Consider the following 533,393-nt stretch of genomic DNA (forward strand, 5'->3'; position numbering starts at 1 on the left):
ATACTAGGAGTTCAGTGTCATGGGGTGTTAGAGACCTTCAGATCTTGCTTTCATTGGTGTTAAAAGCTACGTTATGAAGCAAAGCTTAAAACCCAAACCTACACACAGAATCATGGAGCCAGAGTCTTTTCTACTGAATGGTCTCAGTGATGTTACACTAGAACATCTAGTCTTTGGTGTATTGTTTTTAAAACAAATCCAAAGGAAATGCAATGCAAACACGTTATTAAAATATTCAAGGTTGTGGTATTGAAATAAGAAAGGCTAGTAAGTTCTCAGTGGAGACTCCCTCACAATCCTTAAGCAATAACATGTACCTTAATGTAAACAGATGTAACTAAGCTGAGTTCAACTCCCCTGAGCTGCACCTCTCTCTCCAGGGTGGAATTTGGGTCCTTGCGCCTAGCTGTTTCAGAATCTAATAATAATGTACATGTTTTGACATCATTTAAGCAAACTAGAAAAGAAAGGAAGAGGAAAGGCATTATCTCATCAAAATAGAGGAAGAAAAAATGATCTATATGCATTTGTATAATTGTGTATTAGAAAAAAATTGAGAGCACTCATTAGCATTTTAAAAAATAATCAAATAATATTTGAGAGATGTTTATGTGTTTGTGAGTCCATAAACTTCATATTCTGTGTTCACACCACATGTGGTTTTGACAGCCATAAATTAAGCTGTAGAACTAATGCAATTTAGTGCTTTATTCTGCATCTCCCTGCCCTATGCCCACAAACTCATCTCCTTGGGATTTGTTTCAAGTCCACTCAACCATCACTTTGAAAACAAAAATCTGCCTAACACAAAAATGATGCCCTTTTCCCTCCTAAGTGTGAAAATTGATCTATAGACTCACTTTGGCCTGAGGTCCAGGCTAGTAGGCAAGTGTAAATCCTGTACAGTGATGGGCCTAATATTGTATACTTGCAAAGTTAGAAACTGGGAGCTCTATACCATTGGAGAGGGAGATTCCTGGTTTCATAATGGGAGTCACAACATGATCCTCCTAGCGCTTAAACATTATGAGATAGTAAACTTTAAATTCATGGCTTCACTGCATATCTATTTTAGGTAATTTCCTGGAATGTTTTTATTAGATTCATTTTTTTCTCCCTCTGAGCCCAGTACAATTGGTTTAATGGTAACTTAAGTGGAGGGACACAGGAAATGGAAACTTGTTTGAGAAATCTCTAAAACATTTATCCAATATGGGATTTCTTTATAAAATGTGGCAAATTCCTCTATGACAGCATATACCTCCCTGGCAATGAGGACTGATATAAAGACTTCATCAGTATTCATTTGGAATAATTTATTTTTACTTTAGCCACTCTTGAGTAACTCAGCCGCCTAGAACTCAAGCTACTAAAATCTTTATCCCACACCATATCATCACTTGATTTAGCTATCAGAAATAACTAGGTTTAGATTTTAAGGACTGAATGCATATTAAATTCATACTTGAAGTAACCTGTTCAGAGAACTTGACACGTGCTCCAAGGGCTGGATTTGTGGGAAATATTCCTACCCCTGCTACATGTCAGTCCAGCCTATGATCCTACCACTGAAGCCAGGTACTGGACTGAGGGTTGGAACTAATGAGCGTTAGCTAATGACAACATGGCAATATTGCTGGTTTCAGCTGGAACCCTACTGATATATTTATAAATACATGTGTGTTTCTATTTAGGGCTTAGTGCAGTCAGACAGAAGAGTATGGAAAAATAAGGCTCTTGTAACCCATTTCTGAAGCCACATTAGAACAACAAACTGGACAATGGCAGGGGTGTGAGGAGTGCTATAGTTGTGTACCAAATGAAAATGGGCAAGGAATAGGCAAGAACTAGGCAGTGCCATGACACTGGCAAATGAGACATGAATGCTGTAACCTTTCAGGGGCTGTAAGTAAACTTCTACTTTAATACAACAGGAACCCTGGAGGTATTTTACTGACTACTCACTGCTCTTTCCTCTGGGATGTCCCTTAATAGTTACATGTTTGACCTAAAATGCAATAGTACATAGTTTTTCTTTTCTTTTCATCCAAATATTCTTGACTGGATTTCCCTGAATGTAATATTCCTAGTTCATTTCAGAAATGCAATAAATACATGCAGTTAAAGCATTTTCATTAAATATGAAAAGCCTGAGTGAAGCAGCTCAATTTATAAATGATTCAACAGGCCTTATGTTGAAAAGCATCTATTTGAAACACATTTATTATTAACTTTACAGTTTAGATGCTTTTCCCATAAGGCAGTCATTTATTAAATATTAATTTGTTGTGAGTCCACCCTACATGTTTGTTTTCACAATACCAAATACTACCAAATAACAACTGAATTTCAAAATGTTCCAATCAGTAGCTTTAGAGAAATCGCTGCTAAGGAGCCAGGCAGAAATGAAGCTTTCAGATTAGACAACATACATAGTGTAACTAAAGCAAAAAAAATTAAAGTATAATAACTAGCTCTAATTGAAAAGAGAAATATTGTTGGTTGTACATTATATATATTTATACGAAAATAAATTTATAATTAAGAATCTTTAATATGCTAGCGGGGTTTACAATATTCAAAAGGCCTTAGTTAGTGGGAAAACCAGCTTCTTCACGGAAGTAGTGTTGGCTGGTTTCCTGAGTTATATATCTGCAAGAGCTACTCTGTATTCCAAGGGGAATTGTCCTCTTCATAATTGCCCATTCTTTGCCAACTGAATAGGTCTGTGCATTTACCCTGCTTATTCACCCATATGCAGTTTATTTCAATGATGGTTTTTTTGTGGCGGCAGGGGGATTCCCTCATTTAATAATGTCAGCGAGACGTGGAAGATTTAAAGGCACTGTCTCTTTCGAAAATGTGCTGGAGGGAAGGACAAATGGGACATGCAACATGGATGTTAACATAGCCCAATCAAGGGAAGGAAGAAGATGGATAACCCCACAAGTGGAATTTTGAACCCAGAACTTCCCTCTTTCCCTAATTTTCAAAAACAGAGCAATTAGGCATGACTCTCATCAGTCTAAAATGAGATGATTTGGGTTCAGAAAATGTCTAAATTTTCCCTCCAAGGCATGATTATATTTGTTTATTTAAGTTGTCTTTCTCCATGATGTTCCACATCTTACCCCACAACCTCCCATACTTCTGCCTCCTCCCCCTTGTGCAAAACTGTGGTTTATGCCCCCAAAGTTACCTGAACCAGTTGTATTATCTCAGCCAGCATGGGGAAAGACATCTCAACTGAGCATAAAAGAGATTGTGTCTAGCAGGAGATGGGCTCACTTTTGTGAGCAATTCCACAACTCTGCACGTAGAGATTTTGGTTGATCTTCGGGGTCGGTGGTTGACTAAATTTTCCACTAGCTAGGCAGACCTTCCACAGAAGTAATCACTATCAAAAGCCTTTCACACCTCATTGGGCAATCGGTACATTTGCTATATTGGGATTATATTTGCAGTTAACCTTTTCTTTATCAATCGATGTTGAGAAATCATGTATGTTGTTTAACTTTCCAGAAGAATCAGCAAACTAGGTCTGGTTGTGAAGAGATTAAACATCAGTGCAATCGGATGTCTTTTTCTCTCTTGGGATTTACTAAACACAATCCAAAACTTCATTATGAATCTATGTAAGGAACAAGTCAATACGTGACATACGTCTAGACTACAGGCTTTTGTCGACAGAAGTTTTGTCGACAGATACTGCCGACAAAGCTTCTATCAACAAAGAGCGTCTAGACTACATTCAGTTCTGTCGACAAAGCAAGCTGCTTTGTCGACAAAACCCTGTAGTCTAGACACAACCCTAGATGCAATAACACCTTCTGTCGACAGAACTCTGTCGACAAAAGGCGTTATGCCTCGTAAAATGAGGTTTACCAGTGTCGACAAAACTGCTGAGTTCTGTTGATGTTATGTCGACAGAACTCAGCGGTAGTGTAGACGCAGGTATAGTTTTGTCGACAAAAGTCCACTTTTGTCGACAAAACTCTGTAGTCTAGACACACCCTATTAGATTGAAAACAAAAATTCCATGACAGGGAAGAAGGAGAGTCATCCCTTTTTTATTCAGGTGGAGTGCTCTTGTAGTCATTGATGAGTCTCCACAGAGCTGCTGAGAGCAGGGAATCAAACATGGGTCTCCCAGATGAGTGTCCTAATAACACATCTATTCTGTGCTCAGCATCTGTCTTTGTCTCTCTCTTTCTGCAGCGAAGGGGAGAACTTCAAACAAATGGTCTCAATTTCACACAGATGTGGAATAGGAAACTTTTCAAATCAGTTTTTATGTGAGATGAGAGAACAATTTTCCACCCAGTTCTAGGGCTCAGCAGCATTTTATCATGGATATCTTGCAAGTTTAAATTTAAATGTGGGGCTTTCTTCATCTGTAATAACTATGCGTGATCATTGTTATTTTATTAATATTAAAAAAAAATTAAGTACTGCCAGGGTTCCAAATAATTTTATTATTTCCTCGGGAGCACACATCTGAAGAGCATGAAATATTCATGAAATACTTTTTAATTTCTCTAAATATCTATATCTATATTTTAGAGATTTGTGTGTCTGTCTGTCCATCCATCTCAGAGTCCATTTGTTCAAGAATTCTTCCTAATTGGTAATGGCTAAGATCCCTAAATTTGATATGCAGCTTCCTTTTATCCTAATTTAAAGCAAGGTTTGGGTTTGATTGTGCCTGGAAAATGGGATGTGTCTGGAATATGATTGTTTTCCATAACATGGAAAAGGAGGGGGCAAAGAGGAAGGATGCTATACTGCAGAGTGTCCGCTTGGGGCATTTGCACCAGTATGGGAGTGGCCAGCTGGGGGCTGGGCTCATCTTGCCCACCTCCAGCTCAGGTAAGTGGTCCCCATGCCTCAAACCCCTTCCCCGCAGCCCTCAGTCTCAACACCGACCCCAAGATCATGTTCCTTCCTCCCTTCCCCCAACCACCCCCTGGTGTAGTCCCATCACCCTCCCCCCATTGGAGCCATAGGCTGCCTCCCAGCACTGCCAGACTGCCTGCCCCTCCCCCCCCCCTCCATATCCAGGCCAGAACTAAGTCTTCTACTTTAATAATGAATGTTAGGGCTAGGACACAAATCAATTCTCTAAATTTTTATTTTTTATCAATAGGCCCCATTCTGATCTCACAACACTATGAGGAACTGAAAATGCTTGAGGCTGCTACTCTGCATGGTAAGTCCAGACAAGTCTGGAGAAACTTCTTTGGATTTATAAATAAGATTGGAGTTTTTCCAGTTTACATTTTTATCCAGTACATATATCACAGATGTATAGTTCATGAGCATTCCCACTACATGATGCACTGCATTATGCATTTGTGGTGTTTCAGTCTTCCATATCAAATTGATTAAAGAAAAGTCACATGGATCTAAAATCAAATGCTATAAAGAGAAACATATGCCTGTCCAGAGACAGTTCTTTGAATAGACATTTTGACATTAGATGGTAGCATTTTTTCAGTGTTACACATGATTTAATTTTTCAGTGAAGGCATATTTTCCTTAATTTTCATACCACTCAAGGGAGAGTTAATGTCTAAAAACTAGTAAGGGCTTTAGCAGACCAAATGAAGTTCTGGATATGGTCTCATAGAAGTTATGACCTAACCTTATGAGGGAAGACCTCCTGGCCAGTGACAGAATAGGCTTTCTAAGTTCCTGGGTAGGTAGGTTTAATCCCCCTCCTGTTCAATCACGTGTCAATCACAATGGGCCAAAAGAAACCTGATATGGTTCAACAAGGACAAGTGCAGAGTCCAACAATTAGGACAGAAGAATCTCATGCTTTGCTACAGATTGGGAACTAACTGGCTAAGTGACCGTTCTGCAGAAAAAGACTTTGGGTATGTCGACACTAGCCCCCTAGTTCGATCTAGAGAGGCTAATGAGGGTGACTGAAATTGCAAATGAAGTGTGGGATTTAAATATCCCGCACTTCATTAGCATGTTCCCGGCTGGTCGCCATTTTAGAAATTGACTAGCCCAAAGTAACTTCCCACGTCTACATGCGGCAGTGAAACGGGATTCCAAATTAAAGCCCTAAATCAAATTAGCTGGTAAACCTCATTGCAGGAGGAATACCAGCTAATTCAATTGAGGGCTTTAATTCAGAATCCCGTTTCACTGCCGCATGTAGACGTGGGAAGTTACTTCGAGCTAGTCAATTTCTAAAATGGCGACCGGCTGGGAACATGCTATTGAAGTGCGGGATATTTAAATCCCACACTTCATTTGCAATTTCGGTCACCCTCATTAGCCTCCCTAGATCGAACTAGGAGGCTAGTGTAGACATACCCTTCAGGATTACAGTAGACAAGAAGCTGGATAGAGTCAGTATTTCCTTGTTGCCAAGAAGGCTAATGGCATATTGGGCTGCATTAGTAGAAGTATTGCCAGTAGATTGAGGGACTGGTAAGGCCATATCTGGAGTTGTCCATTTGTCCCTCTCTTCTTCCCGACTACAGAAAGGGTATGGACAAATTAGAGAGAGACCCAAGGAGGGCAACAAAAATGATTAGGAGACTGGAGCACATGACTTTGAGGAGAAGCTGAAGGAACTGGGTTTATTTAGTCTGCAGAAGATAAGAAATGAGGGGGGATTTTATAGCAGCCTTCAGCTGAAGGAGGGGAGCGGTGGCTCCAAAGATCATGGAGCCAGGCTATTCTCAGTGATGGCAGATGACAGAACAAGAAGCAATGGTCTCAAGTTGTAGTGGGGGAAGATATTTAGGTTAGATATTAGGAAAAACTATCCTAGGGGGGTGGTGAAGCACTGGAATGGATTGCTTGGGGAAGTGGGGGAATCTCCATCCCACAGAGGTTTCTGAAGGCCCGTCTTGGCAAAGCCCTGACTGAAATAATTTAGTTTGGGCTGGTCCTGCTTTGAGCAAGGGGTTGGACTCTATCAAGTTTAATCTTCTGTGATTCCCATATGTACAGTGAACTTTTAAAATGAAATATATACCTGTTACAGAGATTAGGTGGCAGAACTCTTCCTACAAATTCCATTTTCCATCACTGCCAGCTCCACTTCCCAAAAGATGATAGGCAGCCGGCTGGCTGAGGATATGGGGAATGAGCTGTGATGTGAGAAAGCAGTAGGAAGAGTGAACAGGTTTTGGGGAAGCATGTGGAGCTAGGATAGGTTTATCACATATGTGTGGATGGGATGATAATTATAGAGAGTTGTATGATGGGGGCCTGGAGTAGAGGCTACTTGCATTAGCCAATGGGCAAGAAGTAGGCAGTATGGATAATCAACCATTAATTCTAGTTCACTCTAGTTTACTCACATGTCACCCATGTTTACTCGCATGTCACCCATGTTATCATCCATTCCTTCACCCTAAGTCCTGCGGCGATGGGCTAGCTGTGAAACGGCAGGTGTGGATACACACTGGCGGCCACAGTGGCGAACCTGCATGCAGGCGGCTCAGGCTATAGGGTCATCTTCCACTGATCTGAAGCAGCAGTGGTTTTCAGCAGCCACCTGGGTGACTGAGCAGTCCTTTTTAGGATAGCGCTGCTTACCTCCGTAGTCTGAGGAAGGGGCTAGAAAAGGTGCCCTAAAAAATGCCTGCTTCACCAATCCTGACCAGCTTACCGTGGCTGGTGGGAATCCCGCTTATGCAGTCGAAATACAAAGAAAACCAGTAACACTCCACTCATTCTTAGAGCGTGGAACATACGTACCCTCATGGATCATACGGATGCCGACAGACCCGAAAGGAGAACTGCCCTGATTACCAAGGAGCTTGCTCGCTACAAGATCAATATAGCAGATTTGAGTGAGACCCGGCTGGCAGAGGAAGGACAGCTGACTGAAAGTGGAGCAGGTTACACCTTCTTCTGGAGTGGGCGAAGAATAGACGAACGTCGCGAGTCGGGAGTTGGATTTGCTGTGCAGACAAATCTGGTGAATAAGCTATCCAACCTACCAAGAGGAATCAATGACCGGCTGATGGTGCTGAAGTTACCTCTGTCTGGGAAAAAGCAAGTCACATTTATTAGTGCTTATGCACCAACAATGACTAACCCAGAAGACATCAAGGACAAATTCTACCAAAACCTGGAAGAGCTGATTGCTACAATACCAAAGTCAGACAAGCTGATCGTCTTAGGTGACTTCAATGCCAGAGTTGGTACTGATCATGATTCCTGGAAGGGAGTCATTGGTCGATATGGCATTTCTAGCTGTAATAGCAATGGACATCTGCTCTTGAGGACATGTGCAACAAATGATCTCCTGATAACTAATACCGTGTTCCGCCTGTCCAAACATAACAGAACAACTTGGATGCACCCTCGCTCAAAGCACTGGCATCTAATTGACTATATAATAGTCCGCAGGAAAGACCGACAGGATGTCCGTGTGACCAAGGCTATGTGTGGCACCAACTGCTGGACGGACCACAGACTGCTCATCTCAAAGATGAACCTTAGGATTCAGCCTCCCAGACGTCCACAAGGCATTATGGTCCGAAAGTGCCTAAACGTCTCCAGACTGAAAGACAGCGGCGTCCAACAATCACTTGCTGATGCCCTGGCATTTAAGCTGGAAGCCACTGGAACTGACGCTGATATAGAGCCCAGCTGGGCAGCTTTCAAACAGCTGGTGTACTCCACTGCCTCAGAGTTAATTGGCGTCACCACAAGAAAGCACCAGGACTGGTTCGACCAAAACTGTGGAAAAAAATCAAGGCATTGCTGGATGAAAAACATCGTCTCCATCGTGCCTACAGCAGTGACCCTAAGTCTGTAGCAAAAAAAGTTGCCTTCACCAAAATACGTCAGACTGTACAGATGAAGCTACATGAGATGCAGGACACATGGCTGAGCCAGAAAGCCGATGAGATCCAGGCCTTTACCGACAGACACGATATGAAGAACTTCTACAATGCTCTTCAGGCTGTGTATGGCCCAGTCACATCTGGTTCAGCCCCTCTCTTGAGCGCAGATGGTAGTACTTTGCTCACTGATAAGGAGAAGATCCTTAATCGCTGGGCAGAGCACTTTGCTGATGTCCTTAACAGGCCCTCTTCGAGGAGGCAATGAACTGCCTACCTCAGGTGGAGATCAACGAAAGCCTGGCTGATCCTCCAACAGTACTGGAAACTCAAAAGGCCACTGAATTGCTCTCCAACAGTAAAGTTCCTGGAGCTGATTCTATTCCAGCTGAAATTTATAAATCTGGTGGACCCAAGTTAATTAAGAGGCTTACTGAAATGTTCTGCGAGATGTGGAAACAGAAACGCGTTCCACAAGACTTCAAAGATGCGTCTATTATTCATCTATACAAGCGCAAGGGAAATCGCCACTCTTGTGACAACTACAGAGGACTCACTCTGCTCTGTGTTGCAGGAAAGGTACTCGCCAGAATACTTTTAAGCAGACTCACACAGCACCTAGACCAAGGTCTCTTGCCGGAAAGTCAGTAGCCCACAAACAAAAGAGACTGCGTTATGCTGCAGAGAAACGTCTTCTTCGCAAGTCCAGGGCTGGTATCTTCTCTTCCTCCGGTCGGCAGTCCAATCTTTCATGTCCCCACTGTAACCGTCACTTTCGGGCTCGGATTGGACTAATCAGCCATCTCCGAACCCACCCGCAACTAAACTGATGACACTGGTGGTCCTCATTGACCTCGATGGATGAACAGCAGCAGTTCAGATGGGAACTCCAAGAATGGATGATATGATAAAGATCCAGTATATGGTCTTCCATTCTGAAGTCAGAACACAGATGGACTTTGAAATCTAGAAAACTGCAATCCTTATTTATTTGTTACTGAATTCAGAGCTTTCTGCATTTTTACCTTAACTTATTCCAAGACTTCACTTTGTAAATTGACCCAGGTGACAAATACTTTATAGTGACATCATGCAAAATTTGGAAACCAATTGAAAAGTTATTAAAGAAAACAAAGTTAGTTAAATATGTCTGAATATTCAGAGAAAGAACAACTGCATACAAAGGACTATTAATTAGAAAAATATGCAAATCAGCCCACAAGTGAAAGTAAAATAGAAATAATCGACTTGAGTGCCAATTTCTATTGAACATATTGTACAGTTTGCATGGATAGATATGTGTTGGCTGAGCGGCCAGAATTTCAAAACCACAATAATGTTTTATCATTGAAGCAGCCTTTAAACCAATTACAATATATACTTCTTGCAGCTAGAAAGAAAAGAGCTAGCTTGTTTGTTTGAGTTTTTTTTAGAGAAGAAATGTTGTGAAATTCTTAAGACAGATTTTTTACTCTGATTCTTTCTCCTCCTAGGTGATGTAACAGCATACCCCACACAGATAAAATGTCTTCTAAAATGTCTGCATTTGACAGCATGGAAATGCGTGCCAATAATAGGAAACACACTCTTCACTTTTAGCTCACCTCAGGCAAGGAAAGAAGCATGTAGACAGGCTTTATACACTGTACTCTGAAATGCAACAACCTGGTTTCTTGCAAAACACCCACAAGAATGAGTTCCAGGGAAAAGGACCCATCATACACAAGGTCTGTCCTTTGATTACTAGTAGCACAAATAAGGACTGTTAAAAGCCTCCCTTTCCAACTTAATAGTTTAAAGAGTGCCTAAAATAGTGCTGTTTCAACCAGAATATGGATAACACCGCAGATTAATATAAACTCCACTAATTGCACTCAGAAAGCAAATAAAAAGTCAGAACAGTATACAAAGCATCCTGCATAGGTATAAGGTATGCAGAATGCCTTGTACATACACACTATATAATTGTTTAAAATGTCTATTTCCTGATAAGCACATATGCCACATTTCTGGGAAGCAACTATGCACTCTGTCCCTAACCTCTTTAAACTGCGGCTCACTAATTCACATTCCATCTGGTGTTTTGTCCAAGACTTGACTAATCAGAGGGAAGGATGGCCTTGTCTTGTGCATCAGGCACTAGACTAGAACACAGATTTCTGGAGTCTAAGTCTTAACTCTGCCACAGACTTCTTCTGACATTGAATTGTCATTTAATGTCTGCATGCCTTAGCTCACAATCTGTATCATTCATCATCTCTCAAGGATGTCATAAGGACAAATTCATTAACATTTGAGAGTCACTCACATAATAGCAATGAAGTCATATGTGCATTTATATGATTGCAGAGCTCACTGGAAGTGATTGACATTGTTGCTACCAATATTTACCACAGAATTTCACAATATTGTGACCAGCTTCAATTGACAATACAAGAAAACATGCAAAGTCAGTTAGCAGATTTCAACCATGCCCTTTAAGCAAATTTTCCTTAATGGTGATGAGTCTCAAATGATCATTAGCAGAGAGATTACATCCAAATTTTTAAATTCTCCAAAGCAGACATTTTGTTTGAGGGAAGGGGATTGTACCTGTAGGAAGAGAACATTTCATTCATCTCTCTACCGTAATCCCAAATGCCACCAACGCTCTGTAATCTAATAAAGAAATTTATTGAAAGAGAGCTGTAGAAAAATTAGATTGTTTTTAATTAACAATTATGACAGTCTAAAAAGTGCCCTTTTTCTATAATGCATTTTTCCTAATGTTGAAAAGACAACGTTTTCGTTATCAAAAGTTGATGTTAGTGTATTTACGATGTACTTTTTGCTACTGTGTTTTAATTCCTCACAGAATTTGTGAAAATATCATTGATTACTATAGATTGAAATAACATTAAATCTGATTTCCACAGCTAAGGTCAATGGGCCTTTTGCATTAGCTGAAGAGTCAAAACAAAACTTATGAATTTAAAGTAGCTAATGTAAATGCATAAAGTTATTATAATTCTTGTACTTCCAGGCACAAATGATAAACAGCAAAGATAAGGAAGAATATTTTCTTCCATGATACTATGCAGGATTACTAGGTCTGATTCTTCTGCATATTAGTAATGTAAATGCATTTTAGAGAGTTTGTGCGCCTGTCTGTGAATCCGTTTGTTCAAGAACTCCTAAACAGTAAGAGCTAGGACCACCAAATTTGGTATGCAGCTTCCTCTTATCATAATTTAAAGCAAAGTCAGGGTTTGGTTATGCCAAAACAATGGAAAGTGATTGTTGCACCTCAAAAGGAAGAGGAGGGGTGTGATAGCAGGGACAATTATACTTGTGAATGCCCAAAGGGGGCAGCAAGCCTGGGGGACAGTTATACTCACAAGTGACTATAAGGAGGCAACTAGTGATCTAGCCCAGTAGAGCAGCCGATGGCCAGCAGCACAGCCCCTGATGCCCAGGTCTAATCCCAAGGAGAAGCTGGTGGGCAGCCTGTGTGGGTTTCCCCCACAACTTAATCCTGGGGAGAAGCCATCCACTGAGCTGTGAGATCCCTGACACCCACCAGGCCTGTCCTGGGGAGAAACTGGTGGGTGGCCAGAAGGACGCTTCTGCCCTGGGCTGGTTCTAGGGAAAAGGAATCAGGTGACGAGCACAGCTCCTCCCCCACTCTGTCTCAGGGAGAAGCTGCCCACTTGGCCAAGACCCACCCCAATGCCCACTGGGCAAGCCCCAGGGAGAAGCCAGGTGGAGGCCTGCACCACCCCCCTCCACAAGCTGGCTTGGGAGAGAAACCAGAGGGTGGTCTGCATGGGCCCCCCACCATGGGCTGCTGGGTGGCCTTTGCAGCTCTCCCTTCTCTCCTCCCTCTCCAGCCCATTCCTAGGGAGAAGATGGCGGGTGGGTCACGTGACCGCCACCATCCCGGGCTAGTCACCTGGGCAACACTAGGTTAATTCTTCTACTGTCATATAAAAATCTCAGGTCCCTTTAATAGTTTCCATCATCATGCTGGTAAGCTTCTCATATTCTGATGTGCTCCCTAAAAAGCTTCACTCCATAAAGCAAATCAAAATGATTGACTTTCTGCTATCCTTCATGTTTCAGTGTTTCATAATACATTTAAAAACATTCATGTTTGTGTTGGAATAACACCCTCTGGCACTAACTGTCTGTTCCTCATGAGGAGACTTGCAGACCTCCCAAAATCCTGTCCATTTTAGTCTGGACACTTATGTTGTGCCTTTTGAGCAGCCAGGTGATCTTCTGTGGACACTAAGGGCTTCCATTAGGCAACCCATTTGTCTTCATCTGCCACCAAATTTCCATGCCTTGGCTTCCCCCAAAATGTTTCACTTAGTTTGGACTCTCATTTAATAATTCTCTCTACTAGACAATGGACAGGTATCCACTAAGGATGAGTTTCAATGCATAGTATTAGGAGCATATAAAAATACACCTTTTCTTAAACTATTCTTCAGTGGCAAGAAATTGGCTTGGAGGACCAGTCTGAGGTTACGTGAAGACTGCAGGATTCTTTTGGAAGAAGCTTTTCAGGAAGAGATCTTCGGAAAAAACTTCTTCCGAAATAGAATGTCCACACTGCCAAAGCGCATCGAAAAAGTGATCTGCTTTTTTGAAAGATAGTGTCCATTCAGTGCGGACGCTATCTCGCATTTCAACTGTCATTACTATGGACAGAGTGGCCACCAAGGCACCTATGCTCTTCCTCTTCTTTCAAAAGAACTCCCTCTTCCCTGTCCATTCACACCTTTTTCTGAAAGAGCTCTTTTGGAAAAAGGCTTCTTCCTCGTAGAAAGAGGTTTACCAATGTCGGAAAAACCCCTCTGTTCTTTCGATTTTCTTTCTAAAGAACGTGATTACGTTGTGTACGAAAGTGAAGTTTTTCGGAAAAAACTCTGTAGTATAGACACAGCCTGATAGTCTTCTTACTCGAGTTCAGCGGTAGCTTCCTACATGAGCAGTTGCTGGTAACCTAATAAAGCAACTCATGCAGGGGCTACTCAATCTGAGTAATTGAATTTGGCCCAGAATTGTATAATGGAATATTGCTCACCCATTGTGATGCAGTTACAAATGGTGAGATGAGTAAATCAGCCTTTCAACAAACGTTTTTCTTTTGTTCCATTTAATTGGAAAACAAAGCTGAATGACTTTGAGCTATCTCGAAAAGGGGCAATAGTGAAATATCTGTATCTCATTGTTTCCAGAGACAGGCAGGATTTTTAATTACAATAATACATATCAACTTTATGCAATCTAACCTAGATAAAACACAATTCAGCCAAATGTAAAAAGTAGAATTAAACCTCGCCACAGTAATAAGAATATCTAACCTATGATTCCAAGTATAATTGAATATATTTCTGTATCTTCTCCTGCTTTCAACTGTTCAATCTAAGAACCTTTTTTCAACTGAGACTCTTTCACATGAAATGTTTATTCACATAGAAATCACCACACAAGAATTGCTTGATAGTAATTTGCATAAATAAAAAGCATCTTTGTATTATAATTTACTCTACTATAAAATTAACTTTTTTCACTTTTTTTGCCACTTCCTCCCTCCCCCCTTCATTTGAAATCTGAAAGAATTCCAATATAGTACACTTGGGGCAGCTGTGTGGCTCAGCACATGCTGTTCTCCTTTCAAGTGCTTTAATTGCTCTCAAAAGAGCAATTAGCTGTCTGCCCTGCCTGATACATTGTTGTCAGAAAAATATATATTTAGTTTAATTGCAGTCATAATGTACAATTTGATGTTCAAATCCATAAAAATAAAATGATGCCAAAATCCTCATGTTTGAGTAAAGAAACGGCAGTTTGTAAAACTTGAACTAAGTACCATAAGGAATAGACTTCAAGGTGAAATGTGTGAATTGAGATAGATAATATTATCATGCTGGAGTTTTTAAACTGAATTAAATATAGTAGTAATCCACAAATGGTTCCAGGTTAAAATATGTTTATAGTTTCTTTTCAGTTAGAAGAAATGAATGTGTCATCTCATCATAATGATTAATCTTTCTGTACTACAACACACAATCATGAATGAAAATCAGAATTTTTCCTCTCAAATGTATCTCTATTCAAGGGATGTTGTTCATTTTTATCCCAGCTAGCTACATGTCACATAACTTGACAGGCCTTCATTTGTATTGTTAAAAGTTATTTACATCATGAATAAAGACATTACAAAAGTGTTCTTTATGCTAAACAATAAACCTCTCCTGCTTTTTAGTTTCCAATATGAATAATTGGTTTGTTCCTTCTTTTTAAGTCTCTGCCAAATGTTCTGGGCCAGATGCCCAGCCACATTCAGTGGTGCTATGCTGCTTTACACCAGCCAAGGCTAGGCCTCTTGTAGTATGAGTAAGATGGGATATAGAGATAAGAAAGAAAACATAGAAGAAATTCAATATAGGTTACTTGTCCCATGTTGCATAAAGTATATCAGAGCTATGCATATTCAAGAATGTATTTCCATAACAAATATGGGAACACAGTGTCACAGAAATGACTGCTAAGGAAGGAAAGGGATCTAGAGGTCACAGTGGATCACAAGATAAATATGAATCAACAGTGTAACAATGTTGCTAAAAAAGAAAACATCATTTGGGGATGTATTAGTGGGAGTATTAGACCTGCACAAGCTAGCCAGGTATTTCAGGTGTCTAACTATAAAGTGCATGCTTTTTAGAGGGTCTATTACTGATCAAGGCACTGCCACAACTAAATACTTCTTTGAAGGTTATCACATTGTGTGTGAAAATTTCTACATCTAATGAATCATTCAGTAATATGTAACATGAATTAGATATCAAATAACTCTAAATTACAAATAAGTGCTTAGCAAGGATTCACTAGTGCCACGGAATGAGCAGTCATATTAAGATGTACTAACTATTTTTGGTTTTGCAAAAACAAAAGGAAAAACTATGTAGGACTTTAAAGACTAACAAGATGGTTTAACAGGTGATGAGCTTTCATGGGCCAGACCCACTTACTCAAATCATATTCTGGAAGAGAATTGGCATGACAATATACACCAAAGGAATACAATGAAAAAAGTGAACACATTATTAAACTGACAAATCAGATTAAGTACAGAAGGTAGGGTGAGGGAGAGGGAGAGAGGGAATAGCTATTTATGAGTCAATGAACGGCTAATCAGGGGTGATAAGTGGGGAAGTTATCTTTGTAATGGTTAAGGTAATTAGCATCTTTGTTAAGGCCCATTCATAAAGTATCAAATTTAAGCATGAAAGAAAGTTCTGAAGTTTCCCTCTGTAATCTGGTGTTAAAGTCTATTTGAAGTAAGATTCATCTAATAAGGTCATTAAGATTATGTCCAAGTAAGTTGAAATGAAAAGCAACTGGTTTTTCCTTGTGAAGATATCTGATTTGTGGGCATTAATTCTTTGACAAAGTGTCTGAGAAGTCTGTCCACTATACATAGCAGAAGGACGCTGTTGACACGTGATGGCATAAATTATATTTCTGGATGAACAGGAATATGTGTGATCATATAACTGACATGGTTAGGTCCAGTGATGGTGTCACCAGTAAATATGTGGACAAAGTTGGCAACGGGGTTTGTTGCAAGGGAAGGTTCCAGGGTTGGTATTTGTGTGGTATGTCCTGTGGTTGTTGGTAAGAATCCTCCTGAGGTTAGGTGGTTGTCTATAAGGGTACGTCTGCATTAGCCCTCTAGTTTGAACTAGGGAGGCTAATGAGGGAGACCGAAATTGCTAATGAAGCACGAGATTTAAATATCCCACGCTTGATTAGCATATTCCCGGCCGGTTGCCATTTTGGAAACTGACTAGCCCAAAGTACGTCTACACATGGCAGAGAAGCGGAATTCCGAGATAAACCCCTTAGTTCGAATTAATTGTTAAACCTCATTCCATGAGCAGTAACTGTTAATTCGAACTAAGGGGTTTATCTTGGAATCCCGCTTCTCTGCCATGTGAAGATGCGGGCAGTTACTCTGGGCTAGTCAGTCTCCAAAATGGCGATGGGCCAGGAATATGCTAATCAAGCGTGGGATATTTAAATTCCGCGCTTCATTAGCAATTTCAGTTGCCCTCATTAGCCTCCCTAGTTCGATATAGGGGGCTAATGTAGACATACTCTAGGAGACTATGGGTCTGTCCCCCAGAGCCTCTCGGAGTGTAGTATCCTGTTCCAATATATTTTCTCATTTATATTTTCTCAATTTGTTTCCCAAACAGAAAGCTCAACTACTAGACTGTCCAAGTTTGAAACTGGACACCTGGCAACCCTAAAAAGAAAAAAAGGCTAGAAGATTAATTTTGTTCTGTAAAAATCTATATAATATCTAAATATAAACTAAATGTTTATTGCTGGAATGACTCAATCAATACAAATCAGCAGCAGTAGCTAACCAGAAAACATTGATAGCACATTTTCTTTAAAAAAAAATCTTATAGTTAATGGCTCTTTTTGTTGTCTATTTTCTTTACTGAACATAGCCATCTGTAGTATCCCATATACTTTGTCTCCTATAATGCTTGCTATTGTATTTTTATAAATTAAAAAGCAACTGATATCTAATGGAAAATTTTCTTTAAAAAATTGATCAAACTTATTTTGATGTGTTTCTTTATAGTTTCCCTCTAGTTTCTGTATTTCTCTCTGTTTTGGTCCAGGAGCAGTTGCACAAATGTAGGATGAAGATAGTGATCTACTTCTATGCTATCTTAAACCCAGAGATCTCAGAGGGTGTTTAAAATATTGATTCATCTTCATTTCACTCACATAAATAACTTGTCCAAAGGAAAACATAGTGTTTGGTAAAGCTAATAATAATAGAATTTAGGTTTTCTGACTCCAAGGACAAGTACCAGAAGAACAAGATAATCACTCCTTATCTTTAAGTAGTTAATAATTAATCCTCTCCTCCTGATTATCCCTTACCCTAAGGCCCAGTTTTCTGCAAGTGTAACTCCTCTGTAGTCATTGGAGATGTGCCCATTTACACTGCAGAAAATGATGCTACAATAACTTTTGCTGTTGCAATATTACAGATTTGGTAATATCAAATTCAAGTGTCTAAGGAAAGTGAGGATCTCCCCACCTCACCATAGAAGCTCCCAGGGTCTTTCAAACAGAACAATAGATATGCAGCTTCCTTCATACTACAAAAAAGAAGGTCCACAACTCTCCTTCGGATTTGGTGAGACATTTATGAGAATCTTCTATCTTTGTATCATACTATTTCATTGCTGTACCCTAATTGTGCATTCTTCTTCTTCAATCTCTCTCCTTAGCCATCTTTCTCAAACTGAGGGATTTTTTAGAGAAACAGGAAACTAAATGTAGCAAGAAACACTACATAAGAAACTAAGGGTATATCTAGACTACACACATCTTTCGAAAGAGATCGTATAGACTGCCACAACTTTTTCGAAAAAGCAATTTGCTTTTTCAAAAGAGAGCACCCAGGTAATCTGGGTGCTCTCTTTCAAAAAAGCCCTGTTTGCGGTCAAGAATGACTTTTTTGAAAGAGCTCTTTTGAAAAAAAAGGCATTCTTCCTCGTAAAATGAGGTGTAGCACTGTCAAAAATACCACTGTGTTCTTTTGATTTAATTTTGAAAGAACGCGATGGCAGTCTAGACGCAGGTGAAGTTTTTTTTTAAAAAAAAAGCCACTTTTTTAAAAAAAAACTTGTAGTCTAGACATAGCCTTAAATGTAGTGTGCAAGAAACCTGGAGAAACATCATAATAAACAGCGTCTGTACAGGGAGCTTGTGTCACCATCTTTCTGGAATGCTAAGACTTCCCCCAAGTCTAGCTAAAATTAGGAATAAATGTGAGCCACAAGATTTGGCTCTGGAAAAGGATTCAAGTACTTGCTTTTCAGATCTTGGGGTTTACTTTTGTTCAGAGCTGGGGGATTGGTTAAGTCCATCTAAAATCACGGTGCACTTCTGTTCAAATATCTGTGAGAACTAATAATTCTGTAATCACAAATTCACTATTTTTCTTTTGTGAAGTACTCTAGACATTTTGCTTGGTTGCACTTTGAAAGCTGAAGATAAAAAAAATCAGAGGTATTCTGAATATCAGATGTGCTTCTGTATGTGAACTCTTTTGCATTTCACAGAGTACATTTGCAGTCCCAATTACAATTTTCTTTAGAATAAGTGAAAATGGCTCTATTCACTCCAGTGAAACAAAGTTGTTTTCTTCAATTACATTCTCTCCTAAAGAAAAAGTTTGTCTCACTTACCCTGGGTATCCAAATTTCCATCAAGACATAATTTTACACAGTATATAATTATTTTTTTTCACTTGCAGATCAGCCTTTGACAGACATGCCTGAAGGCAAAATTAGATTCAGCTGCTAGGAGAATTTTAAGGACATGAAATCTACAAACAGTTTATACAAGAGCAAATTATGAATTCAATAGATCAGGGCATCTTAAAAGATTCTTTTCAAATAAAAGAAAAAGTATGAAAGCAAGTAAATTAAACACTAAACAGGAATTATGAGCATGTTTTATTTGTTAGAAAAAGCTGGACAGATATTAAATACAACTTATTTAGTGACTTCATTTTTCTCTTCGGAACACTTTCAGAATGAAAAGATATGTCCTAGTCCTTCAACAGCTGTAATTCAGCATTACAGGCAGTCCCCGGGTTACGTACAAGATAGGGACTGTAGGTTTGTTCTTAAGTTGAATTTGTATGTAAGTCGGAACTGGTACATATTGTAGGGGAAACTCTAGCCAAACATTTTTTTTAGTTTTGGATAGCATAGGGAAAGGTTAACTCCCCTCTAATGTTTGTTTTGCTGTCTGTTCCCCTGTTCAGAAGATTTCACATCTATTTCTGTCCCTGTGACAAACTCAGGACTAAAGGAGTAACTCATCAAATACCAAACAGCTCTGCACCATGCTTTGAGCTAATAGCTTTATTTCCACACACCACCCAGGGTTCTAGGAGGAGGGTCCTTTTTTTGCTAACACAATGAGGCCAGCACTTTGTTTGTTTTGGTGGAGTCTTTGTTTGCCCAGGGAGCCCAGCATGTATAGGGGGAGGAGGGGCGGAGAGGCTGCTTTTGTCTGCTGTTCAGCAGCCTGTTGCTCAGGGGAGGGGGCAGCCTGTTGCTGGCAGGGGGGGAGGGGGGAGGCGTGCAGGATGCGAGGCCGCGGGGGGGGGGGGGGCAGCGGGCGTGGGGAGGCACTTTTCCTCTGCCCGGCAGCTCTGCGGGATCCCTGTCCCTGTGGCCAGTTGCTGCAGGCAGAGGCCAGTTGGAGCCGGCCGAAGAGGAGGAGAAGGTGGATTCTAGGACCCAGGTGAGTGAGCCCCGGGGACGCTGCTGCGCTCCGGGAGCCCGGCATGTATAGAGGGGAGGAGGGGCAGAGAGGCTGCTTTTGTCTGTTCGGCAGCCTGTTGCTCAGGGGAGGGGGCAGCCTGTTGCTGGCGGGGGGGTGGGAGGGCAGCGGGCGTGGGGAGGCACTTTTCCTCTGCCCGGCAGCTCTCCGGGACCCCAGTCGGAGCCGGCCCGAGGAGGAGGAGGATCCTAGGACCCAGGTGAGCGAGCCCCGGGAATGCTGCTGCGCATGTGCGGGAGTTGCCTCACCCCGTTCGTATCTAGGGATCCGACGTAAGTCGGATCCACGTAAGTCGGGGACTGCCTGTACTTTGAAGTCAATGGAGCTGCATTGATTTGGAAGATGTGGCCCCTATACAAATAAGGAAAGGGCAAACAGCCTGGTAGGGTAAGAAACAAGGACTTTTTTCAGAGTTGCCAATGAATCTAGAGTGTAAACATTGTGTAGCTTTTTAATTCAAAACAATATAGAGGCTCCAGGCTAAATTATCTGTTAAAATTGTTACAACTCCATTGAAGTGAATGGGCCTGTCCCTATTAACACCAGCAGATAATTTGTAAGATTAAGACATCATCTGTAAACTTGTCAGGTCAGATACATTCTAAACTCCCTGTGATGAGGTTAATCTATATCTCTAGGGAGGATATTTAAATGCTCCATGGTTTAGTCTCTTCAGTTCTCTAGAAATACATTAGGTGAAATCAGTGCCTAGAAATATTTAATCGGTGCTAACATGTGACACTCCAGGTCAGCTAATAGAAAGATAATGCTTTTCACACAGGCAGATATCTTCAGTGAGACATCACTGGCTTTACTCAGTCCATAAAGGCTCTGTTCTGGGAGGTTCATGCTAGGTTCCAGAAATGCAATCTCTTTCTCTTGTTCAGTTTCCTTTGCCCAACTGCACTAGTTCAGAAAAAGAAATCCAAACTAAAGTACAATCCAAAGAGGAAGAAGGAACAGGGAAGCCACTCATTTGTCATCACTCAGAGCCAAATTCTGCCCCTGAATCCCAGCTCCACCTCACTGGAGGAGTCTGGAGAGTGACTGTGCCCCCACAAGCCCTCCATGAGCTCCCAGTGCAGCCTGCTACCAATACTGTGTTCAGTATGTGGAGCAGGCTGATGCATAGAGATAAGGACAATGGCTCTGCCTTTTTTTGTACCCCTATGGCAAAACAGAGGGTCATACCCTGTTTTTCACTTTGTTGGGGAAAGGTCTGTAGCCCTTGTATAGTGTGACCAAGTGGAGGCAGAGCAGGGGAGTGCATGGCTCTTTTGTGTCCTTTTACTCACCCAGTGCAACTGCACAAAGGCCAATAACATGACCCCTTAGCACAGGCCGGATCCAGCCCACCACTGTCCTGCAGCCCACCAGCGCCTTCAGGCAGGCTCCCTGCCTTCTGCATCCTGGACAGCCTCTCTGAACTAGAATTGGGTGGCCCTGCTCCATGCCCGTGGAAGGGGCAGAGCCTTGAGCAGATATTGGTGCTAGGCAGCCCTCAGTGCCACCTGGAGCACATTGCACAGCACTCCAACAGTGATTTTAAAGAACCCTGGGCTCTGGTTGCTGCTGCAATATTAGTAGCAGCAGCCAGGATCTCTGGGCCCTTCTATATCACCAGGTCCCTGGACTGGTGTCACTTGCTCCCCCCCCCCCATTGGTAGGCTTGATGCACATGGCCCCTGCATCTCTTCATGCTGTGCATCCCTGAGGGGAGGGGCTTTGCATGCTACCTCTGCCCCCAGCACAATCGTGCAGTTACCATTGGCTAGAAATGTGGCACACAAAGAGTGAGAAGCACATAGCCCCTGCAGCCAGCTGCTTTGAGCGGCATGCAGGGGCGCAGCAGGCAGGGAGCCTGCATGGGAGTCCCATTGGGCTGCAGTCTGGGAGGTGCCTAGGGTAAGTGCCTCTTGATCAGAACCTCACAAACCTCAGAACCTTGCCCCTGGTGACAACCCAAACCCTTGCACGTCCTCCTCTACCTCTGTCCCTGATCCAAATCCCCTCCCAGATTTCAATCCCCTGTCCAAGGTCATAACCTCCTCCTTTATCCAGATTCCCTCCCAGACTCCACAGCCCTTCTAGCACCCCAGTCTCCTACCCTAAGTTCCCTTTTGCACCCAATCTTCATCCCAGACCCTACACTTCCTCCATTAGTAACAGAAAAGTGTGGCTCTTGCCCACTTGCCAAATTCTTGCAGTGCTTCCTCCATCAAAAAGTGTTACTCACTCCTGTCTTAGAATCTGAACTGTGTACCTCTTCTCCATATGCTCAAGGAACACCCAATAGTACAGAGAGTTACATGCATGTCTGAAGGAAACAGAACCCCCCTCCCCCCCCCCCCCCCCGTGGACAGCACACCTACTGCAGCCAAAGCAGCTTTCGAAACCTCCTTCAAGGCTGACGTGAGTGAGCTCAGAGCCCTTTGTCCTATGAAATTGTGTAAAGCGGCATGGCTAGTGACCCCTTCTTTCATCTGCCCTTACACTGTCACGCTTGACCTTGAACTTGGATCCAAGGTAATGATAGGTAGGTAATGATTTTCTATAAATTATCCCAAAAGTAAAGGTTTCCCTTTGGAACACTCCAATGTTCAAAGCCTCAAAATATTTTTATATTTTTAAATCAGTTGCTGTACAAAGAAGTTTATCAGATTCTTAATGAAAACCAGATATAGTTAAAGCATCAAAGTTATTGACTTAAGATTGGGCCATCACTTATTAATCATTGTTCTATCTTGACTGTTGCAGTTTTGATGATTTGCAATACAAATAAAGTGCTGTAGCCCAACTGTCAGAACCATATGTCTACACTGCCTTATATTGTCTAATGCTTTTGAAGGTTTAGCTACAGTCATAAAACTGTGAGGAAAGCATATTGAACATCTGAAAGAGCAGAATCTAGTGTAGAGACATGACTATTCAAAATGCAGCTCAATCAGATTACCTCCTGTGAATTATGATAATACATTAGAGTTTGTCTGCCTATCTGTGTCTGTTTGTCCATTTGTTCAAGAACTCCTCCTAAACACTAGGGCCACCAAATTTGATATGCAGCTTCCTCTTACCCTAACTTAAACCATGGTCAAGGTTTGGTTGTGTCTGGAAAATGGGAAATGCCAGGAATGAGATTATTTCCCATGATATGGAAAGGGAGGGGGCCGAGAGCAGGAATGTGATAATGAGAGAGGCCACCGAGGACAGCTTCAGCACCAAGAGAATGGCCAGCAGAGCTGGGGCTCCCCCATCTTACCTGCCAGCACTCCAGTAAGGAGCTCCCCTACCCCAAAACTGGAGCCTGCCCCTGCCCAGTGGACAGCCTGCTGGCCATGAGGGGGCACTGGAGGAGGGGGCAGCCCCCAGAGCCCAGGTCTTCCCCAGAGAAGCCTGCAGGCCATGAGAGGGCTGCTGAAGGAGTGAGAAGCTGGAGGGGGAAGCACTAGATGGGGGGAGATGTCCCAAGATCCTGGCTCCTCCCCAGATAGGCTGCAAGGGGGTGCTGTGTGAGGGGCAACCCTCAGAGCCTCAATCCTCCAGACAGGCTCCAGGCTGGGGGGAGGGGCCTGCTGGAGGAGGGTGCAGTCCCCAGAGACTCGCCTCCCTCTCCAAAAGCCTGCAGGCTTTGGGGAGGTCACTGCAGGAGGGGGTAGTTCCCAGAGCCTCATGCCCCCCATCTACCCTAACAGCCATGGTGCGATGCTGGAGGGGGTGGCAGACTTCAGAACCTGGTCCCCACCCAACCCCAGACAGCCTTCTGGTCCTGGGGGAAGGTAACTGGGGTGGGGCCCACTGGTAGGGAGTGCTGCATCAGCCCCCTGCCTCGCCCCCTGGTTAGCAGCACCACCCTAACCACCACAGGCAGCTCCGGTAAACACCTCTCACCTCCCTGCCCCCTGTCCTGAGTCCTACACCTCTCACCTGCCTTGACTTCTATCCCCCCTCCCTTCCCTGAGTCCCCTACCTTGAGCGCTCCCACACCTCTCAATCCTCTGCCCTAAGCCACCTACTCTGAGCCCCTGAATGCTCACTCCTGCTAGTTTTACTATGTTTGTTTACTAGAAAATTTACCAGGTGTTGTTCCAGTCCTTAACTCAATTAGTTTTTGGGGTTTTTTTGGAACATAAAATGAAAATGTACATGGGTCATTTAGATCATTGCTGTAGGGTGGGGCTGGGGATGAGGGGGTTCAGTATGCCAGCTGTCCTGGGGATAGAGGACAACCCTAACTTTCTCTCACCACAGCCTCCATGGATGCTGCAGCTCCAGGGGGTATAGCTGGGGGAGGAGGTGCATGTCCCCCACTTGGGTCAGGTCCAGGTTCATTCCCCAGGCAGACTGAGGAATGCAATAAACTGAACTTTCCTCTCACTTCCTGATGAAGAAAAACAGCCAGCAATGTCTCTGTATGAATCGGGCCTGGGGGTAGAGCAGTCTTGGACACCCTCAGTCAGCCCCTTTTACCTGCCTGGTGATTGTCTCTTTTCTGTATGGTATGATGAGAAGCAATCCCATTACAGGCATGTTCAATTTCCCTGGCACAACCAAACCCTTGCCTTCATTTAAGATATGATAAAAGCAAGCTGTATATCAAATTTGGTCCTAGCTCTTACTGTTTTGAAGGAGTTCTTGAACAAAGACAGACAGATGGACACATAGGCAGACAAACTCTCAAATATAAAGTAAATTAGTTAAATCTAAATACGTGCCAGTAGTGCCAACAAACCTGTGTATTAAAAATGAGCACCATATTAATTTGGCAAAAATTCTTAGTCTTACAATGCATGCCTGGTAATTAATGCAAATTGGGCAATTTTAAAATTGAAACATCTGGGTATGTTACAATTCTCAAACAGTTTTCATTGAGAGTTCACACAAAGTCACACTGATGATTCTTAGCATTTCATCTATTTCAGCTTTAGTAAACATTACTTCTTAATATTTCAGCTGAGCTGTGTCCTTTTGCCTCAATTTTTTGAAAATGAATTGTGCTCTGCAATTAGCAAGTCCTCTAAATCCAACAATACCCCCAAATAAAGAGTGTGGTGGATTTCGTTATGTAACTTACTAACTAAACAGGTGCTGTATCAATGAACAAGAAACTTACTTTGTGCCCACTGTAACTTTTATGTGAATAGTCTCTGTCTTGCAAACTGAAAAAAAAGTGAGGAATGTTGTTCCTTTAAGAGCTCCCTTAGAGCAGATAGAGGGAAGAGGGAAAGTTTAAAGGGATGAACAGGAAGTGCAGTGTTTTTTCTCCTTTATCATAGGTAGTCTGTGCAGCAGGTGTCCGTTGTGGAAGGGATAGTGTGGAAGAGATAGTGTTCCCACATAAAATGGATTGGGAAAGGATTTGAAGGAAAGCATCCTTTAAGGGAGATAAGTAAGGAGGCTTGGGGCTCTGTGATGGGGTTCGCTCACCACTGCAGCACCTTCTGCTGACTGTCCCAGGGATTAGCTCAGCTCGTTCTCTTCTGGTGATGTCTTGCCACCATCACTTCTGCCCCAGAACCCACAACCATTGAGGGTCATGGCATCCTCATAACAGAGCCCTACTCTATGTTCCTCACTTCCAGGGGGCACTATTGCAGTCATTCTATCCGGCTCATCCTCAGTGGCAAGTGGCAGTGGGGAAGACCTGATCCCACCCACAACTCCAAGTCCTCAGGAACCCTGTAGATGGACCCCACTTGCTGCGTCCCCTCCAACTCAGTTCATCCCCCTGGACCACTTCCCTAGCACCTTCTTTGCCCTTGCCTCAGGGCTCCAGCCTGTCAGTCTTAACAGCTAGCCTGGCGCTCCTTCTAGCTTCCCCAGTCCCTGCTGGCAGGACAGCTTTGTCCAGAGTGCTGGCTCTCCTTCCTCCTCCAGGCGCCTGAACTTCTCTCTGAAAGCTCCAGGCAACTACTAAAGCTGCTTTGCTCTGCAGCATTTCTTTTATGGTCCAGCCTGGCCCTGATTGGCTGCTTCTCCCAGGCTGTCTCTAATTGGCTGTCTCCTGTGCAGCCTCCCTACAGCCCTATTAACATCAGTGGGCCTCCATCATAGCCTCCTATATTTTGTCAATAAAGACTGACCTCCCTCCATGACACAGGCCTGCCATGCCTGTTTTATTACAGTGTAGGCATACCCTTACTAACGAGTGTGGAGCTGTCAGATGACTAATGGTAGCAGGCTCTTGGTAGTATTGCTTTTGAGAATCCAGTGAATGGAGATGGAAGTGACAGTTTTATGGAGTAATAGCCTGAGATATCGATAGCACTTCAGGCAAAATAAAGTAGAAAGCAGTGCACACATCTACACCTTGTTTCCATTCTTGTAAGGTTTTGAGTAGATGCTGCACTTCCTGCCATTACCTTAACTGCCAGTAATTGTAGTTTTTGTTGGCTGAAAGATATATGAATGTGAAGGTGAAACACAGTCTTCAAACTAGGAATATATAACTACTGTATTCATGTTCTCTCATGAAGTGAAATGAGCCAGAAGATAATTTGATCTCTGCTGTATCAGTACAGAAAACCCATAAATAAACTGCTAATTGCTAAAATTGTATGTAAGACAACGAGGTGACATCACTGTGACAGAGGGTGTGCATACCCCATACGAGCCAAGAGAATGTTAAACCCCCATTATAGACAGCGAAAGTCCCACCCTCTCAGTAAGACTGGGCATGCTCCAGATGCTGCAACAGTATGAAAGAAGGAAGCCCAGATCAATTGAGACTGGATGTCAGAGGAGGAGGACCTGTGCTGGATGCTCCTGCTGAGGACTGACTAGAGCCTTTGCCTGCAACAATTGCAAGCCCCAAGGGCTGACTTGGACCCTTATAACCAATGGACCCTGGAGACTCCAAAAGCCTCATAGACTACCACACCAGAGACAATGGTAGGTAGGAAGTGACCCAAGGAGGGTGATGGAGTGGTATCTCCCAACGGGGTAAGCTTCGCATCTTTTGGTGGGATTCCCTTCTGAGCTAGAGCTCTGCTGCTGCTAGAACCCTTGGTTAAGACCCAGTGGAGTTGGTTGGGCCTGGACCACCAGGAGTTGGTTGGGCCCGGACCACCAGGACTCCTTGCTGGTGACCCCTCAGGTACTGACCACTAGGCCATGCTGCTGCACCCAAGGGCTCCTCTATTGACTCCTATTTCTAAGACCAGGGCTATTGCCATGCTGCCCAAGGCTGTTGCCTTTGGCTCTGGGGTGGTGAGTTCAGAGATGGATAAGCAGACTTCATGGCAGTGCCCACTCAGACACTATCCACCCCTTTTGGGATGGGGTGTGCCACGACCACATAGCAGTGATGTGCTTCCAATAGTTTAACAAGAGCTAGGCAATATAGTTCTCAAGTTATAAAGTACACTTTGCTTGAAAAATGTAAATTTTGTTCCTGAAAATTATATGGACTATCTTGGTGTTCAATTTTTAGCGTTTTGAAATGCTGGAAGGAGACCTTTCCTAGGAGCTTCAGCCAGTAGTATCTTCACTTGTTCAGCACGTATTGGGAGCAGTTGTAAAAGCTGAGGGGGCCAGGGATGTAATGCTGTCAGTATGCTAATGGCATCTATTACACGTGTTAGCATGTGTGCTCTCTCTCTTATTCTAACTTGACCGTGTTGTTACTTGTCTTAGTAAGTAAGTGGCTGAGATTGAGGAATGGATGACAGCAGTCTCAATGTACACAAGACAAACAGGTTAGACTGGTAGTTTGAGAGAAGCTGTATCAAAATTTTATCTGCCTTTTATATTGCAAGCGCTCTCCAGCAACTTGTTACTAGAGCTCTCAATCCCCAGGTATCTTTATATCCTCACCTGCTGTTAGCAGTAGCTAGAAAGGCTCTTTCCCATCTCTGTTGGCCTCAGGCCAGAGGAATATGAACAGTTAGTTTTTTCAGAGGCAAGCAGGCCTTGCTATTTTAACCCATACTTCTGTCATTTTAATGTTTCACACTGGGGAGCCTTATGTAGTACTAAATCATAAATCAGTCCAGAAACTGAAGCTACTAGAGAGTGCAGCAACTTATTTATTAAGAATGTTATCTTGCCAGGAGCAAAAAAATCTATACTGTGTGATACCAGTGTTGTGACAACAAAAAGAGGGAATATTTGTAAACAGGCCCTGCTGCCTCGCCTTTGTGGAAAATGCAACATCCATTGTCAGAAAGAACTCCCTGTTACCATGATAGAGTTCCATGCTTCCTCCTCTGGTTCTGAGTAGAGTAGGGCTATTCGGCAAGACTTATTACATTGTTCCCTTTTCTGGGTTTTACAAAACTCTTAACATTTTCACTTAATAATTTTTTAATGATAGCATAATCTAAATTCACAGGTTTTTAAAGATAACACTGTTCCAAGCTCCAGGAATGGCATCATCTGTAACAATGATAGCTACTGAAACTCTGTCACATTGGTTACCAGACAATTGTAACAGGAATAAAACAAACAATTCAAAACTAAAATTCAACAGCAGATAGCTAGGAAAAAGAATCTCTTTCCTTGAAGTTCAGCTGATGATTCCTAGAATTTCTTTAACCAGGTTCACCTCACTAAAATAAAATTTCACCTATTTTCTTATTACAATTTAAGCTAATACACTTGTTACTTAAGAACAATTTATTTACATAGGTCCTGGGATCACTCGCGCAACTTTCTTTAAGATAGGTACAACTGTTGCTCCAGTCCTTCTAGGACAATGCCTGATTTTAATGAGAGATTTCATATTTTTATTAGCCCTTCTGTCACTTCATTCTTAAATTTCCTTTAACGCTCTTGGATAACTATTCCCAGTCACTGGGACTTGTTACCCTGATCAGTTTCTTCCTGCATCTCCTCTTTTGTCAGCTCAGTCTTTCACGGTCCATCATCTTTACCTAGAAAGAAGAGGTGCAGGACAGATGTATTTCCAACAACCTGAGTGATGAACACTGATGCAAAGAATTTATTTACTTTCTTTGCAGTTTCCTTATTAATGGTTTTATTTATTTCCTGGCTTGCTATATTTCACTGATCCTCTCTGAGGCTTCCTGATACACTTAAAGAAGTTCTTGTTTGATTTTATTCCTTTGACTATATAATGTTCAAAACTCCTCTTAGCCTTGCTAGTTTCCCTTTTTTATTCTGAATATGATATTGAAATAACTGTAGTGACATAATACTGTAATGGCCCATAATGTGTAATGATTCCTCTAAGGACTGAGGTTTGAAATGAAATAATTTTCTTAGAGTAATCACATATCATTTTAATAGAAATCTCTAGTGGTCACCTTGATCTTGACCTGAAACAATTACACCAATCAAAATCTCACTAATGACCTTCCAATACCATTGTAGCAGAAGCTGTGACAGGCTTCAGTTGAAGTAATGTTGCCAATGCATATTCATTATCTCAATGTACCCCAATATCATAACAGGGTCTTTATAAAATTAAACTGATGTTCTCATGAGATTATTGCTATGATGTGAACACCCCTCTGAAGTGTGGGAAAAGACAGCATTGCATAAAAGTTATAAATATAACTATTATCCAAGGTTGCACATCAAAGGGATCCTGCTGTAATAGTTTGTTAAACTTTATACTACATGCATATTAAGCAAATATTAAACTCACCTTGACCTCCTTTCACATACAATTGGATTTGGAAAAACATAGAGATGGCTAACGTGGTTCCTATCTAAATTACTAACATGCTGCTTTAGACTTTTTGTCAATAACAATTAACAGACAGCTTTTCTTTGAGTGACAAACTATCCTTAACTATTCTTGTTTGAGAAAAATCTGGACCAAAAGCCCTTTTGCTGTCACATAAGGCATGGAGAAAACAATATAAAAATTTCCATTCATTATAAACAAATTGTGAAATTAGGTGCATTATTTAAGTAATACCTAAATATTGGCAACAGTCACATTTACTGAAATGTGGTGTTTTTGTATAGCAATAATAATGCTTCGAGTGCTTAAAACAAAGGCTGTCCATTAACATGCGCTAGCGCCTGCAATTAACGCAGTCCAGGATTAACGCGTTAAATTTTTTAATGTGTTAATTGCAGGCGTTAATGCTGTGCTTCCCCTTTGAAGTGCCACTATGATGCTTCAAAGGGGCAGTGAAACTGAGAGCCTAGGATCAGCTGGGCACTCCAGCTTGCTTGCCTATCTCAATGAGGGACAGCAAAGCATTTTGTCTCTGCGTGCTCTGGTTGCCCTCACTGGGGACACCGTAGCACTCTGCAACATGGAACCAAAGCTGCCCCTGGGCATTCTGGTGCTTCTTGTGGATGCATTGCTGCAAGCCTAACTGCATTTTCTGCAGGCTGCCATTTGGGAGGTCCGTCGGGGGGCTGTCAGTATCCAGGAGGCCCTGCGGGAGAGCTTCCACCTGAGGAGCACTAAGAGCCTCCCTGGTCTGCCCCACTGGGGGCTTGTGCCTCATTCCTCCCTCACATCCTTCCACTTACCCCTCCCTAACCTCCCTTCCTGATGTCAAATAAAATACATATATTTTCATTGAACACAAACTCCCCTTATTTAACAAAACTGTGGGGTGGGGGCATGAAACTCTGGTGAGACTGGGGAAAGGAGGCGGGAGAGGGGAGAAGACAGGTTGGGAGAGGGGAGGAGGAAACCTGGGAGGAGGGAACTGTAAGGGGGAAGCAAGGGGAAAAAGGGGGAGGAGAAGCTCTGGGTTGGGGGGGTCTCAATCTGATAGCTTTCTTTGATAGGATAACGAGTCTTGATAAGGGAGAAGCGGTGGATGTGGTATACCTAGACTTTAATAAGGCATTTGATATGGTTTTGCATGATATTCTTATTAATAAACTAGACAAATACAACTTAGATGGGGCTACTATAAAGTGGGTGCATAACTGGATGGATAACCATACTCAGAGAGTAGTTATTAATGGTTCTCAATCCTGCTGGAAAGGTATAACAAGTGGGGTTCTGCTGGGCTCTGTTTTGGGACTGACTCTGTTCAACATCTTCATCAACTATTTAGATATTGGCATAGAAAGTACGCTTATTAAGTTTGCAGATGATTCCAAGCTGGGAGGGGTTGCAATTGCTTTGGAGGATAGGGTCATAATTCAAAATGATCTGGACAAATTGGAGAAATAGTCTGAGGTAAATAGGATTAAGTTTAATAAAGACAAATGCAAAGTGCTCCGCTTAGGAAGGAACAATCCATTTCAAACATGCAGAATGAGAAGCGATTATCTAGGAAGGAGTACAGCAGAAAGGGATCTAGTGGACCGCAAGCTGAATATGAGTCAACAGTGTGATGCTGTTGCAAAAAATGCAAACATGATTCTGGGATGCATTAACAGGTGTATTGTGAGTAAGACATGAGAAGTCATTCTTCTGCTTTACTCTGTGCTGGTTAGGCCTCAGTTGAAGTATTGTGTCCAGTTCTGGACACCACATTTCAAGTAAGATGTGGAGAAATTGGAGAGGGTCCAGAGAAGAGCAACAAGAATGATTAAAGGTCTAGAGAAAATGACCTATGAAGGATGGCTGAAAGAATTGGGTTTGTTTAGTTTAGAAAAGAGAAGATTGAGGGGGACATGATAGCCATTTTCAGGTATCTAAAAGGGTGTCATGAGGAGGAGGGAGGAAGTTTGTTCATCTTGGCCTCTGAGGATAGAACAAGAAACAATGGGCTTAAACTGCAGCAAGGGAGTTTAGGTTGGACATTAAGAACAGTTCCTAACTGTCAGGGTGGTCACAGCACTTATTTTAAAATAGCTATTTCAAATTTGGCATTATTCGTTATAGAATGAGGCTTACCAAACGCTAAATAAGCGCTCCGCTATTTTGATTTAATTTTGAAATAGCGGTTTGGCTGTGTAGAACGCTAGTAAAATTATTTTGAAATAATGGCTGTTATTTCAAAATAACTTTGCTGTGTAGACATACTCCAAAAGAAGAGTACACCACTCATCATCCTGCTCTTGACCCTTCTCAATGAGTCTATCAAAGTCCTCCTGAAATATAATATTACTGTTTCCAAAGAGCAAAGCAGGAGTACCAGCTTATGCTGAAAATTCCAGCATTATTCAGCTGCAAAATTGTTTTGGTTCCTTGCTCATGAGTATCAAGCTGAACTTGGTTATAGACTTAATTCTTGTTGAGGGATAAAAATGATACCAAGATTGGTACACCTAAGGTGACACCCCAAAAAAATAAATACATCTGCTAATGCCATCAATGACATCTTATTTGTAGGGTGCGTCTAGACTGGCAAAATTTTGCACAAAATCTTGCCAGCTGTCTAAACTGGCTGCAAGAATTTGCGCAAGATCACTGATGATCTAATGTAAGATTGTTAGTGTTCTTGCGCAAGAACTCTGATGCTCCCGCTCGGGAAAAAGCCCTCTTTTGCAAGTGTTCTTGCGCAAGAGGGTCAGTGTAGACAGGGACAGGAATTTTTTGCGTAAGGAAGCCCCGATGGCTAAAATGGCCGCCTGAGCTTTCTTGCGCAAAACCGCGTCTATACTGGGCACAGATGCTTTTGCGCAAAAGCAAATCTTTTGCACAAAGGCACTTGCCAATATAGATGCTCTTTTGCGGAAATACTTTTAACGGAAAAACTTTTCCATTAAAAGTATTTCCGCAAAATCATGCCAGTCTAGATGCAGCCACAGTGTTTATCTTTTACTACATAGTGGCTGTTTTTGAATCTCTTGAACTGTGTACTGTGAATCCACTACACACTGTATTACAATCTAAGTTAATTTCAACATGCATCTCTTTTGGGGAGCACAATCTCTTTAACATTCCGAAGTAAAATCATGTGTCTGACAAGACACGTGCCAAATCTCAGTTTTCTAATGGTGCTTTTTGTCCTACTCTTACATATTTCCATTTTGTCTATTAAGATTGTTGAAGCAAAAACTTCTGTCTGGTTTGGCGGCTAATAAACAGTTTATTGATCAATAACACAAAGTGAGCCAAACGTGACCCCAGAAGAGCTGGCCCAGTAACGCTGGCTAATACAATCAATCCTAGTATTTTATACCCTTAACCAAACAAGTCTGACATCAGGGCAAGAAATCAAAGCGAACTTCAAAGAGGAATTATTATCAGCAAAGAAAGAAACAGGTTTTTAGGGAGTAAGGGCTTCAGCTTAAAATAATTCATTAACAAATTCCAACAGCACATCCTTCTGGCCTCTCCCCACCTCGATGAAGGCCAGTTCACTCCCTCTAGTGTACGTGCAGACACAAGAAACTGAAATGGCTTTTGTTATACAGAATGGATTCTAGCTAAATATGAAATGGTTTCCACAAGATCCTCACCCTGCAATTAGATCCCAAGTGCAGACTCTTTTGCCCTCCGTGTGGGGGCACAGGAGTTCACACTGGCAGATCTGATTGCAGAATCAGAGACTTGGACTGTGAACTGTTTGTGGACATGTGCATTATCAAGTAGTCTGTTGTGTAACAGCTTTGCAAACATTTAGTGCTGTGCAAATCACAAAGAGACTAAGCATTTAAAACTGAGTTTATTTTAATATGTATTCACTTGTCTTCCTTGCATTGCCATCAATAGTTTACTTCAATTCTATCACCATCTGAACTGTCATCTGAATGACATTCTTCTTGTCTCCTGACTTGGAGGTATATTTTGACTTGGCAGAATATTACAATTAAATGTTCTCTGTGAGTAAAGCCCAAAATAATGTTGGTCTCAATAATCAAAGTTTAGGTCTAACCTAAATCCAGAATATTTGCATTGAAATGCAGTCCCACCGACATTATTCCTGCTATTCTTTGACATGTTTGGTTTCTGAGAGGTGACATTTCCCGTTCTGTTTTTTTCTCTCTCCGCGGGGAAGAGTGTTTCCTCCTTGATCACATCTTTGAGAGACCTGATAACACTGTGGGTAGGATCACCTTGAGAAAATGTCAGACACTCCACACTTCCTCACATTTAAATGTTCCTCAACTCACATCTCTGGCATGGGGTTTAGCACTCATTCTCAGCTAGACAGCTAGATTGGCTTTAGCAAGCTGTGACAGCTGCTTTTCTGCTCGGTTCTCTTTACTTTATTACCTCAGTTTCCCACCCTTCCCTACTTTTTTGTCTTTGAGCACATCTACATGTGAGTGGGAAGGTGTGATTCCCAGATCCACTAGACATACCTGCAATAGCTGTGGCTGAGGCATTATGAACATCAGCTTGGGCAACTGCTCACTTATGTCCTCAAGGGGTTGGGCAGGATTGTATTTGAGGTGGCTAGCTCAAGTGGCTTACTATGCAGCCACTGACTGAGCTACTGTATTTAGTTGCTAAACTGAGCAAAGTTAACAGGGGTACATGTACAGGAGTGGAAATCACACTTTGCAGCTTACTTGTAGATATACCTTTTGTCCTTCTGTTGCCTTCTGTCTGTCATGAACACCATGAACTCCCTAGTTAGATGGTTTGTTTTGTTTTGTTTTATTTTGTTTCTATTTTGTGCCTAGAATGATGGGACCTGATTCTTGATTTGGGCCCTAAAAAGCACCACAATACAAATAATGTAACATTTTTCATTGTTTGTTTATTATCACTAATTATCAGAGAGTTTAACCTTCTGCATTGTGGCTGCTATGAGAGGATACTGATGAAGCCTCTTTCTGAGTAATTTATTTACATAGTTTAGTGAACCTCTGACATTTTTTATGCTGCTGCTTTTTCCATGCCTACCCATCGTCTTGGAAGGCATTCACATCTTTCTAGTAATTAGTAAAGTTATATCTCTAGACATTTTATGTCAATATAAATAGCTGATTTCAATACAATATTGTCATTTCATTCCTCATCATCTCTTCTGCATCTTCAATAGCCACCCTATGTCTTAGAGACTGAAAGGATCTAGTCTTAGCTATAAAAATTATGATAGCAGGGAAGAGTTCTCATCCAAACATCTTTTTTAAAGTTTCCAAAATATTATAAAGGATCCTGCCCATGAAAATTTTGTATTAACACAAGAACAGCTTTCAATAGTGTATCTTTGTGTCTGACTTTTATGAGGGCCATGTTGATCAAGAACTGTATTGCTTCGGGCTGCACCACCTTCCTATGACTTTTCTGTTCACAGCATTTGAAAACTGCCCTTCTTTGAATGTTAGCACTTTTGGTAGGAGGTTTTCTCCCTCTGAAAAGCTTTATAAATCCTCTTTGAATCTGATATACAAATAATTGTTTCTGTTCATATAAAAAGATTTTGGGGACATTTACAAGAACTTTTTTTTCCAGTGAAATGCTACATAAGAGTTTAATATCACACCAGCCTTTTTCACTCCTTAAATTCAAGAATCAGCTGGTTCCTGGATAATTTGTGTAACTGTGTATGAATTCATCAGTTATATTTTTAGGCTATAACAAATGCCATCTTATTCATAGCTACTCCTAATACCTACCAGTTTTGTTCAAAACTGAGATAAAATTAATCCAGGAAACTGTAATGCTTACAAATTATATTAACAACAGTGCCTCAGGACAACGGCTACCCTGCAGGTAGCAGTAATCAGCTGGGAACCAAAATTGGTCAGGTGGCAGATCCAACAATCTCTGGGTTTATAGGAATGATCTAAATAAGGTGATTTGACCACACTCCATATGATTTAAAATGCAGTTTTAAAACAAACAAAAGTAAATTGTACTTCACACGACACATAGTCAAACTGGGAAACTCATCATGGGATTTTATGAAGGCCAAAACTATAACAGAGTTCAAAAATTAGATAAGTTCGTGGAGGATAGGTCCATCAGTGGTGATAAGGGACACATCCTCATGCTCCTAGAGTCCATAAACCTCCAACTGCCAGAAGTTAGGAATGAGCCATCTCCTGTCATCCAATCAAAATTACCCTGTTTTGTTAATTTCCTCTGAAGCATCTGGCAGTGGAGGAAGGCAGGATACTAAGGTACACGGACCGCTGGTCTGATCCAGTATGGCCATTCTTATGTTCTGGTACTGTATTAAAAAGGAAAGATCAGTATATGATCTATCAGAACTCTTAAGTCAGACCTTAGGTACTAGACACATAAAAGCTACACTTTGTCCTTTCTTCCTCTCTCCTGCCCATAGCCATACCTTTCTTGTAAAGCAATATCTGCAAAAATCATTCCAAAATCGATGTACACGGCCTTGCCTTTGGCAGTTTGCTTTATACTCCAACCGTCCTCCATCTGCAAGGATTGGGAGATGAGGCACTCTCCCAGACTCCATGCAGAAACCAAGACTTACTCGTACACTAAGCCCCACTCATCTGAGATGCTAAAATTGCTCACTGTTCTGTACATATTGACAATCTTCCTCTTACAATCACCGTCTTCTTTCCAGAATTATTTGAGTGTTGTCCCTGTTCTTTCTCACATCTCTACTATGTTGTGAAATAGCTACTAATGTGAACACTTCAGTTATCAGTGTTCATACTTGTTTGTGATGAAGGGACAGTTCAGACCTCTCAAAGCCACTGTTTCAGGCTTTTGGAAGACATCATGGAAACTATTTTGCCCTTGTTTCACATTTTGAAGGTTATATTCCTTACTCAGGTCAAGAGGGTTTGAGTTCTTTTCCCATGAAAGCACACATCTTGGAGTACATAGCCACCTACAGAGAAATCATATCAGTTCCCCAACTACCATAATCTTGTCCAATTCAACTTCTAATATTCAGCCAAGCCAAACAACCTCTTTGTAAATTGCAACCCTTGTTAGTAAAGGTAATTATCTATTAAGCTTGGCTCCTGATGAGAGTTCAGGAGCTTAGTGCTGTCCATCCAAGCAGCCATACCGCCAAGAAGAAGAGTTGCCTGTAGTTTCTCTGTTGCTCTTTTAACAGCATGTAACTTGGGAGTATGGTTATTCCTCGCAGGTTTGCCACCTCAGCGCATATTTACACCAATGACATGTAAAGGAAAATATCCTGATGGTTTTCTTTCTACGTATTCTGAGCAAAGAGCACTGCTTCCATCCATCACTGTAGACCATCCTTTGACAGAGATATGGGGAATTTGTTTGCCTGAATCATATATCACCTGTCCTCAGTTGTGCTGTAACAATGTGGAGATGCTGAGAGTCATTGACTCAAACTGTAAACTCTGTATATAATGGAAACAACTTCAAGCCCATGTGTCTTGCAGCTTTCCTTGGGTATGTCTAGACTACAGGTTTTTGTCGACAGAGGCTTTGTCGATAGATACTGTCGACAAAGCCTCTGTCGACAAAGAGCATCTAGACTACATCCAGTTCTGTCGACAAAGCAAGCCGCTTTGTCAACATGAGAGTGTAGATGCAAAGGACAGAACTCTGTCAACAAAAGGCGTTATTCCTTGTAGAATGAGGTTTACAGCCATCGACAAAACTGCCGAGTTCTGTCGACATTATGTCGACAGAACTCGGCAGCAGTGTAGACGCAGGTATAGTTTTGTCAACAAAAGTCCACTTTTGTCGATAAAACCCTGTAATCTAGACACACCCCTAGTTCCAGCACCTATATCTGTACTCCCACTATTAAATACCTTCCCAAAATGTGTCAGCTTCTCATCACTACTCCCTAGCTCTCCAGGGATATGCAAGGTTGACTGATCACTTCTGTGAGTGACTTCCTCAATGCTACAGAAAGAGTTAGTAATTCATTAAGAGGGACTCCTCCCATTCCCCCCGACACAGTACTGAACCAATATCTGAGTTCTTTGAGCGCAGACAGTATGGTGCTGAAGGTGCCAACTTTTAGATGGTACATCAGATCAAATGCTTAACCTTAGTATCTAATTTAAGTCATTTCTTTAGTTTAAAATACGTGTACAGCTTAGAGAATTTTGTTCTTAGCCTGTATACGTTGTATACTAGGGAAGTAAATAAGAATCAAAACAGTTAACCAGTTAACCAATTCAAATTATATCATTTAACCAGTTAACCATTGGTTGGGGTATGGCAGCCAAGATGGGAGATCTTATTTAGGCTGCAGGCAGGGATCTTGGTCCACTGTGGTGCAGCTGGATCCAGAGCCACTGAGTTTGGGGCCAGGTCTGCCACAGTGGGGCCATGGCTCCAGCAGTGGGGCTGCTGGACCTGGGTATGGGGCTGCCACAGCTGGGACCAGTTCTGCCATGGCTGGGACCACTGGATCTGGGGCTGCTGTCGCTGGGCAGAGCCATTAGGCTGCCAGGACTGCTGGGTCCAGGTTCAGTATCCGGGCCCATGGCACCCAGCTATAGCAAGGCCAGGGCCAAGGCCTCTGGGGCCACAGCCAGGATCTGGAACAGCTGCAGCTGGGGCCATGGCATATCCGGAGCCAGGATCTGGAGCCGCTGAAGTGCAGCCATGACTGGGTCCCACCTGCCATCCTGACCTGCTTCCTGTTGGCTGTCTCCACTTAGCTGGCAGTCCGGTTAACCACTTTCCAAGTAAGCATTCTGGTAAGCCTAATGCTTACTAGGTAACCGATTAACCAATTAATCTTTTACATCCCTATTATATAAGTGTGGCTTATTTTCCTTCTTAATCAGTCTCCCTAACTGAAACATTTTTATATTGAAACTTATCTGAATTTTTCAATGTATCAGGCTTAATCTACTCCTTCCTCTTCTTCCTATCCTTGAAACCCAGATAGGCCTTGCTGCTCTTTGTGTAGGCTGATGCAATCTGTTTCCATGCCATGTTGATTTAATCTGTGATACTGGTAGATACATCATCCCTTAAATCTTGCAAAGATTGGAATCTGTTCCTCAGTTGAATGGTGAAGGCAGTCTTTGTGGTGACATCTCATAGTTTTTCAACATTGAATCGTCTTTCTATGGATGTCTAAATACCTGTTCTTTGCAGCTTAAGTTTCACATGTGCCATCACTAAATGGTGATCACTACCAATGTCTGTTCCTCTCCTCACTTTCACAGTGTGCAAGCAGCAACTCCATGTACCATTAATCATCAGATGGTCAATCTGGTTCTTGTCTCTGCCATTTGGTGAAAACCAAGTCAGCTTGTGAATGTCATGGTTTGGGAAGAGAGTCCCTCCAATGACCAGATTGTTGACGGAACAAAACCTTACAAGTCTCTCACCATTATCATTCATGGTGCCACACCCATGTCTGCCCATGGCCCTGTCATAGTGTGTGTTGTCATTTCCCACTTTGGCATTAGATTACCCATGATGATGGTAAGATCATGGTGTGGTATAGACACCACTTCTGCCTGAAGCTTCTCATAGAAGATATCTTTAATTTCTTCACCACTTTCATTGGTTGGAGCATGGTGATGCTCACTTGTCTTCCTTTCAGTCTGGATCAAGGTGATGCTCACTTGTCTTCCTTTCAGTCTGACTCTCATCAATCTAGCAGGCATTTTTCAATCCCCTTCTTAAGGATGATGGCCACTCCCCCATGATGCTGGTCATTGTCTCTTCCGGAGTAAAGCACTGTTTCCCCTGCAGAAGTCTTCAGTCTCCCCGATCCTGTCCATCTACTCTCACTATCACCAAGGACGTGTAGATTGTATTGTCTCATTTCGGCAACTGTTTGTACTACCTTGCCAATATCATACATGGTTCATACATTCCAGAATCCAATTCTGGTCTTTGTCTTGGTGTCCATCATTGTGGCAGTAGCTTCCTCATGGCTTTCACTACTGTCAGTCATACAGGCATTCTGAGAACCTACAGAATCCCTCTACAAGTGGTCCAGCTCATTAAGAGTTTTTACACCAACTTCACATGCAGCATGGGATACTGTGATCAGTCTTTCGAAGTCAAGACTGGTGTCAGATAGGGATGCGTCATGTCTGCACTACTCTTCAATGTGGTGATCGACTGGGTGATGCGGAGAACAACAGCAGATGCATCAAGGGGTATCAGATGGACACCTTTTTCCACATTGGAAGACTTTGAGTTTGCAGATGACCTTGTGTTGCTTTCCCATGCCCATCAACACATGCAGGAAAAGACTCAACACCTATGCACCTTTGAACGCCAGGTTGGACTAAGAGTTAGCCAGAAGAAAACAGAGATTATGACTCTCAATATAGATTCACCAGCACCAATCAAGATAGATGATGCAGACTTACCCAGCACAGACAGCTTTACGTACTTAGGCAGCATCATCCGCCATGATAGAGGCACCAAGAATGACATCCAGAGCAGATTACACAGTACAGTGTCCACATCAAGCTTAAGCTGTACCAGAGCTGCTTCATATCAACACTACTGCATGGCTCAGAATGCTGGTGGATGACAGAGTGCAACCGTACCAAGCTCTCATCCTTTCATACCAGCAGCCTTCGTAAGATACTTCGCATCTTTTGGCCAAAAACAATCTCCAGCCACGACCTGCTCCTGCAATGCCACCAGGAGGACATGACCACTAACATTATGAAAAGATGCTGGAGATGGATAGGGCATGTGATGAGAAGGGAGGCAAATGCCATTGTAAAGATTGCACTTCACTGGACACCTGAAGGACAACGTAAATGTGGGAGGCCCAAGACAACATGGCGGCGTACTGTTGAGGCAGACACAAAGAGAATGAATTACAACTGGGACACACTGGAGAAAATAGCCAATGACAGACAAAAATGGAGAACCTTTGTTGCTGCCCTACACGCCAGCGGGTGTAATAGGCATTAACTAATTTATTTGAATTTTTAAATAGGTATTTATAGATTTTTTTTTCATAATGCTCCCTCAGAGGGATCATTCATTATATGTGTGAGGGCATATGACAACATACCATATTTGCAAGGACAGTTCAATAAACTGGGGCTAAGAATCAGTAAAGAGCCTGAGAAATCACTGCTCAGAGCATTGCACTTTCTAATCTGCATAAATGACATGCACACAGGGACCAACTGTAAACTGTAAGATATATGTGCTGTGAAGCATACTATAATTGAAATAATAGTGAACATGTACCAAGCAACTCTTACTTCATAAAATTATGGGTTTATTTTAAGCAAGCTAACATTGGGAAATGAAATATGCTGGTAAATACAACATAACAATGAAAGTACAAAATAAAACAGAAACAAACTGAGAATTATCTACAGTGTGAATAAATGCAGTAAAAATAAGGGTGGCTGGGAAATAGAACATGTTTTAATAAGAAAAACTATTTAAAGTGTATTAAAATGTGGAGATGAAGGTTTAATTGTGATCGCTGTTAGTAACCTACAGATGGTAAATGTCCCAGCCCTTAAAAGATGAATATCCCCTAAATGTTAAGCACTTTCAAGCCCAAGTTAATGGGAAATGAGGGTATTCAGGCCCTTACAGGGATCCGTTTTATAAAATTCAGCCTGTCTTATTTACAGGGACATTGTTCCAAATATAAGACATGGAAAGATAAAAGGTGGCTCCTGAATTGAATAGGTCCAACTGAGGCAGACAGGCTAAAGTATAAATGTTCATAGCCTAACAAAAAAAGAGGCTTTAAATGAAGTATACAAAATCTTACATGACACAAATGTCGACTGAAGTTACTGTCACGGGTTCCTGGGTACAAAGTAATAGAAACATACTGAATGTAAAGAGCAGCAGAAGCCATTTTCACAGAAAAAATCTCAGCTTGAGAATGGGGTTGTTAAGTTTACTAGCCTGTAATTCTCTGGGCTGTCCTATTTCCCTTTTTATAGAGGGGCACTCTATTGACCTTTCTCAAGTCTTCTAAAATCTCTCCGATCTTCTAAGACTTTTTAAAAATAATAGCTAATGGTTCAGACATCTCCTCAGTCAGCTCCTAATTCCATGATGCATATCATCAGGCCCTGATGACTTGAAGATATCTAACTATCCAATTTTTAACTTGTTTCCCTATTTTAACTTGTGAACCTACCTCATTTTCACTGGAATTAACTATCTTAGGTGTCCAATCACTACCCACCTGAAAGCTAAAAAAGAAGGCACGTTTACTATTAGGCACATTTACTATTTTCCCTTTTTCTGTTATTGTTTTCTCCTCCTCATTGAGTAAAGGGCCTATACTGTCCTTTGCCTCCCTCGTCCTTCTAATATATTTGTAATTTTTTTGTTATCCTTTATGTCTCTAGTTAATTTGAGCTGGCCTTTCTAATTGTGCCCTTACATACTTTTGTTATTTATTTGTATTTATCCTTTGTAACTTGTCCCTGTTTCCACTTGTTGTCGTTCTCCTTTTTTATTTTTAGATCATGCAAGATCTCCTGGTTAAGCCAAAGCGGTCTTTGCCATACTCCCGATCTTTCCTATGCAGAAGAATAGTTTGCTCTTGTGCCCTTAATAATGTCCCTTTGAAAAACTGCCAACTGTCTTCAGTTGTTTTTCCTCTTAGACTTGCTTCCCATGGAATCTCACCTACCAATTCCCTGAGTTTCCTAAGTCTACTTTCTTGAAATCCACTGTCTTTATTTTGCTGTTCTCCCTATCAGTCCTTAGAATCAAGAACTCTACCATAAGAGCCACACTTTGTCCTTTATTCCTCTTTATTTTGCTGTTCTCCCTCCTATCACCATTTAGAATTATGAACTCTACCATTTCATGATCACTTGCTCCCAACCTGTCTTCCACTTTCATATTCTCAACCAGTTCAGAAAATGGGGGAGCATGGATTGAAATAGCCAGGATAAAGGAGAGCAGCCTCAGATCTAGAACAGCCTAGTAGATTTCTCCATCTTCTGAAATTGTCTCCAATACACATTGCAACAACTTGTAAGGTAATCTGTGCTCTGCTGTGTTGTTTTCCCAACAGATGTCTGGGTAGCTAAAGTCCCATGCTTTGGATGAGTCACCACCAAGTCCCATGCTTTGGATGATGTTGTTAGTTGTTCAAAAAAGCTTTGTCCATCTCTTCCTGGTTAAGTGGTCTATAGTAGACCCCCTACCATGACATCATCCTTTTTTCATCCCTTTTATCCTTGCCCAGAGACTCTCAACAAGTCTGTATCCTATTTCCATGTCAACTTCAGTCCAAATATATATATATATATTTAACATATAAGGTAACACCTCCTTGATTTTTTTCCCCGTTTGTCCATCCTCAGTGGGTTGTACCCTTTTATACCAATATGCCAAGTATTAGCCCACCATGTCTCTGTGATGCCAACTATGTCTTAATTATGTTCATTTACTAGTATTTCAAGTTCTTCCTGCTTATTCCTGATTATATGTATTCTCACATTAGTATACATATAACTAAGATACTGATTTGATTTTGCCCTCTATTTCTGCCTTGTTTCTCCTTTTTATCTCAGTTATTACAGCCCATGCTCTCCTCCAACTTTTGACTTATCTTCATGTTTTTTACTTACCTTTGGGCTTTGGGCTTTGGTCTCCTGCCTCCAGGAGCAACGAGTGAGGAAGGATATGGCGGGGCACAAGCCCCGGGGCAACCCCTTCACATGACTACTTCCTGCACCACCCCCAGCCCAGGGGAGGGATGAGTACTCATCCAAGTCCCCTCCCCCCAGCAATGCAGCCCAGGAGACTACTGGGGGCCTGGCATGCCAGTGGCGGGGTGGGGAAGCAGAACTCCATAACCCTAGCGTGCTCTGCTCTCCTCAACTCCCAGATGTGTTGCTCTGCTTCCTGTTGGTGAATGCAGGGGAGCAGTCATGCCCCTCCCCCAAATGATGTGGCTGGGAGCTGGGGGAGCAGAGCCACATTGCTCTGCTTCCAGCAGCCACTGCCAGTTGGTGCGTGGCGGAGGAGCCCTGCTTCAGGCACCAGGCCTCCACACTAGTCCCATGGGCTGCCCATAATATCTGGCTCCTTTCCCCTCCCTCTCACGGTGTTTGAGCGGATCACATGCTCCCACCCTCATCGCACACATCACCGTGCCTGCACCATTGAACCTAGTTTAACATGCTGTTACATAGATATTGGACTGTGCTGGCACCAAATGGCCCCCTAAACTGGCCCCCAAACCTATTTCACTCTTTATGCTTTCAGGCCTAACTTCCTTCCAGAGACTGATGATTATGGTTTTACTGAACCAAATGGAAATGTTACAAGGACATGCTTACAACATGCAGCATCAGCCTAATAAGCAAGCCATCCAGGTTCAAAAGCAGAGCTAAAATTAACTGAAAATGTTTGGTTTAGAGTTGTTTGTTGCATTATCTTGTCCTTTGAAATAAAAACGTGGTTAAGGAAGTGTTCCACAGGTTTGCTATAGCTTTAATAAATAGTAATGATATTGATAACAAGGCTTGCATAATAGTCATATATGGTATAGACCTAGTTAGGTGAGTTATGGTTAATAAAATACACCACTCTGAACAATTGCAATGCTCCTCTGATCTGGTTAGGTTTTTAATTTACAAAAAACAAATATGACTGACTTCTGTGTTCAATAACATTGTAGCTTATACCTAATATATTTGTTAGCCTTTAAAATGCCACCCACTCCTTGTTAATATAATAATTCATTTCTTTGTGTGAATGAGTTTTACACATAACTGCCTTTCAAAAGCATGGCCTCTGTGATGGGACATGACATCTCAAAGCAACAACTGCTTGGTTACCCTGATGAGCTGCCATAGTAATGAATGGTCTAGTTATGGCTACCACAATGCAAGCAGAACTGAATGATGATGGAGTACTCAAGTCTTGGTTCATCATGCCTTCAAAAAAATCTGCTCCATGCTTGGAATATCTTAGTCCATCTCCAATCTCTCTCCTGAAGGTAAGAGCCCAGTTAATGTTATGCTGATTTTTCATCCCAGGTACCAGGCACCAAAAGGAGTTGGATGATGAAAGAAATGCTCAAGTCCCACCATGTGAGTCCTTTGAAGAGCTAAAAATCTTCTGCTTTCCAAAGGTAGGTTCATAATAATATGAAGTAACCTTCAAGTCTCAAGAGCATTCTTGGAGCTGTATGGAACATAGAGATTATCAGTACGCTATCCCAGGAGCATACTGTCTAAGAATTTCACAAACTCATAATGGTCTTTATGGCTGAAAGCCAATCTGCAACTAATGTACAGAGTGCTTTGATTGAACTTTACCATCCTCAGAATTCCCATACAGTGTTACTGACACACAGTGCTTTACAAGCAATTATAGAGGCAGCATTGTTTAGAAAATGTATTGTTCATGCATTTTTTAAATGAGGATCTTGACCACATACCCTTATATGCACATTAGGGGTTAGCTTTTATATTAAAATGAAAAAAAAAAACCCACTGATTCCTAAAACAAAGGGAAATATTAGAAAATAGACCGTCAGCTTTCACACTGACCCTAAACCTGCAGTCCCAGAGGATGGAGCCCTGTAGTTCTTAGCTAGCTCTGTGCTAGAGAGGTGTTTCTAAGGCTTAACACTCTGGAGCTACTTAAACAAAATGTTCTGTCACTAAGAGTCACAATGGCCTTTTTTTCATAGATTGCTGCACATCGTCGTTCATTGTGAATTTTCACATTTTTGCAATCAGCCTGCATGACGACAGAAAAGCACCTCCGCCCGGGTGCTAGTGCCACCCTTCCTAAGATCTCAGCCCTGTGCCGGCTGCCCTCCAACATTATCTTCCCTCCACCAACCTCTATCATAGGCCTCTGGCATACTGTGTTTGGAAATCTCCAGAGCTAAACTTCCATTTGCCTTCTGTAATAACCTGTCATCGGGCTCTAGGCTGATGTATTCCAGTTCATTTTCGAGATGATCAGGGGAATTTTGGGGAATTACAAGATTTCCCAGATGACTCCATGAGAAGGAATGTAGGAAGCTGATCATCGGTCAAAGAACTGAACAGCACAGGGGGGGTTGCTAACTGAGGCTGGCTTTAGAGCTGGTATGTGCACAACAACCACAAGAGTGAAATGTGTGGCCCCAGTGGTTGTGGTTGTGGAATTGACATTTGTGGACAATGATAGTGTTAGTGCTGGTACAAAGTTGGATGCTGAATACTGTGCTGCTTCCAATGGAGTTGACATCCATGAAGGAGGAATGGGGCGGGGCTTATATAGTGAGCAGTTATCTTACATGTAGTCAGAAGGGAGAGAAGACTCTAGAACTATATTTGCTCGTGCAGCTGCTCCAGATTGCAGGTAAAGTCTCAAGATCAGCACAAGTCTGGGATCTTGCTGTGCAGCAATCTATCTGATTCAATGATGATGATTATGATTTATTATTATTATTATTATCTAAACAATTATCTAATCATTATTTTCTAAACAATGGCCTGCTATTCTGAAGTCTATGCCTAACTGTACCTGAATCAATATGCTTTCCACTTTGTCATCCATTCCAGACAAAAAAGAGTCTATTGCCATTTTCAGACTGGAAAATGCAGAGTCTATTTTAGACTTCACTGTGTCAAGATTTTGACCTACTCTCCTACATGGCTATTCAGAATGTTATTTTTCCTGAGTCTGTCTGAGCACCCCAGCACTTGGAGCCTGCTCCTTTGCTGCCAGTGATGATATCTGGGTGACTGTTTCCACAGTTTGACACAGTAAAAGGAGAACATGATGGTTCTAGCTTCTGAGCCTGAGCAACTTCTTAGGAATGAATGACACTCGTTATTATGAAGTGTTTTAATTGTGAGTTTGTATTTAAATGCACAAGATACACCTCAGATGTTATATGGAATTTTCAGACTGGAAGAAAAAGCGAGTTAATACAAAATAAAGGTGAGAAACAAAGTACAAAATATGTCATAGTATTAAAAGAAAAGTGGAATTATATTGTCGTCTGCCTTGGTTCCAACAGAAAAATATCAAGTGTGTCTCTGAATAGTGACTAAATAACAACACATCACGGTATTCCATTTTTCTTCTCATTCAGTGCTGCCAGACCAAATTTCCTCAGTGTACAAGTAAAAACTCATTTTCCTAAAAGCCAGTTTTTCAAACCCCAGGTTCAGCATGTAAGTCAAGAAGGATCCTTTCAGTTTTGTGGATCATTGCCAGTAACATTAAGATTCTGCACCTGGAATTTAGCCCTGATGCTACAGCATTGGAAGAAGGATCAACCTGCATAAAAAATTTGCAGAACATGTCTTAGTTACTAATCTATTGATATGTAAACCATCAAAAATTTATGTGCCGGCTCATTAATGTGTACAAGATCAAAAAACTATCCATAAAAACCTAATTTTACCACTTATGCTTCTATTCTGAATACATACATTGCTGAGCAGTTGGTTGACCTGATGCTGTTTTTTATATGGGCACTGTATTCTGAAATGAGATTAATTCTGCTCTTACTGGTTTCACAGCAGTATAATTCTATTGAATCAAGCAGAATTACTGCCCATTTTATTAGTTTATGTGAGAACATAATCAGGTATAAAATATATGATATAGCAAATTAAAGAAGGAAATTATACAGCAGAAATTAAAAATTGCAGGTAATATCTCAACATCTACACTATCTGGACAACTGTGAGCTACAAAATAATATACAATCTGATAGCATAACTATGGGGTATTCTAAACTAATGGTTTTAGTCATGCATTATACTAGATCAAGCAACTAGAAACTATTTTATATTCCCTTGCAGGTCTCTAGTTACATAAAATGTAATTTTAAAAATGTAGTTTAAATTAGGGCTGTCAAACTATTAAAAATGTAATTGAATAAGTCAAGAGATTTAAAATATTGTGATGGACTGTGGTTTTAATTCCACTATTAAACAATAAAAGAATGACAATTTAAATTTGTTATACATATTTTGGATGTTTTTCTACATCTTCAATAATACTGATTTCAATTACAATGCAGAATTCAAAGAGTAGCATGCGCCTTTTTATTACAATAAAGATAGTGAAATCTACAAGTCAAAGCATGAAGGGACATACAAATGTTCAGTATAACTTTCAGGTAACTACCTTGCTACTTGTAGGCTCTAAAGTTTTACATTTTATTTGAATGTAGTTATGTACAAATAATTTCTTCATTGGTAAGTTGCCCTTTCATGATAAAGAGATTGCACTATTCGTACTACTTGTATAAAGTGAATTGAAAAATACTATTTCTTTTGTTTATCTTATTTACAGTGCAAATATTTGCAATAAAAATAAGGTGAGCATTGTATACTTTGTATTCTGTTTTGTAATTAAAATAAATATATTTGAACATGTAGAAAAGCACCCAAAATATTTATAATAAAATGTAGATTGTATTCTATTACTAATAATATGATTCAAACTGATTGTGGCTTGTAATCAAGCTAATTTATTTTGAGTTAATCACTTTAGAGAACTGCAAATTAATAGTTTAAATATACTATTATTTTCAGCCCTAGTTTAAATATACTAATATTTTCAGATCTGAACATTGTGGTTTAAATGTCCAGAAATATTTACCTTTTAATGCCCGCAGTAGTCTTAATACAAGATGCAGTAACCTGCTGTCTTGATCAGCCTTACTTCCTATTTCTAATTATCATTATCTCTGGTATGGCATTTTGTATATTAGCAGAACTTATTTGTTGTCATTGAAGTCAGAGAGGTTTTTATGTTTGCAGCTCATTATATAACACATCTTATTTTCTCTTTCCCAATATAGACATACACAATCTCTTAATGTTTCTCAGTAGTTTAGATCAGTAGTTTAGATCAGTAGCTATTTCCTGGTAAAGTAAACTGCCACCAATACTATACTTTATCTACAGCCTACTGAAATGCATGGAAATCTTCCACTAACTTCAATAGCTTTTGGATAGAGACTTATGAGCACTCATTGGTATACCACATTCCTTCTGTATTAATTAGAAACCTTTATACAGTAGACTTCCAATAATCCGGAACCTTTGGGACCTAGGTGATGACGGATTATCAAATATCATAGAATCATAGAATCATAGAATAATAGGACTGGAAGGGACCTCGAGAGGTCATCGAGTCCAGCCCCCCGCCCTCAAGGCAGGATCAAGCTCCGTCTACACCATCCCTGACAGATGTCTATCTAACCTGTTCTTAAATATCTCCAGAGAGGGAGATTCCACCACCTCCCTTGGCAATTTATTCCAATATTTGACCACCCTGACAGTTAGGAATTTTTTCCTAATGTCCAATCTAAACCTCCCCTGCTGCACTTTAAGCCCATTACTCCTTGTCCTGTCCTCAGAAACCAAGAGGAACAAATTTTCGCCTTCCTCCTTGTGACACCCTTTTAGATATTTGAAAACCGCTATCATGTCCCCCCTTAATCTTCTTTTTTCCAAACTAAACAAGCCCAGTTCATGAAGCCTGGCTTCATAGGTCATGTTCTCTAAACCTTTAATCATTCTTGTCGCTCTTCTCTGCACCCTTTCCAATTTCTCCACATCTTTCTTGAAATGTGGCGCCCAGAACTGGACACAGTACTCCAGCTGAGGCCTAACTAGTGCAGAATAGAGCGGCAGAATGACTTCACGAGTTTTGCTTACAACACACCTGTTGATACTAGCAGAACATTGTGCTAGCAGAAAATATGCCGGACTATCAGGAGGTACTATAAGCTGGTTATATATATATATATATATATATATATATATATATATATATATATATACACACACACACACACACACAGTATATACTGTATATAAAGTATTTTAAACCCTTTTTATCGTAGCACAAGCACTGTCTATCATCACACAATGCCAGTGGCAGACTGACTCAGTCCTGTCCGGTTTTGCTCAGTTCAGCTGCTGCTGCCCTGTGACTCGTTTTTTGCTGAAGCTCACTCACTAGGCTCTTGCCATTTTGATGCCGGACTATCGGGAGTGCCGTACAATTGAATGCCGGACTATTGGAGTTTATATGTTTACATAGTAAATTATTTTACATCTGCTTTTTCCAATATTTTAGTTGTCTACTATTCTGATTCGGTAAATGTTCAGAGGGTTTAGCTTCTAATAAAGCTAACTTTTTCCAAGCCCATACTTATGTTAATTTGCATGGGGGTTTGGGATTCCCTCCAAGAAATTTTCCACTTGGCTTATCCAGAAAACACCTTGCCCAGTTCTGGGAGAGTTCTTTCATACAGTTCTCCAGAATCCAAAATACTCAGCTCAGCTGTGGATTTCATCATTCTGGTTCTTATATTGGCATACAGCAAAGCTACACTATTGAGTTAATGAGACACAAGAACAAGAAATGGATAGAGGGCATACCACACATCCAAAGTTACACAGTCAACTCCTTCTTTTATATATATTTATGCGTCACATTCATTTGCTGTGCATCAAATCACACATTTTTATTGGATTGGTAACTTTGTAGGAACCAGTCCCTATCTGGCATGTTCTGCCCACATGCTATTCAGTGGAAATGTGAGATTTACATTCCAAGTTTATCTTGTCCATAATCCTTAGCATCAGGATGTTGCTGCTTATCTTAGCAAAGACATTCAGTCTCCAGCATGCTGTTTGTCAAGCCTTCCATTCACCTTCCCAATTATGCCCACTGTGAGGGGTGAGGGGTGTGATCACCCCTCCCAGGTCAAGAGGGGGGTTTGGTGGACCCTTTCGCCTCTTTTTGGTTCATCTCGTGACTGGGCTCCTAGTCGGAAGCCCGGGCAATTGGGTGCGATCACCCCCCTCCCTGGAAGGAAGGGGGGGGTCAGCGGACCCAGTAGTCGTTACCCGTCCCTGCGGGGTGGGGCCTGAGCCCCTTAGTCTGACCTCAACTTCCTGGAAGTGCGTGACTTGGTTCTGCTACACGCCTACGCCGGCGTCGCTCGGAGCTGGACGCTCCTCTGGTGGAGGGAGGGGGACCCGGTCCCACCCTCTCTCCGGGTCCCAGCCCAGGGCCCTTAGCGTCGGGGCTTGCTCACACCCCGACGCGATAGACGGGGGTCACTCCACCCGTAACCTGTCTACCTACGGGCGCCAGAAGGCTTCCGCCCCGGGCTGCTTCCTCCCTTCACCCCACGCCCTTGAACGATCCGTCCATTCGCCCGGCTTACCGTGCCTCAGTTGGAGGAGTTGGGGGCTGGTCCATACCAAACCTGGGGGCCAGCCGTCTGCCACGTCTTCTCGCCCAGTCGGGCCGCTCCCTCCGTGGTCATCACGCACTATCCGGGTCACTGCTGGAGACCGGGCTAGCGGGCTTTGGATCCCCAAGCGCGGGGCTGCGCCACCGGCCGCGCTCAGGTGCGCCCCCGGTCTGTCCTGAGACGCGATCTACCTCCCGCTCCCCCGGAGGAGACCTCCTCTCCCTGTGCCGGCGGGCTGTTTTAAACTGTCCCGCCGGCCCTGACGTCAGCTGCCGGCCCCGCCTCCCTGATGACACTTCCGGCATGTTGGCGGCATCCCGTGCGGCGCTCGTGTGCTCTGCCTGCCACCGCGCGAGCCCCCCGGGCGGCCGGACCCCCGGGAGTGCGGGCCAGCATCGGCCCGTCACACCCACTAAGAAATGAGGCACGTTATTTATGTCAAGTCAGGCCTACATAAGGTAGTCTCTTTCATTATTGAGGACTTATTCCATTATTTTTTTGCATCCTGACTGGTACGCTAAGGGGTTTGTGGTTCAAGATTATTCAGAATTAATATTCTCTGCATTGGGAATAATCAGGGCATGAAAGAAGTTCAATGGTTCTGCAAGATCTCAGTATGGACATTGCAGTGGATGCATTATGTGTTCTTTCAGGATGTTCAGAAAAATCTAAATCCATGACGCTCAAGAGTCAACCTGTTTCCAGTAGTTTGAAATTCCCACATTTTTCTTCTCTTATAGTATGTCAGTGATTGTTATCAATTTTCTGCTGTCTCACTAGCAGGTTTGAAAGAGGCATCAGGAAGCCAGATGTCAAATAGATGAACAGCACATTAAGCAATCCATGAAAACAGATGAGTAGGGAATTATGCAAATGTAAGAGAGGAATACATGTATTTCAAGATGCCATCTGGTAGTTTCCTCACATAAAACATTTATTATGGTGATAGCTGATATAAAAATGCTTAAATAATCATTAAGGCAGGAATATTTTTTCAAGCAACAATGCATTTATTTGGCACTTATGGCTCATTGATTACCATCGGTAACCACACACAGAATTAAGAGTGCATAATGCTATTTGGTGAATTTGAAATGGTGGGCACTGCACAGAAAAAGCCTTGATCACTGTGGTTTGCTCCACACTGAGAGAAGTAAGCCTTCCTGGCCAATCAGAAGTGAAAATTTAATGTGGACCCTGCTACTGTCTACTATAAACATCACCTCAAAATCTAAAGGGCAGGCTTCCTTCTTCAGGAGAGAACTTCTGTCTGTTTCTCAAGATGTCTTCTACCATTTATTAGTCCAGTCTCTCTGTGTTGTGACATGATGTGCAAATCCACAGCATCTTATGGCTTGTCCGGCATCTCCTGAAGAAAGAGAGTTGAGGGAAAAGTTTGGATTATTGTTGTGTTGTACCTTTCCTGTTGTATTTTGTCTCTGAAGCCCAAAGAGAGCTGGGGAGGAAGAAGCCCATGGAAGAAGCTGGAGATATGAAGAAGGAGACCTTATATGCTGCTTCAGGGCCCTTGACTGGAAACTGGGATAGAGGGAGAGACTGAGTTCCCCTACAAACCATTAAGGAAAGACCCTTGGGATGAGCATCAGAAGTCCTAGTGACCCTAGAGTCAGGCTGATGGCCTAGTACAAGGTAACTGAACTATTATGAGGGTGAACTATCACTCCAAAAGGGTGAGACTTAAAGGGCATGTCTAGACTACATGGCTCTGTTGACGGAGCCATGCAGATTTGTTTTCTCGGCAAAGGGAAATGAAGCAGCGATTTAAATAATCGCCACTTCATTTAAATTAAAATGGCTGCCACGCTATGCTGATCAGCTGTTTGTTGGCACAGCGCTGTAGTCTGGACACTCCGTGGTCAACATCAAAGGCATTTGTCGATCTCCCCAGTAAACCTCATCTCATGAGCCATAACGGGGAGGTCAACAAATGCCTTTGATGTCAACCGCAGAGCATCCAGACTACAGCGCTGTGCCACCAAACAGCTGATCAGCACAGCGCGGCAGCCATTTCAATTTAAATGAAGCGGCAATTATTTAAATCACCACTTCATTTCCCTTTGCCTACAACCCTAATCTACATGGCTCCGTCAACGGAGTCGTGTAGTCTAGACATGCCCAAAGTGACATAGATGGATGGGCAGGCCCACCAATAGGAGGAGTAAAGGGCAATTGCCCCAAAACCCAGAGATTCAAAGGGGCCTGGGCTCCCAGTTGCTGCTGCTGCTACTATGGCAGCGGTAGCAGCTGAAGCTCTAGTCCCCTTTGAGTCACTGCGGGAGAAATGTTCTGCCACTCCTCATGACTCTGAGGGCTGGAGGGGCTTCCACCATTATCCAGGTGGCGCTGAGGGCTGGCTGCCCCAGCTCCTTTGGCCTGAGGTTCCACTCCTTTCGGGGGCATGGAGCCGCCTTCACCCTGCATACCTTGGCTGGTAACTCATTTTCCCTCTTGAGGTTGCTGCTTTTTGACAGCTAAGGACATTTAAAAAGAAAGAGATGAGAGTCTCAGAATTGACTCGTGATAGCTTTCAACCAAGAGCCACACAATAATCGGGTAATCTATAAGGAGATGGAAAAATTACGTGGGTTTACAAGAAATGCATACACAACTTGCTAACAATTTAAGATGTGATAAATTAAGATGAATGACTTTACAAGATACATGAATGAAGTTCAACCCAAAAATGTTCCTCAATGAATATAAACAAATGTTTGACAGAATGCAGGAGATGTCCTGTCACATTGAACAAGAAGATGGATTGTTTTCCTAGTAAATTGCAGAGAGTGGATTACCCAGTGGCATTCCCATAAATATTGAATTTGGGTGCTTAGGCATTAATTGCAGACATGACAGATAAATGACAGTAAATTTTTCTGATTCTGAGATATAAAGCTTAAAAAGAGAGCTAGAGCTAGAATTTGTTCTGACTAGCTGGAATGCTCCGAATTTTCAATCTTCAGTCTCATTGTGGCTCACTCTTGGTGTCAGCTAAACTACACAGTGCTGATTCTAACTCATTTCAGATAACAGAATTATCTAAGTAAGCATCTGCACCCCAAATTGACTATTGCGTTGAGATGGCATGTGACTGTGAAATAGATTCAGGAGAGAAAGAACTGGGAGTAGCCAGCTTGCTGTTACAAAATGTCAAGGTCAATTTGTACACAGATCAGACCCTTTTCCCCTTCTCCCTCATATAAGAATATGGAGTGGCAGTTTTGTAATGCCATGCTTTCTGTCATGAGGATCTCGGTCCATTGATACACTCTTTCTTACATATGTATAAACCCAAAGGAAACCAACCCCTTTTTTCTGGACAAAAAGTCAATGTACAGGGAGTGATGGCAACACCTTGATTGTGTGATTCAGAATATGAATGTTTAGCATTTCAGTTGATGAGTGTAAGCCTACAAATGAAGAAACAAATGACCTTTCTGCTCAAAATATCTTAATTTGGGCCATAACTGGGGAATTCTGATTTAAAAGGTCACACACTTTGAACATATTTACCAAAGATGCTTCTGTGTCTTTGGGTATCTAGTATAAAATAGCTGTCTTTGGGTACGTCTAGACTACAGGCTTTTGTCAACAGAGGCTTTGTCGACAGATACTGTTGACAAAGCTTCTGTCGACAAAGAGCGTCTAGACTAAATCCAGTTCTGTCGACAAAGCAAACCGCTTTGTCGACATGAGAGTGCAGCTGCAAAGGACGGTGTAGATGCAATAACGCCTTCTGTCAACAGAACTCTGTCGACAAAAGGCATTATTCCTTGCAGAATGAAGTTTACCGCCGTCGACAGAACTCGGTGGTAGTGTAGACGCAGGTATAATTTTGTTGACAAAAGTCCACTTTTGTCAACAAAACTCTGTAGTCTAGACACACTTTTGTTTCACATCTCTTAATTCTTCCATACAAGCTATTGAGCAAGAAAGGAGGGAGCATCTTCCTGAATGTCTTTCTTCATCTCTCTGTTGTACGTCATTGTCTTCAGAAGATGACTAGATGAGTGTGGATGAGGTACCTGAAATACACTAAACAGGACAAGCACAACAAGGCACATCCCTCACTGATGTATGGATTCAGAGACATGTTCTTCAAAAAGAAGGAACAAAGAATGAAAATTAAGGGATGAATGCTGATGAAGATTCATAACAATGTTTCTGTTTTAAAGAACAGAGTTGCTAACGACAAAAACCACATTTGCTGTTCCCTAGATAAGAAATGCTGAAAATACAGAACCTTTCAAAAAGGAAGAACTCAAATATGAATGCACATTTGGACTTTTGCATTTTAAGTAAGAATCCCCGCCTACCCCCCCTCTCTCTCTCTCACACACACACACACACACACGAACACACACACACACACACACACACACAAGAATGTATAGTTTTTTTAGAACTAGTTGCAGTTAAAGAAACAACTTAGTCTATCCAGTAGAGATTGTAGTAAGAAAAGGGGTATGTTAGGCTTTTGATTTGGGTAGCTGAGATTTGAGTGAACGGGTCAGTCTTTGCTATCTTTTCTTCCACTGACTAATAAATGTCCCTGTCACTACTACAATTTCTGCTTCTTCAACAGGAGAAAACCCATTCTTCCACAAAGGCTAACAAGTAGGACAGTGGAAAGCACCTTGTGTCCTGACAGACAACACAAAGTTTCTCTGGAACCCCAACGTTTGTTGGTGTTCTTTAATTGATCCAAATTAGGCGGCTCATCATCTACAAACTTCATAGCTTTTAAGAGTCATAGTTCCACTTAAGAACTGAGTAAGGAAGAACATGGTTGATTGAATTATGTGTGAAATGCTAGAAAATAATTTGTACTTAGTAATCAAAAAATTCCTCTTGCTGGTTTCAGTGTTGTGCTTCACTGGATATAGTAATAGTGTTTTTCAGGTCTTTTCAGCTTTAATATCCTCTTCTTATAGAGGGTCATAGAAGAGTAATTATGACACTTTTTCTTTAAGAATGTGATTTTATTAATTGTGATTCCAGTATGAACAAGAGAGTTTTAAAAACTATTGTTCTATTTTTGGCATGTGGGGGGAGGAGAACAGACTTGTTACTCCAGATAAATACATTTAATAAGGCTATGTCTAGACTACAGAGTTTTTTCAAAAATACTTCACCTGCATCTAGACTGCCATTGTGTTCTTTCGAAATTAAATAAAAAGAACGTGGCGTTTTTTTCGACAGTGGTAAACCTCATTTTATGAGGAAGAATGCCTTTTTTTTGAAAGAGCTCATTTGAAAAAAGGCATTCTTGAATGCAAAAAGGGCTTTTTCAAAAGAGAGCATCCAGATTGCATGGATGCTTTCTTTTGAAAAAGCAATCTTGTGGATGGCTAGACAATCTCTTTTGAAAGAGGCTTTTTCGAAAGAGGTTTTAATCTAGACGTACCCTTAGTTATTCTCCCAACTTTAAACAGCTCTAAGTGTTTGACTCACCTGCCAAGAAGAGTTGTTTCTCAGTCTGGGTTTTGAGTCAGTAATGTACTGAAACATTTGCCTAATTTTAAGCACATGAGTACTCCAGTGGAAGTCAATGGGAATTACAATGGGAACAATGCTTAAAGTTAGTTATGGGCTTAAATATTCTGTTTTATCAGGGCCTGAAAAGTTAGCTTCATTTCATCATGTTAATGACCTTCTCTTCTTTCTTTAAAAAATGTTCATGTGAATTTAGTGATTATGAACTAATTAAGGATGAAGACTTTCATTTCTCCACACAAGGGCAACTGTAGTATAATTTACTTCACATTCCCCACGGCTGTGCCTCACCTTTAGCCTGTAGTCACTACTTTTAGTACTAAAGGTATAATTAAATCTCCATGCCTATCCAATCCTCTTGTTTCTTTGGTAAGACTACCATTAAAAATATGCATTAATGACAAAAATGTGGTGCTTTGGTTGGTTGATCTGATATGACAAGGACACTTTTTCCTGGTGTGAGACCATTATACTCAAGCATATTAAACTTACTAGCAACTCAAACTGGATTTTAATCAGAAATAGTATGTAAAAGGTAATATATCTCAATTATATTTAAATGGCCCCACAACTGTTTCACAGATAACTACATTCCATTCAACAAAAGCTATATCTTTTGTTTACACATGATGTTAGGGTCAAATAAAGGATTGTTAAAAGAATATATGAGTGGACAAATTGGCTGGCAACCCATGCGTGTCCAAGTTCAGTTCCAAGCACAGTCTCCTATATTACAGGGTCAGCAATGGTTAGGAGCCTTGGAAACCCATATTGTCCTATCTTAATGTGATGTGCTTGCCTTGAGTCATAGCCATGTGAAGGTTTAAGAAGAAAGATTGAAAAGGAAGAATTCCAGAACACCACCAAAAGTACTTCATCAATAGCAGAAAAATGTTTTAATGAGAAAATACACTCATACACAGAGAACATAATTTTGAACTTTGTAGAAGTATTTTATTTGAGCTAGAGCGGATTCTGTCTTCCAATTGTTTCCATAGTGAGTAGACTACTCACAAAAGAAAGATTCATCTCAATATGAGAATGAGTAGCAGAATGTGGCCTGCGGTATAGGCAAAAAGTAATTAATTCAAATCTTTGCTAGTAAAGCTACAAGGGAAAGCAATGAAATTCAGAATAACTTGCAATTAATCTCTGACCGAGAGAAATGTACATTCTATTTGTTAGGGTTAAATGTAATCAAATCATATTTGTACCTCCAGCATTAGTTAAGTAAAACATGTTTCAATAAAATTGAATATCAAGTCCTATAATTACTGAGATAACAGCAATTTCTTTGCCTATTTCAGTGAAGAACCACAAGAACATACGAATGGCCACACTGGGTCAGACCAATGGTCCACCTAGCTCTGTATTCTCTCTCTGACAGCAGGCAATTCCAGATGCTTCTGGTAGTCGGAAGTTTGGGGATATCCTGCACATGAATGTGCATCCCTTACTGTCTTGGTTAATACTCATTGTTGGGCCTATCCTTTTTTAGCATATTTAATTCTTTTTTGAACCTACTTATTCTTTTGGACTTCAAAACATCCCCCATCAAGGGATTTAACAGGTTGACTACATACAGTGTGAAAAAATAAAATTCCTTATATTTGTTTTAATCCTATTGCCTGTTCATTTAAACAGGTGATGCCTAGTTCTTATGTTATGTAAAGGGGTAAATTACACTTCCCTGTTCACTTTCTCCACAGTATTCATGATTTCATAGATCTCTATCTTATCACCTTAGTCATCTAAGCTAAAACATTCAAGCCTTTTACATCTTTCCTCATGTGGAAGCTGTTCAATCTCCCTCAACATTTTCACTGCACCTTTGCCAAGTATAATATATATTTTCGGTGATGTGGCAGCCACAAATGCTCACTTTATTCAAAGTGTGGGCATGCCATGAATTTATATAGGCATTGTGATATTTTCTGTTTTGTGTCTATCTCTTTTCTATGATTCCTAACACTGTATTAGCTTTTATGATGCCATTGTACACTGAGCAGATGCTTTCAGAGAACTGTCCACAGTCACTCCAAGACTTCTTTCTTGAGTGGCATCAGCTAATTTAGATCCCATCATTTTGTACATACAGTTGGTATTACTTTTTCCAGTGTGCATTACCTTGCACTTATCGGCATTGAATTTCATATGCCATTGTTGCCCAGTCACATAGTTTAGTGAGATCTTCCTGTAACACTTCCTGTAACACTGTCAGCTTTGGACTTATCTTATGTAATTTGGAATTGTTTGCGAATTTTGCCACCTCACTGTTCATCCCCTTTTCTAGATTATTTATGAACATGTTGAACAGCCAGAACAGATAGATCTTTGGGGAATCCTACTATTTACCACTCTCCATCTTAAAAACTGATCATTTACGATCCTATGCTTTCTCTCATACTGTATTATTTGAACAGTTAATGATCCTTAAGAGATCTTCAGTTTTATCCCATGTGTGCCTTTGGTGAGGGATCTTGGCAAAGGTTTCCTGAAAGTCCAAGAATACTGTATTGACTGGATCACTCTCTTATGCACATATTTGTTGACTTCCTCAAAAAATTCGAATGGATTTTCTCTTTACAAAACTCTGTTGATTTTCCCGCATCTCATTGTGTTCATTTATAGATCTGGCAATTTTGTTCTTTACTATAGTTTTAACTCATTTGCCTGAAGTTAGACTTACTGGGATGTAATTGCAGAATAGCCTCTGGAACCTTTTAACAAATAATTGTTTGTGACTCTGGGGACCCCAGTATGGACATCCCATTGCTGCAACCATATTGGTAATTGGAAAACTAATAATTCACTGGTTTTAATGCCATTGTAAAATTCATGTGTGGATGTGATATGTGAAGTTAGGAATTTCCTCTGTATGATGTTATTGTTTAAAACCCAGACTGCTTTCTCAAGGTTAAACAAGTCTGTCTTAGACAAAGGACTGTGCGTTTACCTCAATTTACACGTTAGCAGTGCACAAAGCGAGGACTATCCTGTTACTGAGCTGGAGAATTAACATGGCTCCTGAACCCCAGAGAAACACAAGAGACTGAATCCTCAGGAGGCCTTCCTGCCTTGCAAGACCAATACTGTCCCTTTGGGGAGTATAAGAATCAGAGAGGGACCCCAGCTCTATCTTTCACCTTAGGAGATGGGGAAGTAAAATATTTTGATCTCTGTGATAGGTTCTGGCCAATAAAAATCTGGAAAGGAGACTGGAGGAGAGAGAGAAATTTGAACAAAGACTGTGCCTTGCTAGATTAAGTTTTATATTTTAGATAAATCTTTTCACATTTATTTGCTTGTAACCATTTCTACCTTTATCTCTTTTACTAAATATCATTTAATCCTTGCTCTTTTGTTAATTAACTGTTTCAACTTTTACTATAAATCTATTGAGTGCTGGATGTCAAGGGGGTGATGTGTCCACCCCTGTTATATTAATAAGCTGTGATGTATTGGGGCCTTAACAAAATAGTGAATTTAATATCTTCTGGGAATACACAGTGGTATGGCCGGCCAATGCATTGCAGAGAAACATGTCTGATACTTACCTATAAGGTGAGGTTTGGTCTGGAAGAGTGGGGAGTAGTTTGCTGGTGATGATGATAGACTGGTGTGGCACAGATCTGACACAGAGTCTAATCACCAGTGAAACTCATTCTTGCTGAGGGAGAGGTCACACAATGGCTGACAGCTCTGGTTATAGTATTACATTACCCCCAACAGCATGTTATAGTATTACATTGCTACAGGTCCACCAACAGGAGGAGGGCAAAGGGGACTCAGGGCTCCTGGCTGCCACTGCTGCTACTGAGGCAGAAAGGAGGAACCAGAGCCCCAGCCCTTTAAATCCCTGGCAGAGTGTGGCACCACACACTCCACACAGCTCTGAAGGCAGGGTGGGGCAGCAGTGCTGTGCTCCCAGTGGAGCTCAGGGCTGGCTGCCCCAGACTTCCACCTGAGAGCTGCTCCCCTTGCCCAGGGACCCACAGTGACTGTCAGCTCTGCTGCATTGCTACCTTCCAGTCATCTGGTACAAAGATTGCCTGGAGCAATAGATTAGCAGTTCTGCAATTTCATACTTGAGTTCCTTCAGAACTCTTGGGTGAACACCATACGGTCATGGTGACTTACTAGTGCTTTATTTATCCATTTGTTCCAAAATCTCCTCTATTGACACCCCATCTGTGACAGTTCCTTAGATCTATCACCTAAAAAAGAATGGATTGGGTCTGGGGATCTTCCCCACATCCTCTGTTGTGAAGACCAATGCATATAATTCATTTTGCTTCTCTGCAATGGCCTTGTCATCTCTGAGTACTTCTTTAGCAACTATGAAAGCTCTTTGTAGGAACAAGATACTAAATACATTAATATTGCCCCACTTGGGAAGGGTGAAGGATTGCAAATCTCTCATAGTGTGTATGTATGTGGTATGAGAGGCCACATATATGAGAGGCCACATGGTATGAAATAGTGTTATATGAATCATATTTCAATTAGGACACATCTAAACAGCACCCTAAACTCAAAATAAGATATGCAATTTGCACTACGCATCTACACAGAGCCAGATTTCAAAATAACACACTATTTCGAGCCATCCCTTATTCCTCATGCAACGAGGTTTACCAGGATAGCAAAATAGCAAGCCTGTTATTTTGAAAAATATTTCAAAATAAGGGGTGGTTTGTGTAGACATAGGGTAGCTATTTAGGGATACCTCTGATATCCCGATATAGCTGTGCAGTGTAGACGTACCCTTAGAGATTCTGCTAAGCTCATTCTGCAGATTGTCATTTTTCCTTTGGGTCTACTAAATTTGTAAAGCTGTAAACAATTACTTCTAGAGAAAATCCTCTATCTTTTGGAATGAGATAAAGGGTACGTCTAGACTACATGCCTCTGGCGACAGAGGCATGTAGATTAGACTACCCGGCATAGAAAAATGAAACGGCGATTTAAATAATCACTGCTTCATTTAAATTTACATGGCTGCCGCGCTGAGCCAATCAGCTGTTTGTCGGCTCAGCACAGTAGTCTGGACGCTCCGTGGTCGACATCAAAGGCATTTGTCGACCTCTCAGGTATGCCTCCTGGGATGAGGAATACTTGGGAGGTCGACAAATGCCTTTAATGTCGACAGTAGAGCGTCCAGACTACCGCGCTGAGGTGACAAACAGCTGATTGGCTCAGCGCGGCAGCAATGTAAATTTAAATGAAGCGGCAATTATTTAAATCACCGCTTCATTTTCCTATGCCGGGTAGTCTAATCTACATGCCTCTGTTGTCAGAGGCATGTAGTCTAGACGTACCCAAATTGTCCAGTATAACTATATGATAAGGTATTATACAATCTAGATGTATAGGGGAATGTATGTGGATAAAGCCAATGTATTGAGGCAAGAAAATACACCTGTAATCTTTAACAGTCAGGGTGAAATCCTGTCCCCATTGAGGAACATGGCAAAACTCCCATTAACATATTATTATCTTGAAGCAGCCGTCTGGGTTGTGCAACAGGAACCATGCATTAAATGCCATGTAGTGCTGACCATTTTCAAGAGCATCTGAATGAAACAAAGCTACCAGGATTTGAAGAGGAAAACTGAAATGATAACTAGAAACATATTTTGGTTAAATATCTTAAACTACAACATGTACTCTCCTTAGCTTTGAAATATCAAAAAAATTATAAATGTGGGTTTATCTAAAGATATACATATGAGAGGCAAAGCAAAATAAGTGAAATGTTTAAAATGGGAATATTTCCTACACTCATAGTGCATGGTCCTTGTTAATAATATCACAGTAATATTCAGCAGAAAATGTTACATGAAAGAATTTAACAGCCAAAGCAAAAACATGCCATAGCAGATTAGTTTCTCTTCAAAGAGATTTTGTAGCTCATTATAGAATTAATCTTGAATTGTTACAATTACCAAGGCAAGAATAGCCATGTCATTCCTCAGATATCTTTTAGTTCCTTAGATATTTATTAGTTTGTTCCTGTAAGACACAATATTTACAGTTAGTAATATTTCATAGCTGTGTAAAAAATTAAAGGTTGAATTAATAATACCCCAAGGATTAGGCATTAGAATCAAGCTATGTCTACACTATACTGTTCTTCTGGGAAAAGCTATGCAAATTGTGAAGCACAATTTACGTAGCTTTTTCTGCTTCTTTTTTCGGAAGAGGCTTTTCTGACATTTGGCCCATCTACATGGGGCCAAATGTTGGAAAACAACCCTTTTTCGGAACATCCTTTCCTAGTAAAATGAGGTTTACAGGGATGACGAAAAAATGCATCTACTCTTCCGAAAAAAAATTCGGAAGAGCAGACGTGTTCCCTAGATGCATTATAGTTTTTCTGGGATACCTATGGTAGATTAGACATTGTAACAATATGGCTTTTCTGTAGCCATGTTGGAAGGCCTGTGCTAGGCCTGAACCAAAGCCACCTTCTGCAGCCAGACTGAAGAGCAGCAGCCATTACTGTAAGGCCTGGAGTCACATACTCACAGTTCCATATTTTGTATTAAAAAGTGTCACACCAGGCTGTGAGGAGGGGATTTTGCCCTGATAGCTCCCCCACTGTCATCAGATAAAGAAACAGATCTCATGATGGGTAAAGAAAACTTAAGTAACACCATTCTGTCTGGCAAGAAATTGCTTATCAATAGAGAATGTTGTGGAATCCTCATTCTATGATCATTGTCATTACAATTTCCTATTGTTTGTCTGTGTGATCTCTGTCTGGTTTGTAATTGTTTCTGTCTGCTGTATAATTAATTTTGCTAGGTGCACATCAATTAAGGTGGTGTGGTATGATTGGTTAGGTAATTTTGTTATGATTGGTTAGTAAAATTATACTAAAATAATTGGTTAATGTATAGCTAAGCAAGACTCAGGTTTCGTTATATAAACTGGGATCCAAGAAGACCAGGAGAGGAAGAAGATCAGAATTCACAGAAGCAGAAAGAAGGAAGCAAAAGGCTGGAAGAAGACCAAAGGGAGACAAGGAACCCCAAGAAGAATACAAGACCCAGCCTAAGATAAGAGCTGCCAGGACTCTCCTGCACAACCATGATGTGCAGCAGCTAAGATCCAGAGAGATTGACCTTGCCTGGCCAACAGGGGAAGTCTGCCTGCCTTTATCAGGATTGGTGAGCATAAAACTGTGTACTTAACATGTGTATTCTGCTTGTTTGGGAATTGTCAATATATAGAGTCTAAGGCTCTTTCAGTGGCTAAAGATCCTGCAAAACCCGTAGGGTTGCACCTTGAGCCCTAGGAATTGGGTAAAGGTGTGTGTCCCTACAGTGTGGAAGGGATCGGATTGAGAAATTTGTGCAGGTAACAACATAGGATGAGAGTCAAATTGTCTGGTGCTCCAGTTCAGGCTCTTTCCCACATTTGTGTAACAAATTATTCAACATCTGCATTTTTGTTTCTCAGTCTGTAAAATGCAGTTTATGATACCAATCCCTGACTCCTTTTTAAATTACATTGAGATCCCAAGGTGTGTGCTGTAATATTATTATTCATTTACAGACAGAATATCTATAGATTCTGTGTTCTGAAAGATTGCTCTGTTTCATGCCATCAGTTAATGTAGTTGCTATAAATAATATACTTCAAAGGATGCCAAAAATTATTTTAGCTCAAGCTTCTTGGGGAATTCACTAATTTACATTGTGTAAAATATAGCTTCTTTCCATTTATAATATATTCTGAAACTCTATCAATTAACCTTATCTTGTTTTAAAAGCAGATATGATATACACAAAAACTGAAGACGTAGCTTTAATTGTTTTATGTACACATAATCAACGATGTGCATGTATACCTCTATTATGTCCAACAGTATTAAGCTCCAGTCTGAATGAAATAATTCAATTTTTTCAATATCTTCTTTCAGGAAGTCTTTCCACGCCCCTACTTCATTTTCATCAACCATCTTTGAACCACCACCCCTTATTTCTGATCTCTCCTGACCAGATCTCAACATGGTATACTAGGGGAGGGAGAATATTAGTTACATAATGGCACTGTCATATTTTTGGTATAATTTTTCATCCTTTCATTTAGCTGCCCGTTATGGGTCCCCAGGTATCTTTCCTAAGTAATTATAGTCAATTTAGTATATGCACAAGTAGTTTAAATGATTGTGGTTACCTTGCACTTCTTTACAGAACTACTTTTAAAATGTAAATGTTCTTGTAATTTATTAGGTTAACCATAGGATTTGAATCTCTTATGCTGTCTTGAAGGCCCTATAAATTGCACCCAGTGTACCACAGGGATCTCCTATGCCTCAAGGGAGATTTTCCCCAGAGCAAGGCTAGAGAGTATTTGCATTGCCTTCTTCCTCTAGGCATTCTGATAGAGGGGGCAGTTTTAAATTGCAACTAGGTCTCCCCAGAAACTCTGTAGGTGGAGGTTGCAGGAGGAACATGCCTAATCAGTGCATTTCCTTGCTGAACTGGCTGGTTAATTTCCCATCCAGCATTGCTTTCTTTTGTGCTGAGTAGCTGCAGACCCAGTGGCAAGGCAATGATTGAGGGCACATAACTCTCTCTCCGTTGCAGGAAGTCCTGTACCCTGGGTTATGCTGGCATTTTCCAGAGCTGAATTAAGCCCAAGGTTCAAGGCTCTGGTATCTTAATTATGTTTTTACAAGAGCTTTTCAGTTCACCTTTGTAGCATTTTGTACTTTGTGCAGTGTTTTCCATTTAGAAGAGGCCACATGCAGTTTTGCTGGTATACTCAAGATTTCAAAAGACAGTGATTACTATTTCTGCTTTGCTATATACAAATTCCTTGAGATTTTCTGCATTTTATAGAGCAACTGAGAGCCACCATGCTGACTGTTGCATGGCACAGTTCAGATACACTGCAATTAAACAATACACACAAAAGGATAGGATTCTAAAATATTTGTCCTCCTTGCGTTGTCCTTTTAAATCCACACTCAGACCCGTTTTCTTGTTTTTAAACCACTTCATTGCTTCTTTGATACATTATATAAATCACTGATATCCTATAAAGTAATGTAACCCATGGGGAACATAAAAAAATCCAATGAACTTTATTGGATCCATATGTTTATCGAAATCCAATATGCATAGAAACTTGAACTCCCATATGGGTTCAGGGAGAGTATCAGGTCTATAGTCAGGAAGGATAGGTTCCACCTAAACCAAAATGGAACCAGGCTGATGGCATTTAACATTAAAAGGGGTGTAGAGCAGTTTTTAAACTAAGGTCTGGGGGAAAGCTGATGGGTGCAGAGGAGCACATGGATAGGAGGGAGACATCTCTTCGGGGAGGGTCTAATAATAGAGATGCTCTATATTTTAGTCAGGGAGGGTATGTCTACACTACCCTCCTAGTTTGAACTAGGAGGGTAATGTAGGCATACCGCACTTGCAAATGAAGCCCGGGATTTGAATTTCCCGGGCTTCATTTGCATAAGCGGGGAGCCGCCATTTTTAAATCCCCGCTGGTTCGAACCCCATGTAGCGAGGTGTACCGGTAGTTTGGAATAGGAACCTAGTCCGAACTACCTAGTTCGAGCCCCGTGTAGCCGCGCTACACGGGGTTCGAACCAGCGGGGATTTAAAAATGGCGGCTCCCCGCTTATGCAAATGAAGCCCCGCTTATGCAAATTCAAATCCTGGGCTTCATTTGCAAGTGCGGTATGCCTACATTACCCCGCTAGTTCGAACTAGCGGGGTAGTGTAGACATACCCGGAGAGAGGATGGAAGTATGGGTCTGATCAGATGAGATACAATCAAATGAAAAAGAGTCTAACACATCAGAAAATGGCAGATAGACAAATAGAGACAAATTATTAAAGTGCATATACACAAATGCTAGAAGTCTAAATAGTAAAATGTTAGGAATCATTTAAAAGGGGATAGAGAATAAGACAGAAAATATCTTATTGCCTCCATATAAAACCATGGTACACCCACATCTTGAATACTGCGTACAGATGAGGTTGCTTCATCTCAAAAAAGATATATTGGCATTGGAAAAGGTTCAGAAAAGGGTAACAAAAATGATTAAGTGTTTGGAAAGGGTCCCATATGAAGAGAGATTAAAATGACTTGGACTTTTCACCTTAGAAAAGAGGACACTAAGTGGGGATATGATAGAGGTCTATAAAATCTGGTCAGCCGTCCCCTGTGTGACTCATGAGGGGGAAGGCCTAGCCTAGGCAAGTAGGCTTTAAAAGCCAGAGGAAGAGCGACCAGGGAGAGAAGCAGACAGGAGCTTCAGGGGAGTTTGAGAGGGAGTTTGACAGAGGGAGGCCTACAATGGTCAGGAAGACCCACAACACCTGTGCCAGCACTGCTTCTGTATCCTCTACAGGTGCCTATAGCCAGACAGAGCACCTGAGCATGGATGCCTCTACCCAGATCCTGGTGTGGTTTTGCAGGGACTGTGGATTGCAATTCTCACTTATTGATATCCAGGCTGGGGAGATCATCCAATGCAAAAGGTGTCTGCTGGTGGAATCTCTCAGGCAGCAGGTGGCAGAGCTACAGGATGAGGTGGCTAGGTTGAAGAGCACCCGCATCCATGAGAAATCCCTGGACCATGTTCATGAAGAAACAGCTGAGGTAGCTGGGGGACACACCACTGGTGGAGGACACACCACTGGTGGAGGAGGAGAGGGCTCAGGGTGGACAGTGGCAGCTGGTTACTTCTGGCAGCAGGCACTGCTTCACCCCCTCCCGCCATGGTACTAGGAAACCGTTATGCTCTTCTTTATACAGGAGATAAGCAATCACCCCCTACACCGGAGGAGGAGAAGCCCCATACCCCCAAGGCTGGGAGGTCTGCTGCCACCACTGCGAATAGGAAACGTAGGGTAGTGGTGGTTGGAGACTCTCTTCTGAGGGGGATGGAGGCACCCATCTGTCGCTCTGACATTTCATCTCAGGAGGTATGCTGTCTGCCGGGGGCCTGTATCCAAGATGTTACGGAGGTATTGTCGAGGATTATCCGGCCCTCATCCATGTGGACACTAATGATACTGTGAGGTGTGACATTGAGCAGATCAAGAGTGACTACAGGGCTCTGGGGGTACGGTACGGGTAAAGGAGTTTGGAGCGCAGGTGGTATTCTCTTTGATCCTTCCTGTCGAAGGTAGGGGCCCAGGCAGACAGGTGCATCCTGGAGGTGAATGCCTGGCTGCGAAGATGGTGTCGCCAGGAGGGCTTTGGCTTCCTCAACCATGGGATGCTATTCCAGAAAGGACTGCTAAGCAGGGATGGTGTCCACCTTACGAGGAGGGGAAAGACCCTATTTGGATACAGAATGGCTAACCTAGTGAGGAGGGCTTTAAACTAGGTTCGATGGGGACAGGTGAGCAAAGCCCACAGGTAAGTGGAGAACATGGAGACCTGGGAGATGGGTCAGAAATGGGAGGGAGCATGCACTACAACGTCAGAGAGAAAGGAGGGTCAGGGCAAAACTGGGAGGCAAGGTCAAATCAGGATCTTAGATGCCTATATACAAATGCGAGAAGTATGGGAAATAAGCAGAACGAACTAGAAGTGCTAATAAATAAGTACAATTATGACATTGTTGGCATCACAGAAACTTTGTGGGATAATACACATGATTGGAAAGTTTGTATGGAAGCGTACAGCTTGCTCAGGAAGGATAGACAGGGAAAAAAGGGAGGAGGTGTTGCCTTATACATTAAAAATGAACACACTTGGAGTGAGGTGGAGATGGACATAGGAGGCGGAAGTGTTGAGAGTCTCTGGGATAGGCTAAAAGGGATTAAAAACAAAGGTGATGTCATGCTAGGCGTCTACTACAGGCCACCTACCCAGGTAGAAGAAGTGGATGAGGCTTTTTTCAAACACCTAACAAAATCATCCAAAGCCCAAGATTTAGTGGTGATAGGGGACTTCAACTATCCAGATATATGTTGGGAAAATAACACTGCAGGGCACAGACTAACCAATAAGTTCTTGGACTGCACTGGAGACAACTTTTTATTTCAAAAGGTTGAAAAAGCTACTAGGGAGGAAGCTGTTCTAGATTTGATCCTAACAAATAGGGAGGAACTGTTTGAGAATTTGAAAGTGGAAGGCAGCTTGGGTGAAAGTGTTCATGAAATCATAGAGTTCACAATTCTAAGGAAGTATAGAAGGAAGAACAGCAAAATAGAGAAAATGGATTTCAGGAAGGAGGATTTTGGTAAACTCAGAGGGCTGATGGGTAAGGTCCCATGGGAAGACTGAGGGGAAAAACAACTGAAGAGAGTTGGCAGTTTTTCAAAGGGACATTGTTAAGGGCCCAAAAGCAAGCTATTCCGATGTTTCAGAAAGATAGAAAATATGGAAAGACCACCTTGGCTTAACCACGAGATCTTGCATGATCTTAAAATAAAAAAGGGGTCATATAAAAAATGGAAAGTAGGACAAATTACAAAAGATGAATATAGGCAAACAGCACTAGAATGCAGGGGCAAGATTAGAAAGGCAAAAGCACAGAATGAGCTCAAACTAGCTACAGAAATAAAGGGAAACAAGAAGACTTTTTATAAATACATTAGAAGCAAGAGGAAGACCAAGGACAGGGTAGGCCCACTGGTCAGTGAGGAGGGAGAAACAGTAACAGGAAACTTGGAAATGGCAGAGATGCTCAATGACTCCTTTGTTTTGGTTTTCACCGAGAAGTCTGTAGGAATGTCTAAAATAGTGAATGCTAGTGGGAAGAGGGTAGTTTTAGAAGGTAAAATAAAAAAAAAACAAGTCAAAAATCACCTAGAAAAGTTAGAAGCCTGCAAGTCACCAGGGCCTGATGAAATGCATCCTAGAATACTCAAGGAGCTGATAGAGGAGGTATCTGAGCTTCTAGCTATCATCTTTGCATAATCATGGGAGACAGGAGAGATTCCAGAAGACTGGAAAAGGGCAAATATAGTGCCCATTTATAAAAAGGGAAACAAGAACAACCCAGGAAACTACAGACCAGTTTGTTTAACTTCTGTGCCAGGGAAGATAATGGAGCAAGTAATTAAGGAAATCATCTGTAAACAGTTGGAATGTGGCAAGGTGATAGGGAATAGCCAGCATGGATTTGTAAAGAACAAATCATGTCAAACCAATCTGATAGCTTTCTTTAATAGGATACTGAGTCTTGTGGATAAGGGAGAAGTGGTGGATGTGGTATACCTAGCCTTTAGTAAGGCATTTGATACGATCTCATATGATATTCTTATCAATAAACTAGATAAATACAACTTAGATGGGGCTACTAAAAGATAGGTGCATAACTGGCTGGAAAACTGTACTCAGAGAGTAGTCATTAATGGTTCACAATCCTGCTGGAAAGGCATAACAAGTAGGGTTTCACAGGGGTCTGTTTTGGGACCGGCTCTGTTCAATATCTTCATCAACGATTTAGATATTGGTATAGAAAGTACACTTATTAAGTTTGCAGATACCAAGCTGGGAGGGGCTGCGACTAATCTGGAGGATAGGGTAATAATTCAAAATGACCTGGACAAATTGGAGAAATGGTCTGAGGTAAATAGGATGAAGTTTAATAAAGACAAATGCAAAGTGCTCCACTTAGGAAGGAACAGTCAGTTTCATACTTACAGAATGGGAAGCGACTGTCTGGGAAGGAGTATGGCAGAAAGGGATCTAGGGGCTATAATGGACCACAAGTTGAATATGAGTCAGCAGTGTGATGCTGTTGCAAAGAAAGCAAACACGATTCTGGGATGCATTAACAGGTGTGTTGTGAGCAAGACACGAGAACTCATTCTTCCGCTCTACTCTGTGCTGGTGAGGCCTTAGTTGGAGTATTGTGTCCAGTTCTGGGCACCACATTTCAAGAAAGATGTGGAAAAATGATTAAAGGTCTAGAGAACATGACCTATGAGGGAAGGCTGAAGGAATTGGGTTTGTTTAGTTTAGAAAAGAGAAGATTGAGGGGGGACATGATATCCGTTTTCAGGTATCTAAAAGGGTGTCATAAGGAGCAGGGAGAAAACTTGTTCATCTTGGCCTCTGAGGATAGAACAAGAAGTAATGGGCTTAAACTGCAGCAAGGGAGGTTTAGGTTGGACATTAGGAAAAAGTTCCTAACTGTCAGGGTGGTCAAACACTGGAATAAATTGCCCAGGGAGGTTGTGGAATCTCCATCTCTGGAGATATTTAAGAGTAGGTTAGATAAATGTCTATCAGGGATGGTCTAGACAGTATTTGGTCCTGAGGGCAGGGGACAGGACACAATGACCTCTCGAGGTCCCTTCCAGTTCTAGTATTCTATGATTCTATTCTAGGAACAACTTTGCACTGAGGCTTTCCACCAGCATAAACTAAAGGAGGTAAACAGGATTGGATAGACTGGGTCAGGTTATTGTTTTGCTGGTTGGATGTACAGCATTTTTCCACATCTTTCTTGAAATGCAGTGGACACAATACTCCAATTGAGGCCTAACCAGCACAGAGTAGAGTGGAAGAATGACTTCTCGTGTCTTGCTCACAACACACCTGTTAATACATCCCAGAATCATGTTTGCTTTCTTTGCAACAGCATCATACTGCTGACTCATATTTAACTTGTGGTCCACTATAACCCCTTCTTGAAGATACAGTACAGACTTCAAGGCTACGTCTAGACTGCAAGCCTCTTTCGAAAAAGAGCGTCTAGACTGCAAGCAGTTCTTTCAAAAAAGCAAGCCGCTTTTTCTAAAGAAAGCACCCAGGCAGTCTGGATGCTCTCTTTCGAAAAAGCCCTGTTTGCATTCAAGAACGCCTTTTTTCGAAAGAGCACTTTGGAAAAAAGGCGTTCTTCCTTGTGAAATGAGGTTTTCTGCCGTCAAAAGAAAAGCCGCGTTCTTTCGATTTAATTTCGAAAGAACGCGGCTGTAGTCTAGATGCAGGTGAAGTTTTTTCGAAAAAAGGCTACTTTTTTCGAAAAAACCTTGGGTCTGGACACAGCCCAAGTGTTGCGCTTCCAAGGAAGATGTTGCCATTAATGAGCCCAGAGAACTGGGCATAAGTCTGGGCTTATTCAGATGCCAGTTTTTTATATAGATCATCTGTACTTCAGTAAAACACACTGGGCTCTACCCCAGATGTCTAGCTGACTCAGAAATCAGTGCAACAGGATTTGCCCCATAAAGGAGAACTGTTTCTTCCCTTATTGGAATCTTAAATATCTTTTTATGCCTCCAAAAGGCACAACTACCCTTAACTCAGAAGCTGCACTAGAACTTGTGCAGAGACTCAAGACTTGCATATGGATGGCACAGATTTTCTTAGGGACCCACAGGGCTTGTAAGTGAGCCCTATGGCTTGTAAGTCCTGCCTTTCTCCCACAGCAGAAGGACTTAGGAGGAATCTTCAGAAGGAAAAGCTGAGTGAAATTTCCTCCTTGTTACTGCCTCCCACGAGATGTCCCCATGAATAATGTAAATCACTTCTCCGAAGAACATAGTCTACTTTGGCAAAAACCAGGTCATTTATGTCAAAGGCTAAATATTTTAAATATAAAAAAGAAATGAAACTGACTATAAAAGCAGTACAATTTCATTATAAAGAGAATTTAAATAAAAAGAGAGACTTGCCAATCCAGTTTTTCTCCCTGAATACTATCTATGTAATGAATGATAGTCAAGTTTCCAAGCATGATATTCAGTGTATATATCAGTTCTTAGGCTAGAATTTTTCCATGGCTGAAACTTCCCTGCTCTGATGAACCATCTGTCCAGAATGGGATTATTTATTTCTCTCCAATTACCTGATAATATGAGCAGTTAATAATACAAGGCCAGAGTCTGAGAGGTGCTAAGCACTTTCATCTCCTGACTGACAGCAAAAAGCATTGACCACAATAGAAACGAAGAGTGCTCAGTGCCTCAGTGGACCAAACCTTAAAATCAAAACAGTAAATTGTGATCATGATTAGAAATAATATCATCTTGTCATAGAAATGCTATCATAAGAGACAATGCCAAATAATTATTCTTTATTAGACTGCTTTGTCATTCTAAAGCAAACAAAGCCCTTTAATATTTGTGCAGTTCCATCCTACAATATACATCGCTTACAAGCAAGCTGCCCTCAATGCTTCCAAAGTGTTCATTTTGAGTAGAACCCACTTGACATATATCCTTATATTATCTATCCTGAAAACCAACTGGCACTCAGAAATAGGACTTGAAAGTGTATTGATATATTTGCACACTGTAAACCAAAATGTAGGACACATATATTAGTTTTGCTTTCCCTGGGCTCAGTTTGAACCATTTTGTTGAATAAGGAAGCAGTGCATATTTTAGCCAACAAGTCAGTAGCATTATCTATCACAGAAAGCATCTCCAATGTACTAAGACAATCTAATACTGCCATATTATTATTTTGCACAGTATATTTCCTGACTATTGAAATTTGGGTGAGCAGTTAAATGTTCATATCATAAATCCTTGTCTGAGTGTGAAGATTTTATTAAAGAAGATTAGCTGGAATATTTGAGTTATTCAGTTTTTAGCCCCTACCATCCAACATATTTAGCTATCTTCACACACATATAAATATCTTAATTGTGTAGCCTGAGCTGAATGGAAAATTGGTGATCAGAGAAATAACTTGGCATATCATTCCATAGAACACATACCACAAAAATTCAATTTCCAATGCATATTCCTGAAGTTAAGGAATGACACCAAGAATGGACTTTAAGTTATGATCATTAAAGTATAGGTTGAACCTCTAAAATCCAGAACTCTCTGTTCTGGCAACATCCTGTGGTCTAGCAGTACCAGGGATTTGTTGAACCAGGGAACCCCAACTGGCCAGGTGCAAAAGTGCAGCCCGGCTATGCAGAGGGGAAACACAGCCGTGGGCAGGGCTGATGAAAAGGAGCAGGCTGGAAGCAGCAGGCCCAGTGACCAGGAGTGCAGCTCCAGCAGTTGCTGGTGAGGTGGGTAATGAAGCCTCACCCAAAGCTGACACGATTGGAGAAACAGCTTCCATGGGAGCTAGCACAGCGGGGAGCTAAGCCTCCATCAGGCAAGTGGTGGGGAATGCAGCCCAAACCAATGCTGAAGCCAGCAGGGCCGGCAGCTGGGCGTGCAGCCTGAGCTAACGCTATGGAGGGTGAAGTCCTGGTTGGGGCTGGAGGCAGTGGGGCTGGCCCCTGTCTGGGACTGTGTGATGGGGGATGCAGCCCCGGCTGCCACCGGAACTAGAGGCAGCGGGGCAGGCAGCACAGAGAGCAGCCCCATCTGGGAGCAGAGCCTGACCTCCCCTTGTCCAGCAAACTCTGTGGTTCAGGACCACTCAGGTCCTGAGGATGCCGGAAAAGAGAGGTTTGACTTGTAATAGGAGAGGTGGGATAAGGTTAATCATAACTACCCCTTTATAACAAAATGCTGTTAAAAATGGAAAATCTGAGCATTTTTTCAATTATCCATTTTCTAAAGTACTGTCACTAGCTGTAGAATAAGCATGATGTTTGAATAAGTCCTGGCTCTTAACTGAGATTTTAATGACTAAAGATTGAATAAAATGTTTGTTACTTGTAAGGAAATAATTCCAAACATAGAGCCATTTGGACATATAATAGCATGATTAAGAAAGACTTGAAAGGTTTCCATTAAAAAAAAAAGGTGGAGAAAAGTTTTTTATCTTGTTACCAAGGACAGGACAAGAGGCAGTGGACTCAAATTATAGTAAAACTCAGGAAAAAACTTTATAAAGATAAGAAAAGTAGGCCAATGGAACAGACTGCCTCAGGATGTTGTGGAAGCTTCTTCACTGGAAGCTTTCAAAAAAGAGGCTGGGTCTCTTGCATGGCTGAGCTGCAAGAAATCCTGTATCTTGTCAGGGATTATATTAAATGACCTTTTCAGGTCCCTTCTAAACCTATGGTTCTATAGGTGTCTCTACTCATTTTAAAACTTGAGACTGAACCTACTAAATCACAGAGTCCTATTAAGTTTGACAAAACACTATAGGATGCAGGTGCCAATAAAATCATATTCTTCATATACTGAGCCATTCTATGCTCACTATTGCCTATTTAAATTCCTGGGATGTCATAGTATTTTGACTGAGAGGGGAAGCCATATTAATCTATAACTTTAAAAACAATGAATAATCCTGTGGCACTTTAGAGACCAAATATATCTATATAGGATCATAAGCTTTCCTGGGTAAAAATAGCATTTTAAATTATTTGGATAAATGCTTCCATGGATGCAGCAAATAGGCAACACTATCTGGAGGATCCTCTGTATGATTCAAAATGCCAGTGATTCAAATCCATTTAAAAGTATCTTAGCAGTTTTTGTATGACTAGGCCTTCGGCACTTTAGCTCATTACTGTTTACATATCCTCCCTTCTTTCCCCCAAAGAAGAAACACCTGCAGGAAACTCCTTTATTCTACCTCATTTCAAGATCTTTCTGCAATGAGGGGAAAAACTGCATGTGATAAGTTATTTAATCAGACAAAAAAGGCAAAATATTAAGGGATCTCCCATTATTGAAGAAGTACCTTTTTTAAATAAAGGCATTTTGGCTGCTGTATATTAAATGTGGGAGCAAATCTCCAAAGCAAGTGCTTTACACAATAGTTTAATGTTAATTTAAAGAGAGGTAGTATGATGGGGCCCACACTAGCCCGGCAATGGGGTAGCATATAGTGAGACACAATTGAAAGGCTGTGTCTGGAAGAGGATACAGTAATCCTTGGAGCAATATGGGTCCTGGAGGAGAAGAGGCAGCAGGACAGACACCACCAGGAATTGGTATACCAACCTGTGGAGCTAATCTGCAAGATAATCAGCAGGAGGTGCTAGCATGGTGAGTCACACCCCATCACAGGGAGGTAAGAATCAGAATTCTTCTTATCCTTCTTTAACTGAAATATTGGCCTATTTTATATTTTCCAAGAGTATGCCTTAGTGTTCAACCCAACAACATTTGCCATAACTGGCAAAAAGTGAGTGTGTGTGTATTATATATACATAGATAATCAAAAGGACAATGATTAGTTAAAAGGCCTAATTTAAAAAGAGTTGGCAAATTGCATTATGTAGGTATAAGCCTAACTTTTTTATAATGTTCTTTAAATAAGTGACTATTCATTGGGAATAATCACTTGCTTAGATTTAGACATGTATTTGGGTCACTTACTGAATTGGGGCCTAAATGAATACTTTATATTAGGAAATAAATGCACAATTATAATGTAATGCTGTTTGTGTTATAAAATATTGTTGCTGAAGAGGTCAGAAAATGGGCTCCCGTTGCTCTGTCTCCTTCCCCACTTCTTACCCCAGGCAAGGGCAGCCAATAGGCCAGTAACTAGCCATATATGTATAGATATATGCACATTTATTTTTTAGAGATAGTGGAAGACCACCACGTTATAGCTTAAGCCCAAAAGCCACCCTTAGATTTTGTCCAAGTCAAAGTATTCTTGAGAGCCCAAATAAAGGTTCTGTGGTGTATTTTGAACACTGGAAAAGTTACCAGGAATCCCACATTGTTGAACATCTCAAGTGTCTTCCTATTGAACATAATTCCTCAAATTTATTTTATTATGGTCCCCTGTTGGTTTCACATTAGCAGGAAAGGCTTTATCACATGCCTGATATTAGGTGCTGTGAAATGACAGTGCATTGAATCAGTTTTGACATTGTCTTGTGGAATATTCATGTATCTTCTGTTTGTCAAAGCCTAAACAAAAAGCAACAACTGCAGCAAATTCATAGCAGAGCATGAATTCATAGCAGAGCAAAGTGCTCCACTTAGGAAGGAACAATCAGTTCCATACATACAAGATGGGAAACAACTGTCTAGGAAGGAGCATGGCGGAAAGGGATCTAGGGGTCATAGTGGACCACAAGTTGAATATGAGTCAACAGTGTGATGCTGTTGCAAAAAAAGCAAATATGATTCTAGGTTGTATCAACAGGTGTGTTGTAAGCAAAACTCGTGAAGTCATTCTGCCGCTCTACTCTGCACTAGTTAGGCCTCAGCTGGAGTACTGTGTCCAGTTCTGGGCGCCACATTTCAAGAAAGATGTGGAAAAATTGGAAAGGGTACAGAGAAGAGTGACAAGAATGATTAAAGGTCTAGAGAACATGACCTATGAAGCCAGGCTTCATGAACTGGGCTTGTTTAGTTTGGAAAAAAGAAGATTAAGGGGGGGACATGATAGCGGTTTTCAAATATCTAAAAGGGTGTCACAAGGAGGAAGGAGAAAATTTGTTCCTCTTGGTTTCTGAGGACAGGACAAGGAGTAATGGGCTTAAAGTGCAGCAAGGGAGGTTTAGATTGGACATTAGGAAAAAAATCCTAACTGTCAGGGTGGTCAAATATTGGAATAAATTGCCAAGGGAGGTGGTGGAATCTCCCTCTCTGGAGATATTTAAGAACAGGTTAGATACACATCTGTCAGGGATGGTGTAGATGGACTTGGTCCTGCCTTGAGGGCGGGGGGCTGGACTCGATGACCTCTCGAGGTCCCTTCCAGTCCTATGATTCTATGATTCTATAAGAAGCTACTAAACAGCTAACGTGATATACTTTAGTCATATTGACTCACAGGTTGATCCTTGATTATAAAGATAGACCTTTTGTCTGTAATTGGGCAATCTGAGATGGACAAAAAAAATTGAAAAGACACATAAACCAATGGAAAATATATTTCTGCCGCTTTTCAATGAATGTAAGCCTTGTGAAGTAGAAGCCTATTAACTTTTTCTATAAAACCAAAAGCAATTTTTCACAGGGATGAAATGGTTTTCCTGAAAATGCCATACTTTCTCAAAGAAAATGCAAAACTTGCCTGAGACAAATGTATAAAAATGTTATTTGTTCTATAGCACAAATTTGTCAGTTTACTGATGTAGAGAAAAGGCTTTTTACTGATGACATGGCTTGTATTTGCCACAATCACTTTAAAAGAACTTTTTTACACAGCTCTAATTGCAATGTTCCAGCCCTTTTGAATACATTCACATAATTTCAGTGGTATTTTCAAGGTGCAGTGAATATAAGATAAGACTGTCCCTTGTGCTATATGTCTGCATAGTGAATTTAGGTCCCTTACACCCAGCAGGGTGGAGAGAAGTTTCCAGAAAGCCCATGGCTCCTTTCCCATGTGGATGGGTATGGAAGGGTAGGATAGAAACAGTGCAGTTGGACCATGGTAGCAGGAGATATAACTTACAAGTAGTTTAGAAAAGTAGTGAACTAATTCCCTGACTAATCTGCTCCTGAGGCAACAAAGCTACGCCCTACCCCTTACTCAAAACAAATTTTAAATATGCGATATAGACATTAGAAGTATGTATTATTAAACTTAGGCAAATAAATGGTAGGCCATTATTTTTTCTTTGCCCTTTAATGCATTATTTAAATGTAATTGGTATATTGTTTGTTGTATATGTAATGCACTCATCTGTGCATTTAATTTTATAAATCTTTACAATATATTTTAGAAATGTGCATCTGTCTGTCCGTCTGTGTGTCGGTTTGTTTGAGAACTCTTCCTAAACCGTATGGACTAAGACGACCAAATTTGGCATGCAGCTTCCTCTTCTCCTAAATTAAAGCAAGGTCGGGGTTTAGTTCTGCCAAGACAATGCGATATGTGTGGAATTTTATTGTTTATCATGAAATGGAAATGAAGGGGTCTGGTAGGAGGGAGTTATACTGGAGAATGACCACTGAGGGGCACTAAGGGGCCAGAGATGATGACAGGGACACTTTTAATCCCACTGGGCCAGCAGGGGGCAAAGGTGGAGAAAGGGACAGCTGTCTACTATATATTTCAGAAAGTTTGTCTGTTTGTCTGTGTGTCTGTCTGTACTCACTGGGGGACATGCACCACTCCTCAAGCTGTGCCCACTGCACCAGGCCCCAAGCTGCTACAGTGAGAGAGGACTGAGGTAGTCCTCTCCCTGGGAAAGCCGGCATACTGAACCTCTCATCTCCAGCCCCACCACAGAACAATGATTTAAATGAAGAAAAACCAAAACTTATTTGGCTTAAGGACCCAAGTAACACTGGGAAATCTTCTAGTCCATACTATTAGCATAATTAAATATATTTATTAGGGTTGCCAACTTTCCACTGGCAAAAACATGAACATCTTTGTCCAACCCCTGCTCTGCCCCTTCCCCATAGGCTCACCTAGGCTCTGTCCCTTGTCCCTCCCTCACTTTCACCAAGCTGGTTGGGGTATGGAGGGGTAAGGGCTACAGATGGGGTTCAGACTGTGGGAGGGAAGAGGGGTTATGAGGCAGAGGGCTCTGGGCTGGGGCCAAGGTGGTAAGAGTGCTGGAGGGGATGCTGGCTCTAGGAGGGAGTTTGTGCGCAGGAGTGGGCTCGGGGCTGGGACATGTGGTTGGGAACTATAGGGGATTGAGAGCTCTGGCTGGGGTGTGGGCTGTGGGATGAGGCCAAGGACGAAGAGTTTGAAGTGTTGCAGGAACTCCAGGCTGGGGCTGAGGGGTTCATGTTGCAGGGAGGGTTTAAGGTCTGAACAAAGGTTGGGGAGCAGGAGGCAGTGCAGGGTCCAGACGACACTCACTTGAAGTGACTCCTGGGAAATGGTTGGCAGATCCCTGCAGCTCCTGGGAGAAGCAGGGACGCTTTGTGAGCTGCCCACACCAGTAGTTGTGAATCCCAGCCAATGGGAGCTGTGGAACCAGTACTTGGGACAGTGCCTGGAGACTCCCTGGCCCCCGTATGTCTAGGAGTGATAGCGTCCTGTGGGCCACGTTCCAGGAAAGACGTTCCACAAGGCATTGTGGAAGAAAGCAAATATGACTGGATACAAAGTGGGAAGATGGGGTATAATATTTGCTGAAATAGAGGTGCCTGAGGTCATGTGGTAAGAGACAAGGCTGGATCAGTTGGGAAGGCATAGTTATCAAGGGCCTGAAAAGTCAGAACAAGAAGTAGAACTTGATAGAAAGAAGGAAGTGGAGCCAATGGAAGGGTTCAGAGAGAGGAGGTGATCTAATCAGAGTTACTGGTAACATTCAAACTAAAGTAGCCATCAAATTTTGATCTACCGAAGCTAAGAAGGCTGTAGGTGCAAAATTCAGAAAACATTACAAACAGGAATATTTAGTTTAGCTGTCAAATTATTTTCCTGAAAATAGCTGTGTCACCAGTCTGTGCCACCTGGGTCATGTCCTTCTCCATGGGCCTCAGGCAATTCTAAAAGCTAAGATTAAAGAACCAGAGAAAGGAAGTTCCAGCCCCTAATAAACACTCCACATTGATTCTTCCAAGGCTGAAAACACTTAATTTAATTTTCATTTTAGGACCTTATTTTATATCTCCCAAATATACTTGTTAACAAAACACTATTAGGCTAACAAAACACTATTAGGCTATGTCTAATAGATTATGCAAATGAAGTGCAGATTAGCATTTTGTCACACTTCGTTTGCATAATTTATTTGAGCCATTTTTGCACACGGGTTTTTTTTTTTTTTGGCAAAAACCAACAGTGTGGACATTTCCTTTTTGCACAAAAACCCCTTTTTGTGCAAGATCCTTATGCCTCCAGGAGGCAAATGCCTTGCACCAAAAACAACTCGAATAGATTATCCAAAGTGTGACAAAATGCTATTCAGCGCTTCAGTTACATACTCTCTGCTGGCAGTGTAGACAAAGCCTTAGAGTACACAATTGAGGTGTATGCTAATGATGTATATATTGTCCTGACAAAAAGAAATAATAATAATTTGTACTTATATACCACCATATGTCCAAAACAAACTTGTTACTTAAAAGAAATTGGTGGGTCAGGCAATATACACAAAAGTATATCAGAAAGAGTATGTATGAATCAAGCAAGCATTTGAAAAAAGCAGGGCCTATAATAGTCTATTCTCCCTTGCAAGTCTCTGATATATTTAAAAAGGAAAAGGGTCATAGGCCTGATTCCCAGCCCATATAAATTAGCACAGCTCAGTTGAAATCAAAGAAACTATGCTGATTTATCTCAGCTAAGGATCTGGCCCTGCATTTTTAGGCGCTCGGCTGTGCTAAGGTCTTACTGGAAAGAATATTTTATTTGAAAGTTCTTAGAGAAAGAATGCTGATTTGATCAAATTATATTTTCTGCAGGATGTATGGAACAGAATAATCAAAGCATGTTAAATACAGATCCAAACCTGGCAGATGATCATTCCTTTTTGTCTCTGATTTATATCTTATAAATTTTCCCTGAACTGGACTGTGAATGAAATCATGGCTCATTCTGCACTAAAATGTTCCTTTGACTTGTTTGTGTTCATTCTCAAGTTTAAAGGCACAACACTGAAAATGAAGATGAGTAATTTTTAGACCATGACTAGATGAATCATAAGGGTTGCATGTGTGAGACAGATAAAATTTGCTAAAATATTCATATTTATCAAACAGTATTTCATGGTGATAATTGGTAAAATGTTGGAAAGCTGAGTGCTACATCTAATTTATTACCATTTTTTCCCTTTTGTAGGCCTTTTAATTCCTATGCCTAAAATCAATAAAAATAAAATTAAAAAGCAAAATACCATCACCCATTCACTATATCAGAGAAATAGCCAGCAATGAGGGGGGGGTTTGTGTTAAGTATTAATGAGGAAGGTGCAACAATGAATAATTTAAAAACAAATTCCCCTTGAAAGAAAATAATTTTTTGTAACTACAGTTTTATGCCTCAACGCAGAAAAGCCTCCTCAAATGCTGAAGATAGAGAGCCCTTTATAACCTTATATGAATTATTGCTCTACAGATCACTTTACTAGCTCCTGCATGTGGTCCCAGCTGCCAGCCCTGTGACAAAGGCTCTGGGGCATGGACAGCATAAGATGGGGAGGTACGCAGTTCAGCACCCCACCCCAAAAATTGTTCCAGCACCACTGATACACAGGCCTTCTTTCCTGCTTGGGACTCCCCTTCTCCAGTTCAGTCTTTGTTCCTCAGGAGTTTCCAGGTATTCCGTTGTGTGGGATGTAAGAGCCTTTGGTGATGTCACACCTACTTTTATATTTTCCCTCATAGGTGAGAATCCCTTTGTTTCCAGCCAAGTTCCCAGCCCAGTTCCTGGGGGACAAAAAACAAAATGGAGTTCAGTATTATGTGTTCTAATAACATACTCCTGAGTCCTGGCAGCCATTATCCATGGCATCCCCAGGTGAGGACAAGCCTTTTCTATTGCCCATTGTTTTCAAATATGGGCCATTAATGCTATCTAGTTTCTTCACTGTTGTACCTGAAAAATTAGTTGTGGGCGTTACCCAAGAACAAGCACATCTGAAATACAGATTCATAGTCTATATCCATAACTCTAGATACAACATGATACATTTGTACAAATAGGATAATCATATACCACTATGGTGAAGAAGTAAAGTGTCACAGGGTGTTTTCCTGAATCAGGGCCTAACAGCCCCGAATGTTGACAATCTCCACATTTCACACAAATCAGGGGAAAGGATGGTCTAAGTATTACTTGACAACAAGGTAGCCATTCAGTTTTGGGAAATGCTCTGAGGGCTGAGAGAGGTTGTATTAATCCTATCTATTTGCCAAGTGATAGAGGATTTAAATCTTTCTGTTGAGTCAAGAATCTTCAATAAATATGACATACTTGCTCCACTGTTACCCATAGAGTCATATTTATTCTTTTTTGTGTATTTTGATAACTGTTAGCTTTTTCCTGAAAATGTTTGTGAATCCAATCCATTGGATGAATTGTATCATAACCTGTTGTTCATTAGACAATTTATGCTGAATGGTAAGTAACCCAGTATAAGCCATTTTCAATTGTTATACTCCTATTTAAAAGGTCTCAGTTGTCCAATCAAGAAGTAGAAAAACTATGATGTAATTTAGATGGCATCCCATGCACCAAAAATAATGAATAGTGAACAGTCATGTTCAAAGTAGGCTTTGCTAACAATCAGCAGGTTGAAATTGGTTTACATAAAATATTTAGCAAATACTTGTGAATAACAAATATATTAATAGAAACTAGAATGCATTCAATTTGTAAATAGATTTTTTTCCCTGTATAACTTATTCACAGTGAATAATTTAAATAGTTCTTGTTATTACAAACAGCATTTTTGAAAGCTAATTATAAAATGTTTTCATTTTAGGCCCACTGAAATCGATAGAAAACTTGCCACTGATTTAAGTGGGCTTTGGTTCAGATCTTTTTATTCTTCCTCTTTCTCCATTTACCCTATTAGAAACATAAAAATCGTTTATTTTTCTCCACTAATGCTATGGTTTTCTCTTAGGAAATTTTCTGGACCTCCTTTTCCAGGTATCTGAGAAATGTTATATCTTCTCCAAAATACAGGACTATGTAGCAATTTAAAGACTAACAAGATAGTTTATTAGGTGATGAGCTTTCGTGGGCCAGACCCACTTCCTCAGATCAAATAGTGGAAGAAAATAGTCACAACCATATATACCAAAGGATACAATTAAAAAAAATGAACACATATGAAAAGGACAAATCACATTTCAGAACAGAAGGGGGATGCGGGGGGGGGAGGAAGGTAAATGTCTGTGAGTTAATGATATTAGAGGTGGGGAAAGGTAGATGTCTGTGGGGAAAGGTAGATATTAGAGGTGGGGAAAGGTGGGGAAAGGCGATAATTGGGGAAGCTATCTTTGTAATGGGTAAGGTAGTTGGGGTCTTTGTTCAGCCCCCCCGCGGAGAGTGTCGAATTTTAGCATGAATGCAGTTCAGAGGATTCCCTTTCAAGTGCAGATTTGAAAGTCTTCTGGAATAGGATGCAGGTGATTAAGTCGTTGAGACAATGTCCTTTCTGGTTGAAATGGCAAGAAACTATTTTTCTTTGTGATCCTGTCTAATATCTGTTTTGTGGGCATTGATCCTTTGGCGAAGTGTCTGAGACGTTTGTCCAATGTACATAGCAGACAGACACTTTCGACACATGATAGCATAAATTATATTTCTGGATGCGTAGGAATACGTATTCTTGATCTTATAACATGAATCCTACTCCAGAAGACTTTCAAATCTGCACTTGAAAGGGAATCCTCTGAACTGTCATTCATGCTAAAATTCGACACTCTCCGCGGGGGGCTGAACAAAGACCCCAACTACCTTACCCATTACAAAGATAGCTTCCCCAATTATCACCTCTAATACCATTAGCTCACAGACATTTACCTTCCTTCCCCCCCCATCTCCCTTCTGTTCTGAAATGTGATTTGTCCTTTTCATATGTGTTCATTTTTTTAAAATGTATCCTTTGATATATATGGTTGTGACTATTTTCTTCCACTATTTGATCTGAGGAAGTGGGTCTGGCCCACGAAAGCTCATCATCTAATAAACCATCTTGTTAGTCTTTAAAGTGCTACATAGTCCTGTATTTTGTTTCAGCTACACCAGACTAACACGGCTACATTTCTATCATATCTTCTCCACAGTGACATACAGATGAACTGAAGTGCATGAAGTGTGAAAGGCACAAGACGAAGACTCAGAACCTATGTAATTTTTGCAACTGCGTCTCTCTTTCTTTCTCTGTTTAATAATTACTTCACAATGAGTTGATAGCTCAGAACCAGTGTATGACATACTAATAACAAGTTGGCAAGTAAAAGGTAATTCTCTGTCACGTCAATACAATACCTAATACAAAATCAGATTTTTCTAAAACTTTGAAAACTGGATGATGCAGTGAGTTACTAACTTCTCTCTTCTGAAGGTACAAATTCCAGTGAAAATAATCTTTGCACCTAAATAGCACCTTAATAAGACGATCTCCTCACATACACAAGAAAATACTGTGGCCTGCAAGTGACAACAGTTCTTTCTGTGCAAAGCATTGTGAGATAGTTCAGTTCTGCTCTCGGATGGAATGGTGCAGAAAGCACCATTATGAAAAAACATGCTCTTCAATTGCAGAGGTAGAAGAGAATCTGAGGTAGGTGCGGAAGCAGAGTGATAAGTGAGAGGAGACAAATGAATAGCCAGGAAAGTGTAAAAGGGAAAAAGCATCAAAATAGCAACAGGCAAAAAGAGGTGTGAAAATAACAAAATATGGGGAAGTGAAGGAGAGAAAGAACCAATAATGGAAAAGAGAATGCTGCTAAATCCTCTAAAAGGGAGAGAAAAAATCCTCTAAATGGGAGACGAAAAGGTAAGAGTTTTCTTCCCCCAAAGACATTTTTAAAAAGTAGAACTATAGGAAGAGAAAAAAATCAACACATAGCCCAAAGAAAACAGAACAGAAGGAAAGAAAGGAAAGAAGATGGAAGCAGGATACCAAGAAGGAGAGCTGGAATAGATCGAATAGAAAAAATTATAAAAGAAAAAGCAGTGGAAAAAAAATCAAATTGTAGTTTTACAATCTGGATTGTGATCTTCATATGTAAGGTATTCCCTATGTTTTCAGTCATGGCAGCCATGGTGATGGTGCAAAAGAAAAAAGTGCAATCTGAGTGAACAGACCAATGATTTCAATTCATGTTCACAAAACTAATTCACACTCTTTTTCAGGCTTGCCTCTCTGTTAACTGTTCAATGTGCTTAGTGATTTTAAGATATAATCGAATGTCAGCCATTCATTTTAGACCTGTGAATTATGTCATTGTGACCTGAACAGGAACAATGCTCTATGCATCAGTTTATGAAGACTTTAGCTAAATCCCTCATCGCTGCATTTCTGAGTATACTACTGCAGATAGCTATCATGTTGAAAAATGACATAATGTATGATACTCGCAGAATGTGATCTCTGTGTAAGTAGTTGTAAACCAATATTTTTTTAGTTGGTATTTATGATGCAGACTGTGCATCTTGTCATCTTCCCTTGCGGAAGCCTACAAAATTGCCAACAGCACAGGAATCGAAAGAACGCACAAGTGTCCCAAAGTGTTTAACCTTTGCTATCTGCCTTCTGGAAAAAGAAAAACAAAGATTAATTGGGATATTTCCTTCACAAGAAGTATGTATAACAGTTAGAAAGCACTTGAGCGTAGGAATGTTGCACTAGTTCTTTGCAGATAGTGGCTTCACAAGGAGTGACCAAGCATAGGAGAACTAAAAGCAATTTTTAGAAAGGGATGAGAGAATCAGACAAGGAGAGGCAAGATCATCCTAGATTGTATTATTTATTTATTTATTTATTTATTCTTTTGGGGGGTAGGGGTGTGTGTGTGTGTGTGTGTGTGTGTGCTTATTTGGGTATTTTAGCTCCAGATTTGAAACAAGGATTCTGTGGGATACCAAGATTTAGAGGCTAGCTCTGAGATTTGTGTTTCAACCAAAGGCCAAACTGGAAAGTCTCCATTTTGGGGACTGTTAAGATAAAGACTTGGATCTAAATTTCATGTCTGTTCCCTATCTCTCTAGGTATTTTGGATCTAACCATGCTTAAAATATGAACAATTCAAAATGCAGATGATCTAAAATTTTCTAAAATTAAGCTCTCTCTAACCAGTGTGTTCCTATGTCATAAATGTATTCATCCCTATATCTACTATTGGAGCAAACATCTTCCAAACATTGACTGGTCAATCTCTGACTGCAAAACATAAAATGTCACTAAGCCACAACTGAAGAAAACAAATATGTGAAATGATTAACCACAAATGCAGTTAAACTCTAGTTGGTCCTCATCAGTTCTCTTTTGTCTCTATGCACCTGCATTTCATATATATTGGTTTGCCGCTAACACTAGACACTTCCTAACTATTTAAGTGGACAAACTTTTTTCATGATAGGCTAGATTAGGGTAAACATATGAATGTAGCTCTGAAGATGTTCTGTTTTCCCTAAACCAGGGAAGGGCAATAATTTTGATGGGGGGGAGGGGCTGGGGTACCAGAGGCAGTTTCTGGCTGAGAGTCACTTAACTGAGCAGCTCCCAGCCAGCAGCCTAGCAGGCTCCTCAGCCAGGAGCCCTGCACCGGCAGTGGGGACAATGGATGGCTGTGAACACTGCAAGCCCAGAGGGGAAGGGGCACTTTGACCACTGTCTGTCCTGCAAACAGGCAGCTCCCATTGGTTGGAAACTTGTCAATGGGAGCTGTGAGATTGTGCGAGGGGTGGGGACAGCACTCAAAGCCGCTCTCCTTCCCCCAGATTCAGAGTATTCTGAGAGTTGCTCTGAGCAGCATGTGGGGGTGAGGCTGGCAGGGAGCTTGGCTGAGGCTCCCACAGGCCAGATCCAGAGGCTTGACAAGCAGGATCCAGTCCACAACTCTAATCCTTTTTTAAAACCTTTAAATAGCATTTTCATTTGACAAGGGAAAAATGTTGACATTAAAATGGAACTTAACTCATCCTGAGCATTACATAAATTCATCTGCCATTATTGAAATTCCTATAGAATGTATTTTTTCAAGCTCCTTTAATTGATTATTACTATGCTGTCTACATCTGTTTAATTCTGGTTGATTATGAAGTCCCAGATCATGTAAGGGAATGGCCAGAGTCTTTAAAAGAAAATATTTTTCCAATCTTTTATATTATTTTTATAGAACTTTAAATTACTTAAGAATCAGTTTAGTAGCAAAAGTAATGTTTTTCAATAGATGCCTAAGTGATAGCAGTTTTAACATTGAAAAGAACAATTTGCAAGAAAATATTCTTTTCCTTTGATAGGTAAACCTGTAATTAATGTTTCAATTACTACTATCAAACTATTTACTTACTATAACTCCTCATATATGGTTTTTGTTTGTTTGCATGGTAAGTTAAATAGCTGCAACTTTATACAGAATACATTCTTTTAAAAAATCAGATTTAGCAATGAACACTGCTGTCTTCATTATGTGTGCTTGCACTGAAAGGAAAATGAAATGGAAATGGTGAAAAGGAGTTAGTTAAAACAATCTTATAGGTTATCTAGTTGCTTGTTCATCAACTTACTCTGCATAATAAAAAGGATATTGGAAGCCTAGTGATGTATTTTGTTCCATATTCTGTAGCAGATTCATAGGCTCATAACTCCTGTTCTTACTGAAGTAAATAGTTAAGCTTCTGTTGATTTCAGTGGCAGCAAGAGTAGTTTCATTCTTTTTCTGACAAAGAAATGTATCAAAACACACTGGAAAGGTATTACTTATGTCATATACTTGAATATTTTTTTAAAAAGTTGTGTTAAATAAAATATTGTATTTTTCTTCCATAGTTTTCATCAACCATTTCTAGCCACAACAACCAATCAACTAGAATACAAAATACAATGGAAAATAATCCATATTTAAGAACAAAAATCAGAAAACCGTACCTTCCGTATATGAAATAGAATTACTGGTTACATTTTTTACATATCTTTTTTAAATGAAAATGTACAGAAGTATATGAATGCAAATAATAAAAAACAGATTCTGGATCTCTGCCTACAGGTAGATTAGCTTGGCACAGAATAATAACACAGGCATCATTTCCTAGCTTTTATCGTATTAAACCTTGTGGCATTTTGAGATTCACATAAATTTAAGTCAAACTTGGAAGCTGTCCTGACTTCAGAACAGCTTCTAGTTGCTATTTTGAAAGAAATTAATTGTTAGGAGATGGAGGGGAGAAACAAAAACAATTAAAAAGTTGAATTGAGGCACAAGTATGGCAACATCTATATGAATCTAAAATTAGCCACTTCAGAAAGTATACTTCTTAAAATCCCAGATACTTAAAACACAACTAAACAGTCTTATTCTTTTGCATAAATATATGTCTCTTAATTTTGTTTTTAGAAACAACAACCCAAAATTCAACTTCCCTGGTTATGTATCACATTTATTTTAGGATCCAATCACAAGAAATAGTGACAGATTGAAACCAAAACACAAATAAGGAAAGAATTTAGATTTGTCAAATGATTTTAAAAAATTTTAATTACAGTAAAACTCCAATTGTCCGGCATCCAGTGGTCCAGTACTCCTGATAGTCCAGCACCAACTGGAACCCGGAAGTGCTCCAGCCAGCTGGACAATTGGAGCTGCTGTGAGCCCCATGGGTGCTCACAGCTGGAAAAGGAAAGGGGAGAAGAGGGGAAGGGGATTGTATTTCTGTGATGGGTCTGCCAAGACCCGCACTGCATCCAGCTGGGGAGTAGGTGAAGAATGGTGTGGCAAGGGGCGAACCCTCTGCCGTTTTGCAGGAAGGCGGGGGAAGCCCTGTGCAGCTGCCAGCCTGCAAGCAGCAGTGGAGGAGAAGGGGCGAGACCTAAGTCCCCGAACTTGCCCTGTTCCGCTGCACTCAGCCCCACACCGCCGCCAAGAGTTACTGGGAGGGGAGTGGGCTCCCTACCCCCTAGACTGCAGTAGTTATCGCCAAGCAGGGGGAGTGAGGGGCGGTGCTGTGGGACCAACCTGACAGCATCCCAGCTGCTCTGCTCCGCCGCTTCCCCAAGTCCGCCGCTGCTGCTGCTGAAACTGACGAGTACCTCCTGATACTCTGTCATATCCAATAATCTGGCACCACCTAAGTCCCAAAGGTGCCGGATTATCAGAAGTCTACTGTAATTGCCATTTTAATCCCACTATTAAACAATAATAAAATACCATTTACTTAAATATCTTTGGGCTTTATATGGATATAATCAAATATATTATTTCAGTTATAACACACAATATAAAGTTTGTAGTCCTCACTCTACATTATTTTGATTACAAATATTATACTGTAAAATTATAAAAGAAATAGTATTTTTCAATTCACCGCAAACAAGTATGGTAGAGTAAGCTATTTATGGTAAAAGTGCAATTTACAAATGTAGATATTTTTCTATCATAATTGCACTCAAAAACAAAAAATGTAAAACCTCAGAATCTACAAGTCCACTCAGTCCTACTTTTTATTCAGACAGTCACTAACACAAACAAGTTTCTTTGCATTTATGGGAGATACTGCTACCCACTTCTTATTTCAATATCATCTGAAAGTGAGGAAAGTTATTTGCACTGGCACTTCTGTAGCTGCTGGTGCAAGGTATTTACATGCTACCTATATTAAACATTTGTATGCTCCTTCATGCTTCAGTCTCCATTCCACTTTTCAATTGCACTTTCATGATAAAGAAAGTAATGGTAATTAATATATTTGAAAATGTAGAAACATTTTTATAGTACATTTCAGATGGTATTCTATTATTGTTTCACAGTGCTTAGTTTAATTTTTCAACTAAAATTAATTATGATTTTAATTGAATTAATTTAGTTTGAGTTAATCACTTGAGTTAACTTGTTACCCGCACAAATTTCTCTATCCCAATGGTCCCCAACCTTTTTGTGTGGCAGGGACTGCACTGGCGGGTGACGTCATCCCGTTGCGTCGCCCGGCCGGCTGGCCCCATAATCAGTGTGCCTATGCTGGCGCCAGACCCCTCCCACCACAGCCATTTCGCTGCTCAGGACCGGCAGCGTTGCTCCCGTGGCTTCCCCGCCATGCTCCCCAGCAGGTTCTCCCACCGCTGGCACTTCCCCATACCCCGTCATGGCATGAATTCGGCCCCGCAGCTCATGCAGCCTGTCCTCCCTCAGCCATCCCGCGTCGCAACCCCAACTAGGCGGGCGCACATAAATGCCCCAGCAGGTGCCATGGTGCCCGCGGGCACCGTGTTGGGGACCACTGCCTATCCCATCCACACTGTAGGGACACCCCCCTTACTCAGTTCCTAGGGCTCAAGGTGCAACCCTGCTAATTTATACATCCACCCTTACCCAATTCCTAGGCCTCAAGGCATATCTTCTTGCGGGTTTTTCAGGATCTTTAGCCACTGAAAGAGTCTCACACAGTAATATTCTTATCCTCTATTTATTGACAATTCCCAAACAAGCAGAATACACATGCTAAGCACACAGTGTCATGCTCACCAATCCGGGTACAGGCAGACTTCCCCTGTTTGCCAGGCAATATCAGTCTCCCTGGTCTTAGGCTGTGTCTCAGAGATGAGTTCTTCTTTCTAGGTCTTCCCCCTCCTCGAGGTCTTCTTCCAGCATTTTCTTCCTTCTATTACTTCTGATCATCATCTTCTTCTCCTTCTTGAACCCCAGTTTACATAATGAAACCTGAGTCTTGCTTAGCTATACATTAACTAATTATTTTAGTATAATTTTACTAACCAATCATAACAAAATTACCTAACCAATCATACCCCACCACCTTAATTGATTTACATCTAGCAAAATTAATTATCCAGCAGACAGAAACAGTTACAAACCAGACGGAGATCACACAGTCAAACAATAGGAAAGTATAATGACAATGATCATAGAATGAGGATTCCACAACATTCTCTATTGATAAGCAGTTTCTTGCCAGACAGAATGGTGTTACTTAAGTTTTCTTTACTCATCTTGGGATCTGTTTCTTTATCTGGTGACAGTGGAGGAGCTATCAGGGCAAAGTCTGCACCTCACAGCCTGGTGTGACACTTTTCAATACAAAATAGATGGAACTGTGAGTATGTGACTCCAGGTCTTACAGTAATGGCTGCTACTCTTCAGTCTGTCTGCAGAAGGCAGCTTTGGTTCAGGCCTAGCACAGGCCTTCCAACATGGCCTCAGAAAAGCCATATTGTTACAAACAGTGATTAACTGATGTTCCCCAAAAAATCTATAATAGCATCAGAGTACTTGAACAACTATTTACTGAAGAACTGTGGTTAATTTTTTCATGTATTTCAATTATTTTTTCACCTCCACATACATTATATATGGTATAATAATCTATCCTCAGGCACAGTTTGATCCAAAGGGACTTTGTGGTCAGAGAAAGAAGGGAGACCAATATATATGTTAAAGATGGCAGAGGGAGCTCAGGAGAATCACAAAGATGTCTGAGTATTCATAGACAGCTTAAATCCGAATTATGCTAATACTGAATATATATCTATTAATGTGCTTTAGAATTGCTCATTGACTTGTAGAGCTCCAACAAGAGCTGTCATAAAAGACACCTGTTCTGAATAGACAGAGCAATAGGTACTCTGTTCAGTGAAGATTTTTGTTTTGTTTATGCAGAGATTGATATTCAATTGACTGAGTGTCTGTCATTTAAAAAAAAAAGTACTTTGGGGGGAAGGATCTGTATTTATAGATAACCACAACTACATGTCAGTGCCACCTCTGAAGAGAAATGTTGACTTTCTAGTTATATATTAAAAGTTTTGAGAGATAATAGTGCAGTACCAGAAAAAGCACTGATCCCAATCTGTTTATATAGAGCCAAATTATTTCTGGATAGGGGTCTGACCATTCTACAAGATTGACTACAGCCCTGCTACGTAACCAAGGCTTGCCACACTATTGAACTGAGAAGGCATTTGACCATTGCAAACCTCAGAGCAGTTTCAGTAGATCTTCAGATATCAGTTCCATTAGTACAGAAGCTCTGTGCCTCCATGTTCTATGTGACAACAACAAAGTCTCACCGATGGAGCCATTTTGTTCTAACACAAAACAACGAATATTCTTTAGAATAAAAAAAAGTCTATATTATCCTTGATGTTACTCTGAATCTTTGCATCACTGTAGGGCTCCTATTCAGATCTCAGCCTCTCCTACATGGCTTCCTGCTACAGCTCTTGAGAAATAGCACACAGAGCGCATCTGCACTCTCCACATTTTTCCAGTGTAAGTAAACAATGATTATTTTTATCAACAGATTAATTATCCAGATGAGTCACCAGCTGCATCGCTTATGCAGATGTGGTCAGCGTCTGGCCTTGAGGAAGGTTTTTGTCCAATCAATTCACTCACAAGACATGCACTCTATAAATAACAGTAACAACAGACTAGTCTTTTAGCAAGTCCACAGCATGAGCAGGAATTGTGTTTTGGAAAAGAGGCATTAGACTAGCTAAGCATTCTGAGATGCTGTATAGCAATTTATAGTACATTTATAGTTGGGACCGTTCAGACTAATAAGCTCTGTAATGATCATAGCGCCTACTCTGAATTAAAGAACAGAGATAGGGTACGTGAAGCATATCAGGAGAAAATTAACAGGAGTTGCATTACATGGTTTATTTAGCTAGTTCTTTCAAAATTAGCATAATATAATGCAGCAGAACAAACTGCATACAGAAAAGCAGCTGTTCAGATGTAAATTTTAGAAAGGCACTAACAATTACTCTGGTGCAATATTTATTTAAATGTAATATTAAACTGTATGGAACTGAGGATTTGCCTCCTCCTTAACAATGCTCTCTATCACGTGTGGATTTATATTAGCTAAACTTGTCATATGATGAAATTTTACAAAGTTAATTAAAAGCATCCACTGATATCCACATAGCCAAATCCAGATAGTACTTAAAATCAGGAGGCAACACAAATGTTTAAAAGTAGTACAAGTGGGGATGGGTAAACCCATCGCATAAATATGTTACTGAAGTACTTTTATAAGCTGGAAAGCAATGAAAAGAACTACCATTTTGATTAACATGGAACATAATAGTAGTCTATGGGATGCAGTACATAAAATATGGAACTGAACTTCAGAGGTGTTGAGCACAAGCAGCTCCCAAGAACTGCAACTGAAGTTGTGACTACTCAGCATTTTTGAAAATCAAGACACACATTTATTTAGGGTGGTAGTTAGGTGGACTTTGGTGGTAGTTAGGGAGGACTTTGTTTATTCTGCAAAAACCATCCATTTTATGACTGTGTTGTCCTCCCAACATACTTCCTACCCACTGAGTTGGCACTTCCCCCCACTAGTTGCTGCTTGTCTGACTTTTTTGGTGTGGGAGGGGGTCATTGTATTGTACGGTTGCTGACTGGGAATCCTAACACTGCCATAATACATAAGTACACAAATTCCTGAACAACCAGATCATGAGTGGCTAGTAGCCTAATTTTTAATACGAACTGATTCCTGTAATTGTGGAGCAATTTACAAGGTAAATTGAGACAAGAATGAAAGTGATGTGGAATTCTGGAACAAGATAATGTTGAGGATGCCAGGATTACAAAGTATACTTTTAAATATCATGATTTTATAACATTTTCATACTAATTGCTCCATCCCTTACTGTCCCTATCATTATGTTAACCAGATCTCAGGGGTGATGGAGTACAGACTGCTTCTGTAAGGATTAGTGAGAGCTATTGCCCTGTTTTGGCTATTTTATATTGCTAAACAAAATCTCTGAGGGCATTTCAATACAGCCAATGGCAGAGTAACTGGGCTTTACACAAGTATAATGGTTACATGTGGATGGAGTTGGGATGTAAACTCCATCCCCCACCAAATCAGAGGCAGGGTTTAGCTCCGACCCTCTGACCACCCCTATAATCCTACATAGGCATGGCCCTTCTAAATCAATTGTGATGTGTCCATTATAGACATTGTACCCACATAAACATGGAACCTCCCTGCACCTGGGGCAGAGTGAAAAGCCTCCGCATTGTGGCTGCACTGCACAGTCATTAACCTTGCCACAGCATAAGGCTGTAGTGGTCGTGGGGTGCATGCCCTCCATTTCCTTGTGAAAGTGAATGTCATCCTTAATGTGACATTAAAGTAAGACACAGAACTTTATGCAGGACATAGGGACAGGCCTCGAATTTCACTTTCAGCAATTCTCCCAGCCAGCAGACACCACAATCTCAGGGCTTTACAGGGTGAAGGGTCAATTCAAAATGTTCTATAGAGGGTAACTATTAGCTCCAGAGTGAAGTGAGGAAGTAAATTATTAAGGAGACTGTCAAACAGAGAAATGTTTATCTAGTCCTTTCCAGCAAATGGACTTGATTCTATCTATTTAATCGGAAAGGGCTGAATCGCATCTTCTTACAGCATCTGAAACAAGGTTTTGCTAAAGAAAAAGGGAACAGTGCCCCCTAACTGTGTCCTGGTTTTAATCTTTAAAGCTGCAAAGATTAATGTTTTGTGTTTCACCAGGCTTTTTATTCAGGTAGAACCAGTTAATTTACAGTCATTTTTAAAGGTGTGATCAGTGACTGGCTTTTTTAAAGTATTAACTAGGAGTGTCGGTGCTGGAACCAAGTGTGCTGACAGAGGTGCTGCACTTCCTGGCTTGAAGTGATTTTCATAATAAAGGGTTTGCAGTTTGGTTCGATGGCTCTCGGCATCCCCACCACACACATTGTTCCAGCTTCGCTGACTGGGGGGAATGCAACAGAAGTGTTCCACAGGCCACACCACAGCAACTCAGAAACTGCATTCCTCTGGCAAGCAGCATACAACGGTGATTTTTATGAACTGACTCTAAGGGTTTGTCTAAACGACATGGCTCTGTCGACGTAGCCATGTAAAATAGTTTACTCGGCATAGTCAAAGAAGCGGGGTTGTAAATAATCCCGCTTCATTAAAATAAAAATGGCTGCCATGCTGTGCCGATGATCCAGCACAGCGCGGCAGTCTAGACTCGGTGCAGTCGACAAGGGAAGCCTTTATTGACCGCTCCGGTAAACCTCGTTTCATGAGGCATACCGGAGCAGTCGACAAAAGCTTCCCTTGTTGACCATGCCGCATCTGGACTGCCGTGCTGTGCTGGATCAGCTGATCGTCAGCACAGCATGGTGGCCATTTTTATTTTAATGAAGTGGGGATTATTTACAACCCCGCTTCTTTGACTATGCCGAGTAAACTATTTTACATGGATCCGTCGATGAAGCCATGTAGTCTAGACATACCATAAGAGTGCAATGATTTTGGTCTAAGGTTGTGATTGTATCTGAAAAGTCAACAACTCTTGATATTTTCCCATGCAAATGGTATGCTCATAGATTTTAAGAACAGACTAGATCATTACGAATTTCTATTCTGACCTCCTATATAACACAGGCTATCCAATTTCACACAGTAATTCTTGCATCAAGACCAAGATTTCTGGTTGAGCTAGAAAGACATCTTGATTTAGTGACTTCAAATCATCTACCACATTCCAAGGTAAGTTTGTGTCAAAGGTCAGTTACCCTCACTATTAAAAATGTGCACTTTATTTCTACTCTAGACCTATCTCCCTTCAGCTGTACTAATATTTTTATTACAAGCTTAAGTCTTTTACAGTACCTGGGTTTATTAGATATCACATTTAGTCATGTCATAATAAAATGTCATTCACATATAATAATGCAATTTCATTTAATGTTCAATACCTTTAGATTATATTATCTATTGAAAATCTTTTCCCTTGATGCAGCAGTACAAGTCTATTACTATGTAGCAGGATACACATCTACCAAAAGGACTATGAATACTAATTGAAGTATATTTGCAACTGCTATTCCAGCAGAAACAAAGCTGTAAAACAAATCTGAATTTAATTCAAGTAAAACACCGGCTACATGCAACAACCAAATGTTTTTAAACAACACAAAAGGACTTCACACTCTACTCACAATACCATCTATATGTTTTAATCAACAATCCCACCCATTACAGACTTAATACAATTAAATTGGTTAAAAAAAAGCTAGATTAATAGTGTTTTCTCATAAATGCTTGTAAGTAACTTGCTAGTAACTGTATATTTTGTCATTTTTTGAAAGTGTTTTTCATCTATGGCACCACAGCTTTTATTTTTGATCCAACATGTGAATTAAATTCAGTTAGGGCGATTCTGTACATTTCAATAAAATTGCAAGGAAAAGAGGAACAAGGGACAACGTTTATTTTAATGTGTAGCACTTCTCTGAAAAGTGAATGTGTATACATGACACTCTCTTACTCATCAGATGTTTTCCCTGATGTTCATTCAAAGTCATGGTTTCTCACCTTAGCCATTGAATACGCTTTTATAGTTCTTTATTCCTGTTAAAAGCTCACACAGTCTATGGTGAAATGTGTAATGTGCGCAATGCATTAAATAGCTGAATAAATAGTCAGCAGGATTGTACATTATCTGAAATTTCCAAGTCACCTTTAAGGGCAGCCCTACCTAAACAACTTTGCTGATAATCCAATTTGAAGGTGACAAAGAGCATAGTTCTCATCCACTAATGCCCCTTCTCTACCTACGCTACATTGATGACATCTTCATCATCTGAACCCATGGGAAGGAGACTCTGGAAGAATTCCACCAAGATTGCAATAGCTTCCACCCCACCATCAACCTCAGCCTGGACCAGTCTACGCAAGAGATCCACTTCCTGGACACCACGATGCAAATAAGTAACGGTCACATAAACACCACCCTATACTGAAAACCTACCGACTGCTATGCCTACCTTCATGCCTCCAGCTTCCATCCTGGACACACCACACGATCCATTGTCTACAGCCAAGCACTAAGGTACAAACGCATCTGCTCCAACCCCTCAGACAGAGATCAACACCTACAAGATCTTCACCAAGCATTCTTGAAACTACGATACCCGCACAAGTAAGTGAGAAAACAGATTAACTGAGCCAGACATGTATCCAGAAGCCTCTTACTACAAGATAAGCCCGAGAAAGAAACCAACAGAACAGCACTGGCCATCACCTACAGTCTTCAGCTAAAACCTCTACAATGCATCATCAGTGATCTACAACCCATCCTGGACAATGATCCCTCACTTTCACAGGCCTGGGGAGGCAGGCCAGTCCTCGCCCAGACACAACCTGCCAACCTGAAGCAAATTCTCACCAGCAACTATACAGTGCACCACGGTAACTCTAACTCAGGAACCAATCCCTGCAACAAACCTCGGTGCCAACTCTGCCCTCATATCTATACCAGTGACACCATCACAGGACCTAACCAGATCATCCACACCATCACTGGTACATTCACCTGCACATCTACCAATGTAATACATGCAATTATGTGCCAGAAATGCCCCTCTGCTATATACATCAGCCAAACTGGACAGTTCCTATGTAAAAGAATAAATGGACACAAATCAGATATTAGGAATGGCAATATACAAAAACCCGTAGGAGAACACTTCAATCTCCCTGGACACACAGTAGCAGATTTAAAGGTAGCCATCCTGCAGCAAAAAAACTTCAAGACCACACTTCAAAGAGAAACTGCTGAGCTATAGTTCATCTGCAAATTTGACACCATCAGTTTAGGATTAAACAAACACTGTGAATGGCTAGCCAAGTTCAAAAGCAGTTTCTCTTCTCTTGTTGTTCACACCTCCGCATCAGCTGCTAGAAGTGAGCCTCACTCTCCCTGACTGAATTAACCTTGTTATCTCTAGCCTGCATATTTACACCTGCCTCTGGAAATTTCCACTACATGCATCTGACGAAATGGGTCTTTGCCCATGAAAGCTTATGCTCCAATACATCTGTTAGTCTATAAGGTGCCACAGGACTTCTTGTCGCTTTTGCAGATCCAGACTAACACAGCTGCCCCTCTGATAAAGAACATAGACTGCTCTTACTTTCAACCAAATCACACTTATGGCCAGACACCAGGAAAACCAGGTAACCCCAAACCCTCTGGCTGCATCTAGACTGGCAAGTTTTTCCGCAAAAGCATTGACATTCTACTGTCCAAAATCAGTGCTTCTTCCGCAAATGCTTTGACGATCCCATTCTGGCAAAAGCCCTTTTCCGGAAATGTTTTTGCGCAAGAGGGCCAGTATAGACAGCTAAAAACTGTTTTGCGCAAAAAAGCCCCGATGGCAAAAATGGCGATCGGGGCTTTCTTGTGCAAAACCATGTCTAGATTGGCACGGATGCTTTTCCGCAAAAAGTGCTTTTGCGGAAAAGCGTCCGTGCCAATCTAGACGCTCTTTTCCGCAAATGCTTTTAACGGAATAACTTTTCCATTAAAAGCATTTGCGGAAAATCATGCCAGTCTAGACGTAGCCTCCAGGTCTGATGGAATAGAGATATAGAGCTGAGTTCTGTCAATATAGTATTCTGAAGACACTGCACCCCAGGCTGTCTCACTGTCTTCCCTGTTTACCAAGAGGATGACAGAGCAGAAATCTGCTTCACCCTCTTTCCTTCTCCTCCCCTCTCCCCCCACCCCCAGCTGCCAGCAGAACTATTGCAACAGATGGTCAGTTGCTCAATAGCCCAATACTATCCTTTGAGTCCTCTCAGAGAGAAAATAATGGAGCCTTATCAACACAGCTCTGTCTGTCTCTCCCTGAGTCAGCAAAGACATGCTGAGAACAAGTTGTATGCACAGGCAAAATACAGAAGTAGTGGGTGATTACAGCTTTCAAATTCTCCAGAGAGGCCCAGCAGGATGAGTGTGCATATATTTCCTTTGCGTATGCATAGGAGATAACCCACCTGAGTAACAAATGCTGTCTCTATACTACGGTTGGATTTGAGACCTAGTTGAGAAGGATCCAGGGTACCCTAGTACTGAACAATCACTGGAGACTAAGGATGTTAAGAGGTTTAGGCTTATTGGGTAGCTGATTACTTGCGTACTGGCTAGGGTTGCCAAGTGTCCAGTTTTGGCCTGCAGTGCCTGTTTTTGTGTGAGTTTTTTTTTTTTTTTTTTGCTCAACCAAATTTTTTTTCCTGCCATGATTGGTATTTTTTATGAAAGTATCTGGCAACCCTACTACTGGCTTACATCCCTATTGGAGACTAGGCCCGCCACAGAAGGTAACTTTCCCAGGGTCTGGCAATACAAAAGGACTCAGAGCTCTGGACCGTTGCTGCCGCTGCCACTACTGTGACAAGGGTTGGAGCCCTGTGCCCTCTAAATCACTGCCGGGGGGCACAAGGTGCACTCTGGGCAACACTGAGGGCTGCCTGGGGGAGGCATGATACTCTCCCAGGAGTGCTAAAGGCTGCCTAGCCCCAGCCTTGCCCCTTCTGCCCACCACCACCACTACCAGCACGCTTAGGAGATTAGTGAGTCTGTTGGCCCCCTTTCCAGAGACAGTTTTGTTTGCTTGCTTGCTAGCTTCTGGATTCAATTCCATAGAAAAGAGAGATTAGTTGGTAGGCTGTGATTTGTGATTTTTCTAAATTCAAGCAGTTTTTTCTTTAGCACTGATCACTTTATTGTTGGGAATCAGGGATGGCAGCAAATCCAATCTCTGGGCATCTTAACCAGCATAGCTATCCTGTAGCAGGGTGTCTAATTGCCTGCACTGCCTAACTGGTGGAAAGAGTCAGCAAGCCAGTTCTCACATCCACCACCAGCAGCAGTTTGATGGCTGCTCAAAGCATTTGCCCATAACTATACTAGCTCCTATCTTTGACCCTGCCCTGCTTCATGTAATCTGGCTCTGATCCCCAGCCCTGATTCCTGAATTCTGACATCAGCTCTGACCCTTAACTTTGGCACCTGGCCTCTGACTCATGACGGTTGGCTCTGATTCCTGACTTCTGACACTGGGGCTATGTTTACACTACAGGATTTTTCTGGGATACTGGAGAAACTCCGCTGCATCTACCAATTCTGGTATGAATTTATCAGACTCCTTGACTTCTAGTTTCTCACCACGTATACTTGCAAACTGAGAAAACAGAGTGAATCAAATCTTGAGGCAATATCTTTCTGCATTCTCTGTTTCCACCAGAATGACTGGCTCCTCCTCCTGAATTATATGACAAATTCATATATAATCATGCAATCCATGCCTCCAGCATAGCCCATTCTTTGCAAACTATGGCTTTCATCCCCACAGCCACCCAGACTTACCTGTACATTTCCCAGTACTGACTGCCATGAGTTTAGCCTCCATATGCACCAAGAGCTCAAGGAACACTTGCAATTTACGAAGAAGTCTATAAATATCATATGGACCAAGACCATCAGGATACCCTCACCAGTAGGGAACAAAGGTTGGTGCTCTACATAGAACCTTAAATCAAGCCACTGAGCTGCCAAACTACAGGGTCCCTTCAAGATTACAGAATGGGTAAACCTAATGGCCTTCGGGTTACGGTTGCTCAAGATCCACACCATCTTTCACATCTCACTTGTAAAGCTCTATGCCAAGAACTTGTAGCCAAATCACTTCAATCCATCACCCATAACAGTTCATGGACTAAAAGAGAGTGTGGTTGACCAAATTCTTAACTCTCAGCATGTTAGGGAAAGGCTTTAGTCCCTAGTGGACTGGGAAGACTGCTGTCCAGATGAGATGTCCTGGGAATCAGTAGAGAGTATCCACACCCTGAACTTACTGTGAGAGTTCCATTGGAATTACTCCAAGAAATCAAGCCACAAGGCTCCTGTGAGGAGCCTTCAAAGGGGAACACCATCAGAAGTCAGGGCCCACACAGCCAATTTGTGGGAAACCTAATGAGTAGAGCGAGGCTGTTGTAGGCAACTTCACTGGCTCAACCAATGACTGGTGGGAAGGGGCAGCAGACTAGCTCTGATACTAAACTGCATCAGAAATTCAGTGTATGCTCAAAACTTTTGCTCACAGCTACAACTGCTTGTGCGCCTATTTGTTCCTGTCCCACGCCAGGCCACTGTCTTGTCTTACTCCAGGTAACCCAAGTCTATCCCGTGGTTCTGGTTCCAGACTTCTGACACCAGCTCCAACCTTTGCTCTGGCACATGGCCTTTGATTCCAGTTCTGACCCTGGATTCTATTCCTGGCTACCAACTCTTGTACTAACCGCTAGACAAGACTGCTGCACCAGTCATTCAGCATGGCCTCTCATAGCTCACTCTCAGACAATTATTTAATACTTCAGGATGGGTAACAGGTTCCCTCAATAAAATTGCCAATCTGTATTAATAGGAGCCTCATGTACTACCTACTTTCTCTTTTTATCCAGTAAGAACAGAGTTTAAAGGCACCAGTGAAATCTGTTTCACTTGAGATCAAGATGATGGTTGCAAAATGATGGAGTGATAGTAGTTTCAAAATCCAAAGCAGACTAAGAATTCTTTGGGTACTGATCTTGTGGTTTATACACTTTAATTTGGATTGCTTTTAAATACATTAATCTGATGACTTAAATGGGACAATTGTGGTAGTATAATTATTATGCAGTAGCACAATGGTGACTTTTACCTGGAAGTTGTATCCAAAATATGGTGATGTTTTGGTATGCAAGAAATCAAGAATCAGGCCCCTACTTATTAAATCAATGTTACTGCATCTTCACACCCATTAAAACAATATGTAAAAATGCTGCACATCTGGTAATTCTTCCAGTGTTTCATTAACCACAATGATCAAAATGGAAACATTAAAATATGAATTAGAAAATGAATTGCAATATTCAATAAGTATCATAGGTTCTTAACTGGTATTCTAAAAATCTGTGTATTTTCAGTGACAAGAGTATTTATATTCACATCTACAAATATTGACTATAAATTCTAATGCATAAGAATAGCTTTAATTCAGTTGCTTACAAGTATTGAAAGGTGCTTGTGCTGTGCTTTCCTAAAAAAAAAAGGAAACATTTCAGGGTGTTTTTTTTTCTTTTTATATCTTTAAGTTCAATTCCCCTAAATGCAATGTTCATCTTTTTCTCTCACACATTTTTATTCATGTCCCTGCATTGCATCTCACAAAAAGAAAAGGTTGAAAATAGGCAGCAGTTTTACTCCCGACTGAAATTGAAAATGCTTCCCAAATCTAGAAATGACAAGTTCTGAGGTACATTTCCCAAGAGCGTGTCTTCTTGGCAACAGGTAGCTGGCGTTAGTACACCTGAGTTACTCAGATTAGCCTAACTGGATGGAGAGCAGACTGAGAGGGACCACAGGGAGAAATAATGGAGCTTTACAGTGATTTGATTAGCAACACAGAGTAACTGATTTAGCAGCTGATAAGTTGTACCAGAGCTGCTGCATCCCCATGGCATCATGAGTTCCCACATCAGTAGCACTCAAGCTTCAACCTCATCCTCCCTCATGAGGCTGTGTCCAGACTCAGGGATTTTTTTGAAAAAAGTAGCCTTTTTTCGAAAAAACTTCACCTGCATCTAGACTGCAGCCGCGTTCTTTCGAAATTAAATCGAAAGAACGCGGCTTTTCTTTCGACGGCAGTAAACCTAATTTCACGAGGAAGAACGCCTTTTTTTTGAAAGTGCTCTTTCGAAAAAAGGTGTTCTTGAATGCAAACGGGGTTTTCGAAAGAGAGCATCCAGACTGCCTGCGTGCTCTCTTTCGAAAAAGCGGCTTGCTTTTTCGAAAGTTCCGCTTGCAGACTAGACACTCTTTTTCAAAAGAGGCTTTTTCGAAAGTATCTTTCGAAAAAGCCTCTTTCGAAAGAGGCTTGAAGTCTAGACATAGTCTTAGTGGGATAGCTAGACTATGAGTTTAGAGCACACATTAACAATGTAGAGATTTTTGTGTTTGGCTAGGACAAAACGGAGAACAAGTGATCAATGTCCTCTTTCTAGTGTGGGGGAAATCTCATTCCCCTGGGGTACAGAGCCCCCAGAAGGGTCCGAGGCTGGAGGTCAAATCAGTGAGGCAGGAGAGAAATCTAGAAAGGAAAACTTTATTATGCATGCATGCAGGCTGACAGCAGAGCCATCGCAGTCAGCCCTGAGTTACAGGTTTTTGGATCCTTTATACAGAATGCTTAGACAGTTCAGTTGTGGATTGTTTTTCTTTAACATATCAGAGTCTCAGCAGAAGTACTCTGAGACTTCTATTCACCCCAGGAGTGCTAGAAGTAAGTTTTACAAAACAAAGGCACATGAGAATGTGGAGTGAGTAGTCTTACAAGGCAAACTGTGACAAAGATAAGAGTATACATGATAATTTGTGACTGTAGCAGGGCAGCTGCCCTGTACTGGCCCCTTTAAGAGCCAAACCCCAGCCTGGAGCAGGCCCCGGGAGTTCAGCCCAGCTGGGCGGCGTTGGCCAATTAAGGCCCAGCTGGGAGCTATAAAAGGGAAGGGCTGCTTCAGCAAAGGGAGTGTGAGCCTGGCTGCCGAGGGAGCAGGACGCTCCCTGGAGCTAGGGCAGGGCTAGAGAGCCAGGCTGGGCCAGGGCGCTCGGACAGCCAACCGGCCAGCCTGCTAGGCCTGCGGCAAGGCCTGCTGGAGAGACACCAACCCCCGGAAGGGGGGCTCAGAGCGAGTGACTTGGGCACTGCCGGAGGGCAGTGTGGCGAAGAGAGCAACGCGACCGGAAGATTCCAGAGGGGAAACGCCACGTGAGCGGAGGTCTGTGCAGGCGGAATGGACTGATTCCGGGGACAGACGACGGACCCCCGCTACGGTGGTGAGTGACCCCCTCAAAGTGACAAACTAGGAGTATCCATGAATTTGAGATAGGCATTTGTAAGGGTCTTTGATTAGAGTTAATTTGATTTCACTCTGATACAGGGAGAGAGGTCTGGAAAACTTAACCCTTACAGCAGTTTTCTTTTAGAGAGTTTTGATTTCTGCACAGTCCCCCCCTTAGACACAATTGGAGTTATTTGATTTTCTCCACACTAGCAGCCCTTAATATATTGGAAGATTGTTAACAGATCCACATTGAGTCTTCTTTTCTCAAGACTAAACATGCCCTGTTTTTTAACCTTTCCTCATAAGTCAAGATTTCAAAACTTATATCATTTTTGTTACTCTTTCCTAGACTTTCTCTAATGTGTCCACATCTTTCTCAAAGGAAGGTGCCCAGAACTGGCCATAGTACTCCATCTGAGGCCTTAACAGTGCTGATTGGGACAATTACCTCCCGTGTCTTATTCACAACACTCCCTCTTGCACAAATGCATCATATTCTTGACTTTTTTTTTTGCTGTTTTCAAACACTGTCAAAAATTCATAAATGCAAAGTGTTGCATTTTACATTACAAAGAAAAGGATTAGAGTTACATCTGATGTTAACCACAAGGTAGCATCTACATTTGGCATTTTAAGCAAATCCTTGGTCTCCTGAAGACATTTTTAAGTATTTCACCTAGAGCTGCTTACCTTTATGGAAAGTCATCACTAAAATATTTCCATCAGTTAGTGTATTTTCTAAATAATCTTTTCTGAGGTTCTACAGCTTTTGACTTCTCTAATCGATTACCTCTTGAAACTAAAAACTGCTGCTTAAACTGTATCCTTGAAAAGCAACCCACTCATCTGAGGAGCTTCAGCATTTTCAGATTCCTATTTGTGTTAAAAATAACTTCAGTGAAAAGCCTCCTATTTCTGGATACAAGCACATGTGCTAGCGATGACTACATTTGAAGAAATGCTGACAATCACAGCTACTGTATCAGTACTGCTGTATTATATACCACCTTTTCCCATGATTACCATAAAAGAGACGGGTAATCCTCTCTAATTCAGAACTAAAACTAAGTTTCTCCAAACTCCGCACTTCTGCAAAAATGAAAAAAGAGACTATTTTTATGACAAATTTATAATGAGGTTGGCAATAAAATTCTGACAAGACAGCAAAGGACAATATATTTTTTATTAACTTGTTAACAATTTCTATACCCAGGATCTGGTATGATATTAAGGCTTTTGTATGATGCTCATAAGAGTTCTGCTTTTGGATGGAAACTTTTGGGTTTGTTTGGTTTCTTTTCTTGACCTGATTATATTTTCAAGAGATGGAAAAGATGCAAGGGAAACAGCTTCTCGTGGACAGGTAGCTAGTTGAAGTTACAGTTTCTAGGTATGTGATATGGATTTTTTTTATAGAGCCCATCTGTCAAGGATAGTGCTCACTCATTCCCCACTCACTTGCTCACTCTTTCACACACGTTGATCAAATGAAAAAAAGATGGAAGAAATGAAATTGTTCAGACACAAAATATTGAAATAGAAGGAGCCAGTCTACATAGTACAAATGGCACAATTAGCCAGCACTATGATGGATGATGTTAAAAAAAGTCAAATCCTCCTTCCTCACTCTGAAGTAAATACATAAAAACAATTAAGAGCTACAATTCTTAAAATAGCCACCATGCAGAGAAGCTAATAATCATCCCCCCACCTCGCCCTTTCAAGAGGAGTATAATTCTGGATGGTGCTGTTATTTAATTACATAGATGTATCGGTGTCTCCCTCCTTGGGATGGCTGCTTTGCCCAGGGAAATCAGGGTAAGCCAGGCAGAAGGCACAGCTGCATTCTGTAGAGAGTGCAGAGTGGGCAGTGTTGGACGACAGCAACTGAGGACTGAGAGGAGAAAATGGTAACCTCACCTTGGCTTCCCTCATGTCAGTAGTAATGAATGACAAGGGTGTAACATCTTAACCCATCATGAATGACAATGACACATCGGCGATGAACCTGACCTCACGCAGAAAGGAGCCAACACCACAGAGCTGCTGAGACTCCATACTCACAAAGGTAAGGACATAGAAGATAGAGAGGCCAATCCACTGTGAATTCTTCAGTGATGAGGTCCACCTGCAGACTACTGTGGTAAAGTGGGTGCTGCCCCTCTTTAGGTTTCCTTGCTCTCTCAGCTCTTGCTGTGGTTGGCACAGCAGAGTGTGGCTGACGGTTAGTGAAGAGTCTGCTCAGCAAGGCCTTTTTGGTCTCTTTGAAGCAGCGAAATTGACAAAATAAGTTATTTGGTTCCTGACCCTCTTTATCTGCCTCCCTTTCTCTCCTCAGCACCCTTCCACATCTGCTCCCCAAAAATTTAAGGATGTGCCCATTCACACTACAGGGTGACTAACCCATTGTCTTTTATTGAGCTCTATTAAATTACATGCTAAGTAAAACCAATCATTGATAGAACTACCAAGGGAGAGGGCAGTCAAGTTGACTGCACATGCCACTGCATGTCTTTAGAACTGGATCGTGTGCATCCTTATTCCACCATCACCTCCCATCAAAAGTGGAAGTGAGTCTCCTACCCTCATTTCTGTGTGAATATACATCAGGAGCAGACCCCCATTGGACGATCTGGGTGCAAGAATTTGTTAGGGTATGTCTAAAACTGCAGTAAAGCACCCACAGCTGACCTATGCCAGTTGACACAGCTTAGTGGGGCTCAGATTGCAGGGTTATGAGATTGCAAAGTTTGAGCTTGAACTGGCATCCAGACTCTGGAACCCTGCAAGGGAACAGGTCCCAGAGCCTGGGCTCCAGCCTGACTCCAAACATCTGCACTGCAATATTGTAGCATCCGACCTGGGCCAGCTATGGGAGTTTAATGCAGTATAGACGTAACCTAAGTCTAGTGTCTAAACAAGAAAACTCAGTTCCTTGGTGAGATTCAGCATGAAAGACAAGTGAAAATTAAATGGTCTATGTTTGCACTAATGGGCTATGTTTCATGGTTCATTTTTATTATTGATTTGGCTAATATTTTCAAAAACATGAGACCTAGAATACTGTCAAAGTCTACAATGCGATGTGAATGTATTCTATCAGCTTTTTATAATAGATGGCTCTCTTTTGATTTATTTACGAATCAACCTATTAAATAACTTTAGATGTATATGTACTATACAAAATAGTGAACAGTTTGTTCTAAACTGAAATCTTAATGAAATCCATAGGACCTTTCACATTTATTATAAGGCCACTTTCTGTCTCTCTGGCAATGCAAAGTATCCTTGAAATGGTTAAGACATAGGGCTAGCGTACACTACAGAATTAGGTTGATATAAGCTGGTGTGTAGTCACGGCTGATGACATTAGGTTGACACAGTGTCAGTGTAGACACTGCACTGCTTATGTTGACTGTTACTGGTTTTCTGGAGCTGTCCTGCAATGACATGTTGACAGTACAAGTGGTCCTGTCCTGGGGTAGGATGCACACCACTGACCTGAGCCAAGCGTGCACATGCATAAGCAATTAGATAACTGCAGTGACTCTGTGCCAATGTACGTTATCTTGACATAAGTTTGTGATGTAGCACAGCTTTATATATACATTTGACCTTAAGGACTCTTCACAGTGCTATAGCAGGGTAAAGTGATCTTAATATGAATGTCAAACAGGACCTCAAGATTTTTGTGAACTAGCCATCAACTGCTGAACAGCTAAAAATTAATATTTTAAATAAAATATACATTTTTCAAGTTTGATTCTACTTTGCTTTTTATGTTAATCAGTGTGTCTTTTATAAACACATCTTAAAATATAATTAATTTTTCTTGGAAGATTGTTTAGCTATTATTCATGACCATTTTACCTGTACTATCTATAAGAACAAAATTGGAAAACTTTTAGTTTTTTAAGATATCAGGCATTGAGCATGGCTAGATGGGTTTACAGGTTTTTGGCAACAGAGACATCATTCTATTTTATGATTGGTCCTGTGGTTACCACTTCCTGCTAACATGTAAGAAACTAAGTTCAATTTATTAGCCCTATCACAGTGCTCAAAGCACTGCAGAACTAGCAAGGGTGTAAGGGTGTGTTTCTCTTTGTGGTTCCATTTAAAACACCAGTGGTTCAATCTAGTAGCTTGAGGAAAGGGGGATGAATTTCTCTGATGAACAAGCGCGAAAAGGCCTCTTTTATGATGACCAGAACAAAATTACTGATCCATATTTACCCTTTTCTAAGGTTTCTTGGAGAGAAATATCTATTTGAACTTTTATCTTACTCAATCCTTTGAATAAAAGTGTCACATTTTTGCTTTTCTTTCAAGATATGTTTTCCCTACCATTTAGGCAACCATCTAATCTGAGGATTTTTACTTAAATCATGAAATCATCTCTTTGCCAAAGTTCCAAGTTTCTATCTATACTTAGGTATTATGGAGTCAGCCAAGATTTCTTTCTCTCTTCCGAGACTGACAGTTTTGCATTTGTGATATCTTTGTGTCAACGATGTTTATAAATAGTCTCATTTAATCTCTTTAATCTGAAAACAGTGGAGTGTGGTGCTGTTCTGAGCAGGTTATAAAAGCAAGAGAAAGCAATACATTGGAGACACATTGAGTTCTAAGGCTATATCATTGCCACATCAGATTAGTCTCTCTTAAGGGACTGAATTTATATTGCTTACCTTCTGATGACTAGTCAGGCTGCTCCCTTGAGTTTAGCCACTGCAGAAGAAGCTAACTAGAGGAATACACGGGGGGGGCTACATCTACACTGCTCATTGTTGCGCAAGAAGATATGCAATTGAGGCATGGCAATAAATATGCTGTGCCTCATTTGCATACCTAATGAGCTGCAATTTTTGCGGAAGGGGCTTTTGTGCAAGAAGGAGCTATCTACACTACTCCTTGCGCAAAAAACCTCTCTTATGCAGGAGCTGTCCTGCTGCTTATTTTCAGGAAGAACAGCTTCTGCTCACGAGGGGGATTTTGCGCAAGAAGACAGCTCCTTCTTGCGCAAAAGCCCCTTCTGCAAAAATGATGGCTCATTAGGTATGCAAATGAGGCATGATGATATTCATTGCTGTACTTCATTTGCATATCTTCCTGCGCAACAATGCGCAGTGTAGACGTAGCCCACGACTGTATCTACACTGCCCCTTCTTGCACAAAAGAATATGCAAACGAAGCGAAGCGTGGAATATAGCTGCACCTCATTTGCATAATTAATTAGACTCCATTTTTGTGCAAGAAATTAAAAAAATATGGAAGAATGTCTCTTGGGCAAGAGTGGGTTTTTGCGCAAAAACAGAGCTTCATTAATTATGCAAATGAGATATGGCAATATTCCACGCTTCACCTCATTTACATTTTTTTGTTTTTTGCACAAGAGGGGGCAGTGTAGACATAGCCTAATGGTTTTATTGAGTTACCACCTTAATTCTTTATTCATAAAGATTTTTTGGCCCTTATTAAGTGTTCATTAAACTAGAAGATTCTGTCCCGAGTATAAATCCACTGATTTCAAGAATAGGATGAATTTGACCCATTGTTTCTAGCCTCACTACCCATCCATTACTTACTCTCACAAGCATTATTGCTCTGCAGCAACAAATGCTGTATTTGGGATCAATGGCTTCTGGAAGAGGGTTGTTCCAAGAAATCAAGGAAATTGAAGGATCTTTAAAAATTGTGCCTGCCACTAGCTAGCTAATATCACAGAATTATAGAACATTAGAATTGGAAAAGGTCATCCAGTCCATTCATGGCAGGACTAAGCACCAGCTTGACCATCCCCAATAGATGTTTATCTAATCTGCTCTTAAAAATCTCCAATGATTTGATTCCACTACTGCCCTAGGCAATTTATTCCAGTGCTTAACCACCTTGACAATTAGGAAGCTTTTCCGAATGTCCAACCTAAACGTCCCTTGGTGCAATTTAAGCCCATTGCTTCTTGTCCTATCATCAGATGTTAAAGAGAATAATTTTTCTCCCTCTGTCTTGTAACATCCTTTTAGGTACTTGAAAGATGCTATCATGTCCCCTCTCTGGCTTTTCCAGACTAAACGTAAGATCATAAGAATATAAGAACAGCCATACTGGGTCAGACCACAGTATCCTAGCCCAGTATCTTGTCTGCTGCCAGTGGCCAATGCCAGATGCCCCAGAGGCAGTGAACACAACAGGTAATCATCACGTGATCCCTCTCTTGTCATCCATTTCCAGACAAACCGAGGCTAAGGAACCACTCCTACCCACCCTGGCTAATAGTCATTGATGGACCTAACCTCCATGAATTTATCTAGCTCATTTTGAACCCAGTTAGGCTGTGTCTAGACTGGCCAGTTTGTCCAGAAAATCAGCCGCTTTTCCGGAAAAACTTGCCAGCTGTCTACACAGGCCGCTTGATTTTCCGCAAAAGCACTGACTTCCTACTGTAAGAAATCAGTGCTTCTTGCGGAAATACTATTCTGCTCCCGTTCAGGCAAAAGTCCCTTTTACACAAAGCTTTTGTGCAAAAGGGCCAGTGTAGACAGCTCAGATTTGTTTTCCGCAAAAAAGCCCCGTTTGCGAAAATGGCGATCGGGGCTTTTTTGCGGAAAAGCATGTCTAGATTGGCACGGGTGCTTTTCCGCAAAAAGTGCTTTTGCAGAAAAGCGTCTGTGCCAATCTAGATGCTCTGTTCTGAAAATGCTTTTAATGGAAAACTTTTTCCATTAAAAGCATTTCCGGAAAATCATGCCAATCTAGACGTAGCCTTATAGACCTAATCTTCACAACATCCTCTGGCAAGGAGTTCCACAGGTTGACTGTGTACTGCATAAAGAAAAACTTCCTTTTGTTTGTTCTAAACCTGCTTAATTTCATTTGGTGACCCCTAGTTCTTATATTATGGAAACAAGTAAGCACTTTTCCCTATTCACTTTTTCCACACCAGTCATGATTTTATAGACCTCGATCAAACCCCCCAACAAACTCAGGGTTTTTTTCAATCTTCCCTTATAGGTCATGTTTTCTAGACCTTTAATCATTTTTGTTGCTCTTTTCTGGACCCTTTCCAATTTTTCCACATCTTTCTTGAAATAAGGTGCCCAGAACTGGACACAGTACTCTAGTTGAGGAGAATATTTCTATGGCTACTCCACAACTTTGCCTGAACTTTCTGTTTTCCTCACAGGCTCAGGAGCTCTCTATCTCCTGTTTGCTGGAAGCCAGAATGCTTTTGGAGCATGTAGCTAAGTGCACAATAATGGAGAGTTACCAGGTGTGCTCTCCAACTTGGACAATCAGGAAAAGCCATTTCAAAAATCATAGGGTTTTGAGGGAGTGAGGGGCTTTCCAGGCCCCATTACCCTGGGCAGGGGAGTTCATAATACTAAAGCAGTCAGGTGGGATAGCTGCTGAAGGATAGTTATGGTCAATATAGGTAATACAAGGCCTACATGCACACTGATACAACCTCAGTACATTAACCATGGTTTAACACAACTTGGGGAGGTGGTGTATTATGTCAAAGTAATGGAGAGCTTACATTGGTAGAAGACACGGAGAAGTGTAGACATGTACAACTAGGTCAACACAAGGCAGCTTACATCAACCTAACTTTTTAGTGAAGACTAGGCCTAAGTGTCCAGTTTAGTCAGTTAATTTCTTTCTGTGCTTTCAACTCTCAAAAACGGTGGAATCCAAGGCTCTGCTGCCAAAACAGGTTAAAAAAGCTGTTGCTTCTCCCTGCCCAGATCTCAACATGGGCTTTGCTTTTGGGTGCCACATAGAGTTCACTCCACTCCCACTCCCGCACCCCTCCCCAGGCTTCCAGTATTCTTTTAAATTGCTGATCCATTGGAAACATGCCTTGCCCTCTTTGGCAATCGGCGGGGAAGGGCTTTCCTTGACCAATATTGTTCTACTTCCCTCTCTGGTTCAATGTCCCATCACAGTCCCTTTTACAAGTTTCAAAGACACCTGCTTGACAGCTGTCAATTAAAAATTAGCCCATCAGCCAGTTTTGATGAAAGGTAAAACATTAGGGAAATGAAAAAAAAAATCTTAGTCCTTATTTTGAAATGTCTTTTTTTCCACACAAAAATTAGCCATTCATTTTCACTAAGTACTTTAAATTACTTGTTTGTTTGTTAACTGCATCATTTGTTGAATGGTAAGAAAAATCTGAAACCTATAAATTTGTGTTGAAGGAGTTAAAAAAGAAACCATGCAATTAGAAAAATGGGCAAACCATATTTTCTGCCAAAATAATGCTAATAATTCCCAAATTGTGACTTGCTTCATATCACAGTTCAATCTACAAGAATTTTATTGGTTATTATTATGACCCTCCAGAAACAGAAATTTAAGGTGCAATATATTCTCAACTCCATAGACTTCTGACACCAATGTTACTATAATAAATTATTGTTTGCAGTACTATAGGCAAGTTGGTTGCAGTACAGGATGAATGAAGAAATGCCTTTTTTGAGGAGAAGGGGGCAATTTCTGTTTCTGAAAGAGACCTAAAGACAAGTTCTGTACAAGCTCAAAAGCCTGTCTTTTATATCAACAGAAGTTGGGCCAATAGAAGATATTACCTCACCCACCTTGTCTCTATAATAGATGATGATAGTTCTAATAATTTTAAAATGATATGTTCAAAAGTGTTCTTTTAAATAATGTTTTATTATTATCATTACCAGTGGTAGTAATTTCCAAGAGGCTTCTGTCGGCACAGGCAGCTTTTGTTCAGGAAAGTGCTATTCCTGCACAATCAAGAGGAAAAAAAACCCTTCTATTGGTGTAGGCTGCATCTACACTACAGAGCTATGTCAGCATAGTTGTTTTGGCATAGTCGTCATAGTATAAACCTTTCCTCATGGGCAGTGGGTGACTCCATAGCTTGGGGAGCAACATCTCTTAGCTCCACTCCTTCTGACTGAGGTGCCTTCTCTTTTTGACCATCAAAGCTAAGCTCCCACCCCTCATGGCCACTGCTGGCCCCTGCAGACCCACACATGCCCAATGTAGCTGCTGGCCTTCACTCCTTTGTTCTAGGATAGCATCCCCAGCTGGGATATTATAGTCCCAGCCTTCCCCCAGCCAGCTCTGGAGTTCCAGAGAGCCAGTGGGTGGCATGGCTGCCACCTGCCCTGGAGTTCCAGCATGAGGGCAGCCTTCTCCAACCCCAGAGCACCAGAGAGAAACTGGGATGTGTGTGGCAGCCCCAGCCAACACATGCTAGGCCAGGCTTGCTGCCATCCCCTCACCAAGAAGCCTGCTACACTGGGCAGCCAGGCTATGTCTAGATTACATCCCTCTTTTGACAGAGGGATGTAAATTAGGCACTTCAAAATTGCAAATGAAGCTGGGATTTGAATTTCCCACACTTCATTTGCATAATCAAGTAATGGCGCTCTTTCAAAAAAGCGTTATTTTAAAAGTAAAAACAGGGTCTAGACGCTGTTCTTTCGAAAAGGGAAGGCTTTTTCAAAAGATCCTGTGCGGTTTACAGGATGTTTCGAAAAAGCCTTCCCTTTTCGAAAGAACCGCGTCTAGACTGTAGTTTTACTTTGAAAATAGCGCTTTTTCGAAAGAGCGCCATTACGTGATTATGCAAATGAAGCATGGGAAATTCAAATCCCGGCTTCATTTGCAATTTTGAAGTGCCTAATTTACATCCCTCTGTCAAAAGAGGGATGTAATCTAGACATAGCCTGGCTGCCCAGTGTAGCAGGCTTCTTGGTGAGGGGATGGATGTGGGGCCGGGGAGAACATCTCCTTCAGAGCCGATACGGATCAGTCGACAAGGGAAGCCTTTGTCGACTGCTCTGGTAAACCTCGTTTCATGAGGCCGATTCGCATCTAGACTGCCACGCTGTGCCGGATCAGCTGATTGTCGGCACAGCGCGGCGGCCATTTTTATTTTAATGAAGTGAGGATTATTTAAATCCCTGCTTCATTGACTATGTTGGGTAAACTACTTTACATGGCTCTGTAGATGGAGCCATGTAGTCTAGACACATCCCTGGATGTGCACCCCATCATGGAGTGCCTGCCGGATGGCAGCTGTCCAAGGCTTCTCGAATGCCCGGCCCTTGCCTGCCATCCACCTCCGGAGGAAGGCCTCCTCCTTCCTCTCCACTATGTTGTGCACACAAAATGCTGCCACAATCTCTGTGATGTTCTGCTCATCCATTTCGATGCAGGTGAGCAGACAATGGGATCGTGACTTCAGCCGTCTGAAGGCGCACTCCACCTGGTTGCGGGCCCAGTTCATGTGGTGGTTGAAGCATTCCTGCCCAGGGTCCATGCATCTGGTGTACGGCCACATCAACCAGAGCATGAGGGGGTAGGCTATGCCCCCCACAATGCAGAGTGGAATGCAGATGTCCCCAACCATCAATTCCCGCTAGGGGAAGAACATGCCCGCCTCCATCCTGAGATACAGGCTGAAGTTTCTCAAGGTGCGGGCGTCATGTGCCCTGCCGGACCACACCATATATATGTCTGTGAAGCAGTCATGCTGGTCCACAAGGGCCTGGAGCACTATGGAGAAGTACCCCTTGTGGGGACTAACTTCAAAACAGTTCTTGCGCAAGAAGCCTGCAATATAGACGTAGCCCTTGTGTCTTGCTTACAAGGACTCCCGGTAATACAGCCCAGATTTATATTCCTTTTTTTTTTTTTTTTCAACAGAGTTATACTTTTGACTCATATTTAGCTTGTGATCCACAATGATCCCCAGATCCCTTTCTGGAGTACTCATTCCTAGCCAATCCTTTCCCATTTTGTATGTGTGCAACTAATTGTTCCTTCTTCTGTGGAGTACTTTGCATTTGTCCCCATCAAATTTCATTCTGTTTACCTCAGACCGTTTCTCCAGTTTGTCCAGGTTATTTTGAATTATAACCCCATCCTCCAAAATGCTTGCAATAATACATACATCTTAAATATTTAATGTTTAATAAAGCATCAAAAACATAAAATATCAATTAAATTATTCGTGTCCTTATTCCCACTGCTCCCATCAATTTATAAATGGAGACAGGATATAGTTTCTAGAGTGATATTGTCCTTTTCATGTTTTCTTCCATGTGGATCTATCAAAGCTCAGCATTGCTCATGAGAACAGCAGAGATTATGCAAAGCTGTTTGGCTGTTTAGTTTCAGTACGTAACCTTCAGTTTGAAAGGCAAAAAAAGGAAGTTAACGATTAAATTGGAGACTACAGAAATTATGATAAATTATTGTTGTCTACACAGTTTTTAGTTTATCTTGTCTACAGAGAGTCACAAAGCTCATGCATTTTATGGGCTCTTCAATAAAAGGTATAGTATCTAATTGGGGAAAAAATGATTTCTTCTCTTAATAGGCATCAGCTGCTAATATTCACCCAATAATATATTTACCCTGTTACTTGCTGGGTCCCAAGGTATGCATGCTATAGAGAATGGAATAGCGCAGCAGACCATTAGTTTTAATCCCTTTATAATTATTTATTTAACCCTCAGTGCTTATCCTTTTGGTGACTGACGTTATTTCTTAACATAACCAAAGGAACAGACCACAAAATTGTTTTTTTTTTTTTTTTATGGAGGATGATCAGTTTTGTTCATTTAATAAGCACTCATGACACCATAAAGTTGTAAAGTACTTTAGAACTGTAATCAAACTAACAGAGCCAAAAGGCATTTTCACAAATTTTGTACAAGTAACTTACCAGAAGTAATGTGGAAAGAATGAAAGAACAGCATGCTCTTTGATAGGGCTTTTATTGTGTGTACTAATGAATTTCTAGCTATTATATCTGAAGTGTGTGTAGTAAGCAGGATAGTTAGCAAACTGAATTATCTATAAATAATGACCTACACTGCTGAGTGTCCAGCCTTTGAGGCCCTTGAAGAAAATGTAGCTTTGGGGGCAGTAAGTGAGAATGCAGCATGTCCTCTTGTTAACCTGAAGGGTGAGGTGCTTATTTAACAGTGACTGTAATGGATTTGCTGCTTGGCTTGTACTGAGCATGCTCAATAACACTACTAAACCCACTTTCCTAAATCTGTCCCCTCCAACTCTCACTTGCCCCTCCCACCCCCTACTACTGTGGCATGTACATGTACTCTCCTCCCCCCCCCCCATCTGAAATGGTGCCATTGTGCTCAGTGTGGTCATATACAACTGATTTAGAAACATGGACCTCATTTTCTAAAAAGAATTGTACACGTAGCAGCCAAAATCCCATTGATAGTTGATGAGATTTAAACTTCTAGGTGCCAAAATCACTTTTGAAAATGAGATTTAGGGCTTGTCCACACTGTATTACTCTGTGGGCTAAGAGGTGTGAACTGTAGAGTACACCAAAATGTTGCAATCTACTTTGACCCCCATGGACACTGCTGGCACAAACTAAAAGGTAACTAGTTTGAGTTAATGTAGTCATCTTTCGAACAGAACCATGTGAATTCAAAGCAGGTATCTTTTCATTTGCACCAGCACGTCTTTAGTATACTTTGCATTCACATACCCATAATCTGTGCCACAGCTGAAAGCAACTAGGCTGTACTCCACCTCAATGATTCACCAAGCACACCTCAAGGTTGCAGCTCTTCTGCCAACTTGAATGACAATGCCTGGGTCAAATCAAACTCACAGGTGAAATTTACTTCATCTACCTTTAAAAACAGTCCAATACTCCAGTTTTGCATAGAGCACTAGTGGTGAAAAGGGGAGAGAAAGTAGATTGAAAGTTGGCCTGGGTGGCCAATTAATGATACATTTTGTGCAGAGGAATTCTCTAAAGCATTGCTGGTCTCACACCGTGTCACACTGAAAATTCCCAGCAGAGGGGAAAACTTGGAATTGTGACAAAGAGAGGCAGTGCTGAAGCTTGCTATCTCTAGCTTCTAGAATAGCCTGTTGTAGCTGCTCTAAGATGAGGAGACTCTGAGGTTGCTTTAAGTTTCATTGTGGGGCAAATGGCTGAGTTGTAGACCCAGGATTAGATTTCAGGTTTTACAGCCACTTTTACTCTTTGCCTTTTTGGGCCCCTCTAAACAGGAAAGAAATGAGTCAGTGGTTTGGGTTTTTTTTAAGCATTGTCCAATTTAGTCTCTCTATTGATATTTGTTGCTACTGATCAGTGGCCTTAACATCCCTGAAAGGAACTATTTTCCATAACCCTATATTGATTGGCATTAATTATCACCCTCTTTTTATTCTTTATTAATGGAGTCTTGTATCAGCTGCTCTATTATCTTGCTTGGGATCGATGTCAAACTGACAGGCCTATAGTTACCTCCCTTTTACCTTTTTAATTAATATTTGCACCAACATTCTCTTTCTTCCAGTATTCTTCAACTTCCCAGTGTTCTAAATCTTATTGAAAATCAATATTAACAGTCATTAGAAGGTTCTTTTTGAACTCTTGGACAAAGTGAATCTGAACCTGCTGATCTAAACATACCAGACATTAGTAACTGCTGTTTAGCATCCTCCTGAGATGATAGTGGGATGGAAAGAGATTATCGAGCGCAGGAGCTATTGCAGCAAACTTACTGTGAAACTAGGGATAGAAGTGACTAGTCGACTAGTCCCTTGACGAGTCGCTTCTTCTCTACCCTCCCCCTGCCCCCGCTGCCTCCAATCAGAAGCAGCAAGGGGGGAGCAGGAGCCGGTGCTGGGGGAGCCGACTTAAAAGCCAGTTCTCCCCCTCCCCCCAGTGCTGTCTACCAGCTCTTAATACATTTAAAAAGTAGAGGCACAATGGGGGGAACCCAGCACAAGCCAGGAATCAGCTGTCCCAGCTCATGCCGGGTTCCTACCTCCCTACCCTCCCTCCCCCCCCCCACACACACACACTGCACTTCAGCCTTTTAAATGTATTAAGTTGGCTCTTAATACATTTAAAAGGCAAAGCTGCAGTGGGGTTAGCTTCCTCCACTTATCAACTTATCTACTAATGGATGGAAATGCTATCAACTAGTCGATTAAACTAAATTTAACATCCCTATGTAAAACAGAGGACAGCTGCGATTCTCAAAGTCTTTAAACCTCCTGGGACACAGGCACTTGCAAACCTCTGAAGATCTGGGCAAGGCAGATTGCTTTTAGGTGTCTCAGGAATAATGCCTTGTTTCTCTCTTTCCCCCCCCCCCCCCCCCCATCAAAAATAAAAGACAGAGGCTGGTTTTAAAAATTGGAGTTCTGGATTATCTGCAGTAAGTCAATTCTGATAAAAACAAAAACAAAACCATCTCAGTCCTTGGCAAGAACAGGCTTAAGTGTTAGTGGTTATCAATGATACCCATAACATTGCTCTTCTTTTCACTGTTATATTTCTATTACTTTCATTCATTTACCCTGAGGAAATGCAGACTATTGGTACGAAGTACCAAAACAGAAATCACAACCCCACAGGCTAAGTAGAACCATGGTGCTTTTAAACGGCTAGTTACTTTACAACGCTACAAAAATATTAGCACCACTAGATGGCACTGATTCAGCATCCAAACTCAAAATACAGACAACCTTAGCACAGCTTAATCTCCATCCATTCAGAGGACTAATAACAAATGATGCAGAAATATTAACCCTTTCAATCTTCTGAGAGTACATGTTATCTGTACTTAATTAAGATGGTTTTTCCTTCTCGCCTCTGCAAGTGTGTGGTGGTGTTGCACATTGCTAAATAGGTACATCACTTCAGTTCTGAGATGGAGACATACAGAAAACATTCCTTCCTTCATTATACTGAAGTTATGCCATCACTGCTGCTCAGACAAGAGAATATGAGGCAATCATGGTCCAGATCCAAAAGTAGTACTGTCTGTGGCAAACATAATCAGATTTTCCCTGGATCCAACAACTCCATAGGTGGAAGGTATGTAGCTCTCTGGCTGTCCATTGGTCCAGCTAGAGCACTCTCCACTTCCCCTTGTAGGTTCCCGAATCACCATGCAACTATTTAAAGGCTAGGGTAGATTCTTAACTTTTTAAGCAAAGAGCAAGAACTGACCATGTCTTCCCGCCTCCATTTTCAAAGAAAGGACTGGGAAATAGCACCAGTTCCTGTAGACTTGTGAGATTTTCCAAGAGATTTATGATCGGATGCTTCTCCGATAGTACTCATGGGGTCTTTAGTATTTTTTCTCTCTTCACAACTGCATACTGTGCATTACAAAAAAGTCTTCACGCCAAAGAATAATTGCTGTTCAATTCCAGATCACAAATTCACTCTAGGGGTGTGTCTAGACTACATGCCTCCTTCGATGGAGGCATGTAGATTAGCCAGATCGGAAGAGGGAAATGAAGCCGCAATTAAAATAATCGCGGCTTCATTTAAATTTAAATGGCTGCCCCGATCTGCCGATCAGCTGTTTGTCGGCAGATCGGGGGAGTCTGGACGCGATGCCCCGACAAAGAAGCCTTTCTTCATCGACACAGGTAAGCCTCGTGAAACCAGGCTTACCTGTGTCGATGAAGAAAGGCTTCTTTGTCGGGGCATCGCGTCCAGACTCCCCCGATCTGCCGACAAACAGCTGATCGGCAGATCGGGGCAGCCATTTAAATTTAAATGAAGCCGCGATTATTTTAATCGTGGCTTCATTTCCCTCTTCCGATCTGGCTAATCTACATGCCTCCGTCGAAGGAGGCATGTAGTCTAGACACACCCTAGAGCTGAAGCCAAATTTCTTATAGATTATACGCATGTGGGAAGAGAGATGGGGCAGATATAATACTGGAGCCAGATGATTCTATGTGTCAAAGGTTGTCTTGGTATATAAATGTGTTGGGAATGACAGAGGAAGAGGAGAAAATAGGATTTCATAAGGTGCCAGTATGACTCCATATCCTTCCATATGTGAACTCTTTTAATAATCAGTGACATGTTACTTGACAAGACATCTACAATCATTTTTTGATTTCCAGATGTGAGTTATTTACAGAATTACATCTGAGAGTTTAGCTGAGCCAGAGAACATGGAACATGTGGCATAGTGTGTTGGCATAAATTCTTCCTTTAATCAAAGGAAGGCTACATTTCCTTTGGAAAAAAATTACACTTTTCTGCCACAGAGAGGCAATCATTTGGCTCTTTTTTCATATTCTTCCATGGTCTGGGTCAGTGATTTAAAATATTTGATTATTCCATATCATATCATAAAAAGATCCAAGCAAGTCATCTGGTCATATGACTTTTTCTATTTCTCACTAGCTGCAGACCTTATTCCATACACGTGTTTTATAATCAGAAATATATAACTATGGAAGGAGTAATGAAAACAACTCAAGCAGCTCTGTTAATGAAAAAGAAAAGAAAAAAGCTATACTCAGCAAAATTCACAATCCCTGGGAGATCATATCAAAGAGTGGAAACTTCCTAATTAGCTGACCAATGGACTAACTTGTACCAGTACATGGTGTTAAAAACTGTAGATATTGGCTAAGAAAGATGTACATACTAAGATACATATCCTCTCAGTGTATATCTCTGAATAGTGTTATTGGAATTTGTGTGTGGAATGAGGAGAATTTCTGCAACCACTACTCTGGGCTGATTGAAATAGGTGGGTCTATTTGTGGAGTAACGACTATTCAAATTGAGTAATAGTGACAGAATGTGGATTCCAATCAGTACCATATCTCTTCTCACTCAAAACTCAATTCCCAGTAACACCAGCTTAGGGCCTTCAGATCCAGGGATTTGGTTTGGACCTGTCTAATATTTTCAGTTGTTTCCTTTTCATTTGAAGAGGCAGAGTTAAAGATACAAGTGGCTGTTTATCATTTAATTTTACTTTGAAATCTAGAACACAAAAATGGAGAGACTTCTTGAATGTTAAAGGATTACATTCTGAATTTTTCTCATATATCACGTTAAATAGATTCCCAAAAACATTCAGCAGCAGAGTCAGAAGTGGCACATTAGAGGATGTAATGAAACACCTTATACCCACTTATTCCCTCTTATGACTACTTACTCTGTGTATATCAGTATGTGAGGGAGTTTGAATGGGTAAAATTTGCATACTGAGAAGCAATAAGAAGATTTAAAAAGGTGCACATTAATGTAGAATGGGTGATGTCAATGGTGAAGTTAACAAGATAGCCATTTGGAAAGTTCTCTTATATTTGACCTGAACAATTGCAATACTCAGTTTTCTGACTATCCTGTAATTCTTTTAAAAACATGAAAATTTGAGATGTAATAGATATTTCTGGTATTTTACATTGGTCCATCTCTACTGCCAAATGCAGAGTTATTCTCTACAATATTTTCTAACACCTTTTCCTATTATTCTTTGTTAATTGTCTCAAGCAGTGTCATTTCTAGCATTTATTTTAGAGGACTATTTTAAGTTAAAATAGGTCTCATAGGAAATTCTGCTGATGTTAAGATTAATGGCTTTTAATTTCATTCCAGTACCTCCCTTTTATTGCTCATCTTTTAGCTAAACTTCAGATAGTGGGGACAGATTCTGATATCCTTATTTGGCTGACTAGTGCCTTAATCCATGAATAGTCTCACCGTTTCTATTGTCTTTGCTGCTCTTTGCCACCTTTTGTCTCTCCCTTCCCGCCAGTAGAACTACTGGCAGAATAGGGTACTACACAACATACTGGAATCAGAATCTGTCCAGACTTCTTTAATCTTTTACCCTAGATCAGTCTTTTCAATCAGTTAATTAAAGTTGTTGCTTATCTCTGAATTCTCTAAAATTTGTCTACATCTTTCACTGAGCTGTCCTAAAATGAATGCAATAAAAGATGCAGTTTCTCAAAGCCCATATTGAGGTGGAAATGATACCTCTATGCTCTATGACATGATTCCTTTTAATAGAGTATGTAGCTCACAATTACATTGGCTTTTGAATTTGTCTTCCTTGTTATTCTTCAGAATAATTCTTGTACAATTTGCCATCTATTAATAATTAATGAATTACAGTAACCCCTCTTTTCTGATCAATTGCTTTGCTTACGTTGATTCAGTAAGGATGTCTTGTAGATCAGATTGGTGAAAGTAAATCATTTTCTGAGTTTGTCTGCTACTGCCCAGAACTCCTACATAAAACTAGGAAATGTGTCTGGTTTTAAATCAGTGCATAGTTTCTGAAGGGACCAGGACAGATTAGCCATCAGTACATAGATTAGTGTAAACCTAGTTGTCAAGCCTTCTGTAATCTAGTGCTATCGTATTTATATCTATGGGGATTATCTCAGTCTATGAATTTATTTAGCAATACCCTCAGCCTCCTATCGCATTTCTACCTGCAAAAAGAGTTTAGCCTGATTAATACAAAATTTCAGCATCTTCTCTGAGTTGTCCTAACCTTTCATCTATAGACCAACATTTATAATTTCTCTTGTTATGTGTATCACAGCCATAAGCATTTTTAGATTCTGACTTTCAATTTTTAACTTTGTAAATTGAGCTGCTGAAGCTTCTGAATGATAGGGCATTTTTAAAGTTTAAAACTGAAAAAAAATCTCAAGACTCTTCTATTCTGCTTCTTTGGACGTCATGGGCCAACAGCTAAGGAGCATTGCTATGGCACTGAGCCATATAGTATCTGTAGCAGTATGTGATCATGATCTTGATTTTATTACCCAATATTTTAAAAAATAAAATGGAAGCATTTAAAAAATGAGAGGTCATCCACTGTATAGAGCATCAAGAACATATCTAATTTTAACTGAGCACCACATTCAGAGAGTTTGGGAAAAGCACATATTTGTATAAAGTGTTTGTCAGATGAAAATATTCCCTGCCCGTGTATTATTTTACATTACACAGTTGCTGTACCAGATGCTCAAATACATGGTGGCATTGTGTGAAGTCCCTTGCAGTTTCTAATCACACACACACACACACACACACACACACACACACACACACACACACACACGGCAGAAGTAGCTAGCTCTGCATTTTACGGCTGGAGGGATTGGAGCAAGAAGAAATTGAATAAGTTGTCCAGTATAATCCCACAAAGAAGATGCTGAACCAAAATTTAAACATTTTTTGTTCTTTAGCTGAAGTATTCATTAGTTACAACATGTACAATTTACCATAAAAAAAAAAAACTTTAAACATCTGGTCATGTCCTTTAAAAAAATCATGAATTTAATATGCTGTATCATGACCGTGCAGAACTGAATTAGGGAGAACTGAAAATCTGGAGTGATGGTTTTATCTATCATTTTTCATTATAAAAGCAATTCTTCTGCAGAAAGTTACACCCAGAACATAGTTAATTCTCCACTGTTACAGAATGTGACTACAGGCAGTGGCAGAATATACAGATTTCACCCTGAATCTCTAACATTCCTTTGCTAAAACATGTCTTGTATAAGGAATAGAGAGCACCAGAAGAAGAATGCCTGTGTATCTATCAACTCTAAGTGTCTGTTAGTAGCTTTTAGTCTACCCTATCTGACTGGCAAACACCTTCATCATTGTGGAAAAATTAAGCCTGCTCCCAATAGGTGTACAAAGCATCCATAAACTTAAGAACCTTAATAGTTCCTTTCATCCACAGCTGTGATGAAGCTACTAGCACAAAATAATTGAGGCTTAATGCACTAAAGTAGGAAGCAATATTACATGTAGACATTTGCGCTGTATTTCTAGTAAAATCAATTAAGCCTTTCTAATCAATATCCAGGACTGAAAAGAATCTTACAGGCACTTCAATGAGTAAAAGATTTTGCTTTTCTATTATACAATACCTATATCGTTAATTCCATTCTAACAATCTCTCTCTTCTCAAAGAATCAGCCTCTCCTACAAAGTTTATACTGGGGAAAATGCTGAAGGAAAGGAAAATAATGTCAGCTGGTGGTGTCATCCCTCCTGGAAAACATTCTGAGGTTAATTACCAAATTGCTTGCACTTACAAAGTTTGCTTGAAAGATGATCCATCCTGGGAAGACACCAGTGTCTTGTTTTTCTAAATACTATTCAATTGTGTTGAAAGCCTGACATCTGCCCCTTTCTTCCTGAGATTAAGCTCTGCCCTCTATGTTCCGCCAACAACAATTTTATTTTTTCCATTTATTTCAGTATCTGTAGTTTGGAAAACTATTACTGACTGATTTTTTTCCTCCGTGTACTTTGGCACCTAGGCTTTCATTGTTTTTATAAGTGATCAAATATGTAGTTACAAAATCAGGATACATAATTTGAACAGAGGATTCATTATTAATTTTAATTTCTTTCATTTTTTTGCCAACCCTCCACTTTTCATTTATAGGGAAGCAGACAAACAAACTTGGATTAAGGAAGATATCTCCAACTATGTTTTCTATATTCATCATCCCAAAAGTTTCACAGTTGCCAGTGATCAGTGTTTATCACCCAAAAGACCATATGTGAGTAGAAGTGAATTGTGATTTTTGTAATGGGGCCAAGTAATTTGTTCTAAGGAGTATCTTCAACAACCTTTCTAAGGTCAATATAAAATTCATATATTATTTAAAGCATGACAAAAACCACTTTTACCAGATTTCATAAATATAGCACTTTATTTTATAATGAAGCAATTTTCTGCAATCATTGGGAAATAGCCCATCATACCTACAGCTGAAGTCTTGTTTGTGTATATTTTGCAAGGACATCACAATAAAACTTGGACAGAAGATGTCACTTCTGTATTTAAATGTATGTGAACTGAAACATAGATAACAGTTGCAAGTATAAAGGTTGAATAATTCATAGTTCAGAAGCCTTGCATAGCAGGAGACTATTTCTCTTATAAAAATGTCTGATTTAGGATCCATTGACTAGGAAAACATTGGAGAATTTTTGAACTCTAAAAAGGATAAAGAGAAATTATAAATGAAAAAAAAAGTCATGGAAGGATATGCAAGATTCACATATCAGGTAGACTTATAAATGTAGGAGGCACATAACATAAATTCTAGATGAAGAGAATTGAGGGGAAATACTTATGAATATGGATGAAAATGAGATTACAAAGTAGAAAAATAAGAGAGCAGAGGTCTTGAGATTATATAATTGAGTACAACAGAAGAAAAAAATCTATGTATTCTCTCATCAAAAGATATATAGACACACATAGACACATTAAAGCACATTTTTTATATGGCCTGCTTACATCTCTATTTAGCAATAATTTAGCTTTGTGATCCATGAGTTGCAATCTCTTAGCATCAATCAATCCCCTCTCAAAAGGTAACCATGACAACAGAATGCCTACTGCAACAGTCTGCTCCACTCCCATCAGTTCAATGGCTTTTCACTGCCACAAGACAGGTTCTGTGACATCAAAAGGCTCTACTGGGCATTAAAGGACACTTACAGACACATTACGTGAGACAGTATTTGCCTATGTGACAATTTATTTTGGCTAGAGTCTGCACATGACAGGCTTCCAGATGAAGCAGCAGAATAACCCAAATCGTGATACAGCTTATGCTAGACTAATACAAGAAATGTCCTGGCTATTTAGGAAATATCCCTTGCAACCCATGACATAAATAACTATAAGTAACAAAGAATATTAGGCTATACCAGACTTTTAAAATACAGACACCTCTCCAGTTATCTGTGGCTAACAATTGGGGTTTGCTGATGCAGTATAGCAGTTCTCCACCTAGTGTCCGGGGCTCCATAGGGGACCCAAGAAGGTTCTGGGGGTCCACCAAGCCAGACCAGCATTATGGGGTTCAGGGTAGAAAGCTGAAAGCCCAACGCATGGGACTTAAGTCACCCTGATTCCTGCCACCTGAGGCTGAAGCCAACATTTGAGCAATGTAACTTCATGGGAGCCCCTGTGACATGAGATCCTAGGCAATTGCTGGCTCTAGCTTTTATATGCAGAAAAATAGTTGTTGAGGCAAAGGGGGCCAAGGAGTTGTTATAGCTTATGGAGGGGGGGGCTCCAAAAAAAAGGGTTGAGAACTCCTGCAATATAATATTCTTACCTGTCTATTGTATAGACAGCATTTCTCATTACTGCTAAAAACATAACATCGCCCAGTCATTGGGGAGCAGCAGAGAGACCATATTATGTATAAATGTAATAGAATGCTAGCTCATTCTAGTACTGCAATAGGCTCTGGCATTTTTAAATCCATATATTGTGAACTGAAAAGACATATGGTTGTTTTGCTCATATTCTACTAACTAATGGATACCTGCATAGATGCAAAAACGTCAGTTTCCCAAGAGAGAATCTGGTACTATTCTTTCTACTGGAATGCCTTATTTTTGTATTTTAGTTGAAATTTACCTGTGTGGATTCTATTAATATAGAATAAACTATTTTGAATTTTGGATCTATACCCACAGATGTCCAAAACCTTCAGTCACTAGAAGACCGAACAGTACAGAGCTCAGAGGGATCCATAAAGAACTTGCCAAAAGTGACCTAAAATTCTTTCTATTCCTAGAAATATCACAGATTTAAAATATGATTTCTCAGCCCCTTTCATGGCAAAAGCACCTACAGGCTCCTGTTGTGAAGCTGTGACTCCACCCTTCCCAAAGGTTTATAAGGGTGTGAATGTGTACGTGTACTGTATATATTCATACACCATGAAAATAAGTTGTAATTGCTTGCAATATATGTTTTGAGACATCAGTTTATTATGCAACAAGACACATTTCTTTTCTAACAGTTCAATCTGTAAGTCCCTTCAACTGTACAGTCCGTAATCTCCTTTGTTTTGACAGCACTGATTTGTCAATTCTTGTATAAAACTAATTACACATGAGATAGGTACATAGAAAAACAATCAATAACAGGTAAGTGTACATGAAAGTGCTTAATATAGATGTCTGTCTTCTGGCTGACATAAATTGATTTACAGTCTACATATTATAAAACAGATAACATATCCTGTACACGCCATTCCATTTTGTATCAATGTCCAACAATGTGTCATTGCTGAAGAATGTGCCCTTTTCAGAACTAATGAAACCAGAGATGCGTCAGAGATACTTGAAACAAATAAATAACCATGATAGTGTTTTTGTAGAGCAGTGTTTCCCAATATTATTTGGCCATGGAACCCTTTTAAACTCAAAAGAATTTTGCGGAACCCCTAACAACAGCAACTAGTTTGACAACTGAAGCTTCGACTTTGTCCAACGTGGCACTAGTATACAGGCAGTCCCCGGGTTACGTACAAGATAGGGACTGTAGGTTTGTTCTTAAGTTGAATCTGTATGTAAGTCGGAACTGGCGTCCAGATTCAGCCGCTGCTGAAACTGACCGCCAGTTCTGACTTACATACAGATTCAACTGTCCCCAAGTCAGCTGCTGCTGAAACTGATCAGCGGCTGATTCCAGGAAGCCTGGGGCAGAGCAACTCTGCCTCGGGCTTCCTGTAGTCAGCGCTGGTCAGTTTCAGCAGCGGCTGACTTGGGGACGCCTGGGGCAGAGCAGCTGGGGTGCTGCTGGGTTGCTCCAGTAGCACCGCTCCTCGGCGCTACTGGACCAACCCAGCAGCACCCCAGCTGCTCTGCCCCAGGCGTCCTGATTCAGCCACTGCTGAAACTGACTAGCAGTGGCTGAATCAGGACCTGGGGCAGAGCAGCTGGGGTGCTGCCGGGTTGGTCCAGTAGTGCCCAGAGCGGCGCTGCAGGACCAATCGGCAGCGCCCCAGCTGCTCTGCCCCAGGGTCCAAAACAAAAGCCTGGTCTGCTGGGGGAGGTGGGGGGCCCACTAGCTGTGCCCCCCTCCCCCCCCCAGCAGACCAGGGACACGGGGAGCGCAGCGGCAGCGGGGTGCTGCGCCTCTGAGGCTTTGCTCTGGCAAAGCCTCAGAGGCGCGGGACCCCGCCACTGCTGCGGCTTCAGTCCCGGTGCCTGTGGTCTGCTGGGGACGGTCCCCAGCAGACCACAGGCACCGGGACTGAAGCCGCAGCAGTGGCGGTTCCCCGCGCTTCTGAGGCTTTGCTTTGGCAAAGCCTCAGAAGCGTGGGAACCCGCCCGGTGCCCCTGGTCTGCTGGAGATGGTCTCCAGCAGACCAGGGGCACCGGAGCAGCTTACGAACGGGGCTTTCTCGCCCCAGAGCTCGCAGGTAGCAATCCGCCACCTCGACCTCCGGGGCGAGAAAGCCCCGTTCGTAAGTGCGGATCCGACATAAGTCGGATCCGCGTAAGTCGGGGACTGCCTGTATTCGTATTCAGTCACCCACGTGGTCCACGCTCCCTGAGAGTGAGTACGGGGATTTACGGTGGCATATAGAAGGCGATTCCACCACTGACTAACTGCGTGTGCAGTGCTGAGTAGTGACATTATTGTCCCCACTCTTTGGCTAAGCTGGCATTACACAGGGACACTTATTGTGGCAAACACAAATGAAAATTGTTTTCAATACAATTCATAAATGCTTAAATATTAATTATTATTTTTTAAATCATAAAATGTTATTGTAATGGAATTTTCTCGCGGAACCTTTATTTTCATTTTGCAGAAACCCGAGGTTCCGCAGAACACCATTTGGGAAACACCATTGTAGAGGGCAGTTATTGGCACAGGAGATAATTTGGCATTAATACCAGATCAAAATCATAGGTGAACTATCTGCCTTTCCTTCCTAGGCAAAATTTGCAGTGACTCTACTGGAAGTTTTGGTGGAGAAAAGAAAATGGGAAGTGGAATCTAGTTAATATTTTATTGCTGACAATAAATAATGCATTTTCTAATAGCAAATGTTGTAATCATATGTAACTGGGATTCAGAAGACAATATGTAAACTGATTTTTCCAGACCAGGGGAGGTCATTTCAGGCCCCATGCTGCTGATCCCCCACAGCAACTCCCCACACTGGGCTTCCTGGCTCTCCCTGCAGCCCAGCTAAGCTGCATGCACTTCTAGCCCCTCGAAGCTCAGATGAACAGCATGCCAGCTCCCGTCCCTCTCCTCCCCCGCATCTGAGCTGAGCAGTGCACTGTGTACAGATGTGGTCTCCTCACCTCAAAAAAGATATTTTGGCCTTGGAAAGGGTTCAGAAAAGGGCAACTAAAATGATTGGGGGTTTGGAATGGGTCCCATATGAGGAGAGGTTAAAGCGACTGGGACTTTTCACTTTAGAAAAAAGGAGACTGAGGGGGGATATGATAGAGGTATATAAAATCATGAGTGGTGTGGAGTGGGCCGATAAAGAAAAGTTATTTATTAGTTCCCTAAATAGAACTAGAGGTCACCAAATGAAATTAATGGGTAGCAGGTTTAAAACGAATAAAAGAAAGTTCTTCTTCACACAGCGTGTAGTCAACCTGTGGAACTCCTTGCCAGAGGAGGCTGTGAAGGCTAGGGCTATAATAGAGTTTAAAGAGAAGCTAGATAATTTCATGGAGGTTAGGTCCATAAAAGGCTATTAGCCAGGGGATAAAATGGTGTCCTTGGCCTCTGTTTTTCAGAGACTGGAGAGAGATGGCAGGAGACAAATCGCTTGATCATTGTCTTCGGTCCACCCTCTCTGGGGCATCTGGTGCTGGCCACTGTCGGTAGACAGGATACTGGGCTAGAAGGACCTTTGGTCTGACCCAGTACGGCTGTTCTTATGTTCTTATGTTCCCAGTCCCCCTTCAGTCCAACTGAGCCACACTCCAGCTCCCAGGCCCCCACCCTCCTGCAATGCACTGGGACTCTGATCCTGGAACATTTTGCCAGACCAGAGAATCCAATATTTTCAAGATGCAACCTGTAAAATCATGCTGGACCGCAGATATTGATGGACCAGGAAATGCCAGACTAGAGAGGTTCAGCCCATACATCCTTATTTACCTTCCCCAAGCCAGTCATTGTAAAGTCCTCTGTCATATCCCCTCTTAGTTATCTCTTTTCCAAGCTGAAAAATCCCATCTTTTTAGTGTCTGCTTATCCTGAAGCTGTTCAGCACCCTTTATCATTTTGTTGCCTTTCCCTGTACTTTTTCCATTTCTAATATATCTTTTAAAGATGGGGTGACCAGAACGGCACTCAGTATTCCAGCTGTGGCCATGCCATGAATTTATATAGTGCCATTATCCATCCATTTGTGACTATCAGGTTCCTAGCTGTTCAGTCTGTTCATTTTTCAAGACTTAGTGAGTGCTGCAATAGAGGTGGAATCTGTACTGATGAAGCCTGATGCCATGAGGTAAAAAAGAAAAAGAAGCCATAGGCTGTCTTTTGAACATCACAGCTGCTGTAGAGTGTCCAGGAGAGAAGACGGAGAACCAGGCCCTGGCCCCCAAAAACTCTTACAGCTAGTGAACTGCTTTGTAGAAGTAAAGTCTGAAATAAAATGGAGAGGAAAGTCCCTGAGGAAAATGGGAAAGGTGGCAAAGCTTTTGGAAACTACAACTTACCCCAAACTCAAAGCCACGGGAAAACTGTTGGTGGGAAAGAGACAAGCCACAAAGCTGACAAAGTTCAAATCCAGGGTAGAGAAAGCTGAATGTTGGAGAAACCCTATTTGAGGTCTAAAGGCAACCCAACATAGTGGCTCAAAACGAAGTTATCCCTTTTGTAATATTTTTATGGAGTACTAGCGATACCTGCTTTTTATATGTGTGCATGTCCACGAACACATGGATTAACATTACAGTTTCTTGGCATTTTTATGTGTGTGAAATATATAACATATAAAATGCAATATCATTAAGTGTTGTACTCGTAGATTCCAGAATACTGGGCCCAAAAGAGAATCTGAACTGTAAAACATAGAAACAACTAAGCTCTGTTTTACTGTGGAGATATTGTTTCAGTCTGATTGAGCCTTGCTTAGTTCAAGCTGTTATTGTGAGGAAGTGATAGTTTATATCTCCCATCTCGTATGTATTGGAAAATTGGCATCACTACCTCATAACTCATCACTTCTTGTGAGTTTGGGGACAATGTCTCTTGAATTGCTGGGCAAAGATTTATGCTAAGATGCAAAAGCAAAATGTGGTCTTCGGAATTGAATCAACTGTACAGAAAAAATCAGACAAACATTCTACCAAGTTGGAGATTTTTTTTTATAGACATTAAATTGTACAACTGAATTTTGCAACCTTGAATGCTTCACATCTAAACTGGTTCTGCCTTCTGATCAATTCAGTGTCTGTTTGTGAGAAGATGAGGTGTGATTAATAATGCATACCCTCATAATCGACAATGTTCTCAATTAGGAAATTTCAATAACCTCTCATTTCTGCCTTAAAATTGACGTGCACATTCCTCTCAATGGCAATATCATAATGTTGCATGTGATGATGACACTGATCGTTAGGAAGCACACTGCAAACTAAACAGTCCTTTATCAATGCACAATAGCTAGACAGTTAATGTGGTTAGTATTTGATCAATGGCTAAATAATAAATTTTTTTAACAATAAAAGTTTGTCATTTACAAAACCCGGAACGCTTGCTAATTTCCTAGCTATTTCTCAGCATGTATTTTTCATACCATTTAAACATTTTTTCAAATTCTCTAAGTGAGGTGAATTTTAAGACATAACAGTTCATCTTGCACCTTTTGTTTCTCAGTAACTTCTAGTCTTTCATGACATCATATCCTCTGTGTTTGTGTGCATTTCTGAGTGTACACCACACTCTTTGCTGTGTAGGATATGAGACCTTCTCAAGCATGTGTCATAAACCACTTTCTATATACTAATGCCGGCTGGCAAAGTTTCTCCATGAACCTGAATTGTATTTTCATGTAGATTGGAATATCCAATTTAGACTGTTAATTGCCTCCAGAAAATACTTATGTCTTTCTACTTCTGTGCCTTTTTGGGTGCTACGAAATAATGATAACATTTATTATTATTATTTACAATTGTAAGTTTTGGCTAGTGATTTTTATGACTGGAGATCTATATTTGTAATTTCTCTGTATAAAGGATACTTGTAAGCCTGGAATAATGTTACTACTCAGATACCAGTGCCACATAATGACACTAAGGTCTTCGAAATAAATTAGGTCCAACTATATATCTTGTTTTTATTTATCTTTTAGTAGCTTAAGAGCAAAAGCCTAATATTCTTCTTTCTTGGTCTTTACAGGGATTGAAGACAGAATACCAAAATCTGTCCCTTGTTTTCTTCACATGGGTTTCTTGATGGTGAGTCCATGACTATAAAAGAATGGATTTGTCATCTTCCTATGTCCACAACATGATTAAGAATGCACCTAGCTTTTCCATTTCTCCACCTCATGCTATACTTTTCAGTTATCCCGGAACTCAAGAGTGAACCTCTCTGACACATTCTATCCTCTGTGAACTCAGAACAGGACTCTTTCTCTTCACCAGAGATGATAGCAACAGAATATCATCATTTTTCAAAAGGGAATCTTTTTTCCCCTTTTCCTTCATTATGCAGCTATTACTTCCATGGGACTATTCACATGCTTAAAATTAAATTAGGTGCCTGTTTAAGTTACTTTGTAGAATCAGGATCTTGACTAGGTAACTTATAAATTATTGCTCTTTATAGGCATATGTATCATTTTGTCTGGTCAGTGATAATTTCAGGAACTTGTTAGGAACCGCATGTAAAAGTTTTCTTGTCATTATCTGGCAGTGGCAGAATCAACAATATAGTGACTGTGCTGGCTCTATCTAAGGGTAGGTCTACACTAAAAAGTTAACTCAAACTAACAGCCGTTAGTTCGAATTAACTTTAATAGGGGCTACACATACAAACCGCTAGTTCGAATTTAAATCGAACTAGCGAAGCACTTATTTCGAACTAGGTAAACCTCATTCTATGAGGACTAACGCCTAGTTCAAATTAAGTAGTTCGAATTAAGGGCTGTGTAGCCACTTAATTCGAATTAGGTGGAGACTAGCCCTTCCCAGGTTGCCCTGGTGGCCGCTCTGGGCCAAACCAGGGAAACTCTTCTGCCCCTCTCCCGGCCCTGGAGCCTTTAAAGGGGCACGGTCTGGCTACAGTGCTTGTGCCAGTTGCAAGCCTGCCAGCACCCAGCCAACGGACCCTGCACCTGGCACAGCATGGGCCAGCCACCCGCTGCCACCCAGCCCTCTGCCTCTTCCCAGGACCAGGCTGGCGGCTCCCAGTAGCCTGACTGGGGCCACAAAAGGCAGGCACCCTCCTGATCTAGTGCGGAGATAATGGACCTCATCCAGGTTTGGGGGGAGGCCTCCAACGTCCATGATCTCTGCACTAGGCACAGGAATGCGGCTGTCTAGGGCAGGATAGCTGCCAGCCTGGCCACCAAAGGAGCAGGTTTGCATGAAAATCAAGTTGGTCCAATGAGACCCCCGACCCTGAGCCCTGAGCTTAGAACATAAGAACAGCCATACTGGGTCAGACCAAAGGTCCATCTAGCCCAGTAGCCTGCCTGACGACAGTGGCTATCATCAGGTACCCCGGAGGGGATGGACCGAAGACAATGACCAAGCGATTTGTTTCGTGCCATCCATCTCCAGGCTTCCACAAACAGAGGCCAGGGACACCATTCTTGCGCCCTGGCTAATAGCACTCCATGGACCCAACCTCCATGACTTTATCTAACTTCTCTTTAAACTCTGTTCTAGTTCTAGCCTTCACAGCCTCCTGTGGCAAGGAGTTCCACAGGTTGACTATGTGCTGTGTGAAGAAGAACTTTCACTTATTAGTTTTAAACCTGCTGCCCATTCATTTCATTTGGTGTCCTCTAGTCCTTCTATTATGGGAACTAATGAAGAACTTTTCTTTATTCACCCTCTCCACACCACTCATGATTTTATATACCTCTATCATATCCCCCTCAGTCTCCTCTTTTCTAAGCTGAAAAGTCCCAGTCTCTTTAGCCTCTCTTCATATGGAACCTGTTCCAAACCTCTAATCATTTTAGTTGCCCTTTTCTGAACCCTTACCTCAAAAAAGATATTTTGGTTTTGGAGAGGAGATCACATCTATACACAGTACTGAAGATATGGTGTACCATAGTTTTATACTTCCCCTCCTCCTTCTTCCCCGGCTTCCCCCTTCCAGCTCCCTCCTCCCAGGTTTCCCCCTCCCCCTCTTACCCCTTCTCTTCCCCTCTCCCACCTCCTTTTCCCAGTTTCCCCAGAGGCTAATTTCTCACTCCCTTCCCCCCCAGTTTTGTTAAATAAAGAGAGTTTCTATTTTTGAAAACACGTGTCCTTTATTTTTTTACATCAGGAAGGGGGTCTAGGGAGGGGTAAGTGGAAGGAGGTGAGGGAGGAATGGGGCACGAGCCCCCGATGGGGAAGACTGGGGTGGTTCTGCGGGCTCCTTGAAGCTCTCCTCCAGGGCCTCCTGGATCCTGACAGTCCCCCGATTGACACCCCTGGATGGCAGCCTGTGGCAAGTGCAGCCAGGCTGATGGCCGAGTTCTGTGATATGCCGAGTGTGGGCATTCAGGGCACTCCAAGACAGGACTACTTTGCTGTCCCTCATCGAGTTAGACAAGCAAGCGGAGAACCCCGAGAATTGTCTGTCCAGGGTGGGGGTCAGGTCCCTTTAAGCACAGCCCTCGACTAGTCTGAGGCAGCAGCTCCACACTCTGGGTGTGTCTAAACTACATGCCTCCGTCGACGGAGGCATGTAGATTAGACAGATCGGCAGAGGGAAATGAAGCCGCTATTAAAATAATCGCGGCTTTGTTTAAATTTAAATGGCTGCCCCGCTCTGCCGATCAGCTGTTTGTCAGCAGATCGGGGCAGTCTGGCCGCGCTGACAAAGAAGCCTTTCTTGATCGGCACAGGTATGCCTCGTGAAACCACACACCCTCTAAGTCCTAACCTGATGCCCTGCCGGCACTGGTTCCGGCCAGCCTTAACTTCGGTTTAGGGTCCACTTAATGTGAACATGCTATTTCGAATTAGCAAAATGCTAATTTGAATTAGTTTTTAGGTCTAGATGCACTAATTCGAATGAGTTTATTTTGAATTAACTAATTCAAATTAAGTTAGTTCGAATTAGTGCTGTAGCGTAGACATACCCTAAGTCTCCTTTCTTCCTGAGAGCCGGCCATCAAATTTAGGAAAATCTCTCCCACTTGGGAATAGCAATGGGCCTTGTGTTCACATATGTCTGTGCCTTGGGGTATAATACTTTTGTTTTCAAAAGTCCATATGTGATTCATACTTTTCTCAAATATAGGAAGAGCCTTTATTCTGACTCAAAATGGTTAAGTCATCATACCCTTAATGGAACAAAAACAGCTAAGCAGAGGCCTGTTCTGTTTTGTCACAAAAGACAGGCACAGGCCATGCTAGTGGAGATTATCATAGTTGCATATTACTGAGCCAAGAATAATAAAAGTTTTCCATTTTACATCAGATCTTGCTTTAATATAACCAGTTCAAGTTTCTATTTTGATTATTCTTTAATTTAGCACTTTAGTAGAAGGCTAATATTTTAAGTACATATTGGACAAAATAAGCTGAACCAGCTTTGTAATTAAATGGTACATAACAAATAAAACTAGTAAATTCACTGTTACTTTTTATGGAGGTCTATTTACTTATTCATGTTTTCTTTTGTTAATGAAGTGTTGACTGAATTACTGCAATGGTAAATGTTGTATCATGAAAGACTGGCATTTCTAACAAACACCGAGAGGAAAGTGTGCCAAGTTAAAACACTTTGTTTAAAAATAAAAAATATTGGGTATACATAGTTGTGTGTATAATGTGTGTATATAGTTATATAGTGTATGTGTGTGTACATCCAAATATGATTGAGAAAATGATTTAAAATGCAAACAATCATTAATGGAATAAAAACAGTTCAGCAGGGGCCTGCTCTGTATTTCACAACATAACATAACACATTAATCAAATCTTGAGTCATCTTTACCAAAATTCACACCCGTTCCATCATAGAATTATAGAAATGTACAGCTGAAAGTGACCTTGAGAAGTCATCAAGTCCCGCCCACACTCTTGGCAGGACCAAGAAAAAGCAGACCATCCATGGTAGGTGTTGTCCAACCATTTCTTAAAATTCTCCAAAGACAGGATTTCCACAGACTCCCTTGGAAGTTAATAAGTTTTTCCCTATATCTAATTTAAATCTCCCTGTGATGGGCTGTGTACCCAACACAGATCCCGAAGGGATTAATGTTGACCTGAGAGGCCAATTGACATACTTGGCAACACCTGTAAGAGAGAAAAAGTCCTGCTGAACTCATAGTGACACCTAGATGATGATGGGTTGGGTAATAATTCTAAAACTATGAAGCTTTGTATCGGCAAGATGTAGCAGGGAGTCTACAATCACTCCCCAAAGGATATAAGAGCCAGGAAGTGATCCAAAGAGGAAGCAAGAAACTTGAGGGAGTAGACCTAGAGTAGAGAGTAGACCTAGGTTCCCCTACAAGAAACTGAGAAGGGGGGGATGATGAAAGCCCCAAAGGTAAAGGTATAAATTCAATGGATCCCAGAAACATATGGAAGAACTGCTGTAAGGTCACTGGACTCTCTGTAACCTCAGAAGGGGAGGACTAAAGCATAACCTCTCCAGAGTGCCAACCTGCTTGACGGCAGTTCACTGCTGCAATGGGGAAACCATGAGAAGGGGACCGAGTGTCAAAAACAGTTACTATCCCACACCTGGCCACGAGGAGGCACACCTGTGATGCTTCCTTGCTGTAGATTAAGCCCATATCCTCTTGTCCTATCTTTTTTCTCAAGACTAAACATACTAGGGATGTAAAATCCCGGTTAATCAGTTAACTAGTTAAATGTTAGGTTAATATTTAACCTAATATTTAACCAGTTAACTGACTAAACGGGATCCAGGCGGGGGACTGCTCCTGCCCAGAGGGAGCAGCCCCCAACTCATGGGGCTCCCACTCCCAGCCCCACATTGGGGTTGGCTACTTACTCCTGGTTCCCACCCTGCACATGGGGCTGGGTCTCAATCCCCACTAGAGTAGTCCCAGTCTGAAGCAGTCCAGACTCCCCACACACTGAGGCTGCTCCAGATGAGAGGCCCCTTGCGGGGCTGGAGCAGCTTCCTGCCCATGGCAGGTGGAGAGCTGCTTCAGCCCCCACTGGTTATGAGTTAACCAGAACCAGTAAGCATCGCCCATTCAGGTTACTAGTTAACATTTCACATCCATAAAACATACCCAGTTTTTTCAACTTTTCTCATAGATCAGGTGTTCTAAATCTTGTATTGTGTTTATTACTCTCCTTTGGACTCTCTCCAATTTATCTACATCTTTCCTAAAGAGTAATTCACAGAATCTGTAGCTGAGGCCTCATCAGTACCAAGTAGAATGGGACAATTACCTCTCATGTCTTACAGACCACACTCCTGTTAATACATCCCAGACTGATATTAGCTTTCTTTTGCAACTGCCTCACATTGTTGACTCATAGTGAATTCATAATCCACTGTAATTCCCAGATCCTTTTCAGCAGTATTGTCACCTAACTAGTTACTTGCCCTTTTGTAGTGCTGCATTTGATTTTTTTTCCATGTGAAGTACTTTACATTTGAATTTATTGAATTGTATCCTATTGATTTCAGCCCAATTCTTGAATTTTTCACTGTCGTCTTGACTTTTAATCTTGTCCATGTTCTTGCCACCTCTGCCAGCTTTATGTCATCCAGAACTATTATAAACATACATACTCTCCACACCATTATCCAAGTAATTAACAAAAATATTGAATAGTACTGGAGCTAGGTCTGGTCCTTGTGGGACTGTACTAAATGCACTCTCCCAGTCTGGCAATGAACCATTAATTACTACTCTTTAAGTACAGTCTTTCAACCAGTTGTGCACCCACTTTATAGCAATTTAATCAAAACCACATTTCCCTAATTTCATTATGACAGCATTCTCTGCTGAGACACTACTGAGAGTATCAAATTGGGGTGAACTGTTTCAAGACAAGGCTGTCACAGCCCAAGTCTGGTGTTCCTCCACCATAAGGCACTCCAAACCAGTCAAAAAGAAAGCTTCTGTTTCCCCACACTGGCTAACAAAAGTCCACCTCCATGGATATAAATTTAGATCCACACAAGGCTCTACTGATTTTATGTCTAAGTGATGCACTGAGTTTGAATTATGAACATTGCAGACTGATGGGCAAGGAAGATGATCTTAGCAAATGCATTTTTAATGGACTAGGCAGGAGGCCATTTTCTCTTGCCAAGAAATATGAATTATGGAAGAGTCCCCAGAACGAAGCCAGAAAACATAGATAATTCTTATATTCTTTGAAAAAGTATACTTTAGTGCATATTTCTTGAAAGCTATGTTGCAACTCACCTAGTTCTTGGAGAATGATATTGTGTTTAGTAAGTCTTCAGATCATCAGAAACGTATGTCTATGGCTAACTGTCACATCTTGTGTGATTTAAAAAATTGGTTATTTGGGTTCAGTAGTGTTCACAAACTCAGGCTTGCTGACTTTAATTTCCAACATGCAACCAGGAAGGAAATCTGCTGTTTCACCCTGAGAGTGAGTGAGACTCTCTCATGTTGTGTCTGGGCTTTGGAAATGGGAGTCAGGGGCTACGTCTACACTGGCCCCTTTTCCGGAAGGGGCATGTAAATTTCACGAGTCGTCGTAGGGAAATCCGCGGGGGATTTAAATATCCCCCGCGGCATTTAAATAAAAATGTCCGCCGCTTTTTTCCGGCTTTTAAAAAAGCCGGAAAAGAGCGTCTAGACTGGCCCCGATCCTCCGGAAAAAGCGCCCTTTTCCGGAGGCTCTTATTCCTACTTCAAAGGCACTACTTCAAAGTAGGAATAAGAGCCTCTGGAAAAGGGCGCTTTTTCCGGAGGATCGGGGCCAGTCTAGACGCTCTTTTCCGGCTTTTTTAAAAGCCGGAAAAAAGCGGCGGACATTTTTATTTAAATGCCGCGGGGGATATTTAAATCCCCCGCGGATTTCCCTACGACGACTCGTGAAATTTACATGCCCCTTCCGGAAAAGGGGCCAGTGTAGACGTAGCCAGGATGTTTTTGGCCTGTGCTGAAAAGAAATACAAACTCACATATAAGCCATTATCTCAAAGACACATTTTATGTATAACAGAGAAAATTTCAGTTACAGTTGTGATCTGAACTACTGGGCTGTTAAAACTACTTAATATGAAATAATTATGCACCTGCATGTGATTAGAATGATTCATTGCTAAGAAGATTGCATTTTGGTGTATAACATGAGTAAATGAGTTATCATGCAAAAGGAATTCTAGAAGAGGGTGTTATCATTTTGTAGCATTTGAATTAACATTGGCTTTCATCACATATAGAAGGAAATATATATTAAAAAATGAGAAGGTGCACGGATACATACACTAATATCAAAGTTCATTTCACAGTTGATTAAGGAGGGACTGAAACAGGCTCTTTGCAATATACAGCTGATATATATATTAATATGAAATAAAAATAATACTCATAAGAGAAGCTGTTTAAATTTCCACTAAAATATTCATCCATTTTTTAAGCTTTCACTTCAGGACTGAAACAACTAACAGTTAATGAAATTCAAGCCTTGTCATTTACTTCCCATGAATGAGGACTTGCACATCTGGCACTACAGAGGCAATCTTTGTGCAGAGGAACTTGGTATGGTTTCAGCAGAATTTATTATTACTAAGTGTTCATCGTTTGAGTATTGCCTAGTAACGTTTTCATAACAATTCTAACAGAGAAAAACAGTGCCAAAGGTTTGCTGGACAGTGTTATTGTTTCAGAGATTACTCAAAGCTGGTTTGCAAGTCTGTATTAATAGCAATTACCATTAACACATTTGAACTTTCTTTTGCCTGTCCTCCTCTCAACTACCAGTATGGAAAACCAGCTTCATCTTTTGGCCTATCCCAGCTCTGTGTAACCTGATGAGTCCCTTGCACCAGGAGACTCTCCAATCACTCACATAAAATGTCAGAGTAGTGCAAAGCTGGCAAAATGCGGGTGTGGAACAGGAACTAGCCTACTGACTATATCCTAGTGTCGCTCCTTCTTATTGGATTGTGTGGAGTTTCTGCCAGAGATATATCTATGCGTAAGTGTCTGCAGGATGAGGGCCTAAACCTGAAATGGCCTAAAGATCCTTTGGCCAGGTCCCTGGCAGGCTCTGAATAGGTAAAGAATATATTTCAGGATGAATAATTTGACAAGCTATATGATTTGCAGGGTGTGTAAGTACACCCATAATTTGTGAGTATTATTAATACTAATTTAAGTAGTAGTATCTTATCCTACTGTTAGCTATAGTATAAGAGCCAGAGGTGAAAGTATAGCTCCCTACTGGCTTTTGCCTCAGCTCAGCCAGCTCTTGCCAGAGATGAGCACCAGGGTGCACCCGCTTACTTTCACCTCTGATAAGGACATAAATAGACCGACAGAGTATTAGATTTTAAAGTCAAATAGGATCATTAGCTCACCCAGTCTTACCCCTTATATAACACTGGTCATTGAATTTTAACCAATTACCCCTGTATTGAGTCCAAAATAAATGGATACAGAATCTAGCTCCACACTCATCTTTCTCTAAACAATAAAGAGTATAAATATAGGAAAGTGGTGGACTGATCTAGATATTTTTATATTTAGTTTTGCAAACAGATTAGCATTAATAATTGTCTCCCAAATCTGACATTCGGAATGTCAGGGAGTGCTTTGCCATACATGGACAATAACTGCATTATAATTAATTCCTTTGGTGTCACACATCATTACTGGATGACATCCTCATCAGGTTTCTTCTGTCTGGCACCTATTCAGAGACCTAGAAAGATTTCACTAATACCATCTATATGCAAAGCCCAAAAAAAGGTGAGGTCAATTCAGATCCAATTTCTTAATTCTATTATCTTCCCTATGAGGCTAACCACGGGCCCACACAAGGTTGTGGCCATTTCTGATCCACACCAAAAGACATCAGCAGGAGTCAATGGTTCCTAGGCTTCTCTAATTTCTATAGGCATTGAGGGTTTTTTTTTTCCAGTTTATTTGATCTTCTAACTGCATTCTATGAAAAGGAGCCCAGTGCACTTGGAAGCCCAGACTGCCTTTTGATTTCCCAGATCCAATAGTGGTGGAAGTCAACTCACTCAATTTTCTCCTAGATGGAGTACTGTTTCAACAAGCAGATCTTGACATTTCCATTCATCCATGTGCCTATTTCTCTCACAAAGTAAGCCCTGGCAGAAAAGAATTATGATACACAGGACACCCTGCCCGTCCCTGAGTTCAGGTTCTGCACTGGGGTTTTCTACCATAATGGTTGTATCTATATCCCGAGGGGGCAAATGATGCTGCAGGTTCTTAAGTTATGTCATGGCATATACCTTGTAGGGTACTTTAGCCACTTAAAGACCTGGAACTTAATTGTAAGGAGTTTCTGGTGGCCAGATTTCTATATCTCATTCAGGAGCTATATGAGCGCCAGTAACCACTGTACTGGGACCACATATCCCTGTTCAAAACCACTAGGGGCTTCTCTATTCCACTTTAGCCATGGGCTACCATGTGTATCTACTTCACAGTGGACCTGCCATGTTACCAGTCTCATACAACAATCATAGTCATCATCCATCTCCCAAACAAGATAACACATTTCATTCCTGGCTGCACCCTGGAAATGGTTAGTGTCTTCCTGCAGAATAACTTTCATGACTGCTTGCCTGACCACGGTGCTGCTTGTTTCTTCGTTTGTGCAGGAACTTCTAAAGCTACTAGCAATTGAGGCCCATCTCTCATCTGCCTGTTAGCCACACACCAATGGGCACAGGAAGTGGGTCAACCTGGGTTTCAAGCAAAGCCTGTGATGGTTTTTTTATTTTTAGGATAACTGGTTGTCGCTGCTTCCATGTGCTGAGTTTGCTAACAATAATGCCCCTCAAGCCTCTACTTAGCAAAGCTTCCCCCTACCCCAGCTACAGTTTTCATCCTGGCTTTCTCCAGAACATCCCCATGAACTGCCTCGTCTTTGCTGCCACAGACTTAACTATCCATCTCCACCTGGTACACCTGAATTCCAGGTGAAATTACAAGCATCTATGGAGGCATACAAACATATGCTAATCAGTGCTGTCAGACTGTCCATGACCTTGCCATAGGCGATAATATCTGGCTGACCATACAAAATCTTGAATCAACTCACCTCTCAAGATTGAGGCACAGGCCTTAAGTCCAGCAGCAGCTCAAGGATGCCCCCCCCCCCCACACACACACACACCTCCAACCCTCTCTCCTTTGTGCTTATCTTGCTTCTGATACCCAAAACAAAAAACAGGACTAAAAAAGTGAACACATATAAAAAGGACAAATCAAATTTCAGAACAGAGGGGGTGAGGGAAGGAGGTAAATGTCTGTGATCTAATGATATTAGAGGTGATAATTGGGGAAGCTATCTTTGTATTGGGTAAGATAATTAGCATCTTTGTTAAGACCCTGGTGAAAAGTGTCAAATTGAAGCATGAATGACAGTTCAGAGGTTTCTCTTTCAAGTCTGGTGTTAAAATGCCTTTGAAGCTAATTATCTTATCCCCTGTGTTCTGAAATTTGATTTGTCCTTTTTATATGTGTTCACTTTTTTTATTGTATCCCTTTGGTATATATGATCATGCCTATTTTCTTCCACAATTTGATCTGAGGAAGTGGGTCTGGCCCACGAAAGCTCATCATCTAATAAACCATTTTGTTAGTCTTTAAAGTGCTACATAGTCCTGTATTTTGTTTCAGCTAGAGTAGACCAACACAGCTACATCTCTATTACTATTCTTGATATCTTTACCCAGACTGACTACAGCATAGATCCTGCTCTGCTACAGCAAAGAGTCGCCCCTGTTCCAGGCCTATCCCATCCATGCTTCCACTTTCAATCCAACTCTGCTTCTTCCTAACCTGACTGCAGATAATCTGCTTCTGACCTTCAACTCAGATTCCTGGGATTGACTCTGTCTTGACCCTTGGCTCTGGCATTCAGACTCTGATTCTGGTGCTGACCCTCACTTTAGCCTGTAAGCCTGATTCCTGCTTCAACTCCCTAAGTTAGTCCACTCAGTTCAGTTTCTTTAACAATATATTATGCTCCATGTTTCAATAAATGCAGATTTGCCCTTTTATAGGTATGGAAAAATCTAACTGCACAATTCAGAGGTATGTCTCAAGAAATCAAAAAAGTTCTGCCTATAGAAGAAAACCCTGTTGTCAGCCACATGTGCGAGATACTGAAAGCAGATGGATATTTAATAGCATTGTCCAGATGGCATTCCAGCTACTAATGTATCTTCACTATTTGGTTGTAATTTACAATGCTGTGTCTTATTCTTTAATATTTAATGCAAGGATCTTGGATTTTAAAAGATTAATAATTCAAAGGTATGAAGAGATACTTAGAACCCTGTAAACTGCCTGGAAACAATATTTTTCCCTCAGAGAAAAAAAATCTCTTGCAGGTTGTACGTTATCAGTTCTTAAAATAGAAAAAATGTTTAAGTTAGGGCTATGCAATATAATGTAGCTTACCATTTGCTTTGTGCTCTTGAGAGCCTGCTTCAAAGTTTATTGAAGTCCATGAACTTTATTTAGATCAGACATCAGATATTAAGCACTTGATCTTTTATTCTGGTTAATACATCAAGATGAACAATATAAAAGACTAAATACTTTCCTTAGGTTTCACTGATATTATTTATTTCAATTTATTGTGTATATCGGAATAGCCCTTCCTTGGTGCAACCACCTATGAAATGCATCCTTAGTCATTGAAATTCCTAAAATCTTTCTGTTTGTTTCAAATATTGCCAGCAAGATGACTATAAATGTGTTTGTATATATAAAGCTACATACAAATTCAGCCCAAAATAATGCCTGTGAATTCAGTAGGGTGGTATAAGCTTGAATGGCAGCAGAATTTGGAGGAGCAAGTTTTATATAATTAAAGACAGTGGTTTGGTTCAGATGTAGGTAACAGTCTAATTTCAGTGCTGTCTAAGGAATGTGTGCCTAACGAACACAAAATCTTAGGAACCTATCCATCAAAATCCTATTGTTTTAGCTCTTTCTTTAGCCCTTTCTGGAATGTCCATTATTTCCTGTGGGAACTCAAAAAACATCCTTGAAAGGTAATCTTGTCTAGTATAGATTCTATATCTTATCTAACACATGTCCTCCATGGATATGCTTCTGTTTGGGGGAAAAAAATGGTCTAGAAGACAAAATTAGTTCAACTTTTTCTTGTAAACTACTGTTTACAATATTTCCACTTTAAAATTCACAATTTTTTCATGACTACCACTTAAATTAGAGGTATATTTTAAAATGTTCTGGTGTCATTAATATGGGCTGTACAATCTATTTTGTCAGATAGCAGAAAACAGGCTAGCCAAATAGGTCAAACTGTACATCATAAATAATATGAGTTATGAATGTAGCCCTTTCCTTGATTATCAAATTGTTCAGGCCCTGAGCTTGATTTCCTCTGAAAGTATTTTGTTATGGATAAAAAAAATAACTGACAAATCTGTATGAATAAGTTAAGCACTCTGAGTTGCTCACCCCGTGTTCACTCCGACTAGTTACTTTTTCTTATTTGTGCTGAGCTAGGTTTATCTCTTGTGTCACATAGCACTAATTCTCAAACCTTTTCACAAATACTCTGGAGATGTCTGAATAACTGTAAATAGCAATACGGCCCCCACAAAACTAAGCATGGCATGTTTATTTACAAATCAGTTTATCTTACTATGCCCCAGCTCTTGACTGCTAAGTATGATCTATACTTTGTGGTGTAATACAGGGTATATAGGAATCAGGGCCATATTAACTGCTCTGAGGTCTCTGAACTATTAGATTTTGTGAGACCCCCCTTAGGTTCCAGGGTGAGGCCTAGAATGAGGGATTCAGAGCATGGGAGGAGGCTGTGAGTTGAGGCAGTGAGTTGCATGTGGGAGGGGTGAGGACTCTGACTAGGAATGCTAGCTCAGGGGTGAGGCTTGGGATGAGTCATTTGGGGTACAGAACAGGGCTCTAGGGTAGGGTCAATGGGTTTGGATTGTGGGAGGAGCTTAGGGCAGGAGATTGGGGTGGGGGTGCAAGGTCTGGGCAGGGCTTAGGGAGCTGGAGGGAACTCAGGGCTGGGGCCGGGGGGTTGTGATGCAGGGCACTTACCTGGGGCAGGTCCCTTTTGGTGATGCAGGCCACAGGGAGGGGAGGGGGCAGGTGGCTATGTGCACTGCCTTGCGCTCACTTGCAGACACTGCTCTCCTCCACGGTTCCCATTGGCTGCAATTTCCAGCCTATGGGAGCTAGTGGGGAGCAAAGTCTTCATGCAAGGCTTTAGGGACTGCAGACTGGGACCCAAGCTAAGGGGGCCCTGCAAAAAGATCTGCACTTTTGGTGGCCCAGAGATCTTTTTCCAATATCCCCCCCTTAGCCCGGTGCCCTGGGCTACAGCCCCGACTTAATCCAGCCCCGATAGAAATTTGTTATGAACCAGATCACTTTATTACAGTTCAGGGCAACAGCACCTATATTCCACCTCCATCATGAGTACCAACTCTAGGCTCCTGAACCATCAACACCCGCAGGCTCAGACCCATGTCTCTCTCCCTCCTGACTAGGGGTTCTGCCAGACTGCACAGTTCCATATTTACACTCTTATATTTCCAGCATGTCAGACTGCCTAAGTAGGCCTGCATGGGTGCTTTGCTTGCTCTTCAAAGGCTATGAACACCATAATTGCAAGCAATTATGAGTTACCACACAGGTGTTCATAAAAAAAGCATCTTTATCCTTAAAGTGAAAGCATTACCAAAAAAATATACAAACAATAAAAGTTCCTATATGAATGCTAAAAGCTTACCAAAGCTTACTCATCAGTCTCATCGGACCTCAGTAGACCAAAGTCCTTTTCCAAGAGGACAAGGGCACCCGTGGACAGAAAGTTTTGTCCATTTGCTGAACCAAAAAGAAGACTGAGTCAGATTAAACTTTGGGCAAATAACCCCAAGTCCTATCTTTGTTTGTTGGTCTCTGGAAAATCTAGTTTGAAGTAATATATGGACACCTCTCCTTGTGGGACTGCAACCTGATTAAGATAAATCAATCATCCCTTACTGGTTTTAGTTACTGTAAGAACTGCAGTAGCCTTTCCCCACAGAGTAGAATACAGCCTAACACAGACAATTCAAACGATGGACCCTAACGTTACTGCATAGTGTTGCAATATTTGTCGCCTCTTCCCTCACAACATGAGATCTTTCAAGGATAAAGCAGGAGATTGCTATATCTGTCACAACCCCCTCTCTATAAAGAACAACTTGCCTAGCTATTTCTGTGTGGAAGTGGGATTTGATCTTCCCCACTTCTTGGTTGTCCATGGAGATAAAGATTGTTTCAAAACTCCGTGGAATAAAAAAAAAAGTTAAAACCAGTAGAAGAGTCTTTATTCCCTATGGGCTATTCTATTCTATCCTTCTATTAAAAACAGTGTTTAAGGCAGTGGTGCCTTAAGGCAAATATTTTGGCCCAAGTGCCACATCTGGGTTGGAAAATTGAATGGCAGGCCATGAATGTAAGACTGGGACCAGGGGTTAGGATGTGGGAGGTGGTGAGGGGCATTGGCCCTAGGCTAGTGCTGCTCATCTCGGGCAGCAATTAGGTGCTAGTGCAGTGGAGCTAAGTGGAGCCTGCCTGCTCTGGCTCCACATGGCTCCTGGGCAGTGGGGGCAGGGAGGGGAGAGGTAGCTACGTATGCTGCCATCATCTGCAAGCACCACCTCCACAGCACCCATTGGCTGTGGTTCCCTGTTCCTGGCCAATGGGAGCAATAGAGGGCAATGCCTAGAAGCAGGAGCAGCATGTAGAGACCCCCAATCTCCCGCCCCACCCTCCAACTCCTCCAGAGGCTATAGATACATGCCAGCTGCTTCCAGGAGCGACATAGGGCCACGGGAAGCAAGACATCTTCCTTAGCCCCACTTCACCACTGACTTGGTAATCCTGAGAGCTAGATTAAAAGTGTAATTGAGAGGACAATCTGGCCCTATTCAGTATATGGAACAATTTCAATTCCAGTTAACATTAAAAACTCTTGAACATAGTAGCACTTGAATATGCCAAGGTGTATTTGAAAATGAGGATTAAGATATAGCTCCCAAGTTGAGAGCACCCAACTCATGTATTTGCTAATCCATAATACGCAATTTGTTGTGTCTTAATATTATATTCAGTTACAAAATTTCCAGACAGTTTATTAGCACAGCATTTATGTGTACAGAACATTAAACTATTGACATACTCTGTGTGAGAACTCTCCTATCTGCACTTTATCTGATGTTAGGACAAAAACATGACTGCAATAAGTAGTTTGTTGAAGTCACTAAAAGGACATGTATTTCAAACTGAGACACACATTGAAGTTGCAATTGACAGAGCTTTGGAAGGCTTAAAAAGTAAGTTCATCACTTGTCTTTTGTCTAAAAATCAATTATAACATTTTTCTCCCAGGATGATTTGTACTGTTTTTATTGCAGTTGTAAGAAGATGTATTAATTGATCCATTCATTTAATCAGGAGAGAAGCAATCTAATACAATCCCAGAGAGGAGAGAGAGTGGAGCAAATTAAAAATTAGATCCACTGAGTCTTCTGTATGTCAAAGCAATAACCTACAACTATAAAAAAGAGAAGATTTTCTAAAATAGGCACTTAAGCTCCTAACTTTATATGGTAGGGATTGATCCTATAAGGTGCTGAAAATTCTGGCCTACTATAGCAAAGCAATTAAACATACGCTTAACTTGGGTTGTGCCCATGAAAGCTCATGATACTATCTATATTTATGTTAGTCTCTAAGATGCTATAGGACCACCTGTTTTTTAAGTCTCATGAAAGTCAATGGGGCTATTTATGTGCTTAAAACTGAGTGTGTGGTAAGTAGGTTGCAGGACTAAGGCCAGAGTACCCAACACTGCAAGACCAGGTCTTAAAGTATCTAAATAAATGAAAATGATTTTGATGTTAATATATTGGTGAAATCCAAGTGATTAAACCTCTAGTTTTTTGGGTGGATGGTAAAACCCGTCCCTTCATGAAAAGTGAATAAGTAGAGAGAGTTAACCAAAATTTTTCATTCAAAATTTTTTTCCAATGAAAGGCTCTCTTTCTTCCTTCCTTCTTTCCTTTCTTCAACAAAAACCTAAGTGCTGATTTTCTTTGCATATTTTAGATGTTAATAGTTCTCTCAATTTTATCTAGCATATTGGTGTTTTACTTAAAGTCCCACTTCTAGGATACGTTTAATTATATGAGAATGCAAGCTTCCACTTTTTTTTTTATTAAAGAAGTGAGGTTTTTGTCTTCAGATAAATTCTTGCAAATGTGAATCATAATGGCTCAAAAACCAGAAGGGTTGGCAGAAACCCCAACATTTAAAAAAAATAATTATTTTTTAATCTAGCTCCTGAATTTGGGTGCCTGACTCATTTCTTTTCAATGTTTGGAGATCGTAATATTGTTACCCCCAGACTTTTTTAGGTAAAAGAATAAAGCAGGAAAGAAGAAATGTAAAGTCCCTATGAAAGAATACACACCATTTGTCTTCACTGATTCTGCACTGAGCTAGGAGGACAAACAAAGCTGCAGGGTGGTCAAATATTGGAATAAATTGCCAAGGGAGGTGGTGGAATCTCCCTCTCTGGAGATATTTAAGAACAGGTTAGATAGACATCTGTCAGGGATGGTGTAGACGGAGCTTGGTCCTGCCTTGAGGGCGGGGGGCTGGACTCGATGACCGCTCAAGGTCCCTTCCAGTCCTATTATTCTATGATTCTATGAAAGGAGTAGTGCTTAAAAATGTAAAGGTGCAACAGGTATGGGGGGAAAAGCATAAGTTTCTCAGTTAAAACATCACACTGTGCTGACAGATAAAAAAAAGCAAGCAAAAATACAAAGCAAGAGACCTAAGGATAGAAGTATTTTATACATATACATACCCTTTAACACTAAAAGCATATGAATATGAAAAATGGTTGTACTGAAAAAAAGACACAAGTTCAGCATAATCATAAGTAACATAATGAAGTATGTGACTATACTGATAGTGCCAGCAATTTTCTAAGTGGAGTATGTTATTATCATGTAGTTGCAGCTTTTCCTTTGAGGAACCTGGGGCACTGTCCTACCATATTTAGACATTTAAAATTCATATAAAATGTATTTACAGTCATTCCACTCCTGTGTGCTCGAAACAGCTCTTTATTTATCAGAGTAGCACTTCCAAATGAATGAGCCAAGTTGGTTCCAACCAGCATAGCATCCACCCCAGTAGCGTGCTCCGAAGTTGCAGAACCAGGATTTCAATGATCACCGTGGGAGCCACAATGAAGCATTGTCAAAAGGGTCTTCATTAGTGCCCGCATCAGAAAGCAAGGCTAGGACCTGTGCCCTACCTAGGCTTTTGATCTTGATCTACTAGTGATGATATCCACTAATTTCGGGATAGGTTGTGAACTTTTTCAACTTAGTGGAAAGTTGCTTTGCTTTGCCACTGTGAGTAAGGAATTCAGCCATCTGACCTTTGTGTCTTTAATTGACCATTTAATTCTTGGTATGTAGATGCAGTATTCATAATGCAGACTGCGGGACACAAGTAAGTGCCAGCATACCCAGTGCAAGCTGACAAAACACTGCACTGTGTTAAAAATATAATAATTTGGTTTCTGCATAGCAACTGCAGCGTAGCAGCTGTACATGTAATCAGCAGTTTCTGTTTGCTCCCATTGCTGCCAAATTTTAACAAGGACAAAGGAAGGAGATGGGCCAAGCAATAATAATAAGAGTGTGCTGGGTGCCATGAAAAAGAATAGGAACAAGAACTACAATCTTGGTGCATGATTTGAGTCAGTGAATTGAGGTAATGCTATAGGTCAACATCCCTCAAATAGCTGAAATCCACTTTCTCTAATCACCATGCTACCTATAAGGAAGAAAGTATCAAGTTATATTTATGAGAATGACTGCAAGAATCAGATGATATAGTTCTAGTAGGGGAATTAGCATGCTAATAATTGTGTTACATACTTGAGTGTGGCCTTTGTGAACTAGTTGTTTTTTAGAAGCCTGAACTGACTTAAACTGAGGAATTTTCAACAGACCTTTAAGCACTTTAAAATCTACAGTACAGTCTGCCCATGTCTATCCTAGGAGATATTTTGAATTTACTAAACTCAACTTCTGGGCACTCAATTTTATAAATTGGAAGTTCCATTTCCTCACTACAGAGAAGAATTGACTCAAGGCAGGCTCTGTTAATGTGGATGTGCTACTTGGACTCAGAGTACTAGAAAGCACTCTGGGGACCTGTAGGAAGCCTCCCAGAGGCCAATTAGTTTAAATTAGAAGCACAGGAGCATCCACACTAATGTTATTTCAGACTTACAAGTTCAGGAATAATGTTATTCCTCATGAAAAGCAGGATTACAGAGTTTGAATTCTATGGCCCTATATTTCAGAACAAACAGGCTTTTCCAATGTGCCATATTTGCTTGGAATGTCTGCTACATCACAGCATAATGCAAAAAGAAAATACTGTCAGTACTAGCAGAGTCAGCACAATGTTCTTAAGTGTATATAACATCTATCTGAAGCAATGACAATTAAAGATGGACAAAGTGTTTATTTGCTGAAAATGTTGGAAAAATGCTTTCATTTCATTTCAAACTTTTCACAATTATTTTATTTGATAAAAACTAATGCCTTTTTATTCAAAATTAAAATTTGTTTTCTCTAGAAAAAAAATTGTTTAGAAATTTGTTTCCTGCAACATTACTTTTTTCTCCAATAGGAAAAAAAAATGAGATGGTAAAATTTTCTTTCCACCACCATTTTGAATAACAAACATTTATATATACACACACACACACACACACACACACACACACACACACCACTCAATTTCATTTAAAATGAAACATTTTCTAGTCACTTAATTGAAACCCATGATATAAAATCATCAAATGTCAACCAGCTCTGGTAAAATTATCTATAGTTTACTAGTTGAATGACTTTGTGACTTGAAAAGTATTTAAAAATGTATTAACTAGTTATATTTTATTTCAAATTTAAAATCACTGTCTTAGAGGAATTAAGCTAGGCTAATAAGGAGACTAGATTATCATATTTACAGACATTAAGGCCAGAACAGCCTAGTCAATCATCTTCTTTGACCTCTTGTACCACTTTCAAAGACTACCATGGTTACCATTTGTCCTTAGTGTGAAGAACCCTTCTCTGTGCCAACTAGGGGACAGCTCTCTGACCACAGCAGCCATGGGCAATAGAAGCACTCCCTTCAAGGTCTCTGTCATGGGCCAGACTCACCACCATGGCACCTCCAGCTGGTAGCCCTGGGAATTAATTCATCAACTCTCTAGATGCCTCCCTCTAGCTAGTATCTCCCCGTGTTCTTACTTGCTTCTCTAGTCCAGACCGGTGTTATTCTTGGACCACAGTGTCCTCTTCAGGACACTGCCCTCCGGTTCACTCAGTGTCCCTAAGCCCCTCATGGACCTACTGCCTTTGCTTACCATGGCTGTCCCTCTGCAGCCCTAGGAACCTCAGGCCTTGTTTTCAAGCCCTGCAGTCTGCTGAGCTACCCCCAGACAGGTCCTTCCTACTCTCTATCCAAAGCAGCAATAAGTTGACCTTTCACTCGAGGAGCCCTTCCTTATATAGCTCCCAGCTGGGTCCTCATTAACAACAACTGCCTCACTCAAGGCTGGGTTTTTGCCCTTAAAGGGCCAGTGCAGGGCAAGTGCTCTGTGTCAGCCTCATAGGTCTTGCTGACACTCTATAGTTTAGTAATTGGCACATCCCAATGTCTGATGCCCCTGAGCATCTTCCTGGAGTGTCCAGCCACTAGTCCACTGGACACGTGTAGTATTCAGACTCATGCTTCCAAAGAAACAGTCCCACCTCACATCATTGTGACCCTTAACACTCACCGTGTAGATATATTTATAATAAAGCCAAGTATAAGTTTCTTTAACAAAGCATAAACATTCAATCAGTAGCAAGTGGAAGTATTGGAAACATGGCTACATATAAAATTATAACGTGTTCCAAAGCTTAAGCCTTAGACTTAATTTTCAAAATATGTTCATGTATTGTAGACTGTTGCTCACCCCAAATCCTTGCAGTGCTTCTTTCATGAGACATTCATAGTGTCAGTTTGCCTCTTCAGTGAAGGATCCAGTGCATCTGGATCGTTTGCAGTCATGATATTCCAGAACAATCCCTTGTCTTTATTCATAAACAGGACAACCCTGCTATTTGTTCCTTCCTGTATATTTCCTCTCTTGTAGATTTCACAGTCTTTTAACAGGCAGTTGGCTCAGTATGCAAATAAATTGCGAGGCACACAATGCATAATACACACATGGCCAGACAGGAAGATAGGTGTCTGTTCCTCCCACTTGAAAGGAATATATCTTAGATATCTTAGATATGTCCTGCCTTAATTGTAAGACCTCAAAAGCATAATTTTCCGTATAGATATAATTCCTTAAATATTGTCTGTATTCACATGTCACAATGATTACGGTGATAAGAGGACTGCTGACTCTCATGCCACACTTTGGTGAACTATTTTACAGATATCCCAACCAAGGGGATCCCTATAAAATCCTAAGCACCCAATGTGCCCTTTGCCAGATAGCACCAAGCAGTCCCTGGGTCACAAAAAGCCGTAGAATTTTGTCTGATTACCCCTGCATGAGCACGATAATTTATGTTTGACTAAAGCATATTTTCACAAAAGGCATCCAATTTTTCTCTGAATCCATCCAGAGATGGAGAATCCAACACTTCCCTTGCTAGTTTGTTCGTGGTGAATTGCCCTCACTATAAAAAAAGCGTGCCTTGTTTCAAGTTGAATTGCCTGTGAACCAAGATCAACAAAGTTCCTTAAGTGCTTAAATTCCAGCCTTAAAAAAACAGACATGTTCAGAATTAAAGCCTGTTGTGCAATTCAAAACTTGTACATTCCATAACAGGTCAGATAAACAGAACTTCCCATGCTGAGAGAAAAGATAGGTGCCAAAGCTCAGGTCAACAAAGGTACTTAGGTGCCCAAATACCAACCTTAAAAACTAGCATGTTCAGAGTCAGACTGTGTCGTGCAATTCAGAGAACTTGTACATTCCTCTACAGGTCAGATAAACAGAACCTCCAATGCTTCATCAGAATGCATAGTAGAACAGGTTCTTAAGACAGAAAATCTGAAACAACCCACAGTCACAATAAACACTGTGTGTGTATTTCTCCACGCCAGCTGATGATGTGCAAATAACTTCAAGGTCAGTTCACAATAAAAATTGCATGCATTTAGAAAAATAATCTAACATTAATGCTGACAAAGGTATGAAATCATGGTTGTGGTAACCCAGGGCCCTAAAAAAAGGATACACCCGGTCAGATATAAAAATGAAATAAATAACTGAGTTATTAGAGTGTGAAGGGGAAGAGACTCATAATTAATGGTCGATGCATGCTAAACCACACACTGGTTGAACCTTGGTTTTTAATTTACTTTCCTTGATAAAGTGGATTGTGCTTACAAAAGCACCATCTACATTTTGTTAGTCTCTAAGGTTCTACAGAAATATTTGTTGTTTTTAAGTTTTTTCACTTACAGACTCACATGGCTACCCCTCTGAGACTTGTAATGCCCTAAAGGATAAGGACATGTGCCAGCTGTGACTTAACATAGCTTCCCCACCCCCTGACCAAACCTCCTCTCTTCCCCAGCATGGGTGAGGAACTGAAGCTAGCTTTACACCAGCTGAGAATTCCTCTGCAGTGAGAGTATTTTCAATTTAGCAGCTGTGGCTAGTTTCCCCCTTTGTGTTGTGTAAGGGCAGAGGATTTTGCAGTGCTGCATTTGTACACATTTTTTATAAGAAGTTAAGAGTGTAACAATATTTAACCTATTGATTATGGATTTTTTAAACTGGTTTCTCAGTTTTCTTCCCTGGCACTTGATAGAAGAGTTAATAATTTCCTACCGAGTGGAATTTAGAAGGAAGTTGGCTTTGTATTGGTCTTGAAATATGGAGCTATGTTTTTCTTAATCTCTTTCTCCATAACTTCCCCTGTCCTTACCTCCCCTTTGCTCAGTTAGCTATTGTCTCATGTCTGTTTATTTATCTTCATGCTAGTTTAAACAAACCAGACCATCACAATGTTTGTCTAACATTTTAAAACTTCTTTGCACAGAAAACAAGCTTTCAGTGCACACACAAATAAAAACCCTTCTGAAGCAGTGTTCAAGAAATTGGAATCTATCTAGCTCCAAGAGCCCTGCCCTAAAATTAATAATTTCGGGTGGCAGTAATGTTCTTCCTTTTTCAGGCTACAAACCAATTGCTAGGATGAACTGATTCAGCCACACAATATGATTTAAGCCAGCTGAAATTGTAGCCCTAGTAGTTTAAAATATTTAGAATCAGGTAACACAAAGTCAAGAGGAAATTCTAAACTAGGGTCTATGTATTAGGTGAATATTTTGATTTTTCTCACTTCATGTTTTGCCCCTTGTCCACATTTTAAATTGTGATTGATATTAAAATTTAGCTTTTCCTAAAACATTTTCCCTTCTATTCAGAACTTTTTTTGGCATAAATAATTATTTGAACAAGCAACTTCTTATTGCTAGCATTACTATTGCTCACTGTGTCAAAACAGCCAATTTTGGATTTGGCAAATGAACAGTTAACTCCTTTCTCAAGCCTCCAGAGCGCTTCTCCTTGCAGGTGGAAAGAATTAGGGAATAAACCAGCACTCCTGACTGATGGCAATGAGGAGCTAAGACCTTTCATCAGGGATCCTTATAAATACAAGCTCCCTGAGAGCCAGCGAGGGTTAGCATGGAGCATATTAGGCATGGAGTCAGAGTTACAAGGGACACTTTTGTTTTCTGTTTGTTTAAACCCTAGGGAATATTTTTCCCCTTTTGTTTTTGTGATAGGACTGCTGTTGAAACCTCTTTAGGTCAGACTTCTAAGTCAATAACCATGGGGGGGTTCTGTCAAAAGATTTCTTGCAGCTCGATGGTTTATGCCAGTACATAATGGCTGTTACCTCATGCTCTAGTACTACTCCTGTGCTACTGATTCCATTTCAATGTTGCTATCTAGCACATTTAGCTATTTAAGTCTTCATGATCATTACAGGATTTCTCTTGATACTGATATATGGAACTAATTTGCTTAGTCTCCTTCTGAGAAACTAAAGGCTTGCGCTATGGACTTTGAATCAGGAACCAAAAGAGAAGCCTACTAATATTCCTGTCTTCCTCCTTATCCCTTTATTATTTACTTTGACACTGACCACATGCACCCCTTCCTCCCAGCAAAAGAATGGACAGAGTAAATGTGATAGGTTACAGTATTTCTCAAACTTTTTAATACTATGGATTGACTTGCTGCCTTTCTAAACTGTGTCAGGGAGGTCTCCGGGACTGATGTTTAGTTTGCAGACCAGTTGTTGAAAAACACTGTAAAAGGGATTAAGTGCTGTTAGAGCAAGTGGACAGCTACTAAGGGTGGAAAGAACTGAGTAACTGGGATTACAAGTTTATTTTTTTTAATTCTATTTAAAAAAATTCTGTCAGTTTCCTAAAAGCTCAGGGCACATTTTGTTGTTCAGTCCATGGCACTCAGAAGCTCAGAATTATGGTTTTATTTCTTAGTGACTCTCACTTTGGCACACAGTAGGTTTTTTACCCTAGTTCTAATAAACCACAAACTGCTACTGTTAGCAATATACTCTTATTTAACTTAAATTTCTTGTGCTGCATTTTTAAACATTAAAGAATATATTAATTACCTTGTGAATTATACAATTGCAGGAAAAGACTCCTATTATCTTTAGTGAACTGGCATCTGGACTTTGTAGGGAGGGAATATATTTACAGGTTAGAGCCAGTTGAATTTCTCTGTCCTTCACTGCGTCACCTTGAGCTTGGGCAAGTCTGTGCTTTTGTTTTCTATTTGAAAAATAGGGCTATTGATATTTAACTATGTCACTGTGGAAGTGTGAGGGTGTATAAATGTGCATAAAGTTGTTTCCAATGTTTAATTGAAAGTTATTGCATAAGAGAAAATATACAAATGATGCCAAATAAACAGAAAGGAGGTAATTCCTAACCTAGACATATTTTAATTCCCAATGGATTATTGAAGTGATTTGGAACCAAAGCTTATCATTCAAAATACTGTAGTGAATTTAGCAGTTCATTCACAACTTCTGAACCCAAGTAACACAATAATTAACTACTATCCTAAAACTATTTACCCACTATACATACATTACTGCTAGTTAAACACAATTTAAAACTTTCTTAGTAGATGCATAAGTGGTGTAAAATTAACCATAAAAAATCTCAACAGTATAGTAAAAAACTCAGAAATATAAAATGTAAAAACATTATGAATGAGTGTGAGCTACCTCCATAAATGTTGCAGGATCTAAAATGCCAATGCAACATCTGTACATTAAAACTGGAAGTATGCATGTCAACTCAAAAGTAATCTTTCTGTATATTAAGTGAAAAGCTTGCATTTGAAAAAAAAAAAAAAAGTCTTTCCCAGTCATGTTTTGCAAAAGAACTAGTGGCTGCAATGGAGGGCCTTAATGGTTTTAGTACTAAAAACTGAGGGAATAGATTTTGATACCCTTCCAAAGATTTAATCTGCTGGCTCCTTTATTATGTTTGTTTGGTGCCTGAATAGATATGCACAGACTTTTGTGTTTGGCTTATTAATGTCATGCTTTAAGGGCCATATGAAGTATTCCCACTGATTGTCATTTGGAACTCGAGCTGAAATGACCTTTAAAGGGTTTGCATGGGTAAAACAGAAGTAAAATTTGAGTGTTTTGATTCAGTAAATATGCAAACTTCACAATGGTCTGTAGTGCTTTGAGGTGGGAGTCATGGATAAAGTATGGAATCCCTTCGTTAGTATTAATGGGTTTAAAACAAAAAGGCATGAGCAAATATCTGACAGGTTTATAGAGTGTGACGAAGCTCAGCTGGTGTAGCTAGAATGATTTGCATAATACATACTGTGCTATTTTTTTATTCGATTTTTTTTTTCAAAAAAATCCCATTTATCTAAATTGAACAGTAGAGAATAACTAATGTGAACATTCCAAAATGCAACTTCCCAAGAATGCTTTATAGGGCAAATTGATTGTGTCCAGTTGGAAAAACGAAGACAACAACTATGAAGTGCTGACTCTATTTCCGTGTCATTGCAGCTATAAGGAGCAGTTCTGTCCTGTATCTTAAAGGATAATATTGAATGTTATAACTTGTTTGGATCAAATAGATTTTTTTTGTGGCTAGCCCTAAATTAGTCATCAGATGCATTACCTGCTTTCAGGCTCTTTCCTGGTTCCTTTTTTTCGAAGAGAAAAGTTTAGACCTTAAAGCTGCCCTGCTGTTTTCCTTTGGAAGAACGTGTGTGCCCTTGTTGTCAGCACTGCCAGTCACAATGCTTATATTGTTAATGTCTTTCTAATGGGCTCCATGCTCACTTTTAAGTCATGAATAATTTCTCTATTTAGTGATGAACTATATCACAGACTACAAAGCATCATTTGTGTAATTTAAAGCATAAAAAGTGAGTCTCTAAATTACTGTCTGCAGTCGTGGCTGGAGGGTTAATACCACATTTTGGTGCCACTTTAGTTATGGTTTTGTCAGCCTTCCCAGTCTAAGAGCTAAAATCTGTATCTCTGCAAACCAATTTCCCACATGAGAAAACCTACTGTTCAGTGTTTATATGTACTTATATGAATGCACAATGAGAAAACAACATACATGTATGAAGCAGCCAATGTGAGTTCCAAACAAATATAGTCTGTATGAGGCAAATACCCCTCATAGAGACCAATGGTAGGCCAAAGACAACCTCCCACCCATGGACTCTGGTTCCCTATTCAAGTAAAGTACATAGGTTTCAGTAAAAGGCTTTAATTTATTATTCACAATATACTCATTAGCACTGTCTCTCTCAGGGTACATCTAGACTACAAGCCTCTTTCGAAAGAGAGTGTCTAGACAGCAGCCTCTTTTTTCGAAAAAGCACAGTTTGCATTACATAGCGCCTTTTTTCGAAAGAGCACTTTCAAAAAAAGGCATTATTCCTTGTAAAATGAGGTTTTCCACAGTCAAAAAAAACTGCCGCGTTCTTTTGATTTACTTTCGAAAGAACGTGGCAGCAGTCTAGATGCAGGAGAAGTTTTTTTTCGAAAAAGGCCACTTTTTTTAAAAAAAACGTGTAGGCTAGACACACTCTCAGAGAATCCCTGAACTTCCAAAGTCTCCACACTTTCTAGTATACTTCTGCTTGTCTTTGCTCTGCCTGTTAATTACAATGTCACAAGATGGCATCATGCTATACTAAAAATAGCCCTCCATGGCTCCTCTTATGAACAGTATGTGGAGCTGCCTCCCATAATGATGAATTATGTGAGGAGCCATAACATGAGTAGTTAGTTCTCAGCTCACTAAACTGTTATTGGACTCTTAGGGCTCGTCTACATTGGCCCCTTTTCTGGAAGGGGCATGCTAATTTTTCAGATCGTAATAGGGAAATCCGCGGGGGATTTAAATATCCCCCGCGGCATTTAAATAAAAATGTCCGCCGCTTTTTTCCGGCTTTTAGAAAAGCCAGAAAAGAACGTCTACACTGGCCCCGATCCTCCGGAAAAAAGCCCTTTTCCGGAGGATCTCTTATTCCTGTTTCGAAGTAGGAATTCCTTCGAAGTAGGAATAAGAGATCCTCCGGAAAAGGGCTTTTTTCCGGAGGATCGGGGCCAGTGTAGACATTCTTTTCCGGCTTTTCTAAAAGCCGGAAAAAGCGGCGGACATTTTTATTTAAATGCCGCAGGGGATATTTAAATCCCCCGCGGATTTCCCTATTACGATCTGAAAAATTAGCATGCCCCTTCCGGAAAAGGGGCCAATGTAGACGTAGCCTTAGGCTGTTAGGCTCTTGCAAACAGCACCTGTCAGAATTTGGTCCCCGACCTATGTTTTCAGGCAGATTTTTATATACAGGCTTAAACAACTACCATTTGAGTCAGAAATGCTGCATGAGACGTCTTAACCTGGGTGGAATGTTAAAATATATAGCCTGATAAACACACACATACACAAACATGCAAAACACATCTGTTATTTTGACAAAAATATTGTTACCTTTATGTTTGGAGCAAATGTGATTTGCAGCTGTGAGACAATTTGTTCTTTTTCATAACTGCTGCTGCTGCTCCAAATTCAAGAGTGTAAGTCAAAATATTCAGATAGCAGCTAAATGGACATTACCATGACACATTTCCTTTTGGCAAAGGTAAATGACAGTGAAATACTTAGAAAGAAGCTTGTAGAAAAGTATTGAGAGTGAGCCTCCTCGAGTAGGTTTATATAGGGATCTATGTAGTGTATTGTTCAATTATAGACTTAAGGAGAAGAGAGATGTGAAAATATATATATATATATTAGTTAACTAGAGGCAGGAAATATGCTTTTTGATCCCCAGAGAATGTCACCAAACAATAATAACTGTATCTTTCACATTTACAAGTTCTACTATACTAATCAAACTTATGCACATAAAAGTTAACAAGTGGTCCACTAATAAAAAAAATGCTGTCTCTGAAATGTACAGCACGACAGACGGATTGACAAATCATTCTGAATAAAAAAACTAACTCAGATCTTCACAGACTATTGTCCCATGTTGTTTTTCAAACTCAAAAACAGCTTTGTTCACTTTTATTTCTCCCCTCCACTCCCATTTTCATGGTTTATGCACTTTCTGATTCTACCTCAGACACACTAAAATAGTTCAAAAAGGCTATTCTCATAGTACTACCAGCTCTGCCCAAAACATCAGGGTTACATCTAGACTGGCATGATTTTCCACAAATGCTTTTAACAGAAAATTTTTCCGTTAAAAGCATTTGCGGAAAAGAGCGTCTAGATTGGCACAGATGCTTTTCGCAAAAGTTTTTTGCGGAAAAACTTGCCAGTCTAGACACAGCCACAGGTGTCTAACATTCTGTGGAAAAGCTCCCTGCTGTGGAATTGGGTGTTTAAATATTACAACTAATTTCCAGTCTAAAGTCCTCTTCGGAATGGAGACGTTTATACAAATTAGAATAAGTATACCAGCTTGTTCTGTCTGAATTATTTGAAGTGCACCCATCACCTTTGTTATGAAATGCTCTCTGCTAATAGAATACTTGTTCTAACAGCTCATGCCATATTGGTACAATAACATAATATGTCACAATCCGTTGACCCTAATTTATGCTACAGGGGAGATGGCCAAGTTTACCAGCATGCAGACAGTTGCATGTGGACTGTTTAATAAGTACTAAAGTCAGGTTTGCTAGGAGGTATGTCACTCATAAGAATTCCTCAGACACTTGCATCACTCAGTTGAATGTAAATTTGCCCAGGCTTCTAAGAATACATAGTTCCCACTAGGCGCTTGCATTTCAAATCCCACCCTCACTGATTAGAGCTGCACTCACATACTCACCAAGATACCAACTAGATGGATTAGCTTTTGGCTTCAGTCATGTGACGTGTGGATTTCTCAAAGTAGGGGATGTTGATGCCTGTAATGATTCTGCAGTTGGTGACTGTGGCAGTACTCGTTCTTGTAATTATTTTCTTGGCTCTAATTCATGTTCTCACATGCCCGGATCTGTTTTTTGCAGAAATAAGATTTTATCTTTTCTTTTATTGCATCAGCAAATCTCTGGGATGCCTTGGTTACATCTCCCACTGCCTTAACCATGTTATGTTATCTGCAGTTAAGACATCTTTGCTCAATTATTGTCATTACAGATAAGTTCTGCTAGATCTTTTTTTAATTATTATTCTTGAAACTTGTCTTTCAAGGTAAAACTTCATCACCAGGAGATGTATCAAAGTTATGTGCAATTACTCATCAAAATATTTTGGGAAAAAAACACTAATAACTGATATTTGCTTAAATTTATAACATCTATGTTACGTTTGCCAAATAACAGCATGACATATCTCAATCTGTTTGCTAAGTGCATATCTTGTGGTTAATACTGAAGAAAATTTGTTTCTGAGAGTTTATTTGCGACTTCTTCTGAAGATTTTACCATGTCATGTGCTGGACACGAAACAAACTTTACTTTAAACTTCTGTCCAGTTTCTGAGGCTATAGTATTACATATTTTTCTTGAACTGTGCACTTACATATATTTTAAAGCATATGGTGTGCAATTGTTTGTCTATATTAGTTAGTAAGAAACAGTTCACTGTGCTCTGGAATAATAATAGAGATGTAGCCGTGTTAATCTGGTCTAGCTGAAACAAAAGGCAGGGCCATGCAGCACTTTAAAGACTAACAAGATGGTTTATTAGATGATGAGCTTTCGTGGGCGATACCAACTTCCTCAGATCAAATTGTGGAAGAAAATTGGCAGAAATCCTGGAACTTTCCCTTGCAACAAATCCCGTTGCCAGCTTTGTCCACATATTTACTCTGCTGACACCATCATTGGACCTAACCACGTCAGTTACAAGATCAAGAACACATATTCCTGTTCATCCAGAAATATAATTTATGCCATCATGTGTCAACAGTGGCCATCTGCTATGTATATTGGACAAACTTCTCAGACACTTCACCAAAGAATTAATGCACACAAATCAGACTTCAGACAGTTTCACAAAGAAAAAAAAAGTTTCTTGTCATTTCAACCAGACTGGGCATTGTCTCAATGACCTAACTACATGTATCCTACTTCAAAGAGACTTTAACACCAGATTACAAAGGGAAAGCTCAGAACTGTCATTCATTTTTAAATTTGACACTTTTCGAATGGGCCTTAACAAAGATGCTAACTACCTTACCCATTATAAAGATAGCTTCTCCAATTATCACCCCTAATATCATTATCGCATAGACACTAACCTCTCCCCCAACCCACCCCCCCGTTCTAAAATCTGATTTGTCAATTTTATACGTGTTCACTTTTTTTTGATTGTATCCCTTTGGTATATATGGTCATGACAATTTTCTTCCACAATTTGATCTGAGGAAGTGGGTCTGACCCATGAAAGCTCATCACCTAATAAACCTTCTTGTTAGTCTTTAAAGTGCTGCATAGTCCTGTCTTTTAGTTCACTGTGCTGACGTACCTACAGATTCATAGAAAGGATTGTTGTGATCATCCAATCTGGTTTCTTGTATAACATAGGCCCTAGAACTTCCCCCAAACAATTCCTAGAGCATATCTTTTAGAAGAACATCCAATCTTGATTTTTAAATTGCCACTGGTAGACAATCTAGCACGGCACTGGATAAATGATTCCAAAGGTTAATTACTCTCACTGTTCAAATATTCTACCTGTTTTCCAGTCTGAATTTGTCTAGCTTCAACTTCTAATCACTGGACTGTGTTGTAATTTTGGCTGCTAGACTGAAGAGCCTATTATCAAATAATGTTTCCTCCTTGCAATACTTCTAAACAGTGATCACCCTCCCTATCCCCCCCACACCCCTTCTCTTTCTTAAGCTAAGTAGAGTGAACTCTGTTGCGTTAGTGTAAGTTAAATATATGGCCAAATGTGTTAACACAATCCAGCCAATGTCCAGCATTAAAAAGTTTCAAACAAATTTCAGGGTTTGGTATACAGTCACCTAAGACTGCTTTATACCATGGCAAACACATCTTTGAAAAAATTGTGTCACCTTAGGGTGATAGTGACACAGAGTGTGTGTGTGCTACCTGCTACTGTTTAAGTTTCTGAAAGAAGCCATGTGCTGTCTCTTTAAGACAGTTGTCCTGCTCTGTTGTCTCTTCCCTTCCCCATTCTGCAGAGATGAGGTATGGGGCAGGAAAGTGTGCATGTGTGAGACAGGGAAGACAAGCACTGAAATCTTTAAAATAGAGCACTACCTCTTAAGACAGGCATTCCTCTGAGTCACTTATCATCCATGCTTCAGACTGCAGCAGCTCCACCTTGTGCCTCCTTCTCCCTTACCTGTGCTTTGCCAAGACTGGGTACAGGGGAAGGGAGACAACCTGACTTCAGTTCTGCCCTCTCCTCTCCACTCCCTACCCCAACCCCTGCTCTGCACAGCTAGCAGGAGAATCCTGGGAGCAGCTTGGCTGCAGGAGGGACCAAGGTGTAGGGAGGGCAGCTGAACACAGGCTGCCAGCTATAAGTATGCACCTCTGCTAATCAGCTGAGTGGGACAAAGAAATGCCCCCAGGCCTGATTTTGTCCACCCCTGCCCTATACTATGTCAAGTGTAAGAGGCCCCATAGCATAAAAATGTTTTATTGTTTTCACAGAAAGGACATTGAATATATAAGCACAAAAGCTTTATATTTGCATATATACAAAGACAAAGTTGTAAACATAGAATAATCTAACTATAAAACATGTCTTGCAATATTCAGCATTATAAAATAGGCAAACACAAAGTTTATCCAGACTACATATAAAATATATTTACAGATGCTTATTCGGATTTAATTTTGACTATGAAACAATGAATTGTTGGGGTTTTTTATTTTGCCATGCTATACAAATACAGTGAAGCTTCCCAAAACTGACAGAGGGACTGGACTGTAAAAAAAAAAAAAAAAATTAGTCTCCTAGCTATTATCAGCCAGAGAGGATCATGTCATGCCTAAGACAAGTCCCATACAAGTCTGAGGTTGCCAGGATTGATTCACAATACTGCCATCTCCGACCTCACATTTTTCCTGATTTTTATCAGCAGTTGGATTATTTCTCTAAATAAATTATGAAGGCATGGAGAGAAATTAACCAGTAGCTACTGGCCAACAAAACACCGCATTAAGAGACTGATAGCAGACTTACTCATGGAAATTCTAATTTTACGATTGCTATTACAATTATTTCTCAGCCCTGGCCTCCCTCCTGTCATTAATGAACAATTAGTGAATGGTAAGGGAATTTGTGTAGTCAATGTGTATATTTTGTCATATTTCAATGAAAATTTCTATCTTTCAAGAGAATCTTCTTTATCCTATGTCTCCTTTATTTATCAACTGACTTTGATAATGTTTGAAATTGACTAAAGGCTTAGGGGCAGCCGTGTTAGTCTGTAACTTTAAAAAACTTAAAAAATGAGTGGTGCTGTAGCACAACCTTCTGAAAGGCTGTGCCCATGAAAGCTCATGACAGTTGTTAATACTACAGGACTATTTGTTTTTTAAGTATTTGAAATTGAGTCATTTTTCTTTGTTGGAGGCCCCCCTGCTCACATATCACAGGACCCTAAAGTGTAGCTTAGTTAGTTTACACCTTAATCTGGCACTGGAAATGCCTACAGCCTACAGAATTAGGGAAAGGGAGGAAACTCTTATATTGGATTTTTCAACACATCCTACTGGGAAATTACTCATATGTGCTTTTTCACCATACAGTTGATTTTACTGATAATGGTTATCTATTTGGCTGATTATCCTGTTTGGCTTGCTTGTCTGAAAGGTAAACGTTAAGCTGATTTTGTGACCATGTCCATTTACAAACTCCCCGATTCTCCTCCTATGAGATCTGCAGAAATATAAGTCCTTTTTTCAATTGAACATCTGTCTTGATGAAGAGTTCTGAGTACAGCCTGCCACATCAGCTTGCTTCTTTGCTAAAGACGTACGTCACTGTGGTTACACAAATGATTTCATGTGTTTTCTTCTCAAACCTCATCCACCTTCACTGGGAAGGAAACCTTGATTGATTATGGAGCAGGATGGTTTGAAACTACCCTTTGTTAATTAGTCAGCAAATTCCTTTCAGTAACATGCTGTTGTGTTCCATGCTGTCTTGGATCAACCATGTCTTCTGAACTCTGGCATTTCTTCAGGATGAATCATTTAATCAGCCCCCTTCTTTGCAATTCTTTTTTAAAACAATCTGGTGTCTTAAATTGCCTCAAAAGCTCTCCACTGTGTTTTTTCCCTGTGCCTAATATCTTAATGCCAGTTTCAAAATTATTTGACACAGGTATAGCCATGATTCCATTGAAGCAGCACATTTTTTGCTATAAAAATAAGTTCTTGAACTGAGATGGGACAATGTGCTGGTACAATATAGTATGAACCAGAATGACATACCAATTTGTTTTGAGGCCCCAACTATTTAAAATGTCCACTACAACTGAAAAGGCTGCCTATTTTAAAGCTTTCAATGAAAGGATTGATCTGACCAATAAGCACCTACCTCCCTATCTCCCTACCAATCCCCCAGATACTGCATGCAATGTCTTAAAGGACCATTGTAGGAGTGGCCTGTATGCCAGGTGGGCGAAAGCTCTGCCTTCCCAAACCACCATCCTGGTCCCGCCCACATGTTGCCCTCAGATAGCCTACCATAGGCGTTCTGGCGGCACAGGGTTGCTGCCCCCAGCACCTGCCCTCCCCATAATCTGGGGCTAGGGAGACTTGGGCAATACACCACCAGACTTTCCCACGGTCCGGAGCCGGGAAGGCTCATGCCGTGCACTGTCCTCCCTCCCCGGGCTCTAGTGCCGGGGAGAGTCGAGTTGTGCACCCTCTCAGTGCACCAGGGTTGGGGAGGGTGAGTAGCACATGGCCCACCCTCCCTGATGGAGAGCATAGCCTGAGCAGACGGGGCAGTGCTGATGGCGGGGTTAAGGGCTTGCCTGCTCCAGCCCTACTTTCACCAGCCACCCAGGAACTATTTCAATAAGTTGGAACAGCCCTATTGTTTGGTCCCTAACCAATCCTTGGATCCTGTACTCATTTCCATATTCTTATACCCTCTGGAGAAGATGCCAGAAACTCTGTAGTAGGTTGTTCTGAAATAACCTGCTGATAGACAATAACTCTCATCACTCAGGCTATTGCTACACTGCTGGGGTTTTTTTTGTGGAAGAAGATATGCAAATCGTGCTCATAAATTGAGGTTTACAGGGTCTTGCAAAAGAGGGTTTTTTCCCGACATTTGGCCCTGTCTACACAGGGCCAAATAGAGGCAAAACCTCTTCAGCAAAAATAATTGGAAGAAGATATGCAAATCTTCTGCTGCAAAAAATGGCCGTGTACCCGTAGCCTCAGAGACTAATTTATGGCTTGACGTATGAGCCATTAATATAAAACACCCAGCAAAGTTAAATGTTGAGCCTTAGGTTTGCCAACACCTATTTGCAGAGCTCTTCTCTTCTGTGCCACCCTCATCTCCATATTCACACATGCTCAGTACTCACCTGACCTTGCCTCTTATTAGATACTGCATGCACAACAGCCATTGGATACTGAGAACCAGACTTTTATGTATGTTTTTAATAGTTTCCATTTTAATTAACATTGGTGGTAACCAAATGTTTTAATGACATCAAGAAAGGATTGTCAGAAAACAAACAATATAGAGGACTCGGGCCTTAAAATAATGCTAAAATGTGCTACACTCACATGTTTACTCAAAAATGCCTTTTCACTCTGAAAGTTTTCATAGATTTTGACATCAGTGGGAAAACTCCCACTGACATCAGTATTGTGAGATCATGTCCTTCATGAGCCCAACTGGGACACAGAAAATAAAAGTAGATTTATAATAAATTAGTATTGAAAATAGAGAAGATTATTTCAAATCTAGCAAGTCAAAATAATAAACCCCTAGGGAGAGCTTGATTGCTGAGAATCTAGTTGCAGTGACTAATGAAAAGAAAAGTTGCTCTATTTCAAACAAACTAAAGTCAAATTCTATAGAAAACTGGCTTGACCATGAAAGGTTGCTATGGTAGTACTGTGGCAGAAGGCATAGCAAATTCATGTGAGGTTTTCCTTAATATGGCCAAAATGACCAGAGCAATTCAATTCTAGGAAATAAAAGATCAGACTTTCCCCTCTCCATGGAAAATCTACAGGGAAGTGGGGGAAGAAGGCACTTGGAAAGGAAGGTAGAGAACTTGATTTTCCTCTAAATGTTTTTGTTGCCTTCCATGGAAGAAGCCAGGTGTTTACCTCACAAACCCAGATGTGCCACAAACATCTCGGGGGTCCCCCTAATGTCTGGGCTATGACACAAAGGCGTTATGACTTGAACCAGCTCTTGAGCTCCATTCTGCCACCTCAATTCCCTAGGACCATCACTCCAGTGGCATCACCCACAACTGTCCCCGACCCCACAACTTTAAAAACAGATACCCCAGTTGGAAGGGCTCTGTCAAAAGTCCCATGCTATCATAACTGTGCTTTGGATACTTTGTGAAAAAAGTAAAGTGACAATGTGTCTGGCCCCTTCCTGTCTCCTCCGGCCACAGCCTCCCTGATTTTGTGACGAACAATGACTGTGAACTGAGGAGACCCATGTCTAAGGTCCACCACCATGCATGAATCAAGATACCACAATCAAGTATAATTCATGTGTCAGGGATAGAAGCCTTTTGCAGCAAGAAAGTCAACATAAAAAAGGGGAATCAACTTTACCCAGAAAATTATTTTCTTGCCAGCTGAAACATAAAAATAGCGCAAATAATTTATTTAGCCAAAACAGATGAAAACATATTCTTGAGCAGAAACTTCAAGCCAGAATCTGATCTCACCAGCATAAATCTGGAATAACTCCATTAACTACCCTAGACTGACTCTTGTGTAATTGAAAGCAGGATTGGTTGTTTTATATGGTAAGCTTCAGACTGAAGCAGCTTTTATACACTAATTAGAAACTCTAGAAAAAAAGAGGATTCTTGATGGAAAACACTGAAAGAAATGTAACTTTGCACAGGCCAAAGGAATCAAGACAAAATAACACCACCCACCAGTAGGACAGCCAAATATGTGGTTAGTGCCAAACAATGAATCTTAGGGAAACAAAATATGATTAAGCCAGCTCTATAGAACCAGTTGGTAACCAGGACAATCATGATCAAAAAGTACCATTTTTCAAAGAGTGGCATTTTCTTAATGAAAAGCAAGCTAGTTGTTGGAGAAAATTCACTTAAAAAACTGACACCAACAAGCCTTAACAATTAGAAATGAAAAGTTTGACTAGTACAATTCTACTTCACAGGAGTCATTTGAAATATGGGAACTACATTCAAATGCAAGGAGTGCACAAATAGCTTCTCTGGCTGTGGAAAGAACAGGAACATAAGGATTTCCATATTGGCTCAGACCAGTGGTTCATCTAATATAATATTCTGTCTCTAACAGTGGCTAGTACATGATGCATCAGGAGACAGTGCAAGAAACTTTGCAGTAGGTTATTGGAGACTGCTTGGAGTCGATAATTTTCATTACTAAGAGGCTAATTTATGGCACGACACATGAGCCATTTAAAAACGTTCACAAATTTTAGATTATTTATTTTAGTAGGGAGCCAGAAGATTGAGGGTCAACCTTCTGCTTTGCCACAAATTGTTGTGTCTGATCCTGGGTAAATCACTAATCATTTTGGGCCTCAGTTTCCCAGTCTGTACTACAGGGATAAAAAAAGTGCCTATCTCACAAGGTTTTTGTTAGGCCATTTCATTTAGTTGATACAGAGATTCGAGGTTCTCAGATAGCACTACAGAAGTGCAAAGTATGTTTGTATTTCCTTTCATGAAGGAATTGCATCTTCCTCTCTTTTTGAAAAGCCCTTGTTATGTTTGGAGCATTGTATCAGTGTAAATAATAAATACAAATATTTCTGTAATAGCTGTTCCCTTAACTTCTGTGAGAGTCACCTGACAGTTAGGGTGGGAGCATAAGATTGTCTAAGCTTGTACCAGGTCACTTGAGGCCCAGCAAATACCTTTGCTTTGGTGGCCATTCAAAACAGTGAGCATGTGCTGTATTAGAAGACCTGCTACCGATAGACTTCCTTCAGACTCGTGCCTTCCATTTTCCTTGAATATGTAGAGGTTGTGCCTCATATTTTTGTAACTTGAAGTATGTCTAGACTACAGGTTTTTGTTGACAGATACTGTCGACAAAGCTTCTGTCAACAAAGAGCGTCTAGACTACATCCAGTTCTGTCAACAAAGCAAGCCGCTTTGTTGACATGACAGTGTAGACGCAAAGGACAGTGTAGATGCAATAACGCATTCTGTCGACAGAACTCTGTTGACAGAAAGCGTTATTCCTCGTAGAATGAGGTTTACAGCTGTCGACAAAACTGCTGAGTTTTGTCGACGTTATGTCGACAGAACTCAGCGGCAGTGTAGACGCAGGTATAATTTTGTTGACAAAAGTCCACTTTTGTCAATGAAACCCTGTAGTCTAGACACACCCTAATATAGGGTGAAACAAAAAACAGGACTATGTAGCACTTTAAAGACTAACAAGATGGTTTCTTAGGTGATGAGCTTTCGTGGGCCAGACCCACTTCCTCAGATCAAATATAGGGTGTCTTTCTAGTTTGCTTAAATTAGCAGCTATTATTGCCTTTCTCAAGTAACCTTCCTTACCTGATAGATGCTGATACTTGAAACACACAACACGGGAGGGAAAAGGGATGTGGCTCTAAAGGATTGTAATGCTTTGTGTTTGATTACTCTCCCCTCATAACATTCTAAAGGCTACACAGCTTATTTCCAGTCTCTTCACAATTTACAGGTTCTTTTATAACCCTGAGTAAAAGTTGTCAATATAGTGTCAGCTTCGCCTCCACAAGTATGGCAAAAATAGGTTGCATTGGATTACTGAGCAGAATCACAAAGATGGCCATTCTGGAGTTCTGCAAAGATCATTGCTTGATTTTTATTTATTTTATTTATTTTTGATACATGATGGCTAGTAGACCTAGACAAATACCTTTTGTATCAGGACATTTTATAACCTACTTCCAGGCATTTGATTGCTGCTGACAGAATATGAGTGTGTTTCATCTACATCCTGAAGAGGTTTCCTCAGGCCAATGCTTTTCAAAACTAATTATTTGAAACTTGCCAGCCAGATTTGATAATAGTGGGTGCTTCAAGATCAGTTATTGTAGCTGAATAGCATGATATTTTATATTGATTTATTTCTCAATTGCTGTATTTAATCAGTCACCATTTGTTTACTGTTCATAACTGCTCAGAGTAATATCCATTACTATGTTTAAGTTCTCTTCTGGGCCTAATGCTTTCTATTCTCACTCACCTGACCACTCTGTCATGAACATTAGTATAACAGGGCCTGAACTCATGCTGACATTTAAAATGGAAAATGTTAGGTGCTTAGAGACCTCCTTCCACTGTGAGAAGCTGCTTTGTGTGTACTATTGCCGGCTGCCTAATGCAATATATCATATCTGCAAAAATACTTAGAGGGCCTTTCTGCTGACTGAGCTAATGGGCCCAGAGGTGTGGAGAATCATACTTGACTAGTTTCAGTTTTCATTAGAAACTGGAAACTAAATCCAGGTTTGCTGAAAGATTTGCAAATGAGATTTCTGCCAAATTTGTGGAAGCAGGACTAAGGGAGAGGGGATTTGAGTGGCCATTTCAGGGTTTGTCAGTAGCAGAGCAAGAGTCTGGTTCACTCTGACTCCTGCTAACGCAAGAGCTAGTAGAGACGCTGCGTTCGCCTCACTCTCCAAGATAAGAGTGGAATGCTGACCTCAGTGAGAACCTTGGAGATAAGACAGTGTCCGATGGGAATTGAGTGGGCAGAGAAGTAATTGTTTAATGTTATATGTAACGGAAAGGTATATATATTGGCTTTTAATTGTTTTGTATTTGAAGATCCGCTTATGCTGTCTTCCCTCGCAATATTGCTTGAATAAACTGCCTCTGGCAACTTGTTGCTTAAACACAATGCAGACTGAAGGCTTGTTATCTTCCACAAAATCAAGCTGGTTTATGTTTTTATATGTAGAGCATGTGAATTCATTGTTTTGCGTGCTTTTGATGAACCAGGTGGGAAACTAATTGGTTCATGATTAGATAAAACTCAGTAAGATCGTGAATAATAGAGATCATATCTTCCCAGTGAATTGGCAAGTTTTATTTTATCACAAAACCTTTTGAGTATTTTACATAGTTCTATTGCTGAGGAAGTTTGAAGCGTGAGTGTTTACTATGCCTTCATTTCATGGTATAAACCATGCTGGAATGATTGTCTGCTACAATATGGAGCTTTCTCCCACAGTGTCATGTATCTTACATGGCAGATGGGTTAGCAGTTGCTCATAAACATTTCTGGCACATTAGGTATTTCAGTCTACAGCCCGCCAGGAACGAGACAGATGTTTTTGGGAATACCCCACATCTGTTTCATTGAAAGAGAGAGAACTGTATAATGTCTACTGACATTAAAAATGATCATACTTCTTTGTAATAAGTTCATTACTTGGGCCCCAGCTGCTACCCTTGCCAAATTCATACTCCAAGTGTGAATCTCCAGAACATTCTCTAAAAATGGAAGAAAGATTGTTGGAGCTGGAATGACAGGATGAAATTGTCCCATCCATGGCAAATACTTCAGAATTACAGTATTCTTCTAGAGCCCTAGTGTGCTTTTAACAGTTTGTTCAGTGACCACAGAAAACAGAGGGAAACTAGGAATGTCTTGTTAAACCGGCAGTTATTGCTATTTCTCTCATTTTGGCAAACAGCGGCATATTGCTAGTAATACACAGCTTGTATATTAGACAGTGTCCAAGTGAAGGCCTGCCAGCACAAATTCCAGGCTTAGGATGTCTCATTGTTTTATTGCAACTACAGCAAAGAACTTTGACCACACTTTCAAAAGCTAGGAAGAGTCATGTATCACACGAAAAAGTACTATAAAAGAGCCAAATATGTTATCAGTAGTAGTTGTTGTATGATATTCTAGCACTTTTATAAGCACAGACTGCAAGTTGTCTTTTAGATGGGCCCCCTGATCAACGATCAATGTATTTGTGTGGGCGTGTTGGAGAGAAAAGGATTTACAATTGTGTTTTCTTTTCTAGAACTCACATTCTCCTCTGATTTTCTTCTGTTTGTAAATCCCCCTCTAATTACTCCATTTCACAACCATTATAATCCTCCCTAAAGCGCTTTGCTCCTGTAATTGCAGGAGGCTCTGCCTCCTGTTTATCTCAAAGCGTATTGGATAGAAATAGAAGAAGATGGCAAACTAATTTTGTTGTGGTGCCTCCCACCCACAAATTTTGGAGAGAAAGAATGTCACAAGAAGCCTATATGCAAAGCTAGCAATGGGCTTGTAAGACGACACGTCACTATAAACATTCAAATATCCACATATAAATAGACTAAATATGCTCTATATTTCAAAATAGTCTGCCTAGATTACACCATATAAAATGTTCATGCACTCCTCATTGTGGACACTATTTGCATATTGACAGTTAATTTTATAGATGCAATTTATATGGCCAGTTTTATAAGTTCATCTCAAATACACACCTGGTATAACTTTGTTGATTTAATCAAAGTTGGCTCTATGATTCTGACACTTAGATAGTGAAAACAGTGTGATATAGTTCTTTATTTTACCTTTTTTACTGATTTCAGTTACTCATATTTTTCAGTCAGTGCAACTTCTGATGCTAATATGGCTTGAAAATGGAATCTTTGACAACTGTTCTTGGGTAACACACATTTTGTTAGTTTATTATATTAGGTTGGAGTCTAACATCAAGTCCAGGGAGAGGACTAAGCAGCAATCCTAGAAAGTCTGGCCTGATCTGACACTATTTTACACCAATAAAAATCCACTGACTTCAGTGGATTTGCTCTGGATTAGTAATGTAGTAAATGAGATCAGGATTTGGTTGGGTATCGGCACTTAACATATTTAGCTTAACACCACCCCAAAATAGAGCAAAAATGTTTTCCTCTTTTCTTTCTTTACTTAGTGATAAGGCTCTAACTGAAAATATAAATAAATAAATATATTAAATAAATAAAGCAGGAAAGCAATCTATATGCAAGGAAATCCATACACAATTAGCCTTTTTGTCTGATGGCTTGAAGAATAAAAATATTTTTATCCCTAATTCTTTCACAATATGTTCTGATTCCGTGAAATTGCTGTAGCAAGTTATGAATGATGGATGAAGGGAAAATTCCTGCACAGGGCAGAGAGCTAATACAAACAATGCTGCAGTCAGAAGATATTGAGCTCAACTCAGCTAATAAGAGAAATGATCTGTAGGTTCCAAACTACTGTCGAGGGAATGCCTTGCACTAATGATATCACCCTTTGCAAGGAAGGAATGCTGGCTCTTTTAAACTGGTGAAGGAAGCCACAACCGATAGCGATATAGCCTTGCAAACCTCAGGGCCATGGAACATGGCTGTGGAGGGGGAGGCTGTAATATGAGGAATATAGGGGTAGTTTAGGAAGAAACTTCAGATTGTTGTCCATTCACAGCCCACGTTGCAAACTACCCTAGCATCGTGGGCAGAAACTATCTTCTATCTTTTAGCCTGCAAAGCTGATGGAACTTGTAAGCCATCTCTGCAGTTATGCTGGAAGGGAGCAGGGTCTACAATAACCTCCCTTGTCTCAAAAGGTGGATTGACTTTGAAGGAAGTTACATCTGCTGAGATTCTGTCCTGGAAACCAGAATTAAACTGTTGGGCTTAGGACGTGGAATTTTAATAGGAAAAATCCCTTGACAGTCTTCCACTTAAAAAGAAAAACAGTGGAGTGACATGGCATCCCTTTTTCAACAATTGTCCACCTTGTGTCTGGCCCTTTCTCCTTGAGCATCTATCTGTTGCTGCCAATCGTTACCTGGGCATTATGCCTGTATTTGTCATAGCCCTGGTTCTAATTCTGTCATTAGTCGATCTAGGACAATGCCATGTAAGTACATTACTTTGAGATGGACAGCAACTGAATATCCCTCCAGTTATTGCATTGATGTCTTTTCTTTGGCAGCTTTACCATATGACCATTTTCCCACTCATCTGGTATTTTCTTTCTTTCTTCTTCCATTATCTTTTGTAAGATGTCTGTTTATGTATCTACTTTGTTCTTTAAGGACATTCACTGTTATATTGTCCAGACCTGGTAGCTTTTCACCGTTTAACAGGCTGACTGCCTTCTGTACTTTTACTCCAATGACATGTCCTAATCTGACATCCAATCCCCTCCTTTCTCCATATCAGGGGACATGCCACTCAGTAGTTGACTAAACTACTGCCGCCACATATTTTATTATTATTCTGTCTTCATTATTATGTTATCCTTGCTGTCTTGAACTACTTTGTTAGGGTTCCCCTCCCCCATTCCAGACAACTGTCTGGTGACATTGTATAGTGTCTTTGTTTTGTACTGCAGTGACCTGTGCATCTGCTGTCATTTTGTCTATAAAATCTTGTTTGTGTTTCCCAGCAATTTCTCTGTTCTCTTTGTTCATTACTGCATATTCCCCCTGCAGTTTCTGTTTCTGCATTCTTGTTCTTACTTAATTTAGTTTGCTTGATTTTGCAGCTTTCGTCTATTTCCCACCACATAGCCTCACACAGTGGAATTTTTTTCTAAATCCCAGCACTTCTTTACAGATTTTGATGAAAGTTTCCATTACAAGTTTCTGTTTGCTTTCTACTGTTCGATCATTTTCATGTTCAAGTTCTTGGTATATATTTGGTAGCACAAATCTAAGCTCTTGTTATGTTGTCCATTTTAGCTTGATGATGTTATGATGTGGGAATCTCTCTTGTTCGATTCCCTTTTTTTTTTTAGTTTATTCTCAGTTTACTTACCACTAGTGTGTAGTCCATTCCAAAATGTACCCCATTCCCAATATGTACATTTTCTAAATTTTTTTTCCATTTGAACCAAATTGTAAAGTTATCTGTTTGGTTGCCTATTCTGTGGTCTGGTGACCTCCAAATTATCTTGTGAAAATTACAATGGGGAATAGTTCCTCTTTTGGCCAGATAATTCATTCCACAAAAATCAGCAAACAAGTCACCATATTTGGTCATTTTACTGAGGACCTATTGCCCCATAATTACATCTTTGGCAATATTTTTCCCTACTTGAGCATCACATCTCCAATTACTCTTTTGGGGACCCTGCTATTATGCTCCGTAGCTGTTTGTAGGAGTTTTCTTTTTTCTCCTGACTGGTTTGATTTGTTAGGAATATAATATTGAATAGTGGACGCTTTCTGAAACTTTGATTTAAATAGTACTGAAGAGTTTCTGAAACTAGTGCTCATTCAATCAGACTTCTATCTCCTTTATAGTATCAGACCCTTACCATCTCTTACCTCATTCAGTAGCACAGAATAAAGTACAGTGTACCCAGTAGACAAAGTTATTTGTCCTTGTAGTCTGTTGGGGCTCACGGAGGGACTCTTTGCCTCCGTTTCAGTGGGCAACCACTCCGCCCTTGTTCACCGAGGGTCTGGGATCCTGTGTCTCAGGCCTATGATCAGGCCATATCACAGTCAGTCCACCAGTTCTGGAATGAAAAAGTTCAAGAGCCCAGGCCCTGGTTCAGGGTGGGGCAAAAACAAACACCCTTGGGCCACCTTTGGGTGGAAATCCAGGGTAACGAGGCGGCTCACCTGAGATGAAGGGGGAAGACTGCCACTAAGGGATTGGGTGGCGGGGGGACGCAGGCCCACCTACTCCACTGTGTCCCATCCTGACCACAACGTGCTGACCCCAGCCGTGGCCCAGCCAAACTATGGTAGGCTATCTCTGGGCTACTTCCATCCCCCTACCTGGGTCTCCAGCAAGTCTGCTGGTTAGCTGGGGCTTGAAAAGTCTGCTGATTCAGGGCAGTCCTCAGCCTCCCAGAATGGAGCACTGGGCAGATATCGGCCTCCTCTGCTGGCTGGGCCACTACTGAGCTCCTGGGCAGGCCTTTTACAGTCCTGGCCATGCCTCCTGACTTCCGGTGAGGTGGTGGGGTCAGGCTCTGCCCAAAAGGACTCACGGAGGAACTCTTCCCCCTCTGCGTCAGTGGGTGGCCACTCTGCCCCACTACAGTCCTGATATTTCACATCTCATTTCATTTGGGCTTAGTATCTACTCATTTCTTTTGTTACTTGGATCATTTTATCAGACTCACATAGTGTCCACATGCTCCACACATCACTTTGACTATGTATTTAGGAGAGAACAAGTTTATCAGGAGAGTAGCTTTATTCCAGATCTGACTACTTTTTGTAATTTTCTGTCTTCTAAATCTAATTGAATGAATGTGAACTGAGTTTCAAGTTTACATAGTAACATTCTAGAATATTTTTCCCTACCATATCTAACAGACTAATAAATCTATAAGAAACAGGATTCTTTCTGTCCCCGTTTTTTAAAAATAGGGACTATGACATTAGATTTTTCAGACATATGAAAACCATCCAGGATGATTAATAACACTAAAAATTTAGCTGGGGATCACCAATCAAGATTCTCTTGAACATCTTCAGTGAAAAATCTTTCCCTTTGGCTTTTTTTTCCATCATTCGGCTAAAATAAATGACTGGATGTCATTTTCTGTTTTTGAAGGCCAAAGCGGTAAATGAAAGAGTGGATTCCTCATTTCACCAACTATGGCAAATTAGATTAATGATCACCCTTCATCCTTAATATGAGGTTCCTAAACTGGAGTATATCTATCAAGACAGAGGCCACCAGCTTCCAAAATATGGAAGAACTTTTAGTTTTAGCTGCTGCTTCAAAATCACTGTCCAATGATCTAAAGATGTATTTGGTTTTCATTATATAATAAACCTTGATATCTTCTTCCAGAGCCTACTAAATTCAGAAGTATATTAGGAGAGAGCATTCATCTTATTTTATTAGCTATGAGCACTGGAGAAGATTTTTCCTTCACACGTTCCACATCAAAATGAGTGCTTATCTCTGAAAGTATTAGGGGGAATGATTAAAACCAAAATCTATTTATTTAGAGACAAGCGCTTGCAAGAACTTTACCAGCAACTAATATGATTCACAAATTTGAAAGGAATTTTTGATTGAATAATTTTCTGAAAACTCTAACATCAATAATCCACCAATCTTCTAGATAATTTCTTACAAATGACAGGGATCCATTTCAGTCTTTTACAAGCACATTGCTCCAAAAGAGTAATTAAGGCATCCTCTTCTATTAAAATAAAACTCTTTCTCTAAAAAGGGAATGTCAATCATAATTATAGAGAGACATTGGTGGTCACTAATGCTAAGTCTAGACTACAGGCTTCTTTTGGAAGAAGCTTTTTTCGGAAGACATCTTCCAAAAAATCTTCTGAAAGAGAGCGTCCACACTGCAAAAGCGCATCGAAAAAGCGATCTGCTTTTTCAAAAGAGAGCGTCCAGACTGAATGGATGCTTTCTCACATGTAAGTTGTGATTGCTGTGGACGGAATGGTCACCAGGGCACCTGTGCTTTTTCCTCTTTCCTCTTCTTTTGAAAGAACTCCTTCTTCCCCGTCCACACACGCTCTTTTGGAAAAAAGCTTCTTCCTCATAGAATGAGGATTACCAATGTCAGAAAACCCCCTCTGTTCTTTCGATTTTCTTTTGGAAGAACGCGATTGCAATGTGGACGTAATTGAAGTTTTTCCAAAAAAAACTCTGTCGTGTAGACATACCCCTTCTCTGACCCTTCTCTGAAGCTCTGCCCGCCCCTTCTGCAAGGCCAGAGGCAGCTGAAGTTCCAGAACTTGATAATCTCCTGGCTGAAGCAGTCAGTATCACTTGTCAGGGACTCCAGCATCCCGATCTAGTGGTTGATTACTACCGCCTTACCTTGTCATACATTTTCTTTTTAAACTTCCTTTTTATTTTTAGCAGTTTATATTTACAAAGCACTGTACTATGCAGTATTTGCTGCTTTTCATTGATTGATTGATTGTCTCTTCTGCCTGATTGGAACTGGAAGTATGCAAACAAGATGTGTAGCTGGCATAGTTGACTGGTGAGCTTGTAACTCTGGTGTTTGTAACTCTGAGGTTCTATTGTACGGACAATATAACCTCCTTTATCCCCTGTATTTCTTCCATTGCAGGTATCAGATTAAAATTATCTAACAAAGCTGTTTAATTTTTGTCCAGATGTATTAACCACTCCATCACTAGAGTTTAGCAAGGGAAGTTCTAAAATCTTCTTAATGTTTTCCTTGCTAAAATTAAATTAATTGGAGGACCTGATCAAGCTTGAAATCCTCCCAAAATAATTAGATGAGCCACTGAGAACTGAAAATCTAGCATTTCAATTTGCTTATCCAGGCACTCACAGAGTAACTCATAATAAAATGGGGGAAGATATGAGGGTGAAGGAAGGAGAAGTAAACATTTAACACTAAACACGTAGAAATTTCAGGAAGAAATGTAAAATATAGGCTAATTAACCACACAAGGAGCAGTTTGGTTTCAGGGGTAGTAGAGCCACAATTGATGGTTTTATTTCACTTTATTATAGGCTTTATAAACATACTGTAGTTAAGGATACTAGACAGTATGCTGCTGTAATAGCTCTAAAGATAGCTCTAAAGATTCTCTTAACCAAGGTAAACTTAGGAAAAGATTAAGACGGATGGCTACTGATCTAAAGCTTTTGCATATTTTGGAAATTCTACACCATGGCAATATGGCTGGGGTAGGAATTAAGTCCACAGAGAATGTGCTAATGTTTTCCCTATTTTGGGGGGCCTTCTAGTGCCTCTTCTTTTTATTTCTATATTAATGATATGGGTGATGTTTTAAAGGAAAATGATTTCTACAATTAAGGATAAATTTAGCTCAGTGGTACTTCCATCAAGACAATCTGGCTATGAATCATGTTTCTACATTTACTTTTTGGTTTACTACTTTGAAGATGGCCCATACTTTTGAGCCATATCTGAATGAGTTATCAAATTCTCATTTACATAAGCCATATGCTCACTTAAGATTCCAAACCATGGAAGCTGCTGTCCTTAAAGGTAAATATGGGCTACTTCCTTTGTTTTTGACCAGGTAAATCTGGAGTGCTGGAAGATGGATTGTAGAGCTGTCTAGTTTGTGCCAACAGGCTGGATTTTATCTCTTTTGTATTTAGGGGCACGGACAGCCCCCATAGGCACCTGGGCGAGATGGGAAGGGGTGGCTCTTTTGAATTTCTGGTCCCCAGGGCAATTGCCCCCTTTGCCCTCCCCCGTTTGTATTAAAAAAATCTTTTCTGACATCTCAAAAGATCATGTTTTCAATCTTTTCTCAATCCCTGGTACTAATCAAATTGGTGACAATTTTTGCCATATTAGCTCTGTGCCAGAGAATGGAATTTTTATAAGTTCTGATTGACATGCTTGTTTGGTTAAGATAGTGTATGTTTTTCTTTTGGTTTTTGCAAAATATATGTGTCATATACAATGTAATAAAATTGACTTAATGTAAGCTACATTTCTTCAGCTGAGCAGCAGCTTAGGTATTTGCAATGGCATTTACAGGAGTGGGTCATTAGCTCAATCCCAGCCCCTTCCCCTAACCGGTCAATGGACTGGTTTGAGTCTGTGGCCTATCCTTCAACCTGTCTGTCTCAGATGACCCTTCCAGGAATCATGTTCCCATGAGCAAAGCTCTCTGGGTCACAGGGGCATATGCAGTAAATGGAACAGATTGGGTTATGAGTACATGATACTGGTGCGCTGATAGGGGATGAGACAGTGAATGGATCATGCAGTGAGGCACTTTATGTGTCACAACATTTTCATTTTTATCTGATTTTGAAGAAATGGATTTGAGAAGGAGCCAGAACTGTCTGCTGCTTGCTGAACAATGGAGCGGGTTAATGTTTGTGCATGATACGTGATAGAGCCACTTTCCAGTTTTCACAAGTGTAACACACAATAATATTCTTAGCTAGCTTATGCAGAGCACATGGAAGAGCTGGTTATAACATTTTCATGGTGGTTTTGCTTTTTTTAAGATTGGCATGATGGGAATCTATGACTATAGGCAGTCCCCGGGTTACGTACAAGATAGGGACTGTAGGTTTGTTCTTAAGTTGAAACGGTATGTAAGTCGGAACTGGCGTCCAGATTCAGCCGCTGAATCTGGACACCAGTTCTGACTTACATACAGATTCAACTTAAGAACCCCAGGCGTCCCCAAGTCAGCTGCTGCTGAAACTGATCAGCAGCTGATTCCAGGAAGCCTGGGGCAGAGCAACTCTGCCTCGGGCTTCCTGTAGTCAGCCGCTGGTCAGTTTCAGCAGCGGCTAACTTGGGGACGCCTGGGGTAAAGCAGCTCGGGTGCTGCTGGGTTGGTCCAGTAGCGCGGCCGCTCCTCGGCGCTACTGGACCAACCCAGCAGCACCCCAGCTACACTGCCCCAGGTGTCCTGATTCAGCCACTGCTGAAACTGATCAGCAGCGGCTGAATCAGGACTCCTGGGGCTGAGCAGCTGGGGTGCTGCTGGGTTGGTCCAGTAGCGCCAAGGAGCGGTGCTGCGGGACCAACCGGCAGCGCCCCACCTGCTCTACCACAGGCCCCGGGCTTTGCTCCACATCTCCCTGGTCTGCTGGGGGGGGGGCACTAGCTGCGTGTCCCCCCCCCCTCCCCCCAGCAGACCAGGGAGATGAGGAGCAAAGCGGCGGAGGACCCTGGCCGGACAGCGGCGCTTCCAGATCAGCGCCGCGGTCCGGCCCGGGTCCTCCACGGCTTTGCTCAGCGTCTCCCTGGTCTGCAGACCAGGGAGATGCTGAGCAAAGCGGCGGAGGACCCGGGGCCGGACCCGCGGCGCTTCCAGATCAGCTGGAAGCGCCGCGGGTCTGGCCCGGGTCCTGCGCCGCTTTGCTCAGCGTCTCCCTGGTCTGCAGACCAGGGAGACGGGGAGCAAAGTGGCGCAGGACCTGGGGCCGGACCCGCGGCCGCTTCCAGATCAGCTGGAAGCGCCACGGGTCGGGCCGGGTCCTGCACGGCTTTGATCTAGGGAGACGCTGAGCAAAGCTGCGCAGGACCCGGCCCGACCCGCGGCGCTTCCAGCTGATCTGGAAGCGGCCGCGGGTCCGGCCCCGGGTCCTGCGCCGCTTTGCTCCCCATCTCCCTGGTCTGCTGGCTCCCGCAGCAGACCAGGGAGACGGGGAGCAGCTTTTCTCGCCCCGGAGGAGGCGGGCGGTGGGACCAGGCGTCCCGCCGCTCGAGTCCTCCGGGGCGAGAAAATCCCCGTTCATAACTGCGGATCCGACATAAGTCGGATCCGCGTAACTCGGGGACTACCTGTACTGTCTCTCCATGATTTCCAGTTCACATTTTTGTATAAGTTTTAACTCAACTGCAAACTATGGCTGACTCTACAAATCAAGGTCAGTTGTCTCTGGCATAATCACAACAGATCTTCTGTATTCATAACTTGGATAACACCAGGCAGGAAAGAATCCAGCTTAATATCCAGCTGTGTTACCTTGGCAAGGTATCAGGGAGGAAAAAAACTAGTAAAAAGTCAAAAATGTAATTAGATATGAATGGATGCACATTGGGCCAAATTTTGCCTGTGAAGCATTGGACTCCATTGAGTGTAGTGCATCTTCACCCTGCCTCACAATAGGTCCATGTGCCACTGCCCCATAAGAGAATACAGAAATGTTGTTAGCAGTACAAAAAATAATGGGGCTGTGCCATCATTTTTTACTTCTCCTTTCATCCCATTTTGGAGTGAGTTGAACTCCTGGGAACAGTAGAAAGAGATGAATCCCTGTATTTAACAGAGGGTGACCATGCACATGTGCTAGACATGGGCTCCTCTAAGGGAAGAGTCTGTACTCAGAGACCAGGGAGCAGGTTGGAAAGGAGGAAAGGTGACACTCTCCCCTTGCAGGATATGGCTGGGAGAGATAAAGTTAGAGTAAGAAGGTGGCAGTTTAATTCATCACCTTTCAGAGCTAAATTTCACTTTCCATAGTGTTCTCCATAGTGTTCATTACCTCTTGTAGTAGTAATGCACTGTGAGCAGTCTGCTGAGTTTTTGTGCAATATGTGTTGCTGATTTGTACCAGAGATAAGCAGACAGATGACTAAAAAAAAATGAAATAATCTAAATGAAAAAAAGTTCATGGGCATATGATAACAGTAAAAGTATTAAAAAGGTTCATTCATACCTGCCAAGCATGGCATTCTGAGGTTTTATCATTTAGCATCAGTGAGATATTTGACACAGGAATGCTTAATGATACTCATTGTTGGTTTCTGGTTTATGTTTAACCTTTATATGAACTAACCAAAAACGTCATCTGGGAATCATTTTTATTCTGAGATAAAATAGGGCAGCTGAAGAGGGGAAAGTGCACAGAATAGTATTTATACTGTAGAAATTGATTTGCAATGGATTTTGCAGTTGGATTTTCCTCTGATACAGAATCATGGTGAAATATCTTTTTATTTATGTTTACTAGCTTTACGAAAGGTATTGGAATAATAAGGGGTGAGATTTTTAACTTCAGTAAATGCATGGACACAGGATAAGTTGGAGTGAAAGGCAAAACAGAGCTCACCTTTGCAGTCCCCTGATATGATTGTGTGTTCGTCTCATCCTCACAGCATGAATTAGAAGGATTGTGTCAGACAGCATTCACATGTTGTCGTGTTTCCACATCCGTATGCTATACTGAATTCCACACATAGGAAATGGAAGATATATATATATATATATATATATATATATATATATATATATATATACTACATGCATACAGTAGCTAGTGACCCCTCCCCTTGTGTTACTCTGGCTTTTGAAGAGCTCCGGTATTCTTCATTGCATAGCAGTCTTCTCTTTTACTAGCAAAACTTTGTGGAGTTTTTGGTAAGTGATTCATCATGCAGGAAGGTTTCATATAAAATAAATAAAAGATTTTGAAAATTCAAAGTAACTTTGTGAAGACAAAAAATGCCTATGTTCATAAAATCTAAATTCCTTGCCATTCACCCAACCAACTTTGGCCTGCTCAAGGTATTATTATACACCTAATTACTAAAGTAAAGTATTGTGCTGGAAACTCCATTGGTCTACACAAAACTCTGAGACATTTTAATTTTATTATGGAATTTTTCATTTCTTAACAAAAAAAGAACTGGCTTTTACAGATTTTCTTTTCTCAGAGGGCCTTTGTCTTGTTCAGAAGCTCATAGCACATTTATTTTCACTGAAATGTTACAAGCTGGATTTGAGTCTTTCCACCTCTAATTTCTACGTTTTCTAAATTTCTAAATAACATTTAGTTTTTATGAGAGCTTTATGTGTGGTTTATACTCTCAAATATGTTACAACAGTGAGAAGTCCTCTAGTTTTGCAGCTACATCAGAGGAAGAACTCATGGTCAAACCATTGTGTACAAGCGCCACCTGATCATTCATTGCTAAAATCAGACTCATAATACAAGTGAGCAGGAGTTATAAGGACTGGTTTGGTCACTTGAGGTATGTCCTAAGTGAATCTATGAATTCCCAAAGAGAGCGATTAGTAACAGAACACTGTAGGGCAAATGGGCCTAAAATTAGACCTACCGGCTGTGTTTTGGTTTTGGTGTTTGTACACGAGCATACAACTCATTTGTTCCATTCTTCTGAGCAGGTGGGCTACAGAAAAATGTTTGTCTGAGTACAGCATAACACTTCTTGCTTACAGTATGGAGCAGAGAGTGAGAGTAGGAGACCATTCTGTTCATAGTATGTAAGTGAAGATTGCCAAGTAGGGACATTGAATTTTAACACTGCTGCTCTCATTTGTGTGAATTGATCAATTTTCCAGAATGCAGAGGACTATTCTCTTCTTTTTAAAATGTTGTTTTTAATGCACAGTCTGTATTTGTTTTTAATGTGAAGAAGTACGGCTTGGATGAATGGACTTGGATGAATGCCAGGCTCCACAGGGAGTGATCAATGGCTCAATGTATAGCTGGCAGCTGGTAGTTTCCCCAGGAGTCAATTCTGGGGCTGGTTTTGTTCAACTTCTTGTTTAATGATCTGGATGATTAAATGGATTGTGCTCTCAGCAAATTTGTGTATGACACTAATCTGGGGGGAGAGATAGAAATGCTGGATGGTAAGGATAGGGTCCAGAGTGATCTATACAAATTGGAGGATTGGGCCAAAAGAAATTTGATGAGGTTCAACATAGAGAAGTGCAGAGTCCTGAACTTAGGAGGAAAGAAACCTCTAGTTACAACAGGCTGGGGACTGACTGGCTAAGCAAAGAAGAAAAGGACCAGGGAATTAAAGTGGACTAGAAGCTGGATATGAGTCAACAGTGTGTTCTTGTAGCCAAGAAGGCTAAGTGTGTATTGAGCTGCATTAGTAGGAGCATTGCCAGGAAATCAAGGGAAGTGATTATTCCACTCTCTTCAGCATTGATGAAGCCACACCTGTAGTATTCCATTCAGTTTTGGCTCCCCACAACAGAAATGATGTTGACAAATTGGAAAGAGTTTAGCACAGGGTAATAAAATGATTAGGAGGCTGGAGCACATGCCTGATGAGGAGAGGCTGTAGGAATTAAGTTTATTTAGTCTGCAGAAGAAAAAATTAGGGGGGGTAGCAGCCTTCATCTACCAGAAAGGGGGGGAAGGTTCCAAAGAGGATGAAGCCAGACTATTCTCTGTGGTGGCAGATGACCAATAAGCAATGGTCTCAAGTCACAGTGGGGGAAGTCTAGGTTGGATATTAGGAAAACTATTTCATGGGGTGGGGGGGTTAAAACATTGGAATATGTTATCTAGGGAGATAGTGGAATCTCTATCCTTACAATTGTTAAGGCCAAGCTTAACAAAGTTGGAGTTGGTCCTGCTTCAAGCAGGGGGTTGAACTAGATGACCTCTTGAGGTTTCTTCCAACCATAATCATCTTTGATTCCATTGTGAGAACATAATCTCAATCATGCTTTCAGTACCAATCTATATACATGCAACAATTCATAATAAACATTAAGTCCCTTAAAACTATTTGCACTACCATGTTCCATTATAAATAGCATTAAAATAGTTGTAAGATATATTTTAAAGATCTAGTCTTTGAGGGAAGCTGACCCTTCTTTCAGATAAAACAAAAAAAGCAGTCATGTAGCACTTTAAAGACTAACAAGATGGTTTATTAGGTGATGAGCTTTCACTGGGGCAGACCCATTTCTTCAGATCATATGGCTACTTCCCCTTCTTTCAGATGTGTTTTAACTTTTCTTGTGTTTGTGTGTGGAGTTTTGTGTAGAAGGGGCTCACTTCCTGACAGCGAAGTGCAGGTCCCCTATTCTCTATTTGTTGTGCTGGGAAAAATTGAAGATGAATCCAATTCCTCTCATGGAGTCCTTTTTGGAGTCTCCAGTAGGGAGTATCTGGTAGTTTCTGCCTAGTGTAGAACAGTTTAAAACATCTGGAAGGTTTTGAGCCACACTTTTCACATTGATCTCAGCACACAAGCTACTTTTGTTCTCCTCCAAACACTGAAATTTTGTTGTTGCCAAACATTTATTTCAGCATCACATTTCTGAAATTCCTTGATTTCAGGCTGTATCACTGCCACAGGTAAAAGTGTCAGATATCTTCCCATCAGAAGTTCTGCTGGAGATAGTTCAGTCACAAGTGGGGTTTGTCAATACAGAAGGAGTGCTTTGTATGGATCTACTGATTTTTGAAGAAATCTTTTTAAAGCCTCCAGTGCTTGCTCCACCTCACCATTGATCTGTGGGCTTGATTGTTTCAGAGGTAAACCAAGGCCCTTTATCATAACTGAGGACGTCAGAAACTCCATTTCTAGCAGATATTGACTTTAGTTTTTGGATCAACTGTGCCAATGCAGTCTACAATAACACATGCGTGACCTTTCTAGGAGAACAGATCCATGAGACTTTAAGTACCAAATAGCTTGTTGTGCTCATTCCCTGCACTTGTTTATATCTTGGTATCCCTCATGCATTTTGGAAAGCATCTCCTCCTGAAGCACTGTAGAGATTAAGAACGCATTGTCCTCTCATTTTGGTCCTGAAAATATGGTATTGATTATACTGGAAGTTGATGTCTTTGCCACAACCTCTTTAGCAAATTTGAGTCACTTTCTGGCAAGTGTCATCCTTCAATTGTTCTCTTCTCATTTTCTGAAGTCATCTGGCAGATGGCGGAATTGTTATTAGCACAAGGTCAGTGTAGACTTTGACAACTTTTTCTAAAACATTTCTTCCTTTGGTGGTGGCTTAACTGGAAATCTAGATAAAGTGTTGTTATGAGTGTTTTCCCTTGTATGTGTTCAGTCCTGACAAGCAATCTCATCAGCCATAGTCAAAACCTTTGAAGAAGTAAGTAGTGGAAGGTCATCCAGTGGTTTTTAAACCAATAACAATGCTAAGGGCTTGTGGGCTGTTCCTGTGTTAAAACACAAGCAAACAGATATGTCCTGTACTATTCACAGGCTTAAGTGGCCGCTAGTGCTCTCTTTTCCATTGGAGTATACTGCTGTCCAGTTTCTGAGAGGCTCCTTGATATGAATACAGCAGTTTCTGGTTTCCTTCTGGCTGCCTTTGTGTGAGCACTGATCCTAACCCATAAGAAAATGTGTCTATTTCTGCCATTGTCAGATAGTTTGCAAAAAGAGAGGGGAGGGTGTCAGTCATATTATTTTATTAAATGTGTTTTGTTGTATGCTCCATCTGATTAAAAAAACTGTGACCATTATGAAGATCTCTTATGATTTTTATTAGATGAGAAATGTTTAGTAAGACTTTCTCTACAGTGATTTATAATGCCAGGAATCTTTTTACAGCAGAAACATCTTGGAACTTCTTTGAGTCAGAAAAAAAAGTCCTTGGCAAATTACCTGAAAGTAGCTTTCTTTTTACTACAGATATTCTCAAATGTAAGCCTTTTGTACGTCACTCTTCTGCTTAAACCCTGGGCCTCACCTTTTTAAAGAGTATGAGGGCTACTCTAAGTTACACAGGCTTCTAATGACCCCAAGAGACCCAGATACTGCTGGAGTGCATTTATATTCTGTCCAACAACTCATTCCTCCCCAGCCAAACTCCCTACAATCCCTACAGCATCTCTGGGTTACTTGGAAATATCCCAACAGAAGTATTTCTGATATGTCTGTGGTCAACTAAGTCTGGTTTAGAACAGATTTCTTCCCACTGCTAAACTTCCCTAACTCATAGTAGAAATGGGCTGAGTCTTTGGAAGATGTGCAGTATATTAAGAGAGGCACTAATAACATCTGTGAAATTATTTAAAATTGGTTGCATTGACACATTAAACATTTTACAATGTGACTGACCAGGACAACTAAGTAATAGACTGAGTAGAAGGTTTTACTTCTATAAAGTCCTTAGGCAACTTGTTCACCATATGGTCAAATAAATCATTCAGGAAATCTGTGACTATTTTTATTACAACCCCGTAATAATGATCTCTGAGTGGGAACCGCATAAGTCTGTAATTTTATAAACAATGAGTAATTCTGTAGTACGTTATCTATACTAGAGCTTTATTTCACAATAACCCCCCTTAGGTCAAATTAATAAGCAGAGTGTCCACACTACCAAGCCCGTTATTTCAAAATAAGGGGCCTGTTGTTTTAAAATCTGTACTCCTGGTTTCGTCGAGGAATAACGCTAATTTCAAAATAGTTATTTCAAAATAGCCGTAGTGTGGATGCTCTGGTGCCACTATTTTGAAATAACTACTCCCCAGAGTAATTCAAACTAATTACTCCCCAGTGATTCCTGGAACTCTAAGTCAATGGAGTCCACCTCAGACTAATTTTGATCCTTCCACCACTATTTTGATTTTATTTTTTATATATATATATAAATAAAAGCGTGTATATATATATATATATGTATATGCTTTCATGGGCAAAAAGGCAAAAACCACTTTATCAGATGATGAGCTGGGTGCTCTTGGGATGAGTAGGCTTCTTCGCTTCTTCTGAGGAAGTGGGTTTTGCTCACAAAAGCTCATGATACTATATTTTTTTGTTAGTCTCTCAAGTGACACAGGACTACTGTAATGAGTGATGCTGTACAGTGTTTACCATTATGAGAGTAACATTTAGGTTAGGACAGACCCATAAGACTCCCATACAGTTTGGTGCTGTTAAATTTCTAGATCTTAAAATAAAAATAAAGTATCTGTATTTTCTCATGTTGCGCTACATGCTGTGCTAATATAATCTGTTATTTATTCCATAGTGGCATTAAGTATAAGAAAGACCCTCTTGCTTTTCTGTGTGTAGCAAAAGTAATAGGGAACTAGTCTGTTTGAATTCTCAGTAAGGCAAAGTCTACTCTAGAGAAGATCGAAGTTGCCGCAGTTATTCTTCAGGGGCTCGAATTAGTGAAGACACGCTAATTGGAACCGAGACTATGCTCCCTTCACCACCAGCATTGCAGCTCCTAGGAGGAGTAAGGGAAGTCGAAAGGACAATGCATTCCCCTCGACTTCCTGCAGTGTGGACGGCACTAATTTGACTTAAGATACTTCGACGGAAGCTACACAATTAACGTAGCTGGAGTTTTGTATCCTAAACCAATTTCTCTCTTAGTGTAGACCAGGCCTAGGTGAGCTATGCTGATTCTTATGGATGGTTGGCCTCATTAGGATAATAGTCTTAGTGAAGCTGTGAACTGTTAACTCATTTTGAGAGCCTGCATGAGATGTGCATTGTGTGGAATCATAAAAGCTAATATTTCAAGGGATGTTAACTTCTGTCAGTAACAGAATAAGAAGTTAAAATATTTTCCAGAAAAGAAACCTCTCACTTTATTTTTGTGACTTTTTGGTGTTGCTATCTTGTCAGCTTTGAATCACTATTCACTCCAGACTTGGGGCAAACAGTGAACTAACACCAGGTGTCTGTACTATGCATATAAAGGTACAGAAAGAAAAGAAAAAAAACCCTGAGAAGTAAACAATTTAAGTTATCCTCTGAACATCTGTGAGCACTAACCACCGGTATGCCATAGAAGAATATTCAGAACAAGAAAGTGTGGCACACATGAATCACATAATTTTCTCTGTTTAGATAAATTATATTTCAAAGTAAAACATGGATGGAAGTGTATAACTGTGCAGGGTATTTCTTCAGTGCTAGATTAAACCTGAAGTAGTGTTGGTTTTAAATAAATATGCATGGAAATACAGATCAATGCTGATTTTCATTCAGTCCTGAACATGAAACTAAGCTGAATACATAATATGAACATTACTTGTATATTTTGTGGATCTAGGTCCAAATAGCAAATAACATAAAAATCCAAAATTTGCATAAAAGATTTACATATGTTTCCTAGTGACTTCTGTCCCTCCTCTCTAAAGTTCCATTTATTCTTCATCCTCAAGGCAGGCCCTGCTAGTCCTCAGAGGCTCTGTGGCTGACAAATCCAGCCATTCTTGGTATCTGTCTAGCTAGAAGCTGCCTAGGATCTGTCCCTGAACATTACTGTTTGGCACCAGTAGCCTCAGTACCCATTGTGGTATTGGTGTTGATATATGTCATTATGGGAATAAGCACAACCTCCTTACTGAAAATTTAAGGAGTGTTGACTGGGGATGGAAGCCCAAGAGGTCTCACTAAGCTGCTGAAGAATTTCAGGGACCTTTTGATTGCAAAGGATTCAAGGATGTTTTGGAACTAAAAAAAATATGAACAGGTATAAGTATCAGCCTCTTTCCAAAGGTCTCCGGTTTAATCAAGTGAAGGAAAGATGATTTTGTTGTAAAAACACCAGACTGTATCTTTGAGATTCTAGTCAAGTCTTAATCTCTAAAATGGGTCACTACCTAAGAGAACTTCTATTAAATTGTTTGTGAAGTGCCTGAGTATTGTGATTGCAGGGACAGCATATAAATAGGTGCAATTCTGGATTCTTCCTTTTAGCTATAAACTCATTCAATATTTCCTTGGATGCAAATCTTTATTTTTTAAGATACTGTTCTAATGCATAGGCAAGATGTACAATGAATTTGAATGGGTCCTTTCTAGAGATATACTGGGTATATTTTGGGCACTCAGGAGTTAAATTTAATTTTCTGCTGCATTTGCTAAAATTCCAAAACAATTATCTTGTACTGTGAAAATGTCATGCAGAAGAAAGACATCAGAGTAGAAGAATGGACAGATTTTTCTCCAGCACATATGAACTCAATTTTAGATAGAAAAGAATCTCATACTGTAAGCACATGAAGAGACCACTGAGGAGTAAGAACAAAAGAGTTCTTAAATTATAATCAGTCATTCTATCAGCCTGTGATTATAGCAAAATGTTTTTGTTGTAAAACATTTGTCTGACACATGCTTGTAAATCTGCCAAGAAAGGATTTCCTACTAGAACAAATCGGCCTCAAAAATGGGTGTCTGTTCTACTTTTTCCATACATCTGATTTGTTTAGTTAATACAACTGTTTAGAGTATTATTAAAGAATAGTAACATTAAAGATGGTCAAAAGGTTCAATAGAAAATAATTGTTTTTAGATTATCAACTTGTATCTTAATTTTCACAGTGGGAGACATTAAAAACTGAATATTCACTGCCCCAAAACCTACAGTGAGCACTTTATATTCCTGTATTTGGAACTAGAAATAATAACTGTACAGCAAGCACAAATGAGTAGTAAATAATGAATATTTAGTGTGGCACACGATGGCCCTAATTCTTAAATTCAGCTAAACTATGAATTCTCAGATCAGGAAATATGGTTATATCCTAGTAATGGGCTCTGAAGCTGGATTTACTGTTGCTTAGCACAACTGGAATGGTGCAGATCAGTTGGACTTACTGGCTAATCTGTTCCTTATTTTTCTCCATTACTATTCTACAATCCCAATATATCTCCAGATGAATGAAGTGCAAGGAGCAGCAGCTGATCTTCTGGTGCCATTCTTGCTCATCTCTCACTACCAAAATGCTATACTCTCTCTCTCTCTCTCTCTCTCTAAGTTATGTAATTGTGCTGTTGAGGGCCCTTCATGGACTGTTGAATAGATATAAATGGAAATGATTGTGCTGACTGATCATACCATTTCTTATGGAGGAATGAGAGACTTACTGTAAGCATAGAACACCCAAAAAGGAAGTGAAATGTCATCATAATTTGTAAGACGCCAGACAGAGGCAGCAACAGAGTCATTACAAAAGAGCTTTAGCTGAGTAGGAGTTAATTGCTGAGTAAACCCTACATCTTAACAGAGAAAGTAAGTTACAGAATGTGAACATACTACAGCTGTCTGAAGGCCTTGTGTTAATCTTTGGATATTAAAGAGAAGCTGAAAAGGAAGAGACTGAGAAAGAAATAAAACCCCCTCTAAAGCCAAATTAGGAGTTTAAAAATAGATTGATATGATTGATATGATATGATATGATATGATATGATATGATATGATATGATATGCTATATGCTATGATATATGAGCCCCTCCTTAGCTGAGTTAAATGGCATAGCTGCATTGACTTTAAATGAACTATGCTGATTTACACTCACTGACGAGCTAGCCCAATATACAACAAAGTAAAGGCAAAATAGTCCCTGAAGAACTTAAATAGAGAAGAATTGTTAAAACATCACTTGATTTCCATCTTTACAGAGGATATGGATACAGCACTGCTTGAGCAGTCTCCTGCATGTACAGAGTATTCAATATTGTTCAGAGAACAGAATTGTATGAGAGAAATTCACTTAAAACAAATAGCATGCCAAAGTTCAGAAAATATCCATCAGTGAGCACTGAATGGAAAAAGAGAGAAGGAATCAATGGAACTTTTGAAGGAGGTGGTATTTAAAAAAAAAAAAAAAAAAAAAAAAAAAAAAAGATTCACTACATTCAGGAGAGATTATTGCGTAGAACAGCAAGGATAAAGCCATTATTTTTTTTAAAGGAAGCAGAGATGCGGTACAGAAGAGACAATAGCCCAATGGTTTTAAAATTGGCTGTAAAGAAATTATTGATAGCTATTTTAAGGGGGCATAGTGAAGATAATATCTTTAGAAAATTAGTGTCTATTCAAGCAATAGAGGTCACCCTTAACTAACCCGGTGGCATTTTTTGAAGATAAAATTGCCACCATGATAAATAAGGGAGATTAAGTGGATGCAATGTAATTACCTTTTCAAAAACTATTCCACTATTCCACTCTTGAAATTAATGGAGAAGATACAGTGCAATGGGTAAGAGCTAAAGAAGGATTCTCTGCAGAAAACTCTCAAGAGAGGGACAACACTGGATAGCAACATACAGGAATTCTTCAACTGGGAAGAGGTAAATACCTCAAGTATCCATTTTAGGACCTCAAGGGAGATTTTGAGTCGTAAGTAGTGGGAGTACTCTAAACAAAGGGTTGGATTTCTCTAGGGCAGTGTGGTCATATAGTGCCACACAGCCAGCATACATTTGGGAAAATCACCCCATTACACGGTGACACTGGTGGTTTACTGTGAGCTGTAGGGTTTTATGCCAAATCCTCTCTCTGGTGCTACATAATAAGGAAAAAGAAGCCGTGGTTGGAATGTACCAGTAACTCATGGATCCTTAATAGTCATTACAGACAATCAGAAATGTTTAAATTTGTAGAAAAGGGCTGATTTTGACTAAATGTTCAATAGGAAGGTGCCTTGGATCAAGGATAAGATTGTTGCTCAGGTACAGAGAGAAAGACAGTCCACTCAAAAAATGTCAATATCCCAGTGATTGAGGCACTCAGCTAGGATGTCCAGGAGAGGTGTCACTGTTTTCTTATGGAAAAAAATTCAGAAGTTCTTGTTTTTATTCCAGTGAGCATTTCTGAAATCTTGAAAGTTTTAGCAGATTGGAAATACATTTCCCACTGAGCTGTAGTTACAACTTCTTGTGGCCATTAATAATGTACATTAGAAAACCTGTTGGGCTGCTCTACCTGGGCACAGGATCTGGAATCAAGGAAGGGTAAAACCAGGCCAGCTTTGGAATTCAAATAATAAGGGATATAATAGGGAAAATAATAGAACCACTTTATGTTAAAGCTAAAAAAGCAATGCAACTGGAAAAGGTATTTGAAGCAAAAACTGGGTTCAAGAGACATTTAGACTTGTTACTAGAGGAGAAGTAAATTGAGGAATACAATGAAGGAGGGAAGTAGGTTTAAGATAAAAACAAGACCAGGGTTGGACTGCCTTTTCCTGTTACAGTTCTTAAAATGTTCTTATGTTGCCTTGTCCAGTCTTTAATCATAGACTATAATAATATACTCACTTGAAAGGGCACAGTTAGTTCTGGTGTTTTTCTTTCCATGAGTATGATAACTACCGTTGCTGCTCTCTTTCCTAAAGAGCAAGTTAGCAATTTCTGAGCCTAAAGGAACAGCAAACAATTCATCAGAGAAAGCAGTCATAGAGACCTGAAGCCATGGGTTATGGAAGCGAGTTACAAAATATTGATCTATGGGCTCATTTATCCATCTTTCACTATTTTTGATCAGTGAAGTGTGATGCAAAGTATTATTTTAGATAGTTTGTGGCATCTGTGAATTAGATTTGAAATATCACATACAGCACTCTATTTACACCAAGTTCCAATATGTTTCATGCAGTTCTCTTCACCAAGAAGTCAGAAGTTTATCTTTCTTATCTCCTGTGTGTGTAGTAATATAAAAAAAAGTTTAGTGATCAAGTTCCTATTGACCAAAGGCTACTTTATGAGTGACTTATTAGAGATGGTATCTCTATTGTTTGGTATTGTAATTGCAAAAGCACAAAAATCTTGATAATCATTAAAAATTGCAGAAGAATTTGTTTCATGATAGTTTTTAACTTTATCAGTTTTCAGTACACAGCCTGCAACACAGTGCACTTCAAATATTCAATTAAGTAAAGTGTGCTGGTGTACACAATTGACATAGGAGTAAGATTACATGGTAAGGGACAAATTATATCTTAATGGAATCTGCCATATTCAGTGTATGTCTGTGCACACAAAACACTGTATTTCTGGCACAGCAAGGAACATTTACACTTGAAAGTTGGGTAGTTGTTTACCTAACTACTGCATGCACAGATACCAGTATTCATATGTAAATAAATAATGCACAAATTGATGGCACAAATGAATTTATCCATTACTGGAATATGATGAGCAGCACAGAATGCTCTATAACTCTAATGTGTTTTCTAGTACCTCACTCCAATAGAAGAGTGCCACCTACTGTGGGCTTGTCTTCACTAAAGGGCGGATTGAAACTGCAGTGATGGATCCACCAGGGGTCGATTTAGCAGGTCTTAAATCAACTGCAGATCACTCTACCATCAACTCCAATACTCCATCAAAACAAGATGAGGAAGGGTAGTCGATGGGAGAGTTTCTTCTGTCAATCTAGCACAGTGTGACCCCTGGGGAAGGAGATCTAAGATACATTGATTTGAGTTACACTACCAATGTAACTCAAATTGCAATTTCACCATAGTGCAGACCTGCCCTAAATAATCACTCCCTGCTGTTCTTTGGAGCCCTTTCATCCAAGCCTTGACTTTGTCAGCTTTCTCAAGACAAACAGGACTGGACCAAGTCAAAACATGAGACGAGTAGAAAGAGAACAGAGCATTAAATTAAGCTCCATTCATATTCTTTCAAGACACAAAGAATTACTATAGAGATGGATCAACCCCAGAAGTCTTGTATGCTTATCAGAACTTTATCCAAACTCCTATGTTTGCAAAACTACATAGTGAGAATGGGTTTTCTGGTGAACTTTCCAGTCCTTTCCAGTCCTTTCCAGAACTTTCCAGAGGTTAGAGCAAGGCAAAAGACAGAACTCAGAGGGATCTTGGGGAAATCACTTTGAGCCTGATTGTAAACAAAGAGCAATTCTACTATTGTCAAATAAGATATACTGACATAAAACTGGTATGGCATTACACTGAGTCATTTGGGTTTCAGATTGCCAATCTGTAAAATATTTATAACACCGTACTGGAGGGAATAGAAGCCAATTTATGAATGCTGGTTAATTAATTAAATCCTCTGATGAAGGGCTAGGGCTGGAGCACCTGCCTTATGGAGAGAGGCTGAGGGATTTGGGCTTATTCCGTCTACAGAAGAAAGAAGAGGGATTTGATAGCAGCCTTCAACTACCTGAAGTGGGGGTTCCAAAGTGTATGGAGGCTGTTGTCAGTAGTGAGGGTTGACAGAACACAGAGCAATAGTCTCATGTTGCAGTGGGAGAGGGCTAGGTTGGATATCTGGTAAATCTATTTCACAAGGAGGGTGGTGAAGCACTGGAATGGGTTACTTAGGTAGGTGGTGGGATCTCCATCCCTGGAGGTGTTTATGTTCCAGCTTGACAAAGCCCTGGTTGGAATTACTTAGCTGGGATTGGTCCTGCTTTTAGCAGGGGATTGGACTCAATGATCTCCTCAGGTCTCTTCCAACCCTATGATTCTATAATTCTAAGGATGCTAAATAATGAAAAGTAGGCCCTTGATGTTGCATTGGAACACTAACATAAGCATATCAACCATATCTTGACATCAGTGGGGCAGAGCATAAGTTGTTGCTAGCAAATGTGGGGTCATAGGCCTCAAACCTGGAACTCCATGGTGGTACCCAGGCTCTGCTCAGACCAAGGCCACCATCTTGCAGCTCTGTAAATCTTTTGAGAAGGGAGCTACTGAAGCTCTGCTCTTGAAGGCCAGGCCCACAAAGCTCCGGAGTGGGGTTGATATCCAGCTCCACCTAATGACTGGGATATACTATTTATCCAGTATGAGGTACAAAATGTTGTCCAAACAAATTAGGTGAATTGCTGATTTGTCACCACAATGGACCTTTTCTACTTGTCTGCCTCCTGAACTATGCCTCTCTGTCTGTTCCCTGCCTCAAAGCCTATTCCTGGTTCCTGTCCTCCTTATCTCAAACCCTGGTTTGATCCATTTTCCTGCTTCAGTCTGGTTTCTTGTTCCTACTCCCGACTCTAATTCTGGCTCTGACCCTTGGCTTGACTGCTAACTCTGCCCTAGCTCTGACCTTCGACTCCTCACCTGACTCTGACAATGGCTCCCAGCTTACCCATTAGGCATGACTGCCAACATCCCAATCTCTAGAGAAGATATGTGTTTACAGGATCAGCACTCATATTATTAAAGCTAACTCCGTAAGAGCAATTTCCTGTGTGCCATATAAAAATGTGTCTCTGCCTGGATAAAAGGATAAAACGCACATGAACAGAAATTTGTATATAATTGATGTTAATATCCCACATCCCTCTCAGTGTTTCACAACACTGTTCAGGGGAAATGACTGACTTTGAGTGCCAGATGTCAGTGTACATAGGGGGCCATATATCACAAATATCTCAAATGTTTTTCAGGCAGGTCCCTGATTTTTACTTGAAAAATGTACCCTCGTTCTTCTTGATTCCTCTTTTATTAAAGAATCTAAAAGGAACTTGATAGAGAATGAGAAAAGTCAGAGTATTTAAAGCAAATGATCCTTTTTTTTAAGGTTTTCTTCATTCAAACCCAACTGTCTTGTATAGCTTCCTGCATTCTTTCCTGTTTGGTTCAGGCTGTTTCTAGTTGGTGCCTCTTGCCTAATCTTTAGTTATTTTCCTTGATTTGTCTCTCTGAGGGTGTGGGAGTTATGTGAGTGTCAGTTAGTCTGGCACAACAAATGGAAGTAAAAAATAACCAGCTGAAATGCTGCAAAATATAATACCCAGCATTGAAAGGCACACAAGTGTTTGCTTATTTATATTTCTTGTTTTAAAATACAGTGAGCCACACATGGAGCTGTGAGAAAATAAGTTTGTTGCATATGAACAACTGCATTTGCATTACCAGATTAGGTCACTGTGCAGGGAAACAAAGAGTCAGGTGCCTGCTCATTTTTGTACACATACTAGCTAGGCAACTGAAAACGTAGCAGTTTTATATGTGCTTAAAGAAAAAGCCCATGATTTCTGTAATTTAGGTATATCTAAGTATCTACATCTTTTCTGAGATATGCAGCCTAACACTTAACACAATGATATAAGAGATGTCAATATAACAGACTTGAAGCATCTCACTCATCAGATTGCGTTTCTTTGAGTAGGATGAAGGACTCTCGATTAACTGTTATCTGATCATTTGTGATCTGCCTCATCATAAGTGAATGAAAAATACCAATTTGAGATGTTGAATTACACAGAACTGATACGTCCCTTATGTTTGCCAAGTCTTAATGCATTCTTTGGTGTCCCTTCTTCCTTTCCCAGCTTCTCTTAGGAAAAGTAAATTTTGGAGGGGTGGAGGAGGGGTGAGTGAAGACAAGACAGATTGAAATGTCAGAAGCTAAACCAATTGATGAAACAGCTGTGTTCAAAAATAACAGGAGGAGAAGGAAGAAAGTCTTCACGTAGTATTCAGAAGAGACACTCCACCCCCCACACGAGAAGGAAATAGACACATCATAAATGCAATGATTTTAAAAGGTTCTTTAAATGTTACATATATTATCTGCACCCTGTGGGAATTACATTAGGCTGACACCTGGTATACTCTACAATGATAGTGGCTCCATGTGTTATATTGGTACGTGATGTCCCAGTAAAATCAAAGAAAAAATCTCTGTATGGAATTGCATTCAGAGAATCATAGGACTGGAAGGGACCTGAAGAGGTCATCTAGTCCCATCCTCTGCACTCATAGAAGGACTAAGTATTATTTAGACTACTAGATGATCCATGTCATCCCTTTAGACAGCTATTAGCAAAGATACATTTCTGTTTGCCAGGTTATAAAAAATGTGAAAGTTGAGCCTGAAATAATCCTCATGGACAGAGCTCCTATTAAACGACCTGCACTTTCTGAATGTTAGGGCAATTGGCAGGTAGACCAATTTACAGAATCTAGGTACCAAAGTTCTAATGATGGCTACTGTTGATGATCATTGAAATATATGAGGTTGGCAAAAACTTTATGGCTCCAGATTAGAGAGGCAACTGTAAGTATAATGACAATGATTTGTTAGATCAGAATAGAAACAAAAGGTATGAGTTAGCACAGTAAAAGGACCCTTCTTTTTAAGTTACATCAAGCCCCATTTCATTCACCAATCCTCCAATGACAAATATTTCCCAGAATGTTCCACAGACAGTCACTCTGTCAACTAGGTTTGTACAGCGTTAAACAAGGGACATGCAGCCCATTGATGTCTCTGGTTTTTCTCATTCTCCTTTCCTAAATAGTTCCTGTTATAGGATAGCTGCTCCATGTGATTAAAAGTAAATCCATCTCCCTTGTGCCATAGCAGGCACCCTTGAGCCAATTGAAAGGGTGGAGCTGCACCTGGCTTATCAAGTTATCAGAGGGCATTTTAGTGAAAGCTGAGCTAGAAGGAGGAACTGCAGAGGAAAAGGAGTTCAGGATGGGTAAGAAGACCCAGTGGAAAGGTCTGTTTTTATTTTGGGTGAAGGCAAAGAAAGTCAGTCCAGGCCAGGCCTTGCATCTCCTCTAGCTGTCTAGAAACAAGAAAGGGACAGAGTCTCAGGGAGGAGGAGCTATGTTCAACTTAGGACTAAATGGAAGATTTTTTGTGTATCTGTGGGTTTTTGGTTAATTTTTTAATGGACCCCAAGAAGAGCTGTGATTGGATGAAAGAGATTGTGTGGAGTTTAAGGAGCCCTAAAGAAGGAACAAACCCATGCAGAGCATTAGAGAGGCACCCACTGGCCACAAATGGGTGCTCAGGAGGTGGCTGGTTCTGTTACTGGGCTTAATATTTTTGTCATTATTGACTGTCTCTGTGTCCATTATCTAAAAGTCTATGGTTCATCCAAGTTCTTTTGTAAGCAGTCTTATCAGATCGGGAGTCTGGCCATGCAGCCCCCAATTCCATAATACCATTCCTATTTCTTCTCTATGCCACTCAATTATAATAATAATTGTTACGGCTATTTCTATTTCTGTGATTAATTTTGGGCACCTAGAACTGTTAGGCACTTTACAGAAACAAGTAAATGCAATCACTATCCTGAAGAGATTGTAGTCTATATTAAGACAAGACACAAAAGTCAAAAGAAGACAAAAAAGGAACAAAGTAAGGAGATACAGGAAATTTCTAATAAGATCATGTGGTTGGTTACTCAGCAAGGAATATATCTTCGGCAACCAAAACTATCAATAAAGTTAAATAAATAATACTGTCATATCAATTGGCATATATTGGTACAGCCACTTACATCTCTTTCTCCTGATGTCCCTAGATAAAAATGAGTCATCTGGTGTTTTGGCATCTTCATTATGTGACATATTCCATTGTCAAATTACTATGAGGAAACTGAACAAGTTAATCCTTCGTGTGACCTTATTTTGCATCTGTAGAGTTACATGCCAAAGATGATTTTAATCCTCTGAGTCCAAAGATAAATAAAATGTGAACTAAAAGAAATTTAAATGGATAAAAATGGATAAATAGAAAAAAGATTGACACATAGTTACTAACAAAAATGTCTTTGTAATGGAAGTAAGGCCAATTTTTTAATAGTATTGTAAAGGTTAGAGAGTTACAGTTGCATAATTGGCAAATGCAGCTTTAGCATAGCATAATTTTATATGAGCAATAAATAAGGCAATTTTTAACACTAAATTTCCATTCCCTCAAACACTGATGCATCTATCAAGTCTGAAGCAAAAATTCCTGGCACTAACTGGCACAAAAGCAATGACTTTTGCTCGACCCTTTCCAGACGAATGGATAATGTTCCTATCAGACTCCCAAGCTTATGATTCAAGGATACCATCCACTCCTGAACATTGCTATCAGTCTCTGTTTATCATTGCATGTTTAACCCATGGGTGTGATGCAGCCATCTAGCTGGAGCTCTGACAAAGGTTATTTTCAGTATTTGTTAAGGTATTTCAGTTAACAATGTGCCTCTAAGCTAACCTGGAATCATAGGCCTACTTAGCTGCTTAGCAAAGATACCTCCCATGTATTCCGGCATGTTTCCAATGAAAAAGTCTGTGGGCAATAATTAGGCAGTACTTTCTCTGCTCTTCCCTGAACCGTCCATCAATACTAGCATGCATGGTCTGTAGGAACAGAGTGATCAATAACTATGTGAAAAGAAGATTTGCTATGTATTTTTACAGCTTATTGTAGGTCACACAATGTATTTCCCCTTTTATCTCTTACCCAAAAAAAATTGTCCACTGCCAACTACATATCATTCATCTGCTTCCTCAAAAATTCTTGTGGTTAGAGCACCGGACTATGAGTCAAGCAGCATGGAGTCTATCTCTGGCTGGGCCACAGATTTTCTCTATTTCCTTGGGGAATGTCATTTTTAACTAATTTGTTCCTAAATTTCTTCATCTTAAAAATGGGGTTAATGAAACGTCCCTATTTCACAAATGGGTTGAAAAGCTTCATTCAACAGTACTGTAAAATACTTGGAAATGGTTGGAAAAGTGATTCTTCAAAACTGCAAATTATTATTATTGTTTTGTTGTTATGTTACATATCATAGTTAAAATGAGGCACTTTGTGTATCTTACTATATATTTTAGAAATGTATGTCTGTCTGTCCATCCATCTATAAGTCCATTTGTTCAAGAACTCCTCCTAAATGGTAAGCACCCAATTCAGTATGCAGCTTCCTCTTATTATACCTTAAAGCAGGGGTTGGAAATAATTTTGATAGGGGGCCATTCCAAAATTTTGGAAAGTAGTCGAGGGCCATACTCTTCCATGATATTAATGCAGGAAGTGTAGGGTCTGGGATGGAGGTTGGGTGCAGAAGGGAGCTTGGGGTAAGGGAGGGAGTCTGGGTGAAGGAGGCTGTTGTGACCTGAGGCACTGGACTGGGATGGAGCAGGTTGGATTGTGACTAGGGCAGGGAATTGGAGTACAGGAGGGGGTGCAGGGGTTTGGGTGGTGAGCTAGGACAGGAGGGGATTGTGATCTGGGGCAGGAGATTGGGGTGCCGGATCTGGGAGGGGAAATGGGTATGGGAGGGCGGAGGATTTGGTTATGTGGAGTAGGGGGCAGGAGTGGGGGTCAGAGGGTTGCAGAAGGAAGGGACTGGGATGCCAGAGGTAGGCTCTTCTAGGAGACTTACCACCCAGCGGCGGTTCCTGAATCAGCCTCCCTGCCTGCCCCTCCCCCGCACAAGAGCCCCTTGTGCTTCATGGCTGCCTGTTATTGAAACAGATAGCACCCACTGGCCTTTTTCTGGCCAGAACCCAGCCAATAGGATTGTGCTGGGGGGCAGGAGAAGCTCCAAAATCTTCCCCTCTCCCCTCTGGACTCTCAGTTTTTAAAGAAAAAACGCCCCACTTCTGAGTGGCATGTGGATGGGGCAAAGCAAGCAGGGAGCCTGCCTGGGGCTCCCTGCAGCGTCCGCAGGCTGGATTTGGCCCGTGGGGCCATATTTTGTCCAGGCCTGCTTTAAAGCAAGGTCAAGGTTTGGTTGTACCAGGAAAATGGGAGGTGCCTGGAATGGGATTGCTTCTCAGAAAACCATATTGAAGAGACAAAATCACCTGGCAGGTGAAAGGGTCTGGCCTGGCACAAAACCCTCCCCCACCGAAGACTGGACAGCCCTGACCCTCATACCCCACAGGGATCCTTTAGGGAGGCTTGGCAGGGTTAAAGCTTCTCCCTGATTTATACAGGGACATTGTTGGCTCTTCCCCTACATCAGAGAGCGAGGGGAAAGTGCACAATGTGCTGCATTCCTCACTCTGGCTGGAGAGTGCAGGGGGCAGACGAGCTGTGCACTTTGCTCTCACTCCCTAACAGGAACAGGAAGGGGAAGAGTAAGCCCTGGTTTGACTCTCAGGATTGGGGGTTTTGGCCCCTGTGCCCTCCCCACCAACCCAGTCCCTTTTCCCAGAGCCCCTCATCACCTTCCAATCCTGATGCCTGCACCCTCCACACTTTAGTCCTCTGCCCTGAGCCCCTCCTTAAGGACCCAAGCAATGCCAGGTAAATGTGCTAGTGTGTATGTTTAACTGTTCAATATTTAATATGAGAGCATTCTCCTCTTGTTGTTTATTCATAGACCCATATGAATTTTGTTTACACCATTAACAAACTTTGCAGATAAAATTATAATTTTGCATTCACTTGGAGAATTTTAGTTCATGCTTCTCATGTTCCATTTTCAGACTTGATTTTAAGTGGAAATCTAGTTGCACTTGCCACAGAACAAAGTTTGATTCATTGTCTTAATACCCTGGAATGTTATATTAACATGGTACTAACTTGACATTATGAAAATAGGAAGATAAGTCGTTGGAAGAACCTTTGGTGTAGGGATTATGGGTTGATTACACATATGGGTTATAAGAAACTTCCATAATAAATCTCACTTCATTTGCAGTTCTATTTCAACTCCCTAACTCAGATAAGAGTCAACAAAAGATTTGCTGAAGTTCACAGAACTTTTGTAATGCCTGTGCCAACTTTCAAAGATTCATGGATTCTAAGGCCTAAAGTGACCATTATGATCCTCTAAGTCAGGGGTGAGCAATAAAACAGCAGCAGTTAATCCGGGTTAGTCCCTGGTGGGCTTCTGCCTCTATATTTACCTGCACCACCACACATATAGGCAATCACAGCCAATGGGAGTAGCAGGAAGCATCATGGACTGTGACACTGCTTCCCACAGCTCCTGTTGGCTGGGAACAGTAATCCATGACCCAGGGGAGCTCCACTTGAGAGGATCTGCAGAGATGCAGGTAAATACATCAGTGGGGGGCCTGCCAGGGCTAACCCTAGCTGACCGGATCCAGCTCACAGACCAGTATTTTCCCACCCCTGATCTAAGCTGACCATAGAACTTCCCCAAAAAGTTCATCAAGTCTGAGCCAAATAATGTTTTTTTTTAAACTAGGAAATATGGATTAAGGAGCTACACCTCTATTGTGAGAGTGCTAATAGATCTCTTATCAGCTTTCAACACCCTTGAGCCTATGCTGATGGCCACAAGCATGCTGAAATTTGCTGGAGGGAATGAGGAAAGATTTAGTTCAACCCTCTCATTCTAGTCAGTTAGGGTATGTCTAGACTACATGGCTCCGTCGACGGAGCCATGTAGATGAGTTTACTAGACATAGGAAAATGAAGCGGTGATTTAAATAATCGTCACTTCATTTATATCACAATGTCCACCGCACTGTTTGGTGGCACAGCTGGGCAGTCTGGACGTGCCGCGGTCAACAAGGGAAGCCTTTGTCGACTGCTCTGTTATGCCTCGTGAAATGAGGTTTACTGGAGCGGTTGACAAAGGCTTCCCTTGTCGACCGTGGCGCATCCAGACTGCCCTGCTGTGCCACCAAACAGCTGATCGGCACAGCGCGGTGGCCATTTTGATGTAAATGAAGCAGCGATTATTAAAATCGTTGCTTCATTTTCCTATGTCTAGTAAACTCATCTACATGGCTCTGTCGATGGAGCCATGTAGTCTAAACCCTTAGATCCCAGAGTCATGATCTGGGAAACTGCTTCTCATCACACTGTCCCTTATCATGCAGATACTAGAAGGTTCAATTTTCTCTTCACTCCTCTCTGATCTCTACAAGAGATGACACAGAGAGACTGTGAGATGCCATGGAGTAAGCAATAGATGGACGGCAGTCTATGGTCTGTCTCCCCCTCCACCAGTGAAGCCATCATCCTCACCACCCTAGACGCCACCTCCCATTCACTCAAGTTCTGCCTAGGAATGACAGAAGTGAATTTAGTGAGAAACATCTTCAGAAACTCACAACTCAGGGCATCAGACTGCACATCGTCAAACTTGTAGGAAGATTAATATCAGTATGGCTCCTTCAGCGCTCCTGGGTATTGAGATTCTAGCAGTGGTGTCAAATGTCATCTGTTTTTGCCTGGCCAGGAAATTTTGTGCCCTTTTCCCAAGGGTGAAAGACCTAGCCAGAGTGGTCAATTCTTTTGTCTCCTCCTGACTTATACAACTGCAACCCTCATGATACCTGGAGTTGAATGCAATCAACACATGAAGGATGATGGTTGGTATGGCATCTAACTCTGTGCCTCATAAGCTTCAAAGACTCATTCAAATCTGACACTGTTTTATTTCACAAATTGGACTGATTACACATTAACTTAAAAGTCCAAGTCTAGTCCTTCTTGCAGGAGGAATAACAGGTAGTTCAAATTAGGGCTTTAATTCGAACTACCGGCTCCCTGCTGTGTGTAGCCACGGGCAGTTAGTCCGGACTAGTGAAATTTCAAAATGGTGACTGGACGGGAAAATTAAAATAATGCCCGGGATATTTAAATCCAAGGCTTCATTTGCAACTTTGAATGCCTACATTAGCCTCCCTAGTTCGAACTAGGGGGCTAGTGTAGACATATCCATACTTACCACCTTCTTATTTTACTTGATAAAGGCCCCTGGTCCCATGGAGACTTTCATTACATTTCATTTGTGTAATTCTCAGCTTTCCCAAGCCTACCTTAAAAGAACAGTATTAAAACACACTGAACTAAAGTTCTGTTTTAAGTTACACCAGGGTACTTCTTAAGTAAATCCATTTCAATGAGTGGCATTTCTCTATGCTTCTCAGCTCCCAAATCCAAACCCACTGCATAAACTCTGTGTTCAGCCCCAAATAAATACAGAAGTCCTCCTTGACTGTCTTTGTGTTAAGTTGATCCTCCCTTATTCTATATTGTAGTCACATGTATGCCTGCCTGTCACTTTGTTTTACTCTTCCTTCTCCTGCTGTACAGAAATTCCTACCCTGATGCTGGGGTTTTGGTTGGATTTTTTGTTTTGTTTTGAGACTTCAGAATGAATATAAATGCATGTTTTAAAATAAGTATCTGCTATTTGCTATGTCTTGCCTTTCCAGCTTCAGAGTTCTATACTAGATTCCCATTTTCAGCATCAGAAATATTTCAGAGGAGAAGCCAACCTCTCCCACAACTGGTTTTTTTTTTCCAAGCTAAACAACCTACCATTCCTTTTGGTAGTTTTACTGCTTTAGAAAAAAACCTGACCACAACATTCAGTGATGATGTCAGCTGTCCCAGATGAAGCAGTTAGATCAACAAGGTCTGAAAGAGCATGAGCCTAATAGATGACTGGATGATATATAAGTCCTTTTTATTCTATGCCTGCAGAAAGTCCTACTCCAGGAGACAGATTAAAGAAGCTTCCTTTTCTGTATACAGTCAATATTTGAACAATGCCAGGTGGGTAGATTAATATGTCCTAAGGAGAAGCAACTTTTGAACTCCTACAAAATAAACATGAATAATTATTAAGCAAACAGTTTTGCAACTTTCTCTTTAAGCACTTCCTTTTATTCATGCAACTACAACTATTTGTTTTGTTTTAAGATAAAAGAGAACAAGCTATCCAATAAATAAAATATATTCATTTTGGAATACACTGAAGTATGAAGTATTATTAAGTTCCTTTCTGGAACTTTGATTGAAAACTGTTGCATTGTAATGTAACAAAGATTAATGTTTCATTTTAGATTCTAATTGTAACTCTTTGAAGCATCATCAGATGTTTATGATGTTTCACTTCTAAACACTTCTCATAAATAGCGTCACTGCTTTAGCAGTTGTAAAGCCCCAAGCTCTGTTCTTTCTTCGTATTGTTTTTAACTCAATTTGAAAATGCCAAAAATAAAAACATTAATAAAGCTTGTTTGCTTCTTGTTTGGTTGGTTGGTTTATGTGTCTGAAAATGTTGCAGCCTTTTACCAGCACAGACACACCCACTTTTTCCTACACACATAGATAGGCTCGTAACTGCTCACTCTCTCAGGAAAAAGGAATATATTTATCATGACACCCCAGTAGGAAGCAATTAGGTGCCAGAATTAGGTCTTACCTTACTGACAACCTCTCTCTTCCTGTTATACAATATACTCATTCAGGGTAAGCAGGCTGAAATCACCTTGACAATTTTCTTGACAGAAAGACTTAGGTTGAGTTCTGGTCAGAGCTATTTTAATGCTTCTTTGAGGCCTTGTCTACATGAAGCCCTGCTGTTGACCTAATCTGTCACTTCAGTTTTGCAAATAGCTTACCATGGCATCTTATGTGTGGTAAGGATGGTGGGGGCTGCTCTCCTATCAACGCTAGCTACTCTTCTCATCCTAAGCAGACGTGATAAATCAACTGCCAGCAGACTCATCACTGTGGCGTTGACCTCCAGAGTAGTGCAGATGAGCCTTAAAAATCAGCCAAGAGGTATCTCAATTGAGTGATAGAACATTTATTTTCCATAGTCCTCACCTCCTGTCATAGAGCTGAGGACATTAATGATTGGGAGTGCTATTATTCTGTAGTAAAGACTCATGGGGCTCTTTGAAATGGCCAAGGGTTTGGGTATGTTATATAAGGGTGACACTTTTGGCTTCCAAAAGATGAATTGGAGAGAACATCTACACTGCAAGGCTATTTTGGGATATCAGAGGTATTCCGAAATAGCTAACCCATGTCTTTTGAATGCGTCCACTATTGCGAAATATAGCAAACCTGCTATTTTGGCATCCTTGTAAACCTCGTTCCACGGGGAATAAAGGATATCTTGAAATAGTGTGTTGTTTTGAAATTTGGTGCTGTGTAGACACACCAAATTTTGAAATAGCCTATTTTAAAATAGAATCAAAATATGATATGCAGTTTGCACTATTTCAACTTAAGGGTGCAGTATAGATGCAGCCTTAATGATAAATTCAATGCAGGGAAAACAACTTTTTTCACATGGAACTGCTGGCTCAAGTAGAGGAGAGATGGGGGAAGCCAGTTCTAAGACTTGACTTTCTGTATCCCGCTTCATTTTTCCTTTGACTTAATCAGTTGAAACAGAATGATTGTTATCTGGTTTCCCAGTAAAACTAACTCCAGCCAAACTGTTCACGAACTGTTCCAAAAGTTTTGCAAAATAGAATAACCTGTTTGTCAAAGCTGAGCTGAGTTAAAAGTTAGTACAGGGCAAGTTTTCCATGGTTTGTTGTTTAAATGATATTTTTTCACATTTCTACTCATTTCTAGGCCATGAGCCTTCAGGATTCATAAATGTACTGAATTGAACTGTTATACATGCATAAATAACACATCCAAAAGTCTTTGCAGGATCAGGGCCTTAGGTAGAAATTTCCCACGGTACTCCATGGAAAACTCTCATTGACTTTACTTGTAAGAGGATTAAGCCTCTTGTGAAACTGGGTCTCTCTAAATCTGCACTAATTCCATTTGGTGAAAAGCTCAGTATAAATGTTCTGCTTGTAAAAAAATACTTCAGAATTGTTTTTATAAGCAACATACATCAGTTTTTCTATAAACACATTCTTATACATATAATTAATAGTAATAGCATTGTATGATCATGCCTTTCAGATCTATGAGGACATGATCTGTATCCTACAAAGCTTATAGTGTAATTTAGAGAATACAATTCTTTTGTCTATTCTCCAATTAAAAAGAATTTTTACCAAAAGAAATAAAAGTACCTGTTTAAAAAGTCTGTTGGAGATGGCATAATTTCATGGTAACAATTACTGAATGTCTTTCACTATCCTTCTGTATGCTTGTACTCTATGTATAGAAGCTATATCGAGACACTTCTGCACAAAAATTTACAGCTTAAGCAAAAAGTTGCATCTGGACTTAAGATAGGTAGACTGGTTCTGAAAATAGAAAAAATAGTCTTAACTTTACTTTCAAAATTTTCAAGCCAAGTTCTCAAGTGTTGAGCCCTTAACTCCATATTTAGGTACATAACAAACTGGCTTATTTTTCAAAGTAACTGGGTTTTGGAAGTTGTCCCGCCCCCCCATTGGAAGACTCCAATGGAAGTAATGTTTGTCCATTTTGACCCAAAATAAATTTTAAAACCCAAGGCCAGATCCTTACTTAACACAAATTGACTTACCTCCATCAGCATCAATGTGCAGCATGAGGATCTGGTATGCAGAATTTCAGGTGTGACTCCAGTCATACAGTGGTCACCATTAATAAAATCCTCACAATCTTATCTTTTTCCTAATTAAGATTACTATTGGGTATTTGCAAACTCTGTGGTGCAATTGATTATTTGCAACTGACAACTGATTGAAAAGGTTTTAAGTCAAGCTACTACTATATGAGTAGGATCAAGTTTAGAACTCAGTGGATTCATAGATTCCAAGGCCAAATGAGTCCATTTTGATTATCTAGTTCAATGTTCTGTACAGGACATAGAATATTCCCCCCATAGAATATTCCCCAAAATAATTCCTAGGACAGATCTCTTAGGAAAACATCCAATGTTGTTTTTAAAATTGCCAGTGATGGAGCATCCAGCACAGCCATTGGTAAATTTTCCAATGGTTAAATACACTCAGCATTAAAAAACTCATGCCTTACTGCAGGGCTGAATTTCTCTAGCTTCAATTTCCAGCCATTGGATTTATGTTGTATCTTTTTCTACTAGACTGAAGAACCCATTATTAAAAATTTGTTCTCCATATAGATACTTATATACTGTTATCAAGTCACCTCTCAACCTTTTCTGTGTTAACATAAATTGAGATTATAGATTGCATTTTTTGAGTCTATCATTATGTATTATATACTTCAGAGAGTTTGTGAGCAAAAAGTGAAACTGTCCATCTGTCTCTTTGTTCAAGAACTCCTCCTAAACAGTAAGGCTACATCTACACTGGCATGATTTTCCAGAAATGCTTTTAACGGAAAACTTTTCCATTAAAAGCATTTTCGGAAAAGCGCGTCTAGATTGGCAGGACACTTTTCCGGAAAAGCACTTTTTGCGGAAAAACATCCATGGCCAATCTAGACGCGCTTTTCCGTAAAAAAGCCCCGATTGTCATTTTCGCGATCGGAGCTTTTTTGCGCAAAACACTACTGTGCAGTCTACACTGGCCCTTTTCCGGAACAGTTTTCCGGAAAAAGACTTTTGCCCGAACAGGAGCAGCATAGTTTTTCCGGAAAAGCACCGATGATTTTACATTAGATTGACAGTGCTTTTCCGGAAATTCAAGTGACCAGTGTAGACAGCTGGCAAGTTTTTCCGGAAAAGCGGCTGATTTTCCGGAATAACTTGCCAGTGTAGACACAGCCTAAGAGCTAGGACCACCTCATTTGGCGTGCAGCTTCCTCTTCTCCTAACTTTTAAAGCAAGATATGTTATTTGTAAGATCCTATTTTCTTTATTAAATATTTTATTTAAAGCAGGTATACTAAAACAGAATACACTGGTAATAATAACACAAGTATATTGCATTCATAGGGTGATTTTCATCCAAACATAATCTAAATTACACAAGCTTCAGGAGGTAGCCGAGTTAGTCTGTACAGGATAAAGTTAAAAAACAAATGGTTGGGTAGCACTTTATAGACTAACAAAACATGTAAATGGTATCATGAGCTTTCGTGGGCCCAGCCCACTTCATCAGATGACAGTCACCATTGTTTTCTGAAGGAAGCAAAGTGCTATAGCTGATGGAAGGTGGAGTAAGAATAGCTTTTCTGGGGTTGTAGTTAATAAAATAAATGCTTCACTCTTGGATTCTCAGGTCTCGTCTTCTCAGAGATAGCCAATGCTGTCTCAACTACAGCTTCCCATTTGGCTCCTGGTACTTTCAGTATTTTCCAGCTGCAGTGTTAGCATCTTTAAGTGAATTTTAGAGGATGCCTTTCAGATGACACTGGGTTCAATTTTACTCCGCCTAGGATACATTTCACTTTGAACACCAACAAGGGAACACAAACATTGCAGGATAAATCATGGGGACCAAAAGGTAGTGGTTATCTGATCACCCTCCCATTCTCTGTTCACTTAATCAGCTTAAGTCAGCGATCTAAATGGAAGCAAAAAAAACCCAACAAATGGTCTGGTAGCACTTTATAGACTAATAAAACATGTAGATGGTATCATGAGCTTTCGTGGGGTCATTAGTGCTTCATGAAGCAGCCTAGTTGATACCCCTTCACAGCCAAGAGATCAAGGAGCACAAATGGTAGTTGTATCCCACCCATCCTGGGGACTTGTGACAAAGCACAAATCACTCACACCAGAGAATGAGGTGTTTTGACAACTCACTCACACCAGAGGGTGAGGTGCTTTGACTCAGTCTGACTCAGAACAGGGCAGTTAAAGGTTCCTGTGCTTACTTTCAGGCTCCTCCACAGGCTTTCTGGGTTGAGAGTCCACTAAAAGACACAGCACAAAATTCACAGCCCATTTTGAGGACGGGGGACAGGGGTACTCAGGCTTCATCCCTGTCCTGATCTGCTCTGAGTGCTGAAGAAGCCCCCAAAGTCATTTAATCATTCCTGTACTTGGATTTCTCAAAGTCAAAAGACACTCTTATGGGCTGCCTTATGCAGTGCCTGTACTGGGCAAATTCTCCCCCAGAAGGAACTAAGGCTTTTCAAGCCAGTCATGCATGCCATGCCAGCACTTTTAAACAAAGTAAAAGAGTAGGAGGAAGGGTAAGGATCTGAGCCGTGATATCTAGAAATCATAGAAAGTCATTCCATTGAATTCATTTGCTGTGGACTACTATAAGAGTAAGTTGTTTTACAGAAAAAATTAGGGTTGTGTGAAAGCTTTCACATTATATTCCAGCTTCACAAAAAAACCTGTGAAGTTGCTTCAGAATACAGCCATGGATCTGTTTTTGAGTGCTAACAGTGAAATTCTAAAGTTTTATTCTAAGAAAGATCAAATTTTTGAAAAAATGAAAAATGTAATATATATACATGTATTTAATATAAGAAACTGCCATTTCACAAAGACTTCATAATCAGTGGAATTATAGGCTCATAATAATAGCCATTTTCTGTAAAATTCTGTGGAAAAATCTTCACTGTTTTCCTCCTGCCTTTTAATTATCCAACCAGCAAGTATTAAAGATTGTCGAAAGTCTAGTCTGTATTTAGTGGAAAGTAAAGCCAGTTCTTTGCAGACAGCTTGTAGAATTTACCTGATCTACAGAAATCAGGCTTATTCTTCTTTGATTATTTAAACAGCAGTGCAGGCTAGTTAGTTTATGAATGTTTCATGTGGGCATTATAAATTACATTCCCTTTCTCCTTTCCAGAGCACATGTTTTCTGTTAAATCACTGTTCCATTCCCATGTTGCTTCACAGAAGAATGATTTCATTTTATTTTGGTCCTTACTGTCCTATGAGAAATCCTAACAAGTCTGCCCTTGAGAAGAAACATAAAAAGAAATAACACAAGAAGAACACGTCCAGAGCTGCAGCCCTGAGCTATGTAGGATTACATCGGGTTTCTGGTTTCCTAGAAACATGGATACTTCCCCCACAGAGTTGTGTTTGTGGGCGGCGTTTTTGAATATATGCTAATTCAGCTCCTGACAGGAGAAAGAGCCATCTCACTTACACAGCTCTCTTGACAGCAAACAGTAGTAAGAGGCTATTATAGAGTAAGGCCATGCATTTGCTTTTGTGACAGGGTCACTTGATCCAATAAGTCAGTAAATGCTGGCAGTTGTCTTTGTTGCCAGACAGTAGAGACGACATGTGCCTGTGATAATGGAGATAAAGGACTCGGGCAGCGTGGTTCTGACAGCCTACCACTCTTACACTCCATCTAGGATACCAATAATCGAACAGAGTTTTGTGCCAGAGATTTCCTCCAACCACTCTCCAATCAGCAGGTAAAGCATGAGGATTGTAATGGGTACTGTGTCAGTAAGTTTGGTCTGAGATGATTTTGCTTTGCAGTCATATTTTCTGCCCGTATGTTAGGCAGTGTGTTGATGTTTTCAGATCACTTTGCCATTTAATCATCACTTTATTATTATGTACTCTGATTACTTTCCTGTTGTGGGAAAAGGATTGGTGTTCTTGATTAGAAATAGAAAACACAAGAGTTTACTTTAAGTTTTGTACAAGAGAGAGAGAGAGATAAGGTTTGCTTGGTGCTAGGTGAGATAATTCATCAGATAATTCAGTCCACTTTTGGATTTGGTGTTGGTTTAAAACAATATACTTCCTATGCTCCCTGTCCCTTCCCCCTATTCACCCCCCAAAATGACAAGGATCAAGACTTGCTTTTTTTAGGAAGTTGTGGTTGCTGATTCTCATGCAGTCAGGCACACAAAGGCTAGTTCTTGAAAGATGTCATCTAAATGAGAGTATTTCTTTTAAAAGATTGTATTGCAATAAATCAGGTATTTCATACATATTAATTTGTTTAGGTACATTCTGCGCACTTGTCCACGTGTGTATATAGTTCTGACATAGCAATACTGTCTTGACAATTTCAATATAAATGCATTTAACCTGACAAATTTGACCTTTCTCCTACATAGAGGAGTGTATAGATTTACACTATTTTCTAAAAATTAAAATATGAATCTCTGTATGGTCAAACAAAAGTTTAGGGAATGCTAGCATTGAAAAGGCAAAGTTATTTTTATGGTCTAACTGAATAATATGAAGAAATAATGGATGTAGTTTAGATTCATCTCATTGACAGTCAGATCAACTTTTATTTTTATTGAGGTGCTCTTAAGGAGAGTGCTGCTAAGTGAACTTTACAGGATGCTACTTAGTTTCAAAGTTATCGTTTAGTTTAAATGTACATGAAAAGATGAACATTTCAAGCATCTTTCTGTTCTTTGTTTTCACTATTCCTGATTATCTGAGAAGGATAACTTCTTTGTTCCATTTAAATGCTGCCTCACAGAAGTAATAAATATACAATTTCATTTTCAGAAAAGAAACCTACCGTATTGTTTTGGTGTTGGATATAGTAAGAATGATTCCTGTTATTCAAGTCATAGAATGATGGTTTGGCATTCAGTTACTGGTGATTTGTTTTTAAAAAGAGCAAGTAAATTGGAATCTCAGTGTTTATCTGTGAGTTGAGCAATGAAAAAGTGGTTGTCTGTTATCATTTCACATACTTGTGTTGTTTCAAAACTTGTTGAAAGCTCAGCTGGTAATGTGCATGAATCTTAAAGTTCTTGAAAAGAAAGAAGATCTTGGTGTTTTTGAGTATTTTGGAAGCTGCTGTCATAAACTAAGATTTTGTATATGACTCTGGTGATGCAGTCTCCCATTTCTTGTTTTTCACTTCCTGCAGCTGTCTGGTAGCAATAGCCAGACTCTACCATATGGCCAGTCAAGGACTCCGTTCGTGTTTCCAAAGCATTTTCCAAGAAAGGTTTTATTAACTCAGCATGCAGCCCTGTGGAATGCAGAAGGCATGTAGGCAAATGCACCGAACATTTTAGCAAATGGTAGACTAGTCTCTAGCTTAATCCCTGCTTCAGTTTCTGAGAGTTCTGTATTTCATTTCAGCTTCCACATGGAGAGCTCTGTTACTATCCTATCGCATGAGGTTTCTCTGGTACAGGCTATTTCTGGGGTTGTTGAATCACAGTCTTACTTCTCTCACTCCAGTATGAGAATTCTCTGGTTCCTGATGATAGCAATCTGGAAAAGTATTTAGAGACTATATCTGCAGACAGTCAGAGGCCACCATGTATCTCACATTTGATAACAGAAAGTAAGCAAGCATTTAGGCCCTGAGTTCCCTCTTCCTTTCATTGGGTTTATACAGGTGGATAGAATGAAGTAAGTCTAGATTTACACTGGTGTAAATGAAAAAAAAAAGATCCGGTCTTGACTGCCCTTTGACTTAAGCAGTAATCCTAGCATCTTGGGAATTGGGATGTTTCATTTCCATTTCCTTAAAAGTGGAAATGAAAATATCCAGTAATTTGCTTGTCTGGGAGAAATGATGTGTTGTTTTTATCAGAAAATCAGCGCAAGTGACTCCAGTAGTGAGTGAAGGAATGCATAATTGCACAGTTTTATAGCTTTATGTCTGGCTTTCAAAAGAAAGAGAACAAGTTGCTAAAAATGCCCAAAATTATTGGTTTGATACAGAAATAAGGAAGTTGTTCCTGTGCTTTTTTACATGAGGGTAAATCAGGAGTAATTCCTTTGAAGTGACTGGAGTTATACCAGTATGAAATTTCCATGTGAGAAAAATAAGGTCCAAATATATTACTTTAAAGATCCTTTAAGTACATTGGTTTTCAGTTATTTCTTCAAAAACAGCAGCTGACAACAAATGCCAGCCAATTAGAGATGTTTACAGCCTTTCAGGGGTTTCTATGTCCCACTACTCCCATTGACTTGCCTTTACAGTTGTTGTTACTCAGCATCGCTGTAAATTAGGCCTCAGTAGAGATTGTTGGAAAATCTTGGCCTGCTGTCCCTCCCCATCAAAAATGTCCCATTGTCTTAAATGGTCCTTCTCCCTATGAAAGTCCCATTCTCCCTTGTGTCCTCAGTACCTCAGTTTTTTAGTTCTTGTCAGAGAGATATGAATTGCTCCTCTTGGGAAGTAGCCTTGAACCCACTATAAACTCAGAGCGATGCAGATTTCACAATCCATCAGAGGAAACAGGTATCTGCACAGATGCACTGCTGCCCAACCTTACTTGTGCTGCCCAGGGTTGGTCATTTTCAGGGCCTGTCCCAAACACAGTCCCCCAGCACAAGTTTCATAGTACAAAGAGCAAAGCAGTGAACGTGAATACAGCCTCATACACTGTTCACTTGCTCAGCGTCACCCATGGGCCTGAAGGGAGAGAATATGGAGGTACCCAACCAACTCCTCTAAATTGCCACTCCTGCCCTTGGCCCACCTCCTCCAGGCTTTCAGTAAGGACTGCATGATCACATCTTTGATGCCATCTCTTTCTATGTGCAGAACTCCCCATAGGTCAACTGAAAAAAATGTCAGAATATGGGCTCTATAGGCCTATAAACTAAATAAAATTCTCCTCAACTATCTATACCTCTCATTGAAATTGCCTACTTGGCTCATTTTATTTCCTCTGCAGACCTTCTCTTTGATATCAGTGGAAGTTCCGCACATGAAATGCATGCAGCTTAGGAAACAAGCTTGTGTTCAGTGTTCCCTCTAAGGTGTGTGGCAGCAGAGCTTCACAGGGTTCCCTGCATGGAGCTGACTGACTGGGCAGGGCTGATTAACCACCTGTTAAGTTGTGCTGCCCCACAGCTGAGAGGGAACGTTGCTTGTGTTGCTACTACTGCAAGATCCATGGGAATGAAGCCCCAAATTTCCTTTCTATCTTGCAATCAAAATGCAATGTAAGTGGCAATGTGGATTTGTAAATTAGAATAATTTTTCCCTTGCCCAGTGGGATGTTTACTTTCACATATTTAATTTTTTAATGTCTTACATTTCACATGGTTATTCAGAGCATGCTTATTTACATTTACCTATTACTCATAAAGACAGAAATACTGGTGTGCTTTTTGCTTCTGTTAGCAATTAGTCTAATTAATATTGGAGTTGGTGTGCATAATAGAGAAAGATTACTCACCAAATGCTCTTCCAAATACTCTCACTTTTCTATCTAGCCAATATTTACTTGAACTTACAATTTTGATGGACCCATTTCCTTGGAGCACCGCAGTGTGCACATGAATTTTCTATGGCCCAGAAGCTTGTGGCAACAACAGCTACTGAGGGATATATGCTTCTTTCTTATTGAACTGTGCTTCTGAAATTATTTAGAATTGATCTTTCTCTTGAAGCAACAAAGCCAAGAACACGCTGGCTGTGTCTAGACTGGCCGCTTGAATTTCCGGAAAAGCACTGACGATCTCATGTAAAATCATCAGTGCTTTTCCGGAAATACTATGCTGCTCCCGTTCGGGCAAAAGTCTTTTTCCGAAATACTTTTGTGCAAAAGGGCCAGTGTAGACAGCATAGTACTGTTTTCCGCAAAAAAAGCCCCGATCACGAAAATGGCGATCGGGGCTTTTTTGCGGAAAACCGCGTCTAGATTGGCCACGGACACTTTTCCGCGAAAAGTGCTTTTGCAGAAAAGCATCCTGCCAATCTAGACGCAATTTTTCCAAAAATGCTTTTAACGGAAAACATTTCCGTTAAAAGCATTTCCGGAAAATCATGCCAGTGTAGACGTAGCCGCTGAGTATAACAGATGATGATTTTCAAGCATATTGATAGAGTGCTCTAAATGACCTCTTAAGGAGGGAAATTGGAATTTGAAAGAATAACTTTCATGAAAGCCTTGTTAGAAAAGAGTTTCCAAAGCTGAAAATACCAATTTCAGGCTACGTCTACACTGCAGGCTTTTTGTGCAAGAACTGTTTTGCGCATGAGTTCTTTTCCCCCCGAGGAATAAGCCCTCTTGTGCAAAAGTTCTTACACAAAAGGTCTTGCACAAGAGCGTGTCCACACTGCCATGTGCTTTTGCACAAGGGATGTGCTTTTGCGCAAGAGTGTCCATGGTAGTGTGGACGCTCTCTTGCGCAAGAAAGCTCTGATGGCTATTTTAGCCATGGGGGTTTCTTGTGCAAGAAACCCTTGTTACCTGTCCACTCTGTATTCTTGTGCAAGAGGGCTTATTCCTCCTGGGAAAGGAATAACTCTTGTGCAAGAAGCCCTCTGTTCCAACTGTAAATTTACTTGTGCAAGAATGCACGCACAAAAAGCCTGCAGTAAAGATGTAGCCTCAGTGTTTTCATTCTAGTGTTTTCATTCTGTCGGCAGAGAGATGCAGATTAGGCAGGTCGACATTGCAAACGAGGCAAGAATTTAAATATCCCACACCTAATTTGCATGAAAATGGCTGCTGCGTTTTGCCGACTTAGCACTTTGTCAGCAAAAAGCAGCAGTCTAGACGGGGATCTGTTGAGAAAGAAAGCCTTTTTCGACAGATCCTGTAAACCTCCTTGCAGGAAGCATAAGGATCTGTTGAAAAAGGCTTGCTTTCTCAACAGATCCCCCTTTAGACTGCCGCTTTTTGCCGGAAAAGTGATGTCAGCAAAACGCGGTGGCCATTTTTATGCAAGTTAGACACGGGTTATTTAAATCCCTGCCTCATTTGCAATGTCGACCTGCCTAATCTGCATCCCTCTGCCGACAGAGGGATGCAGTCTAGACATACCTTAGCAGAGGGAGGGCTTTCACAGCACCATTCCCAGGAGGGAGGCAGGAAGATTTTCTCATCGTGCTCAGCTACCTATGCTAGATAGGGTGAAGGAGCAGTAAGGTTATAGCTCTGCTTCCACCTCATCCCGCTGTGTCCCATTTGTCATAGCCTGTACTCAGGAAGGTGCTAGGAGGGAGCAGTCGCTGGACTCAAAGGAACACGGGGATTGTGAGCACGCACAGCTGCCTGTGTGCAATGCAAAGAGGAGGCTCCCACACTCATCCATGGATCTGCTGGATTCAAAGCCATCATAACTGGGTTAGTTTAAAGATTAGGCTTGTTGTACTTAGACTCAAGTACAATGTCTAGCCTGTGGCTTCTGCACTCGTGGCGAGCATGGCTACCAGTGGGGGTCCTGATTCCACTGGCAATCACACCCATGCAAATCCAGAGTTAATCCACTGCAGTGAATGAATATGATCTCAGAATCAGACCAAAGTGGTTTTATTCTTGTGAAATTAATTTAAAATAGTTTCTAGAGATGGAATCATGCAGTTATACATTCACTACTATTCACTACTATTCATCCCTATAACTAATAAGCATTTTGGATCACAAATACATAACTACTGACTTGATGAATGTATGAAGGAGAAATGATGTTCCAGTGTTTCTCAAAGTGATCCACGGATCCACTCTGAGAAACCTGCTAACTGGCCGCTCCTCTTTGTTTCTTTACCAGCTCCTCAGCCAGAGACCCTCATGGCTCCCATTGGTTCCGGTTTGCCACTTGAAGCCAAGGGAAGCCGTGGGAAGTGGCACGGGCCAGGCCACTGCTTCCCGCAGCAGCAAAAGATGAACTGGAGCCAATGGGAGCCCTGAGGCTGCAGAGCCGGTAAATAAACAAATGGGAGCACACTGTTAGTGGGATTCCCAGAGTGGATTCGCAGACCACGTTGCGAATCACTGCTTTAAGCAATCTGATTAGTTGGCACATTAGTCGGGAAGTCAATTCTGAGATCTTTCAGTTGTTTCATGGGAAAGAAGTATTATCATTGACTGCAGGTTCAGCACATCTCCTCCCATTGTCAGGCAGATGTAATGCTCACAGAGCCCGGTTATCTGAGGACAGAATTAAACCTGGGTCCTTTAAGGCTTAGTGCATGAACCTCTTCTGTGTGAGCTAAAAGCCAGATGATTATTAGCTAAGGCAGTAGAATGGATTCACTATTCTCTCTATAAGTGGCCTTGGAGCCTCTAGCCAGTACCACATACCCAGCAAGTGTGTGGGTTTCATAGGCAACACTAAACAAGAGAGTCAAAAAAGAACGTGAAAAATGACTTCAGTTACTCAGTTGTCTCAAGTTACTTGGCAGCAGTTTCCAAAATTCTTGGTCAGCAGGGACAATTCTAACAGATTTGGGGCCCTCTGCAAAGCCATTTAATTGGGGGACTGGGCATTGCATGGCACAAAATTCTCATGCCACATTCTCCCCTTCTAACCTCTCCCCTTCCTCTCCCCGCCACCATTTATCTGCCCCAAACTCCTATGTGATGTGATTTAGGTGAGGGACACGTAACTATCCTTAAATGTTGTGTGTGGCGCTGGTGGTAGCTAGTGAGCTAGTGAATGGAGGATTCTGTAAAACTGAAAGAGGAACCTAATGGATTTACACCAGGGTTGTGATAAAAGCCGTGATGGTGATGGTGAAGAACATTTTAGTTATTTTCACCACAGAAGTGTATGAAGCAATGCATGTTCAACAATTAACATCACATTGCATGTCCAGAGGGTAGGAGCCCTGTGGCTGGCTGGATGTGCAGCCCTATTGCTCACCTACATACATATGATGCCGAGAACATCTTTTGCTGCAGTGCAGTGTAAACAATCTTAACTATTTTTTATATTTAGATCATTGTACTATAAACTTTCTCAGAAAACAAAAATAGGGAAAAAACAAACCATGACAGCCTCTTTTTCAAGAACAAATTATGAAGCATCTCTGGACCATTCACAGGCATTAAAATTCCAAGCCTATAACATCAAAATTGCAAAGTGCAGTCATTGAAAATGGTAAAAGAAATAGGGGTAAGAACTGGGCCACATTAAAGTTAAAATTAGCAAAGAAAAACAGAAGATTTTGACATCTTCCACTGACTCACTTATAAGCAGCTTCCTAAAATGGGTGGTGGTATATATATATATATATATATGATATATAATATATCATATATATATATATATATATATATATATATCATAGAATAATAGGACTGGAAGGGACCTCGAGAGGTCATCGAGTCCAGCCCCCCACCCTCAAGGCAGGATCAAGCTCCGTCTACACCATATATATATATATAGGTTATGCATATAGGTACATAACCACCCATTTTAGGAAGCTGCTTATAACATATATATATATATATATGCAAGTTCCTATGCACTATTATTAAAATGTTGGGCTTATAAATAAGCCAGACAATAGAAGGCACGTTTCTCCTGTAGGCTTTAGAAATACCTACGGAATGACCTCTGGGACTCTTACTAAGGAATGTGGTATTTACAGTCAATTCTTCATGTTATAGTTGAAACTAGAGTTGGCTTCTCTGGTTTCTTTTTAGTGTAGTGCTCCTGCTGATCTCCCGAGTACCTTCATGTGCAAAGCTGATAGAAAACATCTGGCACTGCCCCTTTGATCATTTTGTTTGGTTGAGCATTTGGACAGTTGCCCCATTCATTTTTAACTAAGTCACTTATCTCTGATTACATGATGCTTGGAGTTGTCTGCAAAAATGCTGAGATGTGAGAGCCCTGTGTAGGCTCTTTTCTATTGAGTTGGACATAACTAAGAGACAGCATAACAAATAGTAAGAAATTAAGAAGATTGCTGTATTATTTTTTGCATGACAGCTCAGAATGATTGAGTGTGAATATTATAAACTGTGAAAACTGTGGAGGAATGAAATTACAATATATTATTTCCTTTAGAAAACACCCTGATAAAGTATTACTAGGAAGAGTGGGAGAATGGATTCAATATATGAACCGGAATCTAATTAATATTTGAATTATGCAAACACGAAGCTCGATCCAGAATAATAGCAACAACATTCCTCAATGTAGCACTTGTTTTCCACACTTTATTTCAAGTGTCAGATAAATTGACAAATGTCCTGGATTCTGACTTCTTGCAGAACCAGCAGTTGCTTGTTCCCTAGTAGTTTTCTGCTCCAATTGGCTAGACTTCTCAACTGGGAAGAACCTGGCAGAAGTTAGATTAGCACTGGGGCTATCTGCCATTATACTTCAGTTTGGATACTCTACAAGGTCTTAGAGAGACTGCAGAAGCAGCTGGCCCATCACTCTAACTTCCTCCCGCTTTTCCTTGTGACTCTTCTGCGCAACTGTTCCAATCCTGTGACAGATGCCAAGACAGCCCCTGAGAACATCAAATCACATTAGGGAAGAAACACCAAGAGTTTGAACCATCAAAAGAAGAACAAGATGGTAGTTGGGAAATGGGGAGCAGCCATTGATGGTGGCAAGAATAATTGTCAGGAATACTGATGAGGGAGGAGAAGATATGTCTGAATAGGAATTTGCACTAGTGCTGTGCTTGTTACAAAGGTACCATTTGCAACTAACACTGTAGTTCCATGGGTTGCCTGTGAGTTTCCAGGTGATTTTATACCAAATTATTTGAAAACTTTTCCAAGTCCACTGCTGCTACAGTAGTGGTCAGAAACAGCATCGAGTTCCCTTGTCAGTAATATTAGGGAAAGATTCACATCTTCTGAGAAGGTCTCCTTAACTCAGGAATTCACTTCCTCTCTTGTCTGTGGAGCCTGTCTTTTTTCTCTAGCCATTGAGAGTATGTCTACACTACAAAGTTAATTCAAACTAACAGCTGTTAGTTCAACTTAACTTTCATAGGCGCTACACATACAAACCGCTAGTTTGAACTTAATTCGAACTAGCGGAGCGCTTAATTCGAACTAGGTAAACCTCATTCTACGAGGACTAACACCTCGTTCGAATTAAGTAGTTCGAATTAAGGGCTGTGTAACCACTTAATTCGAACTAGTGGGAGGCTAGCCCTTCCCAGCTTCCCTTGGTGGCCACTCTGGGCCAAACCAGGGAAACTCTTCTACCCCTCTCCCGGTCCCGGAGCCCTTAAAGGGCCATGGTCTGGCTACGGTGCCCGTGCCAGGTGCAAGCCTGCCAGCACCCAGCCAGCAGACCCTGCACCTGGCACGGCACGAACCAGCCACTCGCTGCCACCCAACCCTCCGCCTCTTCCCAGGACCAGGCTGCTACCTGGGGCTGCAAGAGACAGGCGCCCACCTGGTCTAGTGCGGAGATTATAGACTTCATCCAGGTTTGTGGAGGAGGCCTCCAACGTCCACAAGCTCCATACTAGGCACAGGAAAGTTGCCGTCTAGGGCAGGATAGCTGCCAGCCTGGCCACCAAAGGCCACATACAAACCCAGGAGCAGGTTTGCATGAAAATAAAGTTGGTCCAGTGAGACCCCCGACCCTGAGCCCTGAGCTTAGAACATAAGAACGTAAGAACGGCTGTACTGGGTCAGACCAAATGTCCGTCTAGCCCAGTAACCTGTCTGCCGACAGCAGCCAACACCAGCTACCCCGGAGGGGATGGACCGAAGACAATGATAAAGCCATTTGTCTCGTGCCATCCATCTCCAGCCTTCCACAAACAGAGGCCAGAGACACCATTCCTAGCCCCTGGCTAATAGCACTCCATGGACCCAACCTCCATGAATTTATCTAACTTCTCTTTAAACTCTGTTATAGTTCTAGCCTTCACAGCCTCCCGTGGCAAGGAGTTCCACAGGTTGACTATTTGCTTTGTGAAGAAGAACTTTCTGTTATTAGTTTGAAGCCTGCTACCCATTCATTTCATTTGGTGTCTTGTAGTCCTTCTATTATGGGAACTAATGAGGAACTTTTCTTTATGCACCTCTCCACACCACTCATGATTTTATAGACCTCTATCATATCCCCCCTCAGTCTCCTCTTTTCTAAGCTGAAAAGTCCCAGTCTCTTTAGCCTCTCTTTATATGGGACCTGTTCCAAACCCCTAATCATTTTAGTTGCCCTTTTCTGAGCCCTTTCCAAGGCCAAAACATCTTTTTTGAGGTGAGGAGAGCACGTCTATACACTGTACTGAAGATATGGCGTATCATAGTTTTATACTTCCCCTCCCCCTTCTTCCCCTGGCTTTCCCCTTCCAGCTCCCTCCTCCCAGGTTTCCCCCTCCCCTCTCCTACCCTCTTTCTTCCCCTCTCCCACCTCCTTTTCCCAGTTTTCCCAGAGGTAAATCTCCTCCTCACCTCCCCAGTTTTGTTAAATAAAGAAAGTTTCTATTTTTGAACACACGTGTCCTTTATTTTTTACATCAGGAAGGGGGGCTTGGGAAGGATAAATGGAAGGAGGTGAGGGAGGAATGGGGCACAAGCCCCCGATGGGGAGGATTGGGGTGGCTCTGCGGGCTCCTCTGGGTGGAAGCTCTCCTGCAGGGCCTCCTGGATCCTGACAGCCCCCCGATTAACCCCCCCCCCGGATTGCAGCCTGGGGCAAGTGCAGCCAGGCTGGTGGCTGAGTGCTGTGATGTGCCAAGTGTGGGCACTCAGGGCACTCCAAGTCAGGACTGCTTTGCTGTCCCTCATCGAGGTAGACAAGCGAGCGGGGAACCCTGAGAACTGTCTGTCCAGGGTGGGGGTCGGGTCCCTTTAAGCACAGCCCTCGGCTAGCCTGAGATAGCAGCTCCACACTCTAAGTCCTAACCTGATGCCCTGCCGGCACTGCTTCCGGCCAGCCTTAACTTCGGTTCAGGGTCCACTCAATGTGGACATGCTAGTTCGAATTAGCAAAATGCTAATTCAAACTAGTTTTTCGGTCTAGATGCACTAGTTCGAATTAGCTTAGTTCGAATTAACTAATTCGAATTAAGTTAGTTCGAATTAGTGCTGTAGTGTAGACATACCCAGAGGGAAGAAGGTGTTGTGACAGTGGGTGAGGTTTGTGGAGGTATCTGCTTGGAAGGGCATTTGCATGTTTGTGTGACGTATGACACTCAAAAACTTTGTGGTTGTAGGATTTTAATGTCTGTTAATTAAGTCAGTGCAGGGGATGGGAATTTAATCAATGTTAATAAAAGAAAGAGTGAGGGGGAAATGTATTGCTGTAGCTAAGAGCCTATGAGCATTTTCACACAGCTTTTATCTGAGCCTTTATAAATTCGCTGTAAAATCTCTTACTGTAGAAAATCCGTTTTAGCACATGACTGATTTTTACAAACATAACAAGCACAAATCCTTTTGTTGATACTGGACCAGTGCTATATTTACTGAAGGCTATGGAAGGTGGGGTGTGCTGGAGAGTTTTGTTACATGCAGGAGGAAAAAGAATCCATTAATCCACTTGGAATGGTTGTCATTTACAGGTCAAACTTAACAACTGTATGCCCAACCTAAAACATTGGGCCATTCGTATAGTTGACTACATAGCTTTAGCTGGGTCCATAAGGCATAAAGTCTGACTGTTCACATTTTAGTGATGCTAATAAAAAAAATACTGGCTTGTCAGTACATGAATTTTGAAGAGGAAAGAACTCACACTAGATCTGAATTTGACCCACTGAGTGCTGTTTTCCTGACCTGCTTCTTTATGCATTTACCAGGCATCAATAACAATGCTATTACCTAGGCCACAAGGGTAGTGTGCTCAAACCCTGGGGGAAGAGATAGAGTGCCTTGTGTCAGTCAACATCAGCCCCTCTGACCAATTAAGAGATCTGAAGGAAATTTCATCCTGTTCCCTTTCCTGGACAGATGATGGTCATGATGGAAGAAGCCTTAAGGGCAGGGAGGGATTAAAAACTGAGAAACAGAGAGAGAGATAGACTGGACAAGCATCACTGGTACAGAGTAAATCTGCAGTGACTAGAAATAGTAGTTGCACAAAGACTCGCGTCCTTTATTTGTATGGATTTTTAGAGCACCTTAGAGTAAATATAAAGAACTATAATGTGAAATTAAATGATGCTCCTCTTCTGCTTGGAATGATTTTAAGGTTGAGAAGCAAAGAGAGAGAACTAGAACCCTCTCTGTCTCATGACAAAAGCAGGATCTTTCTTCAGAGAGTAAAATTGCATTTTAACATGTGTTAGCTTAAAAATTAATGGCAGAGTGAGTTCAGTAGGGTTGAAGTTCTAACTCAACTTGAAATGCTCAGTTCCACTGTTTGATCTAATACTTAACAGATGGTAGGGTGGAAGGTAAAATGGAATGTGTGTGCTCGATCACACACATGTATTAAATTAACATAGGTTCTGCACTATTCACAGAATACATGACAAAGATCACAACTGTTCACAAAATTATTGTTAACTTGAAGATTCTTGAAGCACATTTGGAACTTTCTTTAAACCATCTGCTGACATGGATGAAGTGTTGCAGTTTTAGGAAAATCAAATAGTATATACATTTCTGTATAGCTTTCCTTCAGTAATAGAAGGCATCCAGACTCTGTCTTGCAACCACAAATAAAAAAACTCTTTAATTTTAATCATAAGTTAAAAAATTACAGGGTTGACTCTGCAGCTGACTGCTAAAACTATGTTGACTCATTGCAAAACAGAGTATGACATAATTGACTTCAGATGTCCTTGTGCACACTATAGAATTAAACAAGCTGATTTGATTTGTATTATCTCCCTTCACAGAATGTGACAGAGTTAACTTCAAGCATTGCTTGCCAGGGACCTCATTTTAAAATTACACGGTTACAAAAATCATAGGATATGGAATCCATTAGGGAAAAGTTTTCTTTGATGAAACACAGCTCAGATCACAGTAATCAAGAATGTGAAAGTGAGTTTATTACCACAGGATGCCACTGGGGGCCAAAAACCTCATGAGATTTAAAAATAGATTTGGAAATTCTTCTGAATAACAAGAATGTCCAGCATTAGAACAGCTAGCATGAACAAAAATTCTAGAACATATATTAAAGCTCTTGAATTAGAGTTTACACCAATCTCTATTATTAGGAATTATGAGCAGAACTAATTTGCAGGGATGATTATCCAAATGGATGCCTAATGCAAGGTTTCTTTCCTCTTTCCCATGCTATTCTCCAAGACATGATATTGGGCTAGAGGACCATACATCTAATTCAGTATGGTGGTTCCTATATTCCTAGCTAATTTTTGAAACACAGAGAACAGGCCCCTCAAAAAGTCAAACAAAGCAGTAAAAATACAATCTCCTACCAAGTAGTTTAATAATAGCATAAAAGCTTGTGGCCACCGGGGATTCCATGTTTGTCATCACTAGGTTGCACAACATAAACACTCAGTGGGATGACTCAAACCTCCCTGTTCTAAAAAGCAGAGGCTCTCATCACTTGAGCTAAAGAAAAATTTCTTTGCTAGCTGGATAGAGCCTATGGCTGCATCTACAGTACAAGCCCGGAGTGTAATTTTCAGTGTGCATGCACATATTTGTAGGTATTCAGTTATATAAATCTGCAATAGCTTGGGCAGCGGCTTTGTGGATTGCAGTAATCATTAACTAGAAAGTTAGATCCAGACTTCAGGGATACAGATTTTAAATTGAATCCAGATAAAATATATGTAGGGACTTTTAAAACCAATCTAAAGCACACAACATAATCTTAAGAATGTTTGGAAATGAGAATGGGACTATACATTAATAAAGAGTTTGTGAGAATTCTAATATTATAATGAAATAGTTGATTACTTGCTATTTGGAATTTGCATGAAGCATATTTGAGCATGTAGCCAATTTGCTCAAGGTAGAGTCTCTAAGTATAGTTTCTTCATTGTTTGTAATATTTTATTAATTTTCAGTGATACCATTACATGCAAATGAAATTATATATGAAGAAATACCAAACTTTGATAAAACTCCCAGATAGTCTTACATATTCTTTTGTGTGGCATTTTTTTTCATTGTGAAAGGAGAGGGAAAGAGACAAGCAAACAAAAGAACTTATTTATGTATTCAAAAAAGGCCCAAATAATATTTGTCTTACATTTTTGATAACTCATATGGTAAATCATTAACTAACTTCTAACACAAACTTGAAAATTTAACCTACACAGAACATTCTCATTTAGCAACACAAATAGGGTAATTAAAGAGCTAATTACCTGAGCTGAATGCACAAAAGTGGCTAAAGTGTTGACGACTGACTGCATTTGCCAAATTTGTTAGCAAAAATGTGGAGACTAACTGGAAATACAGTCCTTTATATACAGTGGAAGCTTTGTTATACAGCACTCTGTTGATCAAAAAATTGTGTTGCCCCCAGCCACAATACTGCCCCGTCCTCAGCACACACACCTGATTCACCCCATCCAGCCAGCGGTTGCGGGCTTTCTGATAAAGCTTTCACTGTAATTACCTTTAAATAGGATGTTGGGGTATGTCTACACTACAGCACTAATTCGAACTAACTTAATTCGAATTAGTTAATTTGAACTAAGCTAATTCGAACTAGTGCATCTAGACCGAAAAACTAGTTCGAATTAGCATTTTGCTAATTCGAACTAGCATGTCCACATTGAGTGGACGCTGAACCGAAGTTAAGGATGGCCGGAAGCAGTGCCGGCAGGGCATCAGAGGAGGACTTAGAGCATGGAGCTGCTGCCTCAGGCTAGCCGAGGGCTGTGCTTAAAGAGACCTGACCCCCACCCCAGACAGACAGTTCTCAGGGGTTCCCCGCTCACTTGTCTAACTCGATGAGGGGCAGCAAAGCAGTCCTGGCTTAGAGTGCCCTCAATGCCCACACTCGGCACATCACAGCACTCGGCCATCAGCCTGGCTGCACTTGCCGCAGGCTGCCATCCGGGGGGGGGTTAATCGGGGGACTGCAGGAGAGCTTCCACCCCGAGGAGCCACAAAGCCACCCCAGTCCTCCCCATCGGGGGCTCATACCCCATTCCTCCCTCACCTCCTTCCACTTACCCCTTCCTAGCCCCCCTTCCTGATGTACAAAATAAAGGACACGTGTGTTCAAAAATAGAAACTCTCTTTATTGAACGAAACTGGGGAGACTGGGAAAAGGAGATGGGAGAGGGGAAGAGAGAGGGTGGGAGAGGGGAGGGCAACTAAAATGATCAGGGGTTGGGAACAGGTCCCATATGAAGAGAGGCTAAAGAGACTGGGATTTTTCAGCTTAGAAAAGAGGAGATTGAGAGGGAATATGATAGAGGTCTATAAAAGCATGAGTGGTGTGGAAAGGGTACATAAAGAAAAGTTCTTCATTAGTTCCCATAATAGAAGGACTAGAGGATACCAAATGAAACGAATGGGGAGCAGGCTTCAAACTAATAACAGAAAGTTCTTCTTCACAAAGCAAATAGTCAACCTGTGGAACTCCTTGCCAGAGGAAGCTGTGAAGGCTAGAACTATAACAGAGTTTAAAGAGAAGTTAGATAAATTCATGGAGGTTGGGTCCATGGAGTGCTATTAGCCAGGGGTTAGAAATGGTGTCCCTGGCCTCTGTTTGTGGAAGGCTGGAGATGGATGGCACGAGACAAATGGCTTGGTCATTGTCTTCAGTCCATCCCCTCCAGGGTACCTAGTGTGGGCTGCTGTCGGCAGATGGGCTACTGGGCTAGATGGACTTTTGGTCTGACCCAATACGGCCGTTCTTATGTTTTTATGTTCTAAGCTCAGGGCTCAGGGTCGGGGGTCTCAGTGGACCACCTTGATTTTCATGCAAACCTGCTCCTGGGTGGCCAGGCTGGCAGCTATCCTGCCCTAGACAGCCACTTTCCTGTTCCTACTGCAGAGGTCGTGGACGTTGGAGGCTTCCCCCCAAACCTGGATGAGGTCCACGATCTCCGCACTAGACCAGGCGGGCATCTGCCTCTTGCAGCCCCGGGCAGGCTCCTGGGAGCCGCCAGCCTGGTCCCGGGAAGAGGGGGAGGGCTGGGTGGCAGCGGGTGGCTGGCTCGTGCCGTGCCAGGTGCAGGGTCTGCTGGCTGGGTGCTGGCAGGCTTGCACCTGGCATGGGCACCGTAGCCAGACCGTGCCCCTTTAAAGTCTCCGGGGCCGGGAGGGGGGCAGACAAGTTTCCCTGGTGGTGCCCAGAGTGGCTACCAGGGAAAGCTGGGGAGAAATAGCCTTCCACTAGTTCGAATTAAGTGGCTACACAGCCCTTAATTCGAACTAGTTTGAACTAGGCTTAGTCCTCGTAGAATGAGGTTTACCTAGTTCGAACTAAGTGCACTGCTAGTTTGAATTAAGTTCGAACTAGCGGTTTGTATGTGTAGCGCCAATCAAAGTTAATTCAAACTAACGTCTGTTAGTTCGAATTAACTTTGTAGTGTAGACATACCCTTACAGATGGCAGTTCTACACAGCAGCATTATTCCGGAATAATGGACGTTATTCCAAAATAACTGTGGGAGCGTCTACACAGCAAGTCTGTTATTTCAAAATAATATCGAAATAACAGGCATCTTATTCTGGATTCTGTAACCCTCATTGTGCAAGGAATAACTCCTATTCTGAAATAGCTATTTTGGAATAGGGCAGGTATATTTCAAAATAAGAGGCCTTCAGCCCTTTCCACAGGTGCCCTGCTGGCCACTCTGGCCACACTCATCAAAACTCTGCAGTCTCCCTTCCCCTGCAGCCCTTAAAGCTGCAGCCTCAGAGGAAACAATGTGTGGAACACAGCATGTCCTAACAGCCCTAGGCCACACGGAAGCTGCAGACCAGCATTTTCTACCACCATGAGCAGCTCTATTACTCCCACCTCACCCTCCTCTTCTCCTAGTGAGCCAACAGCCAGCTCCCTGGACCCTGCCCGGGGTCAGAAGAGGTGTGCGTCTTCCTGGTCTGGTGCAGAGATCCTGGACCTCATTGAGGTCTTGGGCAAGGAGGCAAACCTCCAGGATCTCTGCACCAGATGCACCAGGTGCAGGAATGCAGATGTCTATGGCCAAACATCAAGGACCACATGCGCACCCAGGAACAGGTGTACAAAAAGGTGAAGGAGCTAAAGCAGGCTTGTGCCAAGGCTGGGAGTACAGCTCCTGCACCAGGGCTGCACTTCAGGCCTGCCCATACTTCACCCAGCTACACAGCATCCTGGGGGTGGGGCAGTCTCTTCCCTCCCACCCCCCATGTTGTGGACTCAGGGCTGGAGACGCTCATCGTCACCCTCCTGAGAGGCACAAGTGATGATGAGGAGGAACAGAAGGAGGAGCCGGACTAGGCTAGCACCCTATCCATGCCCACCAGCCAGGAGGTCATGCTAACCCTGGAGCTGGTACCCCCCACCCAGGATGTCTCCCAGGCATCATCCCAAGCAGGGGAAGGCCCATCAGGTGAGTGCCATTACTTTCCTTAGACACACACAGGTGGAGGCGGCAGGCAGTGAGGGGCTGCTGCGAGCTCCTTACTTGGCCTTCTTGACCTGGGGGGGGTTGTACAGCAGCCTGTGCACATGGGAGCACATGGAGCACCAGTCTGGGCTCACAGCATGTCCAGAGAGGCCTGCCTTACTCCTGACACCGGGACACCACTAGAAGGAGGATGGGGACAAACACACACACTCAGGAGTGCCACACATGGCACATGAGCAAGCCCACACTCTCTCTCCCAGGCACCCCATTGCCGTCCCCCCCTCCCCCCCACACACACACACAGGCTCCCAGTCTGGCCGGCACCTTCTAATATAATGCCTGCTTATCTCTGGGATGTGGGTGTTTTGAGACTCCCCCCTTGGACATCTGTGCCCCAGTAGGAAAGGGTCCACTAGCTAGGCTTTGGGTGACCTTGCTCGAAGCACATCACCTTCAACTGACCCATGGCCTTTTGGTCTCAGTTCAGAGATGAGGGCTGGCTTTAGACACAGTGTCTCCCAGGTTGACTTCCCTACTCTTTGTTCTACTTAGGTAGACCAGCTGCAAGAGGGAAGTGGCCAACATCTCCCATACCATCCTCCCGACTCTGCGTGACCTGTCAGTGCAGTAGAGCCCATGAGAACCTCCACAGGGAACATATCATCCCCTCCGCTAGCCCTGCAGCACTCCATGGAATGGTAGAAACGGAGACTCAAGGAGGACCTCCAGCTGCGCTGCAACACCTGGAGGGAGCTGCTGCCGCAGGGCTGAACCATCGGCGTAGCCTTCAACATGGTCATCGACTGCCTGGTGGCCATTCCTGCTGCTGCTCCTGTGCTAGCTCCCACCCCTCCAGGTACACCTCCTCATCCCGCCCCCTTGGCTGCCAAGGCAGTGGGACCACCTAAGGCAGGTGCCACTCCCAGTCCCAGCCCTCCTCCTCCCCCTGCCCCAGGTTTTTTCCCCAGTCTCTCCCCAGTTACATTTATCCCAATAAAAAAAATAATTTTTTGTTCCAAAACAAAAAGTGTAGTTTATTGTCTCTGCAGGGGAGGGGAGAAAAGAAGGAAGTTTGAGGAAAGGCAAAGAGGGGCAACGCATAGGCCCCTCCTGGGGAGGCCCAGGGAAGGGTGTCACGGGGATCCTTCTGTGAAACTCTCCCTCAGGGCCTCACGGATACACACAACTATGCAGAACTGCTCAAAAGTCTCTGCCCCCAACCCTGGCAGGAACATCTCCCCCTTGCTTTCACAAATATTATGAAGGACACAACAGGTCGCCACCACTTAGGGAACGTTCTGCTTGCCAAGGTCCAGCTGGGTGAGGAGGCAACGGAGCCTCCCCTTCTGATGTCCAAAGGTTTCCTCAACAACAATACGGGCTCTGTTGAGCCTGGAATTGAAGCATCCCTCTCTTTGGTCCAGGTGCCTGGTGTAGAGCTTCATTAGCGAGGGGAGGAGAGGGTAGACTGCATCCCCTACAATACAGATCGGCATGTCCACATCCCCAACCGTGATAGTGTTGTCAGGAAAAAAGGTGCCGGTATGCAGCTTCTGGAAGAGACTGGAGTTTCAAAAGACACGTGTGTTGAACGCCTTCCCCAACCACCTGACGTAGGTGTTTGTGATCTGGCCGTGGTGGTTGACAAGGGCCTGCGGGACCATCGAAGAGTGACCGTTCCAGTTGATGTATTTGGCTGCCCAGTGACCAGGGGCCCTGAAGGGGATATGGGTGCCATCAGTAGCCCCTCCCCCTGCAGTGGTGGCAAAACCGGCGACGATGGGGTCCACATCGCCCAGGTTGATGACCCTGTGTAGCAGCACAGTGTTAATGGCCCTCACTACCAGTAAAAGGAGACAAACAAACAGAGAATCACAGGGTTGCCAGAGTCCTCGGGAGGTACTCAAAGCCCCCTCTCCTCCCCAAAACACACACCAGTAACAACACCAACTTGCCCCATCCCCCGTCAGGGCTTTGTGAAGATGGGACTGAAAAACCTCCCGGGGAGGGGGTCTCCACCACCACCAGCACCCTTGCTTAGGGAATCCAATTCCAGCAGTTCAGTTCACCACCCTTCTGGGACACTAGCATTAGAGCAGCAGACCTGCATGACCATGCCCCCAAAGGTCGATCTCCCCATGCTGAACTGATTCCCAACAGATCGGTAGCTGCCCAGTGTTGTGAGCTTCCAGCTGGCAATGGCAACCCACTTCTGGAGGGGGAATTGCAGATCTCATATAGGTGTCCCATTGCCAGAGGGCAGGGGCGAATCACTCATACAGCTCCATGAAGGTGTCCTTCTGCATACAGAAATTCTGAGGCCACTACTGGTCATCCCAGCGCTCCAGGTTGATCTGATCCCACCACTTGGAGCTGGTGCCCAGTCGCTAGAAGCAGCGATGTACAATGTGCCGGGGAGGGCAAGTGGGGTTGAGCTTCATGGGCAGCGCCCAGAGAGAGTTGAGGAGCTGCTCAACATTGAGCTGGGGATCCTGTTCCCGCAGGGCCTGGAAGGAAGCCTGCAGAAACTGCAGCAGGAGGTGCACCAAGTCATAAAAGAACCATTGATTGCTTGGAGGCAGGTCCAGCTCCATGGTTAGAATGCTGAGGTGTCCACAAGGACAACCACAGAAAGCAGAGAAAAGGCTTTGCTGTCCCTCAAAGAGGTAAGCAAAGGAGAGGAACCTGTGACACGGCTGTACAAAGGGGTCCCTTTAAGCATGAGCCTTAGCCTCAGGCAGCCGCTATGGGAAGTGACTGCTGTCCTGATGCCCTGCCTGAAGTGCTTTCAGGTGGCTTTAAATGTGATTCAGTGTCCAGTGAGTGTGGACGCTCTATTTCAAAATAGCTCAGTGCTATTTTGATGGGCATTTGCTGTGTGGACACTTTATTTTGAAATAAGCTATTTCGGAGTATTTCCTCCAAAATAGCTTATTCTGAAATAAGCGTGCTGTGTACACATGCCCAGAGATTGATCTTCCTCTGTTTTTTTGGAGAGTCTTATATATTCAGAGGCTTGATATTAACTAATGACCAGAGTCTGAATTAGTGTAAAATTCCAGTGAAGAATTTCTGGATTAACGCTATGTGAGGTCAGAATCAGGACTGTTGGCTACAAGTATACCTATTTAGATAATCTTTTGGTTAGATTGCTTTTGCATTTTCCTAACTCAATAGTAGAATTTTGATTTTCCTAAGAAATAGTTCCTAAAATGTCTATGATTTTTAAATAGGCTCAGAATGTATGTGTACGTCAGATGGGATCACCTCCATCACATCTAATAAAATCCCTTTTCCAATTAAATATCATCAGTGGAGGATCACCATGATATTCAGATAAAATTCTAAGCCAAAGTCAGCCCTTAGGTAACTCTATTGAATCCCAAAATGAGGGCCCATAAACTTTATTTTTGTCTGATCATTTAACTCTTTGATTCCCACGTGATTTAACAGCGTTCATACTGTGCTGCAACTATGCAAACAAAAGACAAACAAAAAAAGATATTGACTATTGTATGTACAGATGGAAAATCATCCCTCAGCAGTTACAAGGCATGCCCACTGAAAGTATGACTGTAATTCTATGGAGGCGGTAGTGTTACTAAGACCAGATTGAATTTTTAAGCCTGCCTCCAACTCAGCCAGCTGTAGTTAAAGCCACAAAGGCTGACAAAATACATTCCTAGTTGTATCAACAAAGGGGAGAGCTAGATTCATTTACCACCATTGAGTCTACCCCATGAGTTCCCATCAATGGGTAGAATTTACAGTTTATCCAAGGCCATGATAGAGCTTTACTGTATGTAGTAATAACAAGTCTTGCTAAATGTGCTTGAAAGCTATTATAAATAATTAAGTTTGTAGAACTTTACATTAATTGAAGCAATTTACACCAGGCACCGATAACAGCAAGAAGAGACGTAGGGAATGCTTTCTCTGAGGTCTTCATAGATGAGGTGTTTTTGTGCTTCTGCTGATATTTGTCATGTGAATTTTCAGTTGCAAAAACTGAATTACTTTGTGGGAAATTGGTTTGTGATTTAGCCATTTCCATATACTTGACTAGATTGTCAGGTTTCCTGGAATGAAGACTTTGTAACGAGTTTGAGCATCCTGCATAGTCTGTATTTATCTGCTCTGGTTTCTGAAAATTATTGGTTTACATTGTGCATCCTCACAACAGCCTAATATTACTTAAGCAATGCTCACACAAACATAACATTGTCTCATTAACATACTTACTCTCCTTTGGGAAAATGATAGGTGTTGCATTTATTTCTCTGTTTTGCTATGATCCCCAACTTATTTGAAATCTCTGAATATGAATATCCAAAACATATGGCAACATATAAAACAAGAATAATGTGCTGTACTACAGTAAAAATGGATTCAAATATACTCTAGAGCTATTGCAGAAGCAACAGAATAGGCTTCAAGAGTAAGCAATACATAAGACATAGCCTTTTATAAACACTGAAGAGAACTATCATCTCTCTCTATATATAAAAAGGTTTTTCCTGACAGGCAACAAAATGACATCATCATGCTCTCATGCTCTCTGGATGTCATCCCACTCTCACACTCACTAGTCACGAAAGCTGCCAGAAAGAGGGGGTTGGCAAGCGTAGTGAGTAGCAGGCACAGCCCCCTAATAGTCTTATAATAGCTAAGTAGATATGAGGGATGAAAATTGTTAACTCTAAGTTTCCACTTGAAGGCAAGAATTTTATAGGCATACAAGATTGCTATAATGAATTTTCCTTTAGAGGGTGTAAACAAAGCAGCCCTCATTGTTTAAAGCAATATTCCTGATGAGCTACCCCCACATTAAAACTACAACATCTAATGCCTAAACACAAAATAAATATTTCAGTTAACAAAACCCAGAAAATTCTATTCAGAATTATAATATGTGATCAGCATATCATAAGGGTCTTGTTTGTGAGAGAGACATGATTTTGTTTTATGTTTTCATTGTTGAACTAATTAGATTATATAGTTTAATTTTTGGATTACAAATCTAATTCCCATCAATTAACATTTAAGGCAGATCTAAAAATTATTAAAATCAATCGAAAAACTCCCACTGATTTCACTGGCTTTTGGATTGGTAGAACCCTACGTCAATATAACATTTGTATCTTCATCCGATGCTGAAGCTGCAAAAATGGTTGATACGACGATAGGTATAAAGTGGGTATCACATTTGCAGGGCTCTATGGCCTGAATCCTAAAGGCCTAACTTTTTTTCTCTTAACAGTGCTGCTAATATCTCATTATCCTAGATATGTATTATAATATCCATTTAATTCTTTATTTTATTCATCACATTATCTATAAAAAAATAAATATGTTTGTATTGAATTCACTCAAAGCTTTTACCTGAATTAATAGAGAATTCTGTCTTTTCTGTATAATTCTATAGATTGGTTTAAAAATTCTATAGAAAATTTACCATTCTCTATTAAATTCATTGGGACTCTTCAATTAGGGTCAAGAAAGAAAAAGCAGATTTCCATGGGATTTTTTTTCTCTTAGCTTCAATATAATGTGTGTGTATGGAAATGTTATCACAAGTTAGCACGGGACTCAAAAATCCAAATAAAACATTGAGGAAACACACACTTTCCTTCCTATTCTGATTGCATCACTAGGATCACTGGCTAATAAAGGCATTTTGTTTAAAAAACTTCCTTATGTGTCTCTCACGGTGTTGAGTGTCTGCATTCCTGCTCATTTGTATGCTTGATAAGTTGAAATCAAATACAATGAAATGCAGCTCCAACCAGCCATAAACCCACAGCGAACAAAAAATAACAATGAGAAATCTGCATTGCCATCCTCAAGGGAATCATTGTTCAGAAGCAGATCTTGATGTCATTTTGTTATTATGTCACCGCATATAGGTTTGCTTTTTTGGTGACTTACCAAGTTCAGATTAGACGTGTGGAGAGGTAACAAAAGATTTGGTGTTTCAAAATTAGAAATATCTGCTTCATACACATCTGACCCTTGGCAGGCTGCTGGAAAGAGGTGGCTAAGTTTTTAAGGAAGTATGTGAGTATTGGTCTCATCAAGTTATGTGTTTAATATTTTGTTCGTTACCTATAATAGCTCCTTTTGTCTCTCACTCCCTGATTTCTTCATTAATGCCTCTTTTTCTGTTATTAATATTAAACTCTTTACTTGGGACTTTAAGAGGGCGAAAAAATAAAGTGTCTTTCCTTCAAATTGCTGCTGCAGCTCATAGAGATATTGATTGTACAAATACTTCTAATCAGAGGCAATAAGTTACATTAATGAAAATATAATTGCTGTGTGCCTAAGATGAGAAGGTGACCAATGCATCTGGGTTTTGTACTGATCTGGTGGAGAACTATGCCATGCTAATGATATGTTCTTGAATGTTTGTCTTGTACAAATTGAAAATGAGGACCTCGCAATCCGTGAACAAATATAAAAGTAGGAGCTAAGAAAATTGTCTTGTAAAAGGATATTTGCTATGGGTTAATTTAAACATGAATGTACAAATGGAATACTATATTGAAAGGTTATTTTGTAATTGTTATTTTATACATTTGGGTGATGGTATAAAGCAGGTGAGGGTTATGTAGTGCATTTTGACTAACACCAGCACAAGCAAAATTAGCCAACTTTTACCATAGTGAACTGCTTTTGGATACATCTACTCTGCATCACTATTTCAAAGTAACTAGTGCTATTCTGAAATAATTTAGTCCGCATCTACACAGCAGGCAGTTATTTTGAAATAGTGTCAAAATACAGTCAAGCTGGAGGACTTCTTACTCTGACTCCTGTAACCCTCATTGTACGAGGAGTAAGAAAAATTGGAGCAAGAGTACTCTATTTTGAAATAAGTGCTGTGTAGACACTCCCTATTTCGAAATAAGCTATTTTTAAATAAGATGCACAATTAACGTAGCTCAATTTGCGTAGCTTATTTCGAGTTAACCCCTGCAGTGTAGACGCACCCTAAGGTTGCACTAGAGTAGATCTTACTAGCTACAAATAATCTCATGAAAGGCTACACTAGTGAGCAATGAAGTGAGGAGTAGACTAAAGAGGTATGAGATTAGTAAATGGAAGATCATAAAAATCACTATAATCAAGAAACGTTTTTAACAGATTTCACCAACACTAACTAGTTCTAATGACTGATGAATGGATGTTGCACTTGCCAAAATCCAAATCATAGAATCATAAAGCTGGAAGAGACCTCAGCAGATCATCAAGTCCAGCTCCCTGCCCAAGGCAGGACCAGTCACAACTAAATCAACCCAGCCAGGGCTTTGTCAAGCCGAGACTTAAAAACCTCTAGGGATGGAGATTCCACCACCTCCCTAGGTAACCCATTCCAGTGCTTCACCACCCTCCGAGTGAAATAGTTTTTCCTAATATCCAACCTGCACCTCTCCCACGGTAACTTGAGCCCATTGTTCCTTGTTCTGCCATCTGTCACTACTGAGAACAGCCCCTCTCCATCCTCTTTGGACCCTCCCTTCAGGAAGTTGAAGGCTGCTGTCAAATCCCCCCCTCACTCTTCTCTTCTGCAGACTAAACAAACCCAAATCCCTCATAGGTCATGTGCTCCAGGCCCCTAATCATTTTGGTTGCCCTCCACTGGACCCACTCCAATGCATCCACATCCTTTCTATAGGGGGAGGCCCAGAACTGGCCACAGTACTCCAGATGTGGCCTCACCAGAGGGAATAATCACTTCTCTAGATCTGCTGGCAACCTAATGGTTGCATTTCAAATGATTGAAAAGAAGCTAACACAGAATTATGTGAAAGGGCTTGTTATGGCTAGCTTTGCCAACCCTCCAGGATTGTCCTGGATTCTCCAGGAATTAAAGATTAATCTTTAATTAGATATTATATCATGTGATGAAACTTCCAGGAATAGGTCCAGCCAAAATTGGCAACCCTATTTGTGGCTAGAATATTAAATAATGTTTTATGTGTTGGGATCAAGATGTTTATCCGGAAGTCTAAACAAGTGGCTGAAGCATATGGGTATAACTGGCTTTCTCAACAAACAATGCAAAGAAAAAGCACAGTTGATGGAAGGACTACTTGTAAAAGGGTCAGTCTATACAGTCCTTTCATGACCAAGACCTGAAATGAGTTATTACTCCTTTCAAACCATATTATATAGAAATAAAAAAATCCTGCTTCCTTAGAATTTCTGCTTCTCTGTTAGCAATGAGCTTGTACTAAGTATCAATGTTTACTTTTAGCTGAAATGAGGTTAATTTGCAAGAAGCAAATGATTAGGTGCTATCTTGGATAGAAATGGTTTGTTTACTTAAATCCTATTGCAGAAGATCTTCTGAAATATTTTGATCTAAGCAACTTCAGTTTTTGTCCTTGCAGAGATTTTGTGAATATTAAAGCCCAGCTCCACCACAGGGATAAACTAATTTAGTGCAGCAGAAATCAATGGCAGGATATTGATTTACATTATGGCTGCTGGGCCGGGCCCCAGATTTAATCCTGCTGAGGTGTCCCACATTCCCTTCAGTGCCTGCTTGGAATGAGTGAGTCATATACGGTGCTTTTAATACACATGGAGCTGAATTGTGATATTGCTAAGAACTACTGAAGCAAGAGTCAGTATGTTGCTTTGCTGTCCCTGGAGCAGCAACTTGCAGAGTAACAATCTGCCTGCTGGCTAGGAAAAAGGATAGTGAAAGTAGTTCAGGGCGAGATTCTGCCACTCTTTGCCCAGTAAGTAGTGCTTTACTCTGTGAGCGGTGGCACTGAACCCAACGGCAGTATCTGGAGAGCAACTCTCCCTGAGTAAGAACTACAGCTTCTGACCTTGTTATGGTGTGAAGGGCAGAAGGGTACTGTAGAAAACAGGTATCATAAAAGATACAACAATGATCCTGAGCTGGAGCCATCATGATGTGATTAAACAAGGATGAAATTATCCAGATTTCTAGGTGCTTGCAGATCTTTGATAACCTGTCATATGCAGGGCCGCTGATGGAGGGTGGGAGGCAAAGAGGGCAACTGCCCCAGGGCCTGGTGAGTCAAAAAGGCCCAGGGATCCCAAGCCGTTGCCACCGCTGCTACTGCAGCACTAGTGGCACCTGGAACCCCCTGCCCTTTGAAGCGCTGTTGGCTGCACAGCACAATCCAGCAGCACTGAGGACTGTGAGGGTGCTCTGTGTTCTGGGCGGTGCTGAGGGCTAGTTGCCCTCAGTGTGCTCCTTCTGCCTGAGTCTCCCCTTTTCTGGGAGCCCTCCCCCCACACATTGCCCTGGGGCCTGGTGAGTCTGTCAGCTCCCCTAGTCACATACACAGCAACTAGAACTGCTTTCCAAACTTAGAGCCAGATTCTGATCCCCTTACTCATTTTCATTAGTACCTTGCTCCACAATTAGTCACTGTGACGGGGCAGGCAGCAAGGCAGCGCCGCTCTGCATTAGAGGCAGCCCCGGACCGTGGGCTGGAGATGAGATGGGGGTCTGCACGGCTGCGGGTAAGCGGCGGATAGCCGCAGGGGCAGAGCGGGTGTGCCAGAGGCCGCCGGCAGTGCCACGATCATGGACCACCGGGCAAACGCGGCGCGGCTGGATGACGCCACCGGTGACGTCACGCACGAGCCCCGGAGGAGCGGGGTGGGGAGCGCGGGGGCGAGGCCGGCAGTGGACGCCGAGATGGGCAACAAAGGGGGGGACGAGCCGGAGCGAGGCAGCGCACACCCCGGGAAGAGAGGAACGGTAAGCCTGGCTCCGCACTGGGAGCCATAGGAATCGTCAGGAAAGAAGTGGCCCAGGGCAGGGCCGTGGAACCCGTGAGTGGAGGGTTTAGGGGCTACAGACCCCTCCACTGAGTAGGGACGAGTGTCCCTGTCTTAGGGCCCTGGGCCGGGGCTCGGAGAGAGGGAGGGCCCACGCCCCCTTTCCCGACCTTGGGGGGTCCTTTCACGCTGAACCCCTAGGGCTCTTGCAAACACAAACACGGTCTGGAGTAAGACCGGTCAGAGAGAACCACATAGAGGTGCCTAAAGCCGTAGACATTTTTTGTCTCGTATGGGTGGAGTCGGGGACGATTTAGGGGAACTGGTGACAGTCACATGTAATTGTTTCTATGGGAATGCTCATGTGGTAAGGTGCTATTCTATATAAGTGAGAGAGGCTGGATCTAGTCCACAATTTTCTTGCTACTGACAATGGGTCACATTCAGATATCCGTACTTAGGGTGAATAATGCCTTACTCTGTGTGTGGGACCTCAAAGGGACCATTAATGGATTAAAGTGCTATTCTGCATAAGAAAGGGCATTATCTGTAGTTATGCAAAAAAAAATGCTTTTTCTGTCCAAAGCATTTACCCTTGATCTGTCTTGCCTACTTAGATTATGAACTCTTCGGAGGAGAGACCACCTCTTATTCTGTGTTTGTCTAGTGACTCGCAAAATTGGCACCCATTCTCAGTTGGCCGTTAGGACAACTGGAATACAAATAGTAACTAATACCAGCAAAGATGAGCAAAGACCAGTCTCACAATTAGTACACAAAGCAAGCACCCTGTATGGACAGGAAGGAATGGGTAGAACTGCATCATTGGATAGAGTAGGTGCATTATGGATAATGTTGGCAAAATGAATGTAACCTTCATACATTATGGCCATGTTTCTCAAATTGTGGGTCCCGACTCCCGGAGGGTCATGAGCAACTTAGAGGAGGGTTGTGATATCAGAAAGTTTGAGAATCCCTGCCTTATGGAATCATAACAAGAGTTTTTCATGCTAGGTCGATAGCATGGAAAAGAGCGCTTCGAAATGTAGCTCATTAAGAGAAAAGGTTTGGTTCTTATTTTATATGACACCCCTAACAAGCCCCTGTGCATTTATAGATCTCTGGTCTGTTGGAATGGCATTGAATTGAAATTCTTTTTTCTCAGCTAAAAGGGATGCAGCAACTAGGCTAGAGCGTATGGAGAAGGGGTTATTCTTTTTTTTTAATTAGTTATATGAAAAAGTTGAACATGATGTTTAAAAGGCTCAGTGCCAAGACATTCACCACAAACCTTGTAAATCACAGTGTGTTATCAGATATGTGCCTTTAAAATGGTTGTCTCATGTTATCCTTGAATAATGTCTGACTTGCATAATTTGTTCCACAGGCACATGCGTGAGTGCAGGCTCTCTAAGCATTAAAAACATCAGCTCTCTTTCCTGGTGTGTGTTAAATTCATTTCACACTTCTCCCCAGGGCTGGGATAGGATTAACAGTCATGAAGGGAATGGCCATGGGCCCTCGCCAGTGCAATTCCAGTTGCACAAATGTTGAAATGATCCCAGAAAATTGTTCAGAAGTTCCATTGTGTAACTCATGTGGTTGCTTAGTCTAGTAAAATAAGTGATGCTACAGTCTACTTGGAAGATGTCTGTAATCCCAAACCTGAATGGGAAGGTGAGGTAGCTGGTTGACTCAGCATTATGGAAAGCAGAGTTTTGTCCAAGCTCAGAGGTTCAGCTACTGCTAGAAATAGTCTTTCTCTTAGGATACTTATTGCTGAGGTCCAGTGGAGGGAGTGTATGGAGTTGTCTGCTACCATCTGTGCAGAGAAAGGGCTTCAGGTAGCAGAGCTTTCTATCTGGTACCTCACATGTGCTGCGTACAACATAATATGGAGAGAGTTTTTGGGAACATTTCTAATCAAGCAGTTTAGTTGATCCTGCATTCTGGTGCTAATTATGTAAAGCACTGCTAAGCATGTCAGTGCCAGATTGCTCAGCACCTTGCAGGATTGAACCCTTATTTTATTTTTTCTGATTTGCAGAAAAACCCTTGTACATGTGCAGAGTAATGCTTTGATTTTGATAAAAAATTGCTGTGTTCTTTTTCACTGCTTTAATGGTATTTCAGATTGGCCCCTTATTGGTCACGAAGCGGCGTCAAACCATGGGTTGCCAACATCACTTATTTAAAATATTTCCCTCAGCACAGATCTGTGTGCAAATCACAAAGTTTTTAGGCCCTGATTTCTAGAGGACTAGACCAGGGATGGGCAATAATTTTCATGGGGAAGCCACAAACTTTGGTAAGTCATTAGGGGCTGCATATTCCTACTTATAAAAATGAAATTACTTCACAATCTATTGTAAAAAGACCCCACTTAGGTTCTTTACACAACAAAGTAATTGAATTAAATCACAATTAACAGAATACACAATTAATCAAAGCTTATCTTGGACAATAATTTATATCACAAACCATTTTGTCAACACTTTTAAAATGTGTAATAATAACACTAACGGTAAACCTTTACTTACACCTTATGTTCCATATTAAAATTCAATGTAAAAGCAGAAATGAAATTCAGTGTGAAGAAGAGAGACTCTGGTGAGCATTAACAAGGGACACCGACTTACCAGACCCCTGGGATAGGTGGGAGAAGAGTCTGGGCCTCTGGTGGAAGGGAGGGCCTCCCCCAGCCAGCTCTTCAGAGCTTTGAGTTATAATTCATTAGCAAACCTCCAAACTGTGTAACTAGATCAGCAGCAAATCCTAAGATTATAATTAGCGGGGAACAGCCAAGGCAAGTAAATAATCTTTTTGCTCTCATGGGAAATCTGTAGTAGTTTTAGTTTCGAAGTCTCGGCCAAAATGAACATCTGTGTAATCTTACTTTTAGCTAATGATTAACCTGGAACCCCAAATCCCTGAAATTCATAAACTCTGTATTGAGATATTTCTCTCTTTCTCTCTTTCTCCATAGAGAATATATATCACAAGTGTACAATATAAACATTCTAACACACTACACCAATACTGTATATACTCTCCCCCCCCCACCCACACATGTTGCAAATGCAGTGATGTTAGCCATGGGTGACAAATTGCAGTCATCATGCACCTTTAATTACCTTGCCATACCTTCACTCTGCCTGCTAGTCCATCTGAAACAAGTTTCATTTTAACAATCCAAATCTCTCACCAGCCTCAAATAGCAGTTGTTGTTTATTTTAACAATGGACAGGGGGGGAAAGTCCTTTCCTTCTTCATCATCTACCTCCATGCTTATAAAATTACATTGGCCCAAAGCCCAGGAAACACAGCGTATTGTTCTGGACCAGTGACAAGTTTAATGTCTGATATCTCAGGACCTACACAAGCATTTGAAATGAGAGTTTTGTATTACTGAAAATTCCTAATTAATTCCTAACTGGGATATGACACTTCCAGTATAGGTAGAATGCCCCCAGATACCAAATTATTTTTAAAAACTTCATTACTGCATGTGGCAAAGGCTCTTCAGATCATTTGTAGATGTTTGTAACATTTTATTAGTTGCAATTTCTTTGTCTTAGAGATTCATGCAATCTGAAAAGGAATCATTTGATCCATCTCTGAAATGCAGGTCTTTTTGGAGTGAAAGATGACTACTTATTTATATACATGGAGATATACACCTATCTCACAGAACTGGAAGGGACCTTGAGAGGTCATCCAGTCCAGTCCTCTGCCTTCATGAAAGGACCAAATACCATCCCTGACAGATTTTCCCCAGATCCCTAAATGGCCCCCTCAAGGATTGAACTTACAACCCCGGGTTTAATAAGCCAATGCTCAAATCACTGAGCTATGGTAAATTCTTTAATGAAGGGACTAACTTTCTGGTGGGGCTCTGATTCATCTTTGAAAACTAGGTGTGATCAAAATATAATAATCTACAATACATTTTACATTGTTTGTCTGTTTGATCAAGAACTCCTCCTAAGTGGTAAGAGCTAGGACCACAAAATTCCTCTTAACATAACTTACATCAATGTGAGGGTTTGATTGTACCATGAAAATGGGATGTGTCTGGAATGGGATTACGTCTCATAGACCAAACAAAAAGAGACAGAATCACTAAATCAAATACTGTCCTCAAAACTGGCATAACTGAGCAAATATTGAAAGAGACTGAATCAAAATGAGCCAGAAAGATAGGATGACCCTGGAATAGAATTGCTTCTCAATAAACTTTACAGAAAAGGGATAAAATGGATAACTTTGGAGCAGTGCTCTGTTTTGGCAGCTAAATCAATGCTTATTGGAAACCATATTAAATATAGCCAATTTTTTTTAAACATCGGGGATGTGTCTACACTGGCGCGATCTCACGCAAAAGCAGCCACTCTTGCACAAAAACTTGCTGCCTGTCTACACTGGCCACGTGTTCTTGCGCAAGTAAACTGACATTCTAATGTATGAAATCGGGGCTTCCTGCATGAGAACTCTGATGCTCCCACTCAGGAATAAGCCCTCTTGCGCAAGAGCTCTTTCAGAAGAGGCCAGTGTAGACAGGCAACATTAATTTCTTGTGCAAGAAAGCACTATGATTAAAATGGCCATCAGAGCTTTCTTGCGCAAGAGAGCGTCTACGCTGGCATGGATGCTCTTGCACAAAAGCACATGCCAGTGTAGACGCTCTCTTCTGGAAGAGTTTTTGCCGAAGAACTCTTCCGCAAAGGAGTTCTTGCGTGAGAAAGCGCCAGTGTAGACGTAGCCAATGAATGGTAAGAGTTTATTGGGATGAAGAAAAAACACGCTTGATGGAATTTCCATTTGTAAACAATTACTAAAAAAATTTAAAGGGATAAATTTTAACAATGCCCTTTTTAAAGAAATCCAACATAAAAATTAGCTTCATAAAATGACACTGTATTTTTGAAAAATACATTCGTTTAAATAAAGCATGTACATTTTCTTTTTATTTAAAACAAAACCTTAATTAAGGATCTGTGCAATGCTGGTAAATCTGATAGTAAATAATAATAATACTGTAGTAATAGTTTAGCTGGACACACAGCAAAAACAATGTAGAGTAAGGAAATAGTATATAACAATTGGTTGAAACAAAAGGGGCAATTTAAGTATGGAGTAGGCAACTACTTACACTGAAATTTGGCCAGAACACACGGAATAACACTATTCAGTGTTGCTATAACTGTGATGATCCAAGGATATTAGAGACACCATCGCTGTCTACACTGGGGCTACGTCTACACTGGCCCCTTTTCCGGAAGGGGCATGTAAATTTCAGCAGTCGTCGTAGGGAAATCCGCGGGGGATTTAAATATCCCCCGCGGCATTTAAATAAAAATGTCCGCCGCTTTTTTCCGGCTTTTAAAAAAGCCGGAAAAGAGCGTCTAGACTGGCCCCGATCCTCCGGAAAAAGTGCCCTTTTCCGGAGGCTCTTATTCCTACTTCAAAGGGCACTTTTTCCGGAGGATCGGGGCCAGTCTAGACGCTCTTTTCCGGCTTTTTTAAAAGCCGGAAAAAAGCGGCGGACATTTTTATTTAAATGCCGTGGGGGATATTTAAATCCCCCGCGGATTTCCCTACGACGACTGCTGAAATTTACATGCCCCTTCCGGAAAAGGGGCCAGTGTAGACGTAGCCTGGGCCACTTATTCTGGAAAATCAGCCGCTTTTCCGGAATAAGCTACGAGCTGTCTACACTGGCCCTTGAATTTCCAGAAAAGCAACGACGCTCTACTGTACAAAATCAGCCGCTATTCCGGAAAAGCTATGCTACTTCCGCTTGGGCATAAGTCCTTATTCCGGAACACTGTTCCGGAAAAGGGCCAGTGTAGACAGCCCAGTAGTCTTTTCTGGAAAAAAGCCCCGATCGCGAAAATGACAATCGGGGCTCTTTTCTGGAAAAGCGCGTCTACATTGGCCACAGATGCTTTTCCGGAAAAGGGCTTTTCCGGAAAAGCAGCCTGCCAATGTAGACACTCTTTTTCCAGAAATACTTATAACAAAAACTATTCTGTTTTAAGCATTTCCGGAAATTCATGCCAGTGTAGACACAGCCAAGGTGAAAAACTCTTTGTGAGCTCCAAAGCTTGTATCTCTTACCAATAGAAGATGGGCCAATAAAAGATATTACCAAATCCACCTTGTTGCAAGAGTAACACTGATATTCCTGCAAAAATTACCATAGTATCTTAATAAAATCTTAAAAACTTGAGCCCCTAGATGAATGTACTTTCTATAAAAGGGGACCTTGAACACTACAGGATCTGTCCTCCTATCATACTGGACTATCAGTTTGGGAAGAGTGCTATCTACTGAGTCACCGGCAGAGCTTCCTGCAGCATCCTAAGAGGTCCTTGAAGGTCTTCCATCCAAGTATTTACCACAGCTTCCCGTATGTTTGACAACTTCACATCCTCAGATATGAGGGCTGCAGATGCTCGTGGTTGTAATGCCTCACAGAAGTGCTTTGATTATTTCAATTTTCAGAGCAAAACTGACTTCTTTCTTCTCCTGTGCCAGCTTTAGTGAGCTCAGAGTTGTGCATTGTGCTCACCTTTGCCCTTCTCATTCCAGACTGACACATTCCATTATTTCATCACTCTTTCATTAGCAAATGATGCACAGTCTGGGGAACCTGGGATTAAGGGGAGCTTTCACTTTGGCAGCCCACCTCAGAAGTGCTTATACATGATGTTTCTTTGGCTTTTTGGTGTGCGAATATCGGTGTTTGAAAATTAATGTGTCTGTTGGCTTTTATTAGCAGCCTGATCTCTATAGTATAAAATTGAAACCATATGGGTGTGACAGTAATGATCAGAAGTTTGGACCTATTTGTTATATGTACCTATATATAACTTCTGCTGCACTCAGTCAATAGTTAATACAGCCTTAGCTATGAATTGCAAAGGGAAATAGTATGAATACTGTGCTCAGATCTTGGCCCCCGTTGTATTCACATTGCATTGCTCTAAGAGTGCAAAAGGGATGGACGTGATGAGTGTTCTGAGTCTGATGAGTCATCACTGGGCCTGATGGGTGATCTGAGATAATTTGCTGCAAGTCCTAAGGGCCCAGCCAATCCACAAGTTAGGGTTTAACCAGGTAAGCCAAAGATGGGTGTGGGGACTCCCAATGAAAGCAGCCATTCCAGTCTGTTCAATATCACAACCTTATTGTTGGGGGAGATCTAAGTTGGATATTAAGAAAAACTATTTCACTAGGAGGGTGGTGAAGCACTGGAATGAGTTACCTAGGGAGGTGGTGGAATCTCCATCCCTAGAGATTTTTAAGTTCTGGCTTGACAAAGCCCTGGCTGAGATAATTTAGTTGGGATTGGTCCTGCTTTTAGCAGAGGGTTGGACTCGATGACCACTTGAAGTTTCTTCCAATTCTATGATACTCCCAGTTGCTGGTAGTTCTGATAGATTGTTTCTTCAGCCATGGCCAATGACCTAGCTCTTCTGGCAATGGAGAACCAGCTTAAATATCCAGCTGGGGAGTTCGTTGTGTGGGTAAGACTGAAGTCAGAAAGCTAGTGTAACCGAACCCCATACGATCTTCTATTTTCCTCCTGTGGCATAGCAGGTATTCTGGATGGGGAAGGAACATGGTCAGAAAGTACTGCACTCCTGAATGCCCAGAGCTTATTTGTTGTAAGCAATTCTGTGGCAGTAGTAGCCCCCAAGGGGTGGGTCATTATGACCGGCACAAGTTACTGGACCCCTAACTGGCCCTCATTACCCAGTACTGGGATAAAGAGCAGACTGGTGATGGAAACCCTACCATGTATGTCAATTGCTTCTCAGTTATGCCTGAATATTTGGTTTTCTCTCTCTACATATGCCCACTCTCAATGTAGTGCTTCAGCATGTCTCCGTGTTCTAAAAACTAGAAACTACAGGAGTGTGCTGTGTATGTTCTTCATAGAAGGAAAAGCCAGATCAAAGGGTTGAATTTTGAATTTAGTCCTGGTTTCAATACAGTTAGGCCTGGTCTACACTATGACCTTAGTTCGAAATTAGCCCCCCTCCCCTCCCCCGGTCGATTTTCTGAGCGATGTGCCCACACTACCAAGCCTATGATTCCAGAATAAGGGATCGCAGAATTCAAACTCTGTAGTCCTGTTTTTCATGAGGAATAATACTATTCCTAAACTTGCAAGTCTGAAATAACTTTAGTGTAGACACTCTAGTGCCACTAATTTGAACTAATTGGCCTCCGGGAGGTCTACGGAGAGTGCTTCCTAGGGCTCTAAGTCTGAGGCAGGCTCCGTTAATGTGAATGCGCTACCTCGGACTACATTTGATTCTTCCCCGTAGTGAGGACATGGGAACTTCAAATTTGTAAAATCAGGTGCCCAGACTTAGTAAATTAGAAATAATCACCTAGTATAGACATGACCTTAGATTATGAAGGGAATATTTCTTTATATTATACTTAATATGTGATCTTGCCAAGGTTGGCACCTCCCATCGCTTCTAATATGGATGTTTTCACATCTGCTGTAAACAAAAGCTGGTTGCTATCCTGGGTTATGGCAGCCAAATAAATACCTGTGATTGCACAGTCTCACTAACTGTATCTACACAAAAACAAAAAGCAGACTCTGTGACAGATTAGTACATTGTGGAGTCTGGAGCATGTTGCCTACAATTATAGTGATTGGTTAATGAAGCTGTCTCTGCAATTTTGGAAGCACCACCCCCATCTGAAATTTGATACCTTATCACATCTCATGCATTTAGCCTCTCTTTGATCCACTACTTTCACTTTCAGCACCTTTTTCTTACAAAAAGCAAGGACCGCACAGATTGTGAACCCACCACTTCCACTTTCTTATGTGCAGAGCTTGCATTGCTGAAAAATATTGCACAAACACATGCCAGTGTTCAGGAGGGGGTTGATATCAGAAGGAATGTTGCCAGGGGAACAGCTGCAGTTTCAGATAATTGTGTATCACACATAAAGAATATATAAGAGCTATAACAGTTCTATTTGTTTGGTTTTCCCAGGCATCAGTTTGATTTAAAGTGAATGTCAGGAACTGATACTGAAAATCCCAACATACAGTTACTGTTAGACCTGAAATTCACAGATTGTATTCACATATTTCATACACTGTATTCACCATACTCACATATTTCACATATTATAATAAACAAAAAATTGTGAAAGTTACTCTCTTGGTTTCATAATTAGTTATAAATGTTAATTATGGTCTTGATCTTGTAAGCATGCAGAGATTCCATTCAGGTCTATGTTTTAAGTGTTACAGCTAACCACATACATTTAACGGGCCCAGCTCTCCATTGACTTACATCTTGTGAAGTTAGTTACACCTGAGCAAAGCGTGGTGTAAAACATTGTCATTCTGACCTGTTAGCATTATTACACTCACTTGGCACTGCTGTATTAAGTGCAGAAAATCTGTACTGTGCCAAGCACGATTAGGCTACTGCCTTTAAGAATTCAAACAATAAATAAAGATGCAAGTCAGTGGAGAATCAGGCCTTATGAGCTAAATCCCTCAGTTAACGTAACTGTTCACTTAATTGACAGCACTGTTGTATGGCTTTGTGTGGGTGTGTATGTGTGTGTGTGTGTGTGTGTTTCGACCTTTCATTGTTTATCTTATTAAATGTCCTTTCATTATTTATGATGTTCTGTTGTGGGCCAAGGGTTACAAATAGTTCCGTTGGGTAGTTTTCAAATTCGTTGCTGAGGTCTGTTTTTTGTAAAATTAAAAAAAATATTTTGCTTGGTTGCCAAATACACGTCTACTCTTTGGGCTATGCCAAGCCATGAATACAAATTTGAGGCACACGGAATCTTTGCTCACTCCACACTGTAACTTCACATGGCAGCCATTTGTCTTAGGTCTTTTTTTTAAAGAAAATGTACAGTGAATCTTGAAGATTAAATATTAAATATAACGAACATTTTCAGAGACATACATAGTATTTTCTCCTTAAAATTACTAAAAAGCTTATACCAAAATATTAAACACTTCCATTCTCCATCAAAATTTTCTGACTTTACACAATGACTTTGAAGAGTCACCTTAACAAAGCACATTTCATGATGCATTAAAAAAAAATCCCTTGCATATATTGCAGTACTTTAGTTGATTAAGTTTATTATCCAATAGAAAATATTATAATTTACTTAGTTCAAATTAAATATTCACCTTTATGAAGGGGAGTTTGCTCAATTAATCATCTGAAATTAGCCAGAAATATAACCCCCTGTTCCTGAGACTAATGGCAAATTTGTCAAATCCTGGCCCCATTAAAGCAAATTGAAGTTTTGCCATTGATGTCAGGGAGACCAGGACTTCTTCCCTGGCTTTGTTTGGATTGAGACAAAGTTCCCATTTCCCTTGTCAAAGTCTTCCAGAATTTGCTGAAATCCTTTGGGGAGTCTCACCATGTTTGAGAACCAGTTTTGGTCCAGCAGCTGTCATCACATGTTGTGAGTAGGTTCTTCAGGGGATCAGAGATGGGCAGTCACTCTGGGAAAGATCCAACTAGAACGCACAGTGTTTGACCAGAGCCTGGATAATCAGAGCCCAGCATACAGATTTCGAGACCAGACAACTCCACACACCTTTTGCAAAGCTACCAAACACTGGATGTCAGCCAGCAGCATTAGGGCAAAGGGAAAAGATTCAGATAGGTTGGGGAAGGAAAAAGCATGATCAAAAACAGAAGGAATAGGAAGAAGATACAACAATAGATAAGCTCTAGAATGAAATCTTGGCCCTACTAATATTAATGACCATTTTTCCATTGATTTCTCTCATTAACGTTTGGGAAATTACCCAGATAGTACCTGCTGCCCTTTTCAGGATCACACATTCCTAATGGCTGTTAGACTGTTGCTACAGGGCTACAAATCCAAAAATCATTTGTGAGTTTGGGAAATTTTAGCTCTGGATCCATCTGTGTGGATTTTGGCTCAAGTTTATTTCACACAATGAAAAACACATCTGAATTCAGAAATACTGACAAATAAAACTGCCTTTCTGTCCTCTTGCCTAGTAACTGATCATATCAGGCTTTCACTCATTTCCCCCTTACTTTATGGCTCATTTCCATCACTCTATTGCCTTCTTCTAACTTGGCCCCAGGGTGTTATTTGTTTAGTTTTTTTAAACAATTGTTGGCTTGTAGGGAAAATAATTTTTCCCGTCTGACTTTGCTTTGGGAATCTTACTCTAAATTCTATGGATTGGGGTAGGCAGTTTCTCCATGACATGACTTAATGCAAAGTGAAGAAAGATAAACCCCATTATAGAACTCTAACGAGAGAATATTGTCAAAAGATATCAAAGCGGGGAAACATTACCTCTGAATTTCTAAGGTCATTGAAATTTTCCCTCCAAATACTAAAATGCATGCATATTTTGTTTCTAATGGTTCTAGATTGACCTAAAGTATATTTTGCTTGCCCAATCTGTGTATATCTCCCAGTTTGTACAGATACTTAACTTGTACATCCGTCCATTCATCCCTGTTTCAAAGCCCTTGTAATGAGGCACTGAAAACAAGTTCAGTACTCTCGCAGTTAATTTCTTCTTGAAGGAGGTTTATCCAACAAGCATATTAATTTTGTCAAGGTGACTTTCAGAGCCAACATTTTTTTTTACTCCAGATAAAGAATGCCATTTTGGCTTGGTTATGAAATTCAGCTAAGTGAGCAGGCAGCAGGACTTCTGTAATGCACAGCAGCACTGCAAAAGAAAAATTACTGCTACAATAAATGCAAATTTTCTTTTCCACTAGTCTTCATCTGCTGGCACGACACATTCCAAAATCTTTCCTCTCTTTTGTCATGCTCTGTAAATCTCCTCTTGCATGACTGCTTTTATGTTTAAACAGGCTTGGGGGTTAAATGCTTTAAAAATCCGTATTTCACACACTGTATAATAATACAATGATAGGCTTTCCTAGTCAGAGATGGGATTATCATTCAAGTTTAGCAGTTTTCTGTTGATCACAAATTCCTGTTAAAATATAGCAAGACTCCCCTGCAAAACCCACTGGATGAGTTAGAAAGAATACATAGAATTGCTTCTCCAGCCATTACATAGACAAACCTCCCACAGATGCCACTGTCTTTCAGGATTGCACGCTCCTTTATTAGGATTCCAAAGGTCTATCACAATCATTTAACATATGTCAGATATTAATATTTTGGCCATCATTGCTTCCTCTTTATGTCCTATAATGGCTTATCTTTCGTGTACCTTTGAGTTTCAGGATAATGTTATTTCACTCCAATGAAATCATGCCAGATCTGGAGTATATGTGGTTCCTGTATCTCTGACTTAATGCAAAATTCTTTTATGCAAGATTCATTGATTTCTGCCCGTTGTGAGCTGGAATAGATCAATATGTTGAGCCTTTGTAAAAGGAGTGGTAATGATATTTCAGTGCTAGTTGGCATAAGAGTTTATGATCATGCCAGCTTCGTTTTTGCAGAATGGTTAGTCAAACTAAGACCCTTCCAGAGACTTTCTGAAGGATTCTCTTTGTTCATGCTCTTCAGATATAATCTGCTCAAGTGATTATTTGGGGGGAAGTTCTCTGGCCTGTGTTATGTAGTAAATTAGACTAGATAGCACAGTGGTCCCCCCTAGCTTTGAAATCTGTGAGCCCGTATCTGAGAGCTTAATGGAGTCCTTCAAGAAGAATCACCATAACTTTTACTTGTTAAAGTGGGAGCTCTAATTAACTATTTAAGGCCCAGGTTCATCAGAGTACTTAAGCACATACTTAACTTTAAGCACAGGGACAGCTCATATATGTATGCAGCAATAAAATAGATTTTTTTAAAAAGATTTGGGTCAATTACATTCCTGTTATGTGTGTCTCATTTGTTTAATTCTGAGGAAAATAATACTTCAAAACCAGATCTATTGGTCATTGCTCAGCATTGCTGCTTCTAAAACAATACGCCCTTTTCCCACTGAATGAATTATCTTCAAAATCAGAGTTTCTTGTGCACATGGCATGAAAAAAGTTTTCCTGGATTGACAAATGAAGGCCTTGATTTTGCAGAGAACATTGGCAAGCAGACCAACATTTGCAGAGAACATTGGCAATGTGACATGCATAGACCTACTAGCTTCAGTGGGGCTTGAGCAGTCCATTATTATTTATCATTGCTATTTATTATATGTACCTACAGGCCAAGCAATATCATGGCCCCGTTACATATAAACATACGAACAGCCATACTGGGTGTGACGGGCCAGCGGCGGCCCGCACTAGAATGGGGCAGGCAACAGCCCCGCCGCGGACCGAAACCCCGGGAAGGACGGCTGCACCGGCGCACCGGCGGGGAAACGCGCCCGCCGCTCGCGGCGGAGAGCAAAGCCGGTCGGCCGGTGCAGACAGGTGGGGCCGGCGGAGCGAGCCGGACGTGCGCGGCCCCAGCAGGGCGCGCCGAGAGATGGCCCCGCCCCCTCCGTGCCGGCAGGGGGACGCCCACGCCGCCGAGGGCGGAAGCGGGGCATTTAAAAGGAGGCCGTGGATCCGGCATCGGGGGGGACGCTGCGGAGACGATCCCTCCCACCACGGTGGAGCCGGACGCACCGGACAGCGGGGGAGCACCCGACCCAAAGACCCGGCGCTGTGGGCGAAGAGGTGAGGCCGGGCGATTCAGGGGTCAGGGACGACCCCACGGGGGTGGCTAGGAAGCAGCCCGGGACGGGGACCTTTTGGCGCCCGTGGGCTGATGCGCTACGGGTTGGAACCCCATCAGCTGGGTTCGGGAGCGGCAACCCCCAAGCCCTGAGGGTCCCGGGCTGGGACCCGGTGGAGAGGGCGGGCCCGGGTCCCCTTAGGCCCCGCCCGCAACGCAACACACTTTCCCCCACGGGGGACTCAAGACAAGGACCCAGAGTAGGAGGTGACCCCCTTGGGAGGCGGGACCGACACCTCCCGGACGAAGGGGGGGGGACCAGGGCTTGCTGGGCCGTGACCCTCGGAGAGGGGGCACGAGCTTGTGCCCGCAGCCTTGAACGGACGTGAAAGACCAGTAAGACGGTGGGGCTCGCAGGGCCGTGACCCTCGGGGAGGGGCACGAGCTGGCGCCCATTATGGACCCTGTCACACTGGGTCAAACCAAGGGTCCATCTAGCTCAGTATTCTCCTGTTTCCTGAAATTAGCCAATGCCAGGTGCCCCAGAGGCAATGAACTGGTAATTATCAAGTAATTCCACCCCTGTCACCATTCCCAGCTTCTGACAAACAAGAGGCTAGGGACACCATTACTACCCATCCTGGCTAACAGCCATTGATGGACCTATCCTCCATGAATGTATCTTGTTCTTTTTTGAACCTTGTTAAAAGCCTGGTCTTCACTACATCCTATGGCAAGGAGTTCCACAGGTTGACTATTCATTATGTGTTGGGCATTGTGCATAGTCCCTGCCCTGGAAATGTTAAGCACCCATGGATGAGCTCCTTCCAGGATTGTGGTTCTGGAAATTGCTAAAGGGATGCTATTAGGTTAAAATGCATGGGCTATATTTGTACAGCCTTATTTTGTTACTAATAACACACTACATATTGTGCACACACTTGTAGAGAATATCCAAATATAGTGTTTTCACTGAATTTTGAAAGGGATCTTGGAAACATTTCTTCTAATATTTGATATTTTTTTAAAACATCAATACAAAGCTGGAAACTAGGTTTGAAATGACCAGACAGCATTTTTTAATTTCATCCTTTATCCATAGAACAGGCACAGCACAAGCAGTAGCCAGCTGCCAGCTTTTCAGTCCTTTTATCCTACCACTTAACTGGTGAGAGAGATGCTCTGAGGATGGAGAAATAGGTCAGTTTCCATGAGCTACAGCAGGGATTGGAAATCTAAGGCCTGGGGGCCAGATGCAGCCCCTGGGTTGCGTGGATCTGGGCCCCCTGAGAATTAGAGCTCATGCTGGCACTCTAGCCCACCCACCCCCAGCGCAGCCTCCGGCCCCTGACTAATTTTTCTGTGGGTCAGCAGCTCCCGACCCAAAAAAGATTCCCCACAAGCTACAGCCTTCAGCTTCTCAGGTAATGCCTGTGGTGATGGTATTGTATATGGGGTCTGTTCAGGTGAATATAGACTGAGACCACAACATTTTTAAGTCATTACCAATGCAAGTTGGTTTCATAGCTTGAAAACACACAGCCTGTCTCCTGAGTCACCCAGTTCCTTGCAACTCATCCTTAAAGCATGACTAGCCTGTCCATAATTACAAACAGTGACAAGCAGCAGCATTCTTGATCCCATGGATAATACCCTTTAAAATCCAATGGGATTAATGAAATTGAAAGGCTACATGAAGACAAAATTTTGTGACATGAGACTGAGAGATTTTTTATTTCCTAAACAAACACAAGAAAACAGTCTGAGTTTCAAGTTGAATTACAAAACAAAATCCCATGTTGTTTTCCGTCTACTGTTCCTGCAGATGTATAATGGCCATTACAGAGACAGTTTCTTCTTCTTTTTTTTCCCTCCTGATACTGGGTTGATTTTTTACATTAGAAATATCAGGTTCTCTCTTCCTCACTTTGTTGGATAACTTGAACAAAGTCTCTGGAGGCCCTAAACAGAGATGTTAGATGAGTCTACAATCAGAGTTTCAGCTCTTCCTCCTACAACTCGGGGATGAAAAGGGTAGAGGAAATGGGTCTTAGACACACCTGTTTAGATAATTGAACAGTCTAGCAAAGCTTTTTTTTCTTCAGAAAATTTGAACATTTGCAATACTTACGTTGTTTCAACACTATTTATTAGACCTCCTTTGGGTCAGTTAACAGTCTGCAGTATAAGGATTGTTTCTATGGTTTATTTTCCAGAAGTGGACCTGAGCCAAAACCTGGATCCAGTCATGCACAAACTACAGAAATTTTGGATTTGAATGCAAATGTTGTGATACAAACCCAGCTCTACCGTTTTCTTCATGTGAAACCTGTTGCATATTCTCTAAAAGTTTCATCATGTTTGGGCTGATCTGCTTTCTTGGATATGCCCTGAAGCTGAAAGCTTTCACATACATGTTAGATTTTCCTGTAATCCCCGTTTTGGCTCACTTTTCCTTCCTAGATGTCATTGTGCACTGACGTTTTGGATTGGGTGGGGTTGCAATATCAGTACAGATAGAATTCTTCATTACATTAGATGTGGTCACTTCTTTGTGATTTTTTTTAAAAATAATGCTAATGGGAAATGCCTTACATCCTTTCAGTGGAAAACATATAAATTCGCCCAGCCTTTCTGTTTCACTCACACTACAGGGGCTCCCATGAATCACAGAGCTACTAGTAACAGATAATGCTTTTATTTCTCCTGTTAGGAAATGGATGAAAGGGTTAAGTTCTGGCACAAACAGGAAAACAGACTATGAACATTTATCCTGAAGGCATCAACTCTTTAAATAGCTACTCAGCAGTGTGACTGTTTCTCACAAGGGCCAGAAACTTCACTGCTCTTTGTTTCTCTAGTCCTTGTATGACTACAGGCATAAAGCTTTATCCTATCGCAGTATGTTCAGATATCTTTCAAAGTATGCATGTCTGTAACTGTAGACCGGGGAAGCATTTACTGCCACTGGAGGCATGAAGAAACTTGGTTTCAGTGATATTTTTCTCTGTTCCTTTAAAGATATCATCAGTGAGACTTTATTCAGCTCCAAGGTAAGTTTACAGAATTTACTAAGTCAATCATTTTTCAACCTTTCAAGTCCTGTTCTCTCCTTTCTTGTTTCTCTTAAATAACAAATGGCAGGACAGGGAGAAAGTTGTCAAAGATGTAACTTGTGACATTTTCTAGCTACACAGGAAAGGAAAAGGGGGAGGGAGAACCAAATGATCCACTGTAGAAAAACAATAGGATACATTGTAAGTGAAAATGACTGCAAGACAGGCGTAAGTGTGTGTTGTGTGCTTCCAAAAGTGTTGATTGACTGTAAAGCAAAACAAAACTACTTGGCAATCTAATGTCATTAAACTTTTAAAGATCCTGTTAACATCGCATGTAGTTTCTGCAATTATTGTGTTGTTTAAGACTCACTTTAATCATTGTTTACTCCCACAACACAAGTTTCAGTAACTGCCTCCTGACTTACCCCTTGGTGTGGAATTTTTGTTTTGCTTAAAATTACAAAAAAATAAAATTTTGTGTACTTCCCCTAGTTTTAATCAGAAATTAATTTTCTTGAATTTCATGTTATATCTAATACATATATAACATCTGGTTTTAGATTTTAGTTTTTGTTAACACTAGTTTCACTCTCTATTTATTTCAGTGGAGTTTTCCTTCATTTACACCAGCCTCAGGGAGAGCAGAATTAGGGCCCTTAATTGTGAATGGGCCACAATGTCACAATTTACACAGCAAGATGAGAAGCAACACAGTTTAAATTCACAAATGCATTATCCAGCATCAACAATGATCAGCAATTTTCAAATGTTCTTTGAATTTGAACTAATCTAAAACGTAATTCAGCTCTGAGAATTTGGAAGCCAGCATTTTCAAATATTGCAAACTATAAAAAAGGAGTCTTTTTTTTTAACCTAGAGGAATTTAAATCTGATAACTTGGTGAAATCCAGAAAAATATGTTGAAGATCAGTTATAAAAAAGTTTGTCATTAGTAGTGTGTGAAATTTTCAAAGGAGTTATAAACTATCATCCGTCCTTGTCACTGTCAATCTCATTGTTCTGGTGAAATGTAACTCAGATTATATGCTTTTTTTTTGAACTAATACAATATTTCAAAATAAAAAGGATTTGAAAATATATCTATACAATTAAGTACATAAATATAAAAATATCCCCATTTTTCTCCATTTCCATGTCCTGTTTGCTCCCCTTTCCTTCCACACACCCTCATCTTTTATTTCAACATTCCTTTTGATTTCTATCACACTGATTGGTTAACCTGGACAATTCTGGTACCCCTTCTGTTTAAACGGCTTTGGAGCCACGAGAGAAATTCTTTTAATAGCTCTAATGGCCACAGGTCCCTGATAAAATGGTCAACACAACCACCCTTCCTTCAAAATCCACTGAGCCTAGATCATCACTTCCCACATAAAAATTTATGGCTGGTACTTTATGGGAAGCTCCTCAAGGAGTTCTTTTCCTATTATTCCATCTGTTGAAAAGGTTCTGCCAACCCATTGAATAGCCTCAGGGTCTGGCCCCAAACCTGACAAGTTGCTGGGAATCCACTGGAAGCAACGTCATCAATAGTAACCATGTATTTTATCCCAATTGTCTTGGTGAGGAGGTTCTCAGCTGCAGATATTTTCTCTGTCCTATGCCCGGGCCTGATATTTGACTGTGAAAAGCAGCTGACTGCATTGAAGCAACTGACTCTTTTTGCTAGCAAGTTTCTTGATTAAATTGCTTAGAAAAAGGAGAGAGATTAGGCACTGCACAGATTTTGTGATGTCGCTGTTGAGCAGTGGTTTCCTTAGTGTCAGATTTAAGATGGGTTGTAGATTCCCTGCATTAAAGGAGGTGTTGAAAATTTATTATTATGGAGTTCTAAGGACTCATTGCCAGGGACATGAGCCAGGGTCAATCACCAGCGGTGGCTGGCTGCCCTCACTGTTACATGTGTGAATGTGATGCATCCTTAGAAAGAAAGGACACTTTCCCCCTCTGGCTATGTTTGAGGCTTCCTTTCAATGGTCTATGAAGGCATCATACATGCTGGTGATCTTTCCTGCAATCACAGAACCCTGAAAAAGTAGAGCTGGAAGCAACCTCAATTGGCCATCTAATCCATCCCTCTGTGCTCAGGCAGAATTAAATATACTTAGATCATCCCTAAGAGGTTTTTGTCTAACCTGTTCTTAAAAACCTGCAACTTTCCTTTTTAGTTGCTTAACTATCCTTATCATTAGAATTATTTTCCTAAAATCTAACTCAGTTTCCTTTGCCGAAAACTGTGCCTATTACTACTTATGCTTGCTTCAGCGTAAAAGAACAATTGATCACTATTCTCTTTGATGTATTTGAAGTCTGTTGTCAGTCCTCCCTCGCCCTTCTTTTCCCAAGACTCTTTCCTCACATCCCCAGTTCTTATCACCTTTCCTCACAGGTCATGCTTTCAACAATCTCTTGTCAAGTTAGCTCCAATTTGTTCAGAGCTTTCTTAAAGTGGTGCCTCAAACTGAACACATTATTCCAGCTCAGGCTTCTCCTGTGTCAAGTAAACAGAACAATTGCCTATTCTGTCTAATGTATAACACTCATTACATCTCTGAAGGACATTTAAGGTTAGACTTACATGTTACGGCTGTAGCTGTGCTCTAGGGGCAAAGTGGAGGCAGATCGGGTTTTCAAAGTGATTTATGGTTCAGCAACATTTCGTGTGGGTTAGCCTGGCTCCCTGGATGGGGAAGAGAAGTAAGGCTTCCATTGTCATCGTCATGGGAGAGGCGTAGACTTCTAGAAATTCTCTGGTTTTTGGTGATATGTTGTTTGAACATAATGGCCAGATCTTTAGATTTTATAAATGAGAAAAGCAACATAGGTTATAAACTGCTGCAATATGTTATTCAAACATTTTAATTAACCTGTATTAGAAAACCCCTGCTTTTATTTTAGAACCATGTAAAAACTGGTCAGTTATTTTAGAAAACTCCATAGACTAAAGCCTATGCAAGAGAACATAGTTTTGAGGCAACATCTTGTTTTGTGACATATACCATGCCTAAAATGATTTCCAAATATACTGAAAATATTAATTATAGTTCTGCTCCATCTTTATTCTAAAGACTGCTGCCATTAAGCAACCAATTTCTGTTGGTCCCTTGAGCTATGTCTTACGAAGGGTCTCCCTGTACATATTATCTAGACTTCTTCATAAGGCTCATGGAAGATTATGAAACTATTCCTCCCCTCCATTATTTTGTTCTGACCAATGTTATGCATGTACTTCTTAAGAAAAAAAGATTAAGAACACAATATAATACAAACAGGCTTACTCCGCAGAGCCTTGCAGAAACCCCAGCCAAGTAAAAAAGAATAAATAACAGCTGTGCTAATCAAGTTTCAAAAGATAAGGCTAGAATTTAGATGTGGAAATGCCAGTAAAATAGGCAAGCTTAACCTCCACTGAATTTCAAGTAGAATGCACTCCGTAGTTTAAAGCTTCAGAGTAAAATTTTCTAAAGTGGACAAGTGATTTTAGGAGCTTGCATCCCATATGGAAAATGACTTAGGCACAGAGGTCTTATTGACTCTTGGGGGTCTGTGCCTTTAAGATCTGAGCATCCCAGACACAGAGACTAAGTAAGGCACTGTGCAGCTCTTGTTATGCACAGCCAATTGGAACCAGACACAAAATAAATTAGATCTTTTGTAAGCACCTTATGCACTTTGTGATAACTGAAAACCAACAGGTGAGCCTTACACTCCCCTGTGCCTAAGTCATTTTTGAAAATTGGACTCCTCAGTCACGCAAGCACTTTAACATTTTTACCCATCATCTCTTTCTGGGATTCCAGGAACAGGTAAATGACCCATCAACAGCAAATTGTAGACTGCAGCAATAGTAGTTGAAATAAAAGAGGTAAGACCCACCTTTTCAAAGCAATTTAGGTGCCTAACTCTCATTGACTTTTGAGACTTAAATGTCTGAAATGTCCACCATGAAACTGATAATCAGCCTAAGATTTTAGAAGGAAGCAATGTAGTGACCTCAATTCAAGTGAAACATAGGACGATGTATTAGTCAGTTTTAAAAATCCTGGCAGCAGCATTTTGAATCCATTGTAACTGACTGGCATTTCTCCAAAGGTGTATTATGACAGTGGCAGGGATAAGCAACACAGTATCTTCGTGGGAGGACAGCATTGCAGATTTGTAATGTTCATCAAGTGCCTGCATAGTCACCGAGCTGATACAATCATTAAAAGATGGGAAATCGCCCTGAAAATGTTCACCCCTAGCATACATCATGAACCTTATCTCGACAAGACAGGAAAGAGAAACATGGGTTTGTGAAGATAGGGAGAACAACAATAGCTTAATTTTACTAGTCAGTTTACATTTGAGCATTTGGACATGATCTACTCTATTTGCATGGTGATATTAATTATTTTTATAGAACATCTAGTCAAGAATGTGTGGTGGGTTGACAAAACTCAGCTAGACACTCTAGCCAGACAACGTGCTAAATGCAGAAAAAGTTCTACTCCATGGGCAGAGAACATTTTTTGGGTTGGGGGCTGCTGACCCACAGAAAAATCAGTCAGGGACCAGGGATTGGGGAGGGGGCTGGAATGCCAGCATGACCCCCCCCTCCCATTGCTGGGGGAGGCCTTAAGCCTTAGCTGACCAGATCCAGGAAACCTAGGGCCTTAGGTTCCCTACTCCGTGGTCTGTAGTACTTTTAAATCAGACTAATAATTCTATGCTGTTGGGGACTAAGCATGGGACTGGGAGCCAAGAACTCTTGTATTTTAATCGTGGTTCTGTGACAGAACTGTTGTGTAACCTTGGACAAGTGACTTTACTTCTCTGTATCTGTAATTTGCGGATAATAATGCTTATTTGCGCAACTCTCAGTGTACAGTGATGATTAATTAGCTACAGCCCGGACAGCACTTTAAAGATGTGAAATGATCTTGATTATGGCTAAGATGAGATTGTAATTATTACAGAGTTGCCAGGCCCCTGGGCATGGTGGCGCTAGGATGGGCAGCTCCAGGCCCTGGAAAAGGGTGGGACTTCAGGCACAAGTTGCAGGCCTGAGAACCTAGAGTAACTCACACACCTTCACTGAGACCATTTACAGAGAGAATAAGGAGCCTGCTCTACAGCCTTAGCTAGTAGCCAGCTGGCTTTTAGCCCATGTGGTAGAGACTCATGCACTAAGCTCCAGAAGTCCCACATTTGATTCCACCCACAGATGACTGGGGTTTGTTGGTGTTACACTAGTCTCCCCCACATAGCCCTTCAGTGCGGCCTGTGGCTTCTGCCACTGCTACAGTAGTGGCTGTGCCGCTGGGAGACATAGGCCCTTTTAAATCACTGAGTTCCAGGGCAGTTGTTCCTTTTGCTCCCCAATGTCAGCAGCCCTGGCGATTGCTGTTTCAGTAATATTCCTTCCCTAATCCAGCAAGCACCAAAACAGAATCTTTGGCATTTAGGGTGAGCTTCTCAGTTGTAGTGGCCCAAAGGTGCACTCCTGTTAACAAAGTGTTAGACTTGGCCCAACCCACGCTAGTCTCCCAGTACTCTGTGAACAAGCCAAAGCTTCCTATAGGCTGTCATAGCAGCCAGAGCTCACCCAAGACATTGCTAACTGGGGCAGGTGGTGCTAGGGAGTCTCTGTGCAATTAGAGGATTCTATTTTTCAGATATATCCACATTCGGGGCGGATATAGGTCAGGGCGAATGGGGCAGCTGCCCCGGGCCCCCCGCTTCAGAAAGCCCCGTGCATGTGCCGTGGCGCCATCGCACATGCGCATGGCATCACTGCGCATGCGCCGTGGCAAAGGGGGGGCCCCGTGGAATTATGCTGCCCGGGGCCCCGCAAAACGGTCATCTGCCCCTGTCCACATTGGTATTTTGTACTACTTAAGAATGTTTGAAAGCTAAAAATAACATAGGAGGGTGGTAGATTTTAATCCAGTATTGGAATCTTGAATACTTCCCTTGGGACAAAAGTCCATTCCCCGCACAGATTTCTAAGAGCTAGATCCTACTTCAGTGATTTAAAAACCCCTTAAATAAAAGCAGAATTGCACTCAAAAGATATAACACTTAGGCTGTGTCTAGACTGGCAAGTTTTTCCACAAAAGCAGTTGCTGTTGTGGAAAAACTTGCCAGCTGTCTACCCTGGCCGCTTGAATTTCTGCAAGAACACTGACTTCCTACTGCCTGAAATCAGTGCTTCTTGCAGAAATACTATGCTGTTCCCATTCAGGCAAAAGCCCTCTTGTGCAAATGCTTTTGCGCAAGAGGGCCAGTGTAGATAACGCGGTATTGTTTTGCACAAAAAAGCCCCGATCGTGAAAATGGCGATCGGGGCTTTCTTGTGTAAAACCGCGTCTAGATTGGCATGGACGCTTTTCCGCAAAAAGTGCTTTTGCGGAAAAGCGTCCGTGCCAATCTAGATGCTCTTTTTCGCAAATGCTTTTAATGGAAAACTTTTCCGTTTAAAGCATTTGCAGAAAATCATGCCAGTCTAGAAATAGCCTTAGGGTACATCTAGACAGCAGGACTATTTTGGGATACCAGAGGTATCCTGATATAGATACCCCACGTCTTTTAAATGCGCCCATTATTTCAAAATATTTTTAGTTAAGGGATGTCTCAAAATTGCATGTTATTTCGAAATTTGGTGCTGAAATTTCGAGGCACCAAATTTCAAAATAAGCTATTTCTAAATACAATGGAAATAAGATATGCAATTTGCATAGCACAAATTGCATATCTTATTTCAAGTTTAGAGTGCTGTGTACCCTTACTCATGAAATGCACCCTTACTCATGAAAATACTTTGGTTGACTACACAAGGTTACTTCTGTGAGTTAGGACTACTCACATGAGCAAAGGATTGCAAGATCAGATCCTTTAATGATCCTTTTTTATAAAGATTAGTTTCCCTCCAGCTACAGAACCTTCAAAGAATCTGGAGGCAAGGTGAACAGCTTGCTTTGAAGTAACTGGCATGCTGCATACAACAGCCTCCCTCCGAGTCCTTCAGCATGAAATGTCTACCAAATGCCTTTAAAGGAAATAAGTGGGGAAAAAATACCTAGCCAAAATGTTGTGGGATTTGACCACTATTAAGATTGCTGAGTATAACTGAAGGCTCTGGATCGCCCTTTGGCATATTGTTTTTAATGTTCCCTTTTAAAATATTTTGTTATAAAGAAAGGTGATATGGCCAATTAGCTTTGGCCCACAGTGGAATCCAAGTGGTTTAGAACCATTGTTGAATCCGTTAAAACCCATTTTGTACTGAGACTCTCAGTATAAATGATTCAAGCCCTTAACAATTAGAATTTAGGGTTTTGCATTGACAAGCCCACATGCAGAAGCTAGTCTTATGATAGTTTTACACAAGGCTGAGTAAACATTTTAACACCACAGATGATCATTTATGTTGATAGGTTTATTATATCATTTTTGATTGGTAGCTAAAATGTAAGAAATGCTTATTTTCCATCTTTTTTGACACACCTCCGTGAAAAACTGAAATACAGAATAAGAGAAATCTGATTCTCACGACATTTTCCACACATACGAATGAGGAGTGTTTCCCTGCATAGGGTTACTAGATGATTTCAGGAGGAGCAGAGCTGACTAGAGAAGATCGGGGGAAGGAACCAGCCAGCGGGAAGCAGGGCTGGCTTGGACGGGATTGGGGGGAGCGGGGCTGGCTGGGGGGGAACCGGCCGGCAGGGAGCGGGGCTGGCCGGGAGGGGGTTGAGGAGAGTGAGGGGGAACCGGCCAGTGGGAAGCGGGGCTGGCCCGGGCACACGCAGATCCCGGGGTGCTGCCCATCCCATGCACAGTCCCGGCGGGGTGCAAAGGTGAGTCTGGCCCTGGGGATTCCATCCCGCCCTGGCCCTACCCGCCCCTTCTACTGTGTAGTTCCATACTGCCTACCAGGCAGGCAGTACACAACTACGTACTGATACTCCTGATAATAATAAAACTTATTTAATTAGTAAATACCGGACATTTATATGTCCGGTATTTTCTCAATTTGTTTCCCAGACAAAAAGCTCAAATACCGGACTGTCCGGTTCAAACCCAGACACCTGGCAACCCTACTGCTGCATCAGATTTATTTATCATCTTTACATCTGCTCCTCCCTGATTAACTGGCCTTGTCTCCTGTTGCATCACTCCACCCACCGTAAATCAGTGACGTCAGCCCCGCACCCACCCATTTGATAACTTCTTGCACAAACATCTTTGTGCCTATGTTATAAATTAATGCTCTCTCTCAACATGAAAGCAACAGGGGTAGGGAACCTTTTTGGATCGGGGCCATTGACCCCCCAAAAAATCAGTCAGGAGCCTTACAGAAGTGAGAAGCAAAAAAGAAAATAAAACAACTCTCACTGATGTAGCCCCCTACTGAGAAGCAGAAAGACACTTCCCACATTCCCTTCCCAGACCAGAGCCTAAGGGGGCCCAGACTAGTAGATCTTGTGTGCTCCAGCCCAATGGTGGGACGGTGGGACAGCTGGAGCGCCAGTGGCTCCTAAATGCAGGGGGGGAAGTCCTGAGCCTTGGGGGTTCAGATCCAATCAAGTGGCCCCCAAGCCTTAGGTTCCACCTCCCGCCCCTGTATGTGAGTCTACTACCATTGTCTCCTTTAAATATCTACTCCAGCCCTATCTCTTCCCTGATGCCTTCAAAAAAAATGCCAATTAATGATGGCTTGAGTGACAGATGAGGTTAACTATTACTTAATTTCTTTCTAACTTAAAAATCTAACCTATAACACCATAAATGAGTTAGCCCGAATTGTTTCCTGTTTATCTGAAACATTTTGTTTGCTAATAGTGAGTCTAATGTGGCTGGTTTTATACAGGCTATGGGGGAAATCCTGGCCTCAGTGAATAACAAAACTATTATTGATTTCCATAGAGTCAGGATTTCAACCTGTATCTTTATATGGACGAGAAATTCATGTTTTATATCTTTACTTTTTGGCAGGTAAAATGATTTGGATAGTTTGGGGGTAAGGTCCCTATTAAGTACCTAGAAATACGGAAAGATAATCTTCTGTAAGGCTGTGTCCAGACTCAGGGGTTTTTTCGAAAAAAGTAGCCTTTTTTCGAAAAAACTTCACCTGCGTCTAGACTGCAGCCGCGTTCTTTCGAAATTAAATCGAAAGAACGCAGCTTTTCTTTCGACGGCGGTAAACCTCATTGCACGAGGAAGAACACCTTCTTTCGAAAGTTCCTTTCGAAAGAAGGTGTTCTTGAATGTAAATAGGGCTTCTTCGAAAGAGAGCATCCAGACTCACTGGGTGCTTTCTTTCGAAAAAGCGGCTTGCTTTTTCGAAATTCTGCGTGCAGTCTAGACGCTCTCTTTCGAAAGAGCCTCTTTCGAAAGAGGCTTGCAGTCTAGACATAGGCTTAGAAGATTCATGGATTCATGGATAATCTTATTAATGGATAATCTTCTGTAGTCGCCATTGCTTTTCTTTAGGCAAAAGCAGAAGTGGGTTATTATGAAGTAATTCTTCTAGACATCACATCTACCTTGTTTTCTATGAAAAAGCATTACCAGCACATTCACTGTATATTCTACTTGGCTGATTTGGGACTCTTTCCAAAGTACTCTGTAATTCCTACAAGTGTGCGTGTGTAACATAAAATAGTACTATGCTCAAATGTTTATTTGGGTAATAAAACTTTCCAAACAAATTTTCATTCCATCACAGTGACCCAATATGCCATAAATTGCAATATACCATGGAAAAGAGAGCGTGAAGTTTCACAATTGTCCTAGGACAAACCCAAAGCTCTTGGATAGCACAGAGAAATGGAGAGACGTACATTTGTTTTTGAATTCCTTCCATTTGTAATAAGCTGGTAAGTATTAATTATTACCACAAACAAGAGCTGTCTGGATTTAAACATATGGGATCAAAGTCACTGGTGCTATGACACTCTATGTTATCTGAGAATCTGGCACAGCATTTTTATTGCAACAGTGTTGGTTCCTCCTCTATGGAAATATTTAACAAGAAGTCCCCACCAAATGATTTTTTAATTAGATGTCTTTAAAAATTCCTTTCTGATCATTTTAAATTATTTCAGACCAACCTTGCAAGTGTTACTGAGCATTATGTGTTACTGGCCGGGAGGGGGTTGTTACTGGCCGGGGGGGAGTGGCCTAGGGATATCTGACCCCTTGTCTGGCTGCAATGCTGCTGCCAAGTGAGTCAGTGTGTTGTGATCAGGGTCCCTGCAGACCCAGTGGCAGACTGCTATGCCACTGCTGAGCCCCTGGGCTGGGACATCATGGAGTGCATGGGCCTGTGTCCCTCCTGCTACCCCAACCCTCTCTTAGGCAAGAAGCTGCACTTCTTGGCCTTCCACTGGCACTAGGAGGCACGGCTGTTTACTGGTCAGCTTCAGAACAGGCCTGAGTCCCCATATGCTCTATTGCCCTGCCCTGTCCCAGAGCCTGAGCTAACAAGGTGATGCACATCAATACTCTATTGCATCACCTTGACCACGGCCTCGGGGCTAATAAATGGTGTTGGTTACTCGGCCCCTAATTAAGGGCCCAAGCCATATATTCTTGCAGGCACTACTCATTCCCCATGACAACCACAGCCTGAGATATAGTAGGTGGACTGGCCCCTAGGGACCTGGAGTGGGAGGAACCCTGCTCTGAGCCCACTACAGGGCCAAATTCTTTTCTCAATTACTATTTAATGACAGTAATAATGGTGTTTCAGTGCGAAGGGGATAGCTGCATTAGAAGTATCTGAAATATGATAAATAGGTACCTAGATAATCTTCTACTTGCAAACAAGTATTTCTGCATGCAAACCCAGCAGTTAAGTGCACAATTACTGTATTTGCCAATTAGAGGCTATATTGACAATGATGGAAAATTTGCCCCTTTCTGTTATTTTACCACTATTTTGTATGTTTAATATTTCCGTGTTTCTCCTTTCTTGTGAAAACTAGCTGGTGGTTCTACAGGCAAAACTAATTTTTAACAGCCTTCTGCACACCAGCACATGTAGGTTTTACTTAGTCTCCGTCTTTGCTTGTTGAATTATTTAAACCTCATCTGTTTTCTAGGCTCACTAGATTTGAAGCAATTGGAGCTGTATCCCATACGACAGGTTGTAAATAATGAGAGTCCGGTTAAGTGTGAGCTGCTGGCAAAGGCCTGTCCATCCCACATTACGTGGTATGAACAGATTCTGGAGCAGCCTGCACATTAGCCCACTCTAATCTTATTCATGTTTTGGCTTACCTTAAATTGGATGCCACCCAACATTCTGGGACAAAATCAGTGGCTTTTTGGAAAGGTTCAGTGACAGGTTTTGTCTCATGTGGAACCAATAGTACAGAAATCCATAGACAGCATGACTATGCACCTTACCCACCTATTCTAGGGAGTCCAATTCCATTGCAGGCACTAGCCTTTAAGAGTTCTCACATTTAGGGAATACATAAAGGCAAAATGCTCCAAATCTGAGGATTATAAGGACAATAATTAGAAAAAGTTATGTTCAGAGTAGTCAGACTTCTTTCTAGGGCATTCAAGTGATTTAAAAAAAAATCACCATCAATCATGTGATTAAAAAAATTAACCATAATTAATCGCGCAATGTAAACATTAATCATGATTAATTGCACTGTTAAGAGAATACCATTTATTTAGATATTTTGGATGTTTTCTACATTTTCAAAAATACAGATGTCAGTTACAACACAAAATACTCAGTGTACAGTGCAAGATAGTTACATGCCAGGTGCAATAAAGATTCATATGTCTCTACCATTCCAGAGGGCTTGCGTCTGTGCTCAATAGCAATCCAAAGCAGGGCAGACTGACATGTGTTCATTTTCACCAGATGAGTCAGATTCCACCAGCAGGAAGTTGATTTCCTTTTTTAGTGGTTCGGGTTCTGTAGTTTTAGCACTAGAGTATTTATTTTTAAAGATTTCTTGACAGCAAGCTCCACACCTTGTCCCTCTCAGATTTTGGAAAGCACTTCTGGTTCTTAATCCTTGTCGAATGCTGCAACTATCTTTAGAAATCTCACATTGGTACCTTCTTTGCGTTTTGTCAAATCTACACTGAAAGTGTTCTTAGAACAAACAGCATGTGCTAGGTCATCCTAAGAGAATGCTATAACAAGAAATATATGGCAGAATGTGGGTAAAACAGATCAGGAGACATGTCAGACTCCTCCAATGAGTTCAGTCACAAATTTAGTTAACACATTGTTTATTTGATAAGTGTCATCAGCATGGATGCATGTCCTCTGGAATGCAGACATGTAGGACATACGAATATTTAGCATCCCTGACCTGGAAAACAACTTGCATTTCAGGTTACAAAATGTGTCATACAAACAACTGTTCTCATTTTCAGGTGACAGTGTAAATAAAAAAGCAAGTAAAGGTTGGACCTCCCTGGTCCGGCACACTTGGGACCTGAGCTGTCCCGGACCAGGAAGTTTACCAGACCAGGGAAGATCAGTGCTCCCCTCCTGGCAGCCCCGTTCCTGGGCTTCTCCTGCTCCTGCCCTGTTGCTGGCCCTGCTAAAGCTAGCCCACCATGGCTCCTCACCATGCTGCTCACCCTCTGCTCCAGGGTTTCCCGGGGTTCCTGGCAGGGACTGCTTGGCCACTGCCGGACCCACTGCCACAAGGTGTTCCCCAGGGTTCCCAACTGGGGCCACACAGCACCACTGGCCATCCTGCCAGCAGCCAGGGCCACCCAGCCACCCAGCCACCCTGCCCCTCTGCTAGGGCCGCCTCGCTGCCACAGGGGATTCTGTGGGTTTCCCGGCCGGGGCCGTCCACCTCCACCAGTCCCGCTTTAGCTGGGGAGTTCCCCAGTGGAGGCTGCCCAGTCATCCCGGCCCCGCTGCCACCAGGGGTTCACCGAGGTTCCTGGCTGGGGCCGCCTGACTTCAGACAGCTCCACTGCAACTGGGGGTTCCCTGGTTCACCCTGCTAATGCCAAGGGTTCTCTGGTCTGGGTGAGGGCTCCCTGGAAGCCACCTGGCCTTACTGATGCTGAGGTTTCCCTGTCCAGGATGAGGGCTCCTTGACCACCATCTGACCCCTCTGACACCAGGGGCTCCCCAACCACTGCCTGGCCCTACTGATGCTGAGGGTTCCTCAGCCAGGGCGGGGTGTCCTCAGATGCCACCTGGCCCAACCAGGGCTCCCCAATCCCTGCATTGCTCCCACCTCCAGAGCTCTTTGGTTCAACGATATCTGTGGCCCTGACAGACCACGGGTGTTCCCAGACTAGAGAGTCCCACATTTGGGAGATTCAGACTGTAGTATTATTTCCCACAAATGTAAACAAACTTGTTTGTCTTATCAATTGGCTGAACAAGAAGTAGGACTGAGAGGACTTGTGGGCTTTAAAATTTTACATTGTTTTGTTTTTGAGTGCAACTGTATGTAACAAAAAAATCTATATTTGTAAGATGCACTTTCATGATAAAGAGATCCTATTATTTGTACTTGTATGAGGTGAATTGTAAAATACTCTCTTTTGTTTATCATTTTACAGTGCAAATATTTATAAGAAATAATATAAAGTGAGCACTGTACACTTTGTAATTCTATGTTATAATTGAAATCGATATATCTGAAAATGTAGAAAACATCCAAAATATTTAACAAATTTTAATTAGTATTGTGTTTAACAAGATGATTAAAACTGTGATGAATGTTTTAAGGGTGATTGATTTTTTTTTACTTAATCATATGAGTTAACTTCAATTAATTGATATCCCTACTTCTTATTTCTTAACAAAAAGTTTTCCCTGCAATCAGAATAATAAAAGGTTATGGTGGCACAATCCTAAGCGAAGGACTATGAAGTGATTCCTTTATCAATCACTGATGAAGAAATTACTGAGTCTGTGTCATCAGAGCTACTTACAAAACAGAACAACAGGATGGGGAGTTTGATAGCTGGAGCTATCAATGCTGCAAGAAGAAGTGGTATGTGCTATTACTAAAATGAAGTCTGGAAAGCATTAGGGGTAGGCAACATACCAGCAGAATTGTTAAAGGTGATTGGTGACTATGATATTATTCTGACGTGGACAATTTGTAATGATTTATGAATGACTAGATTTTGGCTGGATGGCTGAATGAAAGGAATCTTTCTGCCCTTACCAAAGAGAGGAAACAAATCAGAAGATAATAACACCCTTATTATTCCCCTAATATCTCATGCAAGCACAGTTGTGCTCTACCTAAGACAGGATCGGATTAAGCATATGTTATAAGCAGAACTACCACTAAAACAAGATGGTTTCAGAAAGAGATGAGGCACGTGATTTAATCACGAACATCCATCACATCATTGAAAAATGACAAATGCAAGAACTACAATCACTCTGGGTATATCTACACTACAGCGCTAATTCGAACTAACTTAGTTCGAATTAGTTAATTCGAACTAAGCTAATTCGAACTAACAGATCCAGACTAAAAAACTAGTTCGAATTAGCGTTTTGCTAATTCGAACTAGCATGTCCACATTAAGGGGTTAAGGATGGCCGGAAGCAGTGCCGGCAGGGCATCAGATGAGGACTTAGAGCGTGGAGCTGCTGTCTCAGGCTAGCCGAGAGCTGTGCTTAAAGGGTTCCGATCCCCATCCCAGACAGACAGTTCTCAGGGGTGTCCCGCTTGCAAAGCAGTCCTGGCTTGGAGTGCCCTGAGTGCCCACACTGGGCACATCACAGCACTCGGCCATCAGACTGGCTGCACTTGCCGCAGGCTGCCATCTGGGGAGAGGGGGCAATAGGGGGACTGCAGGAGAGCTTCTACCCCCAGAAGCCCGCAGAGCTAGCCCAGTCCTCTCCATCGGGTGCTCGTACCCCATTCCTCCCTCACCTCCTTCCACTTACCCTTCCCTAGCCCCCTTCGTGATGTACAAAATAAAGAAAACGTGTGGTCAAAAATAGAATCTCTCTTTATTGAACAAAACTCGGGGAGACTGGGAGAGGGGAAGAGAGAGGCTGGGAGAGGGGAGGGCAACTAAAATGATCAGAGGTTTGGAACAGGTCCCATATGAAGAGAGGCTAAAGAGACTGGGACTTTTCAGTTTAGAAAAGAGAAGACTGAGGGGGGATATGATAGAGGTCTATAAAAGCATGAGTGGGGTGGAGAGGGTGCATCAAGAAAAGTTCTTCATTAGTTCCCATAATAGAAGGACTAGAGGACACCAAAGGAAAGGAATGGGTCGCAGGCTTCAAACTAGTAACAGAAAGTTCTTCTTCACAAAGCAAAGAGTCAACCTGTGGAACTCCTTGCTGCAGGAGGCTGTGAAGGCTAGAACTAGAACAGAGTTTAAAGAGAAGTCAGATAAAGTCATGGAGGTTGGGTCCATGGAGTGGTATTAGCCAGGGGGTAGGAGTGGTGTCCCTGTCCAAAGTTTGTGGAAGGCTGGAGAGGGATGGCACGAGACAAATGGCTTGGTCACTGTCTTCGGTCCATCCCCTCTAGGGTCCCTAGGGTTGGCCGCTGTCGGCAGACAGGCTACTGGGCTAGATGGAACTTTGGTCTGACCCTGTACGGCCATTGTAAGCTCAGGGCTTAGGGTCGGGGGTCTCAGTGGACCACCTTGATTTTCATGCACACCTGTTCCTGGGTGGCCAGGCTGACAGCTCTCCTGCCCTAGCCGGCCACTTTCCTGTGCCTAGTGTGGAGGTCATGAACGAGGTCCACGATGTCTGCACTAGACCAGGCGGGTGCCCGCCTCTTGCGGTCCTGGGCAAGCTCCCGGGAGCCACCAGCCTGGTCCCGGGAATAGGAGGAGGGCTGGGGGGTATCGGGTGGCTAGCTCGAGCTGTGCCAGGTGCAGGGTCTGCTGGCTGGGTGCTGGCAGGCTTGCACCTGGCATGGGCACCGTAGCCAGCCCGTGCCCCTTTAAGGGGTCCGGGCCGGGAGGGGGGCAATAGAGTTTCCCTGGTGGTGCCCAGAGTGGCCACCAGGGCAAGCTGGGGAGGGCTAGCCTCCCACTAGTTTGAATTAAGGGGCTACACACCCCTTAATTCGAACTAGTAAGTTCGAACTAGGCTTAGTCCTCGTAGAATGAGGTTTACCTAGTTCGAACTAAGCGCTCCGCTAGTTCGAATTAAGTTCGAACTAGAGGAGTGCTAGTGTAGCGCCTATCAAAGTTAATTCGAACTAACGTCTGTTAGTTCGAATTAACTTTGTAGTGTAGACATACCCTCTTTTATCCTGCGTTTCATTAACTAAAAACATTCAACAAAGTCCAGCATGACCATCTATGGAAAATATTGGCAGATGTGGAGGGACAGTAAAGCATCTCATTAAACTCAGTTAAAGTCTCTACTGTCAACAACAGACTATACGGTGCCAGCAGTCACAAGTGATTTTTCAATGGGATGGGTGTGAAACAAAATTGTATTCGAGCCTTCTCAACATGCATACAGAATTTTTATGAGACAAACCTGAAAAGTTTTGACAAAGCGAATAGAGCTGGGATTTCTACTGAAGCACACGTCTTAACCAACCTCAAATATGCTGATAGCAGGACGCTCTTTGCTACAGCCACCAATGCAGTACAAGGAATGTTAGAGTCTGTTAAAAAATGTTGTGAGAAATATTAATGATCCCTGTTTGAGGCAAGAACAAAATACATGTATGTTGTTATGATCAACAACAAAAAATGCAAGTGACATTTCAATTAACAGTCAACAGTCAAATAGATCAATTCAGTTATCTGAGATCGTATATATCCAAACAAGGAGGTAGTTTCAAAGAAACCAAAAGAAGATTAAGCATGGCTCACTCAGCCATGACATTCTTTATGAAAGTTTGGAAAAACCATGGCATCTCAAAATTTGGTTGGTGAAAAGCTTAATTTTTTCCCATAGCAATGTATGGATATAACTCATGGGAAATAAATGCTGCTGACAAGAAGAAAATTGAAGCCTTTGAGATGTAATAATCTTTGTCAGCATTACATATCTCGTGGATAGAAAAGAAGATGAATGCTTATGTTAGAAAGAGAAGCAGACCCTGCTGTCGAATATAATCTGGTACAAACCTATGTACTTTGGGCACATCAGACATAGGGATGGACATAACCGCGAGAAAGTTATAATGGAAGGAATGGTGGCAGTCATAACACATGGATAATTGTCAGCCAGTGAGAAGATGGATAGATAGGGTGTATAGATCACTAACAGGTCAGCTGCTGAGTGTTCAAAGCTAGCAATGTATGGCAAAAGCCCCAGGTAATTCTGCTGTAATGTCACCAATATTCAGACATGAATAAATAGATTTTTACTACTTAAAGATCAGATTAGGTTTTGCCTGTGCACAAGGGCATGGTGATGGGGAAGGCTAGTTCTCCTCTTTACCACTTGTGCAATACCATACATAAATGAGACTATAATAAACAGCAATATCTAATGCGGAAGATTGGGAGTAGAGTCCTCTAGATTCCATTCCTGACTCTACACACTATATGACCCTAGGCAAGTCACTTAGCTTTATGCTTGAGTTAATTCATGTTCTAAATGAAATCCATCTTCTTCACATAAGTTCTAAAGAGACATAATATGCTAATGCTTGTGAGGAACGTTGATAATCTAATCGTATGGGCAGGTTTTCATTTATAGTGAAACGTGTCGTATGCAAACACCAAGGGGTCTGTAGAACTTACTTCTCTTGCATTTATGGTGTTGGAAACTGTTGAGGATATTTCAAATGGGAATGTTTAATTGAATATTATGATTGTTATTATAATTTTGTCCCGTTGGGTCTCGGACAAAGTTACATACATAAAAAAAACTTTTTTGTGCCTGAATTTCATAAAATCTTTAAACTATCACATTTGGCTTTTAAATACAAACCTTACTAAGAACTGTAAAGGTGTTTCTTACCATATTTATAGAAAGCATCATTTTCCAGCCTCCCAAAGTAAAGAGGAACATTTTCAAAGTGCACTCTTATTATTGGTAATACACAGATATCTTATTCTGAATAATTTAGAATTCAGGCATACCTCTAAGGAACAGTTTTGTTTGGGGGGGCAAGAAGAAACAAAATACTTTCAGGAGTATTCATTGGGTGTTATATGCTACTCCTGGTACATTGGACCAATGGATTTGGTGAGAAAACTAGTGTAAGATAGATTTGGGGTTGTGAGCCACCTTCTTCTTGCCCATCTCTGTCCTTTTGGGTCATTATCCACCCCGGAAAGTAGTTAGAAATAATAGTCTTTATGCTCCAAGTTAAAAGACTCTCACTGTGACTGGTCTTCATGTTGAACAGTGTTTCCCAACCAATGGTACGAGTACCCTTAAGGGTACTCGAGAGAAGTCTGGGGAGTGTGTCAACAAAATTGAAATTTGGAGAAAACTGAATTTTTGTTTTAAGTTTTACAGGGCTTTATTATTTTTGTACTTTTTACACCAAAAAATGTCATCGCCCGCCCTGCTACAAATGTGTTGCAATAGTAAAAAAGATTGTGTATGTCTGAAAACTGTAGGTACTGGCAGTGCTGATTTTTTTAAAGGGGGTGTGCTTATAATTTTTAAGGGGTACTTTATGAAAAAAGGTTCAGAAACACTGATGTAGAACACTGATTAACAGAGGATTCATGCACATGCTCTACTGCTCATGAATAGGCCAGGTATTTTGTATTCCTTATTAATATCATAGAAGACTTACCTGGTGAAGCCTGGGTCTGTCAAGGGTGCAGGAGTCAAAGGGATGCAGGAGGGCAGGGCAGAAGGCTGGAGGTGGGGGGTAGGGGTGTAGGGGTCAGGGTGGGGGATTGAAGAGGTGTTCAGGACAGATGGCTGAGGTTATGGGAGTATGAAATTGAGGGTTGGGAGATGAGGAGGGGCTCAGAGCTGGGGGGTCCCATCTGGCAGGGTTTTCTCTTCCCCTCCTGGCTGGTGGGGTCTTCCCTCTCTCCCCAGCCCTCCCTGGCTGGCAGGGGTCTTTCCCCAACCATCTGGCAGGGCTTTCTCCCTCCCCTTCTCTGACACTGTGGCCAAGTGTTGGGGGGCTATTTACCCATCTGGTGGCAAGCAAAATGGTGAGCCCCAGCCCCTGCTGGCCACTCTCTTGGTGGTGTGGCTTCCCCTTGTAGTCACTCTGCAGTATAGCTCTCCCCTGCACTTGCTACCTCTACTAGCCACTGTGAGTATCACGTCTCTCCTCTCTGCCCCCTTCATTTCCATATTATGGAAAACAGTCCCATTCCAGCGACTTCCCATTTTCTTGGCACAACCAAACCCTGACCCTGACCTTGCTTTAAGTTAGGATTAGAGGAAGCTGAATACTAAACTTGTTGGCCCTAGCAGACAGAGAGGTAAACTCACAGACAGACACACTCCAAATTATATAGAGAGATTAGCAAGATTTCAATTCCTCTTTCTGAACATGACTTATAAAAGCTAGTTATAATTACAAAATTAAAAAAAATTATTAACTGGTGGTAGGTAATATTTGGGCACAACATTTGGGACAAACATTATAGCACAGCCTTACTTGTTCCTATTAATGACTGAAAGAATAGTTTTATGATTAAGCAATTGAACATAATATCAAAGTATCAAGAATACAAGACAAAATGTATTTGGAGGAGGGGAAAGAAAGGTCTTGAAAGATAAAATATTATTCAGTATTTATAATCATACTTCATAGCTCACTAGTCAATGTGCATGACTGACATACTACATGCTTTGTAAAACAATAATCAAGTTATGTCACAACATTAGATCTCAGATTATGTAACAATAGCATTAGGCATGTGATTTAGGGACTCAGTTCTGCAAGGTTTTGAGATTGGGCCCTTTGTGAAAATCAGTAGCAAAATCCAGTATTACCAATCTTCTGGTATTGTCTGTTCATTCTTGTGTGGTATATCAGCTGCATGGTAATGTAACAATGGAGTTTGGGTGAAGCTTCATTGAAGTTGGGGCACAACAAATGCCCTTCAATCAGGATAAATGTAAAACATGGAGAAGTTCCTGTTTTGGTTAATGGCTCCTGAAATATGAGCTATCACATAAAGCATAGGCCACATGCAAAACTTGTCAAAAAAAAACTATGTGGGCAGAGAAGTTTCACTATTCACTGTCTAATGGACATATATGTGTCTGTGAGCAAAAGCTCCAGGAAGCAACCAGGAACAGAGAAAGACAAGCAGCTGTATATACCAGCAGAGAAACAGTAGAAGTAAAACCCGGAGGCTCCATCTATACTGCGGGTGTTTTGAGGAAGAGGAAATGCAAATGGAACACTAATTTGCATATCTTGCACTCTCATTTGCATATCTGCTTCCGATCCTTTTCGAGGAAGAGGTTTTTGTGATAAAAAGCCCTGTATAGATGCGGCCATTTGTCGAAAAAAACTCTTTTGCACAAGCGCCTGTAAACTTCATATTTGAGGAATAAAGGCTCTTGAGCAAAACGGTTTTTTTCCGACAAATAGCCCTATCTACACAGAGCTTTTTATCACAAAAACCTCTTGCACAAAAAGGATCAGAAGAAGATATGCAAATGAGAGTGCAAGATATGCAAATGAGCACTCCATTTGCTTTTCCTCTCCCTCAAAACACCTGAAGTATAGATGTAGCCTAAGGGAAGAGAGAGGTTTGTAGCCAGACTATTAGCTGGAAAGAAGCATGTAACTACGACCAAAGAAACTGCCTTCTATTGTTTAATTACTACTGTGTTCAAGGAAACAGGACTTTATATATATTCTGTGTAAATAAACAGGATTATATCAAATAAATATCTGACATCCATTTTTTCTCCCATGGAAATAGCCCACAAGATCTCAAACATGTGGGTCAAAAGGCATAATGTAGGTTACCTTATTGCTTCACACTGGGTATCTGTATCATAGGTCTTAGAGATATTTTTCATCCGTTGTATGTGTTCTCTTGAAAACTGTCTCTCAAAGTAGATTGTAAATGAAACTAGTAAGGAAATGTCAACTTCCAGCATCTTACAGTGAAGATGAGTCACATAGGGAAATGTATGACTTAGTGCCCACTAAACAGGCAGATAGAGGGAGATGAGAGACAGAAATGCATTTTTGTTCATGTCAGAAATTCAGGAGTTCAGAAGTTTGGGGCCAGATTCAATGTTATCCTACAGCATTGTTTGAACCCCTGAGGCATCCTAATACTCAGTAGATAATCTAGTGAGTCAGACACAACACTGAACACTGTATGCAACAAGTGATCTTGATGCTACAGTAATCGTGAGAAGCTTTATTCTGTCTTCCAATCACCTTTGCCCAAATTGTAATGCTCTTTACTGCCAGTTAACTCTTCTGTAATTAATGATGTCAGAGCTCAGCCTTGCTGCAAATTCTTTCACTGTATCTTTTTTAACCTCTTCATTTGCAAGTTTTATAAATACCAACCCTGAAAATTACCTCATCCATTTTAGTCCTGCCATTGAAGTATTTGATTGATGTTTTAAGCCTCATTTCTCTCTCCCACCATTTTCTGCACTGTCTTTTCTTCTTTCCAGAAGGCCAAGGCATAAGCTTCTCCTCTTAATTTTTGGCCAGACTGTTACTTGATCCCCTCATGACTGCCTTTGTTTAAAAACAAAAACAAAAAAGGACGAGAGGATAACTAAAGTAGATGAAAATTAAACTTGGCTACTGCTACTCCTGTGTTGTTACTTCTTTTCAAGTGTTTCTTAAAAAACAGCAGAATCAGCTCAGGAATTTAGATGCCTATTAGCCAGCAAGAAAAATAAAAAACCTGCCCCTTTGAGTGAAGACAGTGGCTGGAGGGTAGGATGGACTGCTTCCATTGTTCGGGGGTGGCTGAGCCGTTCCTTCATGAACAGCACTCACGCCAGGTGTGCTGTCAGTGCAAATTAAAGTGATGAAGAACATAGACCTACTTTGCTCCTCCTGAGATATATTTTCTGAATCTGTTTTGGAAAACATGTGCTAGAAGGAAATGCAGACAAGCACCATTATCATTTACAGGCAAAAACATTTCCTCCAGGACTAAAGGACCGAGTATATGGGTCAGTATGACAGCTAGAAGTCTATACACATGCTTTTGGTAGCAAGCATCAGAATAATTTGTGAACCGGACCTCCTGTAAGTAATCTTCGGTTGTTACCAATGGGTCATGGTCTAACTTTTCTTGTAATGTGACTCTTACACAGCATGATTTAATCTGAGGTGAGATAAGAAGCCTCACATATGCAACTCGTGAGAGACTGTTCTTCTGATTTTCAAAATGTCTTCTGTACTTTTAATTTTGTTCTGCATATAGGTTAATTTTCTGTAACCTTATGATCCATGTTGCCACATTAGATGTTGCCATGTCACACATCTGTTTTGCATTTTATTTTTTTGTATGGTTATGTTACAAAATACCATATGAGCTACTGCTGAAACCACCAGCTCTTGTTTCTTCCTAATATGGTGCTGTAAGGCCTTGGTTTGAGTTAGCTGAAGTGTTGAAGGAGTCAGAGCCCAGAGATCAGACTGGTGTGATGCTAAAGGAGCGCTAGGGTCACAGTTAGTATTCCACACACTGAAAGGCAGAAAATGTTTGAATTCCCTGACAATGACTAAAAGACAGTTTAGTCCAAGCCAGTTGTGTTATCTGGGAACATGTTCTGCTGCTTCTTCAACATAGATTTCATTGCAAGAATGAAAGGAGTGTTCATTTTAATGACTGCCATTAAAGGAATTCTGACCTGATATATGTGCTTGATTGTTTTTACAAAGGTTTATAACATTGAGACTGTTCTTTGAAATGGCTCCTGCAGAAGCTCTTTTTAAATAAGAATCGTCACTTGCATTTTAACTACAGAAAAGGGGAAAGATGTCTTGTAATAAAAATGCTAGATGGGGATTTTTAAAATCTGGTCTCAGTTCCTGGCTCTGCTACAAACTTTGTGCGTGACCATAGGCAAGTCATTTGATCTAGCCATGCCTCAGTTGCCCCATCTGTAAAATGAAAACAATCATTATTTGTCCTAATCTTTATCTATCTTGTCTATTTAGATTAGTTCTTCTCAATTTTTTCTATAATGAGACCTGTCCTCTCATTCATCTGGGAACCTTCTCCTATTTAAGACTACAGATAGAACAAAGTGGTCACAGCTTCCTAATACTACCCTGTGTCAGACAGCACCTGGATGAAAACAACTGATATATTATAAGCTCTTTGAAGCACAAGGTGCCTGTCTATCTGCATTGCCAAGTCCAACGTGGCACCAATCCTTTTGTAGTCACTACAGGAGTGCACCTTTTTATCTTATTTATATTCTGTATTAACATTTAGAATGTCATATTGGAAACATTACTAGTTGGATCTATTTGGCTAACAAATGTTGCCTCCCTCACCACACCCGCAATGAAAGAATTGGGGTTACTTGGATTGGTTATGGTGTGTTTTATTTTAATAATTGAAGCATTATTAGAGCCTTCTGTGATCTCTTGCCACATGATTTTTAATGACTGTAATTTATTTACATTTTTTTTCTTGCTGATATGTGGGGGAGGAAAGGGTGAACCGGGAAATAACCAGAAGAACAGTTTCCACACGGAGCTATATGATGATTTTATTGGTGACTCAGTCATCTGAGGCTTTATGAACTAAAGCCAAGTGAGATGGTCTGGTGTCTCCAATGGGCAAACTCCATGGAAATCACTCAAATAGCTTTAACCACTTTGATGTCATGAGTTCCCCCTTGTTTCTTGATTGTGCCTTGCCCTAATTAAAACAATAATGGTTGGACTGTGTGTGTTTACACTACTTGCAGTTCATGCGAAAATATGTGGAAACACTGACTTTAATTTTGCTCTTCCAAAAAAAGCATGTATCCAAATAATAATTTTTTTCTGCTTTTTTGGAAGCTTTTTCTTCCACCCATTTAAAAGCTTTAATTCCTTCCTTATCATCTGGCTAGTGACAGACAGTCATGTTTGGCAAGTGTACCATTTGCAATGTACATCCCATAATCAAAGCTTTGGGAGAGCAGCTCTGCTTTGCCCTGTATAAGAACTGGTAATGTCCACAGCTGGAGTTGGTGGTTCCATTGTTCCCACCGTTGATCCCTAGCCTTGAGTTCAGCTCTGGACTGCAGCACTAATCGGCTTAGACCACCCAAATGATCAGGGAGTGCTCCAGCATTCTCAGAGAAACAGCCAGCACTTCACCTCGGAACAACTGCACAAGAGGAAAGAATAAGTTAATTCTTTGGCCTTCATTTGTTTTGTTTAGAAAACCACCATGAAAACACAGTGATGGGAGGAGGAAGCCCGAAAAGGGCTATTTTTATGGAGCTAGTGAGGTGTGTGTGGGTTTAAATAATGTGTTGTTGCAGCATGAGGACACTGAAAAGGAAGAGAAATGGGGAATGTATTCCTGTTAATTTAAATAGGTAAGGACGGGATGGCCCTTCTCCATTTCCAGGGCCACTAGGATCCTCTCTCCAAATTCCATTGTACAGTTAGTATTATTTATTGTGTGTATTACAGTCACACAAAAGAGCTCAACTAAGAGCAGACACTCATTGCGCATATAGTAGCCACACGGTACATATAGCATAAGACAGCCTCCACCCAGAAGAATTTAGGAGCAAAATACACCAGACAGAGTAAAGCTGGCAGGGGAAATTGAAGCACCACAAAGTAAAATAACATGTCATGGTCACACAGTAGTGCAGTGATAGAGCTGGGAAGAGAAGTCCAGGCCAGTGCCCAATAATAAACACTTCACAATTAAAAAAAAATTATGAAATGAAAAAATGATGACAAAGGTAGCCCTAAGATTGTGACTGAAACTGCCAAATGAGAAAATTCAGAGAGGAGACTGACTGCATTCTGCTCTTCATTTCCACCATTATGTCCACTGCCCAACTCAAAACAGAGTTGACTGTAAGCTTCGTCTTTTGTGTTAGAAGACAGAACTTCAGAAAAAAGTCAAAGATACAGTATTTCTATTTTTGATCATTATCTTCTTCCAGAAAATCCCTCCCTCTGTGCCGAAGAATTAATAGGATGCTTTCCAACGAGTCCATACATCCTCCCATGTTCAGCCGATCCAATTCCCAGGCCTCCGTGGATAGCACCTCAATGGAGGATTTCTGGTGTGAAGTAGAAAGTATCAAAGAAAACAGTGAACAAGGGCAAGAAGAACAAACACTATTAGAAGTCAAGCCAGCTGATGGTGAGCATACAAATTCCATACTCGTCCTCCCATATTTTACTGTGACTAAATTCTTTCACTGACACCCTTACCAAGGCTTCTACAAACTCCCAGCATGGATGCAATTAAAGTACAGGTGGGCTTTAACCACAAAATGTGGACTGGGACTCTGATTTCCTTTAAAGTCAGAGGGATTCACATCTGGGGAGTTGGTCTGAGTCCACCCATCCATAGTATTAATCAAGAATCACAACCATGCCAAAATGATATTGTGTCCATGGTAGCTCCCTTTCTGAATTTAACAGACAACACAAAGTAATTTCTTGAGAGAGATTTACTCAATTTTGTGTTTTCAGGTATTTGGCACTTTGATTTCTGGAGCAGATTTTTCTGAATTGATCTTTCCTATGTTTCAGCAAGAGATAGAAGATGTGTGAAATGGTATACAGTAGTTAGGAAAGGAATTTCAACAAAACTTCATCCCAAACATGAAACAAACCAAAACTGAATCTAGTTTTTTTGTTTAGTTTTGTTTTAATTTCTTGTGCACCTCCTCTTCCTTGTTTCCTCCAACCTGAAGAGGAAGTTGTGCCACATCCAGAAAAGTGGATGTATTTAACCTTTCTCAATATGGATGTCATTTAGATGTATCCTTGCAAGGACCTGTTTTTATGAGACTGCTAAACCAATATATTAACCAAAGAGAGATCTGTATTTTTTTGAAAATTCATGTTATCCAAACTTCAAAGCTTCTTGAAATTCACACCATTAATATGAACCACACTTAATATGCTACCACTTTGATATGCCACCTCAAAAATAAATTACCCTGGCCTTTTTCCTAATATATTTGGAAATGGAAATTTGAGATGGGGAATGTTTGATATTTGACATGTCTGTTTTTATTACACAGGTCTGTGACAATCCAAAAGCAAACTGTACAACACTATCAGAGGCCTGAGCTAACATAACATCTAGGGTTATATTTTAAAAGCATTGGACTGTGTTCTTTTGATTCAATTCTTATTGAGAATTAGAATGTTACTGGCTTACTGCCACATTCAATGCAATTTAATTGCACTCTTTATGTACCTGAACCTTTGTGGAGTTCAGGCAACATCTGAGCTGTTTCTAATTATCCTCATTTTCAGAAACATCGCAATACGCTGCTGTTAACTGAAACACTCACAACTATACAAATGATTCTGCATTCTCAGGTTTATTGCTAGTCTGATTATGTTCCTGTCTCATTGATTTTTTTCCCCTCTGCTTAAAATTAACAATGAGACTATGAGGTAAAATCCAATACCTTTCTATATTGCACTTACCTCTAAATGGCTCCAATATTGTTGCTTTTGGAAACATATTCAGTGAGGAAGTGAACTGAGCATTAGGAAAATATTTGGTATTGGATCTAAACTCTTTTAAATATTCAGTTATAATTATCAGTCAAGTTTAGATAATACCACTATTATTGCTCAAAACTCAAGAAAACCAAAATGTAAATCCATTAAAAAGAATACAAACCTTTTGATACATCTTTGAGGAAAATGGGAGGGGAAGAGAAGCAGATCTTTTGAGGAGAATAAACTTTCTCATGAATATGTGTTTTCAAAAAGATTAAAAAAAACTTCCATACCATTGACATTAATAACAGGGGGTTAGGGAGTGGGGATGGGAGTGAGGACTTCATCTTGACAGATAAAGGGCTGAAGAAGTGGGCCAAGCGATGGACATATTAGTGACATCAAAGAGGGCTGAACAGTAGCTTTACCATCAGCAGTAAAGTATGAGGTATTTAGACATACATCTATATGCCATGGAATTGGAAATTGTGCAAGGAATCACTGGAGGAACAAAATCCAGGTCCTTTGTATTTTTGAGAAGTGGGACAACTTGCAGTTGGTTTAGCAGAGGTTCATTTCAGAGCTGCACACTGAGCTGGGCAGAAGCAGTTGGGGAAAGCTGAATTTTTAATGGATGGCATGAGAATTTAGTAACAGTTGAGATGACCTAAATACTTTGGAGATTGTCATGACCCCTAGGAAGAAACATTTCTTCCCTAATATTCTCTGAAAGGAGAAGGGAGTTGTACATTGAGGATTATGGCTCCTTATCATGGTATCTAGACTTCATTTCTAAGTAAAAACCAGTGGATTGTACTGTGTGAAAATAACTTTAAAACAAAACAAAAAATGATTACTAGTCCTTAATTAAACCCATTTATCTAAAACATAAAATTAATTTGAATCATTTTATGCAGCAATTGCTTCTATGAAATAGTTTCACTCTAATTTGATCATCACTTTGGTTTTCACAGTGCTACTTAGCTATTGTTTTCAAGTGCTACAACTGGACAAATGATGAGGAAAATTATCCACCAATCTTTTGGTGACATCTAAGCAGAATGACTTTTTGACTGTGCTCACACTCCATTTTCCTGTGTTTTCACACTGCCGTACATACAGAGCTGGGAGATTTGTTAGATGTGTTTCTGGCGGCTTGTGGAAAGGCAAACAAAGTAAGCAACAGGGTCAATAGCTTACGTAAACCCTAGCAATTGAATTGTCTCTTTGTGCATCTAATTGCCAAAGTTCAGTAAATTGGGTCTATCAAGCTATCTAGATCAGGAGTAGCAAGACTTGGTCCATGGGCTGGATCTGACCCACCAAGCCATTTGTTCCAGCCCACGGCTGCCCTGCCACTTCCCCACCCCCAAGCCAATTGAGACCTGGGGACGGGGGAGTGTGCAAATCTCCTCCTCCCTCCAGGGGCGCACGGCACCAGAGGGAACTGCAAACTGTTCAAAACTGGCAGGGTGGGGTTGTGACAGACTTCACATGCCCGCCCCCCCCCCCCCCCCCCCTCAGGCCAAAAAAGTCTCTTCCTGTTCAAAACATCTGGCAGTTCTCTCTAGGTACCACACACCCCTGGCAGGGAAGGGGGGAAAACTTCACATGCTCCCCCACCCCCATGCCAATCAGGGTCTTTGGGTGAGGGAGGGTGAGAAGTTTCCTCCCCACACAAGTGATGGGCCCCACCTAGAGGAAACAGCCCCCTTCTGCCCAAGACACTGCCCCCTCCACTCAAGGCCCCGCCCCTTGAGGGGCGGCCTGCGACCACTTGCAAAATTTGTGAAGTGGCCTCCCTTCAAAAATGATTGCCCACCCTGATCTAGATTCTGGAATGTCAGGAAGGAAATTAGAGCAAATGTGTAAATGCAGGTGTGCTATTAAAAAAATAATATGTTAATAAAGAGCTCGTTGACTAGCTCTTTTGTTTCTGAAAGACAAAATCAATCCATTTCCTCTTTGACATGTTTGTGTTGCCTATTTGTAAATCAAGGGTGTAGCCTCAACTGGACCACCCCATGAAGTACAGGTCACCCCATCTCAAAAGGATATCATGAAAGTAGAGAGAGGATTACTGCCAACCTTCCGTTGTTAGATGGAAACATCCATACAGGACATATGTATACTCATATAGGAAACTCAAAGGGGTTTCATTGATCTTCTTTAATGAGGGTTGATGTTTAGTGAACTTTCTAGGTAATTATGGGCAGGCACTATGCTATGTGTTTCACAATGCTGCATTAGTGTACTTTAGCGGGCTTGATTTACCCCTGCCAGGCTGTTCTTCTAAACAGCCATTGTGCAGAGACAGCCAAGCTGGGGATTGTTTTCAGGATTGACAATTTGTTGACGAAACTAAATTGTACTTACTTGTGTGGCCTGATACAGATTGGAAATGGAGCCTTCCTGAGTAAAGGCTGGCACACTAACCCAAATATGCTACATCCCTACCCACCCCGTACAAGGCATGTTAACACTCTCACTCCTTCTCAGAGGGGGAACTTGAAGCTGAATGGCTGCAAGATGCGGGCTTATCTACATTGATTTCGGGGGCTGAAGAAGAGGATGGGCAAGCCCTGCTGTCCACACTGACCCGCACGCAAGCTGCCGCAGTACAAAGAAGGTACAATACCTACACTCAGACTATGAGGAAGAAGAACAAACACACTGTCAGGGATGTGCGAGACATCTTTGGAGTTAATGACTCTTCTGTAAGTGGCAAATACTTGCTAATGGAGGGTTTTGAACTTTATTCTTACTTATATTACTGTAGCACACAAATGTCTCAACCAGGGAGCCCACTCTGCAAGGCAATGTAGAAGTAGTAAATGACAGTCCCTGCCTCAAAGAGTGATGTCTGGACCTTTTTGATACCATATAAGCAAATAAGCTATCCTTTGAAAAGAACGCTACAGCCAGCTAAAATAGATGGTGCAAAGCTTTGCAACTAAAATGCCGTGTCCTTTGCCTTTCATTCTGCAATCCACTATCAAGATAAACATTTACTCCCTTATTTTTTGAATATCAGTGAGTTACTTTTGGCAGTTGTGGAAATTTTTCCTTGCTTCTGAGGACACATGCTATTTACTCAGCAATCTTGGCAGTGAGATAAAACCTCTATAGTGAAGCAATAGGGGGCAAGTGTGCATAAGCAGTTAAACACCTGCACGCATTTTTATGATTGTTTCATTGGCAACCTTATTTCACTAATAAGGCAAATAAAAGCCCATTCTTTATTCATTTGTTCAGGAATGAACATTTCTTCCTCCACTTGTCCCCGATGACAGATACAGAATTGCCATTACTTATCCCTGGGCATTGTATTTATATGGTTTTATTTAATTGTGTGCCCTAAGTCCACATACAAAAAAAATCAAAAGAAGCATTCATGAATTTAAATGTGTAATTCCTGTTGTCCTTAATGCAGATCATCACTAAACTACCAAGCCCTGGTTTAAAAAATGGATAGTGTTGGTTATATTGTTGAAAAGTAGTAAGAACCTGCCCTTTTCCTTGAAAATATTCAGTCCTTTCTCATTTGTTTATTTTTTCCAGAAGGTTCACACTATGCACTAATAACCTGCAAAAGGCTATTAAAAAGACAAAGCACAGCTGCTTCACATGAAAATAGGAGTTCAAAAGTAAAGCATGTGGAGAATTAACTTAATGGCTCAGTTTCCAGTTTAAAATAGCCTCTCTGGAACCACAAGTTCATATCCCAGCAAGACTGGCACAGTACCACGTCCTACAAGTACCATGGTTTCCTGTGTTTAGAGTCTCTTGGTTAAGACTCCAATTTCCCAGACTTCTTTGCACAGACATTAAAGATCTCATGGCACTTTTTGTAAGATTAGGCATTTTCCTTAGGCAGAATATCTATCACTTATCTTAAAGCTCCAGCCTTCTTCTCACTTTTTACCATGAGGTATTGGCATGTTAGTCACCCTCTGAAACTTATTAGATATGATATGTATAGCAGAATGCAGTTTCTGCAACAAAATGAAGTTTAATTATGCCAATAAAAAATGGGCACCAGAAAAAATATTACACTAGTTCTTTTTGTTACACAGAGAGTTAATTATAGAATAATAGGACTGGAAGGGACCTCGAGAGGTCATCAAGTCCAGCCCCCTGCCCTTACGGCAGGACTAAGTATTATCTAGATTATCTTTTGTTGATTTATTGGTCTTCTCCTTTTGTCTCACTTAAAGGACTGTAAGTTCTGGAGCTATCTAAAGGCATAGTCTTCAAGTTTTCCTTTTTACAATTACCTTTTTTTAAATTGAGCCCATCTAATTGTTCAGTATTGTGAAAGTCTCAGATCAGATTTAAAAAGTAACCGTTCTGCCAGTCTTAGGATTTCTCATTCCTTCTTCCCATGAAATTGTTTAGTTCTGCCTGCATTGGTAAGCACCTATTGCCATCACAGCCACATTTCACACATTTGCCTTCACTACTTAAAGAGAATACAGGGGAGAGCTCTAAAGGACATGCAGGAAACAAACTCCCATTGAAAATCAATATGAGTTGGGCTCTCAACTGCTGTGTGACATTGAAAATATCCCCACTACATGACCCACTGCTATGGGATTTTGATAGACTCTTTTATTTATCACTTCTCCAGTGATTAGGAAAAATGTGAGGAATTAATATTGGCAGTTTCGTCTACAATGACTGATGTACATTGGCTGAATTGCTGATATCAGATAAATCGCCTTTTCTTCAAATGTTTGCATGCTCATCAGAAATGCCATGTGAAACTCCACATAATAGTTTATGTAACCCTCTACGTTAAAAGAAGAGGTGCAGTCTTCATCCCGCCCTCTAGGCATCATAAACACTACAGCTGCGCAGAGGAGAGGGATACATAGGGAAACAGTGATTAAACCACAAAGTGAGATTTCTTTTTATAAGGGTGACACACTCATCTTTGCCCACCGAGAGGATGAATACAAATTGGAGGAGAGGAGAGGAAGAATACAAATTGTTAGCATTTTTGGTTGCATAAATAGCTATCACCTGTAGAAGAAAAATTGTCTTTCCTGCTTTTATACACCCTCCCCCCACACACACACATACACATACTCCAACCCTCTAAAAGAGCATTCTGCCTTTCTTTTTTCCATTTTTAATTTACTTTGCTATCAGCCAGTGGGGAGTCCAACAGGCTCTGGGGGAGGGAAGCATCCTAGGCAAATTGGCAGGTTTATTGAGGTTTTCCACACTGCCTAGAGAAGGAAAAACTGTGTTTCTAGGTTCATTTGCCACCTATTGCTGCAGTCGCTTGCTAAATGAATTGGAGCTCTTACCATCAGGCTTAACTCAAACTGAAACAGAGATAGGGCCAGATTGTGAATGACGCCTGGGTGGGTGCACCAGGAGGGGACTAGGACACGAGGAGTCCTTGTACCCACGTTTAGAGGCCAGCCATGGTTCCAGATCCTTCACTCTGCTGAACACAGGACTGCTCCCAAACCACCCAACATTAGTGGCAAGGAAATGTGATCAATACGGCCATAGGCTGCCCCTTTTCCGGATGGAAAGGTTAACCTGGCTTTGCAGTGGGAAACCTGCTACATCCTTCTAGGGCAAGATGCCAAGTGTATGTCACTCAGGAGCTCCCTGCGGCTTCTAGGAGGATAGTGCTTCCTTGAAGCAATCTTATCCTCCTCTTAATAAGGCAACTCTGTCCCACCTCTAAAACAGGGCTGCCACATCAGGCCCAACTGTTTAAATGTTATTGCACATCAGTCACTGTGACTAGATTTTCATGGGTGTTGACTGCCCACAGCTTCCATTAAGATCTCCAGGAGCTGCAAGTGCTCAATAGATCCAAAAATCTGTTTGTTGCCTGGTGCAACCTATCCGTAAAGTCCAAAAGCGGGGAGCAAGTTAAGCTCCATACTAATGACGTACCTGACCCTGCACACCTGATTTTCAGAGGAGGTTTCCTCAGAGTAGTGGATGAAGATGGATCTAATAAAAAATCACTAACTAAACTAGAGGTATTTGCATGAAAAGGCATTTGCACTTAAAATGCCTGGAACTGAGTCGCTCAAAAAGCAAAGACAGCTAGCAGCATGAGCAGAACTTAAACATCTCTTTAGTGTTTATGTTTCTTGGTTGCAGTGCAAGCAATTTTGCCTTTGTGATGCTGAGATGATTTTTTTTTTAACCTCTTCTGGATAGTGGAAAGCTTTTAAAGGAAATGAGCATTTCCAGCTCCACCTTTCTCTTGCTAGTCAAATTTCCTGTTCCTGTGCACATCGTGCAAGTAAACATTGGAGGCTTTTTTAGTATCTGTAATGACGTTATTATCCATTGGCCAGAACCAGGATATCTAACTGAATCAAATTCTGCTGTCATTGGAACTGCATCCAAGCCAATGGTGTTTCACACATGTAACTGAAGGAAGAATTGGATCCACTAAGTTGCAAGCTTTCTAACTTTTTAACAGTTTGTTTTCAAGGGACTATATCAATATATAAAAATCATGTACTAACAAAAATGGAGGAGAGTCTCTGTCCCAATCAGCTCCCTTTTTGTTGCTCAGTTGATATAAACAAGCAACATTTCCTGAAATTCCCCAACATGGCCTTCCCTCCTTTTATTGGTGGGGAGACAAGAATCCAGAATGTCATGTATTTTAGCTATTCCCAGCATTGTTTACAGGGGACTATACTCAACAGCAGGAGGCAGGCCGGATCCAGCCCGCCAAGCCAGTGGATCCAGCCCACGGCTGCCCAGCCACTCCCCCTCCCCAGGTCAATCAGGGCCTGATGGCGGGGGAGCAAGCAAAGTCTCCTCGTCCCCACAAGAGCATGTGGTGGCTACAGAGACATGCCAGCTCTTTTAAAACAGCCAGTGTTTATCTCTAGCTGCTGTGCGCCTTTGGCAGGGGGGAGTTTTACATAGTCCCTGCCCCCAGGCCAATCAGAGGTCTCTCATTTGCATGAAAAGTCTTGTCCCCACTCTGTCAGGGGCATGCAGCAGTTACAGAGACACGCTATCTATTTTAAACTAGCCGGCGTGTCTATCTAGCCACCGCATGCTCTTGCCGGAGCAAGGAGACTTCGTGCACTCTCCCGCCCCCAGGCCATTACTGGCTTGAGTGCAGGGAGAGCACAGAAGGTCTCCTCCCACTAGGCTTCTAGAGGGAATGTTTGTCTCTAGGGAATGGGGTGGAGATGAAGGGAGAAGACCAGGACAATCAGGGTGGGGGAAGCACAAGAAGTCTCCTGGCCCCACCCCTTCCACCTGAGGCCCCGCCCCTTGGGGGGTGGTTCAGGGCCACTTCAGAAATTTCTTTTAAAAATTATTGCCCACCCCTGCTCAACAAACTCATATTAGAGCGTTTTGCAGGCTACTCTAACTTACGCTGGGGTCGAGGCAGACAATAATTGAGTTGTAGCTGGCCCCATAAAAATCTCCTTTTTCCAAATTGTATGCCCATCAGAAGCAGGATATTTTTCCTGTGTTATTTATAATATTTTATGTTATCAATGCTGGAAGGATTTTACAAATCTAATTCATGTTCACTACTTTTTCTTATTTGCCTATTTTTTGCACTTGGTTGGGTTGTCATAAAACATTTCTTTTAATACAGGGTTTTTAAAAATCATAAAACCATGCTACAATATTCCATTTCTTTTATTACACAGCTCTTGCTTTTTAATGGTTTATAGTTCAAAGCAAACCTTGTGCCTCAAATCCTGTTTGCTATCAGGTTGGTAGCTTATTAAATGGACTCTCTCAGGAGAGATTCTATTCATCTTTCATTTGACTTTGTTATCCAAATAACTCAAAGGATAAGATTGTATGAAACAACTGCAACATTATTTTAGTCTTCAAGTTGGAAGGTCTGCCTTCCTTTTAAATACCTGCCATGTTATATCAGTCTGAGTGCTGCTCCATTGTGTATTAACTACAAACTGGGAAGACAGTGTGTTCTGCCTCTGGGGAAGGCATCACTACAGATTGTTAAATGGTTTATTCAGCTGCTTAAAGAGCAGCTTTGATGGTTTCAGCAGGGTTCTCATCAGCACCCCTCCACTGGAATGATGATGGCTATACTTCCGAGCCTCAAGGGACTGGGTAGCATGTAAAAACAAGAGAGTGGGAGAAATGACACAGTTCTTTAGGATCCTAGCAGTAGGCATAGAACAGCACAGGTTTTAAAACAAAGATTTCAGCCAAGGTAGCTGGTTTCGCTAGGTGCCCTTTTAATTGTTTTAATATTTCTGCACTTTCTTAATCCCTGAACATGTCTTCCTGCTTCAGATTCTCCTCCTAGTCCAGTTCAAAGCTCCTAGCTGCAAGAGCAAATTCAGCACACAAAACTGAGCTCCTTTTGTCTTTCAGCTCTTATATTTGTCTCTCTTCCTCTGTTTCACACACACACACCATTTTTACACAGTGCAAAATGGTTTACTGAGCAAAACCAAACAAAAGTAAGCAATAGAAAAGAGATTTTTTTTAAAAAACTGTTTGCCACTCTGATTAAGAACCTGTGTTATTCGTGTAATCCCAGTTATATATAGTGTAGCCTATGGGAGGAAAATGCTGAAGTTCCTGGAGACTGTCAGTGGTATATGAAGTTGCTCAATACTTTTCAGGATGTGCACTGCACCTTAACCACAGTGATTAAAAGCAAGATGAATTACAAATTGATATGAACCTTTAACTTGCTGCAGTTATACCAAGCAGTTTCATTAGTTAATTTCAGTCGTTACATAGGGGAGAACTCATTAACTGTGTAGAGCTGTAGCAATACTCACTGACCTCAACATCTGCTGCCTGAAGACGATTACCTGCAAAGATGAGTAATGAAAATCACTCTCTGGAAGATCAGAATGGATTGTTTAAATGTAGTGACAAAAAATATAAGCTGTGGATTGATACATCGTTAATTGAGTTGTAAAAGTTTCTATCCTCTTAGTTTCATTCTAGTCTGATCATTTTTCCTTGCCTATCAGCCCACATTTGAGACAGCTCCAGTGTCACCAATTCCTTCTAATGGTATCCAGCTTCCAGGGCAGAAGCCAGCTTGGACATCAGTGAGTTGTGAGTATGCCAACCTCTAACCAATCTTTACTTGATCTTAGAAATGAGAGCTAGCAAGTACCTTTTAGGGTCAATTGGTTAATCTGCTATTTTATGTTCTGAGATACCCTATGTGCTTTTTGTTAAGATTATTATTCATTACAATTATTTCTCAGTAAATATTTATATCACAGAAGAGTTCAAAGTCCCTGTTTTGAATTGGGGCTGTGGTGTGCTGAACACTTTACACAGAACAGAGCCTGTAGTCTCTAGTCTATGACCCAATGTGCACTGTAATTCAAAATATGTTAATAGATTCCTGAGACCTACCACCATATTGTTTTGTAAAGTGTTTCATAAGATAGCTAGCCTTGTTTACCCTGTAATAATTTGAAAGAGCAATAGCACCTGTATTGCAAGAATGATGTTTGAACTTCCAGAACTGCCAATCTCAAGTGTTCAAATATGATGAGTCATGTCCCCAATAACCATAAATTGGGCTTAAAAATCCTAAAGTTTAAATAATTATGATCATACATTTGGGGATTGCTTTATTCATCTTCTCATTTCTAAGGCCTTAGGATGCACGTGGGTCAGGTTCCTAAGCTTCCTCTGCAACCATGAGAATTAAAAACATACTTTTTATTTTAATGAAAGCTGAGATTCTTACCTACTTGCATAATTCCAGGAGGTGGGACTTTAAGTATTATAAGACTCATGAAAGTTGGCACAACACTAGAGCTCATTCAGGCTAATATACTTAGAAGTCTATAGAGACAAGGCATTGCCATAGTAGAAAGTTCCCTCTTACGCCTACTAATTGCAGTGGGCAACTAATTTCTGGAACAGAGCTATTGATCATCTTGTCTTTTGGTTCTTGGATTATATTAGAAATTCCACGAGGGCTGGCATAGCTTTGCAAACCAGATGGTAGTATACAGAGCCCTGTCTGAACAGGTTGGGCCTGTCCTATATTTTTGTATTCCCCAAGAGCAGCAATAATGAGAAATTGTAAGGAAAAAAAAGTATATACAATAATGACCAGAGAAATAATGTTAACAGCACTTTTCTAGCAATAACTTTAAAAAAAAAAGAGTGTTCACTGGACAAATGCAGGAATAGTTTCCCTAGACAAGAGAGGTCAGATCATTATGCACAAATGTGATGATAAGGGTTGATTTTTCTACTGATAAACAGGTTCTTCCACTGATTAAGTTACAACCTAATCACTCGTCTGTTTTCCATTAACACCTTCCCAAGCTTTTTGTTTTGATTTTACCATTTTTAATGTCTCTGAACCAAACACAAACAAACCTCCATTATTCATATATAGTCTCCCTTGTTTTCAGCTAATAGCTGTCTAGACTGTGGACTAGATAAAGACAGCCCATCAGTAACAGAAGAGCTATCCTATGAGGTTTCTTTCTCAGAATCCATTACAGTGGTCCCAAAAAGCAGAGAACGGCAGAACAACCAGAGATTCAAAAAGGATGATTCTGCTTCGCCTGTAAGTTTAAACCCCTCATATTGACTCAATAGTTCTTCTTTACTCCATTCATTTCCTGCTTCATTTTGCCCACTACAGTGAAGTCTCTTAAGCTATATTGGATTTCCCTCTATATATGTGTTTTAAGCTTTATTATATTTGTAAAGGCTTCTTGCTGTACTTGACTGTCACCCACCGGCAGCATTCACAGTGAGGCACCGAAACTGAAATGTGTGCTTAGTCATAGACACATCTATACCCAACACAATTTAGGATATATACCCCAATACTTAAAATTGTATTGCAAAGTGTCACCCACTAATATTTCACATAAAAACAAAGATCAGTTACTGGAACCGATTCTGCCAATCCACCTTTATTACTTTACCTACTTCCCTCCCTTTATCTGCATCCATATTCTCTACTTTCCTCAATATGGGTTTTAGTTTCCTGAGATCTGTTAGATGTGGGAGGAAGCGTGAACCTTGATTCTGTTCTCCAGTATCACAGATTGTCTCAGATTAGTGTTTGGCAAAGATACAGCATAGAAGTTACTAGATCAAGGAGTCAGGGACAGAAAGTTATTGTCCAACCAGGTATGCATAGTTGTAGTCTTTCAGCCAGATGGCATTCTCTCTCTGAGCCAGGTGGCAGCTTATTGATTCTGTCAGCTTCCAAGGGTTGTCCATTAAAACAGATTCATATCTTGAGAGGAAACTTGTGCCCTGACTCCCAAACTTGAGGTCTTTATGATCAGTTACGTCAAGGATGTAATCAAAACCACCATCCCACCATCCAATGAAAGTCTGAACACTGGTTCCAGACTTTAGCCAGATATATGAATCAAGCCATTAACTATATGGAAAAGTCCCATCAACATCTCACTAGCTATGAGGTCCTAAATTGAACCAGAATAGTTCTTGTCTGAATGGACACTGAATTCAAGAACCATCAGTTTGCACATATCTCATACCACCAATGGAGAAGACCTCAGGAACGCCACATTAGGGAAATAAGTATAAAGTAGATTATTTATGCCATGGAATATAGTCCGATTCCTCTGTGGTGATAATAATTTGAGCAACTTTGAGGAAACAAGCTTTCTTCCTAGTTATCCTGCTCCTATCATACTGAACTGTTCTCCTTGCTCCTGTTACTAGAAAACCTCTAACCTTTCCCTAATCCTCACTATAACATCCCACTCTGAATTCTAAAGATATTACCTATCCTTCTTCCAGCCATAAATCTAAACCTCCTAACTAGCCTGGCAGAGTAATCTGAGACAAGTAGCACACAGAAGGTGTCTTGGTACTGATGGTTACATAACTGAATAACTTCTGAGAAGCCCACAGATGTGTTTCAAGTGGACAATTTTGCATGCAAAACTGGGGGATTTGTGACTAGTATGTAGTATCTTATATGCACTTATACAACTAAGAAGCTCTGGAAGAAATTTTGCCTCCTAGGGTACGTCTAGACTACATGGCTCTGTCGACGGAGCCATATAGATTTGTTTGTTCGGCAAAGGGAAATGAAGCCACGATTTAAATAATCGCAGCTTCATTTAAATTTAAATGGCTGCCCCGCTCTGCTGATCAGCTGTTTGTCGGCAGATCGGGGCAGTCTGGACGCTCCTCTGCCGACATGAAAGCCCTTTATCGACCTCCCCGGTAAACCTCATTCTACGAGGCATAACGGGGAGGTTGATAAAGAGCTTTCAGCTCGGCATGGGAGTGTCCAGACTAGCGCTCTGAGCCAACAAACAGCTGATCAGCTGTTTTGTCGGCTCAGCGCGGCAGCCATTTAAATTTAAATGAAGCCGCGATTATTTAAATCGTGGCTTCATTTCCCTTTGCCGATCAGCCTAATTTACATGGCTCCATCGATAGAGCCATGTAGTTTAGACACACCCCTAAAGTGAAATCTTTTCCAGTGCTACTCCAGCAATGATGCACGTCCACACCATCCCTACACAGGGCTGTGTTCAAACTGCATAATCTAGCCCTCTGGGAACATGATTAAAGGAACGTAATCATAGATATTGGAGAAGTAACATCCTATTATCACATCAAATCCAGTCAAATACAGTACATAATCCCCCATACAGGAGATGTGTCAGATGGTAAATTGATGTTTGCAGCATATGATCTTGAGCCAAATACCAGAAATCTAATTTCTAAAACCATAGAGATTAAGTAAATTTAAAGTTTATCACAATGAGGTGTCACAATTTTAATGCTGTATAGCTTGCTAACTCTGTGGTTTGTGGTGCTCTATGCCATAGATTCTCAGTGCTTTTCTTACAAAGAGAGAGCTCCAAACCTCATGTTAAGACTACATCACACCAAAATGACTCTAGGAGACAGCAATCCATCATCAAAGTCACTTACAGTAATTATTTTAAATATTGTTTTTTTTTAGCCTTCTGTTTCATCCTTCAGGTACATCGCTGTTTTACTTTGCTTTGGTGGTGTATCATGGCAACATCTCTTATCATATGATTTATTAATTAATTTTTGGATTTTGGGGTCATTTTCTGTACTTCCCAATTTGGCCCAGAGAAGATATCTCGCTATGCTTCCTCTTGCACCCTGTTTAGGATCATATCCTGCTTTGTGTGTTGGAGATCATAGCCTTCTGCACTCAGTTCCTCTGTGATCTGCCAGAGTTTTGTCCTCTGTTGCTTTTAGAGCACAATGCAAGACCTATCATTTTTGTTAGCTTTTTCTTTGACTATTGTTTCTCTGTTTGATGGCTTTTATTGAGAGTGAGTTAGAACCGAGGCACTGAACCTGATCGCATTTTAATTAAATGAGAGGATTGGAATGACATCCCAAAAAGGTTTTTGGTTTTAAGATGGATGCCCAAGTAGAATTGACTTGTAGCACCATTTATTTAGTAAGTGCTTATGGCTGGTAGTCACTGGCTTGAATTGCATAACGATGCCAACGTTTAATAGAGCTATGCACAGTCAAGGTTTTTTGCATAATACTAATGATCATAATGACAACAAGATGCATAAAAAGAGCTTTTTTTTCATTCTTATTACAGTTTTACAGCATGGATACCATGTTAGAACAACACATATCCCGATGCAGCAATATTCCTATTTTCATGTGCCAGAAGCTGCAAATTAGCATTCAGTTCATGTAAACAATCCATGGATTTTACTTTCATGAGTATCTCTTAACCTTTTACCATTTAAGTTTCATATTATTCACCCTAAAGCAGTTCTTTGAAAGAAGCCAGACCCAGTGCCTATGTAATGCCAGCAGACCCCAATCATCATTGGCCAGGATCAAATTTGGGATCTCTGGAGCTTTAATGCATGAGCCACGACTGCATGAGCTAAAAGATGCATTTCTTTTAGCCAAGGATGTAACTAACAAGCTGGCTCTAGCTGATGTAGGTACCAGTAGAGGGAGACAGAACGCCACAGCAAACAGGCTTGGGTTACACCAACATGACATTAGGATGTAAGTGTTCTTGCTTCTAAGTAATGTACTTAGAACATCAGACCACACTTCCATCAAAGTGCCAAAAATATGCAGAACCACTTTCTCCATCACTGATATGCAGCCATTGTTGTGATGAAATGTGGCCTCTGTTTAACAGCATCAAGCAGTGTATGGAAGACTTAAGGGACATGGGGTGGATAATTAAACCCTATTGGAACTAGAGAGGAAAGTGTAGTTAGAATGTAGCTTAGCTAATTGTTAAAAATTGGAACATGTCCAGGACATCAAGGCTAACACCCCTGCTTTTACAAAAATTGCCAAGAGATCTATAATTGAGCACAAAGGATCAGGTGCTCAGTCTTACAACTCAGATTAAAATGGTCACCAGCCCAAGAGCCAGGAGTATGGGCTTAGCTCAGAGTTATTACAACTATCAAATCACTACCACATGACTTTTTGCAGCACTGGGGCATATCTTTTATTTAAAAAAAAAAAAAAGTCTTCCGAAAGAGTAATTTTAAAAGCTATGCATTTCTTGAGCTTGTGAAATAAAAACTTGTTTATATATATTTCTTCTAGAAATTTATTGTTCGAAAAAGTCGATTTGGCCTGACAGAAGTCGGAGACCTATCTCTTGAAGACATGAAGAAAATTCGCTATCTCTCTCTGATTGAATTAACAGCCTTCTATGATGCTTTGGGAATAGAACTAAAGAGGAACAGAACAGAAAGAATCAAAGGACGAGGTAAATGTACGGTGGTAGCTGGCTGACGTGTTTTGTGATTTGTAGTGCTTACCAAGAAGACACTTATTAGGCTTCACTTTCTCTCTTTCTTTTCAAATCTTGTTCAAAAAGAAAATGGTCTTTTTGGAGTCCCTCTCACGATCCTGCTGGAAAACGATCAAAAGAAGGTGCCAGGAATAAAAGTTCCTCTCATATTCCAAAAAGTGAGTAGAACAAAATCATGTATGGCTTGAATTTTCATCATTAGCATCGATACTCAATGCAGACATCAGATAAAAGATGACAGTCTTTAATGGCTTCAGGAGTTTGCAATTTATTTCTGTCCTTACGTTGTTATTTAAATTTCTCATGAGACTGAACCGCTGTTTTTTAATATCATGTGCATGCTGGGAGTTTTTTCCAGTTTCGGTGGTATATTTATAAAATATTGCATAGGAAAGGCACAGAACCAAGTGCATAGGATTCTGCTCCCTTTTTTTTTATTTGGCATATTTGGATTGATGAAATATTTTTGAAAGGAGAGCATTTATAATGTCACATGAATTCAAATTGCAGACGTGTTGTCTTTTCTGAGACTATAAAAAGTGAACTGGTGTCATTTGAATGAAATTCATAGAGCCAAGAAGATGGTCATTCAGCTGTACTAGTGTGAAGTAATAGCGACATCCAGTGGATGACTCAATTAGTCTCACATATACATATACACACATATACATGAAAATGTATATAGACATCCAATTTTAAGATTAAAGTCACATTCAATGAAAATATTGCCTGAAAGAAAACAAACTAATATATATGAATTTAGATAGAGTTAATTTTTTCATTTTGAAACAATTCATTTTGTTTTCATCAATCCAAAAATGTATTTTTGGTGGGAAAAAAATTTCATTTGAATCAATTTGCCCAACTGTAGATCTGATTGTCTATTAGAAAAATAGAGCTAGATTTGGAGGAGAACAATTAATAATGAAAATCCAGTGTCATGTGAATAAATGCAACACAATTATTTTTTCCAATTTTTATTCCAGAATTTGGAAAAATCCAGGCTTTTCCAAAATTTGGCCCATCTATACTGGGCCAAATTTTGGAAACTCCCTCTTTCGGAAGTTCCCTTCTACCTCATGGAATGAGGAAGACAGAGATTCCGAAAGAACGTTTGCGCTTCTGCAAAAAAGAGTAGAAGAGCAAACGTGTTCCCTGGATGCAGTGGGGTTTTTCCAGGATACATCCCGGAAAAACCCCTGCAGTGTAGACATAGCCTGAAAAAGCACAGGTTTAGGAATACAGAAAGTAGGATCCAAGTGATTTGCTGTTATTCTTGATGATAAACTACATCAAATGTTTTTTTAGGGGAAGCAGGTTTGCTAAAAGATAACTACTATTTTTAAATGGTGCTGTTGCATTTTAGCTGTTACTCAAGCTTGAGGCAACGGGTTTAGAAACGGAAGGGATTCTGCGAGTTCCTGGATCTGCCTCCAGAGTTAAGGTACCTGTATTTTCTCATTCTCCTTCTTGTAACCATTAGTCTGTAGAAAGTGGCAAAGTGTGTATAGAAAGATTTCCAGTCCCCGTTTTTACCAGCAAAAGCAGAGACTTGTGATTTGCTTCCCGAAACCAAGGATCATAACTTAGCATGGGCTAATATTAGAGGGCACATTGGCTCAAGTGCAGTTCTGCTCTATTAACTCACTATTAACTATTAACTTCCTCACCTGTGGGGTTTAGAAGTTATCTGACTTCCATGCCATTCAGAACTGCTATGATCTCACTTCTTTTATTTTAACTTATTTCAGAAATACTGAGGGTATGTTTTGAAATAACCTATTTTGGAATAACTATTCTGGAATAGCTTATTTTGAAATTGAGCTTGAGCTATGAAGCCAGTGGGCTCTTAGCTTAGGCTGTAGAGGTCTCTTGTTCTGAATTCTGGCTGTAAATGATCTAAGTGCCTCTACATGGAACAGTGAACCACACTAGGTATGTGGGTTACATATGCACATGCTATATCATGTCCTGTTCTGCTTTTGTGACCTGTATCCAGAGAATCACTTTGATCTGTGTCTGTGTGTGTCTGACTTTCCTATACTGGGTGGTTAAGTCAAACATCCACATGAACCATATCATGTGTTTTATTTGAGTTTGTATTCATTTAAGTGTGTCCAACAAGTCAACCAATGAAGGGCAGGGGAAAGGATTTCCTTAAGTAGTTACAGATTTCATCCTTCTGAGCCATTATACATTATCATTTCATGAGGATCTCAGGGTATTCCAATTTAACGTAAATTCTTGTTTTAAAAAAAATGAAAGGCATATGGATGTGATTAAAAGTTACTGTTTTAAATAATAAAAAAGAAGAAGAAATAAATATATTTCCTTCTGCCTTTCAGATGTGTGGTAGATACTGAAGCAAAATGTCAAAATGCATGTTAAAGTATTCTTTGGTGAGCTCAGGAACAAAATGAAATAACAAATACACACAGAAGGCTATTACAAGAATATATTTCTACAATATAATTACTCACAAATTTCTTTTATGTATGTCTTGAGAAGTCGATGTCTCCTCTCAGTTCTCTCTATTTCTAGAACCTTCCTTCTGTTCTTGAAATACTAACAGCAAAATCTTGAAGGCTCGCTCTCTGCCCTTGTGCTTTCAATGAGGGGATGAGCCTTGCTCTATGCTCATCAGTCAGGGCATGTTTTCCTGGTGTTTGAATGGATTAGGTTTAAGGGATGAGACTGTAAAAGAGATTAAGAAGACAGAGAATTCAGCCAAAGAAGTGTGCAAGTAAGAATGGTATTGTAACACTATACACCAAATCCTGAATGACTTTATATTTCTTTTGTGCCAATAGTTTTGCTTCATTATAGGTAATAGTATTTGATATGTAACTTCCTTCCATTGATGTGAGGCATGTTCAGCCCACTATTCATTTTTAGCAACTCTTCTTTCTGAATATTTTCTTGCAAATTGCTAATGCAGATTTGATGAAAATCTGATTAAAAATTGCCCAAGAAATGTGGAACCAAATCCTGCTCAAATAAACAGTCCCATTGAAATCAACACCACCTTGTGTCTGTAAGGCAAAAACAGCTATGAGTGATTAGAAATGCTACTTGTAATAATTATGAATGAGAAGACAATAGTGAGCCAGACAAGGCCATTTTCAAGAGACAAAGGCACAAACCAGACTACCATATTTGTAAGGCCTTCTGGAGAACAGGATTTATACATGTGTTTTAAGAAGCTTTGCTTTCTAGCTTTCAAGTAGACTAGAGCAACAATCTGTTAAAAGGAAAATTACCCTTTGCCTAGGCTAGTTCTGATCTTCATATAACACATGGGCTGTTTTTCTTAATTTATATTGGCAAGTTTTCTCCTCTTAGGAGATGGTAACTTATCAGTTTTGTGTTGTGGTCTTCAGCACTGTCAATAAAATATTCCTCTTCACTTAGAACTTTTTCACATTCAGGATAACAATGGTGAATCTCATTGTAAGACATTATCTTCCCAATCCTGGAATCTTCTTCAGATATCACAGTCAGGGTTTGGTTGTTTTGTTTTGTGGGGTCATTTTTGTTTTTAGTTTGTTTCCAAACTGTAATTCAAAGCTTGGACCAAATTCTTTTTCTCTGCTGAGTCTCTTTATGTTCTCCATTGACACACATATAGGATTTTAACTACTTACATTTCATTGCTGATTGGACCTTGTTCTGGAGCACAGATGCCAGAAAGGTTTAAATAGGAAGCCAGATTGATAGAATAACTACTATTTTACCTGCCTGAAGGTTTTGGAGGTGGTAGAGTTATGTCAGAGTACTGAACTGGTACCATGTAGGTCAAACAAGTTGAGGCTTATCTAAAAATAAGACTAATGAAGAGAAGCAAGGATTTCTGTCTACTGAAAAGCAGCCTCCATTATGACCACACATGGGAGAGCCAGCTGGGGCTACCTGAAGAAGAGCTCTGTACAGGTCAAAAGCTTGCCTCCTTCACCAAAAGAAGGTGATCAAATAAAAGATATCATCTCAAGTACCTTGTCTCTCTAATGGAAACTACTGGCATGTATAAAACACATACAGATTAAATGACTTTGAGGATCCTAATCCCTTGTGTTTAAGAGGATGTAGAAATGTTTGTTCCATTTCAAACTCTATACTTCACAAAACTGTCTTTGTTGTTCATGGCATTCGGGAGATAAAATAAAGCTCACCTGTCAGCAGCTATAATTAAAATAAATCACCTTCTTTTGTCTTACAGATTCTCCATCAAGAAATTGAAACAAAATTTCATGAAGACACATTTGACTGGGACCAAGTTCGAAACAATGATGCAGCAGGACTGCTGAAGATGTTTATAAGAGAACTCCCAAGCCCCCTCTTCACTGTAGAATATCTGCCTGCCTTCATCACACTAGTGGAAAGTATGTAGAAAGAAATGAATGTAAATGGACACATCTGTAAACTACAACTGAGCTAAAAAGAGAAAAGAGATTGCCAGTATCTCATTATCATTTTGGTGTCCCATAAGCCTTCTTCTCAAATGGCACTTGGAGTATCTGGCTAAACATATAGGTGTATTAGCAAACAGCTATTTAAAGCAGAATGTTGTAAATAAGTGGTTGAAAACTGGCTTTTGTACATGGATTTTACCATATTTGATTGTTATTAGATTTTGTTTTCTTTCATGAAAGGTTATTTTTGATCAGGCTCTGCAGGCAAGATGCTTGTGAAAGGCTTCAGGCGGCTAAGTTTTGGGTCCTAATTCTCTCATGCATTCAGCTCCTGAGCCACTTTTTCTATTTTGAGAAAATTGTGACCAAGCAGTCTGTCTATGTCAAAGAAGGAGGGCAGTTCCACAAGTTGACTCCATCTTGCAAACCAGCACATAGGCTGGTCATGAGGCTTACCTGAATGCATGGAGCTAGGACCCCACAGAGGGGAGTATGAAAGAAGTGAGGTTGATTAGAGGTGCCTGTGCTTTTCACTCCATACGCAGTATAGCAGCAGCAACACTTCCTTTTCTTCCCCTTTCTCGTCCCCACCATCAACTCTTCATATTAGGTAGCTCCATATGGTGCTTCCAGGAGTCATATCCTGCCCCTCCCTGCCAGCAGTGGCTAGTGCCTTTATGGCATGATGTCCTTTGCAAACCTACATTCATGCTATGCATTTTTACAGAGAGACAGATTTGGGAGTAGGCACAAGAGTGAAATTATAACTAAAAAGAATACAAAATCCATCCACAATCTAGTGGCAGCTGGGTTCAGTAAATCATTTAACAAAGTTAGTCTGAAATTATCCTGAAAATACACTTTGCTGTGCCAATTTAAACTCAGAAGTACTATGTTGTAGAAGGGTGATCTGATACACAAAAGAATCCCACAGTGACATCAAAGAAGAATTGGCCTTATGTGAGCCAGGGAATAGGTTATTCAGGGAGCATCTCCCCAGAGAGAAGAGATTGTTCTTATGATCCTTGCACCCTATAAAGCTTGAGTTAAAAATTCTGTGCATCATCTTGTATCATTCAATTTCCTCCTTCCTATTTGCCCAGACTAGTCCAGTAGAATTATAGACACAAGTCATGTTAAGGGAAAAACACTCATTACACTTAGGATACTCTGGTGAAAGGCCAACATTTAATTAGAAGAAAAAAATGTCATGTATCAGAGCAGCATCTGAAGTTTCTGAATAATTTATCAGTGTAACCTTTCCCCTTTAAAAGTAATGCTATAGTTTGTCTTTATGGCCCTATAGTAGCTGAAGATGAAAGCAGAGATAAAGTTCCAGATCCACAGCTATAGAGGAACTCAAGAGTGTGAGTGAAAAAGAGACCTTATGATTTCCCTGATCCCGTGATGACTATAGGCCATTCATTCCCAACCAGTATTTCCCTAAATTAACTCCAGGGAGGGGGGTGACATAGGAGTTATGATTACACTGTTGTAGTTACGAAGTAGCCTCACCATGCATTTCACAGCTCTTTCTAGCACAGGTCTCATGGAAATTATGACTTTTAAAATATTAATTATTATATTCTTAGAAGTCTCCAATGTCAAGTTACAGTTACAAGCTTTGCATCTGCTGATCATGTTGTTGCCTGATGCCAACAGGGATACAGCCAAGGTAGGTGCTCTCATCTGCCTTTTGTTTACTTTTAAATGAGTCAAGGTTTGTTAGTAACAGCAAATGATCAGATTCTCCCTCCCACCCACAAATATTCATATTAGTATCATTCTTAAAGTTTCTCTAGTTTTCTGGGGAATTTCTAATGGAACACAGCCATTTGTGCTTATTAGGAATAATATCTGTTATGGATGTAGCCCCTTGCTTGATAGTGGGTGATTCACAAATACATTATTTTTAATTGTATTAATTATTGGTAGGTATTTACCAGATAGTTTAGATCAATAACATTCACACTGTTGGCTTTTGCACAGTGTTCTCTTTGATGGTTCATAAATCATGTGTGTTACGTATCCATTTATTTCCAGTTTTGTTTCATACTTTGTCTACATTCCAGATGTTCAGATTTTGTTTATAATTGTTTCTAATCATATATACCCAATACTATGTATTCGTAGGGTTCCATGGCCAACCAAGTAGGGCTTTGTTCCTGGAACTGGCATTGTCTTACTGGGTGACCTCAGATAAGACATTCCATTTCCCTGTCCCTTTGCCAAGGGAATCCTGATATCGACCTCCACTACAAACCACTTTGAAATCTTAATGATAAAAAATGCTATGTAATAAATAGATAATATGAATAGTTGCATTTGGCCAAATTTCATACCCATGAACCGTATTTCACAGGGCAGTCCACAAGCCAGTAGTGCTAATAATTATGGATGATAAATTATTAAATGAAACAGAATTAGAAAAGTAAAGGCAAAATGTGAATGTTCTTATCTTTCCCCATCTGTAACAAAGCATCATTCTAACTTAGAAATGTCTTCAACAAAATGTCTGTTGTGTGTTTACCGTACAAGGCAGTTGCTTACATAATGTTATAAAATGCAGCCTACTCATTCGAGTGAAAGCCTGAATAAATAGTTGATTCCTGAACTACATCCAAAAGGGCACCAAACTGCCCTTGATACTGGAACTGATGCTCAACAGTAATTCTAGAGTTGAAGCCCAACTGAGAACTCCTTACTTCTATCATCCCAGAGTTAGCATCTTGGATCTATTGACAGACGTGTAGGGTTGCTACTTAAGGAGAGAGGTTGTCATTAAGGTAGTCAGGACTCAAACAATGTAGGACATTTCGATCAAAATCAGTATCTTGAATTGTATGTGGAAACCAGATAGTTAGCATCATTTATAGAATAGAGATGCAATATGGGCTAAGTAAAGGCCTAATTCACACTCTATTGAAGTCAGTGAAAAGCCTCCAGTTGACTTTAATGGGTTTTAGATTGTGTGCTGCATACTTTGGATAAGATCTATTCATGTTATATACTTGGTGATATGAGATATTACTAAGTGTTTTTTAAGAACCAACCCAGGTAGGGCACATTGTAGTAGTCCAATCTGGAGGACACAAAGACTTTTCTAAGTACCACATCCAAGAGGAGAGGTTCCATCCATCTAGCCAAGTGCACTGTGGATTTGAAAACATGGTACTCACGTTGTATGTGATGATGCATTGTACTAAGTATGAGCGGTACTGCTTTCCCTAGGCCTTTCTGCAGTTCCTGAAGAAGATAGTTGCTAATGAAGGGAAAAACAAAATGAATTTATGGAATGTTTCCATGATTGTTGCACCAAATCTCTTCATCTACAAAGGCAAACATGCAAACAAAGAAGAGATGCAAGCAGCAGCCACCACGGCACACATTGTGAGACTTTTAATTAAGTACCAGGACATCCTGTGGACAGTGAGTAATGCTGACTATAGTATATGTGCTTTGGTTCCCATATTAGTTTTTCTAGATTTCGGAGCCTACCTTTGCTATAAGATGCAGCCATAAATAGACAAGGAAACATGCCTAGAACACATAGATGACAATGCTGAAATTAATTTCTGTACAATGCTTTGATCCATTAGCCTTTTGTTCACTTGCTATGTAAGCTTGAACTTTGCCCCAAGTGAGAGCATTAATATACTGTAACCACCAGCTAGCTTTAAGTTTGTCCAAAATGTTGTTTGCAGGCCATTTCTATAAAGGTTTCTTTCATGCCTTCAAATTTGGTAGCTCTTATACTTATCTTTCTATGTGTACAGTGTGGCATTGGGCTTTTACTACAGCATGGCAAGCATGAAACTCTTCACTTGTATTGTATTACTTAAGAGTGTGACTGAAGATAGAGGCCAGCATTACTCACTGGCTTGTCACTCTTTTATTCACTTTTTTGAGGTCGGGATAGAGCTGTTCATTCCAAGATTACTCACTCAAATCCAGTCCATATCAATACTGAACAGGAGTCATTACCATCTGACAACTTTTGGTGGCCTGCATGAATTTCTTGGCAACCCTTGCTTCCTTTCCTAGGAGACAAAGGGGACAGCCCCATGGTTAGGGCACTAGCACTAGACCCAGAAAATACCTGCTTGTGCCATAGACTGCTTGTATGACTTGGGGCAAACATTTACTCTGTGTGTGCCTTAGAGTTCAGGGTTTTCAAACTTTTTTCTCATGACCCAGTTAAAGAAAATTGGTGATGCCCGCAACCCAACATCATTTGACTGGAGTATGAGCTCCAGGATGAGGCTAATGATGGGAGCTTTGGTGTGTAGAAGGGGGCTCCGGCTTTGTGGATAGTAGGGCTGGGGTAGGAGTGGCTTACCCTGAGCAGCTCCTATTCAGCGGTGCATCAGAGATGCTGAGGCAGGCTTCCTGCCTCTCCTGGCACTGCAGACCATGCCGCTCCCAGAAGCAGCCAGCAGCAAGTTCCAATGGGAGTGCAGAGCTAGTGGTTGGGGTAGAGGCAGCGTGACGAGCTCTGTGCACTCTCCCCGCCTCCTCCACCAAGGATAATAGTTCTTCTGCTCCCCACAGAAATGTTGTGAGTGTGGCATTACAGATCTGAGGTGCTCAGGAACTATGGTAATGGAAGACATGTAAATCCATAAGGTAGAGCTAAAATATATTATTATAACTGGCGTTAGTAATCATCCTTGTTGATAGCTTCATCACAGAAGTCATAGATTGAAATGGCATGGGAAATGTGCCATCATTTTAACCCAAGGGGTGGGCGAGTGTTATTGGGGATGTCTCCTGGGAATAAACGGAACTTTGGTGTTCAGTGCTTTCTATTTGGCACCTGTCACAATCACTGGCATCGCTTTTTGGTGTGGAGAAGGGTTTTTTCATCCTCTTGCATACACTCTGGGTTTCCTCTCCCTAGGTCCCATCCTTCCTGATTTCTCAAGTAAGAAAGATGAATGAGGCTGCAATGAGCAACACCAAGAGACAGATGATGTTTGACAAAGGTGTGAGAAGATTGCTGAGGAGAAAGACCATGGAGCGAGAGAGACCTGAAAGATCAGAGGTACATTCAGACATAAATGACAGCTTTGAGTTCCATCGCGTCCACTAATCTTTTCAATCCCCCAGTGCTTTCTCTCATGCGTGTGAAAAATCTCCTGACAAATTGCCTCAAGCAGCTACCAGTTTAAATCCTTTCTTGAAATCCACCAATGTTGTGATACTAGCAAATCACTCCCCTCTGGCACTGGATTAGACAAGTGGCAAGCTCCCACTTTATATTTTTTCCCTTATCTTCCACTCACGTCTCTGTCTGACTGTTTTGTCCCCCCTATTACATCCTGTCTGGCAGAAACTGAATTCTCTGGGACAGGGACTATCTTTGTTCTTTTCCATACAGTACCTAGAGCAACAGGACATTTACTGCAAATTTTCCAGGCCCTACTATAATACAGATGAATAATAATTAACATGTTCCTGCGGCTTTTATGAGACAAATTTTACCAGAGAGGAACAATGTGAGTTAACATGTTAGAATAGGCTTCATATTCACAGAAAAAATGTTTTCAATTTAAAAGAAAAATGCTCTTGACTTAGACACTTAACTTTACTCAGTATGGCTCCCACCTGGATCTTAACACATGACAGAATGAGGAGCAATGGTCACAAAGTGCAGTGGGGGAGGTCTAGGTTGAATATTAGGAAAAACTATTTAACTAGGAGGGTAGTGAAGCACTGGAATGGGTTATCTAGGAAGGCAGTGGAATCTCCATCCCTAGAGGTTTTCAAGGCCCAGCTTGACAAATCCCTGAGGGTATGTCTACACTACAGCACTAATTCGAACTAACTTAGTTCGAATTAGTTAATTCGAACTAAGCTAATTCGAATTAGCGCATCTAGTCTTAAAAACTAGTTCGAATTAGCGGGGTTAAGGATGGCCGGAAGCAGTGCCGGCAGGGCATCAGATGAGGACTTAGAGCGTGGAGCTGCTGTCTCAGGCTAGCCGAGGGCTGTGCTTAAAGGGACCCGACCCCCACCCCGGACAGACAGTTCTCAGGGGTTCCCTGCTTACAAAGCAGTCCTGGCTTGGAGTGCCCTGAGTGTCCACACCCGGCACATCACAGCACTCGGCCATCAGCACAGCTGCACTTGCCGCAGGCTGCCATCCGGGGGGGTGGTCAATCGGGGGGCTGCAGGAGAGCTTCCATCCCGAGGAGCCCGCAGAGCCACCCCAGTCCTCCCCATCGGGGGCTCGTACCCCATTCCTCCCTCACCTCCTTCCACTTACCCCTCCCTAGCCCCCCTTCCTGATGTACAAAATAAAGGACAGATGTGTTCTAAAATACAAACTCTCTTTATTCCACAAAACTGGGGGAGACTGGGAAAAGGAGGTGGGAGAAGGGAAGAGAGAGGGTGGGAGAGGGGAGGGGGAAAACTGGGAGGACGGAGCTGGAAGGGGGAAGCAAGGGAAAGGAGGGGGTGGAGAAACTCAGGGATCAGCGGTGGTGGTCTCGCTGGGCCAACCGCCTCCCAGCACGGCGAGGGAGGGGGCCTCGGCGTCCCTTGGGGGATGGGGCGGAGGGTGCGGAAGTTGAGGTGGGGGGTGTGGACATTGAGGAAGAGGGTGTGGGGATTGAGGAGGAAGAGGTGGGAGGGGGGGCAGGAGTGGGAGGAGGGACAGTAGTTGGGGGGGCAGCAGGCGCAGGACTGGCACGGGGCACCATGCTCTGCAGCAGGACCTGCAGGTTTGTGCTCAGCCCTCGGACCTCAGCCAGCTGCTCCTGGTGGAGCTGGAGGTCTGCCCGCATCCAGGCCTCCAGTGTGCGGTGCACGGCTCGCAGGTCCCCCAGGTGCTGGTCCCAGTACTCCTGCTCCATGCTGGCGGTCCGGAGCAGGCCGCGGGTGCGGGAGCATGTCCCAGGTGGGGTGGTGCACCCTGCACGAGCAGCTGGTGCAGCTGTAGAGAAAGAAGAGAAGTGGTCAGTTCTCCCTGGGGACGCAGAGGATGATGCCCAGCCCCCTCCCACACCCCGCAACGTGAGGGTGACCGTGTCCTGCACCGTCAGAGCCGCTGTGCTTGTACAGAGGCCATGGTCAGGATGTCTGGCTCTCCCCGGGACTGGGAGCTGCCCCAAGACCGCACCCATGTCCCTGTGCCATGTATAGTGTGGCCGGGGCAGTGGGGAGGAGGGGTGATGTCCCCTGCCTCCATGTAGAGGGGACATGTGAAGGGAAAGCATCCTGCTGGGTCCCGCCCCGGGGTCGGGAGCATGTCAGGTCTCTTCGCACAAGCATGTGCCTATTGGGCCATAGCCCCTGGGTGTCACTCAGCTGGAGCCACCTGCCCAAGGGACGCATGGTGCATGCACAGGTGTCTGCGTGATCTGTGGAAGGCATGGCCCACGTGCGTGGTCTCTGGTCTCCCTCCCCTACTTACCTGGTACGGTCTCCCTGGATGACCCTGCCGACTCCGGTGCTGGGACATCCTGCGGTGACCCCTCTGGTGTGCCCGGGTCAGGGCCCTCCGGTCCCAGCTCACTGTCCCCCGGGCTGGCACGGACCGCCCCACCCCCAAGAGTCGGTTGAGGGCAGGGAAGTAGGGGCAGGTGGCAGCCCATGCTGCGGCGCCGCCCCTGGCGGCCCTGGCGTACGCCTGATGCAGCTGCTTGACTTTCAGGCGCACCTGCTCCTGGGTGCACCTGTGTCCCTTTCGGGCCATGGCGGTTGCTATGCAGCCGTAGACAGTCGCGTTCCTCCTCCTAGTGCGGAGATCATGGAGATTGGCGGCCTGCCCCCAAACCTCAATGAGGTTCATGACCTCCACACTAGTTCAGGAGGGCGTGCGCCTTCTACGGCCCCTGGCTGGCCCCTGGGTGCTGGGGGACTGGGCAGGGGACACGTCACTGCCACTGGCTGCCTGGCTCATCCTGCGGCCACTGGGTCAGGGGCAGAGACTGCTGGCAGGGCTGTTTCTGCAAAGTGCTGTCTGGCCAGTCTACCCCTTTAAGGGCCTGGGGCTGGGGGAGAGGAGAGGAGTTTTCCTGGTTGTGCCCAGAGAGGCCACCAGGGGGAACTTGGGAAGGGCTAGCCTCCCACTAGTTCGAACTAAAGGGCTACACAGCCTTTAGTTCGAACTAGTAAGTTCAAACTAGGCGTTAGTCCTCGTGCAATGAGGTTTACCTAGTTCAAACTAAGCGCTCCGCTAGTTCGAATTAAGTTTGAACTAGCGGAGCGCTAGTGTAGCGCCTATCAAAGTTAATTCGAACTAACGTCTGTTAGTTCGAATTAACTTTGTAGTGTAGACATACCCTGACTGGGATGATTTAGTTGGGTTTGGTGCTGTATTGAGCAGAGGGTTGGACTTGATGACCTCCTGAGGTCTCTTCCAACCCTAATATTCTATGATTCTATAAATCTGACAAGCCTGAAGCAAACTGAATTGTCATGCAGAAGAAGCTGATTTGAGAACAATCTTGAAACTTGATAGGTTGCTAAGACAAATAACTGAGATTTTGTGTAGAGCTAGAGGGAATTACTCAACAAAGTGTTGTTTTCCTGTAAAATGCCATTTTTCTCCAGAAGGTTTCCTCAGGTCTGACACCATGGGGCTGAAAAGTCAAGTGTAAATGTTCAGTCTTAGGCCATAGCCCAGGATCCAATATTCTGCCTTGCACATCTGAATCTGTTGATCCAGACTTTGACACTCACTGCCATGAGGGTATTTTTATAGTGTAGACATATGCTAAAAGAATTTGGGAAGCAGAGTGGCCACTGGAAAAGAATGACGAGGAAGTATTTATGTATGAGTCATTGATTAAAAGTCTCAGAGGGTAGCTGTGTTAATTTGTAGCTTGAAAAACAACACACAGTCCTGTGCCGTCTTAGAGGCTAACATATATATAGAAGTGGGCAAAACCCACTTTTTCAGAATTATTGATTAGTCTTTACCCACTCAGACATTTGGAGATGACTAACATAGGTGTTTTGTGAATGGTTTATACACATACATATGTGTGTGGTGCATATTTGTTCTAATGTTAGTACAGGTTGAACCTCCGAAATCTGGGATTCTGTGGTCCGGCAACATCCGTAGTCCAGCGGGACCATGGATGTTCCTGGATCAGAGAAAACTGATGCCCAGCAGTGCAAACCCCATCCCTAGGGAGCCTCTGTCTGGCAGGGGAGAAACGGGCCATGCAGCTAGGGAGCTCCATCCTCGGGGAGCCTCAGCCAGCGGGACAGCAGCGGGACGGAGAGGCAAGCCCTCTCCCTGGTGGGGAATCCCCAGTTGGGTGCGGGAGAATGGGTCAGGTCCCCAGGGTGACATTCAAGGCAGGTCCAGGCTGGACAAGATACTGCATTTTAGACTTATGTTCTTACAGTAAGTGATGGGACAAAACCAGTTTATGCTGGGAGAGAAAAATTATAAGGCATCCAGCTACTTCAGCGTTCTGAAATACAAGTTGGTCAGCAGATGTCAAAAGTCTTTGTATCTGACAAGAAAGGGAATAGGCATTACCGAGTAATTGGAATGGGAAAGGAAAATGGTGGTGAGGGGGGCGAAACATTTCAGATGTTCTAAATTATACGGTAACAAAAGTAGCCCAGAGACTAGAGAGAGACTGCTATTGCTCTCTGCTCAAGATGGTATTAACTAGATTAGAATAGGGAAGCAAACCTTACTAGTTGATTTATCCTGCCATTAACCATAGAAGAATGAGTAGACCTTCATAGTTGATAGTCTGAACTCTGTACCAGGTCATATATCAGCTAAGGAGAACCATATGGGATTTGATTATTCTGCTGTGAATAAATTTGGATCATGCTGAGGTTATGTAGTGGGCACAGAGTGAACTCAGTCTCTTTGTCTCTGGGGATTTTTTTCTTTGGAAAGGAGAATATTTTCAAATATACAGTACAGTTTTGAAACAATTGCTGGGCCACTGGTTACTGTGATAGGGATCCCAGTTAATATCTGGACTGTATATAGAGAGAGTCTGCCAGACTCTATATATAGAAAGCATGCCAGAGAGTCTGATTTTTGGGGGTATCATTAGTCCCCCTTCAGGCTTGCTAACAGGGAGAGCAAAGAAGGCAAATGCTCCAGGATCTAGTGATTCAAAGGGGCGTGGGTCTTACAGCCACCACCATTGCAGCAGCTGCTGGAGTCCTGGGTGTTGTGCTGCAGAGCCCGGGCAGTGTGCTCCAATGGCACTAGCGTGGGATTGTCCGGGGCGGTGCTGAGGGCTGGTTTCCTCGACACCTTACTCTCTCCCTGAGGCCATGCCCATTCTGGGAGTGTGCACTCGCCCCCCTCCCCCCCCCCCCCCCGCCCTTCCCGCATCTTACCCCAGGGACCTGGTGAGTTTGCTGGTTTGCATGTTCTCTTTCTGACTGTATACATAATGGTACTAACCCAGAGCTCATAGCCAAGACCCCAAAGGATGAAGGATCTGTGCCTGAGGACTCAGGGTTCAAGCCCTATTGTTTTTGCAGTGTGGACATAGTCCCACTAGACTGGTGCTCTATGAGACTGCCAAAAGTATCCCATGATCCCCTGGGATCCATGTTCTAGACAGTATAGTTTGGTCATGTTTTCCCATGCTGCACCACGTATAAAGAGCTAGAGGAGCCATGTTGTAGCTGAGCACTAGCAAGTCTAAGATTTGGATGTAAATGCTGAGGCCCCATATTGGGAACCAGGTCTCAAGATTTCCTAATCTGGGGTTATACTGTAAGGGTAGATAACCAAGCCCTAGGTTAAGAAACCCAGGGTCTGCTAATTGGAGTTTTATTAACCCTGGGCTTACCTGCAGTGAGGACATATCTTCTGTGTACTACCTTGTTAGATCAAATGTGTACATATGTGATTATATGAAATATATGATTTGTAGCTCATGGATGTATTGCTCTAATCAAATGAGTCAGGCAATCCAAGTCACTGATTTTTAAAAGTAACTTGAAAGTGCTTCCTTGCCCCGGAGCTGAGCTCTGACAATATAGAACTAAACTTACACTGTTGAATATTGACTTAAGGGGGCTGTCATTTTTTCCCTGTGCCTGCAGAGTGACATACCTGAGGGGGTGATAAGAGTTTATGCTCCACTGCATTCAAAAGTTTCTATGGCAATTCAATTGAACAGTCAAACAAAAGCCAAAGACATCCTGGCTCGATTTCACTGTGAAAACAGGTGGGTAAAAGCAGGAGGACATCAGAACATTTTGTTTTTCTGGAGTAATATCTTCACAGTCACTAATGAATAGGCTGTCCCTTTTCAGAGGCCCATTGATTTTTTTTACACTGACAATAGTAATTATGGTAATGTCGGTCCATTAAAAAAATTCCAAAAATTGAATTCTGCTCTTCATATTCTACTTAAGAACCGGCACCTATGCAGAATCAATCTTGCTTTTTTCATGCCTATGTTGAAGCATATTTTTTTCTAGACAGAAGCTAGAAAGACTGCTGTAAATATAAATACAAATGTTAATGTGTTTGTTGTTTCTGTACATGAATACCCATGGTATAATTTGTCAGAGGAAGAAGTCTGTTAGTCCCATTCCAAAAGTCCTTTAGCAAAGTCCTCTGGTGCTATTACATAGTTCTGCTCTTAAAAATAAATCTGGCATCAATTGCCTGCAGTAATCCTTTGTTGCATTGGTGATACAGGCTCATTAGGTACAGCCTCTATGATTACAGTTCTAATATGATAACAATTCTCTCAGTCATCATAATGTGACGTGGCAATTGTCCTTGTTACTCTGTTGATAGATTATAGTTTCTAAAACTAATCATAGAAACAGAGTGCAAGCTAAGAGATCAATTGGATGTGTGCATTCCATTGTTTTCAATGGCTCTTATGCACACATCTCTGAGGGTAGAATTGGCCAAAAGGCTTTGTGGAGGAGGAAACCATAAACAAACAACTGCATAGTCTGAGTTCTGCCAGTGTTTTGGTGTATTTGTTGCTCCAAACCATTTTTTTAGTCTTTTTTAAGGCCATGTTTATTAACAGAATAACCAGCCTACTAGCCAGGCGGGGCAAAGGGGGCAATTGCCCCAGGGGCCAGCGATACAAAAGGGCTCGGAGCTCCCCATGCCACTATGCGGCAGCAGCAGCCAGAGCCCCGGGCCTTTTTGTGTTGCTGTCAGAGTGCCGCGCACCAGGCAGCACTGAGGGCTTCTGGAGGAGGTGCTCTCTGGGAGGCGCTGTGGGCTACCTAGCCCCACCCTGCCCCTTGTGCCAAAGCCCCACCCCTTCTAGGGCACAGAGCAGGATCCCCACACACACCTTGCCCAGGGGCCTGGTGAAGCTGTTGGCCCTGCTGCCACCTGCCTGACATAACTATACCACTAGCCACAGAGAAACGTGTTCCTCCACTGATTTTCACCCAGTAGAGTCCTACTGAGTTTAGTGGAAATTGAACAGGGTAAATTGGTGCAGAATCTGGCCTGCTATAGGCCAGTGACTTCAACCCTTCCAGACTACTATACCCCTTTCAGGAGGCTGATTTGTCTTGAGTACCCCCGAGGTTTTGCCTCACATCAAAATGACTTGCTTATAAAATCGGACCGCAGCATACAAAGGTGTGAGAGCACGCTGTTACTGAAAAAATGCTGACTTGCCCATCTTTACCATATAATTGTAAAATAAATCAATTGGAATATAAATATTGTATTTACATTTCACTGTATATTAGATAGGGCACTATAAACCAGTCATTGGCATAAATTGGCAAGTTGCACAACCATAGGATTTAAAAATTGGTAAATTTCACATTTTCAAATGCTCAAACCTGAAACTTCATAGTGTTGTAACCATGTGGTCTCGACTCAAAAGGAGATGGGGGGAGGAGGGGATCACAAACCTGTTACAGGAGGGTCGTGGGATTGCCTCCCTCACTTCTGTGCTGCCTTCAGAGATGGACTGTGAATGCAACAACTACCAAGCTTCCTGCTGCTGCACGAGGCTCCAAAAGGCAGGGGTGGGGCTGGTCTGGACCCCTCTCCTCCCACCACCAGAGCAGTTTTCAGGGGAGGGACAGGCCCTGTCCTGTCCTTATCCTGCCCAGTTGGAAGTAGGAAGTCCTATTTCATGGGGTGCTCCTAGGAACAAGGAGACATCAGACTTCATGGTCTGTGATGTATTTTTCATGGCCATAAAATTAGTAGGGCACTAATAATGCAACATGAGATTTTCATTTGTATTTACTTTGTTAGTGCTTTTTATGTAGCCTATTGTAAAACCAGGCAAATATCTAGATGAGCTGATGTGGACCCTCTGGAAGACATTTCTGTACCTCAAGGGGTATGTGTCCCCCTATTTGAGAACCACTACTATAGGCTATCGTTTATTCTGCTTCTCTAATATGCTTTCTATTCTGCAACCCGTGCCTGCTGTTCAGGGCAAAAGCCAAAGCTCAAATTGAGCTTAAGGTTTGCCCTCCACCCAGAGCAGTGAGGCTAGGGCATTGTACCCCCTTGCCTGGGGCATTGGGGCTTGGATGGGCTCAGGCTTCAGTCCCCCTTCCTGGGGTCATAAAATGAGTTTAATTGTCAAAAAGGAGTCACAGGGCAATGAACTTTGAGAACCCCTACTATATAGGGCTACCAAGTTGGTTGAACTAAATGGACTGGACACCATTGCCAGAAATGGCATCCAGTCCCTCCAGTCCGAGAGAGCTGGCAGCCCCACAGTGCTGTAGATAACATTCTGTAGTGCTCAAAGAGGTATAACAACTTAGCTTCAGTGCATAAATCTGTCAGTACTGGAATGAGATGTATAGAATTTTATATTTGGTTATGGTATAATGGTTATTTTCAATGTATGCAAATCATAGTAATACTATGAAAGACTAAAACTCTTTTTCTTCTCCATGCTAGCCATGCACCATCAAAGAACACAAAAGTCCAGACCCAACGTTTATATGAAATCGGAGGAAATATAGGTAACCATTATTTTTAAAATTCACTTCTACATTTCTAATTCTTTTGAAATAACTTTACAGCATATACTGCGGTCCATCTGCAGCATGGAGGGCAAGATATAGGGTCTGATTCAAGGCCCAGTAGTCAATTGAAAGGTTCCTATTGACTTCAAGGGCTTCAGAGAAAGTTCAGTGACCAGTAAAGACATTGTTGCAGTACAAGTCAATGTTCCTGCCAAGCTCACCTGACCTGTTGCACTGACACCTTCTTCATGCCTTCTTCCATGTAATCCACATCGTTCAGGCACCCTTCTTGCTTGCCAGCTAATGCCCTCTCTACATTTCAGTATTTTTTTTCCCTTGATACCTTTCAGTGAGACCCTCCTCAAATCTTGAGATAGAAACTGGGGGGTTTCAACAACTGCCCACATACTGATATTTACATAGATTGTAAGTTCCTTGAGGCAGGACTATATCCATGTTCTCTACAGTGCCAAGTAATCTTGGGAATAAATATAACCGTAACAATGGATTGAAATTAAATATGATCTTACCCCCAACAAGTCAAGAAACAAAGCTTTTAATTCAATATTATACCACCAAGTCCTTTTCCTTTCTTCCTTCCAATTAAAGGTTATTTTGGACTACGTTTTAAATCATTGCTTGGGCAGTTCATGCCTGGATGAGAGAATATCTGCACCATCAAGATTCTTTTTGATCAATGCCAGTGAAAAAAAATATATACAGGTAGAAGGAAGGTTATTGGTTACAGTCCTAAAATGATCGATTCTTGCAGATTCATACACCTACAATTTATGTTCATGGCAGCAATATGGTCACTGGTTAGAGTGAAGCCACAGTGCTTGTGCATTGGGCCTATATCAGAGTGCAAGGAATTTTTCAGGAACACCAGCAAATGACCAGCAAGTGCCAGGCTAGAGAGAGAAGAGTGTAGTTCAGTTCAAGACTGACTGGGGAAAAGGCAGATGCTCACTGAGGGGAATAAGCCCTAGTCTGACAGACAAGGCAGCCAGCAGGGAGTACCCACTGCCTCTTTGGCCAAGGAGGATTACAAAGGAGATCTAGGAGCTTTCAGAATCTGAGGTAACTGAGTAATTGAGCTCCCAGAGACATCGTGGGCCTTGCCCTCATCAACAAGCAGCTTCCCCACCCAAAGAAGCCTGCAGCAGTGGCAAGGTGCTTCCCAGGAGAGGACCCTACAGGAAGGAGTCTGCCTAGCAAACTAGACTGGAGGGGGCCATACCCCAAACTGAACAGTCTGGTAGGAAGTAGCCCAGGACAGTGGATTTTTGACTCCCTGCTAGCAGTAACTCCCCTTCTTCAGGAGGCTGATGTACACAGGATGTTGGGCTGGGAACTAAGGGTGTGTCTAGACTACATGGCTCTGGCGCCAGAGCCATGTAGATTAGTTTACTAGACATACCCAAATGAAGTGGCGATCTAAATAATCGCCGCTTCATTTAAATTAAAATGGCTGCTGCGCTGAGCCGATCAGCTGTTTGTCAGCTCAGCACGCTAGTCTGGACGCTCCGCGGTTGACATCAAAGGCATTTGTCAACCACCCAGTTATGCCTCGTGGGATGAGGTTTACCGGGGCGTCGACAAATGCCTTTGATGTTGACCACGGAGCGTCCAGACTAGCGCGCTGAGCCGACAAAAAGCTGATCAGCTCAGCGCGGCAGCCATTTTAATTTAAATGAAGTGGTGATTATTTAAATCGCCGCTTCATTTGGATATGTCTAGTAAACTAATCTACATGGCTCTGGCGATCCTTAGCCAAGCAGGAGGGTTGTGAGACACGTGTTACTCACTAGACAGCACAGCCCTCCAAGCCACCTTACTGCATGCACATTCAAGTTGGAATTTGCACACACAAAAATCTGACTTGCTTCTGTGCAGTTTGGAAAATTGCTCAAGCACATGTCTGAAAATCTAGGTCTGTTGGATTTATTAACATGCCCTGAACAATATGTGAACACTTACTCTTAATATTTGTTGCAGGACTGCACTGTTTGGACCCAGATGCATACATGTTGGATGTTTACCGTGCAAATCCTCAAGCAGAGTGGGTGATAAAACCAAAGGCAAGTTGAAGCTGGCAAAACTTTCATAGGACAGTGATTTGGGGAAAAAAAGCTTAAAGGAGGGCCAGATGCTCTCAGGCTCAATAAGACCTTGCCACAGATGAAACCAAAGTATTTGTTATATAGATATATGAATTCCTCACAATGTACTTTACCATTGAGCCTTTCCAAACACAAATATGTCATGAGAGCTGTTACTCCAATGGATGGAACATCGCACAATATAATGCAACATTGACACTTCCACATGGATTATATCTGTGCCAGTTGATCAATAGACGTGATGAAGGAAGGAACAGAGGTACTTTAGAAACAACCTGTGGACAGGAGTATTTTTTTCACTTCTTGACTTGATTCTAAGAAAACACACTTTTTATAAACTGATGATAACACAATGACATCCTAGAATGTAATGACCAAGGTAATGCAAAGGCATTACTGTAGTATGCAAGAAGGGAAACATATCTATTAAACATGGCCTATGGGAGCTGGACTGGCAGCAGTGCCAAAATGTGTTTACGAGATAAACTCGAACCCTTCTGTCAAAAGCAAACCAGTTTCTAAAGGACAATGTACATTGTTACAATATTTATGCCGCTGACTCACTCCTCATTAGTAGCTGACATTGCGAGGGGAAAGAACTACTGTGTAAAGACAAACGTACTGTTTATGTATGTTGTACTGTATATGTTACCATGATCAGCCTTCTGATATGGCTTTCTACAGTGTTGACCACATACCAATGTATTTGTAGCACTACTGCCTCACAAATTCCTGCTCCCTACACACATGTAAAAGTCACGGGGCTCTGAGCCAGAGATTAGGCAGAAAGTGGTATTTTCAGATTCTTCCCACTCCAGTTTTCATTGACTAGACATAGATTTAAAATATTTTCTGCATAGTATCTTAGTGTGTGTGCTGAATGTCTTAAAGGTGCCAGTTACAGACATTGCCCTAGACTAATTGTTTTTCCTTGGTCTGTTTTAGTTTAATATGTCGGTAGTTTTTAATTCTGGGTGGCAGTGTTAAGAAGAAAGACCTTGCCTGACACTTGTGTACTGTAGCAGGCATTTTAGGCTTTCCTGTTCACAGAGGCAGATTAGAAGAGATTCTGCTGAGAAGTAAGATATATTATTATAGAACATTGCTACTGTGGTAGTGCCACAACTAAGTTGGCCCCACCTGTGGTAGGCCCTGTACAAACAAGTAATAAATAGCAAGCCCCTACTGCAATTTGCATATAATATATAAGGAGAGTTCCAGCCAAAACCAATGGACAGGCCGGAGATAGGGTTGGGGAAACTGTGTAACAAATTAATGTACTGGACTATGCCCATGTTTTAGCCAGTCAGTAGTTTTGTTCACAGTTCTCTGGCTGGCTAGACATTATAAAACTGTACTTGGTGTATGCAGAGACATATGCTCGCACATTTGCTAAGAAGAGATGTGTTGACATTCTAGAAATCAATTTTTTTTCCCCTTGAGCTGCAAACCCAGACAGTTAAAGATCATTCAGATTTAACAAGGGATATTTCTGACTTTGGAATAGTTACTGTATAATAAACTCATCTGTGGTAAGACCTGTATAATAATTTTGGAGGAGGGTTTCCCCCTCCATGAATTGACTACAGTAATATGGAGAGAAATAATCGTTCATAAGGTAGCCATGGATAACATCTGAAGTACTTTAATCTTGATGGAGCATCTAACTTGTGATGGCTTGCAATATTTGTGTAATTACTATTGTTATACATTTCGAAACCTTGCTTTAGGTTTCAAATGACTGTGTATCATGCCCTCCGTTATACCAATGCAACCTTATTGGTGGAACTTAGTACAAAAAGCCAACCAGTGGAATATGGACTATGTAGCTTTTTTATTTGAGACTATAGGAGGCAATATTTGGTTTCCTTTCTTCAAGCTAAAGGTTAGGATAACATTTAACAACAGCATCATTCAGTACCCTCTTCTAAATTGAGCAAAATTGCTTTTCTTCAATTCCAGCGCAGAATACTGATCTCTGCTCAATTCTAGCTAGGCTAGTGCTAGTACAGCTATAATTAAAACAATGTATTTCTTGCTTTCACAACTCTTCATTTACATGTATTTGAGAGATGTAGGGCAGTGGTTTGGCAGGAAGCCTTTCAGCTCAAGTGCTCCTGTCCTGATTCTTATACTGGTTCCTTTGGGTCAAGTCACTTCATCTCTCTGCCATGGTCTTGACTATAAAATAGGGTTAATAACTAATTCTTATGCTGACCAGACTATTCAGATCAAATACTGCTTTCAGATGTGTGCATGGAACCCCGCAAATTGAACAGGAGTTGTAAGCATGTTATAGAAGTATAAACAGCTCCTAGGGTTCCTACAAAATCCTTTACTAAGTGGTATTATATCTATTACCATGGAAAACATTTCTGTGATTTCACAGAAATCCTGCACATCTTCTAAATAATTTAAAATGCAGAAACCAAGATACCACTTTCTAAAGTGTTTAACTTCCCCCACCTTATTCCCAAGCATGTAGACTAAAGGCCTAGTCCATACTACCACGGGCTGTAAATGTAAGTTACGCAACATCACTAAGTGAATAACATAACTACAGCTCGGTGAATAACATAGCTGAAGCTGATGTACTTAAATCTACTTATCATGGGCTACGTCTACATTGGCAAGATTTTGCGCAAATACTTTTAACGCAAGAGGTTTTGCGTTAAAGTATTTGCGCAAGAGAGCGTCTACACTGGCATGTGCTTTTGTGCAAGAGATGTGCTTTTGCACAAGAGATGCCCATTTTAGACATCGGGCTTTCTTTCACAAGAAATTCATGTTGCCTGTTTACACTGGCCTCTTGCGCAAGAACAGTTGCGCAATAGGGCTTATTCCTGAGTGGGAGCATCATAGTTCTTGCGCAAGAAGCACTGATTTCATAGTTTTTGCGCAAAATCATGCCAATGTAGACACAGTTATGGTGTTTCCACTGTGGTAAGTTGACAGCTGATTCTCTCCCATCACCTCTGCCTGTGCTTCTTGCTGTGGTGGAGTGCCTGAGTCAACGGGAGAGTGCTCAGCAGTCAATTCATCATGTCTGTACTATACGTGATAAATTCACTGCAGCTGGATGGATCACTGCCTGTCCATCCAGCAGGCCCTCTAGACACGCCCTTATGCTGTATGTAGATGCCTCAGGAAATCTAGATAAAATAAATATGCCTGTACTTTACATATAAAAGAAAGTTGCAAGGAATACCTTGGCCACCAACACCACCCTTTGCATAGAGACAGAGGAAAGCCAAATGTGATTTAAGTAAACCCATTCTTTGATTCTAGTATGGCTACTTTTTAAATTATAACTGTCTGTTACTTTAATCCTTGCATAGCACATAAGTATAAGCAGTTGGACTAGATTCTATGAACAGTCTACAGACTGGTACTATAGGGCCAGAAATCTTGCTGTCATTGAAAACTTTTTATATATTAAAAAAAATTTTCCTGCGGGAAGACAGTGACCTGACGTTATCACGTCATTAGCGTTGCCCCACCTCCCGCCCATGTTACGCTCCAGGCAGCCCCTCTCCCCTCCCCTCTCCCTGGTGTTCTTGGGAGGTAGAAGTTGGGAGCGGCATGCCCCCCTCCCCCACTGTGCTCTGGGGAGGCGGGAGATGTGCGGCCTTCCTCCTCCCTGGTGCTACGCGTGCCCCTGCACCCTGACCTTGCTCACTCTGGGGTGGGGGTGAATCCGTGCCTGGGAGGACTTTTAAATGTATCTGCAGCAGGGAGAGCTCAGGATATGAGCCCCCATTCCCTCAAGTCAAGACCGCACCCTCCCAACTCCCTTACACACCGCCCTGCAAAAACCTTGTACCCTCAACCCCCCACTCCCTCCACCGAGACCTCACACTCCCACCCTCCTCACTCGTACCCCTTTTCACCAAGACCCTGTACCCCCAGCCCCTTCACTCACCACCCTGTTGAGACCCCACTCCGAGCCCCCTCATTCACTCCCTCCACTGAGACCTTGCACCCCCCCTCCTCATTCATACCCCCCCCCAGGAAAAGACCCCACACTCCCAGCCCACTCCTGCACCCTCACCCCCAGCCAGACACCTACCCCCAGAGAGAAGGGGATTGGTGAGCCTAGCTCTTACACTCTCTGGCAGTGAAAGCTGCCAGAGAGAGGGAGGTTGGCAAGTGTAGCAAGCAGGGGGTGCAGCCCCTTAGTAAAATTCCTATTGCCATGAAGGAGAGCAGGAACTAATTACCTAAATCAGATTTATTGTAGTTGGTGGTGTATGCATAGTATGTTACATAGTATGTCACAAGATTTACACTGGCCACCTCGGCTAAGAGGAAAATAAATATTACAGCCAAAATGTTCAATCATGGAGTCTGGACATTAGGCCTACCATTTTGAAAGGTTGACTTCTGGATTTCTGCTTTCACTAGCAGCAGTTTCATTGAACATTGGTCTAACATGTTTTATTAGGTAACAAAATTGTGCAGTGAAATATTAATAAGAGTGGATGTGTTCAGGAGTAGAACCTATACAACAACCCCCAGAGATGCCTTAAGTGTTCTCAAGCTCTGTGGGCTGCAAAAAATACATTTTCCACATCAACACACTAGCTATAGAGAAGTATGTAAGAAGTAGGTATTAGAAACATACTGGAACAATCCAATTCTTTTGCATATTGCTAATGTCTTTATAATGTGTATATATACACTGTAAACTACCTCACTGTATTTGCCAGGAAAAAAAAAATCAGGCTTCTTCCAAAGCTTCCTTAATAGTAGCATCACCTATTTCTGCTTGCCTCACAGCCTTTGATTTGCTGTTTAACAGCGTTTCCTTTCAGTGGGCAAGATCTGGAAATCAGCTAGTTTTGAAAACCGGAATGACACATTTCTAGCTAAGGCACACCAGACATGCTGCCTCACCCATTAATTGTATTTTCTGCTCATATTCAAAACTATTGTCGTGAATCATTGTGTGAGGGTTCAGTTTTCCATAATGTGTCATTCACTTGGAAAATAATATGATCCCATTAGTTGAAGCAAATGTTTGTATGTATGTTTTTTTTCCTTACTGTTCCCTGTTGACTGTTTTGTTACAATGCATTTCATTCTCTGCATAGTAGTGTATTTGTAAAGTAGAACATGTACATTGTATTTTATCCATGCCAAAAATAAAAACAATGTATACTAACCCTCTCATAAAAATTCTTACTGCATGTTTAAGGACATGGTTAGCTGGAAAATGGGTGACTCAGGATTTGGGGAAATGAGTCAATTTTATTTTAAAAGCAGCCTCTTCGTGAGGGCACTTTTGGAACTATATGGAGAAAAATTGTACAATAATAAAGGGCCTGATTCTGCCACCCTTTCTAAAATGCAGAAGTACTCCACTCTCCATGCCTGTCCCGTGGAGTAAGGAAGAAGCAGTTTGCCATGGTTAGCCTTGGAGATGGGAGAAAGGGACTGAGCATCTGCAGGCACAGAGCCCCACAGCTCCAAATGGCCACAGTTTGTTGTTCATGGCAAATGGGAGCTGCAGGCGAGGGGCAGGAAAGCTTTTTTGGGTTGGGGGAGCCGCTGAGCCACAGAAAAATCAGTCAGGGGCCGCACACAAGTGAGCAGCAAAACCAAACATCAGAAAGCAAAAAACCCTCCCTGATATGGCCCCCAACTGAGGAGAAAGGCATTCCCAACTTCCTCTCACACCAGAGCCTAGGGGGGGCCCAGCCTAGATTTTGGGGCAGCAAGGGTTCTGGAGTGCCAATGTGGGCTCCCCAATGAGGGTAGGAGGCCTGAGCCTTGAGGGCTGGATCCAGGCAAGCCAGGGGATGCATCTGGTCCCCAAGGCCTGAGTTTCCCCACCCCTGCTCTAGGCAGGGGTGCGGGCAGGGACACCACTTCCCAAAGAGTTTCCAAGAGCCTGCTGTGCTCTTCAATGTGGGTTAGGATTCAGCACCTGGGTTAGGATGCAGAACCTTGTCTGTGCCCCCTTTCGCATGGGAAATGAGGTGGCTGGTTTGCCATGCACAGCATGGTGCACATTTCTCCACACCATGCAGTTGCTGCCTATGCACTGACTGATCCCATGACATCTCACCCAATCTGTAACTCCCAGTCTGCACTTACTGGAATAAGTGGCCCAGTGTAGACACAGCCTTTCTGTATACTCACATTATTTGCTTAATATTGTCATAGTTATCCCATTAGCTTCCTGTGTCTTCTGCTGGATGCTGTTTTCTTGTATATTACACTTCATAGTAGCCAGTTCTTTTCTTAGAATTTAAAATGTACAACTATGTCACATGAAATAATGCACGTGCATTATTATTTTCATTTGTATGGTCCAATTTTATTTTATTATAAAAGACCAACATACAATAGAATGAAATACTACCAAGCAAACAGAACGTGCTTTGTAAACACTGATTACTAGTTTCCAAAAGAAAAATACCCAATTAAATCTGTGAACATTTTAGCAGAGGTATTGGTTGTTCAAAATGGTTTTAGTTCCAAAAATGTAAGTCTAGAACTTCTTCTAAAAATATTTGTCCTGAGTTGGAAAATAACTGAAAGAGACCTGGATTCTCACCCAACCCCCCCCCCCCCCCCCCCCAGCCCCTTCCCCCAAAATCCTCTTCTTTTCATTAAAACATTAAAAAACCCATCTCAATCCAAAAATCCTTCCCTGAAGTTTAGTGACCAGCCCCGGGGCATGAATGAGGAAACACACCACGCAGGTCAAAGGCTTGGCTGAAGTCATAGGATTCTACCTGTTGGCCCTTAATTAGCTTGAGGTGTCTCAAACACCCATGAAAAGAGCTCTTGCTTGTCAGGCAGTTTTGCTTCATGTCACCTGCAAAAGAAAACATGAAATAGATATTATCTGCTTCTGTTGGAAGGGAATTGAAGCCACATGTGAAGAAGGATAGAAAGCACCAGGCTTAGAAACTATTCTTTAAAAGTCATTAGACATAAAACTTGGGCCACTAGAGCAACAGATTCTATGAGGGGTGGGAGCTGAGATGCTCACACCCCTCAAGACATGCTCCATGCTTGCAGGCTCAGAATTTTCAATAGCTACCCCATGGTTCACACCAGCCAAACTAGACAGGCAAACCTCTCAGCAGTAGGGGAAAGAAATCACCCCCGCCTGATAGCTGTGCCACACTCAGAACACTCAAGCTACGTCTATATTGCACTCTTCTTCCACAAAAGCTTATGCAAATGAAGCTTGGAGTAGAATATTGCTGCATTTCATTTGCATAATTAATTAGGGCCGTTTTTGTAAAAAAAAAATCCCAGCCCCCTAATTAATTATGCAAATGAAGTGTGGCAATATTTTACTCTGCGCTTCATTTGCATAAGCTTTTGCAGAAGAAGGGTGCAGTATAGACGAAGCCCCTGACATGGAGCCCAGTACATCTACCAGGATATTGCAGCTGCTCATTTTGCACAACCTTGTAGTCTCTTGCCTTAGTCACTCCGGGTATGTCTACACTGCAAAGTTAATTTGAAATAACAGCCATTATTTCGAATTAACATCAATAGCGTCTACACATGCAAACCGCTAGTTCAAAATTAATTCAAAATAGTGGAGCGCTTAATTCGAATTTGGTAAACCTTCCGTTAAAAGCATTTGCGGAAAATCGTGCCAGTCTAGACATAGCCTTACTGTCTAACTTGGCCTACAGACTCAAGTATGACCCACTCAGCACTAGTTGTAAATAAGTCACTGTCCTGTAAGAGCAATGCCTAACTCACTATGCCTAGCACATTGCTGTCACACTATTCATCTTTCAAGAACGTCATGTATGGTATCAAATAAAAGTTTGTGGCATACTGGTCATCATTTATGTGCGGGTCTAATGCAAGAAGCTGTTTGTGTGTACTAAAAATATGTTTAAACCAAGTAAACAGTCAGAGTTGGTAAACAAGTTGGTCTCAGGCAAAAGAATGTTGATTTACCTGTCTGCCTAAGGTTCAGCTGTAAATGGATCAGCATAAGCCAAAGCCAAAGAAAATGGGAGTTATACTTCCATACTGAGTCAACAGAAAAAGGCAAATTAATTGGAGGAGGAGAAAGGCAGCATGGTGTCACGACAATAGGAGACAAGTAGTGGAGAGGAAAACCTTATCTGGGGATACACTTCAAAGCATACACCTCAGGGCTACGTCTAGATTGCATCCCTTTTTCATAAAAGGGATGCAAATTAGACGTATCGCAATTGCTAATGAAGCGGGGATTTAAATATCCCCCACTTCATTATCATCAAAATGGCTGCCACTTTTTTTCAGCATGGAGCTTTGCCAGAAAAAAGTGCCAGTCTAGAGGCGGATCTTTCAGAAAATAAAGCCTTTTCCGAAAGATCCCTTATCCCTTATTTTAAGAGGGATAAGGGATCTTTTGGAAAAGGCTTTATTTTAAGAGGGATAAGGGATCTTTCGGAAAAGGCTTTATTTTCCGAAAGATCTGCGTCTAGACTGGCGCTTTTTTCTGGCAAAGCTTCAGGCCGAAAAAAAGCGGCAGCCATTTTTATGCTAATGAAGTGGGGGAGATTTAAATCCCCGCTTCATTAGCAATTGCGATACATCTAATTTGCATCCCTTTTACGAAAAAGGGATGCAATCTAGACATAGCCCACAGGTTTACTGGAATATAAGAAAAAGGGAAGAAAATTTCTTGATGATCCATCACAGAGGGTATGTCTACACTATCCTCCTAATTCGAACTAGGAGGGTAATGTAGGCATACCGCACTTGCAAATGAAGCCCGGGATTTGAATTTCCCGGGCTTCATTTGCATGAAGCCGGCCGGCGCCATTTTTAAATGCTGGCAGTTCGAACCCCGTGCCGCGCGGCTACACGCGGCACGGGGTTCGAACTGCCAGCATTTAAAAATGGCGCCGGCCGGCTTCATGCAAATGAAGCGCGGGAAATTCAAATCCCGGGCTTCATTTGCAAGTGCGGTATGCCTACATTACCCTCCTAGTTCGAATTAGGAGGGTAGTGTAGACATACCCTGAGGGAGTAAACAGGACAGCACCTTTTGTATCCATTAAAGCAGGATCCTGGACTAGAGAAGAAGCAGAGCAATGCTGAGAGGTTGCTTTAGATGAGAAACTTAACTCAGACAAAACTTTTAGCCTGCTTAGGTTTGCTCAGTGTTAGAAACCTGTTATACCTTTATTTTATTTGTAAGCATATCTGTGTCCATGATCTTTGCTCAGTAGCATTGGGATGGTCTTTTAAAACCCCACTTGAAGGCCAAGACAGGGGAAGGGCTAGAGCTGTGTTGAGCCAGGGGAAGCCACTGCCTAGCATGCTCTTGAGGAAAAGACTAGTATAAAGGAAGCCTCATTGGTGGGAGAAAAAAAACATAGAAAAAGTTAAATGATTTCCTGGAGAGGCGCCGCTCTACAACAGCAGCAGAAGAAACTGCTATTGAAGAGAGTCACCATCCCAGTGCCCATCATCTTCACATTACTCCAGGGTGAAGTAAAACCAGAGGATTGCAGGCAACAGCCCAGTGATTATAGAGATTTGAGACAAGGACGTTAACTCAGCTGTGGCTACTTCTCAGAGACACAGGCTGTGGTAGGACGTGGACCAGGAGATTGTCATTAGGGGGCAGGCTGAATCCATGCCATCCTATCCTATTGCACTTTCAGGGCCCAGGCCAGGACCTGGTGGAGCAGGAAAGTCTGGGTTCAGCCCAGGCCAAAGTTCCAATTCCTGATCTTAAGAAGGTCAGGGAGAGGAGTTACCACCAAAGAAGCTGGTCCAGCAGGGACCTTATTCAGAGGGATTGAGATATACGTAAATGAAAGACTGAGGGTGGAGTCCCAGACACTTAGGTCTGCTGACTGACCAAGCCACCTTCCTCCAATCCACTTAAATCACTATCTTAGTCAATAAACTTCACTTGGTTTTATCCTAAATAAATCTCATTAAGCAATGTGTGGCTGCTGGTAGGTAACTTGGTGTGTACACCGTCTCTTTGGAGACTGCAGAATTGGTAATTACTGTGCGTATACAGTGATGGGTGTTAGATACCACGGAGGAGCATTCCTCAAGGGAGCTTGGGTTCGGGAGTGTACCAAGCTTTACCTGCAAAGCAAAGAAGGGCTGGCAGACTCCTGAGAAATTTGTTTGTGGAGCTTAACAAATGGGAAGACAGGGAGCTGCCACTCAGCTTAGCATCAGACAATCTCTTTCTTAGTAAGGAAGAGGGATAAACAACAGTTGTAAGCATCCAAAGAGTAGTTGGCAACCTCCCTTCCACTGCAGAGCAGGAGGAATCTCAGAGGACAAGCACAGCCTCATAATGCATCATGATAGCCATATAGTGGGCATGACCTCAGTAAGGGTGAATGTGGTATAAATACCTACACAGATGGGGGGGAAGAGATGCCTTAATGTGCCCATTCATATAATAAATCCTCACAAAATGCTCCACAAGTGAGGATCCTGTGTCACCTCAGATTGAAGAGTGACCCCATTCCATGGAAACCCCAACGGGAGGAAAGTATTTCAAAGGCTGCATTTCTCCTCCAGTGTTAGGCATGAGACTTGGCAGGGAAGTGCAAATTTACACCTTCTTGTGCCAAGTTCAATTGACCCTAATTCAACAGAGCCACATCAAAAGAATTTCTACCAGAATCAATTTTTCATGAATAGAGTTTGCCCATCCCCAACAAAGTTCCCAAAAATGTTAATAGGCTTTAGCATAGCTGTGATCTCACATTACAATCACTGAACTATTACGGTTTACAGACTTTGTGAAATGTCTAGTTGGCAATGTAGCGAGAGAGAAATACTACTGTACATACCGGGATAGCCTCCAACATAAATGGGATTGTTTGTATCTGCAGATGTTGACTGGATGTAGGGATTATCAGCCTGAACCAAATTCCCATCAATCATCAGCGCAATGTGATGCTTGCTTTTGTTTGCTTGAAGCTTGTGCCACTTTCCATCGCATAAGCTATTTTCCCTTCTTGGTTCATATGCGGCTGTTATTCTGCCAGCTCCATTGTTGACATGGAACAAAACCTATACAAATAACCGGATGCCAATAACAACACAGAGGGCAAGACCATGTAGATCAATTTGCTTGGATAAAAGCACATTCATGCTGCTGCAAAAATTCTTTTTTCTTAAATAAACAATTGGCAATTAACTAAAGCACAGTGATCAATTTAATAAGGATTTAAACACCATCTATTAAAGTATTTTCTAAACCTGATACATTCCACAAGCTAGGTATTCTTTATTTGGAAAATAAATATTTGCTATAAATATGGGGCCTGATTCTTCTACACCAGTGTGATTCCACTAACTTAATAGACATTACCCCTAATTTAATTTCAACTACTAGAACTATCATGTCTAGTCCAGTAACTGCTTCAAATAGGGCAGCACTTATAGGATGGGAAATCACTAGATCAGTGCTAATATGGGTGTGGACATATGGACACATATGTATGAAAGTGTGTGTTTCTATTTCTTTTTTTTTTTAAGCAGACTAAGAGATACCTTTTTTGCGTTGATCCTCAGACATGTATATATTACCCCAAAACAAGTGCAAATTGGGGAAAACATTTTACAGCAATTTATTATTTATTTACTTATTTATTTTGTACAGAAGGAGCGGGGAACTATGTACTGATCATTAAAAGAGCTTTCTGTGTATATATTCGGATCATAATGGCCAGAGAGATCGGGAACGCAGTTAATTACCCAGAGCCAAAATGGAGCTCCCTACAATGGAGGCATGGCTAGCAGCTGGGCATTTTTTATATAGCAAAAGAGTAGGAACTCTGACTTCAGACACAAACTCTAGGAAATGTGCATTATTAAGATAAGAAAATGTATCAGGGGCATTGTCTGCAAATGGGTCAATTAAAGAGTTGGATAAGGAATTATTTTTCCATTGTAATAGCGTGATGAGTTCCCTAGTCCAGTGGTTCCCAACCGCCAGTCCGCAGACTGGTGCTGGGCCACAAACCACTGGCTGCCACGCTGCAGTGGCTCTAAGTCTGGGGCTAAGGTACACTGCCCAGTGCCTTGCCTCCCGCCGCAGCTGTTGGGAGAGATGCGTCCTGCTCTGCCTCTCAGCCAACCAACACTAGACAGGGGTGGGGTCTCCTCCTGGACAAGGAAGAACAGTTCGCTGCGCAGCGGGAGTGCCACATGAAGCCTGGCACAGCAGACTTAGAGAAGCTGTAACCCAGGCAGCAACATATTTGCATATTCATTATTTGGAAGTATGGAAATAAAACGTATGCAAATATGGAAATAAAACATTGCCAGTGCACCAAAAGGTTGTGAGTGAGTTTGACAGTCCATGGTATAAAAAAGGTTTGGAACCACTGCCCTAGTCAATTGTATTATATGTGAGTTGGTTCTTTTTCCTTAAATGAAGATTTTAAATTGTCTGGTTCGCAGTGTGTTAGCTGAACAGCCATAGGGTCTCTCTCAAGAGGGCCTTGGCATTTTTGGAATTAATATGGAGGCAGCACAAGCCTGGTTCTTGCAGTGATCTTAGACTAATTTATTCATGGTGCGAATTAACACATAACTCCTTTAAAAGTAGCTCATTTTTGTAGCTGCATAATTTTTTCTCTTTTTAATCTATTTAAATAAAGAGATGTTTTATATGCATATCCTCTGGTTCTTCACTGCAGTGTCCCTATAGATTTGGGACTCTCTCAAAACCCTAATGATACTTTGGTAATGCAACTACTTTTCTGTCCACTAATGTGTCCAAAGATGTAGTGTCCATTCCAATCCAACTGAAGAGAGAATAGTTGGGACATGAAACCTTCAGGGTGAGTGTATGCATTGGGGGAAATAGTTGTACCCACCCACCCAAGTCTCAGATAAAGGCATAAAATCAACCACCTCCATAAAAAAAAAAAAAAAAACTATATTGTAATTTACAAGGAATATTTTTCCATAGTGCTTATGAGGTAGTTTGGTTCAAACTGCAATTGTATTTTCTTTGGGTTCTGTTATTCTGAGCTGTTTTATGTTTCCCTTCATGCTGATTTTTTTTAATAATATTGTTAGCTTTTAGTCTTATTAATTGTATCCCAAAATAAATAACTCAAAATATCATTTATATTTGAAAAGTAATCACAGAATTTGTTTTAATTCATTTTAAAAGCCTCATCTGTTGATATTAATCCTGTTTTACAGATTTACATTTCTTCTTTAACTATAGCTAAAAGAAGAAACTAAATCTTACATTATTTTCTTTTCCTAAGTAACATTAAATGGATGGATTTATAAATCAATTTATAAATAACTAAGAATTCTAGCAAAAGAAACAGGAAAACTTAAGCTAACATTCTTACATATACTTTCATCAAAGCTTTTCAGCCTCATGTTAAAAGAAAATGATTGACTACTGAATGGTGACTCATTCTATTTCTAGATAATTTCTCATCTCAGAAAAACCATAGAACTTTCACCTATGCTAACAAAATTCTTGCCAAGACACAGCAGCTAAATGATTTCTGCAAGAGCATATTTGGGTAAGGGCAAGTTTAAAATTTAATTTAAAAAGGTACTAAATTATATTAAAGGTATTTTCCTGGTCTAGCAAACAGCAGACAAGGTGTAGTATCTAGTACAACTAGTAAAGAACGCACTAATTCTTCAAGTGGACATAAGTGCTATTGTTCATAATTATTGGAGAAGTCCCTGTGCTGCTTCATATTGTGGTGAACATCATGATGTATGCCTACTTTCCTTGTGGCCGTAAGTTTGCTCAGATGTGTCTTATTTATGAATCATGGCAACATCTTTGTTTTTTAATCACATTAACAAGCTTTGGAAAACTATTCCTCCAACTCCCCCCTTAGGGTATGTCCACACTACAGCGTTATTTCGAAATATCTAATTTCAAAATAGTTATTTCGAAATAATGCATCTACACACAAAATGCATTTCGAAATAGCTTTTTGCTATTTCAAAATAGAGCGTCCACACTGATTGGACGCTGAATCACATTTAAGGCCAGCCGGAACTGGTACCGGCAGGGCATCAGGTCAGAAGTTAACTTGTAGCCAGGGCAGCCAGCAGGGCACCCTGGGAAGAGCTGGAGGCCCCCTATTTCGAAGTAAGTGTCTACACAGCGCTTATTTCGAAATAGCAATTTCGAAATTGGCGCTACTCCTCATGGAATGAGGTTTACCAATTTCAAAATAAGCCCTCCGCTATTTTGAATTAATTTCAAAATAGCAGTTGGCTTGTGTAGACGCTAGGAAAGTTATTTCGAAATAACGGCTGTTATTTCAAAATAACTTTGCTGTGTAGACATACCCTTACTGAGTATACCCCTAACTAGGCAACCCACCTTGCCATTCACAATCTCCAGTCCAACGGCATCTACTTTAGCACTACTGATTCCAAGAAGCACTCCATTCATAGCAATGGTGCGGAACTCAAGCGTAATGTTCACATCTGATCGGACTTTATAACCTTCTTTGACTGAAAAACAAATGACAAGCATAAAGTAGAAGATTATGAATGTAGCAGATCTGGCAGTTTTCTGCAATATCTTTTTACAGTATTTGAGTTTATGTATCATTGTGAGCCAAGGATGGTATAAAATCCATGAGAGACAGTAGTCATAGCCCGTCTAGAACTATGAACAGTAAGCAAATTCTCTCAGGTTGAAACACCTCCGGAGAGGTACCAACTCCTGTGGCAGGCTTGCCTATGCTAGCACAAAGTAGGTTCTCCAGAAGGCCAACAGATAAAAGCCTCTTTTTAAATTGATGCTAGGCAACAAGACAGAACCCTCTGTCCAAGGTGAGGGCGGCAATCCTCAGGGAACGGTTCAAAGGGTTGACACTGGTCAGAACCCTTGTGGAGGTGGTGGGAGTAATCCCTGGTAAACTGAGTAGCATGTGTGTAGGTTGTTTATTGTTTTCAATATTCTTTTTTCTGTAAAGCCTTTATCTTATGTATTTGCTTAGAGACAACCGTGTAGTAACATGTCACTGTGAGCAATTAAGCAGTTTATAAAAGACTGGCATCTGGGACGCAGCGGGTAAAAGCTCCAGCAGCAGGAAGCCTTTCCCTACTGCCTGAACTTTCCCCTGCAGTGAAGAAAGGGGCACCACAGCACACCATACTGCTAAAAATAGCACTGTGGACACGGAAAGGCACTATGTGGATATATTGAGAGCTGTACAGGGTATACACCCCCAGGGTCACACCCCTAGGGCTCCAGCATGTCTTTACTCACCTAAACCATGTCTCACTATCTTCCCTGCTGTTCAGTGTAAACACTCTGCACAATGCTACCAGAAGAGTGTAAGGTAGATGTACCTAAGAGTGGGTGCCATTGCTGGAGCATGGAGGGGAATACAAGTGTTGTTGCCTTGAACTGTGACAAGTAGTCAATAGTCCATATGATAATCAATTGGCATAAAGTATGTCAATTACCCTGACTGGACACCATTTTTTATCAATTTCTAGAAAGTTATTTGTAAACTATAATCCAAATTCAGATGTGTAAAGCAGTGAGAATTAAACTCCTTTACATGTAGTTGTTTCCTTTCAACTCCATTAGACTTTTACATCAGTACACTGGGTTTAAGTAGATCTAGGGAGTTTACGTTGGTATAGTTCAATATGTTGAGGAAACAGAAAAAGTCAGAGGTGCTGGAACAATCTGTATAGGAGGGATACTAAGAGCTATTGAACCAAATTATAACCCCTGTACATAATGGAAACCACTTCAAACCAGAGGGTTCAGCAGCACCCACCACATCTGTAATTCCAGCACCCATGGAAAAAGTGTAAAATGAGCCCCACCCTTCTTCAACTTCACTTTCCTACACCTTCTGATTCCTCAGCCTTTAAATTACACTGTCTTAAACTCTTTTACTTATACACACACATGTACATGTAACAGTTTCTTTTCTCAGCTGAAGAAAAGTTAGGTCTTTTACTTGTCAGAAACTCCTTTACAGACTACCAGGTCATTGGCACGTGGTCAGGGGGCAGCTTTGGACATAAAGGAGGAAGGCTCAGTTGGAAATACATACCCAGAAGATACAATAGTTGAAGAAAGTGTCATTTAATTATGTTCACTTCAGCTAGACATCAAATTAATATGTTTTCATTAGCACTACTTCAATAAGTTATCGATTCCATTAATGACACTTACCAAGGGCAGCAAACCCACTTCCATCAAAGAAAGTGCCTTCCTGTGCTGCTGCATAGCATTTAGTCACAGAAAGAATGGAGACGGGGCTCTCTTTATCGACTTGCTTGTTGTTAATCATCACACTGCCAATGCATGCAGGGGTGCTGTGAGTGACCTAAGCATAGTGAGATATGACAGTTAAAACATAAGGCAAACTGCAGGCTGAGCTCTCACAGCAATGCCTGACATTACTGCAAATTAAGGAATCCTTGAAGAGAACATTCAAAGATTTAAAGCACCAACATAATTATTTATGCAGTGTCACAAGTGTACATGATGCCTTGCAGCATTAAAAATAAACGGAGTGTATCAAAATAGAAAACAATCTCCGCATAGAATTGCTAATAGTCAGAGACAAATGCCTGAAGGGTGTGCTCTTGCTCTGATACAAATACATGAGGTTTGCCATTGCCATTATTGGGAACAGAGAACAAGCCCATCAATCAAAAGTGCTCTGAATTTGTTTCAGTACGTTATTATGAACAGTACTAATATGTCTAACCTTCATTTTTGTTCTGATAAAACTATAGCTTCAAAGGGTTAACGTATTACAAGCTAACACAGATGGTGTGTCCAATTATGGAAGAGTTAAGAGTTACAATGAACAGGGAGGCAGAACTGATACCCATAACAGACCATCTAGTTCAGCAGCCTGTGTTAGTGACCAGTATCAGATACTATAGAGAAAGGTGAAAGAAACCTGTACTGGAACACTATGCTTCCTAGCCCCAGACAGAGAGTTGAGGCTTAGCTTATGCTGTGAACCATCTGGGTTCTCTCTCAAACCTTTTTAAGTAAGGTATTTTCAAAAGCAATCTTACATTTCCAATGTTTCTAGCTGTATAATCTAAAGGAAGCCCTCCCAGATAAAGCTTCCCCTCCACGTCCAACGTGTTACCGTCGCCCAGAGCATTAATTTCTGAAGATTCCTGCCCATCCACAGTGATTATGCCTTTTCGTTTCACATACTCCGTCTTTACCTAGAAGAAATAGCAAAGTTTGAACCAAATTGCTGCCCACAAGAAGAGTGGGCAAAGAGCCACTTCTGAAGATGACCTTAGAGCCATCGTGTCCAACACACTAGCCACATGTGGCTATTTGGCTGGTTGAGTGTGGCTAGTTGGCTTGAACAATGTGGCTATTGGGCCGGTTGAGAGTGACTAGTTTGCTATAGCAGTAATCACTAGAGCGGCTACTGCTTTAGAACTGGTTGGATACCACGGTCTTAGAGGCTAGATTGCATTAGCACACTGCATTTGGTGTTACTCTTGGACGTCATCCACAAGTTGAGGTTGTTTCAGAATTCAAGAGCATTGCTGCTCAAGGGCTTTCATTCCAAAGCACTGACACTCAAACACTCCATAGCCAGCACTGTTTGCCTATTGTCCTGTGGGAGCAGTTCAAGGTGTTACTATTAGTTTTAAATGCAATAAATAAAAGAATTAAAGACTATTTAGGTATATTTAGGGTAGCTTCAGAACTGCTGACAGGGACCATAATTCTGGAATATTCTGCCCTCAACACACACTAGAGCTCGTCTGTAGTGTCTCCGGCTGAAGCTCATCTTTGCTTTATCTGTGTGGTAGCTTATGTTGTTTGTTGCTCTTCTTATACATCTGTGGCCAACAAACATGCTTTCTCTACATCATGCCAACCCCTGCCCTCTGATGGAGTCCAAACGGTCACTTCCGCCACTTGCTCCCACGCGGCGGCCTGGCTGAGTGGCGCAGAAGTCAGCCGAGCACCACTGCGGGAGGCGAAGGGGGGCGGAGCGGTGACGTTCACAGCCAGGGGGCGGGGCCTGGAGCTGCTGTCATGCCACATGTCACTGCCCCATCTCCCCTTCCCCTCCCGCCGTGGCACTCGGCTGACTTCTGCAACGCTCATCTGGGCCGCCATGAGGGAGCAAGCAGAGCAAGCGGCCGTTTGGGCCCCGCACTCCCCATGCAGCATAGGCCGCCCAGAGGGAACAGCCAGCATTTCAGCAACAGCGCCGCCCAGAGGGAACAGCCAGCATTTCAGGCAACAGTGCCGCCCAGAGGGAACAGCCAGCATTTCAGGGTTACAGACTCAGACATTGGGCTACTATATATATGATATTTCTGGGTGATTACTGGGGTTCACAAGGGCTAGCACCAATGTTCCCTCAAATGTTTTCCATCCATGTGTGGATCTTTCCCTCCTTGTGTGGAATTAGTTTTGTTATGTACACCAAGGCATGTTTGAATGTGTACCACAAGGAAAAACGTAAACCTAACTGTGGGCGCTCTGTTAATCAACTGGGCAACATTAAGAATCTCTCTTGAGCAGCCACACAAGCACACAGCTTACAGGGAACACTGACTAGCACCATAAAGCCTACCTGCTGAAGCACCTACAATGTTCGCCTCCAAATCATGCACACTACTGGCACCTTCAGGAGTGCGCTGGCTGCCAGCCTCAACCCCAGGGATTATAGAATAGTCGAGTAACCAGTAAGAATTCATGAGGTTAATCGGCTATTCAATTAACTGATATTTAACATCCCTAGTGAGTTCAAGTCTCTGGGGTACCCACCGTGTGCCATTTGCCATCACTGATAGCAGCAGGGTGAAAGGCTACTGCCTTTCCTTTTCCAAGGTCAAATGAGAAATAGAGTTGTCCTCCATGAAGCTGAAGGGCTGCATAATCAATCTGGTTCTGATGAGCCAGGTAGTAAATCAGGCCACTAATGGCATATGTTCTCAGCTTCAGCTGGACAGAAAGTCTAGACAATAAAAATAGAATAATGTTCAAATCCTTGCTCTGTAGTGACAGAAAACCTGCCCTGAGACTAAACGTTATTGGTTTAAAAAGGACAAAAGCAATTTATAACCTACCATATATGTCTGAAAGTCTGACAAATGGAGTTTGCATAATAAAAAGCAATATCATGCCTCAGAAACATACCAACAGCTTGTCACCAGGTGAGTGGACTCTTTAAAGAGGCTAGATTCTGCTGCACTCTGTGAGAGTCTCAGCCCACCTTTCCAGGTGACAGAAACAAGCCCTGGTCTAATTTAGTAGATGCCAGTGACTCATAGCCAGGCCTTTTGGGATATATAAAGAAGCCTGAAAGTTCAAGAGCAGGGAGATGCTTCTTGCCCCAAAAGATAGATATCTGGGAAGTGTATATAAGAGCAGGGTGGCAAACCAGCCCACCAGAGAAATAACTGGTCAGGACTCTCTTTAGCTTCCAGGCAGGTAGCCTAAGTAGTGAATGAGACCAGAAGTGGGCTCTTGCAGGAGATCCAGAGGGAAATGGGGAAGACGTTTCTGGAATGGGGCCTGGTTGGAGCTATCTGGGAAGGGAAATCCCCTTGGGGGATTTAGATGCCCAGGGGGCCAAAGGACTGCTAGCCTTAAGAGCTAGTCTGGGAGACTCTGATTTTGAGTTGAACTATTAATTTATGTTAATAAAGAAGATCCCGGGAGAGAAGTGTGGTTACAGTCCACCAAGTTTGGTGCGTTAGTACATAATGGCAGAGTAAAGAAACTGAGGCAGAGGCAAGGTCTGATGCTGGGTTTGGGGAAAGACCTTCCTACACCATCCTTCATAGAAATTGTTCTTTTCTATGAAGCTAAATGCAAGATAACGTGTCATGTTTCATTCAAGATATACCTACTTCCTCCTGATGGTAGACTGATTAAAAAGCAGTACCATGTGGCTGCCTTTAGCAAGGCCAAACTGGTGGGCACCAGGAACATGATCTGGCATTGAATCCTGTGCACACTGTGCCTGTTAATGAAAAAGCTTTATTAGAGAATAGTCCACAAGAGGAATTAAAATATTGTGTTGCTTAAGTAATACTCTTTTACGGTGACATCGCTGTGGTGTTTGCTCCCTGTGCAACAGACACATTGAAAAAATGTGAACTGTTCTGTAATCTCACATTACTGGGGCATTTGTCAGGCACAAAGAAAATTACAGGCTGAACCTCTTTAGTCCGGCAACATCCGTGGCCTGGAATGATTTTAGTTAGCCTTATGTCCCCTTAGCATGGGTGTGGCCAAGTTTACTGTGGTCCCATAAAGTTTGTGTACAGCCAGCATTCCTGGCTCTCAGTGTTCTGTGCTGTTATTTAGCTCTAATTTACACCTAAATGTCTCCTAATTGCCCCCAAAAGAAGTGGAAGAGTTGGAAATGCTGACCTCCCATAGTTTGTGAAATTCTCTGGTTCAGCACCGATCAGATCCTGAGGGTGCCAGACTAGAGAGGTTCAACCTTTACTTATAATGACTAAACTACACTTCACAGCATTAACAAGTCTCTGCTGGATAGGTGTTATAGCTTTTGATTCATTAATTTACTTCCATTTTACTTATTCATTAGTCTCTCAGCCTGTGTCACAGAGAGGTCAGAAAAGAATTTTGATGTGAAATTCCTTAGCTATTTTTAGTGGAAATAGTCTCATCTATATCTAAATAAAGATATTCAGAGCATCAATAGCTCTGACTCAGAGTACGAAACAAAATTATACTACAGGTCTCAGCTCATCATTTCTTATTATAGGCATGTGGTATAAAATCATAAATCTATGCCACTCCACCCGAAAAATAATTACCAGACACTCAGGAAACACACAGTCATAAAGATATACAGCTCCAAAGAGACTAAAGTAATGCTGCATCGTATTCTTGGGAATGTAGCACACACAAGTTATGTGTGAACTACATATAGAACCAAGACTCACAGATAAAAACTGTGATGTTATTACTGATCCTGTGCCTCCACAGTGGTCTTGGCTTGCTCCTTGGCAATGAAAGCATAGCAGAGAGTAGCACCGGCATTCACAGGATCACTGTGCTTTCCATGGTGACATAACCCTGATCCAATCAACTTTCACTGGCATTGCAAATCTCAGCATAGAGTCACTTTGACAAGAGCTCATGCCAAGAATTGCAACTATTCTCTAACTTCACCTGCCTTGAGAGCTCTGTCTGCCTTTTTTATGCAGAGTTCCTCAGTTGCAAGTGTTATGGGTGGCTGATGAATGGCACACATATTTACCTTTCTTGTCCTCATGCTCATGGCCTTCCAGGTATAAGACCAGATGGCTACTGTATGCTATTGCTCTTTTTCCTTACAAGTCATCTTTTCAACCCCCTTCTCAATCCCCTTCTGCGTTCATCTGTCTTGCCATGACACAGAAGGGAAATAAAGTGTATGGTTCTGTATTTGGGGTTAAGTAAAACACTGCTTAGAGGAGACTTTACTCATTCAATACTCACTTTGCTGACAGGGGCAGCATGCATTAAGTTTGTAGTATGTACTTTCTTAATATCTGTAAGAGGTTGCAGAGGAATTGGCAAAGCCTGCAGTTCAGGTTGAATTTCAATATCTTCTGCCTGTATGACAGGTTTATGCTTCTCTGAAAGCAAGCAGCTGTCCATATCCACATGCTTGTACCTCACCGCAGTGGTGAAATCCAAAAGCCTGGGTTTGCAAATGAGAGGACTCTAAGTAGATGAAGGTACTTTTCCAGAATTCACTGACTTGTCAATGGGTGAAGACTTGCACATTAGTGAAAAATGTTTCAAACGGGTTAAGTACAGTAGGAGAAACCCATTAAATCATTAAAATCCTCTAATTCTACACAACAATATTTATACAACAGTTTTCTTGGACAATTAACTTATTTATGCATGCAAATCAGATCACTGAGAACCTAACTAGGTGTTTTGTGCAATGTGTCCGTACACATTAAAGGCACTTTTGGGGCTGACATTATCTGAAAATGTGTCCAGCAATACTCACTGATGTAAGTTTGGTACTAATCTCTTTTCCATTTTACTGTTCATTACAGAGAGCTGGCAGCTTGCTTACAGTACAGAAAAATAATTAGATATGGTCCTTGCCCTGGAAATCTTGTAGTCAAAAGCGAGAGTTTATATTTTATATACATAGGACTGCAGTGCCACTCTCAAAAAAGTGCTGCCATATGCTCTGACTTACTGCATATTAAAGATCAAATTGCTAATGCAGCCGTAAAACGATCCTGTCATCTTGAACCCAGAAATGCCCTCTCCTGCTGGAATCCCACCAGCATAGAAGTTGGAAATATTCATGGGGCTCATTTCTGCCGACAAGCCAAGTCTCGTTTCTGCAGGATTACTTTCATCCACTTGCACTGTTATCATCCTGAAATGGTGAAGCGTAAAATTATTCCACAAGTAACTTCATTTCAACTTGAGGAATGTCATGTGCAAAGAAACAGATTCAGTCATTTTTACAGTCCACCTAAAAACTAATATCATTTAAAACTAAGGAGGGTCTTTCAAGAAAGATATACTCAGATGAATTTGTTCAGTATCTTTGCATTTATAAATTCAATAACTAATCCTGTTACAGGAATAAATTGGGCATTTATGTTTCTTAGTCAAATACATAAATGGCCAATTAAATGTTACTTTTTCTAGAAATGTTTAGTACATTTTCCTCAGGTGGCCCAGGCTGTCTAAAGCGTTCAAGGAAGCTTTCATGCACAACTTAATCTGTGGCTGTATGCAATTACCATATAAATCAAGACTCCTCCATTAACAACAGAAACACACAACCCTGATTATTCCACTGAAATGAGCTAGCAAAGTAATTTCTTAAGGGAACATAGTGAACCAAGGATGACATACAGTAATTAAACAAGTGGTACTGTTCACAGTCATATGTACCTCTTATTCCGGATCAGGATGACAGAATGTTCTTGCCCATCACTGTATGTTCCATTAGCGGGTTGGAGGATGATTTTTCTAGTACTTGCTCTGTCTCCAGCATTAATATGCACTACAAGATGACCATCAATCAGCATGATGGAAAAGAAGGGCTGTGGAGAAAATATTTTTAATGCAACTGCATTTTCTTTCATACCCTATAAATAATACTTAAAAGGGTGATTTGATCAAATCTACCCCCAGATTTAGGTATTATAGGCAAACTTTAATGAACTCCACAACCAAAAGAAAATATTCATCATCTATTTTTATTTATTTGGTTTTTTTTAAATTTCAATTGAAATAGTTCAAAAATAAAATACCAAAATGCACAAATGGCCCCCTGCACTGTTTGCAAGTCAAACACTGCAACACTGTGACAATGAATGAGAACAGATAACAGGACAGAAAACTAAGCATTTTAACTTAAGAGACATGAAATCTGGATGTCCCCCAGTCCAGGGTAAAAGCTCAATCGTTTTATTATCATTAATGGTTGGGTGACCTATTACAAAGCAATTTAAAGAACTAGCACAGACACTCTAATGGGCATTTTTTCCCTTCTCTTTCCCTCCCCATCCCCTCTCTTTCTCTGCTATTTATTTGTACCCTGGATTCCTTACTCCATTCATCAGAAGAAGTGGGTTGTGTCCACGAAATCTCATGATACCATCTACATGTTTTGTTAGTCTCTAAGGATATGTCTACACTACCCTCCTAGTTCGAACTAGGAGGGTAATATAGGCATACCGCACTTGCAAATGAAGCCCGGGATTTGAATTTCCCGGGCTTCATTTGCATAAGCCGGGCGCCGCCATTTTTAAATCCCGGCTGGTTCGAACCCCGTGCCGCGCGGCTACACGCGGCACGAACTAGGCAGTTCGAACTAGGCTTCCTAGTTCGAACTACCTAGTTCGTGCCGCGTGTAGCCGCGCGGCACGGGGTTCGAACCACCCGGGATTTAAAAATGGCGGCGCCCGGCTTATGCAAATGAAGCCCGGGAAATTCAAATCCCGGGCTTCATTTGCAAGTGCGGTATGCCTATATTACCCCGCTAGTTCGAACTAGCGGGGTAGTGTAGACATACCCTAAGTTGCAGCAGGACCATTCGTTGTTTTTTGAGTTTTTTCAATTACAGACTAACATGGTTACCCCTCTGAGACAATATATTTGAATCCAACAGCTACCCCCTGGTTGTTGGGAAAAAAACACATCATTGTCTCTCTCTGTTTTCCCTTTCATTCCAGAGCATCTTAAATGTTGTAAGTTGAATGAGTCTTTATTATCCTATCCTTTTACCAGCCTTCTGACTATGGCAATGAACAGATTTCTGGGGTGTCTTTGCTACTCTATTTCCTAAGAAATCTCTGTGTTTAGGTCTTCCTCCCCACTGCCTGCCTCTGTGGCTGCTCATAGCTTTTCTCAGTAGTACCACAGTGAAACTGGCCTGATTCTTTTCAATTTCAACCTAACCACATAGCAGCAGCACAATCAACAATAATCTAGTCAGTTTTCATTCTGCCACAATTCTGCAAAACCATGAGCAGCAACAGAAGTACTAGAGTTGTCTGTCTGCAGATTTAGGAACACAACACTGCATTGGAAGACTTTCTATGCACCCATAAGGGCTAGATATATTTTTTTAATGTGTAATGAAAGTTTACATTCTGAATGAATTGATTTCATTTGCTTGAAAAAAACACCCTACTTATTCCCAAATGGATTTTTTTTCTACCACTGCTATCCAGTTTACATTCTTAAACTAAACAGATGATCTAAAAGCAAAGTTATAAAAAAGTATTTACAGTTTAAAGCAGTCAGTACTAACCAAATGTGCTTGTCTGCGTCTTCGCTTCTCCATTCCTTTGCTGAGACCAGCCAAGATAATGCCACTACTGTTCTTAGTAGCAAAAGTTACCATCAGTTCTGATTCTGGAGACAGGGACTTAGGTAGCAACTCAATGTAGCCATCATTCAAGATGTTAACACTACGAATTGGCTAATTGAAAAGGAGAAAAATAATCAATAGCTTTTATCCCCTATGAGATGTCCAGTGAGAAAGAACATTATCATTAATGGACTAACTGATAATTTATCAACAAACCAATACACTTCTACTTTCTACATTGCACCACAAATGCTGATTCATTGTTTAATATACAGTAATAATCAGATTATAACAACCCATCAGAGATGCCAGAGTTTCCTACCTCCAGGACACAGCCTTTTCTGACACCATATGAGTTTTTTAGCAAGTCAAAGGTGGAACGGGATATTTCCAGGTTCTTAATGCATCCAACATATGTTCTGCTGTTAAGTCCTTTCCTGAAAGGAGGAAAAATAGTTTCCATGGTAAAAACAAAACATTGGTTTAATAATGTAAATTGGAATTTATTGGGGGAAAATATAAAGTTACACTACTCATCAGAAAAAGGAGTAATTGATTTAAAAGCCTGGTCCTGCTCTTCGAAGTCAGGATTAGTTTTCTCATTTTTAATGGGAATAAAATTGAGTCAAAATGTAGCTGCATAACATATATTAAATCTTATCTGAACTGCCAAATCCAGAGGAGACAGCACTAAAAGCTGAAACACAGAAATGGACAGCAATGCACTGCAAAACTAAAGTATGATTCATTTCCAAAGCTTTGGGGTACATCCTCAGATGCAATGACCACAGCTCTGTTTTACCTATCCCACCCCTTCCTTCTTATTAAGAGCTGCTAGGAAAATAAATTGTTCTATGGTGCAAGTTAGAACAATCTAAGACCTGGTCTAACTTGCACTGGTTCATTGTGCCTTTCCTAAGGGTTCAGCTGTGGGCAGTAATTATCCAGGCACAGATATGAGGTAAAAATCTAATTTCCTTATTTGCAGGGATCATCAGATACATACTTCAGAGCCATTATATTGAGGGTGAATTGAAGCCTCTTGAAGAATTGACCAGTGTGGGTGTATAATTGAAAAAGCATATGCTGTAAATTGGAGAGATCCGCAAATTATTCTTTTTCAAATAGCTCCTACTGGGATATTTTATTTTTTGGTCTTCCTCTAGTCTAAGTACTGAGACGGAGTTGCATAAATTCCATTTTACATTTACAAAAACATATGCTAAAGAACAAGTTTTTTTTCCATTAACACTAAGCTGGAAACCATGACGTGTACTTAAAATGTACATGCATTTATACTATGGTCCTATTTGATTCTATTTTGCACTTCAATAAAACAGACTTATTTTGACTATTTTAAAAAAAGAAAGAAGGCCCTCAGTAAAATATACATAACTTCATGACTACTGCGTGCCCCTAAGTACCACCTCACCAAACACAATAATATTAATACTATAAATATAATAAAATATTCAAAACTTTTCAAATAAATGTTCAATAAAACTAAATTCAGCTAACTTATTTATTGCATGAGAGGTTCAGAATGCTGGAGAGAGCTCCAGACTGGGGCAGAGGATCGGGGTACAAGAGGAGGTAAGGGTTCTGACTAGGGACGTGGGCTCTGGGCTGGGGCAGAGGATGAGAAGTTGTAAGTGCAGGATGTGGCTCTGGGCTAGGGCCAAGGGTGTTGAAGTACAAGAGGGAGCTCAGAGCAGGAAGTTGGGTGGGGATGTGGGCTGTAGGCAGGAGGCAGGGCTCGACAGAGAATTTGGGTGCAGGGCACTTACCTCAGGCAGCTCCCAGGCCTGATGCAGGCTCCCTACATACTCTAACCGACCACCAATCCTGGTAGCAGCCAGCTCAGGGTGCAGGTGGCTCTGTGCACTGCCCTTGCCTGCAGACACCATCCCCGCAGCTTCTATTGGCTGCAATCCCCAGCCAATGGGAGCTGCAGAGTAGCGCCTGCTGGTGCAGGCAGCTCACAAACTGAGTGTGGGAACAGCAGCATGCAGAATCGCCTCCTCTCACACACACATACCTCGCTAGCCAGATTAACACAGGATTTTTAGTATGTGCAGTCCAGGCTCAGAGCTGGATTAAGTCATGCTGAGGCCGTAAACTATGTCAAGTTTAAGAGATCCCGTACCATTACCAAAAAATTTGTATTTTCTAACAGAAAAGACAATGAAAATAGAAACAATAATGTTTTATATCTGCATATAAGGTGAGGATACTAAAAACCAGTAATTTTTTACCCCTAATAATCTGAGGCCCTAAAATGTAGCTTATTTGGCTTGTGCATAAACCCAGCACAAAACATTTTGGCTTCTGGTGGCCCAGAGATCTTTCTGTGGAGGGCCCTCTTTACCCAGGGCCCTGGCTGCAGTCCCTACAGCTCTTAAATTAATCTGGCCTTACCTCCCTCTAGAAGCCCTGCAAATCAGCTTTGTGGCACTTCCAAGAGAGTTCTGAGTAGCCACTTGCTGCATGGCAAAGAGCCACGGGCAGCTCATAAGCCACAGACTGAGCATAACTGACCTAGAGGATGGAGCATTGGACTGGGACCCAGGAGACCTGCTCTGCTTGTGACTTTGAGCACCTCTCTGCTACAGTCTCCTCATCTGTAAAATGGTGATAATGCTGCTTAACTCCTGATGCAAAGAGCTTTGAGATCCACTGATGAAAACAGGTAAGAACAATTAAGCTGGCATAAACTGTTGTAACTTAAAAACAGCAAACTGTTGTAACTTAGGCAATGTCTACACTGCAGCATTATTTCAGAATAACTGATGTAACGTGCGTCTACACTACAAGCCTTTATTTCGAAATAATGTCAAGCTGGAGGATTTCATACTCCGACTCATGGTAACCCTCATTTCACAAGGAGTAAAGGAAGCTGAAGGAAGAATGTTCTTCCTTCAACCGCCTGCTGTGTAGACAGTGCCAAAAGCCAAATTAAGCTATTTTGACTTAAGCTACACAACTGATGTAGCTGAAGTTGCATAGCTTAATTCTGCTTTAGCCCTGCTGTGTAGATGTGCCCTTAGTTATTTCAGTGGTACTATACATTTTCAGAAGCTGAAGATCCTCCTCAATACTTACAAATGTGTAAGCAGGGGGGAAAGACAGGAAGAAGCATTAACACTGTACCTCACAGCCCTAGATCTTGGCAGTCCACCAATGTAAATAGGGTCCTTATCTGAGCGATTTAGGTCTGAGGCTACCCCAGGGGACTCTCCTTGCTTAGTTTCTTTATAATTAAGATTATCTGCATCCATGACAGTCAAAACTCCTGCAAAGAAAGGAAATACAGATCAGTGGATCAGAACACTAAAGATATGATTTTCTGCTGTAGGAATCTTTTTGTAGTAAGTGTACATTAATTTTCCAAGTGAAATGAGTGTACATATAGTCTTTTTTTTCATGATCAGAGTTGAATCTATTTTACTCTCAAGACTTTAAATAAGATAGCCAGTTCTTTTAGCTAAAACAAACCGATCTGGATGAAAAAAACACAGAAAAGTATGTAGGGATAATAAATAAGGATACAATTTTCTCCTAGTGATCATGGACTTTTCTGGGCCACAGAAGCAGCAGCCAGCCATTAACCCCCACTGCAGCCCTGGGCCACTGGGCCAGCTCCTCGGGGGCCAGAGCAGCTGTCCGGAGCCATCAGAGCTGTAACCTGAGCAGTGGCCCAAACTGTGGCCAAGGGACACCAGAGATGAAGCAGCAGCCAATGACAGAGCAGCTGCCAACACTGCAGAAATAGCCAGGGACAGGTCAACCCATGGGACCAGAGCAGTGTCTTGGTCAAGAGCAGTCCCAATGGTAAGGCAGAACCTAGGATAGGTCAACCACGAAGAGTGGAGCAGCAACAGCACTGGAGTAATGGCCAGCAGTCAGCCCCCGGTGGGATCCCACTGCTTCCTCCCCTCCCCAGGCATTTTTAATAGACATCACACACAGGTCACAGGCTTCTATGAATTCCTGTGTATTGCCTGTGACCCAGGCCCTTGACTTTTATTAAAAATACCTAAGAAAACAAATCTTAACCTTAATCCTAAAGTACACTTATTGTCATTATCCCTCAGTCCTCCATCATGGGGGTTTAAAACAAAACAGCCGGCGGTGAATAGACATGCCCTCACGCGTCTGGGGAAGAGACGAACAAGTTCTTCTGCCCTGCAGTGCCTGTTCTGCCCCTGGTGGGTAGAGTTTTAAAAGGGAAATCCATCCCGCAGGAAGGGGCAGTGAACAGACAGAGGGCTGCTTTGCCTCAGAGAGTGCTACAGCAGAAACAGGACACAGCAGCAGGCTTCCCCACTCCCAGAACTGCACAGCCCAACTACAAAGCAGTATGCCCTGCGAAGAGAGGCCAGAACTTGACCCCATTAAAAGGCAATAAAATGTGTTAACAAGATAAGCCCAAAGAGTTGAATCCAGGAAAGACTGACTGATTGCAGGGCCACCTTTGCCTTTCTTTGTTTTCAAATAGATTTCCTTCTCTAACAGAAATAGAGGGAAGACAACCTTCCTTTTGGCTGTTTATTTTACTAAGAGCACCCCGCAGTTCTATGAACTAGGGAGAAGGACATTATAAATGCACAGAAGTGGGGTCTAGAGGGGACCTGAGAAAGCCCCAGCTCTCTCACAGCTTCACAACACAAGATTTTTAAGCATAAAAATAGGAAAGCTACTGTCTAAAATGTATCCCCATGAGTCAGCAATAAATCCTGACCACAAATCAATTCCATAGGTTTGAGCATTCAGGAGTTTTGTTAAACCTTCTATAGAATTCCTGCATTTTAACTGCTCAAATGCACATGTTCTGTTTTGGCTTTCCTTAAAATTCTCACAGGGCATGTCGTCTACACTAGGAAATTATTTCGAAATAATTTATTTTGAAATAACAATTCCCAAAATAGCTATTTTGAAATAAGCTTATTTCCCCAAGGACATAGGAGTTATTGTTTAGAAATAACCAGCCCCTTATTTCAAAAGAACGGGTGTGGATGCTCTGCTTGTTATTTCTAAATAAGGGGAGATATTTTGAAATAACTCCCTAGTATAAACTAGGGCACAGTGCCTAAGAGTGGTATCTTCTGGAGGTCATTGATCAAGATGTCTTTTACCTATATGTGTTCTTGAATTGCTCATTCGTGACCTTAAGGATTGCTCAAAGTATTCCTGTAATCATTGGAATCATATTTGTTCAAGTGTCCATAATAGTTTAACTTCATGGAAGGGTTCTTCACATTTCACCATCTTCTCTTATTTTGTTTTTTTAAATGTTCCTGGCTGCTGACTTGGCAATATCAATTATCAGGTTCTGGTTTGTCTTTTCTACAAAAACTATGTCCATCCTTTTTGCCTGCACTATGAAATTTGCCAGATCACATAAAATCTTAGCCTCTTCCTTCTCCAGAGCACTTCAAATTTGACAGTCAGAATGCCACGATTCATTTAAATTGTTATTTGCTCAGAGACTCCAGTGACTCCAACTGACAATCTCATTGTGCCTGTTCATACATTCCCCCCTAGCTAGCTCCTGCAGGAGCTCAACACACATGGCAGCATCTCGTCCTCTTCGAAACAGATTCTGCAGTTTGGGGAGCAGCTATGTCGGCCAATTTTGTTTCCAGTGTAATTAGCCCTTAAGAGTGCAGGCTTTCTGTCTCTCTCTTCAGGTTTCCTTTTATCAGGGAACCTGCACTGTATTTTCCCCTTGTGTTCCAACAAGGGCGCCCACACTCCTTGTCTCCGTGGCGCATGTCCTAGACAGGAGCACTTGCACTGAAAGGCAGTAACAGTTCAAGCAATGCAATGTCTACACTGGCACTGTGTGTATCTAACTACATGCTATGCCTTTCACAGAAGTGAAGTTAAGTCAATGCGGTGGGCAACTTACATCCATGGCAGCTGCATTTTAATGTAAACACAGAGTTAGGTCAGCTTCTGCTGCCTTATATCAACTTAGACCAGACCTGTGACTGGGTGCTGTTAACTGCTTCAAACTGAGCTCTAAGGAAGCCAGCAGTCTGGTCACTTAGAACAACCTGGACTCTGAGGTTGTTACGGTAGGACACAGCTCTTACGCCTGCTGATCATGAGTTTGTGAAGTGGTTAGATCACCAGATGGACAAGCCAGGAAGGAAAGCAGAAAGTTGAAAAGGCTAAGCCAGGGAGCAGGAAGGGACTCCTCACAACTAATGCTATATACCTGAAGCTTAAGAAAGAGACAAAGAATAAACACATAAGCTGAAGGTACCTTGGGGTATGTCTAGACGATAGGTTTTGTCAACAAAAGTTGGCTTTTGTCGACAAAACTATACCTACGTCTACACTACCACCGCGTTCTGTCGACAGTAAGTTGACAGAAAGTGGCAGTTTTGTCGACAGTGGTAAACCTCATTTTATATTACACCTTTTTTTTTTTAAAGTACTCTTTCAAAAAAAGGCACTATTGCATGCAAACTGTGCTTTTTCGAAAGAGAGCGTCAATGAAAAATATAACAGTGTTTCAGTAATGTAAAGACTATTCAAATGCATTTTTCTTCCTCCTTCACATTACATATAAAAAGGGGGGGAAATAAAGCCAACAACAAGCTTCATTCATGCATCAGAAGGCTCATATGCCATGCAATCAACTGACATTACCATACCTTTTAACAAGATAGCTCGATGGCTGTCAAAGAATGAATGTGCATTGGAAATACTCAGACAAAATTGGTATGGAATGGTGACATTCCTGATGACTCTTTTAGATATAAAATCACAAACATTTACTTTTCAGTCTGTGTCCTACCTTGCTTCTTGTTCCGACTGAATGAGATTTTGTACCATGTTCCATTATTGTATCGACTTTCAGTTGTAAGTGTAAGCGGTCCTGAACCAAGATCAACTGTTAGTCTAACTTTGCCATCTACAAGCTCGAGGGACAAGAAATCTCTCTGCAGAGAAAATTATACAGATACACTGAATTAAAAATAAATATGCAATAATGAACATTTCAAAGGTGATGGGATATCCTTAGTAAAAATGCAAATGACTAATATATCCAGAATATCTTGTACTCAGGGTACCTATTTTTCCTATGTTTTGAAAATCTAATTTTAATACCATTTTAATAACAATAAAAACAATAACAGTAAGTTAGTAATAATCCTAGAAATCTGTTTGCCATGGGAAAATGCATAATTTTGCCTTTTTACAGCAAATCTTTAGTTTTTTTTGTTTTTTTTTTTTTTCGGCCCACATGTGACAGCCCAAGCCCCAGTGAAAAAATCATTTCGATTGCAGAAAAACGTGAATTTTTATGGTTTTTTAATCAGAGAATGTTGTGGTTTTTATCATGGAAAACTAGAATAACTGATAATAATACTCTAGAAGGCTATTCCCATATTTACATTCCTTTGGGTTTTTTTTACCCCATCACTATGCAGAGCACTCTGACCCACCATCAGGATTGGTAACCCCACCATTTGCAGAAAGGTTTCAACAATAAACGTTATATACAGGCAGTCCCCGGGTTACGTACAAGATAGGGACTGTAGGTTTGTTCTTAAGTTGAATCTGTATGTAAGTCGGAACTGGCATCAGCCGCTGCTGAAACTGATCAGTTTCAACCGTGGCTGAATCTGGATGCCAGTTCTGACTTACATACAGATTCAACTTAGAAACCCAGGCGTCCCCAAGTCAGCTGCTGCTGAAACTGATCAGCGGCTAATTCCAGGAAGCCTGGGGCAGAGCAACTCTGCCTCGGGCTTCCTGTAGTCAGCCGCTGGTCAGTTTCAGCAGCGGCTGACTTGGGGACGCCTGGGGCAGAGCAACTGGGGTACTGCTGGGTTGCTCCAGTAGCGCGGCTCCTCCGCGCTACTGGAGCAACCCAGCAGCACCCCAGCTGCTCTGCCCCAGGCGTCCTGATTCAGCCACTGCTGGTCAGTTTCAGTAGCGGCTGAATCAGGACGCCTGGGGCAGAGCAGCTGGGGTGCTGCCAGGTTGGTCCGGAGCGGCGCTGTGGGACCAACCCAGCAGCCCCCAGCTGCTCTACTCCAGGGGTAGGCAAGAAAAACCTGGTCTGCTGGGAGGGGGGCACTAGCTGCACCCCCCCTCCCCCAGCAGACCAAGGAGACGGAGAGCAAAGCCGCGGAGCACGCCCGCAGGGGGACAGCTCAAGCGCGCCCAGGCTGTCCCACTGCGGGCGTGCTCCCAGGCTTTGCTCCCCGTCTCCCTGCAGACCAGGGAGACGGAGAGCAAAGCCGCGGAGCGTGCCCGCAGGGGGACAGCTCAAGCGCGCCTGGGCTGTCCCTCTGCGGGCGTGCTCCGCAGCGTTGCTCCTGTCCCCGTGGTCTGCTGGGGGGGGGGGTCCAGAAAAGCCGCTGGACCCCCCCCAGCAGACCAGGGAGACCAGGAGAAGTTTTTCTCGCCCCGGAGAACACGGGTGGCGACCCGCCGCCCGTGAGCTCCGGGGCGAGAAAAGCCCTGTTCGTAAGTGCGGATCCAACTTAAGTCGGATCCGCGTAAGTCGGGGACTGCCTGTATAAATTTCCTTTGTTGATTTTGGGCCCCTTCATGTTATATCCTCAGATTACTGCCTTTTTTATCATCTTTTGAATTATCATCACAGATTAATTCTCCAGGATGAATGTTTGTATTTTAATTCTAATGCTTCTAAAAGATTCTAAAGGTTCAAAATAATATAAGATATCCATGTCATAATAGAAGATGATATTTGGTTCCAAGACAGAGAAGCAGAGGGTTAGGGAAAATCAAATACAATTTTAATCAATCTAAAATCTCAACAATTTTCTTACAGTGCCATTAGAAGCAAGATACAGCAGGAGCCCATTAGGTGAGAAGGTGCTGAAAAACATGATTATCTGAGTCACAGTGGAGCGGAGGGCCCTCTCCACTACTGAATATCCGCTGCCATCAAAATGGAAAGAAGTATCTTCATCCTGTGGGCTATAAAAACAAGAAAGGAATATTTGAAGTGCTGAATACTAGAGGACAGATTTGCATTTTTCCAAACAGTTATTTCATATGCAACCTCGGAGAGTGAAATCAGTTGGGGCAGCCACTGGCAATATAATTAGGAAGGAAGACTGAGAAGGAGGCTTGAATCTTGCATGTCATGAATAACTAAAGGGTTCCAGCCAAGAACCACTTTTATTATAGAATCTCTGAGTATCTAGTTTAGCTTTAAGGGAGAATTTACACAAGACAGAAAAAAAAAACCATCTTTGCAAGTCTTTATAAAAAAAACACATTTCCCGAGGGAAATAATTAATTGATACCATTCATATACCTTTATTCTCAAATTTACAAAATACTGTGCACTTTCCCAGATTCCTGGCATAGCTGCATTTACAGCAAATAGTCTTGTTTCCTTTTTTTTTCCCTTGCAGTGCTTCTAAAATATATTTTATACATAAAGTTGCAACACCCTCTGCTGGTTCTAAATGGGACATTGTATAAAAAGCTGTGGCCAGACCTATTTCATTTCAACTCTGTTAAATACAAAAACATGTAAAACTAGAGATTTAAACAGAAAACAGTCCTGTGAAACAGCGTCACCTACTGGTGAGACAGGGTTATGGCAGGATATCTCCCTTAAAGTTCCCCCTTTTCCATTAGTTTTGTCTTGTGAGGTCTCCCTCTACTTTTATGGCTCAGCCCCCTCTCTAGCAAGAGCACACATTCCAGCCCTCCCTTTTGGGGTTTTATAAAAGAAAGCCCAATAATGGGGAAGTCTTTTGGTGCTTGCAATGGCTTCATGGCTTTATCCTTAATCCAGAGACTTGGAGTTTAGACTATGACACATTGAAGATTTTCATCTGCTGGATTCCCCGCCAATGCAAAGGTCATAAAAGTGCTTCTCAATGCCTTGTTCACCAGAATGGAATTTGTACATCCCATTTCACACTCTTCCCAGGTCTTATCTTTTGCACCCAGGACCCCATGCTCTCGTGAAAAAAATTCTGTGCTTTGGTGGGCCTTCTGTTTGGTGCCATACTTGAAAACCACTTAGCTGTTAGGAAAGTTACCACTGCATAATTCTGGGGTTGGTACCCTTCCTGATGTTCAACCAGTGAAGGCCTGTTCTGTTACTAAAGAAAAGCGGTTTCCCAACAAACAGTATCTTAGGGCATCTACCACCCATTTCTTAGCTCAGGTTTCCTTTTCTATTACTGAACGGGCCACCTCCCATGGGAACAGTTTTCTGCTTCTATAGAGGACTAGGGGTACCTCTCCTTCAACATCCTAGGAAAGGACTGCGCCAAGTCCTATACCAGAAGCGTCCATTTTTAGTGTGAACTTTATGGGAAAGTCTGGATAGAAAAGTACCTGTTCCTGACACAGAAAATCTTTTACAGTCCTAAATGCCCCGTTACAGGCCTCTGACCAAATGATTTTCTTAGGACTGGTATCCCTTGTGAGGTCTGTGAAGCATGCTGCAATTGTGACAAAGTCAATGGTAGCCTGTTAGTCTTAAAAGCATTGTCTGTTTTTTGTTGTTGTTGTTGTTGTTGTTGTTATTTGTCAAAATGAGGCACGTTGTTAAGGTATGTACTCTGTCAATTAGTGTATATAACTTACCTCAGTTACACTGCAGGATGGGCATGTAACTTCCCAGTTCACCATCTTATACATGGACAGGTTCACAGTGAGTCCAGCATTCTCAAGGGCCTATCATACGTAATCCTCCCAATTAAAGATGTAAATCATGTTATCAATATAGGCTGCAGCATGTTGAATATATTGTTGCAGCACTTGGTCTAAGAAGGTGGTTGTGGTCCTATGGAGACCGAATGACATAGTTTGGATGGATAAAGTTGTCTTTTCCTGTGATTCTATGGTACAGAGGGATCTGCCAGTACTCCTTCTTGAAGTTTATGACAATGATGTATTTGGTCCCTCCCAGACTGTCTAGTAATTGATCCATGCTGGGTGGATAATACAGGTATCAAATCTCAAAGCTGCATTTACCTTTCTCAGATCAATACAGAAGCAGGTGATCCTACCGGCACAATGGGACTTCTCCATCCACTTCAAGACATTTCCACTACTGCCAGGTCTAACATGACTCACAGCTCCTCTTCCATGGTGCCCCACATCTTTCATTGGAGTGGTCCTGTGATCTTACAGACTGGTTGTCCTGATTTCGTGTCTGTGTTATGGTGGACCAGGTGTGTCAATTCAACATAGCAAGGATGAAAATACGACACGGAAGGCTTCAATTAGCTTTTGCATTTGGGCCTTCCACTTTGTTTGAAGCACTTCCCCCAACGGTATGACTTGGGATTCTGGGGTCAATAATGCTTGAGGGCCTAGTTCAGACTCAGGTGGATCAGGTGTTATGAGGAGCACCTCTTGGTCTTCCTAGGCCTGGTGTGGTATACTTGAGTCTCCTTTTTCTTTCCTGATTGCCAGATGCATGCTGATTGATCCCACTTGTCTCACCCCCTCAAATGGCCCCTAACACCGGGCCAATAATTTTGACACTGAATTTGCCAGCAATAACAGTAGCCAGTCGCTAGGTCTAAATTCCGTTTGTTATAGATCTTTTCTTGGTTTTGTTGGGTTTTCATCTTTGTTGTTGTGCTGCCAGCTCTCAAATGAGCTGCTGCTGTTGCTCTTGCATGTTGCTGCTGCGGTGCCATCATCTGCTGTGACAGATGGCATTTTTGCTGCTGAGCTACTTTTTGCTGTTAGTTATCAGTCATCCCCTTTAACAGCTTCTCCAGGTCCATCTTTCTTCTGGCTCTGTCTGATGAGGCGAGATATTGGGGACAGAGGGGCTGGTATTCATCTTCTTCCCTTAACCTTCATCAGGGCTGGGACATGCTTGCCAATATCCTCCCCCAATGCTGCCTAGAGATCGGGCAAGGGCACAGCAGTATATCTCCCTCTTTGATGTCCCCCCTTTTTCATTATAGCTCTGTCTTGTGGGTCTGTCCCTTCTTTTGTAGCCCAGTCCCTGCCCAGTTGGCTCACGTGTCCCAGTTCACACCTTTCAGGTTTAACAGAAAAGTCTCTCCTTTGCAGTCTGTGTCAGTGTTATCAAGTTTTCGTCTATCCTTCCCCATTGCTCAAAGCAGAAGTCTGTTCCTTTCCACTGCCTGCTTCCCACTGAGCTGCTCTGTTTCCCTTTTTAAACTCTGCCTCCAGCTTGTGCTCTCTGTGCAGGTATAGTAGGGTAGAGCCACCAGGTCCAGAGCAGCTCCTTAACCCCTTATCCTCCCGTGTGGTGTTTTTATAACCAGTTACATGCCCCTGGTCCCTTTCCAGAATTACCATGAGAGTAATAATAAATACAATAGCCACAATTTGAGTGGACTTATAATGTTTTAGATTTCTTTCTTTCACTGCGGAGGAAATGATTAGACAAACCACTTATTCCAAAAAATATAGATGGACACTAGTCATCATTATTTTCAACGAACAAACACCAATGTGAAAATATATGCGGCAAGTTGCAGAGCTATGTGATGACTCAATTTGACATGCACCTTTGATACCCTCTGATAAGTCATATTTTTGAAAACTATGCTAATAATAAATCGAAGTACTGCATTTTTCACGACATACAAACATGTAAAAGGTTACTACCTTCCAAAGCATCCATTGCAGGTGCCCTCTCTTTCAATGTAATTCCAAAGACCAATAGATTTTCCATTCAAGGATGCTGCTCCCATGCATCCTTTAAAATGAGTCACCTTAACAGCAGGTGATTTCTATTAGAGAGGAAATGTATTAAATTAATACAATTAATATTAAATACTTTGGAACTTCTCCAGCAACATTGAGTTCTAATTCATATAAAAGGCAAATCATATCAGAAGAATAACAAAAATGTTTTAATATTATTAATAATTAGACTTTACATCACTATGGAGTTTTGTGATAAGTTCTTGACCCGTTTATACTCAATTTCATATATAACAACAACAAATTATAACAAGTCATGAAGGATAGGAAATGAGGAAAAACGGAGAAAAAAGGAAACGATTTAGTATGAATTAATACCTCCTGCTCTCCTACGGACTCACACTCAGCACTTCAGAATTGCTATTTTAAACACAATTTCCTGAGACATTTATAAGGAGAAGATAGTTCTGGATACCATTTTGCATCCTTGCCTTTTGTGCAGCATGACTGATATTCCTTAGTCAGTCACTTAGGTAGACTATCCAACTGGTGTGATTATTTCTACTCTAAAAAGTACTTCCAAGAGGATAAGAACCTTTTACAATATAGCATTTTCACCTTGATTTGCCCTCCAAGTCCTCCAACAAATATCAGTGTTGATTTGTTTACATCCAGTATAGTAGCTGTGCCAGGAGAAGTTGCAGATTTAGTTAAAGACTTCTGATTAGAGTTCATTTCCTCTACGTTCAAGGTACCGGTTTTCCCAAACCTGACAATCGCAAATATGAATGGATTAAACGCTTTCAGAAGTTACTGTGCATGGTCTCTTCTTACCGTTGAACTACTTCTTGCATTGGGTAACTAAGGGTATGTCTACACTACAGCGTTATTTCAAAATATCCAATTTCGAAATAGTTATTTTGAAATAAGATATTTTGAAATAACGCGTCTACACTCAAAATGCATTTCGAAATAGCGGGTCCACACTGAGTGGACACTGATTAACATTTAAGGCTGACTGGAACCAGGTCCAGCAGGGCATCAGGTGAGGAGTTACTTTGCGTGGCTGCTGCCTGAGGCTATCTGAGGCCTGTGCTTAAAGGGACCCCCCAGGACAGCCAGTTCTCAGCTTTCCCTGCTTGCTTGCCTACCTCAATGAGGGACAGAGAAGCATTTTGTCTTTGTGTGCTCTGGTTGCCCTCACTCGGGATACCACAGCACTCTGCAATATAGAGCCAGAACTGCCCCTGGGCACTCTGGTGCTTCTTGTGGATGTGTTGATACAAGCCTGGCTGCACTTTCTGCAGGCTGCCATCCAGGAGCTCCATCGGGGGGCTGTCAGTATACAGGAGGCCCTGCAGGAGCACTAATAACTTCCCTGGTCTGTGCCTCATTCCTCCCTCACGTCCTTCCACTTATCTCTCCCTAACCCCCCTTCCTGATGTCAAATAAAATACACGTATTTTCATGAACACAAACTCTCTTTATTTAAAAAACTGGTGGGGGGGAGGAATGAAACTCTGGTAAGACTGAGGAAAGGAGGAGGGAGAAGGAAGGAGAGAGGGTGGGAAAGGGGATGGGGAAACTTGGGAGGAGGGAGCTGGAATGGGGAAGCAAGGGGAAGGAAGTGGGAGGAGAAGCTCAGGGCTCAGGGTTGGGGGTCTCGCTGGACCAACTTGATTTTCATGTGAACCTGCTCCTGGGTTCGCATGTGGCCTTTGGTGGCCAGGCTGGCAGCTATCCTGCCATAGACGGCCACATTCCCACATCTAGTACAGAGATCATGGACATTGGGGGCATCCCCCCAAACCTGAAAAAGGTCCATGATCTCTGCCCTGGACCAGGAAGGCTCCCGCCTTCTCCGGGCCCTGGCAGGCTCCTGGGAGCTGGCAGACCACTCCTGAGGGGCAGTGTAGGGCTGGCTGCCAGTGGCTTGCTGGCTCATGTTTTGGGGCCACTGGGTCAGGGGCAGTGACTGCTGGCTGGGCCAGCAGGCTTGGAGTTGGCACAGGCACTGTGGCCAGAATCTACCCCTTTAAGGGGTCTGGGAGGGGGGGAGGAAGAGGAGTGTTCTTGGTTGAGGCCAGAGTGGCCACCGGGGCACCCTGGGAAGGGCTGGAGGCCCCCTATTTCGAAATAAGTGTCTACACAGTGCTTATTTCGAAATAGCAATTTTGAAATTGGCGCTATTCCTCGTGGAATGAGGTTTGCCAATTTCAGAATAAGCCCTCCACTATTTCGATTTAATTTTGAAATAGCGGTTGGCTTGTGTAGATGCTAGGAAAGTTATTTCGAAATAACAGCTGTTATTTCAAAATAACTTTGAGGTTTAGACATACCCTAAGTGACCAGCACACTTCCATGCTGTACTGAACCACACTTCTATGGTAGGTAAAAATTCATTTGAATTTGCTAGCAGAAATTGAACTTTCATTTTAACTTCAGGTTACAGAATACAATATTTGTGTTACCCACACTGATGGTGTCCTGGTCTCTGAGTAGGACTCATAGGTGGTATGCTAATACTAACAAATATTAATAATGAATGAATGACATCTCTGTTACCTGGTTATATGTATTCTTTGCCATTTATTATTGTTGATTTGAAGATTGGGATATTCCAGTCTTGTTGCTCCTGAGCCCACATCCCAAAGGAAGGCCACCTTACCACGTCGCATCTCCACTGCCAAGAAGTCACTCTGGAAAACAGTGATTCTTGCTTTAATGCACTACATGGGGCTATGTGACCTGATTTTGTTTCACAAGTTTCTTTCTAGATGGATGATGATAAAATCTCATCTCTGTTTCTAAAACTCCCTTTAGCTCAGTGGGCCACAAGATTGAAATCCAGAGGTGGGCAACCTGCAGGCAGCCCGTGCAGCCCCTCCTTGCGCCCTCGCTCACGCACCTTTTGTGCACTGGGGCACTGGAGCCCCGCACTTACCTACTCCTTTCCCTTCCTCCACACTTCCGTGAATTGCCTGATTTGCACTCCATCCCCCTGCCACCCATAGCTTGAACACCACATGGCAAGTTCTGGGAAGGAGGGCGCGGAACAAGGATGGAACACAAATAAGGTGATTCATGGTGCTCCAAATGTGCTGGGAGGGCGGGGGGGGGGGGGGGGGGGCAGGAGTGATTAAGTGCAGGGCTCCAGTATCCCAGTGCACAAAAGGTATGGGAGAAGGGGATAGAGAGTGGGCTGCAGGTAGAATCCCATCGGATTGCATGCAGCTCACAGGCTGCAGGTTGCCCACCACTGCTATATATCCTACCTTCATGGGCCATTACTAAGAGCCAAATCATGCCCAATGAAGGAAAAACTTGCAGTAGAACCAGCAAACTCATCCCTGTGGTATCTGTCCATTTTCTCTGCCCTACTCCTTCTCTCTTACTCCATGGAAAAACCTCAAAAAGTCAATGGAGAAATAACAAGAACATGATCCACTGCCAGGGAGTGCATGAAGCTACTGGGATGGTGGGAAGCTTGTTACTGTGCTGTCACTGGAGCCCTGCCTGATCCCAGCTCAAGCACCCTGACGAACGATGAGTCCACCCTGTGGAAGGAGGATTCCATGCAAGATAATGTGCACAAGAACACCTTTATCTTGTGTGAGCGGTATCCTGCTATCCCATCGCATGAGCAAGGACCTCAGCATATGACCCAGCAGAGCCAAATCTTGCTTCCTATAGAAGTGCAGGGGACCACTCTGGCAGAAAAACCAATGTACTGCGCAGGTGTGTGGTACAGATTGAGATTTAAAAGCAGAATTACTGGATCTGCTTCTCTCAGTCTCCTTGCTGGAGGGGGAGGGAGGGGACGGCATGTAAGACTCTGTGGAGTTTATTTAGTCTGGGGAAGAGGATTATTTCCCTGCTTCTCCCATATATATCTGCCCTTTCCCTAGTCTGGCCACTTAGTACATATTAAAATGGAGAGATGGAAGTAAAATATATTAAATATTCAGAGATACACAACACCTTTCAGTGTTGTGAAACATTCACTAACTTACATTGCTGCTGCTGCCCAGATAGAAGAGGAGGTTGTCAGGTTCGGTTGTTTTCACATTTAATGTTAAGGTGTTGTAGTTAGTGGAAGAAACCTGGGGTTGGTAAGCACGAATACAGTCTCTGTCTGCTGAGATTGCAACTTTAATCTGAGGAGAAAAAAAAAAGGTACATCCTATGTACAGATCACATAGCACTAGAATACAGATACAGCCCTTGGCAAGCTAAATTCAAGCCACGTGCTGAGACAGGTTCATATGATTCTAAATATTTGTCAGTAAGATTAGCTACAAACACACAAGTATTGACTGGCTTGACATGAATTGAAAAAGTGATTTAGACTATATAGGATAAGGAAGAAAGAGGCACTGCAGAACCTACTGGTCATCCAATCCTGGGATTTAAAGCCAGAAATTCATCATCCAAGAATAAACCTTGAGTTTGAGGCCCACATATAAAAAAATACTATATTAATAACAACAAAAGATTGGAAGTCTTGAGAAACTGTGAATGGTCTCAGGAATAAAAAACAAAAACAAACACAAGAGAAGAGACTTAGGGTAGGTCTACACTACAAAGTTAATTCGAACTAACAGATGTTAGTTCGAATTAACTTCAATAGGCGCTACACTAGCAGACCGCTAGTCTGCTTGTTCGAACTTAATTTGAACAAGCGGAGCCCTTAATTCGAACTAGGTAAACCTCATTCCACGAGGACTAACGCCTAGTTCGAATTAAGTAGTTCGAATTAAGGGCTGTGTAGCCACTTAATTCGAACTAGTGGGAGGCTAGCCCTCCCCAGCTTTCCCTGGTGGCCACTCTGGGCACCACCAGGGAAACTCGTATGCCCCCCTCCCGGCCCCGGCCCCCTTAAAGGGGCACAGTCTGGCTACGGTGCCCGTGCCAGGTGCAAGCCTGCCAGCACCCAGCCAGCAGACCCTGCACCTGGCACGGTTTGAGCCAGCCACCCGCTGCCACCCAGCCCTCCGCCTCTTCCCGGGACCAGGCTGGCAGATCCCGGGAACCTGCCGAGGTCCGCAAGAGGCGGGCGCCCACCTGGTCTAGTGCGGACATCATGGACCTCATCCACGACCTCTGCACTAGGCACAGGAAAGTGGCCGTCTAGGGCAGGAGAGCTGCCAGCCTGGCCACCCAGGAGCAGGTGTGCATGAAAATCAGGGTGGTCCAGTGATACCCCCGACCCTGAGCCCTGAGCTTAGAATGGCCGTCCTGGGTCAGACCAAAGGTCCATTTAGCCCAGTAGCCTGTCTGCCGACAGCAGCCAACACTAGGGACCCTGGAGGGGATGGACTGAAGACAATGACCAAGCCATTTTTCTCGTGCCATCCATCTCCAGCCTTCCATAAACAGAGGCCAGGGACACCATTCCTACCCCCTGGCTAATACCACTCCATGGACCCAGCCTCCATGAATGTATCTAAATTCTCTTTATACTCTGTTATAGTTCTAGCCTTCACAGCCTCCTGCAGCAAGGAGTTCCACAGGTGGACTATTTGCTTTGTGAAGAAGAACTTTCTTTTATTAGTTGAAGCCTGCTACCCATTCATTTCATTTGGTGTCCTCTAGTCCTTCTATTATGGGAACTAATGAAGAACTTTTCTTTATGCACCCTCTCCACACCACTCATGCTTTTATAGACCTCTATCATATCCCCCCTCAGTCTCCTCTTTTCTAAGCTGAAAAGTCCCAGTCTCTTTAGCCTCTCTTCATATAGGACCTGTTCCAAACCACTGATCAGTTTAGTTGCCCTCCCCTCTCCCACCCTCTCTTCCCCTCTCCCATCTCCTTTTCCCAGTCTCCCCAGAGGTTAACCCCCCCCCATTTTGTTAAATATAGAGAGTTTCTATTTTTGAACACACGTGTCCTTTATTTTGTACATCAGGAAGGGGGGCTAGAGAGGGGTAAGTGGAAGGAGGTGAGGGAGGAATGGGGTACGAGCCCCCAATGGGGAGGACTGGGGTGGCTCTGCGGGCTCCTCGGGGTGGAAGCTCTCCTGCAGCCCCCCGATTGACCCCCCCCCCCCTCCGGATGGCAGCCTGCGGCAAGTGAAGCCGGGCTGATGGCCGAGTGCTGTGATATGCCAAGTGTGGGCACTCAGGGCACTCCAAGCCAGGACTGCTTTGCTGTCCTCCATCAAGTTAGACAAGTGAGCGGGGAACCCCTGAGAACTGTCTGTCCAGGGTGGGGGTCGGGTCCCTTTAAGCACAGCCCTCGGCTAGCCTGAGACAGTAGCTCCACGCTCTAAGTCCTAATCTGATGCCCTGCCGGCACTGCTTCCGGCCAGCCTTAACCTCAGTTCAGGGCCCACTCAATGTGGACATGCTAGTTCGAATTAGCAAAATGCTAATTCGAACTAGTTTTTAGGTCTAGATGCACTAGTTCGAATTAGCTTAGTTTGAATTAACTAATTCGAATTAAGTTAGTTCGAATTAGTGCTGTAGTGTAGACATACCCTTAGGTGTTTACAATGAGGCAAAAAGTCGCTAAAAACCCAAATAATATTCATTTTGTAAGAAATATCAATCCCAGAATTTTAAATTACTAACAGAAATATCTAATTCTTTAGAAAATCTGTTTAGGAGCTATCTAAATTTTGAATTAATAAAGATACATTCATATGGCAGATTCTGACTCACATTATCATTGTTACAAATACAGGGCTCATTGTTTATCTATGTTCTTTTTTTCCTCCTATCATCTCTCATTTTTAAGGGAGTCTCTCCTTTTAAAATAATCCTGTCATATGCCAGGAAGCAAAGATGTGTGTGAGCATCAGACAAACATTGCTTTTAGAGCAAGGGCCAGGAGGGCATTTACACACTTATGTAAGGGAGGTGGTATGAAGTACTGCAATGGATTTATTGATGATTTGGTTAGATATGTGTGGCAATCTTATTTACAGAATTGATGTTCGTGCTATGATTCATTCAAGGAATCTCATCATAACCTTTTAAATCATCAATAAATCCATTGCAGTACTTCACACCACCTCCCTTACATATGCCCTCCTGGCCCTTACTCCATTACTGCAGCCGGGCTGATGGCCGAGTGCTGTGACAGCAGCTCCACGCTCTAAGTCCTAATCTGATGCCCTGCTGGCACGGCTTCCGGCCAGCCTTAACCTCAGTTCAGGGCCCAGTAGTATGACAGGATTACTTTAAAAGGAGAGACTCCTTTAAAAATGAGAGATGATGGGGGGGGGGGGGGAGAACAGGGGGAAAGAATCCCCACTAAAGCTCAATGCCTCATTGCTCTGTCAAACCACAAAGGCAAAGAGATCAGAGCTCATAGCCCAAACTTAAACCAAAAGCCTCAATATTGGTATGATATTCAACACCAATAACTTGTGTGATTCCAAATTAAAACAGGATGGGTTAAAGAAGGTGGGTGCAAGATTTTTTTCCCTCTAAAATATTTTGTTGTTGTTGTTATTATTGAGGAGGCACAAAGGAAATGGTTTGAAACTGCAGAGAAGAGGTACTTACGGATGCTGCCTGTTTGCGGGCCTGACTGATGAGCTCTTTAATTTCAGACAGATTTCTGCTCAGGTTCTCTTCCAGCATTTTCAGAGGTTTCAGCCTATCAAATAAAAGGTTGGCTTGTGCTTCCACTTCCTTAACTTGTCTTTCAGCTGAGGCTGCTGCCAAAAGAATGAGACATTCAGACAGGTTGAGAGGGACGTTCATTATTTGTTCCTAGAATTCTTTGGCGAAAATGGGATATTTGAGATAATTTTTTTCAGTCGCTTTAAATGTCAGAGAGAAACATTTTTATAAAAAGTGAGCCAACAGCCCCCATGGGGCCCAAGGTAAGGTGTGGGCTGGGTGCCCAGCTCTGCGCCCCAGTAGGGTTGGGGCCTGAGGCAGAAGGGAAGGGGCCTCAGGCAGTTGGCTCGTAGCACTGCCCAGACGGTAGTGTTTCCCCTCCCCAACTGCGAGGAGCGGCACTCCAGCGGCAATTCAAGGGGGCCTGGGACTCCAGCTGCCGCCATAGTAGCAGTGGGGAGAGCTCTGGACCCTTTTGAATCTCCACTCCCAGGGCAACTGCCCTCTCCCATCGGCGGGATTAAACAAGCATATACAATTTCTATGTATTCAGTTTAAAAGGGAAATCTATAGATAGTGAATTTTTATTTAGCCAAGCGTCCTGTCAGTCCATCACACCTATCCTTATTTTAATACTACAGTAATGAAGTTTAAGTATTAGCATCATTTCAACATGCATTGATATTTCTCCAGTCCCATGAAACAGTGAACTTACCAGCTTTTGAAGACTCTATTATAAGTTCACTGGTTTTCCTCAATGTGTCATTAACCTTTGACAGTACAGAAGAAGTGTTTAGCAGCTTCTGACTGAAGTCCATAATGTGGCTTAGGCCAGCAACAGCACTTGTGTTAGCAGACACAGCCAACTCTTTTGCTTTAAAAATGTTGACACTGGTATCTAGAAGATATTTACATTTAAGGATTATTTACATATCCGATGGATCTGAAAAATCATTTTTCTTAGACGTTTCACAGAGTCATGTAAGTAGAGAAGGCAGGGCCAGGTTCATAACAAATATTTCAGGCTAGGGAGCACAAAGTAACCACCCTCTACTCCAGCCCCACTCCACCCCTTCCCAAACCTTTCCCCTGCTCCATCCCCACCACCTATTCTTGCATCCATTGTACTCCTTCCCACAAGCCACCTCCCCAAGAGATGCAACCTGGGGGATTGCAGGAACATGGAGCAGAGCAGGCTGGGGTCAGAGCCAGGGCATTTCACTACCAGTTGCCGCAATGAAGCAGAGCGACCTGACTGGAAGTGGGTAGCAGAGTGGAGCAGGCTGCTGGATCTCCTCGCTTCCTATGGCTCCTGCCATGTCAATGAGTGTGTGTGTCTGGGGGGGGGGGAGGGTGACCCCTGCTGCCAGCCCCGCTCCATGACCCCCACATAATCTCCCAGGCCACCCTGGTGCCCATGGGCTAATATCAATATGAAGGATCATCCTGTGGATGGGATGGCTCTAATAGCAAATCAGACAGAGTGGAGACCAGCTTCATCACCCAAATACAACATGTCTCTTTCTCCCCTACATATTACAGCTTTGGGGAGAGGAGGAGAGCTGGCAGGACAAGCGACTGTGTCACCTCCGTGCCTACGGCAAGGATTCTGCACTGGGGACCTTCCAAGGTTAGTGTCTGGCTAATTAAAAGAAACGAACCCTAAGAAATTCAATATGAGTTGCAATCAAACAGTTTAATTGTGGGGGCTATCTTGTTTATTGCACCCAATGTAGCATGTATGATTAATTGCCCTATGGACAGGTGGCGTATGTGTGCATTCGGTGCAAGGAGCTCCTGGCCCTCAGAGACCAAGTATGGACTTAAGGCCAGAGTGGCTGAAATGGAGGAGCTATGGGAGGCAGAGAGGCACGTAGATGAGGCTTTCCAGGACACTGTAGAACCGTCCCACATCTAGTCAGACAGCCCATGTGCTGTTAAGGAAGATGAAAGGCTCAGAGAAGGAGAACATCTGGAGCAGAGGGAAGCCATCCCATAGTTCGGACCTTCCTTCCAGATGTTATTGTGGTATCCTCTCACACTGGGAATACCTGTCCAGGGAAGGGAACTCCAGTCTTTAGGAAAAGGTAGGTGTTAGTAATGGGAGATTGATCATTAGAAATATAGACAGCTGGGTTTGTGATGACCAGGAGATCTATATGGAGACTTGCCTGCCTTGTGCAAAGGTTGCGGATCTCTTGAGACATCTAGATAGACTTGTCTAGTGCTGGGGAGGAGCTGGTGGTTGTGGTACATGTAGGTACCAGTGACATAGGGAAGGGTAGCAGAGAGGCTCTGGAGGCCAAATTTAGGCTGCTAGGAAAAATATTGAAATCCAGGACCTCTATGGTAGCGTACTCTGAAATGCTTCCAATTCCATGCGCAGGGCCAGGTAGGCAGGCAGAACTTCAGAGTCCCAATGCATGGATGAAATGATGTGTAGGGAAGAGGGGTTTAGATTTATTAGGAACTGGGGAAACTTTTGGGATAGGGGGAGCCTACACAGAAAGGATGGGCTCCACCTAAACCAAAAGGGAACCAGACGCTGGCACTTAACATTAAAAAGGTTATAGAGCAGTTTTTAAACTAAAGGCTAGGGGAAAGCAGACGGGTGTGGAGGAGCCCGTGGATTGGACAGAGACATCTCTTAGGGGAGGGTCTATTAATATTCTCTATGGATATGTCTACACTGCAAAGTTAATTCGAAATAACAGCCATTATTTCGAATTAACTTTAATAGCGTCTATACATGCAAACCACTATTTCAAATTTAATTCGAAATAGCGGAGACCTTACTTCAAATTTGGTAAACCTCATTCTACGAGGAGTAACGCCAAATTCGAAATAGCTATGTGTACACACTTAATTTGAAATAGGAGGCCACTCTGGGCACAACCAGGAAAACTTACTCTCCTCTCTCCCAGCCCTGGAGCCATTAAAGGGGTAGACCCTGGCCACAGTGCCTGTGCCAGCTCTAAGCCTGCCAGCCCAGAGCCAGCAGTGGCCACCGGGGCCTCTGACCCAGTGGCCCCAAAACATGAGCCAGCAAGCCACTGGCAGCCAGCTCTCCACCGCTCCCCAGGAGCAGTCTGCCAGCTCCCATGAGCCTGACAGGGGCCGGAGAAAGTGGACTCCTTCCTGGTCCGGAGTGGAGATCATGGACCTTATTCAAGTTTGGAGGGGATGCACCCAACATCCATGATCTCCACACTAGACGGAGGAACGTGGCCATCTATGGCAGGATAGCTGCCAGCCTGGCCACCAAAGGCCACATGTGAACCCAGGAGCAGGTTAGCATAAAAGTCAAGTTGGTCTGGCGAGACCTCCAACCCTGGGCCCTGAGCTTCCCCTCGCCCTTCTTCCCCTTGCTTTCCCCTTCCAGCTCCCTCCTCCCAGGTTTCCCCCTCTCTTCTTTCCCACTCTCTCTCTTCCCCTTTCCCACCTCCTTTTCCCAGTCTCCCCAGAGGTTCATTCCTTCTCTCCACCCCGGAATTTTGTTCAATAAACCCAGTTTCTATTTTTGAACATACGTGTCTTATTTGACATCAGGAAGGGGGCTAGGGAGGGGTAAGTGGAAGGACGTGAGGGAGGAATGGGGTACAAGCCCCCAGTGGGGAGGACCGGGGAGGCTCTGAGGGCTCCTCGGGGTGGACGCTCTCCCGCAGGGCCTCCTGGATCCTGATTTGGTCCCTGATGGACCCCCCGGATGGCAGCCTGCAGCAAGTGCAGCCAGGCTGATGACAACGACCCCAAGAGATGCACCGGCATGCCCGGGGCAGCTCTGGCTCCATGTGGCTGAGTGCTGTGGTGTCCCGAGTGCGGGTACTCAGGGCACTCCAAGACAGCTTTGCTGTCCCTCATCGAGGTAGACAAGCAAGAAGGGAACACTGAGAACTGTCTGTCCGGGATGGGGGGTAGGGTCCCTTTAAGCACAGAGCTCAGTTAGCCTCAGGCAGCAGCCCCACACACTAATTCCTAACCTGATGCCCTGCCGGCACTGGTTCCGGCCAGCCTTAACCTCAGTTCAGGGTCCACTAAGTGTGGATGTGCTATTTCGAAATAGCAAAACGCTATTTTGTAATAGTTTTTGTGTATAGATGTGTTATTTGGAATTAGCTTAATTCAAATTAACTATTTTGAATTAAGTTAATTTGAAATAGCACGGTAGTGTAGACATATCCTTAGTTCTAGTCAGAGGAGAAGATGGAAGATAGTAAAGTATGGGTAAGATCAGATGAGAAACAATCGAATAAAAAAGAGTCATCAGGAAATGGCAGAGAGATAAACAATAACAAATTTTTAAAGTGCTTATACACAAATGCCAGAAGTCTAATAGTAAGATGGGTGAACTAGAGTACCTCATATTAAAGGGGGATATTGATATAATAGGCATCACAGAAACTTGGTGGAATGAGGACAATCAATGGGACACAGTCACACCAGGGAATGAAATATATCGGAAGGACAGAACAGGTCATGCTGGTGAGGGAGTGGCAGTAAACATGAAAGAAACTGTAGAATCAAATGAAGTAAAAATCTGAAATGAGCCAAAATGTTCCATAGAATCTTTGTGAGTAGTAATTCCATGCTCTAATAATAAGACTATAGCAGTAGGGCTATATTTTTGACCACCACTGACCAGGACAGTGATGGTGACTATGAAATGCTTAGAGAGATTAGAGAGGCTATCAAAATAAAATAACCTCAGTAATAGTGGGAGATTACAACTATCCGGGTACATGTCACCTTAAATGACTGTTTCTTGGAGCAGCTAGTTCTGGAAACTGCAAGGGGAGAAGCAATTCTTGATTTAGTAGTAAGTGGAGCCCGGGATCTGGTCCAACAGGTAAATATAACTGGACCGCTTGAAAAAAATAGTGACCATGATGTAATAAAATTTAAAATCCTCAGCAGCCTATCACTGTAGCATTTAATTTCAGAAAGAGGAACTACACAAAAATGAGGAGGTTAGTTAAACGGAAATTAAAAGGTACAGTGACAAAAGTAAAATCCCTGCAAGCTGCCTGGAAACTTTCAAAGACACCATAATAGAGGCCCAACTTAAATGTATACCCCAAATTAAAAAAAACACAGCAAGAAAACCAAAAAAATGCCACCGTGGCCTATCAACCAAGAAAAAGAAGCAGTCAGAGATAAAAAGGTATCATTTAAAAAGTGGAAGTTAAATCCTAGTGAGAAAAATAGAAAGGAATATAAACTCCATCAAATTAAGTGTAAAAGTATAATAAGAAAAGCCAAGATTGAAGAGCAGCTAGCCAAAAACTCAAAAAGTAATAGCAAAATGTTTAAGTTCATCAGAAGCAGGAAGCCTGCTAAACAACCAGTGGGGCCACTGGATGATCGAGATGCTAAAGGAGCATTCAAGATGATAAAGTCATTGCGAAGAAACTAAATGAATTATTTGCTTCAGTCTTCATGGTTGAGGATGTTAGGGAAATTCCCAAACCCGAGCCATTCATTTATTTTATTCAAATCTGAGGAATTTGTTCCAGATTGCAATATCACAAGAGGGGGTTGTGAACAAAATGATAAACTTAACAGTAACAAGACTGTTACAAGACTGTTAATTTAGCTATAAATATTCGAGAGAGAGATCTTGGAGTCATTGTGGATTGCTCTCTGAAAATACCCACTCAATGTGCAGCAGCAGTCAAAAAAACAAACAGAATGTTAGGAATCATTAAAAAGGGAGATAGAGAATAAGACAGAGAATACCTTATTGCCACTATATAAAACTTAGGTACGCCCACATCTTGAATACTGTGTACAGATGTGGTCGCCTCGTCTCAAAAAGGACATATTGGCAGTGGAAAAGGTTAAAAAAGGGCAATGAAAATGATTTTAGGGTTTAAAATGGGTCCCATATGAAGAGAGATTAAAAAGACTGGGACTTTTCAGTTTAGAAAAGAGGAGATTAAGGGGGAATATGATAGAGATCTATAAAATCATGACTGGTATGGAAAAAGTGAATAAGGAAAAGTTATTTATGATCCCAAAATGTAAAATCTAGGGGTCACCAAATGAAACTAATAGGTAGCAGGTTTTAAAAAAACAAAAGGAAGTTTTTCTTCACATAGACTACAGTCAACCTGTGGAACTCCTTGCAAGAGGATGTTGTGAAGACCAGGACTTTTAACAGGGTTCAAAAAAGAACTAGATAAATTAATGGAGGTTAGGTCAATCAATGGCCATTAGCCAGGATGGGTAGGAATGGTGTCCCTAGCCTCTGGTTTGTCAGAGGCTGGAAATGGATGACAGGAAATGGATGATCATTTGATGATTTTCTGTTCATTCCCTCTGGGGCATCCGGCATTGGCCACTGTTGGAGGACAGGATACTGGACTTGATGGACCTTTGGTCTAATCCCGTTTGGCTGTTCTTATGTTCTTACTGTGAGTTTAAAAAGTTTATATCAGGCCAGAAATGAAGCCTCCATTTTGAATTTCTTACTTTATATAATCTTCAAATAATAAAAAATTAACTATAAATTTTAAAAGAATAAACTAAATGTATATCTCAAGTTAAAAACAGAAAAAGTAAAAGGACCAAATAATAATAATAATGCCACCCAAGGGTATACAGCAGAGTAAGAAAGATGGTTAAATGCAAAATGGCAGTCTTTAAAAACTGAGAGTGAAATCCTACTGATGAAAGTCTTAGGCAGGCCAAAGACTTTGAAGAGCAATGAGCAAAAAATAAAAACTAACAGCAAAAATATTTTATGTACATCTGAAGCAGGAAACCTGCCAAACAATCAGTGGGGTTCCTGGACAATCAAGGTGCTAAAGGATCACTCAAAGAAAACAACGTCATTGTAGAAAAGATAAATGAATTCTTGCTTACTCTTCTTTGCAGAAGATATGATGGATTCACCCACATTTGAGTCATTCTTTTTAAGTGCCAAATCTGAAAAACTGTTCCAGATTGATGTGTCAATAGTGGAGGTTTTGGAACAAATTAGTAAATCAAACAGTAACAAATTACTGTGGCCAGATGGTATTCATCCAAGAGATCTAAGGAACTTAAAATATGAAATTGCATAACTAACTATGGAATGTATCCTCTTGCTTAAATCAGCCTCTGTACCGGATGACTGGAGAATAGCTAATGTAACACCTATTTTTTAAATAGTCTCCAGAGTCATTCATGGCAATTATAAGGCCAGGAAGCCTAGTTTTAGTAGCAGGCAAATTGGTTGAACTATAGTACAGAACAGATTTATCAGACACGGATATATTGGGGATTGTGACGGGGGTCTCAGCCCCTGCACTAACCCTGCTGGTGGCTCCGCCACTGTTTTGGGCTTGCGGCGCATGTGCAGAGGTGGCATGCGGAGCGACGTCCCCACAGTGTGCGCCGGCTGGTCTGCAAACCGGTGGGCAGTCAGACCCAGGGGGAGCAGGGGCACCGAGAGGCACGCCGGCATGGGAAAGGGCTCCGGCATTCAAAAACCACGCCAGGGCAGGCGCAGAGGTGGGAGGGAAGGAAGGAGGGATCTGGGTCGGCTCTTCTCTCGCACCCTCTTCCCCAGAGTGTAGACAGAGTGCTCGGGGATAGCGTGAAAGGAGAGGAGACCGAGCGACAATACCTGGAGGGCACGGAGCCAGCGCACTAAAATGAACAACAGAGGTGTTGACGGAGTGGTGAGCAAAAGGGACATTGAAAGTGACTTTGGGGGAAATCTTGGAAGGGGACTCGAGTGGACATAGAGGAGCAGTGCAGCAGGAATGTGACGGCGCCCGCTCACAGGGATGCATAAACATGGCTTTTGTAAAGAGATATCATGCCTCATCAATCTATTAAAATTCTCTGAGGAAGTGAACAGTATGTGACAAGGGCAGACCAGCTGGTGCAATATACTTGGACATTTGGAAAGGTTCTGATAAGGCCATGCACCAACAGCTATTAAGCAAAGTAAGCAGCCTGGGGTAAGAGGAAAGATCTTCTCATGGATCAATAGCTGGTTAAAAGACAAGAAACTAAAAGTAGGATTAAACAGTGCTTTCACCATGGAGAGAGGTAAGCAGCAGTGTCCCCTGAAGATCTCTACTGGGGCCAGTACTAGAGATGTTAAATTTCAATTAACTAACTAATCGAATAGTCGCTGCAATTTGAAATGCAGCAACAGCGCCAGGCATCCCAGTCCTCCACTGGCCCTGGGCTCCCTGCAGCATTTCAAAGAGGCAGCGTTGCATGGAGCCCAGGATCAGACTCCATACAGCATTTTAAAGCAGCAGCACCACACAGAGCCTGGAGTTAGCAGGGGAGTCCCCAGCTGATCCTGGGCTCCACACAGCACTGCCACTTTGAAGCATCCCCTGCTCTCCCCACCTCCCCTACTTTGCTGCCTCTTTCTGATAGTGGGGAAGTGGGGAGGAATGACTATTCGACTATCCAATAAGCATTTGCTTATCAGATAGTTGATGACTCGACTAGTCTTTCACATCCCTAGCCTGTACTGTTCAACATATTCATAAATGATCGAGAAAAGAGGGTGAACAGTGAGGAGGCAACAACTGCAGATAATACAAAATTACTCACTGTGGTTAAATCCAAAGCTGAATGCAAAGAGTTACAAAAGTAACTGAACTTCTGGGCAATAAAATGGCAGATGAAATGTTAACGTGTGCAAAGTAAGGCACATTGGAAAATATAATCCCAACTACAGACATAAAATGATGGGGTCTAAATTAGCTGTTACCAATCAAGAATTATCCTGGTTAGTTCTCTGAAAAATTCTGCTCAGTGTGCTGCCACAGTCACAAAAGCAAACAGTGTTAGGAACCATTGGGAAAGGGAGACAATAAAACAGAAAATATTGTTATGCCACTGTATTAATCCACGGTACTGCTACACCTTGAATGTTGCATACAGTTCTAGTCACCCCTCTCAGAAATATATATTAGATTGGAAAAGATACAGAGAAGTGGGGGGGGAGGAGGGTGAAGGGGAGAAATGGAGTTATAGAGTAACTTCCATATGAAGAATAGTAATAGAAACTCTAACTATCTTACCTATTATCAAGATAGCTTCCCCAATTATCACCTCTAATACCATTAGCTCACAGACATCCCACTCTCCCCACCTCTAATATCATCAATTCACAGACACTTACCTTCCTTCCTTCCCCCCCACCCTTGCATCTCCCTCCTGTTCTGAAATGTGATTTGTCCTTTTCATATGTGTTCATTTTTTTAATTGTATCCTGTGGTATATATGGTTGTGACTATTTTCTTCCACTACTTGATCTGAGGAAGTGGGTCTGGCCCACGAAAGCTCATCATCTAATAAACCATCTTGTTAGTCTTTAAAGTGCTACATAGTCCTGTATTTTGTTCCATATGAAGAGTGAGTAATAAGACTAAATCTGATCAGCTTAGAAAAGAGATGAAGGGGGAAGGAGATAGAGGTCTATAAAATCATGACTGGTGTGAAGAAAGTACATAGGGAAGTGTTACTTGTTCCTTCACGTAATACATGATCCAGGGATCAACAAACAAAATTAGTATTCAGCAGGTTGTAGCCTTTTATTTTATTAAAAGTGAATTTTGTAATGTGATATTACGCCTTTGTGGGTTCGACTATGGTGGCTACAGTTTCAAGCTAAACAGAGTCACCTCTGTTACTTGCTTCAAATGTAGCATTTCTAGGAACACAAAGACACAGGGTAGTGACCACATATATGTTTACAAGTAAAGGGATCTAGTCTATTTTACAAATTTTATTAAAGTTATGATTATTAAGTTATGATTCTCAAACATATATGTCAAGTATTTGTATAAGTCTATGACCTAATATGAACAATCTAAAATCTCACAGGCCTCATCCTGTAAGCCTTGTGTTACAACCTTACTTACTTAGATACCAAATAACATAATTATCTCTTCCAACTATATTAATCTTATACTTTCATAATTCTACAATTTATATATGACATAACATGCTAATTATAACCACACACAATAAATTAACAATAAATAAACTCACTGGCTACAAACATGTTAAAACAAACATAACTATGTACTTAACACAACGCATGGTCAAATCTGTGGAACTCCTTGCCAGGGGATGTTGTAAACTCCCAAAATGTAACTCACTTTAAAAAATAATTAGATAAGTTGGTGGAAAATAGATCTATTTATGACTATTAGCCACGCTAGTCAGAGTTGCAACCCCATACTCACGGTGTTCCAAAAACTCTGACTGCCAGAAGTTGTGATTGGATTGCAGGGAACAGAACAGTTGATAATTGCCCTTTTCTGTTTAATCCCTTAGACGCACATAGCACTGGCAACTTTCAGAAAACAAGATACTGGGCAAGATGAACATGTCAGTTAATAACCCACCACTACCAGAAAAACATACCTTTTAATTTTCATTAATGATGCATTTAATGCAATTTAAGTTTCTATATTGTGAAGCAGTATATTTTTAAATGCTGAAAGTTCATGAAATAACAGTGTTCTAATGTTGACAAACTACAACTCTGGCATCCAGCTATGGAAGCCTTAGAAATAATTCCGATAACTGAAGAAACATGAGAAGTATCTTTTTTTTTTTCATTTTCAATACTACCAGTTATCCTGTATGAACTTTGGGGTTCTTCTTAGTTTGAAATAATTCCAGTAAGGCTTTTGAACAACATAGGAAGTAAGAGAATAAAGAAATCCAGTGTTTATTCAGTCAAAACATCTGGCCTATGTCTAGACTGCTCCCTCTTGCACAAAAAATATGCAAATGAGGTGGTGTGCGGAATATTGTCGCACCTCATTTGCATAATTAATGAGGCTCCGTTTTTGTGAAAGAGCCGTTCTTCCTGAAAAAAAGGTGAAGACGGCTCCTTTTTGCGCAAAAGCCTCTTGTGCAAAAACAGAGCCTCATTAATTACGCAAACGAGGAGAGGGGATATTCACCTCATTTGCATATTTTTTTGCACAAGAGGGGGCAGTCTAGACATAGCCTTAGATTTAACAGTTAAAACATATATAGGTGATTTTTTAAACAGACATTTGTTATGGGAAAACAAAAAACAAAAAAAAGCCCCCAGTATAGTTTTTTCCATTTAAAGTCAATTAAACATTCTAGAACCTCTTTTTCACACAAGTTTCAAACCATTGCCTTCAGAACTACTCATTCACATCTGTGCGAGAGGAGAATCAGGCTATAATCTTTACATCTCAATGCTGTTTCACTGTTTTCCATGTTAATTAAAGAAGTGGAAAACATTTCATTCAGATTCCTGTTAAGGCAAGAAGCTAAATCGGTCTCCAGTTTGATTTATTACTAAGCTGCTATATCAGACTTCAGGTAATGTTTGTATCAGATGGCATTGCTATAAGGAGATGTATAGCCAGAAAGATTTCACTTACCATTAGGCAATGTTCTCAGTGCCAACAGTGAATCATTAAATTGGTTAGTAATTTTATGAGCGCTCTCTTGAATCTTTTCCACCTTTTTTTTCAGTCCATTCAGTCTAGACACAAGGCCTGTTGGAATAAATAGCTGGGATTGTTCTATGAATATACAAATGTTAGGACAATACTAATCCTAAATTTTAAAAAATATTTACTATATTCAATAACTGATCCAAAAAGCTTTTTGTTTTCTTGAACAGAATAGGTATTTCAGCAAATGCATAGAAGTGTAATAAATTCAGCATTTCCTCCCACTGCCTGTAGATCACATCTTCAGTTACAGTATTACAAATCCATGAGGATTCCAGAAGGAAAAGAGATGTAGGGAAGAACAGGTTTTCTTTAAATAATCACAAGAGAAAATTACTTTCTTCATTTGCCAGCACAATAGACCAATAACAAAATTTATCCATGACACAGTGTTTTACTCTTTTACTTTATATACCTGACTATGTAAAATGTTTAACTTTTAATTTGTATTCATTAAAAACATCAAAAACTTTGTTAACAGTGCAAGAATAATTCTATCAAAATACCATTAAAATTGTACACTCTGTGAAACTGACCTTCATTTTTCCTCTTCAGATATTTTGTTTCATTTAGACATTTAGAACTAAGCAGAAAAGCTTCTTTCCCAAGAGAATCAAGAGATTCCTCTGGCTGAAAAACCAAACAATGTTTACTATGTATGGAAAGGGTAGGTTCAACTGAAAGAAATTCTAAGTATCTCCAAATGATAACATTCATTTACTTTATGTTCTAGTGCTTTTAAAGATATATTATTTGTGTAACAGCGAATAGAAAAGCCAGTCTCACAAACTTGTATGATTACAGAAGGCATCAACTTATTTCATGCCATAGTAATCTGATTTTTTAAAACAACAATTGTGAATCTGTCCTAAAATATTGAAGGTGGCAAGATTAGAGAAAAAGAAAATAAACATACAGGGGTAAAATACATATGGTCATGGAACTTCCTCCTGAGAGATTCAGCTGCAGAATTTATGGTAGGTGTGAGGGGGGTATGTGGAATACATGTTGAGGGGTCAGAGCTGGGCAAAGATGTTGTGGTGGACAAGAGGGTACAACAGAGGGAATCAACAAGTGCATCAGTGGAAGAAAGAAGCAAAAGGGCTGAGGGAAAGACTGACTGAAGCAGAGAAGTGATGGATATTTGTGGGCTACAGATCCCAGGAAGACCAGGAGGTATGGGGCAAGTAGACAATGTTAAATTAAATTAATTAATCAGGTGTTTGAAGAGAAAAAACAGAAGAGAATTCTGATACTGAGGGACTGGACAGGGAGCAGAGTTTAGTGAAGTTAGTAGGAGTGAGTAGGGAGCTGATCCAAAAAAGGTCAAACAAGGAGAAGAAGGGGAGGACATCAGATCCTGGGATGCCAGAGCGAATGATAGCTCTGACACTGAAGTAATCAAAAGATAAGAGTAGGAAGCTGTGATGAGCCAGAGAGTCAGGTGTCGGTCAGCAAAGAAGATGTGTAATGACCGATGATGGATATATGAAGAGAAAGAATATTCAGTAGAGCACTCTAAAGTGTGGAGTGAGAGGCTGAGGGTGGCAGCCAAGGATGATAAATCTGGTGGCGATGACAAAGGATGGTGGGAGGGTAGAGGATTTGAATGTGAATGTGTCTGCTGCACAAGTATCAGACCAGTAGACAGATTTAAATGCCGGGAAGAAGGCGGAAAAGCATATAAATAGGTATTCAAAAAAGAATCAGATGCAGGAGGTAACTTAAAATCCCAACATGGATACTTACTGAAGTCAAGGGATTAAATATTACCCTAGAAGCATCATCTGCCAGATTTTCAGTTCTTTCAATCATATTTGTAATGTTGGAGTGGGTGTGGACAGCATTTTCTTTCAGAGATACATTTCTTATATTTGAGAGACCACTGCCATAGAAAAATATATTGTACATCCTTTACACAGTTGTCTTAACCAAGTAGCATGCTTCCATGTGTACATAGATTTTCAGAATATGTAAGGCATGTTGAGAGAATGAGCACATTACACAATACGTTTCACTTGATTATTTCAGGCTGAAGTTCTGGCCTCCTTCCAGATTTTATCCTTTTTTTAATTCTTTATCTTTAGTATGTTTTGAATTTTTAAAATCTTCTAATCATACGTAACATTTTCCATGAATACAAACCAGATCTCACACACTAAGGGTACATCTACACAACAGCGTTATTTCGGAATATCATCCGTTATTCCAAAATAATTATGTGAGCGTCGACACTGCTAGCCCATTATTTCGAAATAATTTTGAAATAATGGGCGGCTTATTTCAGCATTTGTAAACCTCACTCCATGAGGAATAATACCTCTTCCAAAATAGTTATTTTAGTATAGCAGTAGTGTGGACAGGCCACTGCTGCTATTTCAGAATAGCTTCTCCCCTAGGCCTTTCAAAGTAATTACTCCCCAGTGCTTCCTAGAGCTCTAAACTGAGGTCGCACGTCCACATTAGGGGCGCCTGCCTCAGACTAATTTACAGGTTTCCCTGTAGTGTAGACGTGTTATTTAGAAATAAGCTATTTCAGAGTATTTCTTCCGGAATAGCTTATTCCAAAATAATCATGCAGTGTAGATGTAGCCTAAAACAAAACAGACATTTTCAATGTACAGCAACATAGCTTTCAGAATAGAAATGAAAGATATTCTGGGTCATGTTCTGCCTGGTTACAGTTGTGCAGCCATGCTGAAGCCAATAGAGTTGTACAAGTATAACTATAAGCACAATTCTCTGCTTTCAGGAATTCAGTACACCTGTGCTTTGTGATCTGACTTCATTTTAAAAACTTGTGTACTAATTTTAAAAAGGTAGGACTGTGAGAACTGAAAAAAATAGAGATATCTAATGTCTCTATTTTCATATTAATAATCAGAGTTTCTGTCCGGCTAATAACTCCTGGTGTTAATATCGGATGAGCTCTGAGAATATAGGAAGTTTTTGAAAGAGCTTCTATATGTAACCTTGAATGTGTAACCTGCTCATTTCTGAAGGTTATGATTTGAATGATGATTATGGATATTTCATGGAGCTCTTGTATACACTGACAAAGAAGTATTCACATAATGGACATCTTTTCATGATAAAAACTATTTTTCTTTCTTAAACATTTGAGTATTATTAACCACTGACAGCTACATAAAGAAGCTAGATCACATAGTATTCACTGCACATTTATTAATTTAAAAAACTAATCACATTACAAATTATCATTCATATGAATCACAAGGCTGTAAATCAACTTATTCTGCATCATTAATAAAAATACCATTCACTTAATGAAAAGCAAAAGCAATTAAATGTATTGCAATTCTAAATGAAAAAAATGACCTGCTGCCTTCACAGACTAACCTGTTATCTATTTAAATTAAAGCTGGCAGTAATATAGATGAAGCATCTATTAAGTTCATATATCTTGGTGTGCTCACCTGTTCAGCACTTCTGCAAGTTTTTGAATTTCAGCTGCATGATCTTCTGCTCTGTAGACTAGTTCAAGTGCTCCCCTCGTGGACATCTGCATGACCAGATTATCTACGTGATACCTCAATTTGGCATTCCATAGGACCAGTCCATCTCGATGGATCTCTAGATTCTAAACATTGAAATTATTTCCTTTATCAATGAATCAAATGCAATTCACTATATTAAATCAATGATAGATTGTTTAATAACTTACTGACGTAGAGTTCTTTACATCTGTGGCAAGGGCAGCAGCAACATCCATCAATTCTTTCCCTTCTTTAATTAGCATGATGGAAAGCTCCTTGTTTTCTTGTATGTTTAGCTTTTTATCCTGTGGCATAAATCAATTGTTTTATGGTATTCTAATGTCAGCTGGTACAGATGAACGGTATGTCTACCCTGCAGAGTTTTTGTGGAAAAACTACACTTATGTCCACACTGCAACTGCATTCTTTCGACAGGGGGTTTTTCAACAGCGGTAAACCTCTTTCTACAAGGAAGAAGCCTTTTTCCGAAAGAGTTCTTTTGGAAAAAGGTGTGTATGGACAGGGAAGAGGGTTTTGTTGGGTTTTTTTCGAAAGAAGAGGGCTCCAGAAAAAAGCACAGCTGCCCTAGTGGCAACTCCGTCCATAGTAATCACCAGGGCTCAACAATCTTTGTAATCTACTCACCCGTGGCGAGTAGATTACAACCCGGAAGAGCCAGGTTCCAGCGATCTGCGCATGCGCAGAATGATCTGCGCATGCGCAGAACGCCGGACAGCGTGGTTGGCGAGCGGGGCTCGCTGTGGCTCGGCGAGCCCTGGTAATCACAACTTAAATGCAAGATAGCATCCAATCAACGTGGACGCTATCTTTAAAAAATGCAGATTGCTTTTCGATGCGCTTTTGCTGTGTGGACGCTCTCCTTCGAAAGAAGTTTTTCCAGATCTCTTCTGGAAAAGCTTCTTTTGAAAGAAGCCTGCAGTCTAGATGTTACCAAGCTAATCTACTTAAACCCTTCCCACTTTGAACAAATTGCATGGTTTCTCTTTGGTGTACTAGGAATATTAAAAATATTAATATTTGTAAAAGTCTATTGTTTCATTTCAGTCTGAAAAGTGAGGTAATTAAAACATATTATCAATCTGGCATTTATTATGCAAACAATGAGGATTCTACAGTCTTACATTTAACTCTGCCAGGTTGCTGTAGATAAGGGAAAGCAAACGGCTGGTCTCATTGGTATTAGTCTGAGCATCATTCACTAGTTCTTGAGCTTGCTGTAGTTGGATGTTGTGGTTTGCTAAGAGATGTCTTGTTCTTTTTTGTAGTTCTGCAAGATCCTGCTGGGGTTTGAAATACTCTTCCTGAACCTGTGATAACAACCTCTCTGCAGCACTAGGAAACAGAGAGAAAACAATAAACAAATGCAGGCACTAAAATTCAGGGCTGCGTCTAGACTGGCACGATTTTGCACAAAAGCGGTCGCTTTTGCGTAAAATCTTGCCGCCTGTCTACACTGGCCGCGAGTATTTGCGCAAGAACACTGACTTTGTAATGTACAAAATCAGTGGTTCTTGCACAAATACTCTGACGCTCCCCCTCAGGGATAAGCCCTCTTGCGCAAGTATTCTTGCACAAGAGGGCCAGTGTAGACAGCAACATTAATTTCTTGCGCAAGAAAGCCTGATGGCTAAAATGGCCATCGGAGCTTTCTTGCGCAAGAGAGCGTCTACACTGGCACGGATGCTTTTGCGCAAAAGCAAATCTTTTGCGCAAAGTCACATGCCAGTATAGACGCTCTCTTGCGCAAATACTTTTAAAAGTAATTGTGCAAAATAATGCCAGTCTAGATGCAGCCCAGGTGTGTTTCTTAAAGAAGGAAAAACTGAAACCAGGGTTACCCAAACTGTGTGGCACTAATATTTGCAACTCACTTGCACATAACTGCATGTCAATTTTTTTATCAGTAATAAATACTTACTGCCATATTTATTAAACTTGTCTCACCATGGTCAGACGACTATTAGCAAATAATACAACCTTGCAGCTTATCATCTTTGTTCTAGCCCTGGAGTTGTAAAGAAATGGGGTCTGTAATCCTTTGAGCATTTATTTTTAAAGTTCCATTTGGGATGCCTCTGACTTGAAAGCCTTCATAGATTTCATACATCTGGAATGGTTCCATGCCCAACTTCAGACATTTCCAGTTTAAACATTTTTAATCTAGGGGCAACGTGCTAAGGTGTGGGAGGAGGCACTGGAACATACTGATAATATGAACAGCAGCAAGTCACCAGAATAGAACAGAATACATCCCAGTAGTTGAACTGCTTTAAAAAAAGAGCTGTGACCCAGGACTACAGCCCAAACCCAGGGAATCAGTCAATTGCTACATGATTCCATGAGCCTCCATTATCAGGAGTTTTGAATTTTAACCAGAAGCATTCGATGCTGGGCACTATTGAGGGGAACCTAAAGTGTCACTGGTGTGACCCTGAACGGCAATTCCTGTGTAAGATACACAATGTAAAGAATGTCCAGTAGACTTCACCAGAAGTCTGGGCACAGGGAGTAGGGGGAGATGGGAAAAGGCCTTAGGCAGAAAGGGCAAAGCTGGGGGCTAGACTCCCCCAGACAGCCCTTTAGCACCAATTTAAAGGGCCAAGGGCTCCATCAGCTGCTGTTGCTGCTATAGTGGCGGCCAGGAGCCCTGGGCCATTTTAAATCTACAGGTTCTAGTGCAGCTGCCGCCTCTCCCTCCCTCCCTCCCATGACAGTGTAGCCCTCCCATGACACATACACGAATAATTCTGTTTCACAGATTTATCTTTTAATCTGCTTTCAAATGTTTTTCTATTTTCAGTTATAGCAAATGAAGCCTGATTTATAGTGTTACCACAAACAAATGATGAAATATACTGATTTTTTCCCTACTCATATTAGATATGGATATACATTTATATTTCCATATCACTGATCCACACTTCATGCCCTCAAAAACCATTGTTTTAAATCAGGGGTCTGAAACCCATGGTTATCAAGCCAAATATGGTTAAGTATGGAACCAAATATGGCTCTTCTGTCATTCCCAAAATGCATGCAACTTTTTAAATTAAAATGGAAAATTAATTTAAAAATTTAAAAACGTGTAATTACTCATGTAGCTTGAATGCACACATGAACCTGAATTTGATGTAAACTTCAAAGAAATGTGCAAAAAGATGCTGTAGCAGAAGTCCCATTAAATAAAGTCTGTGAGTGCAATGTTTAATTTATGCTATTTTAATCATCATGTCAATTATCAATAATATTATGTTGTATATTTTTAGTCATGCAAATGTGCATTCTTACAGACCACTTGTTCTGACTTTTAATGTAGTTTGGCTCTTTGGTTTGAAAAGGTTGCTGACCCCTGTTTTAAATTATAACAAAACGCAGGCAGTGGTAGAATGGGTAGAATGAAATAACAATGCAGTAATTTACAGGGCCGTATTCTCCCAATACTTGTGTACCATGACAAGGTTATACTATAGTTCTGGAATTTTACCTTATGTAGCAAATGTAGAGAGGTTTCAGTTAGATATTATTTAATGATGTATCATCACAAACAAAATTCACCAAGAGCCATTAGGTATCTGTCTGCTCCCTGACAAATGCACTATCAAACAGCTTATTTAAATTAGCTTTAAATTTGCAGCTCTGCAGCATGATAGATTCTGTAAAGCAAACTCTCATGCTAGCATAAATCTTATTACCTCTCTTCTTCAGTGTGTGAAAGGTCGCTCAGCAGAGAACTTTCAGAAATGTCTACAGAAAGCTTACAATTGAAAAAGTTAACTTACAAATGCCTTAAAACTGCTGTAAAAGTCAGAAATATTTTGTTAGGAAATGGGTGTTCTCAGAAACTTTCATAAGGCCAGGAAGCTATTCCAAGTCCTAATTCATTGAAACGCTAATCAGGTTTTATTTTTAGTCAATTCCCATGGCCATCTGACTCTCACATAAATTAACAGACAGGTTCAAAGTAAGCATAAGAGACAGGTGAGCAAAGTACAGTATGCCCGGCAACCACACTATACTTGGGGATCACATTAACATATGAAAATAAAACTATTCAATGACACTAAGACACAGAAGTAGCAGAAGCTATGCATGGGGGGAGGGGAGGCAGGCCCTCCCAGAAAAAGCTGCATGGTGGGGGTCCCTTGGTTGCATAGGGTTTTTTAATTTTTAATTTTTGAGCATGGCCCCACTCTAGACCATTTTTTCTCGAAGAAAAAAATTAAAAAACTAGTGATCCTGTAGCACCTTAAAGACTGAAAAAAAAATTATATGGTATCATGAGCATTCGTGGGCACAACCTACTTCTTCAGAAATAATTTTTTTGTTAGTCCCTACATTGCTACAGGACCACTCGTTTTTAAGTTACAGACTAACATGATTACTCCTCTGAGACTTTTCCTCTCATAGTTCCTTATACAAATGATAAACTATCCATGAATAGAGAATAAGACAGTAGGTTTACTTCAGTGCAGTGGTGACATTTTGGACCTGATGCGTTAAATATCTTCTTCGCATTGCTTCCAGCATGGCGGAGGTATCTTCCAGGAGACTCTGAGATGTACTGTTTGACAACTGGAAATCCGGTCCCAGTGTCTCATTTAGAGATGCAGCCACTTCAGCAAGTACTAAGTGGGAAGGAAACCATTAGTCACTTCACTGAGAAACAGCAAATTGAATCCCTTAGACTGAGGGGGGATAATTTTTGAAGGAGGGGCCACTTCACAAATTTTGGAAGTGGCTGCAGGCTGACCTAGAAGGGGCGGGGCCCTGGGAAGAAGGGGCGGGCCTCGGGAGGAAGGGGCTTTGGGCTGAAGGGGCAGGCTTGAGAGCTGCCCTACTGGGAACTTTGCTTGGCCTGGGGTCTCTCCCCCCTGACTTCTGGCCAATGGAAGGAGCAGAGGGGAGGGTGCTGGGCGCTAGCCTCCTCCCAGAGTTGCCTGTGGGAGGTTTAGAATTCACGTAACACAGCTGGCAGCTCCTGACCCCCGCTGCTAACCTGTTGCCCGGCAGCCACCCGGCAGGCAGAGGCCTTTTGAAGAGAAGCAATGGAAAGGGCGCCTCCCAGGCAGCTCCTGGGCAACAGTCCACTGGGACCGAGAGCTGCGAGCCTTTTCAATTGCTTCTGTTTCAAGGGCTTGTGCCTGCAGGGTGACTGACAGGCAATGCCACCACCCAGCAGGTACAAGCCCTTTAAATAGAAGGAGTTGAAAGGGCTCGCATGTCTCTAGCTTCCTAGCAACACGCTAGAGGTGCTGGGAGCTGTGGGCCCTTTTAACTGTTTCTATTTAAAGAGCTTTCGTTCTCTGTGGCTGCCAGGCAACATGTTGCCCGAAAGACATTGAGAAGGCACGAGACCTTTAAATAAAAGCAGTAAAAAGGGCTCATAGCTCCAGTGCCGCTAGCGCCTTGCGAGGGAGCCAGAATCACGTGAGCCCTTTCCACTGCTTCTATTAAAAGGGCTCGCACCTTCCCCGGGGCTGCTAGGCAAGGCGTGGGGAAGACGTGAGCCCTTTAAATAGAAGCAGTTAAAAGGGCTCGCGCATCTCCGGCTCCCAGGCAATGTGCTAGGGGGCAGGGCCTAGAACTGCCTCGCAGGCTAGATCAAAGCCCTAGGCAGGCTGGATTCAGTCCACTGAGAGGCTTTTGCCCACCCCTGCCTGAGACAAACAGCATAAATGCCCTCTCTTTGCAAACAGTTCTCGCATTTATGTTTTTATTTCAATAATGTAAGTGGCCATAGCTTTGCAGTCAGATGCAATACCTTTGATGGTTGTATGCACTGTGTCAATAAATACAGTCAAACGTCGAGTCTCATTCATGGTTCTTTGAGTTGCATTGTTGAGTTGCCAACCTCTCTTCAATATTCTAGTCAACTGGCATAAAAATATAAGAATGTATATTTATGATAAACATTACAATAATTGAGATTGATGATTAGCTTCTGATGACTTTTCCACTAAATAAAGAACATTTCTAAGGTCACCAACAAATTGTATGAGAAAAAGATTAGCAGCTCATGAGGAAACAAATCAAATTTGTTTGGTGGTTTTTCTGAAGTGATGAGTACCTTTATCAACTATTCTGCTAGGGTACGTCTACACTAGTCATTAGTTCGAGCTAGGTAGGGTAATTAGGGCAAGCGGAATTGCAAATGAAGCCTGGGATTTAAATGTTCCCAGGCGCCGCCATTTTTAAATCCCCCTTAGTCCGAACTCTGTGCCCATGGCTACACGCGGCACAGAGTAGGTAGTTCGAATTAAAGATCCAGAGTTCGGACTAAGGGGGATTTAAAAATGGCGGCGCCCGGGAACATGCAAATGAAGCCCGGGATATTTAAATCCCGGGCTTCATTTGCAACTCCGCTTGCCCTAATTACCCTACCGAGCTTGAACTAATGAGCTAGTGTAGACGTACCCCAGTCTCAAACTCAAATATCAGTGAAAAAATGCTATCCAACATTATTACTTCCAAAGGGAATACTTTGAAATACAGCACTGATGTCAAAGGGAAGAATTGTCAATCGTCTCTGACAATTACAGCAATATGGTCATCACTGCAGCTGCTGAGTTAAATTACATATTTAGGAAGGTATATGTCGTCAACAAATGACATCAGATATCTCCATTGATGTATATTTCTATCCACATTTTTTACTCTTTAGGGGACAAAAATATGACTCAAGTAAACCATCCTACCACACTGGGAATTTTGCTTAAGTGAAAACGTAATACAAACTTTCGGATTTGCCCATGTAATTTGAAGTTTATTTAATTTACACTTTAAATCATTTTGTAACAAAATGTTGGCACAACTAAAATTGAGGTCTTAGACTTCTTGGAAATGATCAAGCAATGACAAAAGGTTAAATAAGCTATGTGGGCCAAAAATCAATGAAAAGAAAATATTTCCATTTCTTACCACATGAACCAGTGAAGGATCATGATACATATCTGATAATCCGGCACCCCCTGGGTCCTAAAGGTGCCGGATTATCGGAAGTTTACTGTACATAGAACACCACAAAAACCTGTAGTATCCTTCATTGATTTGTAACTCCATACAACTCTATTACCTTTCTATAGAATCCTGTTGCTTCAGGTCTGTTACATTCTATAAAACTTTTCCATGAGGGGCTCCTCAAAGATCATTCTGGCTAGGAATGAAAGTGCACAGTACTTGCCTCTTTGTGCAGTTGATCTGTGCCTCTTGATATATTCACAAGATCTCCTTTTGCCATCTCCAGTGAATAGGTGGGATCCTCTCTAGACAATAGAGACCCCTAAAAATAGTAACATACTGACATTTTAAGACCTGATTATTTTAGCTCACCTTTAAAGAGGCCACCACCATTTTTGTGTGCAGAAAACTGTGGATGCAAATAACTATGTACACAATTTAGCTTATCTATAGTTTTAAACTTCTGAAACCTGTTGTGACAAAATAAGCTCAGAAGTATTGCTGGTGCACAAAAGTAGGCCATTGTTAAAATTAAGGGCCAGTTGTCAGGATCCAGTCAAGTTTGAGGATTTTCACCAGTGCCGGAATTCCAGGACAGATACCTCTATATATATAGCTTTCTGACCTACTCTGCAATTCTAGAATTACTGTAAATGTATGCTAAATAACCTGAAGAAGAGCTCCTGGCAGCTCACAAGCATGTCGTTTTACCAACAGAAATTGATCCAATAAAAGATATTACCTCACTCACCTTGTCCCTTCATATTTAGTACAAACATGAGTGACACACAATAACGCATCTCAAAGGACGTCAAGAGATGTAAGATATAAAAGGTTTATATGCTTGTGCAAAGCATGGGTTTCTAAATAGGTGTGAGTTAGGGTTTCTAATAGGTGTGAGTTGTAAGTCTGTAAGATAGCATACATCCAGTTAGCTCCATTCCTGGCTTCAGATACAGAGTTCTCAAAACTGATGGGAGCAGTAAGCCTCACAGGAAGGAATGCTGGGCAGGCATATCAAGTAAAGCGGACCCTCCCTCAGAACAGGTACAGGTGAGGGAAAGACCAAGACCTTTTACAATTCTTTTAAGCAGACAGACAGACAATTGCTCACTTGGAAAGCAGTAGCTCTGGGTCTCACAAGGGCACGTCCCTTGGAAATCCTGGCAGTAGTTTTTGAAAAAGCTTATGGAAGAGCCCAAGAAGAAGCCTAAAAGCAGACAGTCTGGTGGTTGAGTAAGTCAGCTGGACAGGAGTGATATTTTAGCCAGAGAGACAGGGATATCCAACTCCTAATAGAAGAAAATAAGGACTATGGGGGTGCATCTACACTGCAGGGCTTAACTCGAAATAAGCTACGCAAATTGAGTATCTTATTGTGTATCTTATTTCGAAATAACTTATTTTGTACAATGAGGATTACAGGAGTTAGAGTAAGAAGTCCTCCAGCTTGACAGTATTTTGACAGTATTTCAAAATAACTGCCTGCTGTGTAGACGCGGACTACGTTATTTTGGAATAGCCCTAGTTATTTTGAAATAAGTGTTGCAGTGCAGACGTACCCTGGCAGAGCAGAGTAAGTTTAGTTTTGGAGGATGAGAAGCAGCAGAGCTGGTGATCAGGACCAACGCCTATTCATTGTCCAGGTTCCCAAGAAAGACACATATGGAACAGGGAGGATGAAAGTAATCTCTCCCTTTGACTCTGAAGGACCATCAGAGGCAGGTTGCCAACACACAGAAATTTCATTTACAGACAAAATGGGAAAAAATTATGGACAATTTTTTTTAGGGACATAATTTTTATACTATATTAAGACACAGAAATGGTCAAAAGTGTAAACTAATCATTGTCATTCATACATCACAAGACCAATATGCTATTTAACTCACTTTCATTTACTTAGTCATGGTCCTGGAAGTTTTCTATTTTGTGATTGTACATCCGAACCCTGATGCTATTAACCATGGATGATAACATCACATGGATCATATAATTCACGTTACGTCACCTCAATCATTGAGCTAAATAAACAACGAAAATGTCCAATTTCCGCTGCTCCACAGTAAAATGGCTGAAGCAGCACAGAAGAAATTTAATTGCTATACAATAATTGCTGTTTTTTGAAATTTTATTTCACTTTTATGAAGTTTACGGACACCTAAATTTTTTTTACAGACTTTACGGACATGTCCAATTTTGGCTAATTTTTTACAGACTGTCCGTAAATTTACTGACAGTTGGCAACCCTGATCAGAGGGCTTTGATGCAATATAATGGAGAGGAGAGAAGACTGACAAACCTAGTGATCCAGTGAAAGAGACGGCATTTTTAAAAATTTTGTTTTCAGTTGTTTGTTTAGCTCAGAATGGGTATAATTTTTAGGTAAGCCAAAAAGAGCAAGAAATAGGTATGTATGACATCTAAGAGAAGGTAAATAGTTGTTACCATTCTATTCTCTAGTTACCAAATAATTTCTTTGGGCACAATAGTTAAAAATTATTTTGGCACAAAATGAACAGGAATATTTGTACTATAGCCATAACCCTGACACTTAATCCTGGAGTCCAAAATTCCACAGAGGTTTCTTACTTTTTTTTTCTTTTTTTGCATTCTTTTGAGCATCTCAATTATCTGCACAGTGACAGCTGGTTTAGATCATTTGACTTAAATGTGAAAATATGTGCACTGAAGGGAAAACTGAAATTGATGTTGTTTTCAAGAAAATCTGTTTTCATTTTATAATTCAAGTGTTAAACATATTGTATGTATTTACAAGTAAATGCCAAAAGAGATTATTTTCCTGCAACCATAACAAACAATTCAAAAGTAAAAGCTAATTCTACCATAACACAAGTATTGTTATAGTATAGTATTTCTATATATTTGGTATATAAAGCAATGGCAACATGATTAAAATGAAAGATGATCTTATAAAACTGTCACTCAATTAAGGTGATTCTGTTATCATCAACATCAAAATATTAAATTACATTCTTAAGTGTTCAATCTGGATATTATTTACCAAAGAAAACATTATACTTCTAACTCAATTTTGTTTTAATTTGCAGCATGCATTGCACAAGAGGTCTCACTTTGTCATGTGTTTGTCAGGATATGATGGAATACAAAGAAAAATGTGGTTTTACTTATACTTCAGATTTTGTCTCAGTACAGTAATTGCTGAATGGACACTTTACACTATCCACACTTATTTTAGCAGCCATGAAGAATGGAAGATTCTGTTCCACTAATCTTCATGCCTTTTATCCTGGCCTTGTGCAAGGACAAAGGCAGAGCTACATGAATCTACTTCGAAAACAACAAGTGCCCCTATAATATTTTAAAAGACTTTACAAAGCTGTGATGCTCCAAGCACATGAATACATGGAGTATCACACTTTTGAAATACAATTTAAGTGAGCTAAGATGGAGCAATTGAGCTTCTCCTCAAAGAGGACTAGGCTCTTTGTGCCCCAAACTGTTTACTGTTAAGACACATTTCAAAGATCTATGGAGAAAATTCAGATTCAAACTATTAGGCACAGATTAAGTTTGCAGCAGAAAAAGAGCCACAAAGGGGACAACACCAGAACCAAGACAGGGCATTGCCAGAAATTCACCAGAGAGCCAGTACTGTTGTGCTTTTCTCCAGGGCTATGTCTAGACTGCAAGCCTCTTTCGAAAGAGGCTCTTTCGAAAGCATCTTTCGAAAGAGCCTCTTTTGAAAGAGAGCGTCTAGACTGCACGGAGAAATTTTGAAAAAGCGGCTTGCTTTTTCGAAAGAAAGCATCCAGTGAGTCTGGATGCTCTCTTTCGAAGAAGCCCTATTTACATTGAAGAACGCCTTCTTTCGAAAGAGGAACTTTCGAAAGAAGGCGTTCTTCCTCGTAAATTGAGGTTTACCGCCATCGAAAGAAAAGCCGCGTTCTTTCGAATTAATTTCGAAAGAACGCGGCTTGAGTCTGGACGCAGGGGAAGTTTTTTCGAAAAAAGGCTACTTTTTTCAAAAAAAACCCTGAGTCTGGACACAGCCCAGCTGCTAAGTTGCTTCCCATCCAGCCCAACCCTCTCTGGTCAGTAATGTGAAAATTGTACTTCCTTAAATGTTCCCCAACATTGTTTGCACAAGCTACCATGACAGCTTGTTTACAGCATTTTTGCAGCCAAACTTTGGGAACTACAGACCTCCACCACGAATGGGATGATTGTTTTTAAGGAAGAATGTGATGGTAAATTCTCTGGGGGCAGAGACAGTCTTTTTTCTGTTTTTGCACAGCATCTAGCACAATGGATTACACGTTCAAAACTAGAGCTCCAAGGCACTATTACTACTAATAGAAATGACCTGGAAAAAAAAACAGAAGGTTGCTGAGTAGCAAGAATGTAATGGAGATGGAACACAAAGGCCCCCAACCCATCTTACCACAACTTGTCTTAAATTTATCTGCATGCTGGGTCATCTGCTTCCAATTCAATCTCCTGTCAGCATAATTAACCAGTTTTTCAACAATATATTCCGTTCAAATTTTGCATTTGAATTTTTTTATTTGGGTGCAACATAGGGATGTTAAATTGCAGTTATCTGACTAATCGTGTCGTCAATACAATTTGTATCAACTACATGATTAGACGATAAGGACCACTCTGTGGAGCCACAGCAGGGGTAGCTCCAGGAGCTGGGTCAAGCCGGGACTGAGCAGTCCCACCTCATGCTGGCTCCGGGAGCCACCCATGATGCAGCTCTGCATTTTAAATGTAGTAAGCCCAGGCTGCCGGGAACAGGGGCTGCTTTGTGGTAGCAGAACCCATCTGCAGGGGGACCCTCTACTCTCCCCCTACTCTCGCTGCCTCTGAGGCAGCAAAGTGGGGGGCAGCAAGTAATTGATACTCCAGTTGACTACTTGCTAACATCCCTAGTGCAACACAACATGCAGTTCTGAAATTGAAATCTTCTGACAGTCTGAAAAATCTTATCTGGTATTTGTTTCCTGGTATATGTCAAAAAGGAAAGCACTTACTATCAGGCAAGCATAAGCAAAGCAAGCAGTCAATGCAGACCATATGTGCTCTGCACTGGACAGCCAGCCCATACTGCTCTCTCTGGATATGTCTAGACGACATCCCTCTGTCACCAGAGGGATGTAAATTAGACATACCGACATTGCAAATGAAGCGGGGATTCAAATCTCCAGCTCTTCATTTGAATAAAAATGGCAGCCATGTTTTGCCAAGTCAGCAGTTTGTCGGCAAAAAGTGGCTGTCAAGACGGGCATCGGGCGACAAAGAAAGCCTTTGTCGGCCGATCCCTTATGCCTCGTAAGTGAGTCCCCCGGGCTCCATGGCAGCTGTCCCTTTAAAATGCTGCCTCTGCAGCAATTCAAAGGGGCAGCTGACCCCGGGCTCCACTGCCCCTTTAAAACAGACAGAGGAGGCAGTTTCAAAGGGGCAGCTGCTACACAGCTGATCTATTGATCAGCTGTGTAGTAGCTGCCCCTTTGAAAAGCCGCCTTGGGTTTTCAAAGGGGCAGCGCCATTGTGCGGTGCTGCCATTTTGAAGTACCCCTTCCCCCCATTTCATAGAGGCAGCAAAGGGGGGGGGGGGGAATATTGACTAGTCAAAACACTATCTGATAAGCAATTGCTTATCGGATAGTCGACTAGTCTTTTACATCCTTATTACACACACTATTTTTAAACAGCATTCGCTCACATCATGCAGATCTGTCCACTCAGGTCAAGCAAGAGAACCATCGACTCAGCTCTCTCCTCAGTCCAGCTGTACCTGTGGCTTTTGTGTGGTTGACACTGCATTGCAAGAAGTTTTGGAGTATTACAATCATCCTCAACATTTGCATTTATCATGCCACCTAAGAGGAATAGCAGTACTAAAGAAAGCAAGAAGAAACGAGTAACAAGTGAAAAGATATGGGAAATGATGAATTTATCTAAGAAAATGAGATACTGGATAAGCTTTGTGCTGGTGCCCAAGTCAACCTGGTTGGCCAGGAATATGCTAGGAATTGAATCTATGATTCGCACAATTAGGAGAGATGAAGATAGCCTTACACCACAAATTATGGCTGTAGGTAACACTAGTCTTACCATCAGGAGGATAACAAGGCAAGATGTTCAGCTTAATGAAACCAAGACTTTGTTGAATACGTGGATTGAAGATCAGATTCAGAAATGGGCACCATTCAGTGGCAGTTATTCATGAGAAGATACAGAAACCATACGCAGCCATGTGTGAGAAGGAAGGTGACCCATTCAAAGGAATGTCATTTGGTAGTGGCTAATGTGATAGTTTTAGGAAGCACTTTAATATCCGTAATGTGAAGTTTGCAAGAGAATCTGCATCAGGTGTTCACCAAGCAACAGAATTCTTCCCTGCTGAACTAGCAAAAATTACTGAGGATGATGATTAAAAGCCCCAGCAAATTTTTAATGCTGATGAAACAGGTTTGTTCTGGAAATGAATGTCATACAGAACTTCATCACTCTGCAGGAGCATTCAGCACCAAGATTTAAAGCGGCAAAAGACTGACTCGCATTGCCGCTCTGCACCTATGTATCGGGATTGTAAGTGAAAACCAGTGCTTGTTTATCGTGTTGGGAACCCTGTGCCTTGAAAGGCACGCAGAAGTCTTTCTTGCCAGTTTACTGGGGGTCTAACAAAAAAGTTCTCGTGCCTTAGAACTTTACTTCAAGTAAAAAAACCTATCTTTCAAGGTTTTGATATTATCAGACAATGCCCAAGATCACTGTGCCAAAGCTCTACGGGGTGCAAACAAAAACATTGAGATTGGTTTTCCTTCTACTTAATACAACCTCACTGTTGCAGCCATTAGACCAATTGTTATTATACAAGGTGCACGATCAAGAGGATGCTTGATCAAGAGGAATACTCAGAAATGGGTGTACCAGACTTCTGGCAATCACATAACATTGTGCATGCAATTGAAAGCAGGAAGGAGTCCTGGGATGAGGTCATTGTTCCTACCGATAACAGTGAAAAATTTCACTGGCTTTCCTACAGTACACAAGGAGGTTAAGGAGATAATGCAGGTGGCCAGGAATGTTGGGGGTGAGGGATTCTCAGATGCAGAGGAAACTGAAGTAGAAGATTTGATAGACTCACACTAGGAGGAGCAGATTGAGGAGTTACTGGAGGTGCAGGAGGCCACCGATAATGAAAGTGAAGGTGAAGACAAGCAAGAGGAACAGAAACTCACAGCAGGATATTTGAGGGAAAGCTTACAAATCATAGATAAATTCATAAGTAATTTGATGGAGAAAGATCCAAATATGAACAGGAGCCTACAGGCAAATTTGGCACTGAGGCAACAATACCACCCTACCATGAGCTGCACAAGTCATTGCTGAATGAGCAAAACAGTTCATGTAGTCTTCTCACTGACTACATCAGGCCCTCTAAACATCAATCAACAAATGCATCAGCTTCAGCATTCCTGTCAGCCAAGAAGTAGCCAGAAAATACCATTATATCCTCACCGCACTGCAAGTTGAAACTCTGTAAACCAGGACTCTTTGGTCTAGCAACATCCGTGGTCTAAGTAAGACCATGGATGTTCCAGGACCAGAGAGTCCAGGTGGAGTGCTGGTAGCTAAGAGCCTTATATGCTGGCAAGACTGGGGGCTGCTGGCAGTGAGTTACCAGCAGGGTCAGGAGCCCAGCACGCTGTAGCAGGGTTGCCCAGCGTGCCCCAGTTGGTCTGCCCAGTGAGGCAAGAGTTTGGTGCACTGGGAACTAGGCTGTCCAGCCTGGCAAGTAGCAGGGGCAGGGGCAGTGAGGCCTGCAGCTGGTCCAGAGCTGAGGGGGGCTGGTAGAAAAGGGTCAGATATGACTTCCCCGGGTCTGGCAAAATTCCTCATCCAGGACAGGCCAGATCCTGAGAGTGTCAGACCAGGAAGGTCCAACCCCTGTAACTATATTCCCTAGCCATCACTTCATTTTTAAGACACTGTAATAAACAAATAAAAATGCATAACGGGTGCGTCTACACTGCACCGTTACTTGAAATAAGAGATGCAATTTGAGCTATGCAAATTACATATCTTATTTTGATGCTATTTTGAAATGGCTTATTTCATCATTTGGTGCTGTCTACACGGTGCCAAATTTCAAAATAAAGTGCTCTTCCAAAATGTCCCTTACTACTCATAGAATGAGGTTGACAGGGACATGGGAATAACGAGCCTGAAATAATGAGCTTGCTGTGAAGAAGCGGGATAGCTATTTCAGGATACTCCAGTATTCCAAAATAGCGTTGCAGTGTAGACATAGCCAATAATGTACAACTTTATCATGTCTAGGAATGTAACCCTATTTTTCCCATGTATTTTTCAGTTTATATAGTGCATTTTTATGTAACACATGGTTTTCTAGGAACATTAACTACAGTGTTATATACAAATTTACTGTATAGACATCTGGGATGGCAGGGCAAATTTATGGTCATATTCTGATCTGAGTTTTATACCAGGCACCATTCTAAAGCTCTTAATTTTGTCACTCCTGGCTCACCTTAATATAAATAAGTAAGATCAGAATTGATCCTATGCTTATAAGGTACCAGTAAATATTTTTTTTTTTTACCTTTAGGTACTTTGTTGCATTGTCCAAATCTGCCAGCATGCCATACGGTACAAAGGTAACACCAGTGAAGTTTACCAAAATTATGGCTTTCTCAATGTGATCCAAGTCATTTAACAAAACACCAGTGCAGTCATCATCGCAAGCTGAAGAAACCATTTTAAAAAAGAGGAGTAATGTTACTATAAAAAGACATTCTTTGAAAAAGTAAACATTACTTTTACCGACATCTAGCAATACATTTACTTTGTATGTTAGGAAAGCCTACAAATAACATCAATAGCATACAATATTGTACACTTTGTATTATATTTTTAAAATGTATGATCTGATTCTGACCACACACACACACCAGTTTACCATCACAGTTTAACAGATCCCTTCACACTGATATAAATCCAGACTATACCAATGAAGTTGATGCGTTCATACTGCTTTGGCAAGAGAATCAGACCCAACAAAACATATTCTATGCAGCTGCAATTCCGCTGGCTCCTTCCCAAGGCTGAATTAAGAAAAGGCTTTAGAGGCTGTTCCCCAAGGCCCCAGGGCAAGGGGGCTCCCTTAGCGAAGGCTGGATCCACTAAAGCTCCTCTGTTCTGGGCCAGCCCTTTCTGGTGGGGGAAGAGGAGAGGTGGCTCTGTGTGTTGCCACTTCCCATCCACCCTGGCTGGAGCCACGTCACCCTGGCTGTGAACACTTGGAAGCTCTGTCCCCACACTGCCCTCCCCTGGTGAATCCTCTCCCACAACTCCCCTTGGCCAGGAACTGTTGTCAATGAGATCTGCAGGAGGTGGTGCCTCCAGGAAGACACTTCACTGCCACCCCCTCCCTGGGTGAGCACCCTACCTCAATCTTCTGCTTGAGGCCCACTCCTGCATTCCAAACCCCTTAGCCCCAGCCTGGAGCCACTTCCTGCATCCCAAATTCCTGATACCCAGCCCTGCCTTACAGCCACATCCCCAGTCACAAGTCCCCCCCACACACACACCCGCCCTCCTACCACAACCCACAGCACTCCCTGCACACTGAGCCCCACATTTTTGGCCCCACAAAATCTAATAGCCCTGGGACCCCCAGAAGAATTAATCTGGCCCTGTTTCTTGCACCCCTCACCAGGGTTCCCTCTAAGTGGTGCAGCAGCAAAGCTTCACTGGGTGATTAATCAGCCCTGCCCAGTCAGTCAGCTTCTTACATGGAGCCCGGAGCCTCTGACTGGGCAAGACTGATTAATCTGCTATGATGCTATGCTGCTGTGCAACCTATAAGGAACACTGCCTCTCACATTCCATAGACCAGCCATGTAAAAATCAGGCAGAATCTGATCCAGAATAAGTAATTCAGTGTCAAAGTAGGTAAATGCATAAGTCTGATACTTTTTTTTTACTATCAAGCACTTCATACCTGCCACACAAATGCCACCTGACCACCCCAAACCCACTGAGAGACCAGAAGAAAAAACAACCTACAAATACATTCGTTTTCCACAAGGATGTGTCTTGGTTCACATACATCACACAGTTGTCCTGTTACACCTTGCTTACAGAGGCACTGTCCAGATACGTGATCACAATTATTGTGAACTGACCCACTTGGATTGCACTGACACTGTTGACAGCTGCCACCAGGCACTTCAGGATTACCATAATAGCCTAGAGAACACCTGGGGGGAGGGGGGGAAGAGAATCAAAGAATGTTGAAAATTAATTTAAAATCTATTAGCAAAAAATTCCTCTTTTTCATCATCTCTAGCTGATCTGAGATGTTGTATAGGTGTTTGAGGAGCATAATATTTATAATTATTAGTTTATATACAGTAATCAACAAATCACTTTAAGCCATTCCATTTATTATAAAAAGCATCACATGCAAATTAAATAGTCCATTAAATATACAAACATGTGCAGGTCTTCTCAAAAACTTCAGAGAGAGAGGGGGGGGGGGAGGGAGGGAGAGAGAGAGTGTGTGTGTGTATCTCACCTTTCACAGTATTGCCCTTCATATCCAGTGAGACAAGCATTGCAGAGGAAATCATGGCCATCCTTCAGAACACAAGTGGGACTAAAGCTAGAGGAAGAAAGAATTGCTAAACAACAGATATGACCCAAATGCAAGACTACGAAAGTTCAGATGTCTATTGTAGCAGTCTTACCAGATGAATAAATAACATTTAAAACAATAAGAACATAAGAATGACCATACTGGGTCAGACCAAAGGTCTGTCTAGCCCAGTATCCTGTCTTCTGACAGTGGCCAATGCCAGATACCCCATAGGGAATGAACAGAACAGGCAATCAAGTGATCCCTCTCCTGTCATCCATTTTCAGCCTCTGACAAACAGAGGCTAGGGACACCATTCCTACCCATCCTGGCTAATAAGTATTGATGGACCTAACCTCCATGAGTTTATCTAGTTCTTTGTTTAACCCTGTTAAAGTCCTGGTCTTCACAACACTAAATATTGTAAGCTGCAGTGCTGTTCTATTTGGCAAAGCTGCATCCAGCAAGAAACTTAACTGGTTTATTCTCTCTGACTTATGCAATTCAAAATCCTCTCAAAGTTAACTCGGAGGCTGGATAACTCCCAGAACAAGTTTCAGCCCCATACAGATAAACATAGATGACATACAAACCCCTACCAATAAGATGTAATAAAGATGGGCCCCTTTATTGTCAGGCTACTAGCAAGCCCCAGCACAGTGATCAAATGCTCATCAGCGTTCAGAATGTTTGGTTACCTCATGGGGTTGGTTCGGGGACAGGCACAAAGAGAGCAGTCATTGACAGATCCAATTACTTTCCCATAGTAGCCTGGGGCACAAGCACTACAGTGCTCGCCAGCTGTGTTATCTCTGCAGTTCTGGTACACAACAAGAAATGTAAAACAGCCACGAGAATTTTATCATCTCTCCAATCAATAAACAGGTACAGTCTTTACTAATGATCTTTAATATCACAGACAGCATTTTCTGTGTTGAAAATCTTTTTGTATTTCTACAAATCAGCCGATCACAAGCATGCTTTTATTTTCCCTCAGTTCCCTGCCAACCATGCTGACCTAATTTTTTTTCCTGATCCTCAGATGTTTTTGATATACGCTAATATGAATTCCATTAAAGACAGGAAATGACAGTACTAGGAACAAAAGCTATTAAAAAATCAGCTGGCTGCTTGGAAGTAAAACGATGTTTCAATAGTTAAGATAACTGAATTACAAAACAAGTCCGCACACCCCCTATTTAATTAGTCCATACAAATTAACATTAGTCATCCAGGGCAGTTACTTGTATACACTTAAACCCAGTAAGATTGGCTGACATTTACTGGAGTAACAAACTTTGGATTTATAATTTGTGGTCTTAAACTTGTAAGATTGTAAACCCCCAGGGTTCTTTCTGACTCATGTTTTAGCATAGGGTTAGGCCTGGCAAAGCAAAAAATGCTTATAAGACTGAGGGAGAGTAGGAAACATTATTTTAAAATGTGAATTTAAAATGCAACTCAAAGAAAGCAAGCCAGCCTTGAAAAGCAAGTGCAACAATTATTTCAAAACAAAACACATCAGAGAAATTTCTTACAAGAGATTGTCTGGTCCTTGTATAATTTTGGGGGTGAGAGCTAGTACATTGCTACTTTTCATCTTCCACCATAAGGTATCTATGCTAAACTTGACAAGGCCCAAGGTCTGGGCCTTTAAATCTCACAGCAAAAAGAGAAAATAGGTAACAACTGCCTAGGACATAATAGAAACCAAGACAATCACATGTAATAGGAATTTTGTAAGTTTGAGGACTTGAGTAAGATCTGCTTTAAACATTTGGTGATTTCACAGGAAAAAAAACCTACTGAAACATTTTTCTATTAAGCTAACATGCATGTGTTCCCACTTAAGTACCCCAGCCTCCTGTGCTTCAGAAATTCTTTCCTGATCTGGTATACTCTGGATGTTGGATGTCCTGGCAAAACCAACGCAACAATGGAAACGTACATACCAGGCACTTTCCTGTTTCCAGATCACAGATCTCACTGTGGTTGTTACACTGACATGGCACACAAGGTGCAATCAGTTGGCGAGGTTCTTTCACATTCAGGCCTACATGTTTTGCCCTGTAATACCCCGATGCACAGCTCTGCATGGGTAGATGTGGGGTAGATAAGAAAAATGAATAAATAAAAATGGGTGAAAACAGTTTCAGCTCTTTTAAGATGTTTTATCTGAAATAAAGACACGTTGAAAGGTATTTTGTCTGATAAGCAGTTGCGTACCTGACATGAGAATCCAGCATAACCAGTAGGACACTCACATTGCTCTATGAGGTGTGCTGTTTCTCTGCCAAAATGCATCTCCTCAGCCTTCACTGCTGTTTCTATTGAGATATTTGCAATTCTACAAAAAATGTTTAGATGAAGAGGAAGAGAACATGACTATCTAGTGAAGAACCTGAACCCTAATGATAAAAAGTTCAGATCCAAACTTTTGTATAAAGTTCAAGGATCAAAGATTTTTGGAACAAAGCTTTTGGTTCAGCATGTCAAAGCCACAGAGTTTGATGTAGAGCTAAACTTCTTCAAAATTCAGGTGTGTATTGATTTGGGGGGTTAGTTAGGGCCCATCTCTGATAAGTATTCTCTTATTGCTTAGCAAACAAATATCATCTCAGTACCATTTTAGTCATCTACACTTGTTCAAAGTGAATGCATAGTGGGGTCATTCTGATGTGGAAGTGTTTTACGACAGTAGCGAGGAAGCATACAATCACGACCAACACTTTCACGTGCAATAAAATTCTCTTTTTATTTTCCCATGAAAAAGCTTGTTTTTCATTTGAAAATTAAAGAGTTCATTTAGAGTATTTACAGGTTGATCCTCTCCAGTCTGGCACTAAAATGAAGGAATTTAGAGGAGACCCTGCTTCTGTTCAGGCAATAGATGCTTATGTCTTAATTATTCTAAAGGTTTAACTTTTAGAACCTCATGTCCACAGTTAATAAGTAATAATGGCTGAACCCCTCTATACTCTGATCCCATCATAATTTCCCACAACTATGAAAAATTAGCCATCAGTTTGCACAACTGTGACAATTTAAATTGATACAAATATAAAATTATTCATCCATGTTATAATAAATAAGATTAAATCCATCAAAATTATAATAAATAAAAATTGACATCTGCCAAGGTTAGTTAGGAGTATTTCTAGATAAAGATCAAATTAATATAAGAACATTTACCAGGTTCATAGGATGCTTTACCTGCTTTGCTGTAATCCTTGACCATACGATGCCTTAATAAGGATATATTCAATGTTGCTAAGCACTGACATGAAATCAGAACGTGTGACAGATTGGTCAGACACGGAGTTAAAGTATTTCCAAACATGCTAGATGGAAGAAAATTCATTTGCATTAATTAAATCAGAAATATTCATGGCCACATACTTGTATAGAAGAAACAGTCTTTCCCCCTGCGGCCTTCCTTCCTTGAGAAATACAGTCATTAATCACTGTGACCTGGTCAAAGGAAGCTAAGTGCATCTCATTCTGGAATACACCTGCACCACTCTGTGAAGCTGGGCAGAAGTGATTGATAGAGAGCAATAGAAGCCGTTCCTTTCCTCCCTTTGCACTTTGCATGCTGGCCCCAACACATTCCTAGTCCCTGCCAGGCTACGAGTCAACTCCCAAGAGTTAATATCCTTTCTGACAGAGCAAAGTAATATCACTAAACTGCTAGACTGGCCCATGAAAACAACTTTCCAGGACATTACATCTGCTAATGCAGATTTCAGTCTAATTTTCAAAAGCTTCCTATAATTAACATTTTCAAAGCGTTAAATAAACAAGTAAAGAAACTCAGTTTCCGTTTCATTCCCATTCATTTTCATTAAATGACATTAGCCATTTTTCTCTTACTGTGTATCTTAATGCAAATGCTTTATTCACTGAGTTTCACTTTAAGAAGATATTCATTTATCAAAAAACTCACAAATATTTTTTTTTATGAAAGACCATCTTTATTCACTTACATTATCACCCCTCCCTTGTTCAAATGTTTTAGCTCACCTCCTTCATTTCTACTTCCTCCTCACTTCTTACTCCATTTTGTGGGGCAGAGATATCCACATAGATGACCAATTTACTAGTGTGACCCCCCTTTATCAGAATCTGTGGTTCGAAGTTTGAGGTGCCAAAGCCATCCAAAGCATAAAATGCAACAGTATACTTCAGTTTTCCTCCATAGGCCATAAGCTGTTTGGATGACACATTATTGCATTTATTCTCTCTAAGGATACTGTTTAAAAATATATCACTGCAATCAGAAGACTTGCATCTGTCTGTTCTTTGAAGACTTTATAGACTTGTTATAGACTTAAACTCAGCAAATCCTGCAACAAGGTTAAATATGCATTTCTTAACAAACCTTGCAAACCTATTCATTTCATAGCAAACCTTGAAAAAGCAGAAGCCTATAAAATACTTTTTATAGGCTTCTGCTCTTTCAAGGTTTTCTATGAATTTTCATTTAATTTCTCGGTATTAAAAGTTTATTTAATCTATTTACTGTAGAACATATTATGGCTGATGTCACTGGTTATTTATATCACCAACATTTCCCCATACTAACCCTTCAAAATATCATAGTGATACAGTATTGATGCCCCAAGACCTAACAGATAGGTAAAACCGCATGGGAAAACATGCAATGTGAATTAATAGTTATGTATGACACAAGTCCAAAAATTTTAAATTCAGAGTGTTTCAACTTTTAAATTGAAATAATTGATTTAATGCAAAAACATATGCAATCAGGGTAAGACACCATTATCATGATAAAATGACCATCTTCATGAATTCTTCTTAGCTGAAAATATCTCACCTGGTCTCCCTGGAACTGGCCTGGCAACCTCCAATAAAATGGCTCAGTTTTCAAGTGCTGTCTGACAATTGCGGCATCCAGCAAAACATCAGAAAACTGAGAAAACACCCCCTCAGTTGTCCCAGTGAGATTACTTTGAGAAACCACATGCAGAATGGACTGTTCTGGAGTCAAGATTACCTACAACACCAAGAAGAATAGAAACACCACACAGTATTATTTAATGTACTGTAAATAGTTTCAGCTTATGTGAAATTTTAAAAACTCTATTTAGGAGGACTATAGCCATGTTACTAAAATGGAATGTAGTCTTTATGATTATCTTTTAAATATTTTCAGCAGTGAAATACGTGCTTTTAGAAAAGGGAATACTAGTGCTTAACTTCCTCAACATAACTTTTTCTTCTTTCATTCTCTCCCCACATCTTTTCCATACATGAGTCAGTGGACCAAATTCAGCTCTGAATGACAGAACTATGCAATTTCATTCAAAAATTGGACCCAAAAGTTTATATAGCTTTACATACCGGAATTCTCACATGCTCTTCTAATTCTGAACAAATCTCAGACAGCCCAAAACAGAAACAAGGAGTGCATCCTAAAGGGTTGCTAGCATGGAGAGCAAAGGTTCCAGTCTTGCATTCACTGCAGTGCAACCCAAATACATTTTCCTGAAGAAAAAAATACATATGTTTACATTTTATTGTTCTGTTCTGAATAAAAGATAATCCTTTAGGAAAGGCAACACTTACCTGCTGTACAAATGGTACAGCAACAAGTTTATAATAGGTATTGTGATTGCAGCAGTTGTGCAGTAGATACAATTTTCTATTGCTATATATTATTGACATTTTTTAAACACAGATCTAATTTATTTTCAAGCAAAAATCAGATGTTGGAATATTCAAGTAAAAATCAGCAACCACAATTTAGAAAAAGATGGAAAAATTGATTCCAAATTGATTTTTTATTTCTAATAAATAGGATGAGTCACAGAGAAAGGTATATCTCAATGTGAGTTAGGATGGCAGACTCTGGCCCTGCGTGTGCTTCTATGAAATGCATCAGTGAGCTCAATGTGATTTCGAATAGACAGAGTTCATTAAAAAAATACAGTACTACAATGAGCATTGATCAGCCCCCTTCACAGAACCCTCAAGAGAGAGAGGCCTTTTACCCATTTCAACATCTCCTCATTCACGTCTATGGAGAAAAACTTTTTTTCTATCGTGTATTGACTTTTAGGTGTAGATGTTCACCTTTTTGGGCTATTTATATCCCTAAATTTACTTGCACAAGAACATCTTCAGTGTTTTTTGGACACAGGTCTGATATCACAGATCTTACTAATATCAATAGATTTACATGAAACCCTGGCCATTTGCAGTGGATGCTCTAGCACTGGCTCTTGCTTTCCCGCCCCCCTCTGCTTCTCTCTAACAGAGGCAGCAGTGGGAGGATAGGAGGGAGAGAAAGTCACTACCTGACTACCAGATAAACATAAGTAGTTATTTACATCCCTACTGTGTATAAATGTTTTCTCTGCATTAGCTATCTCTACAAAGTGGGGAAAGCAATAATTATCTGCCAAAAGAGAGAAGAGAGGGGCATATGCTTGTATATTACTAAACAATGACACGAAAAAAATTGTTCTCCCAAAAGCTTTACAACTATCTCCTTTCAGTTGGTGCATTCTGAAGATTTCATACCTGTAGCACAACATCCCTAGTGCGACTTAGAATGAGACAATGGATTTTTCTCTGGCATTGGGTTGACATGTTATCTTTGAAATACTAACACTGTCAGAACAGTTTTTCTGTATGGATATGTCTCTCTCTTGTGTAATATATCTTCAAGAGTTGCACTAAGAAAATATCCCAAATATTCCTTTAAATATGAAATCAGAAAATATTTGTTGTGATATTGGATATTGCTATTCTTTACCCTACTGATGAGGCAAAAATCACACAAGAAATAAAGAATGAAACAAAATTGGACTACGAGGAACTTGCATAATTAAAACTTTTTGATGTGATATTCTTGCCATTGAAAATCTTTTGTTACATAGCTAACCAGTAAAATCCTGGTCTCCATTAAGTCAATGGCAAAACACCTATAAGTTTAATAACCCTTACAAACATTCTCAGAATTCACAGCCAGTCTTTTGTCTTGTGATAACAGGCTTTTGTACCCATTTTGAAACAGAGAGAAGCTTATTAATGAAGCATAAAAATAAAAAAGTGTACCATCATTCATTTCGATCTACAACATGAGCTGATGTCCCAGAGGGCACTGTGCACCATAAAAAAAGATTGTCACAGATATTTTCTTGACCCTCACTGTAGTTTTGTAAGCTTATCAATGATTCAACATACATATGGACCTGATTCTGGATTCCTAACACAGAAAAATCCTCATAGATTTTTTTGAGAATTTTACCTTCAGGATCATATCTAATAATCTGATGACCACAAGCTGGAAATAAAAGTTATAGGGCAATTTTACAGCAATGGAACAAACAAAAAACAGCAATCTCTTATTCCTGTTGAATATTATACCTTGCAGGCACAAATGCCACTTTCTTCTTCACAACTACAGATTCCTTGATTCTCATCACACCTGTCTGCTTTGGTGCCACTCAAGTCACAGTCACAGGAAACACAATCTGGGTAGTCCCTATAGCCTAAGGCACACCTAGAACAGTCTTCTCCTCCAAATTCATCTTTACATTGACATTGACCAGTCTCTAAGTCACACTGTAGACTGGTAGAACCTACATCACTGCAGTTACAGGCCTAAAAAGAAAAATAAGCAGGAATTTTAAGTTCTCATAGTTCATATACAGTAGATATAAAGAAGCAACTTTATTTTAACACACTACTTAGTCAGTGTACTGTGGCAAATATTAAAGAAAGCAACATTTTCCAACAGTTATTACACAACAATATATGATATAAGGCAAGACTTCCTAAGTGGGGAGCAGTGAAAAGAAAAAACCGTGATATTTCTAATACCTTATGGTAAATATTGAGAAAGTTTGTGTTTAAATACAACAATCAGTTTAAGTTTCTTAAATACAATCAGTTTAAGTTTCTTAAGTTTCCAATTTGCACTTGCTTCAAAGTACAAGAAAGTTAAGTTATAAATCACTACAGTGTAGAAAGGGGAACTGCGTTCAAATTACTTGATTATGCTTTTATTCAATCCTTGGCCCATGTTTAGAGGGCATAATGCCACCGAGCACTAGGGAACTAAAATCCTGATTAATCAGTTAACTTTAGGTTAACTAACCCAACATTTAACCCATTAACCGACTAAGCAGAATCCCAGGTGTGGGACCTCTCCAGCAGAGCTTGAAGCAGCTCCCAGCCCACGGGGTTTCTGCTCCTAGCCCCACACGGGGCTGGACCCCAGCCCAAGCAGCCAGCTGCGTAGGACTGGTTGCCAGGGCCAGCTCCCAGCCTCAGTCACCAGCCACGTGGGTGGCCGTGGGGCTGGAGCAGCCCTCCACCCATGGCAGGCGGCTTCAGGAGAGTCCTGGAGAGTAGCTGGCTGACAAGAGAGTAGCTGGCTGGCTGACATTCACTCTCCTGCTCCATCCCAGGGGCATGTTGGGGTTTGCCTGAGGTTGGAAGGGACCAGGAGGAATAAATGGCATTGGACCAGATCCTGGTCTGGAGCAGTGGCTACCTGCAGCTGATGTAATTTAGTTTGCACTCAACTGCACCAGGGCCATTTTAGTTCCAGGCTGGCCTACAGTGGGGAGCAGAAAGATGGTTTGCAGCTCAGCTGTGCCATGTGAAAACTCACTGCTGCTGAGGATTGAGCCCAGAGTGTATTGCTTGGTTCCAGGATGCAACTAATTTATAAAATATAAAAGAGAAATGCAAAGGGTAGCGAAAAGATGTGCATAATTTCCCTGTGACAGCTTTATGAAAATGCAACACTCTATTTTTCTAGCCTGGGAAATTCTGTTAGGGCTGCATCTACACTGCACCCTTACCTCGAAATAAGCTTATATAGAAATTTTGAGGGAAATAGCTTATTTAAAAATTTGACACTGTCTACACAGCACCAAATTTCGAAATAAAGCACTATTCGGAAACGTCCCTTAACCCTTGTGGAATGAGGTTTTGCATGGATGTCGGAAAAGCGAACCCATTATATTTCGAAATAACAGGCACACTCAAAAGATGCAGTATAGCTATTTCGGGATACTTCTAGGATAGTGCCGCAGTGGGGACATAGCCTTAGGAAACATTCAGGATTTGCTATGTAGTCAATAAAGCACTGGGCCATTTGACAGAGTGTGGAGTCACACCATTCAACAGGGAGACCCAGGAGGGTTTGTGCCTCCTCACCTCAGTTCCCCCTAAGCTTCATGGCTGCGTAGCTTCCCATAAAGCTCTGCACAAGGATCAGGGCTGCAGCAGGGAGAGTTATCTCTCCCCAAGCCATGAAGTTGCCAGAGCTGGCACAAACCCTCCATAGCTAGAGGGAAAAGGGACTCCTCCTCATTGGTCCCAGCATGGAGCTACTCAGGTAAGCCCAACCCCCAGCCACCTGACTCACCTTGAATCCCTTCCTAACCCCGTGCACCCTTCTGCATCCTTAAGCCCTCATCCCTGGCACCACTCCAAAAGCCCACACCCTCAGCCCAGAGCCTGTACCCCTTCCTACCTTCCAACCCAACCCCCATCCTGAGCCCCTTCCCAAGTCTAGAGCCCACCTCCTGTACCCCAAACCTCTCATCCCTATCCCAACCTCATCCTAGCCCTAAGCCCTCAACCCCAGGCCCACCCTAGAGCCCGCAACCCCAGCCAGAGCCCTCACACTCCTGCACCCCATCTCTTTGCCCTAGGCCTGAGCACACCCTCCCTGCCCCCCACAGTCAGCATCCATTGGCCTCCACTCCTACCACATGAATTTTGCAATGTGCACCAATATAAAGGTGATGTGACGCACATCACTGCCACATCGGTGCACATAAGAAAATACATTCCACCCAGGAAAAAATTAGAGGGAACGGTGTTTCCAACTCCTCCTCTGGCTGAGCAAACAGACACAGAGGTCTGGCACGATTCTGCCCCAAATATTCATAATTAGCTGATGATGTAAAAATTTAAACCTTGGCTGCCAAACAATCAAGAACTTGTTATAAATCAATGAGATTGCAAATTTTATTGAGCGATTACACTAATTTTGTTGCAATCCTGATTTTTAAAAAATTAAATAAATGCAATAATTTGACTAAAGTCTACTCAGCATTAAATTCTTGCATTACTTTTTAGATCTAGTTCCCTTCCAAGAATCACCAGTGTACCAAATTATGGGACTGTGTTTAGTGACATGTTGTGGCTATATTAAAGTATAGCCCAATGCCTTTTTCAGGGAGGGAATTAACTGGTTGAGGTTAATTGCCTAAAAATGAAAACTCTCCCAGCTGGTTACTGCTCCACAGGAACTGTCCTGAGCTGGTATTCTCACTGCTTAATTATAAACTTTTAGCGTACTTCATTGATCTGTTGAGAAGAGGACCTTGCCGAAGCAATAAAAGACTCAGTTTTTCTGATCTCCACATTACTTGCTTGGCCATTCAAGCTACTCACTAGAACCCTGCATGGATACAAAATTTGTATCCACATCCATATCCACAAAAATGAGCTATACCTATCTGCAGCCATATCTGCAGATATGGACACCCATGGATATATATGGATTTGCAGAGCTATACTAAATACCACCATAATACTTGGACCAAATTACTTCTCCATGCATGAAACAGGAATCATCCCCTAACATTTATATAAATATATTGTTAAGATAAGTTTATGATAGTCTATATTTTTTATATAATGGCCAAAGAGTCGAAAACATACAATGTACAATAGCTATTTTTTAAAATGAATTAACTCAGATATAGTGGCTTTTATTGTTCTTAGAAGCACAGTATTGCACAGTAACCAGATTTCCTATGGAGAGTAACTATTATAGATTCCAGACCTACTGCATCATTGGCTAGCGACAAAAAAACATATGGGCAAAGTTTTAAAAGGAACTCTGCTGCAGTCCAAAGCACACACTCTATCCAAGATTTTCAAAGATGGATGTCTACACGCTTAAGGTTGTAAATCCACACACAGATGTCTATGCAAAAGTAGCACGATTGAAATTCTTAAGTGCCCAGCAGATTCCACTCAAATCAGGCATGCAGCATTCAAAACTTGAGGACACTTCTGACCAACTTACTTACTGGTAAATCCCTTACTACAATATGCATTTCTTAAAATAATAGCAGAATTTTAGGATGCATACAATACCTTGCAGCCAAGCTCAAGATGAAGACCCCAAAAATTGTCCTCACAGAGTTCACATTTTGGTCCCTGTGCGTGTGGAGGACAGATGCACTGTCCAGAATCCTCATTACAGTTGTTCTGAGTATGAGCACAATCACAAGCTGCAAGAAAAATAGGTTCAAATGATTAGTTTTGCCATTCATTGGGCTCCTTTCCCCATAGCAGGGCAAGAAAGTAAGTTCAAACATTACTGATAGCCTTATTTTCCTTCATTATTCTCTATAGCTCACCCATTACAGTGGAAGCTCCCCAACAGCCTAGATCATTGAAGAACAAAATGTGAACATAATTCAAGTACCTATTCATGATGGGTAGTTGTATATGTAAGGCACAGCTCTGCATGGAGGGTGAAGCTTTACCACCCTATGGAAACATACCCAAGAGGCAGCATGTCTGCATTCATGATGCCTAAGAGGATGTAGCTTATGGCCCTATTGTCTTTCTCCTCATTTCAAGGGCTCATGGCGTAAGGAGGGACTGCTCTGAGCACACTGAACACAATAGTGCCGTCAGCTCCTAATCCCTTCCAACTGGGCTTCCACATCAGGGCTCACCACAATCTGGTCCCTAGTTCTTAGTCACACAGACTTTTGTGTCACACTATAGTTATACTGTGCTCGATACATGTGCATAATACTATTCAGAGAGCAGAGGAGTTCCATATGATTGTTAACAGTAAAACAGTCCCCATAGCCTTTACGTTTTCAATTCTTTGCCTTCATCTGCTTAAGCGCTATAGATGTAGGCGAAAGAAAGAGCCTAAAGCATGGGCCTGGTGCCTGAACCAAAAAACATAAAACAGTTATTCTATGAGTAACAGACAGGCCTTGTCAGAAGCAGATGGTTGCTTGTAAGTCAGCGTCTCTTGGCACTAGAACTGCTAGCACAGCTAAAAGCACATGAAATATGTAAATACATTCCACCCAGACAGTATAAAGACACCTCAACTTAGTAAATGATAAAACAGTTTGAAACAGCAGGAGTGAAAACATAACAATGGATGGTGAATAGGAATGCTTTGGAGGAAAGTACTAAGAGAGGTTCCCAAATGGATCATTAATGTATAAGATGATACGTAAGGTGTGTATCATAGATTGCTTATCTCCTTCTATAAATGTTGGGGTAGCTTGCTCTCTGTCTGGCCTAGGGAGCAATAGTGAATCCATTATTATTGACTGAGCTATGTCCACTGTCACAGGTACAAACACATAGCAGCTCAGGGGCTGTGTGGCTACTGTGGAAGAAAACATTGTCCTCACTCTGAGTTTGTAAGCAACAAGTAGCTAGAGGCAGTTTTATTACGAGCTGCAGCAAGGGAAAAACTGGTTTGGACAGGGGGGAATTCCCCCTCCCCCCCCGGCAGATCTTCGAATACAAGCAATTATGAAGCAGTTTATATACTGTCTATTAGATATAATAACAATAACAATTAGTCTCCTTCCCATTACAAACACCAATGGCTAACAGTTATTTAGTCCCACCCAGATGCTCCTTATCTCAAGGTCCCTGCCAGAGTCAGCATTCTATCCTTATCTCCATATGGAGGCGAGAGGCAAAGGCAGCGTCTAATTACAGATCTCGCGTTGTCAGGCCACAGACTTAGCCTGACTCTTGCTCTCTTGTTAACAAGACCAAGATGGCTGCACACAAATTCCCTTATTCCCTTTTCCTGCCTCCACACTACCAATGACTATTAGGGTGCATCTAAACTGCACCCGTAGCTCGAAATAAGCTATGCAATTTGAGCTATGCAAATTGTGTAACTTATTTTGAGTCAATTTTAAAATAGCTTATTTTGTAATTTGGTGCGCTCTACTCGGTTCCAAATTTTGAAATAACCCACTATTCCAAAATGTCCCTTAATCCGTATAGAACAAGGTTTACAGCGACGTCAGAATACAAAGCCCGTTATATTTTGAAATAATGGACGTGCTGTTAAGATGTGGGATAGCTATTTCGGGATACCTCTGACATCCCGAAATAGTGCTGCATTGTACAGGCCATCCTCGCTATAAGTCCAAGATACATTCCAGAAAACTTGGACTTATAGCAAAACAACTTAAAGCAAGGAATTTTTTCACCTGCAGCTGACTTCCATTTGCGCAAATTGCAGGGGGCATGGGTGGGGGAACTTAAGAGCAGGGAATGGGAAGACTTACAATGCATGGGAATGGGAAGACCTGCAAACGTCAATGATTTTAGTGAGGAATGGATGTATACCGGGGCGACTTATAGCGGGGACACCCAGACGTACCCATAATGTACTTCATTCGGCAATAAGCATACCTTGGGTGCCTTCATATCTTATCTGAGTCTGTGGTCTTTGGGACTATTACACTAGCTACCTGCATAGAGCTGGCATGATATCCTGAGGGAACGTATAAAAACGCATGCAGACGAACATTTATCATCACTGACAGAGCAGATCACCTGTCAGTATGTCACATCAGTGAATCCTGAGTTTACTACATCATTGTTCTAACTTACTACATAAGATACAATGATGAACCCTATAGGGACACCTGTGAATAAATTTTCTAAATAATGGGTCAAATTCTCTTCTATATCAGAGTTCTGCTTGGTGCCAGGAAGAGGGGGAAGCCAGTTATACATGGGTAGCTCTGCTCTAGTCCTAGGGTCTGTTCTGACTCCCATCACTGGCATGTGGTCCCTAAAAGACTATATGCCAGGAGATGACTGGAGGAATTGAGTGGAGCAATTCCCACTCACCTCCTCTTGATCTCCAGCGGAGGGCAGCTGACACTCCCCCCATGGAATTCTCCATTGGGCTGCTGCTGCTAGCTTCTGATATGTGTAAAGAGTAGGGATGTTAAGTAGCGGTTAATTAGCTAATCGAGCAGACAACGGAAATTCCATCGACTACTCAATTAGTCAATAAGGGCAATTTCAGCACTCACTCCCAGTTTATGCCGAATCTCAGCACAACACCTCCCTCCTCCCCCATTGCTGCTCTGCATTATTAAAAAGACAGGGAAGTCAGCGCGAGAGGACGCTGGCTGAATCCCTGCTCCTGAGTCTCAACACAACCATTCCCCACTCTCACCCATGCTCTGCATTATTAATGGAACAGGGAAGCCGACGTGAGAGGACACACACAAAATCAGTAATTAATAAAAAGCTGGAATGAAAATGCAGCCCAGTATATCTGCTATAGATTATTCAAACATTATGGGGATAGGCTTTAATTGAAGAACCTGGACTGACACATAGAAAAATATACATTATCAGGAGGGAGAGTAATGTTTGAAAACATATTATAACACTTGGAAAGACTGTTAGACATGTATAATTTAACACGGCCATAGGAAAGGATTTCTTTTTAGAAATTTAGTGTCAAATTTTGTATTTGCTTACAATAATTACCCTAAATATTATGAAAAATGTAAATGTAAACTACAAAAAATATAGAGTTTAAGAGAAAGTGTGAATGTGTGAAGGTCTATTTAATATATAAAAAATTATGTCTGGAAAACTCAAAGGGCCTAAAAGATTTAGCACCCTTTGAGAATTTCAGATTTAATGCCTACAATACATACAGATGTACAATCTCCACATTACATATTACCCACTGTTGTATTCTGTGTGAAACAATGGTGATATTTCCAGTCAGATAAGAGGTGATATTCCTTTAGCTATGTGGTGTTTCAAATGAACTGTTTAGCATATCGAACCATTTATTACAATGAGGATTTGCTTATTTTTTTGATTAACATTTGATCATCATACTGTAGCTAAAGATTGTTTTACAACCAGATGATAATATTGCATATATATCAGTGATGTAACCTCTCAAGCTTTGGAACACACAAAATGCAGAAAAAAGAATGAGGAAAGGGGAAAAGTGAAAACAGAAAAAAATATAAAACATTATTCATTTTTACCTTTTATATTTTGGGAGCAAAGAGGAGAAAGCGACTGGAGGAGTAGAGATTTTTGGCAAGAGATTGCTGAACAATTTACATCTGTATATTTCTCCTGCCAATATTTTATTACTTCTCAATATTTAAAAGTAATCACTTCTTAGAAAGAACCAACGTTTAAACAACCCGATTTTTAAAAAAATGTTCAGTAGAAGTATTGCCAGGGACATATGAATATTTCTTAAACAACTGACCTTTCCTGAAGTGTAACATAAAATACTTCATTGAGAGAAATGCCCAAAGTGGAACAAACTCTAAAAGAACCCAGATTAGGGCTTACGTGTACAGCCACCATCCTGGAATGCATAAAAGCCATGAGCACAACGATCACACTTCTCCCCAGTCACTCCTGGTACACAGTGGCACTGTCCTTCATCAGTACAGTCCTCTGACACTGAGCCATATTGACTACAATTGCAGGGAAGGCAGCCAAGTCCAGTATTCAGGCCATAAAAGCCATTCTGTTAGACAGGAAGGAAATCACATTTCAGCTAAATTTCCTAACTCTCTAAAATGCAAACGTATTCTCTCTCTTTGATCACTTCATATCATCCACTCCTGCCACCTGACTTCCATGAATGTAGGCTTTGTTTGGCTGGGGGAGCAGGTGGAAGAACTCCCCTTACACTTCTCATTTCAGTGGAGTACTGGAGTCGATGAGAGAGCGATCAGTAGTCAATTTAGTGGTTCTTTTCTAGAATCACTATATAGATTCCTGGGTATCGATCGCCCCAATACCGATCTCTGGGCAGTATAGACCTGCCCTTAGGCTTAACATGGCATGTTCAGAGACAGGAATGCTGTAATATCTTCTAACCTAATTTGTTAAAAAGATACTCTTAAGGTTTTCTAGGGTATGTTTCTAGGGAAATTCAAATCTCGAGCTTCATTTGCAAGTGCGGATGACTACATTACCCCCGCTAGCTCGAACTAGTGGGGTAGTGTAGACATACCCTGAGGTAGTATCTTTTATTGGACCAACTTCTGTTGATGGGATGGTACAAGGTAGGTATGTGATTGTGTACTCATTTAAATGGTAAACCACTGATCTTGTGCTCATCAATTAACCTTCAGGTTACACTCAAGGCTGCCCTTCCCCATGCTTGTGGGAGCTCCTGCCTGCCTCCCTCACCACACTATTCCTCTGATACAGCCAGTTCCCCACTCATACCAGCTCCCACAGAGCCACCTCCTTCCCCTCACCCCCCGCATGTAAACATGTAATGGTTGAAAATTTCAGCGGTTGCATGTTTACAAAACAAAATAACCCTGCATTCTAACATCCCTAGTACAAGCTTTCCAGTGACACAGAAATCTTCAGGGCTGGGGAAGGAAATCAGTGTGTGTGTGTGCTAAATGCAACACTGAAAACAGCTAAGTTGGCTGAAATTCAATTCAACCTTTCATGAAGACATCACCTTCCCCTTCTGACCTCTTTTTTATGCAATGGTAGTGCATTTAACTCGGCCAATAATTTCCTCTTTGCCATTGCATTTTGAACCTGGTGTTAAAAAATCTATATGTTGGCAATAGGGGGGTTCATTTCTTACCAAGCATGTATCACATCTTGGTCCAATCACATTTGGTTTGCAGTGACATAGGCCAGTCTCAGGATGGCAAATGTTGGAAAGGGAACCATTCACATGGCACTCACAGACTTAAAGAAAGAAAAAGGAACTTCTATTAGTACCTACAGATATGAATTCATTATTATACAGAACAACGTATCTCTGCAGAAAGCACAAATCCAACCGTTGTCTCCCATGTGTTAATACACCTAATTACCTATTATGTGTATTACATAAGTACATTGCAAAAAATTATTTTCTGATACTATTTTTCCTTACAAAGAAGGAGCAGGTTATCCTTGCTTGGAAACTTTAGATGTGTATAACTCCCTCTGTAGTCAGACCTCTTGTTCCTTTACAGTGGTTTACATACAATATTCAAGTTATAGTTTTAGCATTTTTGCTTTGAAAGTGGTAGTTAATTTTTAAACACTTCCCTTTGCTGTACATCCACACTGTCCTGGCCAAGCTGTCTTTCATGGCCAGTATTCCTGTGACAGGAATTCCACTGTCCACAAATGTACCTTTGATCCAATCACTGCTGTTCTTAAATCAGCCAGAGTTTATTATATTTACTGAGTGTCTCCCATGTCTCAGAAAGAAGTGTACCACTTCAACAGCACATCCAGTTCCACAAACAACACAGCAAGGTAGGAAATGTCTGGTATGGGTACCATGAATGTCAGTGCTGAGTGCAACAGTAGGTTTCACGAAACATAATGTTAAGCTGAATACAAACAGCAGCCTACGATCAGGTACACTTAATACATTTTGGCACTGCCCATTTCATCCATTTTTATCTGCAATGACCCAAGAAATGAATCAATTTGTCATTATTTTTAAAAATAAGTTATTTTAATTGAACCAACTAGACATGTACAAGCTAAAACTGGGGAACAATTTAACTTAACTGCTATATTTGCTCACTGAAACCCTCTCTACACTTTGTCACCCTAACTTGTCAGGTCAAATATCTTCACTGACTATAAGTTTCTCAAAACAGGGATCATGTCCTTCTCTCTGTTCTACAAGGTGCCTGCTAAATTTCTGGATGCTTTAAAACAAGACGATAACAGTAAGCACTTACCATGACAGCTTTTAGCAATCACTGCATCCCCGTAGTACCCATCCGCACACTTTTCACAGTGAGGGCCCTGAGTGTTCCCCACACATTTCAAACATTCTCCTGTAAGTGCATCGCAGTTTCCATCTTCTGTTGGATCTATATTGCCATTGCAGTCACAAGGAACACATGACTCGCCAGACACCAATGGATTTCCGTAGTAACCATTAGCACATCTGCACAATAATTTGGAAGAGTTATCATATTGGATGCAGGCATTTCAAATAGTCACCTCACCCAGCAAGTTTTGTTATTGACCAATGCAAAAATCCCCAGAATAAAACCAAATGGAGATATAACGAGAGGGGGAGGACAATATTATGACAGGAATATTCTCATACATTGATACAAACACTTCTGCCCATGTAAACAGATATGTGGCTGAGGATAACAACAATATAGATTTTACCCATACCTTTCACACCGTGATCCTGCATAGCCTGGCAGACACTTGTCACAGATAACTTCACCACTATTGTCCATGTGGCAGGTGGGACTAAAACTATCAATATTTTCACAATGTCATTATCAATGCAATAGTTTCAAACCTCTGTAAAATTTTAAATATATACTCTTCAGGTCCACTGTATCCACATTTATTGGTCAGCTAATTATTCCAAATTTGGGTAAGTCTTAACTGAACTCATCCAAATAAACTTCACAGTTAAAACACAAAGGATTATATAATGTTAAAGTGGGATTATAATTGTTAAAAATAGCCCCTCGGGAGATATTTAGGAATAAGATTTACAATTTTTAGCTTTCTAAAATTTGGCCCTTTCCTTATTAAACATAACGTGTCCGTTCACCACACGTAACTTTTTCAGATGCAACACTGATTCTCAACACTAACTCTGTCCTGCTTCACATTTACATTAAGGCCCCTTTACTCTGCTAGAATGGAATAATATGGCCCTAGTATAAACAAGAACCAGGCCTTTCCTGCCACAATTCAGCCCAGATCATTTGCATCTTCTTTCATTCCTCTCAATGTGTAAATTACACCATCTTAATTTCTCTGAGTTTCACCTGTGACTCTGTCTTTCCCCTGTCCGTCTAATAAAAAGTATTTCTTATGGGATGAATTATGAATTTCTCCTCTACTTTCATGTTTTTCTACATTCCCTTTTGACTATCACCTTAATTTTTTTTCTCCTGCTTTCTGTCTCCACTAACCCAGCAGATGTTGCTGAAGATGCAATTGTAAGTCTTAGGCAAGCAACTTACTTGTTTGTATCAGTTTTTAGTGGGCAGGCACATGGCTGGCAGTCCTCTGGTGTTCCTTGGGATGGATTTCCATAGAACCCTGGCAAGCACTGATCACAGGAAAGTCCTGTAGTGTTATGTTGACATGCCTGTAAGACATGCAAGAAATCTTTTCATATTTGTTCCTGATGGCTTTTCATCCCCAGAGAGATTTCAACATGAGTCCATGTTGAATTAAGATTCAAGGAGAGCACATGAAGAACAGAGCAAACCATTGGAAATACAGTTAATCTGTCTATATCAATAACAATAATTTCTAATTAAACCCCCTTGAACATTTTAGAATGCCCTATATACTAAATTAGACAAAAGCATTGCTTATATACAAAACTCAACCTATTCTGATAAATGTATACAAGTACAACAACAATCCTATTACATAGTTCGTGCTTGTTTATAGCTATTATATGTCTTTTGGTTTAAATTTCAGAAAAACTTCTGAGTAATAAATCCTTCCCCTACAAAAAATGCTTAATTCCCACTGATGTCACTCCGTGGAATTACATGTGTATCTGAGGACAGAATCTCATCCTACGCTGTGACATAATTCTGTTCCAATTCTGCTCAAAAGGGGTTTTACCACCACTATGAATGGGGGAGGGACTGATTTCTTGTTCGCTAACACACAATGAAAAAGGATTTCTTTACCTTAGTTCTGATTCTAGAACTATTACCGATTCCTCATTTCAAGTATAAGACTATAATGGACTTCTTAACTACACACATTGGGAACACAATTCCATAACCAATCTAGTAAATTCTGCAATGTCTAAATCTACTATAAAACTACTTGTCTCACTCTCCCACAGAAAAATGCTTTCTTAATTCCTAAATAGGTGCTCAAAGCACAAACACATTGAAAGATGACTTACAAAGCAGACACCGTGAATGTCACATTCAGTTGCATGGCCATGGCATTCGCAGGGTTGACAAATACCTCCAAAGAGTATTCCACCCACCCGGTAGTATCCAGAGAGACAGGACTGAAAGAAAAAAAATACAGTATAGTATGTGTTAAAGAACACATTGGAAATTAATAAAGAAAGCACTTCTGAAAACATACAGTCCGATTCTGCTCTCACACTGAATAGACTGCGGTTGTAACTCTACTCATGTCAGTGAAGTTACTTCTGATTTACACTGATATAAAGAAGATAAGTATTAGGTCTATAACAGTTACATATATAAGACTCTTTCTTATGAGACAATCAAAACAGATTCTGTCTGCTTTGCATAGTTGCTAAAGTTTTAATGGTGCTTTTCAAAAAGAGTAGTGCTTCGCACTGGCATGATTTGCTAAAAAGTTCCCCTCTGCTCTGCCACTCATGTTCCCAGGAGGATATGGCCATGCCATCTTATAGAATTCATTGCAAACTTGTAATGTTCTCTCCAGGTCTAGTCATCAAGATGCCTCCTTCATCACATAAGTCGCATCAATAAACTCAGCGCTGACAATCCGATGTCAGAAAATGAAAATGGAATTTTGAACAGTGGCAGGCTCAAGAAAAATGGAATTACCACACCGTGGCAAACTTAGGGGAGCTTATACAGCTAATTTCAGCTGCAGAATTGATGTTGATGCCAGATGGTGTTTCTAGATGCTAACATCTATGATTTTATTTAGAGTATGCTGCCCCCATGTGATAATATACAGTATGTGTGTCAAATTGGATATACAACACTTAGCCAAAACATATTTTCCCATAACAGTACAAGACAATTTCTAATAATTAGATGATTAAAAAATGTGCACCTTTTGGGTAAATATAAAACAATCTGAGAAGTTACCTCACAGGAAATCCCAGTATACCCTTGGGGACATTCACAGTGTTCCACTTCTGCTGCCGATGACAGATCGATAGCATTAGCACTTGCCATATCCAGGGTGACAGAGTCCAGCCTGTGACCAAACAGGAAGCCATCACATGACTTGCTTGCCCAGTATTCATTATAAACAGAAAGGTTTGCTGTGAACAATAAATCTTGTGGAGAGAATATTGCTAAATGCTGCTTCACGATGATGTCAAATACAATCCAGATAAAAATCCATGACTTTAAAGACTCACACCAGAACATAATTTATAAAACTAATAACTGCAAGCTGGGAATAATAGCAGTTAACTGGAATGCAATGGCCTAAGCTCCTGAAGTGGTCCCATTATCAATGTTATCATAGCATCACTCCTGGCAGTGCCATCTCTTGTGTATCCTTAACTGAAAATTTGCATTCCTGTTCCCTTTTTTTGTCAAGAAAACCAGGGCACAACTGTCTGGGTACCGCAGAGACATAGCTATAGGTAGGCCTAGATAGACTGCAGCCCACGCACTTACATCCAGACCCAGTCACCTCCTAGCTCCCCATTAGGGATGTGAATGCTAAATGGTCCCTTGAACTGGGCCTCTTTTAACATCCCTTCAGGTACCATGCCAGCCTATTCCTTTATCATCAGCACAAACACGTTAACTCAACCAGTGCTGGGCTTGCTTGTTACATCCCAAAGTAAAACCACTGCATTGAGTGTCTGCAAGGTGTATCCTTCTTACAAAACACCCAAAAAGCCTAGAGACAACTGTCACTACCATGTGGCTATAAAGCAGTTCTTTTTTAACACAGAATACGTTACTACTATGGGATAACTCTGAAACAACTACACACTTTTTTTTTATACATGCCAGAAAAATTCGTTTTTGGGATGAGACCATGCAAGAGATGATTCAGCTCACAGAGAATTCTTTGGGAGGAAGGAAATTAAAATCAGGTTTTAAATTGAGCATCTTTTGCCAACACTTTAGGAATATTGCCACAGTCAGTGATGTTTAGTATAAATAAAACTACCAAAAGCAAATTAATTAATCTGAATCATCTCTCATCACTCACCTGTATATGGCTCTCTTTGCAACGTTGTAACTGGCCCTGATCAGAAGATGAGTCACATTTGCTAAAACAGTCATCAGCCTGTCCCGATCTATAGCCTTTTTTGTATTAAAATCTATTAAATTCTCAGACATGAGCTTCACTGTATTAGAATACTCCTCATAGGGCTGCAATGACAACCCTTCAGATCTGGTGCTCAAAATCTGTCCATTGCCCTGAAATCAAGACAGATACATTGACACAGAAAGCCTAGGTTTAAGTACAGGTGCTAGCATGAAGGTACTAGTCAATAATTAGGTTCATTTTCAGTCCACACAATATATTTACCCACCGTACTTCAAAAAACTGGTAAAGTAATTGTGTGTTTTGTGGGTTGGATTTTTTTTAACTTTTCCACTGCTCACTGTAAACATATTCACAAACTGTGAGGTCTCTGTAGAGATGCCTGACAGCATGGCATGATGGCATGCATCTGTCCACACAGACTCACCTACTGCATAGAAGCCAGTGAAAAGCCACAGGTCTGCCAGTCTCAACAACTGACCATTACTACTTCAGCCCACTGCAACAGATCATGTGGTCAATTTTAAAGAAGATTGCTCTAATCTTACCTCAGATTTTAGAGAGTCAAAAATGAAGCTAAATTAAAATGACTACTGCAATATACTCAACTGAGGCTACACCTTTAAACCTGTGAGCAGCACAGTGCAGCAGCAGATTTGGGCATGTGGGGCTTGCGCTGCGGAGCTAGAAATAGAAGTGCAGGTGTTCAGGCTTGGGCAGGAGCTTAGACTTTGAAGCTCACCCTCCTTTGCTAGGCTTCAGGGCCTGAGAATGAACATCTACACAGCAGCATGAGTGTAGACCCCAATCCTCAGCCTCACAGCTATGGGCTTCTGATTGCTGTGTACTCGTTCACTTAGAAAAACACAGCTCGTTTCCTAAGCAGAATGCTTTGCTGCAAATGTATTATCACCAGTGGCTCAGGCTCTCCATGAGCTATTTGTTAGTTTCTGGGTAGAGTTTAATATGCTGATTATGACTTCCAAGGCTTTAAGCATGACAGGGTTTTTGGAAAGAGCTGAAGATATGTTTCAAGAATGATAGGAGAGGAAAGAATAATTTTTTGGCACTATTGAGCTGATCAGAAAAATTCCAAGGAACTGTTTTTCCATCAGGCTTTGCTAATTTGTCAAAATTAAAGCATTTCTTGGAGATAGCTGGATTTCGGTCAAATCCTGACAGAACATGTGCAGGAGGCCAATGGAATCCTGTCTACCAGGTGTCCTTGGCAGCCTGCCTGGTATGGCTGATGGACAGCTTAGAGCTTGGAAACCACGTGATTCCCACCTGCAAAGTTTGCTGCTCATTAGCAGTCTAGACTCCAAAGGTCCACATAAACTGGTTTGGATTCAGGGACTGCCAGAGCTTTCAAGGACTATGGCTCCACTATATGGACCGTGTCAGAGCTGTGGTGCCATGTCCTTTCACAGACAATGTTTGCTTTTCATTCTGAATGAGAATAAACCCCAATTTTAAATATCCAAACCCTCTGCCAAATGGAATTAACTTTCCCTGGTCAGCTCCACTGCCGAATGCATTATGCTATAAGATGCACTGTTTGTGGGCCTAGAGCTGTTGTGTATCCATTTTGTTAATTAGCATATCAATCTAAAACAATAAACAAACAGGTCTCAGGGAACTAAAATATGATGTTTTCTTATTTATAAAAGAGACCTATTTGTATAAATAAAAAAACATCCTATTTTGGTTCCCTGTGTACACAGCGCTCTGCACATATCATAATCATTGCATTTGCTCAGCTCCATAAATTTTATGTTAACATGCACTCATCTATTACTTAAAGATAGGGATTGAGGACCCAGGATTAAAAATAAATGTCTGGAAAGATTTGGAAGTTAAGCAGTAAAATATTGTTGCCCTTTAATAATGAAGGAAAACTGCTGTAAATAGTTACTATATCAAATTCTTTTCATTTTTACATACTGTTTTTACATATCATTATTTCTCATCAATTTTTTATGAAAATCCTGTTAAATAAAAACTTACCTGAATGATAACATCCACATTAGACACCATGTCACTGTCCACGCTCTCCATTGGAATATCATAAGACACAGTGTACTTCAAGTATCCACCAAAGGCAGTGAGCTAAAATTATAAAATCCAAAATCTTAAGAGAAAATTATCAGCAATCAATGCCAAAGGATAGATGCTGAAAAGTACAACATATATGCACCAAACTAAACAGAAGGTATGACACGCTTTGATTATCACTTCAATGTTTAAAACAGTAAGGATTTGATTTCAATCTAACATCAATGAAAGTCACAGGATGTATACCTGGCACGTTCCCATATCTACAAAAGTCTTGAGTCCATGCTGTGCACTTTGTGAAAGCCAGCAATAGGTTCTATAGAACTGCACTGATGCATTAAACAGAGTATTATAAAACCCACAGTGTGAATTCCAACAAACATCACAAGTTCATGCTACTTTGTAACAAATCAGCACAATGTATTTAAGTCAGTCAAACTTTTTGAAACATAGTCTGATAGATCCTCAACATTCCTATTTCATTTTTTAAACAACTTTTAGACATCTTAGCCCTGAGGGTATATCTAGACTACACCTTTTTCTTTTTCCGGAAAAAGGTACGCAAAATGCACTCTGCATTTTGCGTATCTTTTTTCCGCTTTTTTTTTTTGTTTGTTTTTGTTTTGAAGAGGCTTTTCTGAAATGTGGCCCATCTACACTGGGCCAAATTTCCGGGGAAAAAAACACTCCTTTGGAAGATCCTTTCTTCCTCGTGGAACAAGGAAGACAGGGCTTCCAAAAGAGCGTGTCTGCTCTTCCACAAAAAAAGCGGAAGAGCAAACGCGTTCTCTGGATGTAGCAGAGTTTTTCGGGATACCAACCCCGCAGTCTAGACATACCCTGAGTCTGCTATCACTTACACCGGTGTAAACTGAGAATAACCACATTGAAGTAATGTTGTTTCATCAGTATAAGATTTGGTTGAGATCAGAATTTCACCAAACATTGAATTATACAATTATTCAATTTTATGTATTTTCCAGCTTTGCACTTTTGGGACATAGTGCTTGTGCAAAAATGCATTAAAACAGAAACTGTCAACAGCATGTCAAAATATACAAAATAAATAAACTTAAATCAAGCTATAATCAAGCTATGTCTATAGTGGCAACTGAAGGACAAAAAACTTTTGACATTCAGAGGTCTTAAAATGGTATCCCCATGAAAGACAAAAGTTTTCCCAACAAGTGCTGGTGTGAACAACTCTCTGTCAGCATGATCACTCTCCTGTTGACACAGCTAACGCCACTCATTGGGGGTTGAAGTATTTTGTCTGCAAGAGAGCCAACCAACAGTGGTTACACTGCCTAACTTTTAGCAACACAGTTGCACTGACATAACTGTGTCACTAAAAGCTGTGTAGTGTAGACAAAGCTTTAGTTCTCAAGCAGCATTTTGATTGGTTAGCCTATATGTGAATATTTTGACTGTTATCAATGGACATTGGTTTGTGCGTGTGTGTGATGAAATAAAAAATGTATCACAGTTACATCAGCATGAACCTTTAAATCCACTTTAATGACTTCTGCCATGCAATTTTCAATTGTTTTATGTTACATGACAAAGTCTTTATGGGAGAGAAAAGAAGGATGAAGCAGTATCTTTTACTGGACCCACTTCTGTTTGTGAAAGAGTGGAGCTTTGCATAGCTTTCATACTACACAGAACTCTTCTCTTTCACCAACAGAAGTTGATCCAATAAAAGATATATCTCACCCATCTTGTCTCTTCCATACCAAGGGACCATGCCTGCTACAACACTGCAAACAAAGTATCTATGGAACAATAACAAGTTGCATAAAATGACAAATTACAGGTTATAACATTTATGAAGCACAATAAAGAACACACTACAATTGAAAAATAATAATGTTCCATATTAAAAAAGTAGAGAATCTAAGAAAAAGTTGTTAAAGACATTTAAGTGAATTTACCATGTAATCAGTGTTTATTAAAGGTAAAAACTTACTTCTCAATACCAATAGTTCACATTTACTCTTAATGATCAACACAGATCTTTTAAGAGCAATCCAGTGAGAATAAAATATGAAGAATATGCAATAAAAGGCAACTTTTTTTTCACTTGGGAACTTACTTTATTTCCTAGGTATGGCTCTGGTGCTGACCAGTAATAAGTAGATTTCAGTATTTTCACAGCAGCTGTGTTGTTGACACTTATTTGATGAGGTCCATCAAACTGGCCTTGTTGAGGTTCCACACTCTTTTTAGTGTCCAGATCAGTCACAAGCCACCCAGCCATATCTGACACCTTAGAAAAAGAAGAGAGCTAAATTAGAATTTCAGTCAATAGAAAGAGGAACGTGGAGAGAAAGTTAAAAAGAATGCAATGAATTTTCTTCTACTGTTTTTTTTGGTATGCGAAACATTTGGTGCTAGATTTTGACTAATCTTGTAAAGTCATCAAAAGAAAAGAGTGGGAAAAAGAGTGCAAGTCATTCTTCTCTATTGCACTTCTGCATCAGAGCTAGGGGCACTTATATTCCCCACTTTACCATCAAGACAAGTTTTTCCATCAGATGGAGCATGAACAATGCTCTTTCAAAGGGTGTAGAGGGCACTACAGTGGTACTTCTAAAAGCACTGGGATTGACTAGTCATAATAATGACTCCAGCAGTTCTGGTGGGGGCTGGGTTCCTTTACAGTCAGCAGACCTCATGACTGACTTTACAACCCCAGTCCAGTCCTCTGTGAGAATGTTCAGGGAGGTGGGCTGTAAGTCAAGAGGGAATCAGTAATTCATTTCTGGAACTGACAGAGAGAATCTTCTGGAACATTAAGTCACAGCCATAGTATTCTACCTGACTGATGGGCCATGCAAGGCTGTCACAGACATCAGAAACCCCAAAGCAGAAGCACTCTGTACAGCCATGAGGATTCCTTTCTTGTAAATTGTAAAACCCTGGTTTGCAGCGGTCACAGTTTTCACCTTCTACATTTTCCTGTGAAAAACATTTGTTTTATATCAGTACAAGGTTGGTAGCAAATTAGTGGATTAGATTGAATTTATGTACAATAGCATTCAGGAAGATATAAAACAAAGCAGACTTCAGTAAACTAGGCATACGTTGAACTCACTAAGTTTAAAATAAGAGCTGGTCAGAAAAGTTCCAACAGAACAGTTTTTTATTGGAAGTTGCTGATTTATCTAAATTAAAAAATTCCACACAGATTCCGTCTCAAGTAAGTTGTGACAGAACCTAGGCAGGTTTTAAAACCTTTCCATCAGCTCACCCGGCTGGCTCTTGACAGTATAAGTTTCCTGGCAGCCTACTAGTTGGACTGCCCTTGAGAAGGGACCTTCATGGCTTTCATGCTCCATGGTTCTAGAAACGCAAGCCACATAGACTTCTCCAGAACCAGGTTCCATCCTCTTGTGCAGAGAATTTTTGCAAATTTTGGGTTTCATTCTGAATCAGAATGAAATCAAATTCTAAAATAGCAAAATCCTTTGTGAAATAGAATATATCTATATCTGTCTAGCTCTACTTAAAATAGCTAGAGCAGTCAGGCTTTGAAATATTCCACATAGTATTCATTATGTCTTTAGTCAGGAAATACAGTGTAATTTGACAATACTGATGTAGGAAAGAGAAAATCTCAATTCCTACACTGAGCACTGACCCCTAATGACTATGCTATGCTAGGACTCTCTCATTAAGAAATGAAATTATTAGTAGCCCGTCACATAAATTTCAAGTTCAGAGGTTGACTTTTTGCAGATTTAACTGCTGTCACCGAAGTGAGAACTTCTGAGAATGGAAACTTATATGTAATAAAAATTAGCATCTCACCTTTGGATCACAAGATTTGAGGCTCAATCCAAAGCCCAGTGAAGTCAACGGAAAGACCCTTACAGATGTCAGTGGGCTTTGTATCAGGCCCAAAGATTTACGGAGTTGGACCATCCCAGGCATAAGATATAAAAGGATTGTGATTTATGGTGATTTTTCATGTGCTCCTCCTCCCCCAAGCCTTGATTGGCCTGGGGGGTAGAAGGGGGAATACGCAAAGACTCCTCCTACCACCAGGGGCATGGGCACCTAGCAGGAACCTCTGTGGGGGGGCAAAGGCTTCACATACTCCCTGACCACTAGACCAATCATGGTCGTAGGTGGGGAAGCAGGGAAGTATCCTGGCCCCGCCCCTTCTGCCTGAGGCCCCGACCCTTCCAGCGCATCCCGGGGCCAGTTCAAAAATTTCTGAAGTGGCCCCCAGTAAAAATTATTGCCCATCCCTGCTTTATTCAGTATTTAGTCACTCACAACACTCAGAAAAATGTCAGTGCCTCCTGGTGGACAGATCACTACCTGTAAATTCCCATGGCTATAAATCAGTTGTGTGAAGTTTTCCTAACAAACACTCTAAAAAGGCATGCTGTATGCTTTTGTTGCCAACCTATGCTCTACCCAGTTTGCTAATCTTAGGAATACCCAGGGCAATTTTCAGTCTATCATTTTGTTCCAAAGGCCCACGCTACCTTCTCACTCTCTGTAGAATTGCCAAGCCCAAGTTTGAAAAATCACTGGTTTAAAAATGATTTTTTAAAATAAAAATAATAAATTGGGGGCATTCATTTGGTTTCCATCTGATTTCTGAGTCTTCAAAGTGTATTTGGGTCATATTTTGAAGTTTTTCTCTATAAGCACGAGTGCTAGAAATTTTATTTTTTAAAATGAGAGCTGAGATACTTACCAAGTTATATGACTCCAGGAGCTAGGCTCTTAAAATAAATACAAATGATCACAAAGCTCCTGCTAAAACTGAAGGAATTTGTCAATCCTGTAATTTCTGTCTCCTTGGAGTATCCAGTCACCTCTCCTTATCTCCATGTTTTCTAGGGCAGAAAACTGTCTTCTCTCATCCAGACCTATATACTTGCTCCTCTCATTAGTGCCTCTTGGCTGACTGTCTGCTTCTCTCTGTGATCTAATTCTGTGAAGGTGACATCTTACGTCCATTCCTACCAATGTACAGAAAAGGTGCCTGATTCTTGTCTAAATTTTCACTAGTTGACTTCATTGACTACATGTATGTTATTCATAATTTATATCAGAGTAAGGTAGATATTAATATTTCTTGTTTAACTTGGCCACTAAAGCTGCTTTATATTTACAATGTGACTTTTTATTTATGTGTTCAATATTTTAGATCAGATAACTTATGCAAAAGGTCACAGCAATTTCACAAAAATTGTCATATCAACCAATGTTTTGTTGTTCATTTTTTGGGTAAGGTTATTATATCTGGAAAAAGGAAATAATTTGTTTCCTTTAGTTGCTGAAAATTAAGTGTAACAGCATCAAATATTAAAACAGAACTTCACCTCAAAGTTCTGCAGAAACCAAAGGTGTGCGAAATTTAATGAAAACTTGCATTTACTGATATAAAAAATTAGCATTTGCCCAAGAAAAATAGTCTGCAAATCAAGTCTCAATTTTTTTTTCATTTGACAAGTTTATGCTTTGTAATTAAATACTTAAAATAAAATTAGGTTTCAGGCATAGTTAATGTAAATTTTCAAAATTTATATATTTTTTGAATATGTAGAATTATGTGGTATTGATTAAATAATTCAATACACCCTTTAGCTGCTCATCAATAATGATGTATTTTAAAGAACACCAACCCATCCACAAAACACACACACTGTTCTAATGCATTCTGACATTTGCTTTTACATAGAACTTTCTATCTAGAATATTCAGAATCATGATACATAGCTTATCACATCTCAGCAATAATAACAGATATATACTGTTAATTCTTATTCACGTCCCTGTCAAAGGGAATATGTTTAAACTTTTTATGAAAGCACGACAGACTATATGACAAATGTATTAATAACCTTCCTTATTACAAATGCACTTAAAAACTCATCTACTGATTTTGCAGTAGATCAAAGGGAGACTCAACTGCTTGCTTACCTTGCAAAGACAAGGTTCTGTACAAGGGTCATCATTAATGCTTCCAACCAGACTGCAGTTACAGTGCACACAGGTTGGATAGCCCTTGTAGCCAAATGCACAGCGGTCACATTTTTCTCCTGTGTAACCTTCTTTGCATTGACAATGACCTGGCTGAGTCCCTTGAAATACAAAAGGATAATGGGGAAAAATAAAGAATTAGGAGACAGCTGGGGTAAAATATGGAATAGTGGGAGAAGCAATGTAACTGTCCTATTTATCAAGCTATACAGCTCCTAGTCACATTTTGCAAAAAGAACTGGGGTATTACCAACTCAATGTATATTTTTTTCATGATAGAGTACCAGATCCACAGATCCTCTGCCAGGGTAAAAAACAATGTATCAGTTCACAGTTTGAACTAATATATATATATATAAAAGTTTTAGGTTCCATTCTTGTAGCTTATTAACAAGAAGAACACTCTGCACATGTATAACAAGTTTCAGGATTAAGACCTACAAGCAACTTTTACTTCTGTAGCATGTTATATTTCCTGTCTTCCGTCCCTTTTTAGGTTTTAATGGCATTTTGATGAGAATCCCTAATCAGCATGGACTGAGACCTTAACAGCACAATGTTTCCACACCCCTGAGCATCTGAAGTTTATAGAAAAAGCATGTCATGGTCCCTTACCATGCTGATGATCAGAATGATCAACATCCTTAATGCAGTCAGAACTCAGAGCCCCAAATGGATCACAGTCACAAGGATGACATGGGTAATCTTCATAGGGAGAAACCTGAAACAAATGGTATATTTTAACTGTCATACTCTTCATTGTTTCTTGCCAGATACCACAGAAATTTAACTAAAGCTTCATTTATCAGTGGGATTTTTTCTTTTTAATGGAAGTCCCAAATTTATCTTTGAGAGCCATGCACATACTCAGGGCCAGACAAAGGCAATCTGGATCCCTAGACACACAAGTCATTCACTGGTTCAGAAACAGACTTAAGCTCGTAATGTCTTCAGTGCTCTTTAGAACAAGGGAGCAGAGGTGCCTGGAACATAATACTTACTTCTCTCTGAGACAGAGTGTGCTTACTACCTAATCATCCTTAAACACAACTGTGAGCAGAGGCCACATACAGTACGAGAACAAACCTGGGCTCCCCAGTGCATACACTCACTGAATCAATGTTTATCAAGAGAAGGGAAACCTCCTTATTGAAGAAAGTAAGGGCATGTGTACACTGGGAAGTTATTTTATAATAACTCCCCTTATTTTAAATGAACTAGGCAAGGGTCCACACAACCAAGCCGGTTATTTTGAAATAACCAGGGCTCGACAATTAGGGCAATCTACTCACCTGTGGTGAGTAGATTTTAGCCCGGTGCAGCCGCGCAGCGCAGTCAGCGCATGCTCAGAGCAGTCTGCGCATGCACAGCGTGCCAAACCGCGCAGCTGGCGAGTGGGGCTCGCCGCTACTTGTCAAGCCCTGAAAATAACCATCTTGTTATTTTGAAATAATAACTGCTGCCTTTGCAGAAAAATAAAATTATTTCAAAACAGTTATTTCTGGAGTTATATTAATAACCTGGTAGTGTAGACATAGCCTAAATGTCCTTGGTACAAGAAGTTACTCTCCTGGCCACACTACATCACAATATAGGAAGACCCATCTAGATTGCTGATTTTTTTAGCAATGTTTATCCTTTTTTAGCCATATTATAACAAATTTATCTTTCTATGTATCCAATGAATGAGGATAAGGACAGAATTCCTATTTCAATACCATTGAACTAGAAAGACACTAGTGCAATGTTTCTCAACCAGTAGTAGGAGTACCCTCAGGGGTACTCGAGAGAAGTCTGGGGGGGTACGTCAACACAACTGAAATTTGGAGAAAACTGAATTTTGATTTGAAGTTTTACAGCGCTTTATTATTTTTGTACTTTTTACATCCAAAAATTCCATTGCCCGCCCCGCTACAATTAAGTTGTTTAAACAATGTGTTGCAATGGTAGAAAAAAAACTGTGTGGCTACGTCTACACTGGCATGATTTTCCGAAAAACTTTTCCGTTAAAAGCATTTTCAGAAAAGCGCGTCTAGATTGGCAGGATGCTTTTCGTCAAAGGCACTTTTGGTGGAAAAGCGTCCGTGGCCAATCTAGACACGCTTTTCCGCAAAAAAGCCCCGATCGCCATTGTTTACGGAAAACAGTATTGTGCTGTCTACACTGGCCCTTTTGCGCAAAAGTTTTTCGGAAAAAGACTTTTGCCCGAACGGGAGCAGCATAGTATTTCTGGGAAAGCACTGACGATCTTACATGAGATCGTCAGTGTTCTTGCGGAAATTCAAGCGGCCAGTGTAGACAGCTGGCAAGTTTTTCCGGAAAAGCTGCTGATTTTCCGGAAAAACTTGCCAGTCTAGACATAGCCTGTGTGTCTGAAAACTGTAGGTACCAGGGGTACTTATAATATTTTTTTAAAGGGGGTACTTTATATAAAGAGGTTGAGCTCATCACTTCTCCAAGAATCATATGCATTCTCTTTAATCACAAAATAATTGGCACTATCCCTTCAATGTGGTAAAGAATCAGCCTGAATTTACTCTGAACTTGTCACGCTGGTATCTGATCTATGAAGACCTTACAGTTTTATTCACACTCGAGAGTGAAATTTAATAACATACAATGGATAGAAATGTACATACGATGACATTTATTATTAATCAAAGCAATGGGGTGTAGTCTGATAAATCTTACTTTATATGGCCTATAGTATCCATCAGCACAGATCTCGCAGTTGATCCCAGTTGTGTGTTGTGTACAGTTTATACAGACTCCACCTCCTATGAGCTGGCCGTGAATATTTATGCTCCTATTCTGATCTGCCACGCTCTGGCTATAATAACAATCTTCTGCTTTGTTATGACAGTTGCACTCTAAGAAGAAATCACAAAGAAATGCATTTTTATTTGTATTTGATAGCAGTTACAGCATACCTCGGCTACATCTAGACTGCAGGCTTCTTTCGAAAGAAGATTTTTCTCGGAAGAGATCTTCTGAAAAAACTTCTTTCGAAAGAGCACATCCACACGCAAAAGTGCATCAAAAAAGTGATCTGCCTTTTTGAAAGAGAGTGTCCAGACTGACTGGATGCTCTCTCACATAAAAGGCCACCTGGAACCATTTCTGGCCGGGCATTAGGTCAGCAGTTGCTTCCGGGTGCTGTTGCCTAAGGCTGTCTGAAACGCGTGCTTAAAGGGAACCCCCTGAACAGCCATTTCTCAGGTTCTGCTGTGGGCTTGCCTACCTCACTGAGGGACAGCAAAGCTTTAGCCGTGCTTGCTTTGGTTGCCCAGCTTTTGGACACCACCACATTCTTTTTGCTATGGAGCCCGAGCTGCCCCTGGGCATGCAATGGCCGCACACTGCCATGCTGCAGGTTCTGCAGCAGTTTGTGCAGACTGTCTTGATGGACCTGCCCCAGCTTGACTCCGAGCTCATCTGTGAGTCTCTCTGCCTGAATGCGGGAGCAATGCTCTGGCACCCGCATCCCATGGCCGAGAGACGATTCTGGAGGCTGGACACCAGTTCTGACTGGTGGGACCAGCTGGTGATGGAGCAGTGGGACGACCAACAGTAGCTCAACAACTTATGCATGCAGAAGGCCACCTTTTTGGAGCTGTGTGCCTGGCTCGCCTCTTCCCGCTCCGACGACACAACACCCACCTGCGGCCAGCCATCCCCTAGGAGAAGCGGGTCGCCATTGCCGTCTTGAAGCTCGCCACCCCAAATAGCTACTGGTCAGTGGTCAACCAGTTTGGCATGGGGAAGTCCACCGTCGGGGCCCTCCTCATGGAGGTAAGGCACGCTCAGGCTGCAGTACCTGCAGTGGGGCGGGGAAGTACTGGAAAGGGGGACCTTAGGGAAAAGGGAGAGTGGGGGGTGCATAGATGGCCTGGGGGTGGGAGGAAGCACCATACCTGGGGGGTTGTGCAGTCCCACCCTCACCCAGCCCTACTGATGGGGAGGGAGGTGGCATTATTAGGTATGGCTCCAGGGGTGTTCGAGGGAGGGAGGAAAGAGGGGCGGGCATCTCCCAAGGGCTCAGGCATTTCCCCTCATTCTCTGTTTTGTTTGTTTCTTTGTCTCCTGCAGATTGTGAGGGCCATCAACTCCATCCTGCTGCACAGGGTCATCCACCTCAGAGATCTGGACCCAATCATCACAGGATTTGCTGCCCGGGGGTTCCCCAACTGTGGGGGAGCCATTTATGGAACTCACATCCCGATCCATGCACCACATCATTGAGCAGCCCATACATCAACAGGAAGGGCTATTTCTCCATGGTGCTGAAGGCCCTGGTCGACCACAGTGGACAGTTTTTGGACATTTTCGTTGGTTGGTCAGGCAGGCATACGATGCCTGAATATTCTGAAACTCCAGCCTCTACCACAAGCTGGAGGCTGGCACATTCTTCCCCCAGCAGGACTTTCACGTGGGGGGACGTCCACATGCCACTGTGCATCATTGGGGATGCAGCCTACCGACTCATGCCGTGGCTGAGGAAACCCTACACTGGCCACCTGGACCCCAGCAGGGAACAATTCAATGCGCACCTCAACCAGGCCCACATACAAGTGGAATGCAACTTCAGGTGCCTCAAGGCGCAGTTCAGGTGCCTCCTGACCTGCCTCGACATGGGGGAGCACAACATCCCCAAGGTGGTCATGGTGTGTTGTATTCTCTACAACATTGTGGAGAGAAAGGGAGAGGCCTCTCTCCCAGGGTGGGGGAGCAGAGGCTGGTCGCGAAGGGAGGGCCTTCAAGCAGCCATGGACAGCTGCCATCCACCAGGCACATCAGGCTGGGCTGGAGTGCGCATCTGGGAGGTGCTGAGGTACAGTCTCTGAAAGCTCATCATCTAATAAACCATCTTGTTAGTCTTTAAAGTGCTACATTGTCCTGCATTTTGCTTCAACTACCCCAGACTAACACGGCTACATTTCTATCACTGAAGAACCCCAGTAACTCTCCCCAAGGCCTCCCCACTAGGGGCCTCTGCCTTGCCCCCAATACCTTTCCAACCTAATTCCTCCCTTCTTCCCTTCCCTGTACTCACAATAAACACACCAGTTTTGAGTGGAACCACAAAAACTTTGTATTTTTTTTCAAATAACAGTAACTGGAGGGGGGGGCTGAGAATCTGGAGCGGGGAGGGACGTTCAGGGCTGGGAGTGGCATGTGGGGTGGCTGGTGGAGCCACCTTGGGTCCGGGGACCTCAGAGAACTCAGGGGCATTTGGGGCCTGGGACCACAGAGGGGTGGGTAGGATGGGGGACTGGAGCAGGATCAGGGATGGCTGGTTGGGCCTGGGGAGGGGGCATAGGTATGGCAGGGGGAGCTGGAGTGGGGACAGGGGCTAAAGTGGGAACCAGGTGTGCCATCACTTCCCGGATGGTGGCACACAAGTTTTCACTCTGTCGCACAAGCTGTTCCCACATTCGGTTGCATCACTTGGCATCATTCCAGACCATTTGGGCCAGGGTTCGTAGCATGTCACGCAGAATGGCCACGTGCTCTCTCAAAAGGTCCTCGTGGACCCTCCTGAGCTTGTAGCTCCCCCCCGGTCAGGCGGCTGCCTCTGATGGCGTGGATTGCCCCTCAGCGATGGCTGGTCCAGCTGTGGAGGAAAAGAGGGAGAGGTGGTCACTCATCCATGCAGACACTGCAAGAGGCCGTGCCCTCCTGTGTGAGCAGCGACCAACAGTCCTCAGGCCAGAGGACAGTGATGTCTCGCGAGTCAGGCCATGTGTGGCCTGCATAACAGGACCTCCCTCACAGGGGCCCTGAGTGCCATAGGGACCATGCTTCCCGCATGCCCATCCCCATCCCCCCGGTCGCACAGACAAGCAGTCAAGGGAAATGTCTAGCCACAGTGGGATCCCATGGACAGGAGAGGGGCCTGGAGCAGGCTGGCCTTCCATAGGGGGCGTACATAAACCTGTGCCTGCCAGCACTGTCCACGAGAGCGGGTGGCTCCTCAAGTGTACAGGCAGGGGCGTGTGCTTTGTGCTGCGCTCTTTGGAGTGCTTGGGGTCATGCCTGTGCCCTTGTGCCCAGCCTCCTTCCATCAGTGTCTGGTGGTGGGAGGGCGTCTTCCCAGGAGTCAGACGTGTATAGGGCCTCTACACAGCCTGTGAGCACGAGCCCGTGAGTGATCCGGGGCTAGCTCCTGAGGCCACATGGTGCACACTGCTGCTGCATGTGCTTGAATATGCACAGAATGCAGCAGGCTGCCCAGGCCGAGCGACAATCGCTCCCCATCCCCTCTGCACCCACCTTCCCCGCCCTGTGTGTGTGTGGAAAACTGACAGCACTCACCTGATGATCCCTCCCTGGCGTCAGAGGATGCCAGGAGATGTCCAGGGCCTGGGGTACTGGCTCAAGGATGAGAGTGACCATACAGGCCATGTCCTCCTCCTCCTGCAGCTGCTGTTTGTCCTCCTCCTCCGCTTCCTCCTCCTCCTCAAGGGGCTTCAGCCGTGCGACTACAGGCGTCTCAAGTCCCGAGTCCACTCAGGCACTGACTGGGCCAGGGTTAAACCTGGCTCCATCCTTAGGAAGGCAGCACAAGTGACCCACTGAAGGCAGGGAGGTGAGGTGAGCTTTTGAATGGACTTCACCACCCCCCAGGATTCTGTGACGCTCCTCATAATATGGGTACGAGTGTGGTCCTGCCCCGGAGCGAGAGCTGCACTCCCTAGCCCTGGCATATCCTTGGGGCAGCTCCTTGGGGCAGCTCTTTGATCTTGCTCCTGACTTGGTCCAAGGTGCGGGGGTGGTGTCCCCTCTCAGCCATCCAGCCATAGATGTCAGCATTCTGCCTCCAGGAGCAGGGATCCTGCAGGATGGCCTCCTCCGCACACAGCGCGAGGAGGGACAGGATTTCTGCCCCGGTCTAGGAAGGTATTTGGCATTTGCTGCCCCTGGCTGGGTCCTGGGAGCCCTGGTGCTGCTCCCTTGTGAGGGCCAGAGAGGTATAGGGAGCTTGTTGTTCAGCCATACCTCTGACTTGTGTGGCAGGGACTGCTCCACGGCCGGCTTCCTGCCACAGGGCTTGTCCTGGGTGCCTGCGGCTTTAAGAGCTGGCAGGAGACAGGAACTGAGGAATTGTGATTAGTATGGAAGGAGTGTCCACCAGGGCACCAGTGTTATTTTCAGGAGGCTTCTTCTTTCAAAAGAAAACCCTCCTCCCCATACACACACGCCTTTTTCCAAAAGAGCTCTTTTGGAAAAGGTGTTCTTCCTTCGTAGAAAGAGGAGTACCACTGCCAGAAAAACCGCTCTGTTCTTTCGATTTACTTTCGAAAGAAGGCAGTTATAGTGTAGAAGTACCCACCCCCCCCAAAAAAGACTAAAACATACAAGCAGAATAAAACAATCCATATCAGATGTATGCTTTGTCTTGATTGTCCTGTACAAAAACAGTTATACCCATTTAGCTTATTCCTGGCCAGGTAACTTTTAAAACAACAATCACAACTTTAACAACATTCTTTTTAATAGTGTTCTGCAGCACACACGATCAGCTTACTATTCTTCTCTTACTTAAAACACTGACTAATGCCAGTGATGTCACTAGCTTTACACAAGTATAAAAAACTTATTTAAGTTAGAGGAGATTTCATTGTAACACAGTAAACCAAACTCTCTTCTGTCTGATCATCCATTAATATAATTTCCCCAGCCTCAGTATTGTTATTGTGCAATTTTCCAATGAAATCCATTTTTGACCATATCTTCCACATCTAATATTTTTTTCAGAAAACTACTCCACGAGGAGTAATGGTAGTTCGGAATAGGAAGCCTACTCCAAACTACCTAGTTCATGCCACGTGTAGCCGCGGGGCACGGAGTCCGAACTAGTGGACATTTAAAAATGGCGGCACCCGGCATTATGCAAATGGAGCCCAGGAAATTCAAATCCCGGGCTTCATTTGCAACTCCGGTTGCCTACATTACCACCCTAGTTCGAACTAGGGTGGTAGTGTAGACATACCCTTACTCGTAAGTGTGAAAGCAGGCTCTTTGCTGGCCAGGCCTCACGCGTATAGCCTCCTAGCTAAAGGTCACCCTCCTCCCAATGAAAAAGCCCCATGCTGTAATATTTAGGAAGCAGGAACAAAAACCAGACATGAGAAGTTAATGTAAAGTTTGTGCTGGCTGTACCATGCCTGATAAGGCAAAAAGGGAAAAACAGGAAACCATTTCACCCCCTTACTCCTGTCACTTAACAGACAGGATCTGCTAGCCTGTCACAAAAAGCACGCAAAAGCTTTCTTTATAAAACAGCTTCCCCTCCTGTATCAAATTGAGGAATACCGAATAAACATTGGAAGGCAGAATATGAGCCAGGTCCGAGGACTGATCACCCAAGGGCCACCTCCTGCTCACCGAACCAAATGAGTTCCTGTAGAGCGTAACGTATACCAAACTTAACGTATACCGAATATGTTGTTGTTATTGTTGTAGTTTGTGTGTCTGTTAAATGTAAGTATGGTTATCTGAAATTGTTTAGAGGTATTGTTAAGTAATAGTGTTAAAAGTTTTAGATAAATAATTAGTCTTATAAGTAAGACTGATGTAAATGTAACTGTTAATAATCCCTGGTCCCTTTTAACAACTATTGGGATTTAGAGAAACCTCAAGGAATTTTCTTTACTGTATTGCATTTTGCTTATTGGTCATTCTAATAATTATTTGGTGCCTACGTATGTAAGAAATTGATAAAATAATAATTTATACGTAGAAGTCCTTTAATAAAAGTTTAAAGATATTTAGTAATAGTTTGCCTGTTTCTGCACCTCCCTGGGACTAGCCACATTCCCGAAACTTTTTCTTTATTCCACACTAGGTTTGGATCAGGTTTTTGTTAAACAAAACAGTAAACATTTATTGAACCATTAAGCAACTCAACTTTTGTAACTACTTACTCTCACATTTGTTGCCAGCAGAAATGGTTCCTGGTCTCCATGGATTTTGATGGTAACCAGGACAACACTCATTACAGCTCTCTCCACAGGTATTGTGTTCACACTGGCATTGCAGTTTCTAAAAATGAAATTGTAAAAATTAAAAAATAGGTCATTTCCCAAGGTCTTGAAAACCCAACCAAGTGACTAATATCAAATCTACTCTACTTCAGAATTTTAAATATCACAATTATTTTGCAATCATATGGACATGCTAAAACTAAATCCTGCTACCTTTGCTGATGTGAGAAGTCCTTACACAGGTACATATTCTACTGGAACAGATGGGACTACTCTCCCATGTGAGAGACACTATACTCAAAAGCATTGTTTAAATTTAGACACTTAGGGTATGTCTAAACTACATGCCTCCATCGACGGAGGCATGTAGATTAGCCAGATCGGTAGAGGGAAATGAAGCCGCGATTAAAATAATCGCGGCTTCATTTAAATTTAAATGGCTGCCCCGCTCTGCCGATCAGCTGTTTGTCGGCAGATCGGGGCAGTCTGGATGCGACGCGCTGACAAAGAAGCCTTTCTTGATCGGCACAGGTATGCCTCGTGAAACCAGGTTTACCTGTGCCGATCAAGAAAGGCTTCTTTGTCGGCGCGTCGCGTCCAGACTGCTCCGATCTGCCGACAAACAGCTGATCGGCAGAGCGGGGCAGCCATTTAAATTTAAATGAAGCCGCGATTATTTTAATCGCGGCTTCATTTCCCTCTGCCGATCTGGCTAATCTACATGCCTCCGTTGACGGAGGCATGTAGTTTAGACATACCCTAAGAGAAAAAGAGTTGACTTCCAAGCAAAGTGCAATATCTGAGAAATGTGTATGTTTAGGTAGTGAAGGGAGAAAATTACAGCAAGTAGACAAAATGAAAAATAAAAGCATACATTATGGACCTAATTTTACAGCCCTTTACTCACAGAAGTACTTCAGAATTCAGCACGAGTAAAAATTGTAGCATATGTATATTGATATTGCTTCATTCAAAGGAACTTTAAGTTTATTTATGAAGTAAAATTACTAATGAACATTTTCTCTGTTGAAATTCAGAACTTGTGATTATCCAACCATATCATAAAGTAAACAGAAGGAGAGGACAAAAAAGGAAACATCCAAATTTGCACTTGTGGTACTAACACCAGTTAACATTTTCTGTGGAAAATACGCAACAAAAGAACTGCCCTGGATGGTAATTCTGCCTCTCATTTGTTCAAATGCAGTAATGAAATGTAACTAACTTGAGTGTTCTTCCTTATATGCACCTGAGGCTGGATTCTGTAAGCACTGGTTTCATGGAACTTCCACGGAATTCAAAGAGAGTTCCACCCACAAAGTACTTAAAAGGATCAAGCATGAAGGACTTAATTCTGCAGATTTAAGCACTTGCATAATTTTACTCATGTGGATAGTCCCATCAAAATCATATAAGACTACGTTGTATGTAAAATGCAGGCTCAAGCTTTTAGGCCTCATTTCAGCATAGTTCATAAGTATGTGCCTAACTTTAATGGCGCTGTTACTCCCATTGATGTCAATGAGACAATTCACAGCTTTAAGTTAGGGCATGCGTAAAGTTAGGAACCTCTTTAAGTACCTGCTGAATCAAGGTGTATGTTGGTTTGTATAAGTTCCTCTGTATTTTACCCACAGTATCTTGTTCACTCTAAGAACTAAATGTTTTTTTCAAAAGGCTATTTTGTAAAAATAAAAATAAGAAAGCATACCTTTGTGGTTTCATCCAATGGGCAGCTTCGAGCATGGCCATAGCAAATACACATGCCACCAACAGAGATATCCTTTATTGAATAGTAATACTGGACAAAAGTAAGGTTGAAAAGTAATTGAGTTGGAAATAAAATTGGCCAATAAAATTGTGTTTTAAGTTGAAAACAGATCTGTTCCAAACAGTTTAACAACACTGAATACCTTCAACTTAGGCAAGCCTGACATTTTGCAAATTTTTAGACCTTTTCCTCTGTAGTCTTGCAGGGTGTGTCTACACAACAGCATTATTTCGGAATAACGGTCATTATTTCAAAATAACAATGTGAGCATCTACACAGCAATTAATTATTTTGAAATAAATTCAGAATTACAGATGGCTTATTCTGACTTCTGTAAACCCCATTTCACAAGGAATAACGCCTATTCTGAAATAGCTATTTCGGAATAGCAGTAATATGGTCGCACCACTGCTGCTGTTTCGAAATAGATCCTCCTCAGGGCCATTCGAAGTAATTATTCCCTAGTGCCTTATAGGGCTCTAAAAAAAGATAGTACATCCACATTAAGGGAGCCTGCCTTGGACTAATTTTGAGGCTTCCCTGTAGAGTAGATGTGCTATTTTGAAATAAACTATTTCAGAGTATTTCTTCTATTTCTTCTTCTTTGCAGTGTAGACGTACCCACAGGAATTAAAAGACGCATTCTGATCTTGAACAAGCATGTACAACCCTGATTTCAGTGATTTCTGATTCCAGAATCTGATTCTTCAAAAATCCTTTTTTGCCATGTAAGATGTCACATGACATAATGGAATGTTTTCTGGGTAACAACCTGAAGACTTAAATTTTAATTTAGGAAAATTCTGGCATCACTGTATATGTTTTCAAAACTGGGGGTTTCCACTTTTATTCAAAATCTGTTCATGAGCTTCCCCTCACACTAGCTCTGTACTACTAGTTTAAATGTATTGTCTTGCTCTACTCAAATATTTAGCTTAAGGAACAGCAGGGCAGCAAAGTACCAGATGCTGTATATAAGTCCCATACATCTGGAAAGCAGGGAAGGGATTAATGTTCAGGGCAAGAAAGAGGCAGGATGTGAAGCAGCTGGGCTCAGTTACAGATCCAGAATAAGCAGGGCTGGCAGGCACTTCACAGGATTGTGCACAAGCTGTGTCTGAGAGTTCTGGGGAAAGAGTTAAGACACACAAGTCTGGGACAAGCACAGTAGGTGCTTTGTGTGCACAGACAAGTTTACAGACAGGTTTTTTTTTTTTTTTGTTTTGATTTGATTTCACTTTCTGAAGGGAGTAAGCTTTCTTCTTTTCTTCTTTCTTTGGTCTGGGCTGGAGAAAGTCCTCAGTGACTCTGGCTGAACAGAGACTCCTTAGACTATAAAGCTATGGCTACACTATGAACTTTTTCTGGAAGAGGAAATGAAAATGGAGCACTCATTTGCATATCTTGCACTCATTTGCATATTCTCTTCTGATCCTTTTTGCGGAAGAGGTTTTAGCACAAAAAAGCACTGTGTAGACGGTACCTTTTTGCACAAACCCCCCTTTTGCGCAAGATCCCTTCTTCCTCAATTTTTGCAGGAAGGGTTAGATAATATCCAATAATGGAATTATATGCAAAAGCACAAAACGAACACTTTACTGCCACAAGTTAACAAGCTTGACTTCCGCAAGTGCTGGAAAACGTCAAAAAACTATGCTGGGTGGCTATCAGAATTTTTACAGTTAACTGAAGGAGGAACTGTATTGCCATCTGAGACAGATACTGGTTAACCAAGTATTCAGGATATTAATGTGCCAGATAACACAGCTTGTAATGTAATACATTTCAAACTAGTCAAGCCAACAGACTTGCCGGGGCCTGGGGCTGAGGAGGCAGGGAGAGGGAGGATGGGCAGCGGCTCAATACTCCTGCAAGGGGCAGGGCCAGGGCCAGGGCAGCTAGCCCTCAATGCTGCCTGGGCTGTAGGCCCGCTCTACTCTCAGCGCCTTATAGAGTGTTCCGGCCAGGTCTCTGAAGGGTGCCACGCAGGACTCCAGTGATGAGGCCTGGGGCTCTGGCCACTGTCACCGATGCTTTTGAATCACCAGATCCTGGGGCAGTTGCCTCCTTCATCCCTACCCCCCCATCAGCTGGCCTGTCCTTAACACACCAGAAATCACTGTACACTAAGGCTGTGTCTAGACTACATGCCTCTGTCAGCAGAGGCATGTAGATTAGGGTTGTAGGCAAAGGTAAATGAAGCCGCGATTTAAATGATCGCGGCTTCATTTACATTTACATGGCTGCCGCGCTGAGCCAACAAACAGCTGATCAGCTGTTTGTCGGCTCGCCGCTAGTCTGGACGTTCCCCCTGTCGACATCAAAGCCCTTTGTCGGCAGCCCCGTTATTCCTCGTGGAATGAGGTTTACCGGGGCTGCCGACAAAGGGCTTTGATGTCGACAGGGGGAATGTCCAGACTAGCGGCGAGCCGACAAACAGCTGATCAGCTGTTTGTCGGCTCAGCGCGGCAGCCATGTAAATGTAAATGAAGCCGCGATCATTTAAATCGCAGCTTCATTTACCTTTGCTGAACAAACAAATCTACATGCCTCTGCCGACAGAGGCATGTAGTGTAGACGTACCCTAACATAAAATGTAACTCACATAAATATTTACTTTTTTGCCTAAAGTGACATTTTAATCAAACAAATCACATTTTTATCTTTGCTGATGAAATGTTAGCAATACAACCTCATGGTTAGTAACTAAATGGCAATTCTGAAGGAAAAAAACATCAAAAGTCTTTCATTGGAACAACTATCTCTGCAGCCTTACAATGGGTAGTAACGTCACAGAGACAGTAATGTTTACTTAACCTCATGAAACATTGAATGTTGAGGGTCAAGTCCTTTATTAGGACAGGCAGGACTTAGTCTTTGTTGTCCAGTGTGGTGAACAACAGATATAAAAGATCAGCTTACCCTTCTGGTAACAATGGGATCCAGGTCTTTAGGATCATGATGGCTAAGAGTCATGAGGTCAGCATTAAGAGTTCTAATACGTTGCAGGCGAAGACGAATGTATCGGGCAGAGGTGAACTCCAATAGTGTTTGCGAAGGGTCATCGGCACTAGGTCTACCGTTGATCAATGAGGTGTGAATCTAGAGAGAAGAACTAACTTCACCATATCCTCAGTTATAACCTGCTTATGATAAACATTTTTTCTATGAACTTTAAAGCCATAAAAACAAACAAAATGGATAACTGGGTGCAATGTATCAACAAAGGCATCAAATCAATTGTCTTATCTATTCTGTTCACAATTTCAATATTAGTAATGTCATCTGTCTAATTTATCACTCACATATACCTGGAAACACCATTTCCAGGTCACAGACTCCAATGTCTATGTGGTACTTAAGGTGGGACTTCTGCAGGGTTAAAAGAAATGGATGGGAGACGAAGGGTGCAGAAGACCATTCCTTCTATGCACTAGTTTGAATCTAGGATCCTTTTGCTCACCGATGTGGAAAAAACATACTGACGATGAGTAAAAAGTGCAGAATTTAGCCCTCATAGAATGTCTCTTGTACAACTTGGAAAGATTTATATGGTAAGAGGTAAAACTAGCTATTCCATTTTTTTCATAACTAATTTGGTTTTAGCTGTGTCCTACTTTGTATGCATATTTCCTCATACCCTGGTTTTTTATTGTTGTATTTCTCTTTTATTTAGATTTTTAGTTTTGTCTAAGGCAATACAAATGTTTCAACAGAAAATATTTATAAATAATGTTTTATAAACAATTACTTCTATAATTAGGGAATGTACAGGCTTTCTTTTAACCTGGTCCAAATTTCTCAGTGTGTACAGTTTCACCCATTTTGGACTTCCCCACAACAAATACTTGATTCAAATATGCTTGACATAAAATCATTCAAGATTAATCAGGATAACTTTCACTGTGAGGGGCCAAAATTGTGATTTAAATCTGAAAAAAGGCAACATTAATAACACTTCAATCCTTAATTGTGCATACTCCAATTTATTTTACTCTAGAAAAGAGCTTTTAAACAAAGGGTTACTAGCAACCTCCATAGGCTTATTGGGTTTATTACCACATAAGAAGCATAATGCCGGAAGTAAGGGTGCAGGGACTTAAAGTGGTTTCCATCATATACAGGATTTATGGTTTGGTTCAATGGAGTTCAGTATCCCCACTATAAAAATTGTTCCAGCACCTCTGATAAAAAGGCAATTCACAATAGACTAACCACTGATTTTAATGCATCATTTCATTATGTTCTGAAACAAATTACAGAAAGAAGAGTCTTGGTTAAAAAAAGAACAATCAGCAGTTAGCCTGCATAATGTATAGCTCGTTTAATTATGTGCTGTTCCTGAAACAATGCCAGGGCTTGTTTTCCAGTCCATCTGTGCAGGGCATGTCAGACAGCATTTGCAGCTTTATCTTACAAAACCAGGTGCTCCTGAAGAAGCTCTTTTTAAATTAAACACCTGGCCATAGATAAAGTCTCTCCTTTATTCTTTCAAGATTAAGTACCTAATTCATAATTAGTAGCCGTCTTCAAATTATGTGAAGAGCTACTACAAAGTCATTTTAAACTAGAATATGCAGAGCCAAAGGTATGTTTTCCTAACGTATTTTTAAATTATTATACTGGTAAATGAAACTGAGATTTGATCCTGAAAGACATCATAACAAATCCAAAGTATCTGACAATGATGGAAGGCATAAATTGTGCAACTATAATTAAAAATTTCTGAAGCTTGTAATTAGTTCAAATTCATGTTCACAAATGACAAGTGCAGAAACAAACAGCATACCTCTCCATGTTCTAATGGAACTAGCCTGGAATAGTAAGAGGTGCAGATCACTTCATCATCTCTCTTGTAAGTAGGAGGCCCAAGTCTTGGTGTTACATTATAACGAGTTAAACACTCTGTGTCACTAATTGCATAATACTGCCAGGGTTTGAACTCTGTGCCATCCACTGAACGTTCCAAAATCCAGTTTCCAGGTCGAGGAGCATTAGCAGCTTTGATGATCACATATGCAACTTGAAAGACCTACATAAAATTAAGGCAGAAACTTTTAACACATGATACTGCCATATAAAACAAGCACCAGCTGGTCAATTTAAAATATATGAACATTTTAATAAGTATTATATATTTTGCTTGGGGTTTTGGTAACATTTGCTTGGAATGTCTGTGAATAAAGCAATATTTGACAAAAACTAATATGATTTTTCATTGGCTTTACCAGAAGTGTGAATCACTTTGTTGTAAAATTCTAATACCTGGCTCATGCAGAAAGTGACAGACATATTTATTGAACAATTTTATAGTAGTGAAGATCAAATATTTTTTATCCATAGTAGTTCAGGAAGAGCTGGATATATTTGTCTCTACAGTACATGCAGATGGGACACCACTATTTTAAAATTGTCTGGTGACATTAATCCACTCAGTAATAAGTGTCTGCTCTCTGCTTAGTTTCTAAAGCCGTGTTTGGTGATCCTTTTCTTTGCGTTCCCTCGAAAATATGTTCATCCTATGATGTATCTGCAAATATATTGCAGTAAATTTGGAATTACTTTAAGCAATATCCTTTTCTAAACATAACCACTGAATGGTAAATAAGTAAGATTGTATACTACAAGGCAAGCAATGTAAATATCACATCATGCCCTTGCCATGACTAAGAATGCCAAGTTTTTTAAAAATGCAAAAACCATTTACAGTTTTATATTTAATGCCAGATCCTCAGGTGCACTATAATAGCATTCAGCACACTTGAGATCAAGGGAGCCCGAGGAAAGGGGAGAGCAGCAAGAGGTGATTTTATACCACTTTTCCAGATCTCAATCCTAAGGGTAGCCAGGAGCCAAACCAGTCCCCAGGGTAGGTTACAGCAGCTTTACAGCTAACTTTTGTGAATGGATAACAGCTCCAAAGGAGCTACTTCATCAGCCAGGATCACTTAAGTACATCAGTTCTATCAAAACACTTCCACGAACACTCCTCCATTCCAGAACACAGTCCAAATGCATTATTACCTAAATAAAGTGTTTGAAGGTAGATGATATACTTGACAATAGTTTAATGTTTTCTATATGTTGCCAAACCATGGTTAGATAGAAATAAATATTATTTAATCAATATATGGGCTCAGAAAACTGCTTTTGAACACTGCCCTCGCTTTTTCTCTCTCTCTCTCTCTCTCTCTCTCTCTCTCTCACACACACACACACACACACACGCTTTCCCCCCACCCACCCAAAAAAAATGGCCAAACAGTTCATACCCACTAGTAAAAGACAAGTTTTATCTCATTTCTTTTGGGTGTGAATATTTTCTTATAACTTGATCTCCACTGAGCTGGATTCTTTTCTCCTGAACTCGTTTTACTGTTTGGGCCAGATACTCAACTGATATAAAGCATACTTGCACTCCCCTCAGTCAAGCCGAATAAGATGTTATTTTGCACCAACAAAGAATCTGACCCACTGACTTCAGTGGAGCTACTTCTGATTTGCATTACTGTCAGCAATTAGAGAATCAAGATCTTTGCTAATTGCAACATGATTCCTAGTAAGAGAAAAACCTAGAGATTTTTACATCCCTCTAGTATTGTACACATTTAAAAGCCAAGCAAAGTCATCAGAATACCAAGAATATATGGCTCTATAATCTGGCTTCTAGTCCATTGAAGGGTCCCATTTGAAAAAGTTATTTGCCACCAACAGGCTCCTTTAGTAAAAATCATGTACTAGTATCTCCTTTCAACATGGAAAAAAAATGAAAATCGAACAAAAGCTGGATCAGACAACTTCAGTGTTCCGTACAAAATAGTCTGATTCTTGTCTCTCACTGATTTTATACTGATGTAATGGATGTCAGTGGAATTACACCTGGAATATATAAAAGGAGAATCTACAATATTATCACTTAAGTCCTTGTCTGCTCCAACTGAAGTTTTGCCATTTATTTGCAACGGTACAGTAGAAATCCCTGAAGGGGAATTTTTTATTTCAAAAAAAGGACATTCACTTCCTTGTTTCTCTACTTGAAACATATTATACTTTTTTTTACTCACCATTGACCATAGTTAACTAAAAGCTGCCTCTTTGCTTATTACACAGTTGGCTGAACAACAAATGAGTTACTTTTGATTACACAGGGTTTTTTCGAGAGCTGTTATAGTCTCGACAAACTGCAGCTGACGCAGCTAGTTTTAAATCCAGTTTCAACAAGTAACAACAACAAGTTACCCTTCATCGCACACGAACAGCAGTCACTGCTATGGGAATAAAAATAAACAGTATTACAAGAATACATTAAGTTTAATCTATTTTGAATATCAAGTTTCTTGTGGAGGGTCAGTCAAACAGTGGAATTCTCACAGGGATTATGAACATACATTGTTCATCCTACTGAAGTGTATGTCATTTAGGTTACGTCTAGACTATGTCCAGGGAACACGTTTGCTCTTCCACTTTTTTTTTGCTGAAGAGCGGATGCGCTCTTCCAGGGAGCCCTGTATACCTCGTTCTACGAAGAATAAGGGCTCCTCTGAAAGAGGAAGCTTTTCCGCCATTTGGCCCCGTCTAGAGGGGGCCAAACAGAGGAAAAGCCTCTTCCGGAAAAGCAATTGGAAAAAGCTACGCAAATTGCGGAGTGCAATTTCTGTAGCTTTTTCCGAAAAAAGACAATAGTGTAGACCTGACGTTAAAGTCAAAATTTTGAAAAGTGACAGTTGATTTTAGGTGCCATACTTCAGATATTAAAGGCCAGCTTTTCAGAAGCCCTGAATACTCAGAAATCCAAGCAATGTTAATTAGAGTGTAGACTGTATGAGACCTTCAAAAATCAGTCCCAAGACATCCAAAAATAGAAGTACCCAAAAATAACTGGATGGTTTTGAAAATGCAGTTGCTTGCGCATGGTCAGCCTATGCACAGAGCAACTATCAACTCCCAATCTTTCTCTGTGGAAGAGAATGGATTCCACTGCATGTAAACGCGTATCAACTAGATACACAACTCTGTGGCCTGTCCCCTGCCCTGTCTCTATTCTGTGTTTTCATTAGTGCATTCATAGGACACAAAACATGAACAACACAGGAAAACTCGGCCCCCTTGCAAAAATAGATTTTAACTGAATCCTTAATGAGAAATATTTTTATTAACTATGATAACAGAATGCAATACAATACTTGACATTTTATACCATCTTGATATTTAGAGATCTTTGCTTCTGAAAAATATGATAAGCATAGGCATGAGTGCCCCTGCTCCCAAGAGAGGCAACATCCACAGCACTGTGTCCACCTTGCTGAAAATCTTTGGATGCCCCTCCACAGGGGATTCACGGAGATGGGACTACGCAAGTTTTTAAAGTGAAGTCTGATTCAAGGGACTGGCACGGCTTTGCACAGCCACGGAGATTTTCACCTATCTTTGAAATATGCCTGAGAGTTAATACAGCTATTGAGCAGTTATGAGACATCCAGTCACTGCTGCATGGGTTCCTACAGAAGTTGAGCTGCCAGGAGAAGTATGAATGAAGCACACACAAACACAGTCATCTATACAGGTATCTCTTCAATGTCTGCAACTATGTACAGGACTATGTAGCACTTTAAAGACTAACAAGATGGTTTCTTAGGTGATGAGCTTTTGTGGGCCAGACCCACTTCCTCAGATCAGTGGGTCTGGCCCACGAAAACTCATCACCTAATAAACCATCTTGTTAGTCTTTAAAGTGCTACATAGTCCTGTATTTTGTTTCAGCTACACCAGACTAACACGGCTACATTTCTATCACTATGCAACTATGTGTGGTTCCATCCCTGCAGATCCTCAGCATCCAGAGGCTTGTGAAATCTCAGACTTTCTAGTCTCTGCTAACACCAGCACTCCCCACTCCCAGCTTGAGTGGATCCTGTACTGGAAACTCTGTATAATGAAAATGATTGTATACAATACTGAGAATATTTTCCAGCAAGATTTTGTATTTTATTAACTCTGAAGATTAACTCCACTACTGGTGATTTACAAGCTTTACCACATACCCTTTCACTCATTCTGGGTCCACTAATGTCGCATGATAACCTCGTTTGCACAGCTGTGCTGTGAGAGCTAATCATTTGCGCATTTTAATTTGACTTTGTAACTTCCACAGAATTGCTTTCCTTACTGGACTACAAGGGTAAAAAGGGCAAGACAAAGCAACTTAGTGATTCCCAGGCAACTATGGATCGGAAAGTGTCATTTTAAATGCATGCAGTACTCACCGCAGAGACCAAACAAATAACCTTGTATTAAACAGAGTCACAAGTCTGTTTAAAACCTTATCACTTCCTTCTGTTTTGTTATGCGCATAGGTATGGGATGCAGAGGTGCAGGGGGAAGGGTGCTGCAGCACTTCCCAGATTTTGTGTCCTGCATTGGGGTATCCCCACTGCCAGGAGCCCTGCTGATCCCCAGGTTCTCAACTGCCAGCCCTGTGGGAACCACTCTTGGCCCCGGGGTTCCAGCTACTGAGGGATCCATTGCTGCCCTGGATCCCAACAACTGCACTGCAGACCTCGCGGCATCGACCACTGGCCCTTTGCCCAGGGCTCTGCAGCCACCCACCGCTGTGGCCCCAGCCTGGGACAGAGGATCACAGATGTGGTAAGGCGAGGGGGGCGCTGAGCAGCACCTGCACCCTAAACATTGTTCCAGCGCCACTAGTTTAGAATTCTCCAAAATTGTTAGCAACTGTTGCTATTATGTATTTCCCTAAAAGCAGTTCCTGCTAGATGAGGTGCATTTTCATTCCTTAAACAGAATTCTTGTCATTTTCAACATAAAAAGTGAACTCTCCTCCTCCCCCGATTCTTCTAGCCATTTTGCACATTCCACTGCTCAAGAGAGTGAGACACTAATTGGACTGGCAATAGCCAAGGCAGCAGATGATATTCAAACTTCTTCCATAGACTTTTGCCATTGCTCTAAAAGCTTGACTGGATCCTATCTCTGCAAGTTTAGCCCCAGGCTTCTCTCGCACAGAAACTCCAACTGTGCAGCAGTTTTTTGATTTGCAAAAATGGAGACTTCTGTAGGAAGAGGCCCATTTATTTTGTAACCACAAATAATTGAGCCCCACTGACCAGAAATGAAAGGCTAGTATACAAGGTTAGTCCAACCTGGGCAATTCTGATGTCCCCACATTTCTAGAGTGTTCTACTAGAAATGCCAGTTTCTAGGGGCCAGTTGGAAAGTTCAAATCCACATCCTAATCCAAATTCCACCAAATTGTGCCATCTCCCTCCCCAAAAGTGAATATTGAGGGTAAGATACTCTACTGAACTTCAGGACCTCATTAACTAGCCTACATTGCCCGCTAAAACGACAGTAGTGTGATGCCTACCACATAATGCACAAGACTGCACAATAAACGAGCCCTGAAGAATGCACTTGTTTTTTCAGACTGGTTTCTACTAGTCTTAATAAGTTATTCTAAATCTTCCCTCCAGGGTAAGAGCATAGAAACATGTACCTTGAAACGCCAAAAAAGGCAATTTAGAAAAGAAAACAGTGCGTTTTTCGAAATGGTTTGACAAGGCTTGTGGTTAAAACATATACAAAGGGCTGTAAATGCTATTCCTTTTTAATAGACGGCAAAATCTACTCTGTATTATAGGTACAACTAAACCCCTTGCTACAGAAAAGTCTGTTATGCTTAAGATCCAGATTTTACTTGCAAATAAAATCTAAAGTAAATTCATGCAAACTTTTCCAAAGTGCTGGGAGATATTCTTAGCATCAGCCTGTACCCCTTTAATGTTTGTTTCGGGAACAATGATTGTTTCAGTCTCATATTAGAAACTCAGAAATCAATGAAGAAGTACTTTCTGGTTTTTACTCTCAAGAGTTAAAGTGACATTATAGTAGGTGCTAATCTCAATCCAAAAAAAGATTCTAAATTCCTGAGCTAGCTTTGTTTTATGATCTTGATACTTTAAATTCATTTCAATCAACAAAAGTACCAGTTTTAAAGTAACAAAGATTTTGAGTCAGATTTTCCACTTAAGTAAATTGGATAGCTCCATTGCAGTCAATCTGGTGATGACAATTTATGTCAGTTAGGGATATGGCTTTATAGAAATCACTTATTGAACAGTGATTTCAAGGTGAACCCCCTATACAAATTGTAAATATTATTACATGTTATTTATCAATAGAAGAAACTACAAATTAATGGTGTGCCAACTTCTACATAATAATAATAATATAATACCTTAATATCAGTCATTCATTTATCAGAAGCTTAGCTATTTTGACATCTTGTTACCCAAGATTGTACTAAAATATAGGGATTTACTTTCAAAATCAGGAATAGCTGTTTACAGCAAGAACTCTTTTTTGGTTTGCATTGCCTCTAGCACAAGGTGGGCCCTCATTATTATGTTGCAATAATGAAAAAAGTGAGATTTTGAAGACACCTAACAGACACTCTTAAACAGACTTGAAAATCTGAGCCACAATAAATATTAATAATGATCATTGATTTTCACTGAACAGTGCACAATCCACACATAACCCCAACTCAGCAATGCAAAACACAGTGGTGGCATAATAAGAAAATAATAATAATAACAACAACTCTTACTATAATTTCTAAAAAGTAGCACTGGGTGATGCTTACTGGTTACTGGTTAACCAGCGGTCCGGCAAGTCTGGAGCACCACACTGCATAGCAAGTGGGGGGGCCAGCCCAGCTGGGCCTGCCACACCATGATGCAGAACCCCGTTTAATCAATTAAACAGTTAAATGTAACTTTTAACTGGTTAATGGATTGAACAAGATTTTTCATCCCTAGTATAAAGCCTCATATATCTGGCCCTGACAGATATTATATATCTAGTGTTTATGATACATATTACATGCTGAAGTTTCATAAAGTATCCCCTTGGCTAGCCTTGCAAAATGCTAAACTTTTTCTACATGTTGAAAAGAGATTCTGAAAGGGAAAAGACCTAAAGATCAATCTAATCATCGTATTAGACAGCACTCTTCTTTTAACTAGCATCTGTTAAGCCGCTGTTCTGCCCAGCTATGTCTGGACTATACAAACCTAGGTACAAGCTAGAATATAGTTTATTTTTATGTCTGTTTCCTGGAGCTTCCAGCCAAAAGACTCTAGTGGATGCATGGCAGCAAATCCTCAGCTGCTATCAGCTGACCTCAGTGGAGTGATAATTTATGTCACATGAGGATCTGCCCCCAGGGACTCAATAATAGGCTATATACATAAGTGTCTAGAATTCATCAACTCTATGAAAAATGGATTTCAATATTGTACAAAGTACATAGCTAGCAATCCCAAAGAGTGTTTCATCCATTCTGTGGTAAGTCTTTATGAAATAGTCTCACCTGATAAATATTCATCACAAAACACTTAAGTTTTATAAACAAAAATAAATTGAAAGTTTATAAGTACTTGAATGTAAGGTATGGGAAATATGGCACAAATATGACAGTACTCATAACAACCAGAGAACAAAGTACACAGAGATTCTTCACAACCCTTTGAAATGTCCATAAATAGAAAATGCAGAATATCGCCAGAGGAATATTTCTAATCCATTCACAATCAACCTTTAGAAATAAACATTTACCCCAAATCCCTAAAACTATTCATGCATGCATTAAGTTTCCTTTGTTACCATTTACTTGCACTGACTTGTTCGGTATTAACATTCTGAGCAAATCAACAAATCAGTGCTCTAAAAACTCACTGGCACCAAGCAATCTTTATTAACCAAAATTCTTCCTTGTGAAATAGTAATTTACATTCAGGTTTCATAGTCCTAGATGTCTCTTTTCTTTCAAGTGCTCTAAGGAAACACAGCGGAAAGGGTTCTCAGAGGATAACACTTTTCAAACCAAATTAATGAATCTGAGCATGTGTCAGAAGAGAAAACTATGAGGGACCATTAGTAGTAGATAGACCATGGAGAATAAAGAAGTTAGAGGGCAGGTCAGCTGCTCTATTTTCTGAATACAAATATTATGGAAGATCCATTTGGCAGAGTAGTATGGGAAGACAAAAAGCTAAGGCCCCCTCCTGCTATGTCCTTCCTGTTTATTCATTTACAAACCAAACACAATGCAAACTATGCAAACAACAAGAAATTCTCATCCAGATACGCTGTAGCTGACAAAAAATATTCTGTGGTTATGTTTCCACAACTCGGTGCTGCTTCCTAATAAAAGAGAAAATCTTGCTTTTTTTTAGAAGGCATATCAAACAAAGATTCTATTTTAATTTTCAAAACTGTTTTGCATAAAAGTCCAGACATTCCTGGAAAAACCTTGTTACCAATTGCAATTCACAAATCTGCATCTTGTCAGTGAGCGGCATTTCTCCACTATGTTAGAAGTGCTTTAGGGTTACCAACCCTCCTTGTGGTGGTTAAAGGTCTGTGGGCCCTCATTTACAAAGAACTTATGTTCATCAATGAAAAGCTTCATTGAAGATATCTACACCTTACACACGCTCTCAGAAGCACATTTCTTTAAAAATAAGCAACTGTTCCTTGAGGCTGATTTTATCACCTTTTCTATGGAGACCTGTCATGCATCCAAGCCCTCTGAACAAGTTGACAAAAAGTTTGTGGACCCTCAGACTTAGGAGACATGGGGGAGGGAACCTAGCACTATGACTCCAAGCAACACTGTAAGCCACAGAGTTAGTGCCAAAGGACTATCTTCACCTCAGATAGACCTGAAGCAAAATGCAGGACAATGTAGCACTTTAAAGACTAACAAGATGGTTTATTAGATGATGAGCTTTCGTGGGCCAGACCCACTTCCTCAGATCAAATAGTGGAAGAAAGTAGTCACAACCATATATACCAAAGGATACAATTAAAAAAAATGAACAAATATGAAAAGGACAAATCATATTGCAGAACAGGAGGGGGAATGCGGGGCGGGGGGGGAGGAAGGAAGGTAAGTGCCTGTGAATTGATGATATTAGAGGTAGGGAGAGTGGGATGTTTGTGAGATGTTTGTGAGATGTTTTGCTTCAGCAACCCCAGACTAACACGGCTACATCTCTATCACTATTTCAGATAGACCTGGCCTCCTGTGATTTCCCCAGGTTCTCTCACTGCATTGGCAGAGATATGCAAATGACAGCATGACAAATGCTAATGAGTGCTTCATTAGCATACTCTCTGCAGGTAGTAGCCTGAGTTTTCTTCTCTGGCTTCCTCCTGTCTGTGCAGAAGATGATCAAACTCACTACCAGCAGCAGCAGCAAAAGTGGGAAATCAGCCTTCTTTTGACCTACATTTCAGTGTCAGAGCTTGAAGGGGACTATTTCAAGGCTAAAGTCGATGGTAGGCATTTTTTTCCCCTCCCCCTCCAAAAAAGACAAAAAAATGGCCATAAGTTATGCTAGTACAGAGCTGGGCAAAAAATTTTGATGGGGGGGAGCACTTTAAATATGTGATAAGTGTCAAGGGCTGCGGTCTTCCATGATCTTAATGGAGGAGGTGTGGGGTTTGGGATGGAGGCTGGGTGCAGAAGAAAGCTCAGGGTAGCAGATGTGAGTACCAGAGGGAAGTGTGGGGTCTGGGTGGGAGTTTGGGTGAAGGAGGGGGTTGTGACCTAGGGCAAGGGGAATGGGGTGTAGGAGAGGGTGCAGTACTGGGTGGGGGTATGGATATGGATTCAGGAGAGGATTCTGCCCTGGAGGAGAAGGTGCAGGAGGCGATGCAGAATCAGAGAGGGTTGTGGCCTGAGGCAGGAGTGTAGAAGGGGGTGCAGAGGGTTTGGGTTGTGACCTACGGCAGGAGGGTGTTGTGACGATGAGAAGGAGATAGGGCTGCAGGGTCTGTGAGGGTGTATGAGTTCAGGAGCGGCTGTGCAGAGTGTTTGGGTTGTTACCTGGGACAGGGATAACAGGAGGGGGAGCAGAGGGCGGGGGGGGGGGGGGAGGGACTGGGTGCCAGGTGCAGGCTCTGATGGTTACTTCGGCAGCTCCTGGCCAGCAGCCCAGTGGGACCCCCCAGGCAGGTTCCCTGCCTGAAAAAGCAGCCCAGCTGCAGGAGCCATGTGCTTTCTGAGCGCAGCAAGCCGTTGGGGTGGGGGGTAGGCAGCATCACATGCTGCCTGCACCATAGTGCTGGGGGCAGGGCAGTGCAGGATGCAGAAATCAGGGAGCCTGCCTAAGACTCCTGCTGGGCTGCAGGACTGACCTGGCTTGCCAGGCTCTATCCAGCCTGACAGCCATATTTTGGTTGCTCCTGTGTTAATACAATATTAAGGTTGCAAAGTAATACCAAAGTCAATTAATCCAAAAACTAAGGTTCTGACAGCAGGGTTAACAGCCCTATTGCATGTGTGCATCATTTTCTGTTCCTGAAAATTCATCCATCAGAATGGATATTTGTGTGGTTTAGTTGTTCTAGGAACCATAACTTGGAACCTGTCATTTGAAATTGAACAACTACATTGTATTACCACACCTTTGTATTTAATGTAAATGCTCTGAAAAACAGATACAATATGAGTATGTTAAGATTTTCATAGATTTATGTTTGATAATTTAAAACTAACTGAAAAGTTTAAGTTCTAAGAACTATTAAACAATATTGATTTATGTTGAGTTAGCCTCAAAGCCAAAGTCACTCTAACTTCCTTCCTTCCTCCAAAATACAGTACCTTGATTATCGGCACTTACTGCAGAGCAAAGGCTGTATGTATCTGGACGCTTACTACACACTAGGGATGTAATAGTGTAGTTGATTAACTGATTAATCAATAAGCAAAAAACATATACGTTAATTCCATAGACTACACACATTTCCCCCCTCCCCCCCCCCCCCCCGGCCCCCTACACACACACATACACGCAAACCTTGCCAGTACATATTTTATCAGACTGGCCAGCAGCCTGGCTCAGTTCTAGCTCGTGCCAGGTCCGGGACCTAATCCATGCTGTGGCTCTGCATTTAAAGTATATTAGGCAGCCCAGCTCAGCTCCAGCTCGCATTCGGTCTGGACAGCAGCCCAGGGTGACAGGCAGCTGGTCCGTGAGGAGAGCTGGTTTTTAAACTGGTTCCCCTTGCAGACCAGCTCCACCTGGCAGCCCTGCTGCCGCCTGACTCAGAGACAGCAGTGCAGAGTGACAGGCAGCTCCTCGGGAGTGGAGCCAGAGCACACTGGCTGTCAGTCCCAGCCCTGGGGACTATAGAATAGTCAAGTAACCGATAAGAATTCATGAGTTTCATCGACTATTCAATTAACCGATATTTAACATCCCTACTACACACTGGTATCTTATAATAACCACTAAGCACTTTCTGGCTAGCTCTTACTCCAGAACATTTACTCCCTTTGTTAAAATATTCCATGCTCATCAAAGGAGAGTATATGTTTTGGTAAACAGAAAACTTAATTCCCTTTTCAACCTAATAGGACTAAAATTTGCAACAGTATCATTGTCAATGTTGTAATATGCTTTCAAACAAACAACTGACAAAACGCAGTTGTTGAAATTAAATAGATTGAGCCAGCAAATTTTACCTTCATCTAAATGCCATAGTGACTATACCTATTCATCATTAATTGCTAATTGTCTGGGTACTTAAATTCTATCAAGTACAGCTACAATGATTTTATTAGGCTTATGACACGTAGAAAATAAAGTCTTTTGCACATGTGGTATTACTCACCTGTCTTAGATCCAGTGTGATGGTGACCCAATGGTATTCCCTTCCATTCTGAATGCTGGGACTTTGCCACCAGTTATTGGTGCCATCTATAGCATTGGAGATAGGGTGCTGTTCTGTTTGTAAATAACAAAAAGGTCTCTTAAGAATAAATGTCACTATCTTCTTTGTCTTACTTAGTATTTCTAAGCTGCATGCTGAATATTATGAAGGGAAAATTAATCATCCATAAAACACATAACAGGTAAAATTTACCCTGAGCAAAAACCACTATTAGGTCTATCCTGAGGGCTTACGTGGTACAATGGCCTCATGCAGGCACTCTGCACAAAGGTCAGTTCCATCCACAGACTAACGTTATTGAGTATTCATGGCAGACATGTATTTTACACACAGTCCTAGGAAAGATATAACATCATAAACTTGCCTTTGGGGTTAGCACTGTTGTGGTCACACACCCTGCATTGTGCATTCCGTAGAGGTCGGCCTGGCACATGTTCCACAAGTTTGCAGAACATCTCTGGTCCCTTCTCACCACAGGTGGCATTGGTGTTGATATGAGCATGGCTAGCCAGATTTAAAATAGCAGGAAACAAACCTTAAAAAAAAAAAAAAAGAATACCGGTCATGTAATAAGATGAATGATTAAAACAAAAGTAATGGTTATTGATGGATATGTGTGACCATATGGGGTTCTATAGCAAATGTCTGTCTCCCCGTGTATGTCTGAGTGTCTGGAAAATTGAAAAAAATATGCTGAGAATAAGTAACCTTCATTAAATGAATTCTGCATTATCTCACAGATATTGTAAGAGTCCAATAGCACTATCATTCTATGTCATGCCTGGATTGTTAATGAAGAATAAAATAGCTATTTTTAAGGATGGAAACTGAAACCTATTTCCACAGTGAAAATAAATGAAATCCAGGAGACAAATTTAAAAGTGCCTAGGTATGAAGACTTACATAAATGATATCTCATTTCTGTGGAAGGTGACCTTTAATTGGAATTCACAGATGCGGAAATACTAATGACTTTGGCAATGTACTTAGAACTGCTATGCTTTATTCGAGCTCCTGCACATCCCCGTACATATTGAATTTTAGTGCCTTGCTCTCTGCTCTCCTGCAGTCCTATAAAGTTTAAGGAAGGATTTTTCATGTGTTGCCTCCCACCTTCTGCAGTTTGTGTCATAGTACATAGACACATATCCGGAAAAGGTATTAGCTGAAATGCAGTGAGCTCCAGCTATTCTGGGTCCAAGAAATTGTAAATAATGATTTAAAATTATCACTATCTTGCTTCAGTACAGTCCACTGATAGGAATGGGAGCAGTCTGTGCCACTCATGTATTGCTTCTACTCATAACAATTCACGGACAGGTTGTCTGCTTCAGATAACAGGGGTAATTATTTAAGGCAAGAGGCTCATTAAACTCTTTACTCAATCCAACCACTAGAGGGGGACAAAGACCAGCTTCATATACATCAAAACAATGAAACAACTAATTACCTTCCCCAAATTAATAGCTAATATTTTTTCTAATGAAATCTTAAACTCTGCCAAAAATGAAGGGTCACCATAGTAGTGCAGGGCCTCCCCACTATATAAAAAAGTGGGCATATAGTGAAACGACATAAAGCATAGAGCTGACTTGCATTTGCACAAATTAGTAGGGGTTTTTTTTGGCACAATATAAGATCAGGGAATGGGAGGACTTAGAACGCAACAGTACCTACAAGCATCAGCGTTAAAGCAGAAATGACATATAGTGGGGATGCCCTGTGCTGTATCCGTGGCTACATTTAACCTCTGCGGTTATAGCAATAATGCACAATGATCCTTGTAACTGTCCCTTAAAGACAGGCTAACGTATCATGATCCTATTCCAGTTCAGTGAAGAACCAAAGCATTTTGGGGTTGAAAGTTCCCAGAGGCAATGTACATTATAGTCCCACTGAGAATTATAGGCTATTACAATGAACAATGCTGGAAAGGGGGCAGATATACAAATAAGCCTCTCTTATAGGAACCAGGGGTATGGCTACACTAGCCACCCTAGTTCGAACTAGGGTGGCTAATGTAGTCATTCAAACTTGCAAATGAAGCCCGGGATTTAAATATCTGCAATGAGGACTAACAATAGTTCGAATTAATTAGTCCTTGCCACCTGTAGCCATGGGCAGGTAGTTCGAGCTACTGGTCATTTAAAAATGGCGGCGCCTGGGAACATGCAAATGAAGCCCGGGATAATTAAATCCCAGGCTTCATTTGCAAGTTCGAATGACTATATTAGCCACCCTAGTTTAAACTAGGGTGGCTAGTGTAGCCATACCCTAAGCGACCAGATGAGGACTGGGATTTGTCATGAGCTTTTTTTACTGAGTGATTAGGGAAGAGGCTGGAGCGCTAGGTCAAGGGCTTGGGAAAACCTGGGGATGGCTGGATATGATACCATGAGGAGGAGGAGGAGGAGCAAGAGGAGGAGGAGGAAGAGGAGAAGGTATTATTTTGGCTAGAATTTAAAGGTCAGAAAGAGCTAAGTCCTTGGAGAGCAATTAAAAGGCTGTGGCAAGGTAAGAAAAGAGCCTTGAGGGAAGAAAAGTGGCAGAGAGTTAGTGGGCAGACCTGATGCTATTCATGGCTGAGGGCCCTATGGTTGGAGTATGGGTGGTTTAACAACCCCTTCGGTTTCTGAGGGGCATTGGTGTTGTACCCTAATTGAGGGGAAAAAGAGATATACCATTGGGGATTCCCTATAGCCTTGGAAAAAGACAGGGTAAAGGATCTGGACCAGGAATGGGCAAACGGCCCTCCATGGGCCAGATCCAGCCCACCAAGCCAGTTGATCTGTCCCATGCCCACCCTACCACTACCCCACCCCAGGCCAATTAGGGCCTGGAGTGGGGGAGCGCTTGAAGTTTCCTCACTACTGCAAAAACACAGGCTGGCTATAGAGACACCAGCTGTTTTAAAACAGCCAGCGTTTATCTCTAGCTGCCACGAGCCTTTGGTTGGGGGAGCTTTGCATGGGGCCCAGGAGTGCACGAAGTCTCTCACGTCCTGTCCCCACCCTGCCAGGGGCGCGCAGCGGCTAGCGACAAACACAGGCTGTTTTAAAGCAGCTGGTGTGTGTGTCTCTAGCTGCCGCACACTCCCCCGCCCCCAGGCCCTGACTGCAAGGTGACCGCAGGCCAGATTCACCAGCTTGGCTGGCCACATCCAGCCTGCAGAGGGCCCTTTGCCCACCAATGGGCTAGAGAGACATGGTAGATGTTTTAAAACTGACAAGTGTCTCTTTAGCCACTGCGCACTCTTGCAGGAGCAAGGAGACTTCGCGCGCTCCCCCGCCCACAGGCCCTGTTTAACCTGAGGACAGGGGGAGCACATGAGGTCTCCTCCCACTAGGCACCAACTCCCACTAGGTGCCTTTTCTCTCTGCAGAGCAAGTGGGAAGACTTCTCACGATCTCCCACCCCAGGCCAATCGGGGTTGGGGGAAGCACACGACGTCTCCTGATCTGGCTCTGGCCCTTCTGCCTGAGGCCCACCCCTTCCAGGGTGGCCCAGGGCCACTTAAAAAATTTCTGAAGTAGCACCCTTTTAAAAATTATTGCCCACGCCTGTTACACTGAAAGGGGTAGATTTCTGATGCAGCTGGAAGCTTAAACTTCACTCCCAGCAGGAAGGACAGTCACTATTACAGCCCCTTGCCATTGCCATTTCAACCAGAAAGGACATTGTCTCAATGACTTAATTACCTGAATCCTGCTTCAAAAGCCTTTTAAGACTGCACTTGAAAGAATTCTCTGAACTGTGATAGAAATGTAGCCATGTTAGTCTGGTGTAGCTGAAACAAAATACAGGACTATGTAGCACTTTAAAGACTAACAAGATGGTTTATTAGATGATGAGCTTTCGTGGGCCAGACCCACTTCCTCAGATCAAAAAAATGTTAGTCTTGTTAGTCTTTAAAGTGCTACATAATCCTGTATTTTGAATCCTCTGAACTGTCATTCATGCTTAAATTCGACACTATACGCGTGGGTCTGAATAAAGAATCTAATTGCCTTACCCATTACAAAGACAGCTTCCCCAATTATCACCTCTAATATCATTAGCTCACAGACATTTACCTCCCCCTCCCCCTCATCCCCCTCCTGTTCTGAAATGTGATTTGTCCTTTTCATATGTGTTCATTTTTTTAATTGTATCCTTTGGTATATGTGGTTGTGACAATTTTCTTCCACTATTTCATCTGAAGAAGTCGGTCTGGCCCACGAAAGCTCATCATCTAATAAACCATCTTGTTAGTCTTTAAAGTGCTACATAGTCCTGTATTTTGTTTCTATTACAGCCCCTAGTTACCTTTTTCTGTTTTCCAGCTTTTTTTCTATAAAATATACTCCAGAAAACTAAGCTCACTTCAAGGCGGTAATATCATTTGTGTTTATTGGTCTGAGATTTTGAAGTCACTCCCTTTCCTGTGCAGAAGTTAAAATCAGAAGTAATTTTGGGAAAGAAAAAACTTCCAAGCTATGTTTAAAGACTTAAAATGATGGGCCACAATTAAGCCCCTACTTCTAGATCAGGTATGGCATATTAAGAGTGCCAGAAGCAATCATAAATGTATTGCTGGAGCAAAGAGGCTATTTCTGAGACTGGCCATAAATGGATTTTTTTCCATTTATACAGAATTAAATTAATGATTATTTAAATAGAAATAATTCCAATTGCATTTCCAGTAACATATGCCTTCTTTCATTTCTCAAGTTTGTACAGCATATATGAGGAAAACTTTTAATAGCAGTGTTTTGTTTTTCTAAGGCAGAGCTAAAAATGACTACAATTTAACCAAAGAGGTCTTTGTCTTTATGGTAATTACACTCCCATGAAAAGCCTGAAGCATTTAACTCGGTTTAAATCTTAACTTCAGCTCAAAATGTGGCAAAATACTAATGTTCTCAAATATAATCTGAATAGTGTTCTGTGTGTTTTTAATTGTATTGTATTGAAAACATTAAAGAGGACAGGAGGGAGAAGAGCTATAAACTATAACTGCTGAATCAGGCATAATCTTTATTCTCACTAAATGTTTTAATTGGAATCAGATGAGTATTTCTGTAAAACTGAATATTTATTTCTGGCCAACTCACTGATATCATTGCATGCCACATGCTGAATAAGGTCCTGATTCTTTTCTCATTTACTCTAATTTTACTCCCGAGTTACTAGTATGAGCATGAGAAAAACGTGCCCTTCTTCCCATCCCTCCTTCCCCCCCCCGCCCCCAAGAAATATAGATGAAGCCTAAATGGGTGAGGAAAGAAGATTACCAAAGGTTTTCCGAAATGGCTACCCTGCATCTACACAAGCTGCCCATTATTTCGAAATATTTCGCCATACCTCGTTGCATGAGGGATAAGGGATGGCTCGAAATAGAGTTATTTTGAAATTTGGCGCTGTGTAGACGCGCCAAATTTCAAAATAAGCTATTCTGAAATAGTTTTGAATTAAGATTCGCAATTTGCGTAACACAAATTGTGTATCTTATTTGAAGTTTAGGGTGCTGTGTGGATGCACCCTCAGAGTTCCCAATATCAACGAGCCTTCCTCAGCTCTGTCACCTCCAGGGTCATTTGTTTCACTGGCGGCAATTACATGGGACACAGCCTACCCCACAATGGGTGTGTCTAGACTACATGCCTCCTTCGACGGAGGCATGTAGATTAGCCAGATCAGAAGAGGGAAATGAAGCCGCGATTAAAATAATCGCGGCTTCATTTAAATTTAAATGGCTGCCCCGATCTGCCGATCAGCTGTTTGTCGGCAGATCGGGGGAGTCTGGACGCGATGCCCCGACAAAGAAGCCTTTCTTCATCGACACAGGTAAGCCTGGTTTCACGAGGCTTACCTGTGTCGATGAAGAAAGGCTTCTTTGTCGGGGCATCGCGTCCAGACTCCCCCGATCTGCCGACAAACAGCTGATCGGCAGATCGGGGCAGCCATTTAAATTTAAATGAAGCCGCGATTATTTTAATCGCGGCTTCATTTCCCTCTGCCGATCTGGCTAATCTACATGCCTCCGTCGAAGGAGGCATGTAGTCTAGACACACCCAATGACCTCCAAATCTTAAAACCATGGATTAGTGCCAAGAAAAGAGGCACTAAAGAAAGGTATTGTGTGAAAGTTTCATTCCAAACCCCAAGTCATATTAGTATTGGGTTCAAAATCAGCAGCAAAACAGAGTTTCATCTGAATATCTTGCACTGCTCTCCCTTTCGAGCAAACATTTTACTGGCTCCCATAATTACACTGACAGAATTAAACTTGTGACAGTTGATCACATGGCAGCTCTTCTTGAAGATACAGAGCAACAGAGCTACAGTTCTCACTTAGCCTTTGGGTTCAGATAGAAACAAATGACTCAGAGTTTGATCCTCCAAGATGCTGAGTACTTACAACCCCCAATGGAACCAATTAATCTCTAGTTACCCTTCAAAACAATGAATGTTAGATAAATCTGGTCACTGGCAATTTGGTGGAAGTTTAGGAATTGCTCTGTACCATGCAAGAGCAAGCCCACCGTGAGTATAAATCCACCAAAACCAAATGTGAGTTTCACAGCTTTACATTAGAACAGTGGTCCCCAACGTGGTGCCCGCGGGTGCCATGGCGCCCACCAGAGCATTTATGTGCGCCCACTGAAACATCTGGGCTGGCCCTGCCCCCGGCGTGCGGCACATGCGCGGTGCCAGCAATGGCTCAGGGCGCATGGGCAGCTCCCACCCCCGAGCGTGCAGCGCATGCGTGGCCGCACCCCCGGAAGTGTGGCGCGTGAGCAGCCTCGCCCCTGGGTGCCCGGCAGTCACGAAAGGTTGGAGATCACTGCATTAGAACATTCCATTCTAAGTTAAAATGTTCCTGAGTTACATAGTGTGATGAGTTCAAGGGCTCTCCTCCATTTCCACTCTCCAAAAAAAATCTGTGAAATATGCCATTGTTTACAGTATCGGGGGCAGGGAGATACTGTCAGAACTAACTGAGCCAAATAAAGGAGAAAAGATGAGTAAATGAAGGAGAAGAAATTAAAGACAAACAATGTATAATATCAGGAAATGAATAGTGTTCAAGATGCACCAATTTGACTAATATCTACACCTGGAATACTATGGTATCATAAGCTTACAGTGTCTGGAGAAAGACACTGTATTTCATAAATGTTATCCAGTATGCAACTGTCTAGATTCTGAAAGACAATGATCTACTCTAACCTTTTCTCACAAATACCCAGCACAGTAAATTAAATTAGATGTATCTAATCTCTCCTCGGGGAAGAAAGGAAGTTTCGCATATGCAATTCTTGTTGTTTTATTCCTTAGGTATTCAATTAGACTCCATTATCACATCATTAACTTGTGTACATTTTGAAGGATGATTTTCCCAGCTACACAATTAAGATTTGGTTGACTGAATTTCATTTGCTAAAATAATTAACCAGCAATTGTGTCTATTTCCCATTTGTACTCAAAGATCCCACATAGAAACAAATATATTTATTTAATAATGCAGTCTGCATTTTTTCTTTTCCCTACTTTCTGCTTTGCAGCTGCAAGAGTTAGTGCCCACCACTTTAAAAGTGGCAACAATGACTCTGAGAAAACAAGGAAGAAAGAGACCCCACTGTTAACCTAAATAAGCATACATGCTTTTTCTGATCATTGTCCAGCCCTTCACATAATAACTCAAAGTTTGTCTTTAATCTGTTCTCCTTCAGTTACTCAGTTGCCCATTTTTTCAAAACAAAAGAGGTTCCCACAGTAAAACACAACAGTATCAGGAAATGAATAGTGCCCAAGATACACCAATTGACCTTGAATAAGATTTACACCTGAAGCACTAAGTTAATACCAAATTGGAATGTACTTCTGACTCTAAGAATCCAGACAGTGGCACTTTTGAAGTCTGCCTCTCCTGTTTGTAACGACTTTGCCTTTCAAGGATTGCAATCTGGACGTGGTAGACCTTTTCACATTAATGCTTGACCCATGCAATTGCTGGATAATTTGGCAGAACACAGAGAAGAATTAAAAATCAAATACTTAACTCTGCACACAGCCCAAGTGATTTTCTTCAGAGACTAGGGAAAAGAAGGAATCTACCCCCCGCAGACTGTTGTGTAGCAGCACTGCCACAGAATCACAGTAAATGTTCCTTTCCACAGTGGAACATGACCAATAAACCTACTGAGCAGCAAATCCACTCATGCTTGCTTCTTTTTCACCCCTCTAAACCCTTGCCAGCTGGGACACAGAACGGACAGCATTGGGGGGGGAAGCTGTGAATCCTGCCAATGGAGTCAACAAATCTTGATCCCCTTTGTACTGCAGAGCACCCCCATTCCACCACACCAGTCAGGGTCACTACTGCACTTGCTATCCTTGCAAAATCTTTTCAGGGAACTGGGAGTCAGCTGTCTTTGTGCCCAAGCACTATCAGAATGCCATGATCCACGGGATTACAGACAACAAATCATTTTCATACAGATATCCAGCAGCGTCGGGTATGTAAGGTAGGAGAAGGCTTTGCCTTCCCAAACCACCACTCTGCCCCCAGAGCGCCTGCTGTAGGTGTTCTGGGGGCGGAGTGTTGCTGCCCCCAGCACCCATCCTCCCAGTGCTCAGAGACAGGGGAGGCCGGCCTGGCTGCGTGGTGCGCCCTCCTCCCTCCCCCAGTGCTCCGGGGCTGGAGATGCAGGGTTGGGTGGTGCAGCACACCCAGTTCCCTCCCTCCCCAGTGCTCCTCGCGGCCCGGCCCAGCTCAACCGCTCCAACCCCAGAGCACGGGGCAGGGAGGAGGCAGGGCTTGCTGCGCCACTCGAAAGGGTGGGCTGGGCTCGGCTGGGCTGCATGGCACGGTGTGCCTTCCATCAAGACTGGGGAGGCTGCAGCGAGCACGTGCCCACTTCCCCGCCTCTCCCCTCCCCATGGTTGGAAGAGGGGAGCACACACATGGTGTGCTGTCCTGCCTCCTGGGGGTGGGAAAGGGGTGGGGCCTAGCAGAAGGGACAGGGCTAGAGGTGAGACTGGGGGCTTGCCTCCCCCAGCCCTGCCTTCACCGACCACCCATATAGATATCCATACCCAGCATCAAATTATTCAGGAAATATATTCCTAGGAACATAGGAACTGTCATCTTAGATCAATGCACCAACAGAGCAATACAAGATACTCAGATGAAAGCACAAAAAACTTTGCAGAGGACATAAAGGAATAAAATTACTAACCCACAATGATCAGAGACTGTCTTATTCCCTGAAGCATGAGGGCTTAAATAAATGCTGGTTTTTGTTTCTTTCTTTCTTTAATCCTTCTAATGTGACAGCATAGGTGCTCCATGAGGGGATTGATGAAGCGTCTGTAGTGACCTAGGACTAGGCAGAAAACTGAACATAAGGAAACAGCAGGACCTGGAGAGCATATAGCAATCAGATAGTGCCACTGGCTGAATGCCAGATCAAATCTGAGCATCCAGGAAGTTTGGGCACGCAATAAAGTGATTATATTTTCAAAGAACATGCACCGCCCATGCACTACTTTGAAAAATCACCCTTCTTTTTTGAGCAACTAAATGGGGTCAACCAAATCCTGTCATAGGGCAGAAAGGAGGCCCTTTTGAATGTTCCTTCAACTAATTTATTGCTCCTGGTCCCAGGCTCAGTATCAATGACTTAAAAGGTACAGAAATAAACAACAGCCTTGTCTTGTTCCTCTCTCTAGAACAAAAGGAGCTGAGCGAAGCAACCGCAGCAAAACTGCTCAATATTAACATGAAACATGCTTGTTTAAATTCTAGCCAAGGGGAAACTCAAAAGCATTGAGACTTGACTAATACTTGCAGCCTCAGAAATGCAGGATAGAAAATTATGTTTTATTTACACAGTTCAGTGGGCTACATGGTCACATTATGACCTTTCAGGTGTCAGAGTACTGGAGACAGAAGAACAATGTCCAAGAATCAACTTCAATTCAATTCAGTTCAATTCCTCAGTGCACTCAGCTCAGATTTTAGGTTCAGAGCACAGGCCAAGCATGAATGCCTGGAACAAGATAGAGATGGAACATGGAATAAGTAAGTGGTGGATGTCCTAATTCTAGGGGTGTAGCAAAAGGCACTCTTCATTGTACTCAATACCTAAAAGGTATATTTATTACGCTACACACGTAGTAGTATTCCATATTCCCTTAAATCAGGAGTGGTCAATCAATGGCCCACGGGCCATACAGAACTCACCTGAGGAGTTCATAAGGTCCACAGCCTGGTTCAATACAATATATCTATTCATTAGCATTCTGATGTCATGTTTACATAATTTTAGTTTATACAAGTGGGTAAACAGGCAACGCAGTACATAGAAACCATCTGTCTGAAGACTACAAAACAAGCTAAACTTAAAATGTAAATCGCTAGCAGATTTATCTGGCATTTCCCGGTAATGCCAAACCAGAAAACTACTCCCAATTTCTCTGTTTTAGCCCTTTTCTGAAAGGTTTATTGAGAAGCAAACCTATTCCAGGTTCATCCCATTTTTCTGGCTCATCTTGATTCAATCTTTTTCAATATTCACTCAGGCTACAGCTACACTGCCATTTTATTTTTCAGAAAGAGGATATGCAAATCGCACTCTCATTTGCATATCTTCCTCGGATTCTTTTTGCGGAAGAGGTTTTGCCGATAAAAAGCCCCATGTAGACAGGACCATTTGTCAGGAAAAAACCCTGTTTCACAAGACCCTGTAACCCTCGATTTTTGAGGAATAAGGGATCTTGCAAAAAAGGGGGTTTTTCCGAAAAATGACCTCATCTACACAGGGCTTTTTTCAGCAAAACCTCTTCCCCAAAAAGAATCAGAAGAAGATATGCAAATGAGAGCACAATTTGCATATCCTCTTCTGCAAAAAAATGAGAGTGTAGCTGTAGCCTCAGTTATGTCAATTGTGAGGGCTGTACTTGCTTTGGTGAATCTCTCTTTCTGTTTGGTTTTATAAGAAGCAATCCCATTCCAGGCGTATTCCATTTTCTTGGCACAACCAACCTCTTGTTTTGCTTTAAGCTATGATAATAGGAAGCTATATACCAAATTTGGTGGTCTTAGCTCTTACCTTTTAGGAGGAGTCCCTGATTAAATAAACAAACTCTCTAAAATATATACCGTATTTTCCGGCGTATAACACGACCTTTTACACTAAAAAACATCCCCCAAAAATGGGGGGGTCGTGTTATACGCCGCGCATACATACCTGATCCCTGACACGGTGCTTGGGGCTGGCCCCAGGCACGTGGCGCCCGGTGAGTGCCGGCGGGAGGGGGGGGGTGAGCGGGAGCACCGGCCCCAGGCGCGTGGCGCTTGGCGCAGGGAGCGCCGGCCCCGGGCGCGCGGCGCTTGCCTGGGGAGCGCCGCGCGCCCGGGGCCGGCGCTCCCCCCTTGGCGGGGGAAGCGCCAGCAAGCGCCGGCCCCGGGCGCAGGGTGCTTGGCGGGGGGAGCGCCGGCCCCGGGCGCAGGGTGCTTGGCGGGGGAAGCGCCAGCCCCGGGCGCGCGGCGGGGGAAGCGCCGGCCCCGGGCGCAGGGTGCTTGGCGGGGGGAGCGCCCGGGCGCGCGGCGTTTGGCGCAGGGAGCGCCGACCCCGGCACGCAGCCCTTGGAGGGGGCACCGGCCCTATGCACGTGACTATGCCCCCCCCCCCCCGCCTCCGTGCCTGGCGGGAGAACGGCCACGCCCCCTGGCGCCCGGCAGGGGGATAGCCACGTTCTATAAGTGGGTGGGAGGATTGCATGGCCTAAAGGACAAGGTGTGTGACTTTGGATCAAAAGATTGAGGGTTTGAGTCTATTTGCAGTTGTATTTACCTATCTTTGTCTGTGCTTCTGGATCCTGCTGGCCTTGGTCTGGAAAGGTTCTCTATAACAATATGGCTTTTCTGTAACCCTGTTGGAAGCCCTGTAACTATTCAGTAGATCTAAAGCAGTGGTCTCCAACCTTCTGTAAGTGGGTGGGTAGAAAAGACCCCATCATGGCTCCAACAAGAAGAAGGAAATTTGAAGCCAGTTTTAAGCTGAAAGTTGTAAAGTTTGCCAAGGAACATAATAACTGTGCTGCTGCAAGGCAATATGGAGTAACAGAAAAGATGGTCCGAGACTGGAAAGCAAATGAAGATGCATTAAAGAGTATGCCAAGTAGTAAGTGTGCATTAAGAAGAAGCACCCCACATTGGTCAGAACTTGAAAAGCACGTAGCAGACATGGTGCATGAGCATCGTCAAAATGGTTATGTAGTGACACGAAACAAAATACGTATGTTTGCACTTCAGTGGGGCAAATCTAACCCAGATCACAGCAAAGGATTTAAGGCCACTGTATCCTGGTGTACTAGGTTCATGGAAAGGCATAATCTGGTACTGAGGCAAAAGACCAAAATTGCACAAAAATTACCTGCAGATCTCGATGGAAAAGTAAGTCTTTTCCATCGATATGTAATACAACAGCGCAAGAAACATGGCTATGCGTTAAGTCAGATCGGAAATATGGATGAAACTCCTATGAATTTTGATATGGTTGGAAATAAAACTGTTAATCCAAAAGGTGCAAAAACAGTGTTAATTAAAACAACAGGACATGAGAAGTCCAGTTTTACAGTGGTACTAGCATGTACAGCTGATGGCGCCAAACTAAGACCAATGATTATTTTTAAAAGAAAAACAATGCCGAAAATCAAGTTCCCTGTTGGAGTTTTTGTGCATGTGAATGAAAAAGGCTGGATGGATGAAGAAGGGGTAAAGCTATGGCTTGATAATGTATGGAGTAGGCGACCAGGTGGACTTCGTCAAGAACGTAGCCTACTGGTGTGGGATATGTTCAGGGCTCATTTAACTACCAGCACAAAGAAAAGGCTGGCAAGAATAAACACAGATGCGGCAGTTATTCCTGCAGGATTGACATCATTGGTACAGCCACTGGATGTGTGCCTAAACAAGTCATTTAAAGATCGCATTCGAGAACAGTGGAATGAGTGGATGGTTAGTGGCGAAAAGTCATTCACAAAAGGAGGAAACATGCGTGCGCCACAATTGGATGTTTTGTGTAATTTTGTCATAAAAGCCTGGAATGATATTGGTGCAGAAACAGTAATCAAGTCTTTCAAGAAGTGTGGCATATCAAATTCTTTGGATGGTATGGAGGACGACTTCTTGTGGCAAGATGAAGGGGAAGCCAAAGCTGAAGCCACACCATCCGATTCGGAATTAGATCCATATGATGACTGTCTTACAAATGTACCACAAGATGTCATTGATGAACTTATGATGTCAGAGGATGAACATGATGAGGATTTTGAAGGATTTTAAGTACCTGCAAGTCAAAACCATTTTAATTAAAATGATTTAAATCAAATCTGATGTTATTAAATGGTGTTGCCTCAGAAGGGGGGGTAGTCTTATACGGTGAGTATAGGCCAAAACCTATGTTTTAACTGGAAAATTAGGGGGTCGTCTTATACACCCAGTCGTCTTATACACCGGAAAATACGGTAGTAGAATGCAGGTGAGAATCTGTTTGGGCCACACAAAGTTATCCTTAGGTTTGTATAGCCCTCCTGTGAAACAAGGTTGGCACCACTAGCTTAATTGAAAAACCTTGTTATTAGTCCCAGTAGAGTAACAGTTGTGTAGATATTACAGATCGGAAATTATTATCAAAATATTCCAAAGGAACATAAATTTTGACAAAATTTCAATGGAAATCAGGCAGTGAGTGGTTTCCTGGGAGTTGAGCAGCCAGTTTACACCTGGATAGTTGGAGAGCCAGTCTATACAAAATTATGGGGCTTCTTTCCCATTCTGGGAAACAAAAGTTCAAAATTTTGGAAGTTTTCACAACTCCAATAGATATGCAGTACAAGGCACAATGAATATATTGATTTTATACAAGGGAATTTAGCTCTTTGAGAGAGGTCGTAATTTCACATTTTAGTTGATATTTTCCATGTTTGGAAAAAGAGACAACTAAAGGGAAATATAACTGGTGTGGAGAAAGTGAATAAAGAAGAGGTATTTACTCCTTCCCATAATACAAAATTAGGATTTACCACATGAAATTAATAGGCAGTAGGTTTAAAACAAACAAAAGTAAGTATTTCTTCGCACAGTGTACTGTCAACCTGTGGAACTCTTTTGCCAAAACTTGTTTTGAAGGCAAAACTATAATAGGATTCAAAAAAGGACTAGATAAATTCATAGAGGATAGGTCCAACAATAGTTATTAGCAGGGCTCGGCAAACTGCGGCCGTAGGCGAGTAGATTGCATTATTTGTCGAGCCCTGGTTATTAGCCAGAATGGGCAGAAATGGTGTCCCTAGCCTCTGTTTGCCAGAAGCTGGGAATGGGCAACATAGCATGGATTACGTGATGATTCCCTGTTCTATTCACTCCCTCTGGGACACCTGGCACTGGTCACAGTCAGAAAACAGGGAACTGGGCTTGATGTACCTCTGGTCTGATCCAGTACGGTTATTCTTATGTAAGTTTAAATTTTAAAAATTGAAATAAATGTTTTTAAAGTATTTTTAAAACTACTCTGATTTGTATTCATTATGCTGAGAAGTAACCAAGACAAAAAGGCTGTGTCTCAAAAAACCATAGGTCTTCAGTAGGAGACTGCCCACTCGTCTGAGCATACAACCACACAGAAAGGGGCTTAAATGAGCAGGGTATAAAGCTATATTATACTCATAGTTAGGATTCTTTTAAAGCTCTCTTTAGATCCTAGTAGCAAGAATGGGTCCAAGCTTACTACTGCTAAAAGAAAAATATGGCTTAAGACGACAATTTTGAGCCTTAGAATTCTAAATTTCAGCCTTGCTGCTGCTCTATAGATCCTTATAGCCCAAACTAGTCTAGTAAACAGTATCTACTTTAGAAGTTTGTTACTGCCACCTATTATAATGCTGTCTGAGCACTGTGTTCTAATAATAATGCTAAGGTTCAATTTAGAGAGTCTTGTTTTCATCCACATTTTTTATAAAGATTTACCAGTCCTCACTAACCATTCAAATAAATGCGAGCTGAAAATATTGATTTTTTTTTTTATAAAAGCCCACTTTTATTCTGGATTTAATACTTCTGGATTACAGAAGTATTCTTTGAATATGCTTATCTAGTTTCCACCGGAATTACAGTTCTTTCCAAAATGATGGCTTGTAGTAAAACCATACCTCTTGTAAAACTCAACAGTATGTAAAATTATTCAGGCTGTACTTACCTGTGCATTGGTGCAGCTGTACCGATGCAGCTGCACTGCTGTAATGTCTCCCATGCAGTTATTCTGTGCTGATAGCATAATTAAACCACCACTAATGAGCAGCAGTAGCTATGTCTAGGGATAGCATCTCTCACGGGTGTTTTTTCACAACCCTGACTAACAAAAGTTTTATTGACAAGAGTACTAGTGTAAACATAACCTAAAAGTAGACTATAGAAAGATACTTTGTTTTTCAAGCATCAATTTCCAAGAACTTATGACTACTGTATGTGAAAATTTAAAATATTCTTTTAACAGGAAAGAGTAATGTCATGAATTGAGTAATTACTCAAAAACCTGGGATTTGAGTAATCTAGGTACAATTCCCTGCTCTGCTATAGTTTAGATAAGAAAAAACCTATTCATCCCAGAATTAGAAAACAAAGAACTACTGGGACATAAATAACAATTATCTGAAGTCAGACAGGGTATTAGATCAAGGGAATGACATAATATTTTCTGAACTGTATATCAACACACACACAATAAAGACTGAAACCATATCTTTCCCAAAAATTTTACTGATGCATTCTGCAGGGTAACCAGTTGATTCCTTTCTTCTTACCAACAACTCTTGGCCTTTCTGTGCGGTCATTAACAAAGAAAGAATTTGCCTGTGAACAAAGCAATGTGACTTGGGAAAACATAGGAAGAACTGATAGAAATAGCAGTAACAATGGGCCTTTTTTACAGATCCAGTTTTCAGAGCACAAAAATATATGGAAGGGATCTGATTTCATTCACAAATTAGTGTTCTTAAAATGTAAGAGAGTCAGCAATTATAACAAAGAGGCCATGTTCAAGTTGTTCACCAGTAATAGATTTTCATTTATTGAAAACATTTACACAGAATACAGTGGCAGCTGTTTATGAGACTTTCAAACACTGAAGGAAAACAAAAGAATTATGAAAGGCAAAAAGCAATACAATGTTATACCATTTAAATACATAAAATATGTAATAGACTATAGTTTTAGACTTCACAAGCTGAGGTCACATTCCTTATCAAACTCTCAAATGGTATGTCTACACTAGCTCGTTAGTTCGAGCTAGGTAGAGTAATTAGGGCAACCGGAGTTGCAAATGAAGCCCAGGATTTAAATACCCCGGGCTTCATTTGCATGTTCCCGGGCGCCGCCATTTTTAAATCCCCCTTAGTCCGAACTCCGTGCCCGTGGCAACACGTGGCACGGAGTAGGTAGTTCGAATTAGAGATCCTAATTCGAACTACCGTTACTCCTCATTCCACGAGGAGGTAGATCTCTAATTCGAACTACCTGCTCCATGCCGCGTGTAGCCGCGGGCACGGAATTCGGACTAAGAGGGATTTAGAAATGACGGTGCCCAGGAACATGCAAATGAAGCACGGGGTATTTAAATCCCGGGCTTCATTTGCAACTCCGGTTGCCCTGACTACCCTACCTAGCTCGAACTAATGAGCTAGTGTAGACATACCCAAAGATAGTTTCCAAGAGTACACTTATCTTTAGTTTTTCCTTGTTCCAATGTCTAACTTTCTAACTTTGGAGCTATGTTCTCCATTGTACTTTGTAGAATTAAATCTCATTTATGCCAGCAGTAACATAGGATCCCCAGACCTTTCTTTATTGAGCAATTTCTTCACATTTAAGGGTTCAGTTTTGTAACATTTGTGGGTACATCTAAACTACATGCCTCTGCCGACAGAGGCATGTAAAATAGGCTACCCGACATCAATGAAGAGAGGATTTAAATATCCCCGGCTTCATTAAAATAAAAATGGCCACCATGCTGTGCCAGCTCAGCTGATCGTTGGCACAGCGCACGAGTCACTAGGAATAAGGGAGCGGTCGCCAAAGGCTTCCCTTATCGACCGAGCTGCGTCTTGACTCACGTGCTGTGCCAACGATCAGCTGAGCCGACATAGCGTGGCGTCCATTTTTATTTTAATGAAGCCGGGGATATTTAAATCCCTGTGCTTCATTGACTATGTCGGGTAGCCTATTTTACATGCCTCTGTTGGCAGAGGCATGTAGTCTAGACATGATGGCTACGTCTACACTGGCCCCTTTTCCGTAAGGGGCATGTAAATTTCACCTATCGTCGTAGGGAAATCCGCGGGGGATTTAAATATCCCCCGCGGCATTTAAATAAAAATGGCCGCCGCTTTTTTCCGGCTTTTTTAAAAGCGTCTTACTTCGAAGTAAGAATAAGACCCTCCGGAAAAGGACGCTTTTTCCGGAGGATCGGGGTCAGTCTAGACGCTCTTTTCCGGCTTTTTTAAAAGCCGGAAAAAAGCGGCGGCCATTTTTATTTAAATGCCGCGGGGGATATTTAAATCCCCCGCGGATTTCCCTACGACGATAGGTGAAATTTACATGCCCCTTACGGAAAAGGGGCCAGTGTAGACGTAGCCACCCTGTGTGAGTAATCCTGCCTGATGAATGGTGAAAATCACAGAAATTTGATAATAATAACAGTAGATAATTGCAAAAAAATAATCCTCTATATTTGTTCTATAGGAATATAAAGCAAGACCTATAAGCTATAATGTATGATCTACCTTATTCACTATTTTGTACAGTCACTTCTCTAACATTTGCATCAAAGGTGGCTTTGACCCACTCTCATGAATGAAATTCACAGTATGCTTAAATATCAAGTAATGAATTGTATTCAACCAGTTTAATAAAGTCTTGATGTGACACAGGTTGACTACTCTGCTACAAAAACTCAGCTAATTGAATTTCCACTACAGTAACAGTGACAGGTTGAGCACACATCCAATTTTGGCCAAGACAGTCCCCCTTATAAGAGCCTTGTCCCAGACATTCTAGCTTTTTGGCAAAAATAAGCATTGGTCCAATTTGGTCTTGCAATCTGATCATCAGTCTAGAAGGCAGGGCTGCTGAGAGGGGAGCAAAAGGGACGCCTGCCCAGGGGCCCTGAATTTACAAGGGTCCGGGACTCCTGGTCACCGCCACCCCTCCCACCTGAGGCCCTCCAACTTTCAGCAGCCTTAAGCTGCCCCCACCAACACCCTTCCCAGGAGCCTAACAATTCTGTTAGCAGCCCTGCTACCAAGGAGAATAGTGGTAGAGATGTAGCCGTGTTAGTCTGGGGTAGCTGAAGCAAAATGCAGGACTATGTAGCACTTTAAAGACTAACAAGATGGTTTATTAGATGATGAGCTTTCGTGGGCCAGACCCACTTCCTCCAAGGGTCACACTGTCAGCCCCTGGTGGTATGAGGCTCAGGTAGTAAGCTCCAACTCCAGCTGGCATGAGGGCAGCGGGTGCCACACAGGCCATCGCATGTGGTGTGGGGGAGATTGAAGGGAAGCACTTGGGCCAGCCCTGTGCAGGGGAGGAGGGGCACTCTGGCATGCAGCAACTCCACATGGCTCAGGCCAGCCCTACTCAGTGCCCCATTTTTACTTTGGAAAATCTGGTCATCCTGGCCTAAACAGAGGCTCAGATAAGGGGACCATTTTAGTACATGGCACCTGTTTTATATAAATATAAAACCTGCAAACCAGGCCATGATCTTCCCCCAGCGAGTGGCTCCATTGTTCCACTGTATTTCTTACTAAGGGTGCATCTACACAACCGGTCATCTGAAGATGTGGGTTGTGCCCACAAAAGCTCATAATATCATCTATATGTTTTGTTACTCTTTAAGGTGCTACTATTTGTTGTTTTTTAAGGTTTTTCACGGCGCTGTAAGTCGAAATAAGATACACAATTTGAGCTACGCAAATTGCGTATCTTATTTCAATGCTATTTCAAAATAGCTTATTTCGTCATTTGGTGCTGTCCACACAGTGTCAAATTTTGAAATAAAGTGCTATTCCGAATGTCCATTACTCCTCGTAGAATGAGGTTTACAGGGACATTGGAATATTAAGCCTGAAATAATGGGCTTGCTGTGAAGACACGGGATAGCTATTTTGAGATACTCTGGGATCCCAAAATAGCACTGCAGTGTAGATGCACCCTAATAGCATAGAACAGAACTGGCCGGTGTAATGTCAGTTGACACAAGTTAGTTGTAAACAAAGATAATTTCCATTTAGATCCTGGCTGGATAGTTTTTAGCCCCTTCTGCAGGCAACTGCATGGTTTTCAGATTTGTAAATGGTTGCATTTTAATAATCTGATAGGCATTTAAAAGACAGCTGCAGAGAATTCACCAAATTAGTTAGGCCAAACAAACAAACAAACCTCAGAAGACCTAGGTCTTTCCCTTCTTTCTCTTCCCCAGCTTCCATGTAAGCAACAAAAGGCTTGTTTGTCTCCACTAGGCTTTTTTGCCAAAAATGTCCCACTGTTGCTACCACCAGTTACGTTCTATCACTGGCAGCAACAAAGAGAGCTCAGCCTTAATATGGACAGGCATTGGCAGTTACTGGTGTTTTAAACTCAGTATTGTCTAGAAAAGCTCTGAACTGAGTTAGACGACATGCTGATAAATGCCATAGTCTTTAGAAATGCACGGGGAAAGCATGAACATTGCAACAGCACAAAGAACAAGTGTTCTATCAAATTCAGGAAGAAATTAGAAACTGAAGTGAGCAACAATGTTGACTGTTCAAGAATGATTGTAGTCAACTTTACTATTCCCCCCTTATAAACTGTTCATGAAGGTTAAACTTTTTTTCTAAATGCAAGTCAACAGTTGTGCCTTTTACAACAGGCTTTCTACTCACCAGCCAACTATTTCAAAGTAGAATATAACGAAAACTAGAGAAAAAAATAAAGACTGTCCAAAACACTATGAAATTCTTTTAAAGGAGTCAGTGGGCTGAGAAGTGTAGTTGACATAACAAGTGACAGAAAACGAAAAGAAAATTATAGATTAAATAAGTGTTGCTTTAATTGTTTATTGGTGGTTTATTGGTGTTTATTTACTAAAGGAAAACAGTGTATTCCTCCCTGGTGTAAGATGCTAAAGTTATGTAAGAGTCTCTTCCCTTACCACATTCCAAAGCAGAAAACAATGGAATGTGAACTTGTGTTTGTTTGGGGTTTTTTTTGAGAGAGAGAGAGCGCGCTCTGAAGTGTATGGAAAGTAGAGTTTTATTCTATTGGGGTCAGACTGTATCCCAAAAATATATGCAAATATACTGGGTACACTGACTAAAAAGACTTTTTCTACTCATTCCTTTCCTTCCCACCAAGCCAGCCTAAATCACTGCAAACTGTTAGCAAAGAAAAGCTTAAACAAATGAGAGAGGATGCAGAGGATATGTGTCTATCTCCAAGGTCATTTGCCACTAACAGTAAAAACAAAAGCTTCAGAGGGATAGCTGAGTTAGTCTGTAAAAGGAAAAACTTAAAAAGCAACAGACTAGTAAGCACCTTAAAGACTAACAAAACATGTAGATGGTAGGTATCATGAGCTTTTGTGGGGGCAACCCACTTCTTCGACAGGAGTATTAGAAGTTCAGATGCAAGAATAAATAAGGGAAGGGAGGGGAGAAAAAAGGAGAGGGAAAGGAGAAAAAATACAGAGCGAGACAGGGTATGTCTACACTACAGAGCTATTTCGAATTAACTTAATTCGAAATAGTTAATTCAAATTAAGCTAATTCGAAATAACACATCTGTACACAAAAACTATTTTGAAATAGTGTTTTGCTGTTTCGAAATAGCGCATCCACACTGAGTGGACCCTGAACCGAAGTTAAGGCTGGCCGGAATGAGTGCCGGCAGGGCACCAGATTAGGACTTAGTGTGTAGGGTTGCTGCCTGAGGCTAACTGAGCTCTGTGCTTAAAGGGACCCTACCCCCACCCTGGACAGACAGTTCTCAGGGTTACCAGCTTGCTTGTCTACCTCGATGAGACACAGCAAAGCAGTCCTGTTTTGGAGTGCCCTGAGTGCCCGCACTCGGGACACCACAGCACTCGGCCACATGGAGCCAGAGCTGCCCCTGGGCATGCCAGTGAATCTGTGGGGTCGTTGCCATCAGTCTGGCTGCACTTGCTGCAGGCTCCCATCCGGGGGGGGTCCATCGGGGGGCTGTCAGGATCCAGGAGGCCCTGTGGGAGAGCGTCCACCCCGAGGAGCCCTCAGAGCCACCCCGGTCCTCCCCACCGGGGGCTCGTGCCCCATTTCTCCCTCACGTCCTTCCACTTACCCCTCCCTAGCCCCCCTTCCTGATGTCAAACAAAAGACACGTATGTTCAAAAATAGAAACTGGGTTTATTGAACAAAACTGGGGGAGAGGGATGAACCTATGGGGAGACTGGGAAAAGGAGGTGGAAGAGGGGAAGAGAAGGTGGGAGAGAGGAGGGGGAAACCCGGGAGGAGAAAGCTGGAAGGGGGAAGCAAGGGGAAGAAGAGGGAGCGGAAGCTCAGGGCTCAGGGTTGGGGGTCTCGCCAGACCAACTTGAGTTTCACGCAAACCTGCTCCTGGGTTCGCATGTGACCTTTGATGACCAGGCTGGCAGCTATCCTGCCGTAGACGGCCTCGTTCCTCCATCTAGTGTGGAGATCATGGATGTTGGGGGCATCCCCCCCAAACCTGAATAAGGTCCATAATCTCCACCCTGGACCAGGAAGGCACCCGCCTTCTCCAGCCCCTGTCAGGCTCCTGGGGGTTGGCATACTGCTCCTGGGGAGCGATGGAGAGCTGGCTGCCAGTGGCTTGCTGGCTCATGTTTTGGGGCCACTGGGTCAGGGGCCCTGATGGTCACTGCTGGCTCTGGGGTGGCAGGCTTGGAGCTGGCACAGGTACTGTGGCCAGGGTCTACCCCTTTAATGGTTCCAGGGCTAGGAGAGAGGAAAGTAAGTTTTCCTGATTATGGCCAGAGTGGCCACCAGGGCTCCCTGGGAAGGCCTGGAAGCCCCCTATATCTAATTAAGTGTCTACACAGCACTAAATTCAAAATAGCTATGAGGTTTACCAAATTCGAATTAAGGGCTCTGCTTTTTCAAATTAAATTCGAAATAGCGGTTTGTATGTATAGACGCTATTAAAGTTAATTCGAAATAACGGCTGTTATTTCGAATTAACTTTGTAGTGTAGACATACCTACAGCGAGTAGATGGTTCAAAAAAACGAAGAAAGAACTAAGCAGAAAATAAAGTCTTCATTTCAGGAAGACAGCTGCTTAAAGATGGTAACTTCTCATATAGAAATCAAAAGGAGGGCTGGATGGCACAGAACAATGAAAAAGCTCAAAAAATGATGCATCTTATATTTGTAAAACAATCTTAAAACAAAAAAGTTTTAATTGAATTTAAAAGAAATTGCTCAGGGAATGTCCTTAAGTAGGGTCTTTTATAAACCATTGAAAAACCACATACGTGGATAAACCCCTGCAGAAACTAAAGGCTCGGTTCTACCCACCACTTGCAGAAGAAGAAAGTAACAGAATCAATATGAAACATGGCTGTTGGGAAAAATATAGAAGGGGAGTGGAAATATCTATTCTGTGGCATGCTTCTTTCCTCTCCACTCAATAGGTGTCCTACTGACTTTTGTCATTCTTGGAAGGTTTCCAGGCATGAAAGTGGGTAAGGACAGAAGAACAGTCAGTGTGCATGCACTTATGGAAAAGTCTCAGTGAATGAAGCAGGGATTAAATCAGCAGGGTTTTACAGCAAATACTATAAAAACCAGATCATCTTCTCCTGTGATGAAAACAACTCAGAGAGACCCACCCACATTGTCTTGTCAGGGGCAATCAGGAAAAAAATTACACATGGGGGGGAAGCTCCTTGTAGGAAAAAAATAGAGGGATTGGCCCCAACATTTCTTCATCTACCCATTTGCAAAGGGGTGGGGGATGAAGGCTTGTATTTTTATGGCATTATATATCAATATAGCTATGCTCCTCCCTGGCTTTTAGTTTTCCTGTAAAATGTTAATGTAATCATCAGTGTAATTATAAAATAAATCTATTGGTTTTCCTGTACAATTTTACATATATACTTATTTTTAACACCTGACAATAATGTATCATCATGATTTAAGGAGATATGCCGTAATTTTTTCTCAACAGAGCAACATTATTGTAAAAGCATACAAATAAAACCTTTAATTAAAAAGAAACAGTAGAAGTAATTACTGTTCATTCTACATTCTGACAGATCTGACTGTCCCTTATCATATGAACTAGTACCCCATAAACAGTCCCACTGAAAAAAGCAGGAAAATAGAAGGCCAAAATTCAGTGCAGTCTATGGTAGCTGCATATATTAGCATTCCAAGCCAGCTCACAAAGTAGAGAATCACTGACCCCTAAAATATTAAAGGAAGATGTTTGTAAGGTAATCACTAACTGGTCCTCAAACACACATAATTTGAGAGTTTTCATGCACGCAAGTGTGCTACTGGTTTCTATTAGTCAAAGAACTTAAGCAATCTCACCTTCCAGAGTTTCTCTCTAACATAGATACTATAGTTCTTTGTTCCATAGGGAACGGCTTCCCAGCATGGAATGCCTCAGTCATTTAGCCCCTTTTAAACAAAGTCATAGGAAAAGGAGACAGGCTCTGTCCTTCATTGTGTGAAAGTGCAGTAAATACCAACAACTAATCAAGATAGGCTGATAATTTTCAGGAGATATACTTTTTAGCCTGAAGGGCATGGGAAAAAATATTTATGGCAGACAAGTGGCTTTTCATCTTAATCTTCAGCCTTCTTAGAATGCATTTGCCACATTTTTCTCCTTCACGTACCTTTGTACTCTATGGGCAGAACCAAAGGCCCATGTTGCTCTTTAGCTTTCATTTTCTTTTCAAATAAAACAGAAGGAAATTTAAAAAAAAATTGGAGCAAAATTTGACATGTAGAGATACTAGAATTAGGGCTGGCATGTAATGTTCTATTTTAGAAAGCTTCTCATCCAGGAATGTATCTTGTTCGTCAGTCACTGTGGATAGCTGAAGTATCTCCTGATTCTTTCCTCTAAATTAAATATCTAAGTGACAAAAATTTCCCAAAGTATTGTGCTGCTGCTTAATATCAGTCTAAGGGCCATATATTTTTATTGCACGGGAGCAACATTCCTAAAGGATATACAGCGAAGGAGCACTACATCAGCCCACCTGATAAGTAGGCAAAAGACTGCCCTGCAGGAAAAAGTGCTTTATGGCTGGGGTGGGGAGGGAAAAAGGAAAACAGGAAAGGAAAAAGGAACAGCAAAGGTAATTGACTCATGCCCTGGGAATGCAGGGTTTAAAAAGGGGCAGCTCAGTGCCTCCAACTTTCCTTTGTACTGGACCAAGGCTGAAACAGGACCTACCCTCCCTCTCTTTTAGGCAGTAAAATACCAGGTTTGGACGAGACCTGTTGTTGACATTATGCTAGCCGCCCCTCTTTTAGGGGGGCTGGAAGGAGTTATTCCCTTACTACCATACTGGCTTGGGTGCAGTAGGGGGCGGGGCTTTGCCTTCCCCACAATGGGATCTGTACATACATGGCATGATGGGTGGTAGTCCATATGTCACAACTCATTATGTAAGTGTAGGGTGGATGTCCAGTGCAGGTACTTCGTAAGAAAAGTACTCAGTGATGGGATATATGGCTTGAAAAAGGCCTTTAAAAGAGGTTTTCATCAAAGGAATGAACAGGGAGCAGTTGGGGACTCCTATGATTGGTACCACAGGGAGCCATCCTCCTCCTCCCACATTCTCATAGCTCACCTTAACCTTCCTGTGTAGGAGAGGTGGAGATTTGTTGGAAGGATCTGGATGGAAAAAGTGCAGGAGATGATGGAAGCCCTCCCACCATGGGTAAAGTAAGGTCCCATCAATGGATTTGTAGAGGGACCTGGATGGAAAAGATGGGGAGCTGGTAAAAGCTCCTCCTCCCTCCCCTTCCCCCCGGAATTATGGGAACACATGAGATTACCTGCTCTGTACACTGTTATCTGCTGGGTAGTCCCAGACATTTAGTAAAAAAGTTGCAGACTGATTAAACACTTGTCAAATGTCTTCTGTCCTTCTTTCGGGATAACCCGACAATTAAAATGGGACTTGTGTAGTATGCATGACTAAAAAGCCTCACCAGGCCTCAAAGAAAGCACGGAGCCCTCAACACCAGAACTTGGGATTGTTATTGTGGCCCACATTGTCACAGGTGCACACACATGAAGTGACACAAGTTGAAACTAAACCAGGACTCCCTGGTCTGCCAACATCCAGACCATGGAGTCCAGTGGAAGGCCAGCAGCAGGGAGTCCTGCAGGGACAGGAGGGCAGCGGACTGCCCACAACAAGCTGCCAGAAGGGCCACCCAGTGTGCAGCAGCAGGGCTTCCCAGTGGGGCTGTGAGACCCAGCAGGTGCCTGCCTGGTCGGGCCAGGAGTCACCATGGCAGCAGCTATCCCCTGGAGCCAGGAGCCCCAGTGTGTGGCTGCCCGGAGGGGCCAGGAGCACAGCAGCAGTGGCTGCCCGGTGGGGTCGGTAGGGCAGGGAGTCCTGTGGCAGGTGGGGAACCATCTGGGAGGCCAGTGAGTCAGACCAGGGCTAAGGGCAGAGAAGCCAGAAATGACCTCTCTTGTCTGACAAAATCTTTCAGCCAGGACTGGTCAGGTCCCAAGGGTACCAGATAGGAAAGATCCAACCTGTAGAGCACCGTTTGTACTTGAGACTCCCAGACCAGTGGTAATGAGGGCACTGAGCATTGTAGACTGTTGTGCATCAGACGCATTTGCCCAACTGCTATTTGTTATACGAAGATATGTAGGTTTTCAGTTTTATCATAGGGCATCTATTAACTCATTCTGTTCATGACTTCTCGCACCTTTTTAGTTCATCTTTTCACTATTCTTAGTTTCAGTTTGCTTGCACTACTGCCTTCCTGAGATGCCTATATAGATTGAAACATAGCACTCGGTTTCTTTTCCAAATGTCAAGGGATTTACAGCTTCTTTTATCTTTATCTTAGCAGGATTTTAAACTGTTTATTATATTTATATGGATAAAAGCATATCTAGAGTTATAATAATAAACATTACAAATAAAAAGGATTGGAAGAAAGAAAATTTCTCCTCTTGGGGAACATAAGCCAGCTACTGGCATTCAGGAAGAAACTTCCCCTGGGAGCCCATCATCACATAAGACAAAATTTCTTATACCTGCTTGTGAAACATCTGGTACTTATCACTGCTGGAAACAAAATATTAAACTAGAAGGATTACTACCTTGATCCAGTATAGAAATTCCTAAATTCTTATGCAATACATTCCACACCATGCAATATTTAGGTACATATTTTCCCAGCACATCTTAAAGTCCATTGACAGGCATCAAAATAAAGCTGCAAACTACAATGTAATCACTTTGAAAGTCACCACTGCTACCTGCTTATATTCTTTATTATACAAGTGCATCTATCAGTGGCATCTATCCATAGGACCATCTGTATGAATTGGTGTGGCTATTACCAACCACATTACCCTTGTAAATCAATCTACACTAACACTCATTTCAACTAAAATGTGTGGATTTCATTGTTACTTTGATTACAATTTTTTTGGAGCAGAAGTCCAATAGCATTATCTAAACTTGGAAATCATCAATAGAGTCCCTCAAAACACTTTATTGAGAGATAGGGTATTGAATCTACAGAAGCAACACTTCAACAGATAGACAAGTAGCGGGAAATCCAATTCAATAACAAGAATGAGGTCCATTAATTACCTGATTAATGTCTGTATGGGTGACAGGTTCATCACAGAGAGGATTGTCACCTGCTGGGCAGATCGTACCACTGAGCCCACCTACCTGCTCTCTGGCATGCCCTGCCACCCTGCCATGCTGAGCCTGAAGCTCTGGTCTCCCCCAGCAAAAGTACAGAATTGGGATTACAGAGCCCACAGCAGAGCAACACGAACAGAGTGCAGCCCAGTTTCCCTGGTGAACAGTCCCAATGAGACCAGAGCCCCAGACAAATTCTTCTTATTCTGCATAAAAGTTTTACACGGAGCTCATAAAGTTCACACACACACCCTTTTTATCAATGAAAAAGAGATATGCATAATTATGCCTCTCCCATCCAGGTTCATTAATAATCAAAATTACTTTTATTAAGTCTAAAAAGTAGAATTTAAGTGGTTGCAACTTGCAGGTGATAACAGACCTGTCAGGGTTACTAAGCAAAATAAAACAAAATATACCATCTTAGCTTAACACTCTAAGAAACTAGTCAGTAGGAATGTAAAAAGTTAACTGGTTAACCAGTAAGCATCACTCATTTAGGGTGATGCTTACCAGTTCCAATTAACTGGTAACCAGTGGGAGCTGGAGCAACTCCATGCCTTCTGCAGGCAGGGGGCTGCTCCAGTCCCACACGGGGCCTGCCACGGACGGAGGCTGCTCTTGTCCAGAGCAGCCTCTGTCCACAGTGGGCCCTGGCATCCCACAGGCAGGGCTGCTCCAGTATCTGGAGTAGGCACGGTCCATGGGGAGCCCAGGCACCCAACAGGCAGGGGCTGTTCCAGCATCCAAAGCAATCTCTGTCTGGGGCTGGCAGCTAGTCCGGAGCCCCACGGACTGGGGGTTGGCTCCAGCTGGGCTGAAGCCATCCTGAACCCAGATCCCGCTTAGTTGGTTAACCGGTTAAACATTAGCATTTAACCAGTTAACTGATTAACCAAGATTTTACATCCTTACAAGTTGCATGAAATTTCTTACCCTAACAGTAGTTTTAAACATCTCATTCACGAATTAAGCAGCCTCCTTTACCCGGTCAATCTTAATTGTTTCCAGCAGTCATACTGGTAGCAAGCCAGGGGTGTCTTGGTGTCTCGCAACTGCCAACTACTCTATTGTCTAGTTCCTGCCTATAAATAAATTTCGCCTAAGGTGGGAACCTTTTTACACTCCCTAGAAAAGTACCACATTTAAAATAGGTTCCGGCATCAGGTAATCTGGCCACATGTCTTGATAAGACCAAGGATAGTTCAGGTTTACCTGAAGCACAAAACTATTCACATATCGTCTTGAGCACTGGACCATTATGTTCCTTAAGTACTTTCACTAGCACACCTAGATAAGTAAACAGGTTTATACTTCATATTTCTAACTTCAAATACAGAAATGATGCTTGCACACTGAGGGTATGTCTACACTACCCCGCTAGTTCGAACTAGCGGGGGTAATGTAGTCATCCGCACTTGCAAATGAAGCCCGGGATTTGAATTTCCCGGGCTTCATTTGCATGAAGCCGGCCGGCGCCATTTGCATGAAGCCTAATCCGAACTAACTAGTCCGTGCCACGTGTAGCCGTGCGGCACGGAGTCCGAACTAGCCGGCATTTAAAAATGGCGCCGGCCAGCTTCATGCAAATGAAGCCTGGGAAATTCAAATCCCGGGCTTCATTTGCAAGTGCGGATGACTACATTACCCCCGCTAGTTCGAACTAGCGGGGTAGTGTAGACATACCCAAATAGAATATACACATTCAAGGATTTACTAGCTCCTCAATGATAGGTTACATGCCCCATTTTGCATAAAGCATATCTGAGTTATTCATTTTCATATTCAAAAACATATTTCCATAAAAATATGGGGGCACAACATCACAGTTGAGACCCCACACCTCCACCCCCTTCACTCACCACTCTGACAAGACTCCCCACCCCATCCCGTTCACTCACTGCCTCCACCGAGACCCCTAGCCCCCTCACTCACCAACTCCAGCTCATTCCCAACCCCCACTCTTCCCACAGCATGGAGGCCATGCTGGTGCTCCAGCCTCATCCTCCCCCTCTCCCCCCGCCCAAGGTTGAAGTGCCAGCAAAGCCGTGATGATGTTATGCTGCTCCCCCTCCCAAAAACCTCGCCGCCTCCCATCCAGCCACCTCTAATCCTACTTCTGCTTATGAGTCAGGGCCCCACTAGTCCATGACCCAGTGGGGAACCGCCACTACTACCTATCCCAGGCCGGTGGCCTGGCCCGAGGAAGGCAGTGGCAGCAGTTCCCTGCTGTGTCATAGAGCAGCAGGGCCCCTGACCTAGAAGCAGAAGCAGGGCTGCAAGCAGCTGGATGGGAAGCAATGGGGATGCGGGAACAGCAGAGCACACTGAGTGCTGGCCGTCCCCCACCACGGTACCGCTGGCCACTGGTGGGACACAGAAGCTGGTGCAGGAGGCTGCCAGGCTGCGGGAGCCAGAGCCTGGCAGCAGGCAGCTGAGTGGGGAGCTAGAGCCGTTTTCCACCTGGGACCCAGAGCACAGCGAGGAGCTGCCACTGTCCACTGACCTTCCTGCAGGGGGGGGTCAAGGACCATTGGGGTGCCCGGGGTGCTCCCTGGGAGGGGCCAGAAGAACGATCAAGCTGGACCAGGACCCTCACCCACAGGAGCCCCTAGGAGCCTCCCCCCACATTGTGCCCATGCCCAGTCCTGGCCTCGCTCCTGGGGGAGGGGGGGAATCACCCCAGCCCCAGTGGTTAAGAGTTCCCATCCTGCCCTGAGCCATGGACGCCACTTCCCCTTCTGACTCTGCTGAGGCTGAGGTGGCGGGGAGGCAATGCAGATGACATGATGACATCACTCTGTCATTCTGCAGAAAAAAATGTTTATATAGAGAGAGATTACTTCACACACCTTGCTCTGTAATCAATACCTGACATTCCATAACCAAGAAAAAAAAATAGGATAGATATGCTATCAACATACCTAATAAATTGAATGTGTATGTAAAATATAAATTTTATACTGAAAAAACACATGCATTAATCATTCAAATTAATACTGTTCTACAGTGTTTATATTACTAATTGAAAGACTATACCACAGAATTGTCTTTACCATGCTGTGTTGCTTTTCCACACAGGAGATTCTAGCATCTTCTGACAAACCAGCACAACTATTGTATTCTATAGTTTCCTGATTTGCTAGCAGGAAATATGCAGACATGTACTGAAAAGCAGGAAATGCTGAAGAGATAATGTTATCAATGGTATTTTCATGGGCATTCTATGATCATTTTTGTTTTGTGCTCTCAGCACTAGCTGTGGTCTACTCATTCAAACCTTTCCAGCTGTGCAGCAAATAAGATTTTAAGATTACCTTGAAATATAAAAAGTATAGTCTTAATTTTAGCTGTTTTTACTTCCTCCAAAAGTAATAAAGTCACTTGTATTTCCATCACACTCCTCATATCATTTTTGGATTAGTATCATGAGATAAATAGTGGAATGCTAACTTTTGTTAGACTGTTATCCACCACACAGGTTCTGATATTCACCACTTCCATGGGATCATTCATGTCAACGTGTAAGCTAATGAGAAGAATGATTTTCTAACCCAGTCTTTGAAAAAGAAACAACCAAATGAAAGAAAAGATTTCTGTAACCACTAAGAAAACTGACAAGATGAGGGCTAGCTACAATTACATTTGATGCCATGTGTAATCTTTCATACGAAGTCAAGATACATTTCATGTTGCATTAATTTACAGCATTTTTGCAATTTTACCTTTGTGTTAAAGTTAGGGTTCCAACACTCACATTAATTTGTCTATATTGTAAAAGTGCAGTATTTTGATTACTGTTTACACTGTTAAAATTACATGTTTATATATTTTAAATGAATACTGAAAAAACTTTGGCATTTAAATTTCCTGATGAATATGCACTTAAATATTCTATCTAAATATTCATAACATAGCTATAGATATTTGCCTTATATTGGTATGTTTGTTTTAAATAGATTGTTCACCATTTCCTCTAAGCCCTCACATATATATGGAGTCCAAATTTTACAGTGAATATTTGGGCCCAATCCCACATGCCTTACTCGGGAAATGAAAGTTTTGAAAGTACAATCATAGTGATAAACACATTTGCATTACAGGTTGAACCTCCCAAATCTGGGACTCTCTGGCGGTGTTGCTGGACCAAAGAGCCCCGGAGGAGTCAGGAGCAAGGCAGGCACTGGGCAGATATGGCTGGGCCAGGCAGCATCTGGAGAGCCCAGGCCCTGGCCCGGAAACCACGCCATTAGCGGGTCCAGGGGGCAGTCAGAGAGCTCCCGCCCCAGCCAGGGAACCCCCAGCACCCACAGTGTTAGCAGGGCCAGCCCCAGGAAGTCCCAGCCCCAGGTGGGGAACCCCTGGCTACAGAAGAGGTGCCAGGCGGCGCCAGCCAGGAATCCAAGGGCAGCGGGACAAGGGTGACTGGGCAGCCTCTGCCAGGGAACCTTCTGGCTGAAGCAGAGCTGATGGAGGCGGGCGGCTGGAATCCCCAGCAGCAGCAGAGCCAGCCCTAGCAGCGGAGTGGGGCAACAAGATACCCCGACTGGGGAACCCCTGGTGGCAGCCGGGCCAGTGGTGCTGAGTGGCCCCATCTGGGAGCTTCGGGGAACACCCTTCAGCAGCAGAGCCCACAGTGACCAAGACCTGGGGCAACGGGCAGGCAGCAAGGTGGGAGCTGTGCCAGGCCAGTGTTAGTGATGCCAGAGGCAGGGCATGAAGCCCCAAGGAGAGGAGCCCAGAGCAGGGCAGCCAGCAGGGGAGCACTGACCTTCCCTGGTCCAGCAGACTGTCTGGTCCAGGACAGCTCAGGTCAATCCCCAGGATGCCAGACCAGAGAATTCCAACCTGTATTTCAATGTGAAATATTGAAGATATTCTAGAAGACTACAAATATCTGTCTTGAATGCCATCCCTCAGCTTGCTGGTTTCATTTAGGAAAATTAAGTTGTACATGTATTCAGCATTTCTACTTAATTTCTTCAGCAGAGTCCTAATCCTGACCACTTAAAATCAACAAATGGTGTGGTAGCACTTTATAGACTAACAAAACATGTGTAGATGGTATCATGAGCTTTCGTGGGCATAGCCCACTTTTTCAGATGACCGGAGTTATGAGTTTAGGATGTGTACACCCAAAATAAATAGGAGAGGGGAAAGGAAGGGGGGAGGAAAGAAAAAGAGAGGGGGTGGGAGACAGCATCAGTAAGTATCTGAAGATTACCCAATCTTCAGATACTTACTGATGCTCTCTGTCTCCCACCCCGCTCGGTTAGCTCATGGATACCATCTGCATGTTTTGTTAGTCTATAAAGTGCTACCAGACCATTTGTTGTTGTTTTTTCTGTAACAGACTAACTCGGCTACCCCCTGAAGCACTAAAATCAATCAAGAGTTTTGCTGCTCACTTCACCAGGAGCTGGCTCAAGCCCCAGATGAGAGTATTTGGTCTATAACTAATACCATTAAACAGTCCTAAGAACTCAAGAAATAGTAGAACCTCTGCGACTTTCTCTCTAGCTTTCTAAAGGGGAAAAAAATCTTCAATGGTGTGCTTAGTCCTAAAGGAAAAGTATGAGAAAGCTATTAGAAAAACAAAGACTTCTAACAGCTGACTCCAACAGCCCATTACAAATTACATGTGTGAAAGACTTCACTCATTTTTGTATGTAGCAATTGTCTAGTTTATGCAAATAAACCCTCCTTCCATAGACTACCAAAGCATTTAAGTTAGTCACTAGGGAAACAGCAGCCCTTTCCACCATGAGTTTATGGGACCCCTGTCAGCAAAACCAGTGCAGTTCTGTTCTCAATGAGGGGACATATGCAGAAACTATTCCAGACAAGTTTTCTCCTATTAAGGTTCCCAGCGTCCAATAAAGAGATGCAAACTGGAACTGGGGACTGGATTGATCTCCAAATGTGCACAGTCTTATTATATTAACCTAAAGCAGCATGTATCCCTCATAAAGGCAGTGTTTCCAAACACTAATAGTGTCTCCAACTTCCCAGAATGACTGGCCACCCAATACTTCAAAAGAAACAGGAGGACATGCCACAAGCAATCAAACTTACTACAAATCTGAGCAGAGTTAATTCAGTATTAAAATGCTTTAAAAAAATCCTCGCAAAAGACATGTTTTGAAATTGACCAACACTGGTTTATTTCACTGCCAGCTAAAATGACCTCCCCTTCTGTGCTTGATTCCACTTATATCCGGTGGAGTTTGTTACTTCTGATTTACACCAGGGGAATTGAGAAAATGTTTGTGCCAGAGCCTCTTTCTCCAACTAAGAGTACTTTGGAGGCAAGGACCGCGTCTTATTTGTCAAACATCCGCTGAAGCGATGTTCAAGGGGAGAGGAAAATTATAGGAGCGGCAAATATTAAAGCCTAAAATGATACGGAATCCAGGCCCCGACAGAGTAAAGCCCTCGGGTTAATCTCTGCCCCCTCCAGGCAACAGCAGTGGCACGTAAGTATTTGTGGACTCATCGAAACGGTGTCTAGTTTGTTTTCCAGACGCCACAGTGGTAGGCAGGCTCCTTATCAATGTGATAAATTACTGATCCTAAACCCACCCTAGTACATCTAAATGCTTTCCCACGACTCTAGCCCAGCCTCTGACTTTCCAGGGGATCCCCACTGGTTCACGAGCAGCGCAGAGCGGGCTGCCCAGTCCGTCCCCTTTCCAGCCGGCGGAGCAGGAGGGAGGTGAAAATGCAGCCCCAGCAAGGAGGGGAAGGAAGGGTTAAGAGCTAAGCAGGCTCACGATGGCTCCCGGAGCCCCAAGCAGCCCTAAGGGGCTGACTCAGCCGCAGCCCGGAGAGGCGAGCGGGGGGGCAGGGAGAAGAGCTTGTTTCTGCCTGGCTGCCTCGGCTAGGAGACAATGCAAAGCGGGCTCCCCATTCATTCCCAGAGCCGCCCGCAAGTCCGTGCTCGGGCGGGGGGCAGCCGAGCCGGTTCTCCAGCAGAAGCGCGCAGGAGGGATCGTGCCCTCGGCTCGCTCCGCACTTCAAAAGGGCCCTTGGTGTTTCAGCCCCTGCAAAACCAGGGGGCGGCCCCTTCGCCTCGGCAGCCGCGAAGCCGGGCAGACCCACCCCCGGGCCAGCAGAGGAGGAGATGAAAGAGCCACCGAGGGCGGCGGGGAAGGGGTTGTGATTTGCAGAGGGCGAGATGGGGCAATGGGACAAAAGGGAGAAGCGGGCAAAGCTCACGGGAATGGGGGCTAGAGAGACCGCGGGATACGGGAGAAAACACGAGATACTGAACCACGCTCCCCAGATCACTCCTGTGGGGCTGTCTGGGGCTACAGCAGCGCGTGGGCTCCGAAAGGCGAGTCCGAGGCAGTCTACGAGCCAGGGGCAGGCGCTTCAGCCCGCAGCTGAGCGAGCGCTAAACCTTCGCGGGGAGCCTCATCGCTCCGTCCCCAGAGGCCAAGCTCCCTGGGGAGCCGCAATTCCCAGCTCGTTTCCTTGCTCCCCCGCCCCCAGGTCCCAAAGCCGGCCCGGAAAGCCAGCGGGGCAGCGTGGCGGCCCCTCCAAAGCCAGCGCTAAAGTCGCTGCGCGCGCGCTCGTCTCCCGGGCAGGGGAGCGCGGGACTCTCACCTCGCAGCTGGCATTCCCCGGCCCCCCAGAGCACAGACGCCAGCAGCAGCCATCGGCAGGGGCAGCAGCCGGACATCTCCTCCCGGCCCAGGCAGCGACAGCGACAGCGATAGCTCAGGTGGCTGGGGAAGACGCTGCACGTGGTTTGTTCCGGAGAGCAACTTCTTCTAGTGCGCTTTGCCCTCCCCCTCCAGGGAAACCCACCCCTCCCCTCACCCCTTCTTATCTCTCCTGCACTCTGCACAGCAGCCAGGGAGCCTGCCATAGCCAGACAGGGTGTGGCACAAACCTCTCCTTCGAGGGGGGGAGACTCTTGCAGAGCACTGGCCTTCCTGGGGACCAGCGTGCCAGTTTGGGGGTCTGTGCAATGGGCTTGCCCCTTGCTCCAAACTCAGAGGCCACTTGGGAGGGCTTCTCAGATCCAGTGTGGCTTCTGAATACTTCACAGACACCACACTGAGCCTGGAACCCCCTCTCTTTGGTTTGCTCCACCAGTAGCTGTGGTAGCAAGAGACGCTGAGTTAGGGCTGGGGGTGTAAGTTCCATGTGCGAAGAGGATTCCGAGCTCCCCTGTGGTGGAAATAGTGGAGCAGCAAGGAAACGTGGCCGTGAGCCATTTAACTTCAGCATCCTCTTTTAAATTAAATAAATATCATTTAACACATGTATTCAGCAAGTGACTGCTGGTAGACCCTATGTAGTAAGTGTGTAACTAGGAGTAGAGGAATAAAATTAAAGATAATTAAAGGATATCAGAGAAGACTTGCTAGCAATGAAATCTAGGGAACAGGAAACGGTGGAAACCCCGTTGTTTTCCACATTTTAGAATAGCCTGGGCAATGCAATGAAGAACACTATGGAGATTTATCCTGCATTCAAAGGAAGTGGTCTTTTCCATAAAAAAAATCCTTTGATTCTTTTACAGTGCAGCTACTCTCAGTACTGTGACTTGTTTTCTTTTTACGACCTAATTTTTTACAAGATGTGGTTTTCCATACTGAGATGTCAAATCAGTAGTTAGGATTTAACTACAGAAATACTCAATTGAGCATTAAGACACAGTAGGTCATTAACAATGGGACATTTAAATAAACTCTTTAAACAACATTAACAAAATATAAAGAAGATGCCTTTATTATCATCATTACTAATAATAATGTCTAACATTTATATGTTGATCAAAGAAACTTGTTAGACAAAACAATATTTAGAAAGTTTTTCTCTACACCTTTCTTTTGCTGGTTTTACACTGTTTATAAATATTTTCTGATTATCTTAATCTGAGACATTTAAACCATATCTGTAGTGTTTATTGGAACTGGAGAGCATGGTAACAGTTTGCAGTTAATGTTACTAGAGCGGTTCCATTTTAAAACCCTGTCATTCAGTCATCCACAAATATATGAAAAGTTGTAGTTTTATGTTGTCATTTTTCTGTCATAGTCTGTGCCCAGGTGGAGGTATTCAGCCATTTTTTAAAACTGAAAGTTTTTGCATGCATACTGGAGCAGCCCAAGGCAGGCTGTGGAAGCTGGCGCCTCAGGCAAAACGCACGATTGGCACCCCTGCCTGCAGGGCCGTCAATGGACTGACGTCATCGTCAGGCGTCCCGGGCACCCCCGTGACGTCATCATTGGGTGCCCGGGCAGTGGCGCCCTAGGCAGCGGCCGAGTCGCCTATAGCCACTGGATGCCTCTGAATGCATATATATTTTGCATATTAGAAGGCTGTTTTGTGAGCTTTTATTTAACAGCTCTTGAGTTGCAATGATAAGCTATAAAAACTTGAGAATGTCAGGGAGAAAATCTCTGAGAAAAAGACTCTATGGGTATGTCTAAACTTCATCCCTCTGTCAGCATAAGGATGCAGGTTAGGCAGGTCGACATTGCAAATGAGGCAGGGATTTAAATATCCTGTTCCTAATTTGCATAAAAATGGCCACCACATTTTGCTGGCTCAGCACTTTGTCAGCAAAAAGTGGCAGTCTAGAGGGGATCTGTCGAGAAAGAAAGCCTTTTTTCAATAGATCCCTTATGCCTCCTGCAAGGAGGTTTACAGGATCTGTCAAAAAAAGGCTTTTTTCTCGACAGTTGCCACTTTTTACTGACAAAGTGCTGAGTCAGCAAAATGAGGTGGCCATTTTTATGCAAATTAGGCACAGGATATTTAAATCCCTGCCTAATTTGCAGTGTCGACCTGCCTAATCTGCATCCCTCTGCCGACAGAGGGATGCAGTCTAGACATACCCCCTGGGTATTGTAGTGAAAATTCATTTTAAAGACTGAAAATTGCATTTCTCAAATAGATGGTAGATAAGGAGAGATTCTTTAGCATTTTTCCTGAACATACTAAGTGAACAGTGGCTGAGTTGAAATTTCATTTATAACTAAGGGTATGTCTAAACTGCAAGGCTATTTCAGGATACCAGAGATATCCCAAAATAGCTACCCTACATCCAAGAAATGCGTCCACTATTTTGAAATAATTTTCTAAATAACAGATGTGCTATTTCAGCATCCCTGTAAACCTCGGTCCATGAGGAAAAAAGGATGTCTCAAAATACTGCTTTATTTCAAAATTTGGTGCCGTATAGGTGCGCCAAATTTCAAAATAGTCTATTTTGAAATAAAATCAAAATAAGATATGCAATTTGCACAGATTGCGTTTCTTATTTTGATTTTAGAGTGCAGTCTAGACCTAAAATACCTGCTCAGCATGCATAGAACAGGATCTGTCCATTAGTACACAGTTAAGGTGAGGTTGTGAGGGGTATGAATATATTTGACATAGCAAATATTGCCTCTGTTACAAATTATGTATTGTCACTGACAACCCAGGATGTAATTCATTTGATGAAGTGGGTCTTTGTTCATGTAATGTTATGCTTAAAAAATCTGTTAGCCCTTAAGGTACCACAGGACTCCTTGTTGTTTTTGCAGATATAGACTAACATGGCTACCCCTCTGATACCCAGAGTGGATTACTAAGTATAATAAGGCATCTGAGTCATATGCACATCATGTAGGGGCAGGTATTAAAACATGCTCCTGACACATCTTGCAGAGTGACATATCTTGGTCCCATCTCTGTTGATTTTTATTCTTTTAGAGTACTCTGTCCACAGTTTCACAATAATGGATGTCAGCTAATATTTTCCTTGGTAGGGTGACAGTATCATTGACATTGTCATTCCAATTTGAGTTTCCAATCTTCTAATTTTTGCCATCTGCTATCACAATGATGTATCACAACATCCACCATTATTTCTGTTCTATGTATTTATTTCTGCAGTGAGAATTGCTTTCAGTTCAATCGTATAGACTGAACTGATAGATGCTGAACTAGTGCTTCTTTCTTGCATTCTCTCCATTAAGCCGCTGGGTAAAGACACCACCATTCTTGAAAGACATGTCTGATGAACCATCAGTGTACATATTTAATGAGTTTGCCTTGTGACTTATACTGTTTCTATCATTTTCCTTTAGTTGGCCAAGTCTGTGTGTTCCTTTGAACATGATTCCAAAGGTAAAAAATATTTACTAAAGCAAATAGGCTCATGAGAAGAATTTACTGGGCATGGAAACTTGTTCATTCACTTTATCTTCCTAACATTATCAAATGCTTCTATTTGTTCAGTAGCCTTTACACACCTTTCAAACAAGGGGCACGTCTACACAGGAGGGCTAAACTCAAATTAAGCTATGCAACTTGAGCTACGCTAATTGCATATCTTAGGTCAAAATAGCTTATTTCAACTTTTGGAATAGAGTACTCTTCCCCCAACTTCCCTTATTCCTCGTACAATGAGGGTTACAGGAGTCAGAGTAAGCAGTCCTCCAGCTCAACATTATTTCACTATTACGTAGAAATAACTGCTTGTGTGTAGACATAGCCAAGGTGATTATGACAGCCTTGATCTTGTTTTCCAGTTTCTGAACAGATCCTGAACAGTTATATATTTAGGTAGAGAATGAAGTCAATTTTCATACCAAACTAAGTGTTCATTTCTATGATTCTTAAGATGGTGAACATCACACTCTAGGAAATCTCTTATCCAAAGATACATTTGATCATATAGTTTAACTAAGAGCTTATCATGCCAAACTCTATGAAATACTGCATTGAGTTTCAAAAAAACTTTCTTTTTATTGGAATCCATCAATAGGCTGACAGAAGGCCAACAGTAGGGCCATAATTAAGTGCAAGGGCCTGTATGCCATTTGGGCAGGTTTCCTTTTACCATATTTGTTTTTTAAAGCCACCATAGCAGCTTTAATTGCACGGTTCTGTTCATTTTCAATGTTCAATGGTGACGGGTTAAAGATAGATGTATAGCAGCCCAGTGAAGAGAGATCACTGCCAGTAGAAGAAGAACAATAACTGCTAAATTCCACAAATTAGGTAACTTTTCTTTTTACCACAATTTGTTTATAATGTCCAACAAGCTGGCTTTAGTCTTCTTCCCAAAGTACTTTATCATATGGCCATAAACAAGGTCCAGCCCAGGAGTTATAAAAGGATTAAATGTATCTGTACTAGTATAGACAAAGATTAAAAAAACATAAATAAGCAGCATATGAATAAAATGAAGCTATTCCTTATCACACAATGTAATGTACTCAAGATTAAACACAGTAATGTTTAAATTCAAAACAGACAAATAAGAAAAAATCAGGTCAAGGACAGAATAAGAGAAAAAAACAAAATTCCTATATCCGCTACAAAATTTTATCAAGGGCATTTAAGCCTAGGAACAAATCATGTACAACATTTGTCCCTTTCAGTAGATTAGTCATTTGCTAACTCCAGGAACTTCTTACATTTCACTGCAGTCATGAAGGAGGAAAGCAAAACATCCATAGAAAGAAAAGTCAACAGATTTCCAGAAGAAAAGTGTCATATGTCTTAAAATCATAGAAGTCAGGCTAAAGAACTCACTGTGCAGGGCCATAAGTACCAGTTGGGGGCTAAGAACAAAGGACAAAATGTTGGTAAAGGAAAGAGGAGCATAATATGTGCAACATAAAGTCCCACCAGGTCACAATCCTTAAAGTACGTGTAAAATGTATTTACAAAATCCTCAAAGTTCCAGCAGATGAAGATTGATCTCTTACGCTGATGTAACAAATGTGTCTGGTTTTTTTTCTTTCTTTCTTAATTTAATGGGCATCACAACATTCCAAAGGAAGCTAGATACTGCATATGAGGCACAGCTCACAACAAAACCCTCAGACCTGTTACTCATTTTTAATTAAAGCAGCTGTGTAAAAACCTTGCAACTGAAGAGTGTGGTCTGCATGAGTATATTGGTGTTTTCAGTGTCTGATACAGTCATCTCCATAGTAGACTGATCCAGGTCAAATTTCCCTTGAACATTTAGCTTTGCTTAGATTAAAAACATAACATGTTCTATATAATTTTTTGGCCACTGTTGATTGCTATGTTTATCAAATACTGATTAGTCGCTATGTTTATCAAATACTGATTAGTCGCTTAATTGGAATGACCCTAAATCTAAACAAATTTTTGTCAATGTAATATTTACTTTAGTTATGGTACTTTACCAGCTTTAAAATAGGTATAATTTTGAGTCTGATTCTCCACTAGTAAACAAGTGTAGTTTCATTGCTAATGTGCATCAACTGAGGATCTGCCCAATTAGCTATCATAGATGAAGAATCAGAAAGTGCTTACTTCCTGACAAACCAGTCTTATGAGATGGACGGAATGTAGTCATGCTGGTAAGATGTTTAATGGTAGGAGCACCACATAAGAGACTGAAAAAAACCCTGGAAATAAACATTTTGGGGGCAAAGACTGGACCTTTGTACATGTTTATACAGTGCCAAAGCACAATGGGCTCAGATCATGATTTAGGACTTTGAGCACTAACATATCCTAAATATTAAACATAAAATAATACTGCTCAAAACCAATAGAAGTTAATTTATAAAATGATTTGAATACCCAAATTTCTAATGTCATAAGACAGAGAGAAAATTAATTTGAGAAGTTGTAATTGCTTAAGTCCTGAATTGTCTTACAAGAAAGGACATCCTTGTCTTTACAATGTTGTCAAAGCAAATATTATACATTTGATGGATGGGTTGATAAAATGGATTTGCTTATTCATGAAGATAGTGTTTCCATGTAAACCAGGTTGTTAATTAGAGGCTTTTCCTGGAATGAAAGATAAACAATGGAATCAGTTTGAGGGAATTTATCAGTGATTCCATCAGGAGATGTCTGTGGTTAGACAAGTGAAAACATTTTCAGGTGCTTGTGAGTTATCTCTAAAGGCACTTCAGCTGTTTGTTTACAATGTAGAAATTCCTGTAACCTTAATCTTAGGTAAAGTTCCTGGCTGTACACTTCTGATTTGCTGTGACAAAATCCCTGGCCTTTAGGTGTGGAGGAGCCATAGGTACCATCCTCTAGGCAGCAATTAAAATTCTTCTCCCTCAAAAAACCACAGTGTATTTCCCTTGGGCACTTTTCCTTCCATCATGATGCACCTGAAATAGCTTAAATCACGAATATGGAAAATTCAGTTAAATGAACTTTGAAAATCACACTTGCGCCAGAAAAATTCTATTCTTACTGTAGTTACAAAAATTATTTTCTCTGGTTTTTTTTCCAGTTATTTTCCTTTGTGTATCTGAGAGTACTATGTGCACATTCAGTTCCACTATTTCCTCAGCATACTTTATTAGGCAATTTTTGTACATCTACACAGCAGTGTTATTTCGGAATAATGTCAGTCTGCATCTACACCAGTGGTCTCCAACATTTTTAAGCACAAGATCTCTTTTTGAATTTAATTCAGTCCAGGATCTACCTCAAATCCTAATATCCCAGTCCTGTCCCTTCGCTGTGGCCCCACCCTCCTAACTCTGTGAAGATGGGATACAAGAGAGGGGGATAGAGTTACATCAGCACCTCCCTGCCTCTGTCTCCCCCACCCTACACAACAAGCAGCAGGCTCCGGGGAGTGGGGGGGGGGAGTTCTAAGGTTCTGGGGAAGAGCATGGGGAGGAGCAGCTGAATTGCCAGCAGTTGATAGCCTCCCAGTCTACACTATAAGCAGTTATTTCGACATAATGTCAAAATAATGTTGAGCTGGAGACTTCTTACTGCTACTCCTATAACCCTCATTTTACAAGGAGTAAGGGAAGTCAGAGGAAGAGTGCTCTTTCTGGGTATGTCTACAAAGCAAAGTTAATTCGAAATAACAGCCATTATTTCGAATTAACTTTAATAGCGTCTATACATGCAAACCGCTATTTCGAAATTAATTCGAAATAGCGGAGCACTTATTTCTAATTTCGTAAACCTCATTCTATGAGGAATAACGCCAAATTTGAAATAGCTATTTCAAATTAAGTGCTGTGAAATAGGGGGCCTCCAACCCTTCCCAGGGAGCCCTGGTGGCCACTCTGGGCACAACCAGGAAAACTCTTCTGCTCCCCCCAGCCCCGGAGCCCTTAATGGGGCAGACCCTGGCCACAGTGCCTGTGCCAGTTGCAAGCCTGCCAGCACACAGCCAGCAGACCATGCACCTGGCACAGCATGAGCCAGTAATCCGCTGCCACCCAGCCCTCCACTGCTCCGCAGGACCAGGCTGGCAGCTCCCAGTAGCCTGCCAGGGGCCGCAAAAGGTGGGCGCCTGCCTGGTCTAGTGCGGAAATCGTGGACCTCATTGAGGTTTGTGGGAAGACCTCCATTGCCCACAATCTCCGCACTAGGCACAGGAATGAGGCCGTCTACAGCCACATGGCTGCCAGCCTGGCCATCAGAGGCCACATGCGCATCCAGGAGGAGGTGCGGATGAAAATAAAGGAGCTGCAGCAGGCCTATGCCAGGGGCTCCCAACCAGGGGCTGACCTGGACATCTGCCCACACTATGAGGCCCTGGACCACATCCTGGGGGGTCAGATGGTCCGTGCCCCCCTGGTGCTCATCAACCCTGGGGCAGAGAGCCCTGCCCCAACACAGGGGAAGAGGAGGAAGTTGAGGAGGACGATGGCCAGGAGCTGCAGGAGCCTGCAGGGAGCATGCCCTGCACCCAGGACCCCCGAGCTGTCCCAGAGAGCCAGTCAGTGGTCTTATCCGAGGCTGGGGAGGCCTCCACATGTGAGTGCCATCACAGTCCCCTTATGCAGGGCATGGGGGGAGGAGAGGGAGCCCAGGGACCATGTGCGTGGGCCTTGCCGACCACGGAGCAGGCGGCAACCTATGCATCTGCCATGCCAGCTGGGACATGTGGCCTCAACTGAGTGCCATGCAGGGGCCCTGGCCTGTTCTCCGCATGCATCTACGTGTGAAGGCACATGACAGGCTCCTGACCCCGGAGAGAGACACTGCACAATGCCCTCCCTCCAGATGCCCCCTCTGCACAGAGGCAGAGCACATCTCCCCTCTTTCCCCCCCCCCCCCACCACACTATAGACAGCACAGGGGTTGGGGTGCAGTCCTAGGCCAGCTCACACTCCTGGGGATAGCAGGACGTGATGGTGCGGAGACCTGCCATCCTTGCCTTGCAGAGGGGGGCTGGGCTTCACCCACTGTGTCCCCAGGGAGAACTGACCACTTCTCTTGTTTCAACACAGCCGCAGTACCTGCGAGTGCAGGGCGCACCACCTTGCCTGGAACATCCTCCCGCACCCGGGCCAGCAGGCGCACCCGGAACCAGGAGTACCACCAGCGGTAGCACCTGGGGTTAGTGGGAAGGCAGGTCTACAGCCAGGAGCACTGGGTGCAAGAAGACCTGCAGCTGCGGTGGGAGAGCTTTCAGGAGCTGCGTGACCAGGGCTGAGCCCACCGCGAGCACCTGCAGACCCTGCTGGAACGCTTGCTGCCTCCTGCTGCTCCAGCCTCTGCGGCCGCCTCAGCTATCGCTCCTTCTCTCACCCTTGCTCCCCCTCCCGCTTCTTCTGCCCCTGTCCCCATCCCTCTTGCCCCACCCTACATACCCACTCCCCCCTGGGAGCGCCGAGGCCAGTGCTGGGAGACAGGAGGACCGGCAAGACCCCCCCCCCCCCAACCCTAAGCTTCCCCTACCCCTTCCTCCCCTTGCCTCCCCCTTCCATCTCCCTCCTCCCAGGTTTACCCCTCCCCTCTTCCATCCTCACTTCCCCTCTCCTCCCACCCCAGTTATGTTAAATAAAGAGAGTTTTTTGTGGCAACACAGGTGTTTTTATTGTATATGAGGAAGGGGGGTTAGGGAGGGGAAAGGAGAAGGAGGTGGGAGTGGAATGTAAGGCACCAGTGGGGCACACCAGGGAGATTTCACTCCTCCTCCACGTGGAAGCTTTCCCACAGGGCTTCCCAGATGCGGACAGCCCCCCCCCGATGTGCCTCCCAGATGGCAGCTGTGCAGGGCTGTGTGTACTGGCCAGCCAGGTAGTCAGTCTCTGCCATCCAGGTTGGCAGGAAAGCCTCCCCTTTTCTCTCACATAAATTGTGGAGCACACAACCCGCTGCCACCACGTGCAGAATATTATGCTCGGAGAGGTCGAGGTGGGTGAAGAGGCATCTAAACCGGGCCTTCAGCCAGCCAAAGGCACCCTCGACCACAATGCGGGCCCTGCTGAGCCTAGCATTGAAGGCCTGCCAGGAGGGGTTCAGATGTCCTGTGTAGGGCTTCATCAGCCAGGGCTGTAGGGGGTAGGCTGCATCCCCCACCAGGCACACTGGCATGTCCATGTTCCCAACCCTGAAGTGACGGTCGGGGAAGAAAGTCCCAACATGCAGCCTCTGGCACACGGAGGAGTTGCGGTACATCCGCGTGTAGTGTGCCTTGCCGGACCAGCCCACACTGATGTCCATGAACTGGCCCTGGTGATCAGACAAAGCCTGCAGGATCACCAAGAAGTGGTGACACGGATAGGGATGTGCATCCCGTCGATTGCCCCCTTGCAGTTGGGGAAGCCCAGGACGTCGAATCCCTCGATGACCGCATCCAGGTCAGTGAGGCAGATGACTCTGCAGAGCAGCACCCTGTTGATGTCCTTCACCACCTGCAGAGAGACACACAAAACCGAGAGTCACTTGGGTGCCTGGGTGGCTGAGAGTGTTCGTTCCCCACCACTGCCCCATACCCCACTCCCAGGAGCAACCCCCGCTGCAATGCTGGCCACCGCAGGTAGTCTGTAGCATGGCTGGGACAGACCGAACCCTCCAAGGAGGGCACTTACACCACCTCCCCTGCGTTTTCCCTGGGGCAGCCCATCTCCTCCTTGCAGCCCCCCCCTCCTGGCCCAGTGGCCGGTGAGTGCCGTACCTGCATGAGCACTGCTCCAGCAGTAGATCTCCCCACGCCGAACTGGTTCCTCAAGGATTGGTAGCTATCCGGCGTGAAGAGCTTCCGTAGGGCGATGGCCACACACTTGTGGAGGGGAATGTCGGGCCTCATGCATGTGTCCTGTCACTGCAGAGCAGGGTCGAGCCACTCGCAGAGCTCGAGGAAGGTGTCCTTCTTCATTGTGAAGTTCTGGGTCCTCTGTTGGTCTCTCCAGCGCTCCAGGACGATGTGGTGCCACTAGTCGCTGCTGGTGTCCAGATGCGGCAGGGCACACTGGTGTCTGGGTGCTGCTGCTGCTCCTCCACGGCCCCCAGAGAGGACAGGGGGAGGGCCAGCCTGCAGCAGATGGTGCCAGGCAGGCTCCAGCAATTGCTGCATGGTGCCAAGTGCTGTGGTGTCCCAAATGAGAGCGACCAAAGCACGCAGAGAGGAAAATGCTTTGCTGTCCCTAGGCAAGCAAGCGGGAAAGCTGAGAACCGGCTGTCCAGGGGAGTTCCTTTAAGCATGAGCCTCAGATAGCCTCAGACAGCAGCCACACAAAGCAACTACTGACCTGATGCCCTGCTGGAACCAGTTTCAGCTGGCTTTAAATGCGATCCAGCATCCAATCAGTGTGGATGCGCTATTTCAAAGTAGCAAAACGCTATTTTGAAATAGTTTTTGTGTATAGACGCATTAATCCGAATTAGCTTAATTCAGACTAACTATTTCGAATTAAGATAACTTGAATTAACATTGTAGTGTAGACATACCCTCTCAGATTTCCTGCTGTGTAGACAACACCAAAAGCCAAAATAAGCTATTTTGACTTAAGCTATGCATTTGACTTATTTCGGCTTTAGGCCTGCTGTATAGACGTGCCCTTAGAAACACAAAACCATATAGGAGAGAATGTAAAGAACAGTTTCTCTGCAGAGATAGAAACATATTGCTAGCATGTGACTTAAGAAATTTCCTCATTCTAATTTTTAGCCACAGTTCAGTTTTCATTTTCTGATCATTGTAGTTAGAACAGCTGTGAAAAAAGATCTGTTCTGGTTTATTATTATTTATGCACCAACATAGAATATTTTATTTAGTTTTACTAGCAAGGTCCTATGTTCTATTTCTATCCACTCTGGAAATCTTACTAAGCGCATCATTTCTGTGCATTCTGGGAATTTAATTCTGTAGTCATTTTAAATGTCCATTAGATGGCACTATTAAACTGTGTCATTAAAAGAGCACTTCAGAATCCTTTTCAAAATCACACCAGTACCTGTTCTACTGAAATAATCACAACTAGATTATTGACACAAAGAAATTTAAAATCCACTTACTAACTGTCTAATTGTGGTATTTTTTGAGCACAGGCAATGAAAATCAATGCTGTCAGCTTCATTTTTATTGATAGGACCACAGGAATTATCGCATTGGCCCAGGAGCATCTAGTAGTATCTTATACTTGGTCTCTGACGAATATCTATAACCTTTATGCACTTTTTATCCAATCTAATATAGCTCATCTTCAAAAAAAATTCTCACCATGCACATAAATGACTAAAGATTCAGAATTTATTACTTTTACATCACACACTATTTAGCAGGATTGCATCTTTGTAAGAAATTGTCCCATGGAGGGGAGTAATGCAGATGGGCAGAGAATGTGCATGGATGCTGCAATTAATGTACAAAATGGACAGAATTACTATTTATAACATCATTTCAAATAACATAAAGCTTAAGGAGATGCAGTGTCTTTTGAAACCAGTGCCTTGCATGTTTAAATTTTCAGAGGGGTAGCCATATTAGCCTGTAACTTTAAAAAAAACAATTTAAAAATGAGTGGTCTTATAGTACCTTAGAGACTAACAAAATATATATAGTATCATGAGCTTTTGTGGGCACAATCAAAGTTCTCTCTAAAATGGGGGGGGCGGAGCAGCACAACTTAACAGGTGATTAATCAGCCCCACCCCGTAAGTCAGCTCCTTGCACAGAGCCCTGACCCTGTGACTGGGCTGAGCTGATTAATCACCTGTGAAGCTGTGCTGCCTGGCAGCTTAGAGGGAACACTGGGCCCAACCTACTTCTTCATTCATCTGAAGAATTAGGTTGTGCTTGCAAAAGCTCATGATACTATGTATTTTTTGTTAGTCTCCAAGGCTATGTCTACACTGGTGGCTTCTTGCGCAAGAACATCTTGCACAAGGGTTCTTGTGCAAGAAGTCTTGAGCAAGAAAACGTCCACACTGCCATGTGCGAGCTGTGCTTTTGCGCAAGAGCACCCATGGCAGTGTGGATGTTCTCTTGCACAAGAAAGCTCTGATGGCCATTTTAGCCATAGGGCTTTCTTGCGCAAGAAATCCCTGCCAAGCCTCTACACTGCCCTCTTGCGCAAGAGCTCCTGTGCAAGAGGGCTTAAACCTGTTAAAAAAGAGCATAGCTCTTGCGCAAGGAGCCCTCACTTACCACGCCATACTGTAAATTTCCTTGCGCAAGAGCGGGCAGGCAGTGTGGATGCTCTGCGGATTCTTGCACAAAAACGGCCATACTTGGGAAAGAAGCCGCAAGTGTAGACATAGCCTAAGGTGCTACAGGACCACTCGTTTTTTACACTTTTTTTAAAACCAGCTACTTCCCACCTGCTGGGATTAGTTCTATTAAAAGAAAATAATGACTGTCTTCTTTCATTGCCATGCCACTTTACACATATCTTCCTGCACTGGTGGGGCATGACATTCCCCAAAAGCTTCTGATCTTTGGTCCCTTCTAAAACTAGTTCTAACTATGCTCCATGCTTGACTGGTATGTGCAGAAGAAGGTGAAAGCTTTGGGTTCCTGGATATAATTGCTTTGTAAAGATGTGTGTGGTTACTTTTGCATATTGCTGACAGAGGACTCAGTCCTGCATTCCTGATTCAAGCAAACCTCCCAGTAAAGTGGCCAAAGTGAGTGTTAACTGAGCAAACATTTCAGGATTGGGCCCAGAACTTGTAAATATCATATGCTAGATTTTGCAGTGTGAAGCCAAGAACTCTTAAAGCATACATTGTTTGAGTTCAGAGCTTTCTACTTACAGCAACCAACTCTTATTTGTGCTAATTAAATCTGCCTAGAACCTTTAAAAAACCCCAAGTAAATATTAAGATTTATTTGTTGTGTGTTTTCATACTTTTTAAAAACTGTTTAAAAAATTGTTTGGTGGTGGACTGTGTGAAATGGCTACACAGGTGTAACCACATCACAAAAGGCATTGTGATAAGTGACCATACTTAGTATCTAGGTGGAAGGACAAGAAACTAAATTGAGATTAAGTTACTCATTAGCCTTCTCCGCACCACAAGATGAACCTCCTAAATCAGGATTGAGATATATTGGTGATTGGTCTTGGGAAGCTTGCATTGCTGTTGTCTGGACTGGACCCACCCTTCTGTGACAAATGGAAAGATGGAGTCTCCCAAACCTCTGTTCACCAGGCGGGATTTCCCTGCAAAGAAGGGGAGAAAGGTTCAGGGATTGATTATGCTGTGGATAGTCATACGGCTGTAGCTACACTGGTGCTACATCAGTGCAAAGCCCCAGTGTAAATACAGTGCAGTAGGGTAATGCAGGGCTCACACCAAATGCAGGTTGTACAAATTGAAAAGTTTATCTGCATCAATACAAGTCTCATTTTCCTCTACACTGGGCTTTTGGACCTGTGTGATGACATGGATATAGCCCAACCACTACAAATACCTTCAGGAGAAATGCACTCTAAAATAATGACATTGTCTGCCTTTAAGACAAGGGCAACCACCAAAATTCTTCTCCCTTCTTTCCCTGGCGTACATCCAACATTTGTGAAGAATCACATGTAGGGCCAACAGCCACAATGTAGCGGAAGCACAGCTTTCTTCATTCTCTCTGCCCAGAACGGCCATGTTTTCTTACAGTGGCAAAGGAGACAATCTGACCCTTAATCAGGAGGGCATTCCTCATCATCTTATTAACTGCTGAATCCTGAGGCAAGAGGCTGGTTATAAAATAAGAATGGATTCAAACATAATGGCTGTGTCTACACTGGCATCCCTTCCAGAAAAGGGATGCTAATGTAGCACTTTGGAATAGGCAAATCCGCGGGGGATTTAAATATCCCCCGCGGTATTTGCATTAACATGGCTGCCTCTTTTTTCCGGCTTGGAGATAAGCCGGAGAAAAGCGCCAGTCTAGACGTGATTCTCTGGAAAATAAAGGCTTTTCCGGAGGATCTCTTATTCCTTCTTGAAAGTAGGAATAAGAGATCCTCCGGAAAAGACTTTATTTTCCGGAGAATCACATCTAGACTGGCGCTTTTCTCCGGCTTATCTCCAAGCCGGAAAAAAGAGGCAGCCATGTTAATGCAAATACCGCGGGGGATATTTAAATCCCCCATGGATTTGCCTATTCCAAAGTGCTACATTAGCATCCCTTTTCCGGAAGGGATGCCAGTGTAGACACAGCCAATGATTGTTAAACTGAATACACTACTGTATTCAAAATATGTTCCCTAAAAGTTTACTTTCCCAAGGAACTGATTCTTGTGTGTCCAGGTTATGTCTACGTAGCAGCATTATTTCGGAATAATAGATGTTATTCTGAAATAACGTATTGTGCGTCTACACAGCAAGTCTATTATTTTGAAATAAATTCAAAATAATGGGCTTTTTACTCTGACTTCTGTAAACCTTATTGTATGAGGAGTAAGGGAAGTCAGAAGAAGAGAGTTCTATTTTGAAATAAGCGCTATGCAAACATGCCCAAATTTGAAATAACCTATTTTGACTTAAACTATGCAATTAGCATAGCTCAAGTTGCATAGCTTATTTCGAGTTTAACCCTGCTGTGTAGACATACCCTGGGTAAGTTTCCAAGTGGAGTCATCTTTTGAAACTAGAAAGCTCTGAGCTACAGGGCAGATGATACTGACAACGTTCAGGGAACAGCTTTGCCCCTCTACAGTAGCATGTCTTAAAGAAACAGTAAAAAGGACTGCACAGCTCAGGTTTTAAAATCAGTTGCTCCAAATAAAAAATAAATGAACGGAACAAAACAAAACTTAAAGGGCTTTGCGCTGTTAAATCACTCAGATGTTATTAAAAGCCCTATCCTTAGTAATGGTCTGATTAAAAGAACTTTTAACTTGCAAATATTTGGGCAGTGTTGGAATTCTCTGAATGTTTGCACTTTCCTGAATGGAATTTTCTGAATGTTTGTACTTTCCAACTTATTTCTTCCCACCACAACAAATGCAGAATGTTAGCTCTTCCTGAAAATGTAGCTCATTGGTACATTTTCAACCATGCAATAATTATTGTGGATTCAATATTAATATCATACTTAGATCTTATCATTTGATTATTATGTGACTGCATATATGTTTGAGCATATACAAGTAATTGTTCTTAAATAATGTTTTCACTGCCTCCTTTGTGCTCTGCAAGAAATGGTCAGCACCAGAATTTCCCAAATAGTGGCATTTTTTCTCTGATGGTTTCTTTTGTTTTTAAAAATTCTTGAATTAAAAAGCATAACACTGACTAAATCTAGGAAATAAAATTATATTGATAATATCATATGCCACCAGAAATTTTAAATTAATAAATGACTAGCATAAATGCATTGACAAAGTAGGTGAGGTAAGTAGGGATGTGATAATACTTGGCTCATTGGTTAAACTTCACAGTTACATGCAGCAGGGGAAAGACTTGAGTAGAAGCCAAGTGCTAACTGAAATCTGTTTAGCAGTGCATGGAAAACTTGGTCCGAAAAACAGATGTGACTCATAAGCCCCTATCGTTGGAGTTTTCCCTGCCGTACCAGTTCAGTGATTGTTCAGTTACTCTAAAATATGAAAAATGTCAATGTAGCGTTATAATAAGAGCAAAGCAGCTACACAGATGTGATTTTTATGTTATCAACAAGCTTAGAGCAACATCTCCTTCTAGTGTCAGAAGTGTGCAAGTGAATATTTATTTTAACATGCCGATTTGATGACTTAAATGTAAGACTAACTAAATATATAGCATCATGAGCTTTCATGGGTAAAATCCACTTCATCAGATGACTTGGAGTGGAAATAACAGAAACCAATATATGTATACAGAGTGAAGCTGTTAAGATTTGTAGGCCTGAAATTAGACCTATCTTAACACTGAGAATGCTGGTGTTTTCCAGGCTGCTACCTAATGAAGGGGAGGGACTGGGAGTTCAGGATTGTGTCAAACTGGTGGCCCGAATAATGGGCATGTAGTGGCACGGAAACTCAGTCTAGATTCATGTACCAATTCACTAGAGTTCATAAACGTTGAGCAAATCTAAATCCTGTTCTGAGGGGAGGAAACAAAGAAAAAATTCTCTTTATAATTGCTTTCTTCCTGTGATGATCTATATTTGTTCAAATTCTGAAACTGAAACCCATGGAAGGGGAATGCATACAAATCAACAAAATGTGCACATAGTGCTCTGTGGACTGAATCTGCTGCATGTTGCACAGGGTTGAAAGAGAGGAATTGCCTTTTGTGTAGGGAGCAGGAGAGGTGGATCAGACTTTTGCCACGGCTGACAAATTTTTTCATGACAAATGCACAGACTCTGCCACTAACAGACAGGCTAGTCTTATTTTATCATTTCTGCTGCAAGTGTTTCACGAAGGTCTTCAGGAGCCTAGTGGAAAAGAAACCCTCTTGTTTTTAGAGTGATACATCCTTAGTTTTTCTTAAGCAACATTTCCACTCCTTTGAAGCTGCATGTTCTTTTTTTTTTCTTTACAAAGAAACTTGTCTCACTGTTGGCTGCCCTGGTTACAAGTTATAGCTCTTCAGACACCTATTTATTTTCAAGGCTGTCGAATGTCCTGTTCCACCTCAGCTAGAATCATTAGCTATAACAAATCTTCCCAGAGCCCGATCGCTGTAGTGAAACTGCATTGACTTATGCTGCAGTTAATCTTTTATGCTATTTTGCTACAGAATAATTTCATATTTTATTTCCTTTCTTAGGAAATTGCTCATTTAGATGGTCTTAAAAAGAGAAGATCATTTTGGATAGGCCTCCCTTTTACTGTACTGACTTACACTATGTTGGTTATTTTTGACTGTTGTTCTTGCAAGTTATTTTTCAAATTTAAATTCACTGATGAGGCTATTGTTTTTCGGCCTCTGTGAGGTTAAGCATGCTCTCAGCTCCTCTAACATATACTGAGTATTAAAATCACACTGCACCTTTCGGGATCAGTTTCTGTATACCGTATTTTCCGGCGTATAAGATGACTTTTTATGCTAAAAAACATCCCCCAAAAATCGGGGGTCATCTTATATGCCGGGGCTTTTCTCGCCCCGGAGGACATAGACTGCGAGAAAAGCTGCTTCGCGTCTCCCTGGTCTGCAGACCAGGAAGACGCAGAGCAAAGCTGCAGAGGGGCGCGCCTGGGCTGCCCCGCTGCCGGCGTCCTCAGAGGCTTTGCTCCCGGTGTCCCTGGGCTGCTGGAGACGGTCCCCAACAGACCAGAGGCACCAGGAGCAAAGCTGAAGCGGCGGCGGGGTGCCGCGCTTCTGAGGCTTTGCTCTGGCAAAGCCTCAGAGGCGCGGGACCCCGCCGCTGCTGCGGCTTTGCTCCCGGTGCCTCTGGTCTGCTGGGGACCGTCTCCAGCAGACCAGGGACACCGGGAGCAAAGCCGCAGCCGTGGCGGGGTCCCGCGCCTCTGAGGCTTTGCCAGAGCAAAGCCTCAGAAGCGCGGAATCCCGCCGCCGCTTCGGCTTTGCTCCCGGTGTCCCTGGGCTGCTGGAGACGGTCCCCAACAGACCAGAGGCACCAGGAGCAAAGCTGAAGCGGCGGCGGGGTGCCGCGCTTCTGAGGCTTTGCTCTGGCAAAGCCTCAGAGGCGCGGGACCCCGCCGCTGCTGCGGCTTTGCTCCCGGTGCCTCTGGTCTGCTGGGGACCGTCTCCAGCAGACCAGGGACACCGGGAGCAAAGCCGCAGCCGTGGCGGGGTCCCGCGCCTCTGAGGCTTTGCCAGAGCAAAGCCTCAGAAGCGCGGAATCCCGCCGCCGCTTCGGCTTTGCTCCCGGTGCCCCTGGTCTGCTGGGGACCGTCTCCAGCAGACCAGGGACACCGGGAGCAAAGCCGGGAAGGTGGAGGGGCGCTTGGGCGCTGCCGGTTGGCCTCTTAAGGGGGGGGTAGTCTTATAGAAAATTAGGGGGTCGTCTTATACGCCCAGTCGCCTTATACACCCAGTCGCCTTATACGCCGGAAAATACGGTAATTTCATATAATACCCCAACTCACGTCAGAAGATTTCAAATATCAGTGTTTTACCACTGACACTTAGGGTATGTCTAAACAGCAGCGCTATTTTGGGGGGGAGGGAGGAGGGAGAGGAATAGTTCTCCTTGAGATCTATTGATAGGACAAGAAGCAATGGGCTTAAACTGCAGCAAGAGAGGTTTAGGTTGGGCATTAAGAAAAACTTCCTAACTGTCAGGGTGGTAAAACACTGGAATAAATTGCCTAGGGAGGCTGTGGAATCTCCATCACTGGAGACATTCAAGAACAGGTTAGACAGACATCTATTTGTGCTTAGTCCTGTGCTTAGTCCCACAGGGGTAGGTGACTGGACTTGATGATCTTTCAAGGTCCCTTCCACTTCTAATATTCTATGATTCGGGATACTTCCAGTAACCCAAAATAGCTATTCCGTGGCATAGGCAGTGCCAAATATCAAAATAAGCTATTTCAAAATTAACTCGAAATAAGATACACAATTTGTGTAGATTATTTTGAGCTAAGGGTGCAGTGTAGATGCACCCTGAGATATATTGCTTTGCTGATTCCTTTAGAACTTCTGTTTGCTCATTTAAACCTTTCAAAGCCAAGTATTTAATGTGCTTTAAGTTACAGACCAATAATTTAAAAGTCAAATTCACCTGTAACTGTCAGCATTCAATCCTTAAAAATGGTGAGATACCTGCCCTTTCACTTGATAGTATCTCTGATAAACCAGGACTGAAACAGTAGTATGCATTTTAGAGGATTTTAATTGGATTCTGTTTTGACATTTATCAGGTATATCAAGGTAAATGAATTTAATTCCTTTTTATATCTGTAAAATTTGTATAAAGTATGAAACATTAATCTGGGATTAAGGTACCACAGCAGTTTTGACTGAATTAACTTCTTGATTCTCTTTGTAATCTTTGCCATAATGTATTGGAATTGGAATTGAAACTTCCTAAACACCTTCACATTGATTTATAGTGCTGACTTGCCAGTTTTGATCATGGCCATGACAAAATTCTCAATTTGAGTTATGTGCATTAGTCAATTCAATAGCAGTCAGAACCAGGTAGTTCATTTGGTATTTTATTTAATCAGTTACCTCACAGTTTCTTTTCAGTGTTTATTTTCAGTCCCTAGAGACATTATGGTGTACAGTACAATTTTCAAAAGCACTTAAGCAACGTAGTTTCAAAAGTGATATAGGTACTTAGCAGCTTAAGTCCCATTGACCTGAATCTTAAGTCCCTTTGACTACTAAGTGCCTGTGTCACTTTAGAAAATGGAACTTAGATTCCTAAATCATTTAGTCTCCTTTGAAAAATGTATCCCCAGTCTAGTGAAATGAACAGGGTGCCAGGAGTTCTTGACCTGCAATGTGGCCTTGAGATAGTTTCTTAGCTTTTCCTTTACTCAATTTCCCCACGTAATCTAAACTATAGAGATAAATGTTACTTACCCTCCTTTTTGTAAATGTATTCATAAATGTTAGTATAGTCATTGCAATGTGTTATGTTGTTATTTGTGATACCATGTGTTTGAGGTCTATCTCACATTATCAGCCGCAGCAACACTATATGCCAAGGAGACCTACATCTCAAGAGAGGAGCAGGACTGGTCATTGATCAAAGAGCATCTAACGTGAGCCAGAATTTAGAGTGCACATAAAGGCCATTTTGCTCAAAATATTTATAATTGGTTCCTATCAAAAAATATCTATTGAGTATAATGCCAAACATTCCCAATTTCCATAATATGTGGCATGGAGACTACTGATGAGGGCAAATATGTTAAAAAAGTAACTAACTGACTTTGAAGGCTTCAATTTTTAGATTCTTAACCTGAAATTTTGGAGGGATCTAGTTTTCAGGGAGAGGTACTCACTGCTTTCTAAAAATCATCACTCTTTAAGGTATCCTAAATTGTGCACCTAAATATCAAGGTCTTTTATAACATTATTTATTTGTTACAAGCTTGGTTGAAGGTATGGATACAGAATTCATGAGCAGCAGTGTAATTATTGTTTGCTTCTGCATATTCAACAACTTTAAGTTTGAATGCTTCATCATAAGAAGGCCATTTTCTTTTGATTTCACCATTGTTTATTTTAATTACTAGTATGGAAATCATAGAAAATAATTAAATTTCGTAGGACTTTATATAGGAATGTCACCTGCTTTATCACTTTCAAATGATACTTGTTCTTGGTTTATTTCCAAGCAGGCCCGTAGATTGGCAAGTTTGAGGCGATAACAAGTTCTTTTCATTTTATTACACATTCCATTGATTCTGCACATTATATTTTCAGATTGGCTCAAGACTTAGGAGGTTCAGTGGTCGACATGCATGAAGAGATCAAATTACACCATTACACTGTAGCAGACTGACACCAGTGCCATAGCATTATCGTTCATTGTATTTTTGTGACTGGCATGTAAGGCCTATCATTTTGTGAAATGTATGGGTCAAACTGAATGCAGATCTGCATCACCACTCTTTTAGCATTCATTTCAAACCAATCTACTCCACTAAATAAAGCTTTTGCTACTTCAATGGCTGCGATATTGATGTTAATAAATTACAATCAATGTAAGTACACGCTATAAAAAAACAGTAATTATAATCTAGTCTTGTAGTAGAACAGTACTAGGAAAAGCAAACAGTAAGCACTACAAAAATTGAACTTTAGGAAAACATATTTTTAAGTGATTTGCTTACATGGGCATGAACGGAGAAAAATATTATTGCTGTCCATACATTTTATTTATATTAACACTACTTTTATCTCAATTATAACATAACAAATATACAATTTAAGTAAAATAACATTTTAGCACTGTTTTTTAAAGAAGTGAGCCCAGAACTGACATTCCATCCTTGGTGATCTACAATAGGGGTTAGCAAACTTCGGCTCCCCAAGATGGATAGGTAAAAATGGCAAAACCCTATGACTCTTTCATAAGACATCTCTATATTTCAGGGATTGGCAAACTTCAGTTCCTGGTCCATCAGAGTAATCCTCTGGCACAGTGGAGTGTCCACAGAAATGGAGCCCTTCAACTCCCAATGGCTTCAATTCACTGTGCCCAGCCAAAGGGAGCTGCAGGAATCAGCACAGGCTGAAGTACATGCTGGCCATCACTTTCCACCACTCCTGTTGGCCAGGAATGGCAAATTGCAGACACTGAGAGCTGCAGGGCTCTATACCTGCAGATGCTTCAGGTAAAAAATGTCCTGTCATGCCAGGGTTTGGTCATATTTCTTTTCCAGCTTGAGGGGGTCATCTTATAAACAAATGGGCTAATGAACGAGTATGTACAGTAAGTTTTTAATTCTTATGATTCTGATTAAAGTGTGAAAATGTGTCTCAAGTGCATGATAGAAGCTCAGAAATGAAGGTGAATAAATAGAACCCAGCATTTATTTTAAATTTGTTTTTATTTATAAACAAACCTCACCTGTAAGTCAGTCTCATGACATTTTGGGGCAACTGTCTGATGATTTTCAAATGTTCAGGGTTGTCTACCCAGTGTCAAATTTCAAAATAAGGCACTATTCTGATAAATCCTTTAAACCTCATGGAATGAAGGTTACAGGGACACCGGAATAGCACGCCTGCTATTTTGGGAAATAGCAAATGCTTTTAAAGAAACAGCGTTGCCATTTCGGGATACTTCCGGTATCCCAAAAGAGTAATGCAGTCTACACGTACCCTAAGTTTTTCTTGCATTAATCCAGAAAAGCAATATGGGATTCCTCAGAAAGTCCTTTGACTAGGACATAGTAGTTTTCCTCCAGTATGGCATAGACTTGCAAGCACTGACTTAACCATAATGCAGAAGAGGGAAACTAGGAACATGTTGAACAGCCACAGGGCCGGGGACAATTCTGACTAGAAATTCAGTTCTGAGCAATCCAGATGAAGTCACTGTATTCTTATTCTTTTCTCAAGAAAAGAATTTAATTCAGTTACCTATGAATCTTCTGTCTTGCTGATACTAAGAGAGCACTCTCAATTAATTATGGTTCTCTTGGAAAATACAAGAAATGAGGTTATTATTGTGTCCTGTGGTTACATTAAAGTCAGAAGCAGGAAGAATGCTGAACAATGGTATCTGCTGAAGTGGATTCTTTTATCCCTGCTGCTGCTGACTGAATGGTAAATAAAGGCTCATCAACATTATGGCAGGAGTTACCATATGGCAGGAATGAAGTAGAACAGGGATTATAATGGCAGCGTAACAGGTTCGTCTATTGAACCACTGGGTTAGGTTATGGTAGAACTGTATGTGGAGCTGATGACCTATGAGATGATTACTTATGGAGATGATGACCTACGAGGGAAGGCTGAAGGAATTGGGCTTGTTTAGTTTGGAAAATAAAAGACTGAGAAGAGACATGAGAGCAGTTCTCAAGTACCTAAAAGGGTGTTACAAGGAGAAGGGAGAAGAACTGAAAACTGTTCTCCTTGACCTCTGATGATAGGACAAGAAGCAATGGTCTTAAATTGCTGAAAGGGAAATTAGGAACATTTTTCTAACTGCCAGGGTGGTTAAACACTGGAATAAATTGCCTAGGGAGGCTGCAGAATCTCAATCACTGGAGATATTTAGGAGTAGGTTGGATAGACGTTTATCAGGGATGATCTAGATGCTGCTTGGTCCTACCTTGAGGACAGGGGACTTGACTTGATGACCTCTCAAAGTCCCTTCCAGTTCTAGTAGTCTATGATTCTATGCCCACTGAATGGTTAGTTGGGAATTGTGTAGAATTATGGAGTAGTTTCAGTCCAGTGCATAGTGGACAAGTTTTCATATTACAAAATCACTGCTAGGGCACCACAATGTGCATCCTCACTGGCAGTCTCAGGAGAGAGAACAATGGCTGAGCACTGAAACTGAACTACTCACTTGCGTCTTCTGGAGGGTTCATCCTGATCAAACTTCAGCACGTTATTGCAACACTAAGAATATGTCTTCACTCCAGGGTTAATCCTAGCTGTTACTTAGATGTTGCTTGTAATCCCCATCTGGTCCACACACAAAGCATCTCATCAAAGTCCAGGGGTGCTTTCAGCCTGAACTAACTGGCCTGGCTGGAGGTGTGAAGCTGAGCTCAGTTTCACTTTCACTCAGAGGCTACATCTAGACTGCAAGCTTCTTTCGGAAAAACTTTTTTCTACACAGCAAAAGCTCAACGAAAAAGCGACCTGCTTTTTTGAAAGATAGCGTCCACATTGATTATTCGCTAGCTCACATATAAGGCCACCCAGAACCAGTTCAGGCAGGGCATTAGGTCACCAGTTGCTTGCGAGTGCTATTGCCTAAGCCTAGCGGAGAGACGTGCTTAAAGGGACCCGCCTCGACAGCCCTTTCTCTGCTTCTGCTGCGTGCTTGCCTAACTCTCTGAGGGACAGCAATGCTTTAGCAGTATGTGCTCTGGTTGCCCAGCTTTTGGACACCACAGCATTCTTCTTGCCATGGAGCCGGAGCTGCCCTTGAGCATGCAATAGCCCCACACTGCCATGCTGCGGTTTGTGCAGCAGTTTGTGCAGGCTGTCTTCATGGCCCTCTCCCTGCGTGCGGGAGCAAGACCCTGGCACCCGCACCCCATAGTGAAGAGACAATTCTGGAGGCTGGACACCAGTTCTGTTTGGTGGGACTGGCTGGTTATGGAGAGGTGGGATGACCAGCAGTCGCGCCAAAACTTCTGCCTGCAGAAAGCCACCTTTATGGAGATGTGTGCCTGGCTCGCCCCTGCCCTCCAATGACTTGCAGTAGATGAGAAGCTGGATATGCGTCAACAGTGTCCCTTTGTAGTGAAGAAGGCTAATGGCATATTAGGGTGCATTAGGAGGAGCATTGCCAGCAGATCCAGAGATGTCATTATTCCTCTTTATTCAGCTCTGGTGAGGCCACTTCTGGAGTATTGTGCTCAGTTTTGGGCCCCCCACTATAGAAAGGATGTGGATTCATTGGAGAGGGCCCAGCAGAGGGCGACCAAAATGATTAGGGGGCTGGAGCGCATGACCTATGAGGAGAGACTGAGAGATTTGGGTTTGTTTAGTCTGCAGAAGAGAAAAGTGAGGGGGGATTTGATAGCAGCCTTCAACTTCCTGAAGGGAGGTTCCAAAGAGGATGGAGAAAGACTGTTCACAGTAGTGACGGATGGCAAAACAAGGGGCAGTGATCTCAAGTTACAGTGGAAGGGTATGTCTACACTACCCTCCTAGTTCGAACTAGGAGGGTAATGTAGGCATACCGCACTTGCAAATGAAGCCCGGGATTTGAATTTCCCGGGCTTCATTTGCATAAGCCGGCCGGCGCCATTTTTAAATGCCGGCTCGTTCGAACCCCGTGCTGAGCGGCTACACGCGGCACGGGCTAGATTGTGCAGACTAGCAAGCCATTCCGCACTATCTGTACACCTCGTTCCACGAGGCGTACAGATAGTGCGGATTAGCTAGCTAGTCCGCACTATCTAGCCCGTGCCACGTGTAGCCGCGCGGCACGGGGTTCGAACGAGACGGCATTTAAAAATGGCGCCGGCCGGCTTATGCAAATGAAGCCCGGGAAATTCAAATCCCGGGCTTCATTTGCAAGTGCGGTATGCCTACATTACCACCCTAGTTCGAACTAGGGTGGTAGTGTAGACATACCCGAAGAGATTTAGGTTGGATATTAGGAAAAACTATTTCACTAGGAGGGTGGTGAAGCACTAGAATGGGTTACCTAGGAGGTGGTGGAATCTCCATCCCTAGAGATGTTTAAGTCTCGGCTTGACAAAGCCCTGACTGGGTTGATTTAGTTGGGATTGGTCCTGCCTTGGGCAGGGGGCTGGACTCAATGACCTCCTGAGGTCTCTTCCAGCTCTGTGATTCTATGACACCCACCTGTGGCCACCCATCCCCTTGGCAAAATGGGTCACCACTGGCATCTTGAAACTCGCCTCCTCAGACATTTACTGGTCGGTGGTCAACCAGTTCAGCATGGGAAAGTCCACTGTTGGGGCCCTCTTCATGGATATAAGGCACTTTCGGGCTGCAGTCCCTGTAAGGGGGAGGGGAGTCCTGGAAAGGGGGACCCCTAGGGAAATGGGGGGTGGGCAGTGCAGGGATGGGCAGGGAGTAGAGGGGAAACCCTGTCCCTGGGGGCTTGTGCCATCCCGCCCCATACAGTCCTTGACGCCGTGTCCTCCTCTATGAACAGTGAGCAACAGTCCTTGGGCCAGAGGACGGTGATGTCTCGTGAGTCAGGCCATGTGTGGCCTGCACAGCAGGACCTGCATCACAGGGACCCCGAGGTGCCCAGGGGACCACACTTCCCAATACCACCCGCTTCCAGGTCCCTCAGGCAAGGGAATTGTCCAGCCACAGTGGGATCCCATGGGCAGGAGAGGGGCCTGGAGCAGCCTAGCCTTGCATGAGGCCCGCACACACACCTGCACCTGGCAGCGCTGTCCACGGGAGCGGGTGGTGCCTCACGTGTGCAGGTAAGGCCGTGTGCTGTGTGTGGCACTCCTCAGTCTGTATGGAGTCGTGCGTGTGCCCTTGTGCCCGGCCTGCATCCAGGAGTGACTAGTGGTGAGAGGGCATCATCCTCAGGGGTCAGACATGTGTGTGTGGCCACCCCTGAGCCCGTAAGCAGGATCCCAGGGATGCTCTGGGGCTGCCTCCTGAGGCCGCATGGTGTAAACTGGTGCTGCACATGCTTCCACATGCACCGACTGCAGCATGATGTCCAGGCCGAGAAGGCTGATCAACAATTGCACCCCATCCCCCACCCTGTGTGTGTGTGGAAAACTGAGAGCACTCACCTGATCATCCCTCCCGACTGTCAGAGGATGCCTGCTACACGTCCAGGCCCTGGGGTAGCAGTTCGAGGGTCAGAGTCATGGTGCTTGCCATATCCTCCTCCTCCTGAACCTGCAGTTCTTCATCATCATCCTCCTCCTCAGCAGGGAGCTCCGGGTGGGTGACAATGAGTATCTTGAGCCCCGAGTGCACAACCACGGGTGGGGAAAGGGCTTTCTCACCTCCCAGGATCTGGTGGAGCTCCTGGAAATAGGGGCAGGAGTGGGGTTCTCCTGGAGTGAGAGCTGAGCTCCTGGATCCCGGCATAGCCCTGGCGTAGCTCCTTCAGCTTACTCCAGACCTGTCCCAAACTCAGGCAAGGAAAACAAGATGTGAAGATTCTTCCCCAGTTCTTCTGTGGAATGTAAAAGGTTTCCCTTCTCTGCCCACTCCCCCAACCTTTGTATGTTTGATTTTGTTTGTTTGGTTGGTTGGATGGTTGTTTGTTTGTTTTTAAGTCACTCTTGTTAATTATCCTGCACACACCAGATATCCAAGAAAGCTGAGATGGTAAAGTTATATACAGCATCTCTGACCTCTTTGCAATGAAGATAATATCTGTCCAATAAAGCCTCGACCAAATGACAGTGACAGCTGCATTGTGATATTCAGTTTGAATTGAACAGGTCTGGCCAGCAGCACTGGGAGCAAGTCCTTCATTACTATCTGCAGCACCAAGAAAAGCAACTGAAACCCATCCTAAAAAAGTGAAACCTTCCCTTTGCAGCTGCAGAAGATGGTTTTGGTACCCAGAAGCAGGTGCTCTTCATAGTATTCTCCAGATCTCTTTGGTTTATTTTATTTTATTTGATTTGATTTGATTTGATTTACTTTCTTCAGAAGGCTGCAATCCTCTCTTCACTACTGACTTTAGAAAGGAAGGAAAGCTAACTTCTTTCAAAAGCATCAGTCTGGAGTGTAATGGGAGCTGAACACTCAAAAGACAAGCATCAAAGAAGAATGTTTTTGCTCAGGAAAGGCCAGAGACTTCCTGCATGGGAAGAAGCTCTCATCTCAGGAAAAGATCCAAAGTCTCTGCTAAAACGTGGATTGCGTTATGTCAGTCTGAGCCTCATAATGAAGGGGATGACAAATGTGCCTGACTTTTTGTGGAGCTTGTCGGAGGTGCAGAAATTGAACCTTTCACACAATCAGCTGGTGGCTCTTCCTCCTGCTTTGGGGAGACTAGACAGATTAGCAGTGCTGAACTTATGTGGCAATCGCCTGAAGTGCCTGCCTAAAGAGACTGGGCTACTCAAAAACCTGAAGGTTTTATTTGTTGATATGAATTGCCTGAGTGAAGTGCCAGCAGAGCTCAGTCTGTGCAGAAAGCTGGAAGTTTTGAGTCTTTCCCACAATTGCATCTCACAACTCCCTTCAAGTTTCACTGAGCTGACGAGCCTGAGGAAGCTGAACCTGAGTAACAATCATTTTGTTCACATCCCCTTATGTGTTTTTGCATTGAGGGGATTAGATTTCTTGCACTTAGGCTCCAACAGACTTGAAAACATTGCAGAAAGTGTCCAGTACCTAATACATTTGCAGATCTTTATAGTAGAAGATAACAATATTCGCACCTTGCCACGGTCTCTCTGCTCCATCACTGCTCTTGAGCTACTAAATGTAGCTTACAATTCAATCCAGACCCTTCCAGATGATCTATATCTGCTGCACAGATTGCCAAAAATTGCTTGGAATCCAATGGATAAAGGGCTCCATATTTCACATAACCCATTGTCCAGACCATTGCCAGAGGTTGTAGAGGGGGGACTGGATATGCTCTTCAGCTACCTTAAAGAGAAAAGACAACACAGCTAAACTTGCACTGTGTTCAAGATTAACGCTGTCACCAAGACTCAGTCATGTCAGTGCACTTCCTTAATTAGTGGTTGCCACTTCCTAACACAGGAAGATGATAAAGACTAAAGATGGTTTCAGTAAAATTTTTTGAAAGTGAGTCAAATCTGACTATCTAGTTTAACTGTGCATAAAGTGTATTTTCTACAACATCCTGCTCTGTAACTATCAGTGTTTGGCATGTCTTTTAGGAGAAACTGTGAGCAAAATTTTGCTCTTTACTATAAATAAACAAATTAAAGCCGGCCTAAACCATTATAAATGGTATATTTGTCATCTTTCAGACTTCAGTAATATTAAATGGGCTTTACTGTAGTTGGTGTCATTTGCACTTTAATTCCTGTTCATTTTTTCTGCACGCACACACACACAAACATGCACTGCAATCCAAGTGACTTTCAAGGCGGAATATTTAATTTTATTCACAAAATAGATTTGCTACTATATCTCTAATAGTGTCTGTAGCTTCTGTTTGCCAGAAGCTGGGTGACAGGCGTTGGATCACTTAATGATTATCTGTTCTATTCATTCCTTCTGAAGACAGAAAACTGAGCTAGATGGACCTTTGGTCCAGCCCAGTATGGCTGTTCTTGTGTTCCATTTTACATCTATGAGATAATCACTGTAAATTACAGGTAAAGATTGAAGGCAGTTGGGGGATCTCTACGTGGTTTGGATTAAATGTCCTCAAAGTGAAACAAGTCTCTCACACACCTATCTCCAACCTGAAAACTTTCCCACAAAGGTTTTCAGGGTCCCTACAGCATAGGTTTCAGTACACAGTACATCCCTGAAACCTAGCCCATCAGAATTTCTACATGGAATTCACACATGCGTTCATGAGATATCATCATTCTACCAAATACTGATTGCCTGATTAAGATGTGACTAATATTACTCGATGAACAACTGCACTAATTTCCTTTCCACGTGTCCCTGCAATTTGAGCCATGAAGTAACTTTACTCAGGCAACAGAATATATTTAAGTGAACTGAAAGTATTTTTCTATTAAGGGAAGCACTATGCATCCAATCATCAGCTCGTGAGAGCCTCAAAGCCAACTTCTTCTGTAACTTTCATCATTAACAAGGAACATAAAAGTAATGGCTGATATGGTTCTATATATTTATCTTCATTAATGTATCATACTCAATAAGGGCAGGTAATACAGAAGAGCTGTTAAGGTTTTTCAAGCCAGTTCTCCTCTTAAACCAGTATAAACAGACTTGATAGAATTCAATTTTAACTTTTTTATAATTTTGACAGAGAATGTCACTTATTTTAAAGCATTTTTCAATGTTTATATACATTTTCAGTTGCAGGATGATAGTGGGTGTCTCGGATAATAATTATTTAATGGTAGCAGATATAGGCAAAAAATTAAAGCTTTGCAATTGTTCAAACATGAATTGTCAACTTCAGGTTTCAAGTAAATATCCTTAAACTCTAATACACTCACAAGATCTCGCTTAGCAGAGCTTTAAACATCTGTTATCAATGGAAATATTTTATCGAATGCTGCATGAATGTGTGAATGATGCATTTGACATTTACCAATTAAAAATCTTATCCTTCTATACCTAAAAATAAATCTGAAGTATCTCCACTGAGGTCAGTAAGGAAACACTGGTGTAAAGATGGTAAAAATCAGAGGTAAAGCAGGTGTATTGTTTTAAAATTATTTATTTAAGAAAATTTAAAAAAAAAACCCTTCCAGTGTTTGACTTCTTAATCTCAGAAATCACTGCATTTTAAATTTAATTTGTTCTTCACATATAGACCTGGGGGGAGGGGCGTAGGTATTAGATCATGTCCCTCAAAAAAATGAATGGTAAGCAACTGATTCCTGTGAATAACCATTTGTTTCACTGGCAGCAGAAACAGCCTAATAACAAACAGTTAAATTGTGGATACATACAATATACTTTGTAAATTGCAAAGGCAAGAGCTTCAGCTGTTACTTTAATGCTGAGGTATTAATACAGTACTAAACAGAGCTAAGTAGTCTGCTAATTGAAGGCATGAGGACTGGTAACCCTAAGTGGTATGGTTTGCATCTCACTGGGTTCTATTAAGAGAGGAATTTTAGTGTTATCCTCAGCAACTGCAGTTTTCAAGTATACAATTAAGCGTTAAGTCCTATGTTCCTAGAAAAGGGGGAAACCTTTCTAAAAGACACATCTATTTGAGGATTAATATAAGAAATGAACAAATCTGCTGTGTATGAGACAGCAAAATGTCATCATAACTTAACTTGCTAATGAAGAACAGGGATGATGAATACAATTAGTGCATACTCAGGCTTTACAATCTTTATTTTTATGGAAGTAGCAGGATATATGTAAGTTCTGCTTTTTATGAACTTTTGTTGTGCATAAATTTGTGTTTCAAAGAGTGATAAGCAACGTAATATTGCAATTATTAGTAGAGATAAATACAAACCCTGTTTTTATTTCAGACATAGATAATTACATTATTAAATGTCCACTCCAAAAGCTCTATATCTAGCAGCATATGTAAGTGTTGACAGCCGTGCATTAGAGGTGTACAGGAAGGTTAAATGCCAGGACATTAATCTCCTGGAAAGGTTTTTTTTCATGTATCGATAGGCAGGGCCAGCTCTAGGTTTTTTGCCGCCCCAAGCAAAACATTTTTTGGCCACCCCCCCTTGGCCTGCTGCCGTAGGACAGACACTGAGGAGGAAAGCGTCCCTTTCACCTTGCAGCTCTTTGACTCCCACCACAGCTTCTGTTCAAACCCAGCCTATGTCCTGTTTCCCCTCCACACACATCCCCGTCCATGCACATCCCAACCCCCCTCCCCCACTCACCGAACCCAGTTTCCACCTTCTCTCCCCTCCCAGGCAAACCCAACCCCTCAGTGACTGGACCCAGTTCCCCCTGCCCCTTCTCTCCCTCACCTAATCCACCCTGCGCCCTCTCTTCCCTCCCAGACAAACCCGATCCTGACTGGACCCAGTCCGCTCCCCCTCCTATCTCCCCACACTGACCGAACTCCGGTTCCTTTCCGTCTCCCAGCCAAACCCTCGTGTCCCCTCCCCACAGCACACGCGGAAATGTCGGAGCACCCTGGTGGAGGGGTGAAAGTGGCACGAGTCCCCCTGGGGATGCGCGCAGACACAGCCACGAAACATAACTTGCAAGGCCAGGGGTTTGCAGCGCAGCTCCCAGAGCGAGGCAGCAACACCTCTCTTCCTCCCCACCCCAAATCTCTGAGCCGGGGCAGGCGAGGCCCCCCCTCTATCCCCACCCGCATGTAGGCCACGCCAGCCAATCTGCGTTTACAAACTGGCAGCCAGCGCATGCCACCCGACCCCGCCAACACCCCGCTCCCCTGGCAATGCGCGTCAACCGCCCCCCGAGACCCCGCCCCTCCACTGGGGGGCACTGTGGGAGGGGACAGGCGGGCAGAGCCCATGGTGACGAGTCCCTGTGGGGAAATCTCTTCCCGGGCTGGGGAAGCCCCTGTGAGCCGAGCCGGGACAGGCCAGAGCTGCGCATCTCCGTGCAGCACAGCCGGGTTCTGTGTGCTCACCGCTGGGAAGATGCACAGGGCCAAGGCAGTGCTGAGAGTGCTGCCCAAGTGCCCAGCTTGCTCCTGGCCCAGCTCCGGCTCCGGCTCAGGCTGTCCCGTGCCGGCCCCCAGCCCAGCCTTGGTGACGGAAAAGCCGGCCCATGGAGCCTGCGCCCCACGGACTGGGTGTTGCGCCGTACTCCCGGGCAGACAATGCGGGGGCCACAGAGGGGCACGGGACAGGGCCGCCATCCCCCAAAGCTGACCACGCAACACCCGGGGGCCCCGCTAATCTGAATTGCCGCGCACCTCACCGCTCACTCTGGGCGGGGCAACGGGACCGCCCCAGCCCACTGCGCTCCCCACCCTGTGCACGCACCTGCCCGCTGCCGAGCACTGCACGCCTGTGGATCCCGCCACCGAGTGAGCCACAGGCAGGGCCAGTCACCCACTAGCGAGAGATCTGCCACGGGCAGCGCATTTCGTCCCTGGGTCTGCTGTGCGTGCGCCCCACAGCAGGCCTGCAATGAGGGCAAGTTTGGGGCTGGCACGACCATGCTGTCTCACCTCCACCGAGCCCAGGGCATGGAGCAGGGCCAAGGGCAGGCCGCAGCTGCTGTAGCTCTCTCCCTAGCTGCCCGCGAAGCAAGCTTACCTCCCGGGTGGCGAGCCCTGCAGGGGATGGCTGCCCGTCTCGGGCTCATGTGAGGGGTGGGAATCCCAGGCTGGCTTCGGGATGTGACAGTGACAACCGCTGCCCAGTGCCTGGAAAGGGCTGGGATCCCGCACCAGGGCTGGCTTCAGTCAGGCCCCCATCAGCTGCGCTGTGAGCTTCCCCTGGCTGACAGGCAGCTCTCCCCTCCCTCCGCGCCCGGCACTGAGGCTCTGATCCTTCTTCCAAGGCGATCACGTGAGGCAGCAAGAGCACACGTGCGCCCTCTGCAGGCTTCCAGCTCCGCCGCCCCGCCCATTGCCTTGGGCGGCCACAGGCAGGCCCACGTCGGGCGGTAAGGCCAGCCGGAATGCTGCCCCTGGAAATGTGCCGCCCCAACCATGTGCTTGGTTTGCTGGTGCCTAAAGCCAGCCCTGTCGGTAGGCAAGGATATTATGACACTAGTATGTTCATAAGATGGTTTTGCTGGGATAGCTATAGACAGTAATTTATAGGGAAGGGGGAGAGACTAGTCAAGATGTTTTTGCCAGAAATAACTCCCATGAGGCATCACTGTGGCATTTCCAAATAGAAATTTTTTGGATGTCAACCAAAAACTTTAAAATTTCAACTGAAAGTTTTTTGATTTGGGTTGAAAATGTTCAGTTTAGAAACAAAAATTCAGCATTTTTTGTCATTTTTTTGTTTTCCTCAAAACATTTCTACAGGAGAAATAATTTTCTGTGGAGCTTCAATGTAAATATACAAAATTTGCATAATGGTATGCCCTTATTCGTGTTAAATTTTGTACTAAGGTATGAATAGATTGAGTTCAGTTCCAATTTTTGTACTGTAAGTAAATGAAATATAATAAGCAATAGACGTTTAGATTTTGAGGCCAGAAGGGATTTTGTGATCATCTAATCTGATCTCCTGGATAGCACAGGCCATACAACCTCACCTACTGAATCCTGTAGTAGAGCCATAACCTGTGGCTGAGTTACTGATATCTTCAAATCTTGATTTAAAAAATTCATATTATAGAGCATGCCGTATTTATTGTAGTTCAAAATAGGGATTTTAAATTTTGTTTAATCAACTAATTGACTAGTCGAAGGATTTTCCATCGACTAATCGATTAGTTGTTAAGTGGGGAACTTGCACCAGGGTTAGCTCCTGGCCCCAGAGCTAACCCGGCAGTGATTCTGCCTTTTAAATGTACTAAGAGCCTGTTGGGTCCCCCTACTGCACACCAGCCTTAAATGTAAAAAGACTGGAGAGCAGTGTGGGACCAGGTGCAAGCTGGGAATCAGCTGTCCTGGCTCACACTGCCCCATCCCCCCACTGCACTTCTGATTTTTAAATGTATTAAGAGCTGGAAGACTCCTAATACATTTAAAAAGCAGAGGTGAAGGATGATTCCTGGATGATGATTCCTGGCTTGCGGCCAGTCCGCACTACCCGCCCTGCCTCCCCTGGCCTTTGCTGATAGAGGTAGCAAAGGGGGTGGGAAGTGACTAGTTGAGGAACTAGTTGACTATCTAACAAGCTTTTGCTTATCAAATAGTCAACTACTAAACTAGTTGCTTACACCCCTAGTTCAAAGAGTCAAGTGACCTGTGCCCAAGCTGAGAAGGTTAGCCCCCTCCCCCGCATACAATTTTTGCCACTCTGATCTTGGAAACATTCCTTCCTGACCTCACATACAGCAAACAGTTAGACCCTGAGCACGTGGCCAGACTTTGCAGCTGGACACCTGGGAAACAATTCTCTGTAGTAACTAACGCCAGATCTATACTGGTGGAGAAAATCGATTTTTGGGGATAGCCCCACAGTAAGAGGTCGATGGGAGAAACTCTCCAGTTTATTCCCCTTAGTCATGAGAAGTCCAGCGTTGATGGGGGCACTCTGGGGCTGCGTCTAGACTGGCATGATTTTGCACAAATACTTTTAACGGAAAAGTTTTTCCGTTAAAAGTATTTGCGCAAGAGAGCGTCTATACTGACATGTGCCTTTGCGCAAAAGATTTGCTTTTGTGCAAAAGCATCCATGCCAGTGTAGACACTCTCTTGAGCAAGAAAGCTCCAGTGGCCATTTTAGCCATCGGGTTTTCTTGCGCAAGAAATTAACGTTGCTGTCTACACTGGCCCTCTTGTGTAAGAATACTTGTGCAAGAGGGCTTATCCCTGAGCGGGAGCGTCAAGAGTATTTGTGCAAGAACCACTGATTTTGTACATTACAAAGTCAGTGGTTCTTGCGCAAATACTCACGGCCAGTGTAGACAGGCGGCAAGATTTTGCATGACCACTTTTGCACAAAATCATGCCAGTCTAGATGCAGCCTAGGTGTTTGATTTAGCAGGTTCTTACCAGACCTGCTAAATCAAACACTGGAAGATTGACCTCTGAAGAGTTGATCTTCGTGGAAGTGTAGATTTACCCTCAGAGCCCTCTCCTTCTACTGTCATATCTCCAGCTGTTGGCTAGTCACAGTTGGGACATATATCATTGTAGGCAATCTATTTTATCATCTCCTCCATATATTTATCAAGTTCAGTCTTGAGACAAATTAGGTTTTTTTCCCCACTGCTCCTGTTGGAAGGCTGTTCCAAATCTTCGCTTCTCTGATGGTTAGAAACTTTTGTCTAATTTCAGACCTAAACTTACTGATGTAATTTATAGCTATTTGTTTCTTGTGTCATCCTTGTTCCTTAACTAAAATAACTCCTCTCTCTCTCCCTTATGTTTATCCCTCTGATGTATTTACAGACAACAATAACATCTCCCCCTCAGCTTTAGTTCTGTTTGGCTTAACAAACAAAGCACAGCAAGTCTCTTCCAGTAAAATAGGTTCTCTTTTTTTCTTATTATTCTAGTATTTCTCTCTGTACCTGTTCCAGTTGGACTGAATCTTTCTTAAACATGGGAGACCAAAACTGCACACTGTATTCTAGATGAGATCTCATCTGTGCCTTGTATAATAGTGATAACACTTCCCTACTTCTACTGGCAATACCTCACCTGATGCATCCTACGACTGGGTTCATCCCATTGGCAGATCATAATCATTCTGAACTGACCAAAGCACCCATGTCTTTTTCTGTCAGGCACTTCTGATTGATACATCTCCAGCTTATATTAAAAACTCTTTTGATTAGTCCATGAGTGCATGACCAGAGGAAAGTTCAGAGAGATGAATGAAGTCAGGAAGCAGGGCATGGAGAATTCAGCAACATCCATGCCTCGGATAGGACTAAACCTTGGACCAACAGATATGTTAATAGAATATTTAGTCAGATGCAGTTAGGTTATTTTCTTTAGTTTGGGGTTTGTTGGACTTCTCTGTGCTGAGCCCACGTACTACCACCCCTCTTTCCCCCTACACAGTAACTTTTAAACTGAATCCCAGGGAAGCAATTCTCTGTGGGTGTGTCTAAACTGCAGGGTTTTTCCAGAAAAACGGCTGTTTTTCCGAAAAAAAATCACTTATGTCCACTTACATCAAAAGAATGCAGGGGGTTTTCTGACATTGGTAAACCACATTCTATGAGGAAGAATGCCTTTTCTGAAAGAGCTCTTTCGGGAAAATGTGTGTGTGGATGCAGAAGATGGAGTGTTTTCAAAAGAAGAGGCCTCCAGGAAAAAGCACAGGTGCCCTGGTGGCCACTCCAACCATAGTAATCATAGCTTACATGCGAGAGAGCATCTAATGAGTATGAATGCTCTCTTTCTGTTTTTTCAATACTCTCTTTCTGCTTTTGAAGTATGGACACTTTCAGAAGAAGCTTGCAGTCTAGACATACCCTGAGTTTTTAATCTTTCTTTTTCAGTTGCTCTGTAACATCTAGCAACCATATTTTACCAAGCATGTCTCATTTGTTTTAATAATAAACATCACATTTTTAAGATCATGATTTCATTCCTGGGTCCTAGAAGGCAGGAGCTTCGGTGTTCACATGCCTGAGACTGTAAGGTGAGCTATTAAGAAATTAAAGGGTTTTTTAAGCTCTCTCCAGAGGGAGGGTGAAAGAGCTTGAGGGTATCCCACAGGAAGAGATTATCCAATGTGTCTCCCTGGATTCTCAAAGGGTTTTTTTGCATTTGGGTGGTGCCAGTGATACTATCCAAGGTCTAATCTTGTGGAGTTTTTAAACAGAAACCTTTAGTGGCAGGGTATTTTAAAGTCTCATATGAGCCCCCCACATTCAGCACTCACAGTGCCAGAGGGGGGGTACAGCCTTTACATAGGCAATCTACATGTATGTAAAGATTATCAAGTGTCACCTATTTTGCATGGGAAGATTCTGACAGGTTTTCAATCCTCCAGGTTTTTGTTCTCTTATTTACACTTCCATGTCAGTTTGAAGATCAAATGTAGGATGCATCAGGTCAGACTAGCTTTGAAAGGGTAGACCAAGCCCTGAGGCCAAAGAAGGGTCATAGAGAAGTCCTCCCAGCAGGCTAGAGTAGCTCTGGAGGAACCAGCCAATCAGGAACCGGGAAGGCCTACAAAAGTAGCTGCAGGACTAGCAGCAGCTCAATTGCAGTCCAGACATGCAAAGCAAGCAAGCAGGCAGGCAGGCAGGCAGGCAGGTACAGAGTGAGGAGCTGTTTAGGACACTGTCTCTAGGGGGAAAAGCCCTGGAAGCACCATTATCTTACTGAGTGGTGAAATAGACTGAGAGACTGGACTGGACACAGAGAGGCACTCTACAGAGGGCACTGGGATGGGCCCCTGCTAGAGGTATACTCAGAAAGGGGTTGTGATTGCACAAGGAGTGTGACTTGGCCAGAAGGCTGAGTAGCTGCAAGGTTTTTAAGACTGAGGCAGTGCACAAACCTGTATTCAGCCAAATGTGGGTGTTTGTGTGAGCTGAGTACCAACTCCATTACACTAATCCTTTATAATAAAAGCCCATTCTTTGTCCATGGGGACCCTTGACCCTACTCTGAACCAGTACGTGAAATTCACCTCAGGGTGTGGTACTGAGATGTGTTAGGAATTTAATTTACTCTCTATAGTTGCTCATTAAAGCCAGAGCCAAATCGTGCTTACTGGGGAAAGAGTGCTCTAATTAGCTATTGGTAGTCTAGTTGCAGCATGCATCTCACTGGGTTTGCATAAGCTAAGACCACCCATAAAAGCTAGGTCAGGTGTATGGGGTTTTTTTTGGGGGGGGGGGGGAAGAGGGCATGCACTTTGGGGAAGGACAGAAAAACTTCTATTCACACACCATGGTGAGATTTCTGATTTCAGGACCTTTTCACGACTCAGAAATAGACCTGAGCTGGTTATTCACTGTCAGCTAAATTTCCTTCCAGGCCCAGGAGAATAAAATACAAATTAAATCACTGTTTAATATAATAGAGCAAACTAAGGAAGTACCATGCTACAAAAAAATCTAGCAAATAACATGACCAGAAGGGTAGTTTAATAAATTATAGCAGTAAGTTGGTAATTTGATGTCAAATACATGAAATATTAAACAAGATGTAACAATCCCTCCGGTCACGTAAAAATGATCGCATTTGTTAAACTAAAGGTTTCGCTGTTAAGGCAGCACAATGGTTCAACATGCTAGAAGGTTGCTTTCTAAATCACAGTGTCCCCTGTGGTTAAAGAAGGAGGGTTGGAAGATTGTAGATGGCTTGGAAGGAGCTCTTTTGTGTTCTCCCTTGTGGACAGTGGTATTTACATTTTAGCCCTGCAGCAGGTGGAATCACTCTGCTGCCTCACCCATGATACTTCCTAAATTAACGAACACAACATGTAGGGATTCCTGGAAGGCGTAGCTCCTGTCTAATATATCATTAGCTCAACATATAATTTCTGGCATAATAGTCACATGGCCCTCCTCACAAAACAAGTCTTCCACAGGTTAAATATGGCCTCACGGTGTAATTTTGTATCAGCACAGGAATTACAACTAAACACAATAGAAACTATTTACCTCAGGCCCCGCAGTTTGTGTGCTTTCATAACAACAGGCTCATGGTGGGATGGGTGATCCTTTTGGTCATGATTTTTATTTGATACTATAAAAGAAAACATCCCTCATCTTCAAATAAAAGAACCGTCAGTTCAAAGTTAGGATACTTGTTTCTACATCCAAAGCTCTTCTGGCTGTTTCAAACACCTACCTTTTCATTACCTCCAGGCCAGACATGCATCTCCACGTCACTGCTCAGGATAATGACCGGAAGCAAAGAGAAGAGCTGCTGATAGAAACAGTTCTCATGGGGAAGTAGCTGTTCATTAATATGCTTTCGAACTCTCCTATTTCGGTGAAAGGAGTTTTCAACACTGAAAATCGTGTTTTCATTCCTATGCCCTCTTCCACAACCTATATAAGCTCAAGCCATGCTGTGCCCTTTTTTATAAATCTTCCATGAACCTTGACCTTGGTTGTTCTGCTTGTGAAATAGCACGATCCTATGAGCACCAGGATGTAAGGCTAGATAAAGATAACACCAGGGTCTGATGTCTTAATCCCAGCACAAGGCCATGGCAACGGAAAGTTGCGTTTAGAAAAAAAATCTTTCCCTTTCACGGGGGTATTTCTGGAAGCCAGCACAGACCTGAAATAGGCAATGCTAGCCATAGGATGCAGGGGTATGATGATTTGTCACAACACATAGGCAGCTTCACCACTGGGGTTCCTATGGAAATGTTAAGTTGCTTTCCACTAGCAGAATTGTGGGGGTATCAGGTAATGCAAATGTTGATCCCCTGATCATTGGGGAAGAAAAGAATGCATAGTCTTCACTTCCCAGGACCAGCAAGAGTGATTTGAGCCCATTAGCTGCTAGTTTAGCTCTGGGCAAGAAGCTACGTCACCATCCCCTCTCAGCTGTCAAGCAATCTAGAGGCAAATGAAGCAAGATATAGCCTCTTATGATCTTTCCTGACTTACAAAGGAGCAGCCTTTCTTGGGAAGGGTTGGGAGGAGGGAAAGAAGCCTACATTCTCCTGCAAAGTTCTTCCACCTGTTGACCTAGCTGACAAGCAAGAAAATCCATTTACAGTGCTCCTGCTACCTCTTTCATGAGTGGCCACCACCGTCGTTTGAACATTTTAACAAAGATTTCTTGAGCTAAATTTAACTTTAGTGTAGCTCTCTGAGTTTAGTCAATTGTCTTGGCAGAGGAAATATGGCACTGGATCTCAGTTTCCAAGGATTCTGTCAAAAATTCCAGGCTATGGGCCTTCAGCCTGAAGAGGCTTATGACTAAAGAACCTGTTATCACTGAATAGTGATAGAAATGTAGCCGTGTTAGTCTGGGGTAGTTGAAGCAAAATGCAGGACAATGTAGCACTTTAAAGACTAACAAGATGGTTTATTAGATGATGAGCTTTCGTGGGCCAGAGGAAGTGGGTCTGGCCCACGAAAGCTCATCATCTAATAAACCATCTTGTTAGTCTTTAAAGTGCTACATTGTCCTGCATTTTGCTGTTATCACTGGACAGTCATAAATCTATGGCTGAATTTGCATTCAATGAGTTTGAAATGATAAGTGCTTTTGTAGCTCTTTTTGAGACACAGAGACTACACTTTCTGTCTTTGAAGGTCCCGATAATGTACTTTGAACGTGACTTCGCTGTAGAATGAGATCAAGAACCTCTAACAGGCTTTGTGTGATGGGAAGGAGATAAAAGGGCTTTCTTTATCTTACTTCCAATGTCTCCATTTCACTGCCAATGTCTCACTGTCAATGTCTCACTATCTTTTTGAATCAGGAGTCTCAGTAAGTTCTGAGTAGAAGGAAATTAACTACCAAAATTCAATTTTCTGAGATGAAGACAGCATACATTTGTTCCACTTATCACAAATCTCAAACCTCCCAAGATTGGACACTTGTGGAGTCTGAAACATAACAGTCTGTCATTCAGGCAAATAATTGATGTGAAGCCTCCCAATTTGAGAACTACTTCAGTCTAAACTGATCTTCTACCAAGGAATTAAAGAGACCGAGAAATTGCCATGTGAAAGATAGTTATTGGAGGAATTTTTGGTACTTCCTGCAAGACAACATACGCTAAGTCCTCATGTCAGGCCTTGTTATCTAGTTGATATGCACAGAAATGGTTGTGATGCTTCCCAGTGGTACCCAGGGATGTGAGACACGTCACTATCATCTGCTGTTAGCATGAGGAAGCCTTATGTGTGTCTGCCATGGGACAGCTCCTTGAGTCTCTCGGCTACAAGTAGTACAAGTACCTGTACTACCTTCACTGTCCCTCTGTTAGTATGCAATAGGCACATTCCAACCCCTGAGCACTCTGAGGGTGCATCTATACTGCACACTTATCTCGAAATAAGGCACACAGTTTGAGCTATGGAAATTGCCTATCTTAGTTCAAGTTAATTTTGAAATAGTTTATTTCAAAATTTGGTGCTGTTTACACAGCACCAAATTTCAAAATAGAGCACTATTACGAAACATCCTTTAACCCTCATGGAACAAGATTTACAGGAATGTCGGAATAGCATGCCTGTTATATTGAAAGCTATTTCAAAATAATGGGCATGCTGTCAAGACACAGAAAATGCTATTTCGGGATACCGGAAATATCCCAAAATAGTGCCGCTGTCTAGACGCACCCTGTTTTTATGCTCTCTGCCAGCTGGCATTGGATCACAGAGGCTTCATTGGTTAATGCATTAGGTATTGTCCGCTTTAGTGACCTTAAGTCAGATCCATTTGGGACCCAGATTAAAATGAGTTTGGTGATCTTTTAGTTCCTGATGGCTATTTCTCCTTATTACCAAAACTTCAGCACAACAAGCAGCTTCTTCTTCCATATGAGGATTGAGAATCTCAACTGAAAGAGTCATGTGCACAACACAAGGCCTTGAAAAGCAATCTTTGTTTTAGATCTGAGGCATTATGCCACTGAGAAAATTGCAAATACATTTATTTTACTTTATCCCAACCCTATGGCTACGTCTACACTGGCCCCTTCTCTGGAAGAGGCATGCTAATTTCGAACTTTGGAATAGGGAAATCCGCGGGGGATTTAAATATCCCCCGTGGGATTTAAATAAACATGGCCGCCGCTTTTTTCCCGGCTTGGGGAAAAGCCGGAAAAGAGCATCTAGACTGGCGCGATCCTCCGGAATAAAGCCCTTTTCCGGAGGATCTCTTATTCCTACTTTCAAGCCGGCTTTTCCCTACTTTCAAGTAGGAATAAAAGATCCTCCGGAAAAGGGCTTTATTCCGGAGGATCGTGCCAGTCTAGATGCTCTTTTCCGGCTTTTCCCCAAGCCGGAAAAAAAGCAGCGGCCATGTTTATTTAAATCCCGCGGGGGATATTTAAATCCCCCGCGGATTTCCCTATTCCAAAGTTCGAAATTATCATGCCTCTTCCGGAGAAGGGGCCAGTGTAGACGTAGCCAATGTGTCACACACAGCTGTTAATTTGACAATGTAGCACTTATTCTGTCTTCCCAATGACCCATTTTTTGGGGAGGAGGGGAAGGCTGTGTTCCTATGTCCCAGACTGAAGAGTTACAAAACACTGGCGGAAGCAATACTGTGGGGGAATCCAAACCTCACTAACGAGCAAGAGCAAACTAAGAGGATACACCCAAATAACAGAGCAGACAGCAGATTAATAGAAAACTCAAGAACTTAATACTCAGAGTGGAAATGTCTCAGAGGCTCTTTTAAAATAAAAAAAGCAGTCATGTAGCACTTTAAAGACTAACAAGATAGTTTATTAGGTGATGAGCTTTTGTGGGGCGAACCACGAAGAAGTGAAAGAAGAAGTGGGTCTTCCGCACAAAAGCTCATCACCTAATAAACTATCTTGTTAGTCTTTAAAGTGCTACATGACTGCTTTTTTTTGTTTTACTAAAATCAGATTAACACTGCTACCTCTCTGTTACTTTTCATCATGCAAGACTCTTTTAAGTCTGCATGATGAATGAGTGCATGTATGTGGTAGGAAAATGAGTAGGTATTAGAGAACATCAAGATTATATCTTCTGATATCCCTTACAGTGATTTTTAAATAGGGCTATCCAATTAGCATGGATTGTTTAGCTGGATATACTGAGTTTAACACCCAATGTAGCCAACAATGCAAAATTGCAACTACTCAATGCATCTAGCACAGTGATGCTAGCTTAAAATAAGCAACGCAACTTGAGCTATGCAAATTGCATAGCTTATTTCAAACTTATTTCAAGATAGTCTATTTCTAATTTCAAAATAGATCACTATTCAGATTAATCCCTTAATCCTCGTGTAATGAGGTTTACCGGGATGTCAGAATAGCAAGCCCGTTATTTTGATTGAATTTTGAAATAATGGGCATGCTATTAAGACACAGAAATCACTATTTTGGGATACTGGACATATCCCAAAATAGCACCACTGGCTAGACGTACCCTTTGTTTCACTCACTGGACCCTGTCCCTCCAGTGGAACCACTTGGGGAGAGTATGGAGAAATGCTTTTGACATTATCAAAACCTGCTCATTTTCCTAAGACTCTGATCAAATTCCATTACTGTTTTAAAGTGGGGAGGTGGTTTAAAGGCTGTGGAAAAGACTGTTCACAAACTTTTTTTACAGCTAAATCAGCTGAGAATCTACACAAAGCTATTGTATCGCATGTGTCTGGACTAGAGGAAAGAGCCCATCAGGGATAACAGGTCATCATACCAAAAGCAATAACATGCTAGAGAAAATGTGAGTATTCAAGCAACTCAAAGAGAGCAAGTCTAGTGGTACTTAAAGCCCAAGACTGGGACTAGGGAAGCCAGCGTTCTATTTCTATCTTTGGAACTATCTCCCTGTATGATTTGGGGGAACTTCCTTGAACAGGGTGGAATTGAACTGAAACCCAGAGTACTACCATTCTAAACTTTGGCACAGGGATAGAGGAGTTCAAACCAAACCAAATCAAATTATGTGGCTTGGGCCAATCTCTATGTCTAACCTCCCCATTCTATAGTTTCCCATGTAACGTACCATTCAGGAATGATGAGAGACATAATTAATATTTCTAAAGAGTTTTGAGGCTGCAGAGAAACAATGTAATGTAAGTGTAAAATATCAATTACTAGCAATTTTTCATAATTACAAGATAACAAGATTTTCTATAATTGTTGCAGGACACACATGATGGGAGCGTACCCCTTACAGGCCCCAAAGAGATGAATGTGGTCCAGAGAAGCCAGTTGTTTTACCTGGCTACACCTGGGCTCCGGGAGAGACAGCCAGACTTAACTGAACATGAATAATAGATCATTTAGATGAGTGGTTCTCAATGCATGGCCCAGGAGCTGCTTGTAGTCCAATCAGCATACAGGGCTATTTGAGTAGTATATATAGTATATGTGCATGTGGATGGAGCCCAAATAGCACACCGAGAACTGTATGTGTTGTCTCTACTGGTAGAGGTTGAAAAACCCTGATTTAGATAATACCTAGTCTTGTCATTGGTGCAGGGACTAGTCCTATGATTCTATGAAATCCAGCTGTGAAGGAGCAGGCTAGTTATTATCAAGAGAGTAATTATAGTGTGAAAGTGGCTGGAGAGAAAGGAGACAGCAGTTGGTCTCTTGGAGGTGAGCCCAATATAAAGTACCATGCAGCTGCTGGTGGCTTGACCCTACTCCACATAACTCAGTGTACTTTATTACTATATCATAATTTTAAATCAGCTACTGTAAATGTACTCAAACTATTATAGTATAGTATTAAAACTTCCCTTCTTCCATTTACTATTGACCAGCAGATGGTGCTCTTGCTTTAGGAGTTCTTGTTCACATTGTAACTTATCTATTTTTTTTTCTTTGTGGGAAGTTTTTCGTTTTGGGGCTGTTGGTCTTTGTTTTTCCCCCTTGCCAGGATTCTACTCCATTTTTTTCAATCAGGTTCATTTGCAATCCTGCCGTGTAGCTTTACTCCTGGAATAGATGAGTCTTTGTGTGTGTGCACGTGCTTTTCTAGACACAAGGCCCTAGGGTGGGGAGTCACTAGAGTGTTTGGCTAATACTACATTGACTCATAGCGGTTGCTTCATGTAGTGAAAATCTATTTGCATAATTTATTCCCATTGGTTTCTTTGTATGCCCAATTTAATTAGTTTGTAACGTTTCAGTAGTGTTTTTCTTGGATGTTAATAACATGCTGGGGAAGCTGAGCATGTTTCTGCCATCAGACATTTATCTGGTTCCGTAACTTTCAGCATATCTCCTCATTCGGATTTTTTATTTCCGAAGCTCCTGATGTTTATCTCCTTTCACTTTATAATTCTTATGAACAGTACATATGAAAAAAAAGTCTAAAATTTCTATTCTTTTGTGTCCTTTATCATGAATCATTTAAATGCTAAATTAAAGTCTAGCCTTTGTTTGGTATGTTTTTTAATTGGAGAGATTGGTTTGTTTTATATTAATCACATTGTATGAGGTGGCTGTACTGATCAAATGGTCCATCCTGAAAGCTGTTGTGATCCCAACTCCTACTAATATCATTGAGTGTGGGGGCACCCAGCAACTGTCAAGATTAAACACCTAATGGCCTAATTTGAATAATTTGGATTTTTTTGTGTGGATTTTATACTTGAAGGGCCTAATCCAACAAACTTTTACCTGCACAATCCTGCTTCATATGAGCATACTCCTTTGCACCCTGAAAATGTAATCAGGTCTGGCCCCACCTTGTGCTCCACTGATTTCATGAAGTGTATAATGAATGAGGCTCAGGCCAAGACTTGTCAAATTAAACCAGTGGAGTGGGGGTTTTCACTTGTGTGGATCCAATTGTGGGATTGGAACCACTGACTGAAGTTGGAGTACTCAAATGATTAAGAGTTTTCAGGATCAGGCCTGAAAAGGCTGAGATTTGGGTGCTTTTTTGGCAAAATAGTTCTCTGTCAATCTGTAAATTCTCCTTTTGTCTTTATCTTAACTGAAAAAGAATTGAGAGACTAGATGACCTAATTTCTCTCTCTCTTCTTGTAAGTGCAGGGTTCTTATCCATAGCTCACAAACTGGTACACAGCTATTAGACTGAACTATTGCTCCTTTGATATGTTTCCAGTTAGTTCTGTTAGCATAGGAAGGGTCTCACATGTGTGGTGGGGGAAAGAGTACAAAAGAGAAATGAGGCCGAAAGGCTGACATTGTTGATCAAAAAGAACACTGTGGGTCACGTGCTGCAGTCCTGACTCTCACAAGTAATACCACTGACTTTACTGGAACCTCTCAGAGGAGTAAGGGGTGGAGAATCAACCCTCATAGCTTTTTAGACATGGTCCTTGATCAAAGAGCTAGAAAACAATGTAGTCTTTTTGGCATTTGTATGTTAATATAAGAAGTGCAGTCTGCACTCATCCAATATGCATGAAATGAGCACACCGATCATGGAAATTAACCAATAACAGATTTGACATTCTGCAATAAATGTATTTAAAAAACAGAGATCATGACAGTTGGATAGAACTCTGTCATAGACAATGGTTTCCATTTGTGAAATAAAAAATATAACTCAGTGCTGTAGCTGCGTCCATCCTAGAATATTAGAAAGACAAGGTGGATGTGGCAATATTGCTATTGGATCAACTTCTGTTGGTGAGAACCCGAAGGAGAGCCTGGAGTAAGCTCAAAAGCTTGCCTCTTTTCCCGAACTGAATGTGGTCCAATAAAATATATTGTCTCATCCATCTTGTCTCTCTCTCATTTGCTGTAACACTTTTGAAAAGCTGGAAACATCAGATAATATGATTTTTATGCATATCTAGCTATATCTTGGCTATATCTTTTTGACTAAGGTGGCTATTTAACCAGTCAGTTATAAGAAGAGATGATCTACCCACATCACTACTCACTCATTTAATCCATAATGTCTATAAAAGGGACTACAATATTATTTTCAAGCCT

At 41.9% G+C, this 533,393-nt stretch overlaps 3 protein-coding genes and 2 long non-coding RNA genes across 10 annotated transcripts; 4 read left to right on the forward strand and 1 right to left on the reverse strand.

The window, feature by feature from the left end:
- The first annotated feature begins 17,902 nt into the window (after positions 1-17,902).
- On the forward strand, positions 17,903-47,746 carry LOC112544030 (uncharacterized). The gene is made up of 3 exons (XR_012900961.1): positions 17,903-18,039; positions 44,880-44,974; positions 46,404-47,746. It is a non-coding gene; the product is annotated as an uncharacterized LOC112544030 (long non-coding RNA).
- A 55,635-nt stretch (positions 47,747-103,381) lies between these two features.
- On the forward strand, positions 103,382-126,893 carry LOC142827116 (uncharacterized). Its single transcript, XR_012901545.1, has 3 exons — positions 103,382-103,703; positions 123,961-124,078; positions 126,021-126,893. It is a non-coding gene; the product is annotated as an uncharacterized LOC142827116 (long non-coding RNA).
- Positions 126,894-210,715: 83,822 nt separating this feature from the next.
- On the forward strand, positions 210,716-351,334 carry ARHGAP28 (Rho GTPase activating protein 28). Of its 5 annotated transcripts, none has more exons than XM_075920948.1 (18): positions 210,716-211,192; positions 229,447-229,750; positions 280,417-280,619; positions 284,444-284,661; positions 290,926-291,013; positions 292,342-292,499; positions 296,516-296,681; positions 296,793-296,884; positions 298,093-298,170; positions 300,943-301,105; positions 302,728-302,810; positions 304,367-304,564; positions 306,036-306,179; positions 312,182-312,306; positions 315,000-315,064; positions 317,066-317,148; positions 330,602-330,701; positions 350,821-351,334. In XM_075920948.1, exons 2-17 carry the CDS (start codon positions 229,590-229,592, stop codon positions 330,674-330,676), a joined length of 2,100 nt encoding a protein of 699 aa, XP_075777063.1. In that variant the 5' UTR covers positions 210,716-211,192; positions 229,447-229,589; the 3' UTR covers positions 330,677-330,701; positions 350,821-351,334. The 5 variants fall into 5 exon arrangements, with proteins under 5 accessions (XP_075777063.1, XP_075777064.1, XP_075777065.1 ...); XM_075920952.1 differs by lacking the exons at positions 210,716-211,192; positions 229,447-229,750 and adding exons at positions 254,510-255,386; positions 265,126-265,276; XM_075920949.1 differs by lacking the exon at positions 229,447-229,750 and having other exon boundaries at positions 210,717-211,192.
- LAMA1 (laminin subunit alpha 1) lies at positions 323,794-487,216 on the reverse strand. Of its 2 annotated transcripts, none has more exons than XM_075920947.1 (63): positions 487,027-487,216; positions 452,804-452,974; positions 452,380-452,492; positions 440,465-440,707; positions 438,598-438,777; positions 435,616-435,705; positions 433,845-433,962; positions 427,609-427,787; positions 425,533-425,638; positions 424,858-425,018; positions 421,732-421,872; positions 421,007-421,180; positions 418,864-418,965; positions 416,797-417,008; positions 415,707-415,818; positions 414,791-414,901; positions 413,880-414,007; positions 413,068-413,154; positions 412,617-412,828; positions 411,512-411,618; positions 410,242-410,422; positions 405,985-406,121; positions 402,223-402,459; positions 400,192-400,335; positions 399,665-399,844; positions 398,851-399,036; positions 398,041-398,168; positions 397,054-397,174; positions 396,780-396,917; positions 395,526-395,647; positions 394,768-394,854; positions 394,257-394,450; positions 392,791-392,933; positions 384,394-384,492; positions 382,975-383,086; positions 381,676-381,838; positions 378,335-378,545; positions 377,381-377,497; positions 377,133-377,296; positions 375,445-375,580; positions 374,232-374,325; positions 373,621-373,737; positions 362,946-363,128; positions 362,171-362,322; positions 358,670-358,813; positions 357,222-357,355; positions 355,275-355,425; positions 354,618-354,742; positions 350,819-350,969; positions 348,811-348,955; positions 345,153-345,294; positions 342,325-342,439; positions 341,943-342,113; positions 340,076-340,227; positions 339,363-339,548; positions 338,639-338,843; positions 337,033-337,145; positions 335,945-336,134; positions 334,210-334,368; positions 333,350-333,503; positions 331,526-331,659; positions 327,993-328,215; positions 323,794-324,016 (listed from the first exon to the last, which is right to left on the reverse strand). In XM_075920947.1, exons 1-63 carry the CDS (start codon positions 487,100-487,102, stop codon positions 323,856-323,858), a joined length of 9,324 nt encoding a protein of 3,107 aa, XP_075777062.1. In that variant the 5' UTR covers positions 487,103-487,216; the 3' UTR covers positions 323,794-323,855. The 2 variants fall into 2 exon arrangements, with proteins under 2 accessions (XP_075777062.1, XP_075777061.1); XM_075920946.1 differs by having other exon boundaries at positions 362,171-362,325.
- Positions 487,217-513,766: 26,550 nt separating this feature from the next.
- Positions 513,767-515,550, forward strand: LRRC30 (leucine rich repeat containing 30). The gene has a single exon (XM_006139062.2). It carries the CDS (start codon positions 514,375-514,377, stop codon positions 515,269-515,271), a length of 897 nt encoding a protein of 298 aa, XP_006139124.1. The 5' UTR covers positions 513,767-514,374; the 3' UTR covers positions 515,272-515,550.
- Positions 515,551-533,393: the final 17,843 nt, after the last annotated feature.

This window comes from Pelodiscus sinensis, chromosome 2, assembly GCF_049634645.1.
Source record: "Pelodiscus sinensis isolate JC-2024 chromosome 2, ASM4963464v1, whole genome shotgun sequence".
Taxonomy (NCBI): domain Eukaryota; kingdom Metazoa; phylum Chordata; order Testudines; family Trionychidae; genus Pelodiscus; species Pelodiscus sinensis.

Excerpts from the sequence above, each read along its gene's own strand:
- ARHGAP28 (XM_075920948.1), top strand. The coding sequence starts at position 229,590 with ATGGTAGAAACGGAGACTCAAGGAGGACCTCCAGCTGCGCTGCAACAC. Across the intron at positions 292,500-296,515 it reads AGGATGATTCTGCTTCGCCT|AAATTTATTGTTCGAAAAAG; the intron begins GTAAGTTTAAAC and ends TATTTCTTCTAG. Across the intron at positions 296,885-298,092 it reads TTCCTCTCATATTCCAAAAA|CTGTTACTCAAGCTTGAGGC; the intron begins GTGAGTAGAACA and ends GTTGCATTTTAG.
- LRRC30 (XM_006139062.2), top strand. The coding sequence starts at position 514,375 with ATGGGAGCTGAACACTCAAAAGACAAGCATCAAAGAAGAATGTTTTTG.
- LAMA1 (XM_075920946.1), bottom strand. The coding sequence starts at position 487,102 with ATGTCCGGCTGCTGCCCCTGCCGATGGCTGCTGCTGGCGTCTGTGCTC. Across the intron at positions 375,581-377,132 it reads CTTGCAGAAGTGCTGAACAG|TGGTCTCTCAAATATAAGAA; the intron begins GTGAGCACACCA and ends TTTCTATGGCAG. Across the intron at positions 331,660-333,349 it reads AAGTGGGTTTGCTGCCCTTG|TCAAAGAAGGTTATAAAGTC; the intron begins GTAAGTGTCATT and ends TTTGTTTTTCAG.